This window comes from Giraffa tippelskirchi, chromosome 5 (assembly GCF_054371585.1).
Source record: "Giraffa tippelskirchi isolate mGirTip1 chromosome 5, T2T-mGirTip1v1.2.pri, whole genome shotgun sequence".
In the NCBI taxonomy this organism is placed as follows: Eukaryota; Metazoa; Chordata; class Mammalia; order Artiodactyla; family Giraffidae; genus Giraffa; species Giraffa tippelskirchi.
In genome coordinates, this window is record NC_137279.1 from 174,175,716 (window position 1) to 174,711,731 (window position 536,016).

Consider the following 536,016-nt stretch of genomic DNA (forward strand, 5'->3'; position numbering starts at 1 on the left):
ATTGCCATGTATGCCTGTGAAGCCTCAGTCTTGCAGGCTATATTGAATATCAGTCTGCTGATTACTTCTGAAGCACAAAGCACTCATTTCTGGCATGGCTCACTTTCTGTGTCTGACTATTTACATATAGGTCTTTCTCATGTGCAAACTAAAGGTTGCGAACTAGTGAGCTAAAGCCCCAGCCCATAGGTGTGTTTTATTTAGCCTAATGCTAAAGTTTGTTCACATTTAACAACTGGGAGATTTCACATAAAACAAGTGATCTGGCAACACTGGTTGTGCCTTTCTACAAAGCAACAGTTGACTGCAGTATAAAGGCAATTTTCCAGGGCCTGCTTCCCTCAGTTATCACTCAGATGCAACTTCTAGTCCTCTGCTGTCTAACATGGTAACCACACAGGACAACTGAATATAAATTAATTCAAACTTAATTATAATTAAATAAAATTTAAAACTCAGTGCCTCAGTCACATTAGCATACTGGACAATATAGAAGAGAACTTTGTCATCACTGCACACTGCTCTATTGAACAATGCTGTCTAGCCTGTCTCCCCAGTTGGAACAGGGAACATTTTTTCCTATCCCTTAGGCAACATACCTTATTAGTGATAACTGTGGAGCCTCATCATAATTTACTGTTTTTATGGGGAAATGTGCCAAGTTCTAACTCTAGACATAGGCTTATGGATGGTTCACAGGACTACAAGTTGGCCTCTATTCCACATGCTTGGAACTTAACTACAATGTTTTTAATAATTCCAAACTTTAACACTGATTAAGTCACTGACATCTAATTCAGACTCCGTTTAAGTTTTACTAACTGTCCTGGTAATATCCTTAACAACAAAAGGATCCAGTTTAGAGTCACATGTTGCATGTGTTGTCTCTCTAGTCTCCTGTGTGAAATGGTTCAGCAACCTTTCCTTGACTATCACACCCTTGACACAAGTTAAGGATTATTTTGTACAACGTACTATTTTATAGAATGTTCCTCAATTTATCTGGTTGGATTTATCTTACCTATTTCTGTGATGCTGTGTTCTTCTCATTGCTGCCTATAGGAGGACCATTTATCTGTTCCATTACTGGTGATGTCAGCTTTCATTTAAGCTGTCTGCTAGACTTCTCCAGTGTCCTTTCTCCTTTAATAATTAATATATATCCCCTTCTTACCAAGCTTTCGGTTGATTCACTTATTTATATAATTAGTATGATTCATGGATTTCTGCTTTATTCAGTGAGTTATAATCCAGTACTTTCATGTTTTTGATGTTCAAGTTGTCCCAGATTTGGCTAGGGGTTTTTATGTACTCTTGATATGTCCCTATTATTCTTTGAGCACTTCCTTCTCTCTGAATCAAATGTTCAGGTTTATCTTATACTTTCCCCACCCCAGGCTTGGAATCACCCATTTCTCCAAGAAGCCCTGGATCCTTTGGATAATAAAGCCCTCTTTGTGGGCCAAGGTGAAGAATGTATATATTCCCTACGTACACACATTGGCATCTGTCTTTACTTACATTGAAATTTGTATTTATTTAGTTCATACCAATAAGAACACTGCAGGCTTCATTCTGGTTTTATCCTCTTCTATGTTCATAACTCCATTCTCTGCTAGCTCTCATTGTCTTCAATATATCTACTTACTGGATCAATTCCCCCTGTATGTATGTACCCAGTCTCCCACTGCCAGCACTGCCTGGCCAGGTCCTCTTTCCTCACCCTGTTTCGACTCCAGTTCCCCCCTCCACTCTCCCATAAAAAACAGTATTTTTAAAGAAAAGCAATCTGTTGGACACTGAGACCAAAAACTGTTTGCTGTTATTTTTTTGGCCATGCTGCATGGCTTGTAGGATCTTAGTTCCCCGACCAGACACTGAACCTGAGCCCAACTGCAGGGGAAGCTCGGAGCCCTAACCACTGGACTGCCAAGGGAATTCCCAAAACACTTCTGAGATAAAAGAAACTTTCATATTAACTGAGTATTTAATGATATTAAGCAATTAGTGTTACTAATGCCATCAAAGTAAAATTTTTAAAAGTCCTTATTATTGCTAGGTAATGAGTACATGGGGGTCAATTATTATTCTATCTATCCTCATGCTTAAAATTTTTAAATAAAAAAAAAAGGCAAGACTGCTGATCACTGGACTTTATTAAGATGAAATCACTGATAATTAAACAAATTACTTGCCTAAGCCAAAATCCTTGAGATTCACATGAACTTAGTTACACAAATAAACAGCATGTTCAAGACCATGAGGAAATATCCCAATGCCCAGGTGATGAAGGCTGGGGTGAACAAATCTGCATACTTATTTCAAGCTGTTAAACAGTTTGTGGGCCACCTAGATGGGGGAAAGAAAAGGATGTCATCAACTGGATGTTTAATGTCGTGAATTACAAGGCTCTTCATAACCTGGAGCAGCACTGCCTCTTCCCTTACCACTAACCTTCTCACACTCTTCTTGACCCCTAGTGAGCTCCCCTCAATTACTGGAATACAATCTTCTTAACTGGGAATCTCTTTCCCACTTTTTTCATCTTTTAATTTTCCTTTAAAACCTAAATTTACATAATTAGGTTTTAACAAGCTCCTGTCCTTTCTGTCTTTCCCAAAGAAACTTACGCCTCCCAATCACAGTGCTTACTAATTCAACAAATATTTATAAAACATCTACTATATGCCAGATACCGTTCTAGATGCTGAGTCACTATAGTAAACAAGACAATATCTGTGTCCTATAGAACTTAAGAGAACAATGAGAGAAACATACGTATAACTTCTGGTAGTGTTAAGTGCTATGAGGAAAATAAAATGGTGGGGGAAGGAACAGCAACTTTAAACAGAAGGTTCAGTAAAGGCCATCCTGAGGTTATACCCAAGAGATTTACCAGTTTACTAACCATTCTACTTCTGTCTCCTGTGCTGGCTTATAACTCAGTGAAGGGGACCACGCCTGTCTCATTCCCAGATCTTAACCCAGTTTTGACTCAAAAAGTATTTAAATAACATTCACCATTTTAATAATTTTTAATGAATTTTTAATTCATTTGTGTAGCCTTAAGTAACTCACATTGTTCTACAACCACCAACCTCCAGAACTTTTTCATTTTCCCAAACTAAAACTCTATACCCATTAAATAATGGCAACTACCATTCAATTTTCTATCTCAATGAATTGGACTACTCTAGGTTCCTCATATAAGTGGAATATTTGTTCTTTTGTGTTTGATTTCACTTAGCATTTTTCAAGGTTCACCTGTGCTGTAGCATGTGTCAGTTTCCTTCCATTTTAAGGCTCAATAATATTCCATTGTATGTACATACCACATTTTGTTTATCCATCCCACCATCAGACATGTTTAATTTTTTGAGTCAAGTACTTATTTCTTTTTATTGCCAAATATTCCTTTATATGGATACATCAAGTTTTATCAGCTGATGGACATTTATATTGTTTCCAACTGTGCCTGTTATGAATAATGCTTCTATGAATCTTTGTGTACAAATTTGTGTAGAGATGTTTTCATTTGTCTTGCGTGTACACCTAGGAGTAGAATTGCTGCGTCATATGTTAACTCTAAGTTTAATTTTTTGAAGAACTGCCAGACCTTTCAATAAGGCTATACCAATATACATTCCCATAGTCAGTGTATATGAGGTTTCCAGTTTTTCCACATCACCAACACTTATTTTTTAAGATATAGAGAGCTGTATATAAGTATTTTGTATATAAATTTTCCCTCTTTCCACTAAAATCATGTTGAAAAAAAGCTGTATGAATAATTATAAACTAGAGGATGGATAAAATATGAATATACATCAATGGAAAGGAATATAATGCTTCTTCATATTTTATATGTAAATGTGTTATGTTATTATGATTTCATTTTGTTTAAAAATGTTAGCTTATATAAGAAAACATGTTTATCTCGAGACAGTATGACTTCAGTTGGATTTTTGTTCTTATATAAAAAAAAAATTCCAGGGAATTCCTTGGCGGTGGGTCCAGTGGTTAGTTAGAATTCCATGCTTTTACTGCAACATGCACAGGATCGATCCTTGGTCAGGAAACCCTGCAAAATGTGCAGCATGGCATGGCCAAACAAAATTTTCTTTAACTGTCAGAATGTGTTTATAGGAGCTGTGTACGAATATGTGTGCATGGGCATTTGTGTGTTTGCACTGTATATTACAGAATTAAGATACCTAAACTGGGATAGCTGAAGCATAAATTATGATAGTGGAGGTCATTAACTATTTTGTGGGGAGTTATTTATCGACCCCCTTCACCCATTTCTCCCCATATTTTTTTACTATAGCCATCCTGAGGTGTGAAGGGGTATCTCGTTGTGGTTTTGATTTGCATTTCCCTGAGAGCTAGTGGTGTTAGGCATCTTTTCATATGCTTACTAGCCCACCCCATCAGTTTTAACATAAACAATCATATCAAACTTTGCCTACCCTGTACTTTATTAAAATACCTTACTGTTATATATATAAGGGATTCAAAAATAAGTTTACTAAAAAACAAACTTTTGTACCAACTATTATGTATAAGACACACTGGAGGATATCTATTAAAGAATAGCCTTTTGTACTTAAAATACAGTATCCAGTTTCCCTACTGCTTAGCAGTGTAAACTGGACCATCACATCTCTTTTCTGAGCCTCAGTTTTTTTTATCTGTAAAATGGGAATATCTATCTTCAGTGAATCAGAGGATTATGTAAGATTATGTATGTAAAATGCTCAGCGCTGTCCTGCCCCTAGGATGGAAAGAAAGGTGGTCATCACCAAGTCTTCCCTGGCCACTATAAGCTTTCCCCTTCCGGACTTTAGGCTGACTTACACAGTGGTCCCTTGCATGCAAGAAGTCAAAGAGCTCCTCTGTGCAGTCCTCCTCTGTCTGTGACCTGGAGGATACACGCTCATCACAGAGCTCTAGCCGCTCCCGAGCCTTTACACATTTCTCCAGCTGCTCGCATTGCTCTCTCACTGTCGTTAGGGGATCCTGAGAGAGAAACACACACCCTCACACATACAAAAACAAATTGGGGATTTTAGGAGACCCACAAACCACATGCTTTAATACAACCACCAAACCAAGGTGCTGCCTCTGAATTACCGTGCAGAAGGCCAGCTGGCAGAGCCACACTGCCGCCAGAAATAGCAGAATGGGGTCTCCCATTTAATTCTGATGCTAAGTAGTAGGGGAAAGTTTCACATTCCTGCCTTCCAGGGTTGCCAGTATGCACTGAAAGCCTCAGTCCTATCTGAAAAACAAGGTGATAAAGGAAACCTGGCCAAACTTGAAGGACATCTAGAGGAGGCCTGCATTGTTTATTATCACAGCATTTTGGGATATATAATGTCTGTGAATTTCAATTCCCCTCATTGGACAACCGGCCTATGCACCCCGCTGACCAGCTAGAAAGACAATGTTAACATGGAGAAGGATCATCTAAGATTCCTTCTAGAACTCATTAGACCACAAAGAGCACATGGTTGAGTACCAGGCCTTCAAGATGCTACTCTGCTCTCTGATACCATGATTGTAGAAGCCCCAAACCCTGAAAAGACTCAGCTTCTCAGGCCCACATGCCACAAACACTGAACAGGAATATTAAAGGATTTTTCCACTCCCATTCTCTCCAAGGTGTTGCATATCCTTAAGATGCCCTTAAGAGTTTCATGAAACTCAAAACTTTCTTTTACTGAGATGGTTCCAAACCTGAGACAGCTCTTACCACTAATTCCTCCTCCTCTTCTTCCTCCTACAAAATGAAAACAAAATTAATGTCAGCAGCAATTTTATGACATATATGTTCGCAATCATACTGATGTTGTAATTACTGAGGATAGACAATATTAATCATGTTTTAAAATTTTCTGTATTTTATGGTGTTTTGACACTTTAGGAGCCTTGCTAATCCTGGAGACAGCCCCTCTCAGGGCTGCCTAATTTCTAGAGTTGGCCAACAACTTGCCAAGGGGCACACATTTCAAAGAAACCAATCCAAAACCCTTCTTACCATCTACCTTTATCTAACTTTCCTACACTAAATCAATTATTGCCCCTGTACTAATCACATCAGGGCTAAGTACCAAACAAAAAGGGAGCAGCCCAAAGTCCAAAGCCTATTAAGAAATTATCCAGTCTTAAACTTGCCAGTATGTCAAGGCTGTATATTGTCACCCTGCTTATTTAACTTATATGCAAAGTACACCACGCGAAATGCCAGGCTGGATGAAGCACAAGCTGGAATCAAGACTGCCAGGAGACATATCAATAACCTCAGATATGCAGATGACACCACCCTTATGAAAGAAAGTGAAGAGGAACTAAAAAGCCTCTTGATGAAAGTGAAAGAGGAGAGTGAGAAAGCTGGCTTAAAACTCAACATTCTAAAAAGAAGATCATGGCATCCAGTCCCATCACTTCATGGCAAATAGATGGGGAAACAATGGAAACAGTGACAGATTTTATTTTCCTGGGCTCCAAAATCACTGAAGATGGTGACTGCAGCCATGAAATTAAAAGATGCTTGCTCTTTGGAAGAAAAGCTATGACAAACCTAGACAGCACATTAAAAAGCAGAGACCTTACTTTGCCGACTAAGGTCCGTATAGTCAAAGCTATAGTTTTTCCAACAGTAATGTATGGATGTGAGAGTTAGACCATAAGAAAGGCTGAGAGCCAAAGAACTGATGCTTTTGAACTGTGGTATTGGAGAAACTCTTGAGAGTCCCTTGGACTGCAAGGAAATGGACCGCAAGGAGATCAAACCAGTCAATCCTAAAAGAAATCAAGCCTGAATATTCATTGGAAGGTTTGATGCTGAAGCTAACATTCCAATACTTTGGGCACCTGATGGGAAGAAGCGACTCATTGGAAAAGACCCAGATACTGGGAAAGACTGAAGGCAGGAGAAGGGGATGACAGAGGACAAGATGGCATCACCAACTCAATGGACATGAGTTTCAGCAAGCTTGGGAAGATGGTGAAGAACAAGGAAACCTGGCATGCTGTAGTCCATGGGGCTGCAAAGAGTCGGACACGACTGAGTGACTGAACAACAACAAAACTTGCCAGAACATGCCTTTCCTGCCTCACCTAGTCCTTTCTTCTGCTCCTGATTGGTCCTGGCACCTCCCCGTGTGGCCCTGGGTGGTATGGCCTGCCCTCTTCTCTTGGGAACTATAGTCAGTCAGTTCAGTTGCTATATATATAACTATATATAGTCAGGAACTATAGTAATAAACTTCATTCAAAAACAGTTGTCTTATCTTGGTTATGCTTTGAAGAAGGGTAATAGATATCATTCTAGACAGGGTCACTGATATAAACAACTTTACAGGTTATACAATTTAAATAATTTTAAAATAAATTATAAAGTAGTTTACATTTTTAAAAAAAGTCTCCATGCTTGTAACCTTGCCCTACCTGATTAAAACAAGTCCTGAGTATATTTAAACAAGGACACACACTCTCATGTTCATTAGCAACAAACTTAAGTGTGTACAACACTCTAAAAGTTTATGCACTTTATATCTGTAATGATTTGATTAATTACAATAGACCCTTAAGGGGCTCCCAGTTTGGTAATAACAAGCACTAATCAAACATTTTCTGATATATAGATTCAAGCTGTCAGTAAAACTGCCATATCAATTTTAATGTATAGATTTTGGAAATACTATGCTATATGTAATACCTAACTGTATCTATAATGTCTGTCATATATTTATGCTCATTAAATGTTTTAATTATGGAAATAAAAAAAGATTCAGGGATTTCTCTGGTGGTCCAGTGGTTAAGAATACACATTGCAATGCAGGGGATCCAGGTTCAACCCCTGATTGAGGAACTAAGATCCCACATGGCTCAAGGTCAACTAATGCCCACTTGCTGCAACTACTGCACCTGCATGCTCTGGAACCCACATGCAACGAATATCCCATCATGCAACAACTCAGACCCAATGCAACCAAATTAATCAATCATTCAAGTTGTCAACTGTTCATATGGAATCAGCATATGTGTGTGTGTTAGCTGCTTAGTCATGTCCAACTCTTTGTGATCCCATGGACTACAGCCTGCCTGGCTCCTCTGTCCACGGAATTCTCCAGGCAAGAATACTGGAGTGGGTTGCCATTTCCTTCTCCAGGGTATTTTCCTGACCCAGGGATTGAACCCAGGTCTCTTGCATTGCAGGCAGATTCTTTACCATCTGAGCTACAGGAAAGTCCCCAACTTAAATATATTTTCTTCTAAATTCTGAGGCATACTAGTAGAAGCAGAAATAGCTAAATTTAATCCTTACATTCCCAAACCAAGTTAGGTAGAAAGCTAACATTTTTTCCTATGTTCTGAATTTGAATTGGGTATACGAAAATAGCCAAACCTAAACTCTTCTTCAGCCAGAATTTAACTAAAGATAATTTCAGTCACTGCTTTTTGGCTTGCTGAACTTTCAGGACTCTAAGTACACTATCAATATAAGTGCACCAAAGCTCTACACAACACTCACAAGCTTAAAAACATCAGGCCCTACCTATTACTTCAACCTCAGTTTCTTTTCTCCAAGGGGTGTGGGAAAAAAAAAAAATCCCTTTGGGAGGAAAAGCACAGTCTTAAATCTGTGGCACAGTAGAGCCTGATCAGTAACTCAACCGGTCAAAAGTAAAGCATCTGCCCGCCGGTGCATGTACATGTCCACGTTTGCAGGAAGGGAAAGGTATATACAGAGAAAAAAAGAACTAGTTCAACAATCCCTCACTGTGTTTTCAAAACTCCATACAATCTGCCCCATTCTCTACCATGATCTTCAGGGAAGGGACCAAAGCTTATGAAAACTGGGAGTGAGGGACAGGGCAGGTTCCACTGTAATCCAGGCTATTTATCCTCAAGTTAACAAAGGCGTCTTCTAAATGTGAAGTTATTACTTAGGATGTACAATTCTAGTTTTCCATTAAAAAAGATTTCTTAACCTTGCTCTTAAAAAAAAAAAATCATCCTGAAAACAGTTATTCAAAAAAACTAAAATCCCATTCTGCCTGAGTTAGAAACCAGAAATTAGTATCCTAGAAGCAAGACCTTTATATCCTTTCCCTATTAGCAGTGTTACTACACTCATTATTTTATTGATCATTTTGATAATTTTGTGTCAAAAGTATCATGGCATATTTTGACAAAACAAATCCAAATACAAGTCTGAATATGGAGTACTTCAGGTAAACTTCGTATCAATGATAAAAACCAAGGTCACACTAAATAAAAAGATTCAATCTCCAAGATGTATAGGTTCTTCATAACAAACCTCAGATTTTTTCATTTTAAAACTGACTACTTATTTACTTTCTGTTTTCTCATCTACTGCTGTGATGAGCCCTACTGAACTTTCTGGTATACTTCCAGTTGAACCTCCTGAGACTGGCTCCATTTCTTTCTTGTCCTTTTTCTGAAAATAAAACTAGAAAAAATTATGGGATAAACTAGTTCCCAATTATTCTTAACCTATAAGCCCAGAACAACTGCAGGAAAGTGACCAGAGAACAAAAGATAGAAAATGTGATGGCAAACAAAAGTAGCTGGCTTCTGTAAAACCATGTAACACTGTGGCTAAGCCTTGTCTGGAACCATGCTGTTTGAGTTCAATTCCTGGCTCCATGATTTATTAGCTGTGTGTCCTCGTATTAGATATTTAACCTCTCTATGCTTGTTTCCTCATCTGTAAAATGGCAATACTATGACTACCTAATACCTCACAGGAGTATTGTGTGGCTTAAGTGAATTAGTACATATAAAGCACTTGGAATCCTAAGCAGCCAATAAATGATTATTATTAAATTGGCATTCTCAGTCTGGGAAAGAGCTCCCTCTCTCATCACAGAATTATACCGCACATCCCCACACTGTCCCCAAAGACACTTTTCCCTTCCCTCCACCCAAGGAAAACTAAATCACGTTTTCACAGAAACTAGTGTAAGGCCTGATGTCCGGAATCTCCACAGAAGATATGCCAGGATCCCTGACCCGAGCTGAGGCAGCAGCTTGCTCCCCAAATTCGTCAAACTAGAGGCTCTGAACAGCTAAAAAACAGACTAAGCAGGCCACATTTTTACAAAAATTTAGTCCACAAAGCATTTTCGCTCTCATTAAACCTTCATCACATTCACAGAATGGGAAAGCCGAAGTCCAGAGAAAGCCTAGTCATCTACTTGCCCAAGGTCACCCAACGAACTCTGGGGAAAGGTACGGGGAACCAGCTCTCCCGACCCTGCAAACTCTAGTGGGAAACGGGGGCCAAGAAGGTCCCGTGCTTTGGCGGGTCAGGTCCTGAGCCTCAGGGCTGTGAAAGGAAGTCGAGTCGCCTGCGAGTCTTACCTCCTTGGGATCTCCGGACCCGGTCAGCATCCTTTGCTCGTCCTCTAGCCCCATGTCCCGCTGCGGCTCTGGACTCAACACGAGCAACAGCGGCACCTATTCCACTTTAGGATCAAAAAGGACTTGAAAGGGTCACTCAGCGGATATCCGGCGATCTGGCCGGAAGTGCGGCAGACTAGTCGTAGTGGCGAACACACGCTCCGATTGGCATGTACTACCGTCCAGAGACAGGGGATAGGGGTAGCTGATATTTGCACCAGAAGAAGATTTGCTAAGGAATATCCCCTTAGCCACACCAGGCCCAAATATGTTGACCTGTGAGGTTATTTGAATTATTGATTTCTAAGAAACTTGGGAAGTATGCAGAAATACTTGATTTTTTTTTTAGCGCAGTTCCCAGTCTTCCCCACATCGTCGATGGAACCGTCCTAACTGCTGACCTTTTCAAGATGGCGGCCCGAGACTGCTACTCGCCGACTCGCGCACCTCCCCAAGATGGCGGCGCCCGAGGCCTGGCGCGCCCGGAGTTGCTGGTTCTGTGAGGTAGCGGCAGCAACGACCATGGAGGCCACGTCCCGGGAGGCGGCGCCAGCGAAGAGCTCGGCCTCGGGCCCCAGCGCTCCCCCCGCCCTGTTCGAGCTGTGCGGGCGGGCGGTGAGCGCCCATATGGGGGTTCTGGAAAGCGGGGTGTGGGGTAAGTCGCGGGGTGAGGGGCTACCACTGGCAACGAACGGAGGCGGCCCAGCGGCCGGGGGGCGCGGGGGGCGAGGCCAGGAGGCCTGGGGCAAGGCCCAGCCCTGGGCACTGGAAGCCAGACCTTCGGGTAGGAGCAAGAATTCTGTGACTGGCAGGACTGGGCACAGATAAGACGGAGACCAAACTGGCAGGTGGACCCGCACCGCGGCCTGGTTGGGGGGCTCGGGGGGCGAGGCCAGGAGGCCCAGTCTGGGGTGAAGCGGGCAGAGCCCGGGCGACAAGAGGCAGGACTGACTAGCCGGGCCGTGGTCACCGAAGTGACACTCGGACTGGGTCGGGCTGCAGAATGTCGGATGTCGAACGGACGGGCAGGGATGGCACTGCTACTTGGGGGCGGGGGCCGAGGCCTGGAGGCCCGGCCTAAGGCCAGGAGGCCAGGCCCGGGGCAACCTAACCAGACTGACGGCGCGCGGCCTCCGCTGTCTGCCTGACAGACCGTGGGGGCCGGGACTCTGGAGGCCAAGCCGCTGGGCGAGGGCAGCAAGCGACTGGAGCGTGAGGGGATGGGGCTGTGGGAGCGGCCGAAAGGCTCGGGGCGCCGAGGCCTTTCTGACGGCCCGGGGCTGGAGGGAGCGAACTGACTGACGGCCAGGGCCTCGGGTGCCAAACTGAGTGAGCGACTGACTGACGGACAGGGCTCGGCTCGGAGCGCCAGAGGCCGCTCGGATTGGCCGGAGCGGCAAGGAAGGGCCAGCGGGTGAAGGGAGGCCCGGAGCGTGTCGGCAATCGACTGAGGCGCGAATGACGGACAGGCGGGAAGGGCCACGGAGGCCCCAGGCGCGGCGAGGGCCTGGGGAACCCGAACTGGGAGGGGGCGCGGCGCCGCTTGGAGGCCTGGGTCCGGGTGGAGTGAAAGAAGGCCCGGGGCCTGAGAGCGGCCGGGACCGCCAGGCCCGGCCTGGGTTGAGGGCGCCCAGGCTGAGTAGCAGAGGCGGGTGGCCGAGGGCAATGGGATGAGGGCCTGGGACGGTGAGCCGACCAGCTTGTCTAGGGGGCCTGGCAGTACAGCGGCGGCGGGGCAAGCCGAGTAACGAAGGAGAGAGGCCTGCAGGCGGATGGGCGCGAGGAGGCCGGGCCATGGGCTGGGTTCTGCTGGTGGCAGCCAGGCAGCTGAGGAGGAAAACGCGGGTGGACGACCTGGGCACCGATAGTGAGTATGAAAGAGAGGAAAGTGAGAGGTCTGGGGGTAGGCCTGCCTGGGCCGAGGAGGCCTTGGGCCTGACAGACTGCTTGGTGTGAGGGGGTGGGGCCGGAGGGCTGGGCTGAAGTTGGGTGAGATCTCAGGCCAGGCCAGGCGAGGCCGAAGGCCCCGTGACGGGGGAGGGGATGGCAGGAGAGGAGGCCCTAGGCCCTGGCGGTGAGAGGGTCTAGTGTAGGCCTCAGAGGGTGTGGTGGTGTCTTTGCCTGGAGGAAGGCCTGAGGAAGGCCTCCCATAAGGTCAGGAGTCGGGGTTTGAGGTCCTCGGACGGGGGATTTGGATTACACCCTGAGGAGGCCGATATGGTGAAAAGACCGTGAAGTTTGGAGAGCTGGACCTTCAGGAATAAGCCCCAAAGCTGTGGAGTGGTTAAGGAGGTCCAAGGATGTAGGAAGGCCCTTGGTGAAGTGGGGGTGAAGAGGCCCAAGTGTCTTGTCTGGTGAGGGAAGACTGTTAGCAGTCCTCAGGCCTGGTGAGGGGGAGGGGATTGTGGAGGCCCTGGACCAACAACTAAAAAGAATAGGGTCAGGCTGACCTAGGGGGAATGGGAGAAAAGTCTCAGTGGATCTGGGCAGGAGACTGAGAAAAGTCCTGGGGAATTTGGAAGAAGATACAGTGGATCTGGCTGGTCAGCCCAGAGCTTCTAGAATGCTAAACCTGACTAAGAGGGAGTAGGACTGAGGGTGAAGTTCCCAAGTTGGGAAGGCAAAGCATTAAAGATATGAGCTAGAAAGAAGCAAGAGACTCAGGTTCGATCTCTGGGACGGGAAGATCCCCTGGAGGAGGAAATGGCAACCCACTCCAGTATTCTTGTCTGGAAAATTCTGTGAACAGAGGACCCTGGTGGGCTACAGTCCATGGGGTTGCAGAGTCGGACACAACTGACACACACACACGGAAAGAAGCAAGGAAGAGCCTGGCTTCAGAAGATTGAGGAAAGATAGAGAAGAGTTTGTGAACAATAGGGGATGAGAATCTCTGTCTGTGAAAGGGGATAGCTATACAGAGAGGAGCATATTGGAGGGACAGAGGAGGAAGAGCTCCTATGGGCCTTGCCCAAGTGGACAGTCACACAGAAAGAGCTGAATCAAGTTAGGCCTCTTAGAAGGGCCAAGTAAGAGGCCTGCTAGCAGTGCTATTTTGGAGCAAGGTCTCAGTGTGGGCTAACAGCCAAGAAAGCCTTCCTGGAAGTAGTGCACTAGCATTTCTTTGTGTAGGGAGAGAGAAGGGGAAAATAAGTAGAGGCAGCAGGAAAGGATATAATGAGGAATAGAATAGGTATGTTATACCTTGAATGCCAGGATATGGAACTTGGACTTTATCTTGAATGCAGTAGAGAGATTTCATTAGTATATTCGCATAGAGAATTAATGCTTTTCTTCAGTGGGTACATTGAGTACCTACTATGTACAAAGAATTGTACTAAGCTCTTGGATATCAGGATTCAGTTACCGCACAAGTAAAGATAAAAGATCCTGGAATGTAAGTTTTAAAAGAATTCCCTTAGGTATCAAGATCTTAAAACATGTTCTTGGCAGGACAGAGAAGCTTTTGACAAGATAGGAATAATAATAGCTAAAGTTTAGTGAAATTATGGCCAGGTACAGTCTTCAAGTCTGATCTCTTCAAGTCTACAAGTATGGTCTTTAATTTTCACAACAATCTTAAGATGTAGTTATTATTATTTCCATTTTAAGATTAAGGAAATTGAGGCTCAAAGACATTAATTTGCCCATGAATTCATAATTAACTAAGTGATACAATCAGGATTTCACCCAGTTTTGTCCAACTCTAGAGACTATACCATATAGCCACAATATTGTAATGCCTCTCAAATCTAGGGAAGTTAGCAGGAGCGAGTTTTGTTTTTAAGATATATTGAATTAAGAGTATAGAACCTAATTATTTCTATTCTTCATAGGAAAGTACTAGTTCAGGATACAGTGGGAGCCCAAAGGATGGAAGTAGCCAGTCTGGAAGAGTGAGAAGGGAATTCAGGAAAGGCTTAGTAAAGGGCATATGATACATGAAAGATGAGTAGTTGATATGCTGAAAATGGCAAGAACATTCCTGATGGAGAGAACAGCATAACAAAGGCACAGAGGCAGAAAGCAGGGAGGTAGGTAAATGAAAAAAGGTAGTTTAGTATGACTGAAGTATGGGGGGCAAAGCAGGGAGCTGGAGAAGTTAGTAGGGCTCAGATTATAAAGGACTTTTTTTAATCACACATATTCAATAGGACCTTTTAAATGCAGAATGGTTCATTATGCTTGGGCAGAAGTGAACTGCCAGCTCCTAAATGAGCCCATCTGCTTGCTTTGTGGGATTATCTCACCCTTGAAGATGTGCATGCCTCTGAAATTCCCGCTGCGAACTAAGTGTCTGAAGATAAGTGGACCAGAGTTTGAATTAGACTTAGGTTAGCTTCTAAAGGTTCTACTTGTCAAATGAGAAGTCTTTCTGTTTTCCTTTCCAGTAGAATAAATAATGCTTGCAACCCTGGGAGAAAAAAGTAAATTTTGTGTTTGGTTTTTGTAGCCCTCCCAGGCCCAATACTTCAAAGCATCTTACCTCTGCTCAATATATATTACTTGGAGAGGATTGAGGAAACTGCCCTCAAGAAAGGTGAGTGTTTTTCTGTCTCTTTCTCAGTGATTGTAAGCAAGGCACCATGATGTTCTTCAGGTAAATATGACACTTGATACCTGCATAGAACTTCATGCTTTTCAAAAAGTACCCTCACACCTATTTTCTTATCTGATTTCTCAATGTCCTGTGAAACACAAAACAAGTATTTGATCCCCATTATACTAATAAAAATGAAACCACAGGCACACCACAATTAAGAACAAAGCCAGGCAGAACACAGATCTTTTGTTTTGGGCTTTTTTGATCTTACCTCATTTCTTGAGGGATCTTAGTTTCCCAACAAGAGATTGAACTCAGGCCCTGGCAGTGAAAGCACCAAGTCCTAACCACTGGCCTGCCAGGAATTCCCGAGCCCAGATCTTTTGAAATGTTAGTTTTTCTGTTTTATCAGACTACCTCCTAAGCTCCTCGTTGAATACACGTTAACAGCTAACATTCATCATTGTCTCAAGCACTGTCTTAGGCACTCTATCTGGAGAAACTTATTTAATATTTTCATCAATTCTGCAAAATCACTATTATTAACTACATTTTGTAGATAATGAAACTGAGGTACAGAAAAATTAAGTAACTTGCTCAAGGTCACACAGCGAGACTGTGGTTTGCTGATATTTAAACCCAAACAGTCTGTCTTTAGAGCCAGTGCTCTTTACCAGTCTGCCATATTGCTGCTGTGAACCTAGGAAAGGACATTAAAAGGCTGATGTACTTCAGTCTTGGAGACCAAGGAGCAGCCAAGTAAATGTGATATTTCTCTCTACAGGACTCTCCACTCAGGCCATTTGGCGCCGACTATGGGATGAGCTGATGAAGACAAGGCCTTCCAGTTTGGAAGTAAGTTAAGGCACCAGGTAGAACTCTGGCCTGACTTTGCATGGTGAAAGCAGGAATAGCACACAAACACAAGCTGGGTACTGGTAAAGTGCAGGGGCAGGCATGGAATGAATTTGAGAAGAGGCCTCCAGTGGCTTGTCACAAAGTCCTTTCCTGTTTAACACTTGTCACTGACTTGCTTGTTCACCATGTTTGTAGGTGACATAAAACAGGGAGAGATAGTGATCATATTGGATGGCAGAACCTGGATTCAGGTCTTGATAGGACTGGAAGAATGGTCAAACCTAACAGGATGAAATTGAACAGAATAAACCAACTCTTGAGTCTAAAAAATTCCAATTTCATGACCTCAGGGTAGTGGGTGGAGGGATCTGGCTTAGCAGCAGCTAGTATAAAAAAGATTAAGGGAGTTTAGTCTACAGTGTGCTGAAGCCACTCATATAATGACTGTATCCTCAACTGTGTGAACTAATGTAACTATAATGTAGACTGAAGGACACGGGGGATGATAGACCTGCTTGACTCTGCAGGGGTCAGGCTATCCCTGGAGTATGGAAAAAGAAGTCAAAGCCACATCTTGTGAGTCACATTTGGAAGACTGGAGATATTCCTGAAAAAGAAGACTAAAGCAATATGAACTGTCTTGAAATATCTGAAATAGGGATTAATAGGTTTCTTCGGGGTAGAAGCTAAAGGAAGATAAATTTTTGCTAAGCTGAAGGTAGAATTTTTAAACTGTGAGCTTATTGCTGATGAAACAAGCTAATTCCAGAGGTAATAAGCTTCCCATTACTAAGTGTTTAATGGAATTTAGATAACCACCTGACACAAGGGTATTGTAAAACAAATTCAGCATTGTTGGAGATGTTGGACAAGATGACTTTTAGGACTCCTCTTAGCCCTAAGATTCTATTATTCATTGGTTCAGATATAACTCACTGGAGCTCTCATCTCTGTTGCTGCTGCATAATCAGGTGACAGGACAGACTAAGTTCAATAAACATTTACTCCAGCTTACCACATACCATGTCTTATGCTAAATATTTTAAGTGCAGACACAATCCCTAGTCTTGAGAAACTATCAGTTTACTGGGGAAATCTGCAAACAAATACCTCATGTATGGCAGGGCAAGTTGTATGACTGAGTGTAGCAAGGAGGTTGAAGGAAAAGAGAACAAGAAAGTCTCTCCTAGGAAGTAATCATATGAATCGGGCGTTACATGGTGAATGAGGCCAGATGACAGAATAACAAGCTCTTATCAGGAACTGCAGATTTATTTTGTGAGTATACACTAGGTTCAGTAACATTCAGCTCCATATCCTTTGGCTTCCCACTTCGAGATCTAGATGCAGTTCCTGGAGTTCAGCACAGACACTGAGGCCAACGAAATTATCAGGCATTATGTACAGGATTTAGGCCATAAGAGGAAGAGAAGTGGACACAAGAATGTTAGAAAATGGAAATAGCTTTCTGCAGTCTTTAAAGAAACATGATTCACTTGGTCACAGTGTTTCCCAAGTAGTATGGTTGACTAGGAAGTGATGGAGATTGTAATATCTTTCTCTTTGAGAAAGCTTTTTCCACCATTATTTCAAGCTTCCTGGAAAGAAATGTCTGTTTGTTAGCTGTTTCCTTGTCTCAGAGTATTTCAGAATATTTAGGAAGCCCCAGGCCTAATGGCCTCACAGTCACCTACACAAAGGTCTTAACTTGGAACATATCCATTCCAGAGGGTGTCTTCTTTTACTTCCCACTTTTGCATAACAGTAACCTTCACTTCATTCATAATCAAAGTTATTGAGTGACTGTACAGTTCCAGGCACTATGCTAGGTTCTAAATATACAGTGGTGAGCAAGATAGACACAGCCCTATTATAAAGCAATAATATTTCAAACTGTGTAGTACTAGTACATGTGTATATTAAGAGATCTGTAGAATAAAATATATATTCTGGAAACAAAGCAATGAGGAAATAAAGGATTATTCAATAAATGGTTCTCTACTAATTGGTTAACCATTTGGAAAAAATAAAGTTAAGAGTCTTGTTTGGCAGAAACCAACACAATTCTGTAAAGCAATTGTCCTTCAATTAAAAGATAAATTTAAAATTAAAAAAGAGCTTCATTTTATAGTATACTCAATTTCTATATAGGTTAAGATTACTTTGTAAAAAGTAAAAGCACAAAACAATTTTTAAAAAGAATAAAGGTGACTGGTTATCTAGTCTCAGGGTAGAAAGTGCTAGTAAATGGATAGAACAAAAAAATATATATATATAGACACATTTGGCCACATAAAATGCGAACACTATAAACACAATTTAGTGAAAGATTCTCCAGGCCAAGAATACTGGAGTGGGTTGCCATTTCCTTCTCCAGAGGATCTTCCCAACCCAGGGATGGAACCCAGGTCTTTGCAGGCAGATTCTTTATCGGTCTGAGCCACCAGGGAAGCCCAAACACAATTTAAAAGGTGCATAAACTAGGAAAATAGGAATGTTTGCACCAATATTTGCAAAATAAAAGGATACAGAGAATAAGACAAAGGCAAACAGTAAAATAAAATGAATAAAGATTTGGATAAGTCACGAAGTATACAAAAATTTCCAATAAAGTAAAAAAAAGTTCAATTTCATTAATAATAAAAAAATGGGAAAGTAAAATTATACCTCTTTAAAAGATAATTCCAGGGGTAGGCAGAACTTGCATTTTAATATGTTGTTGGCGGGAGCAGAAATGCTACAACTTTCTTGGTGGGTAATCTGGTGATAACTGTCAAGAGTCTTTTAAAAAATGCTCAAATTCTTCAACTAAAATTATATTTTATGGTATATAAAAACTGAGATACTCATGAAGATTTATTTCCAGATGTTCATTATAGCAAAATGTAATATAAAAAGTTATAAACTATTTAAGTATTCAATAATATAGAAATTATTAAATAGTACATCCATATTTTCAAAATATTAATAAAGTCATTCTGCTGCTGCTGCTGCTAAGTCACTTCAGTCATGTCTGACTCTGTGCAACCCCATAGACGGCAGCCTACCAGGCTCCCCCATCCCTGGGATTCTCCAGGCAAAAACACTGGAGTGGGTTGCCATTTCCTTCTCCAACGCATGAAAGGGAAAGTGAAAGTGAAGCTGCTCAGTCATGTCTGACTCGTAGTGACCCCATGGACTGCAGACTACCAGGCTCCTCCGTCCATGGGATTTCCAGGCAAGAGGATTAGAGTGGGCTGCCATTGCCTAGAAATAGTTAAATACGTAGTGGTAAAAATGTCATTCTAGAAATAGTTAAATATGTAGTGGTAAAAACATTTAATGATGTGGTGGTATAATCTTTTTAAGAAGCCCAGAATTTGAAACTGTTCAGAATTGTCTCAGTGTTATAAACACAAATACCTATGGCTTGTCACATATACACTCCAAAAAGTTTGTTTACACGATTTTTTGCTTCCATAAACTATTCCTGTTATCAGAAAAACAACAATATATAGGACAATATATAGTTTGAGTATGGCTCTAAAAGTTTAGTACAAGAAAATATTTAGCTCTCCCTGGTTTGTACATACATTTCTTCCTGACCAGTACCTGAGCTACCAGCCCACTGTGGATGGGCCAAGGATTAGTTGCGTTGGTAAGCAAATGCCACTTCACGTCTTTGGTGGTGTGTCACTTCCCAAAAGAAAATATTCAAGTTACTTTGCATTGTCTGAACTATAGTGTACAAGTCCACAAAATGAGTGGCTTGGACTACTAGATCTCTCAGGTTACTTTTCAGCTTTGAAATTTTAGCATAGAATCTTGTACAAGGTGGTGATAGAATAAAGTGACAGTGAGTTGCTATCTACTTATGCATTAATTCATCAAAAAGGACCCATTGATAGTTGTCAGCTAAGTTTTTTACACATTTGATTTTGATAATTCTGTCATGTAAGTATAGTTATCTTCCTTAGTTTATATATGATGAAACAAACAGAGGAAAAGTGATTTGCCTAAAGTTTCAGTTTGTGAATGGCAGACCTATCCAGTTGTGGCAGCTTGGCTCTGGAGCACATGCTCTTAATCACTATGTCATGTTGCTTTCACTGCTTATCACAAGTCTGAGGTGTTCCAAGTATTCTCTCCCATTGCCTTCATGAACCAATAAAATGTCTGAAAAACGCAAGTACTTAGTTATCTAAAGTTCATATTCCACACGCCGTATAGTTGGAAACTTACACCTTGATTTTCACATTTGTCTGTTATCTTAGACCCAGATCTCATAGTAACCATCTACTTCACTTGTGAAGTTGAAGCTTTGCTAGGGTTACCTGCAAGTATCTTTTAAGACTGTGTGGGCCAGCAAATATGTGAAAAATGTGTTGAGGATGGATTGAAGGATTCAGGAATACCTTCTTTACTTCCATTAAGGCTAAGTAGAGATTTGGTTGCCAGGTATTTTTTCCTGCTCCCCTCATGCCCCCACACTGCTGCTGGAGGGGCCTTTCTTATTGCTGCCATGCAGTTAGCTCAAACATGAAGTCATTCCTGATTATTACAGCAGTCTCAGGGAACAGCTCGAGCAAAGGGAATGACACTTTTGCCTGAGAATAGGAGCCTAGCTCCTGACAAGAACCTCTTTTGAGGGCCAGTCTGGTAGGAGGAGTGTATGGAGGTAGGGTAGAAGCCAAAAGAAGTGTCTTATTTTTAGATTTGAGGAACCTCAGGCCCTTACTACCTTTGCTTCAGGCTGAATAAGCACCCTGCTTAACAGGCTTTGCCTCCATAAAGTCCATTTCCCATGTAGGGTAATTATCATTAACAGTAAAGTTACATTTTGTATTTTACAAAGTGCTTTAATTTACACTTATAGTCTCATTTGATCTTTACAACAAACCTGTGAAGGTGATATTATTCACATTTTACAAATGAAGAGGTTCAAAGAGGTTGAGTATGTGGCAGAGCTGGCACTTTTCAGTCATCACTTTCTATGCACCTTAGGAGAGAATGGGGATTTAGAGAAGTATTTGCTTTTTGAGGTAGGCAGCAGTATTTCCTAATCTCTGATATATACATCAGAATCATCTGGGGGGAGATTTGAAAATAAAGATGCTTGGATCTTACCTCAGATGTAATCACCAAGTCTGGATACATGGCATATGAATTTTGGAGAAAAAGTCCACAGTAAATTTGATGTATTCCAAAGGTTAAAAATCACTTGTGTTCAGAGTTCTCCTAAATGTATCAGAATAGCCTGGTGAAACCTCATATCCATCCAAGTACTGCCTTGGAGAAAACTAAGACTTGGTCCCTCCTCTCCAGGAATTTCTAATCTGGTTGGGATGAGACACGTACACAGGCAGAGCAACAACACCATGAGACATATTTACCATCGTCTAAAGACATGAATAGTCGGGGATGAGTTCCAAGAGAAGTAGGAGGTGGAGTAGAAAGGGGGCAGTCAGTGAGATCTACCTCAGGGAGAAATGAACAGCCTCAAAGAGCAAAATGCTGATAGGTCCTTTCAGGGAGTCTGTTTGACTGGGCAATGGAGAGCATTTCTGGCAGGCGTAGGAAGGGACAAAGGCAGGTTTGGGTCCATGAGGTGACCAGTTTTGCCAAAGCAGAGCTTTCATGAGCAAGTGGGAGATACAGCTTCTCAGGTAGGCAGAGGCCATATTGTGGACAGCTTTCCTTACCAGGCTAAGGAACTTCAAATGTGCTGCTGCCCTGATCCCCTTGGCAGTGGGGATTCAATAGGGGTACTGGAGAATAGTGTAATCAGAGTTGTTTTTAAATACAAAGATTAACCCAGTGGACTTGTGCATAAATTTGGGAAGGGAAACAAGGAGAGCAATCAGGAAGCTAATGAAGTACCAGGTGTTAGGTAATAAGGGGCTTAACAAAGGTGGCAGCAAGAAGAATGAAAAGGTAGGATCAGATCCTAAAAATAAACATGAAATAACTTACAGAAGTGTTTCACTTGAAGACATTTTGGCAAAATTGTCTCTGGAACCAAATTTCCTGAGTTCAGGTTTTGTGTTTTGCTGCACCACACAAACTTGTGGAACTCTTACTCCCCAACCAGGGATTGAACCTGGGCCATTGGCAGTGAAAGCTCAGAGTCCTAACCACTGGACTGCCAAGGAATTCCCTCCTGGGTTTCAAATCTTAATCCTACCACTTAATTATGTAACCACAGGCAATAACATTTGTGCCTTGTTTTTCTTACTTGTAAATTGGATCTAATAGTAATATATACCTCAAAGATGTGAGGATTAAGTGAATTTGCATGTTATTTAGAACATTACCTGGCTTAGTAAATAGCTAGCTATTGGAAAGAAGGAAACTCGATCCCATGGGTAGCACTTAGTATCACAGCTGTCTGGAATGTTCTCTGCTTTTCAGAGTGTGACCTGTTGGCGAGCCAAGTTTATGGAGGCCTTTTTTTCCCATGTTCTACGTGGGACCATTGATGTGTCTTCTGACAGGCGTCTTTGTGACCAGCGCTTCTCACCTCTCCTGCATAGCTCCCGCCATGTCCGGCAGCTCACCATCTGCAACATGCTGCAGGGTGCAACTGAGCTGGTGGCTGAGCCCAACCGCAGGGTTCTGGAGACCCTGGCCAGTTCCCTGCACACCCTTAAGTTCCGCCACTTGCTGTTCTCCGATGTGGCTGCTCAGCAGTCACTTCGGCAGCTGTTACATCAGCTTATTCACCATGGGGCTGTCAGCCAGGTGTCGCTGTACTCCTGGCCTGTGCCCGAGTCAGCCCTTTTCATTCTTATCCTCACCATGAGTGCTGGCTTCTGGCAGCCAGGCCCTGGCGGTCTGCCCTGCCGCCTCTGTGGAGAGGCCTCCCGAGGCCGGGCCCCATCCCGAGATGAAGGGTCCCTTTTGCTGGGCTCACGCCGGCCTCGCCGAGATGCTGCTGAGCGATGTGCTGCAGCTCTGATGGCCTCACGGCGTAAGAGTGAAGCCAAGCAGACGGCCAGAGCTGCACCTGCCACTCGGGTAACACGCCGGAGCACACAGGAAAGCCTGACAGCAGGCGGCACAGACTCTAAGAGGGAGCCACTCCCTCCAGCCACCTCCCATGAGGCTCCTGGCACCAAACGCCCACCCTCTGCTCCAGCCACCACCTCCTCTGCCTCTGCTTCCTCTTCTTCCACATCCTCATCTAAACGGGCTCCAGCCAGCTCAGCCCCACAGCCTAAGCCCCTAAAGCGTTTTAAGCGAGCTGCAGGGAAGAAGGGTGCTCGCACCCGTCAGGGGTGTGGTGCAGAATCTGAAGACCTGTATGACTTTGTTTTCATTGTGGCGGGTGAGAAAGAGGATGGGGAAGAGATGGAGATTGGGGAAGTGGCTTGTGGAGCTTTGGATGGATCAGATCCCAGCTGCCTGGGGCTTCCAGCACTGGAAGCCTCCCAACGATTCCGCAGCATTTCCACCTTGGAGCTTTTCACAGTTCCACTCTCCACAGAGGCGGCTCTGACACTGTGCCACCTGCTGAGCTCCTGGGTGTCTCTGGAGAGCCTCACACTCTCCTATAATGGTGAGTTCCCTGAAGGGCTGGGATTGGGTCTCCCAGCAGCACCAGCTGTGCCCAGCACTGTCGGGGGGGAGTAGGGGAAATGATCAGGAAGCCAGAGATGTGGCCCTACCCACCTCAGGGAGGAGACTTGGTGGCAGATTCAGTGCTACAGAAGATGGACATACGGTCTATGGCTTGATCTAGTTGGAAGCAGGGGTTCCTGAGGAGCAGTGAGAATCTGAAGAGTCTACTTTAGATATGGTAGGCTAACCAAGGGCAGGTGGGAGAGTATAATGTACATAGGCCCAAGGAGAGGGCTGAGATTGGATCTTACCTATCATATCAAACGAGCTGTACAAAAAGATGTGGGACACTTGTGTTTTTTAAAAAAGATCAGACCAGCAACCTGCCTAACGGTCCTCAGTTCTTGCCCACCTTGTTGTGCCCAGCTAGCCAAACTTCAGTTCTGACTAAACCCAGGAATCTGCCTATGTTGCTGAATGCTGCTAAAGTCACACAATTGTAGATTGGTGTACTATATACATTCCTGGTCATCAACCTCATATGAACCCTGTTTGCAATGTCAGCTCCATTCCTACTGTACTTCCAAATCCTTTCCTCTTTTCCTTTCTTAGCAAATTTCACCTGCTTCACAGAGAAAATAGGAGCCATCACACATGAACTCTTCAACTTGTTAACCAACCTATAAGCTTCTACATTTGCACTTTTCTTCATCACAGTGGGATAAATGGCTGTCCTAAGGTTAACTCATCTGCTTGTGCTCCGGATCCATACCCTCACCTCCCTAGGAAAGCTTGCTTTTCAAACGCCTTAATAGGAACTTTTATATACTGCCTACTATGTGCCTGGCATACTTTAAATATTCTTTATTAACTGGTTTAATCCTTACAATTGTGAAGCCAAGTGACTTGCCCAGGGTAAGTTGATAAATAATAGACCTAGAATTCAAACCCAGGTAACCTGGCTCCAAAACTCATGCTTTTAAAGCACTACTTAATGCTGCCTCTCTTCTCTGGATCAGGTATCCACCAAAAACTACCACCATATCTCCTCCATATATTCCACTTATTCCTCTCCTTATATTCCTCTCCTGCTCTTCATAGACAACCTTACGAGTCATCTGTGCTTTCATCTACTCACAGCCACTTCAGCCTTGCTTACACTCCCTCTACTGCATTGTGGACCTAGAGGTGACCAAGGTCATCCTGTTGCTAAGTCCAATACATACTTTTTAGTCCTCGTATTAATTCTTGACAACATCTATTATTCTACATTTTCTTCTTCATGTAATAGTCTCACTTCTACTACCTCAAAATTTTCTGACTTTTTCTCCCTTTCTGGACATTATTTGCCTTAATATTCAGAGTTTCTCAAAGCTCTCCCCCTTTACACATTTCCTGTACAATTTTGTCCATTTCCTTGATTTCAAAGGCCAACCATGCTGAAGACACCCCCATTGTGACATTAGCACATATCTTAACTCCAGACCAGTTTTTCCATCTGACAACTAGGAACCACAGTATTTATAAACCACATTCCCCAAGCTGAATGCATCTTCCTTCTGTTCTCAGTGACATCACAAATGATTCAGTTGCCCAAAAGAAACCTGGATTCTTAACTCCACATACATTAAAGATATATCTCTTACTCTACATATATTAAAGATACAAGTTGTATCTTTACAATCTCTGAGAATCATCTCCACATCCTTAATTCAGATTATCATTACTTCTCACCTGGATTGATCATTTCAGTGGTTCCTCCATACTCACCATAGTTGTTTATGCCACAATCCAAGTAATTTCAAAGTGCAAATCTGTCACTCATTCATCTAAAAATTGAGTGGCTTCTTGTCACCTACTTTTAAGTTTTACTTACAGGGTCATTCATGTTCTTACAGCTGCTCACCTCTATAGTTGAATGCTTCCCTCCCTTATACTTCACACACCAGACACATTGAGAATTTTTCAGCTCTTGGAACCTGCTACTTTCTCCTTCAGGTCTTGATATATGCCAAGTTTACTCTGCCAGTCCCTCTTCTTCTACCTTTTAGCCTTTTATGTTTAGGACCTGCCTGGAAAGTCTTCACTGATGTAAGCTAGCCTGGGTGTTAAGTACCCATCCTTTTATTTTCACAGTACTCTATTTCCCCAGTTCCCAGCACATCCTTTTGTTATCAGGTAGGAACAAGATCTGCTCAGGACTTATCTAGCGAAAAAGAAAAAAAAAACTGTATTTACAAGGGGCTGGTTAGTTTAGTTAAATGAATCAACAGGAGCCTGCTCAGTCCAAAGATAAAGGTGTAGCTTCCACAGAATTATTTGCTTTGTAGCATAAATTACCCTAACCTTTCTGGATCCTACTCCCTTCTGTAGGATATGGTTTTCTGCCCCATTCCCACCCAATGACACTTTTAAAGTATTCCCTGTTGGATCATTGTCATTCTCCAGCTTAGTTTAGATGTTACCCATGACCTACAGGAAAAGTCCAGAGGTCTCTGCTGTTGTCTAGGCCCATCATTCAGCTAGCAGCCACATGCTGCCCCACATTCTATCATGTTTTGTGACTCTGGCCTGACTGATGCTTGAGGGCATGACCCAGTAGAGTAGACACCAGTCAGCTGGTTACCTGAGGAAAAAGCAAGACAATGGATAAATAATTGAGAATCATTGAAAATAATCTGATCCGAAGCTCAGATTTGGTAGTTTAATCAATAGAGATATGTGAAGCTGTCTCTGAATGTTATCCCTGATGTAACTCCCACGACTGACCTAATGTCTTTCCTGCCGTAGGCCTGGGCTCTAATATCTTCCGTCTGTTGGACAGCCTGCGGGCCCTGTCAGGCCAGGCTGGATGCCGCCTCCGTGCCCTGCATCTCAGTGACCTGTTCTCACCACTGCCCATCCTGGAGCTGACACGTGCCATTGTGCGAGCCCTGCCCCTGCTGCGGGTCCTCTCTATCCGTGTGGACCACCCCAGCCAGAGGGACAACCCAGCTGTGCCTGGGAATGCAGGGCCTCCTAGCAACGTAATTGGGGATGAGGAGATACCAGGTGAAGCATTGTGTGCATGTATTTCCTCACAAATGTGCCAGTGTATTTGTGTGGGCCGGGCAAAAGGTCTCTAACCCAGGTCTCTAAACCACCACATTCCTGGCTTATCTATAATTTGTTCCCTTTAGAGCCTGCTAATCTTAAAGATGGGTCACCTGGTGGTTCAGCTGGTAAAGAATCCTCCTGCAATGTGGGAGACCTGGGTTTGATCCCTGGGTTGGGAAGATCCCCTGGAGAAGGGAAGGCTACCCACTCCAGTATTCTGGCCTGGAGAATTCTATGGACTGTAGTGTCCATGGGGTCACAAAGACTTGGACACGACCGGGTGAATTTCAGTTTTAAAGATAACCATGGGTTGGATAGATCTCAGACCAACACTAGCCTAGTAGGGAGTCACTGGCACATCCACTCCAGAAAGGGGTCTGAACCAAGAACCGAACTGACCAAACTGATGGGTCCCCATCAGTGCTGTATGTTCCCTTAGTTCCTACGTGTCTCATATCCCACCATTCTGCATGTGCTAAGTCGCTTCAGTCGTGTCCACTTCTTTGTGACTCCCACGGACCGCAGCCCACCAGGCTCCTGTGTCCACGGGATTCTCCAGGCAAAAACACTGGATGGAGTAGATAGCCATTTCCTTCTCTGGGGGATCCTCCCGGTCCTGGGATCAAACCCACGTCTCTTATGTCTTCTGTATTGGCAGGCAGGTTCTCCACCACTGGTGCCACTTGAGCCCACCAGTCTGCATACTCTTTTATTATACTTGTGTCTGAGTAGTCATCTTGGATTAAAAGCACCGTTAAGGGCAAGGACTAAATTATGTATTAGCATACTGCCCAGCATATATAGGCACTCAAGGACAAGTTGATGAATAAATGATTTTTCAGTGAATCCCTTAAGGACAGGATGAGACCTGCAATGGGAGTGAAGTAGATATGACCAGTTGGAATCTTCCCTCCCTACCATATCCAGAAAACTGCCTGGAACAGCTGGAGATGGGATTTCCACGGGGAGCCCAGCCAGCCCCACTGCTCTGCTCTGTACTGAAGGCCTCAGGTTCTCTGCAGCAACTCTCCCTGGATAGTGCCACCTTTGCATCTCCCCAAGATTTTGGGCTTGTGTTGCAGACACTCAAAGGTATGATCCAGCTAGAATGACAAAGGGAAGAGAGTAGAAGGGGACTTTGTTCTTTGGGAAAGCTAAGGTCCATGAACTTTCTCCCAATCCAGAGTACAACCTAACCCTAAAGAGGCTGAGCTTCCATGACATGAATCTGGCTGACTGTCAGAGTGAGGTGCTCTTTTTGCTACAGAATCTGACTCTTCAAGGTAAGTCCTTCATCCAGAACCCAGGGACTCATTGGTCCTCACTGCAGAATTGCCACGGTCTCACTGAGTCAGCAAGCCACTGTTCTTTTCTTAGTCTTACGTCCTCATAAAATTATAGAACCTGCATCACCTTCCTTCTAGAAGGTCCCCAACCTAAACCTTCCTATACTAAACATGGGAAATTATTCACTTGTAGAGTACCTCACCTAAAAGTTTTCTTACCTTCCACTAGCTGACCGAAATGATAGTGGTGGGAAGGGATACATGTGCTATCAGGGCCCCCCCATAGACTTGTCACTAATGTCCGCCCCTGCATAAAAGGAAATGAATGGAGAACTGGCCATCTAAAGAGTCTCCCCATAGGTTCAGTCTCTGGTTTGAATCCTGACTTAGTTGCAACCTTGCTTGAGGGTTTGGACAAATTATTTTCTCCTTCTGGGACTCTATAAAATGCTTATAACCCTTTTTAAGGCCCTGGGGGCAGGTGGGGCAGCACCAGTTCTCAGGCTGCCACCAGAACTTATTGCAATTTTTCTTTACAGAGATTACCTTCTCTTTCTGCCGTCTGTTTGAGAAGCGCCCAGCCCAATTTCTGCCCGAGATGGTTGCTGCTATGAAGGGCAACTCCACACTGAAGGGCCTCCGGCTGCCAGGGAACCGCCTGGGTGGGGACAGGGCCCTGAGGAGGGAGAGGGGGAAGGAGCCAGTCCTCTGACTTAGAAACTCAGTGGGGGAAGGTACAGACCTCTCCACAGAGAAGACAGGGGTTGGGATAGTTGTGCTGGGGCTTTAGGAGGCTGGGCTTCTCTCCAGCCAGAATTGGGTTGGGAAACCTTTGTTTCCTATTCTGGGGTAAAGGTGATGAGCATTTCTCCCCATCTCCCCAGGGAATGCTGGCCTACTGGCCCTGGCAGATGTTTTCTCGGAAGATTCATCCTCCTCTCTCTGTCAGCTGGATATCAGGTACCCGTGGGGGTGGGGAATGACAAGGGATAAATCAGCAGGGATACAGACCAGGGATTAATTGATTCCTGGGTTTCTTATCCTCACCCCTACTAGTTCCAACTGCATCAAGCCAGATGGGCTTCTGGAGTTCGCCAAGCGGCTGGAGCGCTGGGGCCGTGGGGCCTTTGGTCACCTGCGCCTCTTCCAAAACTGGCTGGACCAGGATGCAGTCACAGCCAGGGAAGCCATCCGGCGGCTCCGGGCCACCTGCCATGTGGTTAGCGACTCGTGGGACTCATCCCAAGCCTTCGCAGATTATGTCAGCACCATGTGATGGGCCCATGCCTCATGGGCCCATGCTCAGTACCATCAGCTTGCAGGGGCTGAGGCATGGGCTGCCCAGAACTCCTAACCACCAATTCTGTCTTTCTTTTTCTGCTACCTTTTTTTCTCTTTTTTTCCTTTTTCCCTTGCACTGAAGTCCTGGAGGCCTTGATGGGGCCCAGCAAAGGCATTCCCACACCTGGGTTTGGAGCCTTTGGGTTCCTCACCCAGTACCCTGGGCCAGGAGGTTTCAGTGGTCATCAATCACTGAGGACAGCCCCCGTCCCCTTCCCTGCCCCAGGGTTCCTGCTTTCGTTTCTCAAGCAGGTACCCAGGCTTTAGTGAAGTGTAGGAGTGCCCATTACTAGGCCTCTCCTCTGCTGGGCTTACCATGCTGCTTCCAGGCCTCAGTCCCTTTCATACCTTTATTCCTTTCTTTTTTTTAACCAAAAAGTTTTTCTTATAAAATAAATTTTGGGCAAACATCATGCAGCCCTTCTTGATTTTTCTCTCAGAGAACAAAATTCAACAGTGCCCTATTGGGCAGGGAGTCCCCTTTCCCCACCTCTTTCCTCTAACAGCTACACACCAGACCAGCTGGTTAAAGGTGGAGGCCCCGCTGCTCCTCATGGGAACGCTGGTGGAAGACAAAGGTGATGGCAGTGGAGGCAGCATCCCAAGCAGCCTGGAGTACCTCATCCTTGAGCCCCCGCTTATCAGTGCTATGGTTCCACTGAGCCAGGTCTGAGGTGCAGTCAGAACCATCAGGGGGTGGCCAGACCTGGTGGTTGTTGACACAGCGGCGGCAGCGCAATCTGGGGGCAGAGGACAGAACTGTGGTTACTGTGGATCCCAGCTCCATGCTGTGTAGGGTGTTCAGAGATAATGGCCAGCAGGAGCACCCCACTCACCTGTCATGTGTGTCACTGAGGTTAGTCTCATCCAGGGTAAACAGCTCCTTCAACTCGCCGAGAGAGAAGTGTCGCTCTACATCCTGCTCCTCATCCACCACACAGCTGCTCAGTGCTTTCTTGTGGCTCTGACGCTGAAAGATCTTCTCCTCAATGGTTCCTGCCTGGGGGGTGGGGGCAGGGGTGGAGCCCAGGGCTAAGTCACCTCCATATATAGGGGGCAGGAAAACCCAGGGGTTGAAACTATAGCTGCACAGAAGGGGAGGTGAATGAGAAGTAAGAGTCTTGCCTCTGATCAGCTCAGCCCATTTTCCTAGTCTATCTTTTGGGAATATAATTTGGACATGTCTGCCCACCCAGGATATTTTCTGTACCGATGGAGGGTTTCAGGGCCTGGCTAAATTTCTTTAGGATGAGCTGAGGTTTATCTGCAGCAGCGTTACCTGACCTCCACACCAAGCCCAAGTGTCTCTCACTCAAGTAAATGTCATTTGGGTATGGTATGCCAGGCCCTGTGCTAACACCAGATACAAAGAAGAATCCATATGATCTCTATCCTTCAACTCATAGACTAGTGAGGAAGAGAGAGACATATAAACTAACTGGTACAATGACAGAATTCTATAGGATACCCCGTGACCCACAGGAGGGATGGTAGCATGAAATAATGTTGAAGAGCCTGAAAGTAAAGATTATCCTTAAGCTGAATCTTGAAAAATGAATAGATGGTTTACAAAGAAAAACAGAACAGAAGCCATTCCAGGCATAAGAACAAAATCAATAAGCCTGGCCTACTGGAGGCCTGTCTAGAGGATGGTAGGAGTAGGGTAAGAGCTGGGACTGAGCAAGTCCCATACTGGAGAAACTTGGATGCTAGGCTAAAGAGCTCAGCCTTATCCTGAAAGTGAAAAGCAAAACTAGAATTTTTGGAAGGCTCATTCTGGAAGTAGTTGTGAAGAATGGGTTATGATAAGGCCAAAGGTAAAGAATTAGGATGCTGCTGCAGAATCCAAGTGGGAGATGACTGTGACTTTAGCATGGGATGGTGAGGAAGGTTAGATTAAGGACAGGATGGTGGGACACATGTACACCCATGGAATCAATTGACATTGATTCATGTCAATGTATGGCAAAACCACCACAATATTGTAAAGTATTTAGCCTCCAATTAAAATAAATTAATTAAAAAAAAAAGCATGCCCTTTCAAAAAAAAAAAAGGACATTTTGAGAAGGTAAAATCAATGATAATTGGAATCTGGTTAGGAAGCAGAGAATGGTCCATAGGATGATACTCATATTTGGGTTGGGTGGATAACAGTCATTAAGTGACAAAATTCAGAAGGGGATACTCAAGACATTCAAGTAGAAGTATACAGTAGGTGATAGCATTTTAAGATCTGCAACTAGTGAACGGTGTCAGACACATAGAAAAATCAAGAGTCTCTTGTTTTAATAATTAGGAAGCCAATAGTACACTGAAAGCAGGTTTAGTGGCAAAACTGGTGAGTTTAGTGAGTAGGAGATGAGATGAATTAAATCTCTAGGCTTTGGAAAAATCTGACAGTGGATGAATGGAAAATAACCCTAGGTAGTCACTATAATAGAAGAGAGGGTTGAGAAACTTATTTTTAAGGTGAGAGCTACTTGACCATGTTCACAGACATCAGGGGAATAAAGGAGAAACTGATCAACTAAGAAAGGAAAGAATGGGGGAAGAATCTAGGGCAGAGCTGGAATGATAAGTCCCAAGTAGAAAGGAAGGAAATGATTCTCGTTTGAGAATGGAAAAAAAGAGCAGACGTAAGAGACGGACAGAACAGAGGAAGGTAGGTGAGAGAATTTAAGTTTGGTAGCCTACATTTTCTCTGTGAGGTAGAAGACAGTCTCTGCAGAAAGAAGGAAAGACAGGATTAGCAGGAAACTTGAGGGAAAAACTTGAAGTGGCTGTTGAAGGAAATGAGATACGGCACAGCTCAAAATGGAGAATGTGAACTTGTGGTGGTGCCAATCTAAAAATGCAAGTTTTATCTGGTGCAGAAGCTGCAAAAAGCTGTAATGGTCCACGACTAGGTATTAGGGGAAGAGTGGCAGAAAGGATGCACAGGGCGGATCAGACTGAATAGTAAGGGAACTCAAGCCAGATTGGGAGGAACTGGGGCAGGTGGTAACTAAGGACATTAGGTTGAAACAGATGTAGAAGGCACAAGAAAGCTAGGACAGGAAATGAGAGTACAATGATAGGTATTAAAGTTCTAGGTGTTGTGTAAAGTTCTGGTACTCTTGACAAGTTCTAGAATGTGGCCTTGGGAATAATGGGAGTGAAAAATGAGGGGGAGTTAAGGAAGTCATTAGATATGAGGTCAAGGAAACATGAAGGCTAGAGTGCTGGAAAACTGCATGGCCCCTGAAGTCAACCAGGATGATAGCTGGATTTGGGGAAGTAATGAAGACTGAGTTGGTGTCCAAACTTATTAATGAATTAGGTAAACAGCAGAAGGTAGATAACTGTAGCAAGGAAGAAAAGAGGGTAGTTAAGTAAGGCAATATGAGCTTCAAAAGAGGTACTATTGGATGGATGGTCTGAGTGATCACTGAGAACCTGGAGAATGCCAATACCACCTCTTAGCCCTATGAGATGGGAGTGTGAGAAGACTACAAGGCAAGGGGCACAGAAGAAATCAGGTTTAAGAGAAAGCAAGTGTCCTGTGAAAAGGATGAGGCCATAGGGGAGTTTATTATCTACAGGCATCCAGAGAGCATAGTAAAAAGGATGTGAGGAACAGCGTAGAGAGAGAGGAGAGAGCAGAAGAATGAAGGGCTCCAGGCTAAGCCCATACCTTGCTCACCACTACAGGCAGAGGGGCCAGAGGCAATGAGAAACACCCAAGGTGATCCTGAAGGTCTTATTCCATGACCCACCCCTACTCTGAACATTATCATCATCCTTACAGACAGCAGGCGATAGATATAGCAGGTCTTCTTTTGACCATCACGCCAGACCCGGGCCATGGCTTGTTCATCATTGGCTGGGTTCCAGTCAGGGTCAAACATGACCAGTCGGTTAGCCCCAATGAGATTGAGGCCACAGCCCCCAGCTTTGCTGCTTAGCATGAAGACAAAGTCAGGACTCTGGAAAAAGAAGAAAAAGAACTGCTTATAACCCAAACTAAGAATCTTACTCAGACCACCCAACTGTTCTCTCACACGTGGACTGCCAGTTTGCCTGCCTACCAGCCAATTTATCAGCCCACAAGCTCAGTTCCCAGCACAGCCTTCATAAACCAACTAGCCTAACCCTACCACACCCACCAGAAAAAAAAAAGAGACTCTAAAGCAGAGGCCCTTTATAGAGTCTTCATCAACCCAGAGTTCTCATGTTATTGTACTGGTAGCATGGGGACAGTGGCCGTGCATTTACCGATGGGTTGTTGAAGCGCTCCACGACCTTGGCTCGCTTCTTAATGGACATCGTGCCATCTAAGCGAACATATAAGTACCTGAAGGGGGATCCAAAGATCAAATCAAGAAGTAAACAGAACATCATGGGGGAAGGGGAGGGTTGGACAAACTGACTGACATATATACACACAACTAGAGGGAAGCTGCTATATATAGCACAGGGAGCTCAGCCTGGTGCTATGATGACCTAAAGGGTTGAGATGAGGGGGAGGGAGGTTTAAGAGGGAATGTATGTATACTTATGGCTGATTCACATTGTTGTTCAGCAGAAACTAATATGACATTATAAAACAGTTATCCTCCAATTAAAAAAAAAAGTAAGTAGAGTGTCCTTGGAGCTAGAGCTACTGAAGAGATAGAACCAACCACTCTTGAAGACTGTTCATATATAATCTGAAACCCTAAACTCCCAAAGGGATTGGCAAGGAGCTAAGGGGCCAGGACTGTCCTGTGGAGTACCTGAAGGACCAGGGGCTATTCTGTTTGGAGATGGAGCAATAAAGGAACAAACATCTGGAAACATCCTGTGCCTGCATTTTGGCCCACATCCACCAATCCAAACACCTGCTTTTCCTGTGAGTACAGCAGGTGAGCTATCCCTATGACAGCCCTTCCCTACCTTCGGGCTCGGCAGAGTTTCTCAAAGAGGTCCAATGTCTGAGTGTAATTGGACACCAGCACTACTTTGTCACTGCTGCGGCTTCGGGTCACCGCCAGAATGTAATCAAGGACCAGCATCTTACCTAGGAGATCAACAACTATCAGCCCCCAGTGCGCCATCCCAGTGGCCAGGATTTTTACTCTTGAGATGGAATAGATCAAGCACAAAGAGACAACCTCCTGTCTCTCTTCCCAGAGGGGCCCAAAGACTGGCAGGAAAGGACTCACCTGACAGCTGAGGCTCTAGAGCCTTGGAGTTATAACCAGGGGGGAATATGTCCAAGGTACCTTCAAAGCCATCTTCCTCTTCCACACACTTGTCATAGATTAAAGCTGGATCTGAAAGGAAAAAAAAAAAAAAAACTCCAAAATGACAGCTACACTGTGTTTAGAAGTTTCACTTCAGTGCTCATTAGAACATCCTCTAGAAACCTACCCAGACCTTCCTCAGTACTCGACTTGTTTCCAAAGCCCAGTGTGTAGTTAGTGCCACCTGGGATCATGAGTAGACAATCTTGCTCACTAGTGTGTTCTGTGTTCTCCCAACAAGAGAGGAGTTATACCAAAGAGGGCAAAGTTTGTTATTTTTCCCCCACCCAACATTTTATATGCACACTTGTGCACACACACTCTCACGCAGAGTCCTATATATTCCAAGCATCAAGCATGGGTCAAGCAAGGATAAGCTAAATTTTCCAAAGCAAAGGGTTTGGTCTAGTGTATGAGCTTATGCCTTGGGAAGGGTTAGAATCACATGTGGCCTCCGTGAAGACTACGGACAAGTTTCAATAAAGGTGGCTGAACTACTTCTCGCTCACTTTCACAGAGGACCCCAGGGCATGGATCTAACTCACGATTACACAGTTTCTTCAGTGAGGTGATGGAAGAAAGAGAAGACACACTCATCTTGCCCTCACGTAACTCTTCTGCTGGCTTGGCCTGTCTCAAAAACCTCTTGTATAATTCAATCTGAAGGGGTGTAAGCCTTTAAAAAAAAAACAAAAAGAAGGGTAGCTGGGTCAGCAGGAAATGCAGGACCACACTTCTGCCTTCTGAGGACACCTTGAGAGCCCAACCACACCTCAGGGGCTGAGCTTTTCCCCACTCACTCCACAGCCCTCAGTTGTTCAGTACCTACAACAAACCACCTGCTCGACCTTCACAGGCAGATATTTAGAAAGGATATCAGATGTCCTCCGTATCAGGCACCTGGAAGAACAAGATAAAAAGGCAAGGGGCTGATAAAACTGCCACACTAACTACCAGAATAAAAGCTAACACCCGAAGGACCAAGGCTCTTTGTAGTATCAAATGTCAGACACTCATCAGCTCTGTGGCAAAAATGTCTATATCAGGGTCTCAGCCATGGGAACAGAGACCCTTTCTTAGGGTCTAGCTTGACGGACAACTCTTTCTCTTCTCCTTCAGAATGTTAGCTTGTCTTCAAGAGAGGGCAGAGGTCTTCTACTAAGCCTGGTGCTCTGACAGGGAAATGAAGCTGTAAACCACTGAGTCTTTATGGGAGTTTCTCCTTGCATTTGCCCAAGTGCCTGCTGCCAAATGGCCCGACGTTCAATTAAATTCTGCCCACATGACCTGACAGACCAGGAAAGACAGAGATCAGGCACTTGAGCAGCAGCTCCTAAGAGCACATGGACTCTCTTTCCTGTCATCTTAACCTGAGAGGGAGGTGGCAGGTGGCAAAAGCACGACTCTTCAGGATATAAATCATCAAGTATATATAACTACAACAGAGGAATTCAGAATATACCTGCCCCTTGAGCAATGTGGCCCCCATGGAAAAAGCCCCATCAGCTCGGGAGGCACACCACCCATCCTTCAGATCTACTACCTGTCACAGAAAGCTGTGGGATGTGGGAAGAGAAGCTTGGTGCTTTAGATCTGAGACAGACAAAGGAAGCTTCTGAAGTACTAACAATGTCCCAAGGGATACAAAAAATTCCTCAGCAGGATGCTGAGTGGCACCAAACCAGACCACAGGGCCCTAGGCCAGGAAGAAAGCAGGGAATCAGCCTGCCAGACCCCTTCATTTACTCAGTGGCTATTACTATCAGGGCACCATCCCACTCTCTTCATAGAATCCCAACCCCTCAAAGGCCAAGGCCCCAAAGGATTGGCCTTGGATGGCTAAGGAGGCAATTCTGATGACCTAATGTGGGGGGGACCCCAAAAGAGGTACTACTACTGTCACCCCCACCCCCATTACCTATTCACAATGCTGGTGAGCTCCCGCAGTCGCTCCTCTCCTACACGCCTATCCTCCTCACTGGCAGCTGCATCTCGACCCTTCAAAATTGGCAATTCAAAATGCTTCTTGAACTCCTGGGCGGTTCCTAAGCACAGGAGAAAAGGCATTAAAGAATGCAGAAAAGTAATGACTTTTCCACTGCCAGGAATGGCAGACTACTTTGTCACAGACCAACCTTCCTGCCAAGAACAACAAAGCCGAGCAAATTATAGGCAATTTCTGTTTGAATGGATCAGAGAGCTACCAAAGAAGTAAAGACTTGAAAGGCCAAGTAGTAAGATAGCAAGTAGATCAAAACTCAAATATATACCTAATTACATTAAATGTAAATGGACGAGGGACTTCCCTGGTGGTCCAGTGGTTAAGATCCCACAGTCCCAATGCAGGGGACATAGGTTCAACCCCTGGTCTGGAAGATTCCACATGCTGCAGGGCAATTAAGCCTGTGGGTCTTAACTACTGAGCCCGCGCCCTAGAGCCCCGTGAGCTGCAGTGATCACGAGAGTTAACAACTGATATACTTACAACCATCCTATGCCCAAACATTGTTTTTCACTTTCAGTCGAGTATTCAATGAATTACAGGAGATATTCAATACTTCATTATAAAATAGACTGTGTGAACTGCTTTTACCTAATTGTTGGCTAATGCAAGTGTTCTGAGCACATTTCAGGTAGGCTAGGCTAAGTTTTAATGTTTGGCATTAAATGCATTTAACGTTTACGATTTTTTATGCTGCATACCATTTTATTTTTTACGTATTTTTTTGGCTGCACTGTGTGGCATGCATGATCTTAGTTCCCCAACCAGAAGTTGAACCTGTACCCCCTGCAGTGGAAATGCAGTCTTAACCACTGGACCACCAAGGACATCCCTTAAATGCATTTTTGACTTAAGACATTTTCAACTTATAATGGGTTTAGTGGCACAGAACCTCATCATAACTTGAGGAAGATCTGTACTGATACATGCTACAATGCTGATGAACCTTGAAAACATTATGCCAAGTATGAGAAGCCAAACACAAAAGGTCTCATATTATATGATTCCATTTACAGGAAATATCCAAAACAGGCAAGTACAGAGACAGAAAACAGACTGGTAGTTGATAGGTGTTGGGGTAAGTGGGGTTGGGAGTGACTGTTAATGAGTACAGGATTTTGTTTTAGCCAGAATTTAAAAGATCAGGTACCTCACAAAAGTGGATCTCCAAATGGCCAATGAATATATGAAAAGGGATTCAACTTTTACTCAAAATTGAATAAATGCGAAGAAATATCACTAAGCACCCAGCAGAATGACAAAAAAAATTTTTTTAATGTCTTCTAAAGATAAATATTGGTGAAAAAAAGCAGAGGTCAGCAAATTACAGCCATGGACCAGTCACCTGTTTCTGTAAAGTTCTATTAGAACACATCCATGCTCATGTACTTACATGTTATGGCTGCTTTCACGGTACAACAGCACAGCTGAGTACCTGTGACAGAGACAGTATGGCCTATGAACCTAAAATACTTACTATCTAGCCTTTTAAGAAAAAAATTGCTGGCCCCTGATGTAGAAACACTGAAGTTCTCATATACTGCTGGTACAATTACTCTGGAAAACTGGATTATTTACTAGGGCTGAACTCATACATAACATATGACCCAGCAATTCCATTTTTATGACAGAGAAATGCATATTATTCTCAGATTAAAAAAGGTACAAGAATGTTCATGGGATCATTATTCAAAATAATAAAAAATGGAAACTCAAAAAATGTCTATCAACAGTAGAACTGATAAATTGATATATTAAAAAAAAATGGAATAGTATACTAAAATGAAAAACAAACTGCCATAGACAACAACATGAATTACTCTCAAACATTATATTGAACAAAACAATCCAGATGCAAAGGAAAATATATGATTCTTTTTACATGAAGCTCAAAAATGGGCACTAACAAACCCTTCCACAGATACCTATGTACAAGAACTGCCCCACCTGTGATTTTTAGGGGCTGGGGGGCAGTGAGGAGTTGCTGCTTAATGGGAAGAGTTCCAGTGTTGCAAGATGAAAAAGTTCTGGAGGTAGATGGTGGTGATGGTCGCACAACAATGTGAACGTATTTAATGACACTAAGTTGTACACTAAATAATGGTTAAAACCAAAACTGCCCAAGACAGTCTTCTCTGAGGCAAGAGCTCTTGGAAGGCTGCTAGGATGTGATGAGCAAAAATGCCTGGGGGTAGCAGTTCCATTTCTAGCTCATGGAGACCATGTCCTGCACAGCCCCTGCCACCTCTACAGTGGGAAAAAGGGCCAGGGTGGGCCTTGCTAAGCTGCCCAGTAGAGCCAAGATCTCCCCAAGGCTCTGGTACTCCTTGACAAGAGAAGTCTTCCTAAAAGAGTGTCTAGTAACCCACATTTAACTGTGGTCTCCTCTCTCCTCAGCTAGAGTTAGACGTGCAAGGTTAAATCAAGGCTCTTCTCCAGTGTAGCAGAAAAGGCCAGATTCTTACCCAGGATGCCCGAATTGACAAAGTGTACCAAGCTGAAATACTCAAGGAGATCATTCTGGATGGGGGTCCCGGAGATGAGCACCCGTCGGCTGGTGTTCAAGCTGTCCAGGGCCTGATAAGTCTGATTCTCAGAGTTCTTGAGCCTGTGTCCCTGCAAGGAAATTAATTCTCACTGAGGCCTGGGCACAATGTGGCCTCCCTAACAGTAGCAAAGTCTTGTGTAGACAGGAAAAGAGGAATCAAGAGCATTACAGGTCCTGAGGCCTTGGGAACTGGGCAGGGACACCAAGAGTGAGAGTTTATCCACTCTCTTGGGGAGAAACGGGCCAGGCTCAAGGACAGACCTTCAGCTTCTAGATCAATGCTACATCCATAAAGCAAGGATTCCCTGTTTCTTCCTCTGCCCCCATCTCCAAAGTCACAGCAGCCTGCCTATCCTCTCCAGGGATCATCTGGACATGTTAGAGACCCAGGCTTTCAGGGAATTCTCCCTCCCCCACTAGCCCAACCATCCTAGAACCTCCTGAGTCAGATGCCTTCTATATTAGACTCCTGGTTGTGTCTGGACTGTCAGTGGTAAGGGAAGTTAGTCCAGGTTCCTCCTCCCCTCTTTCCTCAGAACCCATCCAGTTCAGATCTAAAGAAAGAGTCTCTCTCTGCATCCCTTCTCAATCCCTATATCACCGCCACCCCAGCCCCCTGGTACTTTATCTCACCAAGGCAGAAACTTTTAAAAGCAGAGACCATGTCAGATTTGCCTTTTAACTTAACGCACAAGACAGAGTTCTCTATTCAGTGAATGTTTGCTGAAGAATGAAATGAATAACCAACATTGCTATTGAACAATTAGACAGACACAGAATTTTATTTAACAAAATGACTGAATGTTGTATACCTAAAATGAAAACATTTTATGTCAATTGTATCTCAATTAAAAAAAATTTAAAGACATCCTAAACAAAATTAAGTTTTAAAATGACTGAAAGCTCAAGCACCAGTCCTAAAACAAAAGGCTGAGACTTCTGAGCTGAAGAAGGAAAAGAACTTTAAACTTGTGAAGAAATTACCCAAAAGGCCCTGGGGAAATGCACATCAACAACTGGAACCCTCTAAACCGAAGCTCCCTGAGGGCAGGCAATCATGGGATCCCCAGGGCCTGACTCCGTCTAACAGGTACTTAATAACTCAATTTAATGAACTGAGCTGATACACTACCTTTGTGCGTCTCTGTGGAAGGGAGGGCCAACCCCAGGTCCCATAGAACCTCCCTGGTTCTAGACCCAGCTCCTGCCACCACTGGCCACAGATTTTAAACCCAAACCTGGCATCTCAGCAAATCAAATATTTGGCTAGATAAAAAGTTGTCAAAGTTCTGGCTGAATTTCTATTCTGGCAGAATTCTCAGCTTATCCTTTTTAAAGCAAAAAAATGATACCAAGATTAAATACCACCACTTCTCGCTCATGAACCCCATGAATAGATTCTTGTTTTTAACACATTTCCCCAGCATGTGACTGGCTTTGTGTTCTAGAACTTGTAAAGGAACGTACATGGAACCGGGTGAGGCATACAGGGACAAACAGTCCCTTCCATAGCCAAGCCAAGCTTCACCCTACACCAAGCTTTGGTTACATCCAAGGCAGGAGTGGAGAAGAGCCAGGCCTTAAAATCTCAGACCTGGATTCAAGTCCCAGCACTCCCCTAAGCTTCAGTTTCCTAACCTCCAAAACTGAGGTGATGACGATGTCACTCCCTCCCATTTATTAACACCTTACAAAATGCTTCCATATACCCTCTTTCTTGATCTGGATCATGTCCCTTTCAGGTAGACAATGTGCCATCTACTCTACAGTCTCAGAGTAGTCTCATCCAGACACGCTTATAAGCAGCGAAGCCAACACTGATTCCAAGTGTTCTCACTTGCTCTGCCTAACTCAGATTACTATGTGGATCAAGATTTTGTCCACAATTATCATGCTATTATTATCTTCTATTACTTCTGTGTGTTCCAGAGAAGAGTACCAGCTGGGAGGCAGCTGGGAACATGAAACCCTGGGGAAAAGGCTTTCCAGGATCTGAACAGGACAAACTCCTCCTAGAGTAGGCTGACCATCTTTTCAGGACTCTGGCTTCCTCGGGTCTCTGACAATCAACACAATAGGGAATGGCAACCCACTACAGTATTCTTGCTTGGAGAATTTCATGGACAGAGGAGCCTAGTGGGCTACAGTCCAGGGGTCACAAAGAGTAGGACACGACTTTCACTCTCTTACTCTGACAAATAAAAGGTAGATGAGGGGCTTCCCAGGTGGTGTAGTGGTTAAGACTGCACTCGCAATGCAGGAGGCCCACGTTCAATCCCTGGTCAGGGAACTAGATTTCGCATCCCACAACTAAGAGCCACAATGCCACAATGAAGATCCCATATGCTGCAACTAAGACCCAGCACAGCCAAATAAACAAATTAAAAAAAAAAAAAAGGTAGATGAGTATAAGGGAAGGCCAGGACGCTGCAGTGTACAAAGAGGCAGCTTGGAACCTTGTGCCAGTCAGCTCAGAAAACAGGAGAGAATGAGGAAAAAAAAATGAAACACTAGAGAGCAAAAGAAATCTAGATGCCCTCAGTCCTCAAGGGCTCAGACTGCCACCAGCCTGCCTTCCCTTCCCTTCCCCAACATCCCAGCCTCTAGACCAGGCTCCTGGAACAGTCCCTTTCCATGATGAAGCAAATGCCAGGGCGCTGTGCAGTGGCCACATGCACACCCCACCTCAGTCTGCTAAATCCCTTACTCCTACCACGGAACGGCCCATCAGGATATCAGAAGCTGGCAGACATGCCAGATAACGACTCTTCAGAAGGACACAAGTTCAACCGGGAAACAGCTCAGGGATAGCAAGCATGGTTACCCTAAGAAAGCTTCTCTTCTTTGTCCCCTCCCAAAAGACCCTCAGATACTAGGGCAATCTATATAGCCTCCAAAGCACAGTCAAGCCTGCCATCAGTTGAAAGATGGGGCCAAATCTTCCAGCCACCCCTCCACTAAAGCCCCAGGGAATGCCCTGACTTCCCCCAAGATGTAAACAAGGTCAGCAGGCTCAGGGCAGCCAGGCCCCCTGAAGACCTGAGAAATTCTTTATACCCGGAAGCTCCCAGCCACCCTCACTCCTTTCTAAGTAGTAACATGCCTACCACCCTTCATGCTGCTGCTGCTGCTGCTAAGTTACCTCAGTCGTGTCCGACTCTGTGCGACCCCATAGACGGTAGCCCACCAGGCTCCCCAGTCCCTGGGATTCTCCAGGCAAGAATACTGGAGTGGGTTGCCATTTCCTTCTCCAGTGCATGAAAGTGAAAAGTAAAAGTGAAGTCGCTCAGTCATGTCCGACTTTTAGCGACCCCATGGACTGCAGTCTACCAGGCTCCTCCGTCCATGGGATTTTCCAGGCAAGAGTACTGGAGTGGGGTGCCATTGCCTTCTCCGACCCTTCATGCACAGTGCTGGAAAAGGCCAGAAAGCAACAACTGCTATATTTCCCTCAGTCCCAGAGAGTTAACACAGGCTCACAATGTGTACGGACTGTCCGCACCGGACTTTCCTATCTCTGTGCATCTGTTCACATGAGTCCTCTCAGCCTACAATAAAAATCAGAGCTGACATTTACCAAGGTCTTATGACATATCAGGCACTGTGATAAACGCTTTCCTTCATTTAATCCTCACAATAATCCCATAAGGCAGATATTATCACCCCATTTTACTGACACAGAGAGGCTTGGGTAGTTAAGCAATTTGTCCAAGGCCATATTACTGGTATGCAGCAGAACAGCCAGGATTTGAATAAAGATCTCTCTGACCCTACAACCTGTTCCCCTAAACCCTGTACTGTGTCTCTCCACTCATCCAAATCCCTCCCAGCCTTCAAAGTCCTTTGATCTAGGAAAACTGTGTAGAGGGAACAAACCGGTCAGCCCACAGCACCTCACTCTCCTTGGCATCCCAAGCACTACTTAACCCCTCTTTTGGCAGACTGGTACCCTGGGCTCTCCCTCTCATCTGCCGACTCTGAGGCGGTTTGTTCTGTCCTCAGCATCTCTCAGTAACTAGCACAGCCCTTGGATGGCACTTTTCGGTGAGAAGACGTTGACAGACTTTTCTCCCACCACCCATACAGCAGTATGTCAAGTACCTCATCACATATGACCAGTCCAACACTCCCTTTCTGGAGGACTCCAACGTGAAGGCGGAAAGTCTCATAGGAAATGATGAGGATGGGAGAAGGCACTCTGGCACCACGCTGGTTCATAAATCCTTCTACGACAGAAAAGGTGTCAGGAGAGCAAGTCTGAGAATATGCTAAAGAAAAAACCAGTTTGATGATTCTGTAATTTAGCCTGGAAACAACTAAACTCTTTTTCATGGTAATTCTCTTATCTTCCACTCTCTCCCTGCCCTTGACCCGTTATCAGTGAGGATACACTTAAGAAAGGAGGTTGTATGGAAGAGTGCAGTCATGTTTGTTAAGGCTCCTACCCAGCTTTTGGTCTATCTCGTCCTTAGAGCCTCCATCGATGGCCAGAGGTTGGATCCTCCCTCCAAGCCATTTCCCAACTTCATTGTACCAGTTCCTCACTAGGCTGGAGGGCGACACCACCACTGCCTTGTCAATTTCTGGCTTGCAGTCTGGACTCTGGCGCAGAAGCGTCCACATCAGTGTGATGCACTGCAGCGTCTTGCCCAGGCCCATCTCATCAGCCATGATGCAGCCATGGCTCCCAGGGATGCGCCGACTGGTGACACACTCCCACAGGAACTTTACTCCCTGGGGAATAGTAACAGCACTTAGCCCCCTGTGGCACCCCACTGCTGCTGCCCCGGGGATGACAGCCTCTCAGGCCCAGCCGCTGCCCCAGCCCAAACCTCACCTCCACCCCCATTTACCTCTCTCTGATGAGGCCTCAAGACCTTACTCAGAATAGGATCAACAACCACATGGACAGGAAGTTTTTCCCTGAGAAAACACAACACAGAAAACAGAGCTCAGACACGGCAAGGGCACACCCTCAGAAAGCTATGTCCTGTTGATCCAGAGGCAGTTGCCTAAGAGAGCACCTCTCTGGCCCATGCAATCAAACCATAGCAAATTCCTCTCCAGGGTGAGAAAGCGAGGAGACGGGGATGGGTTCCCTATGTCATCACCTCAACGTCCCCTGCTCCCCTGAGTAAGCCTGGTGGGAAAGGATGAGGAAACCACCAACCCACCCACACACCACGAGTGTGTAGACATATCTACACACTCTTCCCCAGGCACTCTCCTCCCCACCCACTCGCTCTCTGGATGGTGCCGCAGTAAGGACAGCACTCTGAAGACACACGCAGGTCCCCGGGTGAGACCACACCAGAATGCCCTCTGCCCCGAGGCTGTGTGTGCTCAGAGGACCAGAACTGCGCAAGAAACACCAATGCACGTACTTGTCAAACTTCAGCTGGTCATGGGCACTCAGTGCAGGAGGCTCGTACAGAACCAAGGCACCTTCTTCCAGGGGGTCATGGAGGGCTCGGCGGATCCCAGCCCGTTTGAGGCCCAATGCCCGAGAGCCCAGAGGACCTAGAAACCAATAATTTGTCACTTGAGCCTCTAAGCTGAGGAGTTCCAGCCGGCCCAGGTTAAATGCCTATCCTTCACGTAACCTTTCCTAAGCTTCCACATGACCCTCTCTCTCCAGCACCTCTCCAGATGCAAGTTGGGCACCTCTGCCTAACCATTAACCAGTCTGCCTCAGATATTACTTCTCCCACTCAACTACAAACTTCTGGGAGGGGCCAGGTCTCTTTCATCTTAGATCAAAACAATCCTGGAAAGGTCTGAAACCCTAACGGGGCCTTTCAAGACTAAGAGCTCAAGAGTTTACCTCCTCCCCCCAGCCCAAGTTAGCACAACGCTCTGTCCTTTGTAGGGAGGGGCAAACCTGCAGAACCTAGACCTCCGACAGTCAACCTTGTAAAGGAAATGCTACTGGACTCACTTGGACTGAACGGAGCCTGGGTCCATCAGCCGCCCTGGCCCACCAGAAGCTTCCTGCACACTGGCACATCCCCACCAAGATGAGGGGCACTTAGTCTTGGTAACCCTTGCTGAACCTATCAAACACAGACCTCATGCAGGCCCCGGGAGGGTCACCCCACACACAGTCATCACTGGACTGGCATCTTTAACTCCAAGGTAAGCTTGTACTTACAAAAGCAGATGTTTTGATCTATTTGGGCATATTCACACGTGACTAATTTAAGAAACAGAAGAGTCTCTGCTTTTACCTTGATAATTTGGAATGGGGATTTTGAAAGGCTTTGACAAAATGCTTCGAATAAATGCTTCCTAAAACGAGAAGAAACAAGGATTCAGGACTGCTTAGAGATGTTATGCGATATTTTTATAAACACAGTCAAAAATGCCCATGTAAGCATCATAATATATTCAGAGCACTATATTCTGACTACATCTCATTCAGATGCATTTAGAACAAAGATGTGCTCCATATTAAATTATTAGGTTTTGTACAATGGCTTTCATCTTTGAGGCTTTGCACGAGGTTCCACAAATCCCCAGGGACAGGACAGTGCCAAAAAGTACCTAGCCTTGGTCAACCACAAGACTCAGAACCTTTAGCTCATGAAAGATTATGCCAAGCAAGCATACGTAACTATTCCCTAGGCTGCAGTGCCTTAAGAAGAAAGCACCACAAACTGACCCGATCCCAGTACTAACAGAACTCTCAAGTCTAGATTCAACCACTGTCCTATCGGGCTACATCTTTGCAAGCATAGCTCACACTTCTTTTGTAATCTCTGATTGATCCTGCTTATTGCATCTAATTCCCGTATCAATTTTCACATCAGCCTCCTTGGGAACTAAACAGTCCTTCAAAGAGTAGTGGTCACAGGAGAAAAAGGAGCAGTAGTATCAGTAAAATAATGTTGATAACAAAAATGACAGCAATAATGATGACTAACAATGTATGTCAGATGCAGTGCTAAGTCCTTGCATTCATTTTACCAATCCTCATTAATAGCTCTTTGAGGTCTGTATATTGCTGGCACCCCTATTTTACAGATGAGCAAATTGAGGCTGAGTGGTTTCCCAAGTCACGCAACCATGACATCTGTAGGACTTTCCTGATTCCAGGCCCTTTACTTGTAACAAACAGGCAACACGGCTTCCTAACCCAACCTGTTTGAGTATAGCATGTGGATCAGCCCAGAGTCAACAGCTTCCTGCATGGAATGGCACAACAGAGGAGAAAACATGAGCCAAGAGGACATGAGCGAGAGGGCAAGCCAATCACCAAAAAAGCCAGGGACAAGGATGACAGGAAGTCTCTGTGCCATCACTTCAGCCTGGAATCAGCACTGGGCTACTGGGCTGGGGCAGAAGGAGGAGGCACAGGAGTCCACAGTGTCAGCTCCTGAGCTAACTGACAACTCCCATCTAAGTTCTCATCTATATATACCTGAGCCCTCTTGGGAATTACAATAGCCTGTGAACCTCAACAAAATAAGAGTTAGCCAAGAGAGCAAGGAGAAAACAAGAGCAGAAACGCTGAAGGCAGTCTTAATGGAATACATTAGTGGGAAAGTAAGTAATGAAAAATACTCCCTTCTAGCAAAAACGCAGTTTAATAGGGAAAAAAAAAAGCAACTGCCCTGAAATTTTTATCTTTTTATTCTGACCCACCTGTATAGATTATAAATTAAATTCTAGAAACTCAATGTACTTTAAATAGGAAGAATGTAATGAATATATATGGCAATGTATTGCAAGATAGAAAAGAAATGTGGAGAACTGAACTTCACCATCACACTTAAATAACACAAGGCCAGGGTTGGAGAAAGGCTCCAATTCTTTATTTGCATATTTCTTTGCAGCTGAATAAAATCTTTTGACTATCTTTAATTATCAAAGAAAGGATAATGAGAAACTTACACATGAAAGATGCTAACAAAAAGCTACCATTAAGTCAAGAAAAGGAAAAGGAAAAAGATGGACTCAATTTCTTCCCTAACTTGGCATCAATTCTACTTTTAATTCTGAAACTGAGATATTATTTTCAAGATTATCAATGTAAGAGGCTAGTACTAAAGCTCTAAGTAGCCAAGAATTTTATGCTCCAAATTTAAAAAGTCTTTCAGTAAAACCCAGGAGCCACAAGTTCTGCAGGTAGAAATGCAGGTTTGTGGAACTACTGTGGAACGAGGTGAGGATCCCTGGCTAAAACCATCTGAGGACACAGCCTGCAAGACCTGCAATGCAGCTTCCAAGAATCTGGTCTGGGAATAGTCATTAGACTCTGACAGAGGCAGGGTAGAAAGCATGCTCTCACTCGGTTCATTTAGTTACTGAAAATCCACACTACCCTTTCCTCCTGATGATAGAAGACGGAGAACAACATTCCTCCTCCCCACCAAGGTCAAAGCTTCCCTCTTCCACAGAGTCATTCTATCAGGCCTGCCTGATCTTTCTCTATCTCAAGCTTCTCCCCTCTACCAGCTCTTTCTCACCAGCATTTAAGACATGCTTAACTCTCTCCTATCTTAAAAACAAAATGTCCTTTGACCTCGTATCTCTTCCCTTCAAACTTCTAGAAAAAAAGTAGTCTGTTTCCCCCTTATCTCCTCCTATCTTCTGAAATGATTCTGCCCAAGGTCACCAGTGGCCTACAAGACCTTAACTCCAATAGATATTTTTCTACCCTATCTTACTAGACAAAGCTGGTCTTTCATGACACCATTCTCCCACTATTTTGTCTTTCTGGAACTTTACACTTAGTCCCCTAACAGGCTCCTCTTCTTCTGCCCAATCCCCTTAAAAGTCAGTGTTTCTCAGGGTTTGAGCCTAAGTTCTTCTGACTATACATTCACAAGGACATGCCAATACACTTTTTGGAGGTGTCAAACTCTATGCCAATCACCTCAAATCTATTTCCAGTCCATAACACCCTCCTAGGTACCACATCCAGATGCGCAAACCTAGACAACCCACTGGACTTAAAACTCATTGTCTCTAAGGCTAAAGTCTGTCCCCAGGGCTGCACTGCCTTCTGTGGTCCTAAAGCAATTTTTTCCTTTGGGGACCTTTCCTCCACAGCTTTCACACAGGCTGTTCCCTTTACCTGGAACATTTCTGCTCTCTTCACCTGGCAAACTCCTCACATTCTTCAGGACCCAGCCTAATCAGCATGTCCCTCAGATTCGAGTCTCCACCAGCCTCCAGACTGTTAGGCCTCCTGTTTGCAAACTCTCATCACCCTCACACTTATCTCATAAGATGAATCCTGAATGAAAACAGTTCCAGAGGACTAATACTACTTTTTTAAGCTCAAGAAACAATTAAACAATATTACTTTAGTGAATTATATACATATGGTAAAACTATCACAAAAAGCAAGGGATGACGAACATAGTTAGGATGGTGGTACCTCTGGGAATGGGAAAAGAATTATGACTGATGATGTTCTACCCCTGGGTGGTGGGTTCACAGGTGTTACTTTGGTTTATATCTTATATACATTATACATATCATGTTTCTGTACTCATCAAATATTATGTAAAATGTTTTCTGAATGCATAAATAACCTCCATTATACATCCCATCAACATATTCCCATTTTTCCTTCAAAATGTCCCTATAAAGGAAAAACACAATCCTGTGTTTCTACCATTGCAACAAAAACAATAAAATACCTAGGAATAAACCTTGCTACAGGACATCCTTGGTGGTCCAGTGGTTAAGAATCCACCTGCCGATGCGGGGAACGTGGATTTGATCCCTGGTCTGGGAAGATTCCACATGCTGAGGAATCAGTACTTGTAGCCTGCGCCACAACTACTGAAGCCCTTACACCCTAGAGCCCATGCTCCACAACAAGAGAAGCCACCGCAATGAGAAGCCCACTCATAGCAACTACCGAGCAGTCCCTGCTTATCACAACTAGAGAAAGCCTGTGAGCAGCAACAAAGATCCAGCACAGGCAAAAAAAAAAAAATCCTACCTACAGAGGCAAAGGCCCTAAGGCCCTGCTTATTTAACTTATATGCAAAGTACATCATGCGAAATGCCCAGCTGGATGAGGCACAAGCTAGAATCAAGATTGCCGGGAGAAACATCAATAACCTCAGATAAGCAGATGACACCACCCTTATGGCAGAAAGTGAAGAACTAAAGAGCCTCTTGATGAAAGTGAAAGAGGAGAGTGAAAAAGTTGACTTAAAACTCAACATTCAGAAAACTAAGATCTTGGCAGCTGGTCCCATCACTTCATGAAAAATAGATGGGGAAACAATGGAAACAGTGACAGACTTTATTTTCTTGGGCTCCAAAATCACTGCAGATGGTGACTGCAGCCATGAAACTAAAAGACGTTTACTCCTTGGAAGAAAAGCTATGACCAACCTAGACAGCATATTAAAAAGCAGAAACATTGTTTTGCAGACAAAGATCCATCTAGTCAAAGCTATGGTTTTTCCAGTAGTCATATATGGATGTGAGCGTTGGGACTATAAAGAAAGCTGAGCGCCAAATAACTGATACTTTTGAACTGTGGTGTTGGAAAAGATTCTTGAGAGTCCCTTGGATTGCAAGGAGATCAAACCAATCAATTCTAAAGGAAATCAGTCATGAATATTCATTGAAAGGACCGATGCTAAAGCTGAAGCTCCAATACTTTGGCCACCTGATGCAAAGAAGCAACTCATTAGAAAAGACCCTGATGCTGGGAAAGATTGAAGGCAGGAGGACAAGGAGACAACAGAGGATGAGATGGTTGGATGGCATCACCAACTCAATGGACGTGAGTTTGAGCAAGCTTCAGGAGTTGGTGATGGACAAGGGAAGCCTGGCGTGCTGCCAGGCTGTGACCCCAGTCCATGGGGTCACAAAGAGTTGGACATGACTGAGCGACTGAACTGACTGACAGAGGCAAAAAGCCTGTATGCAGAAAAGTATAAGATACTGATGAAAGAAACCAAAGATACAAACAGATGGAGATACCCCATGTTCTTGGATTGGAAGAATCAATATTGTGTAAACGTAAATGAGTATACTACCCAAAGCAATCTATAGATTCAATGCAATTCCTATCAAATTACCAATGGCATTTTCCATAGAACTAGAAAAGAAAATTTTACAATTTGTATGGAAACAGAAAAGACCTTGAATAACCAAAGCAATCTGGAGAAATAAAAATGAAGCTGGAGGAATCAGACTCCCTGACTTCAGACTATACTACAAAGCTACAGTAATCAAGACACTGGCTCAAAAACAAAAATATAGACCAATGGAAAAGGAGAGAAAGTCCAGAGATAAACCCACACACCTATGGTCATCTTATCTATGACAAAAGGTCATCTTATCTATGACAAAAGAAAATACAATGGAGAAAAGACTTCAATAAATGGTGCTGTGAAAACTGGACAGCTACATGTAGAAGAATGAAATTAGAACACTTCCTAACACCATACACAAAAATAAACTCAAAATGGGTTAAACACCTGAATGTAAGGCCAAACACAATAAAACTCTTAGAGGAAAACATAGGCAGAACACTCAAATCTTTTTTGATGCACCTCCTAATGAAAATAAACAAATGAGACCTAATCAAACCTAATTAAAAGCTTTTGCACAGTAAAGGAAACCACAAACAAAAGGACAACCCTCAGAATAAGAGGAAACATTTGCAAATGAAGAAACTGAAAAAGGATTAATCTCCAAAATATACAAACAGCTCATACAGCTCGATATCAAAAAAAAATTCAATCAAAAAATAGACAGAAGACCTAAATAGACATTTCTCCAAAGAAACCATACAGATGGCCAAACACATGAAAAGATGCTCAACATAACTAATTATTAGAGGAATGCAAATCAAAACTACAATGAGGTATCAACTTACACCCATCAAAATGGCCATCATTAATAAAATCTACAAACAATAAATGCTGGAGAGCGAGTAGAGACAAGGAAGTCGTCTTGCACTGTTGTTGGGAATATAAACTGGTACAAACACTGTGGAGAACAGTATGGAGGTTCCTTAAAAAACTCAAAATAGAACTAGCATATGAACAGCAATCTCTCTATTGGACATATACTCAGAGAAAACCATAATTTAAAAAGACACATGTAGTGGTCACTTGTGTCCAACTCTTTGTGAACCCATGGACCATATCCTGCCAGGCTCCTCTGTCCATGGGATTTCCCAGGCAAGAATACTGGAGTGGGTTGCCATTTCCTTCTCCAGGGGATCTTCCCAATCCAGAGATCAAACTCGCATCTCCTGCGTTGGTAGGCAGATTGCTTACCACTGAGCCACCCGGGAAGCTCACACCTGAAACTAACACAACACTGTAAATCAACTATACTCCAATAAAAATTTTAAAAATGAAATATCAACTCTCTAAAGCAAAAAATAAAGTTATTACAAAATAATGACTATACTTCCTTGTGTTGCATGTCCTTGTTGCTTATTTTATAAAAAAAGACTTATGTATCCCAATGTTCATTGCAGCACTAATTACAATAGCCAGGACACTGAAGTAACCTAAAGTTCATCAATAGAGGAATGGATAAAGAATAGGTAGTGTGTGTGTGTGTGTGTGTGTTCATCAACAGAGGAATGGATAAAGAATAGATAGTGTGTGTGTGTGTCCACAATGGAATTAGCCATAAAAAGGAATGAAATTGGGTCATTTGTAGACACATGGATGGACCTAGAGATTGTTATAAATGAATGAAGTAAGCCAGAAAGAGAAAAACAAGTATCATGTATTAACATATGTATGTGGAATCTAGAAAAATGGTATAGATGATCTTACCTGCAAAACAGAAATAGACACACAGAAGTAGAGAACAAATGCATGGACACCAAGGGGGAAAGGGAGAGGGTGGATGAATTGGGATTGACATATATACACTCTTGATACTATGTATAAAATAAATAACTAATGAGAATCTACTGTATAGCTCAGGGAACTCTATTCAGTGCTCTGTGGTGACCTTAATGGGAAGGAAATGCAAAAAGAGGGGATATATACATATACACGTATGGCTGATTCATTTTGCTGCACAGCAGAAATTAACACAACATTGTAAAGCAACTATACTCCGATAAAAAATTAAGCAATCTCGCGTCTCCTCTATTCTCAATACTACACTATTTCTGACACCTGACATGTGTCACATTTTCCACACATCAAGCAAATCTTCGTTTCCACTAGGGTTCCCTACACCTTCATTCCAACATTATCTTCCAGGAGAAAGCATCAGAAGCAAATCTCAAGTCTAGGTGCTTCTGATTACAAAGTGAAAGTGTTAGTCGCTCAATCAGCTCTTTGCGACCCCATGGACTGTAGCCTGACAGGCTCCTCTGTCCACGGGATTTTCCAGGCAATACTGGAGGGGATTGCCATTTCCTTCTCCAGGGGATTTTCCCAACCCTGGGATCGAACCCAAGTTTCCTGCATTGCAGGCAGTCTTGAAAGACTCTGACCACAGCTACAAATCAAATGTTACCACAACCCCTTCCTTAGATTAATTCGCTAGCTGGCCCAGAGAACTCAGATAAAGTTTACTTACTAGATTACTGGTTTATCACAAAGGATATTAAAAGATATGAATAGCCAGACGAACAGACACAGAGGGAGGTCTGGAAGAGCGGTGAACACTGGAGCTTCTGGCCCAGAGGAGCTTCGGATGTGCCTCTTCCTGACTTCCTGCTCACTGACCGGGAAGTTCTCCAAACCCTCCCAAACCTTTTGTGTTTCTAAGGAGGCTTTTGACACAGGTAGGACTGATTAAACATTGGCCATTGGTGGGTTGGTTCCCCTGGCAACCAGTCCCAAAGTTAAGTGCTTTCCAAAGTCATCTCATTAGCAAACTCAGGTGTGGCTGAAAGGGGTTCATTAGGAGTAACAGAAGACATTTTTATCCCTCTTATCATTTAAATCCCAAGGGTTTTTGGAGCTGTGTCTTGGTGTCCTTCAGAAGGTTTAGAGGAAAAAGCTTTGGATGGAGCTAGGCAGATCTGACAATTTTGTAACTTTCAGCAAATTATTTAACCCCTCTAGGATTCAGCTTCCTTATCTTAAAAAAAGTGAGTTACATGAGATAATGTACGTACCCTGCCATGGTGATAATTACTTTTGATTTTACTAAAGGATACAGTGAAAGCTATAGGGCTCTGGTACTTCTTAAAAGCCATTACGCAGAATCAGAGACAGTTCTCTGACGGGTTCCAACACCCTGCCTAAATGGGAAGGTCTTCACTCTCTGCACCTTGTTGCTGTCAGCAGTCTGAGCCACGTGAGAGTTGGTGCCCAAGTAGCTATAACAAGGGGAATTCCAAGTCAGGCACACTAAGGAAATCTCTAAGAAAAGACTTCAGGCCTTTTCCAGGCCCCGGGAGCTGTGGCCAGGCCCAAAGCTCCCACTAAAGCATCTGCTGGCTACTGAGTGAGGACTCAGGGAGCCTCCCTAGAGAAAAGAGGGCACACACAGACATTGACAGGTTACAGCTCAGGCTTACATGTTGACTGCTGTCCAGACAGGGTGGTCGATTTGTTAGTGGAGTCAAAGGTTTCCGAAAAGGAGACAGGAAACACTCCTGGCTCTGGGTCTCACAGCTGGATTTCTTAGGTTTCTTAGGAGTCTAGGAGAGACAATTGGGGAAGGTGAAGTTTGGATGATACAGAGTTAGCCACAATGACAACTAATATTTAAAATGCTCATTAAGTGTGAAGCACTGCGCTAAACTCTTCACATGTGTTATCGTATATCATCTTCACAGTAATCCTAGAATACATATATACATCCTGATGTAACAGGTGAGAACAGTGGAGCTTAGTGAGGTAAAAGAACTTGCCTAATTTGAGGGGCAGTGAAAAGTGAAAGTCGCTCAGTCCTGTCCAACTCTGCCTCCCCACGGACTATACAGTCCATGGAATTCTACAGGCCAGAATACTGGAGTGGGTAGCCATTCCCTTTTCCAGGGGATCTTCCTGACCCAGGAATCAAACCGGTATTGCAGGCGGATTCTTTACCAACTGAGCTATCAGGGAAACACCGAGGGGCCATGGAAGAAGTGAATGAAGTGGGCCTGTGACAGGCAAGTCCACCAGTAGCATAGTCAAGCTGCCCACAAATCGTCACTCCAAAAGCCCCAAGGAATGACTGAGTGACTCTTTGCTTTCCTCCCAGGGTTCACCAATGGAGGGCAAGAGTAGAGCTGCTCCCAACTCCCAGGCTGCTCTCGTGAGTCCCCACCGTGTCTGTGAGAACACCAGCACTGAAAGCATTTTCTGGAGCAACCAGGAGCAGACAACACCAATTGCTGCCCCAAGTTCAAGTCTGAGACCCATGTAAGTGGCAAGGGGCAGCCAAGGCAGCCTGCACACCAGCGGTGCAGCTACAGAACGAGCCCCACTGAGCCATCAGGCAACAACCCACTTGTAGCAACTTGCCAAGGTATCTGAAGCTACAAGGTACAACTGAAACAAACACAAGACCCCTTCCATTCTCTTTTACTCAGATGTTGCAACCGCCCCAAACTGCTTTCTACATATTTCTTAGCTAATCCTTTCCTCCAAAATTCCAATGGCCAAACCACTGCTTCTTGAATTGCTTTCTCTGAAGTGCATGCTACAATATCATCCTACTGATTTAGGTTACATAGGTCCTGCCCACAGCTAGCCCCAAAAAGCCTCCAAGGCAGGGCCCAGTGCAAAGTCGAACGTGGTGCCCTTGATTATCTGCAGGGACTGGAGGGGCACCACCCCTCCAATCAAGGCCCAAGGAAGCTCAGATTCTACCGTAGGCCCAGTGCATTCTACTGTTCTGTGACACTGGGCAGGTGACAAAGAGAAAAAGAGCTGCTAGTTGCTGCTAGGGACTCCTCCCTTTTTTTTCCAAGGGAGCCAAAGGGTCCAACCCAATCAGCTCTTTGCTTTGGAACACCCCTTCCTATCAGGAAAACTGAGGCGTATTAGCTTTAGCTTTTAGTGAGCACCTTGAGGACAAAGATTTTATTTATCCAGTTTGATGCCTGACACATAGTAAGGACTCACTAAAAGAACAGTAAGCACTGAAAGGCTTCTGGAGGTGACAGGATACATTCCATGTAACCCCAGAAACCAAGTCTAGGATTCCTCTCTGCCTAAACAGCTCTGCAACCCCACCTTCCCTATCCCTGTGAGGGCAAAGTACTCACCACTGCTCCAGGCTGCCAGTCTTCATCATCAGAGGGTCCGTCTTCCGGTTTTCTCTTGGCCAGCTGGCTGGGAGCTAAGCTCCTCCTCTGTAAGAAGAGGACGGAAACGGTCCATTAGACCCAGCCATAGGGCTAGCCACAGTCTCCCATAGGCCCATACTTACCATCCTGGACCCAGGAATATAAAATGTCAAGTACCCATTAGGCAAAGGTCAAAGGCACCCAGCAACTGAGAATGTAGAACCAGCCTAGTAAAGAGCGGGCTGCTACACTTTTGAGAGTATGGGCTAATTCAAGGAGGAGGGATGGAGGGAATACAGCCAGGGGCTGAAGTTTGGGCCCGAAGTATGAAGAGTGTCGGTCTCCAGTTAGCCGAGGCGGGAGAGAAGGGCAGAAAGGAAGTACCCAATCAGAAATGGGTAGAGATCTAGGATGGGGGGAAGAGGCAGGGGAAGAGACTGCCAGATTGGGCAGAGGGGAGTCGGGATAACGGCCCCAGATGGACTTGAAGGCAGGGGGTAGCAGCGGGGGTGGGAGGTGGGGGAAGGGTGAAAACCCGAGGCCTGGGGAGGGCGAGTTCGGAGAAGGAATTTCCCAGGTCGGAGTGCGGATGCGAGCCTGAGGGAGGCCGAGCAGGGGTCCAGGCAGGAGAGTAGAAGACCCGAGCTTGGGAGGGGAATCCCAGGCGAGGCTGTAAAGAGCCGCAGAGCTGAATCCCAAGCACTGCCGCTTAACCTTCCTCTACCCAAAGCGCGCGTTAACAGCCGCCAGGACTCCCGGGACCCGCCAGGCCCGGTCAATCGAACCTCCCGCGGTGCCGCCACCGCACCGCTCATTGGCTGCGTTCGATGCGTTCGGCGCTCGCGCCCCAAGGATGGAGGCGGGCCAAGCCCTGCGGTCGCCGAGAGGCAGGGGCTGTGGAGCTGGGTTGGCTAAACGGACCAGCGAGGAGGTGGGACTTAGGAGGGAGGGCAGGGTCCGCGGTGGCGGGAGCGGTTGGGCGAGGTGGGCGGGGCAAGAGGACCAGCAAGGTTTTTGCGCTTGGGGGCAGGGCTTGGATTCGGGTCCATTGGCGTGTTCGAGAGGCGGTTGAGCTGCCTGGGAAGCAACTGAAGTGATGGTTTACTTCAGATGAGGCTGCGAAGGACTTGCGCCTGTGTGCAGAAGGCTGGGAAAGGGGGGCATAGTATGTGACAGAGCTGGAGAGGGGGTCGGGGTTGGAGTTAGATGTCGCTCCACTTCCCCCATCCCCACCCTCCGAGGATGGGGGCAGTTTTTCCGTCTGGACTCCCTACCACGTGGTCGGCTTAGGCTGTGAAAGCTCCCAGGGGACTTGATTTTTAGGTCTGGGGTGTCTCGAAGAAAGCTACCTTCCTTTCCTAGGCAAAACCGTGCTGGCGGCAGTGTGGCTTTGGAGTCAGACCTAATCCTATACACTCAGTCTTCCTGTAGGCTCAGTCTCTTAAAACGTCAAGTACTTCATAACGAAACTGTGTATTATATTAGTATTTTGGCTATTCTGAGAATTAGATAAATTAATGTGCTTAAATTTCTCGATATAATGCCAAGCACAACCTAGGTACTCACTAGTAAGGGGTATACACATAGCATTTATTACCAGATACCTGTAAGTTTTTTAGTTATAATCATTTAATAAAGCTGAGCGCTGAAGAATTGATGGCTTTTGAACTGTGGTGTTGAAGAAGACTCTTTGAGAGTCCCTTGGACTTCGAGGAGATCCAACCAGTCCATCCTAAAGGAAATCAGTCCTGAATATTCATTAGAAGGACTGATGCTGAAGCTGAAACTCCAGTTGTGTGATAGTTTGAGCATTCTTTGGCATTTCCTTTCTTTGGGATTGGAATGAAAACACCTTTTCCAGTCCTGTGGCCACTGCTGAGTTTTCCAAATTTGCTGACATATTAAGTGCAGCACTTTCACAGCATCATCTTTTAGGATTTGAAATAGCTCAACTGGAATTCCATCACCTCCACTAGCTTTGTTTGTAGTGATGCTTCCTAAGGCCCACTTGACTTCACATTCCAGGATGTCTGGCTCTAGGTGAGTGATCACACCATCGTGATTATCTGGGTCGTGAAGATCTTTTAGATTAGATTAAGAGACTTGAAAAGACATCAAATGTATTAAATGAAGTAAGTCAGAGAAAGACAAATATCATATGATATCACTCATGTAGAATCTAATTAAAAAAATGATACAAGTGAACTTATTTATAAAACAGAAACAGACTTACAGATATTGAAAGCAAACAGATGGTTACCAACAGGGAAATGTGTGAGGGAGGGCTAAATCAGAAGCTTGGGATTAATATACACACACTACTATATATAAGATTGACAACCAATAGGGACCCACTGCATAGCACAGGGCATATTCAATATTCTGTGATAACCTATATGAGAAAAGAATCAATATATGATATGTATAACTGAATCACTTTGCTGTACACCTGAAACTTATACAATGTTATAAATCAACTACACTCCAATATAATAAAAAGACATCAAATGTTTTCAAATGGACAAGACTATAGTATCTACGGATGTACATTTAGATGATAAAACTATAAAAAAGATACAAAGAAGTGAATACTGTAGTCAGGAAATGGTTGCTTATTGGCAGCAGAGTAGTGTTAGTTGCTCAGTTGTGTCCAACTCTTTGTGATCCCATGGACTGTAGCCAACCAAGCTCCTCTGTTCATGGAATTCTCCAGGCAAGAATACTGGAGTGGGTGGCCATTTCCTTCTCCTGGGGATCTTCCCAAGCCATGGATCAAACCTGTGTCTCCTGCATTGCAGGCAGATGCTTTATTGTCTAAGCCACCAGGGAAGCCCAAATATAATGTAAGTGCTATGTAAATAGTTGAAGATGAGTGGCAAATTCAAGTTTTGTTTTTTGGAATTTCATGGAATTTTTTTTTCAAGTATTTTCCATCCTTCGATTGAATCCATGGATATGTAGATATGAAGGGCTGACTGTATTTTCTTCTCTCTAAATATCAAATTCCTAGCAAATAAATAATACCATATACACTTTCAAATTAAATCCACAAGTTTTTTGTTTGTTTGTTTGATTTTGCTTTAACCTGTCATGTAACATACTGCCATGAGTCTTTGGAGGTGGCATCTAAGCAAAAAAAGCTGCATATGGTCACTCTCTGTATGAGAGGTGTAAATAAGTAAGGAGACAACATTTTTGTGGACTATTTTTAAAGCATGATAAATGGCATTATCAACATTATTCATGATTTAAATATTATGTATACATTACAGATCATCTCCATATCAACAATTATGTAAGGGGAACACTCAGTTCAGTTAAGTTCAGTCGCTCAGTCGTGTCCAACTCTTTGCGACCCCATGAACCGCAGCACGCCAGGCCTCCCTGTCCATCACCAACTCCCGGAGTTTACCCAAAACCACGTCCATCGAGTCAGTGATGCCATCCAGCCATCTCATCCTCTGTCGTCCCCTTCTCCTCCTGCCCCCAATCCTACCCAGCATTAGGGTCTTTTCCAATGAGTCAACTCTTCACATGAGGTGGCCAAAGTACTGGAGTTTCAGCTTCAACATCAGTCCTTCCAATGAACATTCAGGACTGATCTCCTTTAGGATGGACTGGTTGGATCTTCTTGCAGTCCAAGGGACTCTTAAGAGTCTTCTCCAACACCACAGTTCAAAAGCATCAATTCTTCGGCGCTCAGCTTTCTTCACCATCCAACTCTCACATCCATACATGACCACTGGAAAAACCATAGTCTTGACTAGACGGACCTTTGTTGGCAAAGTAATGTCTCTGCTTTTAAATATGCTATCTAGGTTGGTCATAACCTTCCTTCCGAGGAGTAAGCGTCTTTTAACTTTATGGCTGCAATCACCATCAGCGGTGATCTTGGAGCCCCAAAAAATAAAGTCTGACACTGTTTCCACTGTTTCCCCATCTATTTCCCATGAAGTGATGGGACCAGATGCCATGATCTTAGTTTTCTGAATGTTGAGCTTTAAGCCAACTTTTTCACTCTCCTCTATCACTTGCATCAAGAGGCTCTTTGGTTCTTCTTCGCTTTCTGCCATAACAGTAGTGTCATCTGCATATCTGAGGTTATTGATATTTCTCCCAGCAATCTTGATTCCAGCTTGTGTTTCTTCCAGCACAGTGTTTCTCATGATGTACTCTGCATATAAGTTAAATAAGCAGGGTGACAATATACAGCCTTGACGTACTCCTTTTCCTATTTGGAACCAATCTGTTGTTTCGTGTCCAGTTCTAACTGTTGCTTCCTGACCTGCATACATGTTTCTCAAGAGACAAGTCAGATGGTCTGGTATTCCCATCTCTTTCAGAATTTTCCACAATTTATTGTGATCCACACAGTCAAAGGCTTTGGCATAGTCAATAAAGCAGAAATAGATGTTTTTCTGGAACTCTCTTGCTTTTTCGATAATCCAGCGGATGTTGGCAATTTGATCTCTGGTTCCTCTGCCTTTTCTAAAACCAGCTTGAACATCTGGAAGTTCACGGTTCACGTATTCTAGAAAATAAAAAATCTTATAATGTTCTTATACAGTGCTTGGCAGCAGAAGAGGATTATAATTGGGATGGGGCATATAGACAAAACTTCTGGGTAGGTTCTAGTTCTTGACATGCCAGTGGTTATAGGAGTGTTTAATAATTCATTAAGTCACATTCATTTTGTGTGTTTTCTACACTTGTGCTTTATTTTACAATGAATAGTTTTTTTAAAAGAATAACAAGGCAGTGTTATGAACAATTTTATGCCGATAAATTCAACAACTTAATTGAAACAAATTCTTTGAAAAACACAACTTAACCAAAACTAACTCAAAATGAAATTAAAAGTTGGAATACCTCTATATGTATCACAGAAATTGAATTTATCAAAACCCTCCCCCACAAAGAAAACTCCAAGCCCAGATTATTTCTCTGATGAAGTCTATCAAATAGTGAATAATGCTACCAAACTTACAAAAATGCTTTCAGAAAACAAAGGAGAAAGAAACACTTCCTAACTTCTTTTAAGAGGCCAGCATAATCCTGATACTAAAACTTAAACAAAAGTTTATCAGAAAATTAAATAGCTACATTTTATTATATTGAGGAATTATTAATTTTAGGTGCAATAATCATAAAAGTCCTTATATTCTAGAGGTACATAATAAAACATTATAAATAAACTTGAATCATATCTAGTTTTGATTCAAAATAATCTTGGTTAGGGGAAGAGTAGTTGAGGGAATAAATAAACCAAGATTGACCAGAGTTGATAATTATTGAAGCTGGGTGATGGATGCATGGAAATTCATTATATTATTTTCTTTACTATTGTTTACACTCAAGATTTTTCATAATATAAAACAAAAAATAACTACAAAATGATTAAGAGAAATTAAATATATTAAAACGATAAGTTCACAACAATAATTTAAAAGAAAGTAAAACAAAACAAAATCATTGAACACCAAGTTGCTAGGACATCGACTTACTATTTGAAAGGGATAAATAAGGGCAGAGCTTTAAGCGCTTATCTTGCCATTCTGGTATGAACTTTATTTCAGGGTAACCAAATGGACCTGAAGGATGTAAAAAAGTTTTTCTGTAGAAAATTAGAACTAATAGAAGAAAAAATAATAGCATTAGAGAATAATCATTTTGTAACTGCCAGTGAAATAACCAATTTACAAAACGGTCATAAATAGATGGTAAAACAATTTGGTGAAGAACTGACAGAGAACGTTATAATACAGGGTCAGCCTATCACCACCTGAAAATGGAAGGAGCCTAGGACATGAAGTGGGCAGTGAAGGAGAGCCGTCCAACCAAGAATACCTGTATTGCTGTGTAAGTGAAAAATAAATCTTTATTGTGTTAAATCACTGTAATATGGGTCAATTCATTATAAAGGTTGGCTTACTTTAGAAGTATATCATTTCTATATATTAAAACACATAAGCACATAATTATATTTCAAAGATACATACATATCCAAACACATACTGAACACATTGAAGTATGTGTCTGGGTCAGGGAGAGGAATGAGAATAGGGATCAGGGATTAAAAAAAGAAAATCAAACAAAAAGGGGCCTGGTATCAACTGATGACAAGAGGTCACCATGCTCCACGAAGCATGGTTTAACAAGGAATAAAAAAATAATAATTTAAAAGAGAGACAACTAATTTACCCTTTGTAGAGAGAGCTCAGGCCAGTGTTAGCTGGTAATTATCTTCTACCTTGAGGAGGAACAAGGTATGATTCTGAAGAGGAGGCAATGTTGAAGACAAACCTGTTGGAACCCTCCACTACATTCACCAGGGAAGTCTCAGGTCTGAAGAGTTCCCTAAACTGAGACTTTCTCCCAGGTATGACCTTCACTCTCAGCCTTTTGGTAGTGATGCAGGAGGCATTTGCCATTCTCTAGACACAGGGCCTGGGCCTGGCTATCTCCCCTTGGCACCACCTCTCACTCCAGGCTGAAGGAGGCTCGACACAGCTGAGAGGCTTGTTCTGGGCCTGGGTGCATCTTCCTGCCCTCCCTCCATCTCTGATTAAGGAGGGCTGAATAACGGTCCTTTCTCCAAAGATGTTCAAGTCCTAATCTCCAGAATCTGGGAATAGTTTACCTTATATGGCAAAAACGACTTGGAAGATATGGTTAAAGTAGGGATCTTGAGATGGGGAGATGATTCCGTTATCACAGTGGGCCCAATGTAAGCACAAGGATATATAATCACAATGTAATCCTCCTAAGAGGAGACAGGAGAATCAGAGAAAGATGTAAGAATGGAAGTAGAGGTCAGAAAGGCGAAATACTATGTTGCTAGCTTTGAAGATGAAGGAAGGGGCCATGAGTCAAGGAACACAAGCAGCCTCTAGAAGCTAGAGAAGGCAGATAAATGGACTGCCCCCTAGAGTCTCCAGAAGAGGTTACCAACTCTTTAACTTAACCCAATGAAATTGATTTCAGACCTGTGACCTCCAGAACTGTAAGATAACACATTTGTGTTGTTTTAAGTTTGTGAGTTTGTCATAGCAGCAATAGAAAACATGTACCTTTACACTCTCAGGTGCTGTTTCCACAGCTACCAAGAGCAGTCTCGCCTCTGCCTTTACCCTGGCCCTGCTGCTGGGCAGCATAACCTGTTCTCCTAGGAGAGTAAGGTCTGCGAGAAGGGAATGGGGAATCAGGGAAGACTTCCTGGAAGCCCCTGCAGTCAGACTGACCTAGGTTCATACCATAGTTCATTTATTATCTATCTGTTAATAATGCATTATTTAGTGTTGCTGAGAATGGAATACTTTAAATTTCCTATTCCTACCTAATTAACCACTTTTTAAATTATAAGTCACATCTCTTCCTGGGTTTACACACATTTATTCCTCCATTCTGGTGTTACTGAACACCCAGTATGTGCCTGGCACCATGCACAGAGTGAGCCTGAGGCCATTGTAAGCTCCAAACAGTTCTCACCTAAGCTGCCACTGAGCTCCCAGTCAGTCCAGTGCTCAAGTTCACTACCCCATCCTAAATGCAGGCTCTCATACCTGAGCATTCACATGGTCTCACGTCTCCTCGATGGACTCATCCCAGCAGCATCACCCCTTACCCTCTCAGGTGCTGCTTCCACAGCTACCAAGAGCAGTCTCACCTCTGTCTTTACCCTGACCCTGACAAATGTCTGCAGCCCACTTAGAGGATAGTATGCTCCCTCTGATCATATTTTCAAGACTCCATTTTCATCTCACTCTTTTTTGTCTTTCTGCATCTCTCTCCCTTTTCATGTCTTCTTCTTTTAGCTCCTAAACAGGTCCTCTTCATAACCTGGAAAGGTCTAAACTAACAGGAGAGCTAAGCCTTAAACAGCCAGTACAGAGGCAGGTAGGAGGGACCAAGGGTGTGTGTTTACCGGCTTCTCTGGAAGTGAAATTAAATCTAAGGTACTGAGACAGGATATCCAGGTTACCTGGAGTTCCCAGGCAGCCCCACTCACTCACCTCTCTAGCCTCTCAACACCCGCATATGCCTATCCAAACTGAGCTGTAATCCCTTGACTTTGAAGCTCCCAACTCCTCAGGATCCATTTAAATTTATCTCTCATCTCCCACCCCTATCCCCTGCTTCTAACATCCAGGTCTGTAATGTTGAGTTCTGATCCCATGATGTTGGGCCTACTCACCCTGCCTTCCCAGAAAAATATTTGGTCCAGGACTGATTTTCCTTGTATCCCTGGTCCAGATTAATGCACCCTTTACCCAATTCTGGTCGAAGGGTCTCTTTCCTCAGGCCCTGTGGCTCTTTCTGTAAACACCAAGCTGCCTCTCTAGGACAAGGTAAGAACCTGAGTGTTAAAACAGGGAGAAAATTGCTTTCAGATCCTTTGGGCTTGGGTGATGTTGACAGGATGCAGTGGGGGAATGGTCTGGCCAAGTGATGGAACTTTGGTGGACGAGCAGGTAGGTAGGTGATCTGGGTTCTTTAACCTGAGGATCCTCACAGAGTTACCACGGGCAAATCTGGGGCACTCTGCCTTCTCTAGGCCTGCCTCTCTAACCTGTCTGTGCAATGAGAGGGCTGGTCTTCATTAAGGTTCTATTTGAGCCTGAAGGTTTCACCCAGCTACTCCAGCAACGGTGCATAATGGCCACAAGAGGGCGGACAACCTCTTCAGCTCAGAAGTTTGTAGATAAAATGAACCAGCAAGCTTAAAAAAGGAATACAATGGTTTCAAGCAGAAAGGTAGTTACCCAAAGTCACCACAAAATGGCAACAGAGTCAGGGTACTGGGAAAGGGTACTTGAACTCCCAGCCTAAAGGGAGTTCAGGAGCCCCGAGACCAAGAGGGATGGTAAGGAGAGGGCTGGTGGGCAGCAAAGAAGAGACTGATTTACATTCTTTAGAGATTTCAATCCCTTTGAGAGGAGAGGAGGAAACAGGGACTTTAGAGGAGAGCCACAAATCAAATGTATTGCCCGAAAATGATCTGGGTGGGGGTTTCGGAACAAGACTTGAGGAGTTTATGGGAACTAGAGATGAACAACTTGGCTTCTGTCCCTTCCCCAGCACAGAATGAAAAGTAGAGAAACTGCAGGAGTTATTCTAGGATTTGAGGAAGATTCCTCAAGTCAGGAAGTGAAGTTGCTTAGTTGTGTCCGACTCTTTGCGACCCCATGAACTGTAGTCTGCCTGGCTCCTCTGTCCATGGGATTTCCCAGGCAAGAATACTGGAGTGGGTTGCCATTTCCTTCTTCAGGGGATCTTCTCAACTCAGGAGGGCACAGCAAATAGGCAAGGATCACCTGACATCCTTTTTTTCTCCTTTTTGCCTTCCAATAATCTATTAATAGTTTCAGGGCCCAGGAAAGACAGGGACCAACATAGGGGCAGTACCTGGGGTTCCGAGGGTTAATTTCCAAGAATTCATACTCTGACATCAGTCATAGTCCTCATCTCCACCCTCTCCCTGGGCCTGTCCCCTAAGTCCCTTTGGTGTAACTCACTACGGCTCTGGGACCCAGGACCAGAGCTAGTGCCCGGCTTCCTCTGCAGTCCCAGGAGTCTAGAGCTTGCTCTAAGAGAGGAAGGAAAGCAGTCTTTCCCTCCTACTCTCCCCCTCCCAGGATGAGGGCCCTAAGACCAAACAGCTTCAGTCTTTCTCTGCCACGCCCCCCATTGTAACCCAGACGAGGGGATTCCTTGTGTCCCAGCCACAGGCCGGCATCCTAGTGTCCAAATGGTGGAAGGTCTGGGGCAGGATGGGGGAAGGGGAATCACAGGATCTGAGAAGATATCTCCCCCTTTTGGAGATTCTGGTACACCCCAAGCTTCTCCCTCTGGCTCCCATCAGAAGTTGAAGAGACAAGGCTGAGGGACTCATCTGCATATTAAAGGCCTGAGGCCCAGAGTAGAAACTGAGAAGGTGTGGAGACACAAAGGCTGAACGTTCCAGCAGACAGATTTGGAGCCAGAATACAAGAATGGGGGCAACCCAGGGACAGAGTAAGACAGAGGACTATGGCAGGGCAGGCCAAACAGACTGTTGAGATCTGTAGGTGGAGGCCCCTGCCAGTTTCCTCCCTAAAAGCAGAGAAACAGGAGTGCAGGCACCAGACAGGCAGGTGGTCAGAGAGAAAGTGAGAATCCCTAGAATAAAATGAGAACTCCCTGTTTAAATAGAAAGAACCTTTCTGAGAAGTGCAAACATCTGACTGAGAAACTTTCCTGCCAGGAGGGTAATATATTCCCATTCACAAGAAGGAATGGTAGGGAGAATAAATAACATGGTCTCACTTAGCAGCAGGGGCTCAAATACCTCTATATCTATCATCACTAAAAGACTGGTACAAAGGAAAGGCTAATCCATCCTGGCAGGAAATGACATCATTCTTCAGACAGGAAGCGGTGGCCCTACCAACCCCAAAGGCTTCTGGGAGAGCCAATCCATGGAGGGTTGGCCCTGAATGTCCATGTCCCTCCACAGTCCTCCATATTGGCCAAGAGTGGGGCTAAGGCTCCTAGAAGTTGTTTGAGGTAATCACACCCCAGTCCCTTCATCAGTGATTTCATAGGGATGCTAAACCCTCAAATCCTTACCTAGTTTTAGGGAAAGGAGAAGAGATACTATCACACCTGGAGCCACAGGTCAAGCCTCTAGAGTCCATGTATCTGTGGAAATAGCTCTAGAGACCCAATAATTGAAGGTTAAAGGCAGAGCCTCCCCATGGACCAGAGGGATGGTAAGGCCAGGTTTCATGGTAACTGATTTCAATGCAGCCTCTTCCTAATTCCAGATAGAGGGAGAACAAATTCAAGGGAGACCAGGGCCTAGTGATGAAAGAGCCATAGGAGTACAAAAGGGTGGAAGAGTTGTTACAGGAAGGTCACATCATCCTGGCACTGGCCCCAGTACCAGTGGGTCTCAAAGCCCAGCTTGGCACTCTCATCCTCTGGCGGCTCAGGAGGTGCACCTTGCAGCCCCTCCCCTGGGGGTTTCCATACAGCCCTCAAGCTCCCTAACCTGGTGGCTGTCAGGTCCACCTCAGTCCTGGCCCTCTCCTCACCAGGTATAACCTTTGCCCAGTCCATCTCGGGACAGGGAGCCCCAGGGGGGCCGTGTTCATCCAGCTCGCTGGGTGCCACTGTGTCCAGGAAGCTGCCGATGGAGACACTGTCCAGCCGGTCAGTGGAGCTGGTGTCTGGCAGGCTGTCCCAGCTGCCTCGCCTTGAGCGGCCTGGGCTCCCGCCTGTCAGGCTATATTGGCTGCTGGTGAGGCTGCTGCAGTGGCTGGTCAACGTCCCCCTCTCCTCCAACAGCCAGCGCACTGCCTCAATACCCTCGTTCAAGGTCACCAGCTGCTGCAGGATCTTCACGTCGATGGCTCTCAGGTAAGCCTAGGGGAGCGGGAGAAGGAATCAGTCCCAGGTTCTGGGCCATGGGTTTCCCCAGTGTTTCTAGAGGCCTCTACCTTGTAATCCAACCAACTATGCTTGACTTTCAAGAACCATGTAAATAGAATGGTTTGGACTGTAGGCTTTAGAAGCTTAAAATCTCACCTCTACAACTGATCAGCTTTATGACTGTGGGCAACTTTCTTCCCTTTGTTGGGCCTGGGTTTCCTTGTTTGTGAAATAGGTTTAAATGACTCACCTCACAGGGTGGTTGGGAGAGTTTTGAGATGTTGTCTATTAAGTACAGTACCTGGTATAGAGTAAGATCTCAGTAAATATTAAATATTAAAATCCAATCCTACTGAGATTTAAACTTCACAGATATGATATTTACTACTGAACCAGTCCAGATTCACCAGTAAGACTTAGAAGCAGTCATCCAAAAAGTTGCCTTAGAGGGGGCCAAATGTTAATTGGGAAATAGATTGGACCAAACAGAGGCATGAGCTGGGGGCGTGGCATAAAGAGGATGCTAACCTGGTGCCCCAGTCCCTTTGGGGTGTGGCAGTAGTTGCTGTGGGGAGGGAAGGGTTGGCTAGAGCTTCAGAAGGTCAGAATCCTGCTGGCTGGGGATTTGGGGCTTCTCTCTACTATACACCAGTCCCCCTGTCTGCACTGAGTGCAACTCTGACTTACTGGGTAATCTCTAGGGTCCTTTCCAGCTCAGATACACTGAGTTATCTTCCCCAAGCACAAGTCTGAACTTGTCCCTCCCTTGCTCAAGAACCTTTAAGGGCTTTGCACTGCTCTCAGAAAATAAAATCTTTGGACTATTTTAGCAGCAGGTATTCAAAGGCCTGTCATAATATGGCTCGTGCTCATCCCTCTAACTTCATCTCTACCATATTTCCATGGGAACTCCACGTCCTGCCACACATAACTTTTAAAATTTCATTTCATTTAGTTTCACTTTTAATATAAGTAATAGATGTACATAGATTAAAAAAGGAAATAGTTCTGCAAGATTTGTTAAGAAAAGTAACAGTTTCCCCATCCTAAATCCCACTTGCCAGAGACAACTACTATTAATTTTTTAGCTGTTTATTTTGTTGCCTGCATGCCCAGTTGCTTCATTTGTGTCAAACTCTGTGCAACACTACGGAATGTAGCCAGGCTCCCCTGTCCGTGGGATTCTCCAGGCAAGACTACTAGAGTGGGTTGCCATGCCCTCCTCCGAGGGATCTTCCCAACCCAGGGATCAAACCCATGTCTCACATGTCTCCGGCATTGCAGGTGGATTCTTTCCTGCTGAGCCACCAGGGAAGCCCATTTATTTTGGTACTTACCTTCTAATTTCTAAATAACTGCTTAGTGATTTTTAAGTATTTTCTATTGACTTTGTACATAATAGAAGGTTAAGGATTTAACTCTTTCATCCTACTCCCTTTATCTCTGCCATACTCATACCCTCCCCATTTTATTACAACATAATAAAATTAATTATTCAGGATTTACCTTATTAGAATTTGGAAATGCTACTCACAGCTAAGCCATGTGGTTTACTCTGGTTACTTTTCCTTTTTTACAACTTTAAGTTTTCCTTTTTATATAATAATTATTATCCTTATTATTACTGTTACTACCGCAACTATTTTGCTTTGGTATATTGTTATCAGTAAGTCATCCCTAAACTCTCTCCCAGTAGTCTGAATTTCCCTCTCAAAGCTTTATTCTTTTTAATTGAAGTATAATTGCTTTACAATGTTGTGTAAGCTTCCACTGTACAACAAAGTGAAACAGCTGTATGTATACATATATCCCCTTCCTCTCGAGCCCCCCTCCCACCCCCCAACCCATCCCTCTAGGTCATCGCAGAGCACCGAATTGAGCTCCCTGTGCTATACAGCACCTTCCCACTAGCTATCGATTAGACACATTATAGTGTATATATATATCAGTTCAGTTCAGTCGCTCAGTCATGTCCGACTCTTTGCAACCCCATGAACCGCAGCACGCCAGGCCTCCGTGTCCATCACCAACTCCCAGAGTTTACTCAAACTCATGTCCATAGAGTCGGTGATGCCATCCAACCATCTCATCCTCTGTTGTCCCCTTCTCCTCCTGCCCTCAATCTTTCCCAGCATCAGGGTCTTTTCCAGTGAGTCAGTTCTTCGCATGAGGTGGCCAAAGTATTGGAGTTTCAGCTTCAACATCAGTCCTTCCAATGAACACCCAGGACTGATCTCCTTTAGGATGGACTGGTTGCATCTCCTTGCAGTCCAAGGGACTCTCAAGCGTCTTCTCCAACACCACAGTTCAAAAGCATCAATTCTTCGGCGCTCAGCTTTTTTTGTAGTTCAAATCTCACATCCATACATGACCGCTGGAAAAACCATAGCCTTGACTAGACGGACCTTTGTTGACAAAGTAATGTCTCTGCTTTTTAATATGTTGTCTAGGTTGGTCATAACTTTCCTTCCAAGGAGTAAGCATCTTTTATACATATCATTACTACTCTCCCAATTCATTCCACCCTCCCCAAGACTTTTAAACATATCACATGTTCTATCTATTCCCTCTTCTTCGAGGCAGTTTCTGACCTGCTCCAATCTGTCCCTGCTGCACAAGTATCCTCCAGAGACCTATCTCCCTTCACTATCACCTTGGAAATTCCCTTTGCCTCTCTCTTGAGTTGGATCCCAATTTCTGGATCCCACATCTTTTTTATTGATTTACTCTTTAATGTATGTGTGGCGCTTTTCCTCCAGTAGCTTCCCAAGAAAAGTCTGCATAGACTATACCTGCATAGGAGGTATATTTGTTGAAGCTTCACGTTTTAAAACATTGTTATTCATTCCTCACACTATTAGCTGATTAGCTGAGCATAGAAATCTAGGTTGAAAATAATTTTTTTGTCAGAATTTAAAGCATTGTTCCATCGTCTTCTAATTTTCAGTGCTACATTTAAAAAGTCTGATGCCATTCTGATTTATTGTATGTGACTACCTTCCCACTCTTTCTAGAAGTTTTTAGGATCTTCTCATGATCCCATGTCCTAAATTATCACAATGATTTACCATTGTGTGATTCTGCTTTCATCCACTGAACTGGTCATTTGTTGGGCACTTTTTATCTGTAGGCTCATGTCCTCCAGTTCTGGGAGATTTTAATTATTTCATTGATGATTATATATATATAGATATATATAGATATATATATATGTGAAAATACATATATACATATATGAAAGTGTGAAAGTGTTTAGTCACTCAGTCATGTCCGCCTCTTTGCGACCCCATGGACTGTAGCCTGCCAGGTTCCTCTGTCCATGCAATTCTCCAGGCAAGAGTACTGGAGTGGGTTGCCATTTCCTTCACCAGGGGATCTTCCTGACCCCGGGATTGAACCTGGGTCTCCCACATTGCAGACAGACTTTTAATTATCTAAGCCACCTGTCCACCTATACACGCACACACTCACACATTTTTGTTCTTCCTGGCAATATCTTTATTTGGATAGAAGTTACGCTGAATGGATCCTCTATTTTTTCTCTCTTCCTCCTCTTCCTATGTGCATTCTAGTTCGTGAAATATTTTAACATTATCAATGCTTCTGTTGAGATTTTCATTTTTTCCTATCATGTTTTTATTTTCAAGAGTTGTTTCTAGATCTTGGAATTTTTTTCTTCTTCTTCTTTTTCTTTTTAGTTGTGGCATGCAGGATCTTTTACTTGCAGCATGCAGAATCTTTAGATGTGGCATGCAGAATGTTTAGTGGGATCTAGTTCCCTGACCAGGGATTGAACCCAGGTCCTTTGCATTGGGAATGCAGAATCTTAGCCACTGGACCACCAGGGAAGTCCTTACATTTTTCCTTTTATAACTTTCCATTTTTGTTCATGACTGCAATATTATCTCATCTCTTTAAGGATATAATTAACGATTGTTTAAGTTCTTATCTTTCTGAATATCTCTATTCAAGTTTTTTTTTTTTTTCTGTTTGTTTAAGTCCATATACTTAAAGGGTTTCATCAGTCTTATAATCTCAAGCTGCTGCTCACACTTCAGACTGGTCTCTAAAAAAGCTGATTGGCAACTCTGTGCCTGAGGCTTGCCAACCCTGAACCTCACTAAGAGTTATCCAGTGAGGCTGTTCAATTGGGTAAAGTAGATAGTATCTTTTGAGTGTGTGTGTGTTTTTCTCTTGGGTTCATAAGATTCACTATATGATACCCATTTAGAGAATATAATGTAAGCAAAGCTGCCATTATTCTGGGAGCCAAGTAAGGGAAAGGCTGGGATGGGTATTACATAACATTTGGTATATTTTAATTTAATCCCTCTTGCTCTCAGACTCTGCTTGGTGTCTCCCAATCTGGAGATCTTTAGTTTTATTATTTTTTAAATATATATTACTTGATAAGTGTTTATTGAACTATTCAGGAAATAACTGCTTCACTCAGACCAACAATGATAAGCCAGAAATAAGACTGAGTATTTGTACACTGAGAAAAATATAGCCACTGGAATTAAACAGTCCTAGATTCAAATTCTGGCTTTGCCACTAATGAGCCATATGAAATGGGAATATTTTTTTCCTTTAAGCCATCATTTCTTCATGGTAAAAGAGGATACTCTTTAAAGGTTTATTAAGAAGTAGAAGGAACATTCACAGGCATGGCATACTGTCTGACAAGTATTCACTAATCAACAAAAGGTAGCTATACCTATTATTATAATTAACTTATCTACTATGGCATAAGCACAGAAAATTTTGTACCTGAAATTATTTGTGTTTTTGGAAGAATATCCCAACTTGAATTCAATTAAACAAATGATTATTGGGTACCTGGATCTTCTAGTAATTACACAAAGACAACCTAGACAGCATATTAAAAAGCAGAGACATTCTTTTGCCAACAAAGGTCCATCTAGTCAAAGTTATGGTTTTTCCAGTAGTCATATATAGATGTGAGATTTGGATTATAAAGAAGGCTGAGAACCAAAGAATTGATGATTTTGAACTGTGGTGTTGGAGAAGACGCTTGAGAGTCCCTTGGACTGCAAGGAGATCCAGCCAGCCCATCCTAAAGGAAATCAGTCCTGAATGTTCATTGGAAGGACTGATGCTGAAGCTGAAGTTCCAATACTTCGGCCACGATGTGAAGAACTGACTCATTTGAAAAGACCCTGATGCTGGGAAAGATTGAAGGCGGGAGGAGAAGGGGATGACAGAGGATGAGATGGTTGGATGGCATCACCGACTCAATGGACATGAGTTTGAGTAAACTCCAGGAGTTGGTGATGAACAGGGAGGTCTGGTGTGTTGCAGTCCATTAGGTCACAAAGAGTTGGATACAACTGAGCAACTCAACTGAACTGAACACAAAGATAATGGAGAAAGTCTGCCTACTTAACAGAAGCTTACAGCTTCAATAAGGAGATCTGGACATAAATAACTGAAGTACCATAGACTATACAGACTATTAATGACACAAGATAAAAGAGATTATATTCAATTATTTCATGCTGGGGACAAATAGATTAAAGGTGAAACAATTTAGTCCATGACCAAACTAAATCCATTAAACAAAACTTCTCATACTAAAAATGCTTCTCTTGCTTTATTTTCTTCTCCCTTCCTTCCTCTTTCCTCCCTTTTTCCATCCCTCCCTCCTTCCCTTTCTTCCTGCCTTCCAGACTTCTTCCCTTCCTTCTGTTCCCTTCTTTCCAAAACGTACATTTCTAGTCTTCTGCAATGATAAAGGAGTAGTGGGCAATTAGTTGCCCAGTTGTGAAGGGAATCTTAAAGAGTATGATTCTTAGATAGACATTCATCAACCCATTTGTGTTCAGCTCCATCTGCACCCTCAGTTCCAGAAATATCTGAGAACAGCTCCTGAGACCTCTGAGGGGCAAAATGGATTGCTTTTCTGCTTTCTTCATTGCTGGCTTAGAATTCAGCTTTTTTCAAGTCTGCTTAGTTACTACTCTTCCTTCTGCTTTCAGCTTCCAGATTTTATTCCTATCACCTTCTCTCCTATTCTTGTCCTAATGGCTTCATGGCTTTAAAAATAAGCTTTTTACTGTCTTTTAGTGGAGTTTCAAGAGGGAATGGAAGTAAATGCATGTGTTTAATGTTCCATCTTGAACTGGCATTCCCATTGACTCTATTCAAGGCCCAACTCAAATGTTGCCTCCTCTAGAAAGTCTTCCCCATACTTCTTCAAGATGAAATTACCATACAGTCGTGGAACAGTATTTATTGTTTTTTATAGGCATGGCATTTTGTAGATAAAGAAGACAAGACACCATTTCTTGGCCTCGGAGTTCACAGTCTAGTGGATAAGATAAGACAAAAATACAAGCACTTAAAATTCAGAGCAGGAAATGCCAGGGAACATAAATGCTGCAGAGAGAGCTGTGGGTACCTAGAGGACTACAACCTAACCAGGGGAGTAAGGAAATGCTTCCCAGAATAAAGGACAGGAGCTGAGACTTGAAAGTCAAGTGAGTCTTAGCCAGACAAAGCAATGGAGAGTCATTCTAACCAGAGGAAATAGCTTGCTTCTCCAATTCAGTTGTGCCTTTCCAGAATACAAATCTGACCATGTCACTCTACAGTGATGACTCTTCCAGGAAGTACTCCGTGGGTTCCAGCACCTGTACCATAGTGGCTAGTCTGTTTCTCCCCTAACCTAGACTATGAGTTCCCTGAGGGTAGCAGGTCCCACCCTGTTCATTTATGGTGCTTAGCCTAGGATCGGGTAGGTCGGCTTCAGTGCTATGATTCTCTGGCCTTTATTTTCTTTGGTGTCTTTGCTGGTCTTAGGGTCTGGGGGCTGGGTTTTATCACATTGGTGGGAAATGAATCTGAGCAGCAGATCCTATAGTCCTGTGACAGTGGGATTCCCTGACTGTGACAGCACAACTACTCAGAATAGAAGAAAGCAAAGCTTTCTTGCCAGAAAAAGAAACACTCATTTCACACCAATCTCTCTGGAAACAGAAAGGGGATAAACAGCGCAGAAGAGATGCAGCCTCAGAGGCCACTCCAACCCAATTCTCTTCCCAGGGGAATTCAGGTTCCCCATTCCTCCCTTAACAAGCACACATCAGAGGCTCTGACCAGCCCTAAGGTCACAAGTACAGCTCACTCACAGGCTCAATCTAAATCAAGTCCTAGCACAAAAACCCAGAGATCTGAGTCTTAGCTCCCTGGTTTGAGACTGAGATTCCCAGACTATTGTTACCCTCCCCTCGCCCTCCCTTCCCTCCCTCTAGAAGTAGAAAACCTGAGGCCAAAGAGAGTCAGGGCTCTGCTCAACATCACAAAACGATTCAGGAGCAGAGCCAGGACTTGAACCCTTGCCTTCTCTCTCCCTGCCTAACAAACTGTTCTGTGGGGGTGTGTTGTCATAGCAACAGTTCTGTGGGTGGGAGGATTAAGTATGGGAGGTTGCCATTGTTTTCCCTTCCCACAGATCCCAGAGTCTGTCTGGTTCACTTAACTTTTGAGTAGGGGAGGGAAGTGGCCAAGAGGCAGGAATGACCTTGGCCTCAAGGGCAGGCCTGCCCGCTCCCTGCAGGAAAGCTGGGTGAGGGGCAGTTGAAGGACACTACTTACAGGGCTTGGACTAGTTCTGCCACAAGTGGCTCCAGGGGAACCCCCCCAATGCCCCACCCCTTGTCCTCCTCAGTGCAGAGTGCATAAAGAGACCAAAGGCACCTTTGCAGAGGAGGGAGAAAGGAATGGAGTAGGGCACTTAAGGAACCTCTCCCTGAGCAGGACCAGAAGGCTCCCTCCCTTGTGTCTTTCATAAGTAGCCTTGGGCCCCAGGCCAGGCTGGGTCAGGATTGCAGAAAGACCCAAACAAAAGTGAAATGTATCCTTTCAAGTTTACCAATAGGTAATCTCCACCAGGGCTTCCCAGGTGGAGCCAGTGATAAAGAACCCGCCTGGCAATGCAGGAGACTGAAGAGACCCCGGTTCGATCCCTGGGTCAGGAAGATCTCCTGGAGGAGGGCATGGCAACCCACTTCAGTATTCTTGCCTGGAGATTCCCATGGACAGAGGAGGCTGGCAGGCTGCAGTCCATGGGGTCGCAAAGAGTCAGACACGACTGAAGCGACTTAGCACACACACAATCGCCACCAAAGACAGGAAAGAGTTAAAGCCAGAGAGACTAGCCATGGCTCCTCCCAGTGTGAGCTCAGGCAAGCCCCACAGCACCTGCAAGCCTGTTTCGTTTGTGAGACGGGAAAACTATAACTGCTTTTCTCCCTCCAGTGACATAAAAGACATTTAATGCATCTGGCACAAAGCAGGTCTCAATACTGAAACTGTAAAGTGCAGGCAAATCATCTGAATTCAAAACTTGGCTATACTTTTTACTTCTTGTCTGACTTTAGGCAGCTTCTTAGCCTCTCTGTGCCTCAGTTTCTTCATCTATAAAATATCCCTTACCTAATAAGTTTCCGTGAGAACTAGGAGACTATCTTGTAAAATGTTCAGCACGATTCCTGGCACATGCCCTTGGTGAAAGTTAGTTTCCAAAGCAAGACATTCTAAGTTAGCTCTTTCTCTGCCCTGAGCTAAAGTCTGTACAGTGAGGTAAAGCCAGACCCCTCGCTTAGGTGGGCACAGTTACAGCCCTACTGGGGAGAATCTGGCAATAGATTCCAATCTTCAAGGCCAAATGCACACATGGCATTCAAATCCTTCCCCCAGGGAGCCTTCCCTAACTGCTTTGCCCACAAAACTCTCCTCCCATCCTCTCAGGAAGCCCCAAGACCTCCCTCCCAACGTCTCCCTACACACACACCTCAGCACGGCACAGAACTGGGCACAGTGGGGCTCCAGGGAAGACCTATTAGCTGACACACTCACTGTGGGCTCCTGGTTCTAGCCCAGAAAGTAGCTGGCAATTCCTCTCAGTTCCCTAGAATTGGTTGCAAAGTGGTGGCAGGTGTAGATCACCCCCTTCACGGAACCAGGGCCCTGGGGAGCCTGGGAGGCCCCAACTGCCCTTTTGGCTCTGAATCTAGAGCGGCAGCAACAGGGAAGGGGCTGGGCACCGGTTTCCTCCTCTTCTCCCCAAGGAAGTGCAGGTGAGACGCAAATCTCCAGTGTGCTTGGGGGCTGGCAGGAAGGAGACAGGGTCTGAGGAGGTGAGACCAACGCGCTGGTGCTGCTCCTCTGTGTCTGCTAAGCTCCTAGGAACTTTCAAATATTGTCCGTGGGTGTGGGGGATGCTGGGGAAAGAGGATGTTTTTAGTGGCCCTACTCCAGGCAGTTTTCACCCAAATCTCTTCTGTGCAGAGTGTTGGGGTGGATACTGGAGTCAGAGAGGAACAAACCCCGGGCCCAGTTTGGAGGAGGAGAAAATAACTGTTGCCCTATAATGGTGGCTAGGGGGAAAGGAGAAGCTAGATTTGTGCTGTCCTAGGTTCTCAGGGCTTCCCAACCCTCACCTCTCCCCTCCCAATTATTTGGCAAAAAACAACAACAACAACAACAAAAAACTTACCAAATCCTGCACCTCCCACCCGGAGTCAATACTCCACTCACCCTTGGTGGGGAAGGCAATTAATGGACCCCAAGGATTAAAGATTGATCTGGTAGGAATCCTGAGGAGTTAGGCAGGTGGTTTTAACTCTCTCCTCCCCAGCCCAACTCTGGGTACCCGAGTCCATCCCTTCCGGCCCCACGCTTTAGACTCCGTCCCCCTGGCCCGTGCAGCCCACACTCACCAGCTCCATCCTCAGCGCCATGATCTTGTCCCCCAGGCTGTGGCCCGTGCTAGGCGCCCCCGAGAGCAGCAGAGCGCCAGAGGTTCCCGGCTCCCACTCGCCTCGCAGCCCGCGGAGCAGCCCTTCAGGGGTCTTCCTGCCCACCTTGCCCTCCACGTCTCGCAGGTCAGGCGTCTGGGACTCCGCAGTCCCCTCCATGCGGGCCTAAGCCTGAACGAGGTTGGGCGACCGGACGCCGGGATCCCGCTCCCGGGCGGGGGCGGGGGGGGTCCTCCTTTTTCGGCTGCTAGTGCCGGGCGGAACCGGTGGGTCCCCGCCCGCACTCAGTCGCGGAGGGAGGAGGGCGCCGTAACACTCAGAAAAGCCGCGCAGAGCTCGGTATGTGTGTGTGGGAGTGTGGATCTTCGGGTGCTGCGCATACACCTCTGGCTCTGGAATGGGTGAGGCTGGGTGATGCTGAGTATGCACCTGAAGGAAACTCAGCGCCTTCTCCCGACTGTGGTGCTGAGTCCAGCCAGGCATTCAGCAGGGGCCCAATGAATGTTTGCTGAAAGAAGGTTAAGCACCCTCAGTTAGGGAAGTGGGATTTTAAGGAAGAGTGCTAACAGAGCTACAGAGGGTTTTGGAAGCCTTCTTGGAGTAGATTCTTTACTGTCTGAGCCATCCGGGAAGCTCCTGGAGTAGAGGAGCTGGGTCTAAAACAGTGGTTGGAATTTAACTCGCCACTGATGCACACACACACACACAGACACCACACACGCACAACCCAGTGTAGACACTAAATTTAGACTAAAGGAGAGGAAGTCAAGTTCTTCTGGCCAGTGAGAAGAAACCAATATTGAAGCTGATGTTTCTTATACTTGACTGTACATATATGGATTATCTGCGAATTTTGTTAAAATGCATATTATGATTCTGTAAATCTAGGGTGGGGACAGAGATTCTGCATTTCTAACAAGCTCCCTGCTGATGGCCATGCTGCTGGTCCAGGGACCACATTTTGAGTAACACATTTTCAGGTTATAAAAGGTGGTTCTAAGATGCTTGGATTTTATTCTATGGGCAATGAGGATCCATAAAAAAATTTTTATGCTCTGGCTTAATTTTGGTTTTTGATCAAAGTAATTCTAGTCCATGGCATCAGGAAGGTTTATTATGAAAAGACAGTTACCCTGACCGAACCTTTCCCACATCTAGTCCCACTTCCCAGAGGCAACCACTTCTACCTATTTTTTTCCTGGTGTTTATACTCATAGCTCCACAATAGGCTTTTATCACCATCTCCTGATTTTAAACATTGTCTACTGACTTCCTATTATGATACATAAGATTTACTGCACATTCTATGCTTCCTTCCTTCCACTGGCCCTGTACATTTCTACCATTATTTTTTAGCTTGTTACTTTTGTAACTTTAAGTAACATACTTTTCTTTAGTATGCATTGATCCATGAAAGGGTTTTAAATCAGAGACAGACAAAATAGATTTGCCTTTTTGAAAAAATATTCTGGATTTTGCAAGGAGAATTAAAGGGGTAAATATCTGAAGTCAAGGAGACAAGGTAGAGGGCAAGAAACTAAAGTGTCCTGGACAGGGGCTGGTTGTGAAGTTGGAAGAGAATTAGACCTGAATGGAGGAGGAATCTTTAGAAGATACGATGGACAAGACTTGATAACTAGTAACATTCATTTATCTATGCTGTCATTCAATAAATATTTGTTCAGAAAGCAAATTATTTCAGAAAATATTATGGAGAATCTCCTATGTTCTAGCCATGGTATGTGGTACAAAGAATATAATGGTGAGCAAACAGACCTGTCCTGATTGCTGGAGAGAGGCAGGGAATTGAGGGTGACTCTCAGCTGTTTGACCTGATGCTATTCACCAAGGAAGGGAACCCAAGAAGACTGGGATTGAGGAGAGATGGTTCTTGCAGGAGTCATGTTGAACTGGAGGGGCCTATGAGAATATTCACACGGTAGTTGAAATCGGGTCTGCCTGGAGCTCAGGAGAAAGTCTGCAGAAATTAGAAATCTAGATGGTCAGAGAGCTCATGAGAGTGGAATGAGATCTTCTATAAAGAGTGAGTTTGAGGAGAGAAGAGGGTCAGGGGGAATCCCGAGGGATACCTTTTTAAAATATGTTGGGATTTATTCTGTTCTAACTCAGCAGTGGCCACAGGACTGGAAAAGGTCAGTTTTCATTCCAATCCCAAAGAAAGGCAATGCCAAAGAATGCTCAAACTACTGCACAATTGCACTCATCTCACACGCTAGTAAAGTAATGCTCAAAATTCTCCAAGCCAGGCTTCAGCAATACGTGAACCGTGAACTTCCAGATGTTCAAGCTGGTTTTAGAAAAGACAGAGGAACCAGAGATCAAATTGCCAACATCCGCTGGATCATCAAAAAAGCAAGAAAGTTCCAGAAAAACATCTATTTCTGCTTTATTGACTATGCCAAAGCCTTTGACTATGTGGATCACAAACTGTGGAAAATTCTGAAAGAGATGGGAATACCAGACCACCTGACCTGTCTCTTGAGAAATCTGTATGCAGGTCAGGAAGCAACAGAACTGGACATGGAACAACAGACTGGTTCCAAATAGGAAAGGGAGTACGTCAAGGCTGTATATTGTCACCCTGCTTATTTAACTTATATGCAGAGTACATCCTGAGAAACGCTGGGCTGGAAGAAGGACAAGCTGGAATCAAGATTGCCGGGAGAAATATCAATAACCTCAGATATGCGGATGACACCACCTTTATGGCAGAAAGTGAAGAGTAACTAAAAAGCCTCTTGATGAAAGTGAAAGAGGAGAGTGAAAAAGTTGGCTTAAAGCTCAACATTCAGAAAACTAAGATCATGACATCTGGTCCCATCACTTCATGGGAAATAGATGGGGAAACAGTGGAAACAGTGTCAGACTTTATTTTTTGGGGCTCCAAAATCACTGCAGATGGTGAATGCAGCCATGAAATTAAAAGACGCTTACTCCTTGGAAGGAAAGTTATGACCAACCTATATAGCATATTAAAAAAGAGACATTACTTTGCCAACAAAGGTCCGTCTAGTCAAGGCTATGATTTTTCCAGTGGTCATGTATGGATGTGAGAGTCAGACTGTGAAGAAAGCTGAGCACCGAAGAATTGATGCTTTTGAACTGTGGTGTTGGAGAAGACTCTTGAGAGTCCCTTGGACTGCAAGAAGATCCAACCAGTCCATCCTAAGGGAGATCAGTCCTGGGTGTTCATTGGAAGGACTGATGTTGAAGCTGAAACTCCAATACTTTGGCCACCTGATGCGAAGAGCTGACTCATTGGAAAAGACCCTAATGCTGGGAAGGATTGGGGGCAGGAGGAGAAGGGTTCGACAGAGGATGAGATGGTTGGATGGCATCACCGACTTGATGGACATGAGTTTGGGTAAACTCCGGGAGTTGGTGATGGACAGGGAGGCCTGGCGTGCTGCAATTCATGGGGTTGCAAAGAGTCGGACACGACTGAGCAACTGAACTGAACTGAACACATACTTATTAGAAGTCACTGATTGCCTCAACTACTAAGACAAGTCCTGTTAACATTTTGAGGATGCCATCCCACCATTTTAAGAAGCAGATGGAATACAGAGAGCTCAAAAAAATCTAATCTATCTTCTGGCTTCCTCTGTGTCCTTTTAATCCACTGTCCACAGAACAGTAAATTTTCTCCTGAATTGGATTATATTGCTTCCTGCCTAAAACCATGCCATGGCCACCCACTCATTTCAAATAAGCATCACCATCCCCTAGAAACTTTTTAGAAATGCAGTATTCTGCTTTGCCCTCCAGACTCCTAAATCAAAAACTCTAAGAATGGGGCATAGCAATCTGTTTTAATAACCCCTCCAAGTGATTCTAATGCAAGCTGAAGTTTGAGAACCACTGTGTTAAGCTAAGTGCTTTGCACCTGCTGAACTTTATTAAGTGTTATTATTATCAGTATAGTGAAGGGTTAGGAGGAATCTGGAACCAGACTGCCTGGGTTTGAATTCCAGCTCTACCAACTTCGTGATATTGAGCTTCGTTTGCTTTGTCTCTAGGATTGGGATGGTAATAGTTCCTACCTCTTGCAGTTGTTGTGGAATTAGATGAGTTAATATAGTATGGTGCTTATTTAGAACAGTGACTGGCATGCAGTAAGCATCATGTAAGGGCATCCTCATTTCACAGAGAAGGGAACCTAGGCTGAGACGTGAAATGACCTGCCCAAGGTCTAGGAGAGTGGTATAACCAGGTTGTAATTCCCCGTAGTCTTCAATGGCCTCCCATACACTAGATCTTGGTGCAGCCTCGCCCAAGCAAAGGGAGGTGGGTGTCTATGTTCCAGGCCTGTTGCCCTTCTGACCCTGGCGCGCATCGCGGTCTAGTCCAAGGTTCTAGGACTCCGACCCGAATCGGGTTTGCCATCACGCGGTACTGGGGGCCGGGAAGCGGCTCTCCCCAAGCCGGCCAGCCGGCTGCAAAGCAGCCGACGGACCGAGCACTAGCAGGACTCGCGGGCAGCAGACACTGGCCGCCGCCCTAAGCGCCGCCCGCCGCTCTCTCACCCCGCGGCGGCGGCGGCGGCGGCGGAAGCGGGGAGGCGGGCCGGCCGGGCCGGGGCGGGGCCGCGAGCGGCATGGAGGAGGCGGAGGCCGCGGCGCGCCGGGCCGAGCTGTGCGGGCCCGAGTGGGGCCCGAAAGGGGCCCGGGCTCCTTGAGCTGTGAGTGTCTCTGGACGGGGGTCCAGGAGGGGTGGCGTGGTCCGGGCGGACCCACCGACTGCTCGGGCGGCCCCGAGCCCCGGAAGGAAGAAAGCAGGGCCAGATCGGAGGGGGCGAGGGCTGAGGCGGATAGAGAATGGTGGTGTTGGGGGTTCGCTGCCCTTTGCTCACCCCAGCACTGGGAAGGCCTGGGGCTTCGTTCTTTTAGGGACTGATGAGCCTGAGAGCCGGTTATTCGGCCTCCACCCCTGGGACCGTGAGCAGTCCTGTCCGTTTCCCCAGCCCCAGGGGAGTTTCCAGGTGTTCTGACCCCTTTGAAGGTTTCCTTTCCAGAGGAGTTGAGCTACTTTCCCTGGGTCACAGAGCATGGATGCCCGCAGGGAATAATTACTGGGAGGTCCTCCCTCATCTCCCCAAGAAAACATCAGACTCTGGGAAGAACACCTTACCCCATGTGACCCTTTGGTCTCCTCAGATTGCTGCAGGCATGGGTTGGCCAGGACAGTGGTGACACTCCCAGTACGACATGGACGACTGGAAGCCCAGCCCCCTCATCAAGCCCTTTGGGGCGCGAAAGAAGAGGAGCTGGTATCTTACTTGGAAGTATAAACTGACCAACCAGCGGGCCCTGCGGAGGTTCTGTCAGGTATAGAGGTGTCCCCAAACTCCCAGGGGCTCCCTCTCAGCTTTGCCCCCAGCCTAGACTATGGGCATGGGACCTACCTTGGCTGGCCCCACCCCAGAAAGAGGCAGCAGCTTCCTAGAGGGGAAACCTCTTTGTCTCCTGTCCCTACCAGGTAGTGGTTCGGGCCCAGAGTTCTGGAATCAGAACCCAAGTACAACCTGCTAGGCTTCTGACAAAGCTGAAGGTGGATCAGGAAGGCTTTGCCCAGGGCATACACTTGTCAGACAGGCAGGGCTAGGACCCAGGTCTTCCAATTCCCTGTGTGGTTCTCTGGGACTGGCTCCATCTCTAGGAACTAATTGTGGAGGGCACCAAGGAACTCAAGGCCTCCAATGGAAGAATACAGGAGTTCTGGGTAGGCAACGCCCTGATGGAAGGGGAGGGCCTCTGAAGGAGGTGGTCATGAAACTGAACCCCGGTCTGGGGGAGTAGAACTGGTCATACAGAGGGAGGACAGGCAAACCCAGGTTCTCCCCGTGTCATCGCTTCAGCCAGAGCCCTCATTTCAGGAAGACCCTCAGTGATCTGGAGGGGGTACCCCTCTTTATCATCCCTGCCCCTCCCCTCAGACAGGAGCCGTGCTTTTCCTACTGGTGACCGTCATTGTCAACATCAAGTTGATCCTAGACACACGACGAGCTATAAGCGAGGCCAGTGAAGACCTGGAGCCAGAACAAGACTATGGTAGGGCCAGACTGAGGCTGGGATTGGTGGTGGAGGGAGGTCCCCTGGGATCCTAAGGCTGAAATGGCAGGCAGATCCCAGACTTTGCCGGAGGGACCATCTCCAAGCACTGTCACACCCCCACAGATGAGGCCCTGGGCCGACTGGAGCCCCCACGGCGCAGAGGCAGTGGTCCCCGACGTGTCCTGGATGTGGAGGTATACTCAAGCCGCAGCAAAGTGTATGTGGCAGTGGACGGCACCACGGTGAGTGGGCTGGTGCCTAGTGTAAAGTATGTGAAATATATCATATGTAGTGGGTATTATCAAAAGTGATAAGTAATATTAGTAGGCAGTTACTTTATTGATTTATTTATTTTGTAACTACTTCCTGCTGCCTTCTTTGATCTTGGCCTTGGCCTGGACACTGGGAATTCAGAGGTAACCAGACCTGTCCTCTACTCTGAGGGATTCAGTCAGATAAACTGTGATAGCTCCAGCATGAGGCAGATAGTCAAGGGCTCTAAAAGTCATGACAGTGGGGGCAGACTGTAGAAAGATGGGATCTCTCTTCATGGGAGAACTATAGAGACTTCCTGAAGAGGTGGCCTTCAAGCTGGATTTGAAGAGAACTGTGTGACCAGAGGCAGAGGAAGGAGCGGAGGTTTTGTTTCATGCAGCTGTTTTTGTAAGTGCCCATAAGACAGAGAGACCTCAAATGCCAGAATAAAGAGTTTGTCCTTGTCTCCACTACTCTGCAGGTGCTGGAAGATGAGGCCCAGGAGCAGGGCCGGGGCATCCATGTCATCGTCCTCAACCAGGCCACGGTGAGGTTCTAAGGATAGGGGACCTAGAGGGCTGGAGCTAAGCCCTCCTTGCTGGTGACAGTAACTCACAAGAGGTGTGTCTCCTGCCAGGGCCACGTGATGGCAAAGCGAGTGTTTGACACCTATTCACCTCATGAGGATGAGGCCATGGTGCTGTTCCTCAACATGGTGGCACCTGGCCGAGTGCTCATCTGCACCGTCAAGGTCAGTGACTCGGCCTTGGCCCCATTCCCAATGCCCCTAATTCAACTCTGCTTGTGGCCCTGGGTTCGTGCCCCTAGTATGGCAGAGTGGCAAAAGCCTCTGGAGGAAGGTGACCAGGTTCCAATCCTAGCCTTGTCAGTGGAGAGCACGACAGAGTCCCTACCCTTATGGAGTTTATACCCACAGGGCAAGATCAACAGAAAGCAGCCAGATAAATCTATAATGTCAGGAACAATAACTTATATGGAGAAGAAAATTAAGCAAGGGAGACAGGGTGATGGAGTGTTTCAGAAAAGAAAGGCCTCTGTAAGGAAATGACCTGTGCACAGAAAGCTGGAAGAAGTGAGGAGTGAGCCATGTGAATATCTGGAGAAAGAGCATTCTAGATGGAAAGGCAAGCACAAAGGCCCCTAATTGGAAAGGTGCTTGGCATGCTTGCGGAACAAGGCTGCCAGTGGAGCTGGAACAGGAAGGGGGAGGGGAGGAGAAAGGTGGTAGGGGGAGGGCAGGGAGGTGGCAGAGGACAGAGGTGGGTCCTGTGTGGGACCATGGTAACAACTGATTAGCCTGGTGACCTTGGGTGAGTCTCAGAAGCTAAGCCTTCAGTTATCTGGGATGTGATAATTCAATGAGCTGATTTAAGTAAAATGTTTTACATGGTGCTTGACCTATAGTTAGTATTCCCTGAGGCCAGGTCTCCTGGAGCTGTGCCAGTCAGGTTGACCACCTTCTCTGGTCTCCTAGGACGAGGGCTCCTTCCACCTCAAGGACACCGCCAAGGCTCTGCTGAGGAGCCTAGGCAGCCAGGCTGGCCCTGCCCTGGGCTGGAGGGACACCTGGGCCTTCGTGGGACGAAAAGGAGGTGCCGGCACCATAGGCCATCCACCCTGTAGTATTCAGGGCCTGGGAGGAGCAAAACTCCAGGAGATGGGGTGGGGTAGGGGTCCGATCGGAGATGGTGGTAGTAGGCTGGATAAAGCTGGGCCAAGAGACGGGAAGAAGATCCAGAACTAGAGCCTGGATCTAGGGCCCCCATTGCCCCTCATTTCTGCCCCCTGCCAGGTCCTGTGCTCGGGGAGAAACATTCTAAGTCACCTGCCCTCTCCTCCTGGGGGGATCCAGTTCTGCTGAAGACAGATGTGCCACTGAGCTCAGCTGAAGGTGGGGTCAGTGGGGGCTGGGCTCCAGGGCAGTGCCTGGGCTGGGGGTGGGCATTTGGGTTCTCTTTACAGGGCTTCGCTCTCGACTGGGTGTCTGGTGTTCTCCAGACCACACTGGCCTCATTCTCCCATCCTGTTGACCTCATCTCTCCCCCCGCCTCAGAGGCAGAGTGCCACTGGGCAGACACAGAGCTGAACCGTCGCCGCCGCCGCTTCTGCAGCAAAGTCGAGGGCTACGGAAGTGTGTGCAGCTGCAAGGACCCCACACCCATCGAGTTCAGCCCTGACCCAGTGAGTGGGGCTTTGGGCAGTGAGGCCTGGACTCCTCCCCAGCTTGGCAAGAGGCCCCAGGAAAGATCCAGGTTGGGCTTTCCCTGCCCCAGCCTGGGAGGGGACCAGGAGCTGATTTATACTGGGCCCTGAAAGATGGGGCATCCTGGTTGGGGGGAAGGAGCAGACCATGTGAGCAAAAGCCTAGAGATGGAGTTGAGCTGAGTGTGTGGAGGGGCCAGGACAGGGAAGCCCGCTGCCTTTTCCCTTGAGTCCCCCTCTCCCTCAAGACTCTTCCCCAGGTGGGAAATCTCAGTCTGAAGAGAAAACGAGGCAAGAGCTGAACACTGTTTCTCCCTCAGCTCGCAGACAATAAGGTCCTCAATGTGCCTGTGGCTGTCATTGCGGGGAACCGGCCCAATTACCTGTACAGGTGAGCCTGGGAGTGAGCTGTATCTAGCATTGAACAGGAGGTTGCTAGTGGTGGGAACCCCAGGCTCACGTGCCTGCAGGAAGAATGCTTGAGGTGGGTGGAAAGGCAACAGATTCTGTGTCCATTCACCTATGTGGGTGAACATGGGGAGTTGGGGCCCATCTGTAAGTACAGAGGAGTCCTGATTTGGGGGGACAAAGAGGTCTAATCCATCCCTGGGCTCCCCAGGATGCTGCGCTCTCTACTGTCAGCCCAGGGGGTGTCTCCCCAGATGATAACAGTTTTCATCGACGGCTACTATGAGGTGAGTGGGGCTTGGGGACTTTGGGCAGAGCAGAGTGCAGGGTTGTAGGTACTGAGTAGCAATGATCACAGAGGCCTGGCAGGGGAGACAGCCCAGGCAAGGGCTGTGAAACATGCAGGGCTTGACAAGACAGAACCTGCAGAGCTGGGCAGGGGGTGGAGTTGAGGTAGGGGGCTCACATCATGGCCGTGCCCCTTAGGAGCCGATGGATGTGGTGGCGCTGTTTGGTCTGAGGGGCATCCAGCACACTCCCATCAGCATCAAGAACGCCCGTGTGTCTCAGGTACCACCTGGGCAAGGATGGAAGGGGCGGACACCTGGCCCCACTGTCCACCCCAAAGCTCACGTGCCCTATTCCTACTCCCCACCCAGCACTACAAGGCCAGCCTCACTGCCACTTTCAACCTGTTTCCGGTGAGTAGTAAGGACAAAATTCGTGGACCTAGAGGGGGAAAGTGGGCATAAGTCTGGTCTTACTATATAGCAAGCTCTTCCTCTCTCTGGGCCTCATCCTCCTGATATGAAAAATGGGGGCAGTGCGGCCTGAGAAGTGGAATGGAGGTGGGAGAGACATGGGATGAGAAAGCTCCTTAGGGCTCATGTTGTCCCCCACCCCTTTTAGGAAGCCAAGTTTGCTGTGGTTCTGGAAGAGGACCTGGACATTGCTGTGGATTTTTTCAGGTGAGAGGGGTGCTCCCCATGCGGCTCCAAGCTGCATGGGGCCTGTTTGCTTGACTGGGTCTCCAGGGACGAAGCCCCCCCCACCTCCAGTGGGGGCTCTTAGAAAGCTTTCTGGAGGAAGCAGGCTCCAAAGTGGGGGGAGTGCCTGAGCAAAAGTAGGCTGGCTGGTGTTGGGGCAGGAGGAGAGCGGAAAGGATGAATGGAAACAGAAGGGATGAATGGGGTTTGAGGGGAAGGTGGAAGGAGGCATGACTCCTGAGTCCCATCTCCAGCTCTTCCAGCATCACTGTGTGACTGAGTTTGTCCTTGCCCCTCTCTGAACCCCTGGACCCTGCCTCTCAGTTTCCTGAGCCAATCCATCCACCTGCTGGAGGAGGACGACAGCTTGTACTGTATCTCTGCCTGGAATGACCAGGTAGGCTAAGCGGCCAGGGGTCAGCTGAGGGATGAGTAGAGGCCCCAAGCTAACACCTCCTCTCGTGGCTGCCTGTCCACAGGGCTATGAGCACACGGCGGAGGACCCAGCATTGCTGTACCGTGTGGAGACCATGCCTGGGCTGGGCTGGGTGCTCAGGAAGTCCTTGTACAAGGAAGAGCTTGAGCCCAAGTGGCCCACACCAGAAAAGGTGCCCTGGCAGGGGAGGGTGAGTGGGCTGGAATCCCCTGCCAGCTCGAACCTCTTAATTCTCAGTATCTTCCACGCTGCCAGCTCTGGGACTGGGATATGTGGATGCGGATGCCAGAACAACGCCGAGGCCGGGAGTGCATTATCCCTGACGTGTCCCGATCCTACCACTTCGGCATCGTTGGCCTCAACATGAATGGCTACTTCCATGTGAGTGGGAAGCAGGGGTGTTGGGGCCAGGGGCACAGTGTGGTAGATGGGGCAAGAACATGGGCCCAAGCAACCTCAGCTCTGCCACTCACTAGCCAGTTAGCCTTGGGAAATTATTAGTAACTGCCTTTTGCATTAGTTTCTTTATTTGAGAAAGGAGGATAAAAATACCACCTACCTCATAGGGTTGTGAGGCTTAAAGAAGTTAGTATGCGTAATATGCTTTGGACTGTAAACATTATATAAGGGTCAGCTGGTATTATTTTTATTATTGCTATTCTTAGCACTAGACTGTGGGTGTGGGGAGGGTATTTCTGCCGCCACACACTCGTCCAGCCCTGAAAATTGTGCTCTCTCCTATCCTTATAAGTGCTGAGGCTGAAGCCTCAGCCTGAAGTGAACAGGGAGAGCCCCAGTCCCCACCCCTTTATGGCTGTATCCAAAGGGCCACTCCCCAGTTATAGCCAGGGAGACCTTGAGAGAACCCAGTGTGAAGGAATGGACAGCTTCTAATTTGGAACCTCCTAGAAGCCAGGAGGGCCTTCAGAGGCTGGTTACTATAAGACCCCCACTCATTTCTGAGGGGAACAGGGAGTGACCTCATTTCCCTCACCCTCAGCTCCTTAGTCATAAAGTTCCCTCCCTCCCAGTCCAACCTGTCACTTTTCAGGCCTCATTCCCAGCTTCTGTGGCCCTAGAACAGCAGGCCAGGGAGAATCACTGGAGACAAGGACTAGCTCAGGGGCCAATAGCATGAGATGCCAGTGTGAACTCTGGCAATGGTGGAGCTAGATTAAAGCTAGTAGCATGCTGCCAAGAGAATGGGGAAGACAAGGAAATTAGAGGGATTTTATAGGCCTAGGACTTCATTTGTGGGTCTTGTGGATATGTGGTGGATCGGCAGGCAGGTGTGGGCCAGCCAGGATAAGGCCCTACTTTTTACCTTCACATGCATTCCAGGAGGCCTACTTCAAGAAGCACAAGTTCAACACGGTTCCAGGTGTCCGGCTCAGGAACGTGGACAGGTAGAGGCTGCGGACAGCAAAGGGGAGATCTATGAGTCTTGATAACCAGTACTTGACAGGCCCTTTCCACCCTGGGGCTTGTGTATACACCTCAGCCCTGTTGCCCCTGACCCCCATGTGATCCCTTGAGGGGTTACCCCTCCCCTGGACTGATTCCCTCCCCTGACTCAGTTCTCCCTTTCCTTCAGTCTGAAGAAGGACGCTTATGAAGTGGAAGTTCACAGGCTGCTCAGGTATGGCTGAGGGCAGTGAGAGTACGTGCCAAGGAGTGAGGAGAAGTCAAATACTGGGAGTCTTGGCCCCAGAGTTTGTGGGGCCCAATGCAAAATGAAAACCAGGGTCCCTTGTTCAAAAATTATTAAGAAGTTCAAGATAGCCACAGGAGAGCATTAAAAGCACAGGGCCTGTGTGACACAGTCATGAGGTGGGCCTTGTCTTGGCCTTTCTCCCCTGCCCCCTGCTGCAGCGAAGCAGAGGTTCTGGACCACAGCAAGAACCCTTGTGAAGACTCCTTCCTGCCAGACACAGAGGGCCACACCTACGTGGCCTTTATCCGGATGGAGAAGGATGATGACTTCACCACCTGGACTCAGCTTGCCAAGGTGCTCCAATACCACACCTCCCCCAGGAATACCCCTCCCCAAGATACAGGGAGCCTTTCTGGACTCTTCTATTTCAGAACCTTCTCTTCATACTCTCAGAGCCTCTCTTCTAACCCCCTTCACAAATCCATAGTCTTGAAGATGCTGTCCTTGCAAATTGAGAAGGCTGATGAGGGGGGTGGCGCTGGGCCCTCGCCACAGCTCTCTGACCCATGCCTTTGCCGGCCCCCACCCCCCACCCCCAGTGCCTCCGAATCTGGGACCTGGATGTGCGTGGCAACCACCGGGGCCTGTGGAGACTGTTTCGGAAGAAGAATCACTTCCTGGTGGTGGGGGTCCCAGCCTCCCCCTACTCGTGAGTGACCCTATCCTGTCCTGGGAAATGGAAGACTCATGGGATTAGGGGATGTAGCTAATGACCGCTTCCCTGTCCATTTTCCTATTCTCTTCTCAGGATGAAGAAGCCACCATCAATCACCCCAATTTTCTTGGAGTCACCCCCAAAGGAGGAGGGAGGCCCAGGAGCTGCAGAACAGACATGAGACCTCCTCCAGGAACCTGCAGGGCTGGGTACTGTGTACCCCCAGGCAGGCTAGCCCTTTACCCAATCCTGTAGGATTTTGTAGACACTGGCAGGGGCTGGGTCTGGTTTGTTTTTAACATGAGACTTAATTACTAACTCCCAGGGGAGAGTTCCTCTGCTCCAACACCCCTGTTCCTGAGTTGGAGGTCTATTTATTTACTTCCTTGTCGGGAAAGGGCAGGAGAGTACCTGGGAATCACTGGGATCCCTGGGCAGCCCATCCTGCCCTTTGCATATTCCCTCCTCCCAGGCCTGACTCAGAATCTAATGTATTTATTGACTGTCCTGAGGGACTTGGAAACAGCTGAAGCCTGGAGGGCCTTGATTCTTTTTTTTTTGGACTGGGGTGCTGCCCTGAGGGTGGGGCAGGCTCTTACTCAGGAAACTGCTGTGCCCAACCCATGGACAGGCCCACCTGGGGCCCACCTGCTGATGCAGACTCACTCAGAGACCCTCAGACACTGAACCAGGCCTCTTCTCAGCCTCCCCTTTGTCCAGATTTCCAAAGCTGGATAAGGTGGTCATTGATTAAAAAAGGAGAAAAGCTCTGGGGATGTGTCTTGTGACTGTGTGTGTATGAGAGAGAGACACACACACACATGGATGGGTGGGAGAGAGAATGGTCATGATAGATGGTGAGTTTTCTTTACTATCCTCCACAGGTTTATTTTCCACTTGGGCTTCCCTTGTGGCTCAGTTGGTAAAGAATCCACCTGCAAAGTGGGAGACCTGGGTTCGATCCCTGGGTTGAGAAGATCCCCTGGAGAAGGGAAAGGCTACCTACTCCAGTATTCTGGCCTGGAGAATTCCATGGACTGTATAGTCCATGGGGTCGCAAAGAGTCAGACGCATCTGAGCGACTTTCACTAGTGCCATTTGGCCACCAGGGGATGCCCGAGTCTCAAACTCCAAGATTTTTACCTAAGGTCCACCCTAGAACAACTGAGCCTGACCTTTGCCCCCTACTTGGGACTGAACTCAGAGCAGCCACCCCACACCCCGTTCCCACTGTTCAATTAACCATCCTACTGTTTCCTGCCTAGTTTGTCGGCCAGAGCACCTGTCCCCAGAAATGGAGCAAGATAGAGCAAAATGGAATAGCTGGGGATGAGGAGGTGATGGAGAGCAGGTGAGGATAGTGCAGGTGGGAAGGAAGTGGGCGAGACAGAGCTGAATGTCCCTCATGCAGGAAGTGACGCGTGCACTGCCGATGGAGACACAAGAACAAGGATGCCTGTGGCCCTTAGGATACTTTGTATACAGATTCTGCATCTGAGCGTTTTTCTGGGGAAAAGCTATCATTTTCATCAGATTCTTACCCAACCAGTGATCCAGAGATTAGAAAGATCTAAATAATGCAAGCCTGCTAGAAGATGGAAGAGATTATCCAGAGGAGTAGTTGATACAGCCCAAGGCATGGCATTTAGGGAATCTGTGGATCTAAGTTCATGAAAGTGAGTGTAGGACAGTTTGAGAGGGGGTCTGCCTGCAGAGCCCTTGTAAAGTGAGCCGGATGAGCCCCTTATATGGAGCCTTTGGCCAAGGAGGCAGGAACTGGCAGGAACTCCACCCTGTCACCAGCTTTCTGCCCCTGCCTCTCCCACTGGTGCCTGGAGCCCTGCTCAGTGATGGCAGGGGCGGTATGTGGCTCCGACATTTCTCGCCACTGTGACGCCATCACTGTTTGCCTGAGGTAGAGATAGTGTTTGAGGTGCTACAAAAGCCAGGTTGAGGAGCAATTAACCCATAATGAGGTGGAGGAGGCCCGCCCAGGGCAAACAAATCCCTTGCAGCCTCTATGTATGTATGCACCTGGGGGTGGGGCAGTGTGAGGCACAGAAAGGTAGGATGGGTACTGAGTGCTCCACCTGCCCATTCCTCAGCAGACTCCTGATCTGGGCCTTGAAGACTAGCTCTTGGACCGTGTTGCACTGGCAAGGTTGCAGTTCTTTTTTGGACTCAAGACAAGTGATGGTTCTGGGTTGCCCTAGTAAAGCCTGGGAAGAAGGATCCAAGGGTCAAAGGGAGGCAAGGAGGACTGGTTTGCCAGGCTGGGCTTGGCTTGGAGGTAGACAGCATACCCTCTGGCCATGGCTTCCCACCTTAGTGCTCTCTCTTCTGCAGCAGTGATCAGATGGTTGTCCGGGATGTTGTGACTTAAAAGTGAATCATGCCGCCATGTCAGCCAGGACCCCACCTGGCTCTGGAGTCAGATGGGCTGGACCCAAATCCAGGCCCAGCTTTTCATAGGATGTTGTGGGCCTGGAACAAGTCACTTCGCCTCTCTAGGCCCAGTTTCTGGAACATGGGGGTAGTTAAGACTAAATAAGAGATCAGATGTATAGAGCACTGGGTGACCAAGACAGAGAGTAAATGAAATTCTTTCTGATGTCCCCAAAGCAGGGACAGGTGGGGGGCTCTGCCTGCCTGGAAAGGGTAGACAGCTTGGGTGCCCTGGTGAGGGCTTCTGGAGGGCTTTCCAGAACTTAAGGAATGACCCTCTTCCATTGCCCTGGCAGTATTTTTAGTCTCCCTGCCCCCGTTTGGGCACAAGCTTGTTATTTTCATAGTTTTCCAGTCCAGTGCCCCTACCCAGGAAGGGGTAGTTTCAGGCCAAAGTCCTCCCACATTATAGGGCTGCAGACTGGCCCAGCCCACACCACCTCCCTCAGTGTCCTCTTGGTCATTCTTGTTAAGCTCCCTTCCAGGTCTGCAATCCAAATGAAGGTGAGAAATAGCCACCCACCTCCATGCTACTTCCCTTCTGCTGCCTTTCCAGGAGCCTCTGAGTCAACCCCACAGGAGTTTGAGGCCAGTGTAGACAAGTTTGAGGTCCCTCTCCCCAAGTATACACAGAGTCCAGACAAACATTTTAATGGGTTTATGAGTTCTGAAATGCCTTCTACACATCCGCTCGGTAACTGCTGATTTTGTATATGCTCATGCTATGGGCTGCCTTTCTCTAATCCCCCCTATGGAGTACTGGGATCCCCAAGAGCACCCCACCTTGCTCTGAGGGGGTCTCAAGTGTTTAAGGGGCAGACTGGAGAAATGGGTAAGAGGATTGGCTACCTTAGGGGCTCTGGAATAGGAGGACCCCAAACCCATCAATAGAAGGAAATGTCAGGCTCCAGTTGAAGGGGGTGGTGTCCATTTGGCCCCAAGTCCAGAAGAACAAAGTCAGGTCAACTCCAGCCCAAGAGACACTGTTAGATTCTGTCCCCACCCTGATCACTGCCTCTTCACAGTTCCCATATGACAGCAGCAGTGGTGGAAGGAGAAGCCAAATTATTCCAGATTGCAGTACAGATACATGGACACAATCATGGCAGCCAGCTGGTGGGAAAGGAACAGGGAGAGATGAAGAGACATATCGGGGTCCTTAAACTTTACTCCCATGCCCTCCAGACACTGATCGTGAAGCTTTGTTAGAAGTCTGTCTCTTCCAGAGAGGCCTCAGAGATGGGTCAAGCAGCCCTGAACCAGAGTGGGGGATATCCTGCCCCAAGCTCCTCTCCTTACCTCCAAGCCCCCAATTCCAGCTGCCACACCACCCACAGTGACTGCATTGGTTCGGATGTCATACAGAAGCTGTTTGAAGCATCCCTTGGTGGGGGGGAGAGAGCATCTATAGTCAGCAGCTGCTCCCACTCTCATTCAGCACCCTGAGGCCGTTAAAGCATCCCAACCCCCCAGGCCAACCTATACCTGTACACTCTTGTTATGGGCAATGGCACTGCTGCAGGGTTCCACGAATGAGTCATTGACACTGTCATAGCAACAGTATGGGGGAAAGGTACCGTTGTTCATTCTTACATAGGGCGAGCCCTCAAAATCTGTGTAGTTGGTGAAGCCACAGCAGTTGAGCTGGAGATGAAGAGAAGATGATCAGAGGGGCCTTGCTTATTTCTCCCCACCCCCACGTCTCCCCCAGCCCACCTTACCCCTGCCATGGTGGAGTTCCACACTTGAGTGAAGTCTTTTTGAGAACCATACTCTTTCTTGATGTTGGGTACCACCACCACTGTCAGGAAGTTCTCAGCCTGGGTGGGGAAGGCCAGTGTTTACAGCCTGGTGGGGAGGGTGTGGCCCCCTCTCAGGGCTTTGCCCAATGGTACCCCCTTGCCTCATCCCTGTTCCTCACCAATGTAGTATACACCAAGGCGACAACAGCAGCTGCAACCTCAGCAATGAAGATGAGGAGGAGGATGAAGAAGAACTGAGTGGAGAACAGGAATCTGAGTTTTAGAGAGAGATAGCCTCTCATGCCTTCCTTACCCTAACCATGCTCTGCCCTTCCCGCCCCATGAAAACAAGGCAGGGGCCCCGTTTGCTGAGACCCCTTGAATCCAGAGCAGGGTTTGGGGATCCCCAGGGCCTAGTGTCAAGGGTGAGGGGACCCTGGGCTTTGATTATGGGCCTGTGGAACTGGGTTTGACACACCGTCATGAGGGCACACTTGCTCTCAGTCTGGGCACCGTAGCAGCCCAGGAAACCAAGAGCAAAGAGCACAGCACCGGCTGCGATGAGGAAGTAGCCCACGTTGACGAACTGCATGGCAGTGGATGACATCGGCCCGAAGATCTTCATAAAGGATGGTCCATCAACCGACACCCAGATGCCCACTGCCAACAGGGCCGCACCACAAAGCTGGGGACAGAGAGGCAGACCTTGAAACAGTGCTGCCACGCAGCTCCCTATCACACAGCTGAGTTAGGAAGATGGGAGATAAGAAACTTTGCCTTTATTGGGTATGGAGTCCAAAAACTCATCCTGTAGGGAGTTCTGATTCATCTTTAGAGCCAGAAAGATGGGAGCTGGGACATCCACAGTCAGCACCAGGCTGCACATCTAGGCAGATGTAAACAGGACCAGGGATTCCAGAAGTAGCCACAGGGTGTGGGGGAGGGGCAAAGCTTTCCCTTACCGCTGCCAGGGTCCTGCCACAAAGCTTGAAGTGCAAACAAGCAGGTGAACACCTGCCCCCGCCCCCCAGCAGCCACCTCCCCCCATTTTGCTTCTGGGTTATAGGTGCCTGGAACACCTCGGTTCTCTGATAGGCAGAAAGAGGAGGGTGGTAGCACTGAGCAGGTTCAACAGTCACTATAGCAACAGAGGCGTGGCTGAGGGTTACACCTGCTCCCAACCTTGGAGAGGGCAATGGTAAGAAGGGACACCCACCCTAAGGCCCCTTTTGGGTCCCCTCCAGGACCAGCTTAGACCTCTTCTTGCTACACAAGTGGAAACTGAGGCACCAGAGATGGAGTATAGCCAGAGCTCTTAGAAGCTCTACCCCAGCTCAGAGGGGATCCAGAGGCCGAGACTGGAAAGGAGGGCACTGCCCAGTACCCACAGCTCTTAGAGCACAGCCTCGCTGATCCAGTGCTTCAGTGGGTGAATCAGCCTGACACCACCCAGGTGTCCAGTCCCCTCTTTCCAGCTACGGAAACTGAGGCTGGAACCAGGAATGAGGTGGCAGGTTGTGGGTGGATCCCAGGCATGTTTGCCCAAGGACACAAAGCTGGGCTTCTAGCCTGCGGGGTCAGATTTCAAGGAGTCGGAGGCCTGCCCTGCCTAGTCTGGCAAGGCCTGGGCAACAGAGGCCAGAAACCAAACCGGATTTGCCTTTAACCCCCTCGGGCCAGAGCCCCTGTGCTCCAGATCCCTGCAATCCTGCTGCCTTCTTCAGATACAGGGATAAAGGCTAGTTCTTGAGAGGAGAAGAAGCCCAAGGCACAGGCCACACCAGCGCCAGAGAGTGTCCTCACCCCCAGCCCAATTCCTCCAAATTCACCTACACTTCATGTCTCTATTTCCTCATCCTTTGCTCACTCTCACCCAGTCTCCTGTGGCTTTGAGGTCTCTGGTGACAACCTGTGTTCAGCCATGGGCGTATCCTCCTTGACTTTCTGACACCTTGCTCTCCTGCTTTGCTTCCTTATGCTCTTTCTCCATTTGCTTCCTTGTGGCCTTTTCTCTGTTTATCCCTTACAAGTTGAGTTTCCTGGAGTTCACTCTCCCTGTGTGTGCTCACCCTGCCCATGGCTTCAGTGACCACCTATGGGCACGTGACTTCCAAATATCCTGAGCTGCAAGTCCACTGGGTACATGGTTGCTGGTGAAGTACCCACCAGGTTTGCTCTCAATGGAGAGGAGATGTGGTCATCATCTCCAAGACCTCTGTCTCCCTTGCCCCTTCCTCCATCCTCAGCCACTATCCAAGGGCTTTGCCCTTTGTCCATGTTGTCCATTTCTCCCCAATTTTACCACCATCTCTAGATTCATGCCTCATTGCTCAGCTTCCTCAAACAAGCCCTATACAGTCTGTTCCCGGTTTTCTGAACAATATCTGATTTCATTGCCTCTGGGCTTTTTTGCATGTTTTACCAACCCCCTCACTATGCGCAAATTCCTAGCCTCAGCCATTTCCTTCTAGAAGTCTCTGACTAGTCAGGGTTCAAGCCCCTCCGATGCGCCCTGTGCTCAGACCACACATACTATGGAAAACTGGTTGCCTATCTGGCCTGTTGGACCCAAGATCCCTGAGGGCACAGAGTCTTAGGCAGTGTTTGTTGAATAAATACAACAAACTCTGCTTGCAGCCGAAACCCTGCTCCCATATCTCTGGACCTTCTCAGCTTTTGGCTCCCCATCATACACAGGCCACTGAATTTCCTCCCACGCTAGATGATCTTGGGCAAACCCCAGCCCCTCCCTGAGGCCCCAGACTGTTAGCCTACCTTCCCCTGCTCTAAGCCTGAAACTTTCTGGAAAGAGAGGATGCCCCTAAACTTCTCCACCCCAAGTTGTGTGGTAGCTAGGTTGCTCCTGGGACCAAGACTGAGCCTTCAGGGAGACTTCCACATCTCATCATCAGGGGAAACTTTCAGGAAGAGTGTGGACATAGCAATCTCTTATTCCCCAGTTGGGGCTCTACTCAGGTTAAGACCCACTCCTGTAGGGAACCCCAAAGAACCCATAACCCCCATACTTACAAAGATGAGCATATTGAAGAGGATCATCATGACCTTAATGAAGTTGAAGCACCCCATGGTGGCTCCTGGGAGGAAGACATGTGGGAATTAGGATCTCGCTCCCTGCCCGACTCCCCCAGCCTGGACTGACATACCAGACTCCAGCATCCTGGACTCACATAATTACCAAGCTTCTCCTGCCTCTGGACTCTGACACCTCAGGACTTTCCCCAGTTCCCATCCTGACACCCCTAACCCTCTGTACTGCCCAGGTCCTCTACTAACACCTGACACTTTGAAATTCTAACATCCCACATGCTTGCATCCCACAGGCACCTCGAGCCTGATTGCCCCATTTCAGGGTCACTCCGCGTCGTTACCTGGCTCCTGCTTATCCTGGACTTTCCACTCCCCCCACCCCAGACCAATCCTAGACTCTTCCAGGACCCTCCCCGTGGCCCTTCCAGCTCCCCAAACCTGTTTACAGATTGCTCTCTCTTGGCAGGAGAGTCTCTATCCTATGCCATCACCTGGTCAGGGGTCCTGGTAGTAAGTTCTGTAAGAGGGATCTGCTGAGGCTCCAAAGGGGACCACAGCTCCAGGGGAACTGCCACTGAGTGGGCAGCGGGAGACAGCGCAGCCTCTCACACGGCACTGCTCACCTGTGGGCGGGGCAGGAGCTTTAAAGGCTTCTTCTGCCCGCCCCCCCCCCCCCGCACCCGGTCGGCCGGCCCCTGCTGCCCCCTGCTGCTTGCCACTCCCTCCCCACAGCCCCAGCAGCCTCGGGCCTCCGCCTGGCAACGCCAACCACAGCAACACCCCTCCTGATCTGAGTAAGACAGCCGTCTGGGGCTGAGGTGAGCGGCCCCCCAGAACCGTGTGCCTCCCACAGCCATGCACAGTTGCTTCCTAACCTCCACCTGCTGAGATGGCCGGACACACCCTGCATGCTCGCAGGTACACACACCTGCCCAGGCTGTATATTCACACCCACATACACACATCAATTCCTCCTAGTGCTCTCGAATGCACACTGGCACAGGCACACACACCTGTGAACTCTGTGTGGGCTGATTCCTAGCGACAATCCACAGAGCAACATCTGTGTTACATACTGAAACTCTCATACACACACACACACACACACACACACACACACTCATACAGGCATGCCCACACATGCTTTCAAGGAAATGACCAAGGCTTGGCATTTTCTGCCCCCCTCCTCTGAGTGGCAAACAAACGACTCTTCCTCTTTCTCCCTCCATGAAACTTCAACCCATCTTTTCCCTCCCTGCGTCTTTCCTCCCTCTCCTCCCTCCCCACACTTTTTCTCTCCTCAGTCCTCTCAGCATTCTGTATACACCCCTTCCATTCTTGCCAGCAGAGGGCACCATGGTCCCACAAAAGCACTGCCCTCCCCTGAAAGTTCTGCAGCTCTCTTATACCCATCATCACGAGTCCTTTTCAGGCTGCTGATATCGAGCTGCTGGAAAAGTTCTGGCTTTTAAGTCACTCAAGCCAAGTGCTCCAATCCTCCTTCTTTGCTTATTAGCTGTGTGACCCTGGGGGCATTTCTTAGACTTGGGTTTGAGCCTCTATTTCCTGGTCTGTATAACAATAGTTACGGGGTTTTAAGATGAGATTAAAAATGAGATTTTTCTTCCAATTCTGGGACATGAGGGAATGACCACAGAGTGAAAAGTTCAGAACAAGGAGAGTCACAGCCAGAGGGGGTGTGGGGTGGAAGATTTTTAATTTGTTTTTATAATGGGAGGAGGCAGGTGAAGAGACAGGAAAGAGAGGAAGACTCTTAACATGAATATTTGTACAGGTCATGTTTTCAATGTGTAACTTATATTGTAAGTTTTTTTTCACCTTTCACAATAACCCTATAAGATTCTCTTTTCATCTGGTTTTTCAATGTGGGGAAAGAGAGATACAGAAAGTTAAGTGCACATTTCTGAATGAATGAATGAACGCAGAATGTGCTGTGTGCTCAGTTGCTCAGTCATGTCCAACTGTTTGTGACCCTATGGGTTGTAGCCCACCGGGCTCCTCTGTCCTTGGGATTCTCCAGGCAAGAATACTGGAGTGGGTTGCCATTTCCTCCTCCAAGGGATCTTCCCGACCCAAGGATTGAACCCAGTGTCTCCTACAATGACAGGCGGATTCTTTACCTCTGAGCCACTTGGGAAACCTTGACTGCAGAATAGCAGTAGTTGAATGTCTGGGCTTTGGACCTTGGCCATCCCAGATTTGAATCCTTGCCTGCCTCTAGTTGTGTGACTTCACTTAACTAAGCCTGAGTTTCCTTGTACAGTCGATTGTCATCATTCATGGATTTCACATCTGTGAATTTATCCACTCATAAAACGATCTGTAACTCCAGAGCACACTCATGGCACTTTTGTGGTCATTCATGTACATGTGCAGAGCAGCAAAAAAGTTAAAGTTGTCCGACACGCTTGTTCTCAGATGAGGTTGAACAAGGGGATGCTCTGCCTTCTTGTTTCAGCTCTCATAATATAAACAAGTGCTTTTTGTGGCCTACTTATTGTCCGTCACTTTTTTGCATTTATGTGCTTTTTGTCGGTGATTTTGCTATTAAATACCCTCCTCCAGCATAATGCTGAAGTGCTCTCTAGTGTTCCTAAGTACAAGAAGACTGTCATGTGCCTTATGAAGAAAATACTTGTGTTGGATAAACTTTATTCAGGCACATGTTATAGTGCTATTGGCTATGAGTTCAATTTTAATGACATCAATATATTTTAAATGAAGCACCTTTAATAGAAACACACATAAATTAGGTTATTGGTTAGTTGACAAGATATTGTGATCAGAGCTTGGTATGAATCTAATCCTGTATTTCTCCTGGAAGCATTGGCTAAATATTTGCTAATACCGTGACTGTGGTGACTTTATTAGAACATAACTACCGTGAATAATGAAATTAGAAGATGCTTCCTCCTTGGAAGAAAAATTATGACCAACCTAGACAGCATATTAAAAAGCAGAGACATTACTTTGCCAACAAAAGTCTGTCTAGTCAAAGCTATGGCTTTTCCAGTAGTCGTGTGGATGTGAGAGTTGGACTATAAAGAAAGCTGAGCACTGAAGAATTGATGCTTTTGAACTGTGGTGTTGGAGAAGACGCTTGAGAGTCCCTTGAACTGCAAGGAGATCCAACCAGTCCATCCTAAAAGAAATCAGTCCTGAATATTAATTGGAAGGACTGATGTTGAAGCTGAAACTCCAATAATTTGGCCACCTGACACAAAGAACTGACTCATTGGAAAAGACCCTGATGCTGGGAAAGTTTGAAGTCAGGAGGAGAAGGGGACAACAGAAGATGAGATGGTTGGATGGCATCACTGACTCGATGGACATGAGTCTGAATAAACTCTGGGAGTTGGTGATGGACAGGGAGGTCTGGCGTGCTGCAGTCCATGGGGTTGCAAAGAGTCAGACATGACTGAGCGACTGAACTGAACTGAACCACGAATAATGATAATCGACTGTATGTGAAATAGGAATAATGACAGAATCTCATTGTAGGGTCGTTGTGGGATTAGATAAGGTAATGTTTGTGAAGGACTTGGCACCATATTTGGCACATAGTAAGTGCTCAGTAAGCAATGTTAATATTATTAACACTGAATGAGTGAAAAGGTGAGGGAGTGAATTTTTTACTCAGAGTTCCTTTCCCAAGGGGCTAAACTGAAGTTTTCTGTCTCTGGGTCTGGATCCCTGAAGAGAATTGTGAGAGAGTCAGACCCTTAGGGAGGGACTGGGGACCAGGATCTGTAATAAAGAGCATCACTCTTACACAAGCTCTGTATGTCATAGAGGCCTCGTTGCCCTGGACAGTAGCACCACCAGGCACCTGACAGAAGCTCACTGTGCCCATGGGGCCTTCTCAGCTTGTCCGTGCCCCTCGGCCCCGGGGCTTAATTTCCCCCTACCGCAGGCCAGGTGGGGGTTGGCCTCGGCCCCGCTTTCCCAAGATGTTCAAGTGTAGCCGTAGAAGGTACCGGCAGAGACGGCAAGGCCCTGCTGGCACCACCATAGCCACCAATCTTGCCACCATGGCCACGGATATCAATGACACCCAAAGTGCCACCACCAGGGTGTTGATCCTTCCACCTCAAGGTGGGCTGAGGGCCCTGAGCCAGGGTGGGGGAGGGTGGGGGAGGAAAACAGGGCCTCTGAAGTCCTACCCACATGAGCCCTGTGCAGGCACTCTAGGGGACACACCTTCTGTGAATTATCACCCCAAGGCATGGTGGGGTCTTGGCAGGCACCCCAGAGTCTGAGCACCTTGATGGAGGAGGACGTGTTGGCTGGAAGTGGACGGGTTGGGGAAATAGGAGAGTCTAAAAGCAGTGGAGCTTCCTCACATTCTTTTCCTCTCCCTCCTCTCCTCAGTTCTCAGATACCTCTGTCAACCTGGCAGCTTTCTGATCCTCTAGCAACATCCAGAAACTAGTCCAGAAGCTTGCTTGGCTCCAGACCTTCATCTCCTCAGGGCCACGGGCAGTGAACAGCAGACAAATACAGTCCTTTCTGCTCCAACTGCTTTCCTCCACTCCCAGGTGCTTCCAGCTGACTATGGAGGGTATGAGGGCAGGGCTAGGGCTGAATGCTCCCAGGGATAGGCTTCAGCAGCAGCAGCAGGCATCACAGGAAGACATTGGGAGGACAGAACAAGGTCAGCAACACATACCATCTTTGGCCTCAGCTTTTGCTCTGGCCCATGAGGTGGGGGTCCTTCCTGCCTTGCATTCCCATCAGAACAGGGAAAAGGGTCTCCGTAGACATCTTGGAAGATATAGGGACCCAGGTCCTTGGGGAGAAGGGTAGAGGCATAAATCAGAAAAAGATGGCATGAAAGACAGATTGCACTGCTCCAGTGTAATGAGTGCCTGAGTGTGAGGGGTATGTGCCTCTGTGTGCCTGTGAGGGTCAGTGTGAGTGAGACGGAGAGAATGGAGGTTGAAGCAGATGTGGCTGAGTGTGCCTTTGCGATGAGTGTGTCTCTGTGGCCAGCTGTATGTGTCAAGGTGTGTGTGTGTGATGGTATGATTGGGCCAGGGAGGCAGGCATCTGCTTCACTAGGAGGAATGAAGGTCGGGAGGGGGATGGGGTCACCCGGGGGTAGGAAAGGGTTAGCTTCTGAGGGGGTGCACCACATTCGGCCCCCACAGCCATTCTCTGAGGTCATATCTTCCCAGACTAACAGCTGAGCTGGGGCGTTTAGGGGTGGGGCGAGACTGAGTTAGCGTCCAGGAAGGGGGAGGGTGCTAAGCGCTCAGGCCCGGGGATTTTCCATTTGGACTTCTGTGTGTGCGCCCATGTGTCATCGGGTGTAACTGGGTTTCTGTGGGGTGTGTCTCCGTGGAGTTTGTGTCTCAGAGGCAGGAAACACTGTGAGGGACTGTCTCTCATGTGTCACTTTATGCACAAGTGAGTGAGTGTCCCAGTGTCCCGAGGTCTGGCTCCGGTTCCAGGAGGGTGGGGGTGGGAGTGAACTGTGAGACCTCTGGCCTGGCCCCCAGGGAAGCCTGTGAGGAGAAAATGAATTGTGTCTGCTTTCCTCCACTCTAAGGCTTGCCAGAGACTGGGACCTGAGAGGAGGAGCGGGGCAGAGAATTCACTGACACGCTGTACCCAGACTGCCCTGGTGGAGGATGACGCTTCTTAGGGTTTGGGGGAAGGTGCTGAACCCCCAGTCAGAGCCGGAGGCTGACTAGCTAGTGCCCAAAGCCCACAAGGATGCCCACACATATAAAGACATGTGACACAGTCCAGGAGCACATGCAGACATATAAACACAACTGGTACTCACAGATAAACAATGTAACAAATTCACACCTGCATGCAAGTACACACCAAGTACACCCCTATAAACAGATATATGCACTGACACAAATCCATATAAACCTTCCCACCTGACACAGGTAACAACAAACACACATGCCTAGCAATGAGCACACACACACAATGCACCTGGTTACAGCACACAAGCGTATAGACTGACATATGCAATCCTGCTCATGCCAACACAGGCACACACTTATGCAAACACACTCACCAGACTTCCCTGCCCCTGTGGCCCTGGGACCCAGAAGCCAGCCTCCTGCTATGTGAGAGAGTGTGTGTGTGTATGTGTGTGGGGGTGTGGTGGTGTGCATGCCCACACTGTGTCTATGTGTATCTGGGGCTGTGAGATTGTGTGTGGATGTGTGTGTGAGAGAGAGAGGGAGGGGGGGTTGCTTAGCTATGGGAATCTGATGACATCATCTCTCCTGGCTATTTTTAGCTTCCTCTGCAATGACTGCTCCTTTACTGCCCCTCCCCCGCCAGGTTCCCAACTCTCCTTCCCCTTCAAGCTCCCAGAGGCAGCCACAGCCAATGGTCCCCCTCATCCTAGTCTAGGTGACCCCCTCGATCACTAATCCGGTTCACTCTCTCCCACCCCAGTCATGGCTCCCTGGAAGCTGAGAACACCAGGCTCCCAGGCCAGAGGAGGCGTGGGCAGTATGGCAGCCCGGAGAAGGGGCCTGGGTTAGGTGAGCTGACCTGGCTGGTCTCCAGCCCCTAGGGTGCCTCTCCTTCTGCTTTTCAATCTGAAATTGTGTCTCGGTCAGTAGTGCCTGCTATGTGCCAGGGAGGATGCCAAGTTCTGGGGATAGAGCAGTGAGCATGACCGTGGGAGTTCTTCCTGGTTAGAGTTGCAGCTCGGTGGGAGACAGATATTAAACAGAGCACACAGGTGCAGCCCTGAGCTGCAGCAAGGGCTCTGAGTTGGTAACGAGGACATTCAGGCTGGGATGATGGTCTGTCTGTGAGATAGAGGTGACCTGAGGAAACCAGAGGGACACACTCCCTTTACCTTATACCTCTCACCCCAACCACCACACCTCCAGAATTCCACCAAGCCCTGCTTCCTTCTCGCACCCCATGCTGTGCTGCCAACACTGCACCAGCCCACCGTCCACATGGTGGTCCACTGCTATTTGTGTCTCTTTTCTTTGGAGCTTCCCCACAGTTGATCCCTGGGAGGCAGTGCAGTGTTCCCCATCTGTAGATGAAAAAACTGAAGGCCAGAGATGGGTAGTACCGGACCACACCTGGCCCTGCTCAGGGAGCAGCCCAAGGAAGATGGCAGGCAGGTGGAGGAGGAAGCCATGGTGGCACTGGTGTAGAAGAAGCAGGGGATGACGTCAGGAGGTGGGGGAGGGGATGCCTGTGGCCCCAGGGACTCATGCCTGGAGGAGGGCTTCCTGCTTTACCCAGCCTGGGGCAATCACTGGAAAATTGGGTTTGGCAGCTTCAGCCGGGCTGCAGGGCTGGAGGAGAGGTCTAGACCACAGGAAGGCAGCCTGGAGGCAGGCCTATCCTCTAGCATGGAGTCTGGCCAAATGGTCTCACTGGGGGAGCGTTTTATAATACTGGGACCCTTTGGAGTGTGGGCTGAATTCAGGAGCCCAGAGTTTCCATTCTCTGGTGTGACACTTAGAAAGTCCTGCCCCTTTCTTGGCCTCAGTGGCCCCTCCCAGAAAGTTGCTCTGGAGGATCAGTTTCTCCACTTCCAACTCCTGCCCTCCTGGGAGGGCAACTCCTGTTTCCTGGGAGTCTGACTCAGGCACAGAAGCACAAAGCCAGTAGGTAGGGGCTGACTAGACAGCCCCTAGGGCGCCAGGCTGGAGGTCCCTTGTCACCAGTGGGTCAATGGCCGGAAACCCAGCTCCAGCCCCACAATGCAATACCGGTCACTCCACCCTTACCAGTGCCCTCACATACACCCCCACTTCCGGCCACTGTTCCTTCCTCACCTTCAGGGAAAGCTGCAGGGCTCCCTTGGGGATCTCCCATATCTCCTCCACTGGCTCCCTGCCCTGTGTTTAACCCTCCCCCTCTGCCCATTTGGGCAGGCCAGTCTCCCAGTAAACTTTCTTTTCCTGGACCTGCAGGCAGTCCAGGGAGGAAAGGAAGCTGGGTGGGAGGGCTGTAAAGGAGCCTGCTTTTCCTCCTGCCCTCAGATGTTGTTGCTCAGTTGCTAAGTCGTGTCTGACTCTGCAATGCCATGAACTGCAGCACGCCAGGCTTCCCTGTCTTTTACCATCTCCCAGAGTTTGCTCAAATTCATGTCCATTGAATTGGTGATGCCATCCAACCATCTCATCCTCTGTCATCCCCTTCTCCTCTTGCCCTCAATCTTTCCCAGCATCAGGGTCTTTTCCAATAAGTTGGCACATCGAGTGGCCAGAGTATTGGAGCTTCAGCTTCAGCATCAGGCCTTCCAATGAATATTCAGAGCTGATTTCCTTTAGGACTGACTAGTTTGATCTCCTGGCAGTCCAAGGGACTCTCAAGAGTCTTCCCCAACACCACAGTTCAAAAGCATCAGTTCTTCGGTGCTCAGCCTTCTTTGAGAGGCTTGCGGGAGGCGGGTGGACTGAGTGCATGGGCCTAAGACTGAGCTTCCCAGGGCATGTCTCATACCTGGCAGCCCCAGGTAAAGTAGGAATGCTACCCTTGACCCATCCAGCTACCTTCTTCCTCTGCCTTTAGCGAATTCAGAGATAAGAACCTAGAGCAGATATTTGCATCCTCTGGAGGACAAACACAAGAAACCCATGCCAAGTGAATTCTGACTGTTGTCATCATGTCAATGACAAATTTATGAAACAAAAATCACAAAATTCTGGATGCATAGAATCCGTAGTCACAGAATCTTAGCATCACAGAATTCTAGCATGGTGCAATGCAAGTAATAGCATCTTAGAAACACAGAATTCTGGCATCAGTGAGTCCCAGATGACAAAGCTAGAGTATCCTTGAGTTGGAAGTCTTGAGAAGTCAATGAGTAAAGGGTGGAGGTCTAAATCTGGGGATTCCCCACTGGGGATGCGCACAGTAGTTCTCACATGAACTTGAAGGAGGAGGCAGAGCTTGGGACACATGAGTTTAGTTAGGGTGAGGTAACACATCTGCAATAAACCAGACAGAAGACAGACCTCTTTCATAAGGACACATTCCTGGTTCCTGAGGGTGAGGGGAGTGAAGTGGCAGTGAGGAGAGAGGGGAACTATATAAACAAAGAAAATACAACCTAAAGAAAAGATCAAGTAGCAAAATGCACTGGCCCTAATGTCTCCAGTTTCTCCAGGATTGGGGTGAACATCAGCTCAGGACATTTTCAAAGGTTAGTAAGACTATTTATCACATTGGAATGGGTGACCCATGGCTGGCTTTTTTTTTGCCAGAAAGGTACCAAACAGAAAATAGTCCGTATCCTACACTTTTCTTGGGGCTGCTGGCAGGAGCAACCCCTCTCCAAAGAGATGCTGATCTTGGAGCAACATGATGTACACCAAAGCCACTTTGTAGGGTGGGGTTCACAGCCTCCAGCAAGGCCCTGGTAGGGGACCTTGTGGAGGGCGTCTATCTGGGGTGGTGCTTGTGGGGAGCGGGCATCTATATGGAAGGAGCCAAGTTTGAGGCAGCATTTTGTATGGGGACCCTTGTCTGATTATGGGGTTGGTTACTCAATAAACAACAGGGATATTTACCTAGCATTTCTGGGAAACTACTGCAAACTCAGGAACCCAGAAGGAGTGGCTCCAGAGAAAGGCAAATGCCAGGCCCTTCTGGGCATGAGAAATGGGGCAACGTCCAATGGAGATCCTCCTGCTCGGCTGCCTGTCCTTGGAGTCAGCCTTGACCTCTACCCACACTCCCACTTGCCTCCCTCTCCCTGCTTGCCTGCTGCTCTACCCACCTACACCTGCTGTGTGATCTTTGGCAAAATGTTGTTCCCTCTCTAGGCCCCAAACCTCCTTTGCTCTTTTTTTGAAGTCTGTAATTGGGTCCTAAGTGCAGCTTTTAGTATTTTATAGCCCTGCTTTCATCCAGATCAGTTTCAGCTTCAGACATCTCCATTCTCAGCTTCCAGAGAAAGTGTCTGGCAGCTTCGGGGAGGAGGCAAGGAAGAGAGAATAGAAATAGTGCTCATGTTTGACGTGCTATATGTGTCAGTGTCCATGATGAATGTTTTTATAACACTCATCACTGGGCATCTTACACAATGCCCACAACCACCCTGTGTATATAAATCATTGCTCCCATTTTATAGATGAAGGAACTGAGGTTCAGGGAGGGTAAACAACATAACCTCAAATCATTCAGCTAGGGAGCAATAGGAGTGGAATCTCAACCAGGTCTGTCTTAATTCTGAGCGCTGTGATTTCAGGTTAGCATTATTTCATGTGGCTTCATTTGGTAAAATGGAAGCCCATGGATGGGAGTTTCAGGGAGATGTAGTCTCTCCAGCTGGCTCTGAAAGGCGACAAGTTCCACTTAAGTTTGCAGTCAGGACTGACAGTTCATGCTGTGAAAAAGCTGAACTGAGACTCCTTGTCTTGGGAACTCTGGGTATGCTCCAGCTCAGATTGGAGATAGCTGGACTGGGTTGAATGTGAGGAGGTTGGGTTGGAAAGTGGTCCTGGTTGAGAGGCTGCTGTCACTGTTCCTGTAGATAGTGTGTAAATGTTGGGGAGGGGCTGTGAATGGAGGCTTCTTGACTTTCTGGGATGAGCTAGCCTCTGCCCCCTGAAGCTGGAGCTGATTGACAGGCCTCCAGGGCTTGGGGCAGGGGACTTTCCAGCTGGGATAGCATCTTGGCATGTTGGCACTAGTCTCACTACCTTGAGAGTCCCAGCACTTTTTGGATCCCTAAGACTCAGCAATGTGCACAACTGCATCAGGTAACTGACTCAAAGGAGGTGGAAGGATTTCAGATAGATACCTACCCCTGGTCTGTCCAAAGATAGGTCATCACTGGGGGCTGAGAAATAAGGAAATCACTGATTCATAGGGTCAGGACTAGGGGCACCTGGTGGGGGTGAGGGCAGTCATCTAAAGGATCCTTCACTGTAAGGGTGAGGAAAGAGTTTGAGGCCCAGAAAAGGAACAGGACTTGTCAAAGATTGCTTGGTAGATACACCAACAGAGATGTCAGGACTGAAAGAGAGGTTCAGATTTTGTATACTGGGAGCTTAGAGAGGCAGGGCACAGACCTCTACAGGCCTCATGGAAAATGTATAGGTGGGGACTTCCCTGGATGTCCAGTGGCTACCACTCCATGCTCCCAATGCAAGGGGCCCAGATTGGATCCCTGAACAGGGAACTATATCTTGCATGCCACAACTAAAATTTTCCATGCTGCAACTGAAGATCCCACATGCCACAGTGAAGATCAAAGATCCTGCATGCGGCAACAAACATCCAGTGCAGCCAATTAAATAAATATTTAAAAAGAAAGAAAAGGTGTAGGTGGTTTTAAAGGTGAACTTAAAGAAAGGACAACGTTTTAGCTGATGCAAAGGGGTAAAAGACATTCCTGGCTGAGAAACAGCAAGAGCAGCCGTCTGGAGGGGGCACCGATTGGCCACCTGGGCTGAATGAATTACCCCAGGAGGAAGAGAAATCTGATGCCCCGTGATACAAGGCTCAGGGCTGTCTGTGCTCTGTGCTGTGCGCAGTCACAGAGGTGGAGGCAGCAGGGATACAGGGCCCAGAAGCAGTTGGCGGGCCAATCTGAGACCAGGGCTGGGAGACTCTTAGCAGTAGGGGTGGGGGCGGCTAGACTCTCACCACCCCAGGGCGCCGGCTTTTCCTTTAATCTCAGCCTCCACAGGACCCAGGCCCAGTCTGAGGTCGGGCCCAGCTAAGGGGAAGACATAACACCTTTCTCGGCCAGTGTGCACACCTCCTCCCTTCAGCAGCTTCTTTTCCACTTCCTCACAGCCTCCGATCCGGCCACTGGGCGGTAACGGGAGAGGGACGTCCTCGGCTTTAGGGCTTTGGAGGCTGTGAGCCTATCCAGTGCTGCTGTGATGCAAATCCGCTCTGGATTATTCCCGGACGTTCTTCCGTACAGCGGGAAGCACCCGGCGCCAGAGCTGGGCTGGAAGTGTCTCTCTCGGCCCTGACCCGGGGACGCCAAGGCCTAGAACGGGGTGTGGGTGTGGGTGGGGTGCCTTCCTCGGTAGCCCTGGGATAGAGGTGGCGGTGGGAGTCCGGGGTAGGGTGGGGTGCGGGGGGTGGGAGCAGGACTGTAATAAACCCACTGGAACGCCTGGTGTGGAGCCGGAAGCAGTGGTTTGAAACATCACCAAGAACCCAGCTAGGAGTGTGGAGGGTGGGCAGCTGGAACTCAGGTCCGCGCCTGAGGTTTTCGTGGAGAGATTTGAAGGTGTAGTACTCGGGACCATGTGTAGCGGTGGAGATCGTGGTGGGTATGTGAGTGGCCTGTGAAGGGCAGCCCCAAGCCTGAGCGTGGCTTGGTCTCTGCACAGATGTGGTTTGGACACCAAGACCTAATTTGAATGATCACTGTTCGGCAGGGAAACCAAAGCTGGAGTTACACATCTGAGGCCTGAGAGCCTGAGACTGCTAGGGGGAGGGGAGAAGAGACCACAAGGTGGTTGGGGGTGCTGGGTGCTGGGGCTCCAACTTCAGGAAACAGACCCGCAGAATGGTCTGAGCAGTTCATAGGAAACGCTATCCATACAAATCAGCATGTATATATAGGCATAAGGAGAAGCATTTACTGAATGACTACTGCATCCTTGACCAAGGATACTCAACACATTGACAAAAAAAAGGAGTGTGTCTGTTTTTTTCTTGTTACTTTTATAACTAGAAAAGGACAATACAGCTCTTTTTATTAAAAAAAAAAAATAGACTTAGTTTTGAGCCCTACAAAGCCTACTTACTGTTTGGCCTTGGAAAATTTGCTTTAACTTCTACAAGCCTTAGTTTTCTTATCTGTAAAATAAGAATAATAGGGACTTCCCTGTGGTCCAGTGGTTGAGAATCTGCCTTGCAATGCATGGGACTCAGGTGTCATCCCTGGTGGGGGAACTAAGATCCCACATGCCATGGGGCAACTAAGCCCATGAGCCACAACGAAATCCTACATGCTGCAACTAAGATCTGATGCAGCCAAATAGATTTAAAAAAAGAAGAAAAAGAAGAAAACCTAGGCCCGAGTCTGTGGATTTGAGGATTAAATGAGTTGGGACAGCAAATGTGCTTGGAACAGTGTTCAGCAAGTTGTAACAGTGAAAACATAGCCTAGTTTGGGGGTGAGGATGGGGAGCAAAAAATCTTCTGGAAGAGTGGAGATCAGAGCGGAGTCTTAGAATATGAGTAGCAGCTTGTTGGTGGAAGAGGAAGAAGGGAAGAATGTTAATGACAGGGGACAGCATGAGGAGGAACAGGTGGGTGAGAAACGTGAGAGTGAATTTGGGGGAAATAAGGAGGCATGAGGCGGGGAGTGGAAAGAGATGAGATTAGAAAGATAAGCTGGGACCAGATGTTTAAGGTGGAGGCTCAGTTCCTGAGGCTGGTTTCCTTTCTAAGAGCCATTGAGGAGTTTTCAGCAGAGGAAGGAGGAGATAGGATCCTAGTGGGGCAGTGTAGGGGCAAGGAGACCTGTGAGGAGGAGGGTAATGGCTTGAACTATGCGGCACCTGTGGGGTGGGAAGAAGTGGATGGATTTGAGAGACGGAGAAGCGACAGGACTTGGTGATAGATTGAATAAGAGGCATATCTTGATTTCTTTTTTCCTTTTTGGCATGTGGGAATGTGGGATCTTAGTTCCCCCACCAGGGATCAAACCCGTGCCCCCTGCATTGGAAGCATGGAGTCTTAACCCTTGGACCACTAGGGAAATCTTCATATCTTGATTTCTAACTTGGGTCCCCAGGGTGCTGCTGTCCTCTGAGACAGAGACCAAGGGATCAGAAAGAGTAACACATTTGAGGGGAATCTGAGCTCAGTTTTCAACATGCCTTTGACCTCTGAACAGACCCTCAATAACTGAGGTCCTGTTGTCCCACCCGGCAATTGCTCTGTCCATAAGATGGGAGGGGTATCATCAGCACTACTGGATGGCTGTTCCTTGGCTAGAACTGGGTAGAGATCTGGGTGGGGAGGCTGGGTTGGGGGTGCTGCTACCAGTGGGCCAGACCTGGAAGCATTCTTTTGTGGTTCTGGACTGCTCGGCAGTTTCTTTGGGCACAATCATGTTATAGGAACGTGAGGACTGAGTTGTCAAATGGTTCCCATAGAGAGTCCCTGGAAGGGGACAGTGGGCTTCCCAGGTGGCACTAGTGGTAAAGAACCTGCCTGCCAATGCAGGAGACATAAGAGATGTGAGTTCAATCCCTGGGTTGGGAAGATCCTCTGGAGGAGGGCATGGCAACCCACTCCAGTATTCTTGCCTAGAGAATCCCAGGGACAGAGGAGCCTGGTGGACTATAGTCCATAGGGTTACAAAGAGTTAGACATGACTGAAGTGACTTAGCACGCATGCACGGAGGGCGCCAGTGCTCTGTGCTGTGGAGATTACTGTGTCCATTTTATAGCTCAGAGAGCTGAGGCTCAGGAATTGAGTCAGAGTTTGGAAATGAACAAAGTTCTGTGTGATGTCCTCTCACAGTTCCAGCTGCCACATCATCAGTTGGTGACATTAGATCTAAGAGGGTAAGGGAAAGCACCACAGCCATGACTCCTTGAGGGAGAAATGCAGTCTAGAAGGGTTCTGGGGACTCAGGAAGGAGGCAGGGAAGCCTCCTGGAGATGGTACAATATGTGAGGTCATAGAAGCATAATCTTGTCTGTCTATCCAGCCAGCAGTCATTGGCAATCAGCCAGTGCCTGCGGTAAGGGAGACCTTGTCATCTGAGGGGCCTTTAGGCAGAATGTGTCCACAGAGCCCCAAAACTGGCAGGCTGGAATTCCTTCAGGCATTTCAGGCCTGAAATGGAGGTACTTCTACCTCTATCTCTGGCATCCATCAGTCTGAGCATCCTTTCTGCACTGGTACTTCACAGGCAGCTGGAATCCTAGTTAGCCTGTTCATTTTCATATCAGGGTTCAGCACAAGTTTCTGTTCTGTTCCCAGGTTTTGCTTTACTTAAAAAAAAAAAATCATGTGATGAAGTGATGAATTCTTTCTAAGGGAGGACTGACAATTACAAAAAAAACCTGATCTTTCTGTGAACAGTTGGGGAGAATTTTTAAGAAACACACACAAAAATGTTGCTAACCTTCATGTGTCACTTATCAAGTGTTTTGTTTTTTTTTCCAGGTGTCCAAATAACTGCCATGGTAAGGGATGGCCAAATTTAGGAGCTGAGAAGGGGTAGTTTTCAAAAAAAAAAAAGTTTAAATAATATTTGGTCATTGTAGAAAATGCAAGCAAATAAAAAGAGAAAGAGATCAGGTATCCATCAAGAGAGAAATACTGCTAACATTTTAAAGTATTTCCTTTTTTTCATTTCTGGGCATATGTAGTTTTCTTTTACATGATTAATATACTTCATAGACAAATTTTGTGTCTTGCTTTCTTATTCAATAAAATTGTAAGAACTATCTCATATGATTTTAAATTGTTAAAATTTTTTTAAATGACTGCATAATCTTCTAGTATATGGAGTTACCATATATATATATTTTACCACTCCCCCATCCTTAGACATACAGTCCTTTTCCTTCTTTCTTTCCTTCCCTCCTCCTTTCTTTCCTAACATATTTATTAATTTTTTATTATCTTTTTGGTTATGTCAGGTCTTAGCTTTAGCACACAAGATCATCCACTGCAGCCTGCAGGCTTCTGTCTAGTCGAGTCATGAGGGCTTAGTTGCCCCATGGCATGTGGGATCCTAGTTCCCTGACCAGGGATCAAACTGATGTCCCCTGCAATGGAAGGTGGATTCTTAACCACTGGACCATCAGAGAAGTCCCTCTTTCTTTTTTTTTATTATAAAAATGCTGTGATGAAAATCTTTGTACATATATCTTTGTCTGTATTTTGGGTTATTTTCTTATAGCTTTTTTCCTCAATCAGCGAGCTAAATGACACAACCAGAGGCTCCATGACAGTTCCAAGGCACCATCAAAAGACCCAAAAGTGGGAGTGGCCCAGTTCTTGGAAATCTCCACTCTTTCCCCAAGATGCTTCCTAACGCCCACTTGACTTCATACTCCAGGAAGTCTGGCTCTAGGTGAGTGATCACACCATTGTTGTTATCTGGGTTGTGAAGACCTTTTCTGTACAGTTCTTCTGTGCATTTTTCCACCTCTTCTTAATATCTTCTGCTTCCATTAGGTCCATACCATTTCTGTCCTTAATTGTGCCCATCTTTGTATGAAATGTTGCCTTGGTATCTCTAATTTTCTTGAAGAGATCTCTAGTCTTTTCCATTCTATTGTTTTCCTCTATTTCTTTGCACTGATCACTGAGGAAGGCTTTCATATCTCTCTGTGCTATCCTTTGGAACTCTGCATTCAAATGGGTATATCTTTCTTTTTCTCCTTTGCCTTTAGCTTCTCTTCTTTTCTCAGCTATTTGTAAGGCCATCTAGAGCCAGACATCCTGGAGTGCGAAGTCAAGTGGGCCTTAGGAAGCATCACTGTGAACAAAAGCTAGTGGAGGTGATGGAATTCCAGTTGAGTTATTTGAAATCCTAAAAGATGATACTGTTAAAGTGCTGCACTCAATATGCCAGCAAATTTGGAAAACTCAGCAGTGGCCACAGAACTGGAAAAGGTCAGTTTTCTTTCCAATCCCAAAGAAAGGCAATGCCAAAGAATATTCAAACTACTGTACAATTTCACTCATCTCACACGCTAGCAAAGTAATGCTCAAAATTCTCCAAGCCAGGCTTCAACAGTATGTGAACCGTGAACTTCCAGATGTTCAAACTGGATTTAGAAATGGCAGAGGAACCAGAGATCAAATTGCCAACATCCATTGGATCATAAAAAAAGCACGAGAATTCCAGAAAAACATCTATTTCTGCTTTATTGACTATGCCAAAGCCTTTGACTGTGTGGGTCACAACAAACTACAGAAAATTCTTAAAGAGATGGGAATACCAGACCACTTTACCTGCCTCCTGAGAAATCTGTATGCAGGTCAAGAAGCAACAGTTAGAACTGGACATGGAACAACAGACTGGTTCCAAATTGGGAAAGGAGTATGTCAAGGCTGTATATTGTCACCCTGCTTATTTAACTTATATGCAGAATACATCATGTGAAATGCTGGGCTGGATGAAGCACAAGCTGGGATCAAGATTGCTGGGAGAAATATCAATAACCTCAGATATGCAGATGACACCACCTTTATGGCAGAAAGTGAAGAAGAACTAGAGAGCCTCTTGATGAAAGTGAAAGAAGAGAGTGAAAAAGTTGGCTTAAAACTCAACATTCAGAAAACTAAGACCATGACATCTGGTCCCATCACTTAATGGCAAATAGATGGGGAAATAATGGAAACAATGAGAAACTTTATTTTGGGGGTCTCCAAAATCACTGTACATGGTGACTGCAGCCATGAAATTAAAAGATGCTTGCTGGTTGGAAGAAAAGCTATGACAAACCTAGACAGCATATTAAAAAGCAGAGACATTACTTTGCCAAGCTATGGTTTTTCCAGTAGTCATGCATGGTTGTGAGAGTTGGACTATAAAGAAAGCTGAGCACCGAAGAATTGATGCTTTTCAACTGTGGTGTTGGAGAAGACTCTTGAGAGTCCCTTGGACTGCAAGGAGATCAAACCAGTCAATCCAAAAGGAAATCAGTCCTGAATATTCATTGAAAGGACTGATGCTAAAGGTGAAACTCCAATACTTTGGCCACTTGATTCAAAGAACTGACTCATTAGAAAAGACCCTGATGCTGGGAAAGATTGAAGGGGAGAGGAGAAGCGGATGACAGAGGATGAGACGGTTGGGTGGCATCACCAACTCAATGGACATGAGTTTGAGCAAGCTCCAGGAGTTGGTGATGGACAGGGAAGCCTAGCATGCTGCAGTCCATGGAGTCGCAAAGAGTCACACATGACTGAGTGACTGAACTGAACTCCCCAAGATAGTTGGAATAATCCTCCCACTCATTAGTCTATGAAATTACTGAGCCCATAAAAGCTAGCCACGCCTCATTTCAAGGCTGCCATAGTTATCCTCTGTGATGGCCCACATTCTGTCTATAGAGTGTGTTTCTGAATAAATCCACTTCTTACTATCACTTTCTCACTGAATTCTTTCTGCAATGAGACATCAAGAACCTGAGCTTCATTAGGTCCTGAAAGCAGTACTGTGGGTTTTGGTTGGGCTCCAGTCCCAGCCACACGGGTTAGAGTCCCAAACTGGGTTTTGACCTGGTTTGAGTCCCAGCACATGGGTTCAAGTCCCAGTCTGAGGTAAACAGTTTTAATTCTTTTAAAGGTTGTGTCTTGTCCCCTTTCCCTCCTGTTTCGATGTGATTCAAGTGAGCCATCTCCACCTCTGAATTCCAGGGATGGGCATTGAGACCCTGGCATGGCCAATCATCACAGGAATTGGTTTAGTGATGGGCATTTCACCCAAGTGGGGCAATGAGAGCCTTTCACTGGAACAACTGGGAGACAGAGGCCATCTCTCCTGTTAGGGAGCTGGGAATAGAGAGAGTGAAGCTAAAGAATGCAGGCCTGGAACTGACTGGTGGCTGTCTTTGCCAATCAGGGGGAGAGCCCATGTAAGACAGAGGCCAACACTAGTTAAGTGGTGCCAAGAAATGGGGAAGATATACTGAAGACTTTGAGCGCTTGGATTCAGCTACCTTACTTTACATGAGGTTAATGAATCCACCCCTCCCCACTTTAAAGCCAGTTTGAACTAGTTCTCTGTTATATGCAATTGAAAAAGTCATGTGGTTTTGCATAGTGTTCAGAAAAAGTGCCGAATTGTTACAGAATCATAGGTTCTGAAATTTGAAAGATCTTTATAGTGTTCTTCATTCATGTTCTATAATATAAATCTCCAAGTATTTGAATCAGGCCATTGCTTGGGTAATTCCAAGGATGGGGTACTCACTACCTACAGAGGCAATCTTCCATTGAGATGGGAGATAGATGTGTTCCCTGTGGGCAGATACTCCAAGATAAGATAATGGCAGGGGCAGGGAGAACCTGAGATATAAGACAAAGGAGCAATTCAGTGTTGTGGAGCATTTTCCTCCAATTAAAAAAAAGAAAAAAAGTAAAAGAAAAAAAACCCAGTAAGAAGAACAGCAACAAAAAAGAGACCACATATTTCTCATTCCTGAGGTCAAGAAGACCTTCCTGACTACACATGCACAGAATGGCTCCTCAGGGGCCGAAAAGGGGGGGGCACCACCCCATAGTAGGTGATGTCAACTTTTCCATAGACCTCTGTGCTAGAATCCATCTTGGCTAAGAGATACATGTACATATAGGAAAGGACACTGAGTCATATACCAAATACAGACTCAGATCCAGGCAAAGCAAGATGACTGGCCAGAGGAAACACAGAAGAAATACCTCATATAAGTGATTTCAGTTCAGTTCAGTCGCTCAGTCGTGTCCGACTCTTTGCAACCCCATGAATCGCAGCACGCCAGGCCTCCCTGTCCGTCACCAAATCCCGGAGTTTACCCAAACTCATGTCCATCGAGTCGGTGATGCCATCCAGCCATCTCATCCTCTCCTCCTGCCCCCAATATAAGTGATTTAAACTACCACAAAGGCATGACTCTCTATCTGAACCCACCCACATCTGTCTCAGCTCAGTTCAGTCACTCAGTCGTGTTTGACAGTTGGCGACCCCATGGACTGCATCACGCCAGGCTTCCCTGTCCATCACCAACTCCCGGAGCTTGCTCAAACTCATGCCCATTGAGTCAGTGATGCCATCCAACCATCTCATCCTCTGTCGTCCCCTTCTCCTCCCTCCAATCTTTCCCAGCATCATGGTCTTTTCTAATGAGTCAGTTCTTCGCATCAGGTGGCCAAAGTATTGCAGCTTCAGCTTCAGCATCAGTCCTTCCAATGAATATTCAGGACTAATTTCCTTTTGGATTGACTGTTTTGATCTCCTTGCAGTCCAAGGGACTCTCAAGAGTCTTCTTCAACACCACAGTTGAAAGGCATCAATTCTTCGGTGCTCAGCTTTCTTTATAGTCCAACTCTTACATCCATATATGACTACTGGAAAAACCATAGCTTTGACTAGACAGACCTTTGTTGGCAAAGTAATGTCTCTGCTTTTTAATATGCTATCTAAGTTTGTCATAGCTTTATCTTCCAAGGAGCAAGTGTCTTTTAATTCCATGGCTGCAGTCACCATCTGCAGTGATTTTGGAGCCCAGAAAAATAAAGTCTGTCACTGTTTCCCAGTGCTAGGTTGATTGCTTCTGGTCAGTCAGTGTTAGTCGCTCAGTCATGTCTGACTCTTTGCGACCCTATGGGCTGTAGCCTGCCAGGCTCCTCTGTCCATGGGATTTTCTAGGCAAGAATACTGGAGAGGGTTGCCATTCCCTTCTCCAGGGGATTTTCCCAACTCAGGGATCAAACCCAGGTCTCCTGCATTGCAGGCAGATTCTTTATCTTCTGAGCCACTAGGGAAGTCCATGACAGTTCCAAGGCACCATCAAAAGATCAAAAAGTTGGTGGTGGCCCAATTCCTGGAAATTTTCACCTGTTCCCCAAAATAGTTGAAATAATCCTCCCACTCACTAGCCTATGAAATTACCCAGCCCATAAAAACTAACCACGCTACATTTTGGGCCGTCACCCTCACTCTCTGTGATGGCCCACACTCTGTGGAGTGTGTTTCTTTCTGAATATATCTACTTCTTGCCTATTACTTTGTCTCTCAGTGAATTTCTTCTGTGATGAGACATCAAGAACCTGAACTTCATTAGGTCCTGAGACTAGGTCTGTGATCTCTGTTGGAGAACTGTGGGTTTTGGCTGGGTTCAAGTCCCTGTCACGTGGGTTCAAGTTCCAAGCAAGGTTTTGGCCTAGTTCAAGTCCCAGCATGTGGGTTCAAGTTCCAATCTAAGGTAAATGGTTTCACAAGTATTTTGGCCAAATCCATGGGTTTAGAGAGGAAGAGGTTAGGGACTGCCTTGATGGCCAAGTAGTTAAGAATTTGCCTGCTGATGCAGGGGTCACTGATTTGATCCCTGGTCCAGGAACTAAGACCCCAAATGCTGTGAGGCAAGTAAGCCCATGGGCCATGACTACTGAGCCGGGGTGCCCTAGAGCCCATGCTCTGAACAAGAGAACCCATGTAACAAAAAGCCTGTGCACCACAAGGGGAGAGTACCCCCCAGTGACTGCAACTGGAGAGTAGCCCACTTGCAGCAATGAAGAGCTCATGTGCCATAACAAAGACCCAGCACAGTCAAAAGAAAAAAGTAAAGAAGAGGTTAAAGAGAGCTGAGGTCGGGGGCAGGAAGGAGCTTAAATGATTTGAATAAGATAAGGGGCATTTTGTTTGTTAGTTTTTGCTTTTGAGAATTTGAGGGGCCAGAAAGAGGAAGGCTGGAGAGAAAGAAGAGAAAGGAAAGTCAAATAATATGGCATAGTACCAGAAAGGCTTTTAAGAACAATAATTTCTAATACTAAATTTCAAAGGTCTTCTGCAGTTTGTGCTGAGTTCTCTCTGTCCCATGAGTCTTCAGTCAAGTTTGGTAACAAAGCATTGGAGCAAGCGATTGTTTTTGATGACAAAGGATTGAGGACCAGGTGCAGGACAAGGATAACACACAGGGGATGTGAGGCAATCCATAAGCTAAATTCAGATAGTGGAAGCAGGAATGCAGAGACAGAGGTTATTATGGCAATATAATTGCCCTGGGGATTTCCAGTAATCTTTGGGAATGTTTCTGGGAATTTTGGGGAATGAGGGCTTGACTAACATTATCTGTTTTTTTTTCTGTTTGTTTTGTTTTTTTGGCTGTGCTAGTTGGCTGTGGAATTTTAGTTCCCTGACCAGGGATTGAACCTAGACCCTCAGCAATGAAAGCATGGGGTCCTAACCACTGGACGTCCAGGGAATTCCCTTATTTGGTTCTTAAGGTGCAGAGAGAACTCCAGCTAACAACTATACTGTACTCATATTAAGATGAAATCAGCCTCCTTAATGCTTCCTCTGTGATCAAAGACATTTGTCTTTGGGAGCCATAAAGACCAACGCTATTTCCTTTGCCTCATAAGACTATAATTTTCTCATCTGGCTTTGGATTCAGAACTGGATTTGAATCTGGGCTTTGCCCCTGACCAGCTGTGTGACTGTGAAATTTATAATCTAGTGGGGAGAGATTGAAAATAACCAAATAAATAAAATATGTAGGGACTTCCCTGGTTAAGATTCCATACTTCCATTGCAGTGGGGCATAGTTCCCATCCCTGGTCAGGGAACTAAGATTCCACATGCCTCATGGAGTGGCCAATAAGACAAGACAAGACAAAATAAAATAAAATAAAATATGTAATATGAGGGATAGAAATAAGTGATATGGTGATAAAGCAAGTGAGAGGGAAATGAAATGCCAGGGGGTTAGTTATTTGCCACTTTTTATATGGTAGAGACAGGAAGCCTAATAATGTGATATTTGATAAAAGATCTATAAGAAGGGAGGCAGTAAGCCCTGTCTATACTTGGGGGAAGAATGTTTCAGGTGAGGGTAGAACAAGTGTAAAGGCTCTGAGGTGGTAGTATGTAAGGTATGTGTTTTTTTTTTTTAATTAATTTACTTTTAAATTGAAAGATAATTGCTTTACAGAATTTTGTTGTTTTCTATCAAATCTCAACATTAATCAGCCATAGGTATACATATATCCCAACCCTTTTGAACCTCCCTCCCATCTCTCTCCCCATCCCACCCCTCTAGGTTGATACAGAGTCCCTGTTTAAGTCTCTTGAGCCATACAAAGAATTCCTGTTGGCTATTTTACATATGGTAATGTAAGTTTCCATGTTACTCTTTCCATACATCTCACCCTCTCCTCCCCTCTCCCCATGTCCATAAGTCTACTCTATGTCTGTTTCTCCATTGCTGCCCTCTAAATAAATTCTTTGGAACCATTTTTCTAGATTCCATACATATGTGTTAGAATACGAAAAAATATGGAATGCTTCATGAATTTGCGTGTCATCCTTGCACAGGGGCCATGCTAATCTTCTCTGTATCATTCCGATTTTAGTATATGTGCTTCCGAAGTGAGCACTGTAAGATGTGTTTATAGACCAACAAGGAGGTTGGTGGCTGAAAAAACAAATTTGCCCTCCCAAAGCCTTAATTTTTCATCTAAATAATTCAGATGAGAATAGTACCTATACAACAGAGTGGATATGGTGAGTAAATGTGATGGGTAGCACAAGGTCCAGGCCTTGTAAGTTGTTGTCATTAAGACAGTTACGCCTTTGACCTGTTGACCATTCTTTTTTGATAGTGATTAGTGGTTCTCCCTCTATCCCAGTTCTCTTCCTCTGATTCATGCTCTCATTAGCCTATAATCTGTTTGTGGCAGTTTGTGCATCAATAAGTAATGACTACCAGCACCTACTGTATGCTGCACGCTAGATGATAAGACTTTCTTAAGATGCCTACTGTCCCATGGGGGAGAGTACATCTGTATGTTAACAGCAGTCATAAAAAGTAGAGCAGGCCCTAGAGAATAACTAGCTAAGTGCTCTGGGAATTCAAAGGTGAGCTATGGAATGCTTCATGGAAGAGGTAGCATTTGGGCTGAGTTTTGTCTCCTTATTTAAGTATTTATTTTTGGCTGTTCTGGGTCTTCGTTGCTGCACAGGCTTTTCTCTAATTGTGGCAAGTTGTTGTTCAGTTGCTCAGTTGTGCCTGATTCTTTGTGACCCCAGGACACCAGGCTTCCCTGTCCTTCACTATCTCCTAGAGTTTGCTCAAACTCATGTCTATGGAGTCAGTGATGCCATGCAACCATCTCTGGAGTGGTTTTGGAGCCCAAGAAAATAAAGTCTGTCACTGTTTCCATTGTTTCCCCATATATTTGCCATGAAGTGATGGGACTAGATGCCATGATCTTCGTTTTTTGAATGTTGAGTTTTAAGCCTGGTTTTTCACTCTCTAAGAGGAGAGGCTTGTCAAGAGGCTTGTTAGTTCCTCTTTGCTTTCTGCCAGGGGCTTCCCTCATAGCTTGGTTGGTGAAGAATCCACCTGCAATGCAGGGACCCTGATTTGATTCCTGGATCAGGAAGATCCTCTGGGGAAGGGATAGGCTACCCACTCCAGTATTCTTGGGATTCCCTTGTGGCTCAGCTGGTAAAGAATCCGCCTGCAATGTGGGAGACCTGGGTTTGATCCCTGGGTTGAGAAGATCCCCTGGAGAAGGGAAAGGGCTACCCACTCCAGTATTCTGGCCTGGAGAACTCCATGAACTATACAGTTCTAGTCGCAAAGAACTGGACACGACTGAGCGACTGAACTGAACTGAGTGACCTTCACCTTCACTTTCGCTTTCGCTTTCACTTTCTGCCATAAGGGTGATGTCATCTGCATATCTGAGGTTATTGATATTTCTCCTGGCAATCTTGATTCCAGTTTGTGCTTCATCCAGCCCAGCATTTTGCATGATGTACTCTGCATATAAGTTAAATAAGCAGGGTGATAATATACAGCCTTGACATATAGTTGTAGCAAGTGGGGGCTTACTTTCTAGCTGTGGTGCATGGGCTTCTCATTGCAGTGACTTCTCTTGTTGCAGAGCACCAGCTCAAGGGTGCAAGGGCTTCTGTAACTGCAGCTCATGGGCTCAGTAGTTGCAGTTTCCGGGCTCTAGAGCACAGGCTCAATACTTGTGGCACACAGGCTTACTTGCTCCATGGCATATGGGATTTTCCTGGACCAGGGATTGAACTGTGTCTCTGCATTGGAAGGCAGATTCTTTACCACTGAGCCACCAGGGAAGCCCTGGGCTGTCTTTTGAGGAAAGTCTTCTCACGGACGGAGACGAGGTGGAGAGGCCATTCCAGGAGGCAAAAAAAGTGTGAGCCTGGGCACACTGGCATGCTCAAGTCACAGGTGGGGAAGGGGAAATTGCCTGGTATGGGATGAGCATAATAGGTTGGAAGTGGGACAAGATTTTGAAGAAGTTTGGTTATCAAGTTGCTAATTTTGGACTTGCCCTGTAAATTATAGAGAGCTATCAGATACTTTCAGGAAATGATACAGTCACAATTGTGTTTTTGAATGATCTGTCTGGTTGTAGAGGAGGAGAGCTGAGGGTCAGCATGGACAAAGAGGGTGATGGGAATACTGAGAGAGGAGGCTGTAGGAACTGCCCTGATGAGTAATAATGAGGCCTGAGGAATGGAGATGGAGAGGATGGATGATAGAGATATAGGGTGAAATAAGATACTTTAACTGCTCCCCAAGGATCATCAGGGAACGGACAGGAATTGCCCAAACATGACTACAGTGAAACTGTGCTCTCAACTCTTCTGCAATTGGGCTTTGGGAGATTGAGGTCAGCTGTTTTCAGTCTTACTCCACGGAAATACCTTTCAGAAAGGGGAGATGGACAGGAGTAACATGGTTGTCAACCCTGGGCACCTTCCTGTTTTGGCATTTGATAACTGCATGGAACTTCAGCAACTAGGAGTACTCTAGCCATCACTCTGTCCTGCAGGGATCAACTTTCTGAACAGGGATTTCTCCTGGCTCCCAGAGCAGCTTGAACTGAGAGATGGAAAATTGAGTTTCGGCCCTGGGAATGTCAGTTTGAAAGCTCTGTAATCTTGGAGCAAATAATGCTGTGATACCCACATAATCTTTTCAAAAGGCTGTTCTGACTTTCTAAATGGTCTGTCTAGCTGAAGAAAGTAATCAAAGATAACCAAAATTTGATACTTTGGGGGAATCCAGACCTGCCGTGCTGCTAATTCCTCTAAAAGAAGAAAGCCAATCCAGACTCTGGACTTCAGGATTTACAATACTAGTTGGCTGAATCCAGAGCATCAATACTGGGAGACTGGGGGATGAGGTTCCGGCCTGGAACATGACTGACTACTCAGCCACCTCCTGTGGAGTTTTCCCACCGACAGTCCTGTGGGCTGACTTTGGAGGGGCAGGAACTGGAGGGAGAGGACCCAGCAGATGATTATTTTAATAGCCCAGCTGAGCAATTTTCAGCTTCAAGCATTTTTACCCACATTAGCTAATTAACTGATAGTTTGTCCAAGTGGAGATGAGGGATGGGAAGAGACAGGGAGCTCATGCCTGATCACGCTTTCAGGGTCTGAAGGGGACTGATATCATGACTACAGTTCTAGGGCCAGGGCATTTAAGTGTTTGGACAGGGGCTAATGGACAAGAGCTAATTGACAGGCTCTTAGACCCATGTGCATGATGCTCAGCTGGTCTGTCCGAGACAGTGTAATAAATGCCCCATACAGTTCATGGGCAGTCACGGTCAGAGAAACCCAGTCAGACCCCATTACTGATCTGATGACAAGCACATGGCGTATTAGCTGCTTCACCACAGATGTCTTGTCCAGAGAACTGTCCCTGTGCCCAGGAGCCTGAATGAGATTCTTCATGGTCAGAGATGTTGCATATGATTTTTTTTATACAGGAAACTTTCACATCAGAACCCAGCCAGCAATGAATTCCTATTATTTACTATTTGCCTTCTATAAGGAGCATCAGAAAAGATAAGCACATTTATAGAAAGGAGTGTGTTTTAGCACAGCTTGTAGTAATTCAATGTAGGCATCTATAATTTCACATTTTAAAATTCACCTTAAAATTTTTACATAAGTAAAATATACTATTTTTTGTGTATATTTTTGTGGGTTTAGACTTAACTGTAAAGAAAAATATTTTAGGCTTTGCGGACACACAGTCTGTCACAAATACTCAACTCTGCCTTTGGATCACCAGATAATACATAAATGAATGAACATGACTTTATTTATGAACACTGATATTTGATATATATTGTTGTTCAGTCACTAAGTAGTGTCTGACTCTTTACAACTCCATGAACTGCAGCATACCAGGCTTCCCTGTCCTTCACTATCTCCAGAGTTTGCTCAGACTCATGTCCATTGAGTCGGTGATGCCATCCAACCATCTCATCCTCTGTCTCCCCTTTCTCCTGCTCTCAATCTTTCTCAGCATCAGGATCTTTTTCAATGAGTTGGCTCTTTGCATCCCACGGCCAAAGTATTGGAGTTTCAGCTTCAGCATCAGTGCTTTGGATGAATATTCAGGGTTGATTTCCTTTAGAATTGACTGGGGCTGTAATTTTCTGATCCCTGGTTTAGACTGGGGTTTCTCAGCCTTGGCACCACTGACACTTGGGGGCAGATAATTCTTTGCTGTGGGGGCTGTCCTGTTGCATTGTAAAATGTTTAGCAGTGTCTCTGGCCTCTACCCATTAGATGCCAATATCACCCCCCTCCTCTGCATTGTGACAACCACAAATGTCTTCAGACATTGTCTGATAGCCTCTAGGGAGCAGATCGCCCCCTATTGAGGACCACTGGTTTAGATAAATGCATACAGTCATTTCACTACCACAACCATGAAAATACAGAATAGTTGTATTATCCTAAAAAACTCCCTCATACTGCACCTTTGTAATCAACACCCTCCTCCATCCCAATCCCTGGCAGCCACTGGTTTCTGTTCCCATAATTTTGTCTTTTCCAGAATTATACATAAATAGAATCATAAGGCATGTAGTTTTTTGAGTTTGATTTCTTTCACTTATCACAACTCATTTGTGATTTATTCATGTTGTTGAGTGTATCAGTAATTCATTCCTTTTAATGCTGAGTAGTATTCAATTTTACGAACATACCATAGTTTATCCATTCACCGGTTAAAAGATATTTGTATTGTTTCCAGTTTTTTTGTGATTTTGGATGAAATTGCTTTGGACACTTGTGTGCAGGTTTTTGTCTGACTATAAATCTTCATTTTTCTTAGGTAAATACCTAGGAGTGGAATTTGGGGATCATATAGTAATTGCGTATTTAATTTTATAATAAACTGCCAAATTATTTTCCAAAGTGGCTGTACAATTTTAAATTCCCACCAGCCATGTATGAACATTCCATTTGCGCCACATTCTCATCAACACGTGGTATTGTCAGGGTTTGCTTTTTTAAGCCATTCTAATAGGCATTTAGTGTTTCATTGTGGTTTTAATTTGCATTTCCCTATTGATTAATGGTGTTAAGCATATTTTAATATGCTGTCTATCTTTATTGGTGAATTGTTCATATCTCTTGCCCATTTTTTATGAAGTGATTTGTTTTCTTATTACTAAGTTCTTTATATATTCTGGATACAAGTCCTTTGTTGCATGTGACTTGCAAATATATTCTCTCAGTCTGTACATTTCTTTTGTTCTCTTAACAGAATCTTTTTAAAACAATTATTTATGTACCTATTTTTTTAAATTTTTGGCTGTGCTGGATTTCCGTTGCTGCACACAGGCTTTCTCTAGTTGTGGCGAGCAGGGGCTACTCTCTAGTTGTGGTGCAAGGGCTTCTCATTGTGGTGGCTTCTCTTGTTGTGCAGTACAGGTTCTAGGGTGCACAGGCTTCGGTAGTTGCGGCACATGGGCTCAGTAGTTGGGGCCTGCGGGCTCCAAAGCTCAGGCTCATTAGTTGTGGCCTTAGTTGCTCCATGGCATGTGGGAGCTTTTTGGATCAAGGATTGAACTGGTGTCCCTTGCATTGCAAAGCAGATTCTTAACTATTGGACCACCAGGAAAGCCCAACAGTTTCTTTCATAAGCAGATGTTTTTAATTTTGAGGAAGTCCAGTTTATCAATTTTTTTCTTTTATGGATTGCTCTGTTACGTCATATCAAAGAAAGATTTTTTTCCCTCTGTTTTCTTCTACAAGCTTCATAGTTTTAGGTTTTACATTTAGGTCTACAATCCACATTGAATTAATTTTTGTATAAAATGTGAGATGTGTTGTTGTTTGTTCTTTTTTTGCATGTGGGTATCTAATTGTTTCAGCACCATTTGTTGAAAAGACTATCCTTTCTCCATTGAACTGCCTTTGCGCTTTTGTCAAGTTAGTTGAGAATATATGTGTGAGACTATTTCTGAGTTCACTATTTTGTTCCATTGATCTATGTGTCTACCTTTTAGTTAATAACACACTGTTCAATCTTCCATGTTAAATAAAATTCTTAAAGGTGAATTCTTTTGAGACAGTTATGTGTCTAATAAGTGTTCTGTCATGTTGAACACATTCAGAATTGTGAAAGATTTAAAACCCAAAGCTAATGTTTAGGTGAAAATCTTGGATCAAAGTTGGCGGTGACAGAGTTGACAATGTAGATAATGTGAAGGTGTTGAAAGAACACTGAAACATCTGTGGTTTTGGGCAAATCCCCTAGCTCAGTTAGAGTTCCTGAGAGTCATCTGATATAAGCTGAAATAGTAGTATGGTGGCAAGATTGGAAGGACTGATGTTGAAGCTGAAACTCCAATATTTTGGCCACCTCATGCGAAGAGTTGACTCATTGGAAAAGACCCTAATGCTGGGTGGGATTGGGGGCAGGAGGAGAAGGGGACGACAGAGGATGAGATGGTTGGATGGCATCACCGACTCGATGGACATGGGTTTGGGTAGACTCCGGGAGTTGGTGATGGACAGGGAGGCCTGGCGTGCTGCAATTCATGGGGTCTCAAAGAGTCGGACACGATTGAGCGACTGAACTGAAGATGAACAGCCACTGAAAAACTTGTTCTTTTCTTTTCTCTAATTTGGCTATTAGGTCTTAGCTGAGACATGCAGGATCTTTAGTTGTGGCATGCAAACTCTTAGTTGCAGCATGTGGAATCTGGTTCTCTGATTAGGGATTGAACCCAAGCCCACTGCACTTGAAGTGTGGAGTCTTAGCCACAGACCACATGTAAGTTCCTGTAGAACTTATTCTTGAGGACTCAAAAGGCCCTGGAGAGAGTCTCTGAAATAGCTGAGGAAGGGTTAATTCCTACAAGTATGGAAGTGGGTGTTCATGCTAGAATAAATAAGGTATAAAAGGTTATTAAATAATATAATCTCATTTGGTAATTGGAGTCAAATGAAGCTGAGGATATGTGGTTATATTTTGGGGATTCCACCTGGAATTTTTATAAGTCTTATTGAAATTTATATCCATACCATGAACTCATCACTATATCTAAAAATAAAGCCAATAAATGTCTAGGATAATGACCAAGATAACGTTAGAAAATTTGTGCATGGTGGTAGATGTAGACTTCTAGAAATCTCTATGCATTGTGGCATTTAAAAGAACTGTGAAAAATCTGAAATTGACGAGGTGTGCAACTTTTCTGTTAGGTACCTGAGCAGATAGAGGGCCCAGTAAGGTCTTCAGGAGGAGAGAGAACACAGCCTTACTCAAGTTTCTAAAGATGTGAACTGGGCTGCAGTACTAGCCAGATACCAGGGAACAGAGTTTCAGTGTTGGATATGGTTAGAATTTCTCCTACATGAAAACAGATAGTTCCAACTGTCACCAGAGTCATTGGCCTAATTGCTGGGGACAGGTGAAAGAAAAGGCCATTCGGTTAGAGATTTATGAGATCCAAAAGTTGAGAATATTTGGGGGGAAGGCAACCTCTGGCATGAGGAAAGTGTGCTCTTGGTTGGGCCCTCTGCTGAGATACTACGAGTGGTGGATACCACTAGTGGAGAAGTGAGAGCAGAACCTCTGAGTCTGACAAAGAGAGTTTTCAAGGCTACCAAGGTCTTGGTGTCAGCTGGCTGAGTGCTAAACACTCTGACCATTTTAGCATTTGGAAAGGTTTATAGTCATAAGGTCATTCAGATTTTTTTCTATGCTCTATTGGAGGGTGTGAGAAAAGATGCGTACTTTTTTTTTTTCTTTGAAGAAAGAAAGAAAGAAAGTGAAGTCACTTAGTAGTGTCCGACTCTTTGCGACCCTGTGGACTGTAGCCTACCAGGCTCCTCCAACCATGGGATTCTCCAGGCAAGAATATTGGACTGGGTTGCCATTTCCTTCTCCAGGGGATCTTCCCGACCCAGGGATAGAACCCGGATCTCCTGCATTGCAGGCAGATGCTTTACCCTCTGAGTCACCAGGGAAGCCTTTTTTCTTTAAAGGTACCTACATTTGAATTGGGGTTGGAGACACACTTATAGGAGGCAGAGGAAACAGAAGCCAGAGTTCTAAACAGCATGAATCAAGTTCTCTGTATAACAGGGAAGGACTAGGGTTATCCTAAAGAAAGGCTTCGGGGAAAATTTCAGCTACGAGACCCAGAATGGTCTTTTAGGTTTTTCCAGTTATTGAAATTAACATAGGAAAAGGAGGAAGGGAGGCAGCTCAAGTCATGGGATGAAGGAAAGTCCATCAATTGAGGTGATTGTAGATACCCAGCAAGAACTCCAGTGACTATTATCCATGAAGACTTCAAGGTACATATGAAAGCCCTACTAGTGCCCTTATAGGTTTGGAGAAAGAGCTCTGAGGATGGATACTTCAGAGCCCTAAAAGGTAGAATGCTGGAGGAAGTCGGGGGTGAGGAGGCTCCAGGCCAAGAAGAAATTCAAGCTATCCTAAGGTTGAAGAGCATCTGGGGAAGAGGGAGTGGAGATGGGCCTAGAGTTTGAGCTGTCTTCGACCCAGCCCGGAGCCCCAGGCAGGTGAAGAGCCCATCTTTGTCTTGTGGAGGGAGGATCCGAGGAAGATGAGGAGCCAAGAAAAGCACCAAGTAGTAAGCATGGCTTGATAGTGAATTCACAAGTAGCAAGCTCCCAAGCCATTCCCCAAGACAAAAATAGAATGGATAAGATGTGGTTTTGCTTTAGTACTGATTGTGAGGCATGAGTATCCCACAGGACTGGTGGAAATTATAGAAGAGATGAAAAATCTGTAGTTGTATATTGGACCCTGGCAGTGCTCGGCAAAGGTAGGTACATTACAGGGATCAAGCCCAGACTCTTGAAAGTGCTCACTGGAAGCATTCCATGGTGTTCTACATTTACCAAGGAAAATCAAAGCAAGGAAGAGTCTAAAATTCCCACCCTCCCTGTTTCCATTCTTGATCCTTTAATTTGGGGGATTCCTAAAATTCAAAATGTGGAGATAAAAGGATCAAATCCGGAATAGTTTCTCTAAGAATGGGCTGTGACTGGGCATAAAGCATGCCCATAATCTTGAAGTTGGAAGCCCAGACCCTTCAGAAGATAGTGCAGGAAGTCTATATTATCTGAGAGGGATGATTTTTTAGATCACCTTAAAGACCTACTGATTAACCACATCAGTTCTGGGTTCCATATCCCCTTTTGTGATAGTGAAGGAAAAAAATCAGGCAAATTCTGGGTTTGTGTGGATTTCCTGGCTCTGAATAGACAGTCTAAAATAGTCCAGCACACTGTGTTCCTTATACAGGATGGCTTAGCCACTTCCTATGGAGTTGGTTGTTTCCAGAATTGGATGTCAGAGCAGGTATTATAAAATTTCTATGAATGCAGAGAACATTAACAGGGTAGATTTTATCTGTCCTGTGTAGGTCTAGCAACGTGAAGGGATTGGGGTTTCAGGAACCCTTATTACTACTCAGAGGTTATTGGAGAAAGTGACTGGTCATTTGAATTTATCTGCAAGTGCTTACTTATTCATTTATATGTAATATTTATATATTCATTATTTATGTTTATATACATATATTCATATTCTCCAAAACCTTGGAAAAATGTGGACAATGGGTCTTCGAGTAGTGAACATATATATATAAAAAAAGTAGTGAAAATGTTTTTTTTTGTCTGCCCAGATTTTCTTTAAAACTGCCCTTCCCATTTCTAAATCTATGTATCTTGGGTATAGCTGACCTCATACTCTGCTTCTAGGAGTGCCATATGACCTGCTGCTGCTGCTAAGTCACTTCAGTCATGTCTGACTCTGTCTAACCCCATAGAAGGCAGCCCACCAGGCTCTTCTGTCCCTGGGATTCTCCAGGCAAGAATACTGGAGTGGGTTGCCATTTCCTTCTCCGACATATGATCTAGGCCTGTCCAATTAGAACATTCCATCTAACCAGGCTCAGGGATTGGTTCGGGGTGAGTGTGTGATCCAAGTTAAGCCATTGAGACTTAACTCTCAGAACTTTTCTGTAACTATAAGGAGAAATTGCACTGTGCTAGATGGCATTGCTGAGTGTGTGGAATGTAGGCCTGGGGGTGCTGGATGCTCTCCTTGTCACCACTTAGGGGAACATCAGAGGGAAGGAGGACTGAGAATGAACCTGACTCTTGGTAGCATTATTTGCGCACCTTAAGCTTAGCACGTGGACATCACCAGATTGTCAACACCGAAATCAGATTGATTATATTCTTTGCAGCCAAAGATGGAGAAGCTCTATACAGTCAGCAAAAACAAGACCGGGAGCAGACTGTGGCTCGGATCATGAATTGCTTATTGCCAAATTCAGACTTAAATTTAAGAAAGTAGGGAAAACCACTAGACCATTCAGGTATGACCTAGATCAAATTCCTTATGAGTATACCGTGGAAGTGACAAATAGATTTAAGGGTCTAGACCTGATAGACAGAGTGCCTGATGAACTATGGACAGAGGTTCGTGACATTGTACAGGAGACAGGGATCAAGAAAATCCCCATGGAAAAGAAATGCAAAAAAGCAAAATGGCTGTCTGAGGAGGCCTTACAGATAGCTTGGAAGAGAAGAGAAGTGAAAAGCAAAGGAGAAAAGGAAAGATATTCCCATCTGAATGCAGAGTTCCAGAGAATAGCAAGGAGAGATAAGAAAGCCTTCCTCAGTGATCAGTGCAAAGAAATAGAGGAAAACAACAGATTGGGAAAGACTAGAGATCTCTTCAAGAAAATTAGAGATACCAAAGGAACATTTCATGCAAAGATGGGCTCGATAAAGGACAGAAATGGTATGGACCTAACAGAAGCAGAAGATATTAAGAAGAGGTGGCAAGAATACACAGAAGAACTGTACAAAAAAGATCTTCATGACCCAGATAATCACGATGGTGTGATCACTCACCTAGAGCCAGACATCCTGGAATGTGAAGTCAAGTGGGCCTTAGAAAGCATCACTACGAACAAAGCTAGTGGAGGTGATGGAATTCCAGTTGAGCTATTTCAAATCCTGAAAGGTGATGCTGTGAAAGTGCTGCACTCGATATGCCAGCAAATTTGGAAAACTCAGCAGTGGCCACAGGACTGGAAGAGGTCAGTCTTCGTTCCAATCCCAAAGAAAGGCAATGCCAAAGAATGCTCAAACTACCGCACAATTGCCCTCATCTCACATGCTAGTAAAGTAATGCTCAAAATTCTCCAAGCCAGGCTTCAGCAATACGTGAACCGTGAACTTCCAGATGTTCAAGCTGGTTTTAGAAAAGGCAGAGGAACCAGAGATCAAATTGCCAATATCTGCTGGATCATCGACAAAGCAAGAGAGTTCCAGAAAAACATCTATTTCTGCTTTATTGACTATGCCAAAGCCTTTGACTGTGTGGATCACAATAAACTGTGGAAAATTCTGGAAGAGATGGGAATACCAGACCATTTGACCTGTCTCTTGAGAAACCTGTATGCAGGTCAGGAAGCAACAGTTAGAACTGGACATGGAACAACAGACTGGTTCCAAATAGGAAAAGGAGTCCGTCAAGGCTGTATATTGTCCCCCTGCTTATTTAACTTATATGCAGAGTACATCATGAGAAACGCTGGGCTGGAAGAAACACAAGCTGGAATCAAGATTGCCGGGAGAAATATCAATAACCTCAGATATGCGGATGACACCACCCTTACGGCAGAAAGTGAAGAAGAACTAAAGAGCCTCTTGATGCAAGTGAAAGAGGAGAGTGAAAAAGTTGGCTTAAAGCTCAACATTCAGAAAACTAAGATCATGGCATCTGGTCCCATCACTTCATGGGAAATAGATGGGGAAACAGTGGAAACAGTGTCAGACTTTATTTTTTTGGGCTCCAAAATCACTGCTGATGGTGATTGCAGCCATGAAATTAAAAGACGCTTACTCCTTGGAAGGAAGGTTATGGCCAACCAAGATAGCATATTTAAAAGCAGAGACATTACTTTGCCAGCAAAAGTCTGTCTAGTCAAGGCTATGGTTTTTCCAGTGGTCATGTATGGATGTGAGAGTTGGATGGTGAAGAAAGCTGAGCGCCACAGAATTGATGCTTTTGAACTGTGGTGTTGGAGAAGACTCTTGAGAGTCCCTTGGACTGCAAGGAGATCCAATCAATCCATCCTAAAAGAGATCAATCCTGGGTGTTCATTGGAAGGTCTGATGTTGAAGTTGAAACTCCAATACTTTGGGCACCTCATGCGAAGGGTTGACTCATTGGAAAAGACCCTAATGCTGGGTAGGATTGGGGGCGGGAGGAGAAGGGGACGACAGAGGATGAGATGGTTGGATGGCATCACCGACTTGATGGAGATGGGTTTGGGTAGACTCCGGGAGTTGGTGATGGACAGAGAGGCCTGGCGTGCTGCAATTCATGGGGTCGCAAAGAGTCGGACACGACTGAGCGACTGAACTGAACTAAGCTTAGGGCTTTCCAGGTGGCTCAGTGGTAAAGAATTTGCTTGCCAACGCAGGAGCCACAGGAGCTGCGGGTTTGATTCCTGGGTTGGGAAGATCCCCGGAGGAGGAACTGGCAACCCACTCCAATATTCTTGCCTGAAGAATCCCATGGACAGAGGAGTCTGGCAGGCTACAGTCCATAGGGTTGCAAATAGTCAGACATGACTAAGCATGCACGCGCTCGACTTAAGCATGTTTATTTGACTTAACCAGATTTTGTTTTTTTTAGGCTCCAAAATCACTGCAAATGGTGACTGCAGCCACAAAATAAAAAGACACTTGCTCCTTGGAAGAAAAGCTATGACAAACGTAGACAGACAGAGTATCAAAAAACAGAGACATCATTTTGCCAACAAAGGTGCATATAGTCAAAGCTATGGTTTTTCCAGTAGTCATGTACGAATGTGAAAGTTGAACCACAAAGAAGGCTGAGCGCTGGAGAATTGATGCTTTCCAACTCTAGTGCTGGGAAAGATTCTTGAGTGTCCCTTGGACTGCAAGGAGATCAAACCAGTCAATTCTAAAGGAAATCAACCCTAAATATTCATTAGAAGGACTGATACTAAAGCTGAAGCTCCAATGCTTTGGCCACCTGATGAGAAGAGCCAAGTCACTGGAAAAAGACTCTGATGATGGGAAAGATTGAGGGCAGGTGGAGAGGTGGGTAATAGAGGATGAGGTGGTTGGATGGCATCATCGACTCAATGGACATGAATTTGAGCAAACTCCAGGAGATAGTGAAGGACAGGGAAGCCTGTTGTGCTGCAGTCTATGGGGTCATGAAGGGTTGGATACAACGTAGCAACTGAACAACAACAACAAAGTTGCCTGTTACTTAAATCTGAAAATGTCAAGCTAATACAATAGTGATACTAGAACACATGGGAGATTTTACAAGTCGATCTCAGTAAAAGAGAATGACATGTAATGTCACGCAGTGTATAAGAACAGGCCATGAGAAGATCTCTATTAGTAACAACTAGTCCTACCCTATCAACTATGAAAATATGGAAGTATTCATAATGTTTATGAAGAACTCTTCCAGGATTACAGAAGTCTTGTGTTCTAACTTGGCATTATCAGGACAGACTCAGAGCACCAATTTCATAAGTCAGCTTAAAATCCAGAAGGAAGTCAAATCCCTTACTCCCTTGACCCCTTTTGGGAGTTCAAGGCCTTGGCGACTTTGCTGAGCTCCTTAGCTTAAGGTTGTCCTAGCAATTGCTGATGCACACTAATATCAGTTTTGAGGACATCTAAGTAGGTGCTATGTTAGAAAAATAAAAAATAGAGAAGGTCTATAGTTTTTGTTATCAAGTCTGTCTGGTAGTGAGACACCATTTAAATGGAACACAATTTAAATCAGAGTTTCTGGATTGAAAGTGGGAAATCACAGGTAAATTCTGAGAGAGATAGCAGGTGTATCAAGTGCTAGACTAATCTCATTTGCCCATGTGTTTCCTAGTGCTAGGTTGATTGCTTCTGGTCAGTCAGCGTTAGTTGCTCAGTTGTGTCTGACTCTTTGCGACCCCATGGACTATAGTCCACCAGGCTCTTTTGTCCATGGAATTCTCCAGGCGAGAATACTGGAGTGGGTTGCCATTCCCTTCTCCAGGGATCAAATCTGGGTCTCCTGCATTGCAGGCTGATTCTTTACCATCTGAGCCACCAGGGAAGCCCAGGTTGCTTCTGGTACCTGGCTATTATTGATCTGTAAGCATGCCAGTGGTTTTTCTTCACTAGTTGTATTCACAGGCCACCAAGAATCAGGCTCTGACACAGGTCTAGAGGGAAGACTTGGACACCGTGATCATGGTGGCATTTGACTAGGTGGTCCAAGGCAGATCATTACCATCCTATGTGTGGGTGTAGAGTTGGAGAGAGGAATCATGGACAGGAGCCAAGCCTAGTATATGCGTGTGTGGGTTCTCTCCAAAGAAAATACTCAAACTTCCCAAGGGAGAGGACCAGAACATTCTCCAACAGAAATGGCTTCAAGACCTGATAAATGGTGTAGTACCGAATATTTAACATTCCATTTTGGAGGACTCCCAAGTCAGATGGAAGGCAGGGCCCATAAACTCTGACATGATGTTGAGTACGGTGCCAGAAGATGCAAGAATGAAATAAAATGCTCTTTTAGGATTTGAGGCTGCCCATGAAGCTCAAAATAGCTAATTGGAGGTATAACATATAGCCAGTAAGAGAGGAAAGTCACAGTGATTGACCAAAATAACTTACTACTAATGGAGGAATCAATCCTTTCTTCTGGCCCACTTGGTAGGCATTAGGGTTCATGAGGAAGCCCTCCCCCTGTCACTGCTCATTCACTTAGTTGCGTTCAACTTTTTGCAACTCCATGACTGTAACCCACCAAACTCCTCTATTACGAATACTGGACAAAAAAACTAGAGTGGGTTGCCATGACCTTCTCTACCTCCTGTCACTACTAGCGGCCTTATGGGGAACAGAGAGAGGATATTGGACAGTGGTTCAGAGGGTAAAGACAGCAGCCTTATTTAGGATACTTGGGTTGCAAGTAACAATCTAGTTGGAGCCTACTTAAATAAACAAGGAATTTATATAAACAGCCCCTATTAGACCTGAGAAAGAGGGGCCAGGGCAGGGCGTACAGACTTTCTCCTCGTAAGATGAGAAATCAGTATAGTTAAGGGAACTTATCCACCAAGGGCCCTTGCTTCCTTCTTCTAGACCATGCTCTTGGAGTTCTTCACCCAAATGGCCCCAAGCCTGTTTCCAAGATTGCACTGAGTCTTTTCCCTGGATCTGTTCTCCCAAGGACAGATAAAATTGTCAACGTCAATACCTTTAGACCCAAGGGGTGGTCAAGGGACAGCTGTTTATAGGGGAATGGATGGAAGGAGCTTGGACATGTGCACAAGGATCCCCTTCACATGTCAGGAGGAAGCCAGGGGTGAAAAGAGATGGGAGTCATAAATCTAAGAATTTGTGAATTCTAAATTTGAATGTAGTCTTCCAGGTTTGCATGGAGGTATATTTGGCAAGATAGGAGCATAGAATATGCTTAATTGTTTTGCTTAATGGTTTGTTCCTTCGATTTATAATTTTAAAGTATTTTGACATATGGTATGTGTGATTCTATTTATATTGCTGTCCTGGGCCCTGCAAATGTTAGAGGTGAGCCTGACCTTAGAACAGGGACAAAGCTGGGCATTAGGAGGCTGGAGACTCAAGATATTGACTATTGATCAGGTCCTTTCCATTCTACATCTCTGTTCCTTTCAGAGTGTTTCCTTCATCCTTCTTTGGCTTTCTAAACACTGGCCAGCTTCAGAGATTCCATGCTACAGATCCAAACCCCTGGAGAGACCAATTCTTGTTTTGGCCAACCCAATATATGCAAATAGTTGTGAAAGAAAATTTAACTCAATCTGTGTCCCTCAACTAAGGCCAGTGGCAAGGTCATGTGCAAATTGGATAAAGGAATGTCAAGTTGAACTGGAGAAAGGTATTCAGCAGTGTGGCAATTATAGGGCAATTAAACAACCAGTCTGGGCCATCAATCCACTGACACCCTCAAGCCTTAACCCATAAATAGTCTTGGGGTTGGTTAATCTACCCAATGAGGTCCCAGAAGTGAGTATATCACCTGGAAAAGCAGAGGAGGAAAATACTACCAATAAAGAGAAAGATTCTCAACAAGAAAAGTTGTAATCTTATTTTGTAGTGAGTAGTTTTTTAGGATGGGGATTTGCTGGTTACCTAATCCTCACCAAATGCGGCCTTTTTTTACCTCCTATGTGTGTTCGTGCTACATTGCTTTAGTCATGCCCAACTCTGTGTGACCCTATGGATTGTAGCCCTCCAGGCTCCTCTGTCCATGGGATTCTCCAGGCAAGAATACTGGAGTGAGTTGCCACGTCCTCCTCCAGGGGATCTTCCTGACCCAGGGATTGAACCTGCATCTGTTGTGTCTCCTGCATTGGCAGGAGGGTTCTTTACCGTGAGAAACACCTTTCAAATCTACCCATGGCTCTCCCTCTTTTGCCTACGTTGTTTCAACAATGTTTTATCGTCAGATGATTTTCAGTTTGTATCTTTAATTCACTCTGCAATCTGTAATGATTCTTGAATACAAACCTGCCCTCATTGCTCTGAACTTAAGGAATACATTCTTGGGAATTCCCTGGTGGTCCAGTGGTTAGGTCTTTGTGCTTTCACTGCTGAGGGCCAGGGTTCAACCTCTGGTAGGGGAATTAAGATCCTGCAAGCTCTGTGGTGAAGCCAAAAAAATAAAAAAGAAAAAAAAAAGAATGCATTCCTTATCTTGGCTTACAAGGCTCTTCATGTTTACCTTGTGCTTCATCCCTCACCATCCTCTACCTCCTTCATGACACAATTTTCAGGGTCCCCAAGAGACACTGGCTTCCCTCATGGCTCAGACAGTAAAGAATCTGCCTGCAATGCAGGAGATGCAGGAGACATGGGACGGATCCCTGGGCTGGGAAGATCCCTTGGAGGAGGCAATGGCAACCCACTCCAGTATGCTTGCCTGGGAAATCCCATGGACAGAGGAGCCTGGCGAACTATAATCCATAGGGTGGCAAAGAGTCAAACACGACTGAACACGCACACAAGAGACACATGCTCTCTTCTGGGCCTTTGTACATGCTCTTCCCCTTGTGGGCCTACATTCCCATCTGGCCCTGTCACCCAACTAGAAAAGGAACTGGCTTAGACATGATGATTTTGAGGTGTTCTGGGGCTATCTAGTAGGCATTTGGGTAGACAGGAGTAGGAATACTTTAGGAGGCTGATGAGGGTGCTACCCAGAGGTCAGAAAGGATGACTGGCTTTCAACTGGAGGAAAGACATACTCCCTCAGAGAAGAAGGCAAGGAAGCAAGGATGGTACTAGTTGCTAAGCTCTGGAGGGGATGTAAGGAGGGAGGTGTTAAGCCTGATGGTCTCTGTGAAATAAAAGGCCAGGTTACATTTACTGATCTGAGGGTGAAAGACAGTCATTTGCGATAAGTGGTGAAGGTTTGGAACATCAGAGAAAGCACACTGAGGATAAGTAAAAGAAACTGAAGTTATGACCAGACCAGCCCAGAATGAAGTTGGCAAACTTTTTTCTTTTTTTAAATCTAAGCCCAGCTGCCTGAGTGTAAGAACAGAAGGAGGATTCATGTTTTGATCTGGAATTTGGCTTTGGCAGGGTGACTTTTTGGAAGGACAAGGAAGAGAGACAATTTAAGGTACTGGGAGAAAATTGTTAAAAAGATACACCTTGGGTCAGGCTTGTGGTTCTTGGTACTGGGGCTAGTCTATGACAACATTTCATCAGTTTGAATAGCATATTTAAACTGACTTAACAGGGTTTTCCCTGGTGGCTCAGTGGTAAGGATCTGCCTGCCAACGCAGGAGACATGGGTTTGGTTTTTGATCCGGGAAGATCCCACATGCTGAAGAACAAGTAAGCCCACACACACAATTATTGAGCCTGTGCTCTAGAGCCCAGGAACCACAACTACTGAGCACATGAGCCACAACTACTGAAGCCCCCATGCCCTAGAGCCCATGCTGCACATCAAGAGAAGCCAACGCAATGAGAAACCCGAGCACCACAACTAGAGAGTAGCCCCCACTCACCACAACTAGAGAAAAGCCCACGAAGCAACGAAAACCCAGTACAACCAAAAATAAATAAATAAGTAAAATAAAAAGAAAAATAAAGTGACTTACAAACATTCCTTGGAAACAATGGTCCTTTAGTTTGAAGTTATATTCTTTCTGTATCTTGCTTTTAAAATGTCTTTAAAAATTAAATTATTGGGCAATGTATTAGTTTCCTAGGGCTAGAATAATGAATAACCACAAATTGGGTGAATTCAAACAACAAAAATATATCCTATCACAATTTTGGAAGTCAAAATTCCGAAATCAAGTTGTTGGTAGGATTGGTTCTTTCTAAAGACTCTGAAGGAGAATCTGTTCTATGCCCCTCTCCTAGCTTTTGGTGGTTGTAGGCAATTCTTGGTGTTTCTTGGCTTGGACATGCATCACTCCAGTTTCTGCCTGTGCTTCACACTGTCTTCCCCTCTGTGTCTGTGTCTCAAATCTCCCCTTGCCTTTTTCCTTATGGTACCTGCCTTTGGATCTAGCACTCACCCTAAATCTAGGATGATCTCATTTTAAGATCTTTATGTCTGCAAAGACCCTCTGTCCAAATAAGACCACATTCAGAGTTTCTGAAGGGTTAGGATGTAGACATATTTTTGGGGGGCCACTTTTCACTACAGTGGTATTAGATGGCCATCCTCTTCCTCCAATGCCTATGCCTGGTCAAAAAAAAAAAATGAGGTCAGGGAGGGCTGGAGAGAGTTGTTGATTTGATTTGAGATTTCAGATAAAGAGCAATTCATGGGTATAGTATCATATGATTCCCATTTGCAGAGTCCTGGGAGAACTCAGAAGAAACATCAAGGCCCTATATCAGGGTAGGATATGGAGCTAGATTCCTCCATTGCCCTGGAAAAGAAGACAAGAAACGTATTTGAGTTGTGGTTAGGGAACACAGCCAGAAATCAGTGCTGTAAGAACAGAATCAGTGAAGAGTGTGAGGTTAAGATAACAGTCAAGGAGATCAGGAAGAGGCTAAACAGTAAAGCTATTGCAGAAGAAGATGGAGCGAGTAAATAGAGTGCGCTGTCTTGCCCTAACCTTTTGGCCTCAGGAGAGTTAGCTAGTCTAAAAGCACGAGGGTTGGGAGGGAAGGATAAACTGGAAATTTGGGATTAACAGATACATACTATTATATGTAAAATAGATAAACAACAAGGACCTACTGTATAGCATAGGGAACTATATTCAATATCTTATAATAATCTATAATGGAAAACAATCTGAAAGGGAACATATAACTGAATCACTTTGCTTTACACCTGAAACATTGTAAATCAACTATACTTTGATTAAAAAAAAAAATGAAAAACGCATAAGGGTCAGTGAGTCTATTACTGCTTGTTCATGAGTCTCCCTTACTAGATGATGGGTTCATTAGGGACAGAATAGTGTCTTACTAAGTGTTGTTTGTTCAGTTGCTAAGTTGTGTCTCACTCTTTTTGACTCCATAAACTGCAGCACACCAGCTTCCTTGTCCTTCACTGTCTCCTGAAGTTTGCTCAAATTCATGTCCATTGAGTTGGTGATGCTATCTAATCGTCTCATCCTCTGCTGCCCTCTTCTTGTTTTGCCCCCAATCTTTCCCAGCATCAGAGTCTTCCAATGAGTCCTCTCTTCACATCAGGTGGCCAAAATATTGGAGCTTCAGCTTCAGCATCAGTCCTTCCAATGAATATTCAGAGTTGATTTCCTTTAGGATTGATTGGTTTGATCTCCTTGCAGGCCAAGAATTCTCACGAGTCTTCTCCAGCACCACAATTCGAAAGCATCAATTCTTCAGTGTTCTTACTGAGTACTCAGCATAAACTCTAGATCATGAAAAGGATTTCAGTTGAACTGAAAGAGCTTGTCATTTTGGATTGTTCTTCCCTTCCACCTTTAACATTTAATAAATCTACTTTGGGTACAATTATCATATTACATATTTGATATATGTGATGATCAGTTCATAGGGACAGAGTAGAAGGACAAAGTAGGTGATTAAACAGTTAATCCCACTAGGGGATGGTAAATAAAAAATATACTGGAAACCCCTGTAAGTTAATGGCTACTATAGAAAGCAGGTTCAGAAAAACAAATATCCATATATTAATGCATATATATGGAATCTAGAAAAATGGCACTAACAACCCTATCTGCAGGGAAGGATTGAGATACATATGTAGAGAATGGTAACCTTGACATGTATATACTACCACGTGTAAAATAGAATGCTAGTATGAAACTTTTGTATAATACAAGGAGCCCCAGCCTAGCGCTCTGTAACGAGGGGTGGGAGGGCAGTGGGGGTGAGAGGGAGGCTCAAGTGGGAGGGGATGTGTGTGTGTGTGTGTGTGCATATATATATATATATATATATAGCTATGACTAATTTGCATTGATTTACGGCAGAAACCACCACAACATTGTAAAACAATTATCCTCCAATTAAAAAAAATTAAAAAAAAGAAAGCAGGTTTGCTTAACTTCAAACCAAGCCAGCTAGCTTAGCAACAAAACCATATTGCAGAAGCATGAAATGTGCCCCAAAACAATAAAACAATGGTGGCATGAGACACACATACTGCCCAGTGAGCTCAGTAAGTTAATGATCTCTAGGATATGCTGCCTGCACATATAAAAAACAATAATCTGTGGACCTAGCTTGACCATGTAGGGACAGAAAACTCCCCTGCTCAACCTGGAGGAAGAGCTGATGATGGAAGCATGACGTCTACTCAGGAAAGACAAAGAAATTCTCCCCCTCTTCACTTTTCCTTTGATTATAAAACCATAGCTTAGTAAGTTCTTGGGGCGTGATACCCCCTCGCCAGTCGCTTGTAAGCCTCACAAGCATACTATTCTAATAAATCACTTCTTATCTATCACTTTACCTCTTGCTGAATTCTTTTCTGTGCTGAGACATAAAGGACTATGGTACTGGAGCTCTTCAGATCCCCCTGAAATGACACCAAAAACAGTTTCAAATGGAGACCATGACAGGACTGTGGTAAGATAAGAATAAGGGGTCGGGTCCTAGTAGGGGCATGGGATGCCCTGGGCTGGGAGTTCCAGGGAGGATGCTTCACCCATGATAGCCCATTTCAGTCAGCCCGATCCACTCTGAATGCTTTGAGTCTCTGATTGGGTTCCCAGGTACAGGCCAGGAAGACAATGGTATGAATGTCTAAAGACAGGGAACTGGAGAACAGTAGCAATCAGCATGAGTTGCTATAAAAAGGTGGTGTGGATGTTTAGAGATGCCAAAGGGATCTTGCTGTTCTTGCAGGGGTCAAGAGAAATGGCATGTGAAAAGGAAGGAATTTCACTGTCTGGCTTCTTTGATCAGATTCGGATCCTGGCCACATGGAAACATGAAACGGCAGTGAGATGCTTATGCTCGTGCACATCCAACAGCAAGCCTGGGACAAAGCCACCTGCTACATGATGTTACAGAATTTAGTCATCTCTACTCCGCTCTTTCACTCTGAGGTTTTCCTTCTATGCTCTGTATCTGTTTCTGTTCTGTTTCTTTTCCTTTTAATTCCAGAAAACTTTTTACTATATCCACTAGAAAAACTCATTCTTCTCTCTCAGTTTATTTGGCAAGAAACCAGCTAAATTCTGAGACGTTTCTTGTATCCTTGATTAAAACTCAAGACTATGTGTTTCTCACAAGGCCATTGCCTTTCAAGATGGCCCACATTCTGTCTACAAAAGAGTTTCTCATTAAATAAATACTCATCACTTTGTCTCTCACTGAATTCTTTCTGTGATGAGACATCAAAAACCTAAACTTCATTAAGTCCTGAAACTAGATGTGTAAGCTCCAATTAAAAGACCCTGGGTTCAAGTCCAACCTGGCTTATGACTGGGTTGGAGTTTTGGTTATGTGAGTTCAAGTGCTAATCTGGGTTACATGGTTTCAGAATTAAATGAGAAAAATTAAGCTGTAAATCGGCACCCACTTTATTGGACAAATTATACAAGCCTCTGTGATAAATTAACCAGATTTATTTTACAAACAAATCAATCTTAACTTGGCTATATTTGGTAAAAATAAGGGCAATTTTGGGCTTCCCTGGTAGCTCAGCTGGTAAAGAATCTACCTGCAGGAGACCCCCGTTCGGTTCCTGGGTTGGAAAGATCCCCTGGAGAAGGGATAGGCTACCCACTCCGGTATGCTTGGGCTTCCCTGGTGGCTCAAACAGTAAAGAAGCTGCCTGCAACATGGAAGACCTGGGTTTGATCCCTGGGTTGGGAACATCCTCTGGAGAAGGGAATGGCTACCCACTCCAGTATTCTTGCCTGGAGAATTCCATGAACAGAGGAGCCTGGCAGGTTACAGTCCATGGGGTCGCAAAGAGTTGGTCATGCCTGAGCCACTTTCACTTTCAGGGTAATTTTAGAGAAAAAAGTTATGTTTTAATAGATAATACATTTAAGTTTTACTATTTGAGGTCCCATATCTACTGTCTAAAACACACTTTTCAAATAGCTCTGTTGTTATATTATTATAAAGCTTAACTAAGTTATTAAGAAGGTATTTTAAGCTTGTTACTGAAGCTGATCACTGTAATCTATCTTTGGATAAAGACTAAATGCTTATAATTTATAATCAGGGAACTTATATGTTAGAAAAAGAAATCATTTAAAGGACTGTGTCCCACCTAGATAAAAGGCCTCTTATCAGGTATTCTTCAGTATATCATGCCCAAGAAAACTAAAGGGAATCACCTTCTAAGACTTAAGGTACTTTCCCCTCAATTACTAAAAGTGCCCCATGGAGGACTTCCTGAGCCCTAATGTCAGTCTTCCTCTCCCTTCAACTCTTACAAGTGCTGACCCTTTATTTCAGGTTTGCAGCCAGACCAGTTCTCATTCACTGTCACCACCACTTTTGGATAAGTAGCTATTGCTCCAGTGAAAGCTGCTATATCCATAAAAATAGCTGCTCCAACAATGGCTATCTCAAAGGTGGGAGCCAAGGCTACAGTCAAGGCTATTACAGCCAGAGCCCATGAGAACCAAATGGCAGCCCAAGCCTCAGAGGGCCATACAGCACCCCAGATGGGGAATAATGCTGTCCCTGAGGCAAATCCACAATGGAATCACCAGACAAATTTTATTGATAGGGATAGATGGGACTATATGATTAATTGTTTAACAGCAGGTATAAAAACTTACAGTGAAACATCAATTATGAAAAAGTGAAAAAAGTCCAACAGGGACCAGATGAAAATCCTATGTTTTTCAAGAGAGATTAAAGGAAGCTTTTAAAAAGTATACAAATGATCTCTAATCTGCCAAGGGACATGCTCTTTCAGCTATGCATTTCATTCACAGCTCAGTCTGCCCTAAACATCAGGTGCAAAATTCAAAAAGCAACTGTGGGTCCTCAGACCCCCTAAGAGCGATTTGCTCCAATGGGCTTATTCGGTTTTCAATAATGCAGATATGGCCAAAAAGGCTGAATGCATCCAGAGGGATAAATGAAAGGCTCAAATGATGACAATGGTTTTCTCCACTCAGAGACCACCAAAGGGGAGGCTGGCTTTTCCAGACCCATTTGGCTGTGGTAGACCACAAGGCCCATGGGTACCCAGATAAAATCAGTCGGCCCTGTGTGGATGGAAAGGACGCTGGAGGAAATACTGTGATCAATGTGCCCTTTACAAATGGCCAGGACATTGACAGAGGGAATGCCCCAGATGCCAGAGAGCAATGGGAGCCCCTCAGCCTTTAATGTTTTCACAATCAAAACACTAACGAGGCCCAAGGCCAAAAGTGACCCTGCCTAGTGGGGCTATCTACATAACTAATGCCGAGCCTCATGTGGACACTGAAGGAGTGCTGCTGCTGCTAAGTCGCTTCATTCGTGTACGACTCTGCGCGACCCTGTAGACAGCAGCCCGCCAGGCTCCCCCGTCCCTGGGATTCTCCAGGCAAGAACACTGGAACAGGTTGCCATTTCCTTCTCCAATGCATGAAAGGAAAAGTGAAAGTGAAGTCGCTCAGTCGTGTCCAACTCTTAGCGACCCCATGGACTGCAGCCTACCAGGCTCCTCCATCCATGGGATTTTCCAGGCGAGAGGACTGGAGTGGGGTGCCATTGCCTTCTCCCCTGAAGGGGTGAGCCACTTGATAAATTTCTCATAGACACTGGTCCTACCTTCTTGGCCTTAACCCAAAGTATTGGAAACCTTAACAACTATAAGAAATATGTAATGGGAGTATCAAGAAAGAGACAAGGGCACACTTTCTTGGGACCCCTTTTGTGCCGCATCAATGGCTGGGTGTTTCTATATACCTTTCTGTTTGTGCCTGATTGTCCTATTTCTTTAATGAAAGGGACTTATTAACTAGATTAGGGGCCACTTTGTGTCTTGAGGGACAAGGAAGCTACCCTTATCACCAAAGCATATTAACAAAAAATTTTTAAAAACAGATTAAATCTAATAACTGAAATAAAAGACTCCATAGACCCTAAGATATTAATATAAAAAACTGAGATTCTGAGACTAACCAAAACCAAACAGATTGAGGCCTTAAGTGATGGGGGAAATGGTTTAGATCTTCAAAATCATGGATATAATCTCCTTTAACAACTTTTCTAATGCTTATTGTTGTATTTCTTTTCATTTATATCTTTTTTGTAGACTCATCGTCCAATGTTTTACATCTAAGAGGGCTAAAAGGATGATGCTAACCAGAGCGACATTGACTTGAAATTCTCCCAGTATAGAAGGGACAGTCAGCAAGGTGCTTTACTCCTTCCCTAGGCAGGCCTGTGCCTCATCTCAGCTGGAAGTAACTAGTGATTGATCATTGCCCCTTACCCTCTTTTAAGCATAAAAGGGTAAACACCTGAAGGGGGCAATGATATCAACAGAATAAAGGGGCAAAGTAGGTGATTAAATAGTAAATCTCACTAGGGGATTGTAAGTAGAAAAAATATGGGAGATCCCTATAAGTTAAAATTACTCAAGAAAGCAGGTTTGCTTAACCACAAAACCAAGTAGGCTTACTTAGCAACCAACCAACAGAAGCACCAACCATCCAACAGAAGCACAAGAACGCTCCCAAACAATAAAACAATGGTGGCATGAGCCTTACATCCTGCCCAATGAGCTCAGTCGGTTAATGATCCCTAGGACATGCTCTCTGCACACATAAAAAACAATAATTTGTGGACCTAGCTTGACCACGTAGGGACAAAAAAACTCCCCTGCCCAACCTGGAGGAGAAGCTGATGATGAAAGCATGATGTCTACTCAAGAAAGACAAAGAAGTTCTTCTCTTTCTCCCCACTTTTCCTTTGATTATAAAACTATAGCCCAGTAAGTTTTGGGGGCATGGCAACCCATTGGCTGCCTGCTTATAAGCCTCACAAGCATACTGTTCTAATAAATCACTTATCTGTCACTTTGCTTCTCTCTGACTTCTTTTCTGCACTGAACAATAAAGGACTATAGTACTGGAGCTCTTCACAGCCTCTAAAACAACATCCAAATGGTTTCATGATTATGTTTTCTTTTTTTTCTTGCTCATTATATGAAAATATATTGTTTTTAAACTCCCAGTTCCTTATACTGGGAATATCTAAGGTGCTTTTACTTCTATTCCCAGGACCTTAGGTGCCTTTACGTCCCAGGTGGTCCTAGTGGTAAAGAACTCATCTGCCAATGCAAGAGTTGTAAGAGAGAGGGGTTCAATCCCTGAGTTGGGAAAATCCCCGGAGCAGGGCATGGCAACCACTCCAGTATTCCTGCCTGAAGAATCCCATGGACAGAGGAGACTGGTGGGCCCCAGTCCATAGGGTTGCAAAGAGTCAAAACATGGCTGAAGTGACTTAGCCCACACACTTAGCTCTAAGGTCTTAATGACCTGGATAACCTTGATGCTGTGGTCACTAACCTAGAGCCAGACATCCCAGAGTGTGAAGTTAAGTGGGCCTCAGGAAGCATTACTATTAACAAAGCTAGTGGAAGCAATGGAATTTCAGCTGAGCTATTTCAAATCCTGTATGCTGCATTGAATACACTAGCAAATTTGGAAAACTAAGCAGTGGCCACAGGACTGGAAAAGGTCAGTTTTCTTCCCAATCCCAAAGAAGAACAACGCTAAAGAATGTTCAAACTACCACACAATTACAATCAGTTCACATGCTAGCAAGTTCACATGCTCAAAATCCTTCAAGCTAGACTTCAACTATATGTGAACTGAGAACTTCCAGATGTACAACCTGGATTTAGAAAAGGCAGAGGAACCAGAGATCAAATTGCCAACATCCATTAGATCATAGAAAAAGCAAGAGAATTCCAGAAAAACATCAACTTCTGCTTCATTGACTACACTTAAGCCTTTGACTGTGTGGATCACAACAAACTGGCACATTCTTAAGGAGATGGGAATACCAGACAACCTTACCTGCTTCCTGTGAAACCTGTATGCAGGTCAGGAAACAAGTTAGAACCAGACATGGAACAACAGACTGGTTCAAAACTGGGTTAGAGTACGTCAAGGCTGTATATTGTCACCCAGCTTATTTAACTTATATGCAGACTACATCATGTGAAATGCTGGGCTGGATGAATCACAAGTTGGAATCAAGATTGCAGGGAGAAATATCAATAACCTTAGATATGCAGATGACACCACCCTTATGGCAGAAAGCAAAGAGAAATTAAAGAGGCTCTTTTTTTTTTTTTAAGAGCCTCTTGATGAAGGTGAAAGAGGAGAGTGAAAAAGCTGGCTTAAAACTCAACATTCAGAAAAATCAGATAATGGCATCCAGTTCACTTCATGGCAAACAGATGGGGAAACAAAGAAAACAGTGACAGACTTTTTTTTTCCTGGACTCCAAAATCACTGCAGATGGTGATTGCAGCCATGAAATTAAAAGATGCTTGCTCCTTGGAAGAAAAGCTATGACAAAACTAGACAGTATATTGAAAAGCAGAGACATCACTTTACAAACAAAAGTCCCTCTAGTCAAAGCTATGGTTTTTCCAGTAGTCATGTAGGGATGTGAGAGTTGGACCATAAAGAAGGCTGAGGGCTGAAGAACTGATGCTTTTGAAGTGTGGTGCTGGAGAAGACTCTTGAGAGTCCCTTGGATAGCAAGGAGATCAAACCAGTCAATCCTAAAGGAAATCAATCCTGAATATTCATTGGAAAGCCTGATGCTGAAGCTGAAGCTGCAATACTTTGGCCACATGATGCAAAAAATGACTCATTGGAAAAGACCCTGATTCTGAGAAAGATTGACGGCAGGAGGAGAAGGGGATGAACAGGATGAGATGGTTGGATGGCATCACCAACTCAATGGACATGAGTTCAAGCAAACTTGGGGAGATGAAGAAAGACAGGAAAGTCTGGCATGCTGCAGTCCATGGGATCACAAAGAGTTGCACACAACTTAGTGACTGAACAACAGGACTGCATAATTTAGAATTTCACACATTGGTACTGAGAGAGGGAGAAACAGGATCCTGGATGAAGCTTGGGGAATAACAGTGTTCTGTGTAGACTGATTCCTTTGCAAGAAGCATAAGATGAGCAGAATACAAGGTAGTTTCTACCCTTGAATTAAAAGAAAGTCATTATGACTGTATCATTTTTCAATCAAATTCTTAGATCTGAACACACATATGACCAGGCCTTTTACATTCCATGCTTGTATTTTTATTACTCAAATGGTGATCTTTAAGCTCTAGAGGTTGCATCATTTTCCCAGGTTTCTCAAGATGCCCATGCAGAAGTGTCTGTGTATATGTATGTGTTAGTTACTCAACCATGTCTGACTCTTTGCAATCTCTGTCCATGGGATTCTCCAGGCAAGAACACTGGAGTGGTTTGCCATTTCCTTCTCCAGGGTATCATCCCAACCCAGGGATTGAACCCGGGTCTCCCACATTGTGGGCAGATTCTTAACCATCTGAGCCACCAGGGAAGCCCTAGAGGAGTCTGGGGAGGCTGCAAAAAGACTTTTTCTTTGAATACACATATTTTATAAAATATTTCTAAGGCTGTTTGTGATTTTATTGTTCATAGAGGTGAGGTGATTCATAAAATCAATGAAAAATGCTGTTAGTTTTTTAGCTTTTTTTTTAAACCAAAATTGTCCAATATGGGAACTGGACTGATTCTGCCCTCTAACAATGAAATATCTGACAATTTTTAGATTGAGACCCTAGAATTACAGGGAGATTATTGCACATTCCAGAAAGCAGACATGAACTACAAATTGTTTCAAACTATTGAAATAATGACCACAGAAAGTGAGCATACTTTAAAGCCCTATATGGTGTTACATTTCAGAAATGAGCTGGACTGGAAAATGAAACCAGCTTCTCTTCTTGCTGCTGAGTTTTTCTGAATTTCCTACAAGCTGCTTGGAATTTTGCAAACAATTCACAGCTGATAAAATAAAAGGGCAGTGGAACTGAGTGTCTGCAGTGAAGACCCTAGAGGCACCCAGTAGGGCGTCACCGTCTGCCCCTTGCACTTCTGTAACCAAAAACTGTACAATTTAAAAATTTTCTTTTTGCCCTTTTAAATAAATGAGAATCAATTGAGGAACTACAGGAAAGATTATCAGGCTAACTTGAACTTAGACTGCCCCAGAACCCTCTTGGAGGGTTTTGTTTCTTCTTGTGATTTTCGTTTATTCACTCAAAGAACATTCACTGGTTACCCACTGTGCACCAGGCCTGATGCAGGGCACTGATGGTTTGAGGGCATGCTTTCCAACCCTGAGGAACTCCAAGAGCCGGAGGGGAGAGTTAGATTTGGAAACAGGCACTTTGAATGTGGTCTGCTAAGGGCTTAAAGCTCAACGTTCAGAAAACTAAGATCATGGCATCTGGTCCCATCACTTCATGGCAAATAGATGGGGAAACAGTGGAAACAGGGTCAGACTTTTTTTTTTTGGGCTCCAAAATCACTGCTGATGGTGATTGCAGCCATGAAATTAAAAGACGCTTACTCCTTGGAAGGAAGGTTATGGCCAACCTAGATAGCATATTTAAAAGCAGAGACATTACTTTGCCAACAAAAGTCCGTATAGTCAAGGCTATGGTTTTTCCAGTGGTCACGTATGGATGTGAGAGTTGGACGGTGAAGAAAGCTGAGTGCCGCAGAATTGATGCTTTTGAACTGTGGTGTTGGAGAAGACTCTTGAGAGTCCCTTGGACTGCAAGGAGATCCAATCAATCCATCCTAAAAGAGATCAATCCTGGGTGTTCATTGGAAGGACTGATGTTGAAGCTGAAACTCCAATACTTTGGCCACCTCATGCGAAGAGCTGACTCATTGGAAAAGACTCTGACGCTGGGAAGGATTGGGGGCAGGAGGAGAAGGGGACGACAGAGGATGAGATGGTTGGATGGCATCACCGACTCGATGGACATGGGTTTGGGTAAACTCCGGGAGTTGGTGATGGACAGGGAGGCCTGGCATGCTGCAATTCGTGGGGTTGCAAAGAGTCGGACACAACTGAGTGACTGAACTGAACTGAACTGAAGGGCTGCACAGAGGTCAATGCAGGGGACTGAGTGAGCACAATCTTCAAGATCAGATGCACAGAAGTAGGAGTTTGCCACTTTGAAGTGGAGGGTGTTGTATGGAGGAGAAATTACCTACTGTTCTGAGAACCGCAGTATTTCAATATAGCTGGTTCTTAGGAGGGACAGGAAGAAATGTGTGAGAAGACTGGAGAGGTAGGCAGGGGTTAGACCACCAAAGCCTTGAATGCCAAGCTAAGAGACTGAAACCTTATCCTGAGGGCACTGGGCAGTTTCTGCGAGGGAGTGACACGTCCAGATTTTTTATTTAGAGCCATCATTCTAACTTTGTAGAACATAAATCAGAAGCAGCAAGGCAGGGAGATTATAAGGGCTATTGCAGTTCGATTAAAAATAATGAGACTGGTGATCTGATCTTTGGGTCAGCTTTCAGTGAAACTTTTTCATGTTTTGAGCTAATCAAATGGATCTGACAAACTGAGAAGTAAAGAGACCATGTAAGTTTAGGGCAGGCTAAATATCACCTCCTCTAGGAAGCCTTTACTCAGCTGCATATGGGCAGAGATCAGCATTGTTTTGGGGGCTCATAAAGTACTTTGTCAGTTTCTCTATTATAGCGCAATTCTATAATTACAGGTATATAGTTGGACTCCTGAGGAATCTGGACTCAATGTTAGGCACTTTGTCTTTTCATTCTTTTATCCCCAGTGTTTAGAAGCATCAGCAAACATTTGCTAAGTGAATGAAGAGGAGAGAGAAGCTGTGTGATGTAGTGGGAAAGGCATTGAGCTGATTGTCGGGACCTGGGGCTCTAATCCTGGGTCTGCTACTAAGTGGCTGTGTGACTTTGGTGTGACTTTAAACCAGTCTCCTTACTGCTCTGGGTCTCAATTTCCTCTTCTGTAAAATGAGAATGGGGATTCCCTGGTAGCACAGACAGTAAAGAATCTGCCTGCCATGGGGGGGACCCAGGTTCGATCCCTTGGTCGGGAAGATCCCCTGGGGAAGGGAATGGCAACCCACTCCAGTATTCCTGCCTAGAGAATCCCCACGGACATAGGAGCCTGGCGGGCTAAAGTCCATGGGATCGCAGAGTCGGACACGACTGAGTGACTAACACAGACACACACACACAATGAAAATAAACATACAGCCCTTCTCAGGGTTATGGAGATTAAACAAGATAACAGAGCTCACCAGCTGCCTGCCCTGTTTGTGCCCTGCCCTCGTGCAACAGCCTGGACTATTGTTCCTGTCATTTGGATCTCATTTGCTCGCTCTCTCCTGGTGAGAGCTGAGCTGAAAGCTGTTGCCTTGATGGAGGGGAAGTTTGCAGCAGCAGCATAACACACTGTTCAGGTGGACATTGTGTTGCTAGTAGGGTAGACACCAAAAAGAGGCGAGCATGTTAGGCTAGAGAGAGATCTGCTGTTTTTGGTGATCCCCAAAGCTGAAAAAGAACCCAAAGTGGGGAGAAGGTCTATATCCTGTGTTGAGTCTGAAGAAGCCCTCAAACAGAGCCCTATAAACCCAGGAACTGAGCAGCATCTGGAGAAATGCCACTTCTATGAAAATCACTCATTCATCATATGTCATAATTTCCCACTGCCTTGGGTTGATAGGATTAACCCTTTCCCCAAGTTTCAAGAAAGATGTAGAGGAGAGATAAAAAATTACAAATGCCGAATAAAAGGAGTATCATTCTGAAAAAAAAAAAAGGAAAGACAAGATGTTAGGCACTGTCATCTCAAGAGATCATGATCAATCCCTAGTGAAGATGTCCTTCTAGAAGATACACTAGCACTGCTTTTTTTTTACATTTTAAAGGCAAACTTTTCCACAAAAACTTGATATATCCCTAACTTATAAGGTATGTGGCTGGGGAGGTCCTGAAATCTGCAACTGATAATTTGCAGAGTTTTCCTGGAATTCCATTTATTGAGTTTATTTAGCTGCATGGACTTGGCCTTATCAGAAGACACATGGTCAAGGGAAGATAATAAGAAAGGAAGAAAAAGAGGGGAATTGAGTCCAGTGATCCTTCCCCAAAGGCTAAAGCCAGTTCTGTGTTAAAGCCAGTGACCTTAAAAAAATAATAAAAGTATGTTTCCATTTTGCAAGACTTAAAAAAAAAATATTGCATGCTCAGATGGTACCTTTAATCACGAAGAACTTTTGGCTGAGTTCCAGGCTGATTCTGCTGGCACAGAGAGCTCTGAGATCATAGCCTATATTCAGTGCACAGAAGACATATTTCATCCATCTCTGAAATACAGAGGGGAAAAGGAGCATATTAGAACTGTTTCACAGCAACCAGACCAGGTTGAAACGTGAAGGACACCTGGTCCATTTGGAATCACAGAAAAGTACTATTAATTCTAAGTACTTAAGTGGCATTTTTTTTTTTTTCATTTTCAGAGTGTTTCACAATAAACTAAATAGCCTGCATAAATCTGAAGGTAATCTCCAAGGAAGATTTTGTGATTTACTTAAGACTACTTTAAATTTAAAAGAGAAAGGAGGGAGGCAAAGGGGAAAAAAATCAGTTCTCAAAGTAGCCGGTGGTGACCCAGGAGTTTGAGCTCTTAGAGCTGAATTTAATCCACACCCAGGCCAAATATAATTCTCCAGGATGGAAATGGTCCAGGGCACCAGAGCTAACATTTGCCAAAAAGCCTGAGGCAGTTTGGTGACAAGTAGTCAGAACTTCACTTCTATTTCTCAACTGAAGGAAAGTAAAGCCAGCATCATGTGACAGGCGCTTCCCACCATGGCAGGGCACTGGTTCAAGTCCATCTGAAAGAAGTGTGCTTCCCCTTGATTCATCCTTACCTCTTGCATCACTGTTATTCTTCAGAGGCCTCCTATTCAAAGGTTTATTTGTTGGACAGCTGGGTCATATGATCTTAGGTGGCAAGGTTGAATCACACAGCTTTACTGTGTGTGTCAGTTTGGAGCAAACATTATACACTTTCCTGCTTCTTTACTACATCTTCCAAAGCCTTAGCTGTGGGGAGGGCCTGGGTGATTGTTCTGTGTATTGGAAATTGAACTCCCACCACCAAACCATGAGAAGTGGTCCACGCAAAAGCTATTATGGAAATCTGAAAGACATTATCTTTTTCACACTTCCTCTCTTCACCTTCATTTTGTTTGGGAATGCACAGGGACACCCGTGAACAAAAATAAACCAACTTGCCCTGACTGATTGCTCTGCTTTTTGAGTTATCAAATGTGAGTACTTCTGGCTCCCAGATACCATGAAGTAAAGAGTATGCTGGGAAGCCAGCCACAAACTGGGAGTTGATCTTCCAGCATCTTCTATTTGACGAATGGTCCAGGACATTCAAATTAATGTGCCCTGTCCCAGGTAGATTTGCCTCCTGAATCATATTTGAATTTCAGAAATGTAAGAAAGTAAGTCTATCAAGAATCCTGATATGTGTTTTCAGCACAGTCTGGTCCATTCCTTCTTCCTGGCTCTTTTCAACCCATGACTTTATACACAGTCCATATACATTTTGACTGTCTGCTTCCAGGAACTGACTCAACTCACAGTCAGAGCACCTTTAAGGAAGGCAGAACCACTTGAGAAGGTTGAGGGTGAAACGCGGCAACTTTCCCACAGGCATGTCAATATAGCAGAGCCACTCACGGTAGTTTTTGCTAGGGCTTAAATCAGGTTGTCAACCCAAACACAATGGGCTTTGTTATTCCTGTGTAAAGAGGAAATGGAGCAGTTTTTGGACTCCTGACTTTATTGCAGAGTATGAAGAACGGCAATTCCAGGCACAACCTTCAAGAGATGCTACTGTACCCCCCACCCCCAGCAAGTTAATTAGCAGTTTCTGAAATGCGTGAAAATATTCAGCATTTCATACTTTAAGAATGGGGGGAGGGACTGGGTATACGTGGAAGAGGGTCTGTCGGGGGGAACAGTAATAGAGCCCTTTTGGCGAGAGATTCCACCTGTGATTTATTTCGAAACTCACACACACGCTGTAATTTTAAGGCCTTTTTTTTTTTTTTTCTTTTCTGGCTCAAGCACTCGAGTTGAGGGGCCTGCTGTGGCGCTCCGCTATTTATTTCAGGTGTGGCGAGGTCCCCCTGGGTTCGAAAGTCCTGATGTGGAAAGCGCAGAGGAACTGCGAAATGCTTCCTTAAGAAGTGCCTCACTGCTCAAGGGAAGAAATCGAGGCCGGGTTCAGGTAGCGGCCGGGACTGCTGCACGGGGCCCACGGGCGTGTTCTCTCACTGAGCAATAACGGTCTAGCAATTGGCTTTAGGGACCTTTGCTTTATCTGACAACTTATCATGAGGGGTGGGTGAGGTGGGGCGGGCTGTCGCAGCAAGGGGAAGAGGTCCGTGGGGGAAGAACTCTGCCCGGGGACATCCTAAGGGCCAGAAGAGCGCGCGTCCCGCCAAGTGACAGCACGCTCCCCTCTCGGTCCGCTCCCCTCCCCCGCGGCCAGTCTCCGGGCAGAGGTGTCTCGCGCCGCCCGTCCTCCCCCTCTTCCACTCGTCCGAGCGGACCGAGCCTCAGCGGGAGCCCCGCCTGTCTCCGGGCAGCTTGAGCCCCCGAGCGCTCGCCCAGCCTGTCAGTAACCGCCGTTTGCGCTTTCTTTCTTTTTTTTTCCCTTCTCTTCTTTTCTTTCCCCCTTCTGCCTTTGTCCCGCTTAGTAACTAGGCTCCGACCAATCGCCGCCACACCGGCCGGCGCCGGCTGGCTCCTGATTGGCCCGCTTGGGGCGCGCAGTCGTCTCCCGCTCCTTTGCTGGAGCAAGGCAGACAAAAGACGCAGGCTCCGGGCTCCGGCAACCCGGCTCAGCCAATCACCAGTCACTTCACTCTCTCTTCCCCCTCCTCTCCTCCCTGCTCGCCTCTCCCTCCCGGCCCGGCTCGCGTGCTCCAGGCACTGACTCCTGGCGAGCAGCCAGCGCCCGGGCCCTACCATTCTGATTGAGGCTGGGGGGGGAAGAGAGGTTGGTGGGTTAAGGAGCCGAGGCCTAGGGAGCGATGGGGAGAATTGATAGCTGAGGCAGAGGACAGTGTTACCCACACCGTCTCAGGCACCTGACAGAAACCCTAACACTTCGAGGCGGGTTAGAGTGGAAGGAGCACTGGCGATGCTGGCCGTCCCCCCTGCTCGGCCTGGTTGGGTGGCGCCTCAGCGGGGGAGCTTGGGGGCGGGGGAGGGTGTCCCCCTTCGCGCCGTTAAAATGAAACTCTAGTGGCTGGAGTCAGGGCAAAGCGTGAGGGGATCAGGCGCTGGCGGGCTCGCTTACAGCCCGGCGGGAGCGTCCGGCCAAGCAGAGCTAACTGGACTCTGGAACAGGACCCCATCCCGAGGCTGCGGCAGCTTCGGTTCCGAGTCCGAACGAAACGAAGCCCGGGTCCCGGCCCCTGAGGGGATCTCTCCTCGCAGACCAGTGGGACCCCGAAACTTGAACGCAATACCCAGCCCCCTTTTTATTCTTTCCTTTGTCACTTCCCCAACCTTTCTTGCAACGCGTTCTTTTTTCCCCCTCTCCATTCTCGCTCTCGAAGGACACGAAAGTGGCTTCCGCGGAAAGATTTGAAGGCTATAGGAGCTTTTCTCTTTGCAGAACGACTGGGTAGAAGGGATTTTTGGAAAGCCGCTTTTTAGCACCTCTGCCCTCGCGCCCCCCCACCCCCACCCCAGCCTCTCTGTATCCCTTCGAGGAGAAAAGCCCGTAGATTGAACATTCCGGGGGCATTTTGTTTGATGCCGGAGGAGAGGAGAGAAGGACCCCGTCCTCGTCCTAGTAGTTGGCTGGACTTGTACCGGCCGTTGGAAACCCCGAAGTACATTTTCCAGTGGGACTTTTACAGATATATATTTTTAGATTTTTAAATAGCAGATAAAGAATATATATGCTTTCTATATATTTTCTGACGACCTGCCCCTGACAGCGCGATGTACAATACGGTGTGGAGTATGGACCGCGATGACGCAGACTGGAGGGAGGTGATGATGCCCTATTCGACAGAACTGATATTTTATATTGAAATGGATCCTCCAGGTACTTGGGAGAAAAAAAGAATCTTGTGATGGGTCTGATTTGTGTTTAACGAGACCTTGGCGATGTTTTCCGGGCAGAAGTATTCTTGGGTGCTCTAGGTTCGGGATGAGGGGCAGATTTGCAGTTAGAGCTGCAGTAAAAACTGCTTCTGGTTTATACGTTTAAAGTTTGCAGTTAGGACCCCGATCCTATTGTCCTGTGAGAGTGGGGGTGGGGGCTGGGGTGGTGGGGGTGGGAGGAAGGACCCGTTTCTTTTACTTTGCCTTTGCTTGTCGTTCAGGATTTCGTCGTACCCTCCAACGCCCCCCCTCCCCTTTTTTTTCTCTGTTTGAATTAAAGATTCTACCTGCAAAGGATGCTTTATATCCCAGTCTTAAAGTCAGTTTTTCCCTTTAGGGGAATTCTTTAAAGCTTGTCATTTCGTACATTTGGTTCGCTGTGTTTTTACCTTCGTTAACTTCTGAAACTGGGCTTGCCTATGTGATTATTCGTTTTAAAGATCCCCTTTTCTCTCGTGGAAACCGAATGCCGGTTAGTGATTTTCACGGGCTGGGCTTTTTTATTCAGTCATGGCCTTAGTCTGAGGTTTTTCTTTTCAGAATATAGTCGCTCAGAGAGATCTGTGTGCACTGTTTTATTACTCTTTAATTTATGATGGTTTAACTTAATTTATGTAATAGTATTTAATGTAACTTCTGTTCTTAGCGTAAAAAGAGAAAGAACCTTTTTTGTGTGAATATATGTGATGTGTACATATATGTGATAGGTTTGAGTGCCATAATGTAAAGTATACATACACTCTATTTTTACTTTAGAGCTTTGTCTGAGATCCTTACAGACATTTTGTGTATATGGTAGGAAAAGAAAAGGAAGGAAAAATGGAAAAGTTGGGTAATTTTTTTTCTTTTAAGTCTGTGTCCTGATTATCAGCTGTCAGATTTTCAAATCCTGTTTGCAATTATAGACAGTGCTTTATGTAATGATTTTGAGTAAGTAGAGGGCCTTTGTGACTATTTTTGTTGAGGATGAATTAGTTATGTCTTTTAAAAATGTAGCTAAGCCTACAGAATAAATTGTGTCATTGGGGAATCTCAGTTATCATAAGACTGTATGTTTTTGGAAACCTTTGAAAAGATCTGAGCCCATGAAAGTGTAATGAAGTATAACTGGCTTACAGGATGTATGTAGAAATTATTTCCTGTGTCCTTGTGAACAGTGAATTCTCCTCTTTGTGTTTTTTTTTTTCAATTAGTCATCGAGTGATAGAGTGTTAAATGATGTTATAATAAGAGCCAGTACTAATATTGAATCAACCTTTTTCACTCTTAATGATCACTTAGAATTTTTTTCTTTTCCCTTCATTTTGGAGCCTTCTTTATTTGCTTTTATAATTGTGACTGCAATCCAGATACAGTTTCTTTTGTATTTTGCAAAGTTTGTAAGATTTGCCACCCATCTATTGTGTGTATTTCCCTCTTTGTTTCCCCTTAATGGTAAAGCATCATTTCTATTAGATGCATTTGTTATTCACGTAAATGGAAATTTAGTACATCCTTGGTTCCTCTCCTGTAAAAAGTAAGGTTAATAATTCTAGATTTCTGTTACTGTGAGAATTATATATTCAAACTGCCTTAGAATCATACTATGTTCATTTAATATCTGGCCTTGCAGACGTACAAAGGGAATTTGTTGGGCGGAGAGGTGAGTGGGGAGGAGGGGAGAAAATGAAGAAGGCACTAATACTTGAAAAACCTGGGCCTAGTAGAAATATAGACTGAGTTGAGTTGAATTGTCCAAAAATGATTTTAAGAAAAGTCAGCTGTTTTCATTATGCAGTGATGTGGGTCTTAAAAGGTTGTTTAGAAAATTCTGATCCAAACTTTGTGTATTCCATGGAAATAAACTTTTGAGTTTAGAATGTTTATTCTTAAATGAAATTTTGCATACTGAGATTCTAGTCAGAATATTAAAAGTATGCATATACTGCTCTTCATTACCCCTTTTGTAGACTTAATGTATTAATAGAATACAGTTAGTTATTTCTAACAGCTTTTTAAAAAGGAAACATACTTGAGTATGCTAAAATATTGCCTATGAAGTGAATGTTTTTTAGTATCAATAATGTGAACAACCTTGTTTTGTGCAATAAATTAAGTTGTGAGATGTTTAAAACTAAGTAAATTTTTAGTGAAGAGGTTGCAGCATGTCTTGTATCTATCCTTTTCCTAGTTCCTAGTTCCTATCCTAGGATCCTAGATCAAACTCCTGGACTCGTGTGATAGTGCACTAACGGTTCTCCCCCTGTTTCTACTCTGTCCAATCCACAGTATTCTTAAAGTATCATGTACTGATTTAGCTTCCAATGGTAAACCTTCCAATGACTTAAAAATCTTCCAGCGGTTTTCCTTTGCCTACTGAAAAAAGCTGCATCTTGCTTATCTTGTCATATAAGTCCCTTTATTTTTCCTTCCAACCTAATTTTCCAGTTTTTTCTTCTCTTGGAGTCCATCACAAGTTCTGTGGAAGCTGTTTTATACTTGCTGTTCCTTGACTGTGTGCTCTTCCCTCTTCCTGGGGTGCCTTTCACTTTGGGTTGAAATCTCATACATGTTAAGGGTCCTGGTTAGATGACTTCTTTGCCAGAATGTATGTTCCCTGATCCCTACTGTTTGGAGACATCCTTCCTTCTTTCCCTCCCTCTTCTATCACTTCTCAGATAGAACTTCTTCCATTCTGCCTAGAGTAGCTTCTGCATTTATTTATGTATACTTCCCCCTTTGAAATTATCTTCCCACCAGTTTATGATCTTCTTAGCTTGTCAAGGTCTTGCAAGTAGTAGACAATTTAATAAATATGTGTTGAATTAATGAATGCCCAAGGAGTGTTGTTTTTTTCTAGCCTTTACCTGCTTTTCTACTTAAGGTCTTCAGTCACTTCATTTCTTGACTATTGCAGTAGCCTAGGTTTAAGTAACTTTCAAATTACACAGTTATTGACTTAGGGTCCTTAACTGTAATATTAATATTACAGTTTTTAAAATATGACTTTCATTTTAATTTTAGTCTGAAGTGTAAATGTGAGATTTTTGTCTATTATTGCTCTCAGCAGCCTCAAAAACTAGTTTTCAAAGGTCTTTCTTTCCAGCCTGTATTTTCAAAAACTACCATTACCATGTATCCTGAAGATTCTAATAACTGGCTGGATTGCTACATCTATTATAATTTACTGACAATGTAAGAGGTGGATCCAAATGAAACTTTGATGTCTTAATCTTTATGTGTTTCCCAGAAGTACTGGGAAATACCAAACTGTTTAGATGGAGTATAAAACATTTTAATTTCAGAAATGTTAAGATTATGGTACAGAGAATTGCTTATAAGCATCTTGGTTAGTCCTCTTGTGATTTGGAAATCAGGCTTATTCCGTAACAAAACAGTTGCTGGATAGTCCTTTCAAAGAGCCCTGTTTTTTTTTTTTTTTACGATTTATTTATTTATTTATTGGCTGTGATGGGTCTTCCTTGCTGTGCGCAGGCTTTCTCTAGTTGCAGCATGTGGGGGCTACTCCTTGTTGTGGGGCTCTGGCTTCTCGTTGCAGTGGCTTCTCTTGTTGCTCTTCTAGGTGTGTGGGTGGGGCTTCAGTAGTTTTGATGCCACGAAACTTGGGGGCTTGGGGTTAGTTGCTTAGCGGCATGTGGGATACTCCCGGACCAGGAATTGAACTGGTTGACTCCTGCATTGTAAGCCGTATTCTTAACCAGTGGACCACCAGGGAAGCCCCAAAGAGCCCTGTTTTGGGGATAAGAGCTATTGGAAGATTACCAATACGCAACTGATCATAAACTCATCCCCAAAGCTTCTAGGTAGTGGTCTGTTAGAGTGCACTTCAGTTTTGACATTGTTATTGTGTTTATTTTGAGAAGATGTAATAACTCATTTCTTTTTTAGACTAACAGATACAATTCTTTTTAAGATTGTAGACTTTTTTGTTCTTTTTTCTTATTAAGAACAAATTTCTGTAGGGCAGCGGCAATCTCTTCAGTGATAACTAGAAAATTTAAAAAATTTAATTGTTTGGCAAAACATAAATATAGGAAGGTCTGGAAAAGTGGTTCTCATTTTTTTAAATCTCAGTACCCCTTTTATGGGCTTTCTGGGTGACTCAGTGGTAAAGAATCCATCTACTAATGCACGAGACTCAGGTTGGATCCCTGGGTCGGGAAGATCCCCTGGAGAAGGAAATGGCAACCCACTCCAGTGTTCTTGCCTGGAGAATCCCAGGGACGGGGGAGCCTGGAGGGCTACAGTCCATGGGGTTGCAAAGAGCTGGACATGACTTAGTGATTAAACAACAACAACCCTTTTTATACTCTTAAAATTATTGAGGATCCCAAAGAGTTTCTGTTTAAGTGGGTTGTATCTATTGAAATTTGCTGTATATTAGAATAAAACTGAGAAGTTAAAAAGTATTTAATTCATTTAGAAATAATAAAGCATTACATGTTAACATAACTTTAAAATGAGAAAATAGCTGTATTTCCCCTAAAACAAACAAAAAAAGTGAGAAGAGTGACATCATTTTATGTTTTTGCAAATAACTTTTAATGTCAGGCTTTTTAATCTTTAATGTATGGCTTAATAGAAGGCATATAAATTCCCATGTTTGCTCCTGCATTTAGTCTGTTGAGATATCACAGGTCATAGCCTCTGGAAAACTCCACAACACGGTTGTGAAAGAATGAGAGTACAGAAGGCAAATAATGTCTTAGTAACACTCTGAAAATAGTGTGAAAATTGGACCCTCTTGGGCCCTCTGAAAGGTCTTGGGGACCCTCAGTGATCTCTGGATTACACTCTGAGAAATACTGATTTAGTAGTTACTTGACTACATAGTTTGATGGCCAACCTAGTAAAGTATTTTTGGAGCCAGATGAAAAGGTTGTTTCAGGAAACTTACTTTTTTTGGCATACTTAGTATTTTCATCCTGGTAAAATTTTAGATTAAGTAACATTCAGGTGGAGAACTAACATACTGGCCCTGTGGTTGAAGAAAATGTCTGCTGAGAAACACACTGGAGAAATAGGTCACCTGCCACCATGTGGTCCTTACTGTTAGCAGATTGGGCATCCTGCTTCTGTGGTTGAATTTTTCTTTACAACTCTGAACATTTGATGGGTTCATCTTATATAAAATGCTTCTCCTGTGTGTATCGTAAGATATTTCTTTTATGAGCTAGGTGTCACTTTTTAATGATATTGTAGTATGGAATGAATGTTTATATAATCAAATGATGTTAAAAAACCCATGCCAACTTTTTCTGCATCTTATTGAAAAAGATTAGTCATTGCTTTCATTTTAATATATTATAGTTTATAGTATATCCAAGTATGTTTCATTAGAAGTATGGTAAGTCTTCACTTGATAATGCTTTTAAAGTTTATTCTCATTGTTTTTTTCATGCTTTATATTTTTCATAGAATGTAGAAAATATTGGACATCTTTATGGTCACCATATTTAACAAAGTATATAGAAAAATAATTACGAATATGTCTATGTGATATAATTTTTATTGATATTAAAGGAGGATGTACCCTGAATGTAGCAGAAAGAACACAGGCTTTGGAAACAGATGGTATGGGTCCCAAACCTAGCTTTGCTTCTTACTTTACTAGTGCTTGTAATCTCTGTGAGCATCCATTTTCTCTTCTGTGGAATTGAATGAATACACACCGTTCGCAGTTGTTCTGGAGATGAGAAGTACTACATCAATACCTAGTACAGTGTTTGGCATGTGTTGTGTGCTGCATGTCTGCCTGCTCAGTTGTGTCTGACACTTTGTGACCCCATGGACTATGGCCAGCTAGGCTTCTCTGTCCATGAGTTCTAGGCAAGAATATTGGAGTGGGTTGCCATTTCCTCCTCCAGGGAATCTTCCTTACCCAGGGATTGAACCCACATCTCCTGCAGCTCCTGAATCGGCAGGTAGATTCTTTACCGCTGAGCTACCTGGGAAGCCCTTTGGCACATGTTATGTACTCAATTCATTGTAGCTTATATCCTGGCATATTGCTAATATTAATAGTTAACTCTGTCTCTTTGCATACTCTTGCAGTCAAAACCTTTTGAGATATCTTGCTCCATAACTTTTCTTCATCTTGACATTTAAACTGGTGCCATTTTGTTTTTGGAAGAATTCCCTAGGGTCTTTTCTAGATAAAACATCTCATGAGTCTATGGAAATATCACTCAAATCATCCTTTCTTTTTAGTTTCTATTGCCTGTGTTCCTCATCACCTCACATTTGAAATGATTTGTAATAAGATAATAGTTGCCAGCCTTAGTTGAGTAGTTATTGTAGACCTGGCACTGTGTTAAATGCTTTCATATGTATTATTTCTGTTAGCCACACAACCTTATAAAAACAACAACCTTATAAAATAGGCACGATTATTATCCCACTTTACAGATAGGAAACTGAGACATAAATGTGTTTCCTAACTTATTCAGTGTTTCATAGTCAGCAAGTAGCAGAGCAGGTCTGTCTGCCTAACACCCAGGTTCTTAACTGGTACCTCCTAACTGGTTCTTTGTTCCTAATTTCTTTTTCCCCTCCCCTATAAATTCATCCTGAATTCATCAGCCAGCTTAATCCTACTGAAATGTTATTTTCATTGTTTTATTGCTCTATTTAGAAATTATTAGTAACTCTCCATTTCTTTTAAGCAGAGGCCATACTCAAACTTGACATATGTAATCTTTAGTAATATGGTACCAATTTACATTTCCATCTTAATTACTAATCCTCTATTCCCATTTTTTTTCTTGCCCAATTCCTTGCTTATCACTTCGCTATACCTTGCTTATTTCCATCTCCAGCCTTTTGCTTATGCTGCTTCTTATGTTAGATTATGCCCATCCTACCCCATCTTTAAATCAGGATCCTTTGTAAGTCCTTCTTTCTCCTTTTCTTCCTCTAAAAATTCCAGCACTGAACCCCTTAATTATCTAGGGCTGTGGTCTGTTATTTTGATACAAAATCACATTCCATTATGGCATTAATTATTTCGCAAATGTAATTTATTTCCCCAACAAGATAAGCTTCTTGAAGTCAAGCTGTCATATTTCTTTTGTACCTTTTTTTTTACCCTCTATTAACACCCAGTGTCTAAATATTTTGTTAAATCTTAGGCCTGTGGACCCAACCAGCTTTATTTTGTGACTCAATTCAAAATGTTGGTATTATTTATTATCAACATGTGACCTTTAAACTTATAATTTATCGTAACAAAAGGAATAATGAAAAAATGCAATACATAGTGTTATCAGCAAAATTTTATGGTTTTGCATAAAAGTCATTTTTGAAATTTTGAAGTAGTAAAAGTGAGTAATAAGTTTTTGAAAGTTTGGGTTAAATGTAGATTTAAGTTGTTTAATGTGTTGCTATACCAATTAAATTTAGATTTTGTAGAACTTGACTTGGATAACAAGGTAAGGTCAACCATAGAGCCTTATAAGATCAATTTTCAAATTGTTCGCCCATGGTATATTTTTTGGTCCCTTGTGTATTATTTGTGAGTTCATGTGAAGTAAGAGGGTTATTTTATTTTTTAATAAAAGGAGCAGTAGACTAGGTCTAACCTGCTAGATCATACCATTTCGCATGTCCCATGTCAGTGTAAAAATTGCCCCGTGCCCTGTGACTATGAGCCAACACAAAGCCAAAGTCAATACCGTGGTGTCATACCATCCACCATTATCTGTCTTGGATTTCCTGTCTGATGTTCTGTTTGAGGACCAGTTTAGTTGCCTACCTGTGTGTAAGGGTATAGGGCAACAAATCCAGGCTATGTGATCTTAGGTACTTATTTTTGTAGTTTCTTTCTTTTTTTTTTGGCTGTACCATGTGGCTTGCAGATATTACTTAGTTCCCTGACCAGGGATTGAACCCAGGCCACAGAAGTGAAAGCACTGAGTCCTAACCACTGGACCAGGGAATTCCCTAGTTTCTTTTTTTTTAACTTAGGAAAATATAAATCATGAGTCAAAATTTAAAATTTGTGTATAAATTATTTTGGAGAAGGCCATATCAAAATGATTGTGTTAGAGGAATTGTGCTTTAGCGTTCATTCTTTCAGCTGCACCCTTCTCAGCTTTCTAACTGTACAGTAGAGTCACTCAGTATGGTATGATTCATACTGAACTTCTAACAAGGATTTGTAAAATGAACTACAAACTTCTTTTCCTGAGATTCGTCCTGGGATATGTTTCATAAAAAAGTATATAGTTAGTATATTTTTAGCTGTAAGCAGCAGAACCTCATTCAACATGGCTTAAGAAATAAGAAATTTTACCTTCTCATTTAATAAGTTTCAATACTGGTTGATTATAGAAATTCAGCGTCAGTAAAAACCCATATTCTTTGCCTTGCGCTCTCCCTGAAACTGGCTATTGTCTCCCTACACACAACTTCTAAAAGAAGGAAGATGTCTCTTCCTGTGCCACTGTATTGAAAGAGAGGAAACTTTCTCCAAAAGTCTCTAGCAGGCTTCTTTCACAGCTTTTGGGCCAGAATTGAGTCATATGTCCATTCCTGAACCAGTCATGAGTGGTTCAATAGAGATTACTATTGAAATAACCGTGTTTGTGGAATCTGGAGTGGTGTTGACTTCCTCTGAGGCATTATCAGGGGAAGGATTCTGTTAGGAAGGAAGAGGAGGGGATGAAGTCTAGGTCGGGAAACAACAGTGGCCACTCTAAAAAGTAATTTGGAGAACCATAGCTCTTTTCAAAGTTCTTGTCTCTGTGTTTGGAAATAAAAATAATTAGTGAGTTAATTTTTTTTCTTTTTCAAAACTAAAATCTAGTTAGTACAGTGATATATTATGAAGCCTGTTTTCATTTTATAAATTGGAATTCACAGGGTTACATAGTATTGAAAGTTAAATATGACAGGCCATTTCCTGTCTTACCAGTTGCTTTCTAGAAGATGAGGAAGCTAACATCTCTGGTTGACCGTTTCCTTATTGGAGGCTTGCAGGTGTTGGAATAGAGTAAATTAGTACATCTGATAAATGAGTGTGAGAAAGCATTTTATAAAATTATAAATTCCATATTTCAAAGTTTAGTAAATTAAGTTTGGTAAATTAAGCCTAAGACTTGTAGAATGATTTATGATTTGAATGACTGACCTTAAAAATTAGGACACTTAAAGTAACTCAGATCATATCTTTTAATTAGATTGTATTAACTAGTTAGAAATTCAGAGGTAATATCGTGGGGCTGTTAAGAGAGAGGGTTCTGGACTCAGATTGCCAGAGTTCACATTAGCTTCTGCCGCTTCCTAGCATGTATCACTGGGCAGTTTACTTATGTTTTCTGTGTTTTGATTTCCTTGCCTGCAAATGGCAATGATGGTTGTCCCTACTTCAGTAAGATTGTTTTGAGAATTTAGTGAATTAACAACTGTAAAGCAGCTAACATGATGCCCAGACCATATTAAGCATCCAAAAATGTTTTTGTTCTTGTGTATTAATTAATTCATGTTTTTCAGCAGTATTTGATTGCCAGGCAGGTATAGCATTCAATAGAACAGCAAAACTCCCTTTATTCATGGAGTATACATTTTTAAGGGAGGGGAGAGAACAAAGAATAAACAAAATCATAAGTGGAATACATAGTGATGGTGATAAATGTTATGAAGAAAAAGGAGAGAACAAAAATTTGAGTGCTGGGTGAGGGAACTGCTGTTTTCAATATTATTTATTTATTTACTCATTCATTCAGGCCATGCAGCCTGCGGGATCTTAGTTCCCCAACCAGGGATCAAAACAATGCTCTCCTGCAGTGGAAGAGTGGAGTTCTAACCACTGGACCACCATGGATTTCCCCCAGAAACTATTTTAAATACTAAGACAGGGAGGGCCTGACGTGAAGGAAGTGAGGGTGCTACTGAGGTAAGAGGGTGAGGGAGCATGCCTGGTAGAGGGAATCCCAGATGACTTACTCTGAGGCAGGAGCATGTGTGTCGGGTATTCAGGGATCAGTTAGGAGGCCAGTGTGGCTGAAGTGGAGTGACGGGAAAGTATTGTAAGATTTAAAAGACAAGTAATGATGTGGATGGTGGGGAAGACTATATAGGACATTGTAAGAACTTTGGCTTTTAAAACTTGACGGAGAAATATAAATGGAGCATAACCTTTAAAAGTTGTGACTCACTCTTCTGTACATCTGTAACTTATATAATACTATATATCAAATATGCTTTAATAAAGAAAAAAACTTGACTGTGATGAGAAGCCATCCAAATGTGTTGAAGAAGGATGTGTTATGATTCCTGGATTAAAAGGACAATTCTGGCTGCTGATGGAAGTGGAGAAACTGTTAGGAGGCTACTGCAATAAACAGTCTGAGGGATGGTGGTGGCTTAGACAAGGGTGGATGCTGTGGAGATTGTAAAAAGTAGTTGGATTCTGAATATTTTGACTAGTTATGTAACTTATCATTTCTAAACTGACTTAGTTATTTTCTAATTTTTAGCCTTAAGTATGCTTTAGTAATTAAAAGATTTAGCTTTTAAAATGATGTCAATCTATATTTTTGGATGGGTTTTTCTATCTTTGAAGTGTTATGATATCTAATCTCTGACATCTGAGTGCAAAGCAGCATAATATGTGGCCTTAGTTATTTGATGAAGGCTTACTCATGAGTTGCTTTGATAAACATTACTGAATAAATCTAGACTGTACTATAATTTACTTTCAAAAGTAACTTTGAAAAGGAAATTATCTTGAAATTCTAAGTTTCTGTGGTGGACTATGAAGGGGAGGAGAAATTAAAGAGAAGGAAGTCATGCCACATATATATCATTTTACTTTATGTACTAAAGTTGTTGGTATTTTAGAATGATGAGAATGTATTTGTGTTTTTATGTATTAGTGGAATGATTAAGTGCTTGAGCATAGACAGTGCTGAAGTGTTGCTCAGTATTTAGGGGTTCTGGATTCAGACTGCTTGGGTTTCCCGTTGTTTCCTTGTCTACTTGTAGTTTGTGACCCCTGGAGAGCAACTTGAACAGTCTATAGCAACTTAAGCAGTCATTGTTTTTGCTTCTTTCCTGCCTTTCTCAAACTTATTAGTTTCTCTTCCGGGAGTACCGGTTTCCCTTTTAGCTCTCTCCTTTGCCTGTTTCCTTACTGTGATCTGTAAAATAAGGGCCAGAAACCAAGGGAGTCAAGAAAAGAAGCTATGAATACTCATATAGGAACATATTTGATTTTGTCACACTTACCTGCCACAGAGTTTGACACGTTTGACTTTTAGGAAGAAGTTTAAGATAGTCGGGTGATTCAGACCTATAGTAGGATGTAGTTCAGTACTTGGAGTCTACTCTTGTTCCTGAACTGTGTAAGAGCTGTTATCACTGCTGTCTGACTGCAACTGACCTGGGCCTCTCTTTTGATTCCTAGGTATCAACAGTGGGCATTTAGGGTAGCATTGCCAGATAAGATAAATGCAGTATGTCTCCATGCAATATTTTGGACATACTTATACTAAAAAGTTATTCATTGTTTATCTGAAATTCAAATTTAACTGGGTATCTTGTATTTTTATTTGCTAAATTTGCCAAGCCTAATTTAGAGAGAGGCTAGACAGTTGAATAGATACTATTTCCTAGTACATTCTCCCCATGGACATAGATATGTAGGAATAGACTTGTAACTTGTTGTAACTAATATCAGGATATTTTTCAGATTCAGTAGCAAAAAGTCCAACTCAGGTTGGTTTAAACAAAGAGAATTTATGGGTTTGTGTAATTGAAAAGTTCAAAGGGAATGAGGGAATAAACAAGGTCCTACTGGATAGCACAGGGAACTATATCCAATCTCCTGGGATAAACCACATGGAAAAGTATATAAAAGAAGAATGTATAGATGTGTATAACTGAGTCACTTTGCTGCTCAGCAGAAATTAGCACAACATTGTAAGTCAACTATACGTCAGTTTAAAAAAGGGAATGAGGGCTCCTGGCTAAGTTTGATCAAGACGGTCAGACTTTGGGCCAGTTTTTCTGCATTTGTTTGGCTTTCCCCTATATCAGCTTTTTTCTCAGGCTGGCGTCTCTGGTAGTATAAGATGACTGCCTTTGGCTCCTGGGCTTGCATGTTTCCTCAGTTCTTGGAGTGGGGTGGGGGGTAGGGAGGATGCTTCCCACAAATATAACACAAAGATCCTGAGTTTGTCACTAATTAGACTGTTCTGTGTCCCAAAGGATCACTGTCTTAAAATTGGGATTCCTTGAATTACTAACTGTAGCTTTCTCTGTCTTGTAAACTTGAGAGTGCATCAGAACCACCTGGAGAACTTGTTAAAAAAAAAAAAACAGAATGCTTAAGCCTTACCCCCAGAGTTTTTGATTCACTAGGTTTGGGATTGGGTTCTAAAAGTTTGTTACAAGTTTCCAGATGTTACTGCTTTGACTGGTCTGCACACCAGACTTTGAGAACTACTGCTCTGTGGAATCAGAGCCTACTCCTGGAGCTGGGGAAGAGGTCAGTCCCATATGAACTCCTTACTAGTGTGGGGAAGGAGCAAGGTATGTTTTGAGATAATTACAGTGTCCGCTAAAGAGAGGGCTGCCTGCTGTTTTTGCCTGTTGAACTTCCCTTCCCTCTTATTTGGGTAACAAGCTTCCTGATTTTTGTTTTGGAACCATTCCTCTCGCATTTGCAGTCAGTGTGGCTTAGGTAGAGTTGATCTAATCCATTGGCTTTACGGGTGGGCACATGACCCAGGCCTCGCCAATAAGAACACTACATTCACCTGGCCAAAGGGATTAGTCTGAGAGTTAATAGGTCAGTGATTTTTGTAATATACAATGCACATTACTATACATTACTATTTACTGTCCTAGCTAGTGATATAAAGATGGCATAATCCCTGTCCTTAAGGAGCTCAGACTGTAATTAAGGAATACTCACCTGTAAACAAATGTGCAAAGGTAGGCTCGATAAAGGACAGAAATGGTATGGACCTAACAGAAGCAGAAGATATTAAGAAGAGGTGGCAAGAATACACAGAAGAACTGTACAAAAAAGATCTTCACGACCCAGATAACCACGATGATGTGATCACTCACCTAGAGCCAGACATCCTGGAATGTGAAGTCAAGTGGGCGTTAGAAAGCATCACTATGAACAAAGCTAGTGGAGGTGATGGAATTCCAGTTGAGCTATTTCAAATCCTGAAAGGTGATGCTGTGAAAGTGCTGCACTCGATATGCCAGCAAATTTGGAAAACTCAGCAGTGGCCACAGGACTGGAAGAGGTCAGTCTTCGTTCCAATCCCAAAGAAAGGCAATGCCAAAGAATGCTCAAACTACCACACAATTGCCCTCATCTCACATGCTAGTAAAGTAATGCTCAAAATTCTCCAAGCCAGGCTTCAGCAGTATGTGAAACGTGAACTTCCAGATGTTCAAGCTGCTTTTAGAAAAGGCAGAGGAACCAGAGATCAAATTGCCAATATCCACTGGATCATCGAAAAAGCAAGAGAGTTCCAGAAAAACATCTATTTCTGCTTTATTGACTATGCCAAAGCCTTTGATTGTGTGGATCACAATAAACTGTGGAAAATTCTGAAAGAGATGGGCATACCAGACCATCTGACCTGTCTCTTGAGAAACCTGTATGCAGGTCAGGAAGCAACAGTTAGAACTGGACATGGAACAACAGACTGGTTCTAAATAGGAAAAGGAGTCCGTCAAGGCTGTATATTGTTACCCTGCTTATTTAACTTATATGCAGAGTACATCATGAGAAACGCTGGGCTGGAAGAAACACAAGCTGGAATCAAGATTGCCAGGAGAAATATCAATAACCTCAGATATGCGGATGACACCACCCTTATGGCAGAAAGTGAAGAAGAACTAAAGAGCCTCTTGATGCAAGTGAAAGAGGAGAGTGAAAAAGTTGGCTTAAAGCTCAACGTTCAGAAAACTAATCATGGCATCTGGTCCCATCACTTCATGGGAAATAGATGGGGAAACAGTGGAAACAGTGTCAGACTTTATTTTCTTGGGCTCCAGAATCACTGCTGATGGTGATTGCAGCCATGAAATTAAAAGACGCTTACTCCTTGGAAGGAAGGTTATGGCCAACCTAGATAGCATATTTAAAAGCAGAGACATTACTTTGCCAACAAAAGTCCGTCTAGTCAAGGCTATGGTTTTTCCAGTGGTCATGTATGGATGTGAGAGTTGGACGGTGAAGAAAGCTGAGCGCCAAAGAATTGATGCTTTTGAACTGTGGTGTTGGAGAAGACTCTTGAGAGTCCCTTGGACTGCAAGGAGATCCAATCAGTCCATCCTAAAGGAGATCAATCCTGGTGTTCATTGGAAGGACTGATGTTGAAGCTGAAACTCCAATACTTTGGCCACCTGATGCGAAGAGTTGACTCATTGGAAAAGACCCTAATGCTGGGAAGGATTGGGGGCAGGAGGAGAAGGGGACGACAGAGGATGAGATGGTTGGATGGCATCACTGACTCGATGGACATGGGTTTGGGTAGACTCCGGGAGTTGGTGATGGACAGAGAGGCCTGGCGTGCTGCAATTCATGGGGTCTCAAAAAGAGTCGGACACAACTGAGCGACTGAACTGAACTGAAACAAATGGATGTAGACTTCTCTTTATTACTTCCTCCATTTCTCATGGCTATCAGCTAACATACATTTCCATTATATACTGTATTACCCACTTTATAATCTTTAACCACACTTAATTGTTTAGTGTCTTTAGTCCTCATTAGATTATAAATTTCCTCAGGATAAGGGCTGAGTCCATAATTAACTGCTGGGTCTCCCATACATAGCACTGTCTCTGGTACATAGAGGTACTCAGTAAATATTGGTTAAATGAATATTTTAAGTATAGTAACAAAAAAGTATAAACAGAAGAGGGAGTGATTTACTGGTCAGGTAGTAGAGGTAACAGCCTGGATGAATGGACACAACTTGATATATTTTGGAAACTGTAACTAATTCAGTTTTGCTGAAACAAGTATGAGGTGGGAAGTGGTGGTAAATGCGTCTGGAGATACAGGTGAGGGCCAATTCATAAAAGGCCCTGAATGCTATACTTAGAGCTTGGATCTTTTTCCTATGGGCAGTTGGGGAGCCACTGACTGACTGGTTTCAAGTAGGGAAAAGAATATATTGGCTGCAAAGTGAAAAATAGACTGGAGGAAAGCCAGATTGAAGAAGGTAAACTCTCTAGGAGGCTGTTTCAGTACAGATGAAAGATGTTATGAAAGCCTAAAGTAAAGGGGGGGAAAAAAACAGGATAGCATGGAGGTGGGGAGAACTTGTGCACAGCAGTTCATGTGGACTCATGGAGACTGCTAGTCTTAGCTACTGACCCATATAGTTCTACATCCACACCCATGTTAGCTTTATAACCAGAGATTGTACTTCTGTTTTATCTTCCAATTATTTAGAAACAAATAAGTGGAAATTACATGACAATCCCCCCCGCCCCGCGCCCCCAAAAAAAGCCTAAGGGAAGATAGTAGCAGAGAGAATGAAGAGGAAGAGTTGTTTAAGAAGTAGAATGATGGGACTTAGAAAAATCAAAGACTCTCAAAAATCTAAGACTTAGTTTTCTGGCTTCGGAGACAGTGGTACCATAAACTAAGAGACCCAATTTAAAAAGGAAGGACAGGGACTTCCCTGGTGGTCCAGTGGTTAAGAATCCGCCTGCCAATTCAGGGGACGTGGGTTTGATCCTTGATCTAGGAAGATCTGACATGCCGTGGAGCAATTAAACCTGGATGCTGCAACTACAGAAGCCCAAGAGCCCTAGAGCTCATGCTCCCCAAGATAAACCATCTCCATGAGAAGTTCATGTACTGCCACAAAGAGTAGCCCCAGTTCACTGAAACTAAAGAAAACCCGTGTAGCAATGAAGACCCAGAACAGCCAAAAATTTATTTATTTAAAATAAATAAAGGTGAAGGTTAAGCTTGGATCATATGGATAAAAGTGTAAAGGTGTATTTTATTTTAGGTACTCTTCTAATGGCTAGGAGTATAGCAATGAACAAAACGAAGTCCTTGCTTTATGCAGGAGGAAATATGACAGTAAATTAAGTAAATACATAGGTTATGTTAGGTGAAAACAAAGAAATAAGAAAAAGAGGAAAAAACCTACTGACTCAGAAATTTCCTGGCGGTCCAGTGTTTCGGACTCCACACTCTCACTGCAGAGGGCCCAGGTTCAGTCCCTGGTCAGGGAACTAAAATCCCACAGACAGCTCAGTGCAGCCAAAAAAATGAGAAAGAGAAACAAAATAGCTACTGGGTTAGGGAGATGGAAATCAGGGAAGGAATTACTATTTTATTTTGGGTAGTCAAGAGAAGGCCTCACCGATATGGTGATTTAACCTTTGTATTGTGAAGTAAAATACACAATCCGATATAAAAAATGGGCAAAAGACATGAAAAGGTATGTCTTTGAATAACTATATAAAATATGTACGTATATAAAACATAAATGTGCTGATTACTGACTTCATATAGTGAGCGACTTTGTAACCACCACTTAGATAAAGATGTTGAAGAAAATTTCCCAGAAGCCAAAAGCATAACCCTTTCCAATTATATACCCCTTCTCTTCTCCCTACCAGAGGTAACCATTGACTTGACTTTTTTTTTTTAATTTATTTTTTTAATTGAAGAATAACTGGTTTACCGAATTTTGTTGTTTTCTGTCAAACCTCAACATGAATCAGCCATAGGTATACATATATCCCCTCTCTTTTGAACCTCCCATCTCCCTCCCCATCCCAACCCTCTGGGTTGATACTGAGCCCCTGTTTGAGTTTCCTAAGCCATACATTAAATTTATGTTGGCTTGACTTGACTTTGTAATACAATTACTTCCTTGTTTTTCTTGGATTCAGAATTCTGGTTTATAGAATATATGTGTCTCAGCCCTTCTAGAGAATGCCAAAGTATTGCCTTCTGTAACAGTATATGTTATTCTACATCTACAATAATCCTTGGTATTGTCAGACCCTTAAATTTTTGCAGATCTCATAAGTGTGTAGTGGTATCTCACTGTAGTTTATTTTAAAAAATATTTATTTATTTATTTATTTATTGTTGGTGGCACCAGCTGTTAGTTGTGGCTTCTCTCTAGTTGTGGCTCACGGGCTCAGTAGTTGTGGTTCCCAGGCTCTAGAGCACAGGCTAAATAGTTGTGGCACGTGGCCTTACTTGCCCCATGGCATGTGGGATCTTAGTTCCCCCAACCAGCGTCAAGCCACATCCTAAAGCATTGGAAGGTGAATTCCTAACCACTGGACCACCAGGGAAACCCCTCTTGCATTTTCCTTATTCTTAATAAGGTTTACAATCTTTCCGTATCTTAGCCATTTGTTTATCCTCTTATAAAATGGGCTTCCCGGTGGCTCAGACGGTAAAGCGTCTGCCTACAATGCGGGAGACCTGGGTTCGATCCCTGGGTTGGGAAGATCCTCTGGAGAAGGAAATGGCAACCCACTCCAGTACTCTTGCCTGGAAAATCCCATGGATGGAGGAGCGTAGTAGGCTACAGTCCATGGGGTCGCAAAGAGTCGGACATGACTGAGTGACTTCACTTTCACTTTCTTATAAAATACCTTTCCATGTCTTTTGCCCATTTTTCTATGGGATTGTTTAGTTTTTCTTAGGTTTGTAGGAATTATAAATATGAGTCTCAGTTCTTGTTTATTACATGTATGCAAATATTTTAAGGTGACATTTTGGGCAGAGACCTAAAGGAAGTGAAGGAGTGAGCTGTGGGGATAGTTGAATGAAGGGTATTACAGGCCGAATGAACAGCAATAACATACAAAGACCTTGAGCTGGGGGTATTTTTGAAATGTTGCAGGAGCAACAAAGGAAGCTTATGTGAGGTTGGAAAGGAGAGGGATAGAAGGATTTGCAGGGAAAAAAATGAAGCAAAATGAAAAAAAACAACTCATGGAATATTATTAAAGTGTAGGCTATCATATCCATTCCTTGGTATTGCTACCTATATGTAAAAATGGAATACGGCGAAGGAAAAGAACTAGAATATGATCAAATGGAAAGAATAATAATAGGATTGTGGATAATTTTGTCCTAGATTTGTTATTGTATATCAAAAAGAATGCTAAATGTACATTTAATTTTACTTACTCATTTTTGGCTGTGCTGGGTCTTCATTGCTGCATGGGCTTTTCTCTACTTGTGGTGAGCGGGGGCTACTCTCTAGTTGCAGTTCTCGTGGCTTCTCTTGTGAAGCAAAGGCTCTAGGGCACTTGGGCTTCAGTAGTTGCGGCTCCTGGCCTCTAGAGCACAGGCTCAATAGTTGCTGTGCACAAGCTTAGTTGTTCCACGTCATGTGGGATCTTCTCAGACCAAGGATTGAACCTGTGTCTCCTGTGTTGGCAGACGGATTCTTCCTGAGCCACCTGGGAAGTCCCTAAAAGTATATTTAAAAAGAGAAAAGATTTACGAGTAGATACTACAGTTAAGTTAAAAAAAAATAATCTTAGAAAGGTATTCTTGAAGCTGGCTCTTACTCTCGGGCATTGTTATGTAGAAACTGTGTGTTAGTTTCCTATTGCTACCATAACCAGTTACCTTAAAATTAGTGGCTTAAAACATTGTTATCTTGCAGTTCTGGAGGTCAGAATTCTAAAATCAAGGTGTTGGCAAGATATATTCCTTTTGGAAGCACTGGAGTAGAATTCATTTTCTTGCTTTTCCCACTTTCTAGAAGCTGTCTGTGTTCTTGGCTCCTGGTCCCTTACTCTATTTCAAAGTCAGTAACATTGCATCTTCAAAACTCTCTCTCTCTGACCTCTGCTTCTGTTGTCATATTGCCTTCTCTAACTCTGATATTCTTGCTTTTCTCTTATGAACACCTTTGTGATTTTTCTAGCCCACTTGGATAATCCAAGATGATCTTCCCATCTCAATATTCTTGACTTAATCACATCTACAAAAAGTCCCTTTTGGCATGTAATGTAACGTATTCACAGGTTGCAGGGACATTCTAGGGATGTCGACATCCTCAGAGGGCCCTTATTCTGTCTACTGTAGACTCAAAAGTTGAGAATAAAAATTTCACTAATCTCTGTTTCTTAGGGTTTGATGAATGAGGAATTATAAGTACAGATAGAGAGAACCCTTAAGCAGAGAAGAAGCTTGGTAAATGTCTTATCTTAATTTTGAATATTCTACATCTGCCACAGAGGGACAGCTTAAAGGTAGCCTTACACATGATATGAAAGATCGCTAGAAACTTTTAAGTCATATTTCATGTAGTTGATGGCTTGAGAGAGAGGGTTGTGCTTTTTTAGAGGACTGGTTTGAATTTTGTCTGCTTAATAACTGTGTGACATTGAATAATCTTCATCTATGAAATGGGAATTATTGTTCAGTCGCTCAGTCGTGTCCCGCTCTGTGACCCCATGGACTGCAGCATGCTAGGCTTCCCTGTCCTTCACCGTCTCCCAGAGCTTGCTCAAACTCATGTCCATTGAGTCGGTGATGCCATCCAACCATCTCATCCTCTGTCGTCCCCTTCTCCTCCTGCCTTCAGTCTTTCCCAGCATCAGGGTCTTTAATGAGTCAGCTCTTTGTATCAGGTGACCAAAGTGTTGGAGCTTCAGCATCAGTCCTTCTGATGAATATTCAGGATTGATTTCCTTTAGTATTGACTGGTTTGATCTTCTCACAGTCCAAGAGACTCTCAAGAGTCTTCTCCAACACCACAGTTCAAAAGCATCAGTTCTTCGGTGTTCAGCCTTCTTTATGATCCAACTCTCACATCCATACATGACTACTGGAAAAACCATAAGTTTGACTGTATGGACCTTTGTTGGCAAAGTAATATGCTGTCTTATAATATGCTGTCTAGGTTTGTCATAGCTTTTCTTCCAATGAGCAGGCGTCTTTTAATTTCGTGGTTTGTAGTCACCATCTGCAGTGATTTTGGAGCCCAAGAAAATAAAGTCTGTCAGGAGTAGTAGTACTTAATTCACAAAGATTTTTATAAGAATTATAAAATATAATATATATACACAAATACACACACATATATATACACATATAACAAACTGATGCTTAGTATCTGGCATATAGCAGGTACTCTTCTTGCAATTCAGTGCTTTTATGACACAGTGGTTGGGAAGTATTAGCAAGGTTAAGGTGAGGGGCTTGTGCTGGAGGCTTTGCCAGAGGCAGCTGCACATCTTACTTGTTAGAAGCTGTCTAACTCTAGTGTGTGCTTGGCTCTACCAGACTGACCTTTCTTTCTTTTTCTGCCTTAAGAAAAGTTCACACACTAGTAAAGTAATGCTTAAGATTCTCCAAGCCAGACTTCAGCAATACGTGAACCGTGAACTTCCAGATGTTCAAGCTGCTTTTAGAAAAGGCAGAGGAACCAGAGATCAAATTGCCAATATCCGCTGGATCCTCCAAAAAGCAAGAGAGTTTCAGAAAAACGTCTCCCTCTGCTTTATTGACTATCCCAAAGCCTTTGACTGTGTGGATCACAATAAACTGTGGAAAATTCTGAAAGAGATGGGCATACCAGACCACCTGACCTGCCTCTTGAGAAACCTGTATGCAGATCAGGAAGCAACAGTTAGAACTGGACATGGAACAACAGACTGGTTCCAAATAGGAAAAGGAGTACATCAAGGCTGTATATTGTCACCCAGCTTATTTAACTTATATGCAGAGTACATCATGAGAAACGCTGGGCTGGAGGAAGCACAAGCTGGAATCAAGATTGCCAGGAGAAATATCAATAACCTCAGATATGCAGATGACACCACCCTTAATGGCAGAAAGTGAAGAAGAACTAAAGAGTCTCTTGATGCAAGTGAAAGAGGAGAGTGAAAAAGTTGGCTTAAAGCTCAACATTCAGAAAACTAACATCATGGCATCTGGTCCCATCACTTCATGGGAAATAGATGGGGAAACAGTGGAAACAGTGGCTGACTTTATTTTTCTGGGCTCCAAAATCACTGCTGATGGTGATTGCAGCCATGAAATTAAAAGACACTTACTCCTTGGAAGGAAAGTTATGACCAACCTAGAGAGCATATTTAAAAGCAGAGACATTACTTTGCCAACAAAGGTCCGTCTAGTGAAGGCTGTGGTTTTTCCAGTGGTCATGTATGGATGTGAGAGTTGGACTATAAAGAAAGCTGAGCGCCACAGAATTGATGCTTTTGAACTGTGGTGTTGGAGAAGACTCTTGAGAGTCCCTTGGACTGCAAGGAGATGCAACCAGTGCATCCTAAAGGAGACCAGTCCTGGGTGTTCATTGGAAGGACTGATGTTGAAGCTGAAACTCCAATACTTTGGCCACCTGATGCGAAGAGCTGACTCATTGGAAAAGACCTTGATGCTGGGAAAGATTGAGGGCAGGAGGAGAAGGGGACGACAGAGGATGAGATGGTTGGATGGCATCATTGACTCAATGGACATGGGTTTGGGTGGACTCTGGGAGTTGGTGATGGACAGGGAGTCCTGGCGTGCTGCGGTTCATGGGGTTGCAAAGAGTTGGACATGACTGAGCAACTGAACTGAACTGATTGCTGTTCTTTCAGCATAATTATTCTTGAATCGTCCCTTTTTCTTCATGGTTAGCCTAAATGCTGACCATCTCATGCATTCATCCAACAAATACTTATCGAATGCCTTGTATCAGTGGAGACTCAGCACTGTAGACACAGAGATAAATAAGAAAAGGTGTGTCCTCAAGGAGCTCCAGTTTCAGTACAAAGACAGGTCAACAGCTGCACTGTAATGAATAAGCTTTATGTTAAAAGGTTCAGCAGAGCTCTATGGAATCAAAGAGGAGGTAGTGCTTATCTAGGTCTAAAAGTGTAAGGGAAAGTTTCATGGATAAAATTATGTAAGACCTGAGTCTTAGAAGTAGCTGGAGAGGAGAGTGTGGTGGGAAATGGAAAGGAGAGGGAAAGAGAAGAGACAGAGAGAAAGGGTGAGGGAGAGAGAGGGGAGAGAAGGGGGAAAGAGGAAGAAAGAGAAGGAGAAACAGGAATGTGCATTCCCTATGGTACAGGGAACCATATGTACAGAGGCGTGAGAGGGTGTTGGATGAGCTGTGGGTATTTAGGTGTGGTTAGGGTGAAAGGTGCCTGTGGGAATGTCATAGGAAAATGAGCTTAGAAAAGTAAGCAGGGCCAGACTTTGAAGGGCCTTATATTCCATACCAAAGAATTTGGACTTTATCTTATAGGTAGTATAGAACTCCTGAAAAAAAGTATGCTAAAGCAGTATGATTAGATTAAAGACTCAAAGCAGCAGGAAAGGTAGGAAGAGAAGATTGATCTCTGGGGAAATTTTTAGGAAGAAAAAAATGACTTAGCATGTAAAGCCTAAGGTGATTTTGTGACATGAAGATTAAAAAGTTTCTGCTGGATCTTGTTATTGAGAAGAGCTTAACAAGATATATCTTTAGTGAATGGGTTGGGAATCAGATTACAGTAGGTTGAAGAGTGTAGAGACTAGAAGTATAGACCACTCGTAGAACATTTGCTGTGAGGGAAAACTGACAGGTAGCAAAAGAGAGGGACATAGATCTGAGAAACAATTTTTTTTTTTAAGACAGAGGAATCTGGGACTTTCCTGGTGGTCCAGTGGCTAAGATTCTGTGCTTCCAATGCAGGGGACCTAAGTTTGATACCTGATCAGGGAACTAGGTGTCACATGCCCCAACTAAAGATCCTGCATGCCATAACTAAGACCTGGCACAGCCAAATAAATAAGTAAATATTTTAAAAATCATAAAAGCAGAAGAGTTGAACATGTGATATTTTGATGAAGGTGATAAAGCAGAGATAAGATTGAATATATGGGAGGGTGTGATTTGATGGAACAGGAAAGGAATGTGTTTGCAGGTGAGAGGAATTGTTAACCCAACCTTTGTCTAACACTTAGAAAAAAGAAGATGAGTTTGAAGAACAATGTAGGTTGGAAAATTGGGTGAGATCAGACTTCTTTTTCTCTGGTAGAAGGCAGTTGTGATAGAATAGTTATATAGAGTGATCACTGTGTGGAATGGGAAGGGCCACTGATCAGAGGCATATAAATGATTTACTAATAAGATAGTTAATGTCAGTGAAGGTTAAGACTTACAGATTTGCAGTGGCACAGATTCCCAGCTCGTTGTAATTTTCTTTAGCAGCACTCAGCAGTTGTGGTATAGGAACAGAGGAAGCAGATGGTTGGATGACTTTCCCTGGTTGAAGAGATGGACTGAGCTGGGGTGGAAGAAACAGCAAGGAGCTGGGTAGAGATATTGGTAAGAAAGTGGTTGATGCTTAACACTGAGGACATAAGTGAATTATGACATATTCATGTAAAAACTCTTACAGTTATTAAAATTTATGTTTATAAAGTGCTTATTTTATAGTATTAAAGTAATAAAAGTGCTATAGGTTGTACAAAGATTTAGCAGTGATCAACTGTAATACTCTAGGGGTCGTCTTAGGCATAATGATGAAAAAACCTCTCAAAGCCAAGAGTTTGGTTGCCCCTGTTAACACATAGACAGTCATTCTGCAAGGATTATTATCTCTGTTTTACAGGTGAAGAAAATGAGATTTAGCAAAGGTGACTGTTCAGAGTTATAAATTTGGTGAGTGGCAGAGTAATAACTATTACAGTACTTATTGCATAGTTACTGTGTCAGGTATTATTTTATTTAAATATAATGTAATATTTTCCTCACATATTGCTGGAATTTTCATTTCTCAGTTAAGGAAACAGACTCAGGAGAGTAATAATATAAGCAATAGATAACTATCAAAATATGATACCAACAAGTGCTTTTAGAAGTTCAAGAGAAGAGGATGAAGGACTTCGGAGATGATATTTGATCTTGGACTATGAAGGATAGGTTGTTGTTTTAGTTGCTAAATTGTGTCCAACTCTTTTGCGACCCCATGGGCTGTAGCCCACCAGATTCCCCTGTTCATGGGGTTTCCCAGGCCAGTATTCTTGGAGTGAGTTGCCATTTCCTTCTTCAGGGGATCTTCCCAACCCAGGGATTGAACCCATGTCTCCTACATTGGCAGGCAGATTCTTTACCACTGAGCCACCTGGGAAGCCCATGAAGGATAGGTAGGATAGCTTTTTTTGGGCAGCCAGGGGAGTTTCTTTGATTTACATTTTCCACATTAAGAAAAGGTTCTCTATAATAGTCCAGTATATCATGTTTTGGGAGAAGGCAATGGCAACCCACTCATTACTCTCACCTGGAAAATCCCATGGACAGAGGAGCCTGGTAGGTTGCAGTCCATGGGGTTGCTAAGAGTCAGACACGACTGAGCGACTTCACTTTCACTTTTCACTTTGATGCATTGGAGAAGGAAATGGCAACCCACTCCAGTGTTCTTGCCTGAAGAATCCCAGGGATGGGGGAGCCTGGTGGGCTGCCATCTATGGGGTCCCACAGAGTTGGACACGACTGAAGCAACTTAGCAGCAGCAGCATATCATGTTTCTGGGGCCTTTTGCTCAGATAAAAAAAAATTATTTTTGCTTATTTTTAGTGAAAAGACCAAGGCTATCTATAGATGTCATAAGGACTCAACATAATTTCCAGATCTTGAGTGTATTACGTTCAAGACTGCTTTAGAAGGAATGGAACAAATTTGCTTCCAATCTGCTTTGCTAGTTGACTCATGAACTCCTTAGTAGGTCTTCTAGGACACGTTTCAAATATAAATATAAATCAGCCTATTTATCTACATATTAATCTTAGGTTATTTTTTTCCTTACACAGTAATTTTTATCTGGGTATTATTTTTACATTGGTTAGTAGAAAACACTTCACTTAAAACAACAATGAAAAGGCCACCGAAAATTAGTTTTTTTCATGCTGAATTGAAATGGAGAAAAATAAGGACTTTTTAAGGTTTAAAATTCCATAAACCTTAAAGTAGGTTTAAATTTCCTTTCCCCCAGTCTTGACAATAGAATATTTTACATTAATGAATCTTCAAGAACACATCAGAAAGGATTTAGTAAGTATGATCTCACATTACTCATAGTAGGAGTTGCTCTGTGTGGATTTATTATTTATCAGGTTTTATATTTGGAGATGCCTATAATTGCTGTCTGTAAATTTCTGCAAAGTATTCACCATTGCAGTCTGTCTCATTTTTAGATCAAGTCAATATGTAATAGATTGTGGCTTCAAATGAGTACTTGATACTTTGTAATATAGGACTCATCTGGTAACTGCAAAGAAGTAAAGATAAAACAATTTAATGAGCTGTGTAAAGGTAGCTTCCATAGGGAAAGCACATTTTGAAAACAACTATGAAAAACTTACTATTACTGATTTGAGAAGAAATTAAAAATCATTATAGTCTTTTAACCATAAAAGAAATTGAATTAGTGATTAAAGAAATGTACCCTACTAAAAACAATTCCAGGTCCATATATTTTTTAAAAATCATGATTAAAAAAAAAAACTTTAGAAATTTACCAGCTTAACCATTTCTCCAGTGGTCATGTATGGATGTGAGAGTTGGACGGTGAAGAAAGCTGAGCACCAAAGAATTGATGCTTTTGAACTGTGGTGTTGGAGAAGACTCTTGAGAGTCCCTTGGACTGCAAGAAGATCCAACCAGTCCATCCTAAAGGAGATCAGTCCTGGTTGTTTATTGGAAGGACTGATGTTGAAGCTGAAACTCCAATACTTTGGCCACCTCATGCGAAGTGTTGACTCATTGGAAAAGACCCTAATGCTGGGAAGGATTGGGGGTAGGAGGAGAAGGGGACGACAGAGGATGAGATGGCTGGATGGTATCACCGACTCGATGGACATGGGTTTGGGTAAACTCCGGGAGTTGGTGATGGACAGGGAGGCCTGGCGTGCTGCGATTCGTGGGGTTGCAAAGAGTCAGACACGACTGAGCGACTGAACTGAACTGAACTGAACCATTTTTAAGTGTGTAATTCAGTAGAGTTAAGCATATTCACATTATTATAGAACATATCTCCAGCACTTTTTCATCTTGCAGATCTGAAATGCTATATCCATTAAACAACTCCTTTTCTGCCTCACCTTGGCACCTGGTAACCATGATTCTACTTCATGTTACTATGAATTTGACTACTTTAGATACCTCATGTAAGAAGAATCATACAGTATTTGTCTATTTGTCAATGCTTATTTACTTCATATAATATCCTTAAGATTCATCTATTTTGTAGATTGTAACATGTTTTCCTTCCTTTTTAAGGCTAATATTTCATTGTATGTATATGCCACATTTTCTTTTTCCATTCATCTCTCAGGGGACATTAGGGTTGTTTTTACTAGTGGCAATTGTGAATAGTGCTATTGTGAAGGTAGGTATCCAGTATCTCTTTTGAGACCTTGCTTTCAATTCTTTTGGATATATACTCAGATTGGAATTGGATAAAATGGTATTTTTTTTAAATTCTTTTTTACTTATTTATTTTTTTCTTTTAATTTTTTAATTTTCGGGTGCTGTACTGCACATCATGTGGGATCTTTGTTCCCTGACCAAGGATTGACTTGTGACCCTGGCAGTGGACGTGCAGAGTCTTAACCACTGTATCTCAGAGAAGTCCCTCAAATGGTATTTCTATTGTTAATTTTTTGAGGTACCTCCATACTATTTTCCCTAGTGGTTGGACCATTTTACAATACTACCAACAGTGCACCAGCAGAAGGGTTCGGCTTCTCTAGATCCTCACCAACACTTGCATTATTTTCTGTTTTGTTGGTTTGTTTTTAATAGTAGCCACCCTTATCAGACTTATGAGTTCAGACTTTACAAGTTAGTTCTATCAAACATTCATGGATAATTATAACTTTAGATAAATTCTTCTAGAGTTTAGAAAAATAATTATGCATTTGATTGTTCTGGGTATTTTGTATAAATGGGATCATAAATTTTTGTCCTTTTACGTACAGTTTATTTCATTTGGCATGATGTTTCCAAGATTTATCCATTTTGTAGCATGTATCAGAACTTCATTCCTTTTTGTGGCTGAATACTGTTCCTTTATATGTATATATTACTTTTTGTATATCTATCAATCTGTTGATGGACACTTGGTTTCACAGCAAATATAATTTTAAAAAGATAAAACTTACTATAGCAGCAACAGCAATTTAAAAAATACCTAGGAACAATATCAATGCAAGATATTCATGACCTTTTACGGAGAAGATTATAAAATTTTATTGAAAGACATTAGAGAAGATCTAAATAAATCCGGGTACCATATTAATGAATAGGAAGACTCAGTATCATAAAAAACATTAGTTCTTTCCAAATTAATTTATAAGTTCAATACAATTCTATTTAATAATAGGATATTTCATTTAACTTGACAACCTCTGTCCAAAATTTACATAGAGCAAACTGCCGATAAAAATTAGGAGAATTTTTTAGATAGTATGACTTCTAAAGCCATACTATTTGAACACTGTAATATTGGCACAGGATAGACCACAATGGAGCAGAATAGAGGCCAGAAACAGAACCTCTTCATGTAAGGAAATTTGATATATGACAGTGACAGTTTTGCAGATGAGTGAGGAAATAATGGACTGACTAAACAGTCTAAATGATAATGAAACAATGGGATATCTATATGAAAATAATGGAATTTCAGTTCACACCATATATACAAGTAAGAAAGTGAAAGTGTTAGTTGCTCTGTAGTAATTAAAGATGTAAATATAAAAAACTTTTAGAAATAATTTGTAATTTGAATGATAAAGGAAAATACTAACAAATATATCTATTATCAAAATAAAAAATGTACAGTTGTCAAAAGAAAACATGAAATGAAATATACCCTATCATCTAGGAGAAAATGTTTGTGAAACATTTAACTAAAAAGAATAGGAACTTCCCTGGTGGTCCAGTGGTTAAGAATCTGCCTTGCAATGCAGGGAACGCAGATTCAATCCCTGTGGGGGAGCTAGGATCCCACGTGCCTTGGGGCAACTACTGAGCCCTCTTACCACAGTTAAGACCTGGCGCAGCCAAAAATAAATATTTTTTTAAAAGAATTAATATACAGATATACAAAGAATATTTTATAAACCAATAATAATGATAGTGGACTGGAAATTCATAGAAGAAGAAATGCAAATAAACATGAAGAAGTCTTTAATCATAGTCATGGAAATGCAAATTAAAACCTCAAATAATACATTATACTTGTCATTTTGGTAAGGAGGTGGAATAATGGGAACTCTCATGTAGTGCCGTGGGGAGTGGAGTATCACTTGAAACTCCACTTTAGAAGATAGTTTAGAAGTATCTGACATAGTGTATACCCTAGGGAAACTTGAGAAGGTGGGCAAGAGTTTCTATGTGTAACAATATGAGAAAGTTCATAGCAATATTATTTGTTAAAGCAAAAAACTACAAACTGCTCAAAAGGCATCAATAATAGAGTGAAGGAATTGTAGAATATTTATGTAGTAGTAGGGAACAGTGAAAATAACCACAGCTACATGTAATTGCCAGCATCCATTGGATCACAGAAAAGGCAAGAGAATTCCAGAAAAACATCTGCTTCATTGACTATGCTAAAGCCTTTGATTATGTAGACCACAACAAACTGTGGAAAAAATTCTTAAAGAGATGGGAATACCAGATCACCTTACCTGCCTCCTGAAAAACCTGTATGCAGGTCAAGAAGCAACTGTTAGAACCAGACATGGAACAATGGACTGGTTCCAAATCGGGAAGGGAGTATGTTAAGGCTGTATATGGTCGCCTGGCTTATTTATCTTATATGCAGAATACATCTGCCAAAAAAAACCGGGAAGGAGGCAATCAGAAGATGCCCTCACCTCTGCTTGCTAATTTGCTAGTCATGTACCGGATCCGTTGTTTTTCTTCAAGTGTTATTCAACCCACTTTTGCACCAAAGGTCAGACTGAGAAATGAGTCTTTATCTTCCTCCAGAAAAATGGTGCAAAGTTCTGGGCTGGATGAATCACAAACTAGAATCAAGATTGCTGGGAGAAATACCAATAACCTCAGAGATGCAGATGACACTGCCCTTATGGCGGAAAGAGAAGAGGAATTAAAGAGCCTCTTGAAGGTGAAAGAAGAGAGTGAAAAAGCTGGCTTAAAACTCAACATTCAAAAAACCAAGATCACAGCATCTAGTCCCATCACTTCATGGCAAGTAGATGGGGAAACAGTGGAAACAGTGTCAGACTTTATTTTCTTGGGCTCCAAAATCACTGCAGATGGTGACTGTAGCCATGAAATTAAAAGATGTTTGCTCCTTGGAAGAAAACTTACGACAAACCTAGACAGCATATTAAAAAGCAGAGACATTACTTTGCTGACAAAGGTCCATGTAGTCAAAGCTGTGGTTTTTCCAGTAGTCATGTATGGATGTGAGAGTTGGACCTTAAATAAAGAAGGCTGAAAAAAAAAAAAAAAAAAAAGGCTGAGCGCTGAAGAATTGATGCTTTTGAACTGTGGTGTTGGAGAAGACTCTTGAGAGTCCGTTGGACTGCAAGAAGATCAAACCAGTCAATCCTAAAGGAAATCAGTCCAGAATATTCATTGGAAGGACTGATGCTGAAGCCGAAGGTCCAATACTTCAGCGAAAACCTGATGCAAAGAGCTGACCCGTTAGAAAAGACCGTGTTGCTGATAAAGACTGAAGGCAGGAGGAGAAGGGGATGACAGAAGACAAGATGGTTGGATGGCATCACTGATTTAATGGACATGAGTTTGAACAAGCTCCAGGAGACGGTGAAGGACAGGGAAGCCTGGTGTGCTGTAGTCCATGGGGTTGCAAAGAGTTAGACAAGATTGAGCAACTGAAGAACAACAACCACACATGTATCAATATAAATGAATCTTAAATGCTTGTACAGAGTGAAATGCTGTGGAATGATTCTTCCTTCTGAAAGTTATAAAGAGACAAAATATTTTAGGAGATGGAGCCCCTGGGGGAAAATAATAAGGAAATTTGGGAGATTTAAAAAGCAGTGGCAGAGGAAGAAAAGTTTGGCAAGGAGTCTGGAAAGGAACAGCCAGACATACAACTAAGTGTAACTGAAAAGGATCAATACCAGGTAGTTTTTCTGTCATATATAAAATTGTAGTACTGGGTTGAAGGTAAGGCTTGAATTGAAACACATTACTCTTTCTGTGATTGGTCTTTAGGTGTGTGTATTTTTATGTTTGCTTTGTTATGAGGTTATAGAAGATCTATTAAAAAGGCCTGATAAAAGTCTGTTTTAAATTGGAATTTTAAAAATAACTTGGTTTGCCTTCTTTTCTGTTATTGAGGTATAATTCACATGCTGTTATATTCATCATTTTAAAGTACACAATTCAGTAGCTTTTAGTATATTCATAAAGTTGTGCAGCCAACTAATTCCAGAACACTAAAAAATGTAGGAATTTCCCTGGTGGTCCAGTGGTTAAGACCCTGCATTTCTACTGCAGGGGAAATGGGAACTAAGATCCCACATGCTGCATGTAGCACATAGCACCCCCCCAAAATGTTGTAAACCTTGTAGCCTTAGCAGTTACTCCCTATTCTGCTTACCAAGCCCATAGCAACCACTGACCTACTCATTTCTCTATGGATTTGCCTGTCTGGACATTTCATATAAATGGAATGATACAGTATATAGCCATTTGTGTTTGACTTCTTTCAGATAGCAAAATGTTTTCAGTTCAGTTCAGTTCAGTCGCTCAGTCGTGTCCGACTCTTTGCGACTCCATGAACTGCAGCATGCCAGGCCTCCCTGTCCATCACCAACTCCCGGAGTTGACCCAAACCCATGTCCATCGAGTCAGTGATGCCATCCAACCATCTCATCCTCTGTCAGCCCCTTCTCCTCCTGCCCCCAATCCTTCCCAGCATTATTTCTTCTTATGGGTGAGTAATATTCCACTTCATGTATCTACCACATTTGTTTAAGTGGTAAAGAATCTACCTGCCAATACAGGAGACACAAGAGATGCAGGTTCGATCCCTGGATTGGAAAGATCCTGGATAAGGAAATGGCAACCCACTCCAGTATTCTTGCCTGGAAAATTCCATGGACAGAGAAGCCTGGTGGGCTACAGTTCATGGGATTGCAAAGAGTGAGACATGACTGAGTGACTGAACACACATTTGTTTTTCCTTCATCAGTTGATAGATATTTGGGTTGTTTCTACTTTTCAGCTATTATGAAGAATGCTGCTGTGAACATTCATGTGCAGAATTTTTCATATTCCATTTTCTTGAGTAAATACCTTGGAGTGGAATTGCTGAGTCATACGGTAACTTTATGTTTAACTTTTTGAGGAACTGCCAAACTGTTTTCCACAGTGGCTGCTGCATGATCTTACATCCTTGCCAGCAATGTATGATGATTCCACTTCTTCTGCATCCTCATCAACACTGTTATCTGTCATTTTTATTATAGACATTCTAGCAGATGTGAAGTAGTATCTCATTGTGGTTTTGATTTACATTTCCTTGATGACTAGTGAAGTTGAGCATTTTTCATGTGCATATTGGACATTTGTATATCTTCTTTGCTGAAATGTCTGTTCAATATTTTATTCCCTGAGGGGGCTATTCTAGGTAGAATTGTTTTCTTTTTTAAATTATTTATTTATTTATTTATTTTGGACTGTGCTGGGTCTTCATTGCTACACAGACTTTTTTCTGGTTGCAGTAGGCAGGGTCTACCCTCTAGTTGCGGTGAGTGGGGACTATTCTCTAGTTGCAGTGCACAGGCTTCTCACTGCAGTGGCTTTTCTTATTGTGCAGCCCGGGCTCCGGGGCTTGTGGGCTTTAGTAGTTGTGGCATGTGGGCTCAGTGGTATGGCTCCCTGGCTGTAGAATACAGGTTCAATTGTTGTGGCACACAGGCCTAGTTGCTCTGCAGTATGTGGGATCTACCCAGATCAGGGATCGAACCCATGTCAACTGCATCGGTAGGCAGACTGGTCACCACTGAGCCACCAGAGAATTGTTTTCTTAATTTCGGTTTTGATTAATAATTGCTAGTGTACAGGAATTCAATTGACTTTTTCTTTACTAACTAAATTGTTAGTAGTGGTTTCTTTTGGGATATGATTATAGGAGGCTTATGCTTTTTTTTTTTTCAAGTTCCTATTAGGAACTAGGCTGCACAGCAGGAAGTGAGCAACAAATGAGCAAGCCAAGCTTTATCTGCAGCTCCCCATAATTCCCCACTGCTTGCATTACTGCCTAAAACATATTTCCCTGCCCTCCTTCCCTTCCATAGAAAAATTGTCTTCCGTGAAACTGGTCCCTGGTGCCAAAAAGGTTGGGGACCACTGCATTATCAGGTTGAGGAAAATCCCTTCTGCTCCTAGTTTGTTGAGTGTTTTTATGTTGAAAGATTGTTTGATTTTTGTCAAGTGCTTTTTCTGCATCTATTGTGATGACTAAACCTTTATTCTTTTATTCTGTTCATAAGGTATATGTCATTGATTTCTGTTTGTTGAACCAACCTTGCATTCCTGGACCAAATCTCACCTAGTCATGGTGTATGATCCTTTTTATGTGTTGTTGGAGTTGGTTTGCTAGTATTTAGTTGAGGATTTTTGTATCTTTGCTTCTATTGGGATATTGGGTCCATAGTTTTCTTCTCTTGTGTTGTTTTTTTCTGGTATTGGTGTCAGAGTTATATTGGCCTCATGCAGTGAGTTGGAAGGAGTTCCCTCCTGTGTTTTGCTAATTCCTCTTTCCCCCTAATGTCCAATCCTAGTTTTCTTCAGTTCTGTTGTTCACTTCAAAAAATTTTAGTGCTATTTTTTTGGTTCTGTTTTTTTTTTTTAATGAACACCTAAAAATACTTTATGGTCTTCATAATTGCATTTAGTGTACCATTGGGAGTATGATTCATTGTACACAGCAAACTTTAAATGAAATCTACCTAAGATACTGTCTTTCTTGGACAGTCAAGTACAAGGACAGGAGAAACTATTTAAATGTAATCAAACGTTTTATAGGTAAGACAAGAGCGTTTAAGAGGATTGTTCAAGGTTACATTACTAGATTATGGCCAAGCTTGGAGATTTTATTTTAGACCTGTAGCTTTCTATGTGTTTGTGAGCAATACTAAGAAATAGTATTCTATTTAGTTGAATGGAATTTGTCTAAAACTTATCATGTTATAATCATCATATTTTCCAATGGAGAAGTCCTTAGAAGTCAAATGAATTCATTGCTATCAGGAAGATATTATTATTATTGGAATCTTCAAAGCAGTTAATTTTAACTGAAGGAACAGCTATTTACCTAAATTATATCATGTGAGTGGACAAAAAAATAAAGTCAGTGTCAAAATAAATTGAAATCTGAAGGAACTCTTGTCTCTAGGAACTCTTGTCTTCTAGGAAAGGAACAAAGGGAACAGAAATCACATTACTATTTCAACCTAAATGGTGTTTTTTTTCTTAATATTAAAAAAGTCTGAGGTTTATTTAGCATTTTATCTGAGGTGCTAATGAGAGTAAAAGAAGAACATGAAGATCAATCCCACATTCAATTTTAAGGAGTCTTGCGATAGTGAAAGCACTCAAACTAGCAATTTTGAAAGTATGAAATGCCTTATGTTTACAATACACAGAAAATACTATAAGGATTTCCTGTCCAAAGGAGATAGTCTGAATATCTGCAAAATCTTTCCAATCTGAAGACTCCTAACACCCATTGTTCTGCTGTTTTTCCCAATTCTAACCTGGAACTCTGGACAAAACAAGTAGTACAAAAAGCTTTTCTAGGCAGAAGAGTCTCTGCTGCTGCTATTTAGTCACTAAGTCTATGACTCTTTGCGACCCCATGGACTGTAGCCCACCAGGCTTCTCAGTTCATGGGATTTTCCAGGCAAGAATACTGGAGTGGATTGCCATTTCCTTCTCCACAACCTAAATATTTTAACTTTTAATTATTAATTAAATGTTACTTCTATTAACTGTTAAATTTTTTTTTTTTTTGCTTATGAGACAGTCTTTCAGAAAAATACATTTTCAAAGAAAAAATAAGCAATATAATTTTAAGAAAATAACATATATGTTTCTAAAGATAAAATCATAACTTAATTTTACTGAGCCAAGAAGCTGAACTAGAAGTACTTGCTGGAAATTGCAGTTTTCTGTCTCAATGTCAATAACATACAAATGAAATTCTGTGTTGTGATTGGCTTATGTATTGTTTTCATTCAGAGATTAGTTTTGCCAGCAATATCTGATTTGGGATTGGAATTTATCTCACAAAGCAGGTTGGTTTTTGGGACGTAGGAAAGGGTCAGTGTTACTAATGAGCATGCTACAGAGAGAAAATTTCAGTGGAGAAAAATAGCGTTTGTTCATGCATGAACAAAATTGTGCCGTAATTCAGTGTTGTATGCCAAATAGCCTGTGAAGTCTGGATTGGTGTATGGCAGCTGGCTGGGGTGGGGGTGGGGGTTGGTATTTAATCATTATCTTTGAAAAAGAAGTTGGTTAAAGGTGTCAATTGTTTTTCTTTTAGAAAGATGAAGTGTTTTTGTTTCTTTATCTCATGTTTTCATAATTTTTAGGTTTTCAAAAAGCTGAAGATTTAAGTAAAATTTTTTTTCTTTCTTCTGAATAGTTGTTTTTTTACTCTGGATAGTCTGATCCACCAGTTATTCTTTTCTAAGCATGTTTCTATATCTAAGACTATATCAGCATCCACAGTAGTTCTAGTTCTTTTTAAAAAGATCTCTAAAATGAAATAGGTTCATCAGTTTTAGGAACTGTATTTTATTTATTATTATTTATTTCGTATTTATTTATATATTTTTAACTGCATCAGGTCTTAGTTGTGGCACACAGGATCTTTGTTGTGGTGCAAGGGTTTCACGGTAGTTGTAATTTGTGGACTCTGTAGTTTGTGGTGTGTGGGCTTAGTTGCCCCTTGGCATGTGGGATCTTAGTTCCCCAACCAGGGGTTGAACCCATGTCCCCTGCATTGGAAGGCGGATTCTTAAACACTGGACCACCAGGGAAGTCCCTAGGAACTGAATTTTAATAGAATTATTTAGTTTTATTACTTTTGTGTTTAAAACCTATATAATTTCAGATTATTCACAATTACATGTACTGGGAATTTTTTTCTTGTTCCCTGGTTCCTTAGCAGTGGTTAGTAACTGCTGCTTTCATGTTTCCAGAAATTCAGAATAATTTTTTAATAAAATGGTCATCTAAAGTACCAAGGGTTAAAACTTTATTCAGGTAGTCAGAATTTATCATCTGATGAAATATTTCAGATCTGTTATGTGTACTTGATAACATCGTTTGCCTTTGACAGTGGAGGTGGTGGTGTAGTCGCTAAGTCATGTCCAACTTTTGTGACCCCATGGACTGTAGCCTGCCAGGCTCCTCTGTCCATGAGATTTTCCAGTCAAGAATATTGGAGTGGGTTGCCATTTCCTTCTCCAGGGGATCTTCCCGACCAGGAATCGAACCCTGGTCTCCTGCATTGCAGGCAGATTCTTTCCCAACTGAGCTATGAGGGAAACCTTTGACAATACTTCACAAGATAATTTCTTTATTTACTTAGTATTATTTACACAGTAGTGTCAATAACATATGGCAAAGGTTTATATAAATGAAACATTTTTCTTAAACTGAGAATTTTTAGGTCAAGGATATTTGTAGAAGATAGAATTAAAAAAAAAAACAAATGTAAGAGGTTGATACAGAAAGATTTAAAGAAAGCATTGCAAGTTCCTTTTTTACTTTTAGGTGATTGATCAGAATCAATATCTAAATATAGCTTAAATGAGTTAACTGTAAAGAGGAAACATGAATTAGTAGTAGTTTATTTCTTCTTTGTCTTTATTAAATTAAAAAGTTTCTGATCTACTAGTTTGCCATCTCTAGTTATACTAAACTGCCAGTAACAGTTGACTGAGCCAGAGGTCCTAGGGACTTTTTTCCTAATACAGAGATGACTACTTTTATGTTTGCCTTTTGGTTCTGCATATGTTACTTAGATCTGGTTTAGTGGTAACTTAAATATCCTGTTAATGCCTAGTAAATATTTTTGGTGTCCACTGTGTCACCTCTAAGTAAGAAAAAAACCTTTTTCTCTACCTTTATATGTTCAGTTACTGGGGCTATCAAATTAAATTCACAATTGCCAGATTAACAAAGGAAAAGGTTTACCCCTCGTGCACAGGAGTGTCACAGAAAAGAAGTGAAAACCCAAAGAAGCAGTTAGGCCTAAGAGCTTGTATGCCATATTTTTTCTTTTAAATTGGACTATAATTGGTATATAACATTGTATTAGTTTCAGGTATGCAGTATAATGATTTGATACATGTATATATTGTGAAGTGATCACACTAAGTCTAGTTAACATCTATCACCACGTATAGTTACAAATTTTTTTCTCATGATGAGAACTTTTAAGACTTACTCTCTTAGTAACTTTCGAATATACTATATAGTATTATTGACTGTGATCATCATGCTGTACATTACATTCCCAGGACTTATTTATTTTATACCTGGAAGTTTGTATCTTTTTACCACCTTCACCCATTTCGCTTGTCTCTTATTCCTTGCCTCTGGCAGTCACCAATCTGTTCTATGAGTTCTGTTTTTTTCTTTTTCTTTCAGATTCTACATACAAGTGAGATCTTACAGTATTTGTCTGTCTTATTTCACTCAGCGTAATGCCTTCAAGGTCCATCCATGTTGCCACAAATGGCATGGTTATTTTCTTTTTATGACTGAATAATATTCCATTATATATGTGTGTGTATATATGAATGTGTATATATATATTTGGGTGTGCCACATGGCTTGTGGGATCTTAGTTCCCTGGCCAGGGATCGAACCCAGGCCACAGCAGTGAAAGCCTGAAAGCACTGAATCCTAACCACTGGACCTCCAGGGAATTCCCTCCATTGTATATGTTTTCTTTATCTATGCATCCATCCGTGGACATTTAGATTGTTTCTGTATCTTGGCTATTGTAAATAATGCTGCAGTGTACATGAGGGTCCTTCTATCTTTTTGAGTGAATATTCTCTTTGTTTCTGGATAAATACCCAGAAGTGGAGATGCTGGTTTGTACATCAATTCTATTTTTCATTTTTTAAAGAATCTTCATACTGTTTTCTATAGTTGCTGTACCAATTTACATTCCTACTGACAATTCATGAGGGCTTTCTTTTCTCCACATCCTTGCCAACACTTGTTATTTCTTGTCTTTTTGTTTATTTATTCTTGGCTGTTCTGGGTCTTTGTAGCTGCATGGGCTTTTTCTCTAGTTGCAGTGTGTGGGCTTCTTACTACAGTTGCCTCTCTTGTGAGCGCCGGCTCTAGGGCTTTTGGGCTTCGGTAGTTGTGGCTCCTGGCTCTATAGCACAGGCTCAGTGGTGTGGCTCATGGGCTTAGTTGCTCTGTAGCATATGTGGGATCTTCCCAGATCAGGGATCAAACCCATGTCTACTGCATTGGCAGGTGGATTCTTTACCACTAAGCTACCAGGGAAGCTGTTTTGTCTTTTTCATAATAGCCGTTTTAACAGATGTGACGTGATATCTGTTGTAGTTTTATTTGAATTTTCTTGATAATTAGTGATGTTGAGCACCTTTTCATGTAACAGCCATCTGTATGTCTTTTTGGAAAAGTGGCTGTTCAGATCCTCTGCCCATTTTTTTATCAGATTTTTTGCTATTGAGTTGCATAACTTTTTAATGTATTTTAGATATTAATCTCTTGTCAGATATATGATTTGCAAATATGTTCTCCCATTCAGTTGGTTGCTTTTTCATTTTGTTGATGGCTTTTTTTGCTGTACAGAAGCTTTTTAGTTTGGTCCCAGTTGTTGATTTTTGCTTTTGTTGCCTTTGCTTTTGGTGTCAAATCCAAAAAACCATTGCCAAGACTTATGTCAAGGAGCTTACCTTCTGTTTTCTTCTGAGAATTTTATGGTTTCAGCTCTTATGTGTGATTGTTTAATCCTTTTAAAAAATGTTTATTTATTTGGCTGTACTGGGTCTTAGTTGCAGCATGCAGGATCTTTAGTTGTGGCATGTCAACTCTTAGTTGTAACATGTAGGCTCCAGTTCCCTGACCAGTGATTGAGCCCAGGGCCCCTACATTGGGAGCGTAATGTCTTGGCCACTGAACCACCAGGGAAGTCCCTCTGCTGTTTCTTAATTGCCTTAGCTCAAAATAATGCTCATGCCAGAGTGGCATATTTTGATTCCCTTCACTGAGGCGTGTTTTGTTCTATAACACATCTGGCCTTCTGAATAGGGTGTCAGATCAGAATCTGAGCCTCTTCTTTATCCTAGCTCTTTTTTTTTTTTGGTGTAACAATTCAGTTATATATAAACCTTTTGTACATGAACAAAAAGTGGTGATAAGAAAAAAAAAATCCTTTTTTAAATGCAGGCCTGATTAAATTAGCAGTTCTTAAGCTTTTTGGTTTGGGGCCTTTACACTGGTAAACATTACTGAAGACCCGAGAGAGTTTTTGTTTATGGAAGTTATATCTATTGTTACTATATTAGAAACTAAAACTGGGAAAATTTGAAAATGATTACCTTATTCATTTAAAAATAACAGTAACAAAACTATTACATGTAACATAAGTGACATATTTTAAATGAAAAATAATTTAATTTCTAAATCAAATTTAGTTAGAAGAATGGCATTGGTTTTCTTTTTTATCAAATCTCTTTAATCTCTGGTTAATAAAGGGCAGATGGATTCTTATATCTACTTCTTTCATGTGTTGTGATGTGTTGTTTTGGTTAAAGTCTGTGAAGAAAAATCTAGTCTCACACAGATAAGTAGTTGCAAAAGGGAGGAATATTTTAACATAATTAATATTAGTGTTTAAGCTCTTCCTTGACACTACAGCAAAACTTTAATAGTTTCTTAAAGGTTAGTTGAAATGTGGAATCAAAAACCATATCTGGCTTCCTTTGTGGTCCAGTGGTTAAGAATTCACCTTGCAGTGCAAGGGACACTAGTTCCATCCCTGGTCCAGGAAGATCCTACATGCCATGGAGCAACTAAGCCCATGTGCTACAACTACTGACACCTTTGTGGCTAGAGCCCATAATCTGCAACAAGAGAAGCCACCACAATGAGAAGCCCATGCACTGCAATGAAGAGTTGTCTTTGCTCGCCACAAACAGAGAAAGCCCATGCACAGCAACGAAGACCTACCACAGCCATATAACTAAATAAATCTTAAAGGGAATTTCCTGGTGGCTCAGTGGTTAAGACTGTGCTTCCAATCCAGGGGGAGTAGGTTTGATCCCTGGTCTGGGAATAAGATCCCCCATTCTGCACAGCACAGCTGAAAAATGAAAAAAAAAACAAAACAAAAACTTATCAAACAACTTTTCAAACTCTTATTATATTATAGTTCGTTGGTCTGTCTTGTACTTTAGTGGATTTCTTAGCCATGCATGATTTTAAAACATCATAAATTGTTGTCCATTTGGGTTACCATACAAAAATATTTTAGACAAGGTAGCTTATCAACAGCAGAAATTTATTGTTCACAGTTCTGGAGGCTGAGAAATCTATGATCAAGGTGCCATCAGATTTGGTATCTGGTGAGAACTCACTTTCACATTCATAGGTGGCTATGCTCTCTGTGTCCCTATGTGATAGAAGGGGGGTCTAGACCGCTAAGGGAGGTCTCTGGGGTCTTCTTTTATAAGGATCCCAATCCCATTAATGAAGGCTACATCCTCATGACCTAATCACCTCCCAGAGACCCCCACCTCCAAATAACATCATATTTTGGGAGTTAGGGTTTAACATATGAATTTTGTGGGCATATGTTAGGCTGTACCCTGCAGACCTGCAAGCCCTGCCTATTCTTGCCCCACTTAAAGACTGAAGAAAGAGCTCAGAGTCAGCGACAGAGATATCAATAGTTTCATAGGTGGGTGACTCTTACATAGACAGCAGATGGCTACTGGAGGAAGGGGAGGGGGTGATTCACATCATGTTGGCTCACTGGTTACCGGGGAAACCAACAGAAGTGCATATGCCTTTGATAAGCTATCACAGTGGAGATAATTCTGATTTAAAGATTGAAACAATCACTAGCTGATGTGGAGCAGGTGATTTGATTAGATTCTATGATTAACACGGAAAATCAGTCATGTGAATAGGTGTAGGTGAAGCAGGGACTGGATGGCCTGGTCGTACACAATACACACAGTCAGCCTATAGCGGTCTTTTTGAGGATATTGATTGACTTAATTATGTAAGCCTTCCACATGTTTTCACATTTAATTCTGCAATATTAAGTAATCATACTAACACCACTGTTGACCTCAGTAGAAAAGTTTCAAAGTATTGGGAAGCTTTCAAGTTTTTCAGAAGTTGTAATATTCTTTTGAAAGCTCAATTTTGTTATATTGGCAGCAAATACTATCCATAGTTTTCTGTAAAGTGAGAGCCTTTATTTTTAAGAAAAATGTCTGCCAAATACCCATCTTAATAATTATAGTTTGTTAGCCATTTTTTAAGTTAAAAATAGAATTCTGTGGAGAAAATAGCTTGCAAATCAATCACTTAAGTGTTTTTCTTCAACAAAACTGTCATATTACGTTGTGCATAACTGCTTTATATGTATTTTTCATTTTGTCACACAGAATATTAAAAAGATATTAAAGTCAAGGTTTATAAAATTTTAGGTATATATATTTTAATAATAAATATAGAGATGTAATAAAATATTTTACTACTTTATGTTGGACATTTTTGAGTTCAACTGACTTTTCTTAAAAACTCAGATGTGTGATAGTAAAGAATTGAGTGACTAGACTGATAAAATAGTACAGTTTGATTCCACTGCTTTTATTTGTCTTTTATCCAGTATACTTATATACTCTTCAGTGAACCATAACTAAATAAAAAAGGAAATACTAATATAAGAATAGTTTTGATTTTTATGTTCCCTGAAAAAAGTCTCAGGGGCTCTTGGGGGTTTGTGGAACACACTTTGAAAACTGTTGCACTGTCGTCAGGAGAAGAGTGCTTTTTCTATGTCATGACGATTTTAGTAGGAATCACCTTAGCCATTTATTTGGTACTGTGTAGGAAAACGAAAGGAAAAGATTATGATTGTGCAGGTAAAAAAATTGTTCTAATATATACAAAATATAAGATTTATAATTTTAACCATTTTAAGTATGCAGTTCAGTGGCATAAGTAAATTCATGATGTTGTGCGACCAATACCACTATCCATTTCCAGAATTTGTCATCATCCCTAACAGAACCTCAGTACCTTTTAGACAGTAATTCCTCCATTCTCCCTATCCTGCAGCTCCTGGTAACCTCTCTTCTACTTTTTGTCTCTATTAATTTGCCTCTGCTGGGTACATCATTTAAGCTGAGTTAATAGTGTTTACCTTTTTTTGTCTGGTTTATTTCACTTAGCATTACACGTTCAGGATTTGTTCATGTTGTCGCTTATATCAGAGTTGTGTTCCTCTTTAAGGCTGAATGACATTCCTTTTGTTTGTTTACTGCGTGTTGTTGGTCTGTTCTTCTGTTGATGGAGCCGGGTTGTTTCTGTCTGTGGCTGTTGTGAATAATGCTACTATGAACATTGGTGTACAAGTATCTGTTTGAGCCCTTGCTCTGAATTCTTTTGAATATGTACCTAGAAGTGAAATTGCTGGATAATCCAGTAATTTTATATGTTTAACTTTTTAAGGAACCATAGCATCTGTACCATTTTTACATTCCCACTGGCAGTGTACCAGGGTTCCAGTTTCTTCAAATTTTTGCCATCACTTGCTATTTTGTTATTTTGATAATAGCCATCCTAATGGATATGAAGTAATAATTCATTGTGGTTTTGATTTGCAGTTCCCTAATAACTAATAATCATCTTTTCATGTGCTTATTGGTCTTTTGTATATCTTCTTTGGAGAAATATTTATTTGTGTCTTTTGCTTGTTTTTCAGATTGAGTTGTTTGTTTATTAGCTCTAGTAGTTTTTTTGTTTTATTTTTGATTGAGATTTTCTATATTTAGAATATGTCATCTGCAGATAGAGCTAGTTTTGCCTTTTTTTTTTTTTTCCGTGCTGCCTGACTTGCAGGATCTTAGTTCCCTGATCAGGGATTGAACCCAGGCCATCTCAGTGAATACACCGAATCTTAACCACTGGACCACCATGGTAATCTCTTGCTTTTTAATTTCCAATTTGGATGCCTTTTATTTCTTTTTCTTGCCTAATTTCTGGCTAGAACCTCCAGTCCCTTTCAGCTTTTATGTCATTCTACTCAGGTTTCAAAGTCCTGTGAGAAGAGATTCAGTTTGCTTTATTCAGATATGTGTCCATCCCTGAATCCCTTAGCCTTGGGGATAACAGAAGACCTTGATTTACCAAGACATGTACAGGGAAGGAGTCATTCTACCAGGTGAAAGTGCAGTACTGTTACCAAAGAAGGGCAGATGGCTGCCCAACAGCCAAAAACAAACAAACTGCCATTGGCTCCAAGGCCCTTTTTGGTTACGATTGTGGCAAATACAGGATTAGAACCCAAGTCCTTTGATTCATAGGCCAGTAGCTTTGTTCTGTATTCTAGCAGTTCTTTGTTATACATTAACCATGAATTAATTTTCTTAGAATGCTCAGTTCACTTGGTTTGAATGTTCTTTGTTACCAGTTGCCACAATTTAATAAGGCTTTCAAGCAGCATTTTCTGTTACACAGAAAAAAATTTGTTGGATAATATTGAATTCTTTTAAAAGTCCTTATGTTAATCTAAAAGTTTATGTTCAATATGTGTATATGCCATTTCATGTTAAGTTTTTATTCTCTGTCCAGTAAGAATTGCTCATGGCATGCTTATAGAATCAAAACTTCATTTTGGCATTTGCATTTAAACATTTCTCTGTTTTATTTATTTAGGATGTTGACTTATGAAGGGATGACCACTTTCATTCAAAAGCATCTCCCAAAGCATGTTGCAGATTATTTTCTTAAGAAAGGATCATTCCTTCCTGTATAAGAAAGAGGTAGTCTTTGAAGTGGTTAAAATGTAGCTCCAACCCTTATTAGGGCTTCCCTAGTGGCTCAGCTGGTACAGAAGCTGCCTGCAATGCAGGAGACCTGGATTTGATCCCTGGGTTGGGAAGATCCCTTGGAGAAGGAAAAGGCTACCCACTCCAGTATTCTGGCCTGGAGAATTCCATGGACTGCATAGTCCAGGGAGTTGCAAAGAGTCGGATATGACTGAGTGACTTTTGCTTCACTTCCAACCCTTATTAGTTGGGCATGGCCTATCTAATCTTTTTGTGCTTCAGTTTTGTATTTGTAACATGGGTTTAATAATAGTATCTCCTTTATAAGATTATTGTGAGGGTCAGATTAACTAATATATGTAAAGTACTTAGAACAATGCTTGTCATATAGTAAGTAAACACTCAGTGAATATTAGCATGTGTCCCCACTGGAGAGGCATCTTGGTCCCAATATTTTTCATTAAGCTCTGTACAGCAAGATTTGTAGTGTTTGTTTGCTTTGATAGACTTAGGGTGAATTAGTATACCAGGAAGGCTTCCCTGGTGGCCCATATGGTAAAGAATCCACCCGCATTGTGGGAGTCCTGGGTTCAATCTCTGGGTTGGGAAGATCCCCTGGAGGAGGGCATGGCAACCCACTCCAGCCAGTATTCTTGCCTGGAGAATCCCCATGGACAGAGGGGCCTGATGGGCTTCAGTCCATGGGGTCGCAAAGAGTCGGACATGACTGAGTGACTAAGCACAGTATACCAGGAAATTTCATTACTAACTCAACAAAATACTCTGGAACTTCTAACATCTATTAGAAACTATATTAGGTACTGAGGTTACAATGATGACTAGTGTACATTTCTTACTAGGAGCTTGTAGTCTACTGGGAATCACAAAAGAGCAAGATATTATTTTAATAGAGACTGACTGGTACTATAATAAGAATAAGCAAGCAGGTTATCAAATAGAGGGACACTGAGTCTTACCAGGAGAGAGAGGGCATTTGAGAAGTTTCCTTGAAGAGGTGTTGAGAATGAATTACATATAGGATTTACCAGGTAGAAATTGGGTGGCTGGAGATGAGATTTGGAGGTCTACAACATGAAACTACCCCTGTAAAGTGTACAGAACATAGTGTTGCAAACTTACTGTATACAGGTAGCTATGAGTGAAGCAGACTATGTATTTTAAACATGTGCTAAACTAGCAAAATCAAAATGATAGCTGATACTTGGCCTTAGGTATCTTGGGAGACCCTAGGGAGTAATTTTTGCTTTGTGGCAGTACGGGTTTAGGATTTTCGGACCTTCAGTTTTTTAAGAGAAGCCTGAAATTAAGATTTTGATGTCACTTCAGTTCAGTTAAGTTCAGTTCAGTCGCTCAGTCATCTCCTACTCTTTGCAACCCATGGACTGCAGCATGCCAGGCTTCCCTGTCCATCACCAACTCCCAGAGCTTGCTCGAACTCATGTCCATCAAATAGGTGATGCCGGCCAACCATTTGATTCTCTGTCATCCCCTTCTCCCACTTTCAGTCTTTCCCAGCATCAGGGTCTTTTCAAATGAGTCAGTTCTTCGCATCAGGTGGCCAATGTATTGGAGCTTCAGCTTCAGCATCAGTCCTTCCAATGAATATTCAGGACTGATTTCTTCTAGGATTGACTGGTTTGATCGCCTTGCAGTCCAAGGGACTCTCAAGAATTTTCTCCAACACCACAGTTCAAAAGCATCAATTCTTTGGTGCTCAGCTTTCTTTATAGTCCAACTCTCACATCCATCCATGACTACTGGAAAAATCATAGCTTTGACTAGATGGACCTTTGTCGGCAAAGTAATGTCTCTGCTTTTTAATATGCTGTCTAGGTTGGTCATAACTTTTCTTCCAAGGAGCAAGCGTCTTCTAATTTCCTGGCTGCAGTCACCATCTGCAGTGATTTTGGAACCCAAAAAAATAAAGTCTGTCACTGTTTCTGCTGTTACCCCATCTATTTGCCATGAAGTGATGGGACCAGATGCTGTGATCTTAGTTTTCTGATGTTGAGTTTTAAGCCAATTTTTTCACTCTCTTTCACTTTTATCAAGAGGCTCTTTAGTTCTTCTTTGCTTTCTGCCATAAGGGTGGTGTCATCTGCATATCTGAGGTTATTGATATGTCTCCCAGCAATCTTGATCCCAGCTTGTGCTTCATCCAGCCCAGCATTTCTCATGATGTACTCTGCATATAAGTTAAATAAGCAGGGTGACAATATACAGCCTTGATGTACTCCTTTCCCAATTGGTTGTTCCATGTCTGGTTTTAACTGTTGTTTCTTGACTTGCTTACAGATTTCTCAGGAGGCAGATCAGGTGGTCTGGTATTCCCTTCTCTTGAAGAATTTTCCATAGTTATGATCTACCCAGTGAAAGGCTTTGGCATAGTCAGTAAAGCAGAAGTAGATGTTTTTCTGGAATTCTTTTGCTTTTTCTATGAACCAGTGAATGTTGGCAATTTGACCTCTGGTTCTTCTGCCTTTTCTAAATCCAGCTTGAACATCTGGAAGTTCACGGTTCATGTACTGTTGAAACCTGCCTTGGAGAATTTTGAGCATTACTTTGCTGGTGTGTGAGATGAGTGCAATTGTGTGGTAGTGTGAACATTCTTTGGCAGTGCCTTTCTTTGGGATTGGAATGAAAACTGACCTTTTTCAGTCCTGTGGCCACTGTTGAGTTTTCCAAATCTGCTGGCACATTGCGTGCAGCACTTTCACAGCATCATCTTTTAGGATTTGAAATAGCTCAACTGGAATTCCATCACCTCCACTAGCTTTGTTTGTAGTGATGCTTCTTAAGGCCCACTTGACTTCACATTCCAGGATATCTGGCTCTAGGTGAGTGTGAGTGATCACACCATTGTGATTATCTGGGTTGTGAAGATCTTTTTTGTACAGTTCTTCTGTGTATTCTTGCCACTTCTTAATATCTTCTGCTTCTGTTAGGTCCATACCATTTCTGTCCTTTATTGAGCCCATCTTTGCTTGAAATGTTCCCTTGGTATCTCTAATTTTCTTGAAGAGATTGCTAGTCTTTCCCATTCTATTGTTTTCCTCTATTTCTTTGCATCACCAGATATTCAATACTGAAGTCAGATTGATTATATTCTTTGCGGCTAAAGATGGAGAAGCTCTGTACATTCAGCAAAAACAAGACCAGGAACTGACTGTGGCTCAGATTTTGATGTGGAATTCCCTAATTTTTAAGTGTTGGGAAATCAAAACACTCTGGGAGTAGAGTTGGGGGGAAAATACTAATTGTAAGGTCATAACAATACAGTTCTGACCACTAAAGTCAGCCTTGTGGATTGCCAGTTTGTGATGTCTTGGTCTAGAGTGGTGGGATGGACGAGGCAGCTAGCCTGGGAAAAGGAGCCAGTAACAGGTTTAGAAAGAATGACCAGAGAGATAGAAAAAACATGCAAAAGTATAGGGTCTCTGATGCTGAGTAAAGAGGGTATTTCAAAGAGGAGGTAATTATTAGCAGTATCAGATGCTGCAGATAAGAAATGAAAACTGTCTATCACATTTAGCAATTGGGTCACTGCCTTGGGCAAAAATGTTTCAGTGGAGTTGGGAGGTTGGGAGGCAGGATTGAGATGCATTCAAGAGGAAACTTAAATGGGACACAGGTAGTATGCAGCCCTTTGATAAAAGTTGGGTAGAAAGAGAAGTTATAGGATATGAGTCCTTAATCTGGGACTTATGGACCCCCCTCCATCAATATTATATGCACACTGTGTATGTGTATACATTTTCTTCTGGACAGAAGTCTTAAAGGTTTCATCAGCTTTTCAAAAGAGTTTATAACCCCAAAGAACCACTTGTGTCAGGAGGCCTGTAGCTGAGAGATTTGGGTGTATTTATGAGCTTGTAGGAAAGGAGCCAATAAAGCTTGAGAGACTGCTGCTGCTGCTAAGTCACTTCAGTCATGTCCGACTCTGTGCGACCCCATAGATGGCAGCCCACCAGGCTCCTCTGTCCCTGGGATTCTCCAGGCAAGAATACTGGAGTGGGTTCCCATTTCATTCTCCAATGCATGCATGCATGCTAAGTTGCTTCAGTCGTGTCCGACTCTGTGCGACCCCATAGACAGCAGCCCACCAGGCTCCTCTGTCCACGGAATTCTAGAGAGTAGGAGTAGGGTGTTGGAGAACTGTTGTCCCTCTGGTGGTAAAAGGAGATGAGATCTGGAGTATTAGGTAGAAGGACTAATTTAGATAAAGAATTGGTATAGATGCATATACATTTATAGGTAGATGGCAGGAAACTGAAGTAGCTCAGTTCACAATGTTTATTTTTTCTGTTATATAGTATATTTTTAATATATAGCATATTGTAATATAATACAATATACAACATATATATTAATATATAACATATATTTATAGTATATGTTTATTGTTTCTGTTATATAGGTCTACGAAAAGATGAGTGAAGAGAGGTGGAATATGATGTTTGAGGAAGGTGGAGAAGGTTTAAAATACCCATAGTGAAGAGTGATAAAGAGGCAAATCTAGGGAAAATCTTTTGGATTGCATTGAGGGGTTCTATGTGTGATTGGAGATCATTACTAGTAAAACAAAATTGAAAATGTGTCACCATTTTCCCCATCTTGCAGCCTAAGGAGAGAGCAGAAAAAGCATGAAAATGATTGAGCTATGATAGGGGTCTTGCCAGGCAGGTGCATTTAGGAGACTAGGAGGAATAAAAGAGATTGAGAGTATTAGTTGAGATTGAGAGGGAGTGAATACCAGCAATGGAAGGACTGATGTTGAAGCTGAAACTCCAATACTTTGGCCACCTCATGCGAAGAGTTGACTCATTGGAAAAGACCCTGATGCTGGGAAGGATTGGGGGCAGGAGGAGAAGGGGATGACAGAGGATGAGATGGCTGGATGGCATCACCGATTCGATGGACATGAGTTTGGGTAAACTCCGGGAGTTGGTGATGGACAGGGAGGCCTGGCGTGCTGCAATTCATGGGGTCGCAAAGAGTTGGACTCAACTGAGTGACTGAACTGAACTGAACTGAATCTATTATTTTAATTTTTTCCTTCAACACACCTCCTTAGTCCCCCATTGTTCTCTTGCTAGAATCCCAGTTATTGTTTTCAGCTATCATGCTGATACTCTTGTTATCCTAGTGATTACTTTTGCTTCTCTCCTGTGTTGGTGTCCATTTTCCTGAATCCTACACCATTTTCTTCTAGGTTTATTTCTTCATTTTGGTAGAGGACATTGTAAAGGAGCTTCTTAAGAAAGGTGCTAAGAGAAGTTTCCTGAGACTTTGTATGTCTGAAAATGACAATTCTACCCTCATGTGTAATTGATAATTTGGCAGGATATATAATTCTTGGTTGAAAAACCATTTTCCCTCAGAACTTGAAGGTTTTCCCTCCAGTATTGTTAACTTGCAATATTGCTGTTGAAGAATCCAAAGACATTCCAGGCCTTAGTTCTTTGTGATCTGCCTTCCCCCCCTACCCTCACCCCACCCTGCTATGATAGATTTTAAGATCTTCTCTTTATTGCTTAAGTGAAATTCCACAGAGATGTACCTTGATGTGGATCTTTTTCATTCATTTTTTGGCATTCTTGGCACTTTCCCTTTGGAAATGTATGTCCTTCATTTCTAAGAATTTTTTTTCTTACTTATTTTAAATGTTTCTGTTTTTTGGAACTTCTTTTATTTATTTATTTATTTTTTATTTTTTATTTTTTTTGGAACTTCTTTTAATTCAGTTTTGGGTCTTCTTAGTTTATTCTCTAATTCTCTTGCCTTTTCTCCTATTTTTCATTACTTTCTCTTTCTGTTCTGCTTCTTGGGAGATTTTCTTAACTTTATTTGCTAGCTTGTCAGTTAAAGATTTTTTATTTTTATTTTTTTTAATTTTAAATTAGTTTATTTATCTATTTTTTAACTTTACAATATTGTATTTGTTTTGCCATACATTGACATGAGTCCACCATGGGTGTACATGTTTTCCCCTTTCAGGACCCCCCTCCCACCTCCCTCCCCATCCCATCCCTCCGGGTCATCCCGGTGCACCAGCCCCGAGCACCCTGTATCATGCATCGAACCTGGACTGGCGATTCGTTTCACATATGATAATTTACATGCTTCAATGCCATTCTCCCATATCATCCTGCCCTCGCCCTCTCCCATAGAGTCCATAATACTGTTCTATTTATCTGTGTCTCTTTTGATGTCTCGCATACAGGGTTATCTTTACCGATTAACTAAATACCATATATATGAGTTAGTATACTGTATTGGTGTTTTTCTTTCTGGCTTACTTCACTCTGTATAATAGGCTCCAGTTTCATCCACCTCATTAGAACTGATTTGAATGTATTTTTTTTAATGGCTGAGTAATATTCCATTGTGTATATGTACCACAGCTTCCTTATCCATTCGTCTGCCGATGGGCATCTAGGCTGCTTCCATGACCTGGCTATTATAAACAGTGCTGCGATGAACATTGGGGTACATGTGTCTCTTTCAATTCTGGTTTCCTCAGTGTGTATGTCCAGCAGTGGGGTTGCTGGGTCATATGGCAGTTCTATTTCCAGTTTTTTGAGGAATCTCCACACTGTTCTCCATAGTGGCTGTACTAGTTTGCATTCCTACCAACAGCGTAAGAGGGTTCTCTTTTCTCCACACTCTCTCCAGCATTTATTGCTTGTAGTCTTTTGGATAGCAGCCATTTTGACGGGTGTGAAATGGTACCTCATTGTGGTTTTGATAAACTCTTTTATAATTTTAATATATCAGGGCTCTTGTTCTTTAATGTTACTTTGTTATAGATCTTGTTTGTATTTCATAGATGCAGTATTTCCTTTTGTATTTCTGATATACTTTTTTGGTCTGTAGAAATTTTCTTGAATTTTTGGTTTACGCTTAAGTTCCTTTTGTTTATTTATTTATTTATGGTCTTCTTTAATGTTGGTGACTTTCCTTATATATCTCATGGTTTTTTATTTTTTTTTAAAAAAACCTGAGGTAAATATGCATAATGGAAAATTTATTAACAGTTTTTAAGTGTGCAGTTCTGTGGCATTAAGTACATTGACATTGTTGTGCAGCCATCACTGTCATCCATCTCCAGCACTTTTTTGTCTTACCTGACTGAAATTTTGTACCCATTGAACACTGACTCCCCATTCCCCCTCCCTGTCAGCCTGCTGCTGCTGCCTGTGGCTGCTGCTAAGTCGCTTCAGTCGTGGCCGACTCTGTGCGATCCCTTAGATGGCAGCCCACCAGGCTGCCCAGTCCCTGGGATTCTCCAGGCAAGAACACTGGAGTGGGTTGCCGTTTCCTTTTCTAATGCATGAAAGTGAAAAGTGAAAGTGAAGTAGCTCAGTTGTGTCCGACTCTTAGTGACCCCATGGACTTCAGCCTACCAAGCTCCTCCATCCATGGGATTTTCCAGGCAAGAGTACTGGAGTGGGGTGCCATTGCCTTCTCTGCTCTATCAGTATAGGTAAGCACTATTCTACTTTCTGTCTCTATGAATATGACTACTCAAGGCACCACATATAAGAGGAATCATACAATGTTTGTGCTTTTGTGACTGGCTTATTTCTTCAAGGTTCTTCATATCTTCATGAAGACGTGTCTTCAAGATTTGTCCTTGTGTAGCATGTTAGATTTTTAAAGAGTTTGCTCTCTCTCTTTTTTTTGGCACCCCACTCCAGTTGTGCCATGCGGCATGTGGGATCTTAGTTCCTCTACCAGGGATTGAACTTGTGCAGTGGAAGTGTAGAGTCTTAACCACTGGACCTCCAGGGAAGTCCCTAAAGGGTTTGTTCTTATTTAGGAATAAGATACTGAATAGCTGTATTGAAGCTCCATGTAAGTAGGAAGGACATACTAACTGGAGGCCTTCACTGGAAGGTGTTAAGATGATGAATATCTTTTTTTAAAGAGCATCTTATTTTACTTATTTATTTTTAAAATTTTATCTATATTTATTTTTGGCTGCACTGGATCTTGCTGCATGGGGGCTGTTCTCTAGTTGTGGTGACAATAGTTGTGGCTATTCTCTTATTGTGGTGGCTTCTCTTGTTCTGGAGCATGAGGCTCTCGCATGGGCTTCACAGCTGAGGACTTGTCAGCTTCTCCAGAGAAAAATCTCCCTAACTCATACCTTGGGGTAGAAGCTTTGTGGCTCATTGTTTAGAGAACTGAGATGGGGAAGGGGTTTGGGAAATCTACCTACTTAGTAGACTTTTCTTTAACTTTGCTGTTTTCACTAAAGGACTTATCTCTTGACTCAGTTGCACTTGGTGTTCCCTGAGTCCAGAGCCTCTATAACTGTTTCTGTGAACTGATGGGTAACAGGTAGCCTTTGTGTAGGAGGAGGGAGAGATAGCTGTCTGATTGCATGGCGGCTGGGGAGGAGAACTGGGGATCTGGCTGCTCTTTGTGTCCACTTTGAGTCAGTTCTCTTATTTTTGGCCCCTTCCCTCAATTCTCCCTTTAGAGATACAGTGTGCCTCCAAGTCCTGGTCTTTACAGAGTACAGTGGTGTGATTCCTTTCTTTACTGGATTTTCTGTCTTCAGGCTTAGCTTTCAGTTTTTTGCAGTTTACCAAGTCAAATTCATTTGGTTGCTCTTCGTGTGTTAAAAGTTTTGTTGCTATCATCTGATGTTGTTTCCTCTGATTGCTTCTGCTATTGAGTGCTTATACCTTTAAAATATGTATTTTATTGCCAATTTGGAATGATTAGAGGGACTGAAGAATCACATGTATTTAATCTACTGTGTTTTAGCTACTGTTCTATACTTGCCTAATTGGTTTTTGTTTTTGTTTTTTTTTTAGCTCCATAAAAACTTTTCAAAGAGAATCTGTAAGCTCCTTATAAGAAAAGCTTGGACTAGCAGTATTGGCATTACCTGGGAACTTGCTAGAAATGCAGAATTCCAGGCCCCAACCCATACCTATCAATCAGTTTTCTATATTTTACAGCATCCCTGGGTGATTTATAAGCACATTAAAGTGTGAAAAGTACTGTTCTGATTCACTGTGCCTGCTACAGTGCTTGACACATGTTAGGTGTCTTCTGTCAGATAATCAGAAATTTAGAAAAGACGTTATAGTTAGAAATACTGTTTCGGGATCAGCATATAGGTATTATTTGTAGAAGCTATGGGAGTAGATGAGAGTATAGATTAAAAGAAGGTCAAGGAAATGTCAGTTGTATGGATGAAGGAAGAGAGGGCTTTCTGGGGAAACTGAGCGCTAAAGAACAGAGGCCTTGAGTATACAAGATGTGGGAAAATGAGGAGCCTTCCACGAGAATGGGCTGCAAGGTTAGAAGTGTCTTTAGGGAGTGCAAAACTTCAGAGATAGCTAAGAAGCGGGAAAAAACACTTTCTGGGAAGACATTCAAGTTACAGAATAGTTTATTTAATTAGAATATGGGGAGAATAATCCAGGAGGATGCTCCAGAGGACGTAATGGAATAATCAGCGGTGAGAAGATGGTGTAGTGATGAATTATCTTGAAGTTTATCCTTTTGGATTACAAAGTCCATAAAGACTGTGTCTATCTAGTTCATTGCCATATTCCCAGCTCTTAGAACATAGGAGGTATTCAATAAATACTTGTTATATATGTATGGAATGATGATAGATTGTAAAAATAGGCCAGCATTTCATTCCTTCTTATTGTGTTCTTTTAACAACTTTATGTAGAAACAGCTTTGTTTCATTCTACTTATATTTCTGCAGATGAGAAAAAATACAAGGAGGCTGTGGGTAGCCCTCTGTAGTAGATGTGACATGGTCATTATCTGTTTTGTTGGCAGTGGAGCTATCACAGAACTGTCATTATCCATAAATAGCAGCTTCCCTGTGCTGCTGGTCAACTCAGTTCTGTATAGAGCCCCCCAAGAGAAGGAATACAGACAGCAGCAAGTCTTTGTGGTTCCTTTCGGTGATTTGGTTCTTGTTGGGCCAGACTGGTTCTTGTTGGGCCCTGCTGGTCATGGCATTCAGTTCAGTGAGGACTTGGTTTGACAAGCTCAGTGTTTGAACTTTTCCCAGGAGAGAATCAGTTGTTCTTTTTGCTGGGATTCAGTTGCTCTTACTGGGTTTCCATTGCACCTTACTTCTACTTTTATTACAGTATTCGCCTTGTTCTGCTGAGAATTATGGTCATGTGTTTCTATGTGTCATTCCCTCTAGATTTATTTTGAGTGTCTTGTCTTTGTACCTTTCATAGTAATAGCACAGTGCTTTTGTATAGCACAGGTTTAAACTATTAATCCTTATAAGTAGAAGAATTTTAAATTCTGTAAAATTATATTTCCAATTGTAGCTACTTTTATATGCCACATCCCTTTCAAAGAAGATAGGTATAAATAAGTGACTACTTAGAAAAAAAGATGGATTATAGCAAGCTCTCCCCATCTAGTCATTTTAGAAGTCTGATATTTGTTTTTTTAAATAACAGCTTTTTTGAAATGTGATTCACATACCATTCAGTTCATCCACTTAAAAAATATATAATTCAGTAGTGTTTAGTGTATTCACAGAGTTGTGCAGCCATCACCACAAGCAATTGGAACATTTTCATTACCCCTCAAAGAAACCTGCATATATTAGCTGTCATTCCCTTTCCCCCTTTAGTCCAACCCTACACAACCATATACTTTGTCGCTGTAGATTTTCATGTTCTGGACAATGGAATTAAACAATATATGGCTTTCATGATTGCTTTTTGTTCCATTTAGTCTAATGTTTTCATGGTTCATCCATGTTACAACATGTTTTTATTCCTTCTTGAAAGTGAAGTCGCTCAGTTGTGTCCGACTCTTTGCGACCCCATGGACTGTATGTAAGCTACCACGCTCCTCCGTCCATGGGATTTTCCAGGCAAGAGTACTGGAGTGGGTTGCCATTTCCTTCTCCAGAGGATCTTCCCAACCCAGGGATCAAACCCAGGTCTCCCGCATTGTAGGCAGACGCTTTACCATCTGAGCTACCAGGGAAGTCCTCTTGTATGTATATGTATACACACATACACACACACTACATTTTATATATTCATTTACCTTTGATGGATATTTGGGTTGTTTCCAGTTTTTGGCTACTGTAAATAATACAGCTGTGAACATTTGTATACAGTTTTTTGTATGGTTTTATGTTTTCTTTCTTTTAAAATATATAGCTAGGATTGAAATTGCTGTGTTATGTGGTGACTCTTCATTTAACCTTTTCAGGACCTGCTAGACTGTTTTCCAGCCAGTTGCATCATTTTACATTTCCATCAGCAGTGTATGCGAGTTCCAGTTTCTTTACATCCTCACCAACATTTGTTGTTATCTGTTTCTTTGATTATAATCATCCAGCTAGGTATGAGGTGGTATTTCCTTAGTTTCATTTTCATTTCCCTGATGGCTAATACTGTTGAATATCTTTTCATGTGCTTGTGGGCCATTAGTATATCTTCTTTGGAGAGATGTCTGTTCAGATGCTTTGCCCATGTTTAATTTTAGTCATTTTTTGTTATTAAGTTGCAAGGGTTCTTTATGTGTTCTAGATACAATTTTTATCAGATATATCATTTATGAAGATTTTCTCCCATTCTGTGGGTTGTCTTTTCAGTTTATTGATGGTGTTCTTTGAAGCACAGAGTTTTAAATTTTGATGAAATTCAGTTTTCTATTTTTTCTTGTTTGTGCTTTTGGTGTCACATCTAAGAAGCTGTTGTCTAATCCAAAGTCATGAAGACTTAAGCTTATTTTCTTCTAAAAGTTTTATAGTTTTTGCTCTTAACATTTAGGTCTTTGATCCATTTTGAGTTAATTTTTGAATATGATATGAGAAGGGGGACCAACTGCATTCTTATATTCATATTGTTCCCCTTTTCCCGCAATATTATCTTTAACTTTTTTGTTAATTAAAGTTTTTGAGCAATCTAAAACTGACAGAAAAGTTGAATGTACAGTAGAAATAACTTCCTTTCTAGAACCATTCAGAGTAGGTTGCCGACATGATAGTCCATGATGTCCATGTTTGTATTTCCCACAAATAAGAACTTTCTCCAACATAACCACAATACAGCTATCAAAATCAGAAAATGAACAATGATACATTATTACCATCTCATCCTCAGATTCCATTCAGGTTTTTCCATTGTCCCACTAATGTCCTTTATAACAAAAAGATCCAGTCCAGACTCACACATTGTATTTAATTGGCATGATTCTCTAGTTTTTCCCAATCTGCAACAGTCCCTCAGTCTTTATTGAGTTTCACGACCTTGGTGTTTTTGAAGATTCCAAGCCAGTTATTTTGTAGAATGTCTTTCAAGTGTGGTTGGTCCGTCTGATGTTTCCTTATGACTAGATTCAGTTTATGTATATTGGCAAGTTTATGTATATTTCTTGTGTCCTTGGTGCATCCTGTTGGTGGCCTGTGATCTCACCATTACTGTTGGTAGTTACCTTGATTGCTTGAATAAGGTTTGTTTCCCAAGTTTCTCCACTATTATATTAATCTTTTTACTTTCTTGATTAATAAGCGTTTGTAGGCAGGCCTTCAGAATTATATAAAGCTTCTGCGTTAATCTTTCTGTTTTTTCATTTATTTGTTTACATCTGTGTGGACACATGGATTCCTGTTTTGTTTACTGGTTTATATTCCCTTACTGTTATTTGTATCGATGCTCCAATCATTCCAGATTGGGTAGTAGGAGCCCCTTCAAGCTGGCTACTTTGTTGTTTTGTCATGGTCCCTCATTCTTTGAATATTTGGTTACTTTTTGTCACAACATGATGTTCCAGGTTCATTTGGTACTTGGTTTACCCCACCCCAGCGTTTTTCCACAGAGCCCTGGTTTCTTTTAGCAGAGAATGACAGTAGAAACCAAGAGCTGGGTGTTAGGTGTGCATATTAGGACTTTGCCAGTCCCAGGACCTCTTAGGGGACAGAGCTAGGAGATAGTTGTATTTTCTCTAAGTATAGACGTTTACATGCATCTGTCTGTCTGTCTATTGAATTCCATGAGTTCAATGGCTGAGATTGCAGTCCAAACCAGAGGGTTCATTCTTTTTTTCTACCTTTCTGTATTTGTAACTTCCTTTCTAGACTATTATCTTTAGTAGTTTTTCTTACTAATATTTGGCCCATTTCTCTGTTTACCCAGTCTTGCATAGCTATTGCTGCACTCCCCCTGCTACCTCTCTTCCCCTGCCCAATCAGAAACTCTTTTTCATCCTAATCTGGCTTTGGCCCACTGTGTTGGGATGCCTGCCTCCTAGGTCTGTATCCTTATTGGCTTGGTCTCCAACCCTCTGTGCCTCCAGGCCCTGACCATTGCCCGTCACTCAGCTTCAACACTCTATGCCACACTGCCCTTGTGAGGATTACCTCCTCACCCCGCTGGAGCTCTGACATCCTTGCTGTGCTGCTGCCCTCATACAAGGAAATAGTCCTTCCTCACCTGCTTTGGGCTCTGACACCAGCTCTTGGTTATCGTGACCAGTCCCCTTCTTAATGGCCTTTGGACTGAATTGTTTGTGAAGGGGCTTCATTTGTCTTGAGAGAGAAGTTTTTTGTACATCTGTTAGAATTCAAAGTTAGTGTTTTATTTTATTTTTCTAATTTAGAACTATTTTACTTGAAGAGATTTTCTTCTGTAGTTCTAGTTGTAAACACAGAACAAATGCTGTTTGAGTGCTTCAGAGGCATCATTGTATTTAAATGAATCATGTGATATGTTTACATCTTAAGCCACACCTGAAATCAAAGACTCAGCACAACGTTTTTTCCCCAAAGAAAGTATCAGTCATAACAAAACATAGCTACTCATTCTGTAGATTATAATTTTTCCTAATATGACCACTAAATATGAAAACATTGTGGAGATACCTAAAGAGCCACTGTTTTTTTTGTTTTTTTTTTTTTAGAGAAAATGGCACCGTAATGCAAAATACATTTTCCTTTTCTTTACTAGTAATAAACTGTGACATCCATTTGACAAAACACCATCCAGCCCTACCAAAGTTATTTCAACATCATTTGCAAATCAAAATTGACCATTGTTTACACTTACTCTGTATCCTGTAGGGAAAGGATAAAATAGTGTATCAAGTGCAGAAGTCAGTCTGTGTCAATTGGTGTGTATTTTACATTGTGTTAACACCAGAAATTGAAAAATAAGTACCCTGATGTGAATGAAACATACCCTTGATAATTATCACAAAGGCAAAATCAACTGACTTTCAGTCAGGACTAGTGTCTCATGTCCAGTTCAGTTGCTCAGTGGTGTCCGACTCTTTGTGACCCCATGGACTGCAGCACACCAGGCCTCCCTGTCCATCGCCAACTCCCAGAGTTTACTCAAATTCATGTCCATTGAGTCGGTGATGCCATCCAACCATCTCATCCTCTGTTGTCCCCTTCTCCTCCTGCCTTCAATCTTTCCCAGCATCAGGGTCTTTTCAAACAAGTCAGTTCTTCACATCAGGTGGCCAAAGGATTGAAGTTTCAGCTTCAGCGTCAGTCCTTCCAATGAATATTCAGGACTGATTTCCTTTAGGATGGACTGGTTGGATCTCCTTGCAGTCCAAGGGACTCTCAAGAGTCTTCTCCAACACCACAGTTCAAAAGCATCAGTTCCTTATTGCTCAGCTTTCGTTATAGTACAACTCTCACATCCATACGTGACTACTGGAAAAACCATAGCTTTGACGAGATGGACCTTTGTTGGCAAAGTAATGTCTCTGCTTTTTAATATGCTGTCTAGGTTGGTCATAACTTTCCTTCCAAGGAGCAAGCATCTTCTAATTTCATGGCTGCAATCACCATCTGCAGTGATTTTGGAGCCCCCCAAAATAAAGCCTGTCACTGTTTCCACTGTTTCCCCATCTATTTGCCATGAAGTGATGGGACCAGATGCCATGATCTTAGTTTTCTGAATGTTGAGCTTTAAGCTAACTTTTTCACTCTCCTCTTTCACTTTCTTCAAGAGGCTCTTTAGTTCTTCTTCACTTTCTGCCATAAGGGTTGTGTCATCTGTATATCTGAGGTTATTGATATTTCTCACAGCAATCTTGATTCCAGCTTGTGCTTCCTCCAGCCCAGCGTTTTTCATGATGTACTCTGCATGTAAGTTAAATAAGCAGGGTGACAATATACAGCCTTGATGTACTTCTTTCCCAATTTGGAACCAGTCTGTTGTTCCATGTCCAGTTCTAACTGTTGCTTCTTGACCTGCATACAGGTTTCTCAAGAGGCAGGTCAGGTGGTCTGGTATTCCCATCTCTTGAAGAATTTTCCAGAGTTTGTTGTGATCCACACAATCAAAGGCTTTGGCATAGTCAATAAAGCAGAAGTAGATGTTTTTCTGGAACTCTCTTGCTTTTTTGATGATCCAACGGATGTTGGCAATTTGATCTCTGGTTCCTCTGTCTTTTCTAGATCCAGCTTGAACATCTGGAAGTTCATGGTTCACACACTGTTGATTTATTTATTTTTATGTTAAAGGCATAGTTATAAACACACACATGAATAGCTTGCTAAATACCTGCTTCCCTGGCCTTGCTACTCCTTTTCCTGTTGACCAAGCTGCTGAGCCCTCAGCTACATAGGCTGTGGTGCCTAGCCAGTGTTTTTAAATAAAACACTGAAAAATGAAGTACAGAGAAGACTGTGGAAAGTAGTGAGAAAGAGCATATTATAAAAAAAAAAAGCCATAGGATGTGATGTTCAAATTTAGAGATGAGATGGTTCATGATGATTATTGGTAAATCATACAGTAGGGGACAGATTGGCCAGGACTGAAGAAACAAGAGGGCCAGGGAGCCCCATTGTGCCTGACAAAGGGGGGCATCCTCCAGATGGAGAGTCTTAATTACATCCGTTACAGTGAATATCTTCACAACACTGTGAGCTCTTCAAGGCCAGGTGCATGGCTTCCTTATGTCTGTATCCCCACTATTTAACACTTTCTTGCATATGGTAGATTTTTAATACATATATTTGGGAACCAGGAAACTGAGCTGAATCAGCTCACTACTTTAAAAGCCATTTCGGGTGATGTCTACTCATGCAGTTCATTCACTCCTGTACCTAAGGCAAGGGTGACAGGCTTCATCTCACTCTGATGGACTGATAATGGATACCTGGAAGCATTAATGAGACAGATTTTGAGGGGACTCCCCCGGCAGTCCAGTTGTTAAGATTCCATGTTTCCACTGCAGGGAGCATGGGTTCAATCCCTGGCACAGAAGAAAGGAGTGCCACTCATTCACAATGCCACCTTGGAAGAAAGGTGGCACAGATGTTCTCTATTCCCCACCCTGGTCTAGAAGAAAGGCGTCTGACAAAAAGTTAGTATTTTCTAAGAAGGGAAAAAACACAGATAGCTTGAATATTTCATTTTTTCAGGCAATTATTGGTAGAGTTCTAAAAGGATTCTTTCATTGGCTAATGTTTAACATGTAACACAAAATAATCCTTAATTTGATTTATAATTATCTGGAATCTTAATGTACATTGGTTAATGGACTGTATTTGAGGAAATTAGAAAGCAAATAATAATTTACATTACAAAATAATAATATTAATTTCTCTTCTAGCTCTTCCACCAAAGCCACCTAAGCCAATGACTTCAGCCATTACAAATGGACTAAAGGACAGTTCTGTTTCTCTTCAGGATGCAGAATGGTACTGGGGGGATATTTCAAGGTAATTAGGCTAAGTATTGTAGTTGAATGGTGTTTAAAAAATAATTCTTGTCATTAGTAGTTTAAAAAAATATTTTTAATGCCCCACAAGTTGTCATTTAAAGATTACCATTTAAAAAACTGTGTAGGAGAACCTTTAAAATTTTCTAAATGGTTTTCTTCCCACACACACAAAAAGACGAGATAATCTTTAAATTGTAGGTATGGTTATTACTTTTAATGCTGTGTTGAGGATAGGGTTCTGAAAAAGTGAAACTTACACATTTAGGATAGATGTATGTGTTTTGGGATAAAATATTTATCTATGCTTAATTTTCCTTATGTTTCTATTTCTAAGGTAATGGTTCCTCAGTGTTTGAACACATAAAAATCAGTGGAGTAGGGTTCAGGAATCTGCATTTGTAGCCTCCCCAGTTGATTTTTATGTCTCTTCACCTCCTTTTGAGAAACAAGACTCTAGGACAGATTTACTTTTTGGGTAAAATGTGGTTTTGGAAAACTCTGAATGTAGAGAAAAAAAAGATACATCTATATTTTATAGATAAATACATATATGTTTTTTAAATTCAAACATTGTATTTTCTTGTTTTTAAAGTTATATCCACTTTTGCCAAATCAGATTTCAAGTTGTTTCTGTATTCCTCAATATGCTTGTCCTTCTCTTTCTCTTGTCCATTCTTTCCCATTATCAAAGTAGCACCCATTTATTTTTACAGCTCAGTGGCGTAAAGTACATTCACATTATTGTTCATCCATCACCACCCTCCATCTCTGAAAGTGTCATCTTCCCAAAGTGAAGCTCTGTACCCATTAAACACTAAGTCACTTTTCCCTCTGTTTTCCCCGGCACCTGCCTTCTCTTTCTGTGAATATGACTTTTGTAGGTTCCTCGTATAAGTGGAATCATATAACATTTGTTTTTTGTGTTTGAATTGTTTCACTTAGCACAATGTCTTCAAGGTTAATCCATGTTGTAGCATGTGTCAGAATTTCCTTTTTAAGGCTGAATAATATTCCATTATATATACATACCACATTTTAATTTATTCATTTTTATGGACATTTGGCTTTGATGAATTCTTGGGTTATTTCCAGCTTTTGGCTATTGTGAATAATGCTGCTATGAACATTGGTGTATAAATGTTCAAGATTCTGCTTTCAGTTCTTTGGGCTTATACCCAGAAGTGGAATTTCTGGGTCATACAGTAATTCTGTATTTAATTTTTTTAAGAAGACTTAATATATTTTATGTTAAACATAAAATTTAAATTTTAGCAATGTACAAAAAAGGATCTATTATATTTACATACTACTTAATTTATATTTTAAGACCATGTGGTTCTATAACTCAAGGTTCTTTTATGTCCTGCCATTTTCTTTGAGTCTTCTAGTGTTGTTCCTTAAAGTCCTAAACCATCTCTGCAGAAGGAATTTGTTGTCAGTATAAATTCAAATTGGAGAATATTATTGAAAGGTTGTGAACTGAGTAAATTATCCCCACTCTGATCTGACCCAGCTGCCACTGTTGCTTAAACTTAATCTTCTTTCTAAACAGCTGCTGTTTTTTTCTGACACTCTACACGTTCATACCTGCCTAAGGAAGCCCTAAAGGCTTAATGGAAACAGGTATTCCCTACAGACAGCTGAAACCTGGAAGAGTTTAAAAATCAAATACTCATCCTGGGATTGCATAACACCAAAAATCAAAACCAAAGCATATCTGGGGGAGGAACTAAATGACCTCTGACAGCCCCCAGGATTCTATAATCTTAGACCCCACCTCCCAATTAGTCTTAATGATAATATGTGAAGGAAACAACCAACACTTACATTAAAAAAAATTGTTTTTCCTATAATTCCTTTCTTCAGGGAGGAGGTAAATGACAAATTACGGGACATGCCAGATGGTACCTTCTTGGTCAGAGATGCCTCAACCAAAATGCAGGGAGATTACACTTTGACCTTGCGGTGAGTATTTTTCAGCATTTTGTCTAGTGTTCTACTAGCATGATTTATTTCTGGGTATACAAAGATTCCTGCATTTTATTTAAATCTTTATATACAAATTTTTTCATATTTTTATTTAATTTAGATACATAATTTTAGTTGTTTGGTTAACTATCCTTTTCCTACACATTTAATATTTAAATTAATACTAAAAAGGCAACAGTTTTTATTTTTATGTAGCAGTAAAACAAAAAGCCTTAAAATCCCTAAATATGATGAAGTAAGATGTATACTGTTGACCTTATGAGTGAAGTAGAAGTCATGGGCACAGCTTAAAGTTATTAATGATATGCTGGGAATCCATCCCTCCAATAACTCTACTGTTTTCCTCAATCTAGACTTCAGAGAGTAAAACTCAACATAATTTAGGTTGATGCGGATAGGTAGAGGATAAGACAATTTTCATGCCATCCGTGTGAGCATATTAGAATCTCATAAGGTGGATGTATCAGTCTGTATATTTACAAAGATGGGACATATAATCAAACAGACTAGGGAAACTGTGTTAGATAGTTCTACATTTAGTTTTAACAGTTAACATAGCCTAAGGACAATAAAAGAATCTACCTGCCAATGCAGGAGATGTGGATTTGATCCCTAGGCTGGCAAGATCCCCTGGAGAAGGAAATAACAACCCACTCCAGTACTCTTGCCTGGGAAATCCCATGGACAGAGGAGGCTGGCGGGCTACAGTCCATGGGGTCACAAAGGAGTTGGAAACCACTTAGCGACTAAACAACCACAACAAGGACAATAAGGTCTTGCGTTCTGTTTTGTTTTTTAAAAAGGGACTGTCTAAAGAATAGTGGCAACAATAACAACTTCCTTGTACTAAGCATTTTACATGCAGTAGCTATGTCAAAACAACCTTATGAGGTAGGTATCATTAATACCATTAATATTTCCATTTTATAGAGGAAGCAACTGAAGCTTAACTTAGTTAAGAAACTTGTCCTAAAGACACTTAGCTCTTAACTGTCAGAGGACAGGTTCAAACTCAGACTTATTTGTCTCTTTGCCACCTTTCCAGCCTGGCATCTTTAGGAAAAATAATCCCATATTTTATCCTAGAAATTTGGGATTACTATATATCAGCTTCTGGTAAAGACATTAAGAAGTTAATGAAGCTAGGACTTCAGCTGTGCTGAGGAATAATCCATGTTCTGCAGTGATTCATTCAACACAACTTTTTCCCATTCCAGCCAGGCTTCTGACTCTACTGCTGTTCATGGACTACTAGACCAATGGCCACTTCTCTCTTCTTACCTTTCTGACCTCTTAGCAGCATTAGTCATAGACATGTCTTAGAAACAGTTTATTGTCTTGGCTGTTCTGACATCACACTCTCCTAATGTTCTTCCTAACTCATTTGAGATTATTCCAGGGCTCAGAACTGGGCCTCAGTCTCTTCTCTGTATTCATTCTCCCAAGGTGAGCTTGTCCTGTCCCATGGCTTCAATGTATATCTTCATAGTGATGATTCATAAACCTTATCTCTAGCTCTGACCTGAATTCCAGATGCATATATCTAGTTGCCACTCAGATAACTAGAGCACATACTAATTTTAATATAGTCAAAGCAGAATTCTTGATTTCTAATGCAGCTCCCCCTACCCAAACTGTTTCTCTTCTAGTATTCCCTTTTTTTTTCAGAAATAGAACCACCATCTCCATTACTACTACTATTTTGTGCTACTCGAGTCACAAAATCTTTTTCTTCCTCACATCCAATCTGTCATTAAACAAGCCCTGCCAACTCTACCTCCAAATCTATATCCATAATCTCTTCACACTTGTCTACCATCCAAATCTAAGCCACCATTTTCTTGCTTGATATTTCATAGTTACCTCCTAACAGGTTTGGATATGCAGAAAATTGGAGAGGAGGTTGCAGGATTAGGTAGCAACAGAAACAAAGATACGGAGGTGAGAAACTGTAGAGTTCTGTTCTGTGAGATGCAATTCCATTTGGCTAGAGAGTAACATTTGAAGAGGAAAAAGTGGTAGGGGTTAGAAAGTTGGAAAGGGTCATGTTGAAGAGGGTCTTGAATTCTAAACTTAGGAGTTTGTGTTTAATATTGTATGGAGGCAGGGGGAACCATTTCATTTTTCAGTGGAGATGTTTTACAGTTAGACTGTGTTTGAATAGAAAGAATAAAAGAGGATAGAGACTAGTAAGAAGTTAGATGGCTGTTATGAACTGAGAGGGAATGATGTTCTAGAATTAGGTTTATTCTTTAATCATTTAATATTATTAAGTGCCCACAGTGTTCCAGGAAAAGAAAATACTAGACAAGCCAAAAATGGTTTCTTGTCTATAGTGTTTATATTTGGGGGTTGGTAATAGTCAGGGAGAGGGAGACAAAAGAAACACATAAAAAAAATGAAATAGTTCCCTGGTGGTCCAGTGGTTAGGACTCCATGCTTTCACTGTGGGGTTGGGAAATAAGATCCTGCAAGCCATGTGGCACAGCCAAAAAAGAAAAGAAATGAGACCAAATCACTTTGTTGTACACTTGAAACTAACACAATATTGTAAATCGGCTATAGTTCAATTAAAAAAAAAAAAGAAATGAAAAGAAGTAATTTCACAGTATATGAAGGGCTATGTAGGGAATACATAAGGTTATATGATAACAGAATATGAGGAAAGGGAATTTCACAAAGTTTTGAGGAGAGCCTTTCTCAGGATATGACCTCTGAAAACTGAAGTATTAGAAAGAGCTGGCCAGAAAAGTGTTCCAAGGAGAGGGAACAGAAAATGCAAAGACACTGATTTTGGAAAGATCTGGTGAATCCAATGAATGCAGACACTGTTGTTCTGGCTTTCAGTGTGAATCAGAGTAGTAGGAGTTGAAGTTGAAAGTGGGAAAGAGCCAGATGCAAAGAGCCTAATGAGCCATGGTAAGGAGTTTGAACTTTATTTCTAAGTGCAAAAAAAAAAAAATAATAATAATAAGGGGTTTTAAGCAGGGCAATGACATGATCAAAAGATTGAATACACTGTTACCTAGGATTGTGGCTCTAGGAAAGGAGTTGAGAATCAAAGTAAGAGGAAATGTTGAGCTGAGAGCTAAAGGGATTTGATAATAGAAAAGGTAAGTGGTTAAGGAGGAGTTAAAAAAGTGACTGTGGTTTGAGCCTGCTGGGCTTAGAATGAATGTGCCATTTATAGAAATAGGAGAATCAGGAGCAGTTGATTTTTAGCTGCTTCAGAACTTCCAGGTAAAAATATATCTAGAGTACAGCTAGAAATTTAGGTTTAATGCTTAGGGGAGAATATAGGGCCAGAAAAAGATTCAGGTACATATCTACATAGAGTAACTGGAAATTAAAGGAAAGAGTTTATATAGGAAAAAAAAAAGGGTGGAGGACTGAAGGCAAATTTTTTTAGGGAATATACTGTGTAGCAGCAGGATGGAGGCAGAGAAAGAGCAATTAAGAGGTTGAAAGGAAAGAGGAATGTCACAGAAGTCATAGAAGTATGAAATATTAAGAAGGAAGTGGGAGTAGAGGAAAGAAAGGGAGTGTGGAAATTTCAGTCACTGCAAAGAATCTGAGCCTGGGATAGAAGGGGAGAGCAGAGTCCGAATTTGGTAAAAAGTCACTGGTGACCCTCAAATGAGAGAAAAGAGCATGAGATCAGACTGCAGACAATAGGTGGGAGGAAGCCTAGCTTTTTCAATTCAGTTACCATTTAAAAAATCAGCAAATGGTATTTATCATAGAAAATCTGGATAGTTAACAAATCTTTAGGAATCTGATATATGCCGGCATTGGACCAGGTGCTAGGATATAAGGAGGAGTAGCAGTGTTCTTCTGTTAAGAAGGTTACAGCATGGGAGAGACATAATTAAAAACCCAACATTCCTCAGTTCCTTCATGTCTTTATTTCCTTCTCTCTTTAGAGTTAACAATCGAATATTAAAATAACCTGGTTGAGTATATCCTTTCTCCAGACTTGTGCCTCTCTCCTTTATAGTAGTCATCTAAATATTGATATATTCCAACACTTGTTAAATTCAACTCTCCATCTATTTTTTTGCCTATACCTGGGCAGCCGAATGTGGAGAAGGATACATCAGGCAGACTTGTGCAGTCACTAAGTCCTGTCCAACTCTTTATGAGTGTGTGTATGCTCAGTCATGTCCAACTTTTTGCGACCCTGTGGACCGCAGCCCACCAGGCTCCTCTGTCCATGGAATTTTCCAGGCAAGAATACTGGAGTGGGTTACCATTTCCTGCTCCAGGGGTCCAACTCTTTACCACCCCATGAACTGCAGCATGCCAGTCTCGTCTGTCCTCCACTATCTCCCAGAGTTTGTGAAAATTCGTATCCATTGAGTTGGTGATGCTGTCTAACCATCTCATCCTCTGCTGCCCCCTTCTCCTTTTGTCTTCAGTCTTTCCCAGTATCAGGGTCTTTTCCAATGAGTTGGCTTGTGACTGCCAATCTTAAGTGGGCATTTAGTACTGCCCAGCTGAATTTACATTTTCACGATCCATTTGCTCTCTTACTTTTCCTAGATGATAATTTCACATGTTCTTTTTCTCTCTTCAGATCAACAACCCACATCTCTCCCTTTTAACTAAAGAAGTTGCTTCCTGTTTCTCTGAGGATATGGAAGCAGTTAGAAGAGATCTAATTCCATCATGCTTCTGTTGCTACAGCCATCAACATGAATGTGAATACTCTGCCTTTCTCCTGTTCCAGTGATGACTGTTCATGTCCTTGTCCAGGATCCCATTGTGGATGAGATCCCATCCCACCCCTCTAACCTACTCAAGGAATCACCCTAGGAATTATCTTGTTCTTTCTTTTGGATCAACAGTCTTTGTCTCTACTGAGCCATTCCCATAAGTATATAAATATGCTTTACAATCTGTCACTTAAGAATAATAAATAAAGAAAATTCCTTTGACTCTTTCTTTTCAGCTGTTTCCCTATTTCTCTGCTTCCATTTACAGCAGTGTTCCTCAAGACAGTTGTCTGTAGGCATTTCTACTTCCTCTTCTTTCATTCTTTTTAATCCATTCCAACTGGTCTTCCATCTTTACCATTCTATTGAAACTATTCTGTCAAGATCCCTTAGTGATCTCTACTTTGCCAAACCCCAAGATCATTTACCCAGTTGATCATATCCTCTTTGTCAAAATGTTTTTTTAAAAAACAGGTTTTTAGGATACTATTTACTTCACTTATTCTCCTTTTACTTCATTAATTGCTCTATCTTGGTCTCCTTCCTCATCTCCCTGACCACTAAGCATTGGTGAACCCCAGGATTTAGACCTCAGACCTTTTCTCTTATTCAACTATGTTCATCTTCAAATAACATCTATAGGCTGACAACTCCTGATTTTATACATCTGGCCCAGAACTTGCTCCTGAACTTTAGATTCTCTACGTAGGCTGCAGGATCCTCTGCTCTTGGATGTTCACTGGGCATTTCAAACGTAACAAATCTAAAGTCAAAATGCTTTTTTCCTCTTTAAACATGTTCCTTTTATATATATCCTTCTTTCTGATAAATGACAATTCCATTCTGACTGCTTAAGATAAAAACTATGAGATCATCTTTACTTTTGTCTCCTTTCACGCCCATATCCAGGCCACAGCGCATCCTGTCAACTCTCTCTTCAGCATATATTCAGAATCCCACCATTTCTCAGTATCTCCACAGCTACTACCCTTGTCCAAGACACCATCATATCTTGCCTAGATTATTTTAAAAGTCTCCCAGCTGATCTTTCTACTTCTACCCCTGCCCACTTTGAATGGTCTCATCAACTTAGCAGCTAGAATGAGACTTGTAAAACACAAAATAGATGATACCATTCTGCTCAGACTTTCTTGTGTTCCCCATCTTAGTCAGCAAAAGCCATTACAGTGATCTACAGGCTATTACATGACCCAGGTTCCTTTTACTTTGTCTCCTACTACTCTCCTTTTTGCTTTTTTTAGCTCCAGCATTGGTGACCTCATTGCTGTTCCTGGAACATGCCAAGCTTGCTTCTACCTCAGGGGCTTTGCACTTGCTATTCCCTGTCTGGAAAACTTCTCCCCCAGATATCTGCTGTGCCAGATTGCTCACATCATTTAGGACTCTGCTAATGTTGCCTGAACAGAGTGGTTTTCCTTGTGTAACATATATGAAGTAGCCATTTCTCCACCTCCAGAATAATCTCTTTCCTTTACTCTGCTTTTTTTCCCCCTAAAGGACCTATTACCAGTTGATATATCTAGTTGTTTATTTTTATGTTCTATCTTAATGGAAAATTCTTTATCATCTTTATAAAAATGGAGATATGTTCAACCTGCTCCTAAACTGGAAGTTCTATGAGAGCATGGACTGTATCTGGCCTGTTTATCACTGTGTCCACTGTGCCTCATACAGTCTGGACATATAGTAGATGTGCAAAAAGTTTTTTGAATTAATAAATACCTTCTAGTTTTTCTCTAGCAGAAAGAGCAGCTTGCATTTATTATGGGTATATGCATGGGAATACATACCTATAGAAACTGCTTATGATTAGGTGGTCATTCTAATGTACCTTTTATAGGATAGTTCTTCATCCATCTAAACTGACCATCTAAGCATTAAATTTAAATCGTCCACAGATTCAAACCTATTGTGTTTGACCTTTTACAAATCCCAGTGCTTCATTTATCATGTGTAATGGCATGGCATAAAGAGATAAAGAAGCATACTTTTCCCCCATTAAGTCTGCATGCTGCTATAAGAACAGTTGAGTGAGAATTGTGCAGTATTTTGCTATGATATAATGAATCAATCTACTCTGGTTTTAGATTATATCTTATGGGACTTGCAATACATGGCCATTTTAAGCTTTGGTTATAAATTATCTTTTAAGGGACCATTGGATATGTCTCAGTAAACAAAAGTGGTCTAAACTATTCAAGCATCTAATATAAATGGCTCTTCAAAAGCTATACTTTGTAAAACCATTGAATGACAGTTGAATCATTTACATATTGTGATAGCCTAAATAAATAATCTTTCCAAGTATTATAAGCAAATCTAAAAGACAATGTAGGGTGCTGGATTAATTACTCAGTTATAAATCATTCAAGGAGCTTAATTATGTTTGTGCATTGTGTATGTGTTGGTGTATGTGTGACAAATGGTTATCACCCTCTTCATATAGAGATTGCTTCTGTGTCCCTCCAGAGACACACAACCACATATCTCTAGATCCTAAAGAGATTGTCTCTGTTCTTCTTGACATAGAATTTATGTTAAAAAATTTGTTCAGAAAGTAAAAGATACAATTTACTTTTGTTTTAGTTTTTTTTAGTGATTATTTTTGTTAAATTTGTTGATACTGAAAGTTGTGTATGTTGACCTTTAGTAACCAAGATAATTTACAGACAGAAGAAATAATTGTAGAAATAATATAATATTATGTATACTTCTACACATATAATATATGCCTTTTCACCCATTCCAGTCTTGTTAACATAGTAAAACTTGTTTATAATGTGACACCAAGCTTTCATATCTCCAAGTGAAAGAGTACTTCAACAGAATTTTTTGGAAAAAAAAATCTACAGTTATGTCTTGTTGTTCACAGGAAGGGAGGCAATAATAAGCTAATAAAGATCTATCATCGAGATGGTAAATATGGCTTTTCTGATCCTCTGACATTTAATTCTGTGGTGGAGCTCATTAGCCACTATCATCATGAATCTCTTGCCCAGTACAATCCCAAACTTGATGTGAAACTGATGTACCCAGTGTCCAGATACCAACAGGTAGGTATGATTACATAAGTTTGGGATTTTTTTTTTTTGGCTGTGCTCTGTGGCATGCGGGATCTTATTTCCCTGACCATGAATTGAACCCATACGCCTGCAGTGGAAGTGCAAAGTCAACCACTGGAGCACCAGGGAAGTCCTGTGGTTATACAGGTTCTTAATTGCTAATCAGCAAGTCATTATTTAACAACATCATTTGATTCTAACTTACCAGGTTTATCAGGAAAAAAAAAAAAGAAATGCTAGATGCTTAAAATTTCCTACTTAAGATTTAAGATATTTTTAGAACTTATTTTGTGACTACTATTCCTCAATATCTTGTTGCATGTGTTGGTTAACTTTATATAAAAATATTTGTGTTTGTGTTTCCTAGTTCATTAAAAAAATTTAAAGTATAACCTATTTTGATGTGATGTAAAGAGGTTGATCTTAGAGTTAACAAAAGGAGTTAGTGGTTTCCCATACTTGATACTAAACAGTAGCATAAACTTACAGCAGAAATACAATTTAAAAATAAATAGTTGTGGGAAAACCCATGTTTTAGAAATATTGACATTCTTCATTTCTTTTGTTTACCTGTATAGGATCAGTTGGTAAAAGAAGATAATATTGATGCTGTTGGTAAAAAACTGCAGGAGTATCACTCTCAGTATCAGGAAAAGAGTAAAGAATATGACAGATTATATGAAGAATATACCAGAACATCCCAGGTTAGTATATTTTTGTTGTTTAGGCCAGTAAGTAGGCAGTAAAGCTTATAGTTATCTTGGATTTTCTATAACATTAATTATTTTCTATAATTCACTCGACAGTCTTTATCTGCCTTGATATCTTTTTTAAACTAAAAAAGTTTATTGAAGTATAGTTGATTTACATATATAAATTCTTATGTATATAAAGAATTTTATGTATAGATTCTTTTTCAGATCCTTTGCCATTATATATTGTTTTAAGATATTGAATCTAGTTCCTTCTGTTATACAGTGAGGCCTTGTTTTAGGCTTCCCTGGTGGCTCAGAAGGTAAAGCATCTGCCTGCAATGCGGGAGACCTGGGTTCGATCCCTGGGTTGGGAAGATCCCCTGGAGAAGGAAATGACAGACTCACTCCAGTACTCTTGCTTGGAAAATCCCATGGACAGAGGAGCCATGGTAGACTACAGCCATGGGGTCGAAAACAATTGGACATGACTGAGCGACTTCACTTTCACTTTGTTGTTTAAGCTATCTTAGTATCTCTTTTTAAAAATTAAACTAAATTTAATTAATTAATTTATTTATTGACTGTGCTGGGTCTTTATTGCTACACTTGGGCTTTCTCTAACTGTGGTGAGCAGGACCATCTCTTGTTGCAGAATACAGGCTCTAGGTGCGTGGGCTCAGCAGTTGTGGTTCACAGGCTTAGTTGCCCTGCGCTGTGTGGAATCTTCCCAGACCAGGGATCAAATCTGTGTCCCCTGCATTGTCAGGCGGACTCCCAACCACTGGACCACCAGGGAAGTCCAGTACCAACTTAGAATTGAAAAAGTTTTCGGTAGGGTATAAACACTCTGTATATCCTCCTATACATCTTTATTCCTTCCCCTTATATTGTTATCACTACTGATTACATTTTTATACATTGTCTGCCCATTAGCATAGATTTAAAATTATAGTTTTATATATTTGTCCTTTAAAACATATAGAACATGGATAGAGGAGCCTGCAGGCTGTAGTCATAGGGTTGCAAAGAGTCAGACATGACTGAAGCTACTTAGCATGCACGCAACCAAAAGTAGAAAACTACTGGCTTTTACATTTACTTATGCAGTTGCTTTTACCAGTGTTCTTTATTTATTCATGTAGCTTGGAGCTACTGTCTAGTGTCCTTTCATTGCATCCTAAAGGAGTCTCGAGCATTTCTTGTAGGGCAAGTCTTGGGGTAACAGACTCCTTTAACTTTTGTCTATCTGGGCTTATCTTATATAATTTCTCTTCCTTCATTCTTGAAGGACAGTACTTCTAGTTACAGAGTTCTTGGCTGACATTTTTTTCTTTCAGGGCTTTAAATATTGCCCACCTGCTGACTTATGGCCTAAATATTTCAGATGGCAAGTCAGCTATTATTTTTATTATTTTATATGACAAGTCACTTCTTTTTTGCTGCTTTCAAGATTCTCTCTTTGTGTTTTGACAATTTGATTACAGTTGTGAAATACTTAGAGTTTTTAAAAAATATCTCTGTCTATAGTTTGTTAACTGTTAAGGGTTAGTCAGCTGTGAGCTCTTCCAGTATTACTGTGCTTCATGGTGCCTTGTTTTGACCCTAGAATTAATGTTCTTGATTCTCAGCCCCAAAGCCCTTGATCTTGTTTCTAAGCTAGTGTCTGTGGTGTGCAGTGTAAATGCAGAGACTGCACCAGGAGCCTCTGGACTGGAGGACCTTATTAGGAGATATTGGCCGGTGAGAATTATAGGTTAGGTGTGTGATACAGCGCTGGCTGGGGGAAGGTGTGGGATTACAGTGGTCAGGGTTACTGTGATGGTCCATTTTTCTTTGTGAGGTGTTTGATTTCATTTTATTTCAAGTTTTCTTTTATTAGCTAAGTAGTTATTCAGAATGACTTTAATAACCTTTTTTTCCCCTTCCTATCTGATACTTGTGCTGTGTCTGTGGTGTGACTGTATGTGTATGCTGTTTTTTTACACTGCAGATTTCAGGTTTTCTGTGTTCCTTTGCCTCTTCTAAGTGAATTATCTGTGATAAGACTAGTATTTGTTTTTTTTTTTTTTTTTTTTTTTTTTATTTATTTATTTATTTATTTATTTATTTTTTTTTATAAATTTATTTATTTTAGTTGGGGGCTAATTACTTTACAATATTGTAATAGTTTTTGCCATACATTGACAAGAATCAGCCATGGGTTTACATGTGTTCCCCTTCCCGAACCCCCCACCCACCTCCCTCCCCCTCCCATCCCTCTGGATCATCCCACTGCCCCGGCCCCGAGCCCTTGTCACATGCATCGAACATGGAATGGTGCTCTGTTTCACATATGACAATACACATGTCTCAATGCCATTCTCCCAGAACGTCCCACCCTCACCTTCTCCCTCAGAGTCCATAAAATTGTTCCATGCATCTGTGTCTCTCATTCTGTCCCGCATATAGGGTTATCGTTACCATCTTTCAGATTCCATATATATGCATTAGTATACTGTATTGTTGTTTTTCTTTCTGGCTTACTTCACTCTGTATAATGGGCTCCAGTTTCATCCATCTCAGTAGAACCGGTTCAAATGTATTTTTTTTAATGGCTGAGTAATATTCCATTGTGTATATGTACCACAGCTTCCTTATCCATTCATCTGCTGATGGACATCTAGGTTGCTTCCATGTCCTGGCTATTGTAAACAGTGCTGCGATGAACATTGGGGTACACGCGTCTCTTTCAATTCTGGTTTCCTCGGTGTATATGCCCAGCAGTGGGATTGCTGGGTCATATGGCAGTTCTATTCCCAGTTTTTTAAGGAATCTCCACACTGTTCTCCATAGTGGCTGTACTAGTTTGCATTCCCACCAACAGTGTAAGAGGGTTCCCTTTTCTCCACACCCTCTCCAGCATTTATTGCTTGTAGACTTTTGGATAGCAGCCATTCTGACTGGTGTGAAATGATACCTCATTGTGGTTTTGATTTGCATTTCTCTAATAATGAGTGATGTTGAGCATCTTTTCATGTGTTTGTTAGCCATCTGTATGTCTTCTTTGGAGAAATGTCTGTTTAGTTCTTTGGCCCATTTTTTGATTGGGTCATTTATTTTTCGGGAATTCAGCTGCAGAAGTTGCTTGTATATTTTTGAGATTAATTGTTTGTCTGTTGCTTCATTTGCTATTATTTTCTCCCATTCTGAAGGCTGTCTTTTCACCTTGTTTATAGTTTCCTTTGTTGTGCAAAAGCTTTTAATTTTAATTAGGTCCCATTTGTTTATTTTTGCTTTTATTTCCAATATTCTGGGAGGTGGGTCATGGAGGATCCTGCTGTGATTTATGTCGGAGAGTGTTTTGCCTATGTTTTCCTCTAGGAGTTTTATTGTTTCTGGTCTTACGTTTAGATCTTTAATCCATTTTGAGTTTATTTTTGTGTACGGTGTTAGGAAGTGTTCTAGTTTCATTCTTTTACAAGTGGTTGACCAGTTTTCCCAGCACCACTTGTTAAAGAGGTTGTCTTTTCTCCATTGTATATTCTTGCCTCCTTTGTCGAAGATAAGGTGTCCATATGTGCGTGGGTTTATCTCTGGGCTTTCTATTTTGTTCCATTGATCTATATTTCTATCTTTGTGCCAGTACCATACTGTCTTGATGACTGTGGCTTTGTAGTAGAGTCTGAAGTCAGGCAGGTTGATTCCTCCAGTTCCATTCTTCTTCCTCAAGATTGCTTTGGCTATTCGAGGTTTCTTATATTTCCATACAAATTGTGAGATGATTTGTTCTAGTTCTGTGAAAAATACCATTGGTAGCTTGATAGGGATTGCATTGAATCTGTAGATTGCTTTGGGTAGAATACTCATTTTCACTATATTAATTCTTCCAATCCATGAACACGGTATATTTCTCCATCTGTTTGTGTCCTCTTTGATTTCTTTCATCAGTGTTTTATAGTTTTCTATATATAAGTCTTTTGTTTCTTTAGGTAGATATATTCCTAAGTATTTTATTCTTTTTGATGCAATGGTGAATGGTATTGTTTCCTTAATTTCTCTTTCTGTTTTCTCATTATTGGAGTATAGGAATGCAAGGGATTTCTGTGTGTTAATTTTATATCCTGCAACTTTACTATATTCATTGATCAACTCTAGTAATTTTCTAGTAGAGTCTTTAGGGTTTTCTATGTAGAGGATCATGTCATCTGCAAACAGTGAGAGTTTTACTTCTTCTTTTCCTATCTGTATTCCTTTTATTTCTTTTTCAGCTCTGATTGCTGTGGCCAAAACTTCCAAAACCATGTTGAATAGTAGTGGTGAAAGTGGGCATCCTTGCCTTGTTCCTGACTTTAGGGGAAATGCTTTCAATTTTTCACCATTGAGGATAATGTTTGCTGTGGGTTTGTCATATATAGCTTTTATTATGTTGAGATATGTTCCTTCTATTCCTGCTTTCTGGAGGGTTTTAATCATAAATGGATGCTGAATTTTGTCAAAGGCTTTTTCTGCATCTATTGAGATAACCATATGGTTTTTTTCTTTCAATTTGTTAATGTGGTGTATTACATTGATTGATTTGCGGATGTTAAAAAAACCTTGCATTCCTGGGATAAAGCCCACTTGGTCATGATGTATGATCTTTTTAATATGATGTTGGATTCTGTTTGCTAGAATTTTATTAAGGATTTTTGCATCTATGTTCATCAGTGATATTGGCCTGTAGTTTTCCTTTTTTGTGACATCTTTGTCTAGTTTTGGAATTAGGGTGATGGTGGCCTCATAGAATGAGTTTGGAAGTTTACCATCTTCTGCAATTTTCTGGAAGAGTTTGAGCAGGATAGGTGTTAGCTCTTCTCTAAATTTTTGGTAGAATTCCGCTGTGAAGCCGTCTGGTCCTGGGCTTTTGTTTGCTGGAAGATTTCTGATTACACTTTCGATTTCCGTGCTTGTGATGGGTCTGTTAAGATCTTCTATTTCTTCCTGGTTCAGTTTTGGAAAGTTATACTTTTCTAAGAATTTGTCCATTTCTTCCAAGTTGTCCATTTTATTGGCATATAGCTGTTGGTAGTAGTCTCTTATGATCCTTTGTATTTCTGTGGAATCTGTTGTGATCTCTCCATTTTCATTTCTAATTTTGTTGATCTGATTCTTCTCCCTTTGTTTCTTGATGAGTCTGGCTAATGGCTTATCAATTTTGTTTATCTTCTCGAAAAACCAGCTTTTAGTTTTGTTGATTTTTGCTATGGTCTCTTTTGTTTCTTTTGCATTTATTTCTGCCCTAATTTTTAAGATTTCTTTCCTTCTACTGACCCTGGGGTTTTTCATTTCTTCCTTCTCTAGTTGCTTTAGGTGTAGAGTTAGTTGATTTATTTGATTTTTTTCTTGTTTCTTGAGGTACGCCTGTATTGCTATGAACCTTCCCCTTAGTATTGCTTTTACAGTGTCCCATAGGTTTTGGGTTGTTGTGTTTTCATTTTCATTCGTTTCTATGCATAATTTTATTTCTTTTTTGATTTCTTCTGTGATTTGTTGGTTATTCAGAAGCGTGTTGTTTAGCCTCCATATGTTGGAACTTTTAATAGTTTTTTTCCTGTAATTGAGGTCTAATCTTACTGCATTGTGGTCAGAGAAGATGGCTGGGATGATTTCAATTTTTTTGAATTTACCAAGGCTAGATTTATGGCCCAGGATGTGATCTATCCTGGAGAAAGTTCCATGTGCACTTGAGAAAAAGGTAAAATTGATTGTTTTGGGGTGGAAACTCCTGTAAATATCAATTAAATCTAATTTGTCTATTGTATCATTTAAAGTTTGTGTTTCCTTGTTAATTTTCTGTTTAGTTGATCTATCCATATGCGTGAGTGGAGTATTAAAGTCTCCCACTATTATTGTGTTATTGTTAATTTCCCCTTTCATACTTGTTAGTATTTGCCTTATATATTGTGGTGCTCCTATGTTGGGTGCATATATATTTATGATTGTTACGTCTTCTTCTTGAATTGATCCTTTGATCTTTATGTAGTGTCCTTCTTTGTCCCTTTTCACATCCTTTATTTTAAAGTCTATTTTATCTGAAATGAGTATTGCGACTCCTGCTTTCTTTTGGTCTCCGTTTGCATGGAATATGTTTTTCCATCCTTTCACTTTCAGCCTGTGTGTGTCCCTAGTTTTGAGGTGGGTCTCTTGTAGACAGCATATATAGGGGTCTTGTTTTTGTATCCATTCAGCAACCCTTTGCCTTTTGGTTGGGGCATTCAACCCATTTACATTTAAGGTAATTATTGATAAGTATGATCCCGTTGCCATTTACTTTGTTGTTTTGAGTTCGTGTTGAAACATCCTTTCTGTGTTTCCTGTTTAGAGAAGATCCTTTAGCATTTGCTGGAGAGCTGGTTTGGTGGTGCTGAATTCCCTCAGCTCTTGCTTGTCTGTAAAGCTTTTGAATTCTCCTTCATATCTGAATGAGATCCTTGCTGGGTACAGTAATCTGGGTTGTAGATTATTCTCTTTCATTACTTTAAGTATGTCCTGCCATTCCCTTCTAGCCTGAAGGGTTTCTATTGAAAGATCAGCTGTTATCCTTATGGGGATCCCCTTGTGTGTTATTTGTTGTTTTTCCCTTGCTGCTTTTAATATTTGTTCTTTGTGTTTGATCTTTGTTAATTTGATTAATATGTGTCTTGGGGTGTTTCGCCTTGGGTTTATCCTGTTTGGAACTCTCTGGGTTTCTTGGACTTCTGTGACTATTTCTTTCCTCAATTTAGGGAAATTCTCAACTATTATCTCCTCGAGTATTTTTTCATGGCCTTTCCTTTTATCTTCTTTTTCTGGGACTCCTATGATTCGAATGTTGGGGCGTTTCATATTGTCCCAGAGGTCCCGGAGGTTTTCCTCATTTCTTTTGATTCTTTTTTCTTTTTTCCTCTCTGCTTCGTTTATTTCCATCATTCTATCTTCTACCTCACTTATCCTATCTTCTGCCTCCGTTATTCTACTGTTGGTTCCCTCCAGAGTGTCTTTTATCTCCTTTATTTCATTATTCATTCTATATTGATTCCTTTTTATTTCTTCTAAGTCCTTGATAAACATTTCTTGCATCTTCTCAATCTTTGTCTCCAGGCTATTTATCTGTAACTCCATTTTGCTTTCAAGATTTTGGATCATTTTTATTATCCTTATTCTAAATTCTTTTTCGGATAGATTCCCTATCTCCTCCTCTTTTGTTTGGCTTTGTGGGCATTTCTCATTTTCCTTTACTTGCTGAGTATTTCTCTGCCTTTTCATCTTGTTTAGATTGCTGTGTTAGGCGTGGCCCTTCTGTATTCTGGTAGTATGAAGTTCCTCTTTGTTGTGGAGGTTCCTCACTGCGGTTGGGGTTGGACAGGTGGCTTGTCAAGGTTTCCTGGTTGGGGGAGCTTGTGTCGGTGTTCTGGTGGGTGGAGCTGGATTTCTGCTCTCTTGAGTGTAATGGAGTGACCAGTATTAATTTTTGAGATGTCTATGGATTTGGTGTGCCTCTGGGCAGCCTGTATATTGATGCTCAGGTCTATGTTCCTGCGTTGCTGGAGAATTTGCGTGGTATGTCTTGCTCTGGAACTTATTATCTCTTGGGTGGAGCTTGGTTTCAGTGAATTTATGGAGGCTATTGGATGGTCTCTTATTAATTAATGTTTCCCCTGGCTTTCAGTCTTATTCTTGCAGTAGCCTCAAGACTTCTCCTTCCATACAGCCTCAATAATAAAACTTTTAGGTTAATGGTGAAAAGATTCTCCACAGTGAGGGATACCCAGAAAGGTTCACTGAGTTACATGGAGAGATGAGGTGGGGGGGGTGGGTTGAAGTGACCAGGAGGGGAAGAGGGGAATTCAAATGTGGAGAGAGCAATCTAGCCAGTAAGCACTTCCCTCTGTGCTTTCCACAGTTTGGAACCCTCAGAGTGATTCACAGAGATACATAGAGAGGGGGGAGGAAGGTAACAGAGGTGAGCATGAGTAGAAAGAGAGGAATTAAGAGGGGAGAGAGAGATCTGGGCAGTATCCTGTTCCTGAAGTGTTCTCCGGTACCCAGAACACCCTCAGAGATTCACAGAATTGGGTTGAGAAGAGAAGGAGGAGGGTGGGAGATAGAGGTTCCCTGGGGGAGAAGAAAGAGCATCAATAGGGGGAGAGAGTGATCAGGCCAGTGATCACACTCCTGAGTAAAAATGGGTCCTAAAGATTGGGTTCTTAAATGTACAAAGTTGATATCAAATATGTAAAACACAGATTAAAAATCTAGAGTAGAGGTTAGACTCTTATAAAACTTACAATCTAAAAAAAAAAAAAAAGAAAGAAAAAAGGGAACAGTGTAAAAAGAAAAAAAAAACAGTAAAACAGTAAAAAAAGAAACAGTAAAAAAATGTAGAACAGGAAAAAAACATTAAAAAAAAAAAACACAAAAGGTATAAGATATATGTATGTAGTTTGCTTCAAAAATAGGGGTTTTTTTTTTTTTTTGCAAGTTAATAGTGGGTTATGAAAATGAAAGTTAAAGGTGTAATAGAGGACTTGAAGAAAAAGGAAAGAAGAGAAAAAAAAATTTTTTTAATTAAAAAAAAAATTAAAAAAAAATTAAAAAAAATAATAATAGTAAAAAATATATATATCCCGGACTTTCTCTGGAGCTGTTGTGAGCAGTGTGGGATCTGCTCAGTTTTAGATAGATCCTTATTCCTGCTTATACTTTTCAAGATCTGTAGGTCCTTTTTAATGCAGTCGGTATTAGCTACAGGGATCTTAATCTGTTGGCCTGTCCCTTCCAAAGCACTTCCCTCTGTTTATTTGGCTTCTGTTTGGAGATCTCTTCAGTATCTAATTTCCGCCCTGCAACAAAGCGGTGGAGGTGATCTCTTTAGGTTCGCTTGTTCAATCGTGGTGTGGGGAGGAAGGAACACTGCAATTCTGGCGTGTGTGTGGTAAGCTCGCAGTGTCTCGGCCGCACTGGGTTCGCCCCCGCTCACGGCGTGTGTGCTTTCCCCGTCTACCCTGCTCAGGCTTCAGGTTACTCGGCCGGGGAGCGGGCCCTGAGCTGCGTGCACTTCCCAGGACTAAGCCGCTCAGGTTCAGGCTCCCGGTTACTCCACAAAGGCGCAGACTCGATTTTGCCCGCGGCTTGTGCCGTTCCCGGTCGGAGCTGCCCAGGCGGCCAGGAGTTTGGCGAGGGCGCTGTCCCCTGTTGGGGCGGTGCGGCTTATCACCTCCCTGGTCCCCGCCTCGGTTTACGGGCGCGCCCGGCTCCGGTGTGCTTTGTGTCGGTTCTGGGGAGCTGATCTCTGGCTGCGACCCTCCCGGCTGCTGTCGACCCTCCGGGATCTCAGGCAGTCTTTGCTTAAAAACTGGGAGCCTGTTTGCAGTTTGGTAGGGGGTGCCCTCTCTGGAGCCGAGTTTGCCCCTTTCCGGCTCTGGCGGGCCCCGCCTGCCCGCTGTGTCCGGCGGGGGATGGCGCAGTCCGCAGCCGGCTAGCTCTCCTCTGGTATCGCTCAGTCCTTTGTTCTGTGAGCGGGCCGGCAGTGCCTTAGAGTTGGGCTTTTCGCGGGATAGTTCTCTCTCTCTCGCTGTCCCACAGTTTAGGTTACTATCTCACGTTAGCTCCCTCAGATTGCCCTCGGGGCACTCGGGCCCGGTCCTTACCCTAGGCAATGCCGCCCGCTCCTCTCCGTTCAGCCCCCACTTGCTGGTGGCGGATGATGCGAGCGTCTGGGGTTCTTTGCTGGGAGTTGCTTTCAAGACTAGTATTTGATTTAGAATGGAGAAAAGGTTACTGAGGTTTCTTCAGATTGAATCAACATAAGAGGTCAACATTAGGGGATGGTGAAATTATTATACATATACATATATATAGCTATTAGAAGAGTTTTCAGCAATTAAAACTTGATTTTTAAAACGTACAAAAGTTATATAAATATGTATGTTCAATATAAATATTGCTGAATTCTGTGAATTACATCACACAGCATGAAAGTCCCCATTCCCCAGAGGCAACTGCTGTTATTAAATGCTTCTTAGGAATTCCTCATGACCTCAGAAATGCTAATGATGTAGCTTCAGGTAAAGGATGGGAACTTAAGCATAGACAGACTCTCTCATAGGACATCAGTAGTTTGTAACATAACCAGTTTTAGAAAATAATTCTCCTAAATTCCAATTTAGTCCATTTTATATTTTTAAGAAAGGTAATCTGTGTGTGTGTATGTGTGTGTGTAAGGTGGGGGGAGAGGAGAATCAGGTACAAAAGATTAGTACAACTGTCCAAAAATATGTATTGAATACCTATTCTAGGTATGAAACTATATTTGACTCTAGAAATAGAGGAAGACAATAGAACGGGAAAGACTAGTGATCTCTTCAAGAAAATTAGAGATACCAAGGGAACATTTCATGTAAAGATGGGCTCAGTAAAGAATATAAATGGTAGGGACCTAACGGAAACAGAAGATATTAAGAGGTGGCAAGAATACACAGAAGAACTGTACAAAAAAGATCTTCACAACCCAGATAAACACAATGGTGTGATCACTCACCTAGAGCCAGACATCCTGGAATGCGAAGTCAAGTGGGCCTTAGAAAGCATCACTACGAACAAAGCTAGTGGGGTGAAGGAATTCCAGTTGAGCTATTTCAAATCCTAAAAGATGATGCTGTGAAAGTGCTGCACTCAGTATGTCAGCAAATTTGGAAAACTCAGCGGTGGCCACAGGACTGGAAAAGGGCAGTTTTCATTCCAGTCCCCAAAAATGTAATGCCAAAGAATGCTCAAACTACCACACAATTGCACTCATCTCACACACCAGCAAAGTAATGCTCAAAATTCTCCAAGCCAGGCTTCAGCAATACTTGAACTGTGAACTTCCAGATGTTCAAGCTGGTTTTAGAAAAGGCAGAAGAACCAGAGATCAAATTGCCAACATCTGCTGGATCATCGAAAAAGCAAGGGAGTTCCAGAAAAACATTTACTTCTGCTTTATTGACTATGCCAAAGTCTTTGACTGTGTGGATCACAATAAACTGAAGAAAATTCTGAAAGAGATGGGAATACCAGACCACCTGACCTGCCTCTTGAGAAATCTGTATGCAGGTCAGGAAGCAACAGTTAGAACTGGACATGGAACAACAGACTGGTTCCAAATAGGAAAAGGAGTACGTCAAGGCTGTATATTGTCACCCTGCTTATTTAACTTATATGCAGAGTACATCATGAGAAATGCTGGGCTGGAGGAAGCACAAGCTGGGATCAAGATTGCCGGGAGAAATATCAATAACCTCAGATATGCAGATGATACCACCCTTATGGCAGAAAGTGAAGAAGAACTAAAGAGCCTCTTGATGAAAGTGAAAGAGGAGAGTGAAAAAGTTGGCTTAAAGCTCAACGTTCAGAAAACTAAGATCATGGCATCTGGTCCCATCACTTCATGGCAAATAGATGGGGAAACAATGAAAACAGTGGCTGACTTTATTTTTCTGGGCTCCAAAATCACTGCAGATGGTGATTGCAGCCATGAAATTAAAAGATGCTTACTCCTTGGAAGGAAAGTTATGACCAACCTAGAGAACATATTAAAAAGCAGAGATATTACTTTGTGAACAAAGGTCCGACCAGTCAAGGCTATGGTTTTTCCAGTGGTCATGTATGGATGTGAGAGTTGGGACTGTGAAGAAAGCTGAGCGCAGATGAATTGATGCTTTTGAACTGTGGTGCTGGAGAAGACTCTTGAGAGTCCCTTGGACTGCAAGGAGATCCAACCGGTCCATCCTAAAGGAGATCAGTCCTGGGTGTTCATTTGTAGGACTGATGTTGAAGTTGAAACTCCAATACTTGGGCCACCTGATGCGAAGAGCTGACTCATTGGAAAAGACCCTGATGCTGGGAAGGATTGGGGGCAGGAGGAGAAGGGGACAACAGAGGATGAGATGGCTGGATGGCATCACCAACTTGATGGACATGAGTTTGGGTAAACTCTGGGAGTTGGTGATGGACAGGGAGGCCTGGCGTGCTGTGGTTCATGGGGTCGCAAAGAGTCGGACAGAATTGAGCGACTGAACTGAAGTGACTGATACAGAGGGAGAAGTGGAGCCTTGTTTTCCAGAAGCGCAAGGAACTCTGACAATATTTGTTAACTAATGTGTGTTAGGCAAAATAGCATGCTTTAATTTTAATCCCTTTCCTCTGCATCAAATAAAGCAGTGATGGGTTACTATAATCGTGTGGGTGAATTTATTTAAAGGGCATATAACACTGTTTAATCTCACAAAAATATTAAGTAAAAGATTCAAAAGATATATGAGTATATTCTATAAGGTACAAAATCAAGCAAATGTTAACATTTTCATCTAGACTAGGAACATAAAGTGGTAAGGTTCCAGGAGAGCAGAAGTTTTCAAATTTATTCACTTATGTATCCCAAATGCTTCAAATAATGCCTGGCATATAGTTGTTGTTATTTATTCGCTAAGTTGTTTCTGACTCTTTGAGAACCCATGGACTGTAGCCCACCAGGCTCCTCTGTCCATGGGATTTTCCAGGCAAGAATTCTGGAGTGGTTTGCCGTTTCTCTCTCCAGGGGATCTTCCCAACCCAGGGATCGAACCCGCGTCTCTTGAATTCTCAGGCAGATTCTTTACCACTGAGCCACCATTCAATTATTTGTTGAATGAATTTATGCAAGATAATGAACCAAAGCGTTCCACCCTTGTCGAGAGCCTGAAATCAGATCTCAGTGTGGACTAGAGTCTTGGGGAAGGTTAACACTTCTGTGAATGGAGGTTAGAAAAAAATAGTCACCATTGCATATGGCTTTGGCTTGTGTAGAGTTGCCTTTCTTCCTTATCATGACTGGAGAAAACTGAGAAAACTCCACATGTTGCACACATGCCCAGTAATATGAGGGATTTAACAGCAGAATATGGGTGCTGAGCAGCTGATATGTGACTGGGTTCTGGAAGTGGAATCCCTGCTTAGGGAGCTGGATGGAGGCAATCAAAAAAGCCACAAGGCCAAAGCTAGAGGAGGGCTAATTTCTCTGTGTGAGAATTGAGAGCATGACCTGAGATGGGTCAAGCAGAGAAGAGCCTTGGAGGCTTAGAGCTTTGGGTGGTAGGAGAAGAGAGGGAGGGATCCGGAGGGATCGAGTGATTAGCAGTTTAGGAGAGACAATGAATGTTAAAGGGAAATTAAAGAACTGACCTCCTCCATTTGTGTTACAGTGTTTCTAAATGTTGTAGACCTTCTCCATGTTTTCTTTTTCTATAAAAGGAAAGATTTCATTTTAGATAAAATCTAGTTTGCTGTGGTGTAATCAAATTCTTCCCAGAGAATGGGAAGAGATGGTCTACCCAGAGTCAGAGTTGGCACAGGGTGAGAATAGGCTGCATGTGGGGATATTTACATCTGGATTACATATAATTATGAGGCAAACTGATAGGATTTAGTGATGGTTTGGGATTAGACACTGGAATTCAGCCATGAGATCATTGGTGATCTTGGCAAGAGCAGTATCTGTGGAATGGTGAGTGCAGAAGCCAGAATAGAGTCAGTTGGAGTATGAATGAGAGATGAGGAAAGAGAGAGAGCCCATATAAACAATTCTTTTAAGAAGCTGAAAAGAGAAATCAGGGTTAAGGAACTTTATTTTTTTCAAACTGGTGTTAAATTAGAACTTGTGTGAGAAGGAACCTTAGAATGGGAGAGTAAATTGTGAGAGGAGCTAGTTGATACGATATGAAGTACTGGAGGAAGGGACAGGAGGGTAAGACGCAGAGAAAAGAAGGTAAGGTGGGTTACAGTTTTGGTGGTAGGCATAGTGGCATTGTTTGTGGAGGGGCTGCTGCTTTGGCAGTGACACCAAATATTTTTTCCTTTGCTGCTCTGCCTGCCAACACACACAACAGTCAGACTGTTGGTGTTTTGTTTGAGGATATAGGGCCAGAACTTTAATCAGTTCAGTTCAGTTGCTTGGTCATGTCCGATTCTTTGCAACCCCATGGACTGCAGCACGTAGGGCTCCCTGTCCATCACCAACTCCCAGAGTTTACTCATATTCATGTCCATTGAGTCAGTGATGCCATCCAACCATCTCATCCTCTGTCATCCCCTTCTCTTCCTCCTTTCAATCTTTCCCAGCATCAGGGTCTTTTCAAATGAGTCAGTTCTTCGCATCAGGTGGCCAAAGTATTGAAACTTCAGCTTCAGCATCAGTGCTTCCAATGAACATTCAGGACTGATTTCCTTTAGGATGGACTGGTTGGATCTCCTTGCAGTCCAAGGGACTCTCAAGAGTCTTCTCCAACACCACAGTTCAAAAGCTTCAGTTCTTTGGTGCTCAGCTTTCTTTATAGTCCAGCTCTCACACCCATCCATGACTACTGGAAAAACCATAGCTTTGACTAGACGGACCTTTGTTGACAAAGTAATGTCTCTGCTTTTTAATATGCTGTCCAGATTTGTTACAGCTTTTCTTCCAAAGAGCAAGCGTCTTCTAATTTCATGGCTGCAGTCATCATCTGCAGTGATTTTGGAGCCCCAAAAAATAAAGTCTGTTACTGTTTCCACTGTTTCCCCATCTATTTCCCATGAAGTGATGGGACCAGATACTGTGATCTTAGTTTTCTGAATGTTGAGTTTTAAGCCAACTTTTTCACTCTCCTCTTTCATTTTCATCAAGAGGCTCTTTAGTTCTTCTCCACTTTCTGCCATAAGGGTGATGTCATTTGCATATCTGAGATTATTGATATTTCTCCCAGCATTCTTGATCCCAGCTTGTGCTTCATCCAGTCCAACATTTCTCATGATGTACTCTGCATATAAGTTAAATAAGCAGGGTGACAATATACAGCCTTGACGTACTCTTTTTCCTATTTGGAACCAGTCTGTTGTTACATGTCCAGTTCTAGCTGTTGCTTCTTGACCTGAGTACAGATTTCTCAAGAGGCAGGTCAGGTGGTCTGATATTCCATCTTTTGAAGAATTTTCCACAGTTTGTTGTGATCCAAACAGGCAAAGACTTTGGCATAGTCAATAAAGCAGAAGTAAATGTTTTTCTGGAACTCTCTTGCTTTTTTGATGATCCAGTGAATGTTGGCAATTTGATCTCTGGTTCCTCTGCCTTTTCTAAATCCAGCTTGAACATCTGGAAGTTCACGGTTCATGTACTATTGAAACCTGCCTTGGAGAATTTTGAGCATTACTTTGCTGGTGTGTGAGATGAGTGCAATTGTGTGGTAGTTTGAGCATTCTTTGGCATTACGTTTTTTTGGGACTGGAATGAAAACTGTCCTTTTCCAGTCCTGTGGCCACCGCTGAGTTTTCCAAATTTGCTGACACACTGAGTGCAGCACTTTCACAGCATCATCTTTTAGGATTTGAAATAGCTCAACTGGAATTCCTTCACCCCACTAGCTTTGTTCGTAGTGATGCCTCCTAAGGCCCACTTGACTTCGCATTCCAGGATGTCTGGCTCTAGGTGAGTGATCACACCATTGTGTTTATCTGGGTTGTGAAGATCTTTTTTGTACAGTTCTTCTGTGTATTCTTGCCACCTTTTCTTAACCTTGCAAGGGAGCCAAAACCCTCTACCATATTTGAGAATTGTAGAATTTATAGCTAAATATTTAGATACAGGGATTCCAATAGGTTTACAGTAAGTACTGCTTGAGATATGTATGATATTTCCTCCGCTGTATGAAACATCCGAGGTTCTAGTGTCCCTCATCTGCTAATTCCCTTATGTTCCAGCCCTACTGAGCAATTGCAGATCCCTAATATCCACTTTTGTATAAATCATGCCATGCCATCTGTGTGCAATGCTGAATTTTCTTCTACCCCAATTGTTTAAGACCTAACTCAGATGTTGCCTCCTCCATGAAGTCTCTGTAAAGCAGTAAGTAACTAATTCACCCCACTTTATTTTCTCTATCATGACATGAAACAAAACCTTATTAGAGTTCAGAAATCTGTTTTGCCTGTGTATTCTGAATCCTAGAGGGCAGGCCCCTTTTGTGACTCTCTTTAACACCAGATGGTGCTTTCTGTGTAATGGATTCTCAATAATCATTTGTTGAAAATAATCAGGGCTTCCCTGGTGGCTCAGTGGTAAAGAATCCTCATGCCAATGCAGGACATATGGGTTTGATCCCTGGTCTGGGAAGATCCCACATGCTGCAGAGCGACTAAACCGTGCACCCTAACTATTGAGCGTGTGCTCTAGAGCCCAGGAACTGCAACTACTGTGCCCATTTGCCACAGCTTCTGAAGCCTGTGTGCCCTAGAGCCCGTGGTCTGCAATAAAGGAAGCCACCATAATGAGAAGCCCGCACAGTGGAGCTGGAGAGTAGCTCACTCTTGCCACAACTAGAGAAAAGCCCAAGCAGCAACAAAAGACCCAGCATAGCCAAAACTAACTAAATAATAAATAAAACAAATAAAATTATTTAAAAAGAAATTAATCAGTGCTAAATAGTTGATGAATTGTCCCATAAGCACTGAAACTTTTAAAATTGTTAACATTCACGATTGCAGCCTTTCTAGACCTTTACACATATTTTCTTGACTTTCTAAAGTAAACAAAATTTAACCCTCTTTGAAAATTTTAGGGGAGTCATGATTCAGTTGCTAAAGTGTGTAGATAGCCTCAGTGCTCATTGGAACATGGAGGACCACTTACCCTAGTGTGAGTGGCTTAGCCTCCTGGGCTTCTGTTTTGTGGTGTTTTTAGTTTTTCATCTTACTTTGCATCTGACTTTAGCAGCTTTCTTCCCCTTCCTCATTTTCTGCTTCTAATGAGATGAATCTACTAATGAATCTATTTCAAAAATGACATGCTTTAGAAATGAAGTAAGACTAAATAAATAGACTCTGTAGGGCTTTTCTGAAAAATAAGGTTTTGCATGCTGGTGCATGAACTCTGTTCTGTCTCTTCACTCCATCAGCACCTTTTGGGGGTCAGTACTGCAGTAGTTACAAAGGAGAAACATTATCTTGTCTTCAGAGTATGCAGGGTTAATCTCTTAGCAGCTCAGAGGCCTTTCTGTGGTTCTCAGCTATATTTCAGGTAATAGTTATTTTTCTTTTCTTTTAGGATTTTAATGATATATTTCATATATAAATAATGGTAGAATGGTCTTGTTTTGGCCCCCTTACTCTGATCTCATATGGAATCATAACTAGAATTATAAGATTTGTTTTAAGACTAAGGTTACAAAAAGAAATACAAAGATAATAAAGTGTGTGTGTATCTTTTTTTATCCTATAGGAAATACAGATGAAGAGGACTGCAATTGAAGCTTTTAATGAAACAATTAAAATATTTGAAGAGCAGTGTCATACACAAGAACAACATAGCAAAGAATATATTGAGCGATTTCGAAAAGAAGGGAATGAAAAGGAAATTGAACGGTAAATCTACCTAATATCTCCAAGTGCATCAGTGAGCCAAGGCATTTTTTCTTCTTTAATCATCTCTGTCATGTCTGCTTTTACCTCCTCAGACTTGACAGTCCTGCCATATGGAATTACTTGCTGTTTACACTAATGGTACCAAGCTGAACCTTCTTTCTTCTGCATTCTTTTTCCATCCTCCTAAATTGTTGACCCCTTTAGCACTCAGCTTAGACATGACTTTCTAGAAAATTTTCTCTGATTCCCTAGACTGTTTTAGGGGCTTTTTGTCCCCCTTTCTATAGCATCTGATCCTGATCCTTACTGTAACATTTACTGAGTCACACTCACAGAACTGTGAGCTTGTTGAGAGTAAGGGTGGTGGGTTATTTTCCTTGTTAGCTTCAGAATGTGTTACAGTGTCTGAGAGTACATAGTGGTGAATAGAGTTAATAGAAATGCTGAGGACTGTATGCCTGACCAGATATGGCAGGTGTGGGAGAAGCCAAAGATTATTCCTAGATTACTGATACTAGTGACTAAAGGATGGTATAATATACCAAAATGGGAAGTACATGAGGGGAGTTCGAAGTGGGAACCAGTGAGTTTTGAGGTTCCTATGAGAACCGAAATGGAATTGTCTGAGTGGTAGGCAGTTGATTATTTGGATTTGGAACTCTATAGAAAGGATTTGAGGGGCAAAAGTGTGTAGGTTATGGTAGATGATAAGAATAAGATTACACAGAGAATGAAAAACATGAGAAGTATTGAATCTGGCAACTAAAAGAATACTGGGAACCTTTATCAAAGCAAATTTAGTGGAGTGTTAGAAAATGAGCCAAGTAACAGCCAGTTGAGGGGTGCAAAAGTAGGTAAGAAAACTGAATCATATGAAGGGAAAAGCAAAATTATTGCTCATATTAGCACCAAAGTGTTAGTGAACTTTTATGCCTAAGAATAGTATTAAGTGCTGTGAGGCAGTATAGCTTAATGGCTTAAGTTCAGTTCAGTTCATTTGCTCAGTCTGTCCAACTCTTTGCAACCCCATGGACTGCAGCACGCCAGGCCTCCTTGTGCATCACCAACTCCCAGAGTTTACTCAAACTCATGTCCATAGAGTTGGTGATGCCATCCAATCATCTCATCCTCTGTCGTCCTCTTCTCCTCCTCCCTTCAATCTTTCACAGCATCAGGGTCTTTTCAGATGAGTCAGTTCTTTGCATCAGGTGGCCAAAGTATTGGAGTTTCAGCTTCAGCATCCATCCTTCCAATGAACATTCAGGACTGATTTCCTTTAGGATGGACTGGTTGGATCTCCTTGCAGTCCAAGGGATTCTCAAGAGTCTTCCCCAACACCACAGTTCAAAAGCATCCATTCTTCGGCTCTCAGCTTTCTTTATAGTCCAGCTCTCACATCCATACATGACTACTGGAAAAACCATAGCTTTGACTAGATGGACCTTTGTTGGCAAAGTAATGTCTCTGCTTTTTAATATCCTGTCTAGGTTGATCATAACTTTTCTTCCAAGGAGCAAGCGTCTTCTAATTTCATGGCTGCAGTCACCATCTGCAGTGATTTTGGAGCCCAAAAAAATAAAGTCTGTCACTGTTTCTGCTGTTTCCCTATCTATTTGCCATGAAGTGATGGGACCAGATGCCATGATCTTAGTTTTCTGAATGTTGAGTTTTAAGCCAACTTTTTCACTCTCCTCTTTCACTGTCATCAAGAGGCTCTTTAGTTCTTTGCTTTCTGCTTTAAGTGTGGTGTCATCTGCATATCTGAGGTTATTGATATTTCTCCTGGCAATCTTGATCCCAGCTTGTGCTTCATCCAGTCCAACATTTCTCATGATGTACTCTGCATGTAAGTTAAATAAGCAGGGTGACAATATACAGCCTTGACGTACTTCTTTCCCGATTTGGAACCAGTCTGTTGTTCCATGTCCAGTTCTACTTGTTGCTTCTTGACCTACATACAGATTTCTCAAGAGGCAGGTCACGTGGTCTGATATTCCCATCTCTTGAAGAATTTTCCACAGTTTGTTGTGATCCACACAGTCAAAGGCTTTGGAACAGTCAATAAAGCAGAAGTAGATGTTTTTCTGGAACTCTTGCTTTTTCAATGATCCAACGGATGTTGGCAATTTGATCTCTGGTTCCTCTGTCTTTTCTAAATCCAGCTTGAACATCTGGAAGTTCATGGTTCACTTAGTATTGAAGTCTGGCTTGAAGAATTTTGAGGATTACTTTACTAGCGTGTGAGATGAGTGCAATTGTGCGGTAGTTTGAGCATTCTTTGGCATTGCCTTTCTTTGGGATTGGAACGAAGACTGACCTCTTCCAGTCCTGTGGCCACTGCTGAGTTTTCCAAATTTGCTGGCATATCGAGTACAGCACTTTCACAGCATCATCTTTCAGGATTTGAAATAGCTCAACTGGAATTCCATCACCTCCACTAGCTTTGTTCATAGTGATGCTTTCTAAGGCCCACTTGACTTCACATTCCAGGATGTCTGGCTCTAGGTGAGTGATCACACCATCATGATTATCTGGGTCATGTCCAACTCTTTGCAACCCCATGGACTATAGCCCTTTAGGCTCCTCTGTCCATGGGATTCTCCAGGCAATAAGACTGGAGTGGGTTGCCATGCCCTTCTTCAGGGAATCTTCCTGATCCAGAGATTGAACCTGTGTCTCCTGCATTGGCAGGCGTGTTCTTTACCACTAGCGCCACCTGACTGTGTTGCCTTGAGTGAGTTACTTAACTCTCTGGACTTGTTTCTTTCTCCATGAAACTGTGGATAAAATCTTGTTGCTCTGAGGACTAAGTAACACACATACACTTTATGGTAGAGAAAGGTGTGTATATGTGTGAGTGAGTGTGAGTATCTTAACATACAGTACCAATAAGTGACCGTTATTAGTAATGAAGAAATGGAAAAGAACTTGTAGTTTAGTTGCATAGGGAATTAAAGTATCACGATGAAGTTTTAGTGGTAATATAAAACTGTTTATTATTGAGTGACAAGTGAGTAATGTGGACAGTTGTTGCCTTAGGGTTCAGAGCACGGCAAAACTTTGTGTGCTGGAAAAGCTTAGGGCTACCATCTACTGAGTGCTTACCAAGATGTCCCAGACACTGTTTGATCCTTTTACATGTTATTAGCACATTTAGTTCACACAGTCACCCAGCTTTACTTGTTCAGTCATGGCTGGGTCCAGGGCCCAAACAATATCGTCAGGATTCTCCTCATCCTCTGTCTGTTGGCTTCATCCTCAGGCAGGCTTTCCCTTCAAGGCAGTAGTATAAACTGTTGGGAGGCCTAGAATCACATGTTAACAACTTAACAATCTCAGTGGAAAGAGAGAATCTGTCTACAATATTTCTAGAAAGAGTCCTAGATTTGACTGGGTCAGTTTGGATATTATTCTGATTTCTGAACAAGTCACTGTGGCCTGAGGCAGGAATAGGATGGAACGGAACACTCTTCTTGGCCAGGTGGGGTTGTGTGGATGTTCACCTCTGAATCTGAGATGGCAACAGGAGCCCTTCCCTACAGGGAACATGAGGGTGCTCTTCCCAGAGGAGTGAGAATGAATATATGCCAGGCAAAAACAGCAGATGTCCACCACATTAAAGGTGTCAGGACCGTGTGCACACTGTAGAACGCTTCTGCTTGGTTTCTGTTTTAGCCTTAATATGTCAAATATTTTCACAGAATTATGATGAATTATGACAAGTTGAAATCACGTCTGGGTGAGATTCATGATAGCAAAATGCGTCTTGAACAGGATTTGAAGAAACAAGCTTTGGATAACCGAGAAATAGATAAAAAAATGAATAGTATCAAACCCGACCTGATCCAGCTGCGCAAGATCCGAGATCAGCACCTTGTGTGAGTATTCTGGGCCTGTGGGGAGGACACCTGGCACCACCTGATCCTGCTGCACTAGAGACATTAGAGGTAGAAGAGATTCGTAATTGAGACCTGGCCAGCGGGACTGGAAGAATTTAGGAGAGTGGTCCTGTTAGTAGGGTGTTACAGTCTACTAAAGTCAAGCGTGTAGGACCAATCAGGAGGTAGGGCTGTAATCCATACAAATGAACACAGTGATGGAGCTTAAAAAGTGTAGATTAATTAATGTTTGCCTAAAACACAAAACCCAGAATCTTTGGTTACCTAGAAAAACCGTAGAAATAGAAATTACCCCTGACAGGCAAGGAAACTAAAAGTGGGGACCTACAAGTAAGTATACAGAATAGTCCATTAAAGAGTTTTTATTTTTAAGAAAAAAATTCTATATTTAAGTAATAGAAATGTGTTGAAAGCACTTATGAAAAATGGCACACCTGAGGAGTGATGGAATATTATGTGATTTAGCTAGATATAGGGATATTATCTAAATACAGATGGAAAGATACATTATCAGAACAAGATATGTGGATTAGATTTTTAGGCCAGATGACTGCTTCATAGAAGGAGATAATCAGTGAAAAAGGAAATGTATTAGGTTTAGTTCTAGGTAATGAATAGACTGTTTTGTAATATGTTTATGGGTGACTTTCACACATATAACACAGTTCAAACTCCTTGGCAGGAGGAGGCAGAGTAAAGACCTCTGACTGGGTTTTCTATAGACTTCAGGGTTTCTTTGTGTGAGAAGGAGGGAGTGGATAAAATACAAGCTTAGAGGTTGGAACATTGGCTGTTGAGTTTCAGGAGAGGAAAATTTAAGGTGATTGTTTCGGAAGCAAACAATTACTGAGTAGTTTTTAATAACGCTCCTCTCTAGAGATCTTTCAGTTTGCTACTGTGGCCAAAAAGAGTCAAGCAAGTACACATAGCATACAGAAGAGCTTTGGAAGCAAGGCCAGGAGGTGGCTTTGTATACAAGCAGGGTGTGTCTGCTCTTGGAATACTTATATGGTTCTGGTCACATGATGAAGCTAAAGAAAAGCCCCAGAAGGCTATGCCATGGACCAAAGGAATGAATGGAAGCACTTCTTTGCCCTGGAAAGTGATGAGATACTGAGAAACCTACCATTTCTAGGTGCATGACCAAGTATGGCAAACTAGACCTTGAAAATTACTTTAACAAGTTCTGTAAGCTAAATATAAAATAGAATTTAGGTATCATCATGGGTGATAAGCCATGACCTGCTTGTATCCTGCTAGAATGTTTAGGGAGACACAGAAACCATTACCCCTTTTGGAACCATTGCTTCAGGGAGAACAGTCCAGTGTCCATACTCCATGCTTTGATGTTTCTACCAAAGACAACACTAGGATTGATGGGCTTGATCTGCTCTAACGCTGAAATTGTATAGTCAGTCCTGGAAGAAACTGGTTGTACTGCTACATAATACTGAATATGACCTCTCTTTAGTCCTGTTTTGAAGTTGGAATAGGTTGGAATTCTGCAGCACCCAAGAAGAGATTGTCATTAGTTCATCAAGTCCCCTTTGCATGTGGCTGTTTCTCTGACTTCTTGATATATATATAGCCCATAAGGACTTTTTGAGATTCTTTTCAGCTGAGATTCCAATGTACTGTTTCTAGAATATTCTTGAATGCCTAAATCAGGATTTCATCTCTTAAATATAGAATAAGTCAGTTCAGTTCAGTTCAGTCACTCAGTCATGTCCGACTCTTTGCCACCCCATGAACTGCAGCATGTGAGGCCTCCCTGTCCATCACCAACTCCCAGAGCCTACCCAAACTCATGTCCATTGAGTCGGTGATGCCATCCAACCATCTCATCCTCTCTTGTCCCCTTCTCCTCCTGCCCTCAATCTTTCCCAGCATCAGGGTCTTTTCAAATAAGTCAGCTCTTCGCGTCACGTGTTCAAAGTATTGGGAGTTTCAGCTTCAACATCAGTCCTTCCAATGAACACCCAGGATTGATTTCCTTTAGGATGGACTGGTTGCATCTCTGTGCAGTCCAAGGGACTCTCAGGAGTCTTCTCCAACACCACAGTTCAAAAGCATCAATTCTTCGGTGCTCAGCTTTCTTTATAGTCTCTCACATCCATACATGACTACTGGAAAAACCATAGCCTTGACTAGATGGACCTTTGTTGGCAAAGAAATGTCTCTGCTTTTTAATATGCTGTCTAGATTGGTCATAACTTTCCTTCCAAGGAGTAAGCGTCTTTTAATTTCATTGCTGCAATCACCATCTGCAGTGATTTTGGAGCCCAGAAAAATAAAGTCAGCCACTGTTTCCACTGTTTTCCCATCTATTTCCCATGAAGTGATGGGACTGGATGCTGTGATCTTAGTTTTCTGAATGCTGATCTTTAAGCCAACTTTTTCACTCTCCTCTTTCACTTTCATCAAGAGGCTCTTTAGTTCTTCTTCACTTTCTGCCATAAGGGTGGTGTCATCCGCATATCTGAGGTTATTGATATTTCTCCCGGCAATCTTGATCCCAGCTTGTGCTTCATCCAGCCCAGCATTTCTCATGATGTACTCTGCATATAAGTTAAATAAGCAGGGTGACAATATACAGCCTTGATGTACTTCTTTTCCTATTTGGAACCAGTCTGTTGTTCCATGTCCAGTTCTAACTGTTGCTTCCTGACGTGCATACAGGTTTCTCAAGAGGCAGGTCAGGTGGTCTGGTATTCCCATCTCTTTCAGAATTTTCCACAGTTTATTGTGGTCCACACAGTCAAAGGCTTTGGCATAGTCAATAAAGCAGAGGTAGACGTTTTTCTGGAACTCTCTTGCTTTTTGGAGGATCCAGCGGATGTTGGCAGTTTGATCTCTGGTTCCTCTGCCTTGTCTAAATCCACCTTGAACATCTGGAAGTTCATGGTTGTACTGTTGAAGCCTGGCTTGGAGAATTTTGAGTATTACTTTGCTAGCATGTGAGATGAGTGCAATTGTGCGATAGTTTGAGCATTCTTTGGCATTGCCTTTCTTTGGGATTGGAATGAAAACTGACTTTTTCCAATCCTGTGGCCACTGCTGAGTTTTCCAAATTTGCTGGCGTATCGAGTGCAGCACTTTCACAGCGTCATCTTTTAGGATTTGAAATAGCTCAACTGGAATTTCATCACCTCCACTAGCTTTGTTCGTAGTGATGCTTTCTAAAGCCCACTTGACTTCACATTCCAGGATGTCTGGCTCTAGGTGAGTGATCATACCATCGTGATTATCTGGGTTGTGAAGATCTTTTTTGTACAGTTCTTCTGTGTATTGTTGCCACCTCTTCTTAATATCTTCTGCTTCTGTCAGGTCCATACCATTTCTGTCCTTTATTGAGCCCATCTTTGCATGAAATGTTCCCTTGGTATCTCTAATTTTCTTGAAGAGATCGCTAGTCTTTCCCATTCTATTGTTTTCCTCTATTTCTTTGCATTGATCACTGAGGAAGGATTTCGTATCTCTCCTTGCTATTCTTTAGAATAAAATATTTCTTAAATATAAAAGCCTTTATTTATTTTAATTTTATTTTTGGCTCTGCCATCCGTGGCTTGCAGGATCTTGGTTCCCCAACCAGGGATTGAAGCCAGGCCCACGGCAGTGAAAGTGCCAAGTCCTAACCACTGAACCACCAGGGAATTTCCTAAAAACCTTTAAAATTCCTTTTTTAAAAAAGGGGTTCATTTGCAATTCTTTTCCATTAGGAGTTAGTTTTCATGATTATTGCTTACTTTTCTTGGTTTTCATAAACCTAAATTCATAAATTCAAAGTAAAGGATAATTTGCCATAACACAACTTGGTCTAACTTGACGGATAAACTGTGACTTACTGTCATCGTAGAGTAGGCTCTGTGTATTGTGCGTCAGTCCATCCACAGCAATGCCCTAAGTAACACTGTTGTAAAAAATTAGATGGTCATTAGCAGCTGATCATATTTTTAAAAGCTTGGAGAAACAGCTGATCAGATAGATGATAACATATTAGAGACTAGAAAGATTTTAGGAGACTGAAACTATGATCCAGATTGAATACCATAAAACTTAATTTGAATAAATATCATCTTACACATAGCTCCAAAAGTCAACTTCCCAAATATAAAATTAGAGAGGTGAGATGGGGCAGCAGTGTGTATAAGGAATTCTGAAGGATATTACCATGCCAATAATTGTTCAGTAAAGGTACAGATTGTGACTACAAAAGTTAGTTTAATCTTACCTTAAAATGTATCCTAAGTAAGCCATTCTCTTATGCTGTGCAAACAGTCCTTGAGTACAGGAAGCCATCTCTTTATCAGAGGATCATAGGTCCTGGAAAAAAGTCCACTTAAAGTTAACCCATTTCGTTGGGTGTGCTGGAATTTTCCGTTTGCCTTCACAATTTCTGCTCTTCTTTTTCTACCATGCTTTGTGCCTAAGAAAATGGATCTCTTTGCCCTCTGGCTTCTCATTAGCTTTGGCCATTTGAAGGCACTGGCAGGAGATGAGAGGGCAGAAGGAAAGTAAAGTAAGAATATTTTATTTTCTAACTTCTTCCCCTTGTGAGCCCTATGAGTTGGCTGTGTCCTCATTTTCTACCAAAGGTGGCACTCCCCAGATGGTACTCTCTGGGTTCAAGTCACTGCTCTCTATAGCTGATTCTTCAATTCTAGGATACCTTGGCTTCACACTATTGCTAGCCCCAGGGAGTTTCTCTAAAACATCTCCAGACCTTTGTAAATAGTGCACGCTCCTCAGCTACCAGTTTGTGCCTTTTCCTTCTAGCTAAGACCCTAACTGATACAAACTAAGTGAGATGTCATAGTACGTAGTAAACAAAATTATAGTTTGATTAGAGATTTTAAGTTGAAAATGAAACTGAACATAAAGAGAATAAGTTCATCTGATGTGACTGAATTTATGTTATAACTTCAACTTTATATCTTTTTTAGGATAAACAAACAAACAAAAAAGGACTGCACAATTAGTAACAGAATGCTAATTGGATGTTAGGTCTTTGATGCTTTGTTCAGGTTTTGTCTCTAGAATGTATTGTTCTATACGTAATAAGCAAAAGTGTAGAGAGTGACTGGTGGACTGCCTTAGTGGGGACAATTAGGGTAGTCCTCCCCGAGGAGATGTTTATGATGAGATCTGAATGAACAGGCGGAGAAGGCAATGGCATCCCACTCCAGTACTCTTGCCTGGAAAATCCCACGGACGGAGGAGCCTGGTAGGCTACAGTCCATGGGGTCGCTAAGAGTCGGATACGACTGAGCGACTTCACTTTCACTTTTCCCTTTCATGCACTGGAGAAGGAAATGGCAACCCACTCTAGTATTCTTGCCTGGAGAATCCCAGGGACAGTGGAGCCTGGTGGGCTGCCGTCTATGGGGTCACACAGAGTCGGACACGACTGAAGCGACTTAGCAGCTTAGAATGAACAGGGGCTTGGTTGGGGGACGATGATGAATGAAAGAGTTTTTATACTCAAGTTTTAGGCCATCATCCATCTCAGTGAAGCTAAATGAAATGGTTTATATCATTTTACATCTAAAATGTTGGTATATTTTAAAATACTTTGATTTTCCTGGTGATGAAGTAAATTTGCATTAATTACTCATTAATTACTACCCTGAATTTCTTCTGGCTTACTTTGGGTGTAAAAATAGACCTTGAAATTCTGTGTTAGAATTTTAAACTCAATGTATTATAGTAGGCCATGGAGGAATTGCATCCTGTGGCTCAGTGGAGATCGCAAATGTGACACATGCTCACTTAACTAACGATTTCAGAAACAACTGTCCCATGGTGTTTGAGTGCAAGGATGTGTGTGCTTGTGGTGACACACCCTTGTAGAAAAGGAAAGGGAAAAATGAGGGAAATGCCTAATTTCAAGTAGCTTTCTGTTTCTGCCTTTTTGCTGAAAGTTGAAGGAAAACTAATGGAGAAACTATTAATTTAGGGAAATCTCTGGCCATTCTTAGTGAGACTGGGGAAAACAAGCTCCTGGGCCTGGATGTTTGGTTGGATTGGACGTGTCTACTTTGCACCAATGCTGACACTGGTGTCTTTCTTCTGGCAGATGGCTCAATCACAAAGGAGTGAGACAGAAGCGCCTAAATGCCTGGCTGGGAATCAAGAATGAGGATGCTGATGAGTAAGTTCTCACTGTACCTTTCCATCAGAGGGCTTTGTTGCCAGTGTAAGACACGGACCTTCTTAATGCTTGCTGAGTTACTTGAGCAAATGTCCTCTCTGTTATTTGAGAACATTTGAATCGAGGACTTTGCACCTCTTTAAATTGAACTGCTTCAAGAGTATGCTATAGGCACTTGAGTTCACAGACCTGCCAAACCATATGAAACCTGGATACTTAAGCATTGCTTATTTAGACAGTCAGGAGTCAGAGTCTTGGATGAGACACGTGAATCTTGTGCTTTCTGCATGATAGCAAATAATGAAATTTTTTTTATCTTATTTTTTGAAATTATTAAAAAAAATCCAGCTACTTGCAATTCTACTTTGTTATTTTGTGGTTAAGATTTAGAAGAGAGTTTTATTCGTGAATTTGCTTTTAGATATAAGTAAACTGATTGTTAGAATAATATTTTAACGTTTACTTTTTAGGACCTATTTTATCAATGAGGAGGATGAAAACCTGCCCCATTATGATGAGAAAACCTGGTTTGTTGAGGATATCAACCGAGTACAAGCAGAGGACTTGCTTTATGGGAAACCTGATGGTGCATTCTTAATCCGTGAGAGCAGCAAGAAAGGATGTTATGCTTGCTCTGTGGTGTAAGTTTTCTCTGGGGATATAACCTTTTGAAAACTTCTACAATGATTAATAGAAAATCAACCACTTATAAAGTTCAGATCAAATTAGTTGAAGTATGGTAAAATGAGTAGCCATGGCTTAGACTTTTAATATTTGTACAAAGAAAACAGTTGCTTTAGGAGATGTATAATCTGAATAATATAATTATGTAATATATATATATATAATGTAGTTATATAATATATATGTATATAAAACAGTTGCCTTTTTAAGGAATATATATATATATATATATATTTGCTATTAATATGTTTTCATTGACAACGACCATACCTAGAGAGGAGGTATAGTATGATGGTCATGAGAGAAGCTTTGGGATCAGATATACAGGATTCAAATCCTGACTCTACTACTTAACTATACATGTGACCTAGGGTAAATTACTTAACTTTTCTTTTCCTAGTTTCTTTATCTATAAAAGAAGGGTAATGATAATATCTACTTAAGGGTTTTTAAAGTATTACATGAGTTAATATATGTGATATAATATGCTTTGATTAGTGCTGGAACATAATAAGTAAATGTTGTTTACTAATATTAGTATGATAATGCTGCTGCTGCTGGACATGCCAGAAGGCAAGCAAGGATCACAGATGATCTGAGGACAAAGTGGTGAGGCTAGACAAAAGACACTTGCATTAACAGAGTTAAATGAAATAGAGAATAGAAAATAATTGAGGAAATCAATGAAACCAGAAGATGGGATGATGGGATGAATAAAATTGATAACATCTTTTCTAGTGGTCATGTACAGATGTGAGAGCTGGACTATAAAGAAGGCTGAGCACCAAAGAATTGATGCTTTTGAATTGTGGTGCTGGAAAAGATTCTCTAGAGTCCCTTGGATAGCAAGGAGATCCAACCAGTCCATCCTAAAGAAAATCAATCCTGAATATTCATTGGAAGGACTGATGCTGAAGCTGAAGCTCCAATACTTTGGCCACCTGATGCAAAGAGCTGACTCATTGGAAAAGACCCTGATGCTGGGAAAGATTGAAGCCAAAAGAAGAAGGTGGCAGAGAATGAGATGAACGGACTCAGTAGACACGAGTTTGAGCAAACCAACTCAATGCACATGAATTTGAGCAAACTCCAGGAGATAGTGAAGGACAGAGGAACCTGGCACACTGCATTCCATAGGGTCGCAAAGAGTTGGACATGACTTAATGACTGAACAACAACAACAAAGCTAAACTCACACACACACATACACACACACACACAGGGTAGAGAGAGAAGACACAAATTAGTAAAATCAGGGTGAAAGAGGGGACACTAGTTATAGTCCTTACAGAGATTAAAAAAAAATAATGATGGAATACTATAAATAATTGTATGCTAACAAATTAAACAACCTAGATGAAATAAACAAATGCCTGGAAGCACACAAACTACCAAAACTGACTTAACAGGAAGTAGAAAATCTGAATAGAACTATAATAAGTAAAGAAATTGAATCACTAATTTAAAAAACTATCCACAAAGAAAACCCCAAGCCTAGTTAGTTTTACTGGTGAATTCTACCAAACATTATAAAAAGAATTAATACAGTTCCTTCACAGACTTTTCCAAAAAATTGGAGCAAATACTTCGCAGTTTGTTTAATGAAGGCATATTCCTTATGAATATAGACATAAAAATCTTTAACAAAACACTAGCAAAGCAAGTCCAGCAGCATATAAGAAGGATTATAAACCATGACTAAGTAGAATTCATCTTAGAAATGCCAGTTGGTTCAACATTAAAAAATCAGTGTAAATAAACCGTATAAATAGATTAAGGACAAAAATCAACTGACAAAAATCTACTAATTATTTCAGTACATTCAGAAGAAGTATTTTTACACTCTTATTTGTTAAAACACACTGAAAAATCTAGAGATAGGTGGGTACTTCTCAACCTGATCAAGGACATGAAAAACCCACAGCTGACATCATACTTAGTGGTAAAAAACTGAGTACTTTTCTTTAAGAGCAGGAAGAGACTAAAAAGATGTCTTTTCTCACTACTTCTAATCATTGTACAGAAAATTCTAGCTGAGGCATTTAGGCAAGAAAAAGAAAAGGCATCCAGATTAGAAAGGAAGAAGTAAACTATTAGAACTAATAAATGCATTCAGCAGGGTACAGGTTAAAAGATTAGAAAACAAAAATTAGTTGTATTTCTGTGTACTAGCAGTGAACAACCTGAAAATGAAATGAAAATATACTATTTGTAATAGCATAAAAATGATAAAATGCCTAGGTTTAAAGTGCAAGAGCTGTACAATGAAAACTATGAAACTTCATTGAAAGAACTTAAAAAAAATTCTAAATAAGTGGGAAAACATCCCATGTTCATAGATGGCAGTACTTTTCACATTGATCTTTGTGTTCTGTATAAACCCCATAAACAGTACCAGCTGGCTTTGTACAGAAATGACAAGCTGATCTTAAAATTGATATGATAATACAAGGGATCCAGAGCAGCTAAAATAATCCTGAGGGAATAGGAAAGAGTTGAAGTACATCTCCCAATTTGAAAACTTACTACAAAGTTGTAGTAATTAAAATTGTGAAGTACTAACATAAGATAAAAGTTATGACCAACCTAGACAGCACGTTAAAAAGCAGAGACATTACTTTGCCAACAGAGGTCCATCTAGTCAAGGCTATGGTTTTTCCAGTAGTCATGTATGGATGTGAGAGTTGGACTATAAAGAAAGCTTAGTGCCAAAGAATTGATGCTTTTGAACTGTTGCGTTGGAGAAGACTCTTGAGAGTCCCTTGGACTGCAAGGAGATCCAACCAGTCCATCCTAAAGGAAATCAGTCCTGAATGTTCATTGGAAGGACTGATGTTGAAGCTGAAACTCAATACTTTGGGCACCTGATGCAAAGAACTGACTCATTTGAGAAGACCCTGATGCTGGGAAAGATTGAAGGGAGGAGGAGAAGGGGAAGACAGAGGATGAGATGGTTGGTGGTTGGATGGCATCACCGACTCAATGGACATGAGTTTGAGTAAACTCTGGGAGTTGGTGATGGAAGGGAGGCCTGGCATGCTGCAGTCCATGGGGTTGCAAAGAATTGGACGGGACTGAGCGGCATCCGGACCCATCATTTCATGGCAAATAGATGGGGAAACAGTGCCTGACTATTTTTCTGGGCTCCAAAATCACTGCAGATGGTGATTGCACCCATGAAATTAAAAGATGCTTACTCCTTGGAAGGAAGGTTATGACCAACCTAGATAGCATATTGAAAAGCAGAGACATCACTTTGTCTAGTCAAGGCTATGGTTTTTCCAGTGGTCATGTGTGGATGTGAGAGTTGGACTATAAAGAAAGCTGAGCACTGAAGATTTGATGCTTTTGAACTGTGGTGTTGGAGAAGACTCTTGAGAGTCCCTTGGACTGCAAGGAGATCCAACCAGTCCATCCTAAAGGAAATCAGTCCTGAATGTACATTGGAAGGACTGATGTTGAAGCTGAAAATCAATACTTTGGCCACCTGACGCGAAGAGCTGACTCCTTTGAAAAGACCTTATGCTGGGAAAGATTGAGGGCAGGAGGAGAAGGGGATGACAGAGGATGAGATGGTTGAATGGCATCACCGACTCAATGGACATGGGTTTGGGTGGACTCTGGGAGTTGTTGATGGACAGGGAGGCCTGGCGTGCTGTGGTTCATGGGGTCGCAAAGAGTTGGACATGACTGAGCGACTGAACTGAAGTGAACTGAACTGAGGGCTTCCCTGGTAGCTCTGCTGGTAAAGAATCCTGCAATGCAGGAGACCTGGGTTGGATCCCTGAGTCGGAAAGATTCCCTGGAGAAGAAAATGGCAACCCCCTCCAGTATTCTTGCCTGGAGAACTTCATGGACAGGGCTGCCTTGGTGGGCTACAGTCCATGGGGTGGCAAAGAGTTGGACATGACTGAGTAACTAAGCACAGCACAACATAAGATTAAACATGTGAATCAATGAGTAGAAATGACAGCCAAGGGACAACCCCCTACAGTTATGGTCAGTTTGTTTTCAACAAGGTTCTTAAGACCATTCAAAGGGGAAAAAATCGTCATTTCAACACCCGGTGCTGGGACAGCTAGTGAGCCACATGCAAAAGAATGAAGTTGGACCCCTACTTCATGCCACATACAAAATTTAACTCAAAATGTGTCATATAACTAAATGTAAGGGCTAAAAGATAAAACACTTAGGAGAAAATGAAGGCATAAATCTTTGGCACTTTGGAATGGCCAGTGGTCTCTTACACATCAAAAGTACGAATAACAAAAAGATGACTTGGACTTCCCCACAATTAAAGACTGTCTGCATCAAATTGGGAAGGCAGCCCACAGAATGGGAGAAAATATTTGCAAAGCATACATCTAGTCAACTAGTATCTAATACGTAAAGAACTCTTAATAAAAAGACAACTGCCCCAATTTAAAAATGGGCAACGGCAAATAGACATTTCTTTAAAGAAGATGTAAAGATGGTCAATAAGCATATGAAAAGATGCTCAACAATATTAGTCATTAGGGAGCTGTAAATCAAAACTACAATGAGATACCACAAGGATAACTATAATCAAAAAGATAGACAATAACAAGTGTTGACAGGGATGTGGAGAAAGCTGCTGGCAGGAATTTAAAGTGGTGCAACACTTCAGAAAACAGTTTGGCAGTTCTCAAAAGGTTTAACTTTCTTTGGCAGGCAGGGTAGGGGTACATGCCATGTGGCTTGTGGGATCTTAGTTCCCCAATGAGGGATTGAACCCAGGGCCATAGCAGTGAAAGCACACAGTCCTTGCCACTGGACTGCCGGGGAATTTCCAAAAAGTTTGATTCACTTATGATTCAACAGTTCCCCTCTTAGGTATACATCAAAGAGGACTGGAAACATGTGTCCATACAAAAACTTGTACATAAATATTCATTATAGTCAAAAAATGTTAACAATCCAAGTGACCCATAAATTGATGAATGGATAACCAAATTGTAGCATATCTATACAATAGAATATTACTCAACCCCGAGGAGAAATGAAGTCTCAATACATGATAGCACATAAAAGAACTTTGAAAATGGTGCGCCAAGTGAAAGTAGCCAGACAAAAGACTGAGTAATACTGTATGATTCCGTTTATATAAAATTTCCAGAATAGGCAAAGCCATAGTGACAGGAAGTAGATTATTAGTCACCAGGGTCTAAGGGGAGGGAGGAATACAGTGAATGCTGATGGCTACATGGTTTCTTTTTAGCTTGATGAAAATATTCTGGAATAAGTAGTGATTGTTGTACAATCTTGTGACTTTTTAAAAAACAACTGATTTGTACATTAAATTTTTTTTTTTTTTTTTGGTTTGTTTTGTCCCCTCCAGTGCATTCTTACCTAATTGAGGTCCAGAGCTGAGTGACTGAATGCAGGCACCCATTTTAGCCCCACCAAGTCTTGGGAAGTGAAGGGTGTCTCTGTGACCAGTGTGGAAGGGGCTGGGGGACACATGGGTGTGGTATCATACAAGCTCTGATGGACGAAAGGCTGCTGCTTCTCCTTTGCAGAACAGTTGCTCTCAGACTTCTGGTCTTTAGGGCCCCTTTATGTTGCCATCTGTCTTAATTCCCTGTGGTGTCTGTGTGTTGTGTTGTTGCAGCGCCGATGGAGAGGTGAAGCACTGTGTGATCTACAGCACTGCTCGGGGCTACGGCTTCGCCGAGCCCTACAACCTGTACAGCTCCCTGAAGGAGCTGGTGCTCCACTACCAGCAGACGTCCCTTGTGCAGCACAACGACGCTCTCAACGTCAGGCTCGCCTACCCTGTCCACGCACAGATGCCCTCGCTCTGCAGATAAAGAGGGAGCAGTGGCTCTCTAGCAAAATTTTTCTACAGTTTTTATTAGACTATGAGGGCATTCTTTCTATGTAGACTGCTTGTTTTGCACAAGAAGTGATTCTGTGAATGTGAAGTGGAGAAGGCCGAGCAGCAGCCGGCCAGGATGGGGACGTACGGGACCTGGGGTTCTCGGGGACTCAGCCGTGCCACTGCACTGACATAGGAAGCTGGGAGCAGATGCTGGTTTTGGGGAAAGTCTTTCATTGGGGTTTTTGTTTTACTTAGCCAGGTACCCTCAACAGAACGTGTTAGGCCTGATTGGGGTGGGGGTTGTATCTGGAAGCCTCTGAGGAGTCCCTGTCCTCTTCTGAGAGGCCAAGGTGCTTTGAGACTGGTGGGGCTTGGCCCTGTTGGGAGTCTGTTTTTGGTCTGGCGGTCTCTCTTCCTCCCAAAAAGAAGGTGGTTTTGGTTCAGTGGTAGAATGGCATTTGGTGAAAAAGACAACCAAAGGAAAAGGGGGAGGCTTGGGATTTCATTTAAAGAATTGTAATCTGTGGTTAAAAAACTTTCAACTGAAGGTACCTAACCAGTATAGTTTAGGTGTCAGCATCTTAGTAGCTCCTCTCTCTAAAGAAGCATTATGTTTAGAAACCATATTGGTCCCAGCAAAACAATGATTGCTGCCAGACTAAGGTGCGATGGAAGATGGTGGCACTAGTATCTGAACGCACACTTCTGAACCAAAACTTGAAAATAAAAGGAAAACTAGAGACTGTTAGTTTTAGCAGACACTAAAATTGGTCAGTGTAATTCCTTTTGCCCTGCCCTTGTTTCTCAGAGATGAGGAATAGTGTTCTTTTTGTGGGCTGGTGAGCTTTGAATTATAAAATGAAGTTGGTGCTTGTGTGGTGGTGTTTTCTTAGCCTAAAGAATGATCTGTTGTTTGAAACCTTTGTGACTTGTGTGTATGAGTAAAGAAAAGGTGCAATCCAGTGCTTTTAGATGGCTTGATATACCAAATAATGATCTAGAACAACATTCTTCTATGTGCTTCCACAAGTTGAAAGGTCCTGCAGAAATAGTCAACGTGTTTAATTTCCTGTCATCTCCTATCCTTTTCTGGGTAGGGCCAGGGGAGCCGTAGGTGGCTGTGTGGCTGGAAGGGAGCCAGGTGTGGTCAGGGACTTTAGAAGGTCACAGGCCCGGGGCTCTGGTGTCCCGGGTGAGGGCCGTATGTCACTCTTGTGCTTCCAGATAGTGGTTGCTGAAACTTCTGCAAGGAGAGGAAAGGATGGCTTGGCGTTCAGACTGTTAGCTGAAGTCATCTGGAAGCTGTTCTTTGCCTTTTTTGTGATCCTGCCATTAAGATGATGTGCACAGACTGTCCTCTTGCTCCAGTGGCCCTGATTTTAGGCCAGGAACCTTCTGCTTCATGGGGTTTAAGCCTTCCAGCTGAGTGAAGCTGGGCGAATGGAGTTGGGGCAGCATCTACTCCTACCTCCATCGTGCTCCACCCCCATCAGTCAACACTCATTTGACAAACAAAAAAGTCCAGCTGCCTCTGAGCCAATCCTAGAGCCATAATAGGCTCGAATGAGTCAGCTGTTTAAGCCCAAAGCTGTGCAGTCAGGCTTCCTGGCTGAGTAGGGAAGCCAATATCTGAGTCTTATTGAATCAGGTTTACACCTAGGGAAGCTCTAGTTTGGGGGATGAAAGAAAGAAATTTTGCTTTTCCTGAGCACTTATCTTGGTGACAGGATCTAGAATGTGCCACAACATAGAAATAGATTAAAATTTGGGGGAGAACCTCCAGTTACTAACAATGAAGACAGAAAGGAAAGGGGGCATATCTTTGGCTTTTCCTTGGTTACGTTGCAGTTTCAGGATTGGATGAGGCAGACAAATGAAACCTCCTCCAGTGTCGCTGTTCTAACCTGAGCCCTTAACTGATATCATCAGCCAGCTGGACATTCCTTCCCCAGATGGCCAGATTGAACTCTTGCTAAGAGTTTTACTGAGAAGTAAGGCTAGACCAACTACTGCAAGGCATGCCTGATGGCTTTGTGCCTTAAACAGCTAGATGCTCAAGATGGGGTGCCAGGAATCCCTTCTTTCTGGTATTAAAATTTAGTGTGTTCTGGTTCTCTCTTAAATGAAAACAAGAACCAGGATACATGCTGTAATGTTGAACCATGCCATGTTGCTTGTCAGGCAGCATTAATTAAGGGCGTATAGGGAGCAGGCGCGGTCTATTGCCCACACTTGGGCTGGCTTGTGGAGGAGGGCTACTCATTTTTAAGTCCTACATTCCTTCACCTGTTTGTTGCTTTCCTGTTTTTCATTCTTGAATTTGTTGCTTTGTGGGAACTAAGATGTAGGGATCATTTGAGAAGTTGGAAAGTATCTTTTCTGACTAGTTGCCACATGATTTGCTTGATCTTGACCAGTGGAAATAGCAGAGGGACCAGTCTACTAACCACTGGGAGGGGTAGTATGCAGCTCCTTTATTCTATGGTCCTGGCCTCCTTCATCAGAACTTAGCTCCATGTCTTATCCCATGATCTGGGCCCTGGGATACTCCCTTGGCATCTTCAGTGCAGTCTCACTGAGGCAGAGGGTAAAGAAACAGACCAAGACAGAGGGGCTCACTGTCTTCCTGGCTAGGGAAGCTGGCCACCAACATGGAAGCAGCTCGAGGCTGGCTGGACACTGGTCAGAGGCCTATCTATTCTGGGTGGAGCTTTCATCACAGAACAATGCTTTGTCTCCATCTGGCCACAGATGCTAACCAAGCCTCGACCATAGCTCAGGCCTGTATAGACTAGCAGTGTCCTTACCCCTAATTTGGCCAAGATTGAGGACTTCTGATACCCCCCCCCACTCTGTCTCCAAGCCTCGATGAGACCCTCACAGGCTTTGCAGAAGCTCTGAGAACCAGTGTGGTGTCTTCCATGGGTCTCCTTGCAGCAAGGAACGAGCCTCATGGGTCCTCTTGGGCCAAGAACTGCATCTGGGCAAATTACTGTTTTTTCAAGGTGTTTCTGTTGCCAGTTAAGACTCCTTATTAGCTAGCTCTCTGTGAGGCTTCAGTGGCCTCAAAGCAGAGGGTTCAGATGGGGGCCTAGCCGGGCCCCTGCTGTCAACTGCTCAGCCTTGCTCTAGCTCCAGCCACTTGTGACGAAAGACAACCTTGTTTCCTTACAAATTGCAGCATGTGACTTCGGTGCCCTGTTGTTACTCGTGAAAAACCTGTTCTTCTGTTGTCTTTGATGTAGTCAAAAAAATTCATGTAGTTACGTAAAAATATCTGATTCACAAGGAAGCCAACTATATGTCTTGTGTTGGGACAGTTCATAATGTAGTTCCTAGACCACTTTTGCAAATTGTTCTTGTCACCAGGTGTGTTCAGACATTGCTGTGCAGTTGTGGGGGAGGGTGGGGGGGAAGGCAAGGGGAGATACTTTTTGGTCTTTCTGTTTTTTACCTTCCCCAAGAGGGGACAGTCTGGCCAACTTGCTCCAGTAATGCAATAAAGACATTGCAATAAAGCACCTTTTGTTCTCATGCTGTGGAGAGGTGGGCTGGGGGTGGGGGCAAAAGGGAGAGGACTGGGGTATTGAAAAGTCCTGAAGCTGCCAAACCTTCTCTCCCTTGAGCACCAGAACATTGGTCCTGGGGCTGAACTAGGGCTACAAAAATGCTTCCACCAAAACTGGGGGACTCAGAAACTAGCCCTGAGAAAGTTTAACATTGGAGCCCTTTCATCGCCACCCCATTCCTGTTAGCAAGCCCATGGAGTTGATTCTCATTACATCTCTTTGCCCAGAAATGTGTGTGCACGTCCTGTTGGGGGTGGAGGGTATGGCTGACTTCATGTACCTCTGTGCCCCTCCTACCACAGCACTTTGCTGAGGCTCCTCCGTGTTGGGAACATAATCAGCAAACATGACCACCACCCTGGGCAACACCCACACGTACTGAACTGCAGATCAGACTGAAGGGTGATAATCTGTTGTTCTAAATGACCTTGCCTATATTCTTCCTCCCCACATACTTAGCTACAGAGCACCCTCAAGGCCAGTGCTAGAAACCATGGATAATTTCCCCTAATTCCACGAGTTCTTCCCACTCAGCATGAGATACTCACACTCCTATCTCCAGCCCAGTCCTCTCTCCTGAACTCCACCTGCTGGCTGGATAGTGCCACTGGCCCCTTGGATGTCCCACAGGAGTTTGTTCACAGAGGAAACATATGCGTGGCTATGAATTCCCTTACCTTCCTACCACCACACCTGGTCTACAGCCACATAACTCCTCTCCCTCTAACCTGTTAAATTACAAAGGTAGCCCTCCTCCTCCTCCTACTAAAAGCCAGTCTCTCCAGCTGTATTTTGGATCTTCTTTTCTCCCATCTTCTCAGGAATCTCCCATGAGTTCTATTGTTTCCTCTCAGCTGGTTGGGTATCTCTCACTCTACTTGCTCAATCACTACTCAATCCTTTATCTCTTTAGGGGAAACCTTTTTAAAAACATTTAAGTTTGTCTTTATTTCCTCACCTCCTCAAGCTTTTCAGTCCAGGTCCCACCGCTATCTGAAACTGCTCTCCTTGATGTCTTTGGTAACCAGCATTTGTGACGACCATTCTCCATGAAAAACTCTGCCACTGACTCCATGATCATTTATCTGGTTTTCCTCCTGCATCTCTGACTGCTCCTTTTTAAAATGAAAAAAATTTTAGACTGCACCACGTAGCATATGACATCTTAGTTCCCCAACCAGGGACTGAACCTGCGCCCCTTGCATTGGAAGTGTGGAGTCTGAATCACTGGACCACCAAGGAAATTCACTGTACTCCTCTGGCCACCTTCTCACTTACGCTTTTTTCTTAGCAGTTTTATCCATATCCATGAAGTCACCTACCATCTCTCGGCCAATTATATCTGTCTTCGTTTTCCTGCCTAGACTATGTTGCAAGGTACCTCATACTCAGAATACTGAATGCATGGTCACCACTGAGGCCTGGTTCTCTTTCATTATTTCATATTTCAGTGAATGGAAGTACATAATTTCATCTGGTTATGTAGGTCAGTAATGTAGTCATCTTTGATACCTTTGCTTTGTATCTACATAAAACCCACCACCAACTCGTATCAGTTTTACTTTCTAAATATCAAAGGCATCACTTCTGTCCAACTTCACTGTTTCACTATCTCTACCCTTAATACTGGAAGGCTTCCCTTCTTTCATTATTGCTTCCTCAAATTCATTCTCATCATAGCAACCATATTCATCTTTTCAAAATAACAAATCTTGGGAGTTTGGCAGACCAGGGACTAGGACTTAGACTTCCACTGCTGGGGCCCAGATTCAATCTCTGGCCAGGGAACTAAAAAAAACCAAACAACCCCCCACCCCCATGCCCCAGATATCCAAATCTGAACTTGTGTAAAACCATTAAATAACTTTTCAATTGCTCTTTTGGTGAATCACAAAATGCTTAAAATGGCCTGGCTTCTCCCAAGTTCTGGGTCTCTGTTCATTTGACTCCCTCCTTGGCTAACCCCAAGGGCTTGGACCTCTTCCTTCTGCACAGGTCTTCTGTACAGTCCCCTTCTACTCTTGTGGATTTAATTATCATCTCCTGGCTGATAGCTGCCAGGTCTGTCTATGCGCCTGGCTCCCCACACGCCCCTTCCCTCTGGGGACCTTCCTCACTGTTCCCATGCTAGTCCAGAACCCTGATTTTCTCCCTGGTCCACTTACTGCCCCCCCCCCAACGCCCCAAATCTATCTATACTGCAGACAGCGATTCCTAAAACCTAAATATGATTATACCACTTCCCTGCAATTACCTTCCAGAAGCTCCTCATTTCTGTCAGGCTAATCTGGCAGTTTCTCAAGGGAAGCACAACTGGTACTTGGGGCAGTTGCCCTAAGCATTACGGGATGCTTAGCACCTCTGTGCCCACTCCTCCCAAACCCCTTCTTTCCCCCCTTTTCCAGCCTCCTGGGTGGGGGGCAGTTCTTCCCTCCCATGAACTGCTGCAAGGTGTGCCCGCCCCTCCTTCTCCACCTGTGGCCTGGTGCTTCTAACTAGATGCTGGCATACACGGCGGGGCTGCCACAGGCAACTAGTTTCCTGTGTTCCCAGTGTCTTAGACTGGCTGGCCAGGGATCTGCCATCAATGCATGCCTGAAGGAAGGAGGGAGTGCGAGGGGCCTGGAAGGCTGAGGGACCAGATAGCTGCCACCACAGGCAGAGTGCGCCCTCTGGCGCCCACAGCCTTTCCCATGCTGGGAGACAAAGACCTGCAGAACGGGTGACGAGCCCAGCCAGCACCCAGAGACATTTTCCTGCCTCTAGGCCTCTCCTGACCTAAGTATTGGATTATGGAACAGTTAGGGCAAGACAGCAGTCTGGCAAGTCCTGTGTCAGCATGGAGGCACTCCCCCACGGCCCTACCCTGCTCCCATGATGCCATCTCCCGACTCCATCCTCCTCTTCCCTTCCACACTACCCACCACCCATCCACTCACCAAATGCATTCTGCCCATGGCGGCCGCCCACGTCAGCAGTGTCCCATCTTCAGTGCCGAGGCCTACCTGATGATAGCCCAGGAAGGGCTCACTGGCGACAAACATTAAGGGTTTGTGACTCAATTCAAAGGCAGTTCTCTGTCAGCATTTTACCAAATAACTTCTCCTTCCATTTAAAAACTCTTTACTTTTGGATTTTATGACTCTTCTGGCTGCTTCCTCTAAGTCTCCTTTCTTTGCCTTAAATGCTAGTACACTACCACTGATACACTGATGGCACTCAGATTTCTATCTTCAGTCTAGGTTTCCCTACTGAACTCCAGACCCATGCACCCAACCTTCTGGATGACCCACAAGTACCTCAAATTAAAGATATCCCAAGTTCAACTCTTCAACTCCCTCTACCTCTTTTTTCTCATTTACTAGCTAAGAGGCACTCCAAATGAGATAAATATGGGTTCTAGAGTCAAGAGGACCTAGATTCTAATCTTAGCTCTGCCTGAGCTGTATGATCTTGCCCATGTTAGTCTGAAAAACCTGAGTTCCCTTCTCTAGAAAGCAGGAATATTTACAGCTACTGGTTCCCCATCATCTAGAGAAAGTCTAAATTCCTAGAACTCTTAGAGATGGCCCTAGCCTAACTCACTACACTCAATACCAGTTTGAATTATTTTTAGTTCTTTGAATGTACCAGGTATATGGCAAATGCTGTGTGCTTTCTCTCGACATTCTTTCTCACACTAAATCCTCACTCTTCTAGCAAGTTACTACTTATCATCTATCCTTCAGGTTTGAGCTCAGACACCACAGTGTCTGGGAAGCCTCGCTGGCTTAAGCTCCCCTCCTAGGACAGTGGGAACTGTCTCATTCACCATCATATTATCAGCACCATAGGACCTTATGTTACATTTGTATTGACTGAAGGAAAGAAGCAAGCAAAAGACATAAAGATAGTTTCCAAGAGCGTGTATTACACAGGACCGAGTGCAAGAAATGGCAAACAAGTTCTGGCAAACAAGTTCTATGTTTGCTTTAAAAGCTCATCAGGTGCCAATGCCAAGTCCTGATGCTTCTGAGGGCCCCCTGGGTCTTGGCCCTTCTGGAGCAGGCTGGGCCCAGGCTCTGGGGTGAAGGGGCAGCTCTTGCATGGAACGTCCTGCCTCCTGTCATCTGAGGCATCAGGCACTTTGGTGATGCCCAGCGCTGGCTCCTCTTTCTCTCTCTGTGCACACTCAGGCTCCCATAGCCAGCTCTGGCTGGGAACCTCACAAGGTGGATGGGCCAGCCCAGGGGCACTGGGTGGCCATGACTTCCCCTCCTGCCTGGGGAACAGGTTTGCAGGGCGGCCTGGAGTTGTAGTTTCCAAATCTTGGGAGCTGGCTGGCCCATCTTCCATTGCGGCCTTTCCGGTTGGGGATGCCCTGTCAGGGCCCTCGAAGAGGAATTTCCAGGACCATGGGCCCAGCTCTCCAGGGGTGGAGGCAGTGGAGCGACTGGCGGGGAGGAGTCCCGAAGAGCTTGGACAAAGTGCTGTCAGTGCCTGGGTGTGGAAGTGCTGGGCCTTCCAGCAGCCTTCAGTGGGGATGCGGTCTGTGGGGCCAGCCTTCCCCAGGTTGGGGGCTGAGGACAAGGAGCTGGAAGCCTCTTCAAAGGCCTGTAGGATCCCAAGCTGCTTCTGGGGGACACCAGGGCCTTCCATTCTGGGAGATCCCAGTGTGACCCCTGTCAGTAGGCCTGGGACCACTGGGCCCTGGCCCCTGGGATCCCTGGGCAAGAAGGCATCCTCTTCCTCACCCTCTCCTGCTCCTCTGAGGGGTGGCTCCTGGCCCCCTTCTCGGTGGGGTACCAAGCTTGGCTCCTGAACACCTTGGCTGTTCTCAGGCCCCTCATCAGTGTCATCTTCCGAAGAGTCAACCTCCCGGATGGCTTCCTGCTTCTGCAGCGACTCTCGCCGTTCAGCCCGGTCCTGGCGGAGGGTCCCTAGGGCCCGTGAGGGAGCAGCCTGCAACACCCCTTTCCCTGGCAGTGCCCCCTTTCCAGACAGCACACTCCTGGTCCCAACTACCTCCAGAGGGCTGACTTCCCTGGGCGGCAATTCCTTCTTTAGCTCGGGGTGGGGCAGGTCAAGGCTCTGCTTTCGAGAAGTAGCGAGCTTCTTCTCAGAAGCAGCCAGTGCAGCCGCCAGTTTTTCAGCCGACTGCACCCTCTTAAGTAGTGGTGAGCGAGGTGGCTCCGCACTCTTGGGCCGTGAGAGTTGCCGGCCTAGGGGAGGCGACAAGTGGAGCTTGGTGGGGAAGGCCTGGGCTCCGTGGCCAGACAGGGGTGATGGGGAACGCTGAGGTGAAGCTGCTGGCGGTGGTGAAGGGGTGTGGGCCAGTGGTGACAGTGGGATGCTGCCTGCTGACTTGCGCCGTGGAGAGCGGTACTGGCGTTGGAGCTTGGGCGCCAGACCGTGGAGGGAGCTCGGCCGTGTGTGTCCAGAGCCGGCGGGAGAACTGGGCACGCTGGAGCTGGGGGAGCTGCTCTGTGATGAATTCCCCCCCACTTTGCACAGACAGACACACACACAGAGGTAGAGGAGTTAGCTCTTAGAAGTGACTGAGGGGAAAAACAGGGCTTAGACCTGGTATGTCCCAGATCATCAAGGTGACCCCATCAGGGAACCAGAGCTCGGGCTATAGACATGAGGTCATCCCCCACCCGTCACCTCCTCCCCAGGACTGGTAGATCTGCTGGGGGTGGGCTGAGCAAGAGCCTTGGAGAGGGACGGGTGAGATGCACAGAGGGCCCAGGACTCTGCCACCTCCAAGGGGCTGCTCTGCGACCTGCGGGGAACCCTCCATACCTGAGTGCACGGCTTCAGGGGTCACCCGGTAGCCTTGCGTGGGAGAGCGGGGAGAAAGGCTGTGGCTGTGTGTGGGCGAGCCTGGCCCACTCTCGCCGGATGACAGGGAGCGGTTAAGGGAGGAAAGGCTGCGGCTGGTGTGCAGCAGGGATGCCTGCTTGGTGATCTTCCGGAACAGGGAGCTCCTTTTTCTGCTGCAGAAACGAAGTCAGAGGCGGTCTGAGCTCTGACCGGGGCACAGTACACACTGGGCCCGGAGCCCGGGGCCGGGATCCCCGGCACACACCAGCCTCGGCGTGGCTCAAGGCGGACCCCCATGGCTGAGTCTGGCTCACCTTTCTTGTCCATCCTTGCCTCGGCTCCGCTTGCTCCTTCGGGCCATCTTGGCCTTGTAGCTGCCCTTCCGGGCGGGCCCCACCTTAATGGATGTGTTCTCCAGGGGAGTTGTTGAAATAGACACCTTGTTTCCACTCTGGGGAACAGAATATGCGCCCAGGCTAAGGCCACAGCCATGTTCCTGCCCCTGTCCCTCGCTCCCGGCATGGGTGTCCACAGCATGAGCTTCTGCCTCTGCAGCACCAGGTCTGAAACAGGGACCGCCTCCGCTCTTCCCAGAGCAGGAAACAGCTCCACTAGAGCCCGAGTGGCTCAGGGTTGGGAAGAGAGAGGAGGGGCTCACGGGCCTGTCCTCCATTCCACAGCTCGGCAGGATCCCCGCCTTGGCCAAGGAGGGGGTCACCTTCCAGTGAAAACTCTCTGCTCCAGCCACACCCGTGCGTATGCACACCTATCTTCAGTGCCAGCTGTGCGTGTGCCCCACTCCCCCACGGCCAGTCCCAGACTCAAAGCAGGGGTCACTCAGGGGTTGCAGGCGGCACACTCAGCACTGACCTTCAGGATCAGCTCCACCACCTCCGTGTGCACCAGCCCATGCACAGGCTCCCCGTTGACATGCGTGATGAGGTCCCCCTGTCGCAGCCCTGCCTCACTGGCTGGACCTCCGTCCTCCACGTGCTGTGCCGGGGAGAGGACAGCCCTCAGTCTGGAGCCCGAGCGTGAAGCGGGTGGGCCTACTTCTGCTCATTGAGCTGTGACCCCCTCTGCCCCACTCTTTGACCCTGGAGGGTGGTGTGGGCAGGGACAGAAACAGGGATAGACAGGCCCCAGTAAGAGGAAAGAAGAGGAGTGATGAAGCTAGGGGACAACAGGTCTGGATGGCTCGACATACCCACACCATGTGGTGTACAGTGTAGACATCTGAGTCACCCATGTAGACGCGGATGGCCCGTAGGGTGAAGCCATACTTCTTGCCGGCTCGGTGGATGACGATGGGGGGCCGTGAGCTGCTGAGGGCTGGCAGGAAGTCCCTGCTTGGAGAAGAGTCCCTGGATGATGGGTTGGATGACTGGGAATGTGGGGACATGGGGCTGGCCAGTGGAGAGCAGGAGTGGTGCTCTGGAGAAGGAGAAGCTGGGACTTAGCGGGTCCACGCTCGAGCCCGGCCCATTTGGGCTGTTGCTGCCACATAGCTCTAGTCACAGGGCCTGCCTCCAGCCCTGTTTTCCCCACAGCCTCCAAGGAGCAAAGACCCCTCATGGGCCCAGACCCTCACAGACCCAGGAGGTGATGGAAAATGGCAGTGAGCATTTACTGAGCGCTTACTTATATGTACTAGGGACCATACAAGCGCTTCATGCTTGAATGTCACAATTACCCTATGAGCTACCATTATGGATATTCACATTTTTTGATGAAGAATTTGAAGCTCAAAGGAGTTGAGCAACTTCCTCAAGATCAAGGGCCCTTTAGAGATGGAGCCAGGATCTGAATGTAAGCTCTCTGCCTTGGAGCCTGCACTTGCTACACAGTGCTATCTGCCTTCTGGTGCACACACACAACCTGAGACCGACACCCACTCCCTTAACATACGGACAGCAGTGACACACAGTCTTTCGGACACCTGCTCCTCAACACAACACACAGACACACCTGCTGGGGGCAGACCCCTGGCCACAGGCCCACAGAGAGGCCAAGGCCCTTGCTATGAGTCTTGATCTTCACTCCCCGGGGGCCTCACCGGCAGGAATGAGGAGGGACAGGGCTGTGGCTGAGGCGGACTTGATCACTTTGTTGGTGGGGCGAGCTGTGCGCTTTTCTATGGAATCCCCAGAGAGCAGCCGGTGGCGGGCCCTGCGCACGGCCAGGTCGCTGATGGCCTTGGCTGTGGCTCCCTCCACCAGCTGTGGGGTTCCGCGGCCTCCTCTGGTCTCCATGGCTGTGGACCAAGCCAGCAATGAGGCCCACTGTGCAGCTGAGCCTCCCCTCCGGGCCCGCCGCAGCACCCCGGCCAGGCGCTCCACTCGCAGGGCCGCACCTGCGCTGGGGGCGCTGCTCTGGCCTGCAGCCTCCTCATCCAGCTTCAGCCGCCGCTCCAGGGCAGGCCCAGACGCCCCCTCTCCAAACGGGGCTGTCAGAAGCCACACACCCTCCTGCTGCTGCCTCCTGGGGGCACCAACAGCCTCCTCAGTGCTCTCCGGGAAGCGAGGCATGTCCAGGAGGCCCGAGCAGTGGCGACGCACTGTGAGTGGAGGGCTGGAATCGCTCTCCGTGTGGGACGACTCGGACACCGATAGCCGCTTCCGTAATCTGGGAGACACGAGGCCGAGGGTGGAGGGCCCGGCGGCCTCCCTCTTCCAGCCCAGGCCTCCTCGGGAGCTCGGCTCACGGAACCTCCCTCCGGGAGCCGCACGCATGAAGGCCCCTCACGGCACCACATCCCTCCCCATCATCGGTGACTGGCCCAGGGATGGCCATGCCGCCCTCCCTGGCCGAGGTCTGAGCGCTCACATCTCAGGGGAGCCGATCACCCAGCTCCGCTCTCGGCCCCTCAGCCCCGCCAGGCCGTCTGTGCGGTCCTCCTTCTCCTCACTCAGGCTGCGCTTGGTGGGGGGTGGCATCCGGCGTTCCTCAAGCAGCGAGAGCCGCTCCATGCTGCTGTACACCTGTGGGCACAGGACACCTGCCGGGATTCCCAACCACCACACCATGGGGCACAAAGGATCCCCGGCGCCTGAAGCCCAGGAACTGGAGCTAATTCTCCCCTCTCCTCCCCTGTACACAGCTGATGAACACTCAAGGAAACAGCCATTCCACTGGTCTGACCTGGCCCCACCCTGGCATCTCATACCACGGGTGCGGCCCTCTCCCCTCTTTTCCTGGAGACAGTGCCAGCCCCCCACCCCCTTAGGTGTGCCCAGCACATCCCTCAACAGGTCTGCTCCTCCCAGTTCTCCACCTGGGGCTGCACCGGTCACACCTTGCTGAACCTTGGTGAACAAGACGAGAACTGGCGAATCTCAAGGCAGCCATCCTCACTCACTTCCTCCTCGTCCTCTGAGTCCACGTGGTGGTATCGCTCTGAGCGGGCTGGGACACACACGACAGTGCCTTTCAGAGGCCCTGGGGTTGGCCTCCTTCAACCCTATCAGACCTCAGGAAGGCCTGGAGAAGCGGCTCCCAATACCAAGCTCAGGGCACAAGAGTGTCTCTGGGCGCAGGTAGGATTCCCACTCCTCCCTGTCCCACCAGTGGCCTTACTGTCAAAGTAGCTGGTATCATCCTCTGACTCCAGCTGAGGAATAAATTCAGCCTTCTGGCGAAGAAGTCCTGTCCAGTCCAGACCAGTGAAGAATGGGTGCTGCTTCACCTCATAGGCACTGCCTGTGGACAGGGATGGTTTGGGAGGGTGGAGTCCAGGTCAGCACATCCAGTGAGAACCTAGTTCCTGAGAGGCTGGGCCTGGAGGCCTCAGCTCCAGCATCTTCCTCTTCTGCCCACAGGGAGCACGGCAGTCAGGAACCAGGGGCACTGCCCACACCCGAAGCCTGAACCTCCCAGGTACAGGGACAGCCCCGCTCCTCCCTCTTGCAAGCGCTGAGACAGCTTACTGGGGCCTGTCCCACCTGTGCCCAGTCTCTCCAGTGGGTTCTGGTGGAGCAGTTTTGAGGTGAGGTCTTGGGCATCGGGCGGCAGTGCATCGTCCCCCTCAGGCCACACAATCTCATCTGAAGAGTCATTGGGGTGACAAGGGAAGGAGTGGTTTAGAGAAGGTCTTAGAAGTTATGGGCAGAGTGGGGAGCTGGAGAAGAGGGTCCTAGGATAAGATATGCTGTGGGGAAGCATAAAGGGCCCAGCCCAGAGCCCTGAAAGCCTTGCCTGGGACCCACGTCCTTTAAGTTGCACAGACTTCTCTCTCTCTGGGGGAATCTCCCACATCCTCGACCACGGCTGGCTCTTTGATCCAGAGCGGCTACCGAAAAGCAGTGGCGTCCCCTATTCTGATCACCAGCTCACCCTGCCTTTATACTCCTGACACATGTACACTCACTCACACACACACACACACAGAACTCACACTCATGGCACAGGTACACTCATGCACATATGCGGGATCACAAACACGATCGGAGCAAGTGCTGGGTGACACACAGGGTGTGCACGTGCACATCTGAAGCAAGCACACCAAACACACACGTAAGAATTCAGACCAAGAACTCATAGGCCTCACAGATGCTTGTGTAAATCATATTTGTGGATCTGGATTCTGTCCCCACAGTGGGCTGGGGGGATGGTACCTACCACTGATCACTTGCCCAAAGAGCTCCTCTGGAGTGTCTCCGAAGAAAGGGACGCAGCCCACCAGGAACTCATACAGGATGATGCCCATAGCCCACCAGTCCACTGGCTTCCCATAGCCCTGCCGCAGGATCACCTCAGGCGCAATGTACTCTGGGGTCCCGCATACCTGGGCACAGAGAAATTGGGGGGTTCAGCATCCTGGTAGTCCCCTGGCATGGTGGCTGGATGGGTGGGGGTGCTCCCGCTTCTTGGAGCAGGAAGTCTCTGAATGAAGACTCAGTGTACTCTGGTTAATGGGCAGGAGTAACAGGAGCTCCAGGATGCCAGAGCTGGCACTATTGGTGGGGTGAGTTCACATATTTCCTAATTAACTGAAACATCTAGTTCTATCCCTCTCGGCATGTGGCCCACAACTGGCCTCTGCCTTCCAGCCTCCCAAAGAACAGACCCTATGGCCAAGTGACTACTACAGCGACTTGTGAACGGTCACAACCCGAAATGTCAGATTAGGAAACGCCCAGAGGCTACTCTCCGGATGCAGCCCAGTGGAAACTTAGAGCTCTGCCCTTCACTGAGGCCAGGAGGCTCAGGACCGACCTCGTGTCGGCTCTGAGAGTGTCAACGGTCCTGTGACTGATCTTCCCCGAAGCCCCAGGAGGAAGATGATTTTGGATTTTCTATCCATTTGATTCTCATGGGCCACCCTATTTCCAAAGGTGCTCCCTCTCTCAGCACCTCCCTGGAACCACAAGAAGGAAAAGAGGCATTCTCAGTCTTAACACTGAGCTGCAGGGGAAGCATGCGGCCCCCAGTCCTTACTATGAGGCCTGGAATTCAGCCCCCAAGCTCTCAACCGTCCTTCTTACCTGCTTGTCCAGGAACTCCCGCGCATCCTTTTCAATGTGGCCCTCATACAAGTTTGTGGTCAGACTCATAAGGCCGATTTTGGAAAGGCCAAAATCAGTGAGCTTGATGTGACCCATGGATGTAATCAGCAGGCTGGGAAACCAGAGAAACAAACGTCTGGAGTTATTTCCTGGTCTTCCAAGAGTGCTGACTTTAGTATACTCCCCCTTTCCCCACTCAGGCAGGGGGACAGGCAGCTGTGAGACAACAAACAGCTCTGATGTGTGAGAACTGCACTCTGCACAAGCAACTAACCTGCCTTTTGCCCACCCTGCCACCCCGCACCTCCAAGTCACCTTTGTTTACTGCCTTCAACTGTACTCTACACTGAGGGCAAGTATCAGCCGGCTGAGGAACAAACTTTCTTCCACAAGTGGTCAGCCCTGTCCTAAGGCTCCAGCCATCTCCAGTCCCCTCTTCTGACCTGGGGGGCTCACAACATCCCAAATCAGGGAGAGGGGGAAAGGGGCACAATGATCTCATCCCACATCTACAGCTGGACTTGGGAGGGCTCTAAGATCTCACAGGGAACTGTCTTTTCCCCTTCACACACTCTGCCTGAGCCATTTCATTTTGTGCCAAAGGCTTCGGCCCTGCTACCCCTGTACTCCCTAGTGTCTCTGGCCCTGACTTCTTCTATGAGCTCCACACCTACTTACTGCCAGAAGCCCTACAGGCACCATGAACTCAACCTGTCCAAACAAGCTCATGCCGCCGAATGGGTCCTCTTCTCATTGAAAAGGAGTGTTTCTCTTACCTACTGAGCTCTGTGATAAGTGCTTTAGCAATTGTTTATAAAAATATTCTGGCTCATGAAAGGTCTTACAGAGGAATAACACAACCAAAGCAGGTATTATCATCCCCAAGAGGAGGAACATGAAACTCAAAGAGGTTTAATTCACTGATCTGAGCTCACAGGGTTAATGAGCTCTATGAATGCAGTCTGTCTAATGTCAAAGCCACTTTCCACGACAGAGGCTTATCACCCCAGCCTCAAGACGGAAACGTGGAAGATGTCCCAGCCTGCTCTCTCACCCCAGCCTTACCATTTCCTTCCCACTTCCCCATCCCTCTCTTCTCCCACCTGACTCTGCTTCAGGGCAGGCACTGCTGATTGGGGCCTAGTCTACTGCTGTGGCCTCACCATCTCTATCCACGGGCAGTGATCTTCCTAAACCTAAATCAAAGTCTGAGGGTTTCACCCTGTGGTTAACAGACCCTTCAGAGACTCTCTGTGTGTATTCTGCGCTTAGTTGCTCAGTTGTGTCCGACTCTTTGCAACCCCATGGACTGTAGCCCGCCAGGCTCCTCTCTGTCCATGGGGATTTTCCAGGCAAGAATATCGAAGTGGGTTGCCATGCCCTCCTTCAGGGGATCTTCCCAACCCAGGGATCAAACCCAAGTCTCCCACAATACAGGTGGATTCTTTGCTGTCTGAGCCACCAGGGAAGCCCTGGGTCAGAGACTCTCTAGGACCCTTTAAAACTCAACCCAAACTAAATAAACGGTCCCTTGATGGTCCAATCCCTGCCCCTCAGTCACTACTCTAAGTAACAATCTCAGCTTCAGCCATACTGTACTATTTGTAGTTCCTCACACCTGTGTGTATCTTTGCATATCCTGTTCCTCAGCATGAGAGAGTCACCCACACTGGACTTAAGCTCTATAGACCAGGAACGAGAATACAGTGCTTGGCATAGAGCACATGTCAGTAAATGTCAGGCCACTTGTTCTGCCATTTACTAGATGTGTGGATTCTTTTGCTCCTGCTTGGGTTCTTGGGTAGAGCTCCTCAGTGATTCTTTGATGTCACCAAAGCCTTACAGTGCCCCTGCCAGACCTTGCTGTCAATGTTCTTTGCATCTGGGGATAGTCAGGGGTTAGAGTACCAAGCCCGGGTGCACACCCACATGAGTAGCCATTTGGAACAGATTCAAACATGCTGTGTCTGCCTTCATTTATCTTGAGACCCAAGTGGGAGACCCCAGACAAGGGACTCGGAGAGTGGGCATACTTGTCAGGCTTGAGGTCACGGTGCACGATGCCATAATTGTGTAAGTACTCCAGGGCTAGCACAGTTTCTGCAAAGTACAGGCGCACCATGTCCACAGGCAGGGCCCCGATGTTCTTCAGCAGCGTGGCACAGTCTCCTCCTGCAACAAGCCCAGGCCACCATGAAGGAGGGAGCCAGTGCCCTGCTCCAGATGGTCTCAGAGGCCCCAGAGGAGATGGCGTCACCAAACTCCCTGGTGCTAGAGACGGTGATTCTAGCACTCCTGCTGCTGGTGTGGGTGGGAGACAGGCTGTGGACAGGAGCAGGAGTAAGAGGAATTGGCCGGGGACTGTCAAGGCCACTGTTCAGGCCAAAGAAGGAAGGAACCAGGCCTCTATGCCTGTAAGGTGACTTGTTGGGACAAGACCAAGTTATTTTTGGGTGGGAATCCTGTTTATTGTAAACACGTCTGGCTGAGATTTCAGCTTGTGTTCGTTTATTTCCTTCCTGTTGGCTGTCCTTTAGTTTTGAGTAGAGTAACATTGTAAACTCCCAGCACATACCCAAGGAATTAAAAGGGGAGTGTTGTTCAGCTTCAACTTCAAGACTTAGGCAAAATATCTTTGGAAGCTGTACACAGCCCTGAGAAGGGAGAGGGCAGGCCACCAGAGAAGCTGTGCTCCAGTGTGCTCTTCTGTGCCAGCCTGAGCATGCTGTGTGCTCTTTAAGGGGTGCCCCTCAAAAGCCATCTGTCGGGGTGGCAGCCTGCCTTTCTCCCAAGGGCCCAGATGCAATCCTCCCAGCGACTGACCCTGGGCTTGGGTGGCTTTGCTGCCTCCTTGGTCCTGTTTGGTGTCAGCAGGCTGTGGGCCGTGCAGGCTTTGGGCACAGGTTTTACAGCTGAGGGGCAGATACATCCCATCCCAGAGCGCCTCTCTCTGTGCCTGACGTGGGCAGCCTCATGGCAGCTACTGCTCCAGAAGCCTCTCCTTGGGAGAGGCACGGCACCTGGTGCCCGCCATGGCCAAATGGTCTCTACGATCCTAAAGCAGAAACCAGGGCCAAGGATAGGTGGGGAAGCTGGGCCCTGAAACGTCACGCCCACACAAAGCTGCTGGTCCCTGATCAGGGCTGTCTCTGACTGTGCCCTGGCCCCCAGGGCAGGCCACCTGTCCCCCAGTACCTTCCACATACTCCATCACCATGCACAGGTGGCGCTTGGTTTCAAAGGAGCAGAACATGCTGACTACAAAGGGGTTCTCAGCAAAAGTCAGTATGTCCCGCTCCACAAAGGCCTGCTGGATCTGGTTCCGCAGGATCAGGTTCTGCTTGTTGATCTTCTTCATGGCAAAGCGCTGCCTGGTGGACTTGTGCCGCACCAAGAACACGGCCCTGGAAGCAAAGCCCATCTGTTCCCCACGGCCCTCGGCCACAGCCTCCTCCACTGCCAGCCTGGGGGTCAAACTTACTCCTCTCACACCTTATCAGTGTATGCAACAGAGGGGCAGGTGGTGCTCAACAGTGAGAAGAACCCGAGGGTCTGCCCCGGGAGTTCGTCAAGTTCCTGAGGACATAGCTCAACCCCTCCTCAGAGTTCATGAGAGGAGTACCCCCAAGGGAAGAGGGGCTCTTGCTCAGGAAAGGCACCATGCTCAGCTGTCAGAGGGAACTGCACTCTCGCCTCTCCAGGAGGCTTCAGGGAGGGAGAAGGGCCATCCTGAGGGACAGTCCTGCTGCCCAGAGGACCAGGTACCACTCACTTCCAGAAGGAAGAGCCCACGGGCCAACTGAGTTCCAGTCCCGGCCACACCCTGACCCCTGCCTTTACCCATAGGCGCCATTGCTGATGAGCTTAATGGTTTCGAAGTCCTCCTCAGAGGGTGTCTTTTTCGATGTCAGAGATGCCCCACGGCCCTGGAAGACAAGGGAAAAGGCAGGGGGCAGGAATGCTCATCAGAGTGCACACACCTGAGGAGGCTGTGCCCCAGTGTCTGCCCAACTCAGCCCTGCCGGAGCCTCCCCGCTCTTCCTGGAGCTGAACAGCCTCTCAGACAGTGCAGCAACCACCCTCTCCGCTGGCCCTCCTGCACACAGTCTCAGAGAATCCACAGCCCGCACTTCACAGGGCCCAGGCTCCAGGGTTGAGGCAAGAGCTCAGAGTCTTTACCTCGACTGAATCATCTGTCTCTGGAGTGTCAGGACTGTCATAGCTGCTCAACTGGGCCATTTCTAGAAACAAAGCAAGGACACAAGACAAAAGTGTGCGCGGCAACATCAGACCTCTCAGCCGTCCGCTCACGTCACAGGACAGACACGTGGAGGGGAGGCATAAATGCTTCCTGCACCAGTCTGGGAGGTGGTCTTGTGGCTCTGGCTTTAGTGGAGTCACAGTTTTTGGACTTGTTCACCAAATAACATTGCCACTCGTATCTCTCTAAGTCCAGTGCCATTCAAAAGGCCTGGAAAATTCTATAAAGCTTCTCTCAAACTTAGGACAATAGCTGAAAACAGGCCTGAAGCTGGTAGCTGGCCCCTGTCCTGCCGGTCAAGACTCTGCTCTGCTGGATGAGGCCGGGAAGTAGAAAAGGGAGGGCTGGGGCAACTAGAGACAAGGGACTCAGACGCCCATCTTCACGAGGGGTTCAGTGTGAAGCCTGGAGTCGGGACCACCCCAAAGACACAGGGGGACCTGTAAGGTGGCAGCAGGAGAGGCAAGCATGCAGACGTGGTGACCGTTTTTGAAAATGTGATTGTGGTCCTTGTGTTGACCTCTTTTGACCTTTAGGATCTAAATCCAACCCAGGTGCGCCCAAGACAGCCCCACTTGGGTGTCAGAAGGCAGATGTGGACAATCTCAAAGGAGTGGCTCTTTTATGACACAGAACACAGGGTCTTCCTACAGCCCTCGGGCCTCTGAGGCTGTGTTGTGTCCCTGTCCAACTAACCCTCTTCTCCCAGTGGCTTCCCTGCTGTTAGAGCTTGTAGGCTGTGGGGCCTCTTTGCAGCCACGAGGCTGCATGCTCACCCTCTAGGGGATCCCGTGTGAGGCCCAGTTGGCTAACGATGTAGCGGGGAATGTCACATTTAATCCCTTGTCCCTCTTTGGCGTGGCCCTCAGCTGCTTCTAACAGGTGGTAGAACTCTTCAGGGTCAAACTCCTGTACCGGGGAGAGAGGTAGTCAGTGGTGAGAGCTACAAGCAAAGGCTGCTGGCCTTTATGGTTTTAAGGCATTTACCCAGAGCAGGAGGAATAGGAAGCCTTCCTCTTTGTGATGGACACCCCTACCCCAGAATCCCCAGAAACATCATGATTCAGGGACCAATGGGGACAAAGCTGTCTTAAAGGTCACCTCTAGATTGGACATCCTAAACATCTCCTGTCTCTACAGCAAGAAGACTCAGAGCTTTTGGTTTCAAGGTGGGGTATCAAGCTTTCAGTATCTGCCTGGTCCAAAGCCTTGTGTCAGCCAGACACAGCACTGTCCGGTGTGTTCCCACACCTAGTGCAGAGGGGCAGTCCTGGCCCACCTTCAATCACACTTCACAGCCCTGGTGGTACACACCCATGCTGTCAGGCATCTACTGAGCAACCCGTGTCCTGGGTCTAGAGAGCCATATGGACACAGCACAGAAGTCCTTGTCTGCCCAGAGCACAGAATAATGAGGGCCTACTAAGTGTCACATGGCACTATGCCCTGATGATATCTCTATGATCTTGGGGAGGACGTCAGGTCTCACAGAAATGCGTGGATTTGACCATGGCCACAGAGGTAGGGAGAAAGAGAAAACCACTGCACAAGCCCAGACTCAACTGCCAGCCCCTGTTTAACCACAGACTTCATGTTGTTGTGGGAGCAGCCCTCTGGTCACCACAGCCCCAGCCTCCACTGCTGTTCTTTACCTCTGGTCTCAGGGGTTTAGAAACCACCACCACCACCTATCTGGATAAAACCTAAGCCAGACTGGGAAATTCTATTACCTTCTTCTTCCTCCGTCCCTGTCTAGTCAGAATGTCTACTTCATAAACCCCCCTCTACCCAACTCTCCTTATCTGTTCTCTACCACCGTCCTAGTTCATGGCGCTCCTCTCTCACATGAACTGCGTTAAGGGCCTCTGCCCCACTGTCCCCGGCTCATCCTGCCTTCTCCTCCAATTCACTATCCATGTTGTGGCCATAGTTATCTTTCTCAGGAGTAAATCTCACGGAATATTACTCAGAAATAAAAAGGAATCAATTACTGCTGCATGCAATAATATGTATGAATCTCTACAAAATTATGCTGAGTTAAAGAAGTCAGAACATACTACATGATTTAATTTATATGAAACTGTATAAAAGGCAAACTTAACCACAGTGAAAGAGCAGATAGGTGGCTGTCTGGAGTGGGAGGTGAGGTGGGGAGGGGAAAGGGGCTGACTGCAAAGGGGCACAAGGGAATTTTCTGAGGTGAGAAAAATATCTTCCATCTCAACTGTGGCAGTGACTAGACAGGTGTAGATTTGTTAAAACTCACTGAACTGTATAACCAAATAGGATATATTTTATTGTATGTAAATTATACCTTTACAAAGTTAGTTTTAAAAAGTAAATCTGACCATGTCACATTCTTACCTAAACTTCTTGATGGCTCCCAGTGGCCTTACGGATAAACACAAACTCCTGAGCCAAGAACCCGCACCCTTCATGGTCCTGTCATGATCCACCTCCCAAGTTTGTCCCTCACCAGCTCTTCAGACACACCCGTACTCCATCAAATGCCCTTTCTGACGGCTCTCCCCTGGCAAACTCAGTTATCCTTCAAGCCGCTGACTAAGCTTCACGCTCCCCAGGGGGCCTTCACTGAACATTCACTCCTGTCCATCCTGAGAAGGACTAGATCAAGTCCTTCCCCATGTTCCCACTGCACCTTGAATTTTCCCCCTTTACAACACTTCTGCCAATATCATAACTATTATTTGCACATCTTCAGGCCTCATACCTAAGGCATTCAAGACGAATTCTAACCTTGCTGCAGAGGAGGCATTATGGGATCAGGACTCTGCTTTATTTATACCTATATCTCCAGTGTCTAGAATGAAGATGGCATTCAGTAAAGTGTCACTGAATGATCAAATGAAGGGTGGACTTAACTTGTGCAAACAAAACTGGCCTGTGCTCCTCAGCCCTGGGGCCCCCACTACCCTGGGCCTGCTCAGTGTGGGATGGGCAGATGAAACCTCTCCCCACCACTCTCCTCAGGGGTGTCCACATTTCCTCAGGGACTCATTTGGTCCCCCAGTGCTGGCACATCATATTTAAATAAGGACTTCAGCAACAGAAATGGCAGTGGGTACCCCCATAGTTCTGCTGTTAGCAAAATACTTCCTCTGCAGTCCCTATTCCCTCCCCTCCAGCCACCCCCACCTCCCCAACCTTCCCAGAGCCCACTCACCAGGCATTCCAGGAGACGAGCTGGGCGGGCAATGACAATCATCAGCTTTTTCACCAGCTGCATCACAAAAGCCACTTCTGAACTCTCTGAGCGCTCATGAGCCTGTAGAGAAGACAAAGGTAGCTTGAGCGATCTGCCGGCCCAGTGTGGCGGAGCGAAGCAGGACTGGCCTGAACAGAGCCGACTCTGGGGAGAAGTGCTTTGTAGTACAGAGAGCTCTGCAAAGCAGAGACCTTAGAGGGGGTCAGTGGGCCATGAGCAGGAGCCACATGAGCTGGTGAACACTGCATGACACAGGAATGTCACATGGACACACCGCTTTACTGCTTCTCCATCCAGCAGGCTTCACTTACCCACCAGACCCCAGCTCAAGAGGCAGCTCTCAATGGAGCCTTCCACCACTGAGAGGCTTGCTTTCCACCACAGACAGATTGTAAGGAATAGAAAGACCTCAAAGCAGGAGAGTGATGCGAGCAGCAGGGACTTCAGAGAGATCACTCTGGTTGTAGTGGGGATGGTGCATGAAAGAGGGCAAGTCTAAAAGGAGGAAAACCCACCAGCAGGCTGTGGCAATAGTGTAGATGAAAAAGACATAAATCAAGGAAGTAAGAATGGAGGGAAATGGACAGACTGGGCCATCTGAGAGCAGCCCTGGGGGGTGTGAGAGGCAGGAATAGATGGTAACTGCAGCTCCAATTTTAGGGAAATTTCAGTGAACCCCTAAATGAAATAGATAATATAAAGAGATATGCAGTTTAGGTAAGGATAGGTAGTAGTAGTTTAGATGCTAAGACGTGTCCGACTCTTGCAATCCCATGGACTGTAGCCTACCAGGCTCCTCTGTCCATGGGATTCTCCAGGCAAGAATACAAGAGTGGATTGCCATTTCCTTCTCCAGGGGATCTTCCTGACTCAGGGATTGAACCTAGGTCTTCTGCATTGTAGGCAGATTCTTTACCAACTGAGCTACAAGGGAAGCCCCAAGGATAGGTAGAGAACATATTCCCTTTAGCTTTAAGGACAAAGCAGGTAGGTGGAAAAGAGTTCTGTTTTGGACCTGGAGAGTCTGAGGTACTATACTAGCTACTTTCTGAGGTATTTGCTCAGCCCAGGAGAGCTTCTTTTTTCTGGAAACTGCTCTGACTTCTAGAGTCTGTGATGTGTGACTGCACTTTCCCTCCCACTTCCAACAGCTGACCAGAGGGGATGTAGGTGCTGAAAGATGGATGAACGACAACAGTTAATATCAGGGTAACAGAACTGTATAATCCACTTTTGGGGAAAAGGATGAGCATACCTACCAAATAGAGAACAGAGTGGACCGGAGTAAGATGGAACACTTCCTGGGCTTTCCACAGGTTCTCATTTCTAGCTCTGGTCCCTTCCGAAAGCCTGGTTGCATTGCTGTCTTCAATTCTCTAAGACCCGCCCTTTCAGCCTTTATATAATAAACTGTTCTGAGGTGGCTCTACTACTTGCAATGAAGAATACCAGCTGATGTGGGAAGGAAAGTGAAGGATCTGAAGCTCAAGAGAATGGAGGCGGGCAGGGACCCTTAGTGGATGGATGACAACTGAAGACATGGGAGCTGAGAGGACTGATCAGAATGAAGGAAAACGGGAACATGGATGCTCAGGAGGGTGTCCCTCGGAACACCAGCATTTAAGAGAACTTGTGAAGGGGCAGCAAGACGGGAGAGAACAGTGTCACGACAACCAGGGGGAGGGGAGATCAAGGAGAGGTTTGTTCACTGTGCAAAATCCTGCAGAGAGGCAAAGAAAGATGAGGGCTGAGAGAGGTCACGGGATTTGGCAACTGGCCAGTTAGTTCTTCGGGGTCTTTTGCCTGAAACAGTTTTAGTGGAATATGGGAGGGGAAAGTGGAAGGCAGGACACTGAGTAGTGAATAGGTTGCAAGAAAAGAAATATAGCAAACGAAGACAATTAAAAAAAAAAAACAACTGGTTATTAAATGAGAAGAGAGGCTGGGCACTTGAAACTGTGTTCACTCTTTTAAGGTGCAGCCCAAATATCAACTGTGTGAAGGCTCATCTAAGGCCCCTGCTCCATCACACACACACACACACACACACACACACACACACACACACACACACACACACACACACACACACACACACACACACACACACACACACACACACACACACACACACACACACGAAGAACAAGAAGTAACAGCTCCCTTTTCTACGTTCTCCTAGTTGTTTGCTCATAGCACATGGTAGTACTAGCACACAGCTGTCTCTACAGCTATGCTGCTGGGCCTTGTGAATAGACAGCCTGTGTCTTTCTTTTTCCCTCATGTACTAAGCCTAGCATAGGTGCCTCTTATATAGCAGATGTCAATGCTTGCTGACTAAGTGTTTGAAAGTGTAAGATCTTAGGCTCTGGAATGAATAAACCTGGGTTTGGGTTCCAACTCTGTTATGCAAGAAACAAGTTACCTTGGGCTAGCTTGGCCCCTTTAAGTTTTGGTTTTCTCATCTGTTTATTTAGAGAATAATAATAGCACCTTCCATACAATGCTATTGTGAAGTTAAATTAGTGCAGTAACTAGCATATTCATCTACCAAGGTTTCCCTGCAGGCATCTTTCACTCTTGTCATGTCAAACTACTTTACCTGTAATGTCCAGAATGTACCAAGTTCCTCCATACCTCTGAGAGGTTGTTTGTACTCCTTCCTCAGTCCAGTGAACTCCTAACTCCTCATCAAGATCCAACTTTTCCTGAACTCTCCCCAAGAGTCAGCATATCCTCCTCTGTGCTCAGAACTCATCTCTAGCTAGTGCTCATCAATCACACTTACTATAATAAACAAAAGTGAGGTAATTCATAGAGCACTCGGTGTGGTATCTGGCACACAGGACACTTCAATAAATAATAGCTGTTATTTTTACTGTAATTCTTATTGATGGGTCTGTACACACCAGTCAAAGGCAAATTCTTTGAACCAGACCTGCACTGAACTTCTTTTCTGCATTCCTAGGGCCTAGCAAACGACGGAACATATGACTGCACTGGCTCCGTGTCTAGTATTTTTCCTGCTTCCAGGGGCAAGGAGTCTGGAAAATGCTTGTAGGTTCTGGGCATGGCTCTGATTTTAGCATTTCAGAAGATCAATCTTAGATGTACAAGCAACCTTGGAAGTCTGGTTGAATTACTGGATATCTCATTCCCAGATTCCTATCTATTGTTACAGAATCGTTAGAAAGTTATTCTTGAACGGAAACAAACAGCTGCCAGTGATGTTTCATGGGACTTGAGCTTTTTTAAACTCTTTTTTCTGCAATGTCTGAATGCAGTATTACTTTTAAAATCAGAAAGACACTTTTACAGAAGGAAGAACTTCTTCATCTATTAAAATCAAAACCTTTCTCACAGTAACTCTTGTCCACTGGGCTTGTCTACCTTTTAGGGGACAGAAAAGCTATGCATCTATTACATATGAGAAGACTTCCAGCATCTGACAGCAATGATCATAATCCTTTTTCTAGATTCAACTTTTTCCTAAATTAAAAAAACAAAAAACTTCCTGCTCCTAACTTCTGGACTAACACACTGGAGTCCGTTTGATTATCAGCCTCGGCTCTCAGCTCAGTTGGTGAGAAGGCATGGGTCTGGAGGTAACTCGGTCTGGACTGGGAAACACTCTAGTGACATGAAGAGCCCAGCCCTAGGGAGACAGCACATCTCCTCTCCCCTAAATTGTGCTAATGGTGTGATATGAACAGCTGTGGTCTGCGGAGAAGCACCCATCACCCAGTTGGAGAGGTAGAGAGGAAGCCAACCGTGGAGCATGAAGCAGCGAGGACTCAGTGGTCTCTGGATTACTTCACCCAAAGACTTCTCACACTCGGGGGCACCAGGTCTCTAAACCATCTGTCCCCACTAGAGAACTTCTTTATGTACAGGGAGTATCAGCCAACAGATAAACCCACAGAGCAGTCTTCAGGCTTGTTTTATCTTGGCTGAGAAGAAGCGGTCTCCAGGCTCTGCTTACATCAGTGTGTCTACCAAACGAGAGCCCACAACAGCCACTGGGGCCTCTTTCTGGCTTTGCGTTACAAGTCTCCTAGGCAAATATTTATGAACATTACCAATGTTGGAACCTCGGGCAGGGTGACTGGAATTAGAAAAGGAAAAGACTCATAGCACTGAGTTCTGATACTAAACAGGCTTCTCTCAGAAATGCAGGGGACTGAGGAGGAACCAAAGTCCAGCAGCAGCAGCAGGACACGTGAAGTGGCCCTACACACTGGGAACACCACGACCACTTTAATCTTAGCTCAGGACTAATAACCACTGCCACATGGAGCATTCTCCAGAGTTCTGGCACAAGGACACTCACATCTTGCAGAAGCTTCTCTAAATTCTCTTGAAGTTCGTAGAAGTAGTGTGAGGTAATGAGGCCACTCCGAGATTTGTCCAGGCAGTCTCGGGCCATCTCTATCACCTGATGATGAATAAAGCTCAAGGTTCCATCAGCCAAGGGCAACACCTTGTCTGGAGTGTTGGAGGAGATGAACTCAGCTAGACGCTCTTCCATTTGTGCAGTGGCCTGCAAATCAAAGAGGACAAGTGACTCTCTCCTCCTGAGCCAGGTTGCCTGAAGGGCCTGGTCATAGCCTGAGGACAGGCTCTGTGATCCTGCTTTCTTGATGTTGCACTTGGGGAACTGACGACTGGAGACGTGAAAGGTGGCCTTCAAGTCAAGTCAAAACTTTCAGTCAAGGCCCTCTCCCATCTGGCCTTGTCCACCTCTCCACTCCTTAAAGGGCGTGCTCTCTTGCTCTAAGGACACTGGGGTTCTGTTGTTTCCCTCCTTCATTATGCTGTCTCACGCCTCTGTCCATTTAAGCTGTTGCTTGTGTGTGGCTTTTTCACCTGCCAAGCCTGCCTGACAAACTCCTACTACTCCTTCTAATCTCAGTTCAAGCATCATTTTCCTCTGGGAAGTCTTTGATTCCTCCAGGCAAACTAGGGCTTCTTTCCCTCTGTGCTTCCACTGGACCCCCCAACTATACAAACTTGGTGTGTGGACACTGCTGGTTTCTAAATCTGTCTCCAAACTGGGAACTTCTTCAAGCCAGAGGGAGTCTGATTTATCTCAGGATTCTCTTACTTCACCTTAGGACCCAAGTGAGATAAGCAGATGTTCAGAGAGTATTTACTGAAGTTGTGAACCTGCCTGCTCACAGACCCAGATCCCCAGCAGAGCAGCATGGGGTTTGGCTCAGAAGCCTCTTGGGGACCTAACTGCACATGAAATGCTGAAAGAACAAACATATGTGAGCTAACAAGTTCCTGCCTATCTGGGGCTTGGCTTTCTTTCCTTTGCCTATCAGCTGGCAATTTCTGATTTTCAGTGTGTTTAGGTGGGTATTTGTGTATGTGTGTGTATGTTGACACACATTTTTGGTTTATGTGTATATATAGACACATATATATATATATATGGTGGTGGGAGGGGAGAGAAGGTGGGAGGGAGTGGAAGGAATCAACATATTTTCTCTATCAGTTCATCCTACATGAATGACTTGGGGACATACAAACATGCAGTGCTAGAATAACAACACAACACCTAATACATAAAGAGGAGGAGGAAACATGGGATGCATTTTCAAACACTATACATACCCCCAATTTTTTTTATAAAGAACCAAGCACAACAGAATGATTTCCACACTGTCACTCTGCCCCTCTGCTTTGCTCTCATTCTCCAGTGCCCACTCAAAGGCTAGAAAGTGCAGACCACAGAGCAGCAGAGAAATAACAGCTAACACTTCTGAGTGCTTACTGTGTCCTGGGCATAGTTAGAAAAGTTTAATGTTCATTAATCTTCACAAGCTCCCAATGAGATAGATTCTCTTCTTATCCCAAATTACAGATGAGACAAATGAAGTTCAGAGAAGTTAATCATCTGCCCAGGGTCACGAGACTAATACACAGTGGAAGCAGACTTGAACCCAGTCGGTCTGCTCCCAGAATCTGCTCTTCCTCACTGCTCCACTTCCCTGTGAAGAAGGAAAGCACAAGGATGGCACACCTTTCCCTCGGCCTGCCATGTGTGCCCAGAGACTCCCCGAGGCTACAGAAAGGACACGCTTGGAGGAGCAGGAAACCACACATTGCCAACCCTAATACAGATGAACTGGCAGAGCCGGGGGTCTGGATGGAGGATGAAGAGGCTTGCAGACCTCATGCTTGCTGCTGTCATGAAGAGGGGTCCACCTGGCCCTGGTTCCCTCTCTCCAGAGCTGGTTTGTTCTGCAGGAGCAGGGCCTATCATTAGACAGCCACTTCACAGGGTTTAGGCATGTGGTCTTCAAAAGGAAATGCAAACGCGAAACAAGATTCTCGTTCCACATACGAGGAGGTTCACTGTCAAACCTCCTTCTCAACTATCTCAGGACAGTAACCCGCCTCCCCCCTTAGCATTTCCCCACTTGAAAAGATAAGTCCAATTGTGAATAGCAACTCTGAGCTCTGTCTCCCACCTTACTGCTCCTTCTGGCTAATTTCCTGGCAGGGGGAATTTAGAAATCTGCTTTAAATGAAGGTGCTCTCAGAGGGCAAATCTCCTTCTGGGGGACCCCAACTCATGGATCCTCATGGGCACGGTTAGAACCAAGATCTCTGCTCTTTCCTTCCCCACTAACATATGGTTTTGACATTTTCCTCTAGACACCTCTTTTCTGTGGGGAGTGGGGAAACAGAGGCTTGCAAGCACAATCCCCAAACTCCCAAGTCCTCTACCCCTCCTCTTCTCTGGCAGTTTGGAAGCCCCTGTGTTATATCCTCCTATTCTGGGTGCCCCTGGAGACAGAGTGCTACCTCCCACCTCTGGTCTTTGCACTGGGGCTGGCTGGAGGCGGCATCCTCAGAGATATTACCATTTCCCTTAATCTTGATCCTTACCTTGGGGAATCTTTCCTTGTATACATGATTCATCATTATTATTTCACTGTCAAAGGAAACTGGTGACCGTCCAGGACTAAATAAGAAAGAAACAACTGTGTTACGTTAGTGCCAGGGAACCATCGAGGAGAAAGATGCCCATCCCCAGAGCCTGTTCCTGCCCACTGTCTACAGCACCCATACACTCCCACCTTCAGGAGTGCTGAGTTCCAGAGCCTCCTTATTCCTGGAGCTGCCAGTACACTTTCTTCAGCTCAAAATGGTGTCACTTGGAGCTAGACTATCTTCCTGTAAGAGGCCTGGCCTTCACAAAGACCTCTGCCAGAGCCTGAAAAGGCCTAGACAGGAGGAGACCACTCTTGAAGCCACAGGTAGTTCTTCTAGGATCCCCACCCCCATAACAGGACTCTCTGGGTCCTCCTTGCTTTAGCCAGTGGGGTTGGGCACACCCCCAGCATGTTCCAGGAATCAAATTAAATCAAACCACCATCAAAACAACTAGAGGAAGACAGTGTATACCTGTATCTTTCCCAAACAAGCTGCAGCCAGTGGGGCTGACCTAGCTCTACCTGGGGGATGAATGAGGCCAGTCCCGCCAGCCTGTGGAGAACTGTAAACCTGGGCCATCTAAATCTTCTGCTTTGGCCCACGTGTGGTTATATCCTTGTAAAGGATTTCAAAGTCTGAGCCACACAACTGAATGGCTACTTAGGTCCTGCCCAGTTTGATGCCCCCGACCTGTGATCCCAGTTGAGTCCAGAGCTGCTCTTTTCTGCCTTTCCTCCCTGCAGTGACCCTGGTCCGCATGCTGCACTAATGCACATTACCAAGCATTTTAAGATTAATCCTCAGGGATTCACAGAGGTACTGCAGTCCTCTTAATCTCAGATGGTCTAACAGGTGCCCCTGTTTCTGTGTGGACTGTGAAGAGCACCAAGATTCAGGCGTTCCTCTATGGCACCGGCCTCCATGCTCCCTTGTCTGAATGTCTGACCCTGTGCACTGCAGTCTCAGTCATTACTGTCATCAACCTAAACTTGAACCAGCCTTTGCGGTCTGGCTCAGCTCACTCCCTGACACTTGTAGTGCCAACATTACCTGAGGGGACTCTTCCTGGAAGGCACTACTCCTTGGTCCCCACCCTCAACATGTCGGCCAATTGAGTATTTCTCAGGGGCCCTGGAAAGCTGAGCTCCATCTCTGAAAGCCCTGCTCATTGCAGTTTCCACCTTCTTCCTGAACCTGGAATTTTGGCACAGATTTACCACCTAATGCCAAAGAGAGGAGCTGACTGAATCCATGGAATACACAGAGAAATCAGGGATTAAGGACTGCTTGGTTTGATGAGCCCCAGTGATTCAGGGAGATGAGACCGACTGAGATGGCCATTTAGTTCTGCTTCTGCGATGGGCTTCTCCTTGAGTCAGCCACAAGTGTCCTTAGAAGCAACGTTTTCAGTTGGCCGAGTTATATATTCTGGGCCTCTGGGTTCTCAGCCAGGTAACCGTCAGAAGGGATGATACCATTACTCTCCCGTAACTGAAAAGAGTTCACAGTACATTTCTACTGCCAACTACTTTTAAAGGGAAAAAGATGGACCCCCTGATAACATTGTTAGGCACCTCTCGGTGGCAGGGGGTGGTGGGGTGAGCTGAACTGTACCCAAAGCCAAAGGGCTTGAGCCTCCCTGGACTTGACTCATTTGAGCTGTGCCCATGTGCTAGGCCAGGGGTTGGCAAATTACGGCCCGCAGACCAAATCTGGCCAGCTGCCTGCTTTTATAAATAAAGTTCACATAATGTCTGTGGATGAGTCCACACAACAGCAGGGTAAGTAGCTGCCAGAGGTGGTATGGACCACAAAGTGTAAACTACTTACTGTCTTGCCCTTTATGGAGAAGTGGGCCAACTCCTAGGCTCTGAGGACAAGCTGAGCTCCAGGGCACTGGGCGGAGGGCCCCTTACCTGAGGCTGCGGGAGCGGGGCCGCAGGGCGGGGGACTGCCGTCCCTCCTCATCGGGCACACTCTCTGTGCTGAAATGCTTCGTCAAGAAGTGCAGCTCATCGGCCGTGGGCTGGAAAGGCAACTGGTGCAGCTTCTCCTGAGAGGAGCACGATGACTAGAGGGAACATTTAAAAAAAAAGCATTAGAGACAAGTTTGAGGTAGTCCAGGAGTAGAGGTGGACTGAGAATGGTGAGGGGCCCCCAGTCAATGTAAACCTGAAGTCAGCCCACAGCGGCAGGCTTCCCCTCCACTGGGCACGGGCCTGTCCATCTCTACCCCTCAGGGCTCTCAGTCCTGATGGAGCCGAGATACTCTTGTCCTTTCTGAGTTTTGCAGGGGGTCAGACCCAGACATTCATGAAGTGTTAGAGCTCCTCGACTCCCTAGGGGTCCTCTTTAGGTGGTAAAAAGCAATTCTTCTTCAAGGACCCGTTACTTTCAGTGAAGCTTTTGGCTAGTTGGAATGGCAAGTAATTAATAAATCACGCTTCCTGGCTTCTTTGGAAATGTCCTAGGAGTGCTCAGCCTACAAATGACATCCTCGTAAGTTCTCCCTCCTACAACATCTTGGAGAGCCCCGGGCTGGCTCAGCAATGCTTCCTTCAGGCTGTTACCCAGAGGGCAATTGGCTTTGCTGAGGCTGTGACCACTTCACCCAGGCTCTAGGGATACTAATAGACAAGAAAATTCAGCAAGGAAGAAAATTATTTTTAGATCTGCAACCCAAAGATTAGACTTGACTTGAAAATAGTTAAGAGTTCTAAACATGGCCTGATGACTGAAATTAAAGCTAAGAGCCCACTGGAGTCACAGGAGACTATGAGAGGGAGTGAGCTGTGCTATTAGAGGCAGCCCACAGTGCAGCCATTGCTGTGGCAGCCCTGGTCAGTGAATCCCCCTTACCGACCAGACTGGCTTCAACAGCAGCCAATCCAACACTCTTGGCTCAATTCTGCTCACCAACTGATGAAGGATCTGGAGTTAAATATCTAACACTGAGAGAACTCTGTGGCTACATGTAAGCCTTAATACCAAGTGAGAAACCAGAATTTTTTTTTTTTTTTGACTAACAGTGTACACTTCTCTCATGGAATGCTATAATAAATAAAGTTGTAAACGGCTGGTGGGAGGTTTTCACAGGGCTCTGTCTTGGTCACGTTTTTTATAAATGGTTTGGACAGAAACTGTAAAAAAGTATCTTCACTCAACTGCAACTAACATGAAGCAAAGTTGGTATTTTAAGGTATTTCAATAAAATAAGCTGAAGCAATGGGTTGAGTCAATTAAAAATTTTTGAACAGGAATATATGTACATAATAAATACATGACACTTACCTTGGATCTAAAAAAATCATGGTTGAGTAAAGGATTATGGGAAGGGATGTTTACTAGGGAAAGATCTGAAACTAAACAGCTGCCAAAAGACCAGTGAGACCTCTGGATTAATTTAAGAGTAATATTTAGGACTCTCCTGCGGGTCCAGTGGTTAAGACTCTGCACTTCCACTGCAGAAGGCATTGGTTGGATCCCTGGTCGGGGAACTAAGATCCCACAGGCTGTGAGGTGCAGCAAAAAAAAAAAAGAGTAACTCCTTTTACCTGCTTTGGATTTATGAATATAGACAAATTGAGCTGAGACGACCTGAAGAATGGTGGAATACAAGGGAAATGGGTCATCCAGTCTGTGGCTTGCAAAGCCTTAAATATGGCCCTTTACAGAAAGTGTTTGCCAATGTGTCATCCTGCCTTCAATTAAAAGTTGCTCAGTGAGGAAGCCTCATTTTAGCATCAATTGTGCACAGCGGCAATAGGACATCTGTTGTGTTTTAGGCTAAACTCTTCTCTCTAAGAAGTTTTAGAAGTTTTTGAAAGGAAGAGTGCAAAAGTTGAAGGATACATGTCCTTTGGGACATGGGAGGGGTTATCTGCTCTTGACTGCAGTTCCAGATATAAAATAGGGGAGCAAGGGAACTGTGCTTAGGAGTCCCTGTGCTCAGCCTCATGGGCAAAGAAAAAGTCCATCCTCAAGTCCCCCTTGGACTCCACTAGGAATAACTGATGCTCAGAAACAAGCTGGTTAATTCTTTCCAAAGGCATGTAATGGATCTGACTATGGTCCCTTGGACTGCAAGAAGATCCAACCTGTCTATCCTAAAGGAGATCAGTCCTGGGTGTTCATTGAGGACTGATGTTGAAGCTGAAACTCCAATACTTTGGCCACCTCATGTGAAGAGTTGACTCATTGGAAAAGACCCTGATGCTGGGAAGGATTGGGGGCAAGAGGAGAAGGGGATGACAGAGGATGAGATGGCTGGATGGCATCACCGACTCGATGGACATGGGTTTGTGTAGACTCCGGGAGTTGGTGATGGATAGGGAGGCCTGGCGTGCTGCGATTCATGGGGTCGCAAAAAGTCAGACACGACTGAGTGACTGAACTGAACTGATGGCTGTTAAGGGCCACCAGACCTCTGCCCCACTCAGCCTCATCCCAAGCAACCTCTCTGAGCTGGGCTTTGGTGAAAAAGTTGAGAACCATTTCACAACACTGTAGGGACAGGGAGCAATAACTTGTAGGGAAGTATTTCCTCAGGGTGAAGGAAGTACAGCCTCAGATTTGGCTACTTACTGAGACGGTAGAGCTAGGGGTGTTGGTTCCATAGCCTGAAGAAGGCAATGAGGCCAAAGACCAGCGCCGTCCATCAGTCCTATGTAAGAAACGAACGTTAGGCAGTTTCTACCAGACCCCACCCTGAGCCCAGGACCTGCCTGTCTTTTGATTAGTTTTTTGGGGGCAGCTAATTGACTGGAGGGCCCTTTCTTGTCTCAAGATAGTACTGCTTGGTCCAGCGCATGCTTTCATATCTCTCTCTTATATGGGGCTTATTGTTGTGTGTTTTCCACTGAAAGACAGACATCTCTGACTATAAAGGAGTCCATAACTTTAAATAAGAACATCTGTTATGCAATACTATGGTTTTGGAATAAAATCTTTACACTCTCAACTTATTCACTTCTAGCGATGGCAGAGGATCCCAGCTAAAGGCTACATCACAAGGAGAGAACTGCCACTGAAATGCTAGTTCCTTTTCTAAAGGCTCCACATGAAGGGCCCTTTGGTGTGCCCCAGGCCGCTGGGTTGATAACCAGGAAGAAGTGAAACTACCACTTGTGTCTGAGTATGAATCAACAGATGGCAAATAGTCAAAGGCTACCCAGGACCCATTAGGACTGATAAATCCAATCTTTGAGGATGTTTGCCAAAGAGTGACAGCAACCTGATGAATGAGGAGTGAGGTGGTATAGCCTTGGCTGTATATGAGACTCTGGGGCAGGCTTCCAGCTGCTCTTTAGAGGATGTGCCTGAAGCTCTCATTACAGAGAACCAGTTACCTGCTTTGCTGTAGAGAAGAAAGATCAAGCAAATATTTGGCTTGAAGCTTTTATAACATGGACAAGTGATTCTTTCCTGGATTATAGGATGTATTGTAACAAATGTTCTTTCTTGTGGGGCTTGGGGGTGAAGCCTGCTCTGGTTGAAGTTAGAGGAAAACTTCTTTGAATATTAGCAATGGAGGACCTTTAGAAGTTAAGTTCAATACTCTCAATCTTCAGAGAAAACATTAAGACCCAGAGATCAGGGTGGATTGTTTTGTTGCAGGCTTCACAGTTAACAGTGGGTAGGGTGAGGCATGGAGAGGAAGAAGCAAAAAAGGAATCAATCTTGCCAGGGCTTTTCTTTTGGAAGCACTCCTCTCCACCCCCAGCAACACTGAGCAGCTTTTCCTACTAGGTTCTGTTAGGGGACAGCCAGGGGTTCCATGCCACATGCACACAACTCAAAATTCATGCCACCCAGGCAGCCAGTCCTGCTGGAACCTCGTCTCTGAGACACAAAATGTCTAGGAGTCTGCTCAAACACAATGTTCTGTCTGACCTCTCTGCTTGGCCCTGAGAGCTCTACCCAAGAAAGCAAGTCAATTCCTGGAAAACAGAGCTGAGATGGAACTAGTCTAGCTCAGGGAGGCATTTCCCAAACCCTTGTCAGATACACTTCTCCACAGGTGACTTTTCCTCCTTCACACGGAAATGGAAACCAACTCTGTGGCAGCCATTTTCCTATAAACTGAGGAGCAGGGACCACCAGAGTCAGAAATGCCACTATAAGGAGGCCTCTGTGTCCTCTGCTGGGTCATCCACTGGGTGACCAAGGAAAGCTGTGGGAATGAGGGTGACTTGTCTCTTCACTCAGAAGCTTGGAACTGTTTATCAAATCCTGCCTCCAAGCGTATGAGCACGGAGCCTTGGTTCCAGCAGGCAGAGGGCGCTCCTTTAGGGCCTCTTTGCTAGAAATCAAAGGCCAAATGTCCAAACCCATAGTCAGAGAAGACTCATCACAGCCAGTTCTCACCAAGCACAAAATCACAAACCACACTTGTCTGGCCATGCATAGCAGTTTCCCAGCCCCTCCCGTCAAGTCCGCTATTACCTGTCTGCTCTGTGGCCATGGCTGTAGTGGAAAGACATACATTAAAGTGAGAACCAAAGGGAACCAGAGAGATTGATCTGTCTGACCCCTGGCATTTCGTCTAGCTTGGCAGAGGCAAACCTTTTGTTTAGGCATGTCCAAAAGTTAGAAGTGGAATTGTATGACTAACAGGTATATCCCTAGAGTTTCATTACATTTGCCTTTTGTGTGAAATTCCAAACTAATGCAATGCTATAAAGCCCATGCCAGACTTCAGTGACAGGAAACACAATTCCTGAGGACTCTGGCAGGATTGACGTCTTCCTCCCCTTCCCTATCAATATACCTAACTGCTTTCCTGACTCTGTCTGGTAAGGGGACAGCCTAGGTTTCTGTCTTCGACTCAAACTTCAGGCCAGCTAGCACAGACCTGTGTGGATCTCAGTGGTAATACCAAGCCTCAAAGTTCCCAGCTGAGCTATTCCTAAAGCTCACACAATGATGCAGGCACAGGGCACCAACGGAACACACTATTCCCTCTGCCTGGGTTGGTCTACACACCTGTGTCCTCACTTTCAACAGGGCAGGCTCCTTCTTATCCTTCAGGCTGGCTTAAAGGTCAGTCCTTCCTAGAGGCCTTACATGACCACCCAGTATAGACTCTCCAGCCTCATTCTCTTCCTACTCTTTTAGGCAGCATCATATTCTTTCCCTGTACGGTGCTTATCACAAGTTATAACTATATACTTGTTCATTTACTTGTTCATTATTCTTTCCCCCCACTCATTCAATCAGTAAGCACTGGCTGAGTGCTTATTATATATCAGCAGACATACTTTCAATATATTAAGGTATCTCTATTAAAGGTGCTTTGATTCTGGTTAAGAGGAAATGGAAAGCAAATAAGAAAATACAGTCAGCCCCCCTTATCCATAGTTTTGCATCTGCAGATTCAACCAACAGTAAATCAAAAATATTCAGGGAAAAAGTAATCCAGAGAGTTCCACAGAGCCAAACCTGAATTTTCTGGGTGCCAGCAACTATTCACACTGTATTTAAAACTATTTACATAGCATTTACATTGTACTGGGTATTATAAGAAATCTAGAGATGAGTTAAAGTACAGAAGAGGATGTACACAGGTATATGCAAATACTATGAGACTTAAACATCTGTGGATTTTGGTATCCACTTAGGTCCTGGAACCAGTTCCCTCTGGATACCCAGGGATGACTGTATCAGGCGCTGAAAAGTACTAGTTTGAACATCAAACTGGATGCTCTGCTGGAGAATGATGAGGTACTTCTTTATACTGTATGGTGACAGAAGGCCTCTCTGGAGAGTTGATGTTAACTAAGCGAAGACCTGCGGGAACAGCATTCCTTCACAGGGAACAACAAGTGCACAGACTCTACTAACTCCACTAAGTTTCTAGAAAATGAGGGCTCATTCTGTCTAGTTCCCACTAAGTACCCAGCCTGTGCCTGGGCTTACTGGGTGCTCAGTAAATATTTACTGAATGAATGGGAAATGACTCAGTATAGAGGACAGTCCTAGGTCCTGCTGTCCCAGCTCTGAGACGAGAGTTCACACACAATTGAGGCAGCAAGTCCGGGAAAAATGAGACTTTCAGCCAGGCTAGAAAAGCAGATGCATCCATCCAGCATATTCCTATACTGAAAGCATTCCTTTTCTGGAGGTCTTAATGACAAAGACTGGCTGTAACCAAGAATAGCTTTAAAAATAAAATCAAAGAACATGAACTCTGCCAAGGAAGAATTTTAGAGATGTTCTGAAAAGTAAATAATTTGTATAAGAAGCCTTGACACATGGGTTGGATGGACTCATGTCAGTCAGCTCAGTACTTCTCCAGAGGCCAGGTGAAAGCCTGGCAGTGGGCTGAACTGTCAAGACTGCTCCCATGTGCTGGAGACAAGTTCATATCACTTCCAGAAATGAGTGAAATGTGAGGAATACAAACATGGCTTTTCATCACACCAAATCTTTCTAAATTCATGGGAGTATAAGTGAAGACCTGGTAGTCGCCTTATCCTCAAGGAGAGAGGCATAAATGGCCCCTTCCAGCTCCCTGGAACTAGCTGAGTTAGAGGAGGAAAAGTGTAACTTCAGGTCCTCCTGGGAGGAGAGCCCGTCTTCTCATTAGCACAGCTCTCAATCGAGAGTATAATGTTTCAGAACATACCCTCAAGAAACCAGGGATTTCTGTTTAAGATTGTAAAATAAATCCACTTCTAATATCTGCTTGCCCATTCGAACACTCAAATGCAAACACCTATGGTGTTTGGAAAACAAAAGTTGAACAAGATAATTATGACCTGGGCAAGGAAAGCAGGAAAAGAATTTTGATGGCTGGTGGACCCAAGGTAACACACTTGGAAGGGCAATGCCTCAAAGGAGTAGGCTGACATTTAACTGACACTCATGCAAATACCACACATGTTAGTCACAGAAGAGTCTATCAACTTACCTACGGGCAGGAACAAAGGAAAAGTGAGCAGGTGCATTTGGAGAGAAATTCCGGGGACTGTCCAAAGGACTGTTACCTGTGGACAGGGAAAGTAAAAGAAATCCTCTGTGAGGTTTGCTTCTGGGGAAGGCTGAGATGATAACCTTTAGAAAAGAAATCATCCCCTAGCATCGGCAATGAGCACATATGATTATCTTTCCAGGCCCACCATTAATTTAATGATTCTCTCTTCGCAAAAGTTTGGCAGCCCAGAGGGTTCTCCCTTGTTCCCAAGTTGCCTATAACCCATCTATGCATCTCAGACATCTGTTCTAGATCTAGCAGCAACTTGACAATTTCCTGTCCTCACTGGAACACCTTAGGTTCCAATCTGCCTAGTCAAGTTAACCCAGCTTTGCAAAGGCTTGAACTCATTCAGGGCAGAGAGCACAGCCAAACACTCAAACACTTCTCAAAGGGCAAAGGGACTTCTGGTCTGAAAGGCTCTTGCACATATATTCTGCACACTGCATCCAAGGGGCTAACCAGAAATATGTGTGCCTAGGGGAAAATGAAGTCCTCAGGTGGGGACTTGGGAGAGCAGTGCTCCTTAAACAGTCCATACAAAAGGTCCCCAAGTCTGCAAAGCGTGCCCAACCCCGTCACAGGATAGGAATTATCTCCATCTCTTTGTTAGTTTTCACATGTCCCCTATAACTTGTAAACTTACAGCTCAGAAGCTTTGAATAAAACTGTGTGCTTCTGTTTACAATAGCCAGGACATGGAAGCAACCTAGATGTCCATTGGCAGACGAATAGATAAGAAAGCTGTGGTACATAGACACAAAGGAATATTACTCAGCTATTAAAAAGAATGCATTTGAATCAGTTCTAATGAGGTGGGTGAAACTGGAGCCTATTATACAGAGTGAAGTAAGTCAGAAAGAAAAACACCAATACAGTATATTAATGCATATATATGGAATTTAGAAAGATGGTAACGATGACCCTGTATGCAAGACAGCAAAAGAGACAGATATAAAGAACAGACTTTTGGACTCTGTGGGAGAAGGGAAGGGTGGGATGATTTGAGAGAATAGCATTAAAACATGTATATTATCATATGTGAAATAGATCGCCAGTCCAGGTTCGATGCATGAGACAGGGTGCTCAGGGCTGGTGCTCTGGGATGACCCTGAGGGATGGGATGGGGAGGGAGGTGGGAGGGAGGGTCAGGATGGGGAACATATGTACACCTATGGCTGATTCATGTGAATGTATGGCAAAAACCACTGCAATACTGTTAAGTAATTAGCCTCCAATTAAAGTAAATTGAAAAAAAAAAATGTATGCTTACCTTAGTGCTAAGGACCACAATTGCCAAATCTAAGCCTGCCATACTTATGTAGTCCAATTGCCAGCTGGGGGCTAGTATGTAGGAGAAGCTGTCAACATGTCTCTACCCAAAAAAACCATGTTGAAGTAAACACCACACTCCATGATGTGCTGATCACTCAGCCAATCCCTGCCCACCACCCCACTTCTGTGCTCACCTCTATGAACCCATACTAGCTATGAGGAACAGCAGCTACCCAGGGACCTGATAGTTTAGCAGGTCCTGGTTTCTTCTTGGACAATTTATTTTTTGTATAGGGTATGATGTTTCAAAGTGCCATTGAAGCTGCCCATGAGTTTCTCATTATCTCCATTCAACAGGCGTGGATATTACTCAATGTCTTTCTGTACAGATCTTCCGGGTGGCTCAGACAGTAAAGAATCCACCTGCAATGTGGAAGACCTGGGTTTGATCCCTGGATTGGGAAGATCCCCTGGAGGAGGGCATGGCAACCCACTCCAGAATTCTTGCCTGGAGAATCCCCAAGGACAGAGGAGCCTGGCAGGCTACCGTTCGTGGGGTTGCAAAGAGTCGGACACAACTGAGCGACTAAGCACAGTACTGATCTTAGAAAAACCAGTCTCTCAAACAACGGCTCCCTACCCTGTGCAGTACCTCTGTATCAATTATATAAAGGCACTCTCTTTAGGAGAACTAATGAAGAAGAGGCATTTTCAGCTTCTACTCATCCCCTTGCCAGGGAGCCCCAGTGAGGTACACAACCTTATGCAGTAGATCTGCTCTCAACTCAGTATCAACTCTGGGTTTCCTGTGTGTTGAGGGCTACCTCTTATGGTTTATCCTACCTCCTGGCTAGCACATGCCACCAGGGTGTGAAAAAAGTGATTTAGAATAGCTGTTTCCTTAGGTAGGACTTAAAAAGAATCAGGCCTCTTCAGAATTATCAAGGTCTAAAAAACTATATATATAAAATTCTTTTTAAATAGTGTCATCTCAGAGATTAACAAGTACCCTCAGTTTGATCCCTGACATGTAAAGCTAGATGTCCTTTGTTGGTTCCCAAAACCACCAATCTAAAGCCTCAAGGCCCTGAACATGAGTATCCTACAAACAATGACCAGCCTTCCAAGGACCAGGTGTGGTGATGGTTATTGAAAAGAACATGAAGAATCTTCCAGGAGCTCACAGCAAAGCTAGGGATTCACAGAACACACATATGTCAGAAATATCTAACACTAAGAGGAAAAAAGTTGCAAATAACAACAATAATAAAAACCAGCACATCATTGAGGTGTGTGACAACTTCAAGCAGAATAATAATCCTTAAAGGATAAGAGAGTGGAGGATGCAGAAAACATTTGAAGAAATAATGGCTGATGGTTTTCTAAATTTGATGGAAAAAACTATAAACTCATTTTATCTAAGAATCTCTAAGAGAAAGAGGAAGAAATATATACCAAAGCACATTACAATCATATTGCTCAAAACTCATGATAAAAAGAAAAATCTTAAAAGTAGTTGGGAGGCAGATTGAGGGGGGTAGGAAAGACATGTTTAGACAGGAATAAAGATAAGGATTATAGTAGCCTTCTCACTGAAAATAATGCAAAAGGATAATGAAATAACATCTTTAATGGGAAAAAACACAAATCCTACCAACCTAGAATTCTATACCCAGCTACTGTGTAATAAAGAAGCTGGTAGCATTTGTCCCCAGTTCCTGGGAATGTGCCTCTAAATCTTTGCAATTTCCCAAGTGATAGGAGTGTCTTTGTTATTCATGGTGGGGCCAGACAGTTTATGCAAATAAGATGAGGAACCAAGAGAACAGAGAACTGAAGCTTTAAGCCATCTGATATTACTCTGGCCTCCAGGGGTGCCAGAGACTGAGTTCAATCACATAGCCGATGAATCAATCAATCATGCCTACATAATGAAACTCCAGTAAGCACTATGGACACCAAAGCTCTGATGAGCGTTCCTGGTTAATAATACTTTGCATATTGTTACACATCAGTGTGCCAGGAGAGTGAAGCATCTAGACTTCATGGAGACAAGGCATCAGAAACTTCACACATGGGACCCTCCTAGACTTCACCTTAAGTGTCTCTATTTTTGGCTGGTTCTTAATATACCCTTTTTGCTATAATAAAACTGTATTTGTAAATATAGTTCTTTTATGATTTCTGCAAGTCATTCTAGTAAATTATTAAATCTGAGGAGGCAGTGGGAACCCCGAACTTGTATCCAGTTGGTGAGAATTATGAGTGGCCTGGGAACTGCCAATCATGCAAGTGATGTCTAAAGTAACAATAGTTTTGTGGAGGACTGTGGCCACAACCTAAGTTCTGCCCAATTCTGGGCAGTTAGTGTCAAAAGTCAATGCACCAGTGAAAATATTCTTAAAAAAACAGAGGTTAAATAAATATATTTCCAGATAAAAAAGCCAACAGAGGTTAAATAAATATATTTCCAGATAAAAAAGCCAAACAAAATCCTCAACAGAAGACCACACTACAAGAAATATATTTTCAAAATGTCCTTTAGGCACAAGGAAAATAATACCAGATGGAAATACGAATCTACACAAAAGAATGAAGAGCACTAAAATGTTAACTACATGGGAAAATATCTAAGATTTTTTTATTATTTAAATGTCTTTAAAAAATAATGTTTAAACAAAAATAACAAGGTAAAAAAAAAAACAAACAAAAATAACAAGGTAATGTGAAGTTTATATCATATATGAAAATAAAAAGGTTGAAGACAATATAAAGGCTGAGAGGGTAGAAACAAAATAGTATTATTTTTATGCTACATGTTAAGTGGTTTATATGGTGATAAAAATGTATATTATACATGCTAATCCAACTACTAAATAACAAAGAGTTACAGCTCATAAATCAATAGAGGATATAAAATAAAATTAAAAAACACTCAGTCCCAAATAAAAGAGCAAATAAAGAAAAAAACATATGGTACAATAAGAAAATAAACAGGAAGATGACAGATTTAAACCAAAACATTATCAACAACAACAGTAAATGAAATAGTATGGTGGTGGTGGTGGTGGTTTAGTCGCTAAGTCGTGTTCAACTCTTGTGACCCCATGGACTATAGCCTGCCAGGCTCCTCTGTCCATGGGATTTTCCAGGCAAGAATACTGGAGTGGGTTACCATTTCCTTCTCTAGGGGATGTTCCTGACCCAGGAATCAAACCCAGGTCTCCTGCATTGCAGGCAGATTCTTTACCAACTCAGCTGCAAGGCACCAATTAAAAGAGATTGTAGGACTGGATAAAAAAGAAAGAACTTCTTAAAGGAAGTATCAATATTCATAATATTGCAAAAAAGAAAAGATCAATCTCAGATATTTCATTGATAAATTCTACAAAAAATTTAAGGAAAAAGTAATACAAACTACCTACAATCTCTTTCAACAGAAGCAGAAAGAATATTTCCTAACTTGTTGTATGAGACCAGTATTACCCCAATACCAAAACCAGATAAGGACATTACAAGAAAGGAAAACTACAGACCAGTATCTCTTACAAACACAGATGTAAAAATCTTCAACAAGACATTAGAAATATAAAATCCAACAATGTATAAAATATTATATACCATGACCAACTGGAATTTACTCCAGGTATGCAAGTCTGGTCCAACATTTGAAAGTCAATTAATAAAACCTACAACAACAGACTAAAGAGATAAAAACACATAATTGGAAAAAAAAAAACAAAAAAAACCAAAATACATAATTGTATCAACTGATACAGAAAAAGCATTTGACAAAATCTAACCCCCATTCCTGATAAAAACTCTTAGCAAACTAAAATTAAGGGGGAACTTCCCCAAATTGATAAGAACATCTACAGAAGCTATACTGCTAAAATCAGACTTCACGGTAAGAAAGTGGATGATTTCCTTCTCAGACTGAGTATAAGGCAAAGGTGCCCCCTCTTACCACTCCTATTCAACATCATAGTAGAAGTACTAGCTAGTTCAATTAGACGAGAAAATGATACAAAAGGTAAATAGATGGGGAAGGAAGATATAAAACTGTAGATGAGATGATTGTCTATGTAGAGATTAAAGAATCAGTAACAACCAAAAAATTACTCTTGGCACTAATAAGCAATTATAGCAAAGTTACAGGATACAAGATACATGGCTAATATACAGTACAAGTCTATTGCTTTCCTTTATAACCACCAATGAAGAATTAGTAGCTGAAATTAAAAACACAATTATACAATTAACACAAAAATGAAATGCTTACATATAAATCTAATAAAATATGTATACAATTTATATGTTATAAATAAAACTGATTAAAGAAGTCAAAGATCTAAATAAATGAAGTGATACTGCATGCTCATGGATTGAAAGATGTAATATAGTTAAGATGTCAGTTCAGGGCTTCCCTAGTGGCCCAGTGGTAAAGAATCCACTGCCAGTGCAGGAGACATGGGTTCAATCCCTGGCTCAGGAGGATCCCACATACCACAGGGTAACCAGGCCCATGCACAACTACTGAGCCTGTGCTCTAGAGCCCAGGAGCCATGGCTACTGAGCCCACTGAAGCCTGAGTGCTCTAGAGCCAGTGCTCCACAACAAGAGAAGCCACAGCAATGAGAAGCCTGCACCCCGTAACTAGAGAGGAGGCCCAGCTCACCACAACTAGAGAAATGCACAGCAATGAAGACCCAGCACAGTCATAAATAAATAAAGAAGTCAGTTTTTCCCACCCAGATCTATGGAGTCAATTTTAATCAAAATCCCACCAAACTAGTTTGCGAATATTAACAAAAGGATTCTAAAGCTTACCTGGGAAGGCAAGGTAACCAGAAAGTCAACACAATACTAAAAATAAATAAATAAACAATAAAGTTAGAGGACTGATGTTACTTGATTTCAAGAGTCAGTATAAAGCTATAGAGATCAAGACAGTGTGGTATTACAATCTTGCAGTGGCTAGAACGAAAATCACATTACAGGATGAAAAAGCAGAGGGTGTTGTCTAAGATGAAGGGATAAGATAAACCTCAGAAAAACAACTAAATGAAGTTGACGCAGGAAACTTTCCAGAAAGAATTCAGAAAAATCATAGTGAAGATGATCCAGGATCTCAGAAACACAATGGAGAAGATGCAAGAAATGCTTAGCAAAGTCCTAGAAGAACTAAAGAACAAACAAATAGAGATGAACAATACACTAGAAGGAATCAATAGCAGAATAATAGAGGCAGAAGAATGGATAATCTGGAGGAAATCTTTACCTCAGAACAGAATATAGAAAAAAGAGTGAAAAAAAATGAAGATAGCCTAAGAGACCTCTGGGACAACATTAAACACACCAACATTCACATTATAGGGGTCCCTGAAGGAGAAGAGAGAAGATATATGAAGAGATAATAGCTGAAAATGTACCTAACATGGGAAAGGAAATAGTCAACCAAGTCCAGGAAGCGCAGAGAATTCCAGGCAGGATAAACTCAAGGAGGAACATAATGAGACATACAGTAATCAAACTGAAGAAAACCAAAGACAAAGATGAAATATTAAAAGGAACAAGGGCAAAACAACAAATAACATACAAAGGAACTCCCAAAAGGTTATCAGCTGATTTCTCAACAAGCCAGAAGCTATGTGAAACTCTACAAGCCAGAAGGGAATGGCATGGTATATTTAAAATGATGAAACTGGTACACAGGTGAGGGCATGGACGAGATGGAGTTCACCGAGGCTGAGAGCAACATGAACGACCTCGTCTCCGAGTACCAGCAGTACCAGGATGCCACCGCAGAAGAGGAAGAGGATTTCGGTGAGGAGGCCGAAGAGGAGGCCTAAGGCCAAGTCTGTATCACCTTAGGCTTCTCAATCCCCTCAGCCTTCTTCCTCAACCACCCCTTTCCTCTCCCTCAGAATTTGCATTTTCTGCCTCTATCTTGTTTTTTCTTTCTTGGGGGGGATTCTAGAACAGTGCCCGGCACATAATAGGCGCTCAATAAATATTTGTTGTTTGTTGAAAAAAATAAAATAAAAAATAAAATGATGAAAGGGAAGAATCTACAACCAAGAATACTCTACCTAGCAAGACTCTCATTCAGATTTGATGGAGAAATCAAAAGCTTTCCAGACAAGGCAAAAGTTAAGAGAATTCAGCACCACCAAACCAGTTTTACAACAAATGCTAAAGAACATCTCCAGGCAGGAAACACAAGAGAAGGACAAGACCTACACATAATAAACTCAAAACAATTAAGAAAATGGTAATAGGATCATACATACTGATTATTCCTTAAATGTAAATGGATTAAATGCATCAACCAAAAGTTGAAAACTTGCTGGGTGGATGAAAACTTGTGCATGTATGCACTTCCACTTACCACATCACTCTACTTAACCCCTCAAACTATATGTAATTATTTTATATTGTTAGGTTAATCATGTTTCCATTATAGCTTGCAATTGTTATTATCTTTTTATTTTTTCATCTGGCTATTGATTGTGAAAACTGATAAACAGTTTTTACTATTGTGGTTATGTAACTATTATCTGCTTAATACCATTGTATCATTATTAGTCAACAGAAAATAACAGAATTCTTTGTTACTAAAACTACCATTTAACAGAAAAACCTGTAATCAAGTTATAAAATCCAGATGCATATCAGAATTACCTTGGGACTTTTTTTAAAAATACAAATGTCCAGGTATTACTTTTTTTCTCCATAGCTCCAGGTGTGTTTCTAATGAGCAGCCATGTTTAAAAACAACTGGATTATATGATGATCTTTTACTTTTATCTAGTTTGTTTCACTTTTTCTACTTCATATTCAGTACTCCCATTTCATTTGGTTTATGTTTTCCAATTTCTCCATCTCTTTTGTTGTTGTTGTTTCTCAAGCCTTTATCACATGTAGCAGGAAAGCTTTTGTATACGTAAATATATAAAGAGTATGTATAATATATATAGTTTAGCAAATTTATGAGTTTTTGTGTGGCTAAAAAATGTATGATATTTTGATTCCATTTGTTTAACTTAGTATGAATAGAATGCTAAAGTTTTTAATTTTTATTCACTCAAAACTTTGATATAGTTCCATGTATTTTGGCATCCAGTATTACTGTTAAAAATCTGGAAAATTCATTGTCATAGTGATTAAAAAAATTTGAAGGAAGCTTGAAACTTCTAATTCAATTCTGAGAATATAAAGAAATACTATATAAAAAAAAGGCAGGAAATTAACATGTGATACAGTATTATTAACTGAAGTACAGATTTTGTTCAAATTTCACAAAACTTTATGCTAGAGTCCATTATTTGTTTTCATACCTTATTTAAGACCCCACATTACATTTAATTGCACTGAGCAGTTCCAGCTGTATGCAACAAATTCTAGTAAATTCTCTTTTGATTATTATTCTATTACAAATATTTTCTAATTTTCCTTGTTATGACTTCTTAGATACACTCATTATTTAAAAGTGGATATTTATTTCCAAATACATGGGATTTTTTAGAGTATCTTTGACATTAATTTCTCACTTTGATATTAACCTCTCATTAAATGCTTTCTTCTCTGCAATCACCCTCTGTGTTTTTTCATTCTTCCAACTTCATTGAGGCTTTCAACGGCTAAGTCAAAGATTTCTCTTGGTAAATGTCACATTCACTTGAAAATATGTTGGTTATTTTCAAATATCTTTTGATACTGATTTCTAACATTATTCCATAGTGATGAGAGAACAGATTCTATGATTTCAATACCTTTAGACTGAAATGTCTGCACCTTGTTTTATGCCCCTTGATATGTTCCATTGTCTCCTAGTTCACGGTCTGTGGGAACTTGAACAGAATTTGTATCCTACTGTTGTGTGAAAATTGTGTAAGTCTTAATTATGTTGAATTGGTTGATAGTGCTTTTCAGGTCTACTATATCCTTCTACTTCTCTATATATTCACTCCACTAATTTCTGAGAGTTTGATATTGAAACTCCAACTAAAAATCTTACTTTATCTACTTAAAAAATAATTGCAATATATACTGGAACTACATGTAACATTTTTCTGTAAAAAAGACCAAAAAATCCAATAAAAGAAATGTGTGTTTTCCAAAAAAAAAAAAAAAAAGATAAGTGTGGTATTGGTGAAAGAACAGGCACATAGATAATGGAACAGAACAGAGCACCCAGAGATAAAGAAATGCAACTATATTCAACTGATCTAGGACAAAGGAGCTTGGGCAATTCAACGGAGAAAAGATAGTTTTTTCCATGAATGGTGCTAGAACAATCAGCTGTCTGTATGCAAAAAAGAAAAAAAAACACACAGAAGAATCATCTAGACACAACCTTTCACAAAAACTAATTCAACATGGATCACATAAATGATCCTAATGTAACATCTGCACAAAACTATCAAACTTTTAGAAGATAATAGGGAAAAAGGAAGTGACCCTGACTTTGGTGATGAATTCTTAAGATATGAAACCAAAAGCATGATCAATGAAAAAAATTAATAAGTTCGACTGCATTAAAATAAAAAGCTGCTCTGCAAAACACACTGTTAAGAGAATAAAAAAGACAAGCCATAGACTGGGAGGAAATATTTGCAAAACATGTTGTATTTTGGATACAAAAAACTTGTATCCAAAATAAACGAAGAACTTTTAAGCTCAACAATAAGAAACAAACCAATTTTACAAGGCGAAAAAGATCTGAACAGACATCTTACCAACGAAGATACACAGATGGCAAATGAGCACATGAAAAGTTGCTCAACATCATTTGTCATAGGGAATCATAAATTAAAACCATAAAGGGGTACTCATACACATCTATTAGAATGGCTAAAAAACTGATAATATCTAATACTAATAATAGAACAATAGGAACTTATTCATTGTTAGTAGAAATGCAAAATGGTATAGCCACTTTAGAAGATAGTTTGGCAATTTCTTACAATGCTAAACACAGACTCTACACATGGACATCACCAGATGGTCAACATCGAAATCAGATTGATTATATTCTTTGCAGCCAAAGATGGAGAAGCTCTATACAGTCAGCAAAAACAAGACCGGGAGCAGACTGTGGCTCAGATCATGAACTGCTTATTGCCAAATTCAGATTTAAATTGAAGAAAGTAGGGAAAACCACCAGACCATTCAGGTATGACCTAGATCAAATCCCTTATGAGTATACAGTGGAAGTGACAAATAGATTTAAGGGACTAGATCTGATAGACAGAGTGCCTGATGAACTATGGACAGAGGTTCGTGACATTGTACAGGAGACAGGGATCAAGAAAATCCCCATGGAAAAGAAATGCAAAAAAGCAAAATGGCTGTCTGAGGAGGCCTTACAGATAGCTGGGAAGAGAAGAGAAGCGAAAAGCAAAGGAGAAAAGGAAAGATATACCCATCTGAATGCAGAGTTCCAAAGAATAGCAAGAAGAGATAAGAAAGCCTTCCTCAGCGATCAGTGCAAAGAAATAGAGGAAAACAACAGATTGGGAAAGACTAGAGATCTCTTCAAGAAAATTAGAGATACCAAAGGAACATTTCATGCAAAGATAGGCTCGATAAAGGACAGAAATGGTATGGACCTAAAAGAAGCAGAAGATATTAAGAAGAGGTGGCAAGAATACACAGAAGAACTGTACAAAAAAGATCTTCACGACCCAGATAATCATGATGGTGTGATCACTCACCTAGAGCCAGACATCCTGGAATGTGAAGTCAAGTGGGCCTTAGAAAGCATCACTACGAACAAAGCTAGTGGAGGTGATGGAATTCCAGTTGAGCTATTTCAAATCCTCAAAGGTGATGCTGTGAAGTGCTGCACTCGATATGTCAGCAAATTTGGAAAACTCAGCAGTGGCCACAGGACTGGAAAAGGTCAGTTTTCGATCCAATCCCAAAGAAAGGCAATGCCAAAGAATGCTCAAACTACCACACAATTGCACTCATCTCACATGCTAGTAAAGTAATGCTCAAAATTCTCCAAGCCAGGCTTCAGCAATACATGAACCGTGAACTTGCAGATGTTCAAGCTGGTTTTAGAAAAGGCAGAGGAACCAGAGATCAAATTGCCAATATCCACTGGATCATCGAAAAAGCAAGAGAGTTCCAGAAAAACATCTATTTCTGCTTTATTGACTATGCCAAAGCCTCTGACTGTGTGGATCACAATAAACTGTGGAAAATTTTGAAAGAGATGGGAATACCAGACCATCTGACCTGTCTCTTGAGAAACCTGTATGCAGGTCAGGAAGCAACAGTTCAAACTGGACATGGAACAACAGACTGGTTCCAAATAGGAAAAGGAGTATGTCAAGGCTGTATATTGTCACCCTGCTTATTTAACTTATATGCAGAGTACATCATGAGAAATGCTGGGCTAGAAGAAACACAAGCTGGAATCAAGATTGCCAGGAGAAATATCAATAACCTCAGATATGCGGATGACACCACCCTTATGGCAGAAAGTGAAGAAGAACTAAAGAGCCTCTTGATGAAGGTGAAAGAGGAGAGTGAAAAAGTTGGCTTAAAGCTCAACGTTCAGAAAACTAAGATCATGGCATCTGGTCCCATCACTTCATGGGAAATAGATGGGGAAACAGTGGAAACAGTGTCAGACTTTATTTTTTTGGGCTCCAGAATCACTGCTGATGGTGATTGCAGCCATGAAATTAAAAGACGCTTGCTTCTTGGAAGGAAGGTTATGGCCAACCTAGACAGCATATTTAAAAGCAGAGACATTACTTTGCCAACAAAAGTCCGTCTAGTCAAGGCTATGGTTTTTTCAATGGTCATGTATGGTTGTGAGAGTTGGACGGTGAAGAAAGCTGAGTGCCAAAGAATTGATGCTTTTGAACTGTGGTGTTGGAGAAGACTCTTGAGAGTCCCTTGGACTGCAAGGAGATCCAATCAATCCATCCTAAAAGAGATCAATCCTGGGTGTTCATTGGAAGGTCTGATGTTGAAGCTGAAACTGCAATACTTTGGCCACCTCATGCGAAGGGTTGACTCATTGGAAAAGACCCTAATGCTGGGTAGGATTGGGGGTGGGAGGAGAAGGGGACGACAGAGGATAAGATGGTTGGATGGCATCACCGACTCGATGGACATGGGTTTGGGTAGACTCCAGGAGTTGGTGATGGACAGAGAGGCCTGGTGTGCTGCAATTCATGGGGTCGCAAAGAGTCGGACACGACTGAGCGACTGAACTGAACTGAAACACAGTCTTATTGTATAATCCAGCAACTGTATTCCTAAGTAATTACTCAGTTGAGTAGAGAACTTTCTGTCCACATAAAAACTTGCACATAGAAGCTGACAGCAGCTTTATTGATAAGTGCCAAAACTTGGAACAGCCAAAGTATCCTTTAGTAGGTGGGTGAATATAACTGTGGTACATCTAGACAATGAAATTATTCAGCAGTAAAATCAGTTATTGAGTCATAAAAAGATGGAAAATGAATGGAGTCTAAAGGCAAAAGGAACTATATATATACTCAACTCTAGTCTATAAAGATGTTTCCTATGGGAGTATGGGGAAAACAATTCTGACACTGCTACTGTGTACAGTGGAATTGAAAAACTAAGTATATATGGATAATGGGTGGTTGGAGCCAAGTTTTTCATCATTTGAGTGGAAATTTATAGATCGGCAAGGGGTAGTAGTAAAGAATCTGCCTGCCAATGCAGGAGATGCAAGAGACATGGGTTCTATCCCTGGGTCGGGAAGATCCCCTGGAATAGGAAATGGCACCCGACTCCAGTATTCTTGCCTGGAAAATTTCATGACCAGAGAAGCCTGGTGGGCAACAGTCCATGGGGCTGAAAAGACTCAGGTACAATTGAGCGCCTGAGCACACATCAACCAACTTGACCTAACTGACACTTAAAGAACATTACCAAACGCATTCTTTTCAAGTAAACATGGAACATTTACTAAGATCATATTCTGGTCCATAAAACAAGAAGATCCAATAAATTTTAAAGAATTCAAGACATACAAAGTATGTTCTGTGAGCATAATGAAATTTAATTAGAAATCAATAATAGAAAGACCTCTGGAGAATCTCCAAATATTTGGAAACTAAACAACATACTTCAGAATAACTTGTGGATCAAAGCAGAAATGCAAAGGGAAATTAGAAAAGTATTTTAAACTAAATAAAAATGAAAACATATCAGTTAAAGCAGTTCGATAGCAAGAAAAACATATCACTAGATAAATACCTGTACTAGAAAAGAATGAGGGCCTTCCCTGGTGGTCCAGAGGTTAAGAATTTGCCTTGCAATGCAGGGGATGTGGGTTCGATCCCTGGTCAGGGAACTAAGATCCTATGCGCCATGGAGCAACCAAGCCTATATGCCACAACTACTGAGCCCATGCCACAGTGAGAGTCCATTAGCTGCAAGGAAAGATCCTGCATGATGGAATGAAGATTGGACACAGCCAAGTAAATAAATATTTTTAGAAAAAGAAAATTCAGTTCAATGACCTCGGTTTTTATCTTAAGAAATTAGAAAAAGAAGAGCAAATGAAACCCAGAATAAAGGAAATCACAAAGATAACCAAAGAAATCAATTAAAAAACAAAGAAAACCTATTTAACCTGAACTATGTATGTCCTCTTTCTCCTCTGCTTGCCTATGTTTGAACACTTGATGGCATTTACCAGAACTAAGGGCACCATATGGTATACATCTTTGTTTGAGTACTTATTAATTTATCATTCTCTCATAGCTGAGTTGGTAAAGAATCTGCTTGCAATGCAGGAGACCCAGGTTTGACTCCTGGGTCAGGAAGATCCCCTGGAGAAGGAAATGGCAATCCACTCCAGTATTCTTGCCTGGAAAATCCCATGGACAGAGGAGCCTGGCGGGCAACAGTCCATGGAGTAGCAAGAGTCGGACACGACTTGGCAATTAAACCACCACCACCACCAAGGTTTACGCATTTGTTTATTAGAACATTTTAGAGTTGGTTCACAATTCAGTGTCTTATATACCAAACATTGCCAACATCACAGAACGGAAATGGCTTGCAAGTTATGGGAGTAGTCGCCAGGACATATCCAAAATCAGGCCTCTAGGTGTGAGACTGTAATCTCTGGCAAAAAGCATCTGTGTTTCAGGGGTAAATAACAATGGATTCCTACCACCTGGAAGCTGATGAAATAAGAAACTGATTATAACAAGTATTCCTCCCAAATGGCCAGGCTACAACATACTTTTCAAAAAAAGATACTATTCTAACACCAACTGGGTGTACTTCAATTCTGACACCAACCTCAAAGAGTTAGAACAGACCCAACAGGTTAAGGGCAAAGTCCTTAATAAGACTGCCTCACTTTCTACACCAGCCATTTATCTTGGGAGGAGGGAGGTACCTGTACTTCTGACCTATTGACTATAAATCTGGAGGTTTCCATGCCTGCCTTCCTTCCAGCTACAATAATTCACTAGAACAACTTAAAGAACTCAGAAAGTATCGTATTCATTATTACAGTTTTATTAGAGAGGATGTACCCAGGTGAAGTCAGGAAAGGAACGTAAAGCTCCTGTGTGCCCTCCTCGTGGAATCTGGGTGCATCCTGCTTCCTGGCACATGAATGTGTTCACCAACCAGGAAGCTCTACTATGAGCTTTGGTGTCTACAGTTTTCATTGGAGTTTCACTACGTAAGAACAATTGATTAAATCACTGGCTAAACAATGAACTCAATCTCCAGCTCCTTCCCCTCCCCATGAGGTTGGGCTGGACCAAAGTTCCAACTCTCTATTTATGTGGTTGGTTTTCCTGGTGACAAGACTCCATCTTGGAGCTTTCTAAGGGGCCACCTTGAGTTACTTCACTGGCATAAGACTTTCTCAGAAAATTTCAAGGTTTTTAGAAGCTTTGTGCCAGGAACCTGGGATAAAGACCATAGAAATTATTTATTAAACAGAAGCTAAGGTCTAAAATATCAATAACCTCAGATATGCAGATGATACCACCCTTATGGCAGAAAGCGAAGAAGAACTAAAGAGCCTCTTGATGAAAGTGAAAGAGAAGAGTGAAAAAGTTGGCTTAAAGCTCAACATTCAGAAAACTAAGATCATGGCATCTGGTCCCATCACTTCATGGGAAATAGATGGGCAAAAAGTGGAAACAGTGTCAGACTTTATTTTTTGGGGCTCCAAAATCACTGCTGATGGTGATTGCAGCCATGAAACTAAAAGACGCTTACTCCTTGGAAGGAAGGTTATGACCAACTTAGATAGCATATTTAAAAGCAGAGACATTACTCTGCCAACAAAGGTCCGTCTAGTCAAGGTTATGGTTTTTCCAGTAGTCATGTATGGATGTGAGAGTTGGACAGTGAAGAAAGCTGAGCGCCAAAGAATTGATGCTTTTGAACTGTGGTGTTTGAGAAGACTCTTGAGAGTCCCTTTGACTGTAAGGAGATCCAATCAGTCCATCCTAAAGGAGATCAGTCCTGGGTGTTCATTGGAAGGACTCATGTTGAAGCTGAAACTCCAATACTTTGGCCACGTCATGCGAAGAGTTGACTCATTGGAAAAGACCCTAATGCTGGGAAGGATTGGGGGCAGGAGGAGAAGGGGATGACAGAGGATGAGATGGTTAGATGGCATCACCGACTTGATGGACATGGGTTTGGGTAGACTCTGGGAGTTGGTGATGGACAGGGAGGCCTGGCGTGCTGCAATTCATGGGGTCGCAAAGAGTCGGACACGACTGAGCGACTGAACTGAACTGAAGGTCTGAAATGTTTGTGCCTTTTTCTCTACTTTCCAATATTCATTTTACCAAGAGACCAAAAATCACTAGTATGAAGACTATGACAGAATAAAATCAATATAATTTGAATTGGTCTTCTTTTGAGGGAAGATCAAGATGCTAACATTTTGAAGAAAATAATTAAATTGATCCTTCTTATTGACTTACATCCACAGTTCTGGCTCTAGGGGGAAAAAATTACATCATTGAGAGGAACTTATCATTGAAAACGCCAGAAATCACTCAACAAGGACAAAAAATCTGATAGAAAACCCAGCAGCCCAAGAAGCAGGTTTTTTCAACTTCACCAAGCAGTTGGAAAAAATAGGTCAAAGACAAGCAATCATCCATCCCAGAGAAACAAGTTATAATAAAAGATAAACAGAACTGGGAGCTGTCACCTACAAATTGGCACTTGCCATCTACCTCTACAAGGATCAAATTATGAGCCACTGTAGCTGCTGAACATCAACATCCCCTGAAAGGAATTCAGGGTGGAGATCAGAAATGAGGCAATCTGTGTTCCGGGAAAAACTGGCAGAACAGGCCTTCATATAGTTAGGTATTTTCAAGAGAAAATTTTATGAGCCCAGTTCATGCATCTCCTCATATCTAGAAAAGCACTAAAATCCTTCATGGTGATGACTGTTCCTTGTGACCAGCAGTAACCTTCACAAGACTAGCAGAAAACTTCTGCAAAAATATGTGCTTGATTGTATGTACTCCCTGCTTCACCAAAATCACATATATACTGACCTTTGCCCCCCATCTTTTGGAGCAGTTTATCCGAGCTATCTGAGATGCTATTTCCTGGGCTACAGTCCTCATTTTGCCCCAAATAAAACTTAACTCACAACTCTCACATTGTGCATTTTTTTCAGTTGACAGAGCAATCAGTTGACCTTGAACCAGTTGCTTCATTTACACAGTTTAACTAGTAATAAAGTAATATAGTTATATAGCAAGCACTTATATAAATACCATCCAGGTTAACGATGCCATCTTCCAAAATGCCTTCTTCTAGTCAAACCTTTCCAGTCAAAACACCTCCCCTTTTCCATGAAAGGTAAACATTACCCTGACTTTTATGGCAATAATTTCTTTACAGCCTTACCAACTAAATAGGCATCCTTAATACCTGAGTTTAGTTTTTCTCAATTAAAAAAGTTGAGATATAGGGAATTCCCTGGTGGTCCAGTGATTAGGACTCTGTTCTTCCACTGCCAGCCCAGGTTTGATCCCTGGTTGAGGAATTAAGATCCCATAAGATGCGTGGTGTGGCCAAAAAAAAAAAAAAAAGGTAAAATTCACATGTAATAAAATTCCTTTTAAAGTGCACAGTGTAGCAGTTTTAGTACATTCACAAAGTTGTGCAACCATCACCACTATCTACTTCCAAAACATTTTTATCACTCAAAAAAGAAACTGCACCTGTGAACGGTCATTCCTCCTTCCCCTCTCTCCCAAAACTCTGGCAATCACTAATCTACTTTCTGTTTCTATGGAATCACCCATTCTGGGCATTTCATAGAAATGGAATTATACAATATGTGACTTTTGCGCTTTAGTTTGTTTTTAAACTTCACCTAAGAAAATGCCAAACTGTTTTTGCAAAATGGATTACCAATGTATGGTTCCACCAGTAATGCTTAAGAGTTCCCATTGCTTCATATACTTATCTACATTTGGTTCTGTCATTTTAATTTAAGCCATGTTTGATGGTAATAGAATGGTATTTCATTGTGATTTTATTTTATATTTCCATAATAACCAATGAGATTAAAGTATCTTTTCACATATTTATTGGCCATTTAGATTGCTTTTGTGAACTACCTGTTCAAGTCCCTTGACCATTTTTCAATCATATTATCTTTTTATGTCCTTTACAAAAAGCTCCCTTTATCCATTACCAATTCTCTTTCTGTCCTTTTAAAAAATAAATATGTTCTACTGTATATCTTCTAAAAGTTTAGTGTTTTGTTTTTCACATTTAAATCTACAATTCATGTATATCCAATTTTCATATGTGTACTTTAAATATCTTACCATTTTATCTATTAATTATACCTTACAAAAGCTGAAAAAAAATTTACAATTCACTTAGAATTGATTTTTCTGAAGTAAGAGCTAAGTCTTTCAATTTCCCCATAAGAATGTCCAATTGTCCCAATGTTGCTGCTGTCATAAATCAAGTGGCCACATATATATGGATTTGTTTCTGAGATTTTCTTTCTTCTTCCCCTAAATCTATTATTCTCTTCAATTTCATTTAAGGGTATTATCACTCATTAATCATCCAAACAGGAAATCTGGAGACAATTAGTTTTAATCCCTGCTGATCTGACCACATAACTTTTCCCATATTTATTTATTTTCTACATTTCTAGTACTCCCTTGCTTACATCTTGACAATGGCCAGGGCCTCTAACTGGTCTTTTAAAAATGCCAGCATATCTTTACTTTTGTATTCCTGTACGTCCTGGACATACACTTAGTATAGCCCTTAACAATTAGGTGAAACTTGACTGTCCCTGTGGACACGGCTTTCCTTGCAGCTTTCTCAAGTAATGACTGCTTGCTTTCACCCTCCCCTTTGTACCACTGGGCCTTAAACATGGGGTAGTACCCTGCTGGCTCCTCATATTCTCTTCCAGGCACTCTCCAGCCCTACTTTCCTCTTGAAGTCAAGATTAATATATTGATGTGCTCATGCCAGTGTCTAAAAGGCATCTCAATATACTTAAGGGTTCCAAGGACCTGAGGTCCTGGAATCAAATGACTGGTTTTGGGGGGATGTTTCTAGGTGGCACAGTAGAAAGACTGGTTTAGTTCTTAGAGAGAAGGAAGAAGGAAACTAAAATTATGGCCCAAAGTCTAAGTATATAGTACAGGGCATATGTGACCAAGGAAGTTTAAAGGAGAAGCTCATTGGAAGATAGATTCAAAGAACTGAAAGTCCTAAGAACTGAAAAGAACCTCAACATATGTGTATTCAAACTATCAAGAATAACAGAGGAGTTAGAACTGAAGAGTAAAAGTGAGTCAAGAACTAAGATATTTACAGCTGCAATGATGGTATTTAATGATAAGTGATAGTATTTAATGGTATGAGATTCAAAGTTTTGGGGCACTAGGAAGAAGAGAGGGACAATACTGAAAAGACGAGAACATCCACTCTCCCTTTCAGGCCCAGTGATCAGAGGTTAGGGGAGGGGTAAGAGGGTAGCAGACAGCCAGTATTCTAACCCTTCCCTCTTCCCCAGGATTTCATTAGAACTAGACTGACAGACTGAGTCCAAACGGTACATTGGAAAACCTCAGAGTCAGAGAGGGATGAGAAAGAAGGTCAGAACAGGAAATGTTCAGAGATTTACAGGAACTAGGCGTGTAGGAGACAGAAGGCTCAAATATCTGGGGGTTCCTGTCAGTCAGGGATAATGAAATTAGCCCATAGTGGATTCAAGACAGATAAGAGATGGGAAGACTGCAAGTGTTAGGAAGTAAAGAGGAGTGGGTTACTGGAGATTGCTTTTGACCCTGCATGACAGGGGCTGAAGGCTTAAGGAAGACACACTTTTAGTCCCACTATACCAGTTTAGAATCAGATGACACGGAACAAACATCATATACATACACCCACTGACCTGTTAATCTTACTCTGAAAATACGATTCAGCAAGTTCATGGCTACACATTTTTAGACAGTCTTTTTTTTCTCAGTCTTTATGCATATATATACTGGTATGCGGCAGTCCATGGGGTTGCAAAGAGTCAGACACGACTGAGCGACTGAACGGATTGACTGATGCATATATACAAAAAGAATATGAAGAAGGATGTTTGTTGCAACACTGACTAAAATAGTGAAGAACTGAAAACAATCTAAATATTTGTGCTAGTTATCAGTCAGATATTTCTAAAATTCACCCTTTAATACCTTCTCTGCCACAGAGGAGAGAGTCCCTTTCAGTTCAGTTCAGTTGCTCAGTCGTGTCCGATTCTTTGCGATCCGTGGACTACAGCACGCCAGGTTTCCCTGTCCATCACCAACTCCTGGAGCTTACTCAACTCATGTCCATTGAGTCAGTGATGCCATCCAACCATCTCATCTTCTGTTGTCCCCTTCTCCTCCTGCCTTCAATCTTTCCCAGCATCAGGGTCTTTTCAAACAAGTCAGTTCTTCCCATCAGATGGCCAAAGTATTGGAGTTTCAGCTTCAGCATCAGTCCTTCCAATGAATATTCAGGACTGATCTCCTTTAGGATGGACTGGTTGGATCTCTCTGCTGTCCAAGGGATTCTCAAGAGTCTTCTTCAATACCACAGTTCAAAAGCATCAATTTTTTGGCGCTCACCTTTCTTTATAGTCCAATTCTCACAGCCATACATGACTACTGGAACAACCATAGCTTTGACTATATGGACCTTTGTTGGCAAAGTAATGTCTCTGCTTTTTAATACACTGTCTAGGTTTATCATAGCTTTTCTTCCAAGGAGCAAGTGTCTTTTAATTTCATGGCTGCAGTCACCATCTGCAGTGATTTTGGAGCCCAAGAGAACAGTCTTTGTTTCCATTGTTTCCCCATTTGTTTGCATAAAGTGATGGGACCGGAGGCCACGATCTTAGTGTTTTGAATGTTGAGTTTTAAGCCAGCTTTTTCACTCTCCTCTTTCACTTTCATCAAGAGGCTCCTCAGTTCCTCTTCGTGTTCTGCCATAAGGGAGGTGTTATTTGCATATCTGAGGTTATTGACATTTCTCCCGGCAATCTTGATTCTAGTTTGTGCTTCATCCAGCCCAGCATTTTGCATGATGTACTCTGCATATAAGTTAAATAAGCAGGATGACAAAATACAGCCTTGCTGTACTCCTTTCCTGATTTGGAACCAGGTCCATTGTTCCATGTCTGGTTCTAACTATTGCTTCTTGACCTACATACAGATTTCTCAGGAGGCAGGTAAAAATTTAATTTAATTTAAATCTTAAATTGTCTCTTTAAGAATTTTCCCCAGTTTGTTGTGATCCACACAGTCAAAGGCTTTGGCGTAGTCAATGAAGCAGAAGTAGATGTTTTTCTGGAAGTCTCTTGTTTTTTCTATGAGCCAATGGATGTTGGCAATTTGATCTCTGGTTTCTCTGCCTTTTCTAAAACCAGCTTGAACATCTGGAAGTTCTCAGTTCACGTACTGTTGAAGCCTGGCTTAGAGAATTTTGAGCATTACTTTGCTAGCGGGTGAGATGAGTGCAATTGTGTGGTATTTTGAACATCCTTTGGCATTGCCTTTCTTTGGGATTGGAATGAAAACTGACCTTTTCCAGTCCTATGGCCACTGCTGAGTTTTCCAAATTTGCTTGCATATTGAGTGCAGCACTTTAACAGTATCATCTTTTAGGATTTCAAATAACTCAACTGGAATTCCATCACCTCCACTAGCTTTTGTTCACAGTGATGCTTCCTAAGGCCCACTTGACTTCACATCCCAGGATGTCTGGCTGTAGGTGAGTGATCATGTCATTGTGATTATCTGGGTCATTAAGATTTTTTTTGTATAGTTCTGTGCATTCTTGCCATCTCTTCTTAATATCTTCTGCTTATTTAGGCATTTCATTTATAGCAAACACAACATTAAACTTTCCCAGTAGAGGGCGCTGGAGGGACACTGTACAAGGAGGAGGCTCAGGGTGCAGTCCCAGCAACTACACCTTCCGTCAGTAGTGTCAGTAGTGTGGCAGTGAGGGCAGGCAGGGGTGCTCTGACCTAGTCACTTGCTGTCAACCTTGCATCCCGAACCTGACCTGGTGATCACCTTTCCATAGTCCTCCCTGAAATGACACTGTATGCTCCAGGCATGCCCACACTAGTGTCCTGATGCCCTCTGCTTGCCTGGTTCACTCCTTGTACTCTCAGGTTTGTCTTCCATGTTGTTCCTGAAGGATATAATATATTCCATGCCTCCTACGCTCTGTGCAGGCCTGGGTACTGGCTGCTGTGCCAGTGTTCTGGAGAGCTGCCATGCTGATTGCTCAGTGGCTATGGCTGGTCTTCTTTTATTGTCATAATTTATAATCCTATTAAACTTCACCTGTTTAAATCACTGTGTGGTTTCTGTCTCCTGATTAGGCCCAGACTGCCATAATGTCCATCAATTAGAAAATTGATAAGAATGTCTTTGAAAGGCTCATTAGTGGAACGGACACAGTTAAGAAAATAATCTCTGACCTTGAGTAGTGATACTAGAAATTTCCAAAACTAAAAAGAAAGAGAGAGAAAAAAAAGACTGAAATTAATAGAACAGAATATCCAAGAACTGTGGGACAACTACAAAAGGTGTAAGACTTGTGTAATGGAAATGACAGAGGAAGAAATGGAAGAAATATTTGAAACAATAATGACTGAGAATATCCCCAAATCAATGTCAGACACCAAACCACAGATCCAGGAAACTCAGAGAACACAAAGCAGGATTAAATGCCAAAAAAACTACACCTAGCATACTATACTCAAACTTAGAAAAAAAATCAAAGACAATGAAAAAAATCTTGAAAGAAACCAGATGGTAAAAAGACATTATCTGCAGAGAAGAAAAGAATTATATCCTACTTCTCAGACATCACGCAAACAAGGGAGTTGAGAGGAAAAAAAACCCACCAACCTAATATTCTGTACTCTACAATATTATTCTTCATAAGTGAAAGAGAAACTAAGACTTTCTTAGACAATCAAACATTGAGGGGATTTATTGCCAACAGACCTGCCTTACAAGGAATGGTGAAAGTTCTAAGAGAATTCCCTGGAAGCCAAGTGGTTAGGACTTGGACCTTTCATTGCCCTGGCTCAGGTTCAATCCCTGGTCAAGGAAGTAAGATCCTGCAAGCTGTGCAGGGTGGTGAGAAAAAAAAAAAGTTCTAAGAGAAGTAAAATGATATAGGTCAGAAACTTGGACCTACATAAAAGAACACCATTAGAGATGAAATAAGTAAAGGTAAAATTAAAAATTTGATATCTTATATTTTTAATGTATTTAACAAATAACAGTTTGTTAAAAATAATAATAGCAAAAACGCATTTAACTATGTGTTCATAAAAACACTATCCATGTTTTTATGCTTATGGATATGTGAAATGAATGATTGCAATGAAACAATGGATGAGGGGAGGAATTAGGAGTATTTTGTCATTATAAGGAATTTACACTACCTGTGAATCAGTATAATGTTTTTTGAAAGTGGATTTGGATCAGTTGTAAATGTATGCTGTAAAATCTAAAACATACACAGACACACAGAAAAAAGAAAGGACAATACAGCTGATATGCTAACAAAGGAGAGAAATATAAATCATATAAAGTGCTCCGTTAAAACCAGAAAAGAGTAGAAGACAAAAATAGGAACAAAGATCACAGGCATAAGAATGTCTTTGACAATAAATGGAAAACAGCAGCAAAAATGGCAGATACAGACCTAACTGGAGAAGGAAATGGCAACCCACTCCTGTATGCTTGCCTAGAGAAGTCCATGGACAGTCCATAGGTTCGCAGAGAGTCGGACACAACTGAGCAGCTTAACACACACAAATCTAACTATATCAAAGAGTTGGACCATAAAGAAGGCTGAGCACCAAAGAACTGATGCTTTTGAACTGTGGTGTTGGAGACTTTTGAGAGTCCCTTGGACTGCAAGGAGATCAAACCAGTCAATCCTAAAGGAAATCAATCCTGAATATTCATTGGAAGGACTGATGCTGAAGCTGAAGCTCCAATGCAAAGAGCCGACTCATTAGAAAAGACCCTGATGCTGGGAAAGATGAAGGTGGGAGAAGGGGGTGACAGAAGATGAGATGGTTGGATGGCATCACCGACTCAATGGATATGATTTTGAGCAAGCTCCAGGAGATGAGGGACACGGAAACCTGGCATTGCTGCAGTCCACAGGGTCACAAAGAATTGGACATGACTGAGTGACTGAACAACAACTATATCAACATGAGCGTGCTAAGTCGCTTCAGTTGTTTCTGACTCTTTGTGACCATATGGACTGTAGCCCACCAGGTTACTCTGTCCATGGTATCCTCCAGGCAGGAATACTGGAGTGGGTTGCCATGCCCTCCTCCAGGGGATTTTCCTGACCCAGGGATCAAATCCACATCTCTTACATCTTCTGCATTGGCAGGCAGATTCTTCACCACTAGCACCACCTGGGAAGCCCAACTATACCAATAATCACCTTAAATGTTTATAGTCTAAATTAAAAAGATTGAGACTGTCACATAGATTTTTAAAAAATAAAAACAAGACCCAACTAAGTGTAGTTTTACAAGGAAGCCTTTTAAAATATAAAGGCACATGTAAATTAAAAGCAAATGGATAGAGTAAGAGATCTGCTAACACTAATCAAAAGAATGTGGAAGTAAGTACATTCCCAAGGAAAAGTAGTGCTAAAGAATGTTCAAATTACAAGACAACTGTACTCATTTCACAGGCTAGCAAGGTAATACTCAAAATCCTTCAAGTTAGGCTTCAAAAGTATTTGAATCAAGAAATTCCAGATGTACAAGGTGGGTTTAGAAAAGGCAGAGGAAACAGAGATCAAATTGCCAAAATTTGTTGGATCATAAAGAAAGCAAGGGAATTCCAGAAAAACATATACTTCTGCTTCATTGACTATGCTAAAGCCTTTGAGTGTGTGGATCACAACAAACTGTAGACAATTCTTAAAGAGATGGGAATAGCAGACCGTCTTACCTGTCTCCTGAGAAACCTGTATGTGGGTCAAGAAGCAACAGTTAAAACCTTACATGAAACAAGTGACTGGTTCAAAATTGTAAAAGGAGTACAACAAGGCTGTATATTGTCACCCTGTTTATTTAACTTATATGCAGGGTACATCATGCAAAATGCCAGGCTGGATGACTTACAAGCTGGAATCAAGATTGCCGGGAGAAATATCAGCAACCTCAGATATGCAGATGATACTACTGAAATGGCAGAAGGCAAAGAGGAACTATAAGAGCTTCTTGATGTGGGTAAAAGAGGAGAATAATAAAGCTGGCTTAAAACTCAACATTAAAAAACTAAGATCATGGCATCCAGTCCCATCATTCATGGCAAATAGAAGGGGAAAAAGTGGAAGCAGTGACAGATTTTCTCTTCTTGGGATCCAACATCACTGAGGATGGTGACCGTAGCCATGAAATTAGAAGACGCTTGCTTCTTGGAAGGAAAGCTATGACAAACCTAGACGTGTATTAAAAAGCATAGACAACACTTTGCCGACAATGGTCTGTCTAGTCAAAGCTATGGTTTTTCCAGTAGTCATGTACGGATGTGAGAATTGGACCATAAAGAAGAGTGAGCACTGGAGAATTAATGCTTTTGAATTACGGTGCTGGAGAAGACTCTTCAGAGTTCCTTGGACAACAAGGAGATCAAACCAGTGAATCCTAAATGAAATCAACCTTGAATATTCATTGGAAGGACTGATGTTACAGCTGAAGCTACAATACTTTGGCCATCTGCTGCAAAGAGCAGACTCACTGGAAAAGACCCTGATGCTGGAAAAGACTGAAGGCAAAAGGAGAAGAGGACAGCAGAGTATGAGATGGTTGGACAGCATCACTGACTCAATGGACATGAACTTGGGCAAATTTCAGGAGATGGTGAGGGACACGGAGGCCTGGTGTGCTGCAGTCCATGGGGTGCGAAGAGTCAGACACAACTTATCGACTGAACAACAACAACAACAAATTTAATTGAAAAGAATTCACCTATCTGCTTTCAGATCACAGTAGAATTAAACTAGTAATCAATAAACAGAAAGACAACTGGGAAAACCCCCAAATATTTGAAGATTAAACAACACAATACAAAATAACACACAGGTCAAAGAAGAAATCTCAACAGAAATTTTAAAGTATTTTCAAGTAAATAAAAATGAAAATACAACTTATCAAGTTTGTGCAATGGGGTGAGGGAGTGTGAGGTACACACTACTGGAAATAAGACAGGCTTACAAGAGGGATTTCCCTGGCAATCTGTGGTTAAGACTCTGGGCTTCCACTGCAGGGAACATGAGTTTGATCCCTGGTAGGGGAACTAAGACTGCTTATGATGCATGATGTGGCTGAATAAAAAAAAGATATGCTACAAGGATGTATTGTACAACATGGGGGAATATAGACAACATTTCGTAGTAACTGTAAATGGAGTATAACCTTTGAAAATTGAATTTTAGGACTTCTCTGGCAGTCCAGTGATTAAAATTCCGAGCTTCCAATGCAGGGAGTGTGCATTCAATCTCCGGTCAGAGAACTAAAATCCTACGTGCCCATGCTGAAGGCTGTAGACCCCCCACCAAAAAAATTGAATCTTGATTAATTAACTAAGGAAGATTTAAGATTAATCACCTAAGCCTCTATCTTAAGAAGCCAGAAAAAGGGCAAATTAAATTTAACATAAGCAGATGAAAAGAAAAAATACTGGAGCAGAAATTAATGAAATTGGAAACAGGAAATCAATAGAGAAAATCAACAAAACCAAAACCTGGTTCTTTGATAAGATCCACAAAATGGACATGCCTCTAGCCAGGCTAACTAAGGGAGAAAATGGAGAAGACACAAGTCACTAACATCAGAACAGATGCTGTATTACTACAGATTCCATGGGTATTAAGAGGATAACAAAGGAATATTACGCACAACTCTATGCCCACAAATTTGATACCCAGATTTAAATACACCAATTACTTAAAGACAAAACCTGCCAAATCTCACACAAGAAGAAACAATCTAGATAAGCTTGTATCTATTAACAATTTAATCAACAATTAATAATCTCCTAAAACTGAAAGCAGCAGGTCCCAGATAGGTTCACTTGTGAATTCCATCAAACATTCAAAAAGAAATTACACCAATTCTCCACAATCTTTTCAAGAAGACAGAAATGGAGGGAATACTTTCTAACTTATTCTATGAGGCCATCATTACCCAAACACCAAAACCAGGCAAAGATATTATAAGAAAAGAAAACTAAAGACCAGTATCTCTCATGAACATGGAAACAAAATCCTCTGCAAAATATTAACAAATCCAATCCAACAATGCATAAAAAGAATTATACACCATAACTAAGAGGGTTTTAATCCTAGGTATGCAAGGCTAGTTCAATATTTGAAAATCAATTAATGTAAACCATTATACCAACAGCTAAAAGAGCAAAATCAAACGATCACATCAACAGATCAGAAAAAGCATTTGACAAAGTCTAAAATCCATCTATAAGAAAAATCTTTCAATAAATTAGGAATGGAAGCGAAGTTCCTCAATTTGATAAAGAACATCTACAAAAAAGTACAGCTAACATTGATACTTAATGATAAGAAACTTCAAGCTTTTCCGCCAAAATCAGGAAAATGGCGTGACTATATCTTCTCACCACTGCTTTTCAACATCATACTGGAAGTTCCAGCTAATACAATAAGCTAAAAAAAAGGAATTAAAAAGTATACAGATTGGGAAGGAAGAAAGTATATAAACTGTCTTTGTTCACAGATGACATAATGGCCTATGTAGAAAATCTGGGGAAAAAAAATCAACAAAAATCCTTCTGAAACAAGTAAGTGATTCTATCAAAGTTGCAGGATACATGGTTAGTGTACAAAAGTCAACACTTTATACCATCAATGAACAAGTGGAATTTGAAATTAAAAATATTACCAATCACATAAGCACCCCCAAAATGAAACAGTTAGGTATAAATCTAACAAGTTTTAAATGTACAAGATCTACATGAAGAAAATTAAAAAACTCAGATGAAAGATATCAAAGAAGAACTACTTAAATGTAGAGAGTTTACACATTTATGGATAGGAAGACTCAACACTGTCAAGATGTCAGTTCTTCCCAACTTGATCTGCAGATTCAATACAAACACAATCAAAGTCTCAGCAAATTATTTTATGGATGGAGAAACTGATTCTAAAGTTTATGTGCAGAGGCAAAAGATCCAGAATATCCAACTCAATATTGAAGAAGAACAGAGTGGGAAGACTGATATTACCAAACTCAAGACTTACTCTAAAGCTACAGTGGTCAAAACTGTGTGATCTTAGAGAAAGAATAAATAGATTAATTGAATAGAATAGAGCCAGAAACAGACCCAGAAAAATATAATTAACTATGGAATCAAGATTGCCGGGAGAAATATCAATAACCTCAGATATGCAGATGACACCACCCTTATGGCAGAAAGCGAAGAAGAACTAAAAAGCCTCTTGATGAAAGTGAAAGAGGAGAGTGAAAAAGTTGGCTTAAAGCTCAACGTTCAGAAAACTAAGATCATGGCATCTGGTCCCATCACTTCATGGGAAATAGATGGGGAAACAGTGGAAACAGCGTCAGACTTTATTTTTTGGGGCTCCAAAATCACTGCTGATGGTGGTTGCAGCCATGAAATTAAAAGACGCTTACTCCTTGGAAGGAAGGTTATGACCAATCTAGACAGCATATTTAAAAGCAGAGACATTACTTTGCCAACAAAGGTCCATCTAGTCAAGGTTATGGTTTTTCCAGTAGTCATGTATGGAGGTAAGAGTTGGATGGTGAAGAAAGCTGAGTGCCGAAGAATTGATGCTTTTGAACTGTGGTGTTGGAGAAGACTCTTGAGAGTCCTTTGGACTGCAAGGAGATCCAACCAGTCCATCCTAAAGGAGATCAGCCCTGGGTGTTCATGGGAAGGACTGATGTTGAAGCTGGAACTCCAATACTTTGGCTACCTCATGCGAAGAGTTGACTCATTGGAAAAGACCCTAATGCTGGGAAGGATTGGGGGCAGGAGGAGAAGGGGACAACAGAGGATGAGATGGCTGGATGGCATCACCGACTCGATGGACATGGGTTTGGGTAGACTCCGGGAGCTGGTGATGGACAGGGAGGCCTGGCGTGCTGCGATTCATGGGGTCGCAAAGAGTCGGACACGACTGAGCGACTGAACTGAACTGAATGCTTGACAAAGGGGCAAAAGTAATACAATAGAAAAAAGACATTCTTCCTAACAAATAGTGCTATAATGACTGGACAGCCACCTGAAAAAAAAGAATAGATGCAAATCTTCATAAAAATTAACTCAAAATGGATCACAGACCTAATCATAAAACACAAAACCACACTCCCAGAATATAATGTAGGACAAAACCTTGATGACCTGAGACAGGACAATGACATTTTAGATGCAACACCAGATGTACAATCCATGAAAGAAATAATTGATAAGCTGGTCTAGAGTAAAACGAAAAACTTCTACTCTGCAAGAGGAGAAAGCAAGCCACAAATATTAATACTTGCAAGAGACATCTGATAAAGGACTGTTATCCAAAACATAAAAAGAGCCACTTAAAACTCAACAGTAAGAAAATAAACAACCTGACTAAAAAGCAGGCAAAAGATGTGAACAGACACGTCATCAATGAAGATATACACAGATGGCAAGTAAGCATATGAAAAAATCTTCAATACTATGTATCACTAGGGATACGCAAATTGAAACAATAAGGTACTATTATAAATGTATTAGAATGGCCAAATTATAAAACACTGGCAACACCAAAAGTTGGAAAGTTTCTGTTCAGCAACTGAAATTCTCATTTGTTGCTGGTGGGAATGTCAAAATGGTTCAGCCACTTTATAAAACTACCCTTAACCATACAATCTAGAAATCACCCTCCTTGGTATTTAACCAAATGAACTGAAAATTTATGTATACATGAAAACCTGTGAGTGAGAGTGGTATATCCAGACAATGGAATATTATTCAGCATTAAAAAGAAATGAGCTATCAAGCCATGATAAGATATGGAAGAAAGCTAAATGCATATTACTAAGAGAAATGAACCAATCTGAAGAGGCTACCTACTGTATGATTCCAATTACATGACATTTTGGAAAAGGCAAAACTATGGAGACAGTGAAAAGATTAGTGGATGTCAGGAGTTGGGGTACAGAGTGATGAACAGATGGGACACAGAGGACTTTTAGGGCAGTAAAACTACTCTGCATGATACTACAGTGATAGATACATGTCACTACACATTTGTCAAAACTCATATAATGCACACGAAGAGTGAACCCTAATCTAAACTATGGGTTTTGGGTAATAATGATGTGACAATGTAGGTTCAACAGTTGTAACAAATGTACTAATCTGGTGCTGGATATTGATGGTGCAGGAGATGGTTACATGTGTGGGGACAGGGTATATGGGAACTCTGTACAATCTGCTCAGTTTTACCATGAATCTAAAACTGCTCTAAAAAAATTTTATTGATTAAAAGAAAAAAAACACAATGAACTAGAAAGGTTCCATTTCCAGAATGGCTAAGTGCCTACTTAATTGACCTTACTATAGTTATAATCTAGTTATATATGTTGTTGTTGTTCAGTTGCTAAATCATGTCCAACTGTTTGTGACCCCATGAACTGTAGCAAGCCAGCTTCACTATGTCCCTGAGTTTGGTCAAACTCATGTCAGTGATGCATCCAACCATCTCATCCTCTGTCACCTAGTAAATATTTAATATTGAACTGAACTGTATGAAATGAACCTGCTTTCAAATCAACAGACCCCATATTATTCAACATATTCCAGACTTTAAAGTGAAAATAATGAGTCTTAGAATATTCTGTGGATCCAAATATCAGGATGTATAAGATGTTAGAATTAATCCGAAACGAAGTTTGATCTTTCTCAACATTTGGTTAAGTATAGAGTCCACAGTCATGAACTGGGCCTTTACATCAGTTCTTCCTCCCTGGATCTAAGGCCTACCTAGATTTTCTGCAGTATTTAATAGATATGATGATGATAGCTAACATTTATGGAGTACTAAGCATGTACTAAGCATGTTATATGTATTAACATAAAGCTAGAGTCCGCAGACCCAGGCAGGCTGAAAAGGCCAGACGATGGTCTTGATCAAAGTCCCTGAGTAGGGAAGATTTAGTCCTAAACTCTGTCAGGAATCTAAATAAAGAGATAATCATATCAGAGAGAAGCTGCAAGTAGTAATTACTGCCTGCACTCACATTACAGTTGTGATACTATGTTCAAGGTTTGGAAATGCTAAATTAATTTCTACATGATGAAAAGTCCAAGTCAGATATATGCTGAGTTTTTACAAAGTTCATGGTTAGAATGCACTAATCTGAGCTAACACCTAGCCCAGTCCATTTTGAGGGAAAAGTCCCTATGTACAATGAGAGATCTGCTTTAAAAGCCAAGTAGGTCTAGTTCCCTGGGTCTCCTGTGCTCTTGGTGGTGTCTTCTCATATGAGAGTTAGTATGGTATTTGAGAATTCTACTGATTCTTGGAAAAGGGTCATAAGCACACTGAATAGTTGGATCTGAGTGAGTCTGATAAAGTGAGACGCTTATCTCAAGGACACAGATCAGTTTCAGAATCACCCGATTCTTAGGGTGCTCAAACAACTATTCCTCATTTATCCTCACAGTCACTCTCCAAAGACACAGTAAGCTATAAGCAAGGCAACAACTCAAGTGGAACAGACCTGTCTTATTTGGTTTAATGCTATACTGTTTCACTACTTTGGTACCTTTTTATTGCCCAAAGACAAGGCCTGTAGATTATCAAATCCAGGCATCACTGGCTTCCTATGGGTCCAAGCCTGCTCTATTTCCATTATCCCTGGGTCTCGAACTTCCACTGTAAACGGAACAGCAGTGAACAGTGTGGCAGAGCAACAACTCCTTCCACAAAGCTGAGTTCCCTGGTCTGACTCCCCTTGGATTTAAGAATACATGTCTAGACTAAAACACATGGCTAACTCCAACGAGGTCTTCTGCCTCATAATTTTTATATATTCCCTAGTCAGACGCAAGTACATCAGTCCTTATACTGCCTAGAAGAGTCCATATTCCAGATGAAGCTGAGTTTGAATGCATGAGATCAGTGATTCCACATACTGGAATTGAAGTAAATGTCAACATGAAACAAACAGTTCTCTCACTGTTGTTGACTCCTGTTCTAACAGAGGGAAAGTTATTAGGAGTCCTATGAGGCAGAAAACCATCTGTGTGAGCCCTAATTCTTGGGCAAGGTAGGACAAAATGTTAATGGAGCCCTCATCACATGGTCCCAAAAGACCGGAGTCATAACATACTCTCAACACACCAGAACAGGCATGGTGGACCCAAGACATGCACAAGACCAAAAGGAATACTGACAGGTCAAGGCAAGAAATAACTAAGAGTCAAAAACAGACTGAACACATTCTCCCGTAGAAAGCATGCCCATGAGTTGTCTGCTTCAGTCAGCCAAGTAAAGAAACAATATATTGTAACATGATGACCCTCACACAGTGAGAAGAGGAAAGAAATTGGGCATCTGTGACCACTTTAATTCCACCTTTCTTAATCTTTAAGCACTCACCTGTGTGGCCATGGAGTGGTGAGTGCGGCCGTGGTAGTGTAGGTGATGTACTAGAGGTCACAATCAAACTCTTGCGGTTACTTGTCCGACAGCTGCAATGAAAACACAAATGTCAGTTATAGCAGGGTTGCATCATGGGCCCATAGGACTTGAATGGCTATCGAGAAACAAAGTCACATCATCTCATGAGCTGAGCAGTATAATACTTTGAATTGGGTTAGCAATTACTGTTTGCACAGTGAGATTTCATAATTTATTGTGTTCCATCTTGCAATGACTCTTGTCACTGTCTTGATTTTATCTTGTTTTGCCACCGCACTTTTCCAGTGTGCAGGTTTTGCTTCCCAAGCAAATATCCAAGGAGTTCCCTAAATGGTGTCTAATGAAGAGTGACCACTGCAAATTTGATTCAGAAAACAAAAAACACAAGCCATAAATACTCTCATCTCTCATAAAAATTAATGTTCTTGCCATAAAAATGAAATTAAATCTATGAAATTTATCTTTGAAAAACTTCTTAATCAATTAATTAATAGTCTCATTTCACCATAAATTTCAGAGCAGGGCTGGGTTCCTTCTACAAAATTGGCTTTCCTTGACATTTTAATGCCTGAGGATTTTTCTTGTCCTTGGAGAAAGTCAAATCATGTTGAAAAGTTATTTCATGCTCAACTTGTTATTGAAAGTATATATAAATTTATTTGAAAGTTAGCCCATCTTTAAAGGCATTAAAGAAGCTTGGTCATTTATATTCATCTAAACAAATATTTAGAGCTTCCCTGGTGGCTCAGGTGGTAAAGCGTCTGCCCGCAATGCAGGAGACCCAGGTTCAATCCCTGGGTCGGGAAGATCCCCTGGAGAAGGAAATGGCAACCCATTCCAGTACTCTTGCCTGGAAAATCCTATGGACAGAGGAGCCTGGCAGGCTACAGTCCATGGGGTCACAAAGAGTTGGACACGACCGAGCAACTTCACTTTCACTTTCTTTCAAACAAATATTTACTGAACATCAACTGCACACCAGGCACCATTCCAGGTGCAAGGGAAGCCGTAGAGAACAAAAGAAAATCTCTATCCTCAAATGGCAGTGACAGTGATATGAAGGAAGAGACAGAATGTTTAAGAAACAGCAAAGAACTCAAGTAGGTGGCAGGAGGAGAAAATGACAGGGAAAAAAGTAGGTTATAGAAGCTATGGGGATAGACTACAGCCAGACTCTGTAGGGCTGCCAGCCTGCTGTAAAGAACTATTGGAAATGTGATAAGGAATCGCTGGAAGGATTGTGATCAATCTCAAGAGATTATGATTAGAAATGACAAGTACCTGTCCCTAAGAAACTATCAGGGATCATCCGATCACATCTTACATGCCCTTATTACCCCGTTACCACCAAAGGCCCAAGTCTTCCATCTCTAATTTGACACAGTCTCCCTCTACTCCTTGATCTTAAAAAAAAAAAAAAGAAAGCTTACACCATGCCTCCCTGAACTCAGTCTGTCATCAGCAAACTATAACCTTGACTTATTTTCTCAACATTCAGTTTCAATTCTGGCTCTAACTGAAACCTTACTATCCCCTAGGACACCACAGTCCTGGTGAAAATTCCAATCCTTTTAAACCCAACTTTCCATCTATTTTGCAACTGCACTTGGGCAGCTGACGGTGAATGAAGAAAAATCCAAAATCATATTGGCTGGTGTTTCTTTATGATGATAAATATCAAGTGGATCCATACCACATCTACTTAGGTAATGCACTCTCTCTCCAAGACAACTCACATCTCAAGGCTAATTCACATCTTCTCCCCAAACCTCCAGTACTTCTTCCCTTCCCCAAATCCTACCCTCATCTGCTGACTTGGCTTTTTATTCAACTAGGGGTAAAAAGAATCAAAACAAAAAGAAGTACTACATATTTCTGCTCGAAAAATCTTATTAGCCTGGAGAATTTCCTGGTGGTCCAGTGGTTAAGAATCCGCCTTCCAATGCAGGGGACTCAAGTTTGATCCCTGGTCAGGGAACTAAGATCCCACATGCTGTGGGGCAACTAAGCCCACGTGCCACAACTACTGAGCCTGTGTGCTCTGGAGTCCACATGCGGCAGCTAGAGCCCGCGTGTCACAACAAAAGATCCCGAATGTCGCAACTAAGATCTGACTCAGTCAAAAATAAATAATAAATAAATATTTTTTAAAAATCTATCAGCCTAAATCTGTATACATATACTGACTTTCCCATCAACAACAGCAGAAGACCATGTTGCTATGAAAGTCAACTCCCCGACTCCCTATTCAAGAAGACTGTACCTCTACTGTCTTCCTTCTCCTATAATATGAATTTCTACTTCCTATTGGGTCACTCTCATCATCATAAAAACATGCTGTCATTTCTTACATATCAAGAAAATTAGAATAAAAACTTTCATAGACCTCTCCCAACTTTGCTCCCCTGTTTGGGAAAAAGTCCATGCAGGGATTCTGTACTTGTTATCTTCATATCTCATTTCCTATTATCTCTTAAAAAAATTTTTTTTCTTTTGGCTGTGTTGGGTCTTTGTTGCTGCGTAGGTTTTTCTCCAGTTGTGGGGGGGGGGGCACTCTCCAGTTGTGGTACGTGGGCTTCTCATTGCGGTGGCCTCTCTTGCTGCAGAGCATGGTCTTCGTTGCTCTGAGGCATGTGGGATCTTCCCTGATCAGGGATGGAACTCATCTCCCATATTGGGAAGTGACTCCTTTACCACTGAGCCACAAGGGAAGGCCCTCCTATTCTCTCTTTAACCCACTCTAGACTAGATAATCAACATCTTTCTTGCCTGTTATCAAGGTCATCACTAACAACAGTCAATTCTCAGTCCTTGTCTTACATAACCTCTCAACATCATTCAACAGTTATAACTTCCTCTTCTAAAAACCAAATTGGGATTCAATTTATATTCAATTAGGTATTCTGTTCAATGAGCCCTGACAACTGTATACATTTATATAACACACCCAAAACAAAAGACAGTGATTCTATTACCCCAGAAAGTCCCCAAGTGCCCCTTCTGGTCAATCCCTCAACTACTTTTTTCTATCACCATAAATTAATTTTGTTTTCCTGGATTTCCTGTAAGTAGAAATATACACTATGTGCTTTTGTGTGTGTGTCTGGCTTCTTTTGTTTAACCTAATATCTGTGTAACTTTTCTTCTTCTTTTTAAAAATTTATTTATTGGCTGTACCTCAAAGCATGTGGGATCTTAGTTCCCTGAGCAGGCAGTGAACCTGTGCCCCCTGCATTGGAAGGCGGAATCTAACTACTGGAGCACCAAGGAAGGCTCCAACTTTTCTTGAGACACTTCTTTGTTTAGTTTATAGGACATGCGGCTTTCCTGGACTTCCTCCTAGCTCATAAGCTGCTCACTTTTCATTCTCCTTTGCTAGTTCCTTCTCTTCCTGAACTCTAAACCATTTAGTACTCTGGGGATCAAACACAGAATATCTCTCCTTCTCTACCTACACTCACTCCCTAAATGATTTTCCTGTATTGTAACTTTAAATCTATGATGCTGATGATACCCAGCTTTATATTGCTAACTCTTGCCTCTGAGTGTGAGACTGATATCCAAATGCCCACTTGATATCTCTAATTGGATGTCTGAAAGGTATCTCAAAGTTTATGCTTCCAAAACAGAGTTTGTGAATTTTCCTCTAAAACTTGCTAACTCCTCCCTATCTATTTCATTACATGGCCCCACCATTCATCCAGATATTCAGGCAAAAACCCATGAATCAGCATTGATTCTTCTCTTTTTTTCATGACCACATCCAAAACAATCAGCAAGTTCTGTGGATTACACCTTTTTTTTTTTTACTTTATTTATCTATTTTTTAACTTTACAATATTGTATTGGTTTTGCCATAGATTGACATGAATCCTTTAAAGCATATCCTAAGTCCAAACAATTCTCATCACCTCCATTAGTAGTAGTACTACTACTATTCCAGTTCAAGTCTATAAAAGATTTCTAAATGGTGTTCTTTCTAGTTTGGTTTGCCCTGTCAGCTTCCCTACTCCCACCAGTCTATTTTTCACCCATCAGTCAGTTGTTGTTCAGTTACTCAGTTGTGTCTGACTCTTTGTGACCCCATGGACTGCAGCACGCCAGGCTTCCCTGTCCTTCACCATCTCCCCGAGTTTGCTCAAACTCATATCCATTGAGTCAGTGATGCCATCCAACCATCTCATCCTCTGTCGTCCCCTTCTCCTCCTGCCTTCAATCTTTCCCAGCATCAGGGTCTTTTCCAATGAGTTGGCTCTTCGCATCAGGTGACCAAAGCTTCAGTTTCAGCATCAGTCCTTCCAATGAATATTCAGGGTTGATTTCCTTTAGGATTGACTGGCTTGATCTCCTTGTTGTCTAAGGGACTCTCAAGAGTCTTCTCCAACACCACAGTTTGAGGACATCAATTCTTCAGTGCTCAGCCTTTCTTATTGTCCAGCTCTTACATAACTACTGGAAAGTATATAACTACTGGAAAAACCATAGCTTTGACTAGACGGACCTTTGTCAGCAAAATGTTGTTTCTGGTTTTTAATACTCTGTCTAGGTTTGTCATATTTTATGGAATGTACATATGAAATCACATTAACCCTTAGAAAGCGTATTCAGATCGAGGGGATCTTCAGTGAGGCAGAAAGATACCCAAGGTCTCCTGTACTTGGGCTCACACTACCTTCTTCAACAGGTATGCCCTCCCTCTTTAACTTACTCAATTCCACCCATTCCATAAGAACCATGAGCTTGAATGTGGTTTTGTGTGAATTCTCTTTTATTCTTCCAAGCAGGACGAAAAAAATGAAACAGTTTTCAGACATTAGACAACAAGCAATGTAGGACAGTGATCACTTAAAGAGAAGGGAAACAAACAAGGTGAGTCCTACAACTGCCTGAGCTTACTACCTGGAAAGACATGCCCGCAACAGCACAGGGAGAAGATGGCCTGCACAGAACCTGGGGGTTGAGGAAACTTCCCTAAGAAAAAGAGCAGGTGGAATCACCCCGTGGTACTCAAATAGGGTTGGGAAGAGTTTGTGTTTCCACCAGACAGAGGGGGGAAACCTGGTTATTCATGGGACATTAGCAAGGAAAAATTAGTCCCAAATGCTAACCTGGTCCTACCTAACAAAGCTTAAAAGCAATCCTTAAAAGATCAAATTATTTCCAAGTAATTTAACTGTGTCCCAGAATAAGGCTCAAAAATAATACTGAAAGAAGCAAAAAAAAAATCTGTCATACAAAGTCAAATTCAGTGATTGGTACATAATAAAAATTACTAGGCATGGAAAAAAAGGAGAAAATATGACCCATGATGTGGTGGTTGAGTGGGGGCGGGGATGGAGAGTAGGAAATAACAGACCCAGAGACGGCACACACTGAATTAGAAGAAAAATAATAAAATCATTATAACTATATTCCATATTTAGTTGATAATGAATTATTTCAGCTTTTGTGTGTCTGAAAAGTCTTTGGCTTTTTTAATTAAAAAAATACTTCTTTTTTCTTTTTAAAAATTTATTTATTTATTTTTAGCTGTGTGGATCTTCGTTGGGACACCCTAGATTCTCTCTAGTTGTGATGTGCGGGTTTAACTGCCATGCAGCAAGTGGGATCTTAGTTTCCCGACCAGGGACCAAACCCGCATCCCTTGCATTGGAGGCGGATTCTTAACCACTGGACCAACGGGGAAGTCCCTATATTTTCAGTGAGGCACAGGAAGTGTAAGCATATTAAGGAGAGATTATGGATGATACTTTTAAAAATCCAAATAGGACTTCCAAAGATTAAGAGTCTCAGATGAAAATTAAACAGAATGGCATTAAGGAGATAAAGCACTGCAGAAGAAAGATTTGCGATCCTAGACACGGTGAGAAAAAAACTATGTAAAATGAAACAGATAAAAGGGAACTTTTTTATTTTTAAAAATTAATTTATTTATTTTAATTGGAGGCTAATTACTTTACAATATTGTGGTTGTTTTTGCCATGCATCAACAAGAATCATTCACGGGTGTACATGTGTCCCCCTCATCCTGAACCCCCCTTCCACCTTCCTCCCCACTCCATCCCTCTGGGGTGTCCCAGAGCACCAGCTTTGAGTGCCCTGCTTCATGCATTGAACTTGCACTGGTCATCTATTTTACATATGGTAATATACATGTTTCAGTGCCAGATAAAAGGGAACTTTTAAATGGAGAGAGCACCAGGTAGCTGTGCAATAACTTCTGCCAACCACTGTGTCATTAGTCCCTGAAAGGGAGAGAGGGAGAAACAGAAAAAATACTTGCAGAAATAACTGTTGAAAATTTTCCAAATTTGACAATTATAAACTCACAGATCTAACTGGCTCAATGAACCCCAAGCACAAGAAACATGAAGAAAAGTACCCAAAGCACATCACAATCAAATTACTTAAAACTGATGAAAAATCTTAAGAGCTGCCAGATAGAAAAATTACATAACACAATAGAATAAAGATAACAATGACAGCAAACTTCTGCTTGGAAAAAGATGCAAGCCAGAAGACAGTGAAGAAACGTCTTCAAGCACTGAACCTAGAATTCAATACCAAGTGAAAATATCTTTCAAAAAAAGGTAGTCCAAATAAAGACTTTTCAGACACACAAAAGCTGAAATAATTCGTATCAACAGATTTGCACTATAATAAGTGTTAAAAAAAAAAAAGTCTTTCAGGCAGAAGGAACATTATACTAGATGGAAATCTGTATCTACACAAAGAAAAGCACCAAAAATGATAAATATAAACCATTTTTCTTTTTTTATTTTTAAAATCTCTTCTTGAGACTTCCCTGGCAGTCCAGTGGTTAGGATTCTGCGCTTCCACTGCAAGAGGCACAGGTTCAATCCCTGATTGAGAAACTAAGATTCCTAAAATCCTCTGAGCACAGCCTAAAAACAAACAAAAAAACCCAAATCTCTTCTTGAATCTTAATGGAAACACAATAATTTACTATGGGGTTTACAACATTGTTGTTCATTGCTGTTGTTCAGTTCCTCAGCTGTGTCCGACTCTTTGTGACCCCATGGACTATAGCACATCAGGCTTCCCTGTCCTTCACTATCTCCTAGAGTTGCTCAAACTCATGTCCATTGAGTCAGTGATGCCATACAACCATCTCATTCTCTGTCACCCCTTTCTCCTCCTGCCTTCAATCTTTCCGGGCATCAGGGTCTTTTCTGATGAGTTGGCTCTTCGCATCAGGTGGCCAAAGTACTGGAGCTTTAGCTTCAGCATCAGTCCTTCCAATAAGAATTCAGGGTTGATTTTCTTTAGGACTGACTGGTTTGATCTCCTTGCAGTCCAAGGGACTCTCAAGAGTCTTCTCTAGCACCACAATTCGAAAGCATCAATTCTTTAGTGTTCAGTCTTCTTTATGGTCCAACTCTCACATCCATACATGACTACTGGAAAAACCATAGCTTTGAGTATTTGGACCTTTGTCAACAACGTGATGTCTCTGCTTTTTAATATGCTGTCTAGGTTACAACATATGTAGATATAAAATGCATGTAAGACAACCATAACAGCAAGGCTGGGAAGGGAGAATGGAAGTATACTACTGTTAGGCTCTTACATTAAGTATGAAGTGGTATAATACTACCTTAAGATAAACTAGAAGTTAAAATTTTACATTTTAAACACTAATGAAAGTAGTGCAAAAGAAAAATAAAGTATAGAAGTCGGGCTCCTAAAATTTCTTGGGCTCCAAAATCACTGCAGATGGTGACTGCAGCTATGAAATTAAAAGACGCTTGCTCTTTTGAAGAAAAACAATGACAAACCTAGACAGCATATTAAAAAGCAGAGACACTACTTTGCCAACAAAGGTCGTATAGTCAAAGTTATGTTTTTTTTTCAGGAGCCAAGTATGGATGTGAGAGTTGGACCATAAAGAAAGCTGAGCACTGAAGAATTGATGCTTTTGAGCTGTGGTGTTGGAGTAGACTCTTGAGAGTCCCTTTGACTGCAAGGAGATCAAACCAGTCAATCCTAAAGGAAATCAACCCTGAATATTCGTTGGAAGGACTGATGCTGAAGCTCCAAAACTTTGGCCACTTGATGCAAAGAACTGACTCACTGGAAAAGACCCTGATGCAGAGAAAGGCTGAAGGCAGGAGAAGGGGATGACAGAGGATGGCATCACCAACTTGATGAACATGAGTTTGAGCAAGCTCCAGGAGGTGGTGATGGACAGGGAAGACTGGCATGCTGCAGTCCATAGGGTTGCAAAGAGTCAGACATGACTGAGCAACTGAACTGAAGTGAACTGATAGTTAATAAGCCAATAAAGGAAATAAAATGGACTCACAGTAGCTCAGTCAGTAAAGAATCTGCCTGCAGTGCAAGAGACCCGGGTTCAATCCCTGGGTTGGGAAGATCCCCTGGAGAAGGAAATGGTAACCCATTCCAGTATCCTTGCCTGGAAAATCTCATGGACAGAGGAGCCTGGTGGGCTGCAGTCCATGGGGTCACAAAGAGTCGGGCACGACTGAGAGACTAACACTTACTTACTTACTTAAAGGAAGGCAGAAAAAGAATAAGTATAGCTGGGCCAAACAGAAAGCGATAAGCAAGAGGATAGATTTGAATCCAATTATATTAATAATCTCATAAAATGCAGATGTTCTAAGTATATGTTCAACTAAAACAAAGACTGATAGATTGGATAAAACAGCAGGACCCAACCAAATGCTGTTTATTACCTGTGACAGCCAAACCTCAAGTGTTCACTAACAGATAAACAAATCATAATATATCCATACAATGGACTACTAGTCAGCAATAAAAAGGTATGAGCTATTGGTACACACAATAAATGAATCTCAATATAATTATGCTGAAATCAAGAAGCCAGACATAAAAGAGTACATACTGAACAATTCCATTTACATAAAATTCAAGAAAACATTAACCTATAGGGACAGACAACAGATAACAGGCTTCCTGACCAGAGGCAGGGGACATATTATAACGAGGCATAAGGACATCTGGGAGCTGTAGATATGTTTATTGTCTTGAATATTTATTGAACAAATGGTTTCAGAGATGCATACATATATCAAGATCCATCAAACTGCACCATTCATTTGTATTTATTATTTATTTGGCTACATTGGGTCTTAGTTGGGGCAAGCGGGATCTTACTTGCATTATGTGGAATCTTTCACTGAGGTGCACAGGCTCTCTAATTGTGGCACACAGGCTCCAGAGCACGCAAGCTCAGTAGTTGTGGTGCACGGGCTTAGTTGTTCCGTGGCATGTAGGATCTTAGTTCCCAGACCAGGGGTCAAACCCATGTCCCCCACACTACAAGGTGGATTCTCAACCAGTGGTCCACCAGGCAAGTCCCAAATTGTACATTTTAAATATGTACACCCTATTATATGTCAACCACACTTCAATAAAGCTATACATTTTTTAATGTAAATAATATCAAAGTCACTTTTCTGCTTAAAATTCTCTCTGTCTCACTGAGAGTAAAAGTCAAGGTTCTTACAATGGCCGACAAGCTGTACGTGGCCTGGATCTCCATTACCCTTGTGCTGTCCCTCTCCGTGTCCCTTGTGCTCACTCTACTTCAGCCACATGGGCCTCCTCACTTCTCTTAGAACATGCCAAGTGCACCACTGCCTCAGGGCTTTCCCCAAGGAGGCTTCCTTTGCCTGTTTCCCTCATGACTTGTTCCCTCCTCTTTCAGGTCTTTGCTCAAGTACAGTCTTTTGAATGGATTTTCCTTTGACCATTCTATTTAAAATGGTAACACCCACCCTCCTAAAGACTCTTCTCCTCCTTTCCTGATTTATTTTCCTCAATAGCACTTGCTATTATCTAACATACTATGCATTTCACATTCATTCTATTTGCTGTCTTAGAATCTTAAGCTCTATGAGATCAGGGTCTGCACAGGCTTTGTTTATTGCTATATTCCACAGTGTTCAGAACTCTGCCTGGCACATGGAAGACTCTCAATAAATCTGTTAAGTGGATGAATGGATGAGTATAATTTGTTACAAGAATTACAATAAAAGAGGACACTTGTACAGCTGACATGTGTAAGGTATATCCAACTATGTCCAAACTTCTCTTGTACGAAAACAAAGATCTCTTGAAATGGCAGGGACAGACAACTGATTCTCATTTCATTTGTCATGGTCTTATTAAAATTTGAATTAGATTCAAAACACTAAAGATCACATTTCTAGGCCACACGCCTTTTTATGAAGGTACATATAATCTCACTTGGCAAATCTGCAGCAGCTGCCAGGGGAAAAAAAGGTCAGACACCCTGGTACGGATGTCATGACTCAGCTGAGATCCAAAGCAAGAACTGCCTAATTTTTCCATTTCAACAACCACTGGCCACTTCCCCAGGATCCTAGAAGATAAAGGGCGGGTCTTCATTTTTCCATTCCAGAAGATTAAGGTACCAGATGTTTACAGAGTCAGCCACATCAACTCTCAGCTGATGGAAGGTAACCTGGAAGTCCCTGAGCTAATGCTCTGCTGCCCATTGCAAGGACTGGGTTAAACCAGACTGCTGCCCACTACCATGCCAGTCACTTGGTCACTCAGAGCAAGGTCTGGTACTTCATCTTACTCTCGCTTCACCATGGTCACCCCACCATGGACAGTGGGAGCAAGTACTAAGGCACTCTGTGCAAGCTCTGTGAAACTGCTGAACTGTGATCATATTTGTAGAGTTCCCAGCCTTTAAAAATCCCTTCCCTCAGCAACTAGCAGGTACTCAAATCAAATATTTAGGAAGTCTGTTTTCCAGTTTGAAGGAATATACAGTACAGGGTAGGATACATGGTTGCAGACCCCTCAGGGCCTGTAATCTCCAGCCTCTCAGTTCCAGAAGTCCGGCTGCTGCTAGGGATCTAAGTACTCGGTAATGAATTGACTAGTACATGGCTATTTTCTTTCTGAACTAAGAGTGTGAAAAAGACCACTTCTGCTTCATTAACTGTGATCAGTAAAATAGACAAGAATCTGGAACCATTTAAGGTCACGCACTTCCAGGCTCTATTTCAGGGTAACAACTAGGATGATGTCCCTGTAAAGACTGAGAAGCTAGTAAAGTAAAAGTCGCCCAGTCGTGCCCACCTCTTTGCGACCCCATGGACTATACAGTCCATGGAATTCTCCAGGCCAGAATATTAGAGTGGGTAGCTGTTCCCTTCTCCAGGTTATCTTCCTAGCCCAGGGATCAAACCCAGGTCTCCCACATTGCAGGCAGATTCTTTATCAGCTGAGCTACCAGGGAAGTCCTGAGTAGCCAGAGCGGGAGAAAATGCATGTTCTCTCAGTCAACAAAGAGTGCTGCTTGGAGATAAATCCACTATTTGTCTTCTGCCTGGATTATTTCAACATCCTCCTAACTAGTCTCTCTAATTTACTCCTGTCTCCTATTTCCAGTCTGTTCTCAACACAAGCAGCCACTGTGATCCTTTTAAAACATACATCAGAAGATTTCACTCATTTGCCCAAAACCTTGCAAAGGCTACTAACTTCACATGGAGACACCAAGCTACTTGGACCACTGCACCAACTGTTCCCTCCACTTGGAATGCCCTACTTCCACCTATACCATGGCAAATACCCCTTACCTCCTCCAATGTCACCTTCCACATTCCCCTGTGCAACACTGTGACCTGTCCCAAGAATCCCCCTTATTCTATCTTTTTGGGGGATGGCAGCTCTCCTTGGATTAATATTTTTACCTCCTACTTTACTGGTTTGGAAATTACATGTTTTTTAAACACAGTTATTGTTACTAAACTTTTAATGGCATTCTTGTCTTAACAAGAGTCTAAGTCTTAGGTCTAAGGATAGCTGGCATCTCAACCCTCCCTTCTGAACAAAATTAGATCTTAACTCCAGTTCTCCTTGCCCCTTCTAATATACATGTTATTTGGTCCAGTGCTTCAGATCTATTTTGCTTTTACAATACCAAATTAGTAATTACTGTTTCATACAGTAACTGCTTGCATTGATTTACTCATATTTCCAATTTCTTTGGTCAGCATTCCCTCCTGGATCTCATAACTTTCTTCTTTCTTTCTTCTTTTCTTAGCAATTATTTCACTGAAAATCTGATATTGATAAACCTTCTCAATTTCATTGTCTGTCTGAAGATGGCTTTAGTTTTCTCAATGACTCCCACAAGTATGGAATTCTACAACCTCTTGTTGAGAGTACCTTTTTTCTCAATACCTTAAAGATAGTCCATTGTCTTATGGCTCCTGTTATTGCTGCTGAGAAGCTTGCTCTCAGGATTGTTGTTCCTCTATAGTTAATTTTCCTTTTCTCTCTGGCTGCTTTTCTTTCAACCCACAATTTTTTTAGATATAATTCACATCTCACAGCTTCCCTGGTGGCTCAGCTGATAAAGAATCCGCCTGCAATGCAGGAGATCTGTTTTGATCCCTGGGTTGGGAAGATTCCCTGGAGAAGGGAACAGCTACCAACTCCAGTATTCTTGCCTGGAGAATTCCATGGACTATATATAGTCCATGGGGGTTGCATAAAGTCGGACATGACTGAGTGACTTTCACTTACTTACTTACACGTATCATAGAATTCAACCTTTCCAAGTGTACAATTCAGTGGTTTTTAATACACTCACAAGTGTGCAACCACCACTGCTAATTCCAGAACATTCTCATTATCCCAAAAGAACCCCTGTACCATAAAGCAGTCACTCTCCATTCCCATCTTTCCTATCCTTCTTCCCAGGCAACCACCAAAGAACTTCTGTCTCTATGGATCCCACCTGTTCTAGATATTTCACATGAATGGAATCATATGTCGTGTGGCCTTGACTCTGGCTTCTTCTATTTAGCACGTTTCATCCACAATGAAGTATTTGTCAGTTCTTCATTTCTTTTTATGGCTAAATAATATTCTATTGTGTGAAGAATATACAAACATTTTATTCATCCATTCATAAATTGATGGACACTTGGGTGGTTTCTACTTTTTAGCTATTTTAAATGATGTTGTTATGAATAGCTGTGTGTTTGTGTGTACATTATGTTTTCAATTTCCTTAGGTAAATGTCTTTGCTGAACTCATTCATAGAAGCTCCTTTAGCTTTTGTGAATTCTTAAGGGTTCTCTAGTTCTTCTGAGACCTCTGTTTTTGGTTCTGAAATTTTACTGCAGTGTATCTAGATGATTTATTTCTAGAGATTTATTTCTACCTTTTGTGCTCCATGATGTTGTTTTGGTTTCTAATCAATTCTGGTCTTAGTCACTATCTCTAAATACTGCCTTTTCCCCATTTCTCTATTTTCTATTTTGGACCCTGTTATTGTATCCTCCATATTTCTTAGCTCTCATTCATATTTTACACCTTTTCCATCTTTAGATAAAATTTTTCTAGCTTTGTCTACAGCTCTACTATATAACCTGACTACTGAGTTTTCAAATTCAATGTTGCAATGTATTTAATTCCTTAAATTCTAATTGGCATTTTTTGGAAATATGCCTGATCTTTTAAAATTAAACATTTTTTTTTCTCTCATTTTTATCTCCATTTACATTTTTATTCACTTTAAATATACTTCTTTTATGGTTTTTATTCATAATGCTACTTTTAAGTTCATAGGGATCTAATCTTACTGTTCCTTTTTTCTATTGATTTTCACTCATGGTGGACTGCTTCCTTGCATAGTCCATCATTCTGTACTATAAACTCACCATTAGTGTGGCTTCATGGGAATATTGTGCTACCTGATTTGAAGGTATGTCTTTAAAATCTCTTTGAATTTGTTTTGGACATATCTGTCAGAGTTCTTTACAGCCTATAATCAGCTCTTAAGACTAAACATATGGTATAAACTCTAGGTCCCAAATTCAGTTGAATAAAGGTTTATAGTTTAAAATTCTCAAAGAGACTTCTTCTTCTTTCTTATTAAGAACCTATTTAAAACCCAGATGTGATTAAAGAACTTCATTTCATCTCTCCAAGTCAGTGGACAAAATTTTTCCCAGTCCATTCCTACACTGAGGGTAAAGCCCTTTGAAGAGTCCTAATTATATATGGGGTCTTAATTTTACCCTAACTTAGGGTCTCCCTATCCTAAACAAGCCCAAGGCCTCATCCTCTTTCCCCTAAAAGATATCAGGACTAATATAATACAACATAGCTTCCTCCCTGGCCCTGTTTCTTGGAAATTCCAACATTGGTTTCCAATGTTAGGTGTTGTTTTCACTCTTAGATTTAGGTCTCTTGGGATTTTCCTCACATTCTACTGAATTTAGCTATGCATTTAAAAGAATAATCATAATAGCTAGTATTTATTAAGTGCTAACTGGGCACTGTTGAAAGCACTGTATGTAGTATCTCACACCCTATGAAGTAGGTACTACTATAACCCTATTTATACAGATAAGGAACTTGAAACACAGAGATATTATTGTTTGGATGACTAATGAATGGGAGAGAGCAGTCCTATAATGCATTCTTAGAGCAGTGCATTTCTTGGTGATCAAAGGAAAGTGGCCAATGAGACTAGAGATATTTTTTCTTTGAATGGAGTACACTTCTACTACAAATATGGGCCTTGGTAAAATGAAGTTGTCTTGCATTATCCCTGATTACACAGAATCTGGGAAGTTGTGGTATATTTGGTTTGCCTTTATTAGTTCCCATGCTCTCAGATTTCTTTGAAAGTTCCAAATAAGAAGCCCACTTCCAGGTTACATTTCCAGATCAGTTTCTTTGAGAGTTAGTGGTTAAAGGGAAACACAAAATATCTTGCAGTCACTCCATATGTTTGTTCAATATCCAGGTTAAACCCTGAATTAGTAACAACCCTTCTTTCCTGCCTCCTCCCTCAATAAATGGCCCAGCTGTCTGGCCTGCACCCAAGTTTCCGTAATAGAGAAGATCAGAACACAGTTCTGTTTCTATGAGGCAGCCATGGATACAGTGGCCACTCTTAGAGACGAGCCCCAACTTTCACTAATCAAACCTCAATATCCCAGTCGTTTTAGTGATAATTAATTGCAAGGTTCTGGGCCAAATGCTGGAATGAATGTAATCAAACCCTGCCTTCAGAGGCTTGCAGCTGAAGAAAATTAGATATGTGAAGGAAAAGAGCTCAGGCAACATTTACTGAACATAGGTGCCTTTTAAAAAAAGAATCTGGCACTTTGCTGGTGATACAGTGGACAAGAATCCTCCTGGCAATACATGGGACATGGGTTTCATCCCAGACAAAGATAATTATAACATGATACCACTTATAAGAGGTATCTTTAATAAAAAGACTCTGGGTGCCTATGCTCTAATAAAATGAAGCATATGTCTAAGAGGAAGGCAGAAAATCAGGGGAATGTATCAGACTCCACAGTGGAAAGAAGTACTGGTAATACCATGATGCCAACTATGCAAGAATACTCGAGAACAGTCAGCCTAGACTGGAGCAGATGAGAGGGTTCTAGGAGTGATGATGCAGAGGGGAAAGTGAGAGGGAGGATTAGATCATCTAGTGTAACCTACTGCATTTTACACTTCTGATGGAAAATTCAGGGATGAGCAAATGAATTCTGCATAAAATATAAAGAAATACAAAAGTGAGGTAATTATTACCCTCAAGAAAACAAAAAGTTGTAAAATAAACATAATCACAGCATACAATGATTCAACTGGGATAACAGTTATGAAGTCATAATTGAATTGAATATAGATGAAATTATTTCTTTGTTTGGTTTTTTTCTTTTTTTTGTTTTTAGATGAAATAATTTAAAGTGCTTACTTTTGAGAAGCAAAAATCAAGGATCGTAAGAGTGGGATAAGATAATATCTAGTTTTCTCTTATAACCTTTAAAGAAGTCAACGGCTTTTGAAATTAGGTCCATATATTACTTCACCAAAATAAAAATTAAATTTAAATTGACGGTGGTTTACACATATGTAAAGTGAAGAAGAAAGGGATAGTTGGGGTAGAAAAGAAATTTGCAGCAACCAGTAATGTAATCACAATAATTATGCTGCATTCTAATTGGTACAACCATGGTTCTATTCTAAGTTGTCATAGTTTAAAGGAAACTAGCAAGTGATCATCTCACACCTCTGCTCAAAATTCTCTGACAACTGTCACAGTTAAATAAATAAATACCTAAATTAGTCATTAGCATGCCATTCACTGCCCTTCATAATATGGCCAACCCCCTGCCGATCTGTTCTACTCATCATCACCTCCCTACAAATTTACCCTCTAGATGGTCTACACCACAATACTAAACACGCCCATGCCATTATGTCTCCACTCCCATGCGTATCTATTGCTTCTCCTTCTACCCTTGTTTCAAAAGTCTACCTGACAAGTATATGTTAATTATTCTCTTCCCAACTCAAGAAACTTCCTTCTCTCTTAAGCCCTTATTGAGTTCTCTAGGGCAGAATTAAAGACTGGTTTCCATACACTGGCACTGAATTTTATATAACCTTCCATTACAGAATTTATTGTGCATCACCACATGACTCCCACCACAAGCCAGGTAGCTCTCTACTGCTGCTGCTGCTGCTGCCAAGTCGCTTCAGTCGTGTCCAACTCTGTGCCACCCCATAGACGGCAGCCCACCAGGCTCCCCCATCCCCGAGATTCTCCAGGCAAGAACACTGGAGTGGATTGCCATTTCCTTCTCCAATGCATGAAAGTGAAAAGTGAAAGTGAAGTCATTCATTCGTGTCCGACTCTTCACGACCCCATGGACTGCAGCCTCTCTACAGGAGATAATTAACAAACTTAGAAGCAACAAGTAATCCTTGGCTTATTATAAACTTGTACTAGAAAACAGAATAAGTTGGAAAGCTGCCTAAGTTGTTTTATGACATCAGTATAACTTTAATTCAAAGATGAATAACAACACCCTATGAAAATTATAGGCCCATTTCCTTTATAAGCATATATGTTTTAATTTTAAGTAATACTACAACACCAATAGTGGGTAAAACTTCTGGCATCTCAGCATAAATGGAACTACAATGTTCTCAGTCTATTGTATTTTTCACCACCACTCACTTGCAGTTTAAAAAAAAACACCTTAAACTAGATTGACTCAGAATGGACTTGTAAAAACAATAAAAATTAGTAATTTTATTAAATCTTGACTATTTCTTAAATATTCTGTGTGATATAATAAGAAGTATGCATAAAGCACTACTTACTGCTGAATTATCAAAGTACAACGAATGCCTTAAAGAAGATACTTGTGCTGTTGGTTCAGTTGTGAGCCACTTTTTTCATGGACATCATTTCACAGTAATTCAGACATAAGTTTTTGCAAAGAGTTTCTTGACATGAACAAAATAAGCCTATTATTTTTTGTTGTTGTTGTTTAACTTTACAATATTGTATTTGTTTTGCCATACATTGACATGAGTCCACCATGGGTGTACATGTGTTCCCCTTGTAGAATCCCCCTCCCTCCTCCCTCCCCATCCCATCCCTCCGGGTCATCCCGGTGCACCAGCCCCGAGCACCCTGTATCATGCACCGAAACTGGACTGGCGATTCATTTCACATATGATAATTTACATGCTTCAATGCCATTCTCCCATATCATCCTGCCCTTGCCCTCTCCCATAGAGTCCATAATACTGTTCTATGTATCTGTGTTTCTTTTGATGTCTCGCATACAGAAAAATATGGAACGCTTCACGAATTTGCGTGTCATCCTGGTGCAGGGGCCATGCTAATCTTCTCTGTATCGTTCCAATTTTAGTATATGTGCTGCCGAAGTGAGCACAAAATAAGCCTATTATTTTGAGAAACAACTGACACTATTTATTGCCAATGATAAAATCCAACTTTTTAAGTAAAAATGAGAATTTTGAATTTATGTCAGGAGTTTGACAGCTTTCCAATATTTAGACTTTTCTGATGAGTGATAGTCGGAGAAGGCAATGGCACCCCACTCCAGTACTCTTGCCTGGAAAATCCCATGGACGGAGGGGCCTGGTGGGCTGCAGTCCAGGGGGTTGCGAAGAGTCGGACACGACTGAGCGATTTCACTTTCACTTTTCACTTTCATGCATTGGAGAAGGAAATGGCAACCCACTCCAGTGTTCTTGCCTGGAGAATCCCAGGGACGGGGCAGCCTGGTGGGCTGCTGTCTATGGGGTCACACAGAGTCGGACATGACTGAAGCGACTTAGCAGTAGCAGCAGCAGATGAGTGATAGTAATACTAGCAAATATGATTTTTAATATTGTATATTTGAAATGAAGAAACATTTTGGAGAGAAAAAAGAGAGAAAAGGTATTTGAATGGCTGATTCATGTCAATGTATGGCAAAAACTATTACAATATTGTAAAGTAATTAGCCCCCAACTAAAATAAATAAATTTATAAAAAAAAAAAGAAAAGGTATTTGATAAAATTTAACAGGATTTAAAGAAAAACTCAAAGAAAGTTTTAAAGAAAAATTAAGAAATTTTCTTAATTTTATAAAGGATCTTTACTCTAAATTTAAAAGAAAATTATTATACTCAAGAGAGAAACTTAAGATACATTTCTTTTAAGGTCAAAGGAAAAAACAAAAACAAAACAAAAGGGTGCCTATTCTCCTTGCTACCCCTGAACGCAATACCAGAAGCTCTGGCCAATGAAAGTTTAAAAAAAAAGACTCAAAAAGCTGAGGATAAATGGAAATACATGAAACTGTCAGACTTGCATATGTGAGCAATAACTACAAAGAAAATAAATTACCAGTCACAGTAATAACCAAAACACTTGAAAAAATCTAATGCTAAGAAAGCCAACTAATAAAATAAAAAATGGGAAGATGAATTTCCAGAGGTTAAAAATCAATTAATAGAAATCTAAAAAAGACTTGCAAATATAGAATGTTTTAGATCATCAGAAATATACATGAATAGCATAAAAAATTAATGAATCAAAACTTGCAAAAGTAAAAAATAGTTGAATATGTAAAAATTTACATGTTTTATAAATAAAATTATAAGATACTCAATGGATGAATGGATAAAGAGAAAATAAACACACAACACATTCTTTTTAATTCAGCCATTAAAAAGAATGAAGTCTAAAAATTATAAAACTACATAGGCATTTATTCTTCAACTCAGCATGCCCAATTCTAGGAATTTATCCTGAAGATATACCATGAAAATTAATTCTTCTGTGCCTAGAATCATCATGAAAATTATTGTGTTCTCTAACTCTTCCCCTAGTATATTAGTTCCTCAGTAGAAAGATTCTCTAATCCCCAACCTATCCTATCTATCTGGAGAAGGAAATGGCAACCCATTCCAGTGTTCTTGCCTGGAGAATCCCATGGACGGAGGAGCCTGGCAGACTGCAGTCCATGGGATCATGGGGAGTTGGACACGACTGAAGCGACTGAGCATCCTATCTGAAGCGACTGAGCATCCTGTCTATCAAGACCAGAAAAGGGACCCTAGTCCCTGGGGCAATCAGGATAAGCAGGGGCCCCTCCTCCTGTAGCATCCAGGGGCATAAAAGTGAAGCTGCTACAAGAGGCCTTCCTAAAGGAGCTTAACAAATAACATTTATCTTCTGCAGTCGTGAGGCTACTGGGTTCTTGCTGCCTGGATCAGTCATTACCTCTCAGAGCACCTACATCAGTTTTTACCACCTCAGAGTCTATATGACAAGGCGCCTGTCCAAGGATGACTACTAGGAGCCAAAAGAGTAAGCCAAGGTTTTGCTCAGCTGAACATTCAGTCAACAGTTACTAAAATGACAAGCCCCAAGGGCTTTCACAGAGACAAAAGTCTCCAGTTGCACTTTTCTGGCTAAACAATTTTCACTACAGAGCAATAGCTATAAAACACTGACCAAGGAAGTGTGTGACACTCAGGCATCAGGTTGAAGGTCCAGGAAAGAGTCCAAGTTGACTCAAGAGTAAGGGTACCTGGAGACTTCCCTGGTAGCCCAGTGAAGACTCTGCACTTCCAATGCAGGGAGAACAGGCTCGATTTCTGGTCAGGAAACTATGACCCTGCATGCTGCATGGGGTGGCAAAAAACTATGACCCTGCACGCTGCATGGAGCGGCAAAAAAAAAAGTAGGGGCACCCAATAGGATCACAGATATAGAAAACAATCTTGCTTACTAGGGAATAAAGAAGTTCAGTTCAGCTGCTCAGTTGTGTCCGACTCTTTGCGATCCCATGAATCGCAGCACGCCAGGCCTCCCTGTCCATTACCAACTCCCGGAGTTTACCCAAACCCATGTCCATTGAGTCAGTGATGACATCCAACCATCTCATCCTCTGTTGTCCCCTTCTCCTCCTGCCCCCAGTCCTTCCCAGCATTAGGGTCTTTTCCAATGAGTCAACTCTTCGCATGACGTGGCCAAAGTATTGGAGTTTCAGCTTCAACATCAGTCCTTCCAATGAACACCCAGGACTGATCTCCTTTAGGATGGACTGGTTGGATCTCCTTGCAGTCCAAGGGACTCTCAAGAGTCTTCTCCAACACCACACTTCAAAAGCATCAATTCTGCGGTGCTCAGCTTTCTTCACCGTCCAACTCTCACATCCATACATGACCACTGGAAAAACCATAACCTTGACTAGACGGACCTTTGTTGGCAAAGTAATGTCTCTGCTTTTAAATATGCTATCTAGGTTGGTCATAACCTTCCTTCCAAGGAGTAAGCGTCTTTTAATTTCATGGCTGCAATCACCATCAGCGGTGATTCTGGAGCCCCCCAAAAAATAAAGTCTGACACTGTTTCCACTGTTTCCCCATCTATTTCCCATGAAGTGATAGGACCAGATGCCATGATCTTAGTTTTCTGAACGTTGAGCTTTAAGCCAACTTTTTCACTCTCTTCTTTCACTTTCATCAAGAGGCTCTTTAGTTCTTCTTCACTTTCTGCCATAAGGGTGGTGTCATCTGCATATCTGAGGTTATTGATATTTCTCCCGGCAACTGGAAACTGGAGCCTATTATACAGAGTGAAGTAAGCCAGAAAGAAAAACACCAATCCAGCTTGTGTTTCCTCCAGCCCAGCGTTTCTCATGATGTACTCTGCATATAAGTTAAATAAGCAGGGGGACAATATACAGCCTTGACGTACTCCTTTTCCTATTTGGAATCAGTCTGTTGTTCCACGTCCAGTTCTAACTGTTGCTTCCTGACCTGCATACAGGTTTCTCAAGAGACAGGTCAGATGGTCTGGTATTCCCATCTCTTTCAGAATTTTCCACAAATAAAGAAGAGGGAGGGATAAACTGGGAGACCGGCATTGACATATACATACTACTATACATAAAATGTCAAAGTTTGGGTTTTTCCAGTAGTCATGTTTGGATGTGAGAGTTGGACCATAAAGAAGGCTGAGCGCTGAGGAATTGACACTTTGGAACTGTGGGGCTGGAGAAGACTCTTGAGAGTCCCTTGGACTGCAAGGAGATCCAACCAGTCCATCCTAAAGGAATCAACTCTGAATATTCATTGGAAGGACTGATGCTGAAGCTGAAGCTCCAATACTTTGACCTGATGCAAAGAGCTGAATCATTGGAAAAGACCCTGATGCTGGGAAAAACTGAGGAGAAGGGGGCAACAGAGGATGAGATGGTTGGATGGCATCACTGTCTCAGTGGACATAAGTTTGAGGAAACTCAGGGAGATAGTGATGGGCAGAGAAGCCTGGTGTGCTGCAGTCCATGGGGTCGCAAAGAGTCAGACACAACTTAGCAAATGAATAACAACAACAATACATAAAATAGATAACAAATAAGAATCTACTGTATAGCACAAGTATAGCCCACCAGGCTCCTCTATCCATGGGATTCTCCAGGCAAGAATACGGGAATGGGTTGCTATGCCCTTCTCCAGGGGATCTTCCTGACCCAGGGATTGAACTCAGGTCTCTTAGTCTCCTGCATTGGCACGCAGGTTCTTTACCACTGGCACCACTTGGGAAGACCATAGCACAGGTAACTCTATACAATAATCTGTAATGACCTTTATGGGAAAAGAGTCTAAAAAAGAGTGGGTATATGTATATATATAACTGATTCACTTTGCTGTAGAGCAGAAGCTAACACAACATTGTAAACCAACCACACTCCAATAAAATTTCTTAGGAAAAAAAAAAAGAATTAAGAGTACCTAACTGTATCTTAGGGTGCAGTGTGTGTGCTAAGTCACTTCAGTCATATCTGACTCTTTGAGACCCTAAGGACTGACTTTTGAACACTAGGCTCCTCTTTTCATGGGATTCCCAGGCAAGAATACTGGAGTGGGTTGCCAAGCCCTCCTCCAGGGGATCTTCCCAACCAAGAGGTCGAACCAGTGTCTCTTATATCTCCTGCATTGGCAGGTGGATTCTTTACCACTAGCACCACCTGGGAAGGCTGTACCTTAGGGTAACAAATAGATAACAAAGGGGGAAATTCCTTTTGTGTAAACACTGTAGCTAATAAATGGAAAAGGAATGGGAATATCAGCTTTTTTGCAAACTCATAATAAAATAATGGATGTAAATAATAATTATCAAAGACCACTACTATCAAAACAAGGGAGAAACCTGACATGACCTGAGTCCTAACAGCTGTACACTGCACCAAAGTCTGTTAAGTATTCTTCCCCATCCGCAGACGAATGGATAAGGAAGCTGTGGTACATATACACAATGGAATATTACTCAGCCATTAAAAAGAATACATTCGAATCAGTTCTAATGAGGTGGATGAAACTGGAGCCTATTATACAGAGTGAAGTAAGCCAGAAAGAAAAACACCAATACAGTATACTAACACATACATATGGTATTTAGTTAATTGGTAAAGATAACCCTGCATGCGAGACATCAAAAGAGACATAGATAAATAGAACAGTATTATGGACTCTATGGGAGAGAGCGAGGGCAGGATGATATGGGAGAATGGCACTGAAGCATGTAAATTATCATATGTGAAACGAATCGCCAGTCCAGTTTCGACATATGATACAGGGTGCTCAGGGCTGGTGCACTGGGATGACCCGGAGGGATGGGATGGGATGGGAAGGGAGGTGGGAGGGGGGTTCTGCAAGGGGAACACATGTACACCCATGGTGGGTTCATGTCAATGTATGGCAAAACAAATACAATATTGTAAAGTTAAAAAATAGATAAATAAACTAATTAAAAAAAAAAAGTATTCTTCCCCAGGCCCCCAAATCAAATCAGAATCAGATCTAACCTTCAGTTTACAGAAAATATAGAGGTCACAAGATCATGTTAAATAACTTCTCAGGGAAGCAATCAGGAAAACCCAGAATGTGGGAAAGTCTACAAGGACAAACAACTCAGTTGCCTCAACAAATTAAATATAAGGAAGAAAAGGAAATGAAAAAGAGGATGGGAAAACCAAAGAAACTTAAAGGTAGAGTGACCAGACACCCCAATTTGTCCATTATAACCCAGGTTCATGCCTGATATCCCAGTATAACTGTTAATAGAGTCCTCTTTCATTATTAAAAGCTTCCTAGTTTAGATAATAAATTATACGGTCACCCTACCTAAGAGATGAACGTGAAAGTCGCTCAGTCATGTCTGACTCTTTGCGATCCCATGGACTACACAGTCCATGAAATTCTCCAGGCCAGAATACTGGAGTGGGTAGCCTTTCCCTTCTCCAGAAGATCTTCCCAACCCAGGGACTGAACCCAGGTCTCCCACATTGCAGGTGGATTCTTTACCAGCTGAGCCACAAGGGAAGCCCAAGAATACTGGAGTGGGTAGCCTATCCCTTCTCCAGTGAATTTCCCGACCCAGGAATCGAATTGGGGTCTCCTGATTCTTTGCCAACTGAGCTATCAGGGAAGCCCTAAGAGATACAGTAACCAAACAAACTGTGTTGGCATATTCGGATACTGATTTGTTTTTTTAAATGTTATAAAACATTTGAACACTGACTAGCTATTTGATGATATTGCAAGGTAAGAGTTCTTACCTTTAAAGATACAAACTGATATATTTACAGATGAAATGACATGAGATTTGCTTAAAATAACTGAGTGTGGGGGGGAATAGGTGGGATGTAGACGAGATAATACTGATCATGAGTTGTTAACACAACTTACAGTGGGGGTATAAGACTACTCTCTCTACTTTGGAATATTATGGAGATTTTCCACAATACAATATTTTAAAAAGAGAGTAAGTTTTCCAGTAAACAAAATTTTCCTACTTCTAGAAACAGAAATATCCTAGAAACCTTCAGCTTCCTGCTCTTAATTCAAGAGCAAGCCTTTGTCATGTTGCCTGATAGAACTATATATTTATTCAGAGTCACTGAAGCCAGGATCTATAATTCTCTGCTATACAGTTTCCTGAGGTTAAATCACAGCTAGTATTCTTCATTACTTTATCTTTCCATAAAAAATTTTAAAAAAGGACTATCTCTTCCCTAACAGGAGAATCACATTTGAATATACTCTCAAGTTGTTCTTTCCCTTACACAGGAGCGGGGGTGGTGGATACGAATGAAACACCTTAAGCCTGTCTCAATGGACTTTTCCCACTGCCAAGAAATGGCCCAAAAGAGAATGTAATTCGGTGTTCCTCATTTTACTCCATGTCCTGGCGTGCCCCAGGGGGCCAGTTTTAGCTACAATAATTAGTGAGCCTGCATGAGAAGGCAAGAGAGAACACAGCTGCCACTGCCTCATCTTAGCCAGTAACAAAACTTCCAAGGGCAGAACATAATGATAAGTGATACCTAGAGTTACTCAAGGGAAAATCAGAATATGAGAAAACTAAAAGGAAGCAAAAGGAAAAATAATAAAAGCAAAAAAAAAGCAAGGATCAGCAACATGTGAATTTTCTAACAAAGAGAGCAAAATAACTGTTACAGCAACAATAATTGTTATTCTGAACAATGTTACATGTATTGACTTATCTAATCCTGACAGTGATACCTGAAGTCTGTTACTATCCCCAGTTTAATAATGTAGAAAACTGAGACAGAAAGAAGGGAAGTGATTTGCCTACAACAGGGCCAGGGTAAGAACAAGTTCTGGAGACGTTCCTCTTTTAGAGTTACTTTGAAAAGCAGTTGTTTAAAGAAAGACAGATAAGACAAGCAGGTGTTGGTAAATGAAAATAGTGCTTTCTCTTTGGCAGGAAACAATCTTGACACTACCAAAAAAGGGGTTCAAAGGCTGCCCAGATTTGGAGGACGCCCAAAGGAACACCTGTCCTTTGCCATTAAAGTCCACAGAAAGCTTCTTACAAATGTGACACAGGAAGGGCCAGAGGGCTGAATTAGTACTAGCTGCAAACTTCAATGGGGAACTTCTTGTTGCTAAAGATGTTCAACCAAAGAATAACTTTTTCTCTAGAGATTGTACGAAAAGAATTTCTATGCAGTGGGAAGTAGGCTACAGCTAGAACTCTTCCTGTACAAAGTTCATTCTAATGAGGACTTCTTGCTGCACTTTAGGGTTGACGATAACAATGGCAACTCAAAACTGAATCAAAACCCAAGCCATTCTATGTTCCAGGGAGTTCCCAACAACAAGCTTCTATCCCCAGGAGGTCTAAAATCCCAATGAATGGCCCAAGACACAGCTTCCTGCTGTCTTTAGGGACATCATTTACAACAAGGACCATATCTAGTACTCCTTCAAATAAAGTTATATCAACAATGCAATACTCATGTCTCAGTGCCAATCAGCAAGCTAGAATCACATTCTTAGAAGAGGTACAAGTTGACTAAAGGTTTGGGGTTAATTCAACCCAAATCACAATCACATTTATTATGCCTCTTAAGGTTGACTATACCCATCTAGGACACTTGAAAGGTAGCACCAAGACCTGTCCGTAACAGACCCATGCTTTCTCATCAAGGAACAAATGGAAATGTACTATAGAAATTCGAAAGGTCATTATTTTGAAACTGTGTCTTTATGGTCCTTCAAATTACTATAGACAACAATCTGTGAGGTCTTAAATATATCATTAAGATGCAGCACTCAATAAAAAGGGTTAAGATTCTGAGCAGTGCCAGTTCTAACTACTATTTCTAGCCCCTTTGGGCAATGCAACCAAAAGCCTCAATAGCTGTGTCATTTTGCCAGGGCTGCCATATCAAAGTACCACAGACTGGGTGGCTAGAGACATTTATTTCTCTCCAGTTCTGAGGGCTAGAAGGTGTCAGCAGGGTTGTTTCTTCTGAGGCCTCACTCCTTGGCTTGTAAATGGCTGTCTTTTCCCTCTGTGTCTGTGTCCTGTCTAAACCCCTTCTTCTAAGTTATTGTTGTTGTTCAGTCGCTAAGTCATGTCTGACTCTTTTGACACCCAGTGGACTGTAGCCCTCCAGGCTCCTGTGTCCCTGGAATTTCCCAGGCAAGAATACTGGAGTGGGTTGCCATTTCCTTCTCCAGGGGATCTTTCTGACCCAGGGATCAAACACATGTCTCAAACACAGCAATACATGCTGCTTGGCAGGCAGATTCTTTACCACTAAGCCACCAAAGAAGCCTCCTTCACCAGTCATATTATAGCCCACCCCAAACACCTTATTTAACCTTAATTATCTCTGTGAAAATCCTATCCCCCAGTACAGTCACCTTCTAGGAACTGGAGGTTTAAAGCTTCAACATATGAATTTTAAGGGGACACAATTCAGCCCATAAAAAATAGTATACTCTGTGGAAATAAAAAACATCCTAATATGGCTCCTGCATGGCGGCAGTATGCAGATCCTAGATCTCTCCTGAGTCGCCTATTTTTAAATAGAGGTTAAATTCATTGCCAGTAGCTCTAGAATTTTCTTCACTTGTTCATATTGTTTACTAGAATCATTTTTCTCTTTCAACTTATATTTGCTCAATTGCCAAATAACAACACGTTCATTAGGCACATGTACTAATGTGCAAAAACGGTAACGATTTTGTAGAATTTAGGTTCATCATTGTGTTCATTAAAAACTCATTCTGTCCTAGACTCAGAATGTGAACTCAGAGAACAAAACTAAATTAGTGGACAACAACGATGAACGTGGGTAAAAGAAAAAAATGGAATGACACATGCCTAAAAGAAGGACAAAGGTTTTTAAAAGGAAATAAAGATAATGGCCTGAAAGTGAAAATGGATTAGAAATACCAACTCCCTGAGTATGAGTGGATTTGTATAAGAATGTCATGACTAGGTTGCCTTGGGAAAAGAGAAGACCTGGGTCCACAAAATTACTTAGGCTCAAAACACACTATATGAAAGAAGTATCTTAGATGGGGAAGCAGAACAGTATAGTTGTTGAGAATTGAGAACACGATCTCTGGAGCCAGACGGCTTGGGTTTTAATCCCACTTTTGCCATTTACCATCTGTTTTATCTCAAGTAATTTATTTAATCTCTCTGCACTTCTGTTTTCTGATCTACAAAACAAGCATAACAGTAATCCCTACCGGAACAAACCTGGTGTGTGGACTGAATGATTTACAGATTTTTAAATAGTTATAATGGTACTCAGCAGGGGTGCTATTAAGTCCTAAGAAGTTGTTTACTTACTAACTAAACACACAATAGCACATTTCATTAGAAACATTATAGCAGAGTGAAGACTACAGATACTAGAGCAAGATTCTTTGGAACTGAATGCCGGTTTCCACTGCCTATCTGAACTGAGAACTTCCACATGTACAAGCTGGATTTAGAAAAGGCAAAGGAACCAGAGATCAAATTGCCAACATCCGTTGGATCATAGAAAAAGCAAGGGAATTCCAGAAAAACATCTACTTCTGCTTTGCTGACTATGCAAAAACCTTCGACTGTGTGGATCACAACAAACTGTGGAGAACTCTTAAAGAGATGGGAATACCAGATCACCTTACCTGCCTCCTGAGAGACCTGTGTACTGGTCAAGAAGCAACAGTTAGAACCAGATATGGAACAATGGACTGGTTCAAAATTGAGAGAGAAGTACATCAAGGTTGTATATTGTCACCCTGCTTATTTAACTTATATGCAGAATACATCATGCAAAATGCCAGGCTTGATGAATCACAAGCTGGAATCAAGATTGTCGGGAGAAATATCAACCTCAGATATGCAGATGATACCTCTCTAATGGCAGAAAGCAAAGAGGAACTAAAGCGCCTCTTGATGAAAGTGAAAGAGGAAAGTGAAAAAGCTGGCTTAAAACTCAACATTCAAAAAACTAAGATCATGACGTCCAGTCCCATCACTTCATGGCAAATAGATGGGGAAAAAGTGGAAGCAGTAACAGATTTTATTTTCTTGGGCTCCAAAAATCACTGTAGATGGTGACTGCAGCCACCAAATAAAAAGCTCTGATAAACCTAAACAGCATATTAAAGAGCAGAGACATCACTTTGCCGACAAAGGTTTGTATAGTCAAAGCTATGGTGTTTCCAGTAGTCATCTATGGATGTGAGAGCTGGACCACAAAGAAGGCTGAGTGCCGAAGAATTGATGCTTTCAAACTGTGGTACTGGAGAAGATTCTTGAGAGTTCCTTGGACTGCAGGGAGATCAAACCAGTCAGTCCTAAATAAAATCAATACTGAATATTCATTGGAAGGACTAATGCTAAAGCTGAAGCTCCAATACTTTGGCCACCTGATGTGAAGAGCTGACTCACTGGAAAAGACCCTGATGCTGGGAAACATTGAGGGCAGGAAGAGAAGCAGGCAATAGAGGATGAGATAGTTGGATGGCATCAACGAATCAATGGACATGAGTTTCAGCAAACTCTAGGAGTTGGTGATGGACAGGGAGGTCTGGCATGCTGCAGTCCATGGGGTCGCACAGTCGGATATGGCTGAGCAATTGAACTGAACAACAACTGCTTACTAGTAACTTCCTTAATCTCTCTGTACCACAGTGCCTTCATCAATAAAATAAACTGACTTGGATTATTCACTTCAACAATAAAATGGGCTTATATTACCACTTCACTTGAGTATTCTGAACATTAGAAAAATGCTTAGTATACAGTAAATGCTCCACAAATATTACCTGTTCTTTTGCTGTTTCATTTCTCAACTTTTCTTGACCAAGCAAGATAAAATAAAGAATCTGTCCTCCATCTACTACGTTTATCTAACATGTAAATCAATAATCTCATGAGGCAATCTTCATTTCTGATGATAGAAGTATGAGTTCAAACTATTAGGAGACTGGATTTCTGCTTCCTGCCATGATAGGGGAACGGAGACAGATTTACCCTTATGCCTCAAAAACATAAAAAAAAAAACAGTGAAATATATGAAATAATATTTTTAAACACTGCACAGAAGGGAAACATAGAAAGTAAGCCTTAAATTTGCCCCCAAAGTAAGTCCTAAGATTGCTCTAGCTTACCACCTGGAAAAAATTCTTAGGAAGCAACACAAGAAGGGGTTACCCAAAAAGAGTTCAGCAATCTCCCTGAGGTGAGGGGGCAAAACGGAGAATTTGGAGGGGCTATGGTGGATAGAATTTGAAAGGCGGAAAGGAGAGAACTGTACAGAGAGAGCTCAGCAGGGGGTTTCTGGAGTCTTCAGTCCCGCTCAGTGAGATGGGGAAGGAAACCATCTAAGGAAATGAGTAGGTAGTATACTCTCCAGAGCTCACACAGGGCCAGGAATGGACAATGTTCCCATCAGCCAGAGTAGAAAAAATTCACAATGCATGGTCATCGAGTACAGTGCTTAGAAAGTACTGCCTCCACATAAAGAAAAAATTAGACCCAAATGCTGCCCTAGGACCACCTACAAAGCCTATGGGGAAACAGTGGAAACAGTGTCAGACTTTATTTTTTGGGGCTCCAAAATCACTGCTGATGGTGACTGCAGCCATGAAATTAAAAGACGCTTACTCCTTGGAAGGAAGGTTATGACCAACCTAGATAGCATACTTAAAAGCAGAGACATTACTTTGCCAACAAAGGTCCATCTACTCAAAGCTATGGTTTTTCCAGTGGTCATGTATGGATGTGAGAGTTGGACGGTGAAGAAAGCTGAGTGCCGAAGAATTGATGCTGTTGAACTGTGGTGTTGGAGAAGACTCTTGAGAGTCCCTTGGACTGCAAGGAGATCCAACCAGTCCATCCTAAAGGAGATCAGTCCTGGGTGTTCATTGGAAGGACTGATGTTGAAGCTGAAACTCCAATACTTTGGCCACATCATGCAAAGAGTTGACTCATTGGAAAAGACCCTAATGCTGGGAAGGACTGGGGGCAGGAGGAGAAGGGGACAACAGAGGATGAGATGGTTGGATGGCATCACTGACTCGATGGACATGGGTTTGGGTAGACTCTGGGAGTTGGTGATGGACAGGGAGGCCTGGCGTGCTGCGATTCATGGGATCGCAAAGAGTCGGACACGACTGAGCGACTGAACTGAACTGAACCCTCAAAAGGATCAAACTATTTCTTTCTGATAATTTAACTGCATCTCAGAATAACATTCAAGAACATTTAAAGAAATACAAACATAGCCAGCAAACAACAAGGTAAAATTATCTTGCTATATCAGTGAGCTGGTATGATGCATATAAGAGATACAAAAGAAGAATGGAATAAAACACTAATACAGTGACCAGACATGTGGACAAGTCTGGTGGGGTGGGGTAGGGGGGAATTTAACAAGTTGTCAATCCTAAAGCTATAAGATATTGCCTTAGATTGTGTCCTAAGAACACAGGTGTCACGGGCTAGTACTTTAAGGTTGGGGAATCAAGATTCTGTAAGCCGCATGGCACAGCTGAAAAAACAGGGGGTGAGGGGAACTAGTACTTTAAGTCATGTGCCAAGATGGGGCACACCTTAGCTTGTGGGTGCTACTCAACCTACTACAATTTTTCTCAGTCTCATGCACCAAGGTCTAGTACCTCCAGAATAAGGTCATTTCAGGAAGGAATCAGCTTCTAATGCTGTCCTATGTCAGTCTAAACTTTCCCTCAATTGTCTTTGGAGTTTGAGTTCATATATCAAATAATGTCACTTAAGTCTGTATAATAAGTTTTGCTTCTATTTAAATTTGTCTTTCGCCACATTAATTTTTTTTTCCTAACAGAAAGCCTACCAAATACCTATTGATCAATCATACCTTCCTCTTACTTGAAAAAATTTTTCAATTGGTTTCTTAGTCCTTCCTGAAGAACTGTTCCTTTTTAGTCTCTCCTCTGCTAGTTCCTTGTCTCCCCAAACTCTTAAAGTCAGATTGCCCCAGTCCAGGACTCAACCCATTGACATTTCCTCCTTCTCTACTCACTGGATAATCTCATAAACATAATGATTCATTTATAAGATGACAATTTTTAATAACATCTCTTTAGCCCAGACCTCATGTATCTCTAACTGAATGTCTAATTAACTATCTCTTGCAGTCCACAGTCTCAGTTCACGATAACTAAACTTTTCCAGCTGTTAAGCCCCAAATCTTCAGTTATCCTTAACTCATCATTTTCTCAGATTCTGCATCTAATCCACACTTCTTACCACCTGCACCATCGTGGGTTCAAACCACTGTCTCTCACCTAGAATATACCAGTAGCCTTCTAACTACAGCCATAGTGATTCTTTTCATCTAAGTTGGATCATGACATTCTTCTGCTTTAATCCATTCAATAGCTTCTCAACTCACTCAGTAAAAGAATAAGCATCCTTATCATGGTTTTAAAGCTCTACTTTATCTGGCTCCCCACTACATCTCAGACCTCATTTCTTCCCACTCACTCTCTAACTCATTCCACACAAGCTTCACTGGACTCTGCGATACAAAGAACGCACAGAGCAAGCTCTTAGATCAGGTCTTAGGCACCTACTGCTGCCTCTGTCTGAAATGCTCTTCCTTTAGATATCACTGTTCTGGCTCTGAGACTTACTTAGGTCTTTACTCAAATGTCAACTTATTGCTGAGAACATCCCTGGCCATCTTATATGAAATGTCAACCCCTGGACCCCACATTCTCCATCCCCCTTATCCCACTGTATTTTCTTAGTATCATTTTTGTTCATCTGTTATATATTTAGTCACTAATTTGTTTGCCTCCCTCCACTAGAATTTAAGCTCACTGAGACCAGGGACTTTACTCCTTTGTGATCACAGTCCTTCATGAGAAAAAAAGTGCCCAGCATATAGTATGGACTCATTTTCCTTCTGTGTAAAATGTGGGTTTGGACTATTTAACCCTCAGAGAGCTCAAGCATTCTATCATGCTATGCTTCTCCTATGGGGTGGTCACAGGGCTGTCCATTGGTTAAGATGGACACACAATTATCTAACTAATGATATGCTACACTACTTTTCCCCTAATTTTGTGTGTAACAGAGATCTGTGAAATTCCTTTCACACAAGGCATCACTTTTGTGCAGTTTCTCCCCATTATTAAGGAGAAAGGTCTAGGTTTTACTTATCAGGCAAGAAGCAATCCTAAGGCCCACATTCATCACAGTAGGTTTCCTTACCTCCACTGCAGTGAGCGGCTGGAACAGGGACTGCCAGGACTGCTATGGGCATGTGTATTCAGGAAAAAGGCAAGAGGAGAAGTAGCCAGAGCACAATCGGCACTAAAGGGGACTTTAGAGAGGGACCAGGCTGGAGACGACGTGGGAGAAAGTACGTGCCGGTTTACTTCAGATCCTCGGCAAAGAGCAGAGATTCTGACAACGTACCATAGCAGAGAAAAACAGAGTCAGTGGTAATTTCTCAGCCAAAAAGAAACATTCAAAGTGGGTTAGTTTAGGCAAGAGGCTCAAGAAAAGTAAGTGGTCAAAAACCATTCTCAGATATTAATATCATACCCAGTACCAATGTTGGCACAGAATGACCATGGAGACTAAAACTTAATCCACAGAATTAAAACCAAAAAGTTAATCTTTGAATATTCAAAGTATTTAGGTTGGCTTCTGTGAAAATGTTGTAAATTTACTACAATTCATCAATTAGCAAGCAATAGACAATATGTTGTGTTCAATGATTAAAAATTCCTAGAGAAATACATATGTTAATAAAAGTAAAGCATTCTTAATAGATTAAGTTGTTAGATTACATCTAAAATAATACCAAGTTGTTTAACTAACTTTTGTCTGAGTATACCAAATAACGTTATTTCATTATGTATAATAAATTTTGCTTCTATTTAGATTTTCATTTTGCAGGTTATTTTTTTCCCCAAAAAAAACAATTTAACCATCTTAATGTGTTAAATCCTAAAGAAGACTAACCCTAAACTAACTTTTCTAAAGAAGACTAAGTGAGATCATTAGACTGAAAACAGACAGATGGTAAATATGAATTACTCTTTTTAATCATATATAATAGACATGTCACAGATGATGAAAAATAATTGACAGATACACAGCATTTAATTTGTACCGTAGTGGTATAGCTTTCTATACAAATACCATATTTAACTACAATATCTTATTTCCAAGATAGGAAAAAAACTTAAGTATCACATAAGCACCTGTTTTAAAATGATGTTAGTTTCCTGTATTGTTACTGCTATCTGTCTGGATTTGATGACATTCTACTTGTATTTAATTATACATATTCAAAAGAAATCTCCACCTTCCTATATATTATCCCTCTAGCTGGCTTCAGCATATTTCTCAGATGAGTACACAATATGAAGATATAATAGGATGGTAAAATTTTTCAATATATTTTTAAATTATAAGCAAAAATATTAATTTTTCACTTTCAAAAAGAATTTCCACTTTTCTAAAGAACTCTAAATGACATCTAAATTTAAAAAATTAGTTCCCTAGTACAGCTGACACTTGAACAATGCAAGTGCCAACTCCCTTTGCAGTTGAAAATCTGTCTATAACTTCACAGCTGTCACTCCAACTTCAGAGTCAGCACTCCGTATCTGATGTTCTGCATCTGCAGGTTCATGTAACTGTACATTGTATAGTACTATAGCACATATTTATTGAAAAAATCTGTAGTGTAAGTGGATCTATGGTTTTAAGGGTCAACAGTACATATAAGCTAAAGTTAATCAGAACATACACTTTTCTTGTTAACCTGAATAACACTGCTTATAGAAAATTTTGGAGTCTTAAATCTTATCACATAAGATGAGGCTTAGCCATCTGATGAATATATAATTAGAAATTATAAAAAATCTATGAAAACCAAATTTCATTCCCTTTGCTCTTAATTACCACTCTGCAAACTGGTTGTACTCTGGGGCTACAGTCTAAAAAGGAATGTTTGAAAAATGGAAGTGATTGATAAAGTACTTCCTAGATCCTCAAGGAGCATTTTCCTAATCCAAATTCAAAGTCACTAAAATAGATACAATGATGAAAATTACCAGTACACTAATGTTTGGAGAGCATGATTTTTAATCCCTATGTTTTCTTAATTGATGAAATATCTCTATTGTGGTCATTTACTTTGTAGGTTTAATATGGAAATAAACCATTTTTTTAAAAAAGTGTGCCAATCCTTCCTATTTTATATTTCAAACAAGTCTGATTTCCCAAGGTCTGGTAGAAACCATCAATTCAATCAATGAGCATCCACTAGCACTGAAGGGCAACAACTGAAAGGAAGCCCACTGACAAAGTCTGCCTATTTGAGTAGTTATGCTGTCTTCACGTAACCACTACCCTTCAGGGGAAGGAAATCTGAAGTGCATTCCCTCTGCCCTGTTACAGCAAAGGCTGTTTGAGACAGATCACTGAGGGGGAATGAACTCTAGGGAACTCCTTTCCCTGGTTCCCTAATTTGCTGATCAATTCACTCAATACTTCTTCGTTAAATAAGCCTGAGTATCTCTTGGGAAAGCTACCCTGAAGTGGAAGTGTTCTTCCATTCCCCAGCTTCAAAATCCTTACCTACGTATTATTTCTATATTGGTCAACATAGAAATAAAATTCCCGCTCTAAAAGACTCAGGCTTGGATGTGCAAGGGCCAATCTGAGGTCCTGGGCTGACAGGCCAAGGGCAGAAATACAATACCCTCTCTAGTCAAAAGAGGAGATATTTTCCTTTCCATTTGTTTCTCACATCCACTGGGGCTTTGACACTTACTTTAAATACACTTTTGCTTGAAAGGCAGGAAAAAAAGTCTTCATTGTTAGCCCGGCTTCCCAAGTACCTAAGAATCTCTAAAAGACATCTAACTCAGTCTTCAGAATTAGAAACCCCATATACCTCTGCCAGGGACCACTGTTTTGACCTTAAATTCATGAAGCCAGCCCAGCCCTCTTCCTGACAGGCATCTCCAAACCAGAGTCTTTATCCAAGCAAATGAAGGTGTGTTAGTTGGCATTAGTACTTTTCCTGACACCTGCCAGTTTCTACTCAGAGACCCCAGCCTCCTTACTGGATCCGCAGGCATGGTGTTCCCAGTCTCTCTCTCCTCCGTTTCATCATTTTCCTGGCTACTCAAGCTTTTGCCCTCTCCCAGTTGGAATCTTGGCAGGAAGTTCTCTCACACAAGAGGTATGCAGGCATAAGCCAAAGGAAACTTACAAAGGCTTCCCAAATTTAAGAGAAAAAGTACTTTTCTTCAAAATTATGATTTTCAGCAACACCCCCCCTTAAAAAAACCTAAGAGCACAAAAGGCAGCAGTGAGGCAGAGTGAGGAGTCCCAAATCCCAAATGAATCAGCTGTCCTCTGTCTGCCTGACATCATTCACACTCAGCCTGGAACAAATCAGAGTCCCAGGGAGCACCTCGTTCCTCCTCAGTGACAAGCATCAAATCCCCTCCCCCACACATCAGTCACAACCTCCAGCCCTGAAGCCTGGCAACAGTGAGGACTCTGGCAGAGACTGCACATACCAACTTGAAAACTCACACTGTGACAGAAATACTATTAACTCAGGAGGCGTGGGTTAGGCTAGAACAGCTGCTGCAGTGGGTAGCGGACTGGAACAAAGCACATTAAGGATCCCAAATCAGTAAATAATGAGCTAAGAACATGTGGGCATTTCTGCAACATTATTCATTCTCAAGCCCAGACCTCATGGAGGACGACAGAGTCGTAATGTTAGGGCTCAGGGACCAATTTAAGTAAACTCTGTACTTCTTCAGACAAAATTCAGCATCATTTTAAATTCAACTTGTATTAGTCTCCAATCACTTAAATAACCCTCTGGTAAGAAAAGCCGTAAGTCAAATTAAGAGAAGTAAGCCTAGAAACTACTTAGTTTAATTTCATCCATAAATTACTAATGAAATAATTTCTATGGCAGATATTATATGAGGTAAGCTGCAGAAGAACGGTAAAGAAGGGTAAGTCACTGAACATTTCCCCACCTATAGAATGAAAATAGGTAAGGTGTTTAATAGGTGGGTTGTAGTGAAGATTATTATATGTAAAACAGGAAAGTGCCTAGTGCAGAGGAAGTGCTATAGAATTATTAGCTATTATCATAGGTCTTGCCCTCTCAAGAGGGCAAGCTCTCAATCTAAAGGGGAAGATAAGTACAAACACATAAGAAACCATCTGACAAAAGCAAATAAATTATTGAGCTAAACACTGACAGCTAAGGGAGTGGAAATTAAGCCAAATCTTGGTCCCCTGCTTCAGAGCACCTGCCAACTCGGATGAGATCTTCTCATTCATATGGATGACAAAGTATGTCAAACTGTTCTTCTAGGATAACATCCAAAAGATTAATTCATACTCCAACCAGTGCTTTTTCAACTGCAACTCTTTAGTGAGTCATGAGATCAATTTAGAAAGTCGGGACCAATATTTTCTTAAAAGGGAAATAGAATTTTCAGAAAAGAAAATATCAGAGTGCTTCACACAAAGTGAGGGGAAGAATTATTTAGTGAAATTTGTGTTTGTAACACCTGTTATTGAAATATATATATTTATATTATTTATAAGTGGAAACACATGTCATGGGTTACAATGTAAAATCTATTATTGAGGGTCATAGTCTAAAAAATTTGAAAGCCACTGCTCTAATCACCCAACCAACCTCACCCCACCTGGCAGCTACAGACACTCACTTTCCCTCTCCATGTACCAGCCCAATCATTTGTCTCTCACAGTTCCTTCCCAGAATCCCCTGTTCTCTATAACAAAAATGGAAAGACTCTCTCAGACATCTACCACCTCTCAACAAGTACTGAGTCCCACTTTGGGGAAGTCTCGTGATGATATCAGGGTCAGTCACAGAAGCCCACACTCCCACATCTAGCAAAGCCTCTGTCTCTCCCCACCCCAAGCTGAGGCCATGCAGTTAAGGTGAGGTTCTAAGTTTCTACTCAATATTCTCCATTCTCTAATACCCAACCCCAGATTACTTAATAATACTAACAATAATAATAATAATAATAGAATAATAGCATGCATATCATAGAGCTGTGATGAGGACTACTTGGTGATTATATGTAGAGTGCTTAGAGTAGAATCTAGTAATTACTTACAATTGTTGGTTGCTTTATGCTATTATTAACATCATTTTTCATCCAAGAAACGCAAGTTAAAATAACAATGAGATATTACTATCCACCTCCTTAGACTGGTCTTAAAATTTAAAGTCTTACTATAACAAGTAAGAGTTAGTATAGATGTGGGACAATTAGAACTCTCAGTATCACTGGTAGGAGGAGTATAAAATGGTACAAACAGTGCAGAAAATTATGCAGTGTTTTTACAAACTTACATTTGTCATTTGAAAAAGATGGGGAAAGGGCAAAAAAAAAAAAAAAGAAATCTAAGTTTAGCTATTTGGGTTTTTCACTTGTTAAAAGGTTGAATATAGTTTAGCCAGGGACTTCCTTGGTAGTCCAGCTCAGTTCAGTTCAGTCGCTCACTCGTGTCCGACTCCTTGCAATGCCATGGACTGCAGCACGCCAGGCCTCCCTGGCCATCAACAACTCCCGGAGTATACTCCAACTCATGTCCATTGAGTCGGTGATGCCATCCAACCATCTCATACTCTGTTGTCCCCTTCTCCCACCTTCAATCTTTCCCAGCATCAGGGTCTTTTCAAATGAGTCAGTTCTTCGCATCAGGTGGCCAAAGTATTGGAGTTTCAGCTTCAGCATCAGTCCTTCCAATGAATATTCAGGACTGATCTCCTTTAGGATGGACTGGTTGGATCTCTTTGCAGTCCAAGGGACTCTCAAGAGTCTTCTCCAACACCACAGTTCAAAAGCATCAGTTCTTCAGCGCTCACCTTTCTTTATAGTCCAACTCTCACATCCATACAGGACTACTGGAAAAACCATAGCCTTCACTAGACAGACCTTTGTTGGCAAAGTAATGTCTCTGCTTTTTAAAATGCTGTCTAGGTTGGTCGTAACTTTCCTTCCAAGGAACAAGCGTCTTTCAATTTCATGGCTGCAGTCACCATTTGCAGTGATTTTGGAGACCCCCCAAAAAAGTTAGCCACTGTCTCCACTGTTTCCCATCTATTTGCCATGAAGTGATGGGACCAGATGCCATGATCTTAGTTTTCTGAACGTTGAGCTTTAAGCCAACTTTCTCACTGTCCTCTTTCACTCTCATCAAGAGGCTCTTTAGTTCTTCTTCGCTTTTTGCCACAAAGGTGGTGTCACCCACATACCTGAGGTTACTGATATTTCTTCCAGCAATCTTGATTCCAGCTCGTGCTTCATCCAGCTCAGCATTCCTCATGATGTACTCTGCATATAAATTAAATAAGCAGGGTGACAATATACAGCCTTGACGTACTCCTTTCCCAATTTGGAACCAGTCTGTTGTTCCAGGTCCAGTTCTAACTGTTGCTTCTTGACCTGCATAAAGATATCTCAGGAAGCAGGTCAGGTGGTCTGGTATTCCCATCTGTTTGAGAATTTTCCACAGTTTGTTGTGATCCACACAGTCAAAGGCTTTGGCATAGTCAATAAAGCAGAAGTAGATGTTTTTCTGGAATTCTCTTGCTTTTTCGATAATCCAGTGGATGTTGGCAACTTGATCTCTAGTCCCCCTGTCTTTTCTAAAACCAGCTTGAACATCCAGAAGTTCACAGTTCACGTACTGTTGAAGCCTGGCTTGGAGAATTTTGAGCATTACTTTGCTAGCGTGTGAGATGAGTGCAATTGTGTGGTAGTTTGAGTGTTCTTTGGCATTACCTTTCTTTGAGACTGGGATGAAAACTGACCTTTTCCAGTCCTGTGGCCACTGCTGTGTTTTCCAAATTTGCTGGCATATTGAGTGCAGCACTTTCACAGCATCATCTTTTAGGACTTGAAATAACTCAACTGGAATTTCATCACTCCACTAGCTTTGTTTGTAGTGATGCTTCCTAAGGCCCACTTGACTTCTCATTCCAGGATGTCTGGCTCTAGGTGAGTGATCATACCATCGTGATTATCTGGGTCATGAAGATCATTTTTGTATAGTTCTTCTGTGTATTCTTGCAACTTCTTCTTAATATCTTCTGCTAGGTCCATACCACTTCTGTCTTTTATTGAGCCCATCTTTGCATGAAATGTTCCTTTGGTATCTCTAATTTTCTTGAAGAGATCTCTAGTCTTTCCCATTCTATTTTTTTCCTCTATTTCGTTGCACTGATCACTAAGGAAGGCTTTCTTATCTCTCCTTGCTATACTTTGGAACTCTGCATTCAAATGGGTATATCTTTCCTTTCTCCTTTGCTTTTTGCTTCTTCTTCTTTTCACAGCTATTTGTAAAGCCTCCTCAGACAGCCATTTTGCTTTTTTGCATTTCTTTTTCTTGAGGCTGGTCTTGCTCCCCGTCTCCTGTACAATGTCATGAACCTCCATCCATATTCATCACAAACCTCCGTCCATTCCTCTATCAGATCTAATCCCTTGGATCTATTTCTCACTTCTACTGTATACTCCTAAGGGATTTGATTAAGGTCATACCTGAATGGTCTAGTGGTTTTCCCTACTTTCTTCAACTTAAGTCTGAATTTGGCAATAAGGAGTTCATGATCTGAGCCACAGTCAGCTCCTAGTCTTGTTTTTGCTGACTGTATAGAGCTGCTCCATCTTCAGCTGCAAAGAATATAATCAATCTGATTTCTGCATTGATCATCTGGTGATGTCCATGTGTGGAGTGTTCTGTTGTGTTGCTGGAAGAGGGTATTTGCTATGACCAGTGCGTTCTCTTGGCAAAACTCTATTAGCCTTTGCCCTGCTTCATTCTGTACTCCAAGGCCAAATTTCCGTTACTCCAGGTGTTTCTTGACTTCCTACTTTTGCATTCCAGTCCCCTATAATGAAAAGGACATCTTTTTTAGGTGTTAGTTCTAGAAGGTCTTATAGATCTTCATAGAACCATTCAACTTCAGCTTCTTCAGCATTACTGGTCAGGGCATAGACTTGGATTACCATGATATTGAATGGTTTGCCTTGGAATTGAATTCGCCTTGCAATGCTGAGGACATGGGTTTGGTCCTTGGTTGGGGAACTAAGATCCCTCATGCTGTGGAGCAACTAAGCTGGGGCTTCGCAGCTACTGAGCCCCCGCGCCACAAGGAAAGATTTCACATGATGCAAGAAAAATCCTGTGTGCCACATCTAAGACCCAATGCAGCCAAAATGCAGCCAAATAAATATTTTTTTAAAATTTTAAATACATATTTTAGTCAAAAGAAATTTCCACATAGCAGATTCAATGAAAGTACATTGCAATAAAATACAAGGAAATTAAAGCAAGAAAGTGGAAAAAGTAAGTTGGCATGATGTATTCTTTTTCTATGCATAAGAAATTATCACAAACATAGCCACTTAAGACAACACACATTTAGTATTTCAATTTTTATGAGTCTAGAATTCAAGCACAGCTTATCCAGGTCCTCTGCTTAGGGTCTTACAATGCCTATGCAGAGGACCTAGATAAGCTGTGTCACCCCCGCATTCTTATACACCGGCTTGGCTAAGGAAGAATCCACTTCTAAGTTCAGTCAGGTAGTTAGCCAAATTTATTTCCTTGTGGCTCCTGGACTGAGGCCTGAGCTGCTTACTGGATATCAACTGAAAGCCTACCTCAGCTCCTAGAAGCTACCATCATTCTGTGCCACACAGGTTTTCCCAACATGGCTGCCTACTTCAAGAAGCCAGAAAGAAAGTTTCTATGGTGAGTCTAGTAACTTAGACGAAGTCTTATATACCATAATATAGTCACATGAATGACATCTTATCACTTTTACTGTTTCATTGGTTAGAAGCAAGTTTCAGGTACTGCCATACTCAAGGATTACAGAAAAATATTAATAGGAGGAGGAGACTATGGGGGCCACCTTAGAGTTTGTTCACCACGCATGACTATGAAACAGGTTCACCAACAAATTTCCATAGACTACTTTATTAGGACCACCACAGATCAAAGATAGTCTGAACATACTGCTATTTTTGGTTTTCTTTATATCCCAGCACTGAAAACATTAAAGGAGATCTTAAAACATGTTCTATGGCTGCCTAGCTATTGTTTAAGGGATGGTGAAATTGCAACATAAGTGATAGCAATTTATAAGGTGATATTAAAATACTGTGCAATATCTTCTGTGACAAGACTAATTTATCATGAGACTCCATTACAAAGTTTGACATGTGGAGTTCATGGTTCATTTCTAAATCCATGTACTGCTTTAAGAATTTTTTTTTTTTTTACCAATTCCGATTTTTACTACTATAGCAGAACGAATACCCTCTAATTTATGAAAAAAAAAAAAAAATCTAAGGCATTCCCTGGCGGTCCAGAGGCTAAACTCTGAGCTCCCAATAAGGGGGCCTGGGTTTGATCCCTGGTCAGGGAACTAGACCCCACATGGTGCAACTAAGGGTTTTCATGCCACAACTAAAGATACTGCATGCAACAAAAAAAGATCAAAGGTCCCACATGCTACAAACTAAGACCTGGTGCAGCCAAATAAAAAAATGGTTTTTTAATCTGAAAACAAAATGACTCAAGAAAGTTTATGAAGCTGGTGTTGTCAAAATAACACAATTTTTAATATATTTAACTTAGTATATTCACAATATACTATAGCAAGTGTCTTTTATTACTCACAATAAAAAACACCTGCTCCTTGGAAGAAAAGCTACGACAAACCTAGACAGCTTATTAAAAAGCAGAAACGTTACTTTGCCAACAAAGGTCCATACAGTCAGTCAAAGCTATGGTCTTTCCAGTTGTCATGTATGGATGTGACAGCTGAACCATAAAGAAAGCTGAGCGTCAAAAAATTGATGATTCTGAACTGCAGTGTTGGAGGAGACTCTTGAGAGTCCTTGGAGTGCAATGAGATCAAATCAGTCAATCCTGAGGGAAATCAATCCTGCATATTCATTGGAAGGACTGATGCTGAAGCTCCAATACTTTGGCCACCTGACAGGAAGAAATGACTCAATGGAAAAGATCCTGATGCTTGGAAAGGTTGAAGGTGGGAGAAGGGGACGACAGAGGATGAGATGGTTGGATGGCATCACCGACTTGATGGACATGAGTTTGAGCAAGCTCCAGGAGTTGGTGACAAACAGAGAAGCCTGGCGTGCTATAGTCCATGGGGTCCCAAAGAGTAGGACATGACTGAGCAACTCAACTGAACTGACATTCACAATATCAATCCAATATGTAATCAGCATAAAATAAAAACACACTTTACATTCTTTTTTCACAGTCTTATTGTAAAAGAACGACATAGCCCTTGAAGACAGGACAAAACGGTTAGAACTTCTGCCCAAAGAGGACAGAAGTTCAACTTTCAGTAGACCTTGAGCTTTATTATACGCTCATCATAATACATTAAGATATGCTAAATGACACACCTGCCAGCACCATGGCAGTTTCAAGGCCAACAATAAAAAGGCCAAAAAGTGGGCAGGACCTAATTCATGTAAATCTCTGCCCCTTCTTCAAAATGGTGGAAATAATCCTCCCACTCGTTAGCCTATGAAATTACCCAGACCATAAAAACTAACTCTGCCATGTTTCAAGGCCTCTTGCCTTCTGAGATGGCCCACACTCTGTGTGGGATGTATTTCTCCCATGGCCACTCTCATTTTCCAAGACAATCCCATGACCTACGACCAGCTCTTACCTTTAGAGATGGACTACATTCTGTCTATGAAATGCATATAGTCTCTAAATAAATCTACTTCTTACCTATCATTGCACCTCTCACTGAATTCTTTTTGCAGTGAGACATAAATAACATGAACTTCATGAAGTCTTGATATTTGGTATGTGAGTATGCGATCTCAATTAAAAGACAGTGGGTTCAAGTCCCAGCCTAGGTTCTGGATGGATCTGAGTCCTGGCCATGCAACCAAGTCCCAATTTAGTTGTATGGTTTCATATATATTTCTCAAAATTTATCAAACAAAACTTTTGGGGGACACCCAAAGAGCTTATTTGTATGAGTTATAACTATCAATAATAACTGTACTACAAATGGAAACTGCAAGGTTTTGTGTGTGTGTGTGTGTGTGTTTAGCTTAAACAACAGACATTTATTTCTCACAGTCTGGAGGCTGGGAAGTCCAAGATCAAGATGCTAGCAGATTTGAACAATCTAATGCAGGGGACATGAGTTTGATTCCTGATTCAGGAAGATTCTACATACCACAGAGCAACTAAACCCGTGTGCCACAACTATGGAAGCCCACTCACCCTAAAGTCTGTGCTCTGCAATGAGAAGCCAGCCCCCAGAGCCCCCACTTGCCGCAATTAGAGAAAGCCTTTATGCAGCAAGTAAGACCCAAAGCAGCCAAAATAAACAAATAACACAAAAATGATGCTAGCAGATCTGGTTCCTTGTAGGGCTCACTTCCTGAGCTATAACCAGCAGTCACCTTCTCACTGTGTCCTCATGGGAGAGAGCAAGAGAAGGGAAAGAAGGAAGGGGCTGGCAGCAGAAGGCGAGAGCCACAAGTACTCTCTGTCTCTCTCCCTCTTCTTATAAGGACACTAATTCCTTATAAGGGCACCCTCAGGACTTCATCTAAATCTAACTACCTCTCAGACATTTTAATAATGTGTTATTTATTGATTCATTTGAAGAGAGCAATGATAAACACATTACATGTTAGTATCATTTTAGTATTACTATAAAATTAAATCTGATTTGACAACCCCCTAAGAACTGTCCTCAAGTAAAGTGTGAATATGTTCCAGAATATGAAGCAGAACAAAATTGGGGAAGTGATTTTTATTTGCTGTGGCTTATAAATACCATGTCATGAATCTGAAAAGCTATGAACTGATTAAAACTTTAGCAAAGTTTGCCCAATTTTGATGGGCCACTTTCCTTGGCTTACTGTTTATTGCTTTCACCTACCTTATTAAAGTTTATTCTTTTTTCCTGTGTAATGTGCTCAGATAGCAAATATTTTATATCTTAATAACTTCCTTTGCTTTATGTTGACTTATTATGTCCTTAATTAAGAAAACAAACCAAATAAGTTTCCTCATGGAAAAGCTGAGGTTATTCAAAACTGTGTTACGTTTTATTTAGTTTATTTGACATTTTACTATTGATGAGTTTCACAGAAAAAGCTGTAAAATCAGAAAAGATGCTCAGCCTTCCCTAGTTTAAATTTATACAGCTAAAATGCTATGAATATAAATATTCCAGAAACTGTATAATTATGGGGAGTTTCTAGAGATTTGTCAATGCCCTTTTATCCCATAACCTGAGTCGGAAATGGCAACCCACTCCAGTATTCTTGCTTGGAAAACCCCATGGACAGAGAAGCCTGGTGGGCGACAGTCCATGGGGTCACAAAGAGTCAGACACAACTGAGTGACTGAGCATACATTTATCGCATAATGTATTTCTGTTTATGAGTCTTCACAGTGTTTTGCTAGATTTTAGGAAATAATAGTTGTAGTTTTTTCAGTCTTAATTTCAGTTATCACTTAATATGCTTACTTCCTAAAAGCTTTACTTTTAAAATCTAAATCTAGCTTCTTCTAGGCCAATGGAATTTTATAAAAGTACATACCATTCAATGTCATAGTAATCCAAGTCTATGCCCCAACCAGTAATGCCGAAGAAGCTGAAGTTGAACGGTTCTATGAAGACCTACAAGACCTTCCAGAACTAACACTCAAAAAAGATGTCCTTTTCATTATACGGGACTGGAATGCAAAAGTAGGAAGTCAAGAAACACCTGGCGTAACAGGCAAATTTGGCCTTGGAGTACAGAATGAAGCAGGGCAAAGGCTAATAGAGTTTTGCCAAGAGAACGCACTGGTCATAGCAAACACCCTCTTCCAACAACACAAGAGAAGACTCTACATGTGGACATCACCAGATGGTCAACACCAAAATCAGATTGACTATATTCTTTGCAGCCAAAGATGGAGAAGCTCTATACAAAAACAAGACCGGGAGCAGACTGTGGCTCAGATCATGAACTGCTTATTGCCAAATTCAGACTTAAAATTGAAGAAAGGAGGGAAAACCACTAGTCCATTCAGCTATGACCTAGATCAAATCCCTTATGAATATACAGTAGAAGTGACAAATAGATTTAAGGGACTAGATCTGATAGAATGCCTGATGAACTATGGACAGAGGTTTGTGACATTGTACAGGAGACAGGGATCAAGAAAATCCCCATGGAAAAGAAATGCAAAAAAGCAAAATGGCTGTCTGAGGAGGCCTTACAGATAGCTTGGAAGAGAAGAGAAGCAAAAAGCAAAGGAGAAAAGGAAAGATATTCCCATCTGAATGCAGAGTTCCAAAGAATAGCAAGGAGAGATAAGAAAGCCTTCCTCAGCGATCAATGCAAAGAAATAGAGGAAAACAACAGATTGGGAAAGACTAGAGATCTCTTCAAGAAAATTAGAGATACCAAAGGAACATTTCATGCAAAGATAGGCTCAATAAAGGACAGAAATGGTATGGACCTAACAGAAGCAGAAGATATTAAGAAGAGGTGGCAAGAATACATAGAAGAACTGTACAAAAAAGATCTTCACGACCCAGATAATCAAGATGGTGTGATCACTCACCTAGAGCCAGGCATCCTGGAATGTGAAGTCAAGTAGGCATTAGAAAGCATCACTACGAACAAAGCTAGTGGAGGTGATGGAATTCCAGTTGAGCTATTTCAAATCCTCAAAGGTGATGCTGTGAAAGTGCTGCACTCGATGTGCCAGCAAATTTGGAAAACTCAGCAGTGGCCACAGGACTGGAAAAAGTCAGTTTTCATTCCAATCCCAAAGAAAGGCAATGCCAAAGAATGCTCAAACTACCAAACAATTGCACTTATCTCACATGCTAGTAAAGTAATGCTCAAAATTCTCCAAGCCAGGCTTCAGCAATATGTGAACCATGAACTTCCAGATGTTCAAGCTGGTTTTAGAAAAGGCAGAGGAACCAGAGACCAAATTGCCAATATCCGCTGGATCATCGAAAAAGCAAGAGAGTTCCAGAAAAACATCTATTTCTGCTTTATTGACTATGCCAAAGCCTTTGACCGTGTGGCTCACAATAAACTGTGGAAAATTCTGAAAGAGATGGGAATACCAGACCATCTGACCTGTCTCTTGAGAAACCTGTATGCAGGTCAGGAAGCAACAGTTAGAACTGGACGTGGAACAACAGACTGGTTCCAAATAGGAAAAGGAGTACGTCAAGGCTGTATATTGTCACCCTGCTTATTTAACTTATATGCAGAGTACATCATGAGGAACACTGGGCTGGAAAAAAACACAAGCTGGAATCAAGATTGCCAGGAGAAATATCAATAACCTCAGATATGCAGATGACACCACCCTTATGGCAGAAAGTGAAGAAGAACTAAAAAGCCTCTTGATGAAAGTGAAAGAGGAGAGTGAAAAAGTTGGCTTAAAGCTCAACGTTCAGAAAACTAAGATCATGGCATCTGGTCCCATCACTTCATGGCAAATAGATGGGGAAACAGTGAAAACAGTGTCAGACTTTATTTTTTGGGGCTCCAAAATCAAGGCTGATGGTGATTGCAGCCATAAAATTAAAAGACGCTTACTCCTTGGAAGGAAGGTTATGACCAACCTAGATAGCATATTTAAAAGCAGAGACATTACTTTGCCAACAAAGGTCCGTCTAGTCAAGGCTATGGTTTTTCCCGTGGTCATGTATGGATGTGAGAGTTGGACGGTGAAGAAAGCTGAGCACCACAGAATTGATGCTTTTGAACTGTGGTGTTGGAGAAGACTCTTGAGAGTCTCTTGGACTGCAAGGAGATCCAACCAGTCCATCCTAAAGGAGATCAATCCTGGGTGTTCATTGGAAGGACTGATGTTGAAGCTGAAACTCCAATACTTTGGCTACCTCATGTGAAGAGTTGACTCACTAGAAAAGACCGTAATGCTGGGTAGGATTGGGGGCGGGAGGAGAAGGGGACGACAGAGGATGAGATGGTTGGATGGCATCACCGACTCGATGGACATGGGTTTGGGTGGGCTCTGGGAGTTGGTGGTGGACAGAGAGGCCTGGCGTACTACAGTTCATGGGGTCACAAAGAGTCGGACACGACTGAGTGACTGAACTGAACTGAGATTGATAAATGTCTACCATTTATTGCAGTCTTACTAAATCATTTTACTTGATATCTAGAGTTTAGTCCTGGCATGTTTTCTGTCAAAATATTATTACATATTATATATCAAGAATTTTTCCTCTGTAAAAGCTATGTTCATCCATATTTTATAAATCAGATGTAATAGCCACTGTCTTCTTTGAAAAAACTACCCCTAGAGACATTTTGCTAAAATTTTTTTTGAGTTGATTTTATGATTCTTATTTTGTATGCTACAGAAACAACTTAATTCCCTTGTTAGTTGGATTGTTCTTATTATAAATGCTCATCACACCATTCACATTTAAAAACTGTCATTAATAAACTGACCACAGCTGTCATTGACCAAGAGATTTTTTTTTTTTTTTTACACTGATGCTAGGTTCAAGGCTTTACAATCAACTAAAAGCCAGAGTCTGTGTTTTCAACAAAGAATTGTTTCAGAGTTCCTTGGAAAAGGACTGTAGTAGGTATTTCAAACTATTGACACTTCAAAGAACAGACTCTTTGGGTACAGGTTTCTGATGCCATCACTTGGACAACTGGAAAGCTTTCAGACTATTGCAGTGAACTGAGTCAGAATTTCTGTAACTCTTTTTAGTCAAGAAGCAGACTACTAATCTAAGATCTAGTGAAATGAAAATTAATTACACTAAGGCTGAATGAACTAATGAGGGATGATGGTAGTTTGTTTGGAATATTGTCTTAAGGCCTATTTTCTGGGTATATAAGGAAGCCTACTCTTTCTTCTTAAGCTATCTAAATTCTTAATAATTTGCTTTTGTAAAAGGAAACATTTCTGAATTGTATCTGATTCTCACTGACCCCAATGAGATTTGAGAAAGTCTTACTAAATTTACTTACTGAATTCCCTTAAAACATAATTGTAAAAAATGGTTATGCAACCAAGCGTTTATCTGAAATGTCATATTTGAGAATAATACTTATTTAATCAGGTAAAACAGGCCACTTTTTAAGAACTATGGTTGAATTTTTGGACTCAATACATAACAAATGCTCTCAGGAAAATGGGCCTGGTATCTACCTTTACAGGGTCCAGCAGGTCACTTCCTGGCAGACCCAAGACCCTTAAGACATTTTTAAGGACCTTGAAAAAAAAGAAGAATCCACCCAAATTCATAGGTATTACAGATGAAATCTGATAAAGAATTTCTTAAGCTTGGCTCTCTAGCCTCTAAATACAAATAACAGCGGCTTTTAAAAGTTCAATCTGAGATTCTTTATCAAATTCCCAGCAAAGCAAATTTAAGAAGGCCAAACAGGAAATTAAACTTATTGCTATCCCTGTGTAAAAACCTAGGCCAAATTTAATGAGACCAACCTTGTTTTATGATCAGGAATAGTATTTGAGGCTGATTTAATCAAGAGTGAGAAAAAGACAGTGAGAAAACTTGGTGTAAGTAAAGAAAAAAATAGTAATAATCTTCAGATTGAAAACTATGCATTGTTTAGAGATTAAATTATTTGATTCTAGGCTTCTATTGCCTTTGTGCTATTTTACAACTCTCTAAATTACAGATAACTGACAGCAATACAAAATAGTTCCTTTCTATAGAAATGCAAATAAGCTCTGTATAGTATAGTTTCAACTGACTTCCCTTCTCCCCACAGAAGTACCCAGGTTTAAATAGAACTGCCATATGACCCAGCAATCCCACTGCTGGGCATACACACCGAGGAAACCAGAATTGAAAGAGACACGTGTACCCCAATGTTCATCGCAGCACTGTTTATAATAGCCAGGACATGGAAGCAACCTAGATGTCCATCAGCAGACGAATGGATAAGGAAGCTGTGGTACATATACACAATGGAATATTACTCAGTCATTAAAAAGAATACATTAGAATCAGTTCTAATGGAGTGGATGAAACTGGAGCCTATTATACAGAGTGAAGTAAGCCAGAAAGAAAAACACCAATACAGTATACTAACGCATATATATGGAATTTAGTAAATTGGTAAAGATAACCCTGTATGCGAGACAGCAAAAGAAACACAGATGCATAAACTGCATTTTGGACGCTATGGGGGAGGGCGAGGGCAGGATGATATGGGAGAATGGCATTGAAGCATGTAAATTATCATATGTGAAACGAATCGCCAGTCCAGGTTCGATGCATGATACAGGGTGCTCACGGCTGGTGCACCGGGATGACCCAGAGGGATGGGATAGGGAGGGAGGGGGGAGGGAGGGGGGAGGGGGGTTCTGGAAGGGGAACACATGTACACCCATGGCGGATTCATGTCAATGTATGGCAAAACCAATACAATATTGTAAAGTAAAAAACAGATAAATAAATAAATTTAAATTAGAAAAAAAAAAGAAGTATCCAGGTTTGTAACCACTTACAAATTTATTTCAATATTTCTTTACTACATACAAATTTGTCCTTTTTTCACTTCTCTTCTGAAGTGGCCACAACATGTGCCTGGTACTCATTATTAATAATAATAATATTAAATTAAATATTAATAAAATATTTAACACCTTAAAAAAACAATAGTTTCACACTTTTTTGTAATTTGTTATTATGAAACTATATTTCTCAAGATAGAAGGATAGAACATATTTTATTTTACAGTTTATTAGCTTTACTTAAAACTCTTTCATATTTCTATATCCATTTATATTCTTGTCCTAGGTCACATAAATTTGATCTTGATCTCATGGAGCTTACCATCTGCTATGATCTGAATTGTGTCCCCCATCCAAAATTCCTATTTTGAAGCTCTAATTCCCCAATGACTGACTGTATTTGGAGATAGGATCTTCAGGAGGTAATTACAGTTAAATGAGTCCATAAGAGTGTGGGGGGCCCTAATCCAATAGGCCTGGAGACCTTATAAGAAGAGGAAGAACTCAATCCTTGATCTTTCCGTTTCTCTACACTCCCCACCCTTACACACATACACACACATACACAAATAGAGGAAAGGCCATGTAAGCACACAGTGAGAACAGTAAGAAAATGGCTTTTTATCTGCAAGTCAGGAAGACAGTTCTCTTTAGAAACCAACCAGGCCGGCACTGTGATCCTGGACATCCAGCCTCCAGAACTATGAGAAAATAAATTTCTGTTGTTTAAGCCCTCAGCCTATGGTATTTGGTTATGGCAACCCTACCAGATTAATAGGCAATCCACTGAGAGATGAAAGACAAATAATTCTTCATCTACAATTTCTGTGAGAACTATGAAGGAAAAGTAAAGGGTTTACTCAAAGTACATCATGGAAAACCCAACTTAGCCTAGGGACAGCAAGGTATGGATGAGATCAGAAAAGCCTTTCATAAGGAAGTGAGATGTAAGCTGAGACCAAGTAGGAAGTATAGATGAAGAAAATATCATTCCAGGTACAGAGGACACACTGTGCAAAATATAGAGACAAAAATAGGAACTAGATTGTATAGACAGTTTCATGGGCCATGTCAAGACTTTCAGATGTGATCCTAAGAGTATTACTCCTAAGAGTAATACAAATACACACTAAATGAATTTAAATAAACATCAAATAATCAAACCTGTACTTTAAAAAGCTTTTTCTGGCTATTTTATGATGGGTGTGTGTACTGGAGGGTAAGCGATGCTAGACAAAGATTAGTTAGAAGTTATAGGTGTAGCAGAGCCAACAGATTACAACAGCTTGGACTATACAGGCATCAAGTGCCTGTAGAAACAAGAGGGAATTTGTGCTGTTTAGAGGTATAGTACAATCTAAAGGAGCTGGTATGAGGCAGAGAAAGGTAACAAGGATAACAAAGTTTTCTATCTTGACTAAGCTAGAAAATAAGAGAGGAGTAGGTTTCTGAGAAAGACAATGACCTCGGTTTTATAAATGTTAATGCTGACCTGACTTTGAGATATTCAAATACATTATAGTGGTTGCCAGGTCAAGAGAATAAATGTGCGAATCATCAGAATAATAACCACTTTCAACATAATAGTAACATACAGGTTCTCACAAATTTTCCATTTTCAGCTCTTGTGTCCACACACTTATGGCTCACTGACAAACCATGTTCATTTTTTAACAACAAAATAGTTCCTGCTGGGAAATTAGTAGTAACTATTGCTCCATTCCTTCCAATCTCTGTCAATCCCTGCCTTCCCACTGGAGAGGTAGAGAACCTATGTAAGACCATTTTCTGTATAAGCCCAATTTAAAAATAGACTATTAAACGTAACACAAAGCTATCACTCTGGCCTTCAAAGTCCTTACAGGTATCAAAATTTCCTGACTTGCAAAGTCCACAGAGAAACTAAAGCTTTGTATCAGGCACTACTGACACACACAAAGGATTTACAATGTGTAGCAGGTGGTACCTCTTTTTAGCACATTCTCCTGAAGCACTCATCCAGACAAATACCATCAAGTTGCATCAGAGTGGGTAAGTACATGACACTGTTTCACATGTCAGTTTCACAGGGCTAAAGTTTGATACATCCAATCCTTGAGCCCCAGGAAGTCTTCCCTGCCCACTGACTACCATTGCAGACACCTGGCATTTACTTTTGATAGCTTATGGTGAACGATGTCGGATTTGGGATCTCAGAAGATCTAGTCTCGGGACCAGGGACCAGGCTTGATCACTCAAGAGCTTTTGTGTAGCAGAGTTTTATTAAAGCATAAAAAGGGACAGATAGATTCTGACATAGACATAAGAAGGGGACAGAGAGTGCTCCCCTCGCTAGTCTTGGCAAGGCAGCTATATACTTTTTCAATTGGTTATTACAGTAAATCAAAAGAATGTCTCAAGGTTGTAAAGGTCTTACCAGACCTACTCCCACAATATACATTTTAAGATAACAGGATTAGAACTAACAATAGAAAAGGAAAGATATACGCATTTGAATGCAGAGTTCCAAAGAATAGCAAGGTTCCTCCTTTTCTCCTTTGCCTTTCACTTCTCTTTGTTTCTCAGCTATTTGTAAGGCCTCCTCAGACAACCATTTTGCCTTTTGCATTTCTTTTTCTTAGGGATGGTCTTGATCACTGCTTCCTGTACAATGTCACAAACCTCTGTCCATAGTTCTTCAGGCACTTGGTCTGTCAGATCTAATCCCTTGAATCTATTTGTCACTTCCAAAAGTTCCAAAGAATAACAAGGATTAAAAAAAAAAAACAAACCTTCCTCAGTGATCAATACACAGAAATAGAGGAAAACAACAGAATGGGAAAGACTAGAGATCTCTTCAAGAAAATTAGAAATACCAAGGGAACATTTCATACAAAGATGGGCATGATAAAGGACAGTAATAGTATGGACCTAACAGAAGAAGAAGATGCAAGAATACACAGAAGAACTATACAAAAAAGATCTCCAGCTAGTGGAGGTGATGGAATTCCAGTTGAGTTATTTCAAATCCTAAAAGATGATGCTGTGAAAGTGTTGCACTCATGCCAGTAAATTTGGAAAACTCAGCAGTGGTCACAGGACTGCAAAAGGTCCGTTTTCATTCCAATCCCAAAGAAAGGCAATGCCAAAGAATGTTCAAACCACTGCACAATTGCATTCATCTCACACGCTAGCAAAGTAATACCCAAAATTCTCCAAGCCAGGCTTCAACAGTACGTAAACTGTGAACTTCCAGATGAGTCAAGCTGGATTTAGAAAAGCCAGAGGAACCAGAGATCAAATTGCCAACATCTGTTGGATCATAGAAAAAGCAAGAGAATTCCAGAAAAATATCTACTTCTGCTTTATTGATTACGCCAAAGCCTTCAACTGTGTAGATCACAACAAACTGTGGAAAATTCTTAAAGAGATGGGATCTTTACCTGCCTCCTGAGAAATCTGTATTCAGGTCAAGAAGCAACAGTTAAAACTGGACATGGAACAATGGACAGGTTCCAAATCGGGAGAGGAGTATGTCAAGGCTGTAAACTGTCATCCTGCTTATTTAACTTATATGCAGAGTACATCATGAGGAACACTGGGCTGGAAGAAACACAAGCTGGAATCAAGATTGCCGGGAGAAATATCAATAACCTCAGATATGCAGATGACACCACCCTTATGGCAGAAAGTGAAGAAGAACTAAAGAGCCTCTTGATGACAGTGAAAGAGGAGAGTGATAAAACTGGCTTTAGCTCAACATTAAAAAAACTAAGATCATGGCATCCGGTCCCATCACTTCATGGCAAATAGATGGGAAACAGTGGAAACAGTGAGAGACTATTTTTGGGGGCTCCAAAATCACTGCAGATGGTGACTGCAGCCATGAAATTAAAAGACGCTTGGTCCTTGGAAGAAAAGCTATGACAAACCTAGAGACACTACTTTACCAACAAAGGTCTGTCTAGTGAAGACTATGGTTTTTCCAGTAGTCATGTATGGATGTGAGAGTTGGACTATAAAGAAAGCTAAGAGCTGAAGAATTGATGCTTTTGAACTGAGGTGTTGGAGAAGACTCTTGAGAGTCCCTTGGACTGAAAGGAGATCAAACCAGTCCACCCTAAAGGAAATCAGTCCTGAATATTCATTGGAAGGACTGATGCTAAAGCTGAAACTCCAATACTTTGGCCACCTGATGAGAAGAACTGACTCACTGGAAAAGACCCTGATGCTGGGAAAGATAGAAGGCAGGAGGAGAAGGGGACAACAGGGGATGAGATGGCTAGATGGCATCACTGACTTGATGGACATGCATTTGAGCAAGTTCTGGGAGTTGGTGATGGACGGGGAAGCCTGGTGTGTGGCAGTCCATGGGGTCCCAAAGAGTCGGACACGACTGAGCGACTGAATTGAACTGAATTGAACAGAGTTTAAGGGAAAACAAATCCTTGAGCAAGATGAGTTGTTTTGTTGTGCAATCATCAGCTCTGCGCTTAAAGAAAAAACGTTTGTCCTTTTCTCCTCCTTGAGAACTTTAGAACCCTATCTCCTCCTCAAGAGCCCCAGACTCCTTTCTCCTCCTTGGAGACCCCAGACTTCTTATCAACCACCTAAGAACTGACACTCTCACTTTCATCCAATATCTGATGTCCTAGTCCACTGATCAAATGAGTAAGTCAACACTGCAAAGGTAACTATCCTCAAGGACTGAAGTTTAATAAAGGCTACCAATAGCAACACACACACTATGACAGGTGCTGTAGCTACCTTTTCACTCCTACAGTTCGTTCTTTATCTCTACTGACTGCTCACTGCCTCAAAGAAATAAAAACATTTCAAGAAATATAAGGACAATTATCTTGAGTTGTAATATGTATTAGAAAAGCTTAACTTTCTGGGTAACTAAAGACTAGAACACTATTGACACAGAGCACCTAAGGATAGGGCCTAGATATTGGCGCTGATTCACAAACCAAAAAAAATCCTACTTGATAGGAACTGCTAAGAGGGGGTCCCTCCACAGACCCAGGCAAGGGAAGTCATTCAGAGCTGTTTCAACTGAGAAAAAAGCAAAACACAATATTCCTATGGGTTGGGTAAACAAATAGAAATAGCTTTAGAACTTCATTTTCTTTCAATTATTTTCCCACAGATATGTACACTATCAACAAAGTTATCAGCTCCTCTAGGTCTGATATTTTAGACTAGATTTTTTTAATGTAATAAAAAAAAATACCCCAATGGATTTAAATATGAAATAAATTTCTAAAAATGAAAAAAATTTTTCTTCAGGAAGCTACATCTAAAATAAATGATATGAGCCAGGCCAAAAGAACTTTCATAACCAACTTGTCCCAACAAAGTCTGTATCATTGCAGGCCTGGATGTTCTCATTCCCCATCTTGGGATTTAGCTGCTATCTTCCTAATGTGACCAAAACCAACTATGAATAGCCTATGACTTTTCTTTTTTTTTTTTTGCCTATGACTTTTCTAAGGCACCTTATTGCTCGTTTAACTTGGTTTAGGATCTTACTAATTTGTTTTTCTGAAGAATTTACAGTTTTTAACAGGTAATTATAGCCTGCTAATAATAAAAATAGTAATAAACAACTACCACTTTTTCAAAGTCTACTAATAACAGGCATTGCACTAAACACTAACAATAACAAATAGTTGTGTGCTAAATTGAAGGTTCTAAATTGAAGGACATACATTTTATATGCATAATCTTTTACAAATAAAATGAGGTATTTGAGGCTGCTGGGGACAAATTGTCAACACCCCTGTCTAAGGCCAATACTTCCACATGTACTTAGATGGCCTCCATTTCTGCTTACTTAAGAATATTCCAGCAGTTGTTCTCTCCACTCCTGCATCAACATCTCTTTGGTTATTGGATAATTTCATTGGCATACAAACAAGATATATCTCCTATTTATACTTTGAAAAGAGAGAAAAATACTCAACTCCATTACCTTTCCAGGTATCACCTAATCTCTAAAATCCTCTTTTCAGCAAATCACTTTGAAATAACAGTATAGACTACCTCCTCCCCAAAATATCAGAAAAGAAATAAGAATAATTAAATGAAACTGTGTAAGCTTCACTTACCTTTAACAACTGTTAACATATTGTTACATTGCTTTTTTCCTCCATTCTATTTTCCTCTCATTTGCTCCCTCTCTTGCTCTAACACATACACACACACACACTTTTTGTTAATTAACTGAATCATTTGAAAATCAGCTATAAACATCATAATAATTCCTCTCTCAAATACCTCCACAATTAATGTCCTTGCTGTAAGAACAAGGAACAACCACAAAACTGTCACACTAACAAAGTTTAACATTGGCACCTTATCATTGAAAGAAAAGTCTATATTCAAATTTCCTTAATTGTCCCAATAATATCCTTCAACTATTTTTAAAAATCCAGGATCCAACCAAAAATCAATCAAGAACATTTATTCACCAGGCCTCTTTTCTTCAACAATCTAGAACATATCCTTAGTGTTTGTGGTCTTTTACAACTTCAACATTTTTGAAGAGTTCAGGCCAGCAGTTCTACAGATTATCACCTCAATTTGAACTTTTCTGATTGCTTCCTCACACATTAGATTGAAATTAGACATTTTTTAAAACACAAATAGTACAGAGGTAATATTGTCTCCTATTCTGTCTTGAATCCACTCAAATCAAGCTTTGGACCCACTTCTGATCAACGTCATTTGCCAAGGTCACCAATTGGGTATTCCCTATTATTAAACTCAAAAATCAATTCTTAGTTGTCATTTTACATAGCCTTGACACTTGTTTCTGGCTTTGGAAACACCACTCTCTCTTGGTTTTATTGCAACCTCATTTGGATGTTCTTCCTCAGGCTTCTTGACTGATGTATTCTCCTTGTCTCCTAATAAGTAAATGCTGAAGAGGCCCAGGGCTCAGTCCTTAGATCTCTTTTCTGACTAGATTCACTCACTCAACAGGTCAGTGCTTCTCCAACTAGCTGTGATGAAGGACCAAGTGAAATTTCCATCCATTTGTAAATCATCGCAAAACACAACAAATATAAAATAACAGAAAAATGATCAAATGCTTGAAGGTCACAACAATGTTAAATTGTTTAAACTTCTGTACTAAAGCAGTTCATTGATCATCACCTGTCAGCTGACTACACTTAAGTAGCATTTCAATAGTTTCTCATTCAATCCCATAACTTAAATTATCATCTATTAATAAATGCTGTCAATCCCTAAATGTATAATTCCAGATCATATCACACTCTTGATTCCCAGGATTCACATATGCAATCTCTTTATCAATACTCTTTCTTGAATGTCAAGCAAGCACCAAAGTTGCAATTCCTCCAAAAACCACCATCCTGCCCATCCCAAGAGCAACAATAACAACAAAAAACCCCTGTTCCACTCACAATATTCCCGATCTTATAAAGTAAATGGCAACCATATGCATCTACCTACTCAGCCTTAAAACCTCACTGTCAACTTCAATCTCTCTCTTTTTCTCATATACCAAAATTAACTATCAGCAAATATTGTCAGTTCTCCTTTCATACATCCAGAATCCATTCACTTCTCACCATCTAAGCTGCTACCACCCTGGCTAAGTAGTCATCATCTTGACTGAATTTTGTAATGGTATCCTCACTTACTTTCCAGCTTTCACTCCTGCTCTGCCTACAGTCTGAGCAACCAATGACCTTGTTAAAACCTAAGACAACTATTCAATAGGGAAAGAAAAGTTCTTTCAACAAATGGTGCTGGGACAACAGCTATATACATTCAAAGGAATGAAATCAGACCCTTACCAACAACACATATAAAAAGTAAGGTACCGTTACTTTCCTGATTTCTCTATTGAAGATGCTAAGTCATCCTCTGCCATCTACTGCACACTCTGTACAAAGACATGCCCAGCTCTCTGCAGAAGAGGTATCATGGAGCTACCATTATTTGGGAAGATGATTAAGCACAGAGTTCAGATAAACCAGTCATTTCATTTACCAGTGAAGCATTTCAAGCATAGAAATGATATTTCCTGTTAAAACCATATATAACTTGGTAGTGGCAAAGTGTAGATTAGAATCCATGTTTCTAAGATTCCTTCCAGTATAAAATTCTTTCTATTCCTCTAATACTAATGATTTTTTAAAAAATTATTGTTCTGGTTAACTTAACTCTAAGTTCTCAAAATAGAGGAATGCATCTAATTGAATCTTACAACCTCAGAACTTAGAGCAGTGCCCAACAAACAGCAGGTATTAGTATGAATTTACTGAATGAACCACTGTTTAAATGTGAGTTAGTGTACTAGCTATGGTTTTTCCAGTGGCCATGTATGGATGTGAGAGCTGGACTATAAAGAAACCTGAGCACTGAAGAATTGATGCTTTTGAACTGTGGTGTTGGAGAAGACTCTTGAGAGTCCCTTCGATCGCAAGGAGATCCAACTAGTCCATCCTAAAGAAGATCAGTTCTGGGTGTTCATTGGAAGGACTGATGTTGAAGCTGAAGCTCCAATACTTTGGCCACCTGATGCGAAGGGCTGACTCATTTGAAAAGACCCTGAAGATGGGAAAGATTGAGGGTGGGAGGAGAATGGGATGACAGAGGATGAGACGGTTGGATGGAACACTGACTCGATGGACATGGGTTTGGGTAAACTCCGGGAGCTGGTGATGGACAGGGAGGCCTGGCGTGCTGCGGTTCATGGGGTCACAAAGAGTCGGACACGACTGAGAGACTGAACTGAACTGAAGTGTATTAAAAAGTATTTCTGGATAATTTCCATGGCAATCCAGTGGTTAGGACTCAGTACTTTCACTGTCAGAGCCTGAGTTCAATTCCCTGGTCAGGGAACTAAGATCCTGCAAGACACTCAGCATGGCAATATTTAAAGGTAGTTAGAATATGCCTAACTTTAGATACCACTAAAATAACCAAGAAATGTCTCTAAAGCTAAATTATCTAAAATTTCCTCCAGTTGCAAACAAAAATCACTTTCACAGGATATCCTTCCTTCTCAGCAAACTATTCATTCAGTTCAGTTCAGTTGCTCAGTAGTGTCTGACTCTTTGCGACCCCATGAATTGCAGCACGCCAGGCCTCCCTGTCCATCACCAACTCCTGGAGTTTACCCAAACCCATGTCCATCGAGTTGGTGATGCCATCCAACCATCTCATCCTCTGTTGTCCCCTTCTCCTCCTGCCCCCAATCCTTCCCAGCATTAGGGTCTTTTCCAATGAGTCAACTCTTTGCATGACGTGGCCAAAGTACTGGAGTTTCAGCTTCAACATCAGTCCTTCCAATGAACACCCAGGGCTGATCTCCTTTAGGATGGACTGGTTGGATCTTCTTGCAGTGCAAGGGACTCTCAAGAGTCTTCTCCAACACCACACTTCAAGAGCATCAATTCTTCGGCTCTCAGCTTTCTTCACCGCCCAACTCTCACATCCATACATGACTACTGGAAAAACCATAGCCTTGACTAGATGGACCTTTGTTGGCAAAGTAATGTCTCTGCTTTTGAATATGCTGTCTAGGTTGGTCATAACCTTCCTTCCAAGGAGTAAGCGTCTTTTAAATTCATGGCTGCAATCACCATCAGCAGTGATTTTGGAGCCCAAAAAATTAAAGTCTGACACTGTTTCCACTGTTTCCCCATCTATTTCCCATGAAGTCATGGGACCAGATGCCATGATCTTAGTTTTCTGAACGTTGAGCTTTAAGCCAACTTTTTCACTCTCCTCTTTCACTTGCATCAAGAGGCTCTTTAGTTCTTCTTCACTTTCTGCCATAAGGGTGGTGTCATCTGCATATCTGAGGTTATTCATATTTCTCCCAGCAATCTTGATTCCAGCTTGTGTTTCTTCTAGCCCAGCATTTCTCGTGAATATACTCTGTATATAAGTTAAATAAGCACGGTGACAATATACAGCCTTGACGTACTCCTTTTCCTATTTGGAACCAGTCTGTTGTTCCATGTCTAGTTCTAACTATTGCTTCCTGACCTGCATACAGGTTTCTCAAGACACAGGTCAGATGGTCTGGTATTCCCATCTCATTCAGAATTTTCTACAGTTTATTGTGATCCACACAGTCAAAGGCTTTGGCATAGTCAATAAAGCAGAAACAGATGTTTTTCTGGAACTCTCTTGCTTTTTTGATGATCCAGCGGATGTTGGCAATTTGATCTCTGGTTCCTCTGCCTTTTCTAAAACCAGCTTGAACATCTGGAAGTTCACGGTGCATGTATTGCTGAAGCCTGGCTTGGAGAATTTTGAGCATTATTCTACTAGCGTGTGAGATGAGTGCAATTGTGCGGTAGTTCGAGCATTCTTTGGCATTGCCTTTCTTTGGGATTGGAATGAAAACTGAACTTTTCCATGTATACATTCCTGAAAGAAGTGTATTATATACATTCCTCAGGCCTTTCATTTCACCTAACCTGAAGCAAGGCAAAGCTGAGAGAACTTCCAAAGAAAAAGAACCTAAAGAATAAAAAAAAAAAAAAAAATGCCAGAAATAATAGGAAAGTCACCAAGTACAAATATTTGCTGAATGCGATGCTGAAAAGTCACTGTCTTTCAGTTATATATACCCACTCAGTGCATCATTATGTGCATCCATTAAGAGTCCTGGCAGTGCTCTTGCCCAGTTTTTAGAAGACTCAGGACACCTGAGAACCTAGAACTGAGATTCACTGCTAGAAATAAAGACAGAAAGGTGACTCTTAAATAATAAAACATATCCAAATTTAATCTAATATATTTATAAGAATTCTGAAAGTAACATTCACTTAAACTAAAACTAAAAAATGAAGCACTATCACATATATTGTCTTTATAATAACTATTAAAAAAGAAGAAAAACAGGTATCAAAATGTTCATTCTATAGATAAAGCTACTGAGGAGATGAGGCAATTTCTCTACATTACAAAGTTAATTAAGTGACATAACCAAGACTGACCCCTAGGAGTATTCTGACTCATAACTCAAGTCTCTTTATATCAAATCACAGTGAGCTTTCATAAAGCAGCCAAAAGGACTTTATAAGAATCTCAGAGGACAATTTAATCACTAGAGCACTTTTACAAAGCAAAATCCCAGAATGACAGTAACAGAAAAATCATGTGTTTCACACATTTTAAACATATACAATGTATAAAGTATACTTAAATATATATATGAATACCGTTGTGTCCCTCCTCCAAATTATGTCTCATATATTTCTGTAAGGAAAAATTTCAAAGCCATTGTTTTAACATAGCCCCATTTCCTTACTGTTTCTCAAATTTGGCTTCTTAGCAAAATCACAGTGGGTGTGGGTGCAGGTGCAAAAAAATATAGGCTCTTGGGCCCCAACATGGAGATTTTAATTTATATAGTTCAGAATCTGCATTTTAACTGCTTTTTATTATTTAAATGTTTGTTTTTAATCTGCAAATTTGGTAGTACTGCCAAATTTGCAGTACTACCCCCGAAAGAGTTCTTGAGAGAAAAAGCAGGCCAAGAAAATATTAGAAATTAAAATCCTGGATCATTAATGAATTTCCCTGGGCCCTGAGGCCAGAAAATGGAACAAACAGGTAAACCATAGCCCTATTCCAACCGTGATCCCAAACTTAGCTTTTGTTTGTCTCAATTTGTTGACCTCTCCCTAGTACCATGTTATGGGACAGATGCAGATGTTAAGAGCTTCAATTTTAACATTCTCAAAAAGCATGACTCTACTAAACTCAGTAAACTCCAAAACACAAGCATAAGACTGTGATGGGTATTTAATTGGCAGCTTTCCCTAAAATGTTAGACAAAAATTGACATAGAGAAGAGGATTTGGGGTAGGGAGTGATGAGGGAGAGTTGGAAGAGCTGACCTAGTGAGAGAAGTTGGCTGGCCCACTGGTTTCACTGGCCCAGAAAAAAGAGTCCAAAGAAAAATATACTCATGAATAAGAGTTCTCTGAGAGATACTGAAAACAGTCCCCAGGAGGGATTCCTAAGCAGGAGATCATAATCGCAATCATAATCATCATCTACTTACAAGCTGCCTCTTCTTGGAAGGCTCAGCTCCTTCTGAAAAACAAAATACAAACACAGGTTAGAAAGAAAGAAAAACTCATCTCAGTCCTAAAAGTCTGTGCTCTATGTCCGAGAAGATTTATAGCATCATTTTAATAATGGCAAAAACTCACTCACTCTAAAAAATAACCTTTTCCTTTGTCTCTTAAACTTTAGTGAAATAATAAAATTTAAGCAGGCTGGCTAACTGTCATTCTTCCTTCCTGAAGATGTTTCACAGACCACTTGCAGCAATTTCACCACTAGATGGAACCAACAGGCCAGTGTAGATTCCAGGCACTCACTGGGCCAGCCATCAAATGCTGATAAATTGTGAAGGATTCGTATCATTAGTCATGGGTATGAAAGGAATGAAATGGAATATTTTCTTTAATTATAAAATATTTTATACAAATAAAGTATAGAAAATAATACAATAGAGATGATGATACACACCACTGGCATGAGAAATAACCCCTACAATAGCAGTTGGGCCCCTGTGACATGCTTTCCAAATTTATCAAGTCCCACGTACCACTAGTCTCCACTTAACAACTATCTTAATTTTTTGTTTATCTTTTCCATATGTGTCTTTATTTTTTATTATACATACACTTGAATAATTACTAGCATTGTTTTATATATTTTTAAATTATATACTTAAAATACTGCATATATTCATCAGCTGACATCAATCTACATTATAATTAGGAGACTCACCCATGTGAATATACTTCACTTTAGTTCATATATCTATAGCACAGTGGTCCAATCCATGAATTTTTAAAATATTTATTTATTGATTCTCCAATAAATGGAAACTTAATTTTCTTTCCATGTTTTTCTTCTCCAACAAGACAATGCTCCTAATAAACATACTATATGTGTTTTGTCATCCACATGTATAAAAAGTTTCTTGGTAGTATACACTTAGATGTGGCATGAACTGAATCAGAAATTGCATTAGAAATTGCTCCCAAAATGATGATACAATTTACCTTCCCCTCCAATCCAGATGTTCAAGCTGGATTTAGAAAAGGCAAAGGAACCAGAGATCAAATTGCCAACATCCACCAGATCATCGAAAAAGCAAAAGAGTTCCGGAAAAACATCTACTTTTGTTTATTGACTACACCAAAGCCTTGGACTGTGTGGGTCACAACAATCTGTGGAAAATTCTTAAAGAGATGGGAATACCAGACCACCTGACCTGCCGCCTGAAATCTGTATGCAGGTCAAGAAGCAACAGTTAGAACCAGACATGGAACAACAGACTGCTTCCAAATTGGGAAAAGAGTATGTCAAGGCTGTATATTGTCACCCTGCTTATTTAACTTACATGCACAGTACATCATGAGGAATGCCGGGCTGGATGAAGCACAAGCTGGAATCAAGATTGCCAGAAGAAATATCAATAACCTCAAATATGCAGATGATACCACCCTTATGGCAGAAAGTGAAGAACTAAAGAGCCTCTTGATGAAAGTGAAAGAGGAGAGTGAAAAAGCTGGCTTAAAACTCAGCATTCAGAAAACTAAGATCATGGCATCTGGTCCCATCACTTCATGGCAAACAGATGGGGAAACAATGGAAACAGTGACAGACTTTTATTTTGGGGGGCTCTAAAATCACTGCAGATGGTGATTGCAGCCATGAAATTAAAAGATGCTTTCTCCTTGGAAGAAAAGCTCTGACCAACCTAGACAGCATATTAAAAAGCAGAGACATTATTTTACCAACAAAGGTCCCTCTAGTCAAAGCTATGGTTTTTCCAGTAGTCACATATGGATGTGAGAGTTGGGCCATACAGAAGGCTGAGAGCCGAAGAATCGATGCTTTTGAACTGTGGTGTTGGAGAAGACTCTTGAGAGTCCCTTGGACTGCAAGGAGATCCAACCAGTCAATCTCAAAGGAAATCAGTCCTGAATATTCATTGGAAGGACTGATGCTGAAGCTGAAACTCCAATACTCTGGCCACCTGATGCGAAGAACCAACTCATTGGAAAAGATCCTGATGCTGGGAAAGATTGAAGGCAGGAGGAGAAGGGGATGACAGAAGAGGAGATGGTTGGATGGCATCACCAATGCGATGGACATGAGCTTGAGTAGGCTCCGGGAGTTGATGGACAGGGAAGCGTGGTGTGCTACAGTCCATGGGGTCGCAAAGAGTCGGACACACCTGAGCGACTGAATTGAACTGAATCAACACTTTCTAAGAGTTCTCCTTTCCAAACCTATCTCCCCAACTCCTGACACTTTAAATAGTCAACTGCCTTCTCAACATCTCAAATCCAACATGTCCAGAACTGAACATGTCCTCTCCAGCAAAACGAGGTCCAACCACAGCCTTTTCATATCTCATATGATGGTAATTCTTTTCTTCTGCTGTTCAGACCAAAACCCTGAGCATCTGGACTCCTGTTTTTAACATACACCACATCCCATCCAACAGGAATTCTTAAGTGCTTCAAATTTAAAATACCGTCAGAATACAACGATTTTTCTCTGTCTCCAAAGACACAAATGCTTACAATCTCTTTAAGAAAAAGCTTGGATTTAGTCATGTTTCAGAAATCAGAATTGGGAACAGGTAATAGCACATTCTCTCTCTCTCTCTCTCTCTCTCACACACACACACACACACACACACACACGTATAATATAAAACACCCTCAACAAAGACTAGGTCACCAACAAAACACATCAGACACATCAAAATTTCTCCAGTTAAATGTATGAGGATCACAATAATATGATAAAAACTCTAGAGTCTCAATTCAGTTTTGTCACCAGAAGAGCTCAAATGAGGTCATGTTGTACTGTTAAATGAGTTACAGAATCTCTTGGGTTTTGCTATTGTGATCTAAGGACTAATGGTCCTCTCCCCAGCCTCACAACTGTTTCCCAACTGGTATCTCATTCTTGCTTCTATCCTTACCCCTCCATGGTCTAGTTTCAACATAACACAGTGACTCTTTCAAAGGTCAGTAAGATCACAACACTCCTGCTCAAAATCCTGGCATGGCTCCCCACTTCATTCATGAATAAAAGTCGAGACCTAGCTCGATGCCCCACCTCCCCTCCCCAGTCTCTCCCTGACCTTCTCTCTCCAGTGCACACTCGCACACCTTGATCCAGCCACACTGGACTCTGTTGTTTGTCAAACACATCAAGTATTCTTCTGCCTTAAAGCCTTGTGCTTATCTGTACACTCTGCCTAAAATGCTCCTCTTCCCAAAGTATTTCCCTGGCTAACCCCTATGGCCTTCAAATCTCTTGGCTCAATTTTCACCTGAGTTCTTAATGAAGCCTACTACCCTGATAGCTCTATATATTACAACTTCTTTTCCACCCTCCTCACCCTCCTACTCCACTCTACTTTTATAACCTACACATCTTCAATATACCTATCACTTCTAACGTACTATGTAATTTACTTGTTTATTATGTTTATTGTTCATTTTCTGTCTTTACCCACTAGAATCTAAGCTCCATGAACACAGGGATCTTAGTCTGTTTTATTTACTAATGCATCTCAATGACTTAGGACAGTGATTGGCAAGTAGTATAATAGATGCTCAAAAAGTATTTGCTGAACAAACGATTTCACATACTCTCCAATACCTGATATTTGTTAGACTGTTTAATTTTGTTTAATCTAATGGCTGTGATCATATCATATGTGGTTTTAACTTGCATTTCCCGTAATTACCAGTGAAGCTAAACGATGTTTTATATAGTTAGGTCATTAGGGTTTCCTCAACTGTGAATTACCTATTTACAGTGTTCACTTGGTATCAGTGGGGAATTGGTTTCAGAACTCCCAGCAGATAACCAAAACCTGCAGATATTCAAGTCCCTTAGGATAAAATGACACCACACTTTATAGTCAGCCATCTGTATCTATGGTTGGAGGACCCACCAAGACACAGGGCCAAGTCTATATCCTCAGCCTATTTTTCTATTAGATTTTCTTTTATCTAATCAGGTTATAGGCATTCACCTGACACATTCTGGAATACTAATTATTTGTGGACTGTGGTTCAGTGGCTAAGACATGTATGACTCTTTGTGACTACAACACTCCAGGTTTCTCTGATTTTCACTGTTTCCTGGAGTTTGCCCAAATTCATGTCCACTGAGTCAGTGATGCTATCTACCTCATCCTCTGCCACTCTCTTCTCCTTTTGCCTTCAATCTTTCCCAGCATCAGGCTCTTTCCCAATGAGCTGGCTCTTCACATCAGGTGGCCAAATTATTGGAGTTTCAGCATTAGTCCTACCAATGAATATTCAAGGTTGCTTTCCTTTAGGAATGACTGGTTTGCTCTCCTTATTATATTCATTGAAAATGTCCTCTTAATCTTTTTATTTTTTAATGGAGTCACCAAAGAATTTAATTTTTATACCATCCATTTTATCATTCTCCTTTATGTTTTCACATATAAGAAATATATCCCCGACACACAGAGCCATGAATACATTTACTTATGTTTTCTTCTAAAAGATTATAGGTTTACTTTTCACACTAAGTCTGTGAATATACCTGGAATTTATTTTTACATATGGAGGGAGATAAAAATTCTCAAAACTTGTCTAGTGAACATCCATATACACACCAACAATCCAAACTGTATAACTGTTAAAATTTTGTGATTATTTTCTTTGTCACATATTTAGCCATCTACCCACCTGTGTTGTTTTTTTTTTTTTTAATGCATCTCAAAGTAGACTATGGACATCAGCATATACTTCAGCATGTATATCATTTACTAGAATCCGATATTTGTTTATAGCTGTTTCACGATGTTGTTTTTTTTTTCTTAAGGTAAACTTACAAACACTAAACTACATAAATCTTAGGTGTACCAATCAATAAGTATGATAATTCTATGCATTCAGGTAACCTAAATCCCTACCAAAGTATAGAACATTTCCATCAATCCAGAAAGTTTTATCATATATTTTCTTAGTAGACCCCCAATAAACCACTATTCCCTCACCCCAAGCAAATACTATTCCCATATTTTCACCATAGATTTTTTTTCAGAGCTTCATATGAATGGAATTATATAAGGATGAACCCTTTTATATAAGGCTTATTTCACTCAGCATAGTGTTCAGAAATTCATCCCTGTTCCTGCATATAACAGTAGCAATATTCAATCATACTAATAGAACATATTTTATTTATCCTTTCTCCTACTAATGGACATTTGGATGCTATTCAAGTTTTAGCTATCAACACTCCTGTACAAGTCTTTCAACAGGCATATATTCTCATTTGTCTTGAGTAAATAAAAGTGTGATTGTTGGGTTATAGGATAGGTGTATGTTTAGTTTTATAAAAAACTACTAGATCTTTTTCTAAAGTGATTGTATTAATACTATGTTATACTTGCATTAACAATGTATGGGAGTTTCTATTGCTTCACATTCTAGCTAATACAGATTATCCTTACTAATAATATAAGAATTGCTCTACATTCATGCCACTTACATGACATCAGTATTTTAAATTTTAACCATTCTTGTGAGTGTGTATTGGTATCTCACTGTGGGTTTAATTGACATTTTCCTGATGAATGTTGAGCATCTTGTCATGTGCTTATTAGTCATCAGTACATATTCTTGTATAAAATATTTTGCCCCCTTTATAAGTGGACTGTTTATCTTTTTATTATTGAATAGAAGAGGTCTTCACATATTCTAGATATAAGTCCTTTGTTAGATACTTTGATGAATATTTTCTCCCAGCCTGTGGCTGGCCTACTGGAGTTATTAATTGGTGTCTTTTTTTTCCCTTGGGTGAGGGGAGGAGCATGCTGTTTTGTAGGATCTTAATTTCCTGACCAGGGATCGAACTCATGCCCTCGGCAGTGGAGTCGTACAGTCCTAATCAATGCACCATCAGGAAGTTCCTTTAAGTGGAACCTTTATGAGCAAAACTTTTTAATTTTGATGAAGGTCAACTTGCCAGTTTTCTTTTTTAATAGTTAGTGCTCTTAGTATCTTGTCTAAGAAAATTTTGCCCATGCCAAGGACACAAAAAATATTTTCCTACATTTTATTTCCAAATGCTTTATGGTTTTAGCCTTTATGCTTAGGTTCATGACCTGTTTTGAATCAATGTGGGGGTAATATTTGATTACACCCAAATTACTCCTTGGAAGGAAAGTTATGACCAACCTGGACAGCATATTAAAAGCAGAGACATTACTTTGTCAACAGAGGTCCATCTAGTCAAGGCTATGGTTTTTCCAGTGGTCATGTATGGATGTGAGAGTTGGACTATAAAGAAGGCTGAGCGCTGAAGAATTGATGCTTTTTAAGTGTGGTGTTGGAGAAGACTCTTGAGAGTCCCTTGGACTGCAAGGAGATCCAACCAGTTCATCCTAAAGGAAATCAGTCCTGGGTGTTCATTGGAAGGACTGATGTTGAAGCTGAAACTCCAATACTTTGGCCACCTCATGCGAAGAGCTGACTCATTTGAAAAGACCCTGATGCTGGGAAAGATTGAGGGTGGGAGGAGAAAGGTACGACAGAGTATGAGATGGTTGGATGGCATCACCGACTCAAGGGACATAGGTTTGGGCGGACTCCGGGAGTTGGTGATGGACAGGGAGGCCTGGTATGCTGCGGTTCACGGGGTCACAAAGAGCCGGTCACGACTGAGTGACTGAACTGAACTGAACTGAAATTAGTATTAACCCAAATACTAATTAGGTTACTATATTTCTAGGTTAAACCGAACTTTGTCAAATATTCCATAAGATTATCTTTGCTGATATTTTATTTATTTTTTTTTTTTTTATTTTTTTTTGCTGATATTTTATTAATGATTTTTACACCTATGTTCATAAGGGATAATGGCCTCCAGTTTTCTTTTACTATAATGCCTTTGTCAGATTTTGGTATCACAATTATGCCAGCCTCCTAAAACCAATTGTGAAGTGTTCCTGCCTCTCCTCTACTTTCTGAATGAGTCTGTCTAAGACTGGTATTATTTCACTAATAAAACCATCTGGGATCTGGAGGCTTTTATTTAGGATTTTTTTCTTCTACATTAATAAATAAAACTGGCCTATGTACTTTTACTTCTCAAGTTGTCTTATTGGTTTTGGCATCATGGTTATACTATCCTCATAAAACATGCTGGAAGAGTATCCTCTATTTTCTGAAACAATATATGTAAAATTGGCAATATCATTCTTTGAATTGACATGACAGTTCTGGCTTTTTGAATGGTTTAAATAGGTGACATGAGGTGGGTTTATTAATATATTTGGGGGCAGTAACAATAAACATTCAGAAAACTAAGATCATGGCATCCAGTCTATCACTTATGGCAATTAGATGGGGAAACAGTGGAAACAGTGGCTGACTTTATTTTTCTGGGCTCCAAAATCACTGCAGATGGTGATTGCAGCCATGAAATTAAAAGCCGCTTATTCCTTGGAAGGAAAGTTATGACCAACCTAGATAGCATATTGAAAAGCAGAGACATTACTTTGTCAACAAAAGTCCGTCTAATCAAGGTTACGGTTTTTCCAGTAGTCATGTATGGATGTGAGAGTTGGACTATAAAGAAAGCTGAGAGCCGAAGAACTGATGCTTTTGAACTGCGGTGTTGGAGAAGACTCTTGAGAGTCCCTTGGACTGCAAGGAGATCCAACCAGTCCATCCTAAAGGAGATCAGTCCTGGGTGTTCATTGGAAGGACTGATGTTGAAGCTGAAACTCCAATACTTTGGCCCCCTGATGCGAAGAGCTAACTCATTTGAAAAGACCCTGATGCTGGGAAAGATTGAGGGTGGGAGGAGAAGGGGACGACAGAGGATGAGATGGTTGGATGGCATCACCGACTCAATGGACATAGGTTTGGGTGGACTCCGGGAGTTGGTAATGGACAGGGAGGCCTGGTGTGCTGCAGTTCATGGGGTTGCAAAGAGTCAGACACAACTGAGCGACTGAACGGAACTGAACAATAAACTAGCTTCCCTGGTGGCTCAGTGGTAAAGAATCTGCCCGCCAATGCAGAAGACAGCAGAGATGCAGGTTCAAACCCTGGGTCAGGAAGATCCCCTGGAGAAGGAAATGGCAACCCACTCCAGTATTTTTGCCTGGAAAATTCCACGGACAGAGGAGCCTGATGGTATTCAGTCCATGGGGTCACCAAGATTCAGACATGACTAAGCTACTATAGAATAACAAACAATAAACAAAAATTCTATGACATTCCTATGTTTCCCTCTCTGAATCGCTTTTAGACAAGGAAATGACCCATGGAAATCCATGCCTTCTCTAATCCTCACCAATCCTTGCACCTACACCAAAGCCTACATTTGCAAGAGGGATGCCCAGGGCTCCAGATCAGTACTTTCAATGCCAAGCTGTCCGTAAAGACAGGCCTAAGGCAAAGTGAAACAAGGTAAGGTCTCCAATCAGATAAAGGTAGTCCAAGGAACAATGATCTCCCTAACCTCCCTTTCCCAGGGATTATTCACAGCAGGCTGAGGAGGAAAGCTGCATAGTTAGGAAATTTGGCTAAGGTAAGAAAAGCACTCATTTAGGCAAATAACCATAAATTCTCTTGACTCATCACTTAGAAAGCAGGCGGTAATAGCTGACAATACATTACAACCTCCGGTGAAGCCTATTCCATTCAGCCTTCTCAAACCTACTAGTAGTTATCTCTGGACTCTGTATCCTTCATGATCTTTTGATTAGTGCATTCTGAACACATTCAAGTCTATCCCACCTTGATATAAGAAAAAAATTTCCCTTAATCACTACACACCTCTCTTCAACAACTTAGCCTTATAAATGTTTTTTCCTCCTTCACAGTCACATTTCTTGAATGAACTGTCTACATTCACTGTCTCCAACATATCGCCTCCTATTTTCTTCAACAGAATGTAGATATTCCAAGACCTTAGCACCCCATTTTCCCCTCACCCTCCTTACCATCCCATTTAAGCCATTCTTGCCAGGTTACCAATGGTCTTCATGTAAAACTTTCACCACATTTTAGTGTAACTTTTCTTTTCTGTACTTGACTATTCAGTAGCATCTGACAGTATCTTTCATTCTTCTGTCTTGAATGACTTTTCTATCCATGAAACTACATTCCCCTGTTTTACCTCTTATCATTTGCAGCCTCTTCCTTCATCATTTTGCTCCTCTGTCCATGGAATTCTCCAGGCAAGAATACTGGCGTGGTAGCCATTCCCTTCTCCAGGGGATGTTCTGGACCCAGGGGTCGAACTTGGGTCTACCTCCATTGCAGGCAGATTCTTTACCCTATGAGTCACCAAGAAAGCTTTTTTTTTTTTTTACTCTTCACTTCTTTTCCAGACTTGACTGCTCAGTAGCATCTAACGGTATCATTCATTCTTCTGTCTTGAATGATTTTTATATCCATTAAACTACATTTCCCTGTTTTGCCTCTTATCATCTGCAGCCTCTTTCTTCAATATCTTAGATGCTTAAATGTTGATGGTCCTTAAAACTCTCCCTGGAAACACTCCTCTCTACACATATTTTACAGATTTGTATCTTCATCCCAGATCTCTCTCCAACTATATAGTTGTATATAGTTTTACAACTATAGCTCAACTTATCTTTCTATTCAGTCTTGCCCTTTTTCTGTTTTTCATTTTAGTGATGATACCATCAAACCCAGAGGTATTCCTGCTTCTTCACTTTCTCTGACCCTACACATCCAATTATTCATTAAGCCTTGCCAATTCTACCTCCAAAATATCTTTAGTCTGTCAGTTTCACTTTACTTCCACTGCTATGTCCACTAGGCCAAGCCAGCATCATCCTGTAACACCCTCCCAACTGACCTCACTTCAGTTCTGTCCCCCTTGATTCCTAATGTCCTATTAATGCAAATATCATGTAATAAGTATCTATTTTCTAAGTGATAGTTTGTGAATTTAACAAAACAAATACTGCAGTCAGCAAGATTTTTTTTTTTAATGCAGAAATGACTAGATGATTTCTCTTAAAACCCTTCAATGGACAAAGTCTAAAGTCCTTTAGTCTAAAGTCTAAAGTGCCTAGAGAGCACTACCTAGCTGCTATTGTCTTCCTTTCTATCATCATTTGCACAATTCTCAGGCTTGTTGGAGTTTTGATCTGTTAAACATGCCATACTCGCTCTCACACACACCTTTTGGGCTTCAAAGCTATAGCTCTCTCTGATTTTTCCTTTGGTCTTTTTATACATTCTTGGACCTTAGCTTAAACCTCATTTCTTCTGAGAAGATTTCCCTATACAGTTTCCTGAGCCTACCTCTATTTAATTCCAACTCTTTAGTTGCTTGTCTGTTTTCTCAGACTGACTGTTAGCTGGAGAAGGAGAGATCAGTCTTGCTCACAATTACATTACTAGTACCCAGCACAAACCTGGTCTAGTAGGTACCAAATAAACATTTGATGAATAATCAATGAATCAGTAATGCAAATGAATGCTACTTACTATTTTATTATCAGTATCATCATTATAAGGCTTACATAGGGTCTTGTCCATTGGAGTTATATTGATAGAAACTGTCAAATGCAACTATGTCAGCAAAAGAGGCTTTACTGGAGAAAGGATATGCTCTGCCATCCCTTATTTACTGACCGCCTCCAGGATGGTAGCTAGTCCACTGACTGATTGTTATCGTTTGTTTCTTTTTTTTCTTTTAAGTTTTCAGGACGGGAAGGAGTGGAAGCCATTACCTACCAAGGAAATCCATTTTTATACCATTTATTAAGTGGCCTTAAAAAGACCATTATTCCCAAATACAAGGTTTTTCCTCTGGCAGCAAGCATTCTGCTGGGATGCACAAAAACTTTCTTTTCCTGTATAGCAAATGTACCATTACTACTGCTCTGGGCATAATGGTGTTTTAGCTCCACTTATTCACACTTGAGTGTGGGTGTATCCTGAGGTCAGGAACCAAGGGGGAAATGAGTGTATATGGAGATACGGTATGCCTATCAAACTCTAATATTTTTCACTCCTTTTTATTAAATTCAGATGTCTTCATCCTGAGAACAGGTTCCAATGACAGAATATTTACATTATGCAATAATATTAAGAAACATGGAAAAGAGCACAAAATTTGAATTTATGAAAATTAGGTTCATATTCTCAGTAACATATAACTTGTGCCTGGAATTTCACCTACCTCTAAGGACTAGATGAGCTTCCCTAGTGGCTCAGTGGTAAAGAATCTGCCTTGCCAATGCAGAAGATGTGGGTTTGATCCCTGGGTTGCAAAGATCCCATGGAGAAGGAAATGGTAACCCATTCCAGTATTTTTCCCCAGGAAATCCCATGGACAGAGGAGTCTGGAGGGCTACAGTCCAAGGGGTTACAAAAGAGCTAGACACAACTTAGCGACTAAAAAACAACAAGGGATAGATTTCATGCTTACAAAGGTCAAATAAAACAAGGTATATGAAAGTATTTTATTCTATAAATTTTGACACAGATGATATGTGTTGTTTCATATGAATCTGAAGAACAGTAAAAACAGTCTGATGATCCTAACAAGATATTTCTGCATGGTATGAAGAACTCAGGGCTGAGTTAAAAAAAATATTTTAACACAGTTCTACTACTTAGTCGTAAATCCTGGTCAGTCATTAAACCTTTCTAAATCTCATTTTTCTTATCTGCACACCTGAGATAAAAATATTTATTTTGCCTATCTCATAAAAGTTATTCCAAGGCTAGAATAAGAAAATATATTTAAAAGCTTAAGGTTTTTTCATATAAAAAGATGCTCCATATCATATGTCATCAAGGAAATGAAAATCAAAATAATAATGAGATAGTGAATTTTCAAACTACTGAACAATTGTGCTTATTTTGCATGCTAGTAAAGTTCATGCTCAAAATCCATCAAGCTAGGCTTCAGCAGTATGTGAACCGAGACCTTCCAGAAGCACAAGGTTTAGAAAATGTAGAACAAATTGCCAACATACATTGGATCATAGAGAAAGCAAGAGAATTCCAGAAAAGCATCTACTTTTGCTTCACTGACAACGCAAAAGCCTTTGACTGTGTGGATCACAACAAACTGGAAAATTCATAAAAAAAAAAAAAAAAACAGGATGGGAATACCAAACTACCTTCCCTGTTTCCTGAGAAAACTGTATGCATCAAGAAGCAACAATTAGAACCTCACAAGGGACAAGTGACTGGTTCAAAATTGGGAAAGGAGTACAACAAGGGTGTATACTGTCACCCTATTTATTTAACTTCTATGCAGAGTACATTGTGTGAAATGCCAGGCTGAATGAATCACAAGCTGGAATCAAGACTGCCGGGAGATATATTAACCTCAGATAATGCAGATACCACCACCCTGGCAGAAAATGAAGAGGAACTAAAACGCCTCTTGATGAGGGTGAAAGAGGAGAGTAAAATCAACACTGAAAAAACTAAGATTATGGCATCCAGTCCTATTACTCATGGCAAACAGATGGGGAAACAATGGAAACAGTGACAGATTTCCTCTTCTTGAGCTCTAAAATCACTGCAGACAGTGACTGCAGCCTAAAAGACACTTGCTCCTTGGAAGAAAAGCTATGAAAAACCTACACAAACCTAGCGTGTTAAAAAGCAAAGATACACTTTGTCAACAAAGGTCCATATAGTCAAAGCTATGGTTTTTCCAGTAGTCATGTACAGTTGTGGGAGCTGTACCATAAAGAAGGCAGAGGGCCGAAGAATTGATGGTTTTGAACTGTGGTACTGGAGAAGACTCTTGAGAGTCCCTTGGACAGCAAGGAGATCAAACCAGTCAATCTTAAAGGAAATCAACTTTGAATACTCAATGGAAGGACTGATGCAGAAGCTGAAACTCCAATACTCTGGCTACCTGATACAAACAGCCAACTCACTGGAAAAGACCCTGGTGCTAGGAAGGATTGAAAGCAGAAGAAGATGGCAACAGAGGATGAGATGGTTGGATGGCAAAATCGAGGCAACAGACATGAACTTGAGCAAATTCTGGGAGATGGTAAGGGACAGAGAAGCCTGGCATGCTGCAGTCCACGGGGTCACAGAGAGTCAGACACAACTTGGCGAATGAACAACAATAATATGGCTTTTCTGTTAGTCATGTACAGATGTGAGAGATGGACCATAAAGGAGGCTGAATGCCAAAGAATTGATCTTTTCAAATTGTGGTGCTGGAGAAGACTACTGAGAGTCCCGTGGACTACAAGGAGATCAAACCAGTCAATCCTAAAGGATATCAACCCTGAATAGCCATTGGAAGGGCAGATGCTGAAGCTCCAATACTTTGGCCACCTCACGCAAAGAGCCAACTCACTGGAAAAGATCCTGGTGCTGGGGAAGATTGAAGGCAAAAGGAGAAGGGAGCAACAGAGGATGAGATGGTTAGATAGCATCACCAACTCAATGGACATGAATTTGAGCAAAATCTAGGAGATAGTGAAGGACAGAGAAGCCTGGCATGCTGCAGTTCATGGGGTCACAAAGAATAGGACATGACTTAGCAACTGAACAACAACATGACTACACACCTATAAGAATGGCTAAAATCTGGAACAATGACAACACCAAATGCTGGTGAGGATATGGAGCAACAGGAACTCTCATTCATTGCTGGTAGGAATGCAAATTGGTACAGCCACTTTGGAAGACAGTTTGGCAGTTCCTTATAAAACTAAACACAGTCATATCCTGGTAGTCCAGTGGCTAAGACTCCATGCTCCCAATGCAGAGGACCCAGGTTCGACCCTTGGTTAGGCAACTAGACCCCACATGCTGCAACTAAGAGCTCTTGTGCCACAACTAAAGATCCTGCATGTCACAACGAAAATCGAAGATTCCACATGCAACAACTAAGACACTGATGAAAGAAATCAAAGATGACATAAACAAATGGATAGTCCATGTTCCTGGGTTGGAAGAATCAATATTGTGAAAATGACTATACTACCAAATGCAATATACAGATTCAGTGTGATCCCTATCAAATTACCAATGGCATTTTTCACAGAACTAGAACAAAAAATCTCACAATTCATATGGAAACACAAAAGACACCAAATAGTCAAAGCAATCTTCAGAAAGAACAACGGAGCTGGAGGAATCAACCTTCATGATCTCACAATACAAGGCTGCAGTCATCAAAACAGTATGGTACTGGCACAAAAACATAAACACAGACCAATGGAACAAGACAGAAAGCCCAGAGATAAACCCATGCACCTATGGGCACCTTATCTTTGACAAAGGAGTCAAGAATATACAATGGGGAAAGACAGTCTCTTCAATAAATGGTGCTGGCAGAATTGGACAGCTATGTGTAGAAGAATGAAATTAGAACACTTCCTAACACTATATACAAAGATAGACTCAAAATGGATTAAAGACCTAAATGTAAGACCAGAAACCATAAAACTCTTAGAGGAAAACACAGGCAGAACACTGTATGACATAAATCAAAGTAAGATCCTCTATGACCCACCACCCAGAGAAATGAAAATAAAAACAAAAATAAACAAGTGGGACCTAATTAAACTTAAAAGCTTTTGCACAGCAAAGGAAACCATAAACAAGGTGAAAAGACAACCCTCAGAATGGGAGGAAACAATAGCAATGAAAAAATTGACAAAGGATTAATTTCCAAAATATAAAAACAGCTCATTCAAACTCAATACCAGAGAAACAAACAACCTAATTAAAAAGTGGCCAAAAGACCTAAACAGACATTTCTCCAAAGAAGACATACAAATGGATAATAAATACATGAAAAGATGCCCAACATCGCTCATTATTAGAGAAATGCAAATCGAAAACTACAATGAAGTATCACCTCAAACCCATCAGAATGGCCATTATCAAAAAATCTATAAACAATAAATGCAGGAGAGGGTGTGGAGAAAAGGGAATCCTCTTGCAAGGTTGATAGGAATATAAATTGATACAGCCACTACAGAAGATAGTACAGAGATTGCTTAAAAACTAGGAATAAAACTACCATATGACCCAGCAATCCCACTACTAGGCATATACCCTGAGGAAACCAAAATTGAAAAAGACACATGTACCCCAGTGTTAACCGCAGTACTATTTACAACAGCTAGGACATGGAAGCAACCTAGATGTCCATCAACAGAGGAATGGATAAAGAAGCTGTGGTACATATAAAAAATGGAATATTACTCAGCCATAAAAATGAATGCATTTAAGTCCGTTCTAATGAGGTGGATGAACCTAGAGCCTATTATACAGAGTGAAGTAAGTCAGAAAGAGAAAAACAAATATCAAATATTAACACACATATATGGAATCTAGAAAGATGGTACTGATGAACCCATTACAGGGCAGCAATGGATACGCAGACATAGAGAACAGGCATATGGACACAGGGTGGAGGGAGGAAGGAGAGGGTGGGATTAATGGAGACAGTAACATGGAAACATATACACTACCATAGGTGTAGCCAATGGGAATCTGCTGTATGACTCAGGGAACTCAAACTAGGGCTCTGTGACAACCTACAGGGGTGGGATGAGGTGGGAGGTTCAAGAGGGAGGGGACATATGTATACCTATGACTGATTCCTGTTGATGTACAGCAGAAGCCAATACAATATTGCAAAATAATTATCCTTCAATTAAAAAATAAATGATTTTTTTTAAAGCTAAAAAAATCTTATTTCTTAACCCAGCAATTACACTCCTTGATATTTACCTGAAGGAGCTGAAAACTTATATCCACATAAAAACCTCCACATAGATGTTTAGAGCAGCTTTATTAATAATGGCTAAAACCTGGAAACAAGCAAAACGTGCTTCAGTAGGTAAACAGATAAATAGACTGCAGTAGAGCCAGACAATGGAATATTATTCAGCACTAAAAAGAAATGAGCTATTGAGCCATGAAAGGGCATGAAGCAAAGTTAAATGCATATTACTAAGTGAAAGAAATCAATCTGAAAAGGCCACATACTGTATGATTACAACTATATGATGTTCTAGAAAAGGCAAAACTATGGACACAGTAAAAAGATCAGTGGTTGCCAGAGGTTGGGGGAGGGGGAGATGAACAGGCAGATCACAGAGGACTTCTGAGGCAGTGAAAATATTCTGTATATTATAGTGACATATATATGTCATTATACATTTGTCCCAACCCACAGAATATATAACACCAACAGTGAATCCTAAAGTAAACTAAGGCCTTTGGGTGATTAAGATGAATTAATGTAGGTTCTGCTACTGCTAAGTCGCTTCAGTCGTGTCCGACTCTGTGCGACCCCACAGACGGCAGCCCACCAGGCTCTGCCGTCCCTGGGATTCTCCAGGCAAGAACACTGGAGTGGGCTGCCATTTCCTTCTCCATGTAGGTTCAGCCTTGGTTAAAAAACAAAACAAAAAGTACCATTCTCGTGAATGGTATTGGTAATGGAGGAGGTTATGTATGTGTGGGGGGCAAAGAAATATCTGACATAAGAAATATCTGACCTTCCTCTCAGTTTTGCTGTAAACCTAAAATTACTCTTAAAAAAACTCCTCCCCACTCAAAAAAAAAAAAAAATTTAGGGTTTGACAGTCTGAATTATCATTAATAATAAGTTGCATTTCTCTAATCTGACCCACCTCCAACAGGGTTTAAAAGCTAATGGATGAATTGCTATTTTCCAAATACTAACTCTGCTCCCAAAACTCAAGGATATATTGTTTAGAGTCTCTGCAATTTTTATTATCATTTTAGATCCCTCAAGTTGTCATACTTTGACACTGCCTGCCAAAAATGATGTATCTCTCTTTTCTTGAACTATATTCTTAAGTGGCAAAGAAAGCTGTAATACTAAATTCTAAAGAAATAACCATTCACTCCCTTTCACTTTTCTACAAAGCAAACTTCTAAAGGTATCACACACAAAACAAGATGGTGCTGCTTACATGAGGAATCACTGTCTATATGCATTACTCATTATTCACAATGACAAAACCCATAAAGTATTTCCAAAGAAAAGACAAAGGCCAAGTGTCTAAAGGCAATAACCACTACCCCCACAAGTAAATATGCAAGCCAAGAGTCACAAGGCTGGCGTTTGTCCTTTCTATCAATAGCCACCAACATGGAGATGACTGTGATCAAAGCTATCTCTGCCTAAGGCAGCTCCCAGTCAGAATCTCCTTCACATTTTCTATTTGAATTCTCACTTATATTTGTTCATTCCTCTTCTACTAAGTATCAGCACTCTTCCCAGAAAAGGAAATAAATAGTTCCCTGCTGGCTCAGCTGGTAAAGAATCCGCCTGCAATGTGGGAGACCTGGGTTGGATCCCTGGGTTGGGAAGAAGGGAACAGCTGGGATCCCTGGAGAAGGGAACAGCTACCCACTTCAGTATTCTGGCCTGGAGAATTCCATGGACTATACAGTCCATGGGATCGCAAAGAGTCGGACATGAACGAGCAACTTTCACCTTCAATTCACTTTCAAGAAACATAACTCAACTTTCCACTCCATTGGAAGTGGGTAGAGGGTTGGGTTTTGGAGACAACTTCTCAGCTAACATATAAAAGCACAGGAGGGTGGGGGGGTGGTATTCTCCACAGCTAAAAGACTAGATATCTCTTCACAGAACTTGTAAGTAAACTCACATAGTGTGTCTCACATAAATAATAGTTTGTAGTGAGAGCAGGAGTGGAGAAATCACTCAAGGGGCCCCTCAGAATCCACTGCTGATAACAATACCATCCTATATTTCAGTGACCAACTGGATGAAAAGAGACAAGAAATATTTTATTATTTTTTGAAATACACTATTAAATACAGAAAAAAATGCATGTAAAGCATACAACTCAAATTTTTGCAAACTGAACACACTAGTGTAACCAACAGCCAGGTTTTTAAAAAATGAATTACAACCATCAGTCTAGAAGCATCCTCATGTCCCCTCTTCCAGTCACTACCTACACTCCCCAGGAAAACCACCATCTTAATTTCTCAATTTTATAGGTCAGCTTTGCTTTTTAGACATCTTCTTTACACGGGATATATAGTTTTCTGCATCCAGCACTTGGGTTCAACGTATGTCCAATTCAAATCTCAGAAGGCAACAAGTAAATCCAAGTGTTACAATATCTGAAGAGATAATGGCTAAAGTGTCAGTCACTCAGTCGTGTCTGACTCTTTGCAACCCCAAGGACTGTAGCCCCCCAGGCTCCTCTGTCCATGGAATTCTCCAGGCAGGAATATTGGAGTGGGTAGCCATTCCTTTCTCCAGGGTATCTTCCTGACCCAGGGATAGAGCCCAGGTCTCCACATTGCAGGCAGATTCTTTACTGTCTGAGCTACCAGGGAAGCCCCAATAAGAAGCCTAAGACCCAAAAAGAAATACTGAACAAGAAAACTAGCAAAGATACATAAATTTCAATAAGTACTGACTATATAAAATAACAACCATAAATAGAAATAGCTAACTTGTAGCATTTTTAAAAAAGAACTAAAATGCTAAACAAAAAATAGCATGTACCTTTGGAGGAGTTGTTGAGAAAGAAGGAGTCTCTTTTTCAGGAGAGGGGTTAAAATCTGAATTTGTTCTAACTCACCAGTAGAGTTAGAAAAATCAAACAAGAACACAAGCCAAAAAACTAATCAGTATTTTTAAATGGCAAAGAAGAATCAGAGCAGTAAAGCATGGAAATGCAGGACATGGAATGCAAGAAATAGTTATGGCAGAAACCATGTATTACAAATGTAAATGGACAAGTTTATCAGTATAGACAGGGGGGAAAATAAAGCTACTGCATGCCATTAGAAACAGATACACCAAAAGTAAAATTACACTGGAAAGGTTAAAATAAAGGGACAGTTGATTTTAGAAAAACTAATGAAACATCTCAAATAATACAGAAAGGAAACACATCAAACTAGTACCAGCTTTTTAAAAGAAAAGCAAAGAGTCAAAGAAACAGAGATCTTCAAGACATTAGAAAAAGAAATGGAGGAACCTAAGAACAACAGTGGTCTTTGAGATATAAATATTACAAACTCAAATACTTTCAGGGGCCAGTAAGGTAACATATTTCATCAAATCTGAAAAACTACTAATTGCAAGAGATGCCATTATTTTAGGTATCAGCACCCCCCCAAAAAAAAATTAAGCAAAACAAAATAACCACTGTCAATTAAACTATAGCAAACCATCAAAAGTAACATACTACCATTTCAGAGTTGTTAAAAAGTAAAAAGATGAGAGCCTTAAACTGATAAAATACAGTGAATGTATGAAGCAACAAAATATAAAATGAGAAACGTTTGGTGGTTAATTTTTCTTAAAATCTACAAAAGTAGTCAAATAAAACACATCTACAGGAAGTGGTCTGCAGTCCTTCAAACTAAGATTCTGATTCACACGGGAGAATACAAGAATTTAATTCAGAGATAAGGGGTTGTAATTTTAGAATATTATAAGATATTCTATTCATAATTACTCCATGTATAAAAATATGCACTGTTAGTGAAACTATGCTGTTAAAAGAGTAAAGTCTAAGAAGTAGAAGAGAACTCTAAAGTTCTGAAGCTGGCTCAATTTTCCACAAAGATGTTGAAATTATCCATGATGACATTAGTTGCTACACAGGGATGATGACCAGGAGGTTGACAGGTAGAGAAAGGAGAGAACAACACTGAAGAATGAGAAACTGTTGGAGAAAATAAATGAATATGGAAAAAATAATCCAAAAAAAGTCTTTTTGATTGTAACATAGGAGTATACTATAAAGCACAGAGCAAAAAAAGAAAGCATATAGATAAATCACTCAATTTTTAAAGGCATCTGAAATTAAAAGACGCTTACTCCTTGGAAGGAAAGTTATGACCAACCTAGATAGCATATTATAAAGCAGAGCCATTACTTTGTCAACAAAGGTTCATCTAGTCAAAGCTATGGTTTTTCCAGTGGTCATGTATGGATGTGAGAGTTGGACTATAAGGAAAGCTGAGTGCCGAAGAATTGATGCTTTTGAACTGAGGTGTTGGAGAAGACTCTTGAGAGTCCCTCGGACTGCAAAGAGATCCAACTAGTCCATCCTAAAGGAGATCAGTCCTGAGTGTTCATTGGTAGGACTGATGTTGAAGCTGAAACTCCAATACTTTGGCCACCTGATGCGAAGAGCTGACTCATTTGAAAAGACCCTGATGCTGGGAAAGATTGAAGGCAGGAGGAGAAGGGGACAACAGAGGATGAGATGGTTGGATGGCATCACCGACTCAATGGACATGGGTTTGGGTGGATTCTGGGAGTTGGTAATGGACAGGGAGGCCTGGCGTGCTGTGGTTCATGAGGTCGCAAAGAGTTGGACACGACTGAGCAACTGAACTGAATTGAACTGAATTTACTGACATGATGAAAATATTTAATGGTACTAAGGATTTATGAGTACAACTGCAATTTTTTTTATTTTATCAAACTTCTCACAAAAAGAATAACAAAATTTAGAACACCAGGAGGAAATTATTAGGTTACATGATCATTCATATGTCGCTATAATTTAAAAAATGAAATAACTTTCAAAAACAATGTTTGAAATCTAGTCAGTTCTTAAAGATTTTTGTTTTTAAGGACTAAAATTTAAACTGAATTGCATCTTGTATGATGATCATAATTTATTAGTTCAGTTCAGTTCAGTCGCTCAGTCGTGTCCGACTCTTTGCGACCCCATGAATTGCAGCACGCCAGGCCTCTCTGTTCATCACCAGTGAAGTACTTGACGTACTTTTTTTTTGCCTTGATTCATGGACCTAACATTTCAGGTTCCTATGCAATATTGCTCTTTACATAATTTATTAGGATAGTCATAATTTTCAAAATTAAAAAGCCCAAGAAAGCTTTGTGAACAATAATGCTTCCCAGTATGTACTGTGCTATCATGTGTTTTCCAGAACAGTCAGGTAACCCTGAACGATGGCACTTTCACTTTTGAACATCAAAGGTAGAAAATCAAAAAAGAAACACGACACAGTTTTTGCCTGAAGGCACGGCACATTCTCAATTTAGAATCTGGATTCTATACGATGATGGGCAATTACTTTGTTTGCCTTACAGGCAAACACTTACTTATCATGTTATAGAAATGATCACACTAAGAGAGTTGATAACAAAAGTTTGTATATGGTGGCTAGTCAGGTGACCCTTCAAAGTTAAAATAACATCCATAAAGTTGACTGGGAAATAGTGCAAATAGAAAAGCACCTTCTTCCATTCACAAGGAACTGCAATCTCAAATCTCTCACACTGCAGCTGCTCCAAAAGCAGCATAAGATGAGAGCCAATTTTTACCATATGGAAGACCCAAACCTCAACTGCTCTTCAAGTAAAGTGATGTCAGTCCCTACACAGGATGGCAGCTCCTTCAGTTTAAAAGAAAAACGCTCACACATAATGTCCCAGAGGTCTAAAAGGACCCAGGGGTGCTGTAGTGTGTGAATGTGCGGCTGAAACCACTATAGATCTTTTTCTATTATTAATAAGTAGGAAGCCAGTTGAAAAAGAAGCCACTAGCTGAGCAAAAGACTCAAGATCAGCCAGCTGTGAAACCCATCCAACCTATGGATTTCCATACTTGTGAGTCAATATATTTCTTTAATACTTCAACCACTCAGGGTCAAGTTTTCTGTTACTTTCAGTTCAGCTTATTCTGACCTATATCTATAGCCCAGTCACTTTTACAAGCTGTCTGTCCTTGAGCAAGTTACTGAGCTTCACATATCTGAAAAAGAATGGTCAATCAGAAAGCCTCCAATGCTATCATGCTCTTCCAATCTATTAATCATTCTTGCCTTTCAGACCACAACAGTCTCCTAACTGGTCCTCCTGCTGCAGCCCTTGCCTTTTACTCTCAAATGTACTAAGCAAAGTAAGTCAGACAGAGAAAGACAAATACTGTATGGTATCACTTATATGTGGAATCTAAAAAATAATGCAAATGAAAGTATACACAAAACAGAAACAGAGTCACAGATGTAGAAAACAAACCTGTGGTCACCAAAGGGGAGAGGGAAGTGGGGAAGGACAAATCAGGCGTATGAGATTAACAGATAGATACAAGCTTACTATGTATAAAATAGATATGTAGCAAGGATATATTGTATACCACAAGGAATTATAGCCATCATTCTACAGTAACTTTTAATGGAGTATAATTTATAAAAATACTGAATTCTGTACACTTGAAACTAATATCAATACTACAAATCAACTATACGTTAATATTTTTTAATTTATTTTTTATTGAAGGATAATTGCTTCACAGAATTTTGCTGTTTTCTGTCAAACCTCAACATGAATCAGCCACAGGTATACATATATCCCCTCCCTTATGAAACTCCCTCCCATCTCCCTCCCCATCCCACCCCACTAGGTTAATACAGAGCCCCTGTTTGAGTTTCCTGAGTCATACAGCAAATTCCCATTGGCTATCTATTTTACATATGGTAATATAAGTTTCCATGTTACTCTTTCCATACATCTCACCCTCTCCTCTCCTCTCCCCATATTGCTAATTCAATATTTTTTAATTTTAAAGAGAGGCATTGAGGGTTTTTCAAAATTTGATCATGGTTATATGGTTAGCATGGAACAGAACTGTAATTTGAATCAACTTTCTGCCTCTTCTTTAAAATTATCTACACCTGAAAATGCAGATAATATGTATTTGTCATCAACATCATGATGACTGACTGAGGTAATGTATAATCTAACAATGTAAGAAACAAAACAGGCACACAATGGATGCACTATCTACTATACTGATATCTCTCAGGGCTTCCCAGGTGATGCAGCAGTAAAGAATCCCCCTGCCGATACAGGAGACACAGGTTCAATCCATGAGTTGGGAAGATCACCTGGAGTAGGAAATGGCAACCCACTTCAGTATTCTTGCCTGGAAAATTCCAAGGACAGAGGAGCTTGGTGGGCTACAGTCCGTGGAGTTGCAAAGCTATCTCTCAGGAAACCTGGCAAAGAATGTCAGATGATCAAAGTAGACTGTGTCTTCACTGATTTTCTGGAGAAGTTTTAAAAGTCTAACTTGTTCACCAAAAAGCTGTCAGTAAGGCCCAGATATTCATTTAGATTTTCATCTTCTCCTCTGAGGTTACCCGGTAGATTATCTGGATCACTGGGTGAAGTGAAATTCACTCGGTCGTGGCTGACTCTTTATGACTCTATGGACTGTACAGTCCATGGAATTCTCCAGGCCAGAATACTGGAGTGGGTAGCTTTTCCTTTCTCCAGGGAATCTTCCCAACCCAAGGATCCAATCCAGGTCTCCCACATTGCAGGCGGATTCTTCACCAGCTGAGCCAACAGGGAAGCCCAAGAATACTGGAGTGGTAGTCTATCCCTTCTCCAGGGGATCTTCCTGACCCAGGAATCAAACCTGGGTCTCCTTCATTGCAGGCAGATTCTTTACCAACTGAGCTATCAGTGAAGCCCGGACCACTGGGTACACTTTAGCTTTTGTGTGTTTATGTAAACAAATCTAAAATCAGCTTTTAAAGTTTTATGTTAACAATTTACCTGTTTAAAACAAATAATCTAAACTGCTGCTTTTCAAGCATTACTTCTATTGCAGAATGTTCCAATGCAGTCTTCTAGAGAGTAAAGTGAAAGTGAAAGTCGCTAAGTTGTGTCCAGCTCTTTGCGACCCCGTGGACTATACAGTCCATGGAATGCTCCAGGTCAGAATACTGGAGTGGATAATGGATTGCTGTTCCCCTCTCCAGGGGATCTTCCCAACCCAGGGATCCAACCCAGGTCTCCCACATCGCAAGCGGATTCTTTACCAGCTGAGCCACTAGGAAAGCCCAAAAATACTGGAGTGAGTAGCCTATCCCTTCTCCAGTGGATCTTCCCAACCCAGGAATCGAACTGGGTCTCCTGCATTACAGGTGGATTCTTTACCAGCTGAGTGACCAGAGAAGCGCCTTCTAAACAGTAAAGTTGCAACTAAAAAAAAAAAAAAGAGGCTGTAAGAAAACACTTTACAGTGCTCTATAATCTGGCAATTTGGAACTCCTGCTAGATAGAAACAAAGACCTGAGAGGAAGGGCATCAGTAAACAGGGTAGCAGATACTAGAGACTGACTCAGTCACTAGGAAGGAAATAATTGATTTAACACAAAACAAGCACAACAATTGAAAATATTTCCCATTCAACAAACAGAATTCCCTTTCTGAATCCTGGAAACTAAAGAGAAATAAAGATATAAATAGGTAATGCAATTAAATGTGCTTACAAGCCAGCCATTTTTTTATTAACAGCTACTTGAACACACATCACTGTTTATCAGAGGTCTTCTGAGTACTTTATAACTACTTCTCAAAATACTCCAAAGAAATCAAATGCCAAATCTTATGGAACCAATTGTACTAAAAAGGAGAAATTAAAAAAGGCTTTGACTTTGAAAGCCCGGTGGTACTAAACAGCTGCTGAAGGTGCAGTGGGTGCTCCCAGTAGGCTCTGAATGCCTTCAATGCCATTAACCAGGAGCACAAATAAGAAGAGCCATAAATATCATCACTTGTTTAAATTTTACCAATCTTAGACATTGTCCTTCTGAGCACTTTAAAGAAACCAAAATAATGGTAATTAAGAATAAGTAAAAAGACCCTAGGTACTTTTATCAAAGAAAGTGCTTTACAAATGTCGAAAAAACAAAATAAAAACAAGAGAAATAGCTACATTTCATGACAAGAACTTCATAGGTTGACTTAGGTTTTATCCTGAAATCTTTACTATGTCAATCCTTTAAAACATTCAGTGATGAACTAAATGCACTGTAAACAATGTCAGCAATGTCTGGTGTCCAAAATTAGATGTGTGTTGGTCTGATTTAATCACTCCACTCAATATAGTGTAAGTAAGCCCAAGCAGCACATTTTTTTCATCAAGACTAAGCCAAGATGATCTACTTTACGAAGCATAAAAAAATTAATCATCAAAACTGAAATAATTGTAATATGTACTCTTTTAGTGCTAAAGGTACTCATTAAAACTCAGCTGAAGGTTGTCTACCAATATATTTCCCCCTCATTGTTATATTTTACTTACTTCTTCATGTACCAAAATTATCCAAGACTTAGGGAGAAGGCTTCCAAAATAGGCATCAGATACATGGTTATCACATATGGTTACATTATATTATGTATGCAAAGTGATAATTTAGAAAAGTTCTTAAAGCTATGTGTAGGGTTAAACATATATTAACACATATAATTGAATTAATTAAGGGAAAGTCGGGCTGGGAGGCAGGCACAGTGGTCAGGAACAGAATATGTTTACTATAGACAATCTGTCAGAAACGTCTGGTGTACAAAACTAGGTATGCATGGGTCTGACTCAATTGCTCCACTTGGGTCAGTAAACCCAAGCAGCAAAATTTTTCTATTAAAGTAGAAAGGTCTTAGATGATTCCTTTAATTATAAGTCACACATAACGGAATATAGAGGAACTTAGTAGCATTCTCCCCTGCCTCAAATGAATTAAATAAAATTGAAGCCATTTATTCAGTATATTTTCAATAGACAGTAAGAGGAAGGAGATTAGCAAAAAAGGCTTTCTGTTACTCACCTGTAACCCTCTCCTTTGTAGAATACTGGAATCATCCATAATAGATAGCAGACCAACAAAAGCCACTCTCCAGACATTCAGCCACTAGAGCCTACTTGCTTACTGCTGGGGAAAGAGGCACACAATCAAGCTCTCCCCATGCTGTGCCCACCGCTCCACTAAACCCGGTTTCTCTCAGTCCAGCGTGAGTACACAATCAATGCCTCACATCATAGCCACGTCTTTCTTCACAGCAGTCCAGACAAATCTCATCTGAATCACCACCACAAAAGGCGGAAATTTTTCCTATTTGTTTTTCCCTTCTATACATACCCCTTTTGGTTGAAAACATCTGAAGTACCAAGAAAAGGACAAAGCTCCCTGAAAAAAATTCCAATCTTTAATATCCTGACTTCACTGCTTATTAAAAAGGTTTGGCACACAAAACAAGAGAGTCTCCACCTACAGCTACTAAGCTTATAAAATCCGTGTCACGTTTTCCTTTCCCAAAACAAAACCACGCCACGTACATTTTTAAAAAGATAATTCTTCAGAAATACAAAGAAAAACATATTATTCTGAGGCTCTATTTTGAGCTCAGGCTGATATAAAACCAGTTATTGTTTTGACTAAGTCGGCAAAATTCTTTTCATCCTTTGTACAGACAAAGCAAATGTCAGATTCTTTCGATACTGTCACAGGCTCTTTTGTTTCTTTATCTCTAGATACGCTGGTCTTCACTTCTTAGACAGTCACGAAAGCCTCTTTCCTCTGGAGCTTAGATCATTGCTAAGGTCAGTCTCCATGCTCTTTTATGTCCTGGAGGGGGCTTGTACACGTGTGGTGAGTTCTGAGCATGGACAAATTCATTCATCTATTCACTGCTGACAGTATTGTCAAAGGAAAAGCTCCCCATTCCAACAGACCTCTAAAAGGGCACAGCATGAGAAAAATCTAGTTTTACCCGGACTTTAATAATCTCAGAATTGTTTCTTGGGTCATTGGTTGTCATTTTCAAAGCAAGACTTCAGCCAAGTTTAAAGATGATTCAAGTCTCTTAATTTATAACATATAGGTTGTAAATATACATATTATATATATATATAAAAGAGAGTTCAGGAGTGAAAGGTTAGCTCTCATGATATGATTTTATCACTTAAACACTCCATAAGCAATGTTTTAAACTTTCCAATTTTACAGTAATTGCCAGAATCCTAGTAAACACAGGGGAAGGAAAATCAAGGCAAGTGAGTCATTTTTCTAATAAATCACAAAAGAACTGTTAGCAAAGAGAGCAGTACATTCTTAGGAAGAAAGTTAAATACATCATCTACCAACTCACAGTCACAGTTCTTCACAGGACATGCACAAATTATTCCCTCTCCAAAGGATTTCAGGTGATATTAATCCAAATTTCCTAATTTGACAAATAAAGGTATGTATACACCCTGACTCAAGATGCTTTATACATACCTTTACTCTAAGGAGTAAATATAGCAACAACTCTAGGACAGATTCAGTCTGCACCCAACAAGGAGAAAAAGCTGCTCCTCCTATAATTATGGTAGCTGCACCAAACAGTCTGGGGCTTGAAGGAAGGTCTATTTACAAAATCTTTTTCTGGTCTTTCTTACAACTGACTCCAGTCACAAGAGCTAGCCACACTGCTGAAAATAGCACAGAAAACAGGATCCATTTCTCTTTCATTCAGCAAAAACCTTCCAATCTTGAGCACAACCAGTGTGGTCTTTCATTGTGAGAGCTAATAAATCCACATCTCCATGGACTCCTTCCATCTGCTGCTTTAAACAACTAATGGATGGATTATGTCTATGGGGAAAACAAACACAAGACCTGAACAGACAGCTGATTTGCATAGGGTGTGTTATCCAGTGGAAGAGTGTCTGCAAAGTCACAGGCTCTTAAAGCTACAGAACCTTTCAATCAAAAGAGATTTTATTAACTAAAATATATACAACACCAGAGAGGAAGTAGGAATGAGTCTCTAATCCTGTAAAAGTAGAAATGGTATATTCTGATAAACTGTTCAGGCCAGAGATTAAAAATTCAAACTCTTCATTCATTTACTAATTCAGGAATCATATATTATGTCAAGCATTGAGATGGGCAGTGGGGAAAGATTACCAAGATTAACATTACCCATAAAGTAACAATTCCACTTCAGAAGAGCTCAAATCCAATAGGGAAGCCAAATACAAAGAAGTAATCATGATACAGTCTGAGAATTATGACAAAGAGCTAAAGGAGTGTCAAAGAGCACTCAATTCACTTCAGTGGGAAATCCAAAAAGGCTTCCAGGGCCAATTGCCATCTGGTCACTGAAACAAATGTTATAGGATTACCAGCCCTTGGCCAAGACAGTCTCTGTTATCTAAAGTATACACAGCTTAAAAATCTTCAACCAGTTCTCACTAATCAAAAAATGCAGTAACAAACCCCTTCCCCTGGCATAGAAAACAAACCCCTTCCTATGTTCTCTGTAACACAGGAACAACAGATTTCATCTCCACTACTACCCTGCTGCAACCTTAGCCTTCCAATGAGAAAGAACAATGCACTGCTTCCTGAGTACGTCCATCCTTCTTCTCCATCTCATATTCTTTGTGGTTAAACAGGAATACAATTATATACTTTATTGGATTGCTGAGTAATGTAAGCAACATATACTGATGCTTCTTAACCTTTTTCAGTATTTCTAAAGACAAAATAGAATGCCCTCTACCTAAAATTTCCTGCCACAACCTGGCTTCTTTAAAGCCTCATGTTTTGGCCAAATTCATGCCAATTTTGCTTTCTTCTCTCTAATCTAATAAACTCTTATTTTTAAAAAAAAAGATTCATTTATTTTTGGCTGTGCTGGGTCTTTGTTGCTGTGCATGGGCTTTGTGGAGAGCAGCGGGCTACTCCCTAATTGCAATGCACAGGTTTCTCATTGCAGTGGCTTCTCCCGTTGTGGAGCACGGGCTCTAGGGTACATGGGCTCAGTAGTTGTAATGCATGGGCTTAGCTGCTCCATGGCATGTGGGATCTTCCCGGGGCAAGAATTGAAAGGTCTTCTGCAATGGCAGGCGGATTCTCAACCACCGGACCACCAGGAAGCCCTAAACTTTCATTTTTAATACTAAAATAATATTTCAAATGCTGATTAAATTGAAGGAGACTGCAAAGGAATAAACAGAGAGATGGAAAGAAAATCAAGACTGTTAATGTTATTAAAGAAGCCAGGAAACGAGTGTTAAAGGAGGGGTGAACAGTAACAAATGCTGTCAAGAGACTCATATCTAAAGAACACCCCTAAATTTTCTGACTCGGAAGTCACTGGTATCCTCTATAGGGTGAGAGGAGCAGAAGCCCACCAGCAATGGGTTACAGTTTATCCATTTCAGTCACTCAGTTGTGTCTGACTCTTTGCAACCCCATGGACTGCAGCACGCCAGGCTTCTTTGTCCATCACCAACTATCAAAGCTTGTTCAAACTCATATGCATCAAGCAGTGATGACATCCAACCATCTCATCCTCTGTCGTCCCCTTCTCTTCCTGCCTTTAATCTTTCCCACCATCAGTGTCTTTTCCAATGAGTCAGTTCTTCGCATGAGGTGGCCAAAGTATTGCAGCTTCAGCATCAGTCGTTCCAATGAATATTCAGGACTGATTTCCTTTAGGATTGATTGGCTTGATCTCCTTGCTGTCCAAGGGATTCTCAGGAGTCTTCTCCAACACCACAGTTCAAAAGCATCAGTTCTTCGGTGCTCAGTTTCCTTTATGGTCCAACTCTCACATCCATGCATGACTACTGGAAAAACCATACCTTTGACTAGACAGACCTTTGTTGGCAGAGTAACGTCTCTGCTTTTCAATATGCTGTCTAGGTTTGTCATAGCTTTTGTTTCAAGGAGCAAGCGTCTTTTAATTTCATGGCTGCAGTAACCATCTGCAGTGATTTTGGAACCCAGGAAGATAAAGTCTGTCACTGTTTCCATTGTTTCCCCATCTACTCGCCATGAAGTGATACAGAGTGAGCAGGAAATGAGGAAATAAAGATGGCAGATCTTGACAGATCTTCTACCTTACAGTTAACACTTCTCTATCCTTCGCAGCCAATTCTCTTTAAGAAGTTATTCATGAAAAGGAATGCATGGGATTCGCAGCATTTACAGAGATCAGAGGAGGAATATTTCTTCCATTGTAACACAAGAAAAAGCAGGTAAAGGTAACAAAATATCTATAATCTTAGTGGTAAAGAAGCTAACAAAGTTTTCGCATATAGCTATTTTCCCTGTGAAATAAGAAGGAAGTCAGCAAAGAGAATAGAGATTTGAGAGGAGCAAAGAGAACTCAAAAGAGATAACGTGGAGAAGAAGATGGCTTAAAGAAAAAGGACTGGCGGTGTGCTCATCTTCTCCTGCGAGAGCACCAAAATTGCAACTGCTATTGAACAACCATCAACAGGAGGACACTGGAATCCACCAAAAAGGAAAAAGGACTGGCAAGCAATGTTGAGAACTGACAGACGTTATTCATCATAATTTTATAGGGCCAGCCACCAATCTAATCCATGTGAGGCTTTCTTCAGTAAACTACAGTAACACAAAGACAAAAGTTCTATCAGACAAATTTACCAGATGCATCAACAAAAAATGGGGCAAAAGACTAAGTAAAGAGTTAATGGAATCTAAGCAAAAAGATTAAAGAATAGAAAAAGATTAGAAGGGTCTAACAGAGATGCTGATAAGCCTAAGAACTGTTATACTCTAAGAATAATTTACTGAGGGGGCTGAAAATCTACCCGGTCATGGTGAGCAGGTTATCCAGCATTATGACTTTAGTGGGAAAATGTCAGGAGTATTCCAAGGCACAGAGTATGGTCCTGAAGAGGGTGCATAAGTGGGCTAGAAATGATGATAATGATGAAGTCAAGTAACTGTGATGCCAGAATCTTTCCATATGGAAGGATCCACATGCTTGCTGAAGATAAAGATAATAAAGATAATGGTAGGAATAGGAAGACTTATACCTGACAACAGTATCCAACAAGAGAGGGGATGAATAATTGGGAGGTTAGTAAATACAGCAGCCAGGAATGGAAGGGTTTAGACATAAGGACTGCTAAGAAAAATTAACAGTTTATATTGAATAAAGTTGATTTAGAAACAGTTGTCATGATTGAATCAAAGTCCCTTATTTATACTTCAATAAATTAGGGCCCCAAAAGGGGATGTAACCTGCTCAGAAAATACACAGTAGTAACTTGAACCCCTGTTTCACCTATAACATGCAGCTTTAACTAAACAGAACAGATGGAGGAGGTTTTCCTGTCCTAGAAAGGATATACAGACTATTTCATCAACTTCTCTATCATATATTAATACGGTGTTAAAAAGACTACTTGATAATAACTAAAAACTAGAACATCTGCAGAAATAAATAAAATTTAATACATAAGTTCTCAGAATAGGTTACAACCATACACTTTCCAACAACTATCAACCTCTCATTTATCCAAACACGAATAAAATATCTTATGAATAACCCTACGTAGAAAGCTATAAGGAGCTTTATATGGTAAATAAGCCAACGTAAGCTCAAGGAAAAAATTAACTCTGGTTGCAAAACCCAAGTCCTAAAGGCAGTCTTGGAGGAGACTTCTTCTCCAGGTATGCAGTACTGCACGCAGTACAAAGCATAGAACCTGGAACCTCTACGGTTCATGACAGGTCCTCAACAAAGGATCCTTTTTAATTTGTTGTTTAAGTGGAAACCCAGCCAGCCAAGTAAAATTCCTTCAAAATAGGCCTGTTTAATGAGGAAAAATATGTTCCTCAAGGTAAAAAGACAATGATTTTACTGATATCCCCATTTCACAATATGCATGAGTTTACAGTTAAGATTCCCCACTCAAACCTTAGGAAACACTGTCACTATTTCAAAATAGAAAGTTAAAGAAACCAGCTGAAACTTGCTTGATTTCTACATTTCCATTTTACCATATCCTATTAACGCACTTTACTTTGTTTCCAAGATGCCCATATATCTGAGGGACCTTTTGTTTGAAGTTTTGTGCCCCCTTTTGAAAAACAGCCCATTAACTGTGTTTGCCAGAAGCAATCTCAGTCCCTCAGCTCAGGTAATTTATTCCATGTGGGGCTGAAAATTAACAGAGGTCAAATGGTGGGGAAAATGGGCTGAAATTGAAAAAATTAATGTCATTTTTTAAAAGGCAGGCAAAAGTTATAAGCAATCACAGAATAGAAAAGCAGTATCATTTTTATGTCTTTTGCTTATTACAATGTAAATTTTGCACTATCAAAACAGAAAACTTAAAAACAAAAACAGAAAACTTTCCAACAACTTTCAAAAACAGAAAAGCACTTTCGTATTCCTTTTGTATTCTGCTTTTAGAGGTTTTGTTTTCCCTATTTTTTAAAGGATAAAACTAAGTCATACTCATATTCCAATAGATATGCCAAAAATTCAGTCTTTCAATCTAAACACTGACATGAATAAATCAAAACTTTTATAGAAACTAGAAGTCTTATCACTAAATTCTAATTCCTAAATTATGTATCTCCCTCCCCTTAAAGGCTTAGATGACTTAAAATGATTTTCACTGTGAAAACTGCCCAAAGTAATGTAGTACAAAAGCAAAGCTAGAAAATCGGTGACTTAAAAAATAAAAACATAGATAGCATGTGCATTGACCTCCTGCCCCTCTTGAGATGCCAAAACACTCTTTTAACAACTGATATAGCAAACAGTAAGGACCAAAAACAAAAAACTAAACACTATCAACCAACATGACTTAAATGACACTTGTATAGGACTCACACAACAATGGCAGAATATACATTCTTTTCAAGTGCACATCAAACATTTACTAAGGTAGACAATATTCAACACAGTAAAACATGAACCAATAAAATTTAAAAAGTAAGTCATATATGTAATTGAATACAATGGAAATAACTTAGAAAAGAACAAAAGAGATATTTTAAAATCCTCTAATATTTGAGAACACCCATGATTAACTCATCATTCAGAGAAATTAAAAAGAAAATTGGAAAGTAATTTAAACTGAGTGAAAATTTAAAAACAACTCAAGTCAAAGATGTGTAGGATGTAGCTAAAGCATTAGTATAAGGAGAGAAATGTTTACTACTATTAAATCACCTACATTAGAAAAGAAATGACCTCAGCTTCCACTTCAAGAAACTAGAAAGAATAAATAAAATCCAGTGTAAGCAGACAAAACGATTAATAAAGATGAGAGTAGAAATCAATGAAGTAGAAAACATACTTATAGACATACATACATAAATTTCTCTTATTATAAGAGAAATTAATTAAACCAAAAGCTAGATCTTGAGAAAATGGATAAACCATTATTCAGACTGATTAGGAAAAAAAGAAGGAAAAAATCACCAAGATCAGGATGACAGATTTATAATTTGATACCAATAAATTCCACAATTTAGATGAAATGGATAAATTCCTTAAAAGACATAAAACACCAAATCCCCCTCAAGAAATATAGAAAGTATGAATACACATATCCTTATATCTAGTAAAGCAATTGAATTTGTAGTTTAAAAATATTCCTACAAATAAAATGACAGATGCAAGTGACTTCACTATACTAAATTCTACCAACCATTAAAGCAAACAAATTCTCCAAAAACTCTTTCCAAATACTAAAGAGGAGGGAATATTTTCCAAACACATTCTATAATGTCAGCACTATCCTAACTCCAAAACCAGGCAAAAGACATTACAAAAAAATAAAACTATAAATCATACATCTCCCTTAGGAAAATAAATGTAATAAGTTTAGCAAATCAAATTCAATGATATATTAAAAAGGCAATACATTATGACCAAGCAGGGTTAATGCGAGGAATGCAAGGTTGGCTTAACATTTAAAAGTCAACCAATGAGGGAATTCCCTGGCAGTCCAGTGGTTAGGACTTAGCACTTACACTGCTGTGGGCCCTAGCTCAATCCCTGGTTGCAGCACAGTACCCCTCCCCACCCCCCCAAAATCAGCCAATGAAAAAAAAATCAATATAATTCACCAATTATCAGACTAAAAAAAGAAAAATTTTATCATCTCAATACATGCAAAAAAGCAGTTGACAAAATACATCATCTGTTCATGTTAAAACTATCAGTTAGCTGGGAAAGGAGGAAACTTCCTCAACCTGATGGAGAACATCTACAACAAACGTCACCAGAGAAGTTATTTGGATGACAAATAGGTACATGAAAAGATGCTCAACATCACTAATCATTAGAAAAATGAAAATTAGAAGCACAATGAGATACTATTACACACTTGTCAGAATGGCTAAGTTAAAAAGACTGACATTAGTCAACAGTGACAAGGACGTGAACCACTGGAGCTCTAATACACTGTTGGTGGAAATGCAAAACGGTATACTACTTTAGAACAGTTTAGCCATTATTTAAAAGTTTCAAATACAACTACCATATGATCCAACCACTCCACTCCTATGAATTTATCTAAGAGAAAGTAAATCATCTGTCTGCACAAAGAATATGTGAACATAAATGTTCACAGTATAGTTTGTTCAAGAAACAGAACCAAAGCCTAAATGTTCATCATCAGGTCAAAGGATTTAAAAAAGCTCGTATGGCTATACAATGAAATATAATTCGGCAATAAAAAGGAATGAACTATTAATACATGCCACAACATGGATCAAACTCAAAATAATTATAATAAGTGAAAGAAATTAAACAAAATAGCACATATTGGATAATTCTACTTACACAAAAACCTAGAAAATGGAAATTAATCTTCAGTGACAGAAAGCTAAAGAGTGGTTGCCTGGGTATGGAAACAGGAGAGAGAAGTATAGGAGGGAAGGTTTACATATAAACAGAAGGAAACTTTTGAAAGTGATGCATATATTCATTATCTTGGTTGGGACAGTGGTTTCACAGATGTATACATACGCTAAAACTTACACTGTACACTTTAAATATGTACAACCGATTGTATGCCAATTATACTACAGTAAAGTATTACTTTTAAAGCACGTACTTTGTGTAAAAATAACCAAAACAACAACAACAAAAAGTTTTTAACCAACCCCAAACTCTAAGGCTCATATACAAGTCCAAACACACCATGAATTAATAAAGAATTATTAATCTGGCTTTTAATTTTCCCTCTGATCTTGGCAAATGGGGATTTTCCTTTTTCTTTTAACTGTGCTCAGCTGTGGTTTTCTATGGTATTTATTATTTTTAAGTATATTTTATCCAGCATTTCTATGCATTTGGACCAGAAGGACTCTTCACCTTTAGGTTAGTCTGCCATATTGCTAGAAGTTCTCTATTCTTTAACACTGGCATTTCTGACATCCATTCCTACACTCTTCATTTTAAGATACCCTACTGTATGAGTAATTTTTATAAATAGCATAAACTACCCTGAAACATTGATTAGTTAGTTCAATTAATTAAAATACCTATTAAAATATTCATCTCACAGAATGATTCTAAGACTTTAAAACCCCAAATTAAACTTGTTAGAAAGGCTAAGGTTAAAAACACTGACACAAGTCAGCACTGGCAAGGATGTGGAACAACTACAACTCTCATACACTGTTGGTGGAAATATAAAATGGTACACTACTTTGGAAGTGTCATCCATAAGTTGGTGTCGCAAAGATCACCTGGTGTTGGAAGATCCCCTGGAGGAGGGCATGGCAACCCACGCCATCATTCTTGCCTGGATAATTCTATGGACTGAGGAGCTTCATGGGTTGCATGAGTCCATAGGGTTCAAAGAATCAGACATGACTCAAGCAACTTAGCAAGCATGCAAAGACATTATAAAGAAACAAAATCTCCCATCATTTCTGATTTGTCCTTCCACCAACCAGAGCAGTCAGGATGGTAGTGAACAAGGCAAAAATCAGAAATACTCAAGTATGCTATGATAGTCTGTGTCTTAGTCACTCAGTTGTGTCTGACTTTCTGCGTCCCGTGGACTGTAGCCCACCAGGCTCCTCTGTCCATGGGATTTTCCAGGCAAGAATACTGGAGCAGGTTGCCATTTACTTCTCCAGGGGATCCTCCCAACTCAGGGATCAAACCCAGGTTTCCTGCACTGCAGGCAGAGTCTTTACCATCTGAGTCACCAGGGAAGCTTATATTTTCAAAGAAAAACAGGTAAATAAATACATACATAAATACATACTTACATACACATTGTCAAATGCTATGAAGAAAACAATGTGTGATGGGGGAGAAATGACATTTGAGATAAAATTTGAAAGAAAGACATAGTCATGAAAAGATCAGGCAAAACTGCCTATCAGCTATAGCGAAAATTTAAATTGCAAAGGCTTTGTGGTGGGAACAGATCCATTATATAGAAAGAACACTAAGATGGAATACAGTAAGAAGAACCTTGTTGTATGAGTTGAGAGAAGTAGGCAGGGACCAGATCATATAGTAACTTGGTAGACCATGATAAGGAATTTGTTTGTATAAAGGGAAGCTATTGGGTAATTTTAAGCAAAAGAATGACATAATCTGATATAAATTCTTTTTTATTTTTTGGCTGCACCGCACAGCATGCAGGATCTTAGTTCCCCAACCAGAGATCAAATCTGCATCCCCTGCAACAGAAGTGCTGAGTCTTAACAATTGAACCACCAGGGAAGTCCCTGATATACATTTTTTTTTTAATGTATTACTTTCTTTAAAAATCGTTTAAAATTTATCTTAATGTGCTGACTACTTTGTGAAGAATGATTTGTAAGTAGGTCAAGGGAATGTCGGAGAAGGCAATGACACCCCACTCCAGTACTCTTGCCTGGAAAATCCCATGGATGGAGGAGCCTGGTAGGCTACAGTCCATGGGGTCGCTAAGAGTCGGACATGACTGAGCGACTTCACTTTCACTTTTCCCTTTCATGCACTGGAGAAGGAAATGGCAACCCACTCCAGTACTCTTGCCTGGAGAATCCCAGGGACGGCGGAGCCTGGTGGGCTGCCGTCTATGGGGTCGCACAGAGTCAGACACGACTGAAGCAACTTAGCAGCAGCAGCAGCAGCAGCAGCAAGGGAATGTAGAGAAATCCAATAAGTTACTGAAACAGTTTAGACTAGAGAAATGGGGGCGTGGAGTAGGGTTCCAGCAATAAAGCTTGGCAGAGTTGGGGGAAAGGGGAAATACACAGATTCAGAGTGTATTCCATACAGAGAGTCAACTAGACTAGCTCTTGGACTGAACATGAGGTGGAAAAATAGAACAATCAAGGATGTCATCTTTTATCAAGATGTGGCACCATTTACAAGATGAAGAATATTAAAGAAGGAACAAGTCTATCATTTTAGTATGTCAAAATTCCATTCAACTAACTAATTTGCTTCTAAAGAGTTATAAATGGTTGCCTACATTTCACCTTCACTAGTGTGTACATGCGTGCTAAGTAGCTTCTGTTGTGTCCTACTCTTTGTGACCCTATGGACTGTAGCCCACCAGGCTCCACTGTCCATGGGATTCTCCAGGCAAGAATACTGGAGTGGATTCACTCACTAGTAACAATCTTCAAATGGGAAACTTTGACCACCACTTTCTACTTAAGAAGACTATTACTTTCTAACTCTTTCATATGTAAAACCACAGTCTAGAAAGCTGACTGACAAAGCCAGAGTTAGGTACATCTGATTGAGGAAGGAAGGGAAATACTTTGTGAGTTTCTTAAGCATCAGAGTGAAAACATAAAGAGATGGTCTTTCTAGCAGTGTGAGCTCATATATAAACTGTACAGCCTTTTGCATTACTAAATGAAGTCATCTTCCTTTCTGCTTACAAAGACTCAAGCCCACGGCAAGAGTACAAAAACATGCATAACTAGAATTTTATATAATACTTAGAACCTATTTAAACATATTCTTTCATTTGGAATTTTACTCATGAAATAATGGTTTTGAAGGGGGAAAAGATCTATCTTTGTATATTTTGACATGATGTCTTGACTCCTCCCTAGATTCATTTGCTAACTTCTGAATGCTGCCTCGAAGGACTGAAAGGTGGTTCAGTGATGAAGAATCCATCTGCCAACGCAGGAGATGCAGGTTTGATCCCAAGGTTGGGAAGATCCGCTAGAGAAGGAAATGGCAACTCATGCCAGTATTCTTGCCTGGGAAATTCCATGGATAGAGGAGACTAGCAGGCTATAGTCCGTGGGTTCACAAAAGAGTTGGAAGGACTTAGCAACTAAACAATAAAAAGGACTGAAAATAGATTCATTAAGACCGAAAAAAGCTGCCTACACTGAGGCAAACTAATTAGAAAATTCCAGTCGATACAAAATATTAAATATTATCACAATCACATAACCCTGCCTAACTGATGCCAAGAAATGTTCTGAGACTCTCCTGAAACAACAGATGAAACAGGAAAAGTACATTTTGTATAGGCATTTGTGATTTAACAGAGAAAACAGTGGAATCAGAAACAAATTTAGCATTAATCATCTTGAGTAGCACATTCATACTATGTCACAATTTTCAGAGCTAATAATACAGTATGTTCTTCAGCAAGATGTCTTGAAGAACAAACAATAAAATTTAAATAAAACTCTATTTTTAAGTTTGTGAAATGCTTTCCAAATAATAACTACCATTTGCTGGTACCTAAGTGCCTAATACTGTGCTAAGTACTTTATAAATAACATCTATATTATAAATGTATAACATGAATCAGAAAGGTAAGAAAAGAGGAAATATGAAAGCAAGGAGAGGGAGGAAAAAGAAAAGACAGGATGGAAGTTTAAGGAAGAAAGGAAAAGCAGAAGTAGAAGGAAGGAAAGGCCTATGTACTTAATGTCACAAAATTATTAGGGACAGAGTCAGGAAGGGTGTGGAGAAAAGGGAACTCTCTTACACTGTTGGTGGGAATGCAAACTAGTACAGCCACTATGGAGAACAGTGTGGAGATTCCTTAAAAAACTGGGAATAGAACTGTCAAAACTAGATAATCTTAATCAGTCCACAGTCCCACTGTACTCTTCCTAACTATTCTTGTAAGACAGATAGATAGTCTCAAACTCTTTCTAGCTATTCCTCAAGATCTAGCTATTCCTCAAGATCAAGCTCAAATTATTACCTCTGTGATGTCTTTTCTTCCTTATTGCCTGAACCCCAAAGATTTCCTACTTCTCTTAAAGTATGTAAATGATATACCATCACTGGGCAATATGCAGGTTCACAATCCCTTATCTCCAATTCCAAAATCTAAGAAGTTCTTTTAAAATCTAAAGTGTTTTTAAAGCAACTTTGATACCAAAAATAATTTAGCAGCAAAACTGAACGAAGGCAACTTTAATGTTTATTTACACCCACTCAATATAAATATTCATGTTTTGCAATAGAAATATAATGTGTTTGATGACTTAAGTGCCCCAGATCCTGCTGATGTGTTAAGTAATATATAATATATGCACCTGATTATCTCTAAAGTCCAAAGAAAGATATCTGAATTCTAAAACATATCTACTTTCAATTGTTTCAGAAAAGGGAATATGAATCTCTATTATCATGGATTATTTAGTTAGCTTTCCTTGTATCTTCATTTTATACCCCCAGCTAGAAGTTATAATCTCAAAAGGATACACATAATTCTTTGAATCTCCTCTTACCCCTTCTCGGGCTTCCTTTGTGGCTAGCTAGTAAAGAATCCACCTGCAATGCGGGAGACCTGGGTTCGATCTCTAGATGGGAAGATCCCCTGGACAACGGAAAGGCTACCCACTCCCGTATTCTGGCCTGGAGAACTCAGTGAACTGTACAGTCCATGGGGTCACAAATGGTCGGACACAACTGAGTGACTTTCCCTTCCCTTATCCCTTCTCAGCAATTAATTTACTATGGTTGCTACTAGTAAACATTATATGATGGATGGTTTTATTTGGTGTTGGTTACTTAAAACCAATACAAATAATCTTAACATCAGAGTATACTGAAGATACAGATATATAAAAAACAGTCTTTATCTTGAACCCTCTCCTTCCTGCCTCCCCCTACCCTCACTGTATCCATAAGTCTATTCTCTGTGTCTGTGTCTCTACATTGCTGCCCTGTAAATAATTTTATATTCTGTAAAGCAATTATCCTTCAATTTAAAAAATGAATAAATTTTTAAAAAACATTCTTTGTCCTAAAGGGAATTCATGGGGGGAAGACAATAAAAAATAACCAGGCTGCAAGGTACATGTGGTAATTACTAAGTTAAAGAAAGGAAACCGTGAATAATTTCTAAACTAGCTGGGGTTGGTAAGACTAAAAAGAGAAAGAATTAACCAATCCATACAAAAGAAAACAGGAAAAAAAGAAATACAGAGAAGGCAGACAAATAGCACAAAATAAGGCAATAGATAAATGACCATATATCAGTAATTCCAATAAAAGAAAACAGACTAAATACTCCAGTTAAGACAAAGACTATCAAGTTGGATGACAGAATGGATAAATGGATAATCTGGGAAATAAAGATTTTAAAAAAATAACACAGTGTGGCAAAAATTACAAGAGTTTTAATATCTAGTAATAGAGAAATTTAAGAAAACAGGTACATTCAGATATTGCTGGTAGAAAGTAAACTATTAAAAACAATAATACCTATTAAAATAAAATATGCATATAACCTTTGATCCAGCAACCCCATTTTAAAGGATCTATTTTAGAGAGAGAGAAGCATCAATATTTAAGGATATATGAATATGGATATTTATTACAGCATGTTTAATATCTGCTAAGAGAAGAAAAGATGAATAAAACATTGTGTAGGCATTTTTGGAAGTTCCTTGAAACCTTGAGTTTCCCACATCTCAGTGGTTCCCAAACTCTGCTGCACATTACGGTCAACCTGAGTATTAAAAAAATCCTGATCACCAAGTCACACCCACACATGTTAAATTTGAGTATCTGAGATCAAGAGCCTGGCATCAGTGTTTTGAAGATTATCAGATAATTTCAGTGTGGGGCAAAGTTTGGAAACCAATACCACATCTGTTAAAAAAGAAGTCTACTGTTCTGCAGTCCTGCCCTGTTCAGGGTTGCTGGTTTAGCAAATAAAAATACATAAGGTCCAGTTAAATTTATCCTGCTCTAAGCTCAACATTCAGAAAACTAAGATCATGGCATCCTGTCCCATCACTTCATGGGAAATAGATGGGGAAACAGTGGAAACAGTGTCAGACTTTATTTTAGGGGGCTCTAAATTCACCGCTGATGGTGATTGCAGCCATGAAATTAAAAGACACTTATTCCTTGGAAGGAAAGTTATGGCCAACCTAGATAGCATATTTAAAAGCAGAGACATTACTTTGCCAACAAAGGTCCATCTAGTCAAGGCTATGGTTTTTCCAGTGGTCATGTATGGATGTGAGAGTTGGACTATAAAGAAGGCCAAGCACCAAAGAATTGATGCTTTTGAAGTGTGGTGTTGGAGAAGACTCTTGAGAGTCCCCTGGACTGCAAGGAGATCCAACCAGTCCATCCTAAAGGAGATCAGTCCTGGGTGTTCATTGGAAGGACTGATGTTGAAACTGAAACTTCAATACTTTGGCCACCTCATGCAAAGAGTTAACTCATTGGAAAAGACCCTGATGCTGGGAAGGATTGGGGGCAGGAGGAGAAGGGGACAACAGAGGATGAGATGGCTGGATGGCATCACCAACTCAATGGACATGAGTTTGGGTAAACTCCAGGAGTTGGTGATGCACAGGGAGGCCTGGCGTGCTGCAATTCATGGGGTTGCAAAGAGTCAGACACAACTGAGTGACTGAACTGATTGAACCTTTTTTTCTGTCTGGTTTTAGATGAGAAAAGGGAGTTGTTACAGAACATTAAAGGAGAGGCTTCTCTATAATTTCTCAACAAAAGTGGTTCAAATGAAACCAACAGAGAAGTTTCCCAGACATGATGATCACAAAATAATAAGAAACATTATCAGAGATTAAGAGCATTCATTCTACAAAAAGAGACATGAGCATTCAAACCATATTTCTATCATGAACCATCTGCATGAACTCGGACAAGTTACCCACTTTTAAATCTCCATGTCCTCAATTCATACATTGATTGAGTAATCATGTCTATCTCATAAGGCTGGTATAAGGATTAAATAAAGTTAATCCATTTCAAATACTCAGCATAGCCCCTAGCACATAGGATGTATTTAACAAATGTTATTATTTTTAATCATGTGGTAAATGCTGTTGCTAAGTCGCTTCAGTCGTGTCCGACTCTGTGCGACCCCATAGACGGCAGCCCACCAGGCTCCGCTGTCCCTGAGATTCTCCAGGCAAGAATACTGGAATGGATTGCCATTTCCTTCCCCAGTGCATGAAAGGGAAAAGTGAAAGTGAAGTCGCTCAGTCGTGTCCGATTCTTAGCGACCCCATGGACTGTAGCCTACCAGGCTCCTCCGTCCATGGGATTTTCCAGGCAAGAGTACTGCAGTGAGGTGCCATTGCCTTCTCCAATGTGGTAAATGAGCCCTTCAAAACTGGCCCTGTTATAAAAAATGCTAGTTGATGTGGAAATACTAATTAATATCTTCAATAAATTATTTCTAAGGGAAAGATATAATTATTCTTTAGCTAATCTCTGACTGTTTATATAAGCAGCCAAGTGCCAAATAGAATAACAGCACATGAATCTACAAGAAGGCTAGATCAGATGCCTATCCATTCCTTTAATATTCATAGTATACCAATTTATATCTGCATTCATAATCAGGAACCTGAACAACTATAGAAAACCCAGTACAATGTCTTGTAAAAAGTTTTGTTAGACAGAGATGCTCTTAATTCCAGCATTCTGAAGTATAGATCAAGAGTCACAGTACAGAAGACAACAGACCACAATTCCATACAGTCATACCAGGTAAACAAAACACCCAGATTCATTCATTTGTAGCAAAATACATTTTAAACACTATGGCTCTTTGATAGTGCTGATAATAATTTAATTCTTTCATTGACATTTACAGCTATATAACAGCATCCATGGGCTTCCCTAGTAGCTCAGCAGTAAAGAATCCTTCAGCAATGTAGGTTCAATCCTTGGGTTGGGCTGACCCCCTGGAAAAGAAAATGGCAACCCACTCCAGTATTCTTGCTTGGAAATCCCATGAACAGAGGACACTGGTGGGCTACAGTCCATGGGGTTGAAAAAGAGTTGGACACAACCGAGTGACTAAGCAACAACATCAATGCTGATTTATAATTATACACATATTCTTTTAAAAATTTGTTAGACTCCCCCATGAAGGTCTAGATTTCACAACGACAAGAACCATATTTATTTTTTCACTCCTGTATACTCAACACCTTTCATACAAGTCAGAAAGAAGTATTAAATAAGTATTTCCTAAACATTACCAAATGAATAGGAGGAAGGGGAGTTAATTTTTATCATTCATTAAGAGAAATTATATGATTTGTTTCAATATAAATCTTCCTATATTATAATTAATATAATTAATTCCCCAGGCATTTGCACTAAAAGCATAGTAGCAAGCATCTTTTCATCCCACTTAATAGTACTAGTCTATACAAAAATTATAATCAAGGACAACAGATGCAACTAATCTCTTGAAAGGATAGTTGTTTTCTTCGTTAAACACAGCAATATAAAACATTCACAAATCAATTACACTGCCTAAAAAAAAAAGAGCAAGAACCTTAACCTCCTAATCACACTGAGTGACACATAATGGAACAGTTACTGAAAATGCAAGGCTCAACAGCAATTTCTCTCACTCCCCAATAGCATCCTCTGCTCTGTACTATTCACTACACATCTCTCTTTGTCCTGAAAGCCTGGGATCTTGCTAAGCACAAAGACTATATTTCATTCTTCTCTGTGCACCCAGCACCTGGCACAACAAACTGGCACAGAGAAGTCAAAAAAGATTAAATTCAGAAAGATGCATCCCTGTCCTAAAGCCAATCATCATCTAACAGAAGTGTGATTTCCCTAAAGGTCTGTCTTTTTTAATCCTTTGATGTTCTTCTCAAGTGAACTGATCTACATTCATAGCTTCAACTACCATTTTCATACAGATGATTCTTTGATTCTTAAAGCTCTATCTCTAGCACAAATTTCTGAGCTTTAGAAACAACTCTTTATGGCCAGAGCTCTTTTTTTCACTACCCAGACCTGCCCTGGCTCACATAATCTAGTGTGTGTGTTTGGGGAGAGTGGGGGGTATTTGTATGTTTGTTTGTTGATTAATGAAATCACTCTGTAAGATCTATCAAGACTGTAATTGTAAGAATATCATTGGAGACTTCTAAGCAGAGGATAACTATTAGATCTCTAGTTCCAGAAAAAACCTGAAACATAAATAAGCCAATTAAGAAGAGGAGTCAGATAACAGTCAAGAAAGTGGGGAAAGGTAAAAGAAACAACTGATGCGGAAGGCAAGAGATGTACATAGGGAGTAAAGAACATGGTCAGACCCTCATTCAGTCAAGAAACATCCTATGAGACTTAAAATACACTATCTACCTCCTTCTCTCCCAACATCAACCACTCTCCCACTTTTTTATCTGCAATCTCTCAACTCCAGTTATCACCTCTACACAAAAGACTCCCTTCTCCCCATGACTCCCCAGTACCCTAATCAAAACTCTCAATCAGTCTGTTCATCCTCAAGGGCTCTCCACTACCTAAAAATGAGGTCCTAATGCCTGTTTTAACACCCAACTTCCTTTGCTCTTTAATCTAATTTAACCAATCTACTGTTCACAACCTTATCTACCACTCCATTTCTTCCCTTAGACTTCATGAATATAGGGATCATGTCTGTCTTAGTCAGTAAGACACAATCAGCACTAAACACAGTGACTCCCATGTAATATGAGGACATAAACTCTGTGCTCCAGCCAAAATGAACCACTTGCTATTTCTAGGATTTTAGACAACCATACCTTTATCTCATGTTCCCTATTCCAGAAAGGCCTTCTCCATGCCCAAAGCTTTTCATGTCTAAATCTTACCCTTCCAGGCCTCTTCCATCAAGTTTTCCTTCATTCCCTAGAAAAAGTTATTTATTGCCCCACAGGCAACTCTTACCAACTCTTAGCATCCTTTGATCATTTCTAATCATCCTTTAAAATCCAGCTCAAGCATTATCATTATTAAGCTTTTAATTCCTACCCACATCCAGAACTGATCCCTACCTATTATGCCCAAACTATGCTCCACACAGTTTTCTATTATAACAGTTATACAGAAATTATTATTTAGTTCTCTAAGAATAAGGACACTGTCTTATATATCCTACTTTCTCAGCTGTAATGTGCTGTGCTTAGTTGCTCAGTCGTGTTCGACTCCTTGTGGCCCCAAGAACTGTAGCCTGCCAGGCTCTTCTGTCCATGGGAATTCTCCAGGCAAGAATACTGGAGTGGGTTGCCATGCACCCCTCTAGGGGATCTTCCCAACCCAGGGATTGAACCCAGGTCTCCAGCATTGCAGGTGGATTCTTTATTGTCTGAGCCACCAGGGAAGCCCATTCATCCCAAATCCTGACACCATGTGGATACTAAAAAACATTATTTGCTGAATAAAAACCCAGACAATAGGTAGATATAGAATGCTTCAGTTCTAACCTAAACCAGATGAGATTTAGGAAGGGACCCTGAAAGTCCAGAGATACATTACCCTGATTTAAAGGTAAATAATATCCTCAAAATTATATTATCTCTGTTTGATAGCTCTCTGCCCAGAGAATGTGTACTTTAGTCAATTTACCTCTAACTTTACAATATTCTATAGAGCAAGATTATTTCACAGGTTCTACAACAGATGGAGACATGTTTCTATGTAATAAGCAGCTTAGGCTGAAATCTGCATGTTAGTTTCACATAGATCACAGATCAACTGGATTACCACAAGTTCACCTTAACTTATCAGTGCTTACATTACTATAAAGATGCTTATTATATATGCATTTCATATGTTAAACACCGATGGAATATTTTAAGTCACAATTTTTCCTACAATTCTTCCTCACTTAGCACAGTAATAAATCATGTTTACTCTACACACCCACAAACAAGTATGGGCTTCAAAATTTGGTTGTCATTTTACGTGGTGCAAAATAATTTTGCAAGTATGGGGATATAAGATGGACATTCCAAGACATTTTTTTTTTAATTGGAGATTATACTTAAATAAAGCTTTACAATGTTGTGCTGGTTTCTGTCATACAATGTGAATCAGCCATAAGTGGGTGTGTGTGTGTTCATCTATATCTATCCCCTCCCTCTTTGGCCTCCCTCCCACCGGCCCCCCATCCCACCCCTCCTGGTCACCAAAGAGTGCCAGGTTATCCCCCTAGCCATCTATTTTACACATGGCAGTGTACATATGTCAATGCTACTCTTTCAATTCATCCCATCCAAAACAGTTTTTTTTTTAACTGCCCAAGAAAACTGTTAAATATATTCACAAAGAGAAAATATCAATCAGAAAATCCTGAGACAAAGGAAAAACAGAAGAAGGTTATATTAAGATTGGGAGAAGTATAGGGGGTGGGGAAAGAAAGAAAGAAACAGAGGCAGTTTAAGAGTTGTGTCTTATTTTTATTTTTCAATCACCCACAGCTCCCAGCATAATACTTCAACACAGTGGCCATATAGCTAACATTAACTGAATAAAAATAAAGAAAATAAAATATGCTGCAAAGAGGTAATAGATCAAGAAAATAGAGCCCAGCTCTTTCCATCTGTTTTATGTGCCATAAAAAAACAGGAGGACATGGCACAAGCAATGTCATCTTCAGGGTAAAAGGCAAATAATGCCAGTTCTGGGGCAGTGGTAGAGTAAAGGATGCCTCAATCTTGGGTGCTATGCAAATCTAAAGTTAACTGCACCTAAAACAATCTTCAACCCCAACCTTTAATGTAAATCTGAGGAGCTACCTTTGGCCATTTCCACAAACCCTTCAAAGACTACCTTTGTCAGGGACCCTCAAGGCCACCCCTAGGTTTAACAACTCTCTAGAAGGACTCAGGGGACTGTGCATATACTTGTACTCATGACTAAAACTTACTACAGAAAAAGGAAACAAAACAAAATCAGCAAAGAGAAAAGGTACATGACAAAGTCGGGAGGAAAACAGGCAAGTTTTCAAGAGTTCTCTCCCAGTGAAGATACACAGGCACATTTAATTCCTCCAGCAACAGATTTTGACAAGGCACATTAACTACTGCCTACTAGTGAAGTTCATCAGACTCAGTGCTCTAAGTTTTTACTGGAGCTGGTTATGTAGGTACACTCTGCCTACTGCATACCAAAATTCCTGGCCTCCAGGAAAACAAATATTCACATTCTTAGGATAGTTCAGACACAGTCAGTCACTCTCATCATCTTGGAAAAACTTTATCAGTGTAAGAAGCAGTTTACCATGCGTTTCCAGATGCTAACCAAGGGCCAATCTTGCATGCCTTTTTAAGGACAGCAATCTTGGGCCTTATTAACTATTTTCTGCACAGCACACTACTCTTTCTTAACATTTCTCTTTCAAGGCTACCAGTATGCACATGCTTGAACCAGTTTTGTACTCTAGATATTCTATAGATGAGAAAAGACACACTGCAAAAATGCAGAATGACAACTCACTTGGAAGCTGTGAATTATACACTATAAAAAGACCTGAGTTATACACCATAAGCAGATAATTTTTAGAAAAACTCATTTTCACTTGATGTTTGTTGACTCAACTACTACAGATAAACAGCAAATATTATGTTAGATGGCTGTTGCATGAAGCAGTGAATGGAAGGAAATTTTTGTAAGAAACAAACCTTGCTATCAAAAGTTTATAATCAAACTTCCCTGGTGATCCAGTGGTTAAGAATCTGCATGCCAATGCAGGAAACACAAGGTTCAATCCCTGGTTCAGGAGGATCCCACATGCTGCAGAACAACTAAGCCTGAGTGCCACAACCACTGAAGCCTGCACGCCCTAGAGCCTGAGCTTTGCAGCAAAGAGAAGCCGCCACCACGAGAAGCCTGAGCACCACCAGAGAGTAGCTCCCACTTGCCGCAACTAGAGAAAAGCCTGTGCACAGCAATGAAGACCCAGCACTGCCAAAAATAAATAAATAAATTTCAAAAATACATAAAATCTAGTGATAGATGGAATCTTCTACCAAGATTCCCAGCAAATATTTACAAATGTTAACCTTGAGGAAAAAAAAATGAAGAGACATGTTCGTGGAGAGGACATTGAAAGCAATCTTCATAACCCTTTCAGTAAAACAACTATTCACAATTTTAGAAATTAAGTGTTTAAGACAATAAGAATATCAGAATACTCAAAACCAATTCACTGTGCAAATGTTTACAGGAACTCACTACATGCTATGCATTGTGCGATGCTCTGGAATCCACAGAAACACATACTTAAAGACTATAAGGTGAGAGAAGATTTAAACAACAATCATATCATTACTTTATGTCTCCTAGAGTTTACTGTGTACCAAGCATTGTTCTAAGAACTTTACATCTACAAATTCATTTAATATTTAAGACAAAAAGAGAATAACTATTTTAGATATTTTTTATCCCAATTTTACAAAGAAAAAGCTTTACAGGAAAAGTTAAGCAATTTGTACATAGCAATGCATCTTCTATCAGTGGCAACTAGTTTAACCACTCAATCTTCATTCACATTCTTGGAGCCTACCACCGATATAAAGAAAGGTTGTATAAGGTTTAATTGTGATAAAAATAAAGTTTAAAAACTCTGTTCAGGATGGGGGAGTCACAAAAGTCTTCACAATAGAGGAAATCATTGAACTGAATCTTAAAAGATGTGCATAAGTTGACTGAACAATCTAAGCAAGGGGAACAACATATTCCAAATAAGAGTCCAAGAGACATATTGAGCACTTTGATTTCCCATTTGAAAACAGAATTTATGAAAAGTTTACAGAATAACCGCTATTTGCTACTATGCATTATTTTTTTTTAAAGAACTTAAGTTTTTATACACACAAATTTAAGTCAGAGTAAATGCTACATTTACATTTATTTTAATGAACCAGAGAACTGTATAATGACAGAATTTCTGAACTACAAGAGAAGGTTTCTGGGATGAAGACACACTCAAAAAAAGGTTTACCAAAAAGAAAATTAGCAGTGCTTTGAATAAAACTGTAATATAACTTAAAATAATTCATAGTCAAAATTATAAATAAGCTCAACATTTAAAATATTTGCAAGATGTACAAGATACCATCCATTTGTTGCTCCAGATCATTCATTGTACCCCAAATGCAGGCTCATTATGAACCACGTCAACAGGTTCCCTTGCCCTCTCCATTCAAATGGGTTCAGCCAACAGGTAGCACCAGCAGGAGATCGGAGAAAGAACAGATGGTAAGGGAGAGAGTAGAGGAGACTTTTCTCCTGGGTTAGTCGCTGCAGGGCTGTGTTAGGCTGTATCACACAATGACAAGTCATGCTGTCAGGTCACCTTCTATACACAGCCTCCTCTGTGTCCAAGTTCCAAGGGTCACTTCCTCCCCTCACCTTTTCAGGCCTAGGGTTGGTAACAGCACTAGGTTATTATTAAGGAGAAAGTGCTATGTATATGTTGCCATTTCACATCTTGCCTATTATTATATTTTGCCTTTATTATAATTTGTTCTTTTTCCAGCCAGAACCATTTTATGTAGAATAAAAATAAACATATTTTCAACTTCATTTGCATACTCTAAAGAAGAGAAAGTCTTTTTAACTTAAAAGAGAAATTTTTATGTGGTCAAAATCCAGTAAAATTTTACCTTTATGTAATCCTGATCAAAATCTTCAGTATCTGAATAGTTGGGAAGATAGAGTATCAAGTCAAAGCCAAAAAATGCAACTCAAATTCTCCAACTTCCTGAAGACTTTCCTCTCTACTTACCTACAAGTCTTGAAACAGACCTCAGAATCAGACCCGGTTTTGAATCGCTATTCTAATATTCACCCACTATCCTACAGCAAAGTACTTAACTTTGTATTGTTCACTGTTGTATTACCAGCATCCAGTACAGTGGTGATACACAGTGGGTACCTCATAAATATTTGTGGAATGAATAGACAAATGAATAAATCTCTGTAGGTCTGATCTGTATGCAGGTCAGGAAGCAACAGTTAGAATTGGACATGGAACAACAGACTGGTTCCAAATAGGAAAAGGAGTATGTCAAGGCTGCATGTTGTCACCCTGCTTATTTAACTTATATGCAGAATACATCATGAGAAATGCTGAGCTGGAAGAAACACAAGCTGGAATCAACATTGCCGGGAGAAATATCAATAACTTCAGATATGCAGATGATACCACCCTTATGGCAGAAAGTGAAGAGGAACTAAAGAGCCTCTTGATGAAAGTGAAAGAGGAGAGTGAAAAAGTTGGCTTAAAGCTCAACATTCAGAAAACTATGATCATGGCATCCTGTCCCATCACTTCATGGCAAATAGATGGGGAAACAGTGGAAACAGTGGCTGACTTTATCTTTCTGGGCTCCAAAATCACTGCAGATGGTGACTGCAGCCATGAAATTAAAAGACACTTACTCCTTGAAAGGAAAGTTATGACCAACCTAGATAGCATATTTAAAACCAGAGACATTACTTTGTCCACAAAGGTCCATCTAGTCAAGGCTATAGTTTTTCCAGTGGTCATGTATGGATATGAGGATTGGACTATAAAGAAAGCTGAACACCGAAGAATTGATGCTTTTGAACTGTGGTGTTGGAGAAGACTCTTGAGAGTCCCTTGGACTGCAAGGAGATCCAACCAGTCCATCCTAAAGGAGATCAGTCCCGGGTGTTCACTGGAAGGACTGATGTTGAAGCTGAAACTCCAATACTTTGGCCACCTCATGCGAAGAACTGACTCATTGGAAAAGACACTGATGCTAGGAAAGATTGAGGGCAGGAGGAGAAGGGGACGACAGAGGATGAGATGGTTGGATGGCATCACCGACTCAATGGACATGAGTTTGGGTAAAGTCTGACAGTTGGTGATGAATACCGAGGCATGGTGTGCTGTGGTTCACGGGGTCGCAAAGAGTCGGACACGACTGAGCGACTGAACAGAACTGATGATACCTTATTCTCATACCTTTGAAAAGACACTAGGTGGCATCAGAAACACATTCCTCTTACAAAAAAGAAAGAAACCAAGAGTGGAAGGAGAGTGATTCTCAAGTTAATAGGCAGTGAATGCACTTTTTCAAACCTATACTACTATGATTCTTAATCCATTGAACACTTAAATATTTTATACTACTTGATAAAGTCAAACTTCTTCCTTCTTATGGCTTGTGCTTTTTGTGCCCTGAGAAACCTTTGCCTCATCCCAAATCACAAAGACTTTCTCCTGTTTTACTTTATGTGTTTTATATGTTTTATAACTTCAGCTCTTACAACTGTCAAATTACCCACTTCAACTTAATTTTTATATATAGCATGGGGTAAGGTTCAAGGTTCATTTTTTTTTCCCATGTAAACTGTTCTAGCACCATTTGTTGGAATGATTATCTTTTACCATTAAATTACCTTGCATATTTGTCTATTTCTACATTTTCTATTCTGTTTCAGTGATTTGTGTGTTTATCTTTATACCAATATCACAATGTCGATTAGTATACCTTTATAGGCACTCGTAAAATCAGGTGGGATGATTCCTTCAACTCTGGTCTTCTTTTTCAATATTGTTTTGGTTACTTTAGGCCCTTTCCATTTCAATATAGATTTGAAATCACATTGTCAATTTCTGAAGAATACTGCTTGGGTTTTGATTGGAAGTGCACTGAATTTATAGATCAATAGGAGAATTTACATCTTAATGACACTGGGTCTTTAAATCCATAAACATATATTTTCCAATCATTTAAGTCTTTTTTTAAGTCTTTTTTAAATTCTCTCAGTAATGTTTTGTACTTTAAAATGCACTGGTCTTACAAAAAATAAAAGGTACTTGTCTTGCAAATAACTTTTTTAAAGTTATCTTTATTTCATTTGTAAGCAATTATAAATAGTAATTTCAATTTCATTGTGTTGGAGAAATACAGTTGATCTTTGCCTATTTTTATATATAGATTTTTGTATAAAACAGTGATAAGAAAATGAAAACATAAGCCACACACAGGAAGAAATACTTAGCATATATCTGATATATAATTTGTATCCAGAATATACAAAGAACTCATAAGATTCAATAATAAGAAGACAAACAACCTAAAAATTTAAAGGACAGAAATCTGAACAAGTAATTCAAAGAATCACATCTATTTAATTTATAGTTTGACATGATGTGTTTGACATAGTGTAAACCAATTAAGGATTTGTTCAGTTCAGTTCAGTCGCTCAGTCGTGTCCGACTCTTTGCGACCCCATGAATCGCAGCACGCCAGGCCTCCCTGTCCATCACCAACTCCCAGAGTCTACCCAAACCCATATCCATCGAGTCAATGATGCCATCCAGCCATCTCATCCTCTGTTGTCCCCTTCTCCTCCTGCCCCCAATCCTCCCCAGCATTAAGGTCTTTTCCAATGAGTCAACTTTTCGCATGAGGTGGCCTAAGTATTGGAGTTTCAGCTTCAACATCAGTCCTTCCAATGAACACCCAGGATTGATCTCCTTTAGGATGGATTGGTTGGATCTTCTTGCAGTCCAAGGGACTCTCAAGAGTCTTCTCCAACACCACACTTCAAAAGCATCAATTCTTCGGTGCTCGGCCTTCTTTATAGTCCAACTCTCACATCCATACATGACCACTGGAAAAACCATAGCCTTGACTAGATGGACCTTTGTTGGCAAAGTAATGTCTCTGCTTTTAAATATGCTATCTAGGTTGGCCATAACTTTCCTTCCAAGGAATAAGCGTCTTTTAATTTCATGGCTGCAATCACCATCAGCGGTGATTTTGGAGCCCCCTAAAATAAAGTCTGACACTGTTTCCACTGTTTCTCCATCTATTTCCCATTAAGTGATGCGAGCGGATGCCACGATCTTAGTTTTCTGAATGTTGAGCTTTAAGCCAACTTTTTCACTCTCCTCTTTCACTTTCATCAAGAGGCTCTTTAGTTCTTCTTCGCTTTCTGCCATAAGGGTGGTGTCATCTGCATATCTGAGGTTATTCATATTTCTCCCGGCAATCTTGATTCCAGCTTGTGCTTCTTCCAGCCCAGTGTTTCTCATGATGTACTCTGCATATAAGTTAAATAAGCAGGTTGACAATATACAGCCTTGACGTACTCCTTTTCCTATTTGGAACCAGTCTGTTGTTTCATGTCCAGTTCTAGCTGTCGCTTCTTGACCTGCATACATGTTTCTCAAGAGACAGGTCAGGTGGTCTGGTATTCCTATCTCTTTCAGAATTTTCCACATTTTATTGTGATCCACACAGTCAAAGGCTTTGGCATAGTCAATAAAGCAGAAATAGATGTTTTTCTGGAACTCTCTTGCTTTTTCGATGATCCAGCAGATGTTGGCAATTTGATCTCTGGTTCCTCTGCCTTTTCTAAAACCAGCTTGAACATCTGGAAGTTCACGGTGCACGTATTGCTGAAGCCTGGCTTGGAGAATTTTGAGCATTACTTTACTAGCGTGTGAGATGAGTGCAATTGTGCGGTAGTTCGAGCATTCTTTGGCATTGCCTTTCTTTGGGATTGGAACGAAAACTGACCTTTTCCAGTCCTGTGGCCACCGCTGAGTTTTTCAGATTTGCTGGCATATTGAATGCAGCACTTTCACAGCATTATCTTTCAGGATTTGAAATAGCTCAACTGGAATTCCACCACTTTTACTAGCTTTCTTAGTAGTGATGCTTTCTAAGGCCCACTTGACTCCACATTCCAGGATGTCTGGCTCTAGATGAGTGATCACACCATCGTGATTATCTGGGTTGTGAAGATCTTTTTTGTACAGTTCTTCTGTGTATTCTTGCCACCTCTTCTTAATATCTTCTTAAGGATCTGAGTGAAGCTCAGTGCAGAACTAAAGCTTCTCAAGTTATGTTTTGCTTTTTTAAAAAATTCTGGTCCTGGTGCAAATGTTAGTTATGTCTTATTTATATCACAGTTAGGTCTCCATGCTGTGACATGGGCTGTATTCATGCTACCTTACATACTGGTTCTTTTTTTTTTGCCTTAGATACTTTTGTAATTATTTTTGCAGACTTGTGACTGTCCCTCTTAACTTTCTTTTATGTAATTTACAAAAGTTTCTTTAAAATTCTGCTTTTAATTTTGAATAAAAACTTAATTCATTAAAAAAAGTATATATGTATACGTGTGTGTATATATATATATATATCCCTGATGACTAATGAGGCTGAATTGCTTTTCAGCCTCACTGGTCATCAGGGATATGCAAATTAAAAACACAATGAGATACTCCTACACACCCATTAGAATGGCTAAAATTAAAATGACAATACCCAGTACTGAAAAGGATGTGGAACAACTGCTGGTGGGAATACAAAAATGCCAGTTTCCCATCTAGATAAACATACAGCATACACTTGACATATATTCCAGGAATCTCATTCATAGGTATTTATCCAGCAGAAATGAAAGCCTAAGTCCACAAAAATACATGTACACAAACTTTCATAGCAGTTTTCTCCACAACAGGCAAAAAATGAGAAACAACCCAAATGATCATCAACTGGTGAATAAACAAAGTCTGATATACCCAGACACCAATGGAATACTTTCATCAATAAAAAGGAACTACCAATGCTCAAAAACAATGTGGATGAGTCTCAAAACCATTATGTTAAGTGAAAAACGTCAAACACAAAAGATTACATGCTGTATGATTCCATTTACAAGAAATTCTGGAAAAGACAAAAAAAAAAATCACAGTGACAGAAAGCATATTCGTGAGAAAGCAGGTCAGTGTTTGCCAAGGGCTGGCAGGGAAAAGAACCGACTGTAAAGGGACACAGGGGAACATTTCACGGTGACAGAAATTTCCATACCATGATTTTCTTTATCTATATCATGACTGTGGTGGTGTATACAGCTCTGAAAACTATGGCGTTTCTTTTTGAAGCCATGTGTGAAAATTAAAGAATAATCATACGAGTTAAGAAACACGGGGAAAGGTTGTAAGGAGTATCTTGGATTGCTTCTTTTGGCCACACCTGAAGCATATGGCCAAAGAATGCTCAAACTACCACACAATTGCACTCATCTCACATGCTAGTAAAGTAATGCTCAAAATTCTCCAAGCCAGGCTTCAGCAATACGTGAACCGTGAACTTCCAGATGTTCAAGCTGGTTTTAGAAAAGGCAGAGGAACCAGAGATCAAATTGCCAATATCCGCTGGATCATCGAAAAAACAAGAGAGTTCCAGAAAAACATCTATTTCTGCTTTATTGACTATGCCAAAGCCTTTGACTGTGTGGATCACAATAAACTGTGGAAAATTCTGAAAGAGATGGGAATACCAGACCATCTGACCTGTCTCTTGAGAAACCTGTATGCAGGTCAAGAAGCAACAGTTAGAACTGGACATGGAACAACAGACTGGTTCCAAATAGGAAAAGGAGTACGTCAAGGCTGTATATTGTCACCCCGCTTATTTAACTTCTATGCAGAGTACATCATGAGAAACGCTGGGCTGGAAGAAACACAAGCTGGAATCAAGATTGCCGGGAGAAATAGCAATAACCTCAGATATGCAGATGACACCACCCTTATGGCAGAGAGTGAAGAAGAACTAAAGAGCCTCTTGATGAAGGTGAAGGAGGAGAGTGAAAAAGTTGGCTTAAAGCTCAACGTTCAGAAAACTAAGATCATGGCATCTGGTCCCATAACTTCATGGGAAATAGATGGGGAAACAGTGGAAACAGTGTCAGACTTTATTTTTTGGGGCTCCAGAATCACTGCTGATGATGACTGCAGCCATGAAATTAAGAGACGCTTACTCCTTGGAAGGAAGGTTATGGCCAACCTAGATAGCATGTTTAAAAGCAGAGACATTACTTTGCCAACAAAAGTCCGTCTAGTCAAGGCTATGGTTTCTCCAGTGGTCATGTATGGATGTGAGAGTTGGACGGTGAAGAAAGCTGAGCGCCGCAGAATTGATGCTTTTGAACTGTGGTGTTGGAGAAGACTCTTGAGAGTCCCTTGGACTGCAAGGAGATCCAATCAATCCATCCTAAAAGAGATCAATCCTGGGTGTTCATTGGAAGGTCTGATGTTGAAGCTGAAACTCCAATACTTTGGCCACCTCATGCGAAGGGTTGACTCATTGGAAAAGACCCTGATGCTGGGTAGGATTGGGGGCAGGAGGAGAAGGGGACGACAGAGGATGAGATGGTTGGATGGCATCACCGACTCGATGAACATGGGTTTGGGTAGACTTCGGGAGTTGGTGATGGACAGAGAGGCCTGGCGTGCTGCAATTCATGGGGTCGGAAAGAGTCGGACATGACTGAGAGACTGAACTGAACTGAAGCATATGGGATTTCACTTACCTGATGGGGGACTGAATTCTGCACTGGAAGCCCAGAGTCTTCACCACTGGACCACCAAGGAAGTCCTTTGGATTCTCAATTCCTTCAAAAGCATACCCCAATTATGTCACCTCAAAAAAGTTCTGAAATACTAAGTTAAGAATACAATAATAGGGACTTTCCTGGTGATCCAGTGGTTAAGAATCCACTTTCCAAGTCAGGGGACCCAGTTTTGATCACGGGTTGGGAACAAAGATCCCACATGCCAAGAGGCAACTAAGCCCATGCTTAGTTGGGCTGCAACCACCAAGCTCATGCAGCACAACTAAAACCCGATGCAACCGAATAAATAAAAACAGTAATAGGAATTCCCTCGCAGTCCAATGGTTAGGATTCCATGCTTCCACTGTAAGGGCTCAGCAGTTGTGGCTTGTGGGCTCTAGGACGTGTGGGCATCAATAGTTGTGAACCAGGGGCTCATTAGTCGTGGCTCGTGGGCTCTAGAGCACACAAGCTCCAGTAGTTGCAGCTGGAGCGTGGGCTCAGTAATTGCAGTGCACAGGCTCAGTAACTGTGGCACACAGGCTTTAGTTGCCCATGGCATGTGGCATCTTCTCAGACCAGAGATCGAATCCGTGTCCCCTGCATTGGCAGGCAGATTCCTATTCGCTGTACCACCAGGTAAGTCCTTCAATCCAGTGCTGAGCTTGGCTTTTCAAAGGTTACTTTTCTCTCTGTTAAATCTCATTGTGCTGGTTCTTCTTGAACCGTCATTTGTTTGTGAGGCTCTGACTGAATTTAACATTCAACAATGGAAATGTGCCATCAGCATATGTAATAAGTAATTTCTTCAGTGTCTTTATCCAAGAAATTGATTAAAATGACGATTAGGACAAGGACAAGAATAGAGGTCTGTGTGACATCATTTCAGGCTGGTACTGACACATTAAATCAACCTTCTTTTGTGGACATTATATTTCAAACAAGTGTTAATCCAACCACCAGTAACATTAGCAAAGGTATTCCAAAAGTCCTTTACTCTTTCAACGAGTAACTATACATCGCCTACTATATACCGGGTACAATGTTACATGTCAACTAGGAACACGATGATGGAAAAAGCCATTCTTTGTAAATGACAATTCCTATAACCACAGTTGGTAAAGAATTCGCTTGTCAATGCAGGAGATGCAGGTTTGATCTGTTGGTCCAATCTGTGGGTCGGGAAGATTCCCTGGAGAAAGATATGGCAACCCACTCCAGTATCCTTGCCTGGAGAATTCCATGGAAAGAGGAGCCTTTGGGCTACAGTCCATGGAGTCAGACACGACTGAGCGACTTGGCATGCATGCATCACTCTTGTGAAGGTCATGTCTGCCAATAAAGAAAGAATCCCAAAAGTGTATTTTGAGAATTAGTCAAACCCTATCAATTAAGAGATTCCTGATATGTACAGCCCTTCTATTAAAATCTGAATGTTTGGCACAATTCACGGGTTAGTTCAACCTCAGTATAAATTACTTGAATCCAATAGACTGATTTCAGAGAAAAATCATCCAAGCCTCATCTTTCCATCTGTAGTCTCAATTTCTCATTGACAATTTGCTAATGCCAATGAAAATTCATCCACTCAATAATTACTGATTATTGTATTTTATAATAATTGTTACAGGAAGCTATGGAAATATTTTAAACATTGATGCTGGATAAATATTAACCAAATGAAAATTTAGAAGATAAAACTAAAAGAAAAAATAGACAAAATCAGATTTTGTTTTTGAAAGAATAGACTTTAGAGTGCAGAGTGGGTAGAAAGGAAGAAGAATGAATAGAAGGTTAACAGTAATGAGGCCCCAACAATGATCAAAGAGATTGCAAATGTGGCTTAGGCTGGTGAAAAAAGTCTAAGGTAAAAAAAGGTAGACCTCTTAGAAATGTTTGGAGCTAGGATTCACTGGGTGATTGGATAGGGGAGAGTAAGGGAGAGGAGGAGTCAAAACAGACTTCCAGGTCTCTGGTTTTAGGCTTTCGGGGCAGGGAAGGGGGGTCATGGTGCTAGTTAACAACTGAAGAACTGGTTTAGGGGAACACAGAGGCAGAATAAACAGATGAGTCTTAGACAAAGATCAAAGTTGCAGATGCTACTTGGCATATTCGTGAGAAAGCAAAGTAGGAATTAACCTTAAAGATTATATATATATTCTTATACATATGTCTTAAGACACATATACATGTGTATATATATATAGATCATATATTACAATTTATAGTATATAAGGATACGTATATATATTGTAGGAAAGTGGACCCCTTCCAGGGCCCAAGAGTGGGGCTCTTGTCCAACACTTGGAAATGAACTGTCCGAGGAGACACATGCTGACAAAAAGCAAAAAACGTTATTGGGAATGAACACCCAGGAGGGCAGCAGGGTAAGGGAACCCAGGAGAACTGCTCTGCCACATGGCTCCCAGTCTCAGGTTTTACAGTAACAGGATTAGTTTCCAGGTTGTCTCTGGCCAATCATCTTGCTTGGCCCAAATTTCATCTGACTCAGAGTCCTTCCTGGTGGCCTGTGCATCTCTCAGCCAAGATGGATTTCAGTGGTGAGGGCTTCTTCAGTTGGCAGGACACACCATCTCCTCCCTCCTCCTTTCGGCCCCTCCCAAATTCTCCAGGTTAGTTTTAGGGAGCAGCATCAAGTTCTTTATGGGAACCTCCTGTTGTGAGACAATTCAGGCAAGCAGATATCATTGTGCCTGGCCTAGGTGGGAGGTTTTGGTCAACAGTTCCTTAACAAATATGTGCCACACTCAGTCGTGTCCAACTCTTTGCAACCCATGGACTGTAGCCCATCAGGTTCCTCTGTCTGTGGGATTTTTCAGGCAAGAATACTGGAGTGAGTTGCCATTTTCTTCTCTAAGGAATCTTCCCAACCAAGGGATTGAACCATACATGTATTTTAAGATGAATAACTAATCTTGGACAAGATGCCGTCTAAGTTTTTCCCTATCCCTAGGAACATACAATATAGTAATAGGATTGAATGATTCTTTTTATACATGCTCTGGAAACCACCAATTGGAATCATAGTTTCTACATATATGGGGAAAATGGACATTCAGAGAAATCCTCTCAGTAGATCCTAGGAAATGAGGGAGAAGTCCAAAAATCTCATAAACACAATCACCCAGATGGCCTCAAAATGAAAACAGTTGCTACACTCAGGCTTTTGGCTAATCATTCTCCAGACTCTGGTCAACTCTAACCTCCTGCAAATTATCTCCCCAATCATTATACCCAAGACAATTCCTGTTCCCTTAGTTTCTTATTCTATTAAATGTTGTCTTATTACTTTTAAATTGGTTTTTGTTATATGTGAATCTTGTAGACTCAAAAATTCTCTGGAGGCTGGGTCTGTGGACTATATATGGGTCTGTGGACTGTATATGGGTCTGCAGACTATATATGGCCATAATTCTATTAACAACAAGAATACATTATAGGACAGCCTTTTTTAGAAATGCCACAGAAGCTGGGGTGGCATCAAGGTATATTCAGTGTACAGTAAGTCAAAGCAAGGAAAGTATTCAACTCTAACTATCAAATGTGCCATCAAACATAAAATATCCAACTGGAAATCCTTGAGTACGAGAATGGAAAGGGAGGAACTAGCCTGAGGTTACCATAAGTAAGTAAATTGCTAAGGAAGAAAAGCACAAGAGGAAACAAAAGGCAGATCCCGGGGAGGAAAGACATAACTAGCTTCAGTTCTCAGTTCAGTTCAGTAGCTCACTCGTGTCTGACTCTTTGCGACCCCATGAACAGCAGCACGCCAGGCCTCCCTGTCCATCACCAACTGCTGGAATCTACCCAAACCCATGTCCATTGAGTCGGTGATGCCATCCAACCATCTCATCCTCTGTCGTCCCCTTCTCCTCCTGCCCTCAATCTTTCCCAGCATCAGGGTCTTTTCAAAGCAGTCAGCTCTTCGCATGAGGTGGCCAAAGTATTGGAGTTTCAGCTTCAACATCAGCCCCTCCAATGAACACCCAGGACTGATGTCGTTTAGGATGGACTGGTTGGATCTCCTTGCAGTCCAAGATTCAGTTCTAGAGAAGTAATTATTTTACACACCCATAAAAAGACAAATAACCCAATTTTTTAAATGAGCAAACAGTCTGAATAGACATTTCTTCAAAGAAGGTATACAAAGGGCCAATAATCACATAAAAGGATGCTTACTGACCTTAGGAAAACACAAATCAAAACCACAGATATCACTTCAGAACCACTAGGATGACTAAAATCAAGACAGACAATAGCAAATGCTGATGAAGATGTGAAGAAACCAAAAACATCACACACTGCAGTTTATCAAACAGTGCTGCATTTAAACAGTTAGCATAAGACTGAGTAATTCCACTTCCAAGAAAAAAGAAAACTGTCCACATGAACACTGTAAACAAATGTTCATTATTCATAATAGTCTAAAGGAAAAAACAACCCAAATGTCAATCAATTGACAAACAGATAAAATATGGTATATTCATACAATGAAATGTTATTCAGGGGTAAAAAGGAATGACATACTAATACATGCTACACAATGGAGGAACCTTAAAAACATCATTTTAAGTGGAACAAGCCAATTACAAAAGGCCACATATTATAGGATTCAATTTATATGAAATGAACAGAATAGGTAAATCTATGGAGGCAGAAAGTATATTAGTGGTTACATAGGCCTAGAGAGATATGAGAAATAAGGTGATAGCTAAAGGGTCTAAGTGGAGAAGGCAATGGCAGCCCACTCCAGCATTCATGCCTGGAAAATCCCATGGACGGAGGAGCCTGGCAGGCTGCAGTCCATGGGGTCACGAAGAGTCAGACACGACTAAGCGACTTCACTTTCACTTTTCACTTTCATGCATCGGAGAAGGAAATGGCAACCCACTCCAGTGTTCTTGCCTGGAGAATCCCAGGGACAGCGGAGCCTGGTGGGCTGCCATCTATGGGGTCGCACAGAGTCGGACATGACTGAAGCGACTTAGCAGCAGCAGCAGCAGCAGCAGCAAAGGGTCTAAGAATTCTTTCTGATATGATGAAAATATTCTAAAACTGACTCCAGTGATGGCTGCATCTATGAATATACTAAAAATCACTGAATTGTACAGTTTAAATGAGTAGATTTTATCATATGTGAATTATATTTCAATAAGTTTTCTTTTAAAAAAAAATTAATTTAGGAATGCCGATTGTCCCTGTAGCCTAAAATCACAAACCTCAGGTCATATCAGGAAATCTTTTGATCCAAAAACTAACTTCCCACCTGCTATAAGAACACTTCTTCCCCTATCCCCACCTTCTTGGATGAACAAATGGACAAAGCTTTCTACTCCCTATATGCCAACCCAAAAGATTTATGATCCCAAAGAGTAGATGAACTTATCTTAATGGGAACAAGCTTCTGTTATCATATCCTGAAAATTACTAGTCTGCCTTGTCTTACAGATAGAGGGAAGAGGGTTGAGATCAATAGAAAGTCAATGGATCCCCTAAGTAAAGAGGCAGGGCCACTAGGGGAAAAGGGTACAAGACGCAACAACAGGCAGAAAACCTGCCCAGACTACACAGCTTAATCTGTTAGGTCCTGTCTATTATACAAAGCTGAGACAAAGAAGAGGCTCATTCTTTCACCTATTATATACTGAAGTGCCTACTCTGTGCAAAACATGTTCCCTATCCACATGTACTAAATATTAAATATGTATACCAGAGAGCTATATACGGAAGCAACACAACTTCACAAGATTTAGAATCATTTCCATAAGAAAGCTCTTTCTCAGGAAATTTATTCATTAAAGTTAAAATCATACTGAATCTTTTTATTGACTCTCATTACAAAATCAGTACCAGTGACAGCATGAGAGCGCATTCAGAATATAGTCTATTAAATCCCATTCTGTTCCATTGTTTGCTTTGAGAAATTAATCTAGCCAAACCCTAAAGGAAAAATAATAGCTGTGGTAATGGCAAATGACAACCAAGGATCTGTTCACAGAGCAAGGGAGCATCTGTACTAACACTTACCAAGCCAGCGGTAAGAGAAGGTGCAGACTGTCCGAGGGACTGATTCCTCATCCGCACCAGGTTGGACGCTTCTCCTGAAGACTGCCAAGTCACCTGTCCCACGCTACTGTGAGCACTGCCGGACAAGGGGAGCAGCTGCTTACCTTCAAACACAATGTGTGGAAAATTAGCAAACTATTAATTAACAAAATGAAAAAAATGCAATGACAGCAAATGGATTAAAAGTACATTGATCCAAAGCAAAGTGAAGCCCCTCCACATCCATTTTAGGATCTGTAGCCCTCTAAAAAACTCCACCTATGTTGGTGGTGGTGAGAAATCCAAGTGGAATACTGAACTGAGTCGATGATCTTAAATTCTCTGTAATATCCACCACCATGCCAGGGCTCAACTTCCAACCAAACAGGCTTGTTCCAACCTAGCAGGCTAGGAGTTTTCCAGTCCCTTCCACCCTATCTAGTTTCTCATCAACTCAGTGTGGTAAGAGTGGAGCTGAAAGCTTCTCTTAGACAAGTCTGGCCCTTAGGTTTCCAGAAGACAAACACTGAATCTATGCTGCTCTTGCCAGATTCCATGTGTTCAGTCCAGGTTGACTGAATGCCTTAATTCCACTGAAAGACTGCAAGAAAGTCATTTATAAAGACTGAGCACCTAGAACTGCAATGACTTTCTAGCTGAGGTTCAAGTCCTATTTCAACCCCTTCCCTCTCACCATTCTTCACATTGGTGCTAGTGATCTAATCAAAACAAATATGGTCATGTCATTCCCTTCTCATGACTCTCTACTGTTTAAAGAATTAAGCTGCATTTTTTGTTGCTTTTTTAGTTTTATTTTTGTTTGTTTGTTTTTTGTTTTTATTTGGCAGCACCATGTGGCATATGAGATCTTAGTTCCCTGACCAGAGACTGAACCCACACCCCCTGCAGGGGAAGCACAGAGTTTTAACCACTGGACTGACAGGGAAGTCCTATGTTACACTTTTAAAACTCTAAAAAGATCCACCATAAATCCATATTGTCTCCCTGGCCTCATCTCCTTCTACTTTTTCCAAACCCATTCACTCATTCAACTTCAACATTCTGCCCTGAATATTCACCTGGCTTTAACTTGATCACCAATTTACTTAAAAACTCTTCTTCTTCCTGCAAAATTCTATTCGTTAGAGAAATAACCCTCTTATAAAGAGGTATGAGCAAAAGTAGGTTTGGGTTTTGTTTTTCTGTAACATACCCTTTTACTGCAAACAAAATGTGATGGAACTTATTTGGAGGGCAATTTAGCAAAACCTATTATAATTTTAATTTGAGTAAGCCTGGACATAACATTCCATTTGTAGGAATGCAAAGGAAAAAAAAGTAGACCAGAAAGTTAACCCTAGCAATGCTCTCACTATAATAAAATAGGGAATAAAATAAATGATCACTACAAATTAAAGAAATTATAATATCTCCACATAATGACATACTGAACCCATTAAAAATAATGAGGCAGCTCAACATTGCAGTCAGGAGAAAATGTTCAATGTTCTCAGTTGGTGAAAAGAGCAGAAAGGAAGTATATAGCATATGATCTCAATTTTTATTTTTAAAATAAAGTTTGTATACTTACATAAGATTTTAAATGTATATTTAAATATAATGGAGTATATATAAATGGTTTGGAGAGAGGGAAAAGACAAGAAAGTAAAGATTTTCAACTTTGACATGAAGCATGTTACTGCACTCAAATTTTTTATAACTGGCATATTTTACATTTTTCATCAGAAACAAAACTTAAAAAAAAAAAATCTAACTCTCTCTCAAGGCTGCTCTCAAATGCATGCTTTAATGAGAAGTCTTTCCATAAAACCCTCCACAAAAAATAATACTGGTTCTCTACTCAAAACCTCCACAAGCCCAGAGTAGAGACTGCCTAGTTTCTTTTCTTCCTTCTGCAAATGTTGCCAAGCTCTCCAGGTGATCTGCCTACAGATGAGGAGCTATATAACCTAAAGGAAAATTAGTTTGTTAACTTCCCAACTACATATCCAAAGGCTAGTATCACAATTCTACCTGTCTTCAAAGTAAGTGCCTAATGGGGAAAGAGACTTATACAACAGCAGACGAAACCCATATGGACATATTAGTAAGGGCTTGAAGCTTACCAAGACATGTCAAGAATTTGAGGAACACAAACAGCTTAAAACAGAAAGAACAATATGAACAAATGGAGCAACTAGCCCTTTAGTAAACAAATCACTCAGGGGAAAAAAACTTCTTAAAAATTCTAATTATTATTCTTACAATGAGTTCAAGAGCCTATTTTTAAGAAATATTCCCAGTTAAAGATGGTTGAATGACCACATATTTGTATCTTCTGTCCCCCTGGAAACTCCATTAAATGAGAATAAAGAGGGAATTCCCTGGCAGCCGAGTGGTTAGGACTCAGCACTCTCACTACAAGGGGCCTGGGTTTGATCCCTGGTCAGGAACTAGGATCCCACATGTCACAGGGTAACCAAGCCCATGCCACAACTAGAGAGCCCACGCACTGTAGAGCCTGTGCTCTGCAACTAGAGAAGACCCCGTGTGCCACAATGAAGACCCAGCTGAGCCAAAAAAAAAAGAAAAATTCAAGAAAATTTTAATTAAAAAAGTAAAAATCTATTTACTCATAGGGAATGAGAAGATAAAACACATCCTTGAAAGAAGAGCAGAACACTATGGAGAAAGAAACAAACAAGAAACAGCTCTATGTGATTAAAACATGACAGACAAAATAAAAATTTCAATAGAAGAGTAAGAAGAGAAAACCAAAGGACTAGCCCTGAAAAGGAACAAAAGTAAAAAGAAATTGATACTGTTCACTATAGGCCAAGGAATGTAATAGGATTACTTTTCCTTCTTCAACTAAAGTCAAATAGATTCTCTTTTTTTTAATACTCTATTGACTGCTTAAAACCAAGCCATGTTTCAATTGCTTCCTATTTAGGCATGACTTCCTTGTATTAATTTTTCCTTTTGAATCTTTTAAGACTTTTCTATAGAAGACGTAGGGAGACACTATGGCCTTTCGAATGGATTTCAGAAATAGAAAAAAAAGAAAAGAAGAAGGCACAAAGTTTGTGAAGTCTGAAGAAATAAACACAGAGCAAAAATCATATTGAAAGGGAATAACCAGTAATAATGGTCAATCAAGAAATATCTAGCAGGTTCACGAGGTTAGCACTCAGAGATGCCATGAGGAAATGGCAAAGAAAGGAAGACAGCCTTACTCACAAGTGTTCTATAGAAGACCATTACCACAGAAGAAGCTGTCAAGATGCCAAGTAAATACACCCTTAAACAATGACAACACAGTCCCAAAACTCTTAAAAAAAAAAAAAAAACTAGATACTTACCTGACAAAGAACTGGCCAGGCTTCCTCTCCGTAACTTACAGTCATCCTGACTAAGCTGTCGTTGAAGTTTAGCTTTTCCAGTGGATGAAAATATGTCAGGATTACTGAGCTTCCTGAAGAGCAGGGGACTACGTCCAGTTATCACATCCTTCAAAGGAAAAAAAAAAAAAGTAGAACACATAAATCCTTAATGTCTTTTCTGAAAGTATAAGAACTTTATATTTAAACATCTCTACAACATTCATTACAGTTAAAAAGTGCCAACATTTTATATTTCCTATTGAACAGCTGAAGCCAGAAACAAATTTCTTAGTGACAACTGTTTCGGTATGCCATGAATGATGTGAGACATTGATTACAAAATCCCAAAGGTAAAATAGGGGATGAGATTTCAAGGTGATACAATAAGGCATTTTGACAGGATATATTATTCATAATGAGTACATGTCTACTTATGTTTATTTACTTTTCTTTTAGTCACATTATATCCAGTAAAGAAAAGCATATTTCAGTTTTTAAAAAATTATAAATAACAAAATACCTGTCATACAAAGTTACAAATATCCCTAACAGTCAATTAATGCTGAAGTAAAACTCAGAGCCTTCTTTATATGTCTATAATACATATGCCTATAACTCTCCAGGCAAGAATATTGGAGTGGGTAGCCAGGCCCTCCTCCAGGGGATCTTCCTGACCCAGGGATCGAACCCAGGTCTCCCACTTTGCAGGAGGATTCTTCACATCTGAGCCACCAGGGAAGACCTTATGTTTCTATAATAGGAGCTAAATAAATGTTTTCAATGAAAAAGTATAATAGTACAAAGGAGGCAATACAGCCAATATGAAGTGCCTTCCCTTTGCCTTTAGTCTAGCCTATCCCACTCCATCCCAATGCCATTTTTTCCTCACCAGTAAGCATCATCAAGATGCAGACATTCTAAAGCAAACACCCACCTAATTACCAGCATTAAATGAGAAAATATTCTTTTAAAAAAAGGCAAATGAGGCCTATCTTTTACATTTCAATGAAGGAAGCTACAACAAACAGAGATAAGCAGCACATCAATCTGACCTGGACAGTACAAAAACAAAATGAGAAGCACAAGGAGAAATAACTGAAATTATTACGTTACCTGCCGTTTGAAAAACAAGACACAAGTAACTGGTACCACAGCGATACTAAAAGCCACAGGGGGTGGAAAATAAATGGAGAAACGCCTACCTCCTTGAGAAAAGATTTTTTAAAAGCCTCCAGTCTCACATACTGTGACAGGTGGGTGCACGTGTAGGAAAGCACAAATACTGGTTGGTAGTGGCTATCCAGAATATAATTTACAAATACCCCAGCATAAAAAGAGTGAAGTTGATGAAAAACAGCTGAAGAGAAAGGGGGAAGAGTTGTTTTCTTGGTGGTGGTTGTTTTGTTTTTTGTCACACTGCGCCACTTGTGGGATTTTAGTTCCCTGACCAGGGATCCAACCTGGGCCCTCAGCAGTGCTAGTGCGAAGTCCCAACCACTGAACCACCAGGAAAGTCCCGAGCAGAAAGTATTTTTAAAATTGGTAGTAAACGAATAAAAGAATAAGGGGGATAGTAAGGCACTGTACCATTATTGGTAGCATTGAAAAAGACCCTGATGCTGGGAAAGACTGAAGGCAAAAGAAGAGGGCAGCAGAGGATAAGGAGGTTGGATAGCATCACCAATTCAATGGACATGAACTTGGGTGAACTCCAGGAGATGGTGAGAGACAGGGAGACCTGGAGTGCTGTAGTCCATGGGGTCGCAAAGAGTTGGACACGACTGAGAGACTGAACAACAACAACAACCATTGAAGCAATTGATGTGTCCTGCCCAGGAATGAGCAGGAAGAAAGGGGAATAGGAAGGAGAAGTCAATGCAAAAAGAGAAAGAATCAAGGCAGCAGCCTATATTACCACCAAGTGGTGTGACAAGGATGAAACAGTACTTATGCATCAAGTAGAAACCATGAAGAAATCAGGGTTTGGGCTCTAAAGCTAGTAACCCATCTAAAAGGGCCAGCCATTCACAGAGGCAACACTCCAGCAAGCAACTGTGGGTGGAGGGAAGTGAGGAGGCCTTACAAGATACCAAGGTGAAGGAATATTCTATATGAAGGCAGTATGGAAAGGAGAATACTTCTGAAATAACTTACAAATAAGCTACATGACAGAGCCAGCACTTGGATGCCTGCTTCACTGTATGGATGAACAATTAGTCTTAGGCACAAAAGGACTGACAACCAATAGGACTAGATCAGCATCAGTTAAAAGAAAGTCATACCCTTTTCAATCTCCCTATTCCCTATCATAACATACCAAAGAAAAGAAGCCAGAGGAGAGGAAAAATGAAAGCAGATTATGCACCTTCTTATTCCAAGTCTCTCCTATCAAAACTTTGCAAAGGGAAGGAAATGTTAATTAAATGGGAAATGAAATTTAACTTTTAAACCAGGACATCCTTTTAACTTTACTATATTACTCATTTCAGAAAAGTACATTTAACTAAGCATATAACTTAAAGAATTTTTGCAAGTTAAACATATCCATGTAACCACCATCAAGATTTTAAAAAAAGAAAAAAAAGAAACATAACCAAGCACTTTCCAGAAAGCCCCCTGTGCTCCCTTTCAGTCACTACACTATCTCCCCAGGATAATTAGTATCCAGGCTTCGAACAGAGTTGAGTACATAAATAGATCACTCTTTATGAACTATTCTGTACCTTGCTTCTCTTGCTCAGCTAGCTAGACTGGACTTATTTATTTATTTTTAATTGAAGGATAATTGCTTTACAATATTGTGTTGGTTTCTGCCATACAACAACATGAATCAGCCATACATGTCCCTTCTTGAACCTCCCTCCCACCTCCCAACCCTTCCCACCCCTCTAGGCTGTTAGAGAGCCCCGGTATGAGTTCCCTAGGTCATTTAGCAAATTCCCACTGGCTGTCTATTGTACATATCGTAGTTAGACTGGACTTTTTAAAACAGTAGAACATTATTAGATTTACTGAAGAATTTATTAAAAGACAAGAAAAGGGAATGAAGCAAATAAAACACATAGTCTAAGAGAGAAAGAAAAGGGGCATGGGAAGAGGAACTTCCTTTCTATAAACTTCCAAACTAACTTACTTCTTGCAATTTTCTAGTTCCCATTTCTAGTCACTTATAGAGATCCAGCCAAATCACATGTTTTGCAGGTTCAGTAGCATATTACTGTACCCTTAAAATAAGCTACCCCCTTCTGCTTAAACTGGATCAAATGTCTATCTGGTTCCTAGCATTTCTACAATCAAATGATTCTTTGGCAAAATAGGGAGTTAAGGAGGGGAAGGAACCTAGGATGACTTCCAGGATTCTGGCCTGGATAGTATCCCAGAAAATATAGCAAGAGAAACAAGGTTACAAATAAAACACTGTTATGGCAGTATTAATATAACTACAAATTACAGTACTCTTCCAATAACTATTAGGAAACTATAAATGCTTAACATGAAAGAAATTAAATAAAGGAGACATGAATAACTTTCTTCAACTACATGAGGGCTTTCTCCTCTGTTATAGGAAGAGTAAACCTCTTACTTCACAGGCCAGAACTAGAAATACTGGACAAAAATAACAGAAGGAGAAGTAGGTTTAATTATAGGAAGAACTGTCTAACAGTGAATAGGCTATCTTAAAAAGGAAGAACTCTGCCCCTAGAATACTGAAAAAGTAAGGTGAAAGTTGGCCAAACCTGTGATCCTGAAAATGTGGTCCCCAGACCAGGAGCATCACCATCACCTGTGAACTTGTTAGAAATGCAAATTCTAGGGCCCCACCCCAGATCTACTAAATTGGAAAATCTCAGGGAGGGGACCAGCAATCCGTGTTTTAACAGGCCCTCTAGGTAATTCTGAAGCACACTCAAGTTTGAGAACCACCAACCTAAACAAAAACTTTCAGTATGATTCCACCAACACACACACATGTTGATCAACTGTGAGAATTGTGTCACAAATTACTTGAAATTGATTTAAAGTACTCAATCAGTATACTCTCAATTAAATGAAAGAAAGTTCCTGGTAAATACTACAATAAAGTCCGCTCACTTATGTTACAACATTGTTTCTTATGTGAGATTTTTTAAAAGGCAGAATTATAGCTTGCATGCCAGAAATTACACATAATTTGTATTTATCTATTGTAGCAACACTGTAACAATAACATACCTACTATATGACATGTAAATTTCAACTATCAAATCAAAGGTTGAAAATTGCCTGACTACAAAATCTCTACGTGCTCCTCCCAACTCTAGAGCTTATTGCTTTCTCTTGAGTCCTCACAGAGTCCTCCCTCTCTTGGTCAGAACTATCTCCGTCCCCCACAACACTAAAGCAAATCTCAGGCTAACTTTATACACAAGGCTAGTGTTGTGTTTATACTATATTATGCTTTAAGGATAAGAGTTCCTTCCTTGACTTCCCTGTAGCTCAAACAGTAGAGAATCCTCCTGTGATGCAGGAGATCAGGGTTCAATCCCTGGGTCGGGAAGATCTTCTGGAGAAGAGAACAGCAATCCACTCCAGTATTCTTGCCTGGAGAATTCCATGGACCGAGAAGTCTGGTGGGCTACAGTCTGTGGGGTCACAAAGAGTCGGACAAGACTGAGAGACTAACACACACACACAAGGATAGGATTAGATGCAATCAAAGGATTCACAGCTAAAAAACAGAAGTCTACACACTAACAACTTGTCTATCAGGCCAAAAACCTGGGCTTGCAACACGAGTTGTCTTATCCCATATGAATGGTAATTTAATAAGTGAAGAGAAGTCCATGTACTGTGACAGATTCTTCCTGACCTACCCTGCCAAGAGTCAAACCCAGGCGCCACACTAATCAAAGTACATCCTCTCAATCCCTATTAAAACCTTTGCTTGATGTGCATATACAAAAAAAAAAAAGTACTTTGACCCATACCTCAGGCATATCAAAGACAATGTATGAAAAATAACTCTAAATGGATTATGAATCTAACTATAAAATCTAAAAGTATAAAACTTCAAAAGAAAATACAAGAGTAAAATTTTTATACTTTGAGTTAGATAGCATTCTTACATAACACAACAAAGCATAAGTTTAAAAAAAGAACAAATTTATAGACTTCATCAAATTTAAAAACTACTCTTCAAAGATACTGTTTAAAAAGTGAAAACAAATAACACAGGAGGAAAAATATTTGCAAAACATATCTGAGAAAGACAGGCATTCAGTAACAAGCCAATAATAATAAAAAAAAGAGCAAGAAACCTAATCGACATTTCAGCAAAGAAAAGGCAAATATGGCAAATGAAACCATTCTCAACATCATTCATCGTTAGGGAGATAAAAATTAAAATCAAGTGAAAGACAACATAAGCAAAATGGTGGAGTAGACAGTTCCCAAGCTAAAATTACCCCAAAGAAACACTGAAAAACAGGCAGAAACTGTCAGAACCACTTTTGTCAGACTCTGGAAAATAGAAGATTTACAACAAACATGAGAACTCAATCAAGAAGTCAACTTAAAAATAGTAGGAAAGCTTTGTGGCATTTTTACTTGCCCTCACCCTACTCATTCCTGTGGAGGCAATCTGGAAGACATCAGTTGGGATCCCAGAGTGAGACCCTGGCCCCTGGTACCAGAAGGACCAGAGTAGATCTTACTTGTAAATTATTACATCTGTTCTAACTTACCTGCGGGCTACCTGGTGGACTGACACAAGGCACTCCTCTCTATTTCACCTAACTTGGAATCTTCTCAACATGAAAAAGCAGTAAGCACCGCTTAAAACCCTGTAAGGTGACCCAAACACCCACAGCCACCTGGGCAAAGGATTAACAATGAGACATACAATTGACTGCCTGAGATCTGGGCAGGAAAAGGGAGAGTTTCTTTGGGAAATTAGGGTACTCACAAACACCTGTGTATATAAAGTAAATTAGAAAGCCCACGGTGAAATGCATGCTCAGGAAAGACTGAAAAGATTTTAAGCTTTCATCTCAAGCTGATTCCTGGACTCAACACAAGTCTGGCTAAGGGCCAAAGGAGTCAAAAAGTCAATCTGCAAAGACAAGATTGTTTGTATATTTGTAAAACAAACATATTGATTGTATGTTTGTTTGTTTGCTTATTAGCTCCTGGCAATCCAGAAAATCTTTATCAAAATACAAGCTAACGAACAGAGACTTCAGTATCACACACAGCAAGAAATACAATTTCTACAAAAAAGGCTGGGAAAACTCACTAGACAAATGAACAACTACAGCCTTCAATATCCAAAAAATAGCAAACCCTGGGGAAAAAGGAAACACTGTATTTCCGAGTTGCCAATATTCAAATCTCTACTTTTCAACAACAATGAAAAACAAACACAAGACGTATAAAGAAATAAGAAAGTACGGTCCACTCAAAAGAGTCAAAATACATTAACAGAAAACATCCCTGAGGAAGCCCAGTATTGCACTTTGCAGCAAACTTGAAATCTACTGTCTTAACTATGCTCCTATCACTAAAGGAAAACATTTGCAAAGAATTAAAGAAAATCAGGAAAACAATGTATGAACAAAACAAGACTATCAACAAAAAGACAAATTATAAAAGGGAATCAAATAGAAATTCTAGAAATAAAATCAATTAATAAATGAAAAGTTCAGTAGGGAGTTCAATGGCAAATTTGAGAAAGCAAAGACATAACCAGCAATCTCGAGGCCAAGACAATTAAAGCTATATAGTCTGAGGAACAAAAAGAAAAAAAGAGAATAAAGTGAAGAGAGCCTAAGACATGAGGGGTTCATCTTCAAAAGAAACAATATATGCATTAAGGGAATCCCAGAAGAAGAAGAGAGAAATGGGAAGAATACCTGAAGAAATAACTGCCAAAAACTTCCCAAATTTGATGAGAGACATGAGCCTACATGTTCAGAAGCTCAATGAACTTCAAGTAGGTTAAACTCAAACAGAATTTGAGTCAAAACATATCATTACCAACTGTTAAAGCCAACAACAAAGAGAAAATATTCAAAACAGTAAGAAAGATGCAATTCATTATGTACAGGGGACCCCCACTCAAAGAGCAAAAAGCAGACATCGTGTACCTTCTACTGAAACAACACACTACCACCCAAAATCTTGCCAAAGGAATTGAACCTGAGACTGATTAAGCCTCTCTATCCAGCTGTAACTTGCAGGCAATACAAAGGACATGAAACATTTTGAAATGCACCATTAACTATGAATCTACACTATGTGAAACTACAGGTCAAATGTTCCAAGATTTTTCAACACACAGACTTTAAAGAAGAGGTGAAAGGAAAATGTACAGATTAAAACAGACAAACACATCTAGTTTTTAAGACTAAGCTGTAATGTCTTAGATGCAAACTTAAAAAGAAATACAAAGAAATGCTTAAGTCAGAATGTGCAGTGCTATGCCTAGTCACTCAGTCATGTCCGACTCTTTGCAACCCTATGGACTGTAGCCCACCAGGCTCCTCTGTCCATGGGGATTCTTCAGGCAAGAATACAGGAGTGGGTTGCCATGGGATCCTCCAGAGGATCTTCCCAACCCAGGGATTGAACCCAGGTCTCCTGCATTGCAGGCAGATTCTTTACTATCTGAACTACCAGGGAAGCCCTAAGTCAGAATACTGACTACTTTTGCAGATGGAGAGGGACTGTGATTGGGAGGGGCACAGCGAGAAGAGTTTCTTGAATGGCTGGTAAAATTCTGCTTGATTAATGGTGTTCATTTTATAATTCACTAAATTATCCTTTTGTTTTTGACTGCTTTTCTGTACTTGTTATATTTGACAATAAACAAGTTAAATAGTAAAAAAGAAAAAAAAGGAGGAAAGAAAGAAGAAAATTCACAAAACAAGTGGTCTGCTACAAAAGGAATATTTTGCTACACATAAAGTTACAGTAGTGACAAAGAACAAACACAATTAAAAACATAGAAACAAACATTTAGTGAGCTCCAACACAAACTAGGCAATTTATAACCATAAGAACAACATGGTTAAATAGACATTGCTATCCCCATTTCAAATTCAAACCTATTAAGCTATTAAGAGAATTCAAACCTAAAGTATATTCATCTCCCTGTATCTCACTGTTTGCTGAACGCGGGGAAGGCAAGGCCCAAGTGTGGAAGCTGGAAGAAAACTCAAGGAACTGCAGACATGTTTATTCTCTCCGGGCTAGCGCAGCAGCCGTAAGGCAGACACACTATATTCTCTTGTGGTTGACCCAGCAGATGCAGACATAATGCAGCCTCAAGGGCTTTTCAGGTGGAGCTTATATATGTTTACAGAACAAAGGTGGCCTGTGGCCAAGGGCGTACGTCATGAAGTGCGTGTGTAGTGCTATAAGTGACCTCAGCTGTTACATAACCATGTATTTACAAAACATGGGGCAAGAGCAAGAGGCCGTGGGTCAAGCGAGTCTCATCACTGCTATCTTGGCTAATTTGCTGTTTCCCTACAATACTTCTTCACCATATTCAATTTTTAAATGACAATAAAAAAAAAAACTCAACAACAATCGATAAGAAAAATAAAAAGAAACAGTTTATGAGAAAAACAAAATTCATAACTAAGGAAGTCACAGAAGACAAAACTTGCAAGTAAATACTAAATCTGTGAAGAGATTCTCAACCTTGCTAATAATCAGGAAAATGTATTTAAAGCACTGAGATGCCAACTAAATCTAGAAAATTAACAAAAAGTGATAACACCAAGAGTTGTCAAGGACACAGCAAAACATCAGTGGTCAAAGCACATACAGGTACAACACTGAAAAAAAGCAATCTGGCAACAATATCCTGTAAGAGAAACTCCTGCACATGTGCACAAGGCGATAAGTACAAGAATATTTACTGTAGCACTGGAAAATGGAAATCACCTAATGGTCCATTATTATAATAAAATGTTTGCTGTGCTGTGCTTAGTTACTCAGTTACGTCCAACTTTTTGTGACCCCATGGACTGTAGCCTGCCAGGCTTCTCTGTCCATGGGGATTCTCCAGGTGAGCATACTGGAATGAGTTGCCATGACCTCCTCAAGGGGATCTTCCCAACTCAGCGATAAAACCCAGGTCTCCTGCATTGCAGGCGGATTCTTTACCATCTGAGCTGCCAGGGAAGTCCAATTTTTTAAAAAAGCTTACATATTACAAATTATTCTTTCAAAAGAATGCTATACAGCAGTTTAAAATTGACGAAATTAATTTAAATGTGTTAAGATAACATAGATCAAGGTAAGTAAACTTCAGCTGGTAGGCTATGTCCTACCCACAGTCTGCTTATATCTACCCAGGTAGCTAAAAGAAATTTTTACATTTGTAAATAGTTGGAAAACAAATCAATAGAACAAGATTTCATAAATAGTATTCTCAATATGACAAATATGGAAATTACATAAAATTCTAATTTCAATGTCTCTATATAAAGTCTATTGAAATATAGATAAGTTCATTCATTGGCATATTGTCTTAGGGATGCTACCATGCTACAACAGTATAGTTGAGTATGTAGTTGTGAAACAAACAGTATGACTAAGCCTAAAATATTTATTATATTGCCCTTGACAGAAAAAGTGTGCTGATCTGTGACATAATTTTCAAAAACAATGCTGAGTGGAACAAGGTTAGAGAGCAAAAGTATACATATAATAAATAACTTACATAAAATTTTAAAACAAGTATTCCTACATCTATATTACCCCTGTTTTGCTGAAATAATCAGCAGAGAAGCTATGTGGCTTATTAATCTCCCAACAAATTGAAAGTTAAAGGATATGTACCTCTGCTACCAGGTTCACCTTTAAGAAGGGTGAACATTACATTAAAATTGGTATACAACTAAAACAATATCACAGAATTTTAAAATGTGCTTTCCTTGGTCCAAATTTGCTACTAAATACATTCCAAAGCCTAGGGAGACTATAATATATTCTAAACCAGTTACTTAGAAAGAAATTCATAAAAGTTTCCCTAAGGGCTTCGCTGGTAACTCAGGTTGTAAAGAATCTGCCTGCCGGAGACCCCGGTTTGATTCTGGGTCAGGAAGATCCCCTGGAGAAGGGATAGGCTACCCACTCCAGTATTCTTGCCTCGAGAATCCCCAAAGACAGAGGAGCCTGCTGGGCTAAAGGGAAAATATACAAATCAAAGCCGTCTTTTCAAGCTGAACAAAATAAAAGGACAGTTCAATAATGCCAACAAATCAAAGGTCAAGACATACTTTTTTCTATTTCTTTCTGAAACCAGATAAGAACACTGAAAAATATGAACTCTATATTCACACAATCTATGCATGTATCCTAAAAATATAATAATTAATCATTATTGATCACTCATTGGTATCAGGCTTTATAATAAGTGTTTTACATGGATTAACTTATTAAATCCTAACAATGAAATTATCTCCACAACATACACATGGGGTGATTAAGGCTTGAAGAATTTAAGTAACTTGCATCAGGTCACAGAGTTGGAATCTAAGGTCAGATAATGACTTAATCACTATACATTCACTCAAGAAGTATTTCTTCAGTATCTCCAATATACATGTCTAGAAACTGGAGATACAGCAGTAAGGAAAAACCAATTCAAATTTATATCCCCATGAAGCATACATTCTAATGTGTGAGAACGACAATAAATAACAAATATGTGAGAGTCACAGGTGAATAAAGGATATAACAAAAAGAGGGGACAGGAGTGACTAAGAGTGCTACTTTAAAAAAGCTGGTCAAGGAAGGCCTCTTTGAGAAGGTGATATCTGAACAGAGACCTAAATGAAAGGAGGAAGCCAGTCATATAAATATATCCAGAGAAAGAACACACCAGGTAGAGAAAACTACCAAGTATCAGTTCAGTTCAGTTCAGTTCGGTCGCTCAGTCGTGTCCGAGTCTTTGCGACCCCATGAACTGCAGCACGCCAGGCCTCTCTGTCCACCACCAACTCCAGGAGCCCACCCAAACCCATGTCCATCGAGTCGGTGATGCGACCCAACCATCTCATCCTCTGTCCTCCCCTTCTCCTCCTGCCCCCAATCCTACCCAGCATTAGGGTCTTTTCCAATGAGTCAACCCTTCACATGAGGTGGCCAAAGTATTGCAGTTTCAGCTTCAACATCAGTCCTTCCAATGAACACCCAGGATTGATCTCCTTTAGGATGGATTAATTGGATTTCCTTACAGTCCAAGGGACTCTCAAGAGTCTTCTCCAACACCACAGTTCAAAAGCATCAATTCTTCGGCACTCAGCTTTCTTCACCGTCCAACTCTCACATCCATACATGACCACTGGAAAAACCATAGCCTTGACTAGACGGACTTTTGTTGGCAAAGTAATGTCTCTGTTTTTCAATATGCTATCTAGGTTGGCCATAACCTTCCTCCCAAGGAGTAAGCGTCTTTTAATTTCATGGCTGCAATCACCATCAGCAGTGATCTTGGAGCCCAAAAAAATAAAGTCTGACACTGTTTCCACTGTTTCCCCATCTATTTCCCATGAAGTGATGGGACCAGATGCCATGATCTTAAGTTTTCTGAACATTGAGTTTTAAGCCAACTTTTTCACTCTCTTCTTTCACTTTCATCAAGAGGCTCTTTAGTTCTTCTTCACTTTCTGCCATAAGGGTGGTGTCAAGTCCTCAAATAATTTTTAAAATGTCCTCAGGCAGGAACATGCTTAATATATCCAGAGACCATCAAGGAAGCCACTGTGACTAGAACACAGTAACAAAAGGAAGAGAAGGAAATGAGCTTTGAGAAGGCCTAGAGGCAGATCATGTTAGGTGCTTATAGGACAAAGCAAGCACCTTCAACTTTGATTAACTGTAATGGAAAGCCACTTTTGACTAGAGAGGGTAACAAATTTTGACTTTAGCTTTTACAGGATGATACTGCTCTTGCTGTGTACAAATTATCATTATCATAGTTGGGGGGGGAGGGTAGAAGAATAGAATCAGGAAGACAGGTTAGGAGACTTTTATAGTAACCCAGAGGGAAGATGAAAGAAGCTAAAATTAAACTAGTGATGGAGCTAGTGGGGGAAAGTCTCATGCAGTTTGAATATTGCACCAACCAGAACTGATGGGCTGAATGTGGAATATGAGGTTTAGAAAAGAATCAAAAACAACTTCCATATTTTGCTCTGAGTGAATGATTTTGTTGTTTAGTCGCTCAGTCGTGTCCAACTCTGCGGCCCCATGGACTGAAGCATCCCAGGCTTCCCTGTCCATCACCATCTCCCAGAGTTTGCTCAAACTCATATCCATTGAGTTGATGATGCCATCCACCCATCTTACCCTCTGGGCACCCCTTCTCCTCCTGCCCTCAATCTTTCACATCATCAGGGTCTTTTCCAGTGAGTCATTTCTTCACATCAGGTGGCCAAAGTAACAGAGCTTCAGCTTCGGCGTCAGTCCTTTCAGTGAATATTCAGGACTGATCTCCTTTAGGATGGACTGGTTGGATCTCCTTGCAGTCCAACAGTCTCTCAAGAGTCTTCTCCAACACCACAGTTCGAAAGTATCAATTCTTCAGCACTCAGCCTTCTTTATGGCCCAATTCTCACATCTGTACATGACTACTGGAAAAACCACAGCCTTGAGTATATGTACCTTTGTCAGCAAAGTGTTGTCTCTGCTTTTTAATACTTTGTCTAGGTTTGTCATAGCTTGAATGATAGTGCTATTTATTGACATGGGAAAGACTGAGGGAGAAGCAGAATAGGAAATAAAAAGAGTTCAACTTTGGAGACATTAAGTTTGAAAAGTCTATTATCTACCCAAATAGAAATGTTACACTCACAACTGAAAAAAGGAGTTAGAGCTCAGAGGAAAGTCAAGACTAGAGGAAAAAACATGGGAATCAACAGCATACAGATGAAATGCAAAGTAATACAATCTAATGAGATTACTTCAGGAGAGAGAACAGACTGTAGAAGCAGATTAAATACTAAGCTCTCTGAAGCACCGGTGAGACTGGAAGAAAACCAAGAGAGCATGGTCCCAGAAGCCAAAGGATGGAATGATCAACTATGTCAAAAGCAACAGGTTGAGTGAGATGAAGACTGAAAACTGGCCACTGGATTTGACCAATGATGACCCTGACATAAGTGCTGCAGTGAAATTAGGAGACTAAAGCCTGATTTGACTGGAATGGATTCAAGAAAGAGTAAGAGCAGAAGAAATGAAAGAAGATACAGACAACTCTTTCAAGTGGTTTTGTTCTAAAGAAAAGCACTCTCTTATTCACAATTATTTCATATCCCTTGCTCATTTGCCTGAATAACTGCAAGAGTCTCTTGATTGAGTGGTCTCTCTGCTTCCACATACCCATTCAGTCAATGTTCCTCAGAGTAGTTAAACAGATAGGATTAAAATGAATGTCAGATCACGTGATTCCTCTGCTCAAGATTCTCCAATGGCTTTTCATCTCATTCAGCACAAAAGCCAAAAACCTTACCCTGTAAGACACTTACCCATCTGAAACTCTCCACAATTCAGCCCTCCTCTCCCCATCTTTCCCCTTTGACCTCATCTACTCTTCCTCTTACTCACTCTACTCTAGCCATACTTGGGCTCCTTGGTGTTCCTCAAACAAAATTTTAGAGCTAAAGGTATGCTTCCAGCCTAAGGAGCTTTCTACCTCTACCAAGTATACTCTTCCCTCAGATTCGAAATGCCTGTTTCTTATATCCTTCAGGTCTTTACTCAAACATCTCATTCCAAAGAGATGCCTTTCATGATAATGCTACTTAAAGCCATAAAATCTCCCATCACTCTATATCCCCCTTTCCTGCTTTATTTTCTTCATAGTATTTATCACCCTATAGCACACTACATATTTTACTTATTTCTTTTATTATCTGATACAAGTGTACCATAGGCAGAGTTGGTTTAACCACAGTTGGGATTTTCTCAAGTATGACAGGTATGACAGAAGGTACTGAAGGTACACACATAAGAATAATTATGGTAGCCCATGAAATATTTAGTTGGACAAGGAGGAAAGTAGAGGCATGAGGTGACCAACAATGAAAAGATGATTTAGGAAAAACAAAAATCAACAGACCAGAGGTTACAAAGAGTTTGGACAATTTTGGGAGATGAATGAATGCAAGCTACAGAAACAGAAGATGATGTGAAGGTCAGAGTGTGGTTAGCTCTAAACTAAGATTTTGGAAGTGGAACTATTATTGGTAAATATGAAATATGCCCAATGAACATGGAAGCAGGAAGCTCAGGTTGATATCAATTTTCCCCATCAATTATTTACTATATTTCCACTTTATATAGGGTCTTCACTGGTGGCTCAGCTGGTAAAGAATCTGCCTGCAATGTGGGAGACCTGGGTTCGATCCCTGGGTTGGGAAGATCCCCTGGAGAAGTGAACAGCCATCCACTCCAGTATTCTGGCCTGGAGAATTCCATGGAGTCCAATTATAGTCCATGGGGTCGCAAAGAGTCAGACACAACTGAGCAACTTTCACTTTTACTTCACCACTGTATATATGGCTATAGTGCACAGAAAAGAGTTTGGGAGTTGACAATGAGGTACAACACAGAAACAAAAAGGCGGTCAACTATGTCGGACTATGTGTAAGTCCTGACTCCCAGGGACGCCTAGTCTCTGCTCTCCCCTGAGGACTTTTTTCTCCACCCCCAGGGCTAGCCCTTGACCCAACAACCTGGTTTTCAAAACTCTTTAGAACCCCAAGTACATACATAAGAGAAGAAAAACAACCAATACCTGCTGATAAAAAAAGATAATTACCAAGGTACCATGGAGGTTTTACCAAAAAGCACAAAGCTAGGTAGTAAATTTAGCAAAGAACCATATAGTAGCTAAGACCAGCAATGAAGGAGGCATAGTGATTGCAGTATGAAGCTGCCTCTGACAGTCCTAATCATAGGTCACCATGAGTAAGTGGGGTGGAAAAAGCTTTTAGGCTGGTCTTAGGCTAAGAGGCATCCAGTAAAACAAAGACGGGAAAAATCTGTAAGCAGATGTATCCTACGCTCATCAGGGAAAACTGTCCAACCTGCTTCAACCATCCTAGGCTCTCTGTTCCCAGGACCTTTGATGAAATCAAATCTTCCAAAGGTAATATGTTTTCAGGGGCTGGCCCTTACTTATATTACTTTGGGACAAGATGAGAGCAAAGAGTTAACAAACACTCTGTATTGAAAACTCATTGTCATTGCAGAGGTCAGACTGGAGTAGTGGTAGTCCATTGTGGTAGTCTAAGTAATGGCTTCCAAATGCACCTACATCCTACTCCCAACAACCTGTAAATGTGTTACTTCATGTGGTAAAAGGAATTTTGCAGGTGTGATTAAGGATCTTGAGATGGGAAGATTCTCCTGGATTATCTAGGTGGGTCCCAGGTAAGTACAAAAGTCTTTATAAGGGAGGACAATCCATAGTTAGGAGATGACATAACAAAAGCAAGAGGTACAAAAGCAAAAGGTTTAGAGTAATGCACAGAAGGTGGCACAGGCCAAGGAATGAAGAGAGTTAATCACACAGTCGGGTCCAATTCTTTGGGATCCCATGGACTACAGCCTCCCGGGCTCCTCCATCTATGGGATTTCCCAGGCAAGAATACTGGAGTGAGTTGCCATTTCCTTCTCAGGGATCTTCCCAACCCAGGGATCAAACCAGCATCTCGTGCATTGGCAGGCAGATTCTTTACTACTGTGCCACCTGTAAAGCCCCTGGGAAAATTCAGAAAAATTCTCAAATGCCCATGTCTTAATCACCATGTCCTACACTGTATCCTCCACACAGCTGCCAGAGTAATCCAGGTTAAAAAACAAGTAAGACCATCCTACTCCCCTACTTTACTCTTTTTAAATAGTAGTAAAGATCTTCTACCATCCAGGCTCTTTCAGGCTCTAAACTCACCATCTATGCCTCCAAGTTCAAATTCCAACAATACCAAATCAATTACAGTTCCCTACAAAATATATGCAGTTTTCCCTCTGTGTGTTTTCTGCCCTGTGCTTTTGGGCTTCCCTGATAGCTCAGTTGGTAAAGAATTTGTCTGCAATGCAGGAGACCCCAGTTCGATCCCTGGTTCGGGAAGATCCGCTGGAGAAGGGATAGGCTACCCACTCCAGTATTCTTGGGCTCCCCTTGTGGCTCAGCTGGTAAAGAATCTGCCTGCAATGCAGGAGACGTGGGTTTAATCCCTAGGTTTGGAAAATCCCCCAGAGAAGGGAAAGGCTACACACTCCAGTATTCTGGCCTGGAGAATTCCATGGACTATACAGTATACAGTCCATGGGGTCGCAAAGAGTCGGACACGACTGAGCGACTTTCACTTCACTTTGACTATACAGTAACATTACGGTGCCGAATAAAGATGATTTTCATGAAAAAAATTTTGAAAATTCCTTAATGGTGCTGAGAGAATCTAGAAAGCAAAATTGAACTCCATCTTCCCCCATCTTCAAAAATGTCTCATTTTCTTTACTTACCTATTTCTCTGTTACTACCATTATTACTCAACTCACCCAAATTCAAAATATTTGAATCATTTCCTGTTCATTCATTTAGTTAGTAAATAATTATTGTGCCTATTGTGACAAAGGCCTTGATTACGTATTATGGTATATAAAATGATGATATAGTTCCCACCCTCAATAATTTACAACTTAAAAGCAGATATGAAATAATATAAAATGAATACAGAAGGACAGAAGTGCTATTTATGACAGCCCAATCATGGAAAAGCAACTTCACAGAAAAGTTTCTGTGGCATGAGTTAGGCCTGGAAGCTTGAGTAGAATTTCAATGGGCAAAGACTGGAAGAAAGTTTTTCATATAGATAACTAATTAAAATAAAAATATGAAAGTGCCTAAGGAGGAAACAGATATTTACTGAGTGCCCATTATGTACCAGTTAAAACACTAAAGGCTGGTACAGTGATGATTAAGACAGCCTCTGAGGAGTTTTTTCTCTGATGAGAGACTGACAACCAATTAGGATATTGCTCAGGATACGTTTCAAGTACCAGCACATATCCATGTTTCTAATAAGTATTCACACTAATAACTATGTTTCAAATACCATACTAGGCCCTAGGTATACAACAGTCAATGAAAGAGTCTGGGCCTCAAAGAACTTGCTAACAAGAGAGATAAGCTATTTCAATAATGTATGCTACAAAGGATACAAAGCAAAGCATTGGGAACCAAGAGAAGGGGCCTCTAACTTATTCTAATAAAAAGTGATGTTTCAAGTAGACCTTGAATGCCAAGGTCTTCAAACTTTATTCTATGGTATTAAAAAGCTAATGAAAGTTTCTGAAGATAAAGCAATGAATTGATCATTTAAAAATATTTATTTGCAACTCAGACAGGCAAGGAGTTCCAATCTTCTTTATTAGAATACAGAATAAATTAGAGGTTAAAAGGCTAAAAGCAGAGTAACGCAATTAAGATATTACAACAACCAAGACAAAGTTTATAAATGGTGTAAATTAAGGTTATGACAGTGAGCACAAAGATTTGAAAGATGTCATGAAGACAGAATCAGCAGAATCTGGATAAGGGGGTCAAGGGAGAGGGAAAAGACAAAGACCACGGATATAATTTCAAGTTTGAGGGCCAGAGAAAGGAAAGACACAGGGAGAAGCACATTTCAAAAGCGAATAATGGAATCTATCAATATTTCAATGATACAGTAAGCCACTAGTCCAGAGATCCAAGTTCTGCATCCTGTTCAGAAATTATTCCTAAATACCAGCATGGTATAACATATAACAGCATTATTTCAAGTCAGGAGAAATGAAGAAAAAAGTCATTTCTGAAAGGTAGATACCTTGGTGATCAGCTAGGTTTTTACCCCCTGAATGAATGAAGTAATCCATCCCACCTCCTAACACACAAAATTGAAAATTTTTAAGTTTTCAACAAATAATTTCAAGTCATGGAATTTCAAAGACACTATCAAATTATGAAAACCACAAATGTTCAGATCACAAATGCTGAAAGTCTAAGGTGGAAATGTTAAGGCTAGAAATGGAAACATAGAGCTAAGAAAAGAGGTCAGGCCTAGAGACTCAGATGACTTTACAAGGAGGCTCTGTGACACAATGTCATGAACAAAGACAACTACAGACCCTTTGGCTCAGTCGGTAAAGAATCTGCCTGCAATGCGAAGACCTGGGTTCGATCCTTGGGTTGGGAAGATCCCTTGGAGGAGGGCATAGCAACCCACTCCAGTATTCTTGCCCGGAGAATTCCCATGGACAAAAAGTCCATGGGGTCCACGGGGTCACAAAGAGTCAGATACAACTGAGCAACTAAGCACAGCACATAGACCCTACTCTGTATCCTAAGCACTTACCATGAATAGGGTAAGCCTGTTAAAAAACAAAATACAATTAAGAAAAAACCTGTGGACTTCCCTGGTGGTCCAGTGGTTAAGAATCCACTTGCTAATGCAAGAGGTATGGATTCGATCTGTGGTCAGGGAATTCCACATGCCAAGGGGCAACTAAGCCAGTGTGCCACAACTACTGAGCCTTCACATCACAACTAATGAAGCCCACATGCTCTAGAGCCCATAAGCTGCAACTACTGAAGTCCATGTACCCTGGAGCCTGTGTTCTGCAACAAGATAAACCACGGCAATGAGAAGCCCATGCTCGGCAACTAAAGAGTAATCCCCACTCCCGGCAACTGGAGAAAAGCCTGAGCAGCAACAAAGAGCCAGCACAACCAAAAGTGAATAAATAAATAAATAAAAGTTTAAAAACAAAGGAAAAAAGAAAACAGCTGGGAATTCTCTGTTGGTCCAGTGGTTAGGATTCAGTGCTTTCACACGCAGGGGCCTGGGTTCCTGGTCGGGAAACTAAGATCCTGTAAGCCTCAGCACGACCAGGAAAAAGAAAAAGAAAAAAGCTAAGGACAGAGAGGAAATACATCCTCAAGGAACATACTGGGTCAGCGACAGAAAACAGAAAAAGACACTGAAGAAACAGTCAGAGAAACAGGAGTAGAAAAGACATTATGACAAAAGAAAACATCAAAAGAAACACATGGTCAAGAGTGACCAATAGTTCACAGAGGTCAGAGAAGAGGGAGGTTATCAGATTTAGTCATTTTAAGGTCCCCAGGACTGCTGCAAATCTTTCTGTATAATTCTTTCACAATGAAAACTTTTTGCAAATAGCCACACATTATTTTTCAATTTAAAAAATGGAAGTTTTAGCATCTATCATGGTACATTTACACAAGGGAAAACTATACATCAGTGAAAAAGAACAAGCTTTTTCTAAAAGAAATGACATAGATGAATCTTACAGACACAGCTGAATGAAAGAGTACAGTCATAAAAGAGTTAAGCTGAATGATTTAATTTATATGAAGTTCAGAAGAGTCAACACTAATCCATGGTGATAGAGGCTGGGTGAGTGGTTACCTCTAGAGATGGGTAATACCTGGGAGAAAACACAGAGGCACATTCTAGGGTACTGGAAATGTTCTACATCTTTATCTGAGGAGTGGTCACATAGGTGTATTCATTCTGTAAAAATTCATGGGCTGAATGAAACTTTGATTTGCACTCTGTAGTCACATCACAATTAAAAAGTAAATAAACAAACATACAAGTTACTGATGACCTTGAAGACATCAGTTTGGGGAGAGTTTATGTGTAAAAGCCAAATATATGAGGAATGTATACAAGGTGAAGAAGCTGAGACAGTGAACTGTTGTTGTTCAGTCACTCAGTTGTGTCCATCTCTTTGCAACCCCATGGACTGCAGCACACCAGGCTTCTCTGTCCTTCACCATCTCCTGGAGCTTGCTCAGATTCCTGAATATAAACTCATTTTTCAAGAAGGTTGATGGCTAGCAAAAATGAGATTACAAAGTAGCTTAAGTAGGTTACAAAACTCAGGGAAATCTTGTTGTTTTGTTTTTATTCAAGGTATAAGACAACAGGGCCTACAGAAGGTAAGAGGGAATGAAATCAAAAACATAGAGAAATTAGCCTGGAAGAGGATAAGTACTTCCTTTTTTGAGATTTAAAAGGATGAGTGAACACATAAATTCTGAGATAAAGAGGAAGAAATCAAGTAACCTTGAACTCTTTAGTGAAGCACTGAATAAGGTAAATTGAACCAGGTAAACTGAGTCAGGAAAGGATCTGGGTTTTAAGTACATTTTAAAATGTTTCAAATAGGAACTGCAGAGACTATAAAAGACGAGGTTGAGAGAGAAAATTACAGTAAGAGGACAATGCTCAGTGGCCTGAAAGTAAGGGCAGAGATAGCAATGGCACAGTCTACTCAGCACTGGGTGGAGAATACAAGATAAAAAACCAACAGTGGGGAAAAGTCCAAGCGCTAACATGTGCATCACTGAAACTATATAATAATGATGTCCATGGAAAATATTTATTTAACATACGGGAAGGGTCTCCTGTTAGGCAGGAGACCTAATAGGACCCTTCAAATCTCCAAAGATGAAGTCAGTAGGGTCTTGAATAGTGTGTGCAGAAGAGAAGCTGTCACTGAAGTCCATTACTACAGTACATTTTTCTGTAAATCCCACAAGATCAAGGACCACGCATGTACTCACTGAACTTCCTACAGCTACTAATGACAACTTCTCCCTGATAAAACTGACCTTTATCCCCTACTTCTAAATAACCCACACTTGATTAATAAATTAATATATAAACCCATCCTGTCCATTCAGAAACTCCACGAACTTTTTACATTTCTATCTATGTTTTCCCACTAAGATATTTTCAGTGGTAAACTCCTAGAAGGCAGAGACTAAAGCTATGAATTCTCTGCTCACAGTACTGCCTTGGGATTGCAAACATGCATCCTCAAAGCACATGTTTTAAAAAGTGCTTTCTGGTGAAATGGATCATTACTGGAGAGAACTTTAACAATGGCTAGGAATATATTCCTACAAGACTATAACGATGGCCAAACCAGAGAATGCTTAGGAATAACATCTTTTTCACAACTGTCAAGGCAACCTCGAGAAAATAAGATAACATTTACTATATCACACTGACTGTCCCTACCTTACACGTTTTGCCCCTCTGGATAATTCCTCCGTACCCCTTTAGTGAGCCTATTCTTTGCACTTCATTCACTCCCAGCCCACATTCCGGCGTCCCTTCTTCTCAGCCAGAACCCTTTACCTCAAACGCCTCTACTTTCTCATTTCCCATTCAACCCCAGACTAATACTTCCATTTCTCCACTCCCCATTTTTCTGCCTCTCCAGACCTCCCATTCCTCCTGCCCAACTTCAATTCAGTCCCCACCCCTTCAACTCCCCCAGACCAAATCTTCCCGCCTGAGATAGCCCTCCCCCATCAGTCCCATTCAGGCTCCCCCTCCCCATCCTTTCCCTCCGAGACCCCGGCCAGCCCTACCTGCTCCCTAACTTCGGGCCCTGCGGGCCCGGTCCGCTCCTCCAGTTGCTGCCTCCCGGGCGGCGCTAGCCGGCGCGGGGGCAGGGGCTGGGGCTGGGGCAGCTCCGCCGCCCGCTGAGCCCCATCCTCCCGGCCGGCTGCCGGCGGCAGCGGCGGCGGCGGCTGCGGTCGATCGCGGCAGCGGCTCCGCTTCATATCTGCGGCTGGGCCCTGCGGGCGTCAGCGCCGCGACTGTCCCGGCCCCGCACCGCCCCGGGCCGCAGCGCTGCCGCGCCAACCACCTCCCGCGGCCACCATGGCCCGGCGGGCACCCGAAGCCACCGACCCCAGCCCGCAGCTCCTCCGCGCTTTCTGGGGCCTCAAGGGCCGCGGCCTCCTCGGCGCTCCTTACGCAGGCGGCAGCATCGCCGCAACCTCGTCCTGTCCCACCCGGCACACGCTCGGCTGGTCACCCGCCGCCGCCGCCGCCGCCGCCGCCGCCGCCGCCGGCTCCACAGCCAGCCGCCCGCCCGCCTGCCTCTGGCCGGGCCCCGCCCCTCCCTTCCCCTCGCGCGCGCGCACCGGGAGCCCGCCCGCCACCTCCGGCCGCGCGCCGTCTCCCGCGCACGCGCCAGCGAACGGTCGCGAGAGACCCGCCCCTGGCCCCACCGCGTGGTGTGGGAGGGAGGGGGCAGAGAGCGGAAGGGGGCGGGGCCATGATTCTTTCATTCATCCATTCATGAAATTGTGTGCCAGGCCAAGCTAAGTGGTGCGAATCTAAAATGAATTAGAACTGATCAACGTCCTCAAGGAAGTAGGTGGAGAAGGACCAGGAGCAGCAAGAAGATAAAGGAGACAACTAGTGAAGAGAACAAGAATGCATGCCTTTTTGTTAAGCACCTTCCAACCAACTGTCATCTGATCGTCACATCACACTTTGAAGGCAGGTCTGTTCATTCTCCTGTTACAGATAAGAAGACCGACGAGAAGTGACATGCACCAGCTAGACAGAACTCAAATTCTGGCTTTTCTGCCTCTTTCCACTGTTTCCTGCTGCTTCCAAAAAGTAAGACAGGATGTGGAAAGTCCTATAAAAGAGGAAGAAGCAATAGATTCCTTCAAGGGGAAAGGGAAGACAAGCTTCCAGAACAACGCCATGATTCCCCACTGACAATGAAGTCATCACGTTATAGCCCAGTCCAGCCTGGCCACCGCGAGTCCAGCTGTGGCCTGGGCAGCTCAGCCTGCCACTTTCAGTGACTCATCTGCTCAGCAACGTGGCTGGAGCTCAGCCCTGTCTGGCCTCCTCCTTCTGGCTTCAGCTGGTCTGCCACTGCACTGTATTTTTCCTCTTTTGACTTGACGGGAATGCTTTCACAGAAGCATTTCCTTAAGGGGTCACCCTTTTTTTCCTGAGCCTCCTCCTTGAAGTTTTTTTTAAAGGTAGTAATAACTAATGTTATAGCAAAACTACTGGATACCAGACAGTGTGCATTCAATTCACACATATGTGAACAAGAGGTAAGTTGTATTATTTCCAGTTTACAGTTGAGAAAACTGAGGTTCAAGTTACATAAAATGCTCAATATGACACAGCAAATAAGTGCAGAGCCAGGACTCAGACCAAGGTCTATCAGATATCAGAGCCTACACACCCAAGCAATGTATTCTACAGCCAGTTGTCAGTCTGCTCCTTGTATTCCCTGTTTCAGTTTCTCACCACCATCCACCCCTCGTTGCCTCAACCAGAAACCTAGAAGTCATCGTATACTTCTTTCCCCTCCCTCCTGTCCCCACATCCAATTAATGAACAAGTCTTACTTCTTCTATAACCTTACCATCTCTCCAATCTGTCTCCTCTTTCCATGCTACTAGTACTACCTCACTTCAAGTCTTATCTTCTCTCACCTACTTGACTAGGAAAACTTTCTAACTAATTCATCTACATTCAGACCCTTTCTCTTCAAACCCGTCCTCCAATAAGCCTTTACAAGAATCTTCAAAAAACATGTTACTTTCTTGCTTAAAACAGTTAAATAGATTTCCATGACCTTCAAGATGAAGTCTACCACTGAACTTAGTATGATTGGCAAGGACATCTGAAATCTGGTGTCTGTCTATGCCATCTTCTTCTATTAATTCCTGTGTGTATGTGTGCTTAATTGCTCAGTTGTGTCCGACTTTTTGCAACCCCATGGACTGTAACCCACCAGACTTCTCTGTCCATGGGATTCTCCAGGCAAGAATACCAGAATGGGTTGCCATTTCTTCCTCCAGGGGATCTTCCTGACCCAGAGATAGAACCCGCATCTCCTGCATTGTCAGGCAGATTCTTTATCACTGAGCCACCTGCAATTATTTATAGTTACGCCAACTGTTTGGGCTTCCCTTGCAGCTCAGCTGGTAAAGAATCCACCTGCAATGCGGGAGACCTGGGTTTGATCTCTGGTTTGGGAAGATTCCCTGGAGAAGGGAAAAGCTACCCACTCCAGTATTCTGGCCTAGAGAATTCCATGGACTGTATAGTCCATGGGGTCACAAAGAGTGGGACACCACTGAGCGACTCACTTTCACTATGCCAACTGTTTATATTTCCCTGCAGGTACAGAGTCTGGCACATTCTCAGTAACAAACAGAAACAAACTCTGATTACCCTAAGGGAGAGTTATTAGAAGACTCTATAGAGGGGTTCACAGAACAGAGATTGGAGGATCAGGCTTATGAAACTAGCAAGAAACAAGGAGCCTCTCCAGAGAACACACTAGAGACAATTTTAGGACAATGCTGTCACCAATGTTCCCATACCACCAGCAGCCAATGTGCTATGCTGCTGCCACATACCTGTACAAAGGGATTCTAACCTTCTCTTCTCTCTAATTGCATCATCATTCCAGATTCACAATCTCTGGCAAGAGAATTCCCTGACTCAGCCTTGGCAACTTAGGGACCAGAGCTCTACTTCAGCCGCTTACCTTCCACTATAGGACTGGGAAAATCAGTGTGGCACATACATTCTAAGGTTGCCCTCATGATCCACCTCCTCTCCAGTTTAACCCTTTGTGTGATCCCCTTCCCTTGAGGTGGGTGGGACCTGTGACTTGCTTTTAAATAGCAAAGATAGTATGATAGCACTTTTGTGATTACATTATATTACATTGGATAAGACTGTCTTTTTTTTCTTTTTTCTATTTTTGTATAAGACTCTGTCTAGCTAACAGACTCACTCTCATTTTCATTCTAATGGCTTGAAGAAGCAAGCTACCATATTCTGAACTGCCTATAGAGAGGGTCATGTGGCAGGAAATTGCAGGCAACCTCTAGAAGCTATGGGCAACTCTGGCCAAGAGCCAGCAGAAAAACAAAACAAAGGAACCTACAACCACAAGGACATTAATTCTACCAACAACCTGAGTGAGCTTGAAAGCAAACTTCTCCAGATGACAACATAGCCCAGCCATATATGGACTCACAATACACAGATATTGTGAGATAAATGTATATTATTTTAAGCTGATAAGTTTATGGTAATTTATTACCCAGTAATAGAAAACTAATACACTCAGATACTTAGTTTCTTAGCCTCTTATCTGTCAGAGATAGCCATGTGGCAGAGTCTGGCCTGAGTCCACTCTTACTCCTATCTTCCCCAGCTTAATAAATGACAAACCAATATTTTTTTCAGTTTCTCAGGCCAAAACCTCAGAACAGTACTTGAATATTTTCTTTCTCACACACTGCACATCCATTCCACTAGCAAATTCTATGCTAGCCGAATTAAGATAATGTTATAATTATCTGGGAGAGAGGTGATGATGACAAGTACTAAGAAAATGATAGTCCTGATGAAAGAAAGTGAATGAATTTTAGAGAGACTCAGAAAGCAGAAACAATAAGAACTGTTGATTCATCTGGGCAGAGACAAAGAAAAAATATTTGAGAATAATTTCCAAGATTCTGGCTTGGACAACTGCTATAGGGAACAGTAAAGAAGTTTGAAGGAGATTATGATTGATCATTTAGATGTATTTGCTGTTAAGTACCAGTGAGCTATCTGTGGGAGGATATACAGTGAACTATTGATTAAATTGATTTAGAGCCCCAAAGTGAGAACTACCAGTATTTAGACGTATAACAAATCCAAACTGCTCAATAATCTTGGGGTTATACATGTGATGACATTCTTTTCTGTTTTCTAGTTAGTCACTCAGGCCCCTCATGTCAAGTTATCAGGAAGTCTAGTATCTCCTCCTTAATTATGTAAGAACTCCAAAGTTCCTACATATTCTAAAAGGTAAGGATGGTAGTTGTCTATTGTTATATAATAAGCCATCTCAAAATGTGTGACTTAAAACAACAAGCATTTATTTAGCTGACAATTCTGTAGGCCAGCTAGGTGATTCTTATGCCCTGGACAAGTTTAGCTGATCACTGCTTGGCTTGCAAGTGCATCTGCAGTTAGCTGAGGATTGATGTGTGGCTAGATAATCTAGAATGGCCATTCTCAGACATCTGGCAGTTTTCAGGCTGTTGGCCATAGCAATGGAGCCAACTAAGTCACATATCTCATCATCCAGCAGACTAACTTGAATTTCTTCACATGGCAGCAGTATAGGGGTCCCAAGAACAGAAAAAAATCAGCAAGCCTCAATGTGAAAGCACTTTTTAAGTCTTCCTTGGTGTCACATTGGCAATTGTGCCATTGCCAAAGCAAGTCATAAATCACAAAGCAAGTTGTTGCCAAAGCAAGTCAGTGTGGAAAGGGACTAAAGTTACACAGCAAGGGGTAATGGATTCAAAGAGAAGAAGAGTGTAGCTATCTTTGAAATTCTACTCCAGGAAGATCAGTACAGTTTCCATAGTATCATCATTGTATCCTGGGACCATGTTTTGATGTGAATGTCTGTGTCCTCCCAAAATTCATATGTTAAAGTCCTACCTTCCAAAGTGGCTATGTTTGGAGATCGGACCCCTGAGGAAGTAATTAAGGCTAAATGAAGTCATAAGGTTGGGGACTGGATCCAACAGGAGTATTATCCTTGTAAGAGGAGACACCAGAAGGTGCTTGCTCACCCCCTAGCCCATGCACATATACACAACAGGACATATGACTGTGTAGCAAAGAGGTGGGTACCTATAAGCCAGGAAGAGAGCTTTCACCAGAGAATCAGTCAGAATCTTGATCTTGGACTTTTAGCCTCCAGAACTGTGAGAAAATAAATTTCTGTTGTTTATACCACCCAGTCTAATGTTTTGTTTTCTTTTTGGCTGCTCCTTGGCAACTTACAGGATCTTAGTTCCCCAACCAGGGATCCACTCTGGCCCAGGGCAGTGAAAGTGTTGATCCTAACCACTGGAGCACCACAGAATTCCATAAGGTACCTTGTTATGACAGCCCGAGCAGACTGATACAAGGTCCTCCCAGTTCAGCAAAGTTTTCTGAGAGAGGACAAGCCCATTCCCTTGGTGCCCAGCTCAGCCAAAGATGCCCAGCTCACAGTTCCCACAACTGAAGCTCTTAGTGGTATATGTTTTCTATTTCCATATACAGCACAATCAATTGCCAGGGAAGCAAGCAGGTCCAGGATAAGTTTCCCAAGGAGCCCACATTCTAGGGATCTGCAATTCTTCCTCTTAAACACTCAAAAAGAGAGAGCATCTACTTATGCCCCTTTTCCCTAGGCAATGATTGCTCGCTAATCCTCCTAAGGGAGGATACTCTTATGTTTCTAGAGCCTCTTGGAAAAGGCTGTTTTCAGTGATACTAATATTCTCTACTCTTCTATGAAAGACTTCCTAGGAGATTCAAAGGGGCCCACATTACTCTTTCTAAGAGTTAACTACAAAGATTCCTTATTACAATTATGACAAAAACAGACACTTGTCGCCAAATATCCATTCTTCCCTCTTCATATTTTTAGACACATGCCACCTAGAATAAAGAAAATTTCCAGCCTTCTTTGTGGCTGAATGTAACCATGTGGCTAAGCTCTGACCAATGATCTGTGAGCATGAGCGTAACCTTTGAATTACACTCTAAAAGGGAAAAGTCATGTCTTTCCTTTCTTTTCTCCTTTCTTCTAGGTTGTTGCTTGGAAAGTGGTCATGGTAGTAACCTATCTTGGACCACACAGATAAGAAAACATCTAAGGGAGGGCAATGCAACAATGTAGAAAGATCCAAGATAATCTAATGGATCAGATCTGCCATTCTTGCCCCCTGTAGCATTATGTGAGAGAGACATATACCACTATCTTAAGTTACTGTAATTTGGGGTGTCTGTTACATGTAACTAAACCTCCATCATCATCACTTAATATGATGATTTCTAGTACCTGTTTTGCTAGAGCTGATGGATCCAAATGTAACCTCAGGCAGGGCACCAGCTATAGATGGAAACTGAAGCCATATTAAATACATTAGAATATACTCAGCAATAAAGGAAACAGGACTCTTAGGAAATTTGGAACTCGAAACATCTCTAGGACCCTCAGCAACAGGAATGTAGGGCATTTTACTCTATGCTCTGTCATTACCATGACTAAGTTTCTCTCTTGATCTCTGCTTTAATTCATGTGTCTTTTTGCTTTTCCTTCCAGAAGCAACCACCTTATTTATCCTCTGTTACGTATTACTGCTTTATATCATCACTTCTATCTACCAATATTTTCTATTTAGGCAAAATTTTATCTTGGTCATTGCCTCTTCTGTGCTAACTGGACTCTATGCAATTTTAAAAACCTCGTTTATCGCTTCTAATGTCTGATTCATTCCTTGTTTTCTAATTCATTTGTCAAAGGATGAGAAACTAAGTGGCCAAACTTTACTTGTCAAGTTACTTTATTAGCTGCTGGGTAACCTGCACATTAGTTAGGGGTGTGCTGTGCTAAGGCGCTTCAGTTGTGTCCAACTCTTTGCAACCCACTCCAGTACTCTTGCCTGGAAAATTCCATAGATGGAGGAGCCTGGTAGGCTACAGTCCATGGGGTCGCAAAGAGTCGAACACGACTGAGCGACTTCAATTTCTTTCTTTCTCTGTGACCCTATAGACTGTAGCCCACCAGTCTCCTCTATCCATGGGATTCTCCACGTAAGAATACTAGAGTGGATTGCCATGCCTTCCTCCAGGGGATCTTCCCTATCTCCAGGGATCAAACCCATGTCTCTTGTGGGTTCTTTACCACTAGCACCACCTGGAAGCCCCAGTTAGGAGTACCTTCCTGGTTTAATTAACAATGTCAAGGAACTGGGAAGATGGTGTCATGTGGAACAGAACATGATTGCTTAGGACTACCCTTTGACAGAGGTGTGGGAGACAGAATTTTCCATAAAGAGGAATGGTAGACTTGTCAGGAACTATGAGTGACATGTCTTCAACGGGTATATTGAAGGGGAATAAAAGTGGAGACCAGAAACCCCTTAAGAGTCTATTCCAGAGGAACAGGTAAAAGTGATCAGGTACTTGTCAGAGTTTTATAATAGTAGCGCTAGAGAGAAAGGGACAGAGTGAAGAAATTTTAACTTCTGTACAATTTACAGGGTTTGATGAATAGCCAGAGAGGGAAAATGAGCAAATGGGATGAATCAGGGATGATATTCAGGATTATGGTTTAAATAACCAGGTGGATGGTGGTGTCTTTCACCGTCCTAGAGAATACTGAAGAAAGAACAAGTTTCATAATTTTGTTTACACATAAATTCACACATTCAACAAATATTTGCTTAATCTTTCGTGGAAGAGAAATATCGAACAAATGAATTCATAAACTTTACAAAGAAGTACAATTTGGGGACATATTGATTTTGTGGTATCTATGAGATAAACACGTTTCTCTGGTGGCTCACGGGTAAAGAATCCACCTGCAACACAGGAGATGTGGGAGATGCAGTTTGGATCCCTGAGTCGGGAAAATTCTCTGGAAAATGAAATGGCAATCCATTCCAGTGTTCTTGCCTGGACTCAGGAGCCTGATGGACTATGGTCCATGGGGTCGCAAAGAGTCGGAAACAACTGAGAGACTGAGCATGCCCGCACACACGAGATAAACAAGATGAATTATGGACCTAAAGTTCAGGGGATGCTCTCAGTGTATATATATATATATATATATGTGTGTGTGTGTGTGTGTGTGTGTGTATTTCATTTTCAGAATAAAAATTACTAACAGGCAAATGCTCACAACATTCTCTCCCACCCCTGAGTTTTCCCCTGGCCAAGAGAGTTCTTTGGATGCCAGACTGCTTCTTTGGGCTTAGGAATTCAGGATAAGGAGAATGATAAATAGGAAGGATAATTAAAGGGATAAAAGAAGTAGAACTTAGTTCAAGAAGCTGAGTCAATCTACATGGGAAGAAGGGGAGGAAAAGGAGAAAAGTAGAAGGAAGATGGGTAGGGAAGCAGACAGAAGAAAACAAGGCTCTTGGGTAGATGGGGGTAGTTTTGTGGGGGTAAGGGAAGTGCATAGGAGAGGCAGAGGAGCTGTAATGAGTATTGTTACAAATCCTCTTCCCAGTTCCCAGGCAATGCCTGCAAAGGACTTGCGTCATTTTGAAGTTATTTTTGGTTGCTGAACTGTGAACTTCTCTAAATACGATTCCGTAGAAGGTTGAGCCATGTTGTCCTCCCTTATCCATGATCAGGTACTTGTCAGAGTTTTATAGCAGTAGGGCTAGAGAGAAAGGGACCCACTGAAGAAATATTAATTTCTGTACAATTTTAAAATTACTTAAAGTTATTAAAAATTGCTTAAAAATTTGGGAGCAGTAGATGGAAATTGGATTTGTGGAGTATATGATTGAAGAAAAAGATTAATAGAGTCTAGGATGGAGCCAAATATTTAAGTTTCAGAGAGTGAATGAAAAGTTGGTGAAGGAAAAGTGAAAAAGCCTACAGGTTTTAAAACATGTTAAACTCCATCATTGCAAACATATGGCAGCTTCAGACTAACTCTGGGCCTTAAAAATTCAGAGTACGAATATTATAATCTGTGGTAACATGAAGTAATATATATTATTATTATATATGTATAATAGATGTTGAAAAATAGGTAAAGAAATTGGATTTCCTCATCTTTTCCCATTAGGAGAACAAAAGAGATAGTTTAAAGCTAATAAGAGAGACAGAAGTTTATTTGAAGGTTTTTTAAAGGTATATAGATAATCTTCAGGAGAACTTTTAAAATAATGTTTGTTGCTAAAATTACATGTTAAAGGGGAAGGTAAGGAAATGAAAAGTGGAAGAATAGTAATTTTGTCATTGCTGAGAGCAGAGAGTTAATAGAGAAAGTCTCAAGAAATATAAGAAAATGTTACAATTATAAAGGTAACCAGTGGAAGAACTAAAAACTAACTACAGACTTCCAAGTTAGCAGAAGGTACATGCAACAAAGCAAATATAAATCATATAGTAAAGTTTTTCTAAAAAGGTCATTATCTTAAAAAAGAAAAAACATACATTCTTAAGTCTTTAGAGCAGAAATAACTTACAGATCACCGGGAGCAGAGCTACTCCAAGTGTGGTCCTTAGACCTGAGCCTGTTGACTAACTGTTATTGGTCTATAAAGTAAGTAAAGAAACTGAGAGCAAGCTCTTAAAAAACATCTGGAGCAGTTTGGCTGAGTAATTTTATGTCTGTGAATCTAATAGTAATAAACTTTGTTTGTCTGTGTTATCTCATTTTTAAGCTGTTTTTACTGTATTTCAAAAAATATCAACCTGTGCAATGAAACATAGGACCCACAACAGATTTCCCAACCTAGGGATCCGGCAAAGGGAATAAGTGAAAGTGAAAGTGAAAGTCACTCAGTCATGTCCGACTCTTTGTGACCCCATGGACTATACAGTCCATGGGTTTCTCCAGACCAGAATACTGGAGTGGGTGGCCTTTCCCTTCTCCAGGGGATCTTCCCAACCCGGGGATCAAACCCAGGTCTCCCACAATGCAGGCAGATTCTTTACCAGCTGAGCCACCAGAAAAGCCCAAGAATACTGGAATGAGTAGTCTATCCTTTACTCCAGCAGATCTTCCCAAACCAGGAATCCAGCTGGGGTCTCCTGCATTTCAGGTAGATTCTTTACCAACCCAGCTATCAGGGAAGCCCCCAGGGAATTTGAATCTGGAGGCCACTGGGATTTGATTGCAGAACTTCCATAGGACTTGGGAAATAGAGTCTTGAAGGGCACAAACAAAACCTTGTGCACACCAGGAGCCAAGAGAAAGGAGCAGTGACCCCACAAGAGGCTGAGTCAGACCTGCCTGTGAGTGTCCAGGAGTCTCTGGTGGAGCCATGGGTCAACAGTTTGGCCTCAGGCCAAACATCAGGGAGGGAACACAGCCCCACCCATGAACAGAATATTGGATTAAAGATTTACTGAGCACAGCCCCGCCAATCAGAACAAGACCCAGTTTCCCCCACAGTCAGTCAGTTCCCCCCATCAGGAAGCCTCCCTAAGCTTCTTATCCTTATTCACCAGAGGGTAGACAGAATGAAAACCAATCACAGAAAGCTAACCAAACTGTTCACATGGACCAGAGCCTTGTCTAACTCAATGAAACTATGAGCCATGCCGTGTAGAGCTACACAAGACAGACGGGTCATGGTGGAGAGTTCTGACAAAACGTGGTCCACAGGAGAAGGAACTGGAAAACCACTTCAGCATTCTTGTCTTGAGAACTCCATGAACAGTATGAAAAGGCAAAAAGATATGACAGTGAAAGATGAACTCCCCAGGTCGGTTAGGTGCCCAATATAATATGCTACTGGAGATCAGTGGAGAAATAATTCCAGAAAGAGTGAAGAGACAGAGCCAAAGCAAAAACAACATCCAGTTGTGGATGTTGTGGACTGGTGATGGAAGTAAAGTCGAATGCTGTAAAGAATAATATTGCATAGGAACCTGGAATGTTAGGTCCATGAATCAAGGTAAATTGGAAGTGGTCAAACAGGAGATGGCAAGGGTAAACATCAACATTTTAGGAATCAGTGAACTAAAGTGGACCTTAATGGGTGAATTTAATTCAGATGACCATTATATATACCAGTGTGGGCAAGAATCCCTCAAAAGAAATGGAGTAGCCCTCATAGTCAACAAAAGAGTCCAAAATGCAGTACTTGGGTGCAATCTCAAAAATGACAGAATGGTCTCTGTTCATTTTCAAAGCAAACAATTCAAAATCACAGTAATCCAAATCTATGCCCCAATCACTAATACTGAAGAAGCTGAAGTTGAATGGTTCTAGGAGGACCTACAAGACCATCTAGAACTAACACCAAAAAAAGATGCCCTTTTCATCATAGGGGCCTGGAATGCAAAAGTAGGAAGTCAAGAGATACCTGGAATAACAGACAAGTTTGGCCTTGGAGTACAAAATGAAGCAGAGCAAAGGCTAATAGAGTTTTGCCAAGAGAACCCACTGATCACAGCAAACATCCTCTTCCAACAACACAAGAAACAACTCTACACATGGACATCACCAGATGCTCAATACCGAAATCAGATAGATTATATTCCTTGCAGCCGAAGATGGAGATGCTCTAGACAGTCAGCAAAAACAAGACAGGGAGCTGACTGTGGCTCAGATCATGAACTCCTTATTGCAAAATTCAGACTTAAATTGAAGAAGTAGGGAAAACCACTAGATCATTTAGGCATGACTTAAATTAAATCCCTTTCAATTACACAGTGGAAGTAACAAATAGATGTATGGGATTAGATCTGATAGACAGAGTGCCTGTAGAACTATGGACGGAGGTTCGTGACATTGTACAGGAAGCAGTGATCAAGACCATCCCCAAGAAAAAGAAATGCAAAAAGGCAAAATGGTCGTCTGAGGAGGCCTTACAAAGAGCTGTGAAAAGAAGAGAAGTGAAAGGCAAAGGAGAAAAGGAAAGATATACCTATTTGAATGCAGAGTTCCAAAAAATAACAAGGAGAGATAAGAAAGCCTTCCTCAGTGATCTATGCAAAGAAATAGAGGAAAACAAAAGAATGGGAAAGACTAGAGATCTCTCCAAGAAAATTAGAGATACCAAGGGAATATTTCATGCAAAGATGGGCTCGATAAAGGACAGAAATGGTATGGACCTAACAGAAGCAGAAAATATTAAGAAGAGGTGGCAAGAATACACAGAAGAATTGTACAAAAAAGATCTTCACGACACAGATAATCACTCACCTAGAGCCAGACATCCTGGAATGTGAAGTCAAGTGGGCCTTAGAAAGCATCACTACGAACAAAGCTAGTGGAGGTGATGGAATTCCAGTTGAGCTATTTCAAATCCTGAAAGATGATGCTGTGAAAGTGCTGCACTCAATATGCCAGCAAAGTTGGAAAACTCAGCAGTGGCCACAGGACTAGAAAAGTTCAGTTTTCATCCCAATCCCATAGAAAGGCAATGCTAAAGAATGCCCAAACTACTGCACAATTGCACTCATCTCACACACTAGCAAAGTAATACTCAAAATTCTCCAAGCCAGGCTTCAGCAATACATGAACTGTGAACTTCCAGATGTTCAAGCTGGTTTTAGAAAAGGCAGAGGAACCAGAGATCAAATTGCCAACATCTCATGGATCATCAAAAAAGAAAGAGAGTTCCAGAAAAACATCTGCTGCTGCTGCTGCTGCTGCTAAGTCGCTTCAGTCGTGTCTGACTCTGTGCGACCCCATAGACGGCAGTCCACCAGGCTCCCCCTTCCCTGGGATTCTCCAGGCAAGAATACTGGAGTGGGTTGCCATTGCCTTATCTGAGAAAAACATCTATTTCTGCTTTATTGACTATGCCAATGCCTTTGACTGTGTGGATTGCAATAAACTGTGGAAAATTCTGAAAGAGATGGGAATACCAGACCATCTGACCTGTCTCTTGAGAAACCTGTATGCAGGTCAAGAAGCAACAGTTAGAACGGGACATGGAACAACATGGTTCCAAACAGGAAAAGGAGTACGTCAAGGCTGTATATTGTCACCCTGCTTATTTAACTTATATGCAGAGTACATCATGAGAAACGCTGGGCTGGAAGAAGCACAAGCTGGAATCAAGATTGCCGGGAGAAATATCAGTAACCTCAGATATGCAGATGACACCACCCTTATGGCAGAAAGGGAAGAAGAACTAAAAAGGCTCTTGATGAAAGTGAGAGAGGAGAGTAAAAAAGTTGGCTTAAAGCTCAACATTCAGAAAACTAAGATCAGGGCATCCAGTCCCATCACTTATGGGAAATAGATGCGGAAACAGTGAAAACAGTGGCTGACTTTATTTTTGGGGGCTCCAAAATCACTGCAGATGGTGATTGTAGCCATGAAATTAAAAGATACTTATTACTTGGAAGGAAAGTTATAACCAACCTAGATAGCATATTTAAAAGCAGAGAAATTACTTTGTCAACAAACATCCGACTAGTCAAGGCTATGGTTTTTCCAGTAGTCATGTATGGATATGAGAGTTGGACTGTGAAGAAAGCTGAGTGCCAAAGAATTGATGCTTTTGAACTGTGGTGTTGGAGAAGACTCTTGAGAGTCCCTTGGACTGCAAGGAGATCCAACCAGTCCATCCTAAAGGAGATCGGTCCTGGGTGTTCATTGGAAGGACTGATGTTGAAGCTGAAACTCCAATACTTTGGCCACTTCATGGGAAGTTGACTCATTGGAAAAGACCCTGATGCTGGGAAGGATTAGGGGCAGGAGGAGAAGGGCATGACAGAGGATGAGATGGCTGGATTGCATCACCGACTCGATGGACATGAGTTTGGGTAAACTCCGGGAGTTGGTGATGGACAGGGAGGCCTGGCATGCTGCGATTCATGGGGTCGCAGAGTCAGACACGAGTGAGCGACTGAATTGAACTGATGTCTCTCCAGCTCTAGTTTTCTAAACATTTAACTAGAGCAGTCAGAAATTGTTGACATGGTTGCCTGTCTCTTTCATAAAAAGTTACTTTCTTCTCTTGGTTTTAACATTCTGGTTTACCTCCTACTTCTTTGATCATTCCTTCTCCATCTCTTTATGACATTTCCTCCTCTACCTAATTTTTTTTCACCTTCAAAAAAGTTCATTCTTTTACTCACACACCCTTGATTCTCATGCCACCTCCCACTAAGGTAGAGACTAGGGCAACAAGGAAGTGACAGGTCCATGTCCTGACAGCCTTTGTCAGAGTCCACTCCCAGTGGACCTGAACCCCTGGAAGCTGGGTTCAGTGCTTGGAGGCAGAGCCACTGTCTGGCTTAGCAACCTGTTCATGATGCTGATTTTAACATCCTGCTTCCCAGTGTCCTCATACAGAGTGCAGGACAGGTCATGCTGTGACTTGTTGGCACCAAGGAGGTCGTGCGGATGACTCGTTCCCCACTCCTCCTCTGGAGAAATAACGGAAAAATATTTAACAAATATGTCGTTAATGAACTTTTCTCCCTTCTTATTCAGCTTGACTTTCACAGTCCTTCATATTTACTTGTTCACGGATACCGTTCATTCTTCTCTTCCTCCCTTTTTGGTATACTCATTTGGCAAAATCAAAACCGTGATTAAATCCATCCCGTGCCTCCGCCTTGTATGTACTGTTTCAGCTGAACAAAGCTGGAGAAAATATGTGACCATGAGGTAAAGTCATAACCATAAATTTCAAGTGGGCCTTATTGTTTCTCAACAATCACACTGTATGTCCCTAGTTCATTCACTCTCCCCTCTCCTAGAGGATGATTTCATAACTTCCTACCAAACCCCAAATTCTCTCCCATCTTCATGCTTTCTGTTTCACAGAATTCCATCATCACATCTTCTCACCTGCCAGCATCTGCACAAACATATTTTCTTTTTCTTTCTGTTATCATAGATGAATTACCCATGTTCCTCTCTAAAGCCAATCCTTTCACTTGTACAATAATTCCATTTTCTGCCATTTACTCAAGAATATCACTCCCCAAATGCTACCCACTCTCTCCTATATTATAAATTTCCCTCTCTTTCCTGGATCACTCCAACAGATACTTAAAGTTTCTCTTCTCCTAACTTCTGCCACCAGCTACTCTTAATAATTTTTGCTCTCTGTGTAGCAAAATGTCTAAGAATATTTGTCTGTATACCCTCTCTCCAGTCCCTCCCCTCTGTCTTATTTGTAAGTCTTTTTTTTGGCCTGGCTACAGGCACATGGGATCTTAGTTCCCTACCGGGAATGGAACCCACTCGCCCCTGCATGGAATCACAGAGCCTTAACCACTGGACCACCAGAGAAGTCCCTATGTCTTTTTATTATAAAATTACAAAAATTGCAAAGATAGCCAAAAATTGAGAGAATAATATAACGAATCTCTATGCAGGTAATCAAAATATTCTATAAATACAAACATTTGCCATATTTATTTGCTTCATCTTATCTCTGTTTTCTCTTTGTTGTTGTAGTATTTCAGAGCAAATCCCTGATTGTATGTCATTTCAACTCTAAATACTCAAATGTACTACTTAAAAAAATAGGAAACTCTTTAGCCACAATATCATTATCACTTCTTACAAAATAAACGATATTCCTTAAAATTATCTGATATCTGAGCTACATCCAAATTGTTCAAAGTGTCTCCAGAATGTGTTTATATAGTCAGCTTGTCCATTCCCTCTTAAATAATACATTCCAATTAAGCCTCCTCCTACCACCACTCCACCAAAACTTCACTTGGTCCATATCATCAATATTTACCATGTCGTTAGCATATTGTTACCAATATTTACCATTGATCAATTCTCATCTTATCTGATATCTCAGTTGCATATTATATATCTGCTTACTTCCTACTTCTTCTATTTTTAGAGAAAATCAGATAATGAAATCCCACATACTGCTACCACCCAGTTTGTATAATTATCAGCATTTTACCATTTTTGTTTTGTTTTTGCTCCACACCTTTTTCTTTTTTCCTGGAGAATTTAAAGGCAATCCCAGATAGCATGTAATTTCAATACATATTTCTACAGGTAAGGACTGTAAAAACAGAGCTATAATCACATTATCATGCCTAACAAAATTAATCATAATTTCTTTTTTGTTTTTTTAAATTTTAAAATAATTTTTATGTATTTATTTACTTATTTTAACTGTACTGAGTCTTCATTCCTGTGCGTGGGCCCTCTAGTTGCGGTGAGTAGGGGCTATTCTTCACTGTGGTGTGTGGGCTTCTTATTGCAGTGGCTTCTCTTCTTTCAGAGCACAAACTCAAGGCATGCAAACTTCAGTAGTTGCAGCAGGAGGGTTCAGTAGTTGCGGTTCACTGGTTCTGGAGCACAGGCTCAGTAGTTGTGACTCATGGGTTTAGTTGCTCCTTGGCATGTGAAATCCTCCCTGACCAGGGATCAAACCTGTGTCTTCTGCATTGGCAGGCAGATTCTTAACCACTGGACCACCAGCGAAGTCTCCTAATAATACATAATTTTTAAAAAACAAAACCCTTTCGTTTATATATAGAATCATATTGATAGATTAAACTAGAGTTGAGGAAGCCACAGTCCAGAATATGAACAGAAAAGGCTAAAATGGAGGTGAAAATAGACTTTCTAAGAGGGGAAATGTCTAAACTGGAGTAACCAGGAGCAGAAAGCATCTGAGAAAGGAAGCAAATATCAAAATATTAATTGGAACACTGTCTGAGAATAGCTGCACTATTTAGCATCATTCTCTGTCCCCATAAGCACCCACTAGCTTCCCTTTTACTTCAGAATACATCCTGAGAATAAAAGAAGAATCTGCCTTGGAGAGTTCATGCTCTAGACTCCTTATTTTGGTATTTGGGTGGGGGAAGTCTTGATAGCTAACACCTACTCATTTTAATTATATTTTTTTCCTCAGAAAACAAGCTCAAATGTAAAACTACTTAGCAGCTACACTTATACATACGTAATAAATCAGAAATTTTTTAAAGTTCTCTTCTTACTCTTCTTGAAAAAATATATATAACTTAGTACAAATGTGTAATCCAGCAAAAAAGCAAAAAAATAAAGGGATACTCCCGAAAAGATGGGGCTTCCCTGGTGGCTCAGAGGGTAAAGCATCTGCCTGCAAGGCGGGAGACCTCGGTTCAACCCCTGGGTCGGGAAGACCCCTGGAGAAGGAAATGGCAACCCACTCCAGTATTCTTGCCTGGAGAATCCCCTGGATGGAGGGGTCCGGTAGGCTACAGTCCACGGGGTCGCAAAGAGTCAGACACAAATGAGCGATTTCACTTTCACTTTTTCCCAAAAAGATGAGGATGTGGGAAGAAACAGATGACTAACATAAAAGTACAATGAAAATAAACATCAAGATTTAGTTATACAGTAGGCCTAAAATGCAATTGTTCAAAATATTAATAGAATGAGAAGTCAAAAGTTAAAATGTAATAAATTCTGTTCAAATTGTTGCAGGAAGGGGGACCCCTCCCAGGGCCCGAAACAGGGCTCTTGTCTAACACTCAGAAATGAATTGTCCGAGGAGACACATGTGCTGACAAAGCAAAAAATTTTATTGGGAAAGGGCACCCGGGTGGAGAGCAATAGGGTAAGGGAACCCAGGAGAACAGTTCTGCCACATGGCTAGCAGTCTCAGGTTTTATGGTGATAGGATTAGTTTCCGGCTTGTCTTCAGCCAATCATTCTGACTCAGAGTCCTTCCTGGTGGTACACGCCTTGTTCAGCCAAGATGGATGCCAGAGAGAAGGATTCTGGGAGGTGGTCGGACATGTGGTGTCTCCTTTGGACCTTTCCTGAACTCTTCCAGTTGGTGGTGGCTTATTAGTTCCGTATTCCTTACCAGGACCTCCTATCCTAAAACAACTCATGCAAATGGTTACTATGGTGCCTGACCAGGGTGGGTGGTTTCAGTCAGTGCGCTTCCCCTAACAAAATGATTACACGGTCATGAAGCTGAAGAACTCCATTGATATTGTAAAGAAACTTCCCTGAAGTAACAGGGAAACTAGTGTCTTAATTCAACAAGAAAAAAGAAAGGCTATTAGAATCTCCAGAAGAACATAAAGCTACGTTCCAAAGATGAAGCAAATTAAAAATATGGCCTATATTGCAGCAATTAATGGCAAGCTTCCCTGATAGCTCAGCTGGTAAAGAACCCAACTGCAATGCAGGAGACCCAGATTCAATTCCTGAGTTAGGAAGATCCGCTGGAGAAGGGATAGGCTACCCACTCCAGTATTCTTGGGCTTCCCTGGTGGCTCAGCTGGTAAAGAGTCTGCCTGCAATGCGGGAATCCCGGGTTGGATCCCTGGGTTGGGAAGATCCCCTGGAGAAGGTAACGACTACCCACTCTAGTATTCTGGCCTGGAGAATTCCACGGACTGTATAGTCCATGGGGGTCACAAAGAGTTGGACACCACTGAGCAACTTTCAGTGAATAATTGAGTGAATGATATGAAAACCTACTTGGCCATGATACTTCTGGTTTTTTTGTTGTTGTTGTTAGAGTCTTATCCTTTGAAAGTTATATTTTTTAAAAAATCCTAACAGACTTACAAACATCTTTGCAAACTTCAGCCACTATTAACTGCTAGTCTCAAATTCATTTCTTGCCTTTCGTCTACTTGTTCTGTCTTGCAGAGGATTGGCTCATGCAAATTATCTTTCTAAAATTTCCTAGTCTTCTTTTTTTGGTTAGTGGAAGGGATGTTTGCTTCAGGCAGCATCTCCAACATTGACCATGTCTTTTCCATGGTCACATCTCACCAGAGTCCCTCCTTTCCTATCTCAGCTTCCAGAAGGTCCTTCCCTCTGTGGTTTCTGCTCCCACTGAGTGGTCTTAGCTCATGGGTTCTGTTAACCTCCTCTTCTGATCCTTCAGCCCTGGGGATGGTAGAGGTTTCCTGCTGTTGCTAATTTCTGAGTTGTTTATGCATCCTCTGTTTCACTTCAGACCCTTTTTATAACTAGCTACCTATATTAAATTCCTTCTATTTGGCTTCTGGCATGGGCTCTGTTTCTCTGACAGGACCCTGACAGATACAGTTAATATCAGTAGTGTGTATAAAGCATGAGAATTAATGCCACTGACTCATGTATCAAAGAACAGGAAAGGAGAACAAACTAGAGAGTTCCTGGAGTAGTAAGGTAGATAGGCAATGGAATAGCCAGGCTCAGAGACATGCTTTGGAAAGGCTGGCTACATTAGCATTATCATTTCAAGCAAAGTGGAAACTAGTGACAGGGAGACTAGTGGGGACCCTAAACAGTAAATCCAGGAGTGAGACAATGAGCACTGAATTAGTTAAAACTTACCTGGTTGTATGTGATCAAAACCTAAGTCAACCAGATAAGCAAAAGTTACATGGGACACACTGCTAGTTAACTACCCAACATTCATTCCTCTGTCCTCCATACTAAGAGAATCCCAGTTTTGTATGGGGCTGCATTGTACATAGAAGTAGCTAAAAGTTCTTACCTTTCTAGAGTGCAAGTGGGGATAATATGTACTCAGAGATGGCCATATGACCCAGTTCTGGCCAATGAGAGAATAAAAGAAAGCTTTAGAGTTCGGCTTCCAGAGGTCTGCTTATTCCTTCAGTCTTTGTCCTTTGTCTTTCCTTCTCTTCATGATAAGAAAGCAGACTCTGCTTGGGAGGTACAGTCACTATCTCATTTCACACTAAGGATAATGGGATAGGAAGACAGAGAAGCCCGGTTTTTTATGATATTGTGTAACCTGGAACAGCTGCTCTTATCCTGGATTGCCTATCTCCATGAACATTTTTATGGGAGGAAATTAAATTTGTATATAGTTAAGTCATGTTAATTGCTTGCAATTGCATACATTCCTAGTTGATAAAGAGAATGTATTGGAAGAGTCTTAAAGTAACTCAGGTTATCAAACTGAACTAGAGTTCAACAAATTGCTCTTGAAACAGACTGCAGTATGTAGTATCGTAGATCCTCCTTCTTTATCTCATTACTCTTCTCTGTATTGAATTAATATTCTTTTCTTGCTCTGACCTGGCTTTCTCTATTCCCCGATTCATGTGACAGAAAATATGGCCAACAACATTAAATATCTACAGTCACTGAAGAGAGATTAACCTCAATCTCTTGGTCCTAAATACAAAAACATAAGAAGAGACTCATTGGCCCAGTTTGGGCCGGATGGCTGCCCCTAGACAAATCAACCACAAACAAGTAAGCAAGTTCACATATAAACATGCAATCTCCAGCAGGAACTGTGCAGATAGAATTGGAAGAGAGGCAATTCCCACAAGAAAGGAGATGTCTGACAGATGAAATGAGATGTTTACTACAAAGACTGAATTAGGGTGGTGGTACCAGAGTTAGAGATAAGAGAGATTCAAGGAATAATCAGGGGGCTGATTATCTTAAGGACTGGGATGATGAAAGAAAGGGAGAAGTTGAGAATGACTTCAAAGTTTCTTGCTTCTAATCAAAAAGAAAAAAGAATAGGAAAGAAGAATTGGTGGTTGACTCCAATTGAGTTATCATAAAGAGTAACTTTGGCTTGAATGATGTTGATTCTTCTCTGCATACTTTGTCACATAGTTTTAAACAACAGATTCTTAGTTTCACACAGATTCCATGGAAATCTGTATGAAAATCACAATGTTTCCAATGAATGAAAGAGCAGAGGCTAGGGAACAGATAATTCACAAAGGATGAAATTAAAGGATTTAACAAACACGAAAAATGTTCTAATTTACTAGCAACCAAAGAAATGCAAATCAAAACAGAGATGTACTAGTACTTTTTTAACCCATTAGGCTAACAAGAAGGCTGGCTGCTAAGGCAATTTGTTGGTTAGACCTGGGCTTTCATCTGTATTTCAGATGGCAAGGAAGTAGACACAGCCTCCAGAGTAAGTTTCATGACCAAAATTATTCATGGACCGTAGAAATGTTCCACTCTAATGACTCCACTTCTGAAAAAAGATCCTAGGCAAATAATACAAAATATAGAAAAAAAAACCTTTGTACATTGAAGATGTTTTTCACAGCACTGCTTAAAATAGTAAAAATTATTAAAAACAATAAATAGTAAGGATTGATTTAATCAAGTATGATGCCCTCTTAAAACACAATATTATGCAACCATTAAAATAATAGCATTTACAAAATATTTGTATAGCAGTGTGGAAAATGCTTCTAACATAACCTTAATTATATAAACAATGCCACAAGTATAAATTAAAATGAAATCAAAGTATATAAAGTAAAAAATGAAGGTTTACTCCAAGGTAGCCATTGCTAAAAGTTTTGTGTGTTTGAAAACTTTTTTCTACACACAGAAAATTTTAAATCCTGATATTTTACTTGTTATTGTCTGTTGAGCATTTTACATGTCATTAACTAGTCCTCTAAAACATTTTTAATGGCAGTTTGATAATCTGTTATACAAAAAAAAAAATGTGTATTTATGCAACCATCCCCTTAACTGTAAAGCTACAGTCAGCTTTTGAATGCAAGGAATTGAAACCTACTTAGCTTAAGGAAAATATATAAGCTGCCATAAGAATACTGTGTTTCCTAGAATAAAGAAGAAGGAATGCAGAAAGCAACCAGAATGTGCAATGTAATGGTCCAGGAATGTTTTCTCTCTGTCTCTTATCTCTACTTCTCTCCACGACTCAGCCTCATTCTCCTCTCTCTGCAGACTGGTGTTCTCTGTTTTTCAGTTCATCTGGAGGGTAAGAGCCTTGACACAGTTCCTGAATTTTCACACTCCTTCTATTCAAGAGATCAGCCTAAACCAGGATTCCTACGTAAGAAAGACAATATAATTGACCTAGTTTGATCAGGTGTTTTCCCTGGTCCAATGAACAGTGGCCAACGAATCAAGGTTTCTCTTCTGAGACTGAACTAAGGAGGGTGATGACATGAATAGATTCCCTCTGTTCTCAGAGAAGGGTAAATCACTGGGAGCTGAAAATATACCCCCAAAGATGTCTACTATTCCCCCGTGGCTCAGCAGTAAAGAATCTGCCTGCAATGCAGGAGATGTGGGTTCGATCCCTGGGTCAGGAAGATGCCCTAGAGAAGAGCATGGCAACCAACTCCAGTATTCTTGCCTGGAGAATCCCATGGACAGAGGAGCCTGATGGGCTACAGTCCATAGGGCCATAGAGAGTTGGACATAACTAAGCATGCACGCACTCCATTATCTGTGCTAGTGACTTTTTCCCTTCCTAAAGTATCAACTCCATGAGGACATAGCCTATGTCTTCTTTTTTTTTTAATGTATTTATTTATTTTTATTTTTTGGCTGCACAGCATGTGGGATCTTAGTTCTCCGACTACCAGGGATCAAACCCATTCCCCATGCATTAGAAGTGCAGAGTCTTAACCACTGGACCACTGGACCACCAGGGAAGTCCCTATGTTTATTATCTCTGTGTCTTCAGTTCTATGCAACTTCCCTGCTAGATTTGCTCTCCTGACATTTCCTCAGAGCTCCCTGGCTGGGAAAATTTAAAAATAGAGACTGTAGGCAAAGTAGAGGCCCAAAAAGAACCATGTGTTATTCCAAAACCTAAAAGATTAAAAGGTTTTTGACGGAGGGCTTAATTTACAAGGCATATGGTGAAGAACAACTAGCATTTTTAAAGTACCTATTACATGCTAGGCATTTTTATTTTTCGATACTCTTGCACTCACTTGGTTTTTCTCCTACCCCTGTCAGTCTCCCTGCACTGTAGGAAAGCTGGTAGCTGGCAGCCCCAGGCTTAATGTTATCTCAGATAAGAACTTGCAACCAAAAAAGGAGAAGACTTCTCTCCTACATGTAAAGCCAAGAAAGGACTCTGATTAGCTTTACTTTTGTCATTTGTCCCCTGTAAACCAATCACTGATCCAGAGAGATGGAATACTATGACAGGCCATGGCTGAGTTGTGTGTCCTATGGCAAAAAGAGCAAAAGGAATGGGAAAGCTTACTGGACAGCCAACAGCATTAGTTACCAGGGCTAAACTGTATTTTAGCCAATTGTCTCCTTTGAGAACCTCTTCTCTTAACGCTCTAGCCATTATTCTCTAAGGATGGCCTTCTTATGCCCTGATGAGGTGGATTCAAAGACCTTCAGGGTCCTTTTCAGATTTCTGCTTAAGAGAGAGTGTGTACTTCTAGCCAAGCTTTGAATCCTGGGCCTGTTCTGAAATAATGCCGAGAACTAGATAGTCAGCACATCTGAGTGGCTCTGCTTCCACTACTAGGTCTTCAGGGCTTCCAAAACATTGTCACATTCCACTTGTTTGACCTCGCTCATTCCCAGCCCTCCTTCACTAAATGATGACCATTCAAACTCACTCCTCCTCTAGTCATTTTCTCCACTTGCTTTTTAAAAGAGACTTACTATTGAAATTCATTCATCTATTCCTTCAAAAATAATTTTATTAAACACCATCTATGGGACTTACCTGGTGGTCCAGTAGTTAAGAATCTGCCTGCCAATGCAGGGGCCATGGGTTCGATTCCTGATCTGGGAAGATGTCCATGTCCCAGGGCAAGTAGGCCTGTGTACCACAAATACTGAGCCCGTGTACCCTGGAGGCAGTGCTCCTCAACAAGAAAAGTCTGCACACCACAAGGTAGAAAAGATTACCCTGTAATCTTCGTGTGCTACTAGATAAATCTTCCTCAACACCTCAGGGTAAATGAAAGGTAGAATAGGCAGAAATGATGGGCCCATTACAGTTTTGTTTATAAAATCTGGGCATTCGGTCAGTGATGGAGAAGAGAAACAGACAAACCTGCAGGCAAGACAAATGAAGAGCCAAATAGCCTCTGAGACACCCAGTGGCCATTGTATGCAGAGCTGGCAAAGAGGCTGAATCAAGAAGGGAAAAGCAGACACTTGCTTCAGTTCTCACCTTGTATTAATACAAGGACATTGATAGATGAATTGTGATTATGTTCCGTATTGTCAATATATATTTTGATATAAACTGCAAGTCTGTCACCCCAGTTGGAAAGTCATGATGATTTTAGGGTCCAGGAGATGGAAACTCTGTGACCAGCCTCAGGCAGGTCAGTAGGGCATAGATTATGTCCCGAATACAACATGGAGGGAGCTCAGAGTTTGAAAGGGAATGGATATCTTTGGGTGAAGAGAACATATTATTTTTTGTGAGAAAGATGATCTAATATTATGTTACTCTGTTTATTTCCTGTGTCATTAAAGTCTTGATAGACTTTAGTGAAGTGTTTTGTTTTGTTTTTTTTAATGTAGTGGGTTTTTCATTATTGGTGGTACCACATGGCTTGTGGGATCTCCGTTCCCCAACCAGGGATTGAACCTGGGCCATAGCAGTGAAAACCTGGAATCCTAGGCCACCAGGGAACTCCAAGCCTTTAGTAAAGTCTCTTGAAAACCCCAGTCTCAGGTCACCATGCTGCTAGGATTAAGGGCAGCAACGTGATACAGCAACCCATCTGTTTCCACATTTAAAGCTTCCACCTAGAAGCAACCATAAACAGCCCCTCAGCTACCATTAAGCCCATATATACCAAACCTCAGCACAAATACACCCAGAAAGCAGCATGTCAATTTCCTTCTCTGACCCTCAGTTACCTTGTGTTACAGGTATAGCATGATATCCCAGCTAAACCCAAACTGAATTCAGAGTCTAGATTGTGGTAGAATCAGTGGGCTGGTGTGTACTCTTTGTGCATGAGTTAACACATATGACGAGTTTCCTGGGAAGAAAGAGGAGATAAATGAAGGCACTGTCACCGACTCAGTCCCTTATATGCTATAGGTACTGATCTCCTTGGAGTGGATGCCTTAATTTGAATTCCCCTAGAAACAGACACTGAGACAGAATTCAAGAGCAAGTAGTTTAGTAGGTGGTGCAGGAAATACTGGTAGTAAAGTGAGGATAGAGAAGGGGAAGGGAGGGAGGTCTACAATGAACAAATGATCAAACTAGCTATCACTGTGGGTGACTGGAGCTTAACCCCATGCAGAAACTGGGAAATTATATCAAATACAGCCCTCGGAATTGGATGCTAAAGGTGAGGAAATGGGGCTTATATACACCAATTTTCATCAGTCATTGGTTGAGGACTACTCCATATGATATTAATTCCCTCCACACATCCCTGCCACTCTATTTGCAGCTTGTCAGTCACAGTCACTGTGTGACCTTCAGCAGAGATGCAGGTGCAGGCAGGTGGAAGTTTGTTAGAGAGCCCTTAGTGATAAGGCCAAAGGTGAAGGGCAGGGCACCAACAGCATCTGTCACAAAAGGACTGGAGCACAGTGTACATCAGATCTCTGTGAGACATGGGGTACATTTAGGAAAGCTTTGGAGCCTCAGTTCAGTTCACTCAGTCGCTCAGTTGTGTCCAACTCATTGCGACCCCATGGACTGCTGCATGCCAGGCCTCCCTGTCCATCACCAACTCCCAGAGTTGACTCAAACTCATGTCCATCGAGTCGGTGATGCCATCCAACCATCTCATCCTCTGTCGTCCCCTTCTCCTCCTGCCTTTAATCTTTCCCAGCATCAGGGTCTTTTCAAGTGAGTCAGTTCTTCACAGCAGGTGGCCAAAGTATTGGAGTTTCAGCTTCAGCATAAGTCCTTCCAATTCAGGACTGATCTCCTTTAGGATGGACTAGTTGGATCTCCTTGCAGTCCAAGGGACTCTCAAGAGTCTTCTCCAACACCACACTTCAAAAGCATCAATTCTTTGGCACTTATTTTTCTTTATAGTCCAACTCTCACACCCATACATGACTGTTGGAAAAACCATAGCTTTGACTAGATGGACCTTTGTTGGCAAAGTAATGTCTCTGCTTTTTAATATGCTGTCTAGGTTGCTCATAACTCTTCTTCCCAGGAGCAAGTGTCTTTTAATTTCATGGCTGCAGTCACCATCTGCAGTGATTTTGGAGCCCCCCCCCCAAAAAAGTCTGCCACTGTTTCCACTGTTTCCCCATCTATTTCCTGTGAAGTGATGGGACTGGATGCCATGATCTTAGCTTTCTGAATGTTGAGTTTTAAGCCAACTTTTTCACTCTCCTCTTTCACTTTCATCAAGAGGGTCTTTAGTTCTTCCCTTTCTGCCATAAGGGTGGTGTCATCTGCATATCTGAGGTTACTGATATTTCTCCCTGCAATCTTGATTCCAGCTTGTGCTTCATCCAGCCCAGCGTTTCTCATGATGTACTCTGCATATAAGTTAAATAAGCAGGGTGACAATATACAGCCTTGACGTACTCCTTTCCCTATTTGGAACCAGGCCGTTGTTCTATGTCCAGTTCTAACTGTTGCTTCTTGACCTGCAAACAGATGTCTCAGGAGGCAGGTCAGGTGGCCTGGTATTCCCATCTCTTTAAGAATTTTCCAGAGTTTGTTGTGATCCACACGGTCAAAGGCTTTGGCATAGTCAATAAAGCAGAAGTAGATGTTTTTCTGGAACTCTTTTACTTTTTCAATGATCCAATGGTGACAAAGTTAGAAAGTGAAAGTGAAAGTGAAGTCGCTCAGTCGTGACCGTCTCTTTGAGACTCCGTGGACTGTAGCCTATCAGCCTTCTCCGTCCATAGGATTTTCCAGGCAAGAGTTCTGGAGTGGGTTGCCATTTCCTTCTCCAAGGGATCTTCCCAACCCAGGGATCGAACCTGGGTCTCCCACATTCCAGGCAGATGCTTTTACCCTCTGAGCCACCAGGGTGACAAAGTTAAGGAGCTAATAATTCCTCTCTTTCCCCTCCTCTACTACAAACTACAGTCCAAGGCCAGAGCTGGAGGATGCATGCTAGAGGATTCTGATAGAGCATATCAGGCAATGGAAAGATTCCTTGAAGAGGTGGTTGGAGCATAAGAATATAAACAACTTTCCGGGGCTTCCCTGGTGACTAAGCGGTAAAGAATCTAACTCTAATGCAGGAGACACAGGTTTGTGCCCTGACCAGGAAGATTTCCACATGCCTCAGAGCAGCTAAGCCCGTGCACCACAACTACTGAGCCAGTGCTCTAGAGATCAGAAGCTGCAACTACTGAAGCCCGCACAACCTAGAGCCTGTGCAACTCAACAAGAAAAGCCACCGCAAAGAGAAGCCTGCGCACCTTAACTAGAAAGTAGTCCCAGCTCGCCAAAACTAGAGAAAAGCCTGTGCAGCAACGAAGACCCAGCACAGCGAAAAATAAATAAATAAACAATTTCCCTCAATTCCTGAGACATCTCTGAGTACTCTTCGGAATATCTGGGGAAGCTTTTGAGGGAGACTAAGGTCCTGTATGGCAAATGGCTGGCTAAGCACCACTGAAATTAAACATCAATATTAAGATGGCTTCTTTTGAACTCATAGTCTGGTGAAGCCTAGAATATTCTGGCTGCATAGAACAATGGGGAGACTCCATGAGGTGGCATATAAAAAGGGGCTGTTCAGTTGAATTGCTCAGTTGTGTCTGACTCTTTGCAGCCCCATGGACTCCAGCATGCCAGGCTTCCCTGTCATCACCAACTATCAAAGCTTGCTCAAAATCATGTCTGTCGAGTCAGTGATGCCATCCAGCCATCTCATCCTCTATCGTCCCCTTCTCCTCCTGCCTTCTATCTTTTCCAGCATCAGGATCTTTCAAATGAGTCAGTTCTTCCCGTCAGGTGGCCAAAGTATTGGAGCTTCAGCTTCAGCATCCGTCCTTCCAATGAATATTCAGTACTGATTTCTTGTAGGAGTGACTGGTTTGATCTCCCTGCTGTCCAAGGGACTCTCAAGAGTCTTCTCCAACACCAGAGTTCAAAAGCATCAATTCTTCAGTGCTCAGCTTTCTTTATGGTCCAACTCTCGCATCCAGACATGACTACTGGAAAAACCATAGCTTTGACTATATGGACCTTTGTTGGCAAAGTAACGTCTCTGCTTTTTAATATGCTATCTAGGTTGGTCATAGTTTTTCTTCCAAGGAGCAAGCGTCTTTTAATTTCATGGCGGCAGTCACCATCTGCATTGATTTTGGAGCCCAAGAAAAGAAAGTCTATCACTGTTTCCATTGTTTCCCCATCTATTTGCCATGAAGTGATGGGACTAAATGCCGTGATCCTCGTTTTTTGAACGTTGAGTTTTAAGCTAGCTTTTTTACTCTCCTCTTTCACTTTCATCAAGACTCTTTAGTTCTTCTTTGCCTTCTGCCATAAGGGTGGTGTCATCTGCGTATCTGAGGTTATTGATATTTCTCCCTGCAATCTTGATTCCAGCTTATGCTTCATCCAGCCCAGCATTTCACATGATGTACTCTGTGTATAAGTTAAATAAGTAGGGTGACAATATACAGCCTTGACGTACTCCTTTCCCTATTTGGAACCAGTCCATTGTTCCGTGTCCAGTTCTTACTGTTGCTTCTTGACCTGCATACAGATTTCTCAAGAGGAAGGTCAGGTGGTCTGGTTTTCCTATCTCTTCAAGAATTTTCACAGTTTGTTGTGATTCATACAAAGGTTTTAGCGTAGTCAATGAAGCAGAAGTAATTTTTTTTTTTGGAATTCTCTTGTTTTTTCTACGATCCAATGGATGTTGGCAATTTGATCTCTGGTTCCTCTGCCTTTTCTAAATCCAGATTGAACATCTGGAATTTCACCACTCACGTACTGTTGAAGCCTTGCTGGAGAATTTTGAGAATTACTTTGCTAGCAGGTGAGATGAGTGCAATTCTGCAGTAGTTTGAACATTCTTTGACATTGCCTTTCTTTGGGACTGGAATGAAAACTGACCTTTTCCAGTTCTGTGGCCACTGCTGAGTGTTCCAAATTTGCTGGCATATTGAGTGCAGCACTTTCACAGCATCATCTTTTACGATTTGAAATAGCTCAACTGGAATTCCATCACCTCCACTAGCTTTATTCATAGTGATAAGGCCTACTTAACTTCACACTCCAGGATGTGTGGCTCTAGGTGAGTGATCACACCATCGTGATTATCTGGGTCATGAAGATCTTTTTTTGTATAGTTCTTCTATGTATTCTTGCTGCCTTTTCTTAATATCTTCTGCTTCTGTTAGGTCCATACCGTTTCTGTCCTTTATTATGCCCATCCTTGCATGAAATATTCCTTTGTTCTATGACACTGAAAGATGAACTCTCCAGGTCGGTAGGTTCCCAATATGCTACTGGAGAAGAGTGGAGAAATAACACCAGAAAGAATGAAGTTGCTGAGCCAAAGCAAAAACAACGCCCAGCTGTGGATGTGACTGGTGATGGAAATAAAGTCCAATGCTGTAAAGAACAATATAGTATAGGAACCTGGAAAGTTAGGTCCATGAATCAAGGTAAATTGGAAGTGGTCAAACAGGAGATGGCAAGAGTGAACATCAACATTTTAGAAATCAATGAACGAAAATGGACCTTAATGGGCGATTTTAATTCAGATGACCATTGTATCTACTGCTGTGGGCAAGAATCCCTCAAAAGAGATGCAGTAGCCCTCATAGTCAACAAAAGAGTCCAAAATGCAGTACTTGGGTGCAATCTCAAAGACGACAGAATGATCTCTGCTTGTTTCCAAGGCAAACCTTTCAATATCACAGTAATCCAAGTCTATGCCCCAACCAGCCAGAAATGCTGAATAAGCTGAAGTTGAACAGTTCTATGAAGACCTACAAGACCTTCTAGAACTAACAACCAAAAGAGATGTCCTTTTGTCATAGGAGACTGGAATGCAAAGGTAGGAAGTCAAGAGATTCCTGGAGTAACAGGCAAGTTTGGCCTTGAAGTACAAAATGCAGCAGGGCAAAGGCTAACAGAATTTTGTCAAGAGATCTCACTGATCATAGCAAACATCCTCTTCCAACAACACAAGAAACAACTCTACACATGGGCATCACCAGTTAGTCAATACTAAAATCAGTTTGATTATTTTCTTTGCAGTCGAAGATGGAGAAATTCTATATAGTCAGCAAAAACAAGACCAGGAGCTGACTGTGGCTCAGGTCATGAATTATTTATTGCAAAATTCAGACTTAAATTGACGAAAGTAGGGAAAACCACTAGGGCCAATTCAGGTATGACCTAAATCAAATCCCTTACAATTATACAGTGGAAGTGACAAATAGATTCAAGGGATTAGATCTGATAGACAGAGTGCCTGAAGAACTATGGACGGAGGTTCGTAACAGTGTATAGGAGGCAGTGATCAAAACGATGCCCAAGAAGAAGAAATGCAGCAAGGCAAAATGGTTGTCTGAGGAGACCTTACAAATAGCTGAGAAAAGAAGAGAAGTGAAAAGCAAAGTAGAAAAGGAAAGATATATCCATCTGAATGCAGAGTTCCAAAGAATAGCAAGAAGAGATAAGAAAGCCTTCCTAAGCAATCGATGCAAAGAAATAGAGGAAAAGGGGCTGAGGCAGTACTGAACACAGACGCACCTTCAATAAAAGGCAACTTTTGTTACTTTTGTGATCTCAGTTAATGAAAGGAGTCATCAAAGACCGGAAGGAATATTCCTCATAATGCCAAATCCTTCTTTGTATAAAGTTCTATATATCTGCCTCAGACTTTGGGAAGTGAGAGGGAATCAGAACCTATCACTCTCCCTTCTCCACCTAGACTTTCTGACCTAAGGTATTTGTGTCAGTATGTATTTATGAATATATGTGATCACATCCATGTGCATGTCTCTCTGCATGTAAATGATGTGAAGGCAATGCACAAGTGTTATTGTGTGTATACCTGTGAGCTTGTGTGTCAGTCTGTGGGATTTGGGGTGGGATACCAATATTGCCCTGTGGTCCTCTGCAGCTTGTACTAAGCCCAGTGGTCTCTCCTTCAAAGGTGCCCTGTGATCCTAGATCTGGGAGAAATTAGAGAAGCAAGTTTTTCAGGAAGCCCTTATAGAGACTTGGGGCCAGACTTATAGAGACTGAGTGAAATTGCTCTGTGTCTGACTCTTTGCGACCCCATGGACTGTAGCCTACCAGGCTCCTCAGTCTATGGAATTTTCCAGGCAAGAGTACTGGAGTAGGTAGCCATTTCCTTCTCCAGGGGATCCTCCCAACCCAGGGATCGAACCCGGGTCTCCCAAATTGCAGGCAGACGCTTTACCATCTGAGCCACCAAGGAAGCCAGAGACTGAGTGGTAAGCTAAATAAATGACTGATGGTCCAGCCAGGCACAGCTCAGGCAGAGCCTAAAGAACACATTGGTGAGCATGAACAGGGGAAGCAGAGACAGGAAACGGAGAAAGCAGAGAGAAGTGAGGTCAGAAGTGGGATGTGGCAGCTCAAAAACTGGAGCCAAGAGCCCAGAACCAAGAAGCTCTTCTCTAGGATGTACTGGATCCAGATAATGATTTTCTAACCCCTTATCTCAGGAGGTGCAGATTGGCCAGGCAGAAATTCCTGCACGGTTTGTATTCATGCCAGCCTAAGCTGGAGCAGGGCCAAGTTACAAAACAAACTGGATGAAGGCAGAAATTCAGTTTGGCTTCCCTGCATCCCAGCCCAGCAGCCGGAGTCTGAGCAGATGCATGTTTCATGTGCCAGAAATTCATTAGCCACTTTGGCCATACAGGAAGCAATCGTCCTCACAATAACAATGTCGTGTGTTTGCACAGGGACAAACAGTTTATGAGGCCCTTTGACTGTATTATCTTTCTTGAGCCTCATTTGACCTTTTGGAGACAGTGTCATATCCATCTTGTAGATGAAGCCATGTAAGCTTAGATGATAAGTGATTTTCCCATGGTTCATGGTTATATAACTGGTTAGTGACACAGCTAGGACTGGAATTCAGGTTTGTCTGGCTCCAAAGCCAGAAAATTCTATCTCTTCCGTTTCCTTTCCTAAATTCATATCTCAGTGCTCCCTTCCTAGAGACATTTAGGGACACTTAGAAAAGCAAGGGTCCATTTTATTGGACTTTAAAAAGTCTAAGAAACTGAAAGAAGTGAAAGTGAAGTCGCTCAGTTATGTCTGCCTCTTTGTGACCCATGGACTGTAGCCTGCACCAGGCTTCTCCATGGGATTTTCCAGGCAAGAGTACTGGAGTGGGTTGCTATTTCCTCCACCAGGGGATCTTCCTGACCCAGGGAATCGAACCCAGGTCTCCCACATTGCAGGCAGACACTGTACCTTCTGAGCCACCAGGGAAGCTTGTTTTCAATCAAATAGGATCCTCAGCTCAGCCACATGATGCTCTCCCTGCCAATCCACCCAAAGAACCTTGTGTGAGCTGAGAGAGAGGGCACCTGGGAGCCGAATGTCTCAGGAAGTGTTCAGATGTGTTAGAAATCTTGCCCAGGATGCATCTGGGCCTGATTCAGCTCGGATATAGAAGGAAGGCATAAATGCCTTCTGGTCTCCTCCACTGGAAAGAGAGCAAAAGCCCTTCAGCCTCAGAAAGAGACCTGGAGACTTCCCTGGTGGTCCAGGGGTTAAGAATACGCCTTCCAAGGCAAGAGACGCAAGTTTGAGCCCTGGTCAAGGAATGAAGATCCCACATGCCTGGGGCAAGTAAGCCCTCTCACCAACAACTAGAGAGCCCTGGAGTTCTAGAGCCCGTACGCCACAACTACTGAAACTGCGTGACATAACCAACAGCCAGTGCAGCCAAAAAAAATTAAAAAAAAAAAAAGAAAGGGACTGGGATGCCCTTAATTCTTGGCTATGAAAATAACAATTTTCTCCTAGAAGATTCTTGGATTACTAAAAGGATTAATCCTCATGGTGGAAGAATAAATGAATTGAGTCTGTTCCTCTGCCTTTCTTTTGTACTTTTTGTTCTCGTACCATTCAGTAAGCTTACTGCTTCACTTACTTCTTCAGGGAAGAAATGACATAGCAGGTTAAAATGTTGTTTCTTAGCTTTTGAGAGTTGAAACCTTGGAAAAGGAGAGTATATCCTAAGGATGAAAAAAACTGCAAAACTTCCCTGGATGTCCAATGGTTAGGACTCTGGGTTTTCTGTAGGGAAGCTGTAGGGAGCCCAGGTTTGACCCCTGGTCATAGTGTTAGGATCCCACAAGTAGCAAGGCTGGCCAAAGAAAAAGAAAGTGCAGGGGCTTACCTGGTGGCTCAGTGGTAAAGAATCTTCCTGCCAATGCAGGAGGCACCGGTTCAATCCCTGATCTGGGAAGATCCCACTTGCCTTGGAGCAACTAAGCCTGTGCTCCACAATAGGAGAAGCCACTGCAACGAGAAGCCCACACAGCAAGGAAGAGTAGCCACACATATACCCCTCACCATCCCATCCCGCCACCCTCCACCCCACCCTGGCTTGTCACAACTAGAGAAAATCCCTCGCAGTGACAAAGACTCAGCACAGCCAAAATAATAGTAATAATAATTTTAAAAAAGAAACTGCAAAGAAATCTTAAATGTTATTCAATAATTTGTAATTTGAAGCTAATAAAGTATATTATAGAATAAAACAAGTAAATATTAATGTTACTAAGAACTAAGGTTTTCAGTATAAGAGAAAGGAGATACAATACAAAATTCTAAGGTGAAGAAAAAAATGTAATGTTCACTTTGAATTGGAAATATTAACATTCATTTAAAAAAAATGTATCTGCCAGTGCTGTCTTTTGAAAGCATCTGCAACCAGTAACCTGCAGTACATTCTATGAATCCCCTGTCCCACAACCTCTTCTGCCTTCTCTGAGCTCACCTGAAGTAAATAGTTTCAGTGCCCTCTTATCAACTCAAACTTCTGATGGAAGTGCTGGGATTTTAAAATCTAGGGATAGTTCTAGGAGAGTTGGTGGGTAAACACCCCCTCATTTATGTCCCTGTGTGGAACAGTTCTGAGGCACATTCTAGGTGGTTTTTCAGAGGGTCCTCAGAAGGATTGAGCCCCATTTGCTCACACTAGTAATTTGTTCATGCATACACCTCTTTATTGGCCTTTCTCCCTTCCCTGATTCATTTCCCCACTTCTTTTTTTTCTTCAAATTATAGGAAGTTTCTATTGGATTCTGTACAGAAGAGAAATGCTCAGTTGTCAAAAAAAAAAAAACTACAAATGGGTATCTGGCTTACTGGGCTGGGTGGTGATATGAATACAGAGCTCCCTCCCTGTGAACCCAGGGTCCAGAAGCTCATCAGGACAACAAGCAGGCCTGGAGGCTAGACAAAGTGAGAGAGGAAGCCCCAGGCCCTGGGAGCCTCGCTTGGGGTCCTCCATCCTCTTTAATTATTAAAATCCAGGCCTGGAGGGACTTCAAGGGACCACGCCTCCTTGCAAGTACTGCTGCTGGACATGAAATACACAGAGTGAAAACCCAAGGTGACAAATCAGCCAGTGGTGAAGGGAAGACAGTGACTGACTGGCAACCTCTGCCCCCACATGACATGTGGGTCCTTGAAGGCACAGCAGTGTTGGCAAGGCAGGCCTCCCACTGCTGAGGCTGGACTGGAGCCCCCTGACTTACTCACCTGTGGCCAGCTTATCCCTGCAAGTTACCCCACAACCAGAGACTGAAGGGGCCTCTGAAGTTGAGAGAGAGCTGGGTACTCCTCACTTCCAGAGGTCTTTCTGGAGCTGGGACCAGAGAGTGAGGAGACCAGATAGGAGGGTGACGAGACAGGCTTGGCCACCTGAGGGGCAGAGGCACTGCTATGATTACAGATTGCTGAGCAGGAGGGAAGAGAGTGTAGACGAGTTCCTTGCTGGGCCCTGGAATCCACTCTAGACCTTCACATGTCGGGGCCACTGAATGGAGGAAGGGGATGGAATGAGACAACTTTTGCATTCACCCCAGCTCCTCTAGCTCAATGTCCAATATTTCTGGTCTTCTCTTTAGCATAAGTCTAGCATCTGCCTTCATACAAGACACAGTAGGCCCTTCCCAGGTCCATGGTCAAGCCCAGGACTGTAAGAGGTCTGCCCAGAATGAAGAGCAAAGAAAGATCCCTGGCCCGGGAATGGAAGAAGACTCCCATCAGGGACCAGACCTTAAACCCAGAATCTGGGAATCCTCTAGGCCAAGATCCCTTCCTGGCCAGACAAGCATGGTTTGGGAATGGGCACTGCGATAAAGCAGCCGACTCTCCGCTGCTTCAGTTCTCTCTACCATGTACCCACAACCGTCATGATCATTTCCCCACTTCTTAATTTGTATTTCTGAGGATCATCATTCAAAGAAACTATCTGACTTCAAATCCTTGTCTCAAGGTCTGCTTTCAGGGGAATCCAAATAAAAAAAAGCCCTGATAGTAATCGGTACAGCCTGAATTGTGATCTCTAATTATTACTTTTCACTAAAATTAGCCACAGTTCCTTATCACCAACACAAGGAGACAGTTTGAAGGAATTCTCATTGACCAACTTTGGGATAATTTGAGAATCAAAATGAATAAAGGCTGTGAAACAACAAGGTCCTACTGTATAGCACAGGGAACTATATTTTAATAGCCTATAATAAAGCATAATGGAAAAGAATATGAAAAACATTATCTGTAAAACTGAATCACTTTGCTGTATAGCAGAAATCTATACAACATTGCAAAGCAATTGTGCTTCAATGAAATAATGGAGTTGTGTGTTTGTTTTTACTGCACCACCTTGGCATGTGGGATCTTAGTTCCCTGACCAGGGATTGAACTTACATCCCCTGAAGTGGAAGCATGGAGTCTTAACCACTGGACCACAAAGGAAGTCCCATTACATTTCTTTTTTGAATGACCTTTGGTCTTCCTAGATGGCTCAGAGGTAAAGAATCCGCCTGGAATACAGGAGAACGGGGTTTGATCCCTGGATCCAGAAGATCCCCTGGAGAAGGGAATGGCAACTCACTTCAGCATTCTTGCCTGGAGAATTCCATGGACAGAGGAGCCTGATGGGCTACAGACTATGGGGTTGCAAAAAGTCGGACACGACCTAGTGACTAACACTTTCACTTTCACTTTTTGGTAGTTAATGTATTTCAAAGAATTTATACATTTCATCTAAGTTATCAAAAATTTTGCATAAAGTTGTTCATATTGTCTCCATACAGTGTTATAATTATGTCTATAAGAACTGATTGATGTCTTCTGTGTCATTTCTGATATTGGTAATTTATGTCTTCTCATTTTTTTCTGATCTCTTTGCCTAAAGTAATATTAATGTTATTGACCTTAGATACTCAGTTCTAGTTTCATCTATTTTCTATATTGTTTTTCTCTTTTTTATATCATTGATTTATACTCTTATTTTAATTATTTCCTTACATCTGCTTACTTTGGGTTTAATTTGTTTTTATTTTTCTACATTCTTAAGGTGAAAGCCTGGGCCATTGAGAGTTTTTCCCTTTTCTAATACAAACATTTAGTGCTATAAACTTCCCCATATTAACTGCTTTACCTGTATCTCACATATGTTGACATGTGTGTTTTTATTTTCATAAGTCCAAATTGTTTTCTAATCTCCCTTTTGAGTTCTTCTTTGAACCATGTGTTATTAAAAGTGTGTTAGTTAACAAATAGTAGAGAATTTTATAGATTATTTCTATTGATTTCTAATTTAATTTTATTTATGATCAGAGAACATATTCTAAATGATAAGAATCATTTTACATTTACTGAAATTTGTTTTAAAGCCCAGAATATAGTCGTCCTTTGTTGGACGGACCTTTGCTGGCCAAGTAATGTCTCTGCTTCTTAATATGCTGTCTATCTAGGTTGTTCATAACTTTTCTTCCAAGGAGCAAGCGTCTTTTAATTTCATAGCTGCAGTCACCATCTGCAGTGATTTTGGAGCCCAAAAAATAAAGTCAGCCACTGTTTCCCCATCTATTTGCCATGAAGTGATGGGATCAGATGCCATGATCTTAGTTTCCTGACTATTGAGTTTTAAGCCACTCTCCTCTTTCACTTTCATCAAGAGGGTCTTTAGTTCTTCGCTTTCTGCCATAAGGGTGGTGTCATATGCATATCTGGGGTTATTGATATTTCTCCCTGCAATCTTGATTCCAGCTTGTGCTTTATCCAGCCTGGCATTTCTCATGATGTCCTCTGGATATAAGTTAAATAAGCAGGGTGACAATATACAGCCTTGACGTACTCCTGCTGTACTCTACCTGATGACATATTCTGGCTCTTTGGGACATAAAATGTTTCTGACCTATGTGAGATGAGGATTTTTCCACGACTCAGACAGTTTTCTTATGCACATGTACTGGTCAGTGCCCAGATGAAGATGTGAGGAGAATCTTCTGAAGGTTTTCAAATTGCTCTCCCTTTTCAGCTCTCTCTTTTCTGTGCTGCTCTATCCTCTCTGGTACTTTATCCTGAAAATTCTGTCCACCTTGGCCTCCTCAAATTCTCAACTTTGTCTCTGCAACTCTGGGAGAATGCTGAACCGTGCATTTTCCCTCTGCGACCTGTGGCAGGAAATGTACTCCATGAAGTAAGCTGGGACAATTTTATTTTATTTTATTATTTTTAAAAAATATTTATTTATTTACTTGGCTGTGCTGGGTTTTAGTTACAGCACGCAAGATTTTTAGTTGCAGCATATAAACTCTTAGTTGCAGCCTGTGGTTTCTAGTTACATGACCAGGGATTAAATAAATCCTAGCTCTCTCCTTTGGAAGCACAGAGTCTTAGCCGCTGAACCACCATGGAAATCCCAGGGCCATTTTAGAGCTCATCTTGTTTTTTTCCTTTCTCTCAAGGATAACTCTCTTGTTCTGCCTGTTTTCCAACATCTGAAAAATGTTTCAAATATTTTGTTCAGATTTTTAGATTTTTTTTGTGCCAGAGGGTAAATTATGGTTGGAAGCAGAAGTCTCTGAGGAGATACTTTGAAACTATGCAAAACTACCCTTTTCTCCAACACTTTTTATGTGTTTATTCCATTGATTATTCTTATTTATATCATTTATTGCTATGATGTTTGAAAAACAATGATTTTTGTCTATTATTCCTTCCACATTGATTAGTTGGCCTGTGTGAATGAAAAATGTCACCCACCCTCTCAGTAAACAAACGATATTGTAGCCATCACTGCAGCCAACCCCAAAGGTAAGCCCTGTGAGAACTCAGGATGGAGATAAATAGGCTGCCTGCTGCCAAGCCCTCAGCCACTGCAGCCACCCCAGTGGTACACCCTGAGGGGACTCAGGACGAGAAAGAAGAGAATAGTCTCTCTAGAGAGTTAAGGTGCATATCAGAGGAATGATTTCAGTGAGCCCAGCCTCTTGCAGCTTCCCATACATAGGAAAGCATTAAATTCATTAACTTGAGGTATCTGGTTTTCTTTAATTGATGTTTTCACTACCTGGTTTTGTTGCAAAAACTCCTATATAACCTGGCTCCTTCCTTACCCCTTGGGAGCAGTCCCTCAGATCTATCTCAAAAACTGCCTCCCAGGCTTGAGGCCCTCAGATATCCACCGAATAAAACCTAATTCTCAAGTTTTTGATTGTGCATTTTTTTTGTCAACACCTATTACCATGAAAAATATGTTTCCCTTTTCCCTCCTTCACTTTTGTATTTAGGTATTTATTTAATGTGGTGGACAGACTCTGTGGTGGGCTCCATGATACTTGCCTCCTGGTATTCACTATCTTATATGACCCCTTCCCTTTGCATGTGCATGAGTCTTGCTACTAACCAATAGAATACAGCAAAGGTTATCTTATGTGACTACATTAGATAAAACTGTAACTGTCTTGCTTGGAGAGTATAGTTCCTTTGCTGGCTTGACAGAAACAAGCTGCCATATGGAGAGGAACACCTGGCAAAGAGCTGAGGGTGTTCTCCTGTTGACAGCCAGCTAGAATCAGAGGCCTTCAGTCTAGCAGCCTGCAAGAAACTGAAGGCAGCCCTCAACCACATGAGTTTGGAAGGGAGTCCCTATCCAATTGAGCCTCAGATGAGATGGCAGCCCTGGTAAACCAGCTGATTATAACTTTGTGAGACTCTGAAACAGAGGATCCAACTAAACCATGCCCCAGATCCTGATTGTTTGAGACTATGAGATGATAAATGTGTGTTGTTTTAAGCCACTAAGTTCATGACATTATTATTACATAGCAATAGATAGCTGATATAGTAAGTTATTCTCATTTTTAGTGTCAAGACTGGAAGGATTCATGGATTCTTTTCCTAATGATCTTTTTAAACTACAATATCCATTACAATCAAGTATATAAATGAATTACATTCAGAACTAGATCTTCAAGTTACTGTTGCACAAGATAACTAATCAAGATTTTTAAGAAGGATTAAGTCTACTCTCTTTCATTGCTTCCTACAGAAAAAAGTTAAGAGAGTTTTTTAATACCATTCATAATGAAATGAAAACTTTAAAAAAATTTTTGGGACTTCCCTGGCGGTCCAGTGGTTAAGATACAGAGTCCACTGCAGGGGGCACGGGTCCAATCCCTGGACAAGGAACTAAGATTCTGTATGCCAAGCAACATGGCCAAAAAATAGAGGGAATTATCATATTTATATCATCTTTTAATTTTATAGTGTTTGCTATATATAATTTACACAAAAATAAATATACCTATATTTGGCAGGCATTTAAAATATCTTACTGATGGAGTATATAATCAAATGGTTTGGAATATAATGTCATCTATGTATATCTTTCTTGCCTTATTATCAAAGCTACCTTTTTTTAACCCAAAATTCTTTAGGTTTTTTACTCTTAGTATGGCAATTCTCAACTCTAGCTGCACATTAGAATCACCTATGACTTTTAGAACTTAAAAAGCCTGTGCCCTACCCGAAACCAATTTAATCAGCACCTCTGGGAGTTAGGCACGGTATTGTTATAAAAACTCTACATGTTATTCTAATAAGCAGACAAGGTTGAGAACTATTGCCTTGAAATAGCAACTGTCTTTGAAAAGTACTTTGTGAAAAAAGACCCAGTTGGAAAAACGTCCTGTTTGAGGTGTGATTCTCTGGCTAAATCCAACTCCTTGGAAGCCCTGAAACTAACCCCTAGAGGAAACATCCAGATCACAAAATGTTCAGCCAGCATTCATCTTCTGTTCTTATAACCAAAATAAAGCCATGAGTATTAGACAAAGGTCAAAACCAAACATGATTTAGATGGAGAGTAGTCCTCAATCGGGGTATCCCCCCGTGGCTCAGCGGTAAAGAATCCGCCTGAAATACAGGAGACACGGGTTAGATCCCTGGGTCGGGAAGATCCCCTGGAGGAAGAAATGGCAATCCTTCTTCAGTATTCTTGCCTAGAAAATCCCATGGAAGAAGAGCCTGGCGGGCTACTGTCCGTAGTGTAGCAAAGAGTCAGAAACGACTAAAGCAGCTGAGCACAGTCCTCAACCACGGCTTCCCTGGCGGCTCTGCGGTAAAGAATCTGCCTGCCGTTGTAGGAGATGCGGGTTTAATTCTTGGGTCGGGAAGATCCCCTGGAGGGGGAAATGGCAACCTGTTCCAGTATTCTTGCCTGGGAAAACCCATGAACAGAGAAACCTGGCTGGCTACATACAATCCATAGTGTTGCAAAAGAGTCAGATATACGACTTAGCGACTAAACAACAGAAGTCCTCAATCAAGATCTAAGACGCTTTAAGTTTTAAGGGAAGTAAAGACACTGGTGGACTGTGAACTTTGAATTCAGTTCTCTTCTCATTCGTAAATACGTTATTTATCTAACCTTTTAATCTCTATTGATTTGCTTGCCAAATTAGTATATACAGTGACTCTGCAGAATAATTGAACACTTCTGGACTAGGCAACAAAAAGAGGTAGTAGGTACTTCCTATAATTTGCCTCTTCCTGAAGGAACCACTGAGATGTTTTCTACCTCCTCTGCATTTCAAGGTTAAATAGTTATTTGTCTAATATAAGAAATTCCATTTTGTCTGTCTCTGGTAATTCTACAACAAACTTTCTGTTCATACCTAAAAGCACTTTTCTTCTGTACTCCTCATTTCCAGCTCAATCTTTTATTTCTCAGGAGAAATGAAAAATAAGAAAACAAACAACATGGAGCTTCTGATTAATAATTTGCAACCCCATGGACTGCAGCCTGCCAGGCTCCTCTGTCCATGGGATTTTCCAGGCAAGGATGCTGGAGTGGGTTGCCATTTCCTTCTATGTGAAATAGTTTGCTTAATTGTAAAGTCTCCATTCTCTAGTCTTTAATATAACCATCTGAGGAAAACAGTGATATTATCCAAACCATGTACTAACAATTCAGGATCTTTTTTAAAATGAGGTATGTTCTAACAGCTTCCCTGGCCACTCGGTCAGTAGAGTCTGCCTGCAATGCAGGAGATCCCGGTTCGATCCCTGGGTTGGGAACACCCTTGGAGGAGGGTATGGCAACTCAGTCCAGTGTTCTTGCCTGGAGAATCCCATGGACAGAGGAGCATGGCAGGCTACAGTCCATGGGGTCACAAAGAATAGGACACAGCTGAGCGACTAAACCTACCTGTGTGCTAACAGTATCAATTAGCTCCCTCTGATGCCCAGACTGTAGTCCCTAAATATCATTTCTCATTAAAAACAAACTAGAGAGAATTCCCTGGCAGTCCAGTGGTTAGGGCCCTACTCTTTCATTGACTGCAGTTTCCAGCCCTTGTCAGGGAACTAGGATACCACAAGCCATGAAACACAGCCAAAAGAAATAGTAAACAAAAAGAAAGGATCTAGAGCCCCTTGGATAAGTTGCTGGTTTCCAGGCCTGGGACAAGAAATGTTGAGACTGAAATATCTTGCTGTGCCCCAAGGCAAGAAAATTATCAAAAACTACTGGTGGTATGTCAAAATGATTCAGGAGTCAATTAGAAAGGGATTCCAACTAATGGCATAATTTGAGTATTGAAAAGAATAATAATAATAACTGAGTTGAACCAAATCAAATATATAAAAATCTATGATTTCATAATAATACTAACAAGTACTGTAAAATAAAAGTCTTTTTTTTTTTTTAATGGCATGACAAGAGAAATTTAAAAACCAAAATACCTTCTCTGTACTTTGGCCTCCTCTCTCCCTGTACTGTCCATTGTGTATCTGTGTTATGCGTCACCAAATCTCCCCCAATGGCAGGAATACTTGCTCAACCATAAAGAGAAAAATTCTCCTAACATCAACAAGACAATTCCTTAAAAGACAGCATTCCTTCTTGATCTTATAAGGGGTCACATGATCCATTACAATGCTGCATAGATCGGATTATGTAAACTGTCCATAATATATTATTTGCATGCACATGGTCATTAGGCATATGAAAATCTCATCCCTAACTATTTTCGCTTTCTTACTAGTGTCATTTGAAGCACAAAAGTTTTAAATGTGTATGAAGTTCAATGTATCTATTTTTTCTTTTGTCTCCTGTGCTTTTGATGTTGTATCTAAAACGTTACTACCTAACCCAAAGTCATGAAAATGTGTGCCTAAGTTTTCTTTTTTTTTCTTTTTTGGCCAAGCGGCTTGCAAGGTCTTAGTTCTCCATCTGGCCAGTGATCAGGGATTGAACCTGGGTCCCCACATTGAAAGCACTGAGTCCTTACCACTGGACCACCAGGGAATTCCCTATTTTTCTTTTAAGATGTTATAGTTCAGTCCCTGGTCTGGGAAGATGCCACATGCAGCACGGCAACTAAGCCTGTGCACCACAGCTACTGAGTCCCGAATACCTAGAGCCTGTGCTCCCCAACAAGAGAAGCCACTGCAATGAGAAGCCCTCGCACTGCAACTAAAGATAGCCCAGTGAGAGCAACAAAGGCCCTGCACAGCCAAAAATAAATTTTAAAAAAATATGAGAGTTGTGGCTCTCATATTTATATCATTGTTCCATTTTGAGCTGAATTTTGTATATGGTGCGAGGGAGAGGTCCACTTTCATTCTTTTGCATGTAGTAACCAGTTGTCCCAGAATCATTTGTTGAAGAGACTCCTCTCCCCTTTGAATTGTCCTGGCATCTCTGTTGAAAATCAGTTGACCATAATATATTTCAGTTAAAAATACAATGCATGGGACTTCCCTGGTGGCACCATGAATAAGAATCCACCTGCCAATGCAGAGGATATGGTTTGATCCCTGGTTCGGTAAGGTTCCACATGCCACAGAGCAACTAAGCCCAAGCACCACAACTACTGAGCCTTGTGTGCCACAAATGCTGAAGCCTGTACCCCCCTTACAGCCCGCATGCCGCCACTACTAAAGCCCAAGAATCTAGAGTCTGTGCTCTGAAACAAGGGAAGTCACCTCAATGAGAAAGCCACCACAGTGAGAAGCTGGCGCATCCCAACAAAGAGCAGATCCCACTCACTACAGTTAGAGAAAGCCCACACAAAGCAATGAAGACCCAGCGCAGAAAAAAATAAAATAAATAAATAAATAAAATTTTTTTAAAATGCATGGACACTGAGAGGAATATATCAAAATGCTAATAGTGGTTATCTCTGGGGAGTGGGGATTATAGGTGATTGTTATTTTTTACTTTATACTTTTATGTATTTCTGTTTGCAGTGAACAGATATTGCTTGTAAAATTAAAAAGAAGACAATCAATGTCATTAAAAATGAAAGAAAAGAAAATCAATTAACTATAGACACAATGGTTTATTTATGAACTCTCAATTTTATTCATTTATCTATATGTCTATCCTATGCCAGTTCCACACTATCTTAGTTACTGTAGCTTTGTAGCAGGTTTTGAAATTGGAAAATGTAAATCCTCCACCATTGTTTTTCTTTTTAAAAACTGGTTTGGCTAGTCTGGTCCCTTGAATTCCATATGAATTTTAGGATCAGCTTGTCGATTTCTACAAAGAAACCAGCTGTTTTTTTGTTTTTTTTAAATAGAGATTTCACTGAATCTCAGATCAGTTTGGGGAGTATCGCTATTATAACAGATTGGTTTTTGATCCATGAATACAAAACATCTTTCCATTTATTCAGCTCTCCTTCAGTTTATTTCAATCATGTTTTATAGTTTGTTACACTCATACTTCTTTTGTTAAATTTACTCCTAAGTATTTTATTATTTTTGATGCTGTTATATATGGAGTTATTTTATTTTGTTCATTTTTAGTGTATGGAAATAGAATTGATTTTTGCACATTGATCAGGTATACCAGCAATCTTGCCAAATTCAATTATTAGTTCTAATAGTGTGTGTGGGGGATTGTATAGGATTTCCTACATAAGATCATGTCATCTGCAAATAGAAACTGTTTACTTCTTTTCCAGTTTGGATGCCTTTTATTTTTCTTTCTTAATTTCCCTGGTTAAACCTCTGGCAGAATATTGAATAGAAATGACAAGAGCAGACATCCTTGTCTTATTCATGATCTTAAGAGGAAAGTAGTCTTTCATTATTAATGCTGTTAACCATGGGGGGTTTTGTAAATGCTCTTTATCAAATAGGTGGAGTTCCCTTCTACTCCTAGTTTGTTGTATGTGTGCGGTTTTGTTTTTTTCTTTTTTGTCATGAGAAGCTCCCTTCTATTTCTAGTTTGTTGTGTGTTTTTTGTCATGAAAACACTTAAAATGTGTTTTAAATGGATCATTTTGTTCGAGAACAGATTGAAGTTAAGGTCTAAAAGAGGGAGATTGGTTAGGATGCTATTGTAATAATCCGAGAGATGATAATGGCATGCAGTTTTCCAGGCAAAAAATGATGGGACTTCCCTGATGGTCCAGAGGTTAGGAACCCACCTACCAGTGCAGAGGAGCAAGTTCAATCCTTGGTCAGGGAAGATTCACATGCCTCAGAGCAACTAAGCCTGTGAGCCACAACTACTGAGCCTGTGCTCTAGAGCCTGCAAGCTACAACTACTGAATCCTCATGCTGTAACTACTGAAGCCCACATGCCTAGAGCCTGTGCTTTGCAACAAGAGAAGCCACTGTTATGAGTAGCCCCTGCTTGCTGCAACTAGAGAAAATCCATGTGCAGTAACAAAGACCCAGTGCAGCCAAACAAATAATAAATTTTTTTTAAATGATGATAGAGCATGGGAACTAACCCAATGGTAATGAGAATATAGCAAGAGATATTAAGACAATAGGATTGATAGGACCTTGTGACAATTGAATGTGATATTGGGCAGAGCTGATAATGTCACAGATCTTCTTTATTAAGCTGGTACAACCATCCCGCAGCTGCTGTGACTGTTGGCTGATAATGGCTCACATCTGCACTTCTCTTGATAACTGACATTAGCTGTGTCATCCAGAGGGGTCTGGAAGGTTCAATGACTTCCATCCCTGTGGAAGCCAAAGACTAATTGGTATGAAAGTATTAAAGTCTATTCACCATACCAAAAGGGATTATATATTACAAAGCGTCTGATCCTTGAATTGCCCAGTGGGAGTGAAAAAGCTGCCTCTTTGGCATGATGAATTCAGTTATTAATGGAAGCCATATATTAAGCTGTTGAGATTGATTATGATAATTGATCCCAGAAGTTCATCAAGCAATTTGCTGAAGGACTTTAGAGATAATGAAAATATTTGTGGTTAGAAGATAAGGAAAGACAAGTCTTTGAAAATTATTTCAGTTTATGGAGTGATGGATATAATTTTTATCTTGATTGTGGCATGTTGCATGACATTATAATTGTAATGGACACATGAATGTGCCTCAAAGACTTTCAACAATAGAGAACGCAATATGTCACCTTCTGTTCCCTTATTTTTCATAGCACTTATTATCTCCTGACATATCATACACTCTTCATTTATTTATTTTCTGCCTCCTCAGCTACAACGTAATCCTACAAAAGCAACAACTTTGTTTTGTTCACTGCTTTATTGCCACGACCCAAAGTGCCAGGCATATTGTGGATTCTCATTATGTATTAGTTGAAAAATGAATACATAAAGTTCACTACCTTGACTCAACTCTCTTCCTTCCTCAGTTCATCTAGCAAAAATAGAAAGTTACCAAAAGGAAAATCTCAGCAAACAGTAGACCTGGGACTTATCTGAGGGCCTGGAGCATGTTGACATGCTCCACTGAACTAGTTTCTTGGGCTTCTTAGAACAACACCTCTAGTTAATTCAACCACTATTTCATTAAAATCCTCAAGGTCCTTGACCCATGTTCTTTTCATGGTTCAGTTCAGTTCAGTTCAGTCGCTCAGTTGTGTCCCACTCTTTGCGACCCCATGAACTGAAACATGCCAGGCTTCCCTGTCTATCACCAACTGCCAGTCTACCCAAACTCATCTCCATTAAGTCGGTGATGCCATCCAACCATCTCATCCTCTGTTGTCCCCTTCTCCTCCTGCCTTCAATCTTTCCCAGCATCAGGGTCTTTTCAAATGAGTCAGCTCTTCACACCAGGTGGCCAAAGTATTGGAGTTTCAGCTTCAGCATCATTCTTTCCCAGCATCAGGGTCTTTTCAAATGAGTCAGCTCCTCACACCAGGTGGCCAAAGTATTGGAGTTTCAGCTTCAGCATCATTCTTTCCCAGCATCAGGGTCTTTTCAAATGAGTCAGCTCTTCACACCAGGTGGCCAAAGTATTGGAGTTTCAGCTTCAGCATCATTCTTTCCCGGCATCAGGGTCTTTTCAAATGAGTCAGCTCTTCCCATCAGGTGGCCAAAGTATTGGAGTTTCAGCTTCAGCATCAGTCCTTCCAATGAACATCCAGGACTAATCTCCTTTAGGATGGACTGGTTGGATCTCCTTGCAGTCCAAGGGACTCTCAAGAGTCGTCTCCAACACCACAATTCAAAAGCATCAATTCTTCGGCACTCAGCTTTCTTTATAGTCCAACTTTCACATCCATACATGACCACTGGAAAAACCATAGAGACGGACCTTTGTTGACAAAGTAATGTCTCTGCTTTTTAGTATGCTGTCTAGGTTGGTCATAACTTCCCTTTCAAGGAGTAATCGTCTTTTAATTTCATGGTTGCAATCAACATCTGCAGTGATTTAGGAGCCCCCAAAAATAAAGTCAGCCACTGTTTCCACTGTTTCCCCATCTATTTCCCATGAAGTGATGCGACCGGATGCCATGATCTTAGTTTTCTGAACGTTTAGCTTTAAGCCAACTTTTTCACTCTCCTCTTTCACTTTCATCAAGAGGCTCTTTAGTTCCTCTTCACTTTCTGCCATAAGGGTGGTGTTCTCCGCATATCTGAGGTTACTGATATTTCTCCCTGCAATCTTGATTCCAGCTTGTGCTTCATCCAGCCCAGCATTTCTCATGATGTCCTTTGGATATAACTTAAATAAGCAGGGTGACAATATACAGCCTTGACGTACTCCTTTCCCTGGGAACCAGGTCCATTGTTCCATGTCCAGTTCTAACTGTTGCTTCTTAACCTGCATACAGATTTCTCAGGAGGCAGGTAAAAATTAAATTTAATTTAAATCTTAAATTATCTCTTTAAGAATTTTCCATAGTTTATTGTGATCCACACAGTCAAAGGCTTTGGCATAGTTAATGAAGCAGAAGTATGTTTTTCTGGAACTTTCTTGTTTTTTCTATGATCCGGTGGATATTGGCAATTTGATCCCTGGTTTCTCTGCCTTTCCTAAATCCAGCTTGAACACCTGGAAGTTCACAGTTCATGTACTGTTGAAGCCTTGCTTGGAGAATTTTGAGCATTACTTTGCTAGCATGTGAGATGGGTGGAATTGTGTGGTAGTTTGAACATTCTTTGGCATTGCCTTTCTTCGGAATTGGAATGAAAACTGACCCTTTCCAGTCCTATGGCCACTGCCGAGGTTTTCAAATTTGCTGGCATATTGAGTGCAGCACTTTCACAGCATCATCTTTGACGATTTGAAATAGCTCAACTGGAATTCCATCACCTCCACCAGCTTTCTTTGTAGCGATGCTTCCTAGGGCCCACTTGACTTCACATTCCAGGATGTCTGGCTCTAGGTGAGTGATCACACCATCGTGATTATCTGGGTCGTGAAGATCTGTTTTGTACAGTTCTTCTGTGTATTCTTGCCACCTCTTCTTAATATTTTCTGCTTCTGTTAGGTCCATACCATTTCTTTCCTTATTGTGCCCATCTTTGCATGAAATGTTCCCTTGGTATCTCTAATTTTCTTGAAGAGATCTCTAGTCTTTCCCATTCTATTGTTTTCCTCTATTTCTTTGCACTGATCACTGAGGAAGGCTCTCCTTTCAATTCTTTGGAACTCTGCATTCAGTTGGGTATGTCTTTCCTTTTCTCCTTTTGCCTTTCGCTTCTCTTCTTTTCTCAGCTATTTGTAGAGCCTCCTCAGACAACCATTTTGCCTTGCTGCATTTCTTCTTCTTGGGGATGGTCTTGATCCCTGCCTCCTATACAATGTCACGAACCTCAGTTCCACAGTTCTTCAGGCACTCTATCTATCAGATCTAATCCCTTGAATCTATTTGTCACTTCCACTGTATAATTGTAAGGGATTTGATCTAGGTCATACCTGAATGGTCTAGTCAGTTTCCCTACTTTCATCAATTTAAGTCTGAATTTTGCAATAAGGAGTTCATGATCTGAGCCAGTCAGCTTCTGGTCTTGTTTTTGCTGACTTTACAGAGTTTGTTCATCTTTGGCTGCAAAGAATATAATCAATCTGATTTTTGTATTGACCATCTGGTGATGTCCATGTGTAGAGTTGTTTCTTGTGTTGTTGGAAGAGGATGTTTGCTATGATCAGTGGGTTCTCTTGGCAAAATTCTATTAGCATTTCCCGCTTCATTTTGTACTCCAAGGCCAAACTTTTCTGTTACTCTAAGTGTCTCTGGACTTCCTACTTTTTCATTCCACTCCTCTATGATAAGAACAACATCTTTTTTGCATGTTAGTCATAAGAGATCTTGTAGGTCTTCATAGAATCATTGAACTTCAGCTTCTTCAGCAAGAGTTGTTGGGGTATAGACTTGGATTACTGTGATACTGAATGATTTGCCATGGAAACGAACAGAGACCATTCTGTCATTTTTGAGGTTGGACCCAAGTACTCCATTTCGGACTCTTGTTGACTATGATGGCTACTTCATTTCTTCTAAGGGATTCTTCCTCACAGTAGTAGATATAATGGTCATCTGAATTAAATTCGCCCATTCTGGTCCATTTTAGTTCACTGATTCCTAAAATGTTGATGTTAACTCTTGCCATCTCCTGTTTGACCACTTCCAATTTACCTTGATTCATGGACCTAACATTCCAGGTTCCTATGCAATATTGTTCTTCACAGCATCGGACTTTACTTCCATCACCAGTCACATCTACAACTGGGCATTGTTTTCACTTTGGCTCCTTCTCTTCATTCTTTCTGGAGCTATTTCTCCACTCTTCTCCAGTAGCATATTGGGCACCTATCGACCGGGGGAGTTCATCTTTCACTGTGATACTTTTTTGCCTTTTCATACTATTCATGGGGTTCTCAAGGCAAGAATACTGACGTGGTTTGCCATTCCCTTCTCCCGTGGACCATGTTTTGTCAGAACTCTCCACCATGACCTGTCCATCTTGTGTGGCCCTACACAACATGGCTCATAGTTTCTTTGAGTTAGACAAGGCTGTGATCCATTTGATCAGCTTGGTTAATTTTCTGTGATTGTGGTTTTCATTTTGTCTGCCTTCTGATGAATAAGGATATGAGGCTTATGGGTGCTTCCTGATGGGAAAGACTGACTGTGGGGGAAACTGGGTCTTGTTCTGATGGGCAGGGCCATGCTCAGTAAATCTTTAATCTAATTTTATGTTGATGGGCAGGGTTGTGTTCCCTCCCTGTTGTTAAGCCTCAGGCCAAACTATGGTAGGGGTAATGATGGTATATATATATATATGTATATGTGTATATATATATATATATATATACATACACACACACACATAAATATACAAAAATATTTAATCTATAATATAAATTATATTTAAATATAAATATATATGCCTTTTAGAACTAACACCCAAAAAAGATGTCCTTTTCATTATAGGGGACTGGAATGCAAAAGTAGGAAGTCAGGAAACACTTGGCGTAACAGGCAAATTTGGCCTTGGAGTACAGAATGAAGCAGGGCAAAGGCTAATAGAGTTTTGCCAAGAGAACGCACTGGTAATAGCAAACACCCTCTTCCAACAACACAAGAGAAGACTCTATACATGGACATCACCAGATGGTCAACACCGAAATCAGATTGATTATATTTTTGCAGCCAAAGATGGAGAAGCTCTATATAGTCAGCAAAAACGAGACCAGGAGCAGACTGTGGCTCAGATCATGAAATCCTTATTGCCAAATTCAGACTTAAATTGATGAAAGTAGGGAAAACCACTAGACCATTCAGGTATGACCTAAATCAAATTCCTTATGATTATACAGTGGAAGTGACAAATAGACTTAAGGGACTAGATCTGATAGACAGAGTGCCTGATGAACTATGGACAGAGGTTCGTGACATTGTACAGGAGACAGGGATCAAGACAATCCCCATGGAAAAGAAATGCAAAAAAGCAAAATGGCTGTCTGAGGAGGACTTACAGATAGCTGGGAAGAGAAGAGAAGCGAAAAGGAAAGGAGAAAAGGAAAGATATTCCCATCTCAATGCAGAGTTCCAAAGAATAGCAAGGAGAGATAAGAAAGCCTTCCTCAGTGATCAATGCAAAGAAATAGAGGAAAACAACAGAATGGGAAAGACTAGAGATCTCTCCAAGAAAACCAGAGATACCAAGGGAACATTTCATGCAAAGATGGGTTCGATAAAGGACAGAAATGGTATGGACCTAACAGAAGCAGAAGATATTAAGAAGAGGTGGCAAGAATACACAGAAGAATTGTACAAAAAAGATCTTCATGACCCAGATAATCATGATGGTGTGATCACTCACCTAGAGCCAGACATTCTGGAATGTGAAGTCAAGTGGGCCTTAGAAAGCATCACTACGAACAAAGCTAGTGGAGGTGATGGAATTCCAGTTGAGCTATTTCAAATCCTAAAAGAGGATGCTGTGAAAGTGCTGCAATCGATATGCCAGCAAATCTAGAAAATTCAACAGTGGCCACAGGACTGGAAAAGGTCAGTTTTCATTCCAATCTCAAAGAAAGGCAATGCCAAAGAATGCTCAAACTACCACACAATTGCACTCATCTCACAAGTTAGTAAAGTAACGCTCAAAGTTCTCCAAGCCAGGCTTCAGCAATATGTGAACCGTGAACTTCCAGATGTTCAAGCTGGTTTTAGAAAAGGCAGAGGAACCAGAGATCAAATTGCCAACATCTGCTGGATCATCGAAAAAGCAAGAGAGTTCCAGAAAAACATCTATTTCTGCTTTATTGACTATGCCAAAGCCTTTGACTGTGTGGATCACAACAAACTGTGGAAAATTCTGAAAGAGATGGGAATACCAGACCATCTGACCTGTCTCTTGAGAAACCTGTATGCAGGTCAAGAAGCAACAGTTTGACTGGACATGGAACAACAGACTGGTTCCAAATAGGAAAAGGAGTACATCAAGGCTGTATATTGTCACCCTGCTTATTTAACTTATATAGAGAGTACATCATGAGAAATGCTGGGCTGGAAGAAGCACAAGCTGGAATCAAGATTGCCGGGAGAAATATCAATAACCTCAGATATGCAGATGACACCACCCTTATGGCAGAAAGTGAAGAAGAACTAAAGAGCCTCTTGATGAAAGTGAAAGAGGAGAGTGAAGAAGCTGGCTTAAAGCTCAACGTTCAGAAAACTAAGATCATGGCATCTGGTCCCATTACTTCATGGGAAATAGATGGGGAAATAGAGGAAACAGTGTCAGATTTTTGGGGGCTCCAAAATCACTGCAGATGGTGATTGCAGCCATGAAATTAAAAGAGGCTTACTCCTTGGAAGGAAGGTTATGGCCAACCTAGATAGCATATTTAAAAGCAGAGACATTACTTTGCCAACAAAAGTCCGTCTAGCCAAGGCTATGGTTTTTCCAGTAGTCATGTATGGATGTGAGAGTTGAACGGTGAAGAAAGCTGAGCTCCACAGAATTGATGCTTTTGAAGTGTGGTGTTGGAGAAGACTCTTGAGAGTCCCTTGGACTGCAAGGAGATCCAACCAGTTTATCCTAAAGAAGATCAGTCCTGGGTGTTCAATGGAAGGACTGATGTTGAAGCTGAAACTCCAATACTTTGGCCACCTCATGTGAAGAGTTGACTCATTGGAAAAGACCCTAATGCTGGGAAGGATTGGGGGCAGGAGGAGGAGGGGAAGACAGAGGATGAGATGGTTGGATGGCATCACCGACTCAATGGACATGGGTTTGTGTAAACTCTGGGAGTTGGTGATGGACAGGGAGGCCTGGCGTGCTGCGATTCATGGAGTCGCAGAGTCGGACACGACTGAGTGACTGAACTTAACTGAACTGAACTGAACTGATGTATATATAGAGAGCTTCCCTGGCGGCTTAGATAAAGGTAAAGCTTTTATCCCAGGTAAAGCCTCTGCCTGCAATGCGGGAGACCCAGGTTTGATTCCTGGGCCAGGAAGATTGCCTGGAGAAGGAAATGGCAACCCACTCCAGTACTCTTGCCTGGAAAATCCTATGGACAGAGACGCCTGGTAGGCTACAGTCCATGGGGTCCCAAAGAGTGGGACACAACTAATCGACTTCACTTTCATGTATATATGTACATGGTTATGGCTCCTTTTTTAGTTTTAATACTATTTATTTATGTCATCCTCCTTTTTTCTTGATAAATCTTGCCACACATATATGAATCTTATTCTTTTAAAAGACCTAACTTTTGGTTTGGTTTATCCTCTTCACTAGGGGCTTCCCTAGTGGCTCAGTTGGTAAAGAATCTGCCTGCATTGAAAGAGAGATAGGTTCAATCCCTGGATGGGGAAGATCCCCTGGAGAAGGAAATGGCAACCCAGTCCAGTACTGTTGGTTGTAGAATTCCATGGACAGATGAGCTGGGCAGGCCTATAGTCCATGGGATCGCGAAGAGTTGGACATAAACTGCCAATTTCACATCCTCTTCACTAGATCTTTGTTTCCTACTTCACTAATTTTTTAAATATTATTATTTCTTTTTTTAAGCTTTCATTGAATTTATTCTATTTTCTTTTTTGCCAATTTCTTAAGTTTTTCAGTTGCTTCATTTCTGACTTTTCAGGTTTTATTCTTTTAAAATATAGGTTAAAAGCTATAAATTTCCAAGTATGGCTTATAATGTAAGTATGCGTGGTACCCCTGGGAGTTAGGCAGTGAAGTAGCCTAACTTGTAGATGGGAGAGAGATAGAAAATAAACTTATGGTTACCAAAAGGGAAAGAGGGGAGGGATAAATTAGTAATTGGGGATTAACAGTTACATACTACCATATATAAAATAGATAAACAATAAGGAACTATTGTATAGTACAAGGAAGTATATTCAATATCTTATAATAACCTATATGGAAAGGAATCTGAAAAAGAATATGTATATATGTGAAAAGAATCACTTTGCTTTATACCCGAAACTAACACAATATTGTAAATCAACTATACTTCAGATTAAAAAAAAGATACAGAAAAAGCATTTACTAAAAGTCAATATTCATTCATGAAATACTCACAAAATGCAATAAATTTAGGGGTTAAAACCATAACAAATACCATATGTGTTAAGTATTATTTTCATCACTACAGTATTCCTTGTAGTGGTACTAATGGTAGTAGTTGTAGATAGATTAGAACAGAACTTCCATTGCCTGATAAAAAGATGTCTACCCCCAAAAATAAAAAATCTACAGTAAACTTTGCATTTAATGGCAAAATATCATTTAAAATCAGAACTTGATATTATTACTATTTTTGTTTTAATAATTTAAAAGTCCTAATAGTTACCAGGTACTAAGTACTTTACATCTGTTAAATTTAATCCTTACAACAACTATAGGAAGTATAATAATTAGACACTGTTTAAACTGAGAAATCTGAGTTAGCTCCATAACCTGTGTTCCATAACAAGAGAAGTCACAGCAATGAGAAGCCTGAGCACTGCAACTAAAAGAGTAGCTCCCACTTGCCACAACTAGAGAAAGCCCACTCACAGCAGTGAAGACCCAGCCCAGCCAAAAGTAACTGACTAACTAAATAAATACAAATTTAAAAAAAGAGTTTGCATGCTGCAACTTTAAAGATTGAATGTCCCCTATGCCACAACTAAGATCCAGCACAACACATAAATAAATAAATATTTTCTAAAAAGATAAAATTTACAGTAGTACAAAGAAAAAGTACTCAGGAGTAAATTTAATAAAAGAAATATAAGATCCTTTTGAATAAAATTACAAAACTATAAATTTTTCTAAAATTTAATTTTATTAGTGGATAAAAATAAACGATATTATAAAGATGTTAATTCTCTCCAAATTGTCCTAAAGGCTTATTGAAATACTGATAGAATCTCTCCTCCCCCCATTGCATGTGTGTGTGGTGAAACTTGACAGGCTGGTTCTAAAATCTATTTGGAAGAACCAGGAATAGCCAAGACAACATTGAAGAAGAACAAGATGGGAAAAATTTTTCTACCAGAAATCAAGACTTACAAAACTATAGCAATTAAAGCAGTAGGGCATATATGAATAGATCAATGGACCTGAATAGAGAATTGATTCTAGCCCCAAGGGGAACGTAATATGGTAGAGAACTAGCATTTAAGATTAGTCAGGAAATATGAAATATTCAACAAATAATGTGATAATTGTTCACACATATGGGAAAAATATTGGGTCCGTATCCCAATATTCCTAGGTGGTGCTAGTCATATAGAATCTGCCTGCCAACGCAGGAGATGTATGAGATGTTGGTTCCATCTCTGGGTCAGGAGGTTCCCCCAGAGACTCTTACAACTGGTTCTTTGTGCAAATCAGGGTTAGTTGGCCACCTTCTCACTAAATAGTCACATGGCCTTCTATCATGTGCATGTGTGGGTGGGATGAAGGATAGCAAGCATCCTCTGGTGTCTCTTCTTATAAGGGCACTAATCCTTTTACCAGGACCCCATCCTCATGACCTCATCTAATCTGAATTAACACCCCCAAGCTGCTTCTCCAAATACCATCACATTGGGAGTTAGGACTTCAATATATGAGTTCTGAGGGGACAAATTCAGTCCATGCGTGCATGCTAAGTCACTTCAGTCATGTCTGACTCTTTCTGACCCCATGGTCAGTAGCCCGCCAGGCTCCTCTGTCCATGGGATTCTCCAGGCAAGAGGATTACCGTGCCCTCCTCCAGGGGATCTTCCCCGCCTAGGGAATAGAACCTGTGTCTCTTATGTCTCCTGCGTTGAGAGGGGGTTCTTTACCACTAGCGTCCCCTGGCAGCTTATAAACATCTTTTTACTGCCTAATCTCAATACTCAGGTGATGTAAATTATAACAAAAATAATAATTTTGCACTCATCAGGTTATACAAAATTGAAACATCTGATGATATTATGTGTTGGGAAGGACGTGGAGCCAGGGAACTCTCACTCACTGCTAGCGGAAACGTAAATTGGAAAAAAAGAGTTTGGAAAAGAAATATTTTCTACTGAAATTGAAGATACACATATCCTACATATCCTATGTTCCAGCAATTCTGCTTCTAGGTATATGCTCTAAAGCACCAGTTTTCAAATTTCTGGGTGCAATACAATAGTTGTTGTTGTTGTTCAGTCTCTAAGCTATATATGAATCTTCATGACCCCGTGGACTGCAGCACACCAGGCTTCCCTGTTCTTCACCATCTCCCTGAGTTTGTTCAAACTCATGTCCCTTGAGTTGGTGATGCCATCTAACAATCTCATCCTCTGCTGCCTCCTTCTTCTCCTGCTTTCAATCTTTCCCAGCATCAGAGTCTTTTCCAATGAGCTGGCTTTTCACATCACGTGGCTAAAATACTGGAGCTTCAGCATCAGTCCTTATAATGAATGTTCAGGATTGATTTCTTTTAGGATTGCCTGGTTTGATCTCCTTGCAGTCCAAGGGACTCGCAACAGTCTTCTCCAGCACCATAGTACAAAAGCATTAATTCTTCAGGGGTCAGCCTTCTTTATAGTCCAATCCTCACATCTGTACATGACTACTGGAAAAACTGTGGCTTTGACTATACAGACCTTTGTCAGCAAAGTGATGTCTTTGCTTTTCAATGTGCTGTCTAGGTTTGTCATAGATTTTCTCCCAAGGAACAAGTGTCTTTTAATTTCATGACTGCAGTCACCATCTGCAGTGATTTTTGAGCCCAAGAAAATAGTCTGTCACTATTTCCATTTTTTTCCCATTTGTTTGCCATGAAGTGATGGAAACAGATGCCATGATCTTAGTTTTTTTAATGTTGAGTTTTAAGACACCTTTTCACTCTCCTCTTTCACCTTCATCAAGTGGCTCTTTAGTTCCTCTTTGCTTTCTGCCATAAGGGTGGTATCATCTGCATATCTGAAGTTATTGGTATTTCTCCTGGCAATCTTGATTCCATCTTGTGATTCAATACATATTGCAATACTATAGTAAACTGTGGAATTAATTTTAGTGGTGCTGAGGTATAATTTCCTGAAAGGTAAAATGATGATTTTCACAAAAATATAAAAGTAAAAACATGCTATTTACCTCATTAATTAAAGAGAGAGCCAGTAAAATGTTACAGGAATGTTGTATGAATTTGCAAAGAAACAAGAATATTAAAATGAATTCACTGACAGAGGCAAAAGTGGTTTACTATCCTATAGGTCAATAAAATATAATGCTTGGGAGTATCTTTTCTTCAAGGTAGACAAGAATTATTTTAAATATTATAAGTTTTCTTGTAAACTATTTTAGTCGACAGAAAGACATCTCCATGGATTTGAATCCTTCCAGTATCTACTTAGAAAATGCCCAGTGCCCAGGCTTACGTTGGAAAGTATCTTTTGTTCATTTCCATCTTCGCCAATTTTTCCTGAAAGCAATTCCCTTTCAGCATCTTTTTTTTGGTAATGAAATAAAAAAGAAGAAATAGAAATTTAGGGCATTGTTGGTAGTAAGTATAATTATGCGTTGGGGCCCTGGGTAGCTGTACCCAAATGTACCTCAGTGGCATATTGACTATTTTGAATTAAAGTAGCTTAAGAGATGGCTAACACAAGAGGGACACTCTGACC

At 41.8% G+C, this 536,016-nt stretch overlaps 9 protein-coding genes, 5 long non-coding RNA genes and 2 other non-coding genes across 77 annotated transcripts; 7 read left to right on the forward strand and 9 right to left on the reverse strand.

Annotated features, from left to right (window-relative positions):
* Positions 1–2,138: 2,138 nt before the first annotated feature.
* Positions 2,139–10,515, reverse strand: UQCRH (ubiquinol-cytochrome c reductase hinge protein). Of its 3 annotated transcripts, XM_081488604.1 has the most exons (5): positions 10,396–10,515; positions 5,756–5,782; positions 5,134–5,281; positions 4,858–5,019; positions 2,139–2,349 (listed from the first exon to the last, which is right to left on the reverse strand). In XM_081488604.1, the coding sequence occupies exons 3-5, from the start codon at positions 5,194–5,196 to the stop codon at positions 2,317–2,319; spliced, it is 258 nt and encodes an 85-aa protein (XP_081344730.1). In that variant the 5' UTR covers positions 5,197–5,281; positions 5,756–5,782; positions 10,396–10,515; the 3' UTR covers positions 2,139–2,316. The 3 variants fall into 3 exon arrangements, with proteins under 3 accessions (XP_081344730.1, XP_081344729.1, XP_081344731.1); XM_081488603.1 differs by lacking the exon at positions 5,134–5,281; XM_081488605.1 differs by lacking the exons at positions 5,134–5,281; positions 5,756–5,782.
* A 317-nt stretch (positions 10,516–10,832) lies between these two features.
* Positions 10,833–29,510, forward strand: LRRC41 (leucine rich repeat containing 41). Of its 7 annotated transcripts, none has more exons than XM_081488559.1 (11): positions 12,405–13,831; positions 14,271–14,468; positions 14,888–14,974; positions 15,762–15,832; positions 22,226–23,372; positions 26,165–26,425; positions 27,398–27,562; positions 27,655–27,753; positions 28,296–28,418; positions 28,641–28,716; positions 28,813–29,510. In XM_081488559.1, the coding sequence occupies exons 4-11, from the start codon at positions 15,806–15,808 to the stop codon at positions 29,030–29,032; spliced, it is 2,118 nt and encodes a 705-aa protein (XP_081344685.1). In that variant the 5' UTR covers positions 12,405–13,831; positions 14,271–14,468; positions 14,888–14,974; positions 15,762–15,805; the 3' UTR covers positions 29,033–29,510. The 7 variants fall into 7 exon arrangements, with proteins under 7 accessions (XP_081344679.1, XP_081344680.1, XP_081344682.1 ...); XM_081488557.1 differs by having other exon boundaries at positions 12,433–12,788; XM_081488553.1 differs by lacking the exons at positions 12,405–13,831; positions 14,271–14,468 and adding an exon at positions 10,833–11,218.
* On the reverse strand, positions 20,653–22,383 carry LOC145505768 (uncharacterized). The gene is made up of 2 exons (XR_014053284.1): positions 20,942–22,383; positions 20,653–20,813 (listed from the first exon to the last, which is right to left on the reverse strand). It is a non-coding gene; the product is annotated as an uncharacterized LOC145505768 (long non-coding RNA).
* RAD54L (RAD54 like) lies at positions 25,486–55,862 on the reverse strand. 12 transcript variants are annotated; one of them, XR_014053267.1, is made up of 21 exons: positions 55,242–55,862; positions 55,078–55,164; positions 53,398–53,520; positions 45,140–45,200; positions 44,297–44,432; positions 43,766–43,835; positions 43,358–43,646; positions 43,014–43,138; positions 38,830–38,980; positions 36,281–36,407; positions 35,188–35,262; positions 34,908–35,038; positions 34,282–34,392; positions 34,013–34,136; positions 33,353–33,431; positions 32,884–33,063; positions 29,934–30,097; positions 29,588–29,837; positions 28,303–28,432; positions 26,933–27,573; positions 25,486–26,000 (listed from the first exon to the last, which is right to left on the reverse strand). XR_014053267.1 is itself a non-coding variant. In XM_081488576.1 (20 exons), exons 4-19 carry the CDS (start codon positions 47,998–48,000, stop codon positions 29,624–29,626), a joined length of 2,046 nt encoding a protein of 681 aa, XP_081344702.1. In that variant the 5' UTR covers positions 48,001–48,153; positions 53,398–53,520; positions 55,078–55,164; positions 55,242–55,862; the 3' UTR covers positions 25,486–26,000; positions 29,612–29,623. The 12 variants fall into 12 exon arrangements, 7 of the variants coding, with proteins under 7 accessions (XP_081344702.1, XP_081344699.1, XP_081344698.1 ...); XR_014053270.1 differs by lacking the exon at positions 26,933–27,573 and adding an exon at positions 47,992–48,153 and having other exon boundaries at positions 29,612–29,837; XR_014053269.1 differs by lacking the exon at positions 25,486–26,000 and adding an exon at positions 52,993–53,196 and having other exon boundaries at positions 26,054–27,573; positions 29,612–29,837.
* LOC145505766 (uncharacterized) lies at positions 55,654–60,995 on the forward strand. The gene is made up of 2 exons (XR_014053282.1): positions 55,654–56,029; positions 60,864–60,995. It is a non-coding gene; the product is annotated as an uncharacterized LOC145505766 (long non-coding RNA).
* LURAP1 (leucine rich adaptor protein 1) lies at positions 59,789–81,796 on the reverse strand. Of its 2 annotated transcripts, XM_081488591.1 has the most exons (4): positions 81,718–81,796; positions 76,254–76,800; positions 66,761–66,811; positions 60,959–66,504 (listed from the first exon to the last, which is right to left on the reverse strand). In XM_081488591.1, exons 2-4 carry the CDS (start codon positions 76,449–76,451, stop codon positions 65,983–65,985), a joined length of 771 nt encoding a protein of 256 aa, XP_081344717.1. In that variant the 5' UTR covers positions 76,452–76,800; positions 81,718–81,796; the 3' UTR covers positions 60,959–65,982. The 2 variants fall into 2 exon arrangements, with proteins under 2 accessions (XP_081344718.1, XP_081344717.1); XM_081488592.1 differs by lacking the exon at positions 66,761–66,811 and having other exon boundaries at positions 59,789–66,504.
* On the forward strand, positions 65,535–89,813 carry POMGNT1 (protein O-linked mannose N-acetylglucosaminyltransferase 1 (beta 1,2-)). Of its 6 annotated transcripts, none has more exons than XM_081488581.1 (23): positions 65,535–65,643; positions 66,177–66,498; positions 81,470–81,640; positions 82,249–82,363; positions 82,490–82,608; positions 83,103–83,168; positions 83,259–83,372; positions 84,117–84,234; positions 84,435–84,533; positions 84,696–84,823; positions 85,165–85,235; positions 85,464–85,539; positions 85,739–85,822; positions 85,912–85,953; positions 86,162–86,220; positions 86,563–86,635; positions 86,718–86,846; positions 86,930–87,055; positions 88,016–88,080; positions 88,269–88,313; positions 88,547–88,682; positions 88,928–89,037; positions 89,137–89,813. In XM_081488581.1, the coding sequence occupies exons 3-23, from the start codon at positions 81,521–81,523 to the stop codon at positions 89,222–89,224; spliced, it is 1,983 nt and encodes a 660-aa protein (XP_081344707.1). In that variant the 5' UTR covers positions 65,535–65,643; positions 66,177–66,498; positions 81,470–81,520; the 3' UTR covers positions 89,225–89,813. The 6 variants fall into 6 exon arrangements, with proteins under 6 accessions (XP_081344707.1, XP_081344706.1, XP_081344709.1 ...); XM_081488580.1 differs by having other exon boundaries at positions 66,427–66,498; XM_081488583.1 differs by lacking the exons at positions 65,535–65,643; positions 66,177–66,498 and adding an exon at positions 80,896–80,994 and having other exon boundaries at positions 81,470–82,034.
* A 2,318-nt stretch (positions 89,814–92,131) lies between these two features.
* Positions 92,132–104,936, reverse strand: TSPAN1 (tetraspanin 1). Of its 9 annotated transcripts, none has more exons than XM_081488598.1 (10): positions 104,801–104,936; positions 100,969–101,088; positions 96,770–96,901; positions 96,261–96,325; positions 93,709–93,915; positions 93,410–93,484; positions 93,210–93,308; positions 92,974–93,132; positions 92,788–92,871; positions 92,132–92,601 (listed from the first exon to the last, which is right to left on the reverse strand). In XM_081488598.1, the coding sequence occupies exons 4-10, from the start codon at positions 96,315–96,317 to the stop codon at positions 92,554–92,556; spliced, it is 729 nt and encodes a 242-aa protein (XP_081344724.1). In that variant the 5' UTR covers positions 96,318–96,325; positions 96,770–96,901; positions 100,969–101,088; positions 104,801–104,936; the 3' UTR covers positions 92,132–92,553. The 9 variants fall into 9 exon arrangements, with proteins under 9 accessions (XP_081344724.1, XP_081344725.1, XP_081344726.1 ...); XM_081488599.1 differs by lacking the exon at positions 104,801–104,936 and adding an exon at positions 102,337–102,494; XM_081488600.1 differs by lacking the exon at positions 104,801–104,936 and adding an exon at positions 102,091–102,181.
* P3R3URF (PIK3R3 upstream open reading frame) lies at positions 100,134–100,817 on the forward strand. The gene is made up of 2 exons (XM_081488602.1): positions 100,134–100,394; positions 100,671–100,817. Exons 1-2 carry the CDS (start codon positions 100,151–100,153, stop codon positions 100,712–100,714), a joined length of 288 nt encoding a protein of 95 aa, XP_081344728.1. The 5' UTR covers positions 100,134–100,150; the 3' UTR covers positions 100,715–100,817.
* Positions 104,937–105,046: 110 nt separating the features above from the next.
* LOC145505764 (uncharacterized) lies at positions 105,047–114,350 on the forward strand. Its single transcript, XR_014053280.1, has 3 exons — positions 105,047–105,453; positions 111,409–112,324; positions 112,647–114,350. It is a non-coding gene; the product is annotated as an uncharacterized LOC145505764 (long non-coding RNA).
* A 4,883-nt stretch (positions 114,351–119,233) lies between these two features.
* Positions 119,234–119,340, reverse strand: LOC145508030 (U6 spliceosomal RNA). Its single transcript, XR_014055299.1, has one exon. It is a non-coding gene; the product is annotated as a U6 spliceosomal RNA (small nuclear RNA).
* A 34,806-nt stretch (positions 119,341–154,146) lies between these two features.
* On the forward strand, positions 154,147–262,780 carry PIK3R3 (phosphoinositide-3-kinase regulatory subunit 3). Of its 4 annotated transcripts, XM_081488587.1 has the most exons (11): positions 154,147–154,948; positions 214,313–214,441; positions 214,691–214,799; positions 216,668–216,766; positions 224,399–224,579; positions 225,167–225,292; positions 242,544–242,686; positions 246,388–246,564; positions 252,662–252,736; positions 253,207–253,377; positions 259,053–262,780. In XM_081488587.1, the coding sequence occupies exons 1-11, from the start codon at positions 154,843–154,845 to the stop codon at positions 259,249–259,251; spliced, it is 1,515 nt and encodes a 504-aa protein (XP_081344713.1). In that variant the 5' UTR covers positions 154,147–154,842; the 3' UTR covers positions 259,252–262,780. The 4 variants fall into 4 exon arrangements, with proteins under 4 accessions (XP_081344713.1, XP_081344714.1, XP_081344716.1 ...); XM_081488588.1 differs by lacking the exon at positions 214,313–214,441; XM_081488590.1 differs by lacking the exons at positions 214,313–214,441; positions 253,207–253,377.
* Positions 262,781–266,721: 3,941 nt separating this feature from the next.
* On the reverse strand, positions 266,722–479,642 carry MAST2 (microtubule associated serine/threonine kinase 2). Of its 26 annotated transcripts, none has more exons than XM_081488538.1 (30): positions 479,592–479,642; positions 479,102–479,263; positions 457,624–457,771; positions 454,244–454,386; positions 391,980–392,011; positions 330,061–330,152; positions 297,487–297,562; positions 293,160–293,238; positions 290,492–290,646; positions 288,528–288,603; positions 285,958–286,167; positions 281,586–281,687; positions 279,178–279,310; positions 278,320–278,381; positions 277,981–278,066; positions 277,336–277,544; positions 276,174–276,312; positions 274,120–274,252; positions 273,254–273,419; positions 272,578–272,679; positions 272,213–272,335; positions 271,932–272,041; positions 271,463–271,617; positions 270,990–271,261; positions 270,693–270,890; positions 269,844–270,070; positions 269,507–269,629; positions 268,951–269,087; positions 268,616–268,809; positions 266,722–268,314 (listed from the first exon to the last, which is right to left on the reverse strand). In XM_081488538.1, the coding sequence occupies exons 4-30, from the start codon at positions 454,292–454,294 to the stop codon at positions 266,792–266,794; spliced, it is 4,965 nt and encodes a 1,654-aa protein (XP_081344664.1). In that variant the 5' UTR covers positions 454,295–454,386; positions 457,624–457,771; positions 479,102–479,263; positions 479,592–479,642; the 3' UTR covers positions 266,722–266,791. The 26 variants fall into 26 exon arrangements, with proteins under 26 accessions (XP_081344664.1, XP_081344654.1, XP_081344653.1 ...); XM_081488528.1 differs by lacking the exon at positions 479,592–479,642 and adding an exon at positions 295,020–295,040 and having other exon boundaries at positions 479,102–479,590; XM_081488527.1 differs by lacking the exon at positions 479,592–479,642 and adding an exon at positions 295,020–295,040 and having other exon boundaries at positions 269,844–270,085; positions 479,102–479,590.
* Positions 335,596–341,304, forward strand: LOC145505767 (uncharacterized). Its single transcript, XR_014053283.1, has 2 exons — positions 335,596–337,133; positions 338,614–341,304. It is a non-coding gene; the product is annotated as an uncharacterized LOC145505767 (long non-coding RNA).
* Positions 336,867–341,214, reverse strand: LOC145505765 (uncharacterized). The gene is made up of 2 exons (XR_014053281.1): positions 338,147–341,214; positions 336,867–337,394 (listed from the first exon to the last, which is right to left on the reverse strand). It is a non-coding gene; the product is annotated as an uncharacterized LOC145505765 (long non-coding RNA).
* Positions 347,776–347,882, reverse strand: LOC145508015 (U6 spliceosomal RNA). Its single transcript, XR_014055285.1, has one exon. It is a non-coding gene; the product is annotated as a U6 spliceosomal RNA (small nuclear RNA).
* Positions 479,643–536,016: the final 56,374 nt, after the last annotated feature.

Coding starts and splice junctions, on each gene's coding strand:
- UQCRH (XM_081488603.1), bottom strand. CDS start 10,449: ATGGGGCTAGAGGACGAGCAAAGGATGCTGACCGGGTCCGGAGATCCC. Junction 5,783..10,395: donor GGTCCGGAGATCCCAAGGAG/GTAAGACTCGCA, acceptor TTCATTTTGTAG/GAGGAAGAAGAGGAGGAGGA. Junction 2,350..4,857: donor TGCATGCAAGGGACCACTGT/GTAAGTCAGCCT, acceptor TCCCCCATCTAG/GTGGCCCACAAACTGTTTAA.
- LRRC41 (XM_081488553.1), top strand. CDS start 10,891: ATGGCGGCGCCCGAGGCCTGGCGCGCCCGGAGTTGCTGGTTCTGTGAG. Junction 27,563..27,654: donor TGTGTTGCAGACACTCAAAG/GTATGATCCAGC, acceptor CTCCCAATCCAG/AGTACAACCTAACCCTAAAG. Junction 28,419..28,640: donor GCTGCCAGGGAACCGCCTGG/GTGGGGACAGGG, acceptor CCATCTCCCCAG/GGAATGCTGGCCTACTGGCC.
- RAD54L (XM_081488573.1), bottom strand. Junction 53,521..55,077: donor ACTGGCAGCCTGGAGCAGTG/GTGAGTACTTTG, acceptor TGTCTCTCCTAG/ACTCCTAAGAAACCTAAGAA. Junction 43,836..44,296: donor GACCAGCTGAAGTTTGACAA/GTACGTGCATTG, acceptor GTGTTTTCTCAG/GGAAAAACTTCCTGTCCATG.
- LURAP1 (XM_081488591.1), bottom strand. CDS start 76,451: ATGGAGGGGACTGCGGAGTCCCAGACGCCTGACCTGCGAGACGTGGAG. Junction 66,812..76,253: donor TGGCGCTGAGGATGGAGCTG/GTGAGTGTGGGC, acceptor ACTCTATACCAG/GTACTGTACTTAATAGACAA. Junction 66,505..66,760: donor TCTCCCAACCACCCTGTGAG/GTGAGTCATTTA, acceptor CCGCTCCCCTAG/GCTTACCTGAGAGCCATCGA.
- POMGNT1 (XM_081488578.1), top strand. CDS start 81,521: ATGGACGACTGGAAGCCCAGCCCCCTCATCAAGCCCTTTGGGGCGCGA. Junction 86,221..86,562: donor ATTGCTGTGGATTTTTTCAG/GTGAGAGGGGTG, acceptor CCTGCCTCTCAG/TTTCCTGAGCCAATCCATCC. Junction 86,847..86,929: donor AGTGGCCCACACCAGAAAAG/GTGCCCTGGCAG, acceptor CCACGCTGCCAG/CTCTGGGACTGGGATATGTG.
- TSPAN1 (XM_081488598.1), bottom strand. CDS start 96,317: ATGGGGTGCTTCAACTTCATTAAGGTCATGATGATCCTCTTCAATATG. Junction 93,485..93,708: donor GCAAGTGTGCCCTCATGACG/GTGTGTCAAACC, acceptor TTCTCCACTCAG/TTCTTCTTCATCCTCCTCCT. Junction 93,309..93,409: donor CCTTGGTGTATACTACATTG/GTGAGGAACAGG, acceptor TTCCCCACCCAG/GCTGAGAACTTCCTGACAGT.
- P3R3URF (XM_081488602.1), top strand. CDS start 100,151: ATGGGGCCTTCTCAGCTTGTCCGTGCCCCTCGGCCCCGGGGCTTAATT. Junction 100,395..100,670: donor GTTGATCCTTCCACCTCAAG/GTGGGCTGAGGG, acceptor TCCTCTCCTCAG/TTCTCAGATACCTCTGTCAA.
- PIK3R3 (XM_081488587.1), top strand. CDS start 154,843: ATGTACAATACGGTGTGGAGTATGGACCGCGATGACGCAGACTGGAGG. Junction 154,949..214,312: donor TATTGAAATGGATCCTCCAG/GTACTTGGGAGA, acceptor TTTCCACTGCAG/GGAGCATGGGTTCAATCCCT. Junction 253,378..259,052: donor TGTTATGCTTGCTCTGTGGT/GTAAGTTTTCTC, acceptor GTGTTGTTGCAG/CGCCGATGGAGAGGTGAAGC.
- MAST2 (XM_081488527.1), bottom strand. CDS start 479,296: ATGAAGCGGAGCCGCTGCCGCGATCGACCGCAGCCGCCGCCGCCGCTG. Junction 272,042..272,212: donor TGATACCAGCTACTTTGACA/GTAAGGCCACTG, acceptor TGTGTGTCCCAG/CCCGCTCAGAGCGATACCAC. Junction 269,630..269,843: donor CTGTACACCACATGGTGTGG/GTATGTCGAGCC, acceptor TCCCCGGCACAG/CACGTGGAGGACGGAGGTCC.